Source organism: Podarcis erhardii, assembly GCF_964252035.2.
Source record: "Podarcis erhardii genome assembly, chromosome: 7".
Lineage (NCBI taxonomy): Eukaryota > Metazoa > Chordata > Lepidosauria > Squamata > Lacertidae > Podarcis > Podarcis erhardii.
This window is the reverse complement of record NC_138511.1, coordinates 22,552,771-23,018,129: the sequence shown is the minus strand read 5'-3', so window position 1 is coordinate 23,018,129 and position 465,359 is coordinate 22,552,771. Positions and strand designations below refer to the sequence as shown.

At 42.8% G+C, this 465,359-nt stretch overlaps 6 protein-coding genes and 4 long non-coding RNA genes across 17 annotated transcripts; 4 read left to right on the top strand and 6 right to left on the bottom strand.

Moving 5' to 3' along the window:
- Nucleotides 1-1,421: 1,421 nt before the first annotated feature.
- LOC309347060 lies at nt 1,422-7,610 on the top strand. The gene is made up of 3 exons (XR_014158806.1): nt 1,422-1,562; nt 4,436-4,554; nt 7,179-7,610. It is a non-coding gene; the product is annotated as an uncharacterized lncRNA (long non-coding RNA).
- On the bottom strand, nt 2,776-149,235 carry SKI (SKI proto-oncogene). 4 transcript variants are annotated; one of them, XM_081870965.1, is made up of 7 exons: nt 147,722-149,235; nt 13,045-13,167; nt 11,272-11,387; nt 9,792-10,090; nt 9,047-9,354; nt 6,361-6,591; nt 2,776-3,479 (listed from the first exon to the last, which is right to left on the bottom strand). In XM_081870965.1, exons 1-7 carry the CDS (start codon nt 148,670-148,672, stop codon nt 3,291-3,293), a joined length of 2,217 nt encoding a protein of 738 aa, XP_081727091.1. In that variant the 5' UTR covers nt 148,673-149,235; the 3' UTR covers nt 2,776-3,290. The 4 variants fall into 4 exon arrangements, with proteins under 4 accessions (XP_081727091.1, XP_081727090.1, XP_081727093.1 ...); XM_081870964.1 differs by having other exon boundaries at nt 11,272-11,390; nt 147,722-149,233; XM_081870967.1 differs by having other exon boundaries at nt 9,798-10,090; nt 147,722-149,233.
- Nucleotides 149,236-166,899: 17,664 nt separating this feature from the next.
- LOC309347054 lies at nt 166,900-169,961 on the bottom strand. The gene is made up of 2 exons (XR_014158800.1): nt 169,814-169,961; nt 166,900-167,014 (listed from the first exon to the last, which is right to left on the bottom strand). It is a non-coding gene; the product is annotated as an uncharacterized lncRNA (long non-coding RNA).
- Nucleotides 169,962-170,569: 608 nt separating this feature from the next.
- LOC309347051 lies at nt 170,570-182,845 on the bottom strand. Its single transcript, XR_014158794.1, has 3 exons — nt 182,721-182,845; nt 180,215-180,293; nt 170,570-170,655 (listed from the first exon to the last, which is right to left on the bottom strand). It is a non-coding gene; the product is annotated as an uncharacterized lncRNA (long non-coding RNA).
- Nucleotides 182,846-182,883: 38 nt separating this feature from the next.
- Nucleotides 182,884-191,185, top strand: FAAP20 (FA core complex associated protein 20). The gene is made up of 4 exons (XM_081871283.1): nt 182,884-183,047; nt 185,052-185,199; nt 187,255-187,880; nt 189,198-191,185. Exons 1-4 carry the CDS (start codon nt 182,902-182,904, stop codon nt 189,268-189,270), a joined length of 993 nt encoding a protein of 330 aa, XP_081727409.1. The 5' UTR covers nt 182,884-182,901; the 3' UTR covers nt 189,271-191,185.
- Nucleotides 191,186-192,062: 877 nt separating this feature from the next.
- On the bottom strand, nt 192,063-298,340 carry PRKCZ (protein kinase C zeta). 3 transcript variants are annotated; one of them, XM_081871041.1, is made up of 19 exons: nt 298,085-298,340; nt 294,860-295,066; nt 289,831-289,952; nt 282,611-282,700; nt 279,089-279,139; nt 239,963-240,048; nt 228,001-228,132; nt 221,682-221,763; nt 221,274-221,326; nt 216,110-216,298; nt 214,202-214,299; nt 209,732-209,818; nt 206,952-207,087; nt 200,478-200,565; nt 199,531-199,650; nt 198,071-198,150; nt 195,637-195,726; nt 194,858-194,973; nt 192,063-192,766 (listed from the first exon to the last, which is right to left on the bottom strand). In XM_081871041.1, exons 2-19 carry the CDS (start codon nt 294,928-294,930, stop codon nt 192,679-192,681), a joined length of 1,779 nt encoding a protein of 592 aa, XP_081727167.1. In that variant the 5' UTR covers nt 294,931-295,066; nt 298,085-298,340; the 3' UTR covers nt 192,063-192,678. The 3 variants fall into 3 exon arrangements, with proteins under 3 accessions (XP_081727167.1, XP_081727168.1, XP_081727169.1); XM_081871042.1 differs by having other exon boundaries at nt 221,682-221,742; nt 298,085-298,322; XM_081871043.1 differs by lacking the exons at nt 279,089-279,139; nt 282,611-282,700; nt 289,831-289,952; nt 294,860-295,066; nt 298,085-298,340 and adding an exon at nt 273,367-273,506.
- Nucleotides 279,960-281,707, top strand: LOC309347149 (tigger transposable element-derived protein 1-like; the record flags this gene model as incomplete). The annotated part of the gene is made up of 3 exons (XM_081871490.1): nt 279,960-280,074; nt 280,124-280,737; nt 281,694-281,707. Exons 2-3 carry the CDS (start codon nt 280,173-280,175, stop codon nt 281,705-281,707), a joined length of 579 nt encoding a protein of 192 aa, XP_081727616.1. The 5' UTR covers nt 279,960-280,074; nt 280,124-280,172.
- A 15,169-nt stretch (nt 298,341-313,509) lies between the features above and the next one.
- On the bottom strand, nt 313,510-346,783 carry GABRD (gamma-aminobutyric acid type A receptor subunit delta). Its single transcript, XM_081871158.1, has 9 exons — nt 345,418-346,783; nt 323,998-324,110; nt 322,236-322,303; nt 321,858-322,078; nt 320,590-320,672; nt 317,877-318,014; nt 316,892-317,047; nt 315,532-315,743; nt 313,510-314,195 (listed from the first exon to the last, which is right to left on the bottom strand). Exons 1-9 carry the CDS (start codon nt 345,483-345,485, stop codon nt 313,905-313,907), a joined length of 1,350 nt encoding a protein of 449 aa, XP_081727284.1. The 5' UTR covers nt 345,486-346,783; the 3' UTR covers nt 313,510-313,904.
- Nucleotides 341,107-342,842, bottom strand: LOC309347106. Its single transcript, XR_014158856.1, has 3 exons — nt 342,820-342,842; nt 341,740-342,642; nt 341,107-341,423 (listed from the first exon to the last, which is right to left on the bottom strand). It is a non-coding gene; the product is annotated as an uncharacterized lncRNA (long non-coding RNA).
- A 12,802-nt stretch (nt 346,784-359,585) lies between the features above and the next one.
- Nucleotides 359,586-438,706, top strand: CFAP74 (cilia and flagella associated protein 74). 3 transcript variants are annotated; one of them, XM_081870717.1, is made up of 39 exons: nt 359,586-359,734; nt 362,471-362,634; nt 364,836-364,944; nt 365,889-366,044; nt 368,676-368,774; nt 373,389-373,493; nt 378,046-378,219; nt 379,661-379,771; nt 379,871-379,973; nt 380,655-380,812; nt 383,000-383,207; nt 384,844-385,038; nt 387,111-387,284; nt 388,814-388,932; nt 391,542-391,608; nt 393,606-393,695; nt 398,810-399,001; nt 401,755-401,899; nt 404,629-404,750; nt 405,448-405,570; nt 407,542-407,663; nt 410,187-410,315; nt 416,318-416,405; nt 417,577-417,750; nt 418,585-418,718; nt 420,289-420,565; nt 421,611-421,745; nt 422,821-422,948; nt 424,132-424,266; nt 426,768-426,877; nt 428,453-428,508; nt 429,723-429,842; nt 431,222-431,377; nt 432,311-432,437; nt 433,552-433,706; nt 434,581-434,716; nt 435,121-435,248; nt 436,013-436,147; nt 437,735-438,706. In XM_081870717.1, the coding sequence occupies exons 2-39, from the start codon at nt 362,496-362,498 to the stop codon at nt 437,831-437,833; spliced, it is 5,133 nt and encodes a 1,710-aa protein (XP_081726843.1). In that variant the 5' UTR covers nt 359,586-359,734; nt 362,471-362,495; the 3' UTR covers nt 437,834-438,706. The 3 variants fall into 3 exon arrangements, with proteins under 3 accessions (XP_081726843.1, XP_081726842.1, XP_081726844.1); XM_081870716.1 differs by lacking the exon at nt 359,586-359,734 and adding an exon at nt 359,759-359,889; XM_081870718.1 differs by lacking the exons at nt 359,586-359,734; nt 433,552-433,706; nt 434,581-434,716; ... (1 more) ...; nt 436,013-436,147; nt 437,735-438,706 and adding an exon at nt 359,759-359,889 and having other exon boundaries at nt 431,280-431,377; nt 432,311-432,440.
- Nucleotides 438,707-465,359: the final 26,653 nt, after the last annotated feature.

Below are 465,359 nucleotides of genomic sequence, written 5' to 3'. Positions count from 1 at the left end.
CCTTTCACGCTGACCTGTTGGTCAACACACCAATTTCACTTCCTAGAGGATTATAGGGAATGTCCTAGAATGTGCACCTAAGTTTGCTAGCAAGACCAGCTGTGCCTATGTCAGTCAGCGTGAACTAAGTGTGTGTCATAAAACATGGGTTGTGGCTGCCGTGGTTTAAGGCCCTTCTGTTTGTCATTGGGACTACAGCTCCCATCATCCCATGCAGGCTGGAGTCAATGGCAACTGATGTGCAACAACAGCTGGAGGACCTCATATCCCCCATCCCTGGCATAGAGGAAGATCAGTACTGGAAGGCAAGCTGCTTTCACAGAAACAGGTTTGTCATTATCATCTTGTAGAATGACCCCTGTATTCCCAGAATTAGGGTTTGTAACACCTCTCCCTGCTGAAAGGAGGGGTGGCTGGCCGGGTGGGGAGAGGGACAAGCAGTGAGCAGCAGCTTGTCCCAAGAGTGAAGCATAGGTTTGAGCCACTGAAGACAGCTGTGCATCAAAACTACGTAATTTTGTTGCCTCTTGAAGGAAATAACTGCAAACTTATAAAAAAGCATTATAGATCTTGGAAATTTATACGACTGAGAACAAAACGAAACAAAAAAAAAAGTTATGCACCTTTACGTTAAGACAGTGATAATGCCCGTTAATTAATATATATGTATGGCAAAGATTTTAATTCCATGCATATGGGTTTTTTTAATAACTGCAGAAAAAACATACAAAGCAAAAAAATTATTTTTAAATCCCCATATTAAAAAAATAACTGCATAAACACAATCAATATTCCGTTTGCATTGCACTTTAAGATGGGAGAGCAGATTCCACTCATTGGATACGAGCATGGGCAAGACCTCAAACGCAGACAACTTCGTATCATGCAAATTAGTCCGTATATATCTGTTGCCTTCTTGCTCCCCATTTTTCAATTCTAAGTCACCTGATTTTTCTAATATAGCTTCCTTTTATTTTTTTTTTCCTGTAGCAACCCCTACCACCCCCCCACTAAAATGTACTTTACTTCCTCCTTTTTCAATGTTCATGCTTACAATGGCTATTAGAATGGATAATAACAGCTTTATTTTTAATACAACTTTTATCTCCCCCCCCCCAGTGTACTGTAAAGTCAATACTTTAATTTTAGGACAGACAGCCGCATTTTGGTTACAGGAAAAGGATTGAATTCCCTTCAGTGTTTCAGAACACAAATTGGAGGAGAGAGAATCTGTGAATTTGGGATGGCTTTTTCCCCCAGTTAAGGATTTTAGTAAACTGTCGCCCTTAGTAAACGGTTTGCTCACCATTCCTGTGAAATGATTGTAAAAATAAAAACGAATACAAAAGACTTTGAATCAATACCTCTGTATTGACAGGGAAGAACGAATCAAAATATTGCTCACTCCTGCACTGGGACGGTTTAGCCAGGACCAGCCGCCATAGCCCTGTCGCTGATAGGATGGCATCCCTGAAGTCCATGTTGGAATGCTTGTGTGACACCGATCTCAAGCAACCATGAATCAAGAAACTCGTGACCTGCTTGATTGCCAGAGAGCAAAGGTAGGGAATCTGAGCCTATGCTGCTTATATTGACACTGAGCTCTAACAATTGCAGTTCCGTAACATTTCCTACCCGCCTTATTCTCAAAAGAGAGGGGGTAGGTCCTGGAGAAGTGTAGAGTTATAAACTGTTCCTTGCAGATCTGATTGCTAACACAGTGGACAGTTGGTTAAATCATAAGGGGAGCAATAAAGATGGAGGAAATAATAACGAAAACTGTAGTTCTTAAAAAAATAATGCTTTTCAAGAGGAAAACAAAATCCAGTGGGTACTAAGTGTTGGCCCCAATCAGGTAGAAGAAGCAAAACTCCCACTGGGGATAGGATTTTTGCCCTGAGTGTGTTTACTTGCTGCATATTTTAATATTCAGTGGGAAGGGAAGGAATTGCGGCACAGATCCCAATATTAAAGTATTTGTCACATTAAAAACAAAAGACCAAAAAACCCCTAAAGAATAAGAAATGTAGGCTTATTCACAGCAGCAAAAGTCCTCTTTTTTGTCTCTTTAATACAATGTTGAGCACTCTCTGTGGGCGACACTGAAATCCTTACACGTGATCCTGGGCAAGTCAATAAAATACTGAAATTTCTGAGGTGATGATAACATGGGGACGAGTTCTCTGGGAAAACGGAAGGGTTTCCAAGCAGACATGCCACTCTCTGTTTTTTCCCACTTATCTTTCACAAGCAACTTCATGTTTCAGCCGACTTTTGTCTTGTGTTTTCTCTGTGTTTCTTGCTCTCTTTATATATTCTTCTATCCGTTTCTCATAATTGAAGTGCTCTGGCGTTGAAGTGAGTCTTTAAAACACATCAGTTAATAACAGACATATATTTATATATAAAAAAAGTTATGGCGTGATTTACAAACACTGAATTTTAATAAGGCTGGGTTCGTTTAGGATATAGTTCCACTCCTACACTCCACTGAAACATACAAACTACCCCCCTTCCCCTCCACTGACTTTCCTCTTCTTGGTTCAAGCATGGGGAAAACAAAGATTTTAAACTAGGAAAAAAACCCTAAATTTGAAATTCACATAGAAATCCCCTGGATTGAAACGGTCATGGCTTATTATTGGGCTTTTTCTGACGAGCTTCTCTAAGAAAGAACCCAACATCTGTAACAATTTGTCATTACAAATCAGGCATTGAAAGTATTTTCTCCCCTCCCTGTTTATATATATATATATATATATATATATATATATATATATATATATAAATAAAATTTAAAAAATCTTGTTAATGGTTATAATACCATGTCTTCATGACTCAATTGTTTTGTGTTCTTAAATAGCTTATAAGAAAAGGGTTTTGTTTTTTTCTTGATTCCAAAGTGTTCCCAGAAAGCAGCCCTCGTTGCTTGTCTTTGATTTCACATGGATGCTGCTCACCAGACGGTATAATTTTTTTAATAATTTTTTTTTTTGCTGCGGACTCAAAAAGTAGTTTAGGTTATAAACACTCTTCATGTTATAGGCACAGGAAGATGTTGTGCTATATGGATTGAAAAAAGAGGTGGAATTCAGTGCTTCTGTTATAAAGAGTAACATTTGCCCTCCAATGAATAACAAAGTCCATGTTTACCAGCACACGCCAGGGCGCGGACCCTCGCCCCAGCGCCTCTCCCACACACTCTCTCCCTCACTGTGCATATTATTTTATTTTATTGTCAGTCTGGCCTACAAATTAGACCCCATGTCATTACGTTCTTCAGCGCTGGCCTAGTTGTCCATATCTTTCATTGTGTGTTCACTGCCGGGCAGATCACTCTGTTTAGGCCACAGTTGCTCCTGAAGTTCCTTGACAACCTTTTCCAAGTGTTCCCGTGCTTCCCTCTCACGCAACAGATCAGCACGCAGCTGTTCTCTGTCCGCCTCTGCATGCTGGAGCTTCACCTGCAGGTCTTCAATCTAGAATGAATGAATGGATAGTAAACTAGAGATACCTGGCTCAATTCAAGGCATTAGAACTGACATACAGTGGTACCTCAGGTTAAGAACTTAATTTGTTCTGGAGGTCCATTCTTAACCTGAAGCACCACTTTAGCTAATGGGGCCTCCTGCTGCCGCCACACGATTTCTGGGTTAGCACAGTCTTCTAACCTGAAGCATCTGTAACCCGAGGTACCACTGTAGAACCTTTGGTGGCTCGGGACCAAAGTCCCTAAAACCAACTATCTTGGACCCTACAAGCGTCAACTTTCCAAAAGCCACGTGCCAGTAGGTGGGCAGGGTCAGCGGCAAGCATGGTGTAAAAGTAGGGCTGCTGAAGGGAAGGGGGTTCCAAGAGACCTGATTGGGACGTCTGCAATCAGTCCAAGCCTGGGGATCCCCACTCTTGAGTGACAGCTGATACTGCAACACAGTCCAAGAGCTGCAACCTATCCGTTTTTAGATCAAATTCACAACTATGAACATAATCTATCCAGGAAAGAAAAGGAGGTCACTGAATGCTTGTCCACTATGTTTCTAGGTTTATACACAGCCTAAAACAAGGATAGCCAACACAGTGTCCTCCAGATGCTGCTAAGGCAGCTGCACTGTGGCAAGAGACCTGAACCTTTCTCTCTGCTTTCCATCTCTGCATCTTCCCCCACCACTCAAAACAACACTTCTGCAGTCTTGGGCCTCTTCCAAGTCATTCAGCTCTGGCCACCTCCACTCTAATACTTCAAAGGATGAGCAAAAAAAACGTGGCAATGTGATTACTTCAGAAATGAATATGCCAGACCTAAATCCTGACAAATGGGGGGGGGGGGAGTTGCAGGGAAATGCAAAGGATGTGCCTGTGCACTAATTCCTTTTGACTGCTTTGAAAAATCACAGGTCTTCATTCCTTCCTCCCACCTACCTCCAACCTAATCAAGACTTGAACATCCCTGATGCTTTTTCTTAAGACTGAGACGATGAGAAGAATTAGAAGCCGGGGAGACAGAAGGCGAGCACGTCTAACACAGACGTCCCACGTCAACATGGCGAATAGGAGGTAAGACAGAAAAGGCTTCTGGCAAGATTATTAACAGGAAAAACCCAAAAATTCACCCACACAAACTTCAATCCTTTCCTCCCTTGAGAGAGAGAAAAAATCCAGATGTCAGAAGCAAAAGCAACCCTCTGGAGCAGAGCAAGTTGGAACAAACGGGTGAACCTTCAAAGCCTAATTAGATGAATGTGTGTGGTTTTTTTTAAAAAGGCTTCAAACTTTGTGGAGCCCCACCCGCCCCCACAACACTTCAGCTAAAGTGGAAGTTGACACCCAGCACATGAAGCTCTGAATCAGATTGTGTTTAGTCTGGGCATCGCTTATCAGCGAGACGTCCCGTGATGCGAGGAGAAGGAAATTTGCATCATTTCCTGCTTCTCTGCCCTTGTAAATTTGGCAAGCCTCACAAAAGGGACTGTGGGACCGCTCCCCTTCCTGTTAATGAGAGGAGGAGGAAAAGTAACATTTAACATGGCTTTTGTTCAGAAGTTCGCTTATTTTTTTTCTTTAAAGGAGCTCTTTAACAATTTTTTTGGTGTACAGAATGACAACACTTTAAACTCTCTTCACAGAAAAGCCCACATGTTGCTATTACATATGAATTGATTTTGATTTTGATTTGGTATTTGTACTTCCCAACCTTACCTGGAGATGCCAGGAACTGAGCCTGGGACCTTCTGCACACAAAACAGGTGATCCCCACTAAGCCTGGGCAATGTATCAATACATTGACCAGGACCGGTATGAGAGCTAGAGTGCGATGGCTGCTTCACCCAGTGGTATATTGTGAGTCAAACCACTGTCACTCCTGAGTCACTCTGCTACCAGTGCCCAGTGTGAGAAACAAGCTGCAGCCGGGTGCTGGAGGCAGAGGGACTCAGGAGCAGCAGTTTCACTCGCAATATACTGCTGGGTGAAACCACCATTGCATTATGGTCCTCATCCTGCTAAGGGAGGAACAGCTGATGTAGTTTGTCCCGTGGCTGCCCGCACTTCATTTAAATTTCTCCGCTGATAGGTGCACAGTGGCCTGCCCCACTAATGGACTCTATAGAAATCTAATGGACTCCCCAGCTTGCCTGCTGCAGGGCGCAAGCCAAAGACAGGGTGGGGGCTCTGTTAGGCTTATCCGTTGAGGAGCAGGCAGCCTGGCAGCCCCTCCTCCCACACACATGCAAAGGGACAGGCTTCTCAGCTGATCAAGCTCCCAACCCCTTTGGCTTGTACATGGCAGGTGGGTTATCTCCCAGAAGGAAGTGCTGAGGTTGCTTGATGCTGCCACCAGGCCCAATGCTCAGCAAGGCATGGATGGGGTGGCTTGCACTCTGCACCTTGCAGAGCGATGCCAAGGTTGCAGAGGAAGTCCCTCCACTCCTGGCATTGGGTGGCAGCAGCAAGCAGCCCTGGCTCAGACAGGTTTAAACATTGCGATGTTTGCCTGGTTGATACATCTCAGTGTTGAAAAGCCGACATTGCCCAGCCCTATTACCTATAGCAGAGCTTTCCACACTGTGTGTCACGTGAATGCTCCCCAAGCTCCTCCAGGGGCTAGTTTAACCTCTGGTTTGCTAGTAAAACTGAAGTGCTATGTTGTGAAATGATGCATGTCTAAAAAGTGTCACCAACATGAAAAGTTTGGAAAGCTCTGCCCTATAGTGAGAAACCAAAGACTGCTTTGAGGCCAAAATGGCATCCTTTAAAGTATCTTTCAAAGCCTTTCTGAATATTTAGCCACAAGAAAAGCTCTTGCAAAGTTTTGGCCAAGAGCCTAGAGCTCTGTGAGGAGACTCTCAAAGGATCTGTCCTCACCTGGGCGGAGTATTTGGCTCTCAGCCTGCCTGCTTCACACCCCTTGTCGCACACCCGGACTTGTCTGGCTTGCTCCAGTTCCCGCTTTAGCCGTATCCGTGATTCGTTGGCCTCCTTCATTTTCTTTTCGTTCTCAGCTCGGAGGCGCTCAATCTCCTTCCTTAAGTTGCGCTTGGCTTCTGTTGCCTCTCTTAGCTTTTCCTTCTTCGCCACACGTAGGAACTCAAGCTCCTGGAACAAGATGGAGGCATGGCTTACTTGATAAACACAGCCTTAAAAGTGGTTAGAGGTGGCATGGGGAGTAAGAAATATATAACTGGGCAAGAGCTTTAACATTTCAGAGGTGGTTGGAGGGCAAGTTAGAAAGGAACATTGGACTTTAAGCATGGTGTGCCTGCTATTGGCAAGAACCACATAGATGTGTTCACCAGTTCCTAGCCAATGGAAAATGAAGATATCTTATTCAGTAGCATGGAATGCCATAAGTGTTTATATGCAGTAAGGAAGAACGAATACCTCACAGAATTCTGGAAGAATCTCGACTCTTTTCAGACAGTTCTAGAACATATTACAGGCAAGCACTTATGGACATTCTGATGTTAAGATTTGAGTTAGGTTGTCAGTATTGGATCTGTATATGATTTGTATATTTCCTTTTTTGTTTGTTAAGCTAATGGTCTTGTCTATTGATTATTTTAAGTGCTGAGCCTCCAATGGGAGGGATGTTGTGTCCTGGTTGGTGGGGGGGAGACATTTCTCTACAACAGGGCTTCTTGAACTATCTGATGTGACGGACTGGCAATTATTTTTTTCTCCAGGTTGCCAAGGACCGGTACCATATCTGAAGCGTCCCACCCAACCTGGGCTGTGGTGGAGTCACCATGAATCAGCAGCTAATGACTCACAGACCAGCACTGGTCCATGGAACACCACTTTGAGTAGCACTGCTCAACAAGACCTTGCCATTGAGACAGAAGAAGAACCCTGCTGCACCAGGCCAAAGGCCCATCTAGTCCAGAATCCTTTTACTCACGGTGGCCAAACCAGAAGCGGTTCCTAAGCACAACAGCATTCTCCCCTCCTGCAGAACCCAGCAAATGGTATTCAGAGGGAGAACAGAGCCAGTGGAAAAACAGAGGTCAGAGTTAGGTGATTAGTCCAAATGGAGACATTTTTCATATTTATGTGGTCCAGCATCAGATATTTTAGGCACTTGGAACCAGGTGTTTGGGGTCCTCTCAACTTCTTTATGGTTTACGCATTACACATTTATTTTAAAGTTTTCTCTCTTTTATTGGGAGAACGGAGGGGACAGCTTCCATTCATTCTTTGCTTATATTATGACTGATTAGTGTTAAAAGGGAGACCAGTGTTGCATATCTCTTCCCCTCCCCTCCCCTCCCCTCCCCTTCCTATTTCCAGATGCAGTCCTTCCTTTGTTAAGTAACATAACTGCATTGGGGTCATGGGAAATCTCTCTCGTCTGACAACCTTATTTCCTAAGCCAGAACTTGTTATCCTAGCCTGTGCTGTTTCCCAGCCATTCTGCATGAAAAGCCTTTGCCCTCTCCACAACAGAATTAATGGAATTTGGGGACAAATACTAGGCTCTTAAGTTCACCGTACTCTTCTGCTCAGTTTAGGCACTGTTAAAAGTTTTGCTTGGCTGAGCAGCTGCCACCTGCTCTGCATCCTCTGACTGCTCTCAAGGAACAGGCTCAAGGTCCTTCAGAGAGAACCAGAAAGCCCAGGAGCAGCAAGCAGACTACCACCCCACAGATCCTCCTTTACACCATGAATGGGTCCCATGAAACATAAGGCCCCTGAGCACAATCTAGGTTTTCTGTGGCTCTGTTCAGCTGTAATATTAAGCCATAAACCACACATGTGGAACCTCAAACTTTGCATGCACCTGCAAGCTGTCTTGGTGTTTCTGGTTTGCTGTTCTTTTTAAAAAAAATAAAGCAACCCGTTCTTGCTTCAGAAATATTGTTTTTACTTGGTTGGAAATGTATTTTTAACTGCAACATTAATAAGGAATACTAGTAAGAAAAACATAACTATGATGGCTATGTTCTACCTCCACTGCTAGGAATCACAGGTGAGGAGAGGAGTGCTGTTATGTTCAGGTCCTGCCTTTGGGCTTCCTGTAATAGGTGTGAGAACAGAGAGCTGGACCAGATGGGACTTGAGCTTAAATCCACCAGGGCTGCTCTTACGTACGTACTTTCAGGACCAGAAGGATGTTTCAGATAGGGAGAGAGGGTTGTATCCACTGTTAGTCATACCCAGAACATATCACTTGAAATTAATGTGCATGACTAATTTGAATGAGGCCACATCCACACTATATTTTAAAAGCACTATTACATCACTTTATCAGTCATGGCTTAAAGCATCATGAGAACAACAGTTGTTAAGTGTGCTAAGAGTTGGTAGGAGACCCCTCCTCCCCTCACAGAGCTCAACATCTCAGAGGGGTTTGACAATCAATCCCTCTTCCCACGGAACTCTAATAATTGTAGCTCTGTGAGGGGAGTAGGGTGTCTCATAACAACCCACACCCTCTTAATAGACTACAGTTCCCAGCATCCTTTGGGGGGAAGCCATGACTTAGTACTTGCCTGTGTAGTGGGGATGGAGGTGGGTGGGGATGCAAGCCACTCATTTTGCCTTATGGCCTTACCTGGTGTAGGCTGCGTTTGGCCTGCAAGGCAGCATTCAGTTTTTCTTCCTGCTTCACTCTCATCTTTACAACTTCGTGGAGGAATTTCTCTTTGGCTTCTTTCGTGTCCAGGCCACTGTCCAGGGCCTGCCTGAGGTGCTCCAGCTCAGCCTCCAAACCGCTGGTGCCACTCTGAGGCTCGGCGTGACTGGCGACTTCAAAGACATTGCTAGTAGTGGGCGGGGCTTGCATGCTAGGCGAGCTCATGTCCTTGGCTGAGCTCGAAGAAGCGAAGGATGGGGAGGAGAGTGAGGACAGAGAGGAGGTGACTGGGGAGGAGAAAAGAAACACAAAGGCGGCAGTCCCACCGCCGACAAAAAGAACATTAGAAAGCTAAAAATCACCTGTGTGTCTGGCTTGCAGAAAGGACATACATAGAACCCAATATACATTGTACCAATCAGACCATTGGTCTATCTAGTAAGGTAATAGCTACACTGACTGGCAATGGCTACCCAGGGTTTAAGTCAGGGGTCTCTAACCACTGAGCTGCTTTCCTTTTCTTAAAGCAAAACGGGGACAAGATAAACTTAGAATCATAGAATTGGAACATACCCCATATGGGTCATCTAGTATAACCCCCAGCCATGCAGGAATTGCATCGGTTCCCCATCCTTCCATCCCTCCCCATGGCAATGTTCCCAAGGAAAACAACCAGGGAAGAATTAGAAGAAAATAAGAAATGAAGTAGCATGGGGTAACTCACACTTACATTCTTCTCGAGTCTCTACTTCGATTTCTGCTTCAGACTCCTTTTCTTCTTCTGCAGCAGGGACAGCGGCAGGAGCGGTGGCGACAGCAGCAGTTGGCGTAGGTTCGGGAATGGTTGGGTTTTCGGCGACATGTTTCCTTTTCCTTGGTTGGGAGGGGCTGTTCAACGGTTCACTGCTCCGAGTTGCTGCTGGGGCACATGGGGGGTTGCTTACGATCTTTGGCTGAGGCGGGGGTGGTGCAAGGGCCACATTGGGGGCCACGGCATTCTCAAAACTTTTGTATGAATACAAACTGCAGAGGGGTTGTAGGGGGGTTGGAAGGGAGAAAAAGAAGTAACACCTTCAGTGATGGAACACACACTACTACATTTGCAGGCTCAGGAGACATCTGCATGCATGGGTTTTTATACAACTCATCATCAACGCAGTGAACCAGGTACAGCAGGGACAGGAAAAATGCAGTTCTTTAGATGTTTGGGGGCTACAACTCCCATCAGCCTCACCCAGCACAGCCATGGGCCAGGGATGGTGGGAACTGAAGTACAGCAGCATCTGGAGGGCCACAGGTTGCCTATCACTGGTTTGTGCCATTAATATCCCATACCTTTAACACAATCATATTCTAGGAGGCTAGCAGAAAGAAATAATGTTGTGTCCAACTAGGTCCTGCTCAGAATACACCCACTGAAATTAATTGTTCCACGTTAGTCAAGACCATTAACTTCAGACAGTCTACTCTGAGTAGGACTAATGCTAGATACAACTCATAGTTGCAATATGTAAACATTTACTGGGGCAAATCAGCAGCCTTTTCTGTGCTACAAAATGCAAATTAACAAGGGGCCTGAACCAGCGTATGATATAAATTGCTTGTGAGCAAATGACGCTGATCCTATGAATGTTTACTCTGGCATTCAGTCCTACTTTCTTCAGCAGGATATATATATATATGATATAGATATAGATATAAAATTTAACTGTTTTCATAAATATAAGATACACATTAAAAGTACCAATAAACATCAGTTGCTAAAGAACAAGTTAGCCTTAAAAAATTCTAAATAAAATATTCAGTTTTAAAAATACACGTCAAACTTACATATTAGGGTAGACTTGCTTGAACAAAAATATTTTAGCAAGTGCCAAAAAACTATACAGGGAAGGTGCCTGCCCAATATCAATGGGTAGGGAGCCGCAAATTGCCGCCACATCACCAAATCAATTACTTGGGTTGTATCCAATGCTACTCCTACTCTCGAGTAAACCCGCTGAAGTTAATGGACAGGACTAGCTTGGGTCCATTAATTTCAAAGGGTGTAGGGTCTTGAGTAGAACATAGCACAACCGCTTACAAATGTGGAATGGACATTACGTGTCACTTGTAAAAGGAAGCTCTGCAATGAGATTACAGCCTTAACTGGCTTAAGATGAGCTGGGACTCAGGTTATTGTGCCACTCGTTCTGCTTCCTCACCTGTCTCTGATCAAAGCAGGGATGTGGTTTGGGAGGTCTTTTTCGTTTGCTGAAACGGCGGGGGACCAGGGCCGGAAGGCAGAGAGGCGCTGTCGTGGATGCATGCAACCAATACTCTGCTGGAGCCAAAAAGGAAACAAAGAGGAAACAGTGAGATACACACAATTACATGTTTGTGAGCTGTAAATCTGGTATAAGCTGCTGGGGAGGGGGGGGGGGCGGAGGCTTGAAGATCCATAGGGAATAGGAGGCATTATAAGTCCATGTGAAAAAGAAAAGGCCTAGCCAACAAAGTCGTACACAGGGTAAACACACTGAAATTAATGGGCCTATGTTTGTTGTGTCCATTAACTTCAATGGGTCTACTCCAAGTAGGACTAGCAGTGGATGCAACTCAAGGAGTCTAGTACAGTCTTAAATTTCATTCTGTTGCTGGTTTTAATTTTCCACTCTTAAATTGCCCTTAAAACCGAAAACAATTCAAGTACAGTGGTACCTCAGGTTACAGTGCTTCAGGTTACAGACTTCGCTAACCCAGAAATAGTACCTTGGGTTAAGAACTTTGCTTCAGGATGAGAACAGAAATTGTGCAGTGGCGGCGCGGCAGGCCCCATTTGACTAAAGTGCTGCTTCAAGTTAAGAACTGTTTCATGTTAAGAACGGGCCTCCAGAATGAATTAAGTTCTTAACCCGAGGTACCACTGTATCAGTGTTTAGATGTACCAATGGTCTTACTTGACAGCTTCCTATATTCCTAGTTTATTAGATCATTCTAATTTTTTAAAATGTGATGTATGTATATATTCTGCAGCCACCTTTTTGTGGCAAAAGATTCTTACTGCAACCTTATCCTAGTTGGAAGAGAAATATCTACAAAAGTAACTCCTCTACGGTTGTTCGTTTTAAATACCAGTAGATCTAAAACAAAAATAGAGGGTCCAAAAGAGAAATTGACCATGAATGAAGCAAAATAAAAAATGCAAAAGAGGAATTTGTCTTTAAACTCAATGGGTTTTACCCAACAAAGTCCTACTGCCTGAAATTAATGGTTAATCATGTCTTATTAATTTCAATAAGTCTATTCTGAGTAGGGCTAACAGGATGCAGCCCATTGTACAGGTGTTTTTCTTTGGAAACAGCACCTAATTAATGTATGGTGTCCTTGATGAAATCTTTTGGGGCCCCTTTCTCTTAACAGTCGTGTTAGAACTGCTCATATGTGGTTTCTTCACCATCACCCCAAGGAGAGTAAAATAAATGAGATTTTTAAACCAAATTTCAGGACTATGGATGTAGGAAATGAAGGAAGCTGCTTTTAGTGTCTAGGCTGACTGACAGTGGCTCTTCATGGTCTCATGTGCAGAAATTGCTTCCTAACCACCTGCTAACTTTTTCTTTTAGCTGGAGATTGAATTTGAGGCTTTCTACAAACAAAACCCCCTTCATGGATCACTGCCTTGTTGTGGCGAAGGGGCTTGAATAACTCCAGGAAGCTATGAGCTATGCCGTGCAGGGCCACCCAAGACGGACAGGTCATAGCCGAAAGTTTAGACTAAATGCGATCTACCTGGAGAAGGAACTAGCAATCCACTCCAGTATTTTGCCAAGAAAACTCCATGGACATAAAAAAGGAGATGCTTTGAGTAGAAAGTGAGCGTTTCCGAGACATGCTCTGGTTCATGGGCTCACAGAGAGTCGAACACAACTAAGATGACTAAACACAACAACACACAAAACAACACACAAAACTATGACCAGTCCCCTAAAACTCACCTTGCTGGATGAATTGGACAAGGACCGTAACCAACTAGACTGCTTCTCTTTGTCACCAATTATTGGAGACTGCAAGGAGTCATCTATTTTGGGTTTCTTGGGAGCAGGAGGATCAGATGGTACCTGAAAAGAAGAAAGAAAAGATTTACTGGCTTGAATTTGTATTCCTGTCATTTTGCATTGCATTTTTAGATATTAAACATAGTTCAAACCACCACTAGTTGAACAGGAATACACCCACATGGGGACCATTATCTGAAGAGCAAGGAAGCGTCTGTTCTAATCTATCCTACGAGCTCACAACATTATCTCACAGGATGCATTGTTACAGGTACTGTGACTAGGACCGTCTTTTCCTTGTGGACTCCAGGTCACGGGTGAACTATAGGTAGCACACAAAAATTGTACATTGCTGTGTGAGTCCATTAGAAAACACCCTAAAGGCAAGCTACAGTTATACCTTTATCAGAACCAACAAAAATGTCACAGAACAACTGAGGGCATGTGTTCAAGCTCACAGAGGCGTATCTACATACATTAAACCATGGTTTAGTGTTATATAACGGAACACATACAGTCTTTCAACAGTTTTTTGTTTGTTTTTTAACCATCCTGGGTGTTTTCAACTTCTATAAATGATTCATGTCCACCCAGATTTGGGGAAACACTTTAAAATTCATTTCTAGCTATGTTTCCTGGGGAAGGGGTTCAGTACCACTGGACAGAAAATTGACTGGTTTCCCCAAAGCTCTGTGACTGACCTATGTAGTCCTCCAAACTTTAGAACTGCTTTTTAAAAAAGCTAGAGGTGAGAAACAAAATTTCTAGTATATGTTAAAAGACAAACCATTTTAAAAACATATGCTTAAAGAAACCAAGCCTATAAAATCAAAGCATTCAACACTACCTGTCTTTTCCCCACTCACCCCCAAATCAAATTTGCCTGCTACCTTGTTTTCTATTTGTATGCAGAAAGGTGAGTTTTTAAAGCTGTGGTTTTGAATTGGAAAGATTATTTTAGATGAGAACAGGGCAGACTTTGTTATTCTGTTTGCAGTGGTTGTTATGCTGATGACTTCACTGCGCCGCAGCTGCAGGCAGATTCTAGTGGCCTGTTGCCAAGATCTGCTTTGCCTTTTCCACAAGTTGCTCTGCTCGGCCTATAAATCACCCGCAAGCATAAGCAAGCCCTTTTCTCTCCAGGGACACCAGAAGATAAATTCCAAGGGCCCCAATGTGGCTTTGCCAAACAGATTGGTACCTACTGGTTGAACTGGGGCTCTGAAAAAAGCCAGAAAGCTAGCCAGTACAAACAAGATCACTGGGTAGGAGAGGGTGGGTTGAATGACCTCAGCATAATTGCTCTCCCCCCCTACCCTTCCAGGCAGGGAGGGAAGTGTCAATTCCATTTCAAGACCATGCAGTTTCTTCTCATGAAGGGATATGACTGAACATGGAGACAAAGAGACCTATGCTGATAATGATGAGCCACCCAGAGCCCCACAGGTGTGTGCCGGGTGCTATTCTTTTTTCTAAGTGTACTTTCCGGCTCCCAATATGAACACACAAAGTGGTAGCCCTGTGTGCAGAGTTAACCCTAACCCTCCCCGCTACCGCCATGCCAATTGCCAAATGTGGGAGGATTTGCAAAGTCCATCCTTTTCAAAACTTTATTTCTTTAAAAAAAACCTGATTTGTTTTTGGGCTACCTCAAGAGTGGCAAGGGAACTTTCTGAATCTGTGGATAAGTCAGCATGACTGGAGCAATAATAGTAATAATATTGGTGAAGGGGGAGAAAACTTCCTTCTACTTTCACAGTTTCTGCCTGTGCAAGAAACAGTGACAGCATCTGAATGATATTTGGCAAGCACTGACAGATCCCAGCCCTGTCCACTGGGGCTGCAAAGTCAGGCTGGGAGGGGACCTGGAATGAGAGGCGGACACAGCAGGTGCTTCAACTCAGTACAGAGATGGGTTTCTTTCTTGCCCATTTCCCCCCCTCACTTTTCCCCTCCACCCTCTGCTCATCTGCAGAAAGAGTATTTTGTGCAGACTTGAGACAATCAATTGGGATGGTTAGAGTGTGTGTGTGTGTGTGTGTGTGTGTGTGTGTGTGTGCGTGCGCGCTGGGGGGTGGGGGTGGGGGTGGGGGTGGGGCAGGAGCCCTGGCACAACAAGCTGAGCGAAGTTTTAAAAGCACGCAGCTGTAAGAAATAGCTAGTACAAAGTGAGGCAACCTAAATAGATTTGCCGAAAGGGGGATGGAGTGGGGAGAATGATAAATATATTATCTTACAAAACACAAACTCAGTTCCTTGCTTTTCCACCATCCCTCTGATCAAGGCAGAAAAAAGGGAAATAGACCTGTCTGTCAATACTATGTTATAAGAGCATCAGTCTGGGTGGAGGGGTCCCCCTCCCCCAGTTTGCAGCACTCATCTCTCATGGGAACTTAGGAAGTTGCCATTATCAACATGGAGTCAAGCCATTGTTCCATGTAGCTCGCTCAACACTGTCTACTCTGATTGGTAGCAGCTCTCCAGAGCTTCAAGCAGGGGGCATTCCCAGCCTCCACCTCGAGATGCCAGAGATTGAACCTGAGACCTTCTGTGTGCAAGGCAGGTGCTCTGCTGCTAAGGTACACAGCTTTTCCTCCCAGCTTATGCCACACAGTGTTAGAAAATTACCAGGTGTCATGAGTGTTTTGCAACTGGAGAGGGTCCAATTGCAATTACATCTCTGGTTGCCAGGCTGGCGACTGACATCTCCATCTGGCTGCCCCCCCTAGCTTTCTTAAGCAGGTAAGCAGAAGAGCTTATTTACTGCATTTATATCCTACCCTTTTCTCTAAGGAGTACATGGTTCACCCCCTCCCATCTCAGTTAATCCCTACAACAACCCAAGGTTGCCCAGTGAGCTTCATGACTGAGTGGGGATTTGAACCTGATCTCCCAGGTTCTAGTCAGACACTCTAACCACTACACCACACTGCCTTTCTAGAGTATTTCTGTTATGGGGCAGGTATATAAATTAAGCAGGTAAATAAATATGGGGAAAGCAAAATGTCGCTTAGAGAAGGATCTGAAATATTTTCTTAAAGTCTGAAGTTTGTATTCTAGATTATTTGATTTGATATTTTAATGTGTTGTAAACCACATATTTGTAATGTGTTGTAAACCATATTTTTCTTTAAAATATAAAGCAATATAGAAATAAAATTAATGATAATAATAATAAATTCATTGTTTTTAAAAAGTGCTTAGACATTCCATTGTGGCAACTGTAACCTAGGTTTGTATTACAAAAGCCACCACCATGAGTCTAGTCTTGTGAGGCTGAAAGCTGTCCAGTAGTCACATGGACTGCATCAACAAATCTCCACTCTGACAGTTTTGGTTTGCAAAACCAAACTTTCTTGAGTGATGCATCTGCACTGCCTGCACACTCCTATGAATGGTGGTCTAGAAATACAGTGAATGAGTCGGCCTGGTTAATTATTTTTGTGCTGTCCTGGACAGCAACCAAGCATACCTATTCATATCAGGATTGGGGAGTAAAGGAGAAGATTGGAAGATAATAACAGCAACTTCTGTTCAGCTTTTCTTTCATGGCTGTGGAAGAATCTGACATCAAGAGATCGCAACCTTGACCTTGGTCATCAAAATAGTTTTGACTAATGCTTTACTCACTGCATCATAATGACTAGCAAATCTGTGATGGCACAAAGCTTTTGTGGACTAGAGCCCCTTTCACCAGATGCATTTTCCTGTCAATCACATTATCAAAGCCAACGGACAAGTGCATTCTCCATATTTCCAAAGGGCAATGGCAGAGTTCAGCGTTGCTGCAAAGTTGCTGCAATGAAACCCCTTTACGGTACTTCCTAAAGCACTGCAATGACCTGGGAAGAGTTTACTGCAGGGCCAGCTACACAGTCCCATCATGTGTTAAATGTGCTTGTCTGGGTTCCAAAGAAACATGCAGCATCGTATGCTCAAGGGGGTTTGTTTTGGACTTGCTTTTCAAGAATAGAAGCCCCATTTTGCCACATGCCAGACTTCTTCTGAAACCAAGAACACTATCAAAAGCAATCTGTAGAAATTGGGTGTTCAGGCAGCTCTGTGTGTGTGTGTGTGTGTGTGTGTGTGTGTAAAATCAACAACCTACTGAGCATGCCTAAGCCTTTGAGTGCACAGGGAAGTAGCTTTTTGGATCCCAGCCAATGTGTTTTGAGAAAGAAACAAGTTGGAAGCCAGATATTTCACCTATGATTCCAAAAGGTGCTTCTTGAAATTTTGGTCCTATCCATCTGAAGGTCATTCCCCATTAATCAGACTAATTTTGGCACTGGCCAAATAGGATCATGCTTGATGTGTCTGGCCAAATTTGCTAGCTCGGCACAGCACAACACTGCAGTAGCAAAGCCGAGCGAGGTTGGTGGGAATAGATTTCTCACCCTCTGCTTCTCAGAACAGCCCCTCCTCCTTCAGGCCAAGCAATAATAATAAAAGCAGCAGGCTAAGTGATAACAGAGCTGGCATGAGCACCTGCTAGTTTCTTTTCAGATGAATGCACCAGCAAAAATTTCAGCACCCAGCAGAAGTGACTTTTCAAGCTTAAGGCATTCGGCAGTGTTATAGCTATCTTCCGAAATTCCCAAATGCCCAAGCATCAAACTATGACACGTTCACATTCCAAGAGGCTTCCATTTAACAAATCAGCCTAAACAATCTGTACAGAAATACAAGTGCAGCCAAACTCTGGGTCTATTGCAAGCCAATTCTACCCCATCCCTGAACTAATTTTCACATCATCTTGTGGAATGGTATTTTCCTGCATCTTGTGGAATGGTATTTTCTTACTCCTGGTTTTCCACTCCTTTCATCTATAACCATGCTGAACTTTGGGAACCTATTTTATATACCACTGTGGGTTGTTTTCCTTGGGACTGAGTACAAATACTGCATGATTCGTAACAAAATGAATATACTAACAACACTGTGAAAGGGATGCTAGTTTGTATGAAGTTTTTGCCTGTGTGGCAGCTTCCTTGTGTGAAAGCATTCTGGCTGGCACTTGAACAAAGCAACTCATCTTTAAACTAATTTAGAACAATTTCAGCTTGTTTTTGAGCTGGATGTCTATAGACACTCCAGAACTAGGAGCATTTCCTGTACTAGTTGAATCACACACACACACACACACACACACACGGAAAAGAAGCTCAATGAAAACACTACTGAGGCCAAGAAGATGGTTTCTGTTTGTGGTTTCCTTGAAGCCCCAAACCGCACAAGAAAACTGGGGAAAGTTTCCAGCTAATGTGGCCTGTTCTCAAGGGAATTATCCCATTATTTTCTGAAGCTGAAAATTTCTGTTGGGCATTTAATTAAAGTTCCTGCACTTCTCAGCAAGCTGCAACAAACTTTGTGGCTGGCCGAGATGCTTTAAGGTCAACAGGTGTGCTGGATGACCTGCTGAATCATCCTCTAATGCTGAAATTCAGCTTTTTTGACCCAGAACTATTCCCATATCCAATATGGGGGGGGGGGTGCATCTTAATTTAAGTGAATATATTGTGATTCTATCATTTCTCAATGACCATAAATAATGCCCTTACGCATCAAACTGAAGTCTCTTATACACACCCTTGCCTCGTTGTCCTGCTTCCTTACTCCAATGATTTCCCAATGATTCAAAGAGTTGTGGGCACATGAATGCAATTGATCTACTGCTGCTAATGTCACAACAACATTCCTGCCTGCCTACAAAGAACAACCTTTCTGTGTTTTAAGTTACTGAAGTTCCTATGGGACATTAGAGGGGTTCTTTCCCAGGTGAGAAAGTTATAGCTGTTCAAAGGTCTTCTGACTTTCCCTCTCTCTCAGCTTCCAGATAATACCTCTCCTTCCCATATTGGTGAAACAGCCCAAAAGGTGATGAATAAATATGCACAGACCTATGAGATGCTAGATAGGTAAGGCTCCATTTCTAACTGGCACCATTCCAAGGGTGATATATCCTCTTGTGGCTCCAGAGTGGTTTCCAATCCATGGAAGCATAAAGTAATTACTCTGCAAGCATTCACACTAATCACAGTTTCTGCAGTTGATGTCTGGCTGAGAATATAGACTCCCCAGTGTGAAAGTGACTCTTGCAAGCTGGCAGAAAAGTGTGCGGAGGGAGGGAGGGAGGCTACACTTGTGGCTTTGAAAACATCTGACGAACTGGGAGCAGGTGCAAGGGACCCATATGCATGAGGTCTCCTTGGCTCAATTTTTCCATAGCAACCAGGCTGTTAAAGAAAAGAGCAGAGCACACACACCCCATATACTTCCCACCCAATCTTTACACAGAGATTGGACTTGAGTCTGGGTGCTGGACAATGAAGGTGAATGGAGCTGCCCCACCAATCTTAGTGCACACACAAACACACACACACACACACCCTGCCACCCAGCTGCCACCTGTCTGTCTTTTAACTTACAACCAGTCTATGGGGATGTCACTGGCTGTCACCTTCCTCTTTCTTAGTCTCAATGTTGCCTTTTCAGGGGGAAGGATGGGGGGCACAACTAGAATTAGTTGGCTCTGCCTGTCATTGGTTCTGGCTCCACCTACTGTTGGCCTCTCTGCCTTCCAACCCTAGCAACCTTGATAGGCAGCAGCCACCATCAGCGCCAGGGATTCACAGCCTAGCTCAGCAACATCACAGTCATCTCAACCACAGTTGAGGAACAAAAATTCCCTAAATTCACAAACTTATTGTGAAGATACTGCCCCCTCCAATGCATCCCATCCCATCACTACCAGGGAGCAACTTAAATGCTGTTGCTATAGATCAAATATGAGAGGTGCTTCCCCACCACTACTCCACCCCCTAAACTACAAACTCTTGCAAATATTCAGTCCTTATAATTCCTGGAGATGTCATGAAAATAAATGAAAATGTCACTTGATAACAAATGCATTGTGGGGGGTTTTTGAGCTTGATATGCAACACCACAGAATACAAAAGATGCAATGATGGTGCCCACAAGAAACAATGATGACCACCAAGGTAATTAGGCAGATTCACGGTGGATAAGGTGATCAGTGGCTACTACCTATTACCCACAATGACTGTGTTGTATCTCTACTGCTAGAGACAGCATGCCTCTGAAGACCAGTTGCCCAGAACAACAAATGGGGAAGAGTTATGTTGTGCTGAGGTCCTGCTTGCAGGCTTCCCATAAGTGCCAGGTTGGTCACTGCAAGAACAGGATGCGGGAGAAGGTGGGCCTTTGGCCTGATCCAGCAACTAGGAACTGCTTACGTTCCACATCCTTATATTAAAATGCTCCTAAATATGAATCAAAATAATTCCCAAATATTTTCAAAACACACTCAGGAGACCTGAATCATCATTTTTGGATTACTTGAAGATGAGAGCACTGCTGAACATGCACAAGAACGTGCACAAACAACTTACAAAAGTAATTAGACTCATGCAATTATAATGCCGTAGGTGGTAGTCCCCTTCCCCCTCCTTTTATCTTTTCATAGTTTGTGCAGAGAGACAAGATCCGTTCTAACCATGAGTAAGGGTGGAGCTTCCTGTCTTGGCAACTACTTGATAGCTGGTTGTTAAACAAAATGAAGCAGATTTCTCAGAGAGAGAGAGAGAGAGAGAGAGAGAGAGAGAGAGAGAGAGAGAACCACAAGACCCAAAGCCGGTCTGATACTGGTTTCCAGAAACCTCAAAGCTAGATTTCTTGAGAGAGTCAAAGGAACCCCAGAGACGCTAACTGATTTTCTTCCTGAGTAAACAGGTATTGTGCAAGACAAGGCCTGAGACACAGCTTGATTGTGCAGTGCAGAAAAGGTAATTGAGGGACACACAGAGACTTGGTGTATTTTTTTTGGGGGGGGGGGGATACGAATGAACGTAACCAGTGATGGGTGGAGCCAGATGCAAAAGACGACGAAACAACAAAGTTTTACCTCTTACACAGTAGGGCAGTTTCTACACGCACCTCTATCCTCCATTCAGACAACCAAGAGGCATTACCGTCTCAGGACACCTCAGACAGACAGAAACACTCAGGAGCATATAAAATAGGGTGTTGCCTGGAGAGAGTCCTGAGGCCCAGAAAGAGCCTTTGGCCCCAGGGCTTGAGGTTCCTCACCCCTGGTTGAGGGGCATAGGAATTATACACTGGGAAGAGAGAGATATTATTTCTGCAGCCCCTGTAAATGTATTGAATTAATGCATCTCAGTCGGCCAGAACGCCCAGCTGCAAAGATTCGATTTTTCTTGTGTACCAATGGACATTTATTTATCTATCTATCTATCTATCTATCTATCTATCTATCTATCTATCTATCATGGCACACGTGATTCCTTTCCCCATTTTATTCTCACAAGGGTCATGTAGGGTAGGGTAGGTGGAGAGTGTGCATGACTGGCAAACACTCATTCAGCAGGAGCTTCATGGCAGAGTGAGTATTTGAACCCGGATCTCCCTGGTCCTTGTCCGAGCACATGCACCATTTGCACCTCGCTGGCTATTAAAATGAAGAAAGGGCACCCCCAGAACAATGCTCCAATCAGTGGGACTACAGAACTTGTCAGCCCCAGATCATGTTTCGCTCTCCACAAGCTACCAAATTGCTGACAGACATGTTTCTGATCTGTACAAAACAAGGAACAATTTCCTGCATGTTTCTTCTCCTTCCAGGGAGTGATCGCTTTAGTTATTCAACCCCTGGCGTCTCCAGTTTTTTAAAAAAATTAATAATCAGGTAGTAGGTGATGTGAAAGAGCAGCTGCCCTTAACCTCCATTGTATCCCAACTCCCATCAACCCCAGTCAGCAAGTAAGGGGTGGCTGCCCTGAAGAACTACTACCAGTCAGAGTAGACCATAATACTCTGGTTTAGACTGACATATACTCTGACCTGGTATAAGGCAATTTCCAATGTTCTTATCTGGAACTGCATACAAGACCAGTACTGGCGGTGGTTGGAGACCATTCTTAATTCTACTTCTTTCACTTGTGGACCTTTGTTGGTAGATATGGAGTCCAGGAGTTAGTTCTACTAATAACTTTTTTATGGGGTAATGATACCTGGAAAGGGAAGACTGAAGACTAGAGAAAGGCACGCAAAGCCACATACTTCCAGAACCTGCAGCTTCACACTGCTTTGTGGAATTGCTGGCCCTGTTGCCTGGCAGAGTAGATGAGGCAGAGGAGACACTTCCGACTCACACGCTGATTCACAGTGACCTAAGACGAGTTACTGAAACTCAGGTGGCGTGATAAAATGGCAACGATCAGGGTGCCGTCAAATGCAAACACAGATCATAAAATGAGAAGCTAAAAGGCAAAGAGGCGTCAAAGTGTGCCGGTGTTAGAGGGCTCTATGGGATATAAAAGCAGCAGAAGTCTTTCTTCTAAATTCAATGAATTATGTTGAGGGTGGGGAGACTGCAACCCTCCAGATATAGAGAGATGGATAGACAGATATTTGCATTAGTGACTAGCCTCTGCAATTTGGGTGTAAGGTACAAACACGTATGAACACAACTTACCAGACTCAAAACACCAGCCATTACAAAGTATAAACAGAAGAATGCAACAATGCACATAATAAAATAATATTAGCAAACTCGTTTATAATTTATACAATTTAAAACTATCATGGCCTCTATTTTAAAGGCAGCTGCTAGAAGTTTTAATGTCTTTGTTGTCCTTGATCTTCATCTGTATAGTGGAAAATCTAATAATAATCAGCTGAACTTCCTGAAAATATATTATATTCTGGGAGTTGTTGGAATCCAACTTTGATCAGCTCCAGCAAGCATGGGCAATGGTCAGGGATGATGGGAGTTGTAGTCCAGCAACATCTGGAGGGCCAGATGTCAGGTGAGAACCTTTGGCCCTCCAGATGTTGCTTAACTCCCATATTCCCTGACCATTGGTCATGCTGTTGTAGTTCGGTAACATCTTAAGGGCCAAAAGTTCCCTTCACCTGAATTATGTTGGTAATTGCATTGCACATCATGAATGCAAATCATTGGCTGTGTGGGGAGTAGAACTTTAATGCAACCTTCCCCAACCTAGTGCTGCTCTCTCATCACTGGCCATGCTAGCTGGGGCTGAAGGGAGATGGGAGTCCAACAACATAGGTAGGGAAATCCCTGTCCTAGGCACTATTACTGAAAATACCCTGTCCTAAGTCAAATGAACTTTGATGGCTGCCAGATACAAAGCAACAAAGATACAAGCAAAATTATATAAAATAATAAACCTACTTAAGTTCTATCTTCTTGGCTTGTCTGGAAGTAGCCAAAATTTAGGCATATTATGAAGTATCAGTGTGTAAGAAGCTGAGACTTACTCTAACAAATGTGTATGGGGATATATATTCTGTGGGCTGCTTTAAAAAAATATTTAGTCTGGTACAGACTGACAGGCATAAACAAGATGGCTCGGTTTAAGCCCAGAAGCATTGCAGAAGGAAGATTTAATTGCATTCTGACTGTATATATTTAAAGAAAGAAAAAGCTACCTCTGTCTAAACAATCCATTCTAGGTAATGCTTAACTTCAGTCTAGGAGTATTTTATTTTATTTTTTAAACTAGGTTTTGTGGTTCAGGTGGCAGGGATCCAGACTCCTAGAGCAAAGGCATCTCTGTCTCGTGTCTCCCAAGTGGAAATATTTCACTCTGTCATTTTGAGATGCCTATTTGCTTTCCAGGTCCTGCTCTCCCCAATGTTGTCTTCTGGCTGCCACTTTGTCGCTCCACAACGGACCCATGGGGAAATGTCATGCAAGCCGCAATCTGTGGGAACTTCAGGGGGGAAATGGGGTTTGAAACATGGCTTTGCAAAAAATAGCCAAATGTTCCTTGAAGAGAGCCAGTGGGCTAAGAATACTGCACACAGTTGTGGCCCATCTTTCCCCACATGAAATCTGGAGAGGGGAAAGGGAAAAGTTCGGGAAACAGCTTGGGGGAGACTGAAAAGACTAGGAAACTCCAGTATGGCCAAGTTCTAAGATCAAGAAGGAAGCAGAGAAGTGGTGCATAGAATTGTGTAATGATAAAAGTTTAAAGAGGTATCTGCCCTCAAGTCTTTACTCCTACACCACTGCTTGAATTGCAGAACATATTACCAGCAGCGTTGCCATCAGTTAAAGGGATCAGATAGACGGTAAGCCAACAATGCTAAGCTACAAGAATCAACAGCCTGGCATTTGTAGGACAGACCAAAGCTCAGAGGTAGAGCTTCTGCTTTGCATTCAAAAGTTTCGATCTCAAGACATTACCAGGTAGGGCTGGGAGAGTTTACTATCTTGAAACCCTAGAGAGCTGCTGCCATTTAGTGTTGACAATATTGAGCTAGACAGGCCAATCATCTGACTTGGTTCCTATGTTCTATGCTGGTTCAATGCAACTTCCTGAGTTCCATCTCTGGCCAACTGTTCTCAACAGATGGCCAGTGTTTGGTGGTAGAAGGGAGAAAGAGGTCCTGAGTAGTGCTAGTTCCTGAAGAGGCTCTGTCTGACTCTCGCTCTCTCTCCCTTTCAGACCCCCTAATCTCGTTTCCCTTGTAGAATACCCTCTGTGAAGTGTGCACAATGAAGCAGAATTCAAATGCTTTCCTGTGGGAGGGAGAAAAAAAAATCACAGCTGTGGTTCCGAATTCCCAAACCTGGAGCTTTATAGTTGCACCCAAACATTTTGTTTCTTTTCCTTTGCAAAGATCTGGCTGGGTTTCAGTGTGGTGGAACTTAAACTGACAATAGAAGAATTGCACATATTATATATATAAATGACAAATGAGCCTATTGCTACCTAGCAGTTTGTACCTCCTGCTATCCCTTTAGCAAAACAACAAGAACAACGAAACAGGTCCTACAAGCTTGGCTCAAAATAACAAAATGCCTTTTATTTTTTCTGGTTTTCCCTCTTCAGAATGTGCTATATGTGATTTGAGCTATTCTTAAAAAGGTTATGGCATTACCAATAATAAAGATAACTTCACATTTTCTGGCACACTCCTGTGGTGCTATCTGTGTCACTATTGGCAAAAAAAATTTTAAAAAAAATTCAACAGATATGTTTGAGAAGCTATATCAAGCAATGAGTTCAGCTTATAAATTTCTGCCCACTGCCCAGTAGTTTAAAGGCCCAAACCTTTCAGACAATGTCAACAAACCTAGTGGTGGGCAGTTCTGGGAGAAGAGAAGCAGCTGTTCCTCTGCAGGGCTGCAGAATACGGTGCAATCACAACTAATGAAATGAGATTCCCAGCAACTGGTTTTAAGAGGCATACTGCCTCCCAACAGAGATTTCATTTAGGGCAAGACCAGATTTTTCAAAGGTTGTCTGAACCAGTCCTAGAAATGGGTGAGTGTAGCAAGGAGCAACAGTATAAGAAGCTGAGCCATGGCAAACTCAGATGAGAAAGCAAAACCCAGAAATAAACTAATAACAATATTTATTTCATTAATCGTGACTTCATTGTCATTTTTAAAGAACCATTAATAGCTTGCATGCTCCTCCATCTGCTGAATTTTATTTTAAGGCCTAAAAAAGTTCACCTGTGAAACAGATCACATGGCAGCAGCCTGCAGTATGCTGGGTGTTGACGCTTTCTTCAAGGCCATGGTTAATATATTGTATCTGCAAACGGGGGCTATTTTCCAGCCTGCTAATACTGCTGTGTGTTAGGGCTGAGACCTTTGTTTCTGACAGAATTACCGTACCTTTAAACAATGCACAATAGGAAGAAACTCACAATGCACTGCTATTGCACCCTTCAAATTTCTGGCTGTCACTCCAAAGGACAACAATTCAATTTTTGATCTATATGCTGTATGTCTGTCTCTAATACAGTGGCTCCCAAACTCAACACCACCACCATGGACCACTTGAACATTGCTGACGGCTGCTCCCCCCTCAGCAATTCTTAAAATTGGGGTGTGGGTGGCTTACCACTTATCCCTGATTCTGCTATTCTGAATCAGTGCCTCCTTCCCCCCAAGTTCTTTTTCCTCACAGGTGTTCCAAACATAGATAAACACACCTTTGGGGAACCTTCTCAAAAAAGGGGGCAATTGAAGCACAGGCATGGAATAGGCCGCACACACACACACACACACACACACACACGGACTCTGCATTACTATGTTCGAAATCTCTGCTCAAAAGAAGCTGATTTTCTGAAATGGCATCAGAGAACCAAACTGCTACCCATCTTTGTGCATAACAAGTAAGCTTACTGCGTACAAATAAATAAACATGATCTTCTCCAATTGCCACCTTTAAACAAAATTGTGCAAGGGTTATAATTTTAACTTTTGGTTTCTCTTATGCTTCAGACACATCTTCACAATGGGAAAACCACAACTTTGGAACTTTGGTGTGTTGCTCTATCTATATATTAAGCAGAAGTCAAATTCGGTTTACAGTTCCGAGAAGCTGCATGCCAGACATAAACAGCTTTTCTCCTTGATGTTACTCCCAGACACCCACAGGATTGACCAAGCTAAATAATTCCGGAGAGGATTTGCGGGAATTAAACCCACCCAGCCCACTCAGATCCGATAGCATCCTTGCTCACAACAGCATGATAAACACACAGCTCATTCTGGGATAGATGGGCAGCTGGGAGCCAGCATCAGCAAAACTTAACATAAATGAGAAATGAGTTTCTCCCAGTCCCATAACTGGGGTTTGAACCTGGGAACTTTTGCATGCAGAGTAGATGTTCCACCACTGAGCTACAATCCACCTGGCAGTGTAGAGTGCAACTGTTCAGTCATGCTCTCTTCCAGTATATTCCACCCCCTGCCCTCTTTTCAAAATACTCTAGCCCCCTTCCCCTACAGTTCCTTTCCCTGTGGTCAGTCAAGAGTTTAGGGCCATTGAGGAGGCTCAGTTCTCATTGGGATGCTTGGGGTGTGTCTCCCCTTTATTTTGTTGAACTTCTGCATAATTTTGGGTTACCCCAAGCCTTCTGCCACTTCCCCCTTGCATCCGGAAGGTGATGTTTTTGACTTCTTAAGGACCAGCACTTAAAAGACTTGAGGTCCCCATTATTAATTTTATGTATTTCTTAACTTCCAGAAATACAGAACCATCAACTTGCTGGTTAAGATTCAAGGAAGACCCAGGTTCAATCCCCAGCATCTCTCTCCCTCCCCTCTTTTTGTGATCCTGACCAGTGTCAAAATATGGACAGTGCAGCACAGTGGTTAGCGTGCCAGACTAGAGCCATGAAAACCTTGATTCAAATCCTCACTCAGTCATGATATGCACTGGGGGACCTTCCTTTGCACATGTGACTCTGCAAAATGCCATATGCAGGTATTGTGCTACAGAAAACAACAGTGTTACAATAACAACAGAAATCTGTTGTCTTGCTTGTCACTGAAGTTTGTCCCTTCTCATTTGGCAAAGTCTTTTGCTCTCCCTGCAGAAACTATAATCTATGCTGTTTGGGGAGGGGGAGGATGAATCTTTGTCTCTAATCGTTCCGGTTCCCCCTCTATCCTTACAAACAAACAAACAAACAAACAAACAAACAAACTTCTATCCAACACAGCTAAATGCTGGAGAACAGCCAGTCACTGCAACTACTTGGAAAGAGGTCAAAGGTACCAAGGCAAAAAAATGCCCCCATTTCCTCTGGCAATTTTCTTTGGCAAATGTTGTGTGGGAACTGCTTGAACGGGACAGATGATGGTGAAGTTTTTGTTGGGCAGGGGAACAAGGGGGAAAAGACGGAGACTGAGATATATGCAAGTATGTTCTTAGAGTAAAGAAGAATCTAGGAGAAATCCTCAAGCAAAAACCAAAACCAAACCCCAGTGGCGTAGCATGGGTTGTCAGCACCCGGGGCAAGGCAAGTAATTTGCACCCCCTAACTCGTGGATTTGCGCCCCCTAACCCTAACCCCAGATGTTGCGCCCGGTGCAGCCGGCCCCCCCTGCACCGCCCCACACTACGCCACTGCCAAACCCCTGAAACAAATCCTTTGCACAAATGCTTGCATCCTATGGATTCCACCCCAACACACACTTGTTTTCACATTCTGTTCAACTGCATCTCTATCTCCTGCCTTTCCTTAACTGTATAGGATGCTGTTCTCACCTTGTCCCAAAGAATTAGAACAGGACAGGCAAGGACACAGCCAGAGTGTTTGAAAAGGCTCTAGACCAAGTCATGGCATATGACCTGCATGCAGAAGATCCTGGGTTCAGTTTCCACCATCTAAAGGTAGGACACGGGGGGGTGGGGTGCTCTGCCTTAAACCCTGGAGAATCATAGCCAGGCAATGCATACAATTTTGAGCTAGGCGGACCCAAGTTCCTCCACAAGTTGTCATTCCACTCTCTGCCAACGTTAGCACTGTTATCCTGAGCTCACCAGTAAAAAAAGTAATAATCCGAAAGGCCTCTTGCTCCTGTATGAGACCACCTGCGTATTGAAACCTCTGGAGGAGGTCTTGAGCTCCGCCCTCTCCTGTTGGAAATGAGGCTGGTAGGCAAAATACAACACAGCAGAAACCAAAAAGGGAGAGGGAGAAAGAAGAGGCAGGAATTAAGAGAGGAGCAATATGTGAGTGCTTCAGTTCCACTTAGGCGTAGTTGCAGGCCAAGTCAGAGGCTCATGCCAAAGGCACACATCTTTTCCTATCCTCCTTCCAGGTGAGTAAGATGCATTTATCAAAGTTCAACGACACATTCAATGACACATTCCAGCTGGGCAAAAACATTCAGGAAGGGTGAGAAACAGGGAAAGTGAGGGGTGTGGCCTGGGGAGAGAGTGCCAAGGGCCAAACAGAAGCCTGGAGAGCCACATCAGGTTCCTGAGCCTGAGATTCCCCAACTCTGCTTGAATTATTTTTTGGGAGCCAGTAGAAAAACAGCACATTGCTTTTAACTGGTTTCACTATTGCATTTTCTATTGTTGTAACCCATCCTGGGACCTTAAGGTGAAAATGCAATACTGAAATCAGTTAAAAGCAATGTGCAAATCTTTATTTAACAACAGCAAAATGCAACACTATGTTTTTTCCTCATACAATCAGCAACACAGTTTCAATTCTGCATCATAATTTATTGAAAATAAATTAGAATACTCAGCGAAGTTACTAAACCTCAGTTAATTGTCTGCAAAAGACATACCATAGCCTTTTAAACCGCTGAACTTGGATCAGGATTGATCCATGAATAGCTAATTGAGTAAAATTTTAATTACCTCCTTCTGAGTTCTTGCACTCCAAACTCTGGATGGTTTCTGTAAGATGGTTATTCTCGGAAACCTAAAAAGCACACAGACCAAGGCACTTTGCTCTAATTTGGGGGTGGGAGTGAAAAAGCACACGCGCACACCCCAGGCTGAGAACTTCCTGTCTTGAATCCTTATCTCTGAAGCACCAGGTCCCTCCTGTCTTAAAAGCAAACTTAAAAATTGCTACACATCCAACTCCCACCAGCAGAGAATCTCATTTTAATTTCAAAACCAAGATAAAAAGGGGAAATATTCCCCTTTGTGGCTCTCAGCAACACCAGCTCAAGCAAGAGCTGGTCCTCTTTGTCCTCAGATAACCATGAACCTCCTAATAAATTTCAGTCTGCAAAACTTCAGAATGTCATCAGGGCACTTTGCCACCACCTTTCTCCTTTTATCACGTCATTTTGGTTGCTGCTTTCACAATTATCATTACATTTATGTCCCTCCCCCCCTTTCAACAAGCTTGTGGTGGCACACATGGTCTTCCCACCCACCACCATTTTATCCTTCCAACAAACTTGTAAAGGTAGGATAGTCCAGGAGGTGGTAAAAGAATAAGGCCAGAAATATCCAAGAAAAGTTATTGAATGCTTTAGCACAGGGCTGAGGGATTTCAGGCCGATAGCCACATTTCCTTCAGGGCAATATTCCAAGCACCTGATGCTAGCAGTGGCTGAGGCCAGAGGCAAATGCAGGCTGAGCAGCTAATATAAAGGTTATCTTTGCACAGAAGGAAAGTTTCTACCTATACACACATCTCTAATCCTCCATTATGGTAAACAAGAAGCATTATCAGAGTTCAAGGACACATCCCAGCCAGGCAAAAATACTCCTGGAGTGTGTGCAGCAGAGCCAGTGAGGTGTGTGGCCTGGGGAAGAAAGTGGGTGGTGGCTTGGGAGAGACTTGAGGACTAGACAGAAAGCCCTGCAGGATCATATTTGGTCCCCCAGGTCTGAAGATCTCCTCCTCTGCTTTATCACTTTTCCTTTCCATCCGCTTACCCCACACTGCAATCACCAAGGGTGGGGAGGGTGGCGCAAAAAAGTCCTCTTGAATATATTCCTAATTAATCCCAAAGACTAAACAGGCCAGCAAGTTTATTGCAAACTTATCTTGTTGTTGCAAAAACAATGAGGTAAAAATACCAAAAGTAACCTTAAAGCACCAATGATTTTGCTGTTTGATTTGAACCTAGTGTGTCAGTTCAGTTTTAAACTGGCAAATAGAGAACTAAAATGCAGGAAAAGGATGATGACGATGGAGAGGTAAAGGGCTAGCTAAACCTAGTGCTACCAATGCTGCAATACCAGGCTGGTTTTCTGTTTAAACCTAATTCCCCAAGACGAATGATTATGTAATATTCTTCCTTTGAAAAAGCAGCAACAAATTCAGAACATTTGTATTTCAGCAAAAATAAAGCAAAATTAAATCACTGAAAGGGACAGGCAGACAGAGAGAGTCTGAAGATATGAACCAAATGTCTCAGAAACCAGAAGTGAAATGTAAAATTTGGGGAGATGGCCTGACTCCCAGGCATTTGATTCCTGGGACTGGCAGTGACACACACAACATTTGGTAAAGGGAGGGATCCAGTGAGGGACACAATGTTCCACAGGAAAACCCGAACTTGACAAAAGCAGCACACCCAATGGAGGAACTATAGCCAAATCAGCTGGACCTCTTTTATTAGTTACAGAAATAGCAAGCTATTCCGCAAATGCATGTCCAGTTCACACACATGCAAAGTAGTTCACATTCTATGGTCTGAAGACACAAAAAATATTGGGAGTTCCACAGCGGCTCACCATGAGGGGGGAAATGGTGAGGCAATCTGTTCTACTGGCAATGTTTTGTAGCCAAAACACCATGAGGGAGGCATCATGCCCCTAGAAGTGCAAAAAATGTTGGGGGTGGAACACTAAGGAGGCAAAAACATAACCAATGAGGAGTCTCCTCATCTTTGGTTTCCAGCAACTGGTATTCATGGAGACAGAGAACAGATATTGTCGCTAGCAGCCACTGACAGTTGATGGATTAACAATATTCATTTCAAAGAATCTCTGCCGAAAAGACCTTCCTAATGGACTGTGGTAATCATTACAGTTCAATCAGAATTATATAGGAGTGAAGTGGTACCTAGAAGGTTTGGTGCACCAGTTCTGAATTCTGTGCATCACACTGCTTTCACATAGAAGATTGTTTAAAGAGCCTTAAAGATAAGCAGAACAGGGAGAACCCTTTGCATTGTCAACTCAATTATGATAGATTGAGAGGCCTGATTCCCATTATGTCCTAATGGAAGAACTGCAAGTGGGGAATCTCCACACACAGAAGAGAAGGCTGTCTAATGCATCTTTCTAGAATTTGTCTTCCGAATAGTATCAACATCTCCCATGCTCGGGAAACCTGAGAGTGTGAGCTGAAGGAAATCAGAGTTGCTTAAATACCAGGACTCAGGTAAAGAAATGGATTTAAGGCAAATTTGAGGGACAGAGAGCCTTCTGCCTGCTGTTTGGGGGAGGGGGAAAATCATGTTAGCATCCATTGAGAATTAAAAACACCTGCTTTCTCAACTACTCTGTGAGGCATCACCAAACAAATGCTTTTTTTGCTGCCAATATTGAGTGGGGAGGGGAGAGGGAGCTGCTCCAGAAAAGAAAGAGACAGACCCAAGTACGAGAGTCATTGTAGAGGATTATTTTTATTCTAAAGTATGGACTTCAGGGTTTGTCAAATCCACTTGTGCTTGTTCTGTGTGGTTTGTTTTTTTTACTAGAACCCAGGATTTATCATCTATCCTGGGATAGCTCACTTTGTAAAATGAGACTCTTAATCTCCAAGTTGTGGGTTTGACCCCCACATTGGGCAAAAGATTCATGTATTGCAAGAGCTTGGACTAGGTGGCCCTCAGGGTCCCTTCCAACTCTACAATTCTATATGATTATATGACCAGCATCAGGTGCTAAATAATAAAATTATTATAATTAAAGAACCAGGCACCAATGAAAACATTTTAAGTCTAAGAATTTATTGGCAGTGCTGAAACTGACCTTAGCTTACACTGAAGTCTGTTCCTGGTAAGCATTATTCATCTTAGCAGCTTATTTTAGGTGAGGAAAGCCATTTTAGCTGTTGCTACTGTTAAGCAACGGGGGAAGCGAGTGGCGCTGTGGTCTAAACCACAGAGCCCAGGGCTTGCCGATCAGAAGGTCGGCGGTTTGAATCCCCAGTTCAAAAGCACGCCAAAGTGCAAGTAGATAAATAGGTACCACTCTAGCGGGAAGATAAACGGTGTTTCTGTGCGCTGCTCTGGTTCACCAGAAGCGGCTTAGTCATGCTGGCCACATGACCTGGAAGCTGTACACCGGCTCCCTCGGCCAATAAAGCGAGATGAGCGCCGCAACCCCAGTCTCATCCGTGACAGGACATATCGGTCAGGGGGTACCTTTACCTTTACTTTTTTACTGTTAAGCAACTGGGAGCCAGAAACCCATGAAGATCTACTCCAAATCATCCAGAGATCCACCAGTAAACAGATCCTGATCTACCTTCCACCCACAAATTCACAAGGCCCTCGTATCCTGTGAGTAATGATATTGTTTCCGAAGCTTCCTCAGAGCTCCAGGGATAAAGCCAGTCAGCCAATTACTGTCTTATATGTCCAAAGCCTCTTGCACTGCCTTTAGGAATAAGCATCATGTGCTCTATGCACAAGCCATCACGTTCAGGAGGGAGGGCTGTACGCTGCGGAGGGGAGGGAAAACAGTGTTTGTTCATCCACTACAAGGTTCAGCGCATTTTATTCAAGAAACTTTTGCCAAATATAAAATATCACAGTGAGTAGATTATAAATGATGACTTGCACTAAACATCACTTTACGAGGGAGATTTCTCAGCAAGGTGCAATGCTGTTGCTTCAGTATGCTGTTCCTGCCTTATACCAGGTGAAATTATTGGGAGTCACTCATTAAATATGATTGCTTTCTGATCCGTCTTGCCAGACAACAGTGGTTCCCCACCCATACTACATGTAAAGCACATGCTCTTTCCCACTAGCTATAGCAAATCAGGCAGCAGCAGAGGGTAGATGGGAATTCAAGGCCGTTCCAGTTGCTCACCCTTAGACTGTACCAAATTTGGCTCCTTCTCACCATGAATGCTTTTTCATTCCAACTGGTCATTATAAGAACTCTCTAATGAAGAACTAGTGCCTAAGTTTGCTTTGGTCCTCCTCCTGACCAATTCCTTTTCCTCTTGTGTTGTGTTTTTTAGACAGTAAGCTTGAGGGTCATGATAACTGTAAGCCACTCTGGGATACTTTTTCCAACTGAAGATTGGGGTTAGAGTGCTTTAAATAAACAAGCCTGAGCTATGCTTTCATTCTACTTTATTTCTGAATCTACTAAAGACTACTCTACAAAGTTTCTCTAAGGTGTTTTGGCCTCATATAAGCCAAATGGCAGAATCAGGAAGTTGTTGGTATTCTGGGAGGCCTCTGAAAAACAGCACGGTTCCCTGCATCATTATCAATTGTTATAATCAATTATTATTCTTAGTATAGATTTTTGCAATATAAAGCAACCAGATCCCCAACCACCATGCTTTGAATCAGTAACAGCTTGATACTGAAAATAAGAAGTAGTGGAAAACAATAAAGCTGCATGGTCCTACTCAATGAAATGTATATGTTTTCACTGAAAGGAGGTGTCATTTTAATAATAAATAATATAAATGCAGAAAAATGACATGTCTGATGAGATGGATGTGGTGGCAGCAGCAGCAGCAGCAGCAGCAGCAGCAGCAGCAGCAGCAGGGGAGGCTAGAGGTAGAAACTGGGCCACAGCTTTCAGCTCTTGTGTAACATGATGGATATTAAGCCTAAAGGGGGAGAACTGGGTGAGTGTTATTTCAATGCAGCGTGACTGAGCAGCCACATGGATTCTGTCTGCTACAGATCTATTAATAGGATAAAACTTAGACCAGAGAGAGGGGAAGGCTGGCTGGCTGTACACACTGCTTGCCTCAAGAGGGAACAGCACTTTCAGAATGGACCCAGCTCTCATTTCCGGAACAAGCATTTGGGGATGCTCCACACCAGCACAGTCAAAACAAATTGTGACACAAATACACCCACATGTGTTCTCCTACAACAACATGGGATAGGGTATAGCGTAGGGCAGGAATGAACCTGTACTCACTAGACAGTGGGGGGGATGAGTATTACCTATACAGTATATATTTTGGAAATTTGTTTGTTCTCTTAAAATATTGTAACCAAAGTTTGCATGATGGTTCCCAAGATCAAAGGTTTTTGTCTATGGCCACATCCTTGCCATACATTTAAAGCACTATTATGTCAACTTAACCGGTCATGGCTTCCCCCAAAGAATCCTGGGAATGGTAGTTTGCTAAGGGTGCTGAAAGTTGTTAGAAGACCCCTATTCCCCTCACAGCGCTACAATTCCCAAAGTTTCCTGGGAAAAGGGGTTGATTGCTAAACCAGTTTGCTTGGGGCGGGGAGCTATAACTGTTTAAGTAGTTTATGTGGTTTAAGGATATGGTGCAGATGTGGTTTGTGTTTGAATATACCGTAACTGAACACCAGTTTGAATCAAGATACTGTACTGAACTAAACCTGTGGTGAGGAGGCCTGCTGTCTGTGTGTGTGGAGGGAGAAAGAGTGCACGCTACATTTGCATCTCTCTCTCTCTCTCTCTCTCTCTCTCTCTCTCTCACACACACACACACACACACACACACACACACAATATTTCAGGATAAACTTGAGAGGTTGGAGCAGAGAAAGAAAATGGTCCCACCTAACCCAAAGATTGCTAAAGCTGCTGGTATTCTTTCAACCACATCCAAGACTCATTCTTTACAAGGAACCTGGCCTAATCTAGGGCTCAGCCCCGTGAAAGGCCATTTTTACTTCTCCCTGGGGCCTCCTCCTTTCGCCCCTTCCTCCATCCACCCCACCTCATGCCACAATCTCTCTCACACCTTACAATGGGTTTTTTATTTTCTTATTTTAATCAGTTCATAGCTCCTTACTCCTATAAAGATGGTTGAGCAAATAAATAAAATTTCTCAGGCTCTCCTTTGTAGGTAAAAGGAGTGAGAGACTCCCATTTGGTTCCCCCTCCCCAATTTGGTGGTCACCTTGTTGACATGAATAGACTGTCTATTCATAGGCTTCCTCAGGGGGCTGAAGCTTTTTATGATGGAAACCAGATTCCACTTGACCTCGTAGAGCTGTATGAAGTTTCCACCATTACCCTTAATTATAAGCTTTATTTGGGCTCCAATGTAGGAGTGCGATTTAGGCTGGTTTGTTGGTTGGGGGATGGGTAGGCTCCCTCATGTTTCAGATCACACCCAATTGTTGCTTTGCAGCAATTTAATCCCCAGTGCAACCAAAAGCAAGACTTTGAAGTGTGCAGTGGCACTTCAAACCACATTCTGAAATGGGGTTTCCATGTCCTGCCCTAGCTTGTGCTAGGAATGGTTGCTTCTGGTTTACCATGATTGCTAATCTTTCCCTGGCAATATTCTGCGTCCTCTACAGCAGGGATGGGAAACCTGTGGCCCTCTAGATCTCATTGGGTTCCAACTCCAGCCAGCATGGCCAATGGTCAGGAAAAATACCCGCCTCCACCTCCAGCTGCGACGTAGTTGTACACAGCAGAAGCACTCAGAGGCTCTGCCATTCCTTCCAGTTCCAACCTTGAGAAGGAAGTTGCAGCTTGTCCTTTTCACGCTGTACTTCTGAGGCACTTGGAATTGGGGATGAGATGTAGGGGTCCACCCCGATGTGCAAAACCTCTGTCCTTTGGAGTATGGTTTTGGCCACTGCAAGATTTACTGCTTTAATAGTATTAGTAGTTGTGCTGTTTTATGTGGCTTGTTTATTGCACATTTTAATTATGGGTGTTTATTTTAATGTTTTGATGGAATTACTTTATTGTGTACTTTTATTGCTTATTTTAATTATGGGTATTTTTGTAATTAGTTTTATACTTGTAAACTGCTTAGAAACCACCTGCTTAAAAGCTACCCGGGCAACCAAGTGGTATATATATAAAAGGAAGAAGAGGAGCAGAAAGGGGCTAACAAATTTTGTGTAACCCAATGGTAATCCATATCTGATTATAACCTCTCTCTCTCTTTCTTCTTTTAAAAGGTAGACTCTAACCTGGCTACTGCACCAGATCTGATTAATTTGTAAACTGTAAGCAGCACAGTATTTGTAAATGTTACAGCCTTGGGATTTAGTGTGCTGGGTGGTTTTTGCTTTTTAAAAAAAATTCCTGAACATCACAGGGATCTATAGACAGGGCTGTGGTGTAAAAATCTCAAAAATTAAATTGTGTATGTGTGTGCATGGGGTTTTTATATTCTCTCTGTTGCCTGAATTTGGGGGCTTATGTTTGTTAATGATGCAGCAATTAAGGAAATATGGAACTTGTTCCAAACAGCTTTAGATGCTCTAGAAATCTTGGTAGTGACAATGTTAACGAGGTTTCTCCTCTCAACCCTTCCAAACTATCTCATTCAATTCCTGCAAAGTTTACTCAAATCCAACTTTGACTGCATTGCATACTACAAACTTGTGTCCAGATTGTCTTAGAATCCACCTTTAAAAAAAACATTAAAAGTTTGGAGACCTAATTTGTGTGGAAGCAAACTTTCAAAACACATACGCATATAGAAGCAATGTGTTGTAGCCAACTAAGTCCTATTCAAAGTAAACCCGCTGAAGTTCATGGACCTAAATTAGTCATGTCTGTTGTTTTCAATGGGTTTGAGTAGGATTAGCAAACCAGACCAGGGTCTGCAAAAACATTAGCTTTCACTGACCAGCTAAACATTAGCTTTCACTGACCAGGATGGGAAACTGAAAACCAGTTCCCTTCTATCAGCTTGATATCTGCTTCCATCTGAAGTTCCAAAACCACTAGACCTCTCTCCACCAACTTGCTGCCTCCAAGTTTGAGAAGGCTTTGGGCAAAGTGCCCTCTGATGGCTTCCCTCCTCTGCTAGTAGCCCTCTTCCCTAAATGATAGGCCCTGGCACGCATACCTGGTGCTGCTGGCAGTGGCAGTAAGTGTTGAGCAGCTGGACATTTTAATTTTGGCAATGCGCTTGATGTAATGTTGCTCCAGAATATTGTGGGAAAATTGAAATAGCAGATTGTCCTTGCAGTGCTAGGCTTGATCTTTAAACAAAATAATAATAAAAGACCCATTAAGGCAAACTGTGGTGGTGGGCCCTGTCAGCGTGCAGAGGCCCTAGTAACTGCCCAGGGATGCCTGGTGCCACCACCAGACCAGCACCATTCAAAAACCCATTGTGACTAATAGATATTGGCATACCAAATCTAAGTTCTGCAAATGTGCCTCACGAAAGGTAGCCCCTGCCCTCTGCAACACCAGATCTCTCTAAAACAGAAAACAGCATCCAGAAAGTGGCCATACGACATCAAGAGAAGCAGCTCAGGCAGAAATGAGTTGAAAGCTAAGACTATAAAGAGCTGAGAGGGCTGTGAATGAGGATATTTTGTAGAGGAAAGAAAATACCAACCACTATATTCATGCTTAATTTGTATTTTATAAACTATCCCTCACTTCTTCCTTGTACATTCCATTGTGGGAAGTGCTGTATCAAATGAATGTTTACTGCATTTGCTACAGCTGAGAAATAATGTGTGTCTCATAAATCACATAAGACTGAGGAATCCAATGACTCCAATAACTTTCACATAATCTGTAATTTGAACAATACATTTAGTTCTGAAGTAGGGAGTTTTTGTACAGAGCCTTCTAGGGCTGCAGCAGGTAGATCATGTTTAGGATCCTGCTGCACCAAGTTGGAATGGACGTCATAGGTCATTTAGACTTTAACCCTATTTAGAAGTGGCCAACATGGTGTCTTCTAGATGTTTTGGACTACAACTCCTACCACCGTTGACCATTAGCCATTCTGATTAAGGCCAATGGGAATTGTAGTCCACAACATCTTGGGGGCACCATATTAGCTATCCCTGCTTTAATCCTAAGCGCTCTTACCTGGGAGTAAGTACAAATGAGACCTGCTTCTGAGTAGACATGCATAGGGCAGTTATATTATTAAAACAGTAGAAGTCCAGAATTTAAGGGTACATCTAGTTGACAGATTTAGCATAGAAATGGCTGAATGGGGCATGTCCCCATGAAAATCAGCTAACTCGCTATCACGCCTTCCTAAACTCCTAATTTTATTGTACAATTAATTGAAGACAAAATGTCTGTGTGTTTTATTTAGGCATGTCTATATCACCCAATTGTAAGCTCTCTGCGTAGCTTACAATTTAAAAGTCAATGAAATACAAATGCAATTCGACAGTACTAAAGGCTATCAATATATACAAGCAACACCAGCACAAAATTAATAAAAAGTAGCACTGAACCATATAACAGCATAAGATCAATAAGTAGCCCTGGGGGGGGTGGAAATCACACAAACAAAAGGAAGACAAAACTGTTCCAAGACCTAAATGTATAGAATTAAAAAGCTTGGGAGAAGAGAAGCATCTTCTTCACCTGACACCAAAAAAGCTTCCAGCATGGACACCAAGTGGGCCACACTGGGGAAAGCATTCTGTAAGTGCAGCACCATCACCCTGAAGGCCCTCTAACTGGAGAGGCTGAGGATTGCATCTTTCTCCATGCAAAACATTTGCTCTACTTCCACTGAGCTAAAGAAGCGCTAATTAGAATGGAGCCTCATGGATTACACTGCCCAAATAGTTTCCTGCCAAGTCAATACAGACCAACCAGTGCTAGCCAGACCGCTCTGGGCTGCAGGGATGGAAATGCCAAACCACAGGTCATATGCTGCAGTTAAAACTGTGTGGCAGAAGCATTCTTAAACAATATCTGACAAACTCTACTTTAAATCCTCCTGAGATGCAGATCCTGCATTTTGCTTAGACCAAAAAAAAAAAAAAAAAAAAAAGGTCTACCACTCAGCAATTCTGCCCACAAGGAACCTTTATCTTTCTTCCTTGCTGAACTCATTTTCTTCTCATTTTCTCTTTAGAAAACTTTATTTTTCTCCCTCTTCTTTATGAAAGCATTTCTAAACGTACAGAATATCTGGGGGGAAATTCTTAGATATACAAAACTTTTTATCACAACCCCTAGCATTCACCATACACACACATTACTATTGCTTCCTTAAAAAGGAGCCCTACCATTTATCGGTCCTATCTCATTAAATCTCCCCACCCTTGACAAGCCTCTCTAGTTTATTTCCATTCCTTCTAAAACAAACTAACAAAAAACCCTAAACTATCAACCAAAACAGGACAGGCACTGTACCTGATATGCAACTTAGAGGTGCCCTCACCTTTCTACTGGTAACTATCATATTGCTATAGGAAATTTTATTTATCTATTTTCCATTTTCTGCCTTGTTCCCATGGGGCTGGGAGATTTTTGCTTCTTGAAACTTTGCAAACATGGCTGGTCTGTGCCTCCTCCAAGTTCCGCTACGCATCTTTGAAATGAAAAAGTGTGCAGATGCAAAACACCAAGATGAAACAGATGTTGGAAAGCAAATTCTCTGCATGTGATTTAAAAGCTTCGCACTAGTTGGTCCAAGTAAGGTTAGCTGCTCATTTACAGTACGATGCCCAGCATCTTCTAAGTCAGTGTTCTTCAACTTTGGGTCCCCAGATGAGGGTGGACTACAACTCCCATGGCCCTTGACAATTGAGGCTAAAATGTTTGTGGATGATGGGATTTGTAGTCCCACATCTGGGGACACAAGGTTAAAGAACACTGTTTATGCAGCACTTTTGATAACTCAAAAAGGGGGGGGGGGTTAAACTTCAAGCTCAGCATGCAACTCCAAGCAAAGGTGGCTGTCCTCAACTCACCCTCTAGCGACCAACTAATCAAGCACATTTGATAGGGAACACCAGGCACCAGGAAGAGTTTTCAGCACCGCAGGGTGAGATGAGGTGAGGGCAGCCTGTTCACTTGCCTGGCTTTTCTGCTCTTAACTCTGGATTTCCCTGCAATAGTTGCTGGCGGTACTGGATTACTAAGCATTCTACCCACTCTCTCTCTCTGCTGTTGTTGTCCCCCTTGTTTGTTTGGGGTTTCCTTTCAACTGTAAGAAAGGCATAAAAGAACCACTTATAAAGCTGGGGAGCATAAAAGCCATCATGGGGAGTCAGGAGGAGGAGGTGAGGGACAGGACAGACTCTCCAGGGTTATTTGCAAGTCGCCAGGCGCTGAAAGGACTTATTACTCCCCAAGCAGCAAACAAAAAAAATGCAAAGCAGACTAGGTGAAAAACAGTTACAGATAGGTAGCCGTGTTGGTCTGCCATGGTCAAAACAAAATAAAAAAATTCCTTCCAGTAGCACCTTAAAGACCAACTGAGTTAGTTCTAGGTATGAGCTTTCGTGTGCATGCACACTTCTTCAGATACACTGAAACAGAAGTCACCGGACCTTTCTATATAGTGAGAAGGTGGGGAGGGGTATTACTCAGAAGGGTGGTGGGAATGGGTGATTGGCAGATAGCTGCGATGAGCCTGTTGAAGCCAGGTTGATTCCTCCTCCTTGCATTGTACAAAGATAGAGTGATTGAGAATTGTTTAACCTGGTGGATAAGGCAATGGGGCTGAAACACAGCAGCATTAGCAGCATCGTGGGGATGAAGTTAAGCTCTTGAGTTAAGCTCTTTCCTTGCTTGCAGAGTCTCTTAGCTGTGCATAGCTGCTGAAAAGGTCTTAGTATATTCAAGTAAGACTTCACCAAAGATGGGGATGGGGTTATCCCAGAACAGTCATGGCTCCAGACAGAATTAGAAATGACAGTCCACTGGACTGATGCAACAGTCCTAGGAAGCGTCTAGTGTTCTTCTTCTTATTTTTTTTTGGGGGGGGGAGTTGACTTTTCCGTCTCAGAGTCCACTGCATTCGGTGGCTGACACAGAACCTGTGCAGGAATAGCCCCTACTACTGTCAGAACCTTGTCCTTAGGACATGGTGCGGGGAGATGTGGCCCTCCTGATGGGATTTGTAGTTCAGCAATATCGGTGAGGGCTGCAGCCCCACCCATTGTATTGAATATATTGGGGAACACTTAGCATCCTCACCAAAGTACACACCCTGCTACAGTCTTCTTTGTCGCAATGACAGCTAAGCATAAGCATGATCGCAGCTGGGACGTCTGGCCCCAAAGCGTGAGGCTCCAGCACAAGTGAGAGGAATAGAGAGGAGTAAAGAAAACCTAATTGACTCAGTGGGAAGCAGTAAATTCCAGCTGTCGAGTTGCAAGGATCTGAGCTACAGGGTCCTAGGTGACATTTTAGGAGCTGGGATTTTGAAACAAGAGGGAGAAATCCTGCGCATTTGAAATGAGAAAAATGAGGAATATGGTATCTCACAAAGTGTCAGACGATAATGCTTTGGCTGCATTCTAAGCTTCTCTCTCTTTGGGCAAAGGGGACTCAGAATAAAGGGGGGGGGAGAGAGTGGTCACTATGTCCAGCCTTATGGGCATCAATAAAGCAAAGAGGTGGGAGAGAGTTCAAATGTAATGCTGATTTCCAATTCCCTTTGTTTGCCAGCAGGCATGACCGCCCCATGGGCTGCATACCAAATCAGGGTTAGGACAACGAAAGGAATGGAAGAACAGCCAAGATCAGAAAGGGTTGTATGCAGTTTTGTATTCATGTGACCTGTTTTGGATTTTTTAAAAAATCATCTTATTAAGTGTGTCAAAAGGATTTGATGTCATGTTGGTTGTTTTTATGAGGCTTGCAATGTGACTGGATAATGCCCAGTGGTTCCACAGTCTGACAACATGATGGGAAAACAAGCCACTGCAGTTAGAAATCAGTATAATCCTGCTTAGAGCAACAATAAAAAAGCTAGGTGTGCTTTTGTGGGTGCCTATGATAAACTAGAGTGGCATACTAGTTTGACATTAACAAATCCTGTTCTGTTGACATGATGTGTCAGCAACTTGCGGTCTCTTTGAGCCATATATTCCAACCTTTTGAGTTACCAGTGAAAAGCCAATAGGGGCACCTGGAGGGAGCAGCAGCCGAGGTAATGGGATTTACTGGCTAACCATTTTGGGAAGGTTCTTGGTCCATCACCTCTCCTAACTGTCCTCCCTTCCCTGTCCACTAATTCTAGATGAATAGTTTGCAATGCTATTGTTAGTGGAGGTTTTAAAATCCTATTGGTTATACTCAAGGGTAGACAAACTGCACAGCTGATGAACTTAACTTTGTTGTCTTCATTACCTTCTCTGGGTCTACTGTGAGTAGGCATAGCCTTGCATATAACTCATACTTTAAGGCCTTCAGTTTCCTAGCTCACTGGGTGACTCGAGACAGGGTTGTTGTTGCTATTGTTGTTGTTGTTGTGAAGACAGGGAGATAGATACAACCCAATAAGTATAATAGTGATATACTCATGGCCAATAAGTTAAATGGGTCTACTCTGAGTAGGACTAGCACTTGATGAACCGATTGGTTTTCTTCTAATTCCATATGCATAATTAACACTTCTTTCTAATTGTTCAAAAAGTAGCAGTTTGAGGTATATCACTCCTCTCCCCACATATAAATTTAAAACTATCATTACTCTTTCATTCATTCTATTTCTGAAAAGTTTTTAAAAGGATATATACTAATTTATTTCCCATATGAACTGTCCCAACCTCTTGAGGCAATGGGCTATCCACTGAAATGCACACAGAGAGAAATGTACACTATTTATGAAAAAGCCCTAAAAGGTAATTTGACTGGAGAACAACACTTAATAGAATTTAGTTCATAAGGATCTCTGGTTAAAGGACTGTAATGAGAAGCTGCAGAATGAGGCATTATGGAGAAATAGATTTTAGCTCCAGGGGAGGGGGGGGGGGAAATGGGATCAGGTGGATAGAAACCAATTAAAGGATCAAAGGCCTCCTGACATGAGGAGGGTTGTGCACACAGGAAGTCATGAGCCAAGGCAAAATGAAGGGCGACTGTCCTTAAAAATATATTACCAGATACAAGAGCTAGAAAAGCACTGTAACATTAGGGAAGTTGTGATTATATCTGGTATAAAGAGTTGGGCCTTGGTTTAATGGGAATACAAAGAAGGGATGAAAAAAATCCTTTGACATACACACCCTTCTAATTTCTGGTAATGGGGGACTCACAGAGTGAAGTCCCCTTTCCCATCTCAATGGATCACCAATATTATATTGACGTAAGTGGCCCAGTATCATTTGGAAGTAAGCTAGATCCAAACTATTTAAGCCTCAAAGGGTGACAGGTAGCGCTTCAGATAGGGTTCAGGAATTAAGTAATGATTTTTTAATCTTTGTTGGAAGCCACCCAGAGTGGCAGGGGAAACCCAGCCAGATGGGCGGGGTACAAATAATAAATCATCATCATCATCATCATCATCACTATTATTATTTGTAGCCAGTGGTGATCATGTATTATTGGCAAAATGTGCTCCAAAACTGGTTGGACAGCATGTGACAATAACTGCTGAAGTATTAGGAACCAGGACCTTCACACACACACCCCCCAAATATATGCAGGCAAGCTTAACAATAAGCACACCAAGACGAATACTGCAGCAAGAAAAATATGTATTCTGTGATGCTATCGAAATTATGCACATACACATTTGGAATAGGGTTTTTTCCCTGCTTTAGTCGGTGTTCAGAAGTTACAGAGTTGTACAAGAGACTGAAGACCTTATTCATCTAGTCTGGCTTCTAAGATTTCAGCAGCATTGTCAGGTTTAGAGTAAATTCATCAATAATACTTGATTTTTGAAGGTCCCAAGTTTGATCCCTGGCATTTCCAGGTGGGCTAGAATGCCCCTTGACTGAAACCCTATAGAGTGCCACAACCAGTCTGTGTACTGATGAAACACAAGTCACAAGTCTCACAAAGCAGCTTCCCATGTCTTGAAGGTCATGGCTTAAGGGTTAGTGCATCTGCTTTGCATGCAGAAGGCTCCATGTTCAATCCCTGACATCTCTAGATAAGACTAGGAAAGACCTCCTTGGACAGCTGCTGTCAGCCGGTGCTCAGAGCAATGCTGCGCTAAATAGACCAGTGGTTCTGACTCAGCATAAGGTAGCTTCCTATACACGGGTGCTGAAATGAAGCCGAAGCACGGTCCACTCTTGTGCACAGAACCCCACTGGTAATATTCCAGAGAGGTCCTGTGAATAAAAAGCCCCTGACGCCTGACCCAATCTAGGTTGAAAGAAAAAGAGCAAATTCACCACTGGGGAACAAAAATATATATTGTATATCTGTACTCATTTTGGCATTGCAAAAGAATAAATACTGCTACCATTATTAATAATGATAATCCTGGCATATAGAGGCAAGGTTTTAATCTCTCCCCCTACCCTGGTCCTCCTTAACAGCGTAACCGGTTTCCAAGCAGATGGGAACCTTAACCAATAAAAAATGGGCACCATTAACTGGAATGGGGAGAAAGGGGGAGGGAAGGGGGGGAGAGGGCAGATTTGACAATGGGAAGGTTTGTTATCCTTTCTGCTACAAGGGAATGGGGGGTGGGGAGTAGCAGCAAAACAGTGCTGGGAAGCCAGGCCCTTAATACTTTTTGCCTCAGCTGTTTGGTGTGGCAGGTGTCCTGAAGCCCTCATTCAGGAGAGCACACCAAGAGGTCAGGGGAGTCACGGTTATTCGACATGGAGCACGGAAACAATAGCTCGCCAAGGGGGCCCTTAGCCCCCTTTTCCATTCCCCTCCTCTTTTGTTAGCTGTCGCCATCCCAGAATGGCTGCTGCTACCCTGAGTCTGTGCTGGGAAGGCTTTCCTCCCACAACCGAGTAGTTTATAAAAAGATAGCCCCGCCCCCTTTTCCTCCCCTCTGGTTTCATTGTCAAATCCTGGTATGCATGTCACTGAGCGTTCTCTGGGTTGACAAGGGCGGCTGCTGGGAGCCTTGTGTTTTCTAGGCCAGAATAACTGACCTCGACCCCAGGACTGGCTTTTGGGACAGAGTTTTCTTTGCACTGCCCTTTGTCAGTTCCCCCTCGGGTGGATGGGGAGAGAAAGAAAGGGCTCCAGAACTCCCACTCTCCCCGCAGTTGCTTTGCACCCATGCACTGTGAAATAGCTTTTCACCCTTCAATTCCCAGTCTACCCCACCCCTCAGAAATTTCTGTGTATCTCAGAAAAACTTAGCAGTTCTTACGCCTATGAGATGAGGAAAAAACCACCCCACTTCCTAGGCTATTCATTTGTGTTTGTTCCTGTTTTTATTATGTTTTTTATCTTGTATTTTTATGTTACCAACTGCCCTGAGATCTATGGGTGAAGGGCTGTGCACAAATTTAATAAACAACAACAACCGGCTGGAAAAGGTTTCCCACCCTGCTTCATATTATTAGCAGAACCCAAATGAAGCATATGGCTCCAAAGTCTTGAGAATTTTAACTTTTGACGGTCAGGGAGACAAGAGAGGAAGGAGGGGGAAAGGAGAGGGCAAACACACACACTCTACACACCCTACTTTCTTCAACCAGCCCAAGGCTCCTAACAAAGTAACTTAAATAACTAAAGCACTACAGTAGCAGAGAAACGTCTTTGCCACTCAAAACATCTTGAGAGAATACCCAAATCACCATCAAAAAATTATTTAACCACAGCAGTTAAAAGCATTTTTTTAAAAATGTAGAACCAAAGAAAGAGTAATGGCTGAAAAGCCTTCCCAAAAGGTCCAGTTGTGAGCATACGATGGAAGGGTCATTAGAGATTGAGAAGATATAGGGTTGTAGCCACTGCTAATCCAATCAGAGTAGACCCACTGAAATTAATAGACATGACTAACTTGGGTCCCTTGGATAGATTCTATGATTCTATACATGCAGTGGACCTTATCCATCAATCTAACTACAGATACAAGCAAACAGACATGTTGAGTGGCTCTCTGGATTTCTAAGTACTCTCCACAGCCACACAATGAGAATTAATTTTAAGTGGATGACTCTGGTGCAGTAGTTGTTAGCTGTTTGCCTAAGGCAAGACAGCTCCATAGTAGTTTGGGACATAACATGCACCCAAAGGCCTGAAGTAGCTGGTGCTCCTTGCAGAAGGTTTATGTATTACCTGTAGTGTCCCTTTCAAACATTATGATGTTCTCCTGTAAACTTCAATTCAGTACAAACAGGTTGTTCTAGCTGATACCATCTGCTTGCTCTCTCTCACTTTTTCCCTACCATAAAATATGGGGCATCTGGGGTGGAGGGGATGAAGAGGCTGGGATGCACGCCGTCAGAATCCACGTAACTGGATTGTGCTTTAATCGCTGTAAAGAGACCCACAACATCTTCAAAAGAAGATTGGAGAGTAATAAGAGGACAGATGGATTGAAAATGGATTAAAACCTTCATTTGATCAACCTGCCAAACCAACCCTCTCCTTCCTGCTCTCCAACTCCCACACTGGCTCACAGAAACTTGCTTCGTCAACACCAGGGTAAAAGAAAGAAACCAAAAATGCCACACCTCAAACATACAACCCTTTTGTTTTTTTAAAAACACACACTCTTATCTGCATGGAAGAAAACACGCAATCACCTTTCATGTTTCACCTACAGTAGCCTTCATAGTCCCTACCCTGCAGAACTTATAAGAACTATGCGAGGGTAGAGAAGGCATTTGTTAGAAATTGAGAGCAGCTTCTCTTGACAACACTGGAGATTCAAGATGGACAAATCTGACATTTGGGTAACAAGGGTGACAATAGTCCAGTCGCTCAAAAAGCCAGGGTACAAAAGAAAGCCCTCACATTTGGCCAAAAGCACCAGCCTCCAACCTAAACCATACCCAACCTGGGTTGTGGACTCCAACCCACCAAATACCTTCTTTTAAGGAAGTACTATCCTGCATGGGAATACAGTGGTACCTCGGGTTAAGGTCCGTTCTTAACCTGAAACTGTTCTTAACCTGAAGCACCACTTTAGCTAATGGGGCCTCCCACTGCTGCTACGCCGCTGGAGCACAATTTCTGTTCTCATCCTGAAGCAAAGTTCTGAACCCGAGCTACTATTTCTGGGTTAGCGGAGTCTGTAACCTGAAGCGTATGTAACCTGAGGTACCACTGTATAGGAAGCAGCTTTATCCCAAATCCACCAACCTCAGTATTGTCTACACTGACTAGCAGCAGCTCTCTAGGATTTCAGACAGGTTTCTCTCCCAGCCCTACCTGGAGATGCTGGGGACTGAACCTGGGGTCTTCTGCACACAAAGTATGTGCTCTAAGACCTAGCCACACCCCTTTTCCAAACCAGTAAGCCACATATTCATTCTGGATTGTATCCAACTGTAAGTTTTATTATTTATTTATTGCATTTATTTATTGCATTTACTGTTTTTGGGGGACAGGGGGCGGGCTGGTGTGGAGGACTCCCTGGTCCTGAATAGGGTAACTGTGCCCCTGAAGAACCAGGTGCGCAGCCTGGGAGTCATTTTGGACTCACAGCTGTCCATGGAGGCGCAGGTCAATTCTGTATCCAGGGCAGCTGTCTACCAACTCCACCTGGTACGCAGGCTGAGACCCTACCTGCCCGCGGACTGTCTCGCCAGAGTGGTGCATGCTCTAGTTATCTCCCGCTTGGACTACTGCAATGCGCTCTACGTGGGGCTACCTTTGAAGGTGACTCGGAAACTACAACTAATCCAGAATGCGGCAGCTAGACTGGTGACTGGGGGCAGCCGCCGAGACCACATAACACCGGTCTTGAAAGACCTACATTGGCTCCCAGTACGTTTCCGAGCACAATTCAAAGTGCTGGTGTTGACCTTTAAAGCCCTAAACGGCCTCGGCCCAATATACCTGAAGGAGCGTCTCCACCCCCATCGTTCTGCCCGGACGCTGAGGTCCAGCGCCGAGGGCCTTCTGGCGGTTCCCTCATTACGAGAAGCAAAGCTACAGGGAACCAGGCAGAGGGCCTTCTCGGTAGTGGCACCCGCCTTGTGGAACGTCCTCCCATCAGATGTCAAAGCGATAAATAACTACCTGACATTCAGAAGACATCTTAAGGCAGCCCTGTTCAGGGAAGTTTTTAATCTGTGATATTTTAATGTATTTCTGGTTTTTATGGAAGCCGCCCAGAGTGGCTGGGGAAACCCAGCCAGATGGGCGGGGTACAAATAATAAATTATTATTATTATTATTATTATTATTATTATTATTATTATTATCCCACCTTTTTTCAAAGGAGCTCAGGGTGGTGTATATGGTTTCTCCCTCCTAATTCAACCCCCACAACAACCCTATGAGGAGGGTTAGGCTGAGAGCCAGTGACCCAAGGTCATCCAGCAAGCTTCATGTCAGAGTGGGAATTTGGACCCACTACACCACAATGGATCACAGAATACAGCCAATGTTCAATCAAGAGATTTGTTAGTAATAGCCACTATTTTCAATGAGTGTATTCTGAGTACGGCTACCTATGTCACAAGTTTGTGTTTTCCTCACTCCCCTGCATGACATACTTGATCTCCTGCTTCTGTGTGTAACATGAGAGTCATAGTATGATCTTGGATCATACTTTACAGCTGGCCTGGGCCATCAAGATATGCCCATTTGGAAATGTGAGGTTAGGCATGCCCTTTCCACAATAGAAGGTAGTAAAAATGTTATTTACTGCATTCAGAAACCTCAAAGCCCCATGGGAGGCTGGGGGGAGGAGAGAGAGAGAGAGAGAGAGAGAGAGAGAGGAGGAGGAGGAGGAGGAGGAGGAGGAGGAGGAAAATGCTAACATGTGCAAACATAAGAGCAGTCCTGCAAGATCAGGTTGAAAGAACCATCTAAACCAGCATCCTCTTTTCATAGTGACCAACCAGACACCTGAAGGAAGCCCCAAAGTAGGAACAGAGAGTTCAATAGCAACTCTCCTCCACTTTGATTTTCAGCAACTGGAATGCAGAGGCATATTGCCTCCAACAGTGGAGAGAGAACATAGCCACTGGGCCCAGTAGTCATTGAAAGATTTATCCTCCATGAATTGCCTAATCCTCTTTTAAAGATGTCCAAACTGGATACATCAAAATAGTCCAGCACCCTATTCTCACAGTGGTCATCTGGGTTGCCCTGAGAAGCCTGAAAGCAAGACATGAGTGCAACAGCAACTGGTATTCAGAGACTTGTTGCCTCAGACACTACACTCATCATGGCTAGTAGCCACTGATAGCAATATCATCCATGAACAGCTTAATCTTCCACAAAGGATGATGGTGTGAAGCTGATACAAAAAAAGGGTGGAAGTTATGAAGGCTGAAGTGTGGCATGGAGGCAAGGGGGGAAATAACACAGTGGTCAATGCTGTCCTGTTAAAGTCCTCGAGATCTGGCTTCACATCTGGCTCTAGCTTCATAGCGCTGCTCAGGACCTGGTCCTTGGGGTGGCTTTCCAGTTCCATGACTGTGAGCTGTTTTTTCCTTTCCTTTCCTTCCTTCCTTTCTTTCATGCTTTAAAAAGCAAAACAAAATGCTGTTTTCAAGGTACCTCCGCCTTTAATGCAGAATATGTCAAGTTACACTGGCTGAGGGGAACAATGAACAAAGATGCCTCTCGTACAAACACTCTTTCATGACATGTTTTCCGCGAGGACAGACGTGAAGTATTTTCCAGTCTGGGAGAGAATTAGCAAACAATACAGGATTTCTTGCCCCGTATAAAGCACAGGCCCAGAGCTCTCGTCTCGTGGCTACTTCAGACGGGACATTTTCTCTTACCTTCCACAATAATGCCCTTACATACCTCTAAGCCTGTCTGCATACTTTTCCTAAACCACGACCAACAAGAGAGAGGAAAGGAAACAGACTCTTTAGAGAACCTAATGTGTCTTGGTGTGTGACATAAGCTGCAATCTCCTCCCATACCTATTTGCATGGCAAGCAACCAACAAACCACATACTAAGGAAAGCGAGAAATATTGCAGTGCTTAGTAGACCCGGACTAGGTCACACATGCTCCAGTTATGCCCAGTTTGGACTCCTGATGCAATCTTTAAAGGCTGACTTTAAATATGTTCTGGAAATTGCAATTGGTCCAAAACACAGTCACCACATTATCATACACATTATCGCTTTGAGTAAAATGTTTTGTTGGGAAGTAAGCTGTAAATAAATAAACAAACACACACAGTGGTCAGCAACAACCTGCACAAATACTCAGGACACATTCCTAACATTTGGTTGGTATTTTGCTGTTACGTAAGCAAGAGAAGCATCATGTGTGAAACAATAGCCAAAATGCTCACTTCAAAATATGATGCTTCACACAACTTCAACAAGCCTACGACAAGGTAACACCACACATGAAAGGGAATTAGGAGTAATATGTACAATGATGCAAAGGAACAAATTGCAAGCACCCAGCATTGGAAGAGCCATCATTTTCTAAGGTATGAGGGGTTTCATAATATATGACAACCCCAATTTAAGGAGCAAGGTCTGTACCCCTTCCCACACTGCCAGGATTCAACCCTACCAACAACCCTACATTAAGGAGTCCAATTGGGCTCTGTTGCACATCATTACTTAGCCAAATGGTTGAACTTGCCCAGATACAGTTTGCTAGATAGCTTTCTTGTCAAGGACAGGATTCTATAACCAGCCAGGGACGTTTCTGGATCACTTTGACAACTCATAGCTGTGATCTTTCCCCATCCAGAGAAATTACTGATGGCCTTAACAAAGAATGGATATCATCTTCCAGCTGTTTGACTGCTCTGCCCTCTCCATCCTTTCCCTGTAGGTGCTGAGCACTGGGGGGGGGGGTGGCAGGGAGAGTGTCTGCAAGCTGTGTCTCCTGCACACAAAGATATCATTCATACACAAACCTTGGCCATATTTCCCTTGCCCTGGAAAGGATTCTAAAAAGTCTGTCTCCAGGAGAGAAACAGGGCACCAATAAATTCTGTAATGTCAAAGTGCTGCTAATGTACCATTGAGGTTGTGGCTTTTCCTTGTCCTCTACTTCCACTTTCCCTGATGTCAAATCACATTAAACTAACAATCAATTTCTCTGTCTGGTTCTCTCTCCCTCCTCCCGCCCTTCTCCTCCCCTGCCCTCTCCCTGAATTACATTTGAGTCCAGGAAAGACTGGCCTACAGCCAGGGATTCATCAATAGTCCGGCTCCATCACAGCTGGCAGAGAATCTTGGTGACATAATGCTTCTCTCTCAGTCTCCTCCACCCACACCTCTTTCCTTTTCACTGGCAATTCTCACACCTGATTTTCATGTGCTGTGTCCAATGCTAGTCCTACTCAGTGCAGACCCACTGAAGTTAATGGACATGACTAACTTAGGATTCATGAATGAGATCTGCAATGAGAGAATCTTGCTTAGTGATGTGAGGTGAGAATATTCTCGAGAATATTCTCTGCTAGAAAATTCTCTGGAGAATATTCTCCACAAACTGTAAATTCTGTGTCGTCTACACAGCTGCTTTAAATGTACACACCTCATTAATAGAGAATATTCTCGAGAATATTCTCCAAAAGATTATTCTAGAGAATTTAACATAACTAATCTTGCTGCACAGCTCTGGGGTGGAATGTTACATATATTTACTTATTGCATCTATGTCCTCTCCCTGCTTTTCCCCAAGGACATCATGGTAGCATACATGTTCTCCACATTACCCGTGCAACCACCATGTGAGGTAGGTTAGGTTGAGAGACAGCGGCTGGCTCAAGGTCTCCCAGCAAGTCAGCCCAACTACACTATGGGGAGCCACTTAGTTCTGATTATATATGAAAATACAGCACTGTTGGTTCCATAAGGAATAAATAAAAGTTATTTTTTTAATTAACAACAAAAAAGAGGCACTCCACAGCTTTTGACTATGAAGTCTAAGTCAAATAAACTTAAGAGTGACAGAGAGGGTGCATTGCTGAAAAGGGAAAAGAAAAAAAGAAAAAATCCCCACTATGTCTCTGGGGAAGAGGATGGAAAGTTGTTGTGGTTCAGAAAGAATTTAAAAAAACACACACACACCCATAAAGGCATCATGATGACAGAAGAGGGTGACGAAGAGGTCACCTCCTTTCAACAATGCTCTTCCCCTCACCACCACCCTCCCTTCATTTGAAGGGGAACACTTGGCCATGTCCATCGATGGAGTTCAACTGAAGGTAACTGAGCTGACAGGGCCCATAAACAGTCTGCAGGGAAAGGGGGCAGGGGCAGACTTTTTATCTTTGCACCACCAGCAATGACCACGGATTATTTCTACAAAAGCAAGTCCTATATAGGAAGGGAACACTGGAATGTGTCAACACAAAGGGAACCCTTTTGGTTAGAGCTGGACTATCTTTCTCCCAAGCAAATACGGTCAAAGAGGTTGTTCCTCTCTCTCCTTACACTATTTAGCAAGGAACACACAAAGGTGTGGGAAAGGAAAGACGTGTTTTTCAGTAACGAACTGGGTGATTAATCCTGATCGGCACCCGGCCTTTAAAATTACTTTTCAGCAGCTAGTGGTAGGTGGCCAAATTATACCTTTCCATCACATTGGGTGCCTGCTGTACATCTCTTCTGCACATTTTCTCTTCGAATTCAGAAAAAGGACTCAGAACAATTATACCAAAGTACTGAGTAATTCCACCTACTTTTTTGGGTGGGGGGTTGAGGGAAGAGAAAATGGCATGAAATCACTCCTTCCTAGCATGGCATTGAAATGATTCAGGGAGAAATAATGAGTTTCCAAAATGTACATTAAGTAAGAGTGCATATTTTATTTTTTTAAAAAAAGAGGGTTTTTAAGTGACGGATTATTTAGATTTGTCGTCTCTCCCCCCCCCCTCCAAATTACTACATGAGATTACCAATGTTCTTGTTCAACAGAGTTTTGTAGGAGCCAGTTCATATCTTCATGAACTTCGGTCAGGGTGGACACAACCTGCAGCTTAATTTCATGTGGCCTTTGGCCTAATTTCTAAAGCCCCTCTGCAAAGTGATCAGTTCAGACATTTTGCAAGAGTGATTTGTCTTTCTCCCTCACTCATCCGCCACAAGCCTGGGGAGAGAAAAGAGGTGGGGGGGAGGTGGACCCACCCAATTTTGGGTTCTGGGCCCCCCCATTGCTGACATGTGATCCCTGACAGATTATCCCACCACCACCATAGGGAGCGCAGGCCTTGATAGAAAAAGAAAGGCCCCCCCCCCTCTTGCCACTAGCTTTCCATCCCTCTGAGCTCAATCTACACCAGTGGTTGGAAAAAGAGGACTAGGTGAGTGGAGGTCCCTGCTCCTTCCTCCTTGATATCATTATCATCACTGCTCACATGCTTGGAGAAGACAGGCAACTACAAAGTAAGGAGAAATAGAAGTCCAGACAGGGGTAGGTTGGAGTCAGCAGTGGATCACCAATGGGTGTGGGTATCCAATAAGGACATACAAAGAACATGCTGGATCACTTCAAAGGCCCATCTAGTCCAGCATGCTGCTCTCACAGCAGGCCACCAGATGCCTTTGGCAAGCCTGTAAATAGTTCCTCAGTGTAATTGCACTCGCCAAGCTGCCTTATACCGTCAAGACCATTGCTCCATCTAGTTGTCTATCCTGAGTAGTAGTCTAAGACAGGGGCGGGGATCCTTAAGGCCCTCCAGATGTAGTTGGACTCCAGATCCCATCAGCCCCAGCCAGCATGATCAATCATCAGGGATGATGGGAGTGGCATTCCAACAACATCTGGAGGACTATGAGTGCCTCACCCCTGTTCTAGGGTTTCAGGCTGTGATCTTTCCCAGTCCTAACTGGGCAATGTCAGCCCTTCCCCATATCAGGTTGAGTTATATATCATTATTGTATTTTATCCTCACAATAATCCAGTGAGTCATGCCAAACCGGAACAGCGCTTAGCACGAACTTATCAAAAGCTGTTTCATGGCTGACTGGAATTTGAACCCACGTTCATACCCAACAAGGGGATCAGAATAACACATAACTACCAACACATTTCCCTCCGTCGCCCCGAGAGAGAGACTTAAATTAGCAGACTTGGCAATGGTTTAAAATCTAAAAGGCAGGTTGACCATTAAAAGAGGGGAGAATTGTTAAAGATTTGATTTATCATTATATTTTTACTTCCATGATGAGGGTGGGACAGAGTGGAGAAGAGGAGCCACCATTTGGGGTTTTCTGACTCAGGAACAAAACTATTTTGGGTCATCTCTGCTAAAAGGAATTTCTCCCTTTAAAAAAACACCACACCACCTTCTAATTCTCCTGTATTTGCTCTCTGCAGAAATGCAGATGGGTGGTAGAGGAACTACAGTTGTTTCCTAAAGCCGGTAAATCTGTAGGAAACATTCCAAGAGCATGACTTGTCAGGTTTTGGGGGTGGAGTGTGCACTGAGTGAGTAATGGGTCTGTGGCTCTGTGCCTATCATCGCAATAGATCAATACATGAGAAAGTAAACTTCTCCATCCTGAATTAAGAGGAAATGTTGCAGGGCAGCAGGGGTGATGCTTCAACAATTACCTTCCCCCTCCCAAACATACGAAACTGCAGGAAGTTGTGGTTGCTATACTTGGAACACATATTTTCTAGGAATCTGAGTTAATTAAATTAAAATAAATGCTTTGTTTATTGAAAAAAGAATTGGTGTGGGCGTGAGACTGTATTTACAAACTCCTTCATTAGTACTGGTTTTTGCATTTCTGAAACTTCTGTGAATTTTCAAGAAGTCAACAAAATGGTGTCTTCCTTTAGAGCAGGTGTGGTGAACCTGTGCTCCTGACGTTGTAACTTCCACATCTTAACAGCCCCAGGCAGCCCTGTCAAGGACATGGGTAGGTAAACTAAGGCCCGGGGGCCAGATCCGGCCCAATCGCCTTCTAAATCTGGCCCCCAGATTAAAACTGCAGAGTGGAAGGAAATGAAGGCCTTTTTCTGCCTCCCCACTTCCAGCTACACTCTGAAGACTGGAAAAGAGACCCTCTTAAGAATATTAGGGGGTGGGGAAGGGAAGAACTAGACCATGTGAAAAATGAACTTAATACTTTAGCAGCAGTCCATTCAGTTCATTCATAGCTTTGTATTCTTGCTATTAAAAAAGCACACCTAGAAATTCTGTTGTTGCGCCCACAACCTAGGTTTAAGGTGCCATTTAGCTCCTATCTTTCATATCTCAGTTTCTAAAGCTGCTTGGGTGTAAGGCAGCTTCCTATGTTTCTACCATATGCCCCTGGCAAAGCCACAATTATAATGTATGCTTTGTGTGCTGGGTTAGGTGTGCTAAATCGTAAGTGGTGCATGGGGTGTTAGGGGACGGGTAGTATCTCTAGTGGGAGACACATGTTCCTTCTGCAGTAGTTTGTCCACCTTTGGTCTCCACCCTGCACTCAGCTCTCACCTGTGACTTCAACCCTGGTGGTGCACTCCATTGTCTCTGAAGACAGACAGATGCCAACAACCTGCATTAGAACGATGTCACTGCTCAGAAGAGCTATGCCACTTTACAATGGACATTGTTATTTTCAGTCACTGAGATTAAGCACAGAAAAGGAGGTTGCTTTTGGTGGGACACTACAGTCCTAATGGCCACCCATTCCCATGCTTAATGACATGCTCTTCAGAAATGAAGGCTGGCATTAGTTGTGCCTGGGCAGGCCAAGTCTCCACACTAGAATTAAGCCTTTCATTTGCTCAACTTGTCTCCATCTCCCTTTCATACAATAGCTTCATGGTTCAACGCAGCTTGATGAATTATACATTACAGCTCAATCACAATGAAATATGCTGCATAAGAACCAGAGTAAAAGCAGTAGGAGGAAGAAGAAAAGTGGGTGGGGAAGAAGGAATAAAGTGAATATAAGGTGTGAAGGAGACAGCTCAGAAAGAGGAAAATAAAATAGGGAGAAACACAGAATGAAATTCAGAGGAATTAGAGAGCACTACGAAATGAAACATAGCTTGGAATGAAAGTAAAAGTTTTAACAAAAGTCCGAGGTTTTACACAAGGTTGTTTTAAAGGAGGATTAGACTAATATAAGGAGGACAAGACGGCAACACTATTTAATTTGCGAGTGAGCGCCATTTAATTCAGTTCTGTGTGGACATTCTTAGTATAGTGCAGCACATCTATCAAGAGACTGAGTTATGACAAATTCCCTGGTTTTAAATTTGATTTTGTCATGAAATCACTAGGGAAGCCCCCCCCCCCCCCCGGTAAGTCATCATCCCTTGCCTGCCATCTGCAATATATAATACAGCTGTTTTGCCTTACAGCAGGGGTAGTCAATGTGGTGCCCTACAGATGTTGTGGTCTGCAACTCCACATCATTCCAGTGCATCAGCCATGCCGGGAGAGTTTCATAGTAGTCCACAGATCTGGTGGGTTCCATGTTGACTACCCCTCGTGCTAGTAGTTAAGAATATAGGAAGCTATCCTATACATCAGATCATTGGCCCATCTAGCTCAGTATTGGTTCCACTGATTGGCAGTGGCTCCTCAAGGTTTCAGACAGGGAGCATCTCCTTGCCCAACATGGAGATGCCATGGATTGAACCTGAGACCTTTTGCATGGAAAGTGGGTGCTGAAAGTTACAACTAGATCACCCATGTGATTTCTGGTAAGCTGCTGCCAAGCAACGTAGACAATATTGACGTAGATGTGGCAATGGTCTGACTATGTCCAGCTAAAACATTTCCCTAGGCTTTAAAAAAGATTTTGAGATCTTTGTTGAGAGTCTCCCCCCCCCCAACTTTCAAAGCAGCTTTGAGGCTTCTAGAGGTTTGTTACTAGTTTAGCTAGTTTGATTCTTTTGTACAGTATACTGCTTTTACCACATTTTTGCCAGCAGTCTGCAAATATGATCATGTTGAAGGTACAGAATATAAATGGTATAAATACCGGGGCGGGGGGAGAGGCTGTGGCCTTCCAGATGTTGCTGGCCTACAACTGCCATCATCCCTGGCTATGGCTGATAGGAAGTGAAGTCCAACAAGATCTCAAGGGCAGTCTATTTTCCACATTGCATGTTACGTTCTTAAGGTGAACACGCAAGGGGTTTTGCATCTACAGCATGAACAGTCAGTCAAGAACATAAGAGTAATTAGTAAATAGTAATGAGAAGCATACCCCATTTCTAAAGGAATGTAAATTTTATAAACTATTCATTAAACAGGCAAAATGGAGAGTGCCACTATTTTTCCAAAGTAAGTAGCTTTGGACTGATATTTGCAAAAAAGACAAACATTTATTTTGTAAGCCACAAAGGGTTTGCACCTACAGCCGTATTTAAAAGCTGTATTTTCCATGTAGTTTATCCATTAATTCAGCTAAATATGCCAAATGTTCTAACGGGGGTTTTTTTGGGAGGGGAGGACAATTCCCTAAGAACCACTTAAGTCTTATTTATAAATTCAGAATGCCGCACACATCTCCCATGCTAGTAATTGTGCAGAGAAGCAAACTTTGACTCAGTTCCTCTACTTTCAAAACACACATTCTTTACATGAGGGAAAGGATTTTTTAAAATTTCTTTTAAGTTTTTGGAAAGCATCCAGTCTATAATCCCAAGGCCTTCCAAGGAATGTGCTGTGATATGTATTAAGAAAGCCCACTAGACCCTTTGCCTCTCTAGGCAACAGTTTAAAACCTTCCTTGCTCTCCATATAATGGGCTAGCTTTTCTGCAAACTTGCTTGTTATTACTTAAACATTGCTCTTTAGTTTTGTCTATTGGCAAAGTACTGCTTCTTGACAGTAACAGCCCCCACACTTTGCCATAAAGCACTACAAAACGTAAATGCAACAGAGAACCCACACCTTAGAATACTTGTCATTATTGCTATGACAAATGTAATGTTTTTGAAGTGGCAGAAGGGGAGAAATCTGCCTTTGCTGCTACTAGCAGTATGCTCCTCTCCAAAAAATATTTGAAGTCACTCCTTCCTTCAGACATTTCTGTTTCACCAATACAGTGGTGCCCCGCAAGACGAACGCCTCGCAAGACGGAAAACCCGCTAGACTAAAGGGTTTTCCGTTTTGGAGGCGCTTCGCAAAACGAATTTCCCTATGGGCTTGCTTCGCAAGACGAAAATGTCTTGCGAGTTCCTGCGGGTTCCCCCCCCCTTTTTCCCCCTTTTCCTAAGGCGCTAAGCCGCTTATCAGCTGATCTGCTGATAAGCGGCTTAACAGCTGATCGCTAAAAGCCGCTAAACCGCTAATAGCGCTAATCCGCTAAGCTGTCAATGGGCTTGCTTCGCAAGACGAAAAAACCGCTATACAAAGAGCCTCACGGAACGGATTAATTTCGTCTTGCGAGGCACCACTGTAGCCTTTTCAAGGTGAGGGCTTGAAAGCCCTTTGGAATTAAAGCAGTGAGCTAAAGATGAATCTGTTAGACAAAACAAAAATCATTATGGCTAAGAAGAATACATCAAAAGTACCTCCATGAAATCCAGTGTCAAAACAGGCAAAGCTGACACTTATAAAGCTGGCGGTCTCTCTTGTCCCTTTTGCACATGATATTCCAATAAATAAAAAAAGCAACCTATCAGAATGCTCTCCTACAACTGCAAGGATTTAACACATAAAATATTTGAGCAATGGTACTTAACTCTTTGTAACATCTGGAAACCAATACATCTTTCTATTAATCCTGTTTTACATACAAGGAAACAGAGGTTGATAGCAATGAGTCAGCTTGATCAAACATCACTGCTCAAGTTCACAGGGCTGGCTGGCGTCAGAGCCAAGGGAACAAGCTTCGAAAACAATATTTTATAAAGTACAAACATCACGGACTAGCCATTAGCCCGCTTTCTCTAGACTAACTGCTGCCTGCAGCAACATCTTAAGTCCTTGAAAAGAGGGACAAAATAAACTAAGCTTTGCAGCCCAAACATCCAGCATGATTTTAGACTAAATTGTTGATTGTTCCAAAAATGGTCGGAGGAGGGGGTACAGATCAGTGGAGAAACAGCCTTGAGACCAAAGCCAGATGATAAATCCAGCTTTCAGCATCAAGAAAAACAAAGGAGAATCGTTAAACACAGGGGCATTCACACAGATTGGTGCAAAATGTTGAGATTTTGACAGCACAGCAGAACTGATCCACACATTTCTGATTGGTATCAACAGCCTTGCAGAGCTCTGAAATACAACTGCAGCTTTTTCAAATTTACATTCTTTGAAGAGCATATAGAATCAGAGAACTATATAGTTGGATGGAACCATGAAGGTCATCTAGTTCAACCCCTTGCAATGTGGGAATCTTTTGCCCAACATGGGGCTCAAACCCACGACTTTGAGATTAGTAAGTCTCATGTTCTGCCAACTGAGCTATCCCGTCAAATCAGTTCACCCTCATTCATTTCTCTCAGTCCAGAAAGGCTAAATTTGGAAGCCTAAGGATTGCAAATTACAAATTATTACTTCAGCGGTTCAAGCGGCTCGGACTGAGAGCTTATATAGGAGAGCTGAACTCCAACCCTTCCTGGCCCTCAGCCAGACCCTGATCTAGGCAAGTTCTTACATGCACCTCCCAAGTAACCTCCCATATAGCTAGCTAGCTAGCTGGCTACTTCACTGACACCACTGAAGCTTCTGCTTGGCTCTGTTCCTGTAGCCCTGAGGGTGATTTGGGGGGCGGCAGACAGAGAGGTGACTGGATCTAATGGCTCCAAAGGACTACTGATACGGGTAAACTATTCTGAGGGTACGGTTGCAGCAGCTCTCTCCTTCTTCCTGCAGTTGCCCTGATGCAAAGCAATTAGCAATGCTTACACTTCTACCTGGTGATTGAACTGGCTGCAAATACATGACCAGTTGTATCCACAGTTCTCTAGTCTAACTTGAACCACAGTTTTTGTCCTTGAAGCCAAAAAGAGAATATATCGCTCTTTTTAACTGGTAAAAGGGGGTGACCCAGGGGCCTCTTTTCTCTCCTCTTTCTTCCTTTTGTTTATTTGTGCCATATTTAATTACTGGGCATGGGCAAAGTGCCTTGGCTCCTGTCCTCCGACTTCCAGTTCTATAAAGCACACAGAGCAAAGCACCCTGAACTTACTCCATCCTCCTTTAAAACCTCACCCCATCCTCCTTTAAATCATGCCTCTGAAGCAAAGACTGTATCATTAGGCACGAAACAGCTGATGTTATTTATTTCTAAATACAGCATATATTTAGTACCTTCAAGGTTGCACAACTATGACCTTTGTAACCGCGCCGACTTACTGTCTAACTCCTGCCCTCCCTCACCCTTTCCCTCCTTTTGTTTATCTCAGTTATTGAGTCATGTCTCAGAAGAGAATGTGCTCACTTGGTATTTTGGAATAGTGGCTCCCATGCTGTACTTAGAAGTCGTCCTTCCTTTATCTGCACAACAGCGTTTAAAATGGACCAGGGGACAGTTGCTACTAAGAGCCTTGTTTCTTTTCTTCTTTGGAGCAAACCTGGCGGGTGCTGGTGGGAGCTGGAGTCCAATGGCATCTGGAGGGCCACAGTCCCCGTCCCCCCCATGCCCTTGGTTTAGGCGATCAAAGAGGCTACTATTTGCCACTTAATAAACAGATTTCTGGGAAGCCATTCTGGAGAGATGGTGAAACAGTTTTGCATAGCTGATAAAGTGGTTTCTGTGTGTTCTTCAAAGTGGGAGGAGTTTGTTTCTGAGATTAGTCAAGCTCGTACTAATTGGCTTTCATTGTGGTCGTGGAAAACCAGTTGTGTTTGCCCCTTTCTGAATCACTAGCAATGACAGTGCTTTCCCTGTACCCTCCCCAAAAAGCACAAGCTTTTCGCAAGTACATGCAACCACTTCACAAACCCCACACCCATTTCTGGGGAAAAACATGGTTATCAGCTTAGGTGCAAGCCAAGATACAGTTAACCTATCTGATGGTGGTTTAAGTTATTTGAAGGTGGTCTCATGTTGGGCCAAAGATTCCTGCATTACAGGGGGTTGGATTAATGACCCTTCTGGTCCCTTCCAACTCTATGATTCTATGATCCTGGCTTGTGACAAAGCTGGTAACTATAGTTTCCCAGGCTGGATGAAGTGGAGAACTATAGGTTGCATCTAACTAAGTTTTACTCAAGACTAGACCCACTGACCTAAGTTAGTCACATCCATTAATTTCAATGGGTCTGCTCTTTACAGGACAAGAATTGGATACAACCCTATTAGAGGTTTCTAATCACAGTGCATATTTATCAAACTGAGATCTGATCATCCAAACTGGCTCACTATGTTCTTTCCTTGAAGCAACTTAATTTATTTGGAGGTTTATTCTAATTAAACTACTGTATCTAGACTACAAGTACTATACCTGCCACTTGCCTTTGTGGCAAACACTTAGGACCACTGGCCACATGTGTGTATATAAATCACCCCAAAGGTTGCATCCACAGACTTTCATCCTAATTTTAGGTCTCTGGGTGATGTAGGTTCCTTGGAGGCTCAAAAAGCACATACGAAAACATCAAAGCTAGCATTATCCCAGGAAGCATGCATAATCAGGAGACCACACAGACATGTCCACATTAATATTGCTGTTTGATTTAAAAGAAAGAAAGAAAATCATGTGCATATTAACATTCACTTGGACAATGTACTAGCAAAGTAGTTATGCTATTTTTGGCCAAAAAGCACTAGATACCCACCACTTTTAACAACGTGATACCAAACATATAAAGATTTCATTGGAACCCTGCTTCTAAGAACTCAAGAGCCTGACTTTGTGGATTCCATTTTGACACCAACCGGATTCCTCCTATTATATCCAGTGGGTTGGAGTGTAAGCCTTGAGTAATAGCCATTAAATAAAAATAAAAATAAAGGAGAGAGTCCTTGCTTCATAAAGTTCCTAGAAAGGCAATATGTCCCCAAAGACAATAATAAGACCTTTCACTGTCAGACGCAGCACTTTCAACATGGGCATATTTTAGGTTAAGAAAAACCAGTAAGCTAACTCATTAGGCTTTAACATAACCTTTACAAGGGCAATGTAACAAATTATCCTTGCTTGCTTACATATGTGTGAATATTTTCAAATGACTTACAAAATGGAGCACAAGGTCTCTGTCTTAGAGGGGGAAAGTGCTGCTGTGTGTCAATAAACTGAATTTGCAGAGGTAGTAAACATGCCCCCCCCCCCCCCGTTGTTGTTTTCTGTTTGTTTGGCATTCCAACTCATACCAGCCTTAGCCAGCATGCCCTAATGATGAGAGGGGGAGATTTCCACCTCTACTCTCTCAGAAGTGCTATAATTTCTTCACATTCCCCCCCCCCTTTGCTCAACAGGTACTGGGCAGTGAAAAGGCCCCCAAATCCAGTAGAAATCACTGTCTCTAGGTTGCAGATTAGCCACCCCGTCTATATATTCTATTAAATGTCTCCATGAAAGACCACTGAGCAGAGCTTTTCAAGAAGAGGTTTAGGAAAGTAGTGACAGGGGATCACTATCTGACAAAGAAAAGGAGCTACCACAAGGGTGGAATCTATCACAAAAAGGCACAAACACACCCTTCACAAGGTGCATAATTTATTTAGAAACAGGTGGCTGGAACAGCAAGTATGTTCTGGAAGCATCTGAAACAAAACAAAAATCTACAACTCCTCTAATTCTCCAGCCTACTTTGTCCCCACCTTCACTTTCACTGTGGCTGAGAATGCTGATGTGTGTGTCTTTTGAAAGTTAACATTTAACAGCCATTTCAAGTCTACTGAATTCCAAGAAATAAAAATAAACTCTTGTACTGTTTAACTGCCAACTGAGGCCACTGTTTACTAAAGGGAGCTGAGAATAATTTCTAGGGTGGAAATGGTCCAGAAGATACATTGCCTTGCAACGCCCACGAGCCCCAAATTCCACCCCACTTTCCCCAACGTACCTATTGAAGGAGTCAGTCCATGGTTCGCACATCTGAAATTTTCTATTCCCGGGTAATTTATCACTATATAAAATGGTGTATCTACATTGGTCAAGCAGTCTTTCAAGCCCCCAGATATACATTATCTGTTAAAAGCTGGATGTGAAAAACTCACCAATCCATTCATTTGACTCTATTCATGACTATCACAGGCCAGATAGTCACTTGTGGGTGGAAAACCCACTAGCAAAAAACTGCTACTTATCCTGACCATGTGGTTATCTTCTGAAGATGTCATACAATTTATAATCCCCAAGGGAAACTCCTCCATGAAATAGGTTAATTAGGATTGATAATTAAGTTTGATTCTATTCATCTGGACTTGAACTATGACAATAGTTTCTTGTCCCATAAGAGGTAATTACTGTGAATGACCATTGGGCTCATTTTGCATACATTCAAACTTTAATTGAATCCAGATTGCAACTCTGCATTTTATTTCCACCTGACGTCACTGTTTACACTCCCACCTCTAAATCCATGTGTATGTTTACCTGTCTACCAAAGGTAACCCTTAATGCATCTAGTCCAAGAAACATTCTGTCATTCAACACACACACACAATTAGTCTCTAATGTGCAATAAAAGTATTTGCTTTTATACAATTAACAGGTGAGGATTTCTTTAAAAGAAATTCTGAGCATACAGCCATTTTGTGGGGAAACAGAACATTTCACACAATGATTTGAAATTCATACACTTAATGCTAACCAAAACTTGCATCTGTGTTCAAATTTCATGATCACTGTAGCAAATCTCAAAATATGTCAAGAGTGGGTTGAAATGGTTTTTAAATACGCGTTTATTTATTTATTTATCTGTCCTGTGAAATCACTTTGAGATGCTTCACGGAAAGTAATTCATAAATGAAATAAAATTCACAACTATTAATAATAATTCATTGCTCCTGCTGCTGTTATTATTATTATTTCAGCTGCCTCTAAAGGGCATGTGTTGGCACTTCTACCACTCCAGCACTCATGGTCCTTGTCTTATATGTAGCAATGTATTTGAAACGGTGCAACTTTGCATGCTGCATCTGAAATGTACAGCAATAGGAAGATGAGGTCTCAAACAAACAAACACACTGAAGAAGCTTTGAGAGGGAAGAGATTTACTAAATGTTGCCATGAAACAGCATTTACAATACCTTAAGATAGCACACTTAGACTGTGAAATTAGTCAAATAAGTATGAAACAGGCTAGATTTGATCGCTATGCAGAACAGAATCAGCCCCCAGGCCTTCTATCTGGCCCCTGAAATTCTGTTCAAGCCACAACCCTTGCCTGTCCCAGTCCGCATCCAACATGCAGTGCTTTGCCTAGTTGGGGTATATGCTCACATTTTTTAATGACTTTTGTGCTGGGAATATACAGTGGTACCTTGGGTTACATACGCTTCAGGTTATATACGCTTCAGGTTACAGACTCTGCTAGCCCAGAAATAATACCTCGGGCTAAGAACTTTGCTTCAGGATGAGAACAGAAATTGTGCTCCGGCGGCACGGCAGCAGCAGGTGGCCCCATTAGCTAAAGTGGTGCTTCAGGTTAAGAACAGACCTCCAGAACAAATTAAGTACTTAACCCGAGGTACCACTGTAACCTAATATACAAAGGCAAAAGTCACATCTGGGGCTCTGGCCCCTTCGACTCTGGCTCCACCCACCACTGACATATTGCCCCCACCCCCAGGTTCCCTATCATAGAATGCAGCCCTTGGGCTGAATGGGGTTCCTTGCCCCTGATGTACAAGATACATGAATTACTGGTTTTTCTCTGAAAACAAAGAAAGAGACTTTGAAGGACACTACATGCTAAATGCAAGCTGAAGAAGCAAATATATTTAGATTGCTTCAGGCAATGAGAAGAGATGCTTTCATTTTATGAGGCCCATGGGATTTTCTTTTCAAAGGATTTTTACATCTATGTTGTTGGTATTTTCTACTACGGGACAGAACAGTGCAGGTGAAAGTGAACAGCTCAGTGAGGAGCTGCCCATGTGCCCTTACAGAAATTGGACATTTAACTTTCAAAAGACATATCAGCTCTGACTTTTGCCCTGTGTATAGAATTTGAATGTACCCACTGTGGTCTGACTTCAGGGGCAGCAGGTAAAAATATTCTTGCCAGAATAGAATGGCATTCCTTCATGCTGGACTTGGAGAACAATTAAAAGGAAATAATTTATTACAGACTTCTGGTGGCTTATTCTTTTTCTAATGAGCGTAATATTATTGAACGTTCCTTAGGTAGGATTTAGATCAGGGACTTTTTAAAAGTTGCCACAATAGTCATACTGCACCTGTGCTTTCTTTTGTACAACCAGAACATCTGGCTAGAGAAGAAAACTGTTCTTCAAACAGAGTCTACCACATCAATAGAGGACCACTGATCAGAAAAGAGAGGTGAAAACCATCAAGGGGAATGGAGCGATGTGGAAAAGTTACAACATTTGAAGCTTTTTAGTTCAGAGAAAAGGTGACTAAGAGGAAACATGATAGAGGTGTATAAAATTATGCATGGTTTGGAGGAAGTGGGCAAAGAGAAGTCCCTCCCTCCAATAACACTAGACTTCAGGGTCATCTAACGAAGCCGGATGTTGGAAGATTCAGGGCATACAAAAGGGAGGACGCCTTTACACAGCACATAGTTAAACTGTGGAAGGTATAGCGATGGCCACCAACTTGCTTGGCTTTAAAAGTGCATTTGACAAATTAATGGAAAAGAAAGCTATCAATGACTAATAGCCACGGTGGATGTGGGGAGAGTGTTCATGTGTTCAGGTCCTGCTTTCTGACTTCCCATTAGGGCATCTGGTTGGCGACTATGAAAACAGGATTCTGGGCTAGATGGGCCTTCTTATGATCTTATGTTCTTACAAACATCTTAATCATGGCCTTGTTATCTTGGATGCCCAAGATTTTAAAGCCTCTCTGTCTGTTTTAAAGCCTCTCTGTCTGGCTCTCAGAACTTTCCCCAGGTCACACCCATCACAAGCCCTGCTCCTTTTGCCTTGGTTGAATATATCCTTGAACTCTGATCATGCCTCTTGCTTGTCTGGGTGGAGGATAAAGAGGGATGTGTGAGTGTGAGTAGAAACTGGTCTACAATATAACGGATAAATTTTACATCCATTGCTCTGCCCACTTTTGTATACGGCTTCTTCCACTAATGGTATGTGGCCCTCAGAAAGGTGTCCCAGTAGGAATGTAGCCCTCAGACTAAAGAGGCATTAACAGAGTTCAGGGGCACATTCTGGCCATGTAAAAACTCTTAAAGTGGGTATGAAATAGGGCTAATGAATAGTGTGGCCTGGGGAGAGAACCAAGAGGCAGATGGGGAGATCTGAAAGGGCCACCTCCCACCCCCACCCCCCACCTCTACCTAGTGGCACATGGGTTAATGATTTTTCCATGGGAAGTGAATTTAAAAATGGGGGAAATCCCTCGTAAGAAGAAACAAGTGAAAAGACTGCATTGCAAATCTCACTACCTTCCTACAGAAAAGTTTTGCTCTTTTCTCTTCCTCTTTCTCTCTTTTTAATCCATTTCCAGTTTCACTAGAAAAAACATAAAATGGCCTTAACCACAGAATTTTCCCTGGTTTCTGCCCAAGAAAGCCATAACAAGGTCACAAGCTGTAGGCTCAATTTAAAGGGAGGAGGGAGAACCAGAGGAAGTGAGCACTTCAGCCAACATTTTGGAATTATAATGAAGCCTAATATCTGGCAACATATCTGGTTTAGGGTTTAGTTCCAGTTCTGTTACACTCTTCTTTTTTGCAAAGGTTCTGAAACGTTTCAGGAATAAAATCCTGGCTTTCACTGGAATAGCTTCAAGTTTGGAGTTGTGAGCAAAACAAGGGCGTGGAGAGCTGAACTCCTGTTGGATAGCTGCCCAAAGGCACAAGAGGGAGGGGGGATAGCAAATTCTACAAACCAACAGAACTTGCAAAGAATTGAATAGACACATTTTGAAGATAAGAAGTTTTAACAGCTGCAGCAAGATATCGTTTTTCAAGCTGAGATTGTCAATCCTAAAAGAGTGGGATGGAAGGAGAAAAGGGGAAAGTGTGTAATCTCAAGATTCTTGCAAGAAACCTTTCCCTTTTTCACCACAGCCAATCACAAACGAACAACCACACCCTAGGCCAATCCCAACCTCTCTCACCACCAAAGGAATACAAGCAAATAGCAAAGAGAACCTGCACAAGCGACACTGACACAATACCCCACACATACATTAAGCAAAATAGAAACATCACCACCTGACCCCATCCCCATCCCCCCCTTTCCCCCTTTTCTTCCTAATGTCTCAACAAATGAAACTCATCTGTAGAAAATGTAACTTGAAAAAAAAGACATTGCACATACTTTTGTAAACCAAGAAATCTTTAATAAAAATACACTTAAAAAGAAGAAAAGAAACCTTTCCCTTTTAGATTATGCATGTTGCTACCTCTCCAGGGTCTGCAAATATAGTTCACCAACCGGACCCTGTCCAGGCACCTCTGTTGTAAGAGAAACACAGAAAGAAAACTTACAGTTTCACCAGCTGTGTGTGTCCCTACCCACCATCACAGTGGTGCTATGGAGGAGGAAGCTACCTCTTGTGGAATTTCTCCTTTGAGTTTTTTTTTTTTTTTTTTTTTTAAAAAACACACCTTCTAAATTACTTTCAGCATCTGGACTGGGCAACTCTATCTGCAAGGGTGTGGGAGAGAGAAAAGACAGGGAAATGCTTTTCCCTTCAATTGAAGAAGAAGGAATCCACATTTGGGCTGTAGAGTACAGTGGGATCATATTTCTCCACCCCCCTTTTTTCTGCCTTCATTAAAAAAAAAAATCTTCTAGGCCTGGCTGACTTATGTTTTCTCTGCTCCATAGAAACCGACAAAACAGCAAACCTTTGCCAGTCTCCAGCTCCACAAACAGTGAAGAGGGAAGGGGGAGAGAGGGAGAAAAAGTACAGAGAAGGATCTAGAATGTGGCAAAAAGCCTGGAGGTGCTGAGCCACTTGGTTTTCTCATCAAGAGACAATTAAGGTAGAGGCACAACCCCCCACCCACCTCCCCAAAGTGCTGGGGGATTGGGAGTGGGGAGGAGATTTACAGAAAACCAAAAGAGATACGATTAACATAGAAGAATTCCACCATGACTGACCAAAAACCATATGGGTTTATCCTTGCTTGGTCCCCCACTCCCTGCACCACCTTCCTTTCTGTGAAAGTTGTACCCCTTTGCTTCCAAAAGCCTTTCGCAAAGAGAGCAAACTATCCAAAATACAAGGCACACAGAAACATGTGGAAACAGGCAGGGAGAGGGCAAGAGAAGCTGCAGCTGAGGTTAAGACTCATAGCCATGCCATGGCATCTGGGCAGAGATCACTTCCATAACCACCCAGATATTAGCACTACTCTCAAATGCCCAGTTATAGTGTTCAGTGTCATTCTGCAACGACCCCTGTGGTTTTGCACTATTTCTCTTTTATTTGTTACATTTATGATGCATTGCATTACATTCTTCCAAGGAGCTCTTCCCTGCTACCCTCTAATTTATCCTCACAATTGTGCTGCAAAATAGGTTCGGCTTCAAGGCGGAGTGGGAGATCTGCACCCTGGTTTGGAGTCCAACTCTGAAACTATCAGAACACGAAAGACAGGTTAAGTTATTCTGGTCTTCCTGATTTTCCAACACTCGAACTCAGTGTTGGGGGAAGAGAGAAAAGCACGCTAAGAAAAACAAGGTCAGGGCTGCCAAGATATTATTCCCTTCTTTGTTCACTGAAGTCTGAGAACCATTAGTGCTTTTCGGAGACAGCAGATGGGAAGGGAAGCAAAGGATAGGTCCCTCTGGGCAGATGGTACGTGCCACTACTTGTCTGAGGCTTAGAATATTCTTCTTTCACTCTCATCAGGGTTCTAATGCCCAGATTCTGAGAAGTCGGGGTTGATGTGATCAAGAAAAGGTAGGAAAAAAGTAAAATCCCTGCCTGTGACTGTGTTACAAGGCTTTTCTTTTTTCCTTCCCTGAGCTACATGCTCAAAAAAATCCACAATAATCCAAGCATACAGTTAACTGACACAATTAGCACTCTGCATAGCTCAGCGAGAAGTGCCCCTGCTCTGCATCTCAGGTTCAATCCCTGGCACCTGCAGAAGCGTATAGAAAGATCCTTCTCTCACTGAGATCCCTGAGAGCTGCTCCCTGTCAGAATAGACCATACTAGGCTAGATGGGCAGCTTTACACCAAATCAGAGGCTGTTCCACAATATGAGTATCTGGATCAGATACATTCTAAAGTTGGATGAGTCCTGGGGTGGTCCATCCCACAACAGGGCCAGACACAACTGCAAGCACAGAGGCAACTTTTGCTTTCTCCATACAGTGGTACCTCGGGTTACAGACGCTTCAGGTTACAGACTCCGCTAGCCCAGAAATAGTACTTCGGGTTAAGAACTTTGCTTCAGGATGATAACAGAAATCGTGCGGCAGCAGCGGGAGGCCCCATTAGCTAAAGTCGTATCTCAGGTTAAGAACAGTTTCAGGTTGAGAACGGACCTCCAGAACGAATTAAGTTCTTAACCCGAGGTACCACTGTATACTTTTCAGCAATGAAAAGCACCCGTAGTTAGCTAAAAACAGAAAAGGAAGGTCATGAACTGCCGTTTAAGGAATCTTCTTTCCCTTTATGCTGGATTTTTCTGAACTGGGTGGCACGGAAACTGGAGGAGGCAAGATTGTTTTCAGCAAAACAGAATAAAAAACAGAATAAAAAAACTCCCTACCATGAAATGAAAAGGGACAGCTTTTGCCATCAGAACTTTTCTAATGCCCCTTACTCTGTGAACAGGTAACAACTGTGGAAGATGATAGCTTGTTACTCAAAAAGAGATGCTGATGGCTGGCTGGCAAGACAGCCTGCTAGGTAGGTATATAGATTAGATGGACTCCTATTTTTAAGGAAAACAAGGCACATTTCTTAATCAACTTTGATAATACTTGAAAACTTTCTACAGAGGTATGGCCCTTTGAGGAATACCTTTTTTGGAGTAACTATACCTTACTGACATGTCTCTGTGAGTTGAGAGTTGGAGGAACAATGCTATGGTGGTTCCCCTCTTACTTGCAGAGTTGCTTCCAGAAAATAGGATCATGAGAGTCTCATGGAAGTTTGCTGTGAAGCGCTACAGTGTACCACTCTGTCCCCTAAGCTGTTTAACATCCATATATCTAACCTGGTATAAGGTCGATTCCCATGTTAGCTAGCTTGATCTATACATACACAACCCTCAGGTTCTGCCATCTTTCCATTTGCACTGAGCAAGGATTCTGTGAAACATGACTGTTTGCATGCTTCCTACTCCCAGTATTCATATTCATTATGTCACTTAAGGAGGCTTGGTTCAATGTAACCTTTTGTAAGCGAGTACTCAGCACGGCTTCTTTTAGATGCCCTCTCAAGGAAATGGTATTGTCAAAAAGGTAACAACTGTGGAAGATGATAGCTTGTTACTCAAAAAGAGATGCTGATGGCTGGCTGGCAAGACAGCCTGCTAGGTAGGTATATAGATTAGATGGACTCCTATTTTTAAGGAAAACAAGGCACATTTCTTAATCAACTTTGATAATACTTGAAAACTTTCTAAAATAAAACTAGGCTCAGAAAAGAAATCTGCATATAATCATCAGGCCTCTCTGCTTCTTCCACTCCCTCTTCCCAACACATTTTTTAAATGGCCCAAATTCAAGTAGAGGATGCTTGGCTGTTCCTAGAGTGAATGATGTGCCATTTTTCATTTGAAACTGGTACCGTTTTCCACAGATCTAATAATTTATTCCCTTTACCATTTTCCTTCCTTCTGGTGGATATGTACATACAGGGAGTTGAAAAGCAAGCTGACAAGGTGGGAGACCTTCCCTTCTCCCCGCCCCCACAAAGGCAAATATTTATGAATTAAATTGTAGTGAGGGAAGGAATCGTCTACTGTACACCCAAATTCCTCAGCATGCATAAGAGAACGTATTCTGAATGTGTAGATGACCATTATCATAGTAAATCATTACTGCAACTTGCCTAAATAAATCTTTCCAGGCTTTGTCATCACTGAGCGATTCCACCCAGACTTGGTTGTGCACCCGCCCCTCACTTATCAAGACAAAATTGCTTTTCAGATACCACTATTCACAGATATCGGTTCATAAATTCTCCAAGGTTAGTCTAAGAGTTCATTTGCACAGAGGTTTTGCAGGGGGTCAGATAACCCCTGCATTCCACACGTGCCAAGATCTTTAACCTGTGTTGGTACTCTCTCTTGCCTCTTTCCACCCTGCCCTACACTAAATTCATGGGTGTGTGGGTTGAAAAGAATAGATTATTGCACCCTGCTAGACCCATCCTAGCTTGGGCTGGTGTTAAAATCTCAAAAAGAACCTGTGGTGTTATAGACAGCACCACTAGGGACCTTAGGAAATAAACACAGATTTCACTGAACTTGGTATAGCCATATTCAGAAGGTCGGCGGTTCGAATCTGTGTGACAGTGGTGAGCTCCCATTGCTCTGTCCCAGTTTCTGCCAAGCAGTTCAAAAGCACACTAATGCAAGTAGATAAATAGGTACCACTGTGGCAGGAAGGTAAACAGTGTTTCCCTGTGCTCTGGCTTCTGTCATGGTGTTCTGTTGCACCAGAAGCAGTTTAGTCATGCAGGCCACATGACCCGGAAAGCTGTCTGTGGACAAATGCCGGCTCCCTCGGCCTGAAGCGAGATGAGCGCCGCACCCCATAGTCGCCTTTGACTGGAATTAACCATCCAGGGTTACTTTTTCCAAATATACATGTGGCATTCATTCTGACATGTGGCATTCCTTTTGCATTTCTATACCATTACAAAATTATCTGGATTACTAATATAGCTTAGTTTCAGTAATTAATAAGTGAGCAAGTTAAAGGTAAGAGGTTGTACATTGAGGGTGTAAAAGTCACACCTGAAAGTCATGCCTGTGGTCTTAGATTACCATTAAAGTAAAGCTCAGTTTCTCCTATGTAAAATGGGCACAAGAACCCACCTCACAAAGTAGCTGCAATGAGGGATATAGATAGGTGGTGTACTTTGACAGTGATCTTGAAGTGATAATTATGAAACTGTAAAAATGAGATACAAAGTTCCACAGACATTCCACCTTGTTGTGATTATCAGATTAGATAATGAAATAGTCTAGACGGAACTGACTAGGATATACTTCTAGCAGTTTTAAAGTCACTATGACCCATTGGGGTTAGAAGAAAAGACAAAAAATTCATTGTAAAAGTATTTTGGTAATGGGCATTTAAAGAGAAACAAAAAGAGGTAATCAAGAAGAGAATCTGTTGCACACACACACACAAAATTACAGGTCCTAAGCCCTCTCAAATTTCCCTGGTGAGGCTGAAATAACATTACCCAGGTGGAAAAGTGCCATAGCTCAGCAATAGAGCATGCTTCACATGCAGAAGGTCCCAAGTTCAATCCCTGTCATCTCCAGGTAGGGCCAGGAGAGACCCCTTCATGGAACCTTGGCATGCAGACAATACTGAGCTAGACAGATTCAGTATAAGGCAGCTTCCTATGTCTTAAGGGAAGGGTTGTAGCTCAGTGGTTAGGGCACCCACTTTGCATACAGAAGGTCCTAGGTTCAATCCCTGGCATCTCCGGGTGGTGCTGGGAATATCCTCTGAGTCTGAAACCCTGGAGAGCTGCTCCTAGTGTAGATAATATAGAGCTAGATAGACCAGTGGCATGACTCTACATAAGGCGGCTTCCTATATTGCTGGTTGGCATTTACCAAGCAGTCTGGAGAACCCAGAGAAAGAGCAGAAATGTTTGTCCCGAATGTTTTAGGTGGTGACATTCCCAACTGTTATTTGCCTAGTATTTATTTATTGCTTTGCCTAAAACAAAATGAAACCTCAATTATCAACTCAAGGGTGTCATGAATTGCCCAAACCAACAAAATTTGGTTATGTTGTCACAGTCTGCACCTGAAAGCTAAAACTGAGCCGCCTTCCTTGAAAACTGGCACATTCCTCACTGAAACAACTCTAGTGTAGGTAGGAAATCCATAATTCAGTGGCAGAGTCTGCATGAAAATAGTGTCATGTTCATTCTCTAGAACCTCAGGTACAGCTGGAAGGACTCCTGGAGAGCCACTGTCCAGTCAGTGTAGACCTGGAGTGGCTAACATCTCACACTGTGGCCATCCTGGAAACAGTAATTTTTGTCACTATCAATTACAATTATTATTTTTAAATCCATCATAAGCAGTTGCCTTGAACAACTCGGCATGTGTTGCAAAAGCCTAGCCACTCTCAAGAGTCCCCTAGTAGCCAAGGGTAAATTCTTGCAAGATTGCATCTCATTAGCTTCCAACAACAAGATGTATGAACGCCACTCAATAACTCATAGAGTTGGGTTACTTCTTTTACCAATGTAATGTAGGAACAGTTCTAATTACCTAAACCACTATCCCCAAATTGGGACATTGTCCCAGTCTCCCCCAGAAGAATTGCACTTTGGGTAGAATATGCTTTGATGCCCAACTGAAACACATGCAGAAACAAGTGAGGGGATGCTGAATTAGGCAGCTACTAGATGGTAAATGCTCAAATTGTTGCATCAACTATTTGGATCAGTGCTTGCTGTCATTCATTCCTTAAGTCACTGTAGAACTGTAGTAACCAATGTACTTCAGGAAACCTCAAGACAGAATGGCATGGGACTCCATTAGGAAGCCATTAAAAAGTTATAAGGATTGACAGTCAGGTGGAGGCACTGTGCTTTCTGCCTCCTGTCCTCTCCTTAACCCCTATTCTTGGCCATTGCTTCAGAGATAAATATCTTGCACAAACAAAATTACGTTTGATTGCACCAGCAGCTGAACTTCTCCAAGAAGTTCCCACTACAGGGAGTGGCGTTGCCTTGCCACACAGACATAAACAAAGGAGAGCAGACGTGAAAAACAAGTTTTAATTAAAGCCACTTCTGCATAATCAATTTTCCCTTTCTTACACATTACACATTTCTAATATACGTCTGAAGAAGCATCTGGCACAGTCACAGATTACACAATAAAGGGTAGTGAAAGAAAGCAGGTGGAACAACCTGCTTCTGTGAATCTGTCCTTTTAATATACTGGCTAAAGGTTAACTTCAGGATTCAGTAACAAGAAGCCAATTTGTTTGTAAAATCAGCAAGAAAGCAGGAGATGAACAGTCAATAACACCGACGTTTACTCCCTCCCCGTAGCTATTTGAGTCATCTGACAGAAGTGTGTTCAGGTGTTACGCCTGAAAAAGGAAATATCAACCTATGTTGGGGCCAAGTTCAAGGTTTTGGTACTAACAAATAAAGCCCTATACAACTCAGGACCAGGTTACCTGAGAGACCACCTTATCCCTTATATACCCAGAAGGTCACTGTGTTATGCGGGAGTTTCTCTTTCAAGTCCAAAAGTATCAGAAGCTCACTCCACAGTAATTTAGAGCACCCCTGTTTGGTGCAACAAGCATGACAGGAACCTACTTATCTGCACTTCTGCAAACAACTGAAGACTTTTTTGTTTGTACAAGTTTTCCAGCTGGATGAAAGGGTCTTTGTCTTGGGTGTTCACTTTGTATTGTTTTTAAAAATATATATTCAGTTGTTTTTAAAGCTATTTTTGGCTGTTTATAATACCTTTGTATATCATTTTGAGATGTATAAAAGGTGATCAAATAATAACATCATCATGTGTTGAGCAGGGAAGGTCTGTGTTCATTTGAGTATGTGTAGAGGCCTCTGTGGTATGAAGAAACCTGTTTCATCAGGGTTACCAATTGCAGAGAGGCTTCTACTCGCATTCAAGTGAATGATGATAATCCCCTTTCAGTCTCCTTGCTGAGAATGAGAAGGTCAACATCAGAGAAGTCAGGGCTGGTAAATACGGCCACAATGCCCCAACACTAGATGATATTTCCTGTTTGGGCATAATGTCTGGACAGTGTTTATTGTGAAAAGGTTATTTTAAAGGGGTGAAAATATTTCAGAAATGGAACTCCAATGTAACCCTGAACTCAGAGTGAAGTACTCTTTAAAAATTAAATTAAATTAAAAAGTTAGGAAATCCTGTAATGCAATAGGTCAAATCATTATTTTTTAAAACTTGTCCAGGGAGGGGAAAATTTAAAATATTTTAAAGCAGAAAACGTAAAACCATATCTACTTGTCCCCTATGCATATATTTTAAGACTAAAAAATTTGCTTAGGTGTTTATGTAAAAACACTTAAAAATCTCTAATTTCCTCATTTCACACTATGTACATTTTCAACCTGTCCACCTTTTAATATTCAATGTCTAAATTCTGCTTTATGTGAACACTTTACACACAAAGTGATCACTAATTTCCTTATGCCACATTGATACAGACACAGTTCAGAGTAACTGGATAATTTCTTCTTCCAAAAGGGGCACCTTCCTAAAAAAAAAATACCCACTTGCCTGCTACCTTGATGAAAATGTTTGGAGACTGCAACAGAAGCAATCAGATGAAATGAAAGTGGGGGGGGGACAGAATAAACTCGCTCTGATTTATATTAAAACAGCACACCAAGACATGTTTTTCAGCACAGAACGAAAAACTGTGTTGCAACAGAATGAGATTCCTACTCTGATTTATTTATTTATATATTTATTCATTCATTCATGTGTACACTCATTTTCTGCCTGTACCAATACTCCAAGTGTAAGACGCCCCTTCTGAATTCCTGTGTGCTATTTGCAGGCAAGGTCACTGTGCAGTGGAAGAGCATGACAAAAAAGCCAGCCAGGTTCCCCCCTCCCCTCCCCTCCAGCCAAGCTTCAGGAAGGGGAGGGTGGAGAGCTGAGCTCAGGAGCTCCATTAGAAGTTTCTACAGTCTAGCCAGGAGGCTGAGAGCCCAGACTGTGGCTGTTCTGTCCTCTGAGCGCACTCCCTCCACCTCCTCCCTCGCCATCACCCTCCCCCACCCATCTCCCTCAGTCTGCCTGGCCTGTCTGACGCCTCCTGTAGCTGAGCTGACTCATTTTGCAGACATTCTTAAAGTCACAGGAAGACATTTATCTAGAAAAGGCGTGTGCACATGGCAAAAACCTGCACTCTGCTGCATTTTTTTTTTAATTCGGCATGTGTGGTTTTCCTCAACTATCTACTGAGAAAGGCAAACACCACATATCAGACCTTCCCCACCCCCTTTTAATCCTATACGCTGTTTAAAAAAACACTTATAAATCAGTAACTAGGGTTGTAAACAACTAAGTCCTACTCAAAGTAGATCAATTAAAAATAACGAGCCTAAGCTTGCCATGTCCATTAATTTCAATGAGTACTACTCTGAATATGACTATGCAGCCCCTCTTCTCACACTCACTCACTACTATAGCCACTGGAAGTAGCCTGAGTGTTGCCACCTGTCATTAAATAATTTCCTAGCAGTGAACGCACATCCATCTGTGAAAGGGATAGTCATAGGAGCCTGTTGCAGCAACAAGAGAGCCTTGGGGCACCAACAAATTTCTTATGGCATAAGATTTCACAGACTAGAGTCCACTTCAGCAGATGCTAGAAGAGGACTCAAGTCTACAAAAAGTACTGGCCAAATAAATCTGTTAGGGTCCCTCTAGAATTTTTTTTTTTGGGGGGGGGCTTATTCTCCAAAATGTCACTGACACAATAATTATACATTAGCAATGGATTTATAATGGATTTTCATTATGCTTTATTAGTTGTTCAGCATTGCTTCCCCCCAGTGTCATAGCATTACTGCCACCCAGAAGGGCCCTTTTGCAGTACAGAGAGAGACCAGGGCAGAAACAAACAACAAAAACCCTGGAACATATGCAGTTTGAAAAGTTACAGGATTTCAGCAGGAAGTTACAGGACATGAAGTGAATGGATACAAAGTACATCCGCCCTGAAACTTCTGCAGACGCAAAACAGTATTCAAAATGGGGATCATGTCTAATCAAACCAATACCATCATGATGAGAACAAGTCATTATGAATGCACAATAAAAAGGGATGTCTGTAGGGGCCCTTACTCTTCGAAGGTGCCCTTGTTATTCTGACAGATCAAGTGGTTTCCCTACATTTGCCAGCCAACACCCCTGAATCATAAAAACTATCCTAAATTCAACCTTGCAGGACACCTGGCAGTTTAAACACAAGCACAGTTGCATTTCTAAAAGCAGCAAGGAGTTTGTTTTGACAGTGGCCTAATTTGCACGTCACTATAAACCAGGCATGTCCAAAGTCCATTTCGGGGGCCTAATCCGGCCTGCCGGTCAGTTTAATCCGGCCCCTGTGGCAGTTTATTTCCTGGGGTAAAATCCTAAAAAGATCTCAACAACTTCAATCCCCCCCAAAAGCTCAACAACTTTGGTTGGCCCTTTGGTTGGCCCTTCACTTCATCCAATCTGGCCCTCTTTGAAAACAGTTTTGACACCATTGCTATAAACTGTAGTTAATGGTTTACTGTGAACAAACCAATCTGGGCTGTTCTGTTTCTCCCTGCTAACAAACAATGGGGGAAATCCAGCTAAACTGAATGGTGGGAGACTCAGGGTAGAAAAGAGGAAGTACTTCCACACACTGCATCATTAAAGCATGGAATTTGCTACGAGAAAACATAGTGATGTCCACCGACTTGAATGGCTATTAGGCAATTTAACAGGGAATAAGGCTATCAATGGCTACTAGCCAAGATTGTGTGTGCTACCTCCACTGTCAGAGGCAGTATGCCTCTGAATGCCAGTTGCTAAGAGTCACAAGTAGGGAGAGCGATGTCACACTCAGGTCCTGTTTGAAGGCTTCTATTGGGGAAGCTGATTGGCCACTGTGACAGCAGAATGCTGGATTACATGGGCTTTTGGCCTGATCCATGCTGGACTAGATGGTTCAAAAACAAAAACAGAGGCTAGGTACATTACACATCCTCCCAAATATTTATGTGACTAGAGAGATGATGTACAAATCAAATCCCCTAAACCTACGGGTGAAACTGCAACAGACACGGCATGTATAAAAATGCCAGCAGCTGCTTGAGAAGAGGACGTCAACTCCATAATTATCCACAATGGATCCTCGCCTTTGCATCTGCAGCCCAGATGTGAAAATTAATCTTAGAAGCACAAGGAGGCTGGAGCTGGTGTTTTGTGAAGGGGGGGGTAGGGGGGTGGGGAGAGACCAGCCAAGCAAAAGGTATCTGATTTTACACTGGTGTCACAAGGCCAGGATCTCACCCAAAAGTTAAGGTCATGTCTCATCACGTTTTAATTTTAGAGACCCAGCCCTACTCAGCTTGCAGGCAAAAAACAAAAACCCAGCAAATGCAGGAGCCAGTGCACAAAGTCAACCTAAAGATGACTGTTACATACCAACTGGAGGAAGTGATTAAAAATTAATGCAAGCTCAGAGAGATAGAGAAACCTGAAAGGGTGCTGCCCATCATGCAACACTTCCAACCCATCTCTTATCATTCATATTTATTCTCCCTCCCTCTCCCCCTCCCCCCGCTTCCTCCTCTCCTGCTTCTTATACTGTAATACCATTCTCATGGGAAAGGGCAGAGGAATGATCACCAGGTTCTCTAAATTCACTTCTAAATTCTAAATTCACAATTAAACAGCTACAGGCAAAAAACAAAAACAAAACAGACACAGAGATAGAGATAGAGAAGAAGGAGAAGAAGGTGTTATACATTTCCTTCCGGGGTCAGAGAGACTCAGCTGTGGGTGGCATTTGAAACCTCAATTTTTACCGATTCTCCTCTCCCCAACCATATGGGGGTGGGTGGCCCATCCTAAGTGCTGTTCATTCTCACTTTCCCCACCACCACCTTTTCACATTAGTATTTGAAATACATCATTAAGCAACCTTGAAAAGAACTCTACACAGTCTCCTTTCTCAAGGTTCCCTTCTATGACCAGGCAGCTGTGGTACGCACAGCAAAATGTACACTCAGCGGGTAAGCTGAAAAGGCCTTGTATGGCTTTGAACAAATTAAAAAGAGAGAAGGAGTGCAGTGCCTATTTAATTTTTTTTTTTTTTAAAAGGTAGCTAATTCTATGGTAATAAAACACTCACATGTGACTAGCTCTCTGTGGTCTAGGTATTTTAGCTGACTAGCAACAAGATTTCCAGCATTAGCGGCTAGAAAAAACGCACAACCCTCTTACACTTTTTTGCTATTCCTATCCAACATTCTTTCCCTGCATCTTAGGCTGTGGCAGACCAAAGATTCTGTGGAACCTATAATATGTGCATGTATTGTTCTTCATACTAACTCAGAAAAGAGCAGGGTGAATTCAAGTCAACATTTATTGAGGTGATCAGCACAATATTTTGTTTATTCACAGAGAAAGTAAAAGTTTATTTTATCACCTTTGGTGGACCTGCCCAAAGATTAAGGCCTACTGGGAAATGATCTATAATGAAATTAAGAAAATCCTTAAGTGGACATTTGTAAAGAAACCGGAGGCTTTTCTCCTGGGCATGGTCGGCCAATTGGTACCAAAGAAAGATAGGACCTTTTTTATGTACGCAACAACAGCAGCAAGAATCCTTTTGGCGAAGTATTGGAAGACTGAAGAATTACCTACTCTGGAAGAATGGCAGACCAAGGTGACTGAATTTATGGGACTGGCAGAGATGACCGGCAGAATCCGTGACCAGAGGAAAGAGACAGTGGAGGAGGACTGGAAAAAATTTAAAAACTATCTTAAAAATTGTTGTAAAATTTCGGAATGTTAAGATGTCAGGGGATTGGACACAAAGAATTACAGCTATAAATCGAAATTTATAAAGCAGAAACTCTTTTTAAAGAGAATTAAATATAAAAATGGGATGAAGAATTGCTAAAAATTTTGAAATCTGGATGCAGTGAAGGGGAGGTTTGGGGAAGTCGCATTATGTTTGTTTGTTTTTTGTTTATGTTGTAAAATCAATAAAAATTATTATAAAAAAAAAAAAGAGAAAGTAAAAGTTTATTTTAAAAAGAAAGTGCAAAACTGTATTCATAACACAAAAGTTATTACACATTATTTAAAAGAAAAAGAAACACACACACAAAACCTTCCCTCAAGCCTTTTTCCACCCTCACCCCAGGCTAGCAGTTTTATCACAAGGGGTCATTTCACAGGACTGTTTTAACATGTGAATACCCAAAGGAAAATGCTCCCTGCTTCTACTTCAAAGATGATCATGTGAAATGGCCCTCAATTTGTTCTGGGGTTGACAGAGTGACTTGAGCCTATTTTTTTTCTATAAAGCTGCCTTGGGGTCATTTTAAGCGGAAAAAATAATTATTTGTGGTTAATCATGAACACTACAAACCCTACACTCTGTCTGTCCACAACACCATATACATGTGAATCTTGGAACATCAGCATTATTTATGGAAAAAGAAAGGGGGAAAAGGGGGGGGGGTGTTTCTTAAAATACTGGCACTTTGGGATTCTATGTTTCTTGCCTTCTCTACCCTCCCAAGAGACCTTGTTTTTTAAGCCCATCATCCATTACGGTCATTTCACTAACGAGTCAAAGCCGCTTCTGTTCATCCTGTAGAAAGGTCCTGACCTGTGACCCTTGCCCCCTCCTTGAATCCCTCCAACCAAGCCTACTGTGCCTTGGCCCCCGTTTCAGGGACTGCAATTTTTTATGGGTCTGCATACACTAGTGGGTGATAAAACTTCGATAGCTGTGCTTGCTCTATTGTCAGTGAAGGAGATTCTGGGTGCCAGGCTCAGTTTGCTAATTGGATACACACACAGAGGGAGAGGCGTTCTTGGGTCTTCTTCTTGGAAAGGATGATGATTCCAGGGGTTTTTAACATGCTGCATAAGAGATTAACAATATTACTGGGGTGTTAAAATTAAAAGGGCTCTGTTTTGTTCTATTTTATTGGGGGCGGGGTTTCTCAGTGGCATATTAATTGTTCTGCCACAGTGCCTGCTTGTATTGGTGATTCGCAGACAGATATCATACCTCCATGAGTACTGAACAGGGAGTTGGAATGGTCCATTCAAGCTAAGCAGTGGTCCACAGAACTCTCTTCTATGACAAACTCCTCCCTTGACCTAAGGATGCATCATATCAGAGGTTCCACCACAGACTGTCATCTCTGTCCCCGAGGATTTGACAACGTGGAGCAGAAATCAGGTTCCATATCTATGTTATATGTAAGACCCTTTGTGGTGCTGAGGTCTTGGCACTTAGTGCAGTAATTTAGTCCTAAAAACCTCACCACGTTTTCAAAGATTTGCATGTTTTGCTAAATTAGAATCCCACTATCTGGAATTTACCAGTGGGCCCTGGACTATGGGAACATGTGTGCACTAGGGTCATCCAAACATATGGTGCTGCAACACTAGAAGGAGAAGTCGTCCCCTTCCGTGCAGCAGTACTGTAGCTTAACAATTTGGACTCCCTGTCCTTATGTGAGTTGGCATCATATTGATGCAAGTGTGGAAATAAAAGAACAGCTTTCCTTGGCATTTATACATCACTGTCACTGTCCAGACACCTTGAAGAAAAAGGGTTATACCAGAAGGGAGCTGCAAGATTGCAGGCTGTGGTGCTAAATTAAATAACTTGCAACAGAAAAGAAACTTTGGATCCATTTTAAACATTACTTCCTCCCACTTCTCCTTTGAGATTATCTTTGCAGAAATATCACGTGCACTCCTTAGTGTCTGAAGTGTGGCTCAAGAGGATGAGGGTGGGTGTTGGTGGTGGGTTCTTCATTACAAAATACATAAATTGGGAAGTAGAATTTGCACACTTACCTTCCCAACTTGTGTATTACATGCACACAAAACCTGCACTTCAAACACCTCATAAAATTCAGACCATTCATAAGCTATTCAAACATTTGAATGGGTCGAGGAATAAAACTAAGCACTCGCCTTTATTTTATTTTAATTTATTTTAATTGTGCCTGATATCCCTAGCAGAACTGCATTACCAACCAAAGTAAGATTAGCATTTTAAAAAACTGGTTACCATGACAACAGTGCATAACTATGTTTTAGGGGGTGCAACTTGTAAGCATGTGGCAGGTATATTTTGGAGGGCTGGTGGTACAAATAAGTGAGTGGTAAGTTCATGCAAGCTTCTCACTGACATTTACAATTGCATGGCCCTTCCCCACAAAAAGTGTGTGGTCACTAAGAGAGAAATAAAAGGGTCCACAGAAGGTAAATGGATCTTTTCCACAAGCAGTATCTTAGGTGACTGCTTTGGAAGCATCGGAAAATTCAATTCCTCTTACCTAGTTTCTTACCCTGGCCCTTGGTTTTGCTAATCAAACCCTGAACAACCTTTCAGAATACAGGCATGTATATGGGTGGAGGGGTAGGAAATCTGTTAGTGAATGTCCATCCAAGGAAGATGATGTTGACCTGCCCCCACAACCCAGCCTCTTCCTTCCCATACTTGTCAGATCGCACACTGTAGTTCAGGGGTCAGCAACCTAAGGCCCATGGGCCGGAAGCAGTCCACAGAGGTCGTTTGACCAGCCCACAAGCCGCCCCAGAATCGAGTTGCCCACTCATTTGCTGCTCTGTGCTAAACCGCTGCAGCACGGTGCAGGAACTCACTTCCATGGTGCTGGAAATCGCGTCTGCGCACGCACAGATGCCAAAAACCGCGGGTGCACACACACACACGCAATCCGGCCCACAGAGGGATCTCCGCAGGACCATTCCAGCCCAGGCAAGATAAACCTTACTGACCCCTGTTGTAGTTGCGATGGGGATTTTGCCTCCCACTAAAGTGCCCACCCCACTGAGTGATTATCACTGTGCCAATTGGTGCACTGCTCTTTTCCACCACATTTCTGAGTCTCCAGTTCCCTGAAACTGTTCCCTGAGAATGTGGTTTCAGAATACACATACTTTATAACTAGCACTGATTTAGCTACATCAATGCAAAATGCTTTGCACAAAGAGCTTTCGCTATCTATCTACCATTCCACTGGTGTAAATAAATGAAATACGTATTCAAAACAGTCACATTTGACTAAATTAGTCTGAACACACCTTCCAGTTAAAACATGAGCCAGGCTTAATTATTTATTATCCACTGTAGAACACCACTTAATTATTTTATTCCACTTCAGAAGCCTGTGTAATATTCATTTATTCTCAAGGATCTTAATAACCAAGCGATTTCCGCATACTTTTTTTTTTAAAAAAAAGAGCGCAAGTGTGTGGGAAATTTATTCTGCTCTTTCTGTTGTGGGACATTAATGCACAAACTGGATTGCAGCATAGTAAGGCAGTTCAGAGTTCATTCTTATCTTCAACATCACTTGCCTCTTTCACACATTCCAAAGGAGTCCTTATGCTTAAGAGGACTGTAAAGAGCACTCCAGCCTGTAACTTTAACCCTTGAACAAGCTTTCAAAGACCTCCTTCTGACTGATAAGCAGCTATTTCTTCATTAGCAAAAACAGGCTTTGCTGGGAAGCAATCTCCTCGTCTCATTTAATCAGTTTATACACTTCTCCCATCCCTTTACCAAACTGACAAATAGCTAGTTCTTCTCAGCCACATCTGCAGCCACTGTGTAGACCTGCCAGATGTTGACAAACCACAATATCCAGCTCTGGTCCAAAGATTTCCATAAGAAGCAGCCTTATAACAGGATTCATTCATTCATCTAGTCCAGAATTATCTGCGCTGACTGACAGTGAGATTGATGTTTCCCATCACTTGAATGTATCTTGATCCTTCTAAGATCATGGTTGAGGAACCTGTGGCCCTCTAGATGTTGCTGCACTACAATGTGGACCTGAATTAAAACTTCTGACAGGTCCGCAACACAAAAATAAGCATAATAAAACTGATGCCCATCATTCATATAATACTTGAAAACTGAATAATATAGTTTGAGCCCTTCTGATCTCCTCACAACAAGAACAATGGAACATTGAAAATAACACTTTTAAAAATAATAATGGCTGGGATCTGATGCAGGGCATCCCCAAAAGCAGCAAAGGGGTGACAACACAGCCAACTAAAATGTCACAATGCTTACAGGGGGATCTAACTGCCCAAGTGACATTGAGAACGGGAAAGTCTGTCACTCTGAAAGCCTGAGGGACACAGTAATCTGTGTAAAGGGTGTGAGATTTTATGCAAAAGGTGCCAGATCTGATACTAGGAGACAGGTGTGAAAAACAGCTTCATGTGGGCTGGCTATTTAACCGCTCATTCATGCTATTTCTCTGGTGATGGTGAACACTGTTATTTTGTCCCTATGCTCCAACACAGGCAACAGGGAGCCTGTGTTCCTCCAGTTGTTTCTGAGCTACAATACCCATCATCCATGACCACTTAGAATGATGGATAGTGCTGATAGGAGTTTGGAGTCCTCAACAATATCTAGAGGGCCAGAGGTTCCCCGTCATATCTGCTTCACAGAGCACAAATGGATACGCTCCTCCCCCAAAATGCAACACAAGGGAAACAGCACCAGTAGGGCTGCAGGTTCCCCATCCCTGACTGAACAAGTAATATTATGGAAAGGAGTATCTGGGCACCTAACATGGATTTCGGAGTACAGTATTTTGCATAACTATCTTGCTTATGAAAGGCCACTCTCTCACACAAACTTATCCTGGAAGCTACAATTTCTCTTAACTCTCTAATCTGAAATATTTATTGCCCAATTCCAGATGCGTAGTGCACCTCCCCAATTTTATTCTATTTACTTATTACGTTTGTATGTCACACCATAAGCACCATGAGTGGGTTACAATAAATAATTTTGTAGGTGCGGGTGGGTGTAAAATTTCAATTATCATTTTCAATGGGCAAAGGGAGCAGTAAGGAATGCTGAGTGTGTACCCTTGTTTGATAGATCTCCAAATGCTCGATTCAGTCTCGCCAGTCACAGTCACAGTCAGAGGCATAGCAGGGTGCTTGTGCTATCATTCCAATCTGACCACCAATATTTTAAACATTCACACGACTGCAAACACTGCAAGTTTTCCCACAAGGGTCAGCTGGTTATAATCTTGGGGCAGCTTCACAAAAATAGGGTGTCATGTTGGTGTTGCCTCAGTGCAAATATTTAGAACTGGAGGCCAAACTAAATTATCTCTAGCAATATATATTTCGGCCAAAGAGTATATATATGCTATAATGTGCCATACCATTTAAAAAAATATTGGGTCAGAGTAAAGGTGGGGGGGGGGCGAATTGTTTTGGAAACTGCATAACAAACTGCACCTCACCCCACTACAAACACACATGCACTCGAACAATATGCAACTGGCCTATCTGAAAGATACTTGACTGACTTTACTATTTAAAAAAGAAGAAGCAAGGCATATTGAAGATTTGCTCACAAGAAACCAGAACAAAGTGACAACAAGGGGCAAAATATATTATATTGCTGTGGCATTCAGATGCCTTAGTGAGCATTTGATTTTTAGCGCATATCCATAAGGAAGCAGCAGTACTGGCAAAGCTGCCAGTTAGTCCCTCTTGAGATGTCACACCATCCTCATCTACCACTTAGCAAAACTGCTCAAGCACATCCTCCAAAGGTCACTCAGAGGCTGAAATACATTATTCCAAGTCAAGAAGTGGGACACATTCATCAAAGAGGTAGCAGTGAAATTAACACAGCAGACGCTGAGTAAGGAGTACGGCATTACTTACCTGTACAACATTCAGTGCAGGAAGAGACAGGTGGCACCACGACCAGATGGAGATGAAGGGGGAGAGAAAAGAAAAGAGAGAGAGATGTTGAGTTATGCAAACTGTCCAGGACTTAACAACAAAAGCAGCACAAATGCCATAGGTATGTGGTTGTATACAATATCAGTTCTACTCAGAGCAAACCCACTGAAAAGCATCCATTAAAATGAATAGGCATTACTTAGGTCCATTAATTTTAGTGGGTCTACTCTAAGTAAGGCTAACATTGGACACAACCCACAGAATCCTACCTGTTTATTGGCACTCAGTTAAATGGAGTCAAATATCAATACGCATGTGTGCATGGCATCTACTTGCACACTTGCACACAAGTTATTCTGTGAATTTTCCTTTCAGCAGTTCACCTGAAACGCACACTGTGTTTTTAAAAGATAAACTCTTTGAATTTAAAAAAGCAGTTTAGGGAATTAGCATAAGGCTGCTCAAACTTTTCCTTTCAGTAGTCTCTCGCATCAAACACACAAATTATGAACTCTGGATCATGGCTAGAACTTATATCATGAAACACAAATAAATATGTATTTTATATACTGGTCAAACTTGTTTGGAATAAGCAACATTTTTATTTGCTAAAAAATGCATGGTCTGCTTTTTGAGGAATTTTTTTCACAAAGCAGCTTACAACCACCATTTAAGAAGCCCCAACTCTGCCTAATAATAAAATACAAAATATACAAAGTACAGTGGTACCTCTGGTTAAGAACATAATTCGTTCTGGAGGTCTATTCTTAACCTGAAACTGTTCTTAATCTGAGGTACCACTTTAGCTAATGGGGCCTCCCACTGCTGCCGCGTGATTTCTGTTCTCATCCTGAAGCAAAGTTCTTAACCTGAGGTACTATTTCTGGGTTAGCAGAGTCTGTAACCTGAAGCGTCTGTAACCTGAAGCGTCTGTAACCTGAAGCGTCTGTAACCCGAGATACCACTGTACAGTATAGTTTCAATACATAGTATAGAAAAACCATGGTTTTGCATCATACTGCCATTTTCTCTGTTTTTGTCAATCTCCTGACTTTTAATCATAACTGGCATGACTCCCTTTTCCTTTTTTCTCACACACGCATAAAATCTCAATCTCATTTAATTCCAGAAGTGCAGTCATTTCAGTTTGAAATGACAATAACAATGGAAGCTCCTGCAGCACCTGTAAAAACAACAAATTCGTTGCAGCACAAGGTACTACAGCCCACTGACAACGTGGGAGTTGACTCACAAAAGCCTAAGCAAAAGAAAGAGTGCACCAGTCATTATGGTGCCACAACCTCTTTCAGGGCACCCCCATGGATCATTGAAAATAAATTGTGGCTATTGGTTTTTCTTAGAATTCATAACCATTGTGGTTCCATTTTAATCGTGACTGCCCTTCTGCACAAAGCTGAGAGCTTCCCCACTGCACTTGTCGGCTCTGTTAGGACCCAGCAGGCTACTTATGATGTGAAGAAGGCCAAAAATATATTTAAATACTTAAACTTTATGCAGATTTAAAAATACGTAATAATAATATGTGCACACACATGCACACACCCCAAACTGAGTCGCTGCAGTTTGACCTACATTTTAAAATCAAATCTGCTTTAATGTTGCTTCTGTACTGTTCTTATTATATTTGAAACAGAAGCAGCTTATAGTGAAGGACCCAATTTTGGGGAGGTTTTGGCTGGATAGGAGACAAAATCTCTTCTTCCCTTGGTGCCCTCCTTCACTCCCCTTTGTTTTATTAGAGACAAGAGACTTTTTAAATCCCACAACAATAGGTTTCAGGAGATGTGCACCTCCCTCTTTCTTTTCTTTTCTTTTCAAGTGGGGGGGGGGAATCTTCTTAGCTGTCAAGCACTTAAGCAAACAAGCCACTCTCTCTTAAGTAACCAGCAAACGTGTTAAAGGTTGGGGAGTTATTTATACTCTCTGTCCAGCCGCTGAAGAAATAAAGGGATCTTGAGAAAGACACCAGAGAGTGTTGTAAAAGAGAGAGAAAACACACAGTGCCCATCCCTGACCTGTCTGATACCTCAGCAAGAGCTGCTGATGGTAATGAAATGCCAAGTCATGAGAAGGCAACGGAAAGTAATAAAAGCAGGTAGGGGAGGGCATGCAAAGGCTATGACCTTTTGAACTCTGGGGGTGTTTTACAATGGCAGGGCAGGATGAGAGCATTTGATGGGCAGAAGGGATGTTTTGAGTGATAGAAGCACCCTGCGGAATAGACGGAAAAGTGTAGTGCTCAAGTAAGGATTCTGGATTTTTTCCCCCACCCCCTTTCCTTCTTTTTGAGGTTTCTGGGACATGCGTCAAGGGATGAACACTTTGTTCTCTGCTGAAAGGCTATCTCAGGGACTCTGTCGTGAGCAACTGGACTCTGGCTAAAAACTGGTATCATTTCAATCTGTACTCATGTGAAATGGGACCTAATTCTGCACATGAACACCGATAGGCAACTCCACTGGATAAGCTATACCCCCTCCTTCCCTAGATCTTAATTTATACTCCTTAACAGTCTGCACAGGGAATGGGTTGAAAGCACATTCTGCTTTTTAATTCTAGTCAACATGTTCCCACCACCACCACCACACACACACACACACAGAGAGAGAGAGAGAGAGAGAGAGAGAGAGAGTTTCTGTATTTCTTATGCATGCTTATCACACACAAGCTACTTTATAAGCATGTTATTTCACACTGAGGTATTTTAAAATACACCCCTAATGCGGTACAATTCCAGCAGCAAATCAAGCAATGATTCTGGTGTTGACGGTCCCACATTTCAAAAACTACTGTAAGGCTGCACAAGATCTCGTGGCATAATAAATGCAACATTCCTCTACTCACATTATTTTTCTTTGCAGCATTAGAAAGCATACATTACCCACAACTCACAACGTAGCTCAATGGTAGCGTCAGCTTTGTATGCATAAGGTGTGTGGTTCAAACTCCAGCATATTCAGGAAGAGCTGGGAATGTCCCCTGCCTAAAACTCTGGAGAGCAGCTACCAATCATTCCAGACAATACTGAGCTAGATGGACCAGTGGCTTGACTAATTATAAGGCAGCTTCCTATGTACCTATGGCTTCTGCCTTATCTCAGCTCCCAAGTTTTATTGTAAACTAAAAGTTGAGGGATGTAAGGAAAGCAAGAGCACGAAGAAATGCATCTACATGTGGATCATGTGGCAGCCACTAAGAAGATTCATACCAGTTCATATTGGGGAGAAGGATTTAGCAAAATTGAGTTTGGGTGCCACAATGATATCATTTAATTAGCTAGGTTTTGGAAGAGCTCCGTCATACTGTGGAGACCAGTCATATCCATGCTTTGAAACAAAGCAGTCCTGGAAACCCTATGCTTACATCTTATTATCAGCACTGATAACACTAGGCATGAATGAATTAATCCCTCTGTGGCAAGACAGTGGTACTGAGAAATGAGAAGGTATCACACTTTCAAGGTTTTATTAACAACATAATAAGGAGAAAATGGAGGTGCAACACTTAGCCTTCTGGCTATAGAACCATTTAGTTATATGTATCACAGGAGAGGGGATGATTTGGTTTTTGACCAATTCAAGCCATCAATAGCCTGTTGTCTTGCAAAGGAAGAATGGGAGAAGTTTTGAATAACAGCAACCTTCAAGCCCAACATCAGAAAGGAATCAGGAAGTCACCTGGCTTGGTTTTGAAAAATAAAGAGAATGTGCAATGTTGTGAAGAGCAGGAATCAGCTTGTCTTTTTCTTGTGAGGAAGAACCATCAGTGGGTCTTTTGGCCCAGATCAGTCAAATGGAGCCATGCACTTTGAATATCAATGGGGCTGTTAAATAGCCCTGAGAGAAGCAGGGCTCAGCCCAGTTGTCATGCATGGGGTGCTGGGAAAAATAACCCCAGTAGGCATCTTTACTTCCTCTTTATGTTTTAAAGAGAAAGGGAACCCACTGGATGAGACACAGATGCTCACAGTTTTTAAGGGTGCAACTATAATATAGTGCTTCTTCACCACAAATGCCACTGACAGACTGTAATCTTTGACAAGAATCTTACTGCCTACAGTAGCCACATTGGCCACAGTGTGTGTGTGTGTGTTTAAGGAAGTCAAAACAAAATAAAAAAATTCCTTCCAGTAGCACCTTAAAGACCAACTGAGTTAGTTCTAGGTATGAGCTTTCGTGTGCATGCACACTTCTTCAGATACACTGAAACAGAAGTCACCGGACCTAGAAAGGTCCGGTGACTTCTGTTTCAGTGTATCTGAAGAAGTGTGCATGCACACGAAAGCTCATACCTAGAACTAACTCAGTTGGTCTTTAAGGTGCTACTGGAAGGAATTTTTTTATTTTGTTTTGACCATGGCAGACCAACACGGCTACCTATCTGTTTAAGGAAGTCAGAAGACTAATCTATTTTTATAAAATGTATTTTTATTTAATTTTATCTATATAACCCAAATTACAAAACAGAACTTCATGAGACAAACGCATGCAAACTAGGTGAGAAAAGGTAAAGGTAAAATACCCCTGGATGGTTAAGTCCAGTCAAAGGTGACTATGGGGTACAGTGCTCATATCGCTTCAGGCCAAGGGAGCTGGCGCTTGTACACAGACAGCTTTCCGGGTTATGTGGCCAGCATGACTAAACCGCTTCTGGTGCAACGGGACACCGTGTTGAGTACCAGAGTGCAAGGAAACGCTGTTTACCTTCCCGACACAATACAGTGGTACCTCGCAAGACGAATGCCTCGAAAGACGAAAAACTTGCAAAACGAAAGAGTTTTTCGTTTTTTGAGCTGCTTCGCAAGACGGATTTCCCTATGGGCTTGCTTCGCAAGACGAAAACGTCTTGCAAGTTTGTTTCCTTTGTCTTGCAAGTTTGTTTCCTTTTTCTTAAAACCGTGAATGAGGAGCAACTCATAGCACGCGGTGTGGTAGCCTTTTTTGAGGTTTTTGAAGACTTTGGTGATTTTTGAAGCTTTTCCAAAGTCCGTGCTTCGCAAGACGAAAAAACTCGCGGAACGAATTAATTTTGTCTTGCGAGGCACCACTGTAGTACCTCTTTATTTGCAGCCCTGAAACACTAAGGGAGCAAATCTTTGTTGAAAATGGTGAGACTTGCAACCAAGTATACAAAGGATTATGCAGCAAGTCTCAAAAGCAATTTGCCATGCAGCACTGAGGATGCAGGTGGGCTCTTGGAAACCTGGATCCTGGCCATTCCAAATCCACACACACACACACACACACACACACACACACAATCTCATCGCAAAGTCCATCTACTGTGCTTGAAGCATATCTGTCTGCTCATGCACCTTCTGGCAGTCTTCCCAGGAAGAAGCTTAAAATGGAGCTGAACTAATGAGTGAGAGGGGGTGGTGGAAGTGGCATGGGTGGGAGAACTGAACCTGGAAGGGGGGAATGTATGCCTATTGGGGGCAGGTGGTCAAAAGAGTCAGAGGGACAGGAAATAAAATTCACCACAAGAAGGTGAACCAGGGACTGGCATCATCAGGCATCTACTGGAGCCCACAGCTAACCCTGCCTGCTCTCCGGAGGCTCCTAAATCCTCCTTGCCTGTTCGCCTGCCCTTTCCAAGTGAGTACAAAGAAGCAGCTGCTGCTTGACTTGCCTCCTCCTCCTAAGCACTAGGGCACTTTAGACCAATAGCAGTGAGAATAACGAGGTGACGCTACTCAGGAACACCCTCCCCCCTTTGAAGGCATATTGTTTCCCATTTTTAACCTGCCTTCATTTGATTTTCCTCTGTTGTTTGTGATGGGACTGTAGACAGTGAGCACCCTGGGTGAGTGGTGTTTCAAAAGCAGGCAATGGTGAAACTGTGGCCCTGCAGATATTGGCTGCTAGCAAAGATTGCTATGTTCTGCTTCCACTGTTAGACAGCAAATGCCTCTGAATACCAGTTGCTGGGAATCACAAGTGGGGAGAATGCTGTTGCACTAAGATCCTGCTTGCAGGTTTCCCATAGGCATCTGGTTGGCCACTGTGAGAATTGAGTGCTGGACTAGATGGGCCTTTAACCTGATCTACCAGAGCTCATATGGTTGGCCACTGTGAAAACAGGATGTAGGAAAATATCATGTTTTGGCCTGTTCTTATGCTTCCTTGTCTGCCTGACTCCTTAGCAAGTGTGCGTATGTGCTTTGTAACCACAGGCCAGAGAATTTCAGTACACATATCTTCTAGTACCAAATCTAGGCCGCACCTACGCTCCCTACCCAACCATGCCCTCTTTTGGAACACAGGCAGAGGCAGGTACACCTGGAAGGCTGAGCTATCTTGCTTGTTCCTTCCCCACCTAGGCTCACCTGGATCTCAAGAGCCAGAACATGCACCTGAAAGAGCCAGGGCAGCTGGAACCTGGAGAAAACATTTCCCACAACTCTGGCCCTGAGAAGTGAAACCACAAAAGGGAGTTTTCACTGTGCTTCTAATTAAAACAGCGTCCAGAAGGCCTCTTGCCAACTGGGTTTGATGCATTGGCGTTCCCTCCACCTTGCCAAACCCATGCAAATGCACTTTACGCCGTGACCTAAAAGGAACTCACTTCTGCAAGCAAAGGACCTGCCAAGCTTGAAAGTCCCAACTGCACAGGAGAGGAGCAACATGCTTCGGGGCGGAAGCAGAACTGCACCAGTGAAGTTGAAAAGAGGAAGTAGCCATCTGGGAGGACAGAAGGATACTGCTGGATAGGAAGTGGCCTCTTGGACAAGCACAAGGCATGTTGTGACTGCAGGTCTACACAGATTAAGGCACAGCTTCTTTTTTTGTGGTTTCCGATAGACAGTTGCGACTGACACAATGCTAAAAAAGCTTAGCCAGCCAGCCTTCTTCCTTTTCCTGCCATACAAGCTTTGATGTCTCTTGCTAAGATTCTGCAGTGGTGTGAGAAACGCCCTTTACTTTAAAAAGAAAAGAAAGCAGCTGAAAGAGCAAAATATTTATCTCTAGGCTTAAGGAACTGATAATGTAAGCACACAAGCTAGTTCTCCCAAAATTTCTACCTTGGCTCTCACTGAAGTGGGGGAGGAGAAGCAGCAGGGAGTATCTTCACTACAAACCTGTATAAGTTTATACTCATTTAGGAAACTATCATGGCTTCCTCCAGAATTCTAAATGAATCACTATTTTGTGCAGGCCTGGTCTGCACGTAATGCAAAGCCATAGTATGTCATTAAGGGGATAAGCCAACGTCATAATGAAAACCAGTTTAGAACTGTGAATTTTTCAGAGCTCGTTCAAAAAGTTCTGGTCCATGATCCCAAACTATACTTAAAAAAAAAAAAAAAACCCCACAGCAAAACAAGCAATGGGCTAGATCCAGCTAAGATCATCTCAAAATGGACCCACTAAAATTAATGGACCTAAGTTTGTCCAAAACATCAGTGTGTCTAACTCTGAGGAGGACAAACATTGACTATATCCCACTATATATAGTAGCTACTTTCTCTCCTTTTTGTGGGGAGATAGGCCAAGGTGATCTTATAAAATGGTCAATAAGAAAATCCCACTGAGTTATAGCAAATGAAGTTCTATTCAGAGTAGACTCACTGAAATTAATGGGCATAAGTTAGTCATGCACATTAATTTCTATGTGTCTTCTCAGAGTAGGATATAGGCTGCCAGCCCTAATGTCTTTACATTTTTCTCTTTAAAAAGACAAAGGAACATAGCAAGCTCCTTTCTACACAGACAGACCCTTGGTCCATATCATTCAGTATTATTACAGACAGCAGCACTCTGGGGTTTCAAACAGGAGTCCTTTCCTAGCCCTACCATGGGAGGTCAGGGACTGAACCTGGGACCTTCTTGCAAAGCAGATGATCTACCACTAAACTACAGTCCTTCCCTTAAACAAGCAAACCCAGTTATTTTCTAGTCCTCTTGAAGTAGAGTTTACCAAGTATTTATGGGTCCTGTTCCCATTTAGCTGATGAAGTTATTTTCTTCAAGACAGCACATAATAATAATAATAATAATAATAATAATAATAATGCTGCAGTTAAAGATAAAAGATCAGAGATAGTAAAAAGAAAAGATGGCAACCCTTTCTTGGTGGGAAAATTCATCTGGAAGAATGGCAACAGTTGCAATCTCTAAGAAGCCTACATTTGTTTTGATTTTTAAAATATTGTACATTGTGTTTCCTCACACTCCACCCCTTCCAGTAAAATAACCAGAACTATGAAGAACGGTATGGGATTTTTAAAAGTTTAATTCAGTCAAAGACTAAAGTGGCATCTACCTTTCGTCCAGTACAGCTACAGCTCACACCCTTGGAGACTAGGAACTTGAGCTGCCGATGTGTTACATATATGACCTTCTGAGCCCCCCCCCCAACCTCTCTATTATAATGCAGGGAGCATAAACTGGCTCTTTTAATAAAGATTGCTTGGCAACGGGGTATTTGTGTAATACAAACATTTCAACATAAAAAGCCAAGGTAGCTCTCTGGGCGTTTATGACAGAGCTCTGCGGTAATGCAGACCAGATGTGCAGTGCTGCATTCCAGAATGGAACTGTTACACTGGAGGTGCAGCATCTGCAAAGGAAAACAGCTTACCAAATACATATTGCCAATATACCTGGGTTTGACTGCATGTTGCAACTGCAATAAAATAATCAAACCTTGAGTCTCATTATTTTATTCCAGCTTTACACATTATCTTTGCTTGAGAAGCTGGTTTGTCCTTACACGAATGTAAAAGGGGTGAGGGAGAACAATTCCCCTGAATAGGGCATTTTTTAAAACCCAATACAATACATAACTGAAGCATGAAGACAGACTGGCTGTAATATGGGGAAATGAAGAAGGCTCTTGGGTGTGGCACAGTAGTAGAGCATCTGCTTTGCACGCAGGAGGTCCCAGGTTCAATCCAGGTAGGGCTGAATGAGACCTCTTTCTGAAAAAACATGGCGAACTGCTGCTAGTCACTGTAGACAATGCTGAGCTAGGCAGACCAATGTTTTTGTTCAGTATAAGGCAGCTTCCTGCATTCCCAAAAAGTTGTTTTGCAGAAGGGTTGGACAGAATGTCACTCTTGTCGATTCACACATCCAGCACAGAATCTGACACAAAGTACAGAATTTTTGATCCCTGAAATATTCAGAAAGTCCCTATCTGCCAGCTGGTGTTTCTCCCTTGTAGCTGTTGGTGTCCCAATGCCAAGTTTACTCCTGGGCACTCACCTTGTGTCTACACATTTGAGAAAAATGGCTGCCTTGACTGGGAGGCAACCAGCAGCTGTTCAGAGGGATGGGAGCAATGGGAGGGAAAGCGGCTTGGGAGAGCTGGATATAGAGGCCTGCTGGCTGAATTTCGCCCTTGCAGGATGCAAGACAAGGATCCAAAATGGTAACAAAGAGAATTATCAAAATGGCAAAATCTATAAAATCCCAACCCTCCTCACACCTTGCAATATTCTGAGAAGCCAGTACAGTGGTACCTCGGGTTACACACGCTTCAGGTTACAGACGCCGCTAACCCAGAAATAGTACCTCGGGTTAAGAACTTTGCTTCAGGATGAGAACAAAAATCGCGCGGCAGTGGGAGGCCCCATTAGCTAAAGTGGTGCTTCAGGTTAAGAACAGTTTCAGGTTAAGAACGGACCTCTGGAACGAATTAAGTACGTAACCAGAGGTACCACTGTAGTGCAATTGTTGAGTCTCTGACAGACAGCTTTGTGCAGGTAGTTTATTAAACTGTTAAGATGCAAGAGAAATGCTGCATTCTGATATTAAGGAGTATTATAGGGCAGAGAGTATTCTGATTGAATCCATAAATCCCCTGGATGGGGTTGAAGTGGAAGCCTCACAAAGGAGGCCATATTCTTCAAACCTGGCTTACAGGAAATACTGCTGTGGAGGGGAGGTGAACAGTCTTTTATACATTTGTGGCTGCACACGAAACAGGGAGGGACAGTCCATAAACAATAAGGATAAAGGGCGAACTTGCCAGCTTATTGTTTTTGGAGGATGCCTTCACCAGTTTGGCTAACCAGAGCATTCTCAAATGTTCAGGCTACATTTGAAATTTGTCTGTTCTCCCAACTACTTCTAACAATCAGATCTTTCCTGACCCCAGCCTCCTTCTTTGTGGGAAGGAAGGAAAAACACAAGGAGTGGCGGGCTTTAGAGAAGTCAGATTCGCCTGCATTCTTTTGCCCCCTTATTGCAGTTCCTATCTTGCAGGCTGGGTGGGAAAAGTTTGTCCACAGAGGCAGGAAGGGGGGAGAGAGACAGAATATATCTGGACAGTGCGAACTTTTGACCCTCAATGCAGACACCCCAGCTAGCAAAGAGAAAATGAGTTCTAAAAAAGGTGTCTGCTTAAGGGGCGGGATCTTAAGACAACTGTCTGCAGCTTGTTCCCTTGCCATTCCTCCTCTTTAAAATGTGTACTGCCGGTTTTATGATTGCCAGATGGCGGACCCTAGCCAACTGCAAGCCTTCTATCATCCTTGCTGACCGTCTGACCCCCACATAAAGCCAGGAACTTGCGGTCTTCTCTTCTTCCCACCAAGCCACCCATTCCCAACCTGGTACACAAAGCCTTCCAAATAAGGCAGCCACCACCTTGGGTTTTTAATCCAACAACAGTGTGCCAATGTGATTAGAAATCTCCAGTTGAGAGATTTCACATTCAAGCTTGGAAGCAAACAATAATGATTCTTATTCACTTGGTAACAGTCTTGAAGTAGTATATGCAAAAATGCAAAGATTCTAAAGTCCAGCATCTCCAGGCAGAGCTAGGAAAGGCCCCTATCTGAAACCCCGAGAACCACTGAGAGTCCATGCAGACCAGCTTTTCTCAACCTGGTACCCTGCAGATATTTTGGATTATAACTCCAGTCATGACTGTTGGCCATACTGGCTGGGGCCGCTGGGAGCTTTAGTTCAATATCTGGAGGGCACCACTTTGGGGAAGGCTGGTATATTATTTATGTATTAGAATTACTTCTTCCATTAAAAGAAATGCTAAAGCAGTTTGCAACGATAAAAATACATACTAAAAATGATTAACAGAGAAAACAAATCACAGCTAATTGGGCAGATAATGATATAGACCTATAGTCTGATTTGATATATTAAGGTAGCATTCCAAAAGACAGGACTATACTTTGAAAATATGGATCTCACTTACAACAGCCTAACACTGAAGAATCTTCATTTTCAGCAAGCATGCAAATTGGTCCTCTAATTTTCCTTAAAAGCCTAAAAAAATTCCTGATCAAAATTATGAACTTACTGCCTGAAGAGGAAAACATAGAATAAACAGCTCTGAATTAATCTGCATGGGCAAGTGTGCAAAAGCACAGTAACTTTATTGACAATAACATAATAAGCCATGGTGCAATAAAGGTCCCATACATTCTGCTATTTTTTTAAAGCACTGCACTAGGGAGCTGCGTTATACTGAGTCAGACCATTGGTCCATGTAGTTTAGTATTGTCTGCAGAGACTGGCAGCAGCTCTCCGGGGTTTCAGGCAGAGGACATACCCAGCATTACTTGAAGATGAACCTGGGGACAGAAGGACATAAGAAGAGCCTGCTGAATCAGGCCAGTGTTCCATCTAGTCTAGCATCGTGTTCTCACAATGGCCAACCATATGCCTGTGGGAAACTTGCAAGTGAGACCCAAGCACAAGAACACTCCCCTCCTCCTGCAATTTCCAGCAGCTTGTATTCAGAAGCATTACTGCCTCCAACTGTGGAGGCAGAACATAGCCAGTAGCCATGAATTTGTCCAACTCTCTTTTAAAGTCATCCAGGTCAGTGACCATCACTTCCTCCTATGGGAGCAAGTTCCATAGTTTAACTATGTGCTGTGTGAGGAAATACTTTATCTGTCCAGAGTCTTCCAACATTCAGCTACATTGGATTCCCATGAGTTCTAGGGAACTTGCAAATGATGTGACCACTGAGTTACAGACTGTTCCTAAGAAGAAACCCTGAAAGACTCCTTCAGCAGAAAAGCAAAAATTGCTCCAAAACCAAACCTCAGAACGAACTGCTCAAATAAACCCAGTCCAAAAAAACCCATTCCTCCCCCTTAAAAAAATATCCCCTAAAGCCTTCCACAATGTGGATTCTTTCTGCAGGAAATGTGAAGCCTTTTGTATGCGTCATCCCAGTTCAGGAAACAAGCAAACCTCTAACCATCCAACTACAATTCCTTTCTCTTGAGTATGTCTGACTCAGGGCTATGTCAGCTATCTAATTCATTCTTATTTACTTTTTGCTATATTTTAGTTCTCTTTTTTCTTGTGGCCATTGTATAGCAACCCCTCTCCAAACCTCATCATCTCATTACCTTAGAATTCTCCCACCTCCCCCCCCCCATCACCTCTCTTCCCCACCCAGGAGGACCTCCCCCAGCACCAACCACACTGATGATTTACAGCATGCTTGATTGTAGGCCTCCCCTTTCTTCCTCCTCACACAACACAAACATACCAACAAGCCATAAAGTTTAGTCTGCCCCCCTATGGGGTAGGGGGGAAGAGGTCGATGTTGTTGTTTACAATCCAAACTGGCCTCAGCTTCTGTCTTGAATAGTGATCAAGAAGGGTAGTTACACCCAATTGCTCTGAGTGGTACCTAATTAACCCATTCCTTGCCTTTTTAATAACTGGGGGGGGGGGGAGGATAACAACAAAGAAATAACCACCCAGACTTGACACAGAAGACTACTGGAGGCAGGGGAGTGGAGAGCTGAGACAGCTAAGATGAAGACAATTTAAACCCATGTCTTCTTCTTAGTACGTAAATATGACACTAGGACAGCTGGGAGTTGGTTGATGTATTTCAGTATTGGGATTTTCTATGTCTCCCCTTTGCTTGCCCCGTATCACCTGAGCAACTTGGAGGCAGGGGAGTAGAGAGCTGAGACAGCTAAGATGAAGACAATTTAAACCCATGTCTTCTTCTTAGCACGTAAATATGACACTAGGACAGCTGGGAGTTGGTTGATGTATTTCAGTATTGGGATTTTCTATGTCTCCCCTTTGCTTTCCCCGTATCACCTGAGCAACTTGCATTGAGTTTCGTGCAACTCCCACTGAGAGGGAAAGGGGGCCTGCCAGCTTCTCTCCAAATACTCGAGATGCACAAATGCTCAGCTCATTGCGTCCACTGAGCTTCCTATATCTCGAAGCAGCACTGGATCAATCATGTGACTGTCTAGCAATGAAGGACACATCTGCGCACCTTTTTCTTTGAAAGGCTTCCAAAACCGTGTTACACTTGGACAGAGGTGCTGTAATGCATGCTGTGTGTCCCTGGCAGTGCCCTGCCACAGAAAGATTTTGATCAGGTTATCAGCAGGGAGGAATGCTGTCCCAAATGTCAGGCTTTTCTGCTACCAAACTCTACTCTGTGTGTACACATCCCTCACACATCATGAGCAGGGGAAAACCCCCACATACAGTCTTTAGCTCTATCTCTCAGCAAAGCAAAACAAACAAAGACCATTTCTCCTACTGTGGAAATGTCCCCAAGCATCTTCAGACCACTACATTTGCTTGCATTATTCAGAAACATGAATTGCTTACAACCAAATGATTACACATGCTTGTAAACAGTCTCTTTAGTTGATCACCCTTGGCCAGTTAGGAACACAGGAAGCTGTCTTATATTAAATCAGACCATTGGTCCATCTAGTAATGTCTTCACAAACTGGCAGCACCAGGGTTTCAGGCAGATGTCCTATGACTGTGCTACGGCCCCTTCCCCTGTTAGAATTACCACCAGGTGACAAGGGAGGGAGGCATTACTGAAGTTGGTTCTTTTTCAGCATAAATGGGGTTAACTCCACACCATAATTTCTGTTTTGTTGTTGTGTTTGTTTGTTGCTGGGGTTTTTTCTTGTTTTTTATCTCATCTTTCTTGTTTTTTATCCCATCTAACATCTGGACAACAGAAGGGCTTGCTATATCCTGCTTTATTGACTATGCTTATGTAATTCAGGTCCTTGCACTAAATGAAAACCACATGAACATATCAAAACAGTGCCAGAGAGTCTGATACTCTTCAAAATCCTTATTAAAAACACTCACAGGAAGTTATTTACTGATTTTAACATGCAGGTTGGCCTATAAATAAGTTAACACCAGAGAAGGGGAAAACAGTGACTTTTGTTAATTAAAGCTATGCAGGAGAATTTTTTGGGAGGGTGGTGGGATAAAATCTCCAATACGTTTTATTATGGCGCCTGCCAGATTCATTTTCATTATTAGCCACAGCCAATATTTTGCTTTCAAACAGCATTTTGCCCTTTCTCCCTTTTAGTTGCTGCTCAAGAAAACTAAACTACCTAATGATGGCTGGGTGGGAGATGTAGGTTCCTTGCCAACTCTTACTTATTTTACAACAAGCCTAACAATTGCCTGCTTACCTTAGTAACTTATTTTGCCAGAAGGCCATTTTTAAGAAGGAGGCAAAGACAGGTCTGCAAGTCCCAGGAGCAGGGCTCCCAGTTCCTCCTACAGCCTTCTGTTGCCTCTGGAATAGCAAAAGAATGAAGAATGGACACGCCATGCACTTCCTAAGGGACATATTTTGGGCCAAGTTCAATTGTTTTGTGATCCCCAGAACTACTATTTTATATTCAAAACAAAAGTTCCACTAGATCATCCTGAACATAACAAGACTTTACACAGAATAGCACAACAGGGAACATGTTCTTGTCTTTTAAGTCAAGGTTTCAAAAAGGCAACTTCATTGAAGGTAGTTGGTGCATGTGTGTCGCTACATTCTGTGATGCTTTAAACACACACAAGTGCGCGCACACACATTTGGGAGGTTAACAAACCCTAAAGACAACAAAAGAAACATTGTGTGTCTTTATTTTGCTAACAAATTTAATTACATCCTTTTATCTCTCTCTCTCTCTCTCTCTCTCTCGCTTTCTCCCTTCCCTAAAACAGGTTGCCTAGTGGCTGCCAGATTTTCTAATTATGTTCCTCTCACTTCCACCTACCTGCTCTTTTCATTTTCAGCCGCAGCATTGTCTCAACATTGCCCCTTAATATAAAACACAACACAACACACACACACACACACCAAAAAAAAAAAAAACCCCAACCCACAACTTTTGCTCAAGACTGCCTTAACAGCAGAGCCTCACTGCACAGGCCTCTTACAGTCTTTGCAAACCAGTGGTTCATTTTTTTTAACCCTCATTAGGACCTCAGCTGTAAGTATTTTGTGAATCCCACATGTGGCTGCAAGTGCTAATAATAAGCTTGGAAAAACAGAAAAAACAAGTTCCAGTTACAGGTAGGTAGCCGTGCTGGTCTGCCATAGTCAAAACAAAATAAAAAAATTCCTTCCAGTAGCACCTTAAAGACCAACTAAGTTAGTTCTTGGTATGAGCTTTCGTGTGCATGCACACTTCTTCAGGTATCTGAAGAAGTGTGCATGCACACGAAAGCTCATACCAAGAACTAACTTAGTTGGTCTTTAAGGTGCTACTGGAAGAAAAAACAAGAACTGACTGTGAAGGTTTGCCCAATGTCTGGGTTAAAAATTGCACCTTCAGGATTAGATTGCATGATCTGATTGCACTGACACACCAGGATGCATAGTACTGTAGTTCCTAAATCAGGCCTGGGAAACCCAGGCCAAATTGCACCCTCTAGCCCTGTCTATCTGGCCCTTGAGACTCTTCCCAGGCCATAAAAAGGTAAAGGGACCCCTGACTATTAGGTCCAGTCGTGACCGACTTTGGGGTTGCGGCGTTCATCTCGCTTTATTGGCCGAGGGAGCTGGCATACAGCTTCTGAGTCATGTGGCCAGCATGACTAAGCCACTTCTGGCGAACCAGAGCAGCACACGAAAACGCCGTTAACCTTCCCGCTATCTACTTGCACTTTGACGTGCTTTTGAACTGCTAGGTTGGGTTGGCAGGAGCAGGGACCGAGCTACGGGAGCTCACCCCGTCGCAGGGATTCGAACCGCCAACCTTCTGATTGGCAAGTCCTAGGCTCTGTGGTTTAACCCACAGCGCCACCTGTGTCCCATACCCCTCACTTATCTTGCTTCACACTCTCCTGTGTTTTCACCTGGCTAGAATGTGTCCTTGAACTCTGATAAGATTTCCTGCTTGCATGGATGGAGGACAGAGAGGCAAGTGCAAGTGTAGAAACCAACCTAATGTAAAAAGGTAACATCTATGTTTTGTTGCTCTGCTTACTATTGACTCTGGCCTTGCTTAACCACTGCCATATGGCCCCTAGGAGGGAATGTGATCCTAGGGCCACAAACACCTCACCCCACAGCAACTTAGAACACAATGGTTATTAGAAAAAGATAAAGAGAGAACTAATGGAGCTTGATCATGTTACAACTTATTGCTTACATTTTCCCAAATAGCACCATTAGTTTATGGAGAATGTCAAGAAGCAATAGGACCTCAAGGGGTTGGCAGACATTATGGGCCACTGATTCCAAACCTATGCAGTAAGGAAACTCTTGTCACTGTCCAACAGACAGTAAAGAGCAAGATGCACCAATGGTCTAACTTAGAATAAGACTCAGTTTTCTATGCTTGTGTATCATGCTGCTCCATATACACTTGTAAGCTTTCTCCACACACTTTAGTTTAATTATGACATTCCTCCTTTCTCTCTCCCCATCCCCAAACTCTTACAAACAAGGGATTGTAAAGAATATAAAATTAAACAACTTTTATTTTTTAAGCCAAGCAGTGCAAATGGGAAACAATGGGGCAAGATCTGAACATGGGTGAGGTTTGAATGAAGAATGAGAGTTATGAAAGGCCACTCACTGGGTAAGCCTTAGGCAAGAGACTCTTGCCTTTCAAACCTTAACCAACTTGGCAGAGAAGTTGTGAGGATAAAATGAAAACTGTAACACCCTATATATCAGCCTTCGTCAACACGGTGCCCTCCATGTTTTAGACTACAGTGGCTGGGGCTGATGGAACCTGCTTGTAGTCCAAAACATCTGGAGGGCACCAGGTTGGGAAGTGCTGGCATATATGTGTATATAGTGGGAAAACTATAGAAATTATTGATGACAGTAAGTACTCTACAGTCTATTTTTTTCTTCTAGTCTGAAGACATTTTTGTCCTATGATCCATAACTTGCGCCTATAAAAGCAGCTCCACAATGAAATTTGCTCTGGGTATTTTGCAAATCATCCGGACTTTAATCTTTCTCCTCTTACATCAGGAATATCTTTTTAAAAACACACACACAGAGAGAGATGTCAAGTAATCAAAGTTGTCTACAAAATGTTATTATCATTGGAGATTGCAGAAGTGTAAGAATGCAGCAGGATCGTGCACCCATTTTCTGCAATGAGAATGAGACACTTGCCCATTACTGCAATGAGACAGTCCGACACATTTATCAGGTTCAATGATGTTATGTTTTGGCTGCCTAAGAAGGCCAGTCCAAGGTCTACTGTCCATAGTTCTGTAATGCTGCATTACAGAAACCACTTTTTGATTTATTTTTTTAAGTCAACCGCAAGTTTCAGATTTTGAGACAAATCGGCTTCAATACTGCTCTTTCTCCCCAAGCACGTGTCTGTAAGCCCAGCATTTCAAAAAGACACACTGACAGACAGGTGAGCTCAACTAGAAAGCATCCTCTGTACACCTGTTAACTGGGATCTCTGAAGTGGCATGTGCAACAGCTATTTTTATACCTGCACATTAACTCTGTATGAGACTGAGCATATGGGACAGGGCTGGGGGCTTGAGGGGGAGGTGCAACTAATTTTGTAGTGCAAAGCATGCATGCAAAGAGTGTGTGTGCACACACACAGAGTCACTCAAAAAGGAGCCTAGAGAAATTCAGTCCCTCAATTTGCAATCTCAAAATACAAAGTGTTGCCCTAAGAAAATTATTCTCTCTCTCTCTCTCTCTCTCTCTCTCACACACACACACACACACACACACACACAACCTAGGTTGCATAAATCATACTAAATTTGCATAATATGTCCTGGAATTAAAACAAAAGCAATAAAAAAGGCAAATTTGTTTAAACCTCATAAATCTGAAAAGATTTTGCAATGAATTGGAGAGACCGGGGGCGGGGGGTGAGTAATATGTTTGCAAAAGACATGGAACTGGGATTACAGATAGGAAAGCTGGATTCTCCTTCCTTAAATTTTATTCTCAGATGGGACTGAATGTTATTCTGTGACCTCAGGGATGCCTTGTCTGGTGATGGCCACTAGGTTAAATAAATGCATGAATGGTGAATCTATCAATGACTGTTAGCCATGATGGCTATATGGAACCTCCAAGTTCAGAGGCATTCTATCACTTGTTGCTGAGGAGCAACAATAGGAAGAGGATCTGCCTTCATGCCCTGGTTGCAGGCTTCCCAGATGCATGTAGTTGGCCACGGTGGGAAACAGGATGCTGTTAGACCAGCTGGAGTATTAATCCAATCCAGCAAGGCTCTTCTTATGTTCTTATGCCTCTCCCTTGGAGAGTCGCAAGGCAAGTGTCCATCTAAAGAAACATCCGGGAGGAGACGGGCTGCCAAAGTGGATACATGACTAATGCTTCAACTAAAGTTGGAAGTTTAGCAGTTGGACAGACACCAGGGACAGTGCCCAAGTAAAGAAAGAAATTGCTGGCCATTCCCAGGACTCAGGTTGTCTATTCACACAGGTGTTGACTCACAAGAGTGAGGGTGGAAAGAATGATAACTTGCCACATCCTGGAAAGAAAACTCACAAGAGGCAGCATTTTACTTTCCCTGTAACATTACAAAGGACCATTTTTAGACCTGCCCAAAAGCAGCACTTCACATCAGTGGGCTGCTCCTACAGGGTGCTTGCAACTGGAAAGCACTCTCTGCAGCACCCACCTCCTGATGGTCACTTGGGAAAGCAAGCAAATCCATTTTGTCCCTGGTGCACCTGCTGAGCACCTAATGCAAGAGTTTACACTCTGCTGTACAAAGGACCAAACCACTCTGAGCAAATAATTCCTTGCAGTATGTCACCTTAAGCCCCAAAGACTAACACTCATAATCATGTAAATCTTTCTGGAGTTCCCTTAATGTAAGGGCCTAGATGATCCTTTGGGAAGTCTGCAAGCAGGACCTGAGTATAACAGCCACTCTCTCCACTTGTGATTCAGCAACTTGTTTTCAGATACATGCTGCCTCCAACCATGGATTGAGACCATAGCTGCCATGGCTAGTAATCACTGCCTTTAAGGGCAAGCTACTGAGGAACCTGTCTGGAGTCTGAGAAGGAGTCATTACTGCTGTTTGAACTTCCCTCTTGGTGGTTTTTTGAAGTAGCAATACAGTGGTACCTCTGGTTGTGGACAGGATCCATTCTGGAGCTCCCGTCGGATCCCGAGGTTTTCACAACTGGAGGTGCCTGTTCTGCGTGGTAGAGCACTTCTGTGCATGTGGCAAAACCCGGAAAAATACTTCCAGGTTTGCCACGTTTGTATCCCGATGGATACTTCACCAGAGGTGCTCGTAAGTAGAGGTACCACTGTAACATGTTTACCTTTTAGATTGATCTGTGGATTAGGAGTCCATTTAATCAGAAGCATCTATTGTATATTACAGACATGGTAAGGGTATAGTGCAAACCCCCTTCAATTTAAGAATTAATGTTCAGGCATCAAAGAAGGCCCTCAGTATGTAAATGGACTTCCGTTGCCAACAAGTAAAGTTATCTCTAGACTTCAACAAAATCCTGCACACCCAGCTGCAACTGTTCTCATTCCCAAGGAGGGAACAAGCCTCCTGTTAATTGTTCCCTATATTAATCGCTAAAGCAGTTTATCTTTAATGATATTCCCCCCACTTCCTGTCTGCTTTCTAAAGTTAGCAGTCACCAATCTGGAGCTAATCTGGAACAGGTGACAAATTCAGCGTGCATCAGACATGAGAGAAAGCTACTGATGGTGGAAGAAGTCCATTTTGGGGTCTAAAATTTGAGACGTGTGTGCATCAGCCGAAAAACAAAGGAAATATGTATCTCATCTCAAAAATACTGTTTATACCTATATGCAGATTTAAACTGATTGATAATATCATAGGTGGGTAACCTGAAGCCTCAGGTGGACTTTTGTACCAGCACAGGGCTGCTGCCTGCGGGAATGTGGCCATCAACAGAAAAATAGGAGCCCAGCCCTGGATTAAATCAACTAGCCAGCTACAGACACTCCCAGACAACTTGCTTATTGAGAATTTATCCTGATTTGGACATTAGTTTTTGGCTTTTTAATTAACGTTCAATCTGATTTGTCCGCAGGGAGGCTAGACAATGCTGCATCAAAGCAAGTGATATCCCACACTTCCAAAGACATTTCCCCCAGCACCTTTCTTGTTGCAAGAAGTCCGATATTTGGGGGAAGTGGGCTTGTTGTGCATCAACTATAATTGTGCAACCTGAACTGGCTGGCATGTGACTGAATCCCACCTGAAAAGCAGCGACAGCCTGGAAGAATCTTAAAACTAAAATGATAAATCCATTGCAAGTTCTTTAAACCAACCAAGAAGGTGCAATACTGCTCTTGAAATACAGAGCAAGAAAAGGTGCCCCCACCCAGAAAGAACAGCATTTTAACACACACACTGTTTGCTGTCTGAGAGGGCTGAGGAGCCAAAGAAAGCAGTCTTGCTACAAGCCACTGCGAGGCTATAATGCTGAGTACATGTCACCCAGGCCTATCTGCTTGGAATGGGAATATAAAGCAAATTTCTCCAGACAGCATCAAGGGAGGAGACACAAGATGTCAAGCAGGTCAGCATAGCTGCCTGAGATGAACCTTCCCCTGCTTCAGAAGCAGTTACGTAAGACTTGTACAGGACCAAGAGTGAGGATGTTCTCACATGAACTAAACGAAAATTAGGTTCTTCTATGTGAAATGTTCAGCATGAGGTGCCTCATATGAAGGGAGACTTTATTTGCCTGAAATGACTGTATTCTATCGGAAACATAGGAAGCTGCCTTATTATGCAATTATAATTATGCAAGGTTTGGACACTGGGACAGAGAGAAGTTTTTCTCCCTCTCTCATAAGACTAACAGCTGAATCTTGGAAGATCCAGAACAGATAAAAGAAAGGATTTCACACAGTGCATAGTAAAACTATGGAATTTGCTTCTACGAGATGTAGTGGTGACAACCAGCTTGAGTTGCTCTAAAAGATAATCATACAAATTCATGGAGAAGGTTATTGATGGATACTAGGCACAATGGCTGTGTTCTGTCTTCAGTGCTGGAGGCAGTACTTCTCTAAATGCCAGCTGATGGGGATCACAAGTAGGAAGAGCACTGATATGCTCAAGATCTGCCTGTGGCATCCTAGAAGCATCTGCTTGGCCACTATGAGAACAGAGTACTGGACTAGATGGGCATTTTGCCTGATCAAGTACCTGGGCTCTTCTTACATTCTTATGAGTAACAGAGGGCTCTTGCTTTCATGCCCTGCCCGTTGCCCATTGCAAAAACAGGGTGATGGAATAGCAGGGCCTTTAACCTGATCCAGCAGCGCTCTCCTTATGTTCTTACCAGTCAGACTTTCTATCCATCTAGCTCAGAACAATCTACACTCCAATATTTTCCAAACTTGGGTCTTCAGAAGTTTGCAGAATACAGTTCCCATCATCCCTTACCACTGGTCTTGCTAGCTATGGATGATGGGAGCTGTAGTCCAAAAACAGCTGGAGACCCAAGTTTGAGAAACACAACTTCCATAATTTCAATGGAGCTTTTACTGGGCTCCTGCCACCAGCTCAGCTGAAATGGTTTGAGACTGCATCCTTTGTGGACTGTGCAGAGCCGTTTAAACAACAACAACCAGGGAAGCTCAAATGCAGAGTGCCATACTGTGAATAAATCCCACCCCTCTAAAAATTTGTTCATTGCTACCCCAAACATCAAACCCCTATACTCTGAACTGGGCACAAAATGTTTCCATCCAAGCTTGACCTTAATTGCAAGCTACTCCCAGAAGATGCAGGGGCACAGATGTGGAGAAATGCCTTTTTAAGGATTTCAGCTGAGAGACAGAGCTGTTCTGTGAGTAATTAAATTAATGGTTTAGCCTCCGACACACAACTGCAGCTGAATGTGATGCTTTAAGGCTCTGATCCCACTGGGTTCTAACCTTGCAGTATTCCAGGGAAGCGTGGGGGGGGGGAGGGAGAGGGAGAGGGAGAGGGGGGGGGGAGAGAGAGAGAGAGAGAGAGAGAGAGAGAGAGAGAGAATAGCCTATCCTATCTTCTTTACAGACCTATCTCTGTAGGCAAGGTCAGGAAAAACCCTCTACACTTTTAGAATTCTTAAAAAGAGAAAGCAACTAATATCAGTCCACTGAAGTTTATTGCCATAGTTAAGATTATTTATTTCATTTATGAATCCCTTCCTGACACATTCCAAAGTGTTTTACAATACTTACGGTCTATCTATCCATAAAACTGTTACATATATAAAAAATAAATAAAGCAATTGCATATATAAACACAGTTCAAAACAACAACAGCACATACATCAGATCAAATCTGATATAGAGTCCAACTGGGATAAAGATCTCCATTTAGAAAACTTGAAATAAATGTGTTCATCTTTAAGGAGCCACAAGACTCTTCCCCTGCCCCCCCCCCCCCCCCCGCTTCAGCTGCCCCTCTGCAAATGCAATAAAAAAATGAGACCAAGATTTAGCAGCCTTGGTTGCTGATCTTACATAATGGGGTACAGTACAAAGGGACTATCTTACTTGTGACCATTTGTGCATCACTGGGGTTTTCAAGATGGTACATTGCTCTCAAAGTACAGTGGTACCTCGGGTTATATATGCTTCAGGTTACATACGCTTCAGGTTACAGACTCCGCTAACCCAGAAATAGTGCTTCAGGTTAAGAACTTTGCTTCAGGATAAGAACAGAAATCGTGCTTTGGTGGAGCGGTGGCAGCAGGAGGCCCCATTAGCTAAAGTGGTCTTCAGGTTAAGAACAGTTTCAGGTTAAGAACGGACCTCCGGAACAAATTAAGTACTTAACCTGAGGTACCACTGTATGGCTGTAATTAAAAGGATGAAATAGAAAGCTGCCTGATCCAGAGAACATTCCATCCTCAGTCTGCACAACAGGTCTAGACAAGAGACTCCCTTCTCTGGTGGAGGATTAGCAGTCAAAGAAGCTCCAGCCTACAGACAAGAAGAGGCAGGGCCAGGAAAAAAATCCAGGTCCCCAGTATCCCAAAATTCAGAAATATTAACTGTGAACCTTATATATTTGGGGAGGCGATAGATGTTATGATGCTTCTTAACTGAAGAGGCCACTAATTGTGCGTGTAGTCCTGACCACCAAATTCCTAATCAATAACAAATTTTGTTGCAGGACTGAACCAAAGCCCAGCTCCCTTGACCAGCTGCCCAAACTGTTCCTTTGCCTTTGAGATTGGCAATTTGGGTGCCAATCTACACCAGCCAGTGAGCCAGAATTGGTTCAGTGATTGCCAGATGCCAACATCTACACTAAATCATCACTGTGTCCATTTCTGGCCGTCCTCAGAACCCACAACAAATCACCTTCTGAGAGGAGATGGTAAACCTCATCTCATAATTAAGACACATGATAGTTAAATGTTCTCTGTACCACTAGTAGCTCCAGAATAGCTGCTTCTTTCCTGTCAGTTCAGTTGATTATCAAAATGATAAACTGCCCCTGTTTACAGCCATTCTTTGAGGTGCAAAAACAAAAAACCAAACAACCTCCAATTGGGAGGTCGGATGGTCCAAGCACAAATTTCTGCTGTGATAATAGTGCAACCTACATCCCTTCACCCACTGCCAACTGTGTTCCACAGCAAGATGCATTTTGCCCACAAAATGCAAAAACAAAAGCAAGGGCTTTTTATGAGAGGACCTTCACAAGGAGAAGCTGAAATGCATGAAAGCCAAAGAGAATTTGGTCTGATTTCAGTGGGAGATTTATCCTTGGATTTTTGTACTCTCTTAGGATACAGCACATAAAACTCCTTAGATATCCAGTCACATCCCACACCATACATTTAAAGCACATATATACCACTTTAACAGTCATGGAACCCCCCTAAAGAATAATAGGAACGAAAGTTTGCCAGTCACAATGGTACAATTCCCAGGACCCTTAAGAAAATACAGTACCCAGCATTCTTTGAGGAAAGTCATGTGCTTTAAATGTATGATGTGGATGTGACTCTTGAAGAAGTCTGAAAGCAGAAGTCCAAAAATTTAATGTCTGGCCATTTCTCCCATTACAAATGCCAATGTTTGAATTCCAATCGTAAAAAAAACACACCACACGTTAGCCAACATTTTTTAAAAATGCTTGGAGATAAAAGCTAAATGTCTTCAAGACAATACACCAAAAATGAATTTATAAGAGAGCTGGCACAGTATGAAGATTGGGAGGATGTGCCTACAATATTGTTATTAGTAGTAGTATTATATATTTATTTATACCCTTACAGATAAAAACCAGAATCGGCTTACAGGTAAAAACAAGAATTACTAAAAACAAAGAAAAAGCAATTCTTAATAAAACATTGATAGGATTAAAACTATATACAGTACATATATAAAACCTGTTTAAAACATGCAAATAATTACAATAGAAACAGCATGGCATGAGCCCTTTCATTAAAAGCAGTCAATTTCCAAAAGCCTTTTGGAACAAAAGGTTTTCACCTGCTGGCAGAGGGGCAACTAGGAGGGAGCCAGTCTAGCTTCTCCAGGGAGGGAGTTCCAGAGTCTGGGAGCAGCCTTTCCACTGTACCTACCAAGGGTGCCTGTGTGGGTGAGGGTGGCGGGTCCTCTCCTAAAGATCGCAAAACCCAGTCAGGTTCATATGAGGGAATGAGGTCTTTCAGAGAGCTTGGACCTAAGCTGCATAGGACTTTATAGGTCAAAACCAGTGCTTTGAATTGTGCCCAGAAATACGACTGGTAGCTGGTGGAACTCTTCTAATAAAGGAGTTGCATGCTTCCTTTAAACAATACTTACCTGGGAGTAAGTCCCACCAAACTCAATGGGGCTTACAAATTGGATTGCAATTACAAATGGGAGAAGGGGACTTGCCGCTGCCATGAGCACAGTGGTGGTCTTTATGCAAAGCCTTTTCCCCTTCCCTTTATAATATTATGAGACGACAATATTGACCAACCTTACAGAGTTGTTGTAAGATGAAAAATAGGAAATGCTACATAAATGCTAAATATTTATTAATCAGATGCTGCTATTTTGTAACATTATGAAAGCTGTATGTGTATAATTCAGCTCTCTTGTTTCCTTTAAAGGGAAGACATTTTCCCATGTGCTCTCTCTCACACACACACCCTTCAACCTCATTTCCATCTGGCTAATGCGGTATTAATACCGAAACCTCCAGCTGCATCTCCAGCGCAGCAGTGCCTTGAACATTTTGTTCTGGCAGAGATGAACGCTTAGAGGCTCCCGTTTCCCAACTCAAATCAAAAGGCTCGGTGCATGTTTAAAAAGCAAGCCCTGAACAAAAAGCAGGGGCCTTTGTACTCAGGCAGTCAGGCTGGATGTGGCAACTGGCCCCAGGAAAGAGAATGGGTAACAGTTGCAACCCCTTCCCATTTTTTATATATCTATATATATATTGCTTTAGTGCCTCTTAAAAAACAACCAGTCTTTTCTTGATACCTGTGCACAGACAGAGGCACATAAGATGCTGCCTTAAAACCAGGTCAGATTAATGGCCCATCTAGCCTGCAACTGTCAACCCTGGCTGGCAACAGCTCTCCAAGGTCTCAGACATTAAGAGGTATTTCCCTGTCCCTGACACAACTCTTAAATTGAAATAGCTCTTCCTCCAAGGCTCTTGAACTATTCCCAGAAAAGCTTCCTGCAAAATTGTGCAGAAAACAAGTGTGGGGAAGCTTTTGCATTCAAAGGGCCGCTTTCCCATCTGGGCAATATACCAGGGGCCACATACCAGCAGTGGGTGGAGCCAGAGGCAACAAAAGGCTAGGTAATAAACATAGAATTTATCTTTGTGCAGTAGCTTTTTATACACATTTGCACACCACTCACTCTCTAGGCAAGCAAGAAGCATTATCAGAGTTCAAGGATACATTCCAGTCAGGGGAAAGCACTCAAGGAAGGCGCGGCCTAGGAAGAGTCACAAGGCCAGAAAAAAGTGCCTGGAGAACTGCATAGAGAGCCTTGCGGTTTCCCCTCCCTGCATAGAGAGCATAAATCTTTCAAGGGTTCCTTCCATACAGAGTGAGGCACTTTCAAAAAAACCTTTGTCTTGTCACCAGAAAGCTACAGATGGGGGTCTTCCTAAAAAAAAGCCTGGTTTTAACTTTTTGAAATATGGCAACCATACCAATGCAAACAAATGTGTCATATACACAGCTTAATACTATGAAACTAATACTATCAAACAAATGGCTGCACTCATTCATTATGTGCTCCCTCACTTGCATAGGAGGAAATCAGGGGTGGGAGAGACTGAATGCCAACTGGAACAGAGCAGTAGGGTTAATACTGATGATCAAGGGGGACATTGGCTGTGGGCATTCCCAGTTAACAGGAATAACTTCATAGCTCTTATGGGACGTACCGAGATGTGCATTCTTTTAATTAAGGCTTCAGTGAAAGTCCATTCAGGAAACACCAAACTCTGGAGGAAGTAGGGAAAATCTCTCTTACAGTGTGTTCTGGTACATATTATTCACACACAAAAAAGCAACATATTAAAACAGTGTATTCCCACAAAACCCCTAAACACATGAGCAAGGATGAAATAATGTCAACGTGGCACAGAAGCAAAAGGAAGCAAACAAACAATCAAACAAACAAATGGTGCAATGCACTCTAGAACGAGCAGTGTGTGTAAAAATAAATAAATAAAAATCTTAACAGGGTAAGAATTTCCCTGCTGGATCAGAGCAAGAAGCCTACCTAGTTCAGCATTCTGTTTCTCCCAGTGCCCAAGCTGGTTTTACTGGATGTCTTTACATTCTAGCATGTAAAGAAGTGAATAACTTTTCTGTGGACGTTTCTCCACACCATGCCTAATTTTATAAACCTTGATCACACTTCGCTAACCTTTCTCTTAAGCTGAAAAGATCACCTCATCTCCTAACATACTCAAACCATCACTGTGTTCTTCAGGAGAGGGCATCTGGCAGATACCATCCTATCAGGAGGTCTGTTCTGCACAATGTTGGAATCGGGTCTGTATTAGTTTATAATTAGGTTTATACCCTATTTTTCATCCAAGAAGCTCAAGGTGTTGCACCCAATTCCCCCCCCCCTAATTTTGCCCTCTCAAGATCCCTGCAAAGTAGATTAGTCTAAGAGATGGTGGCTGACCCAAGGTCGCTCAACAAGCTTCACAGCTTAATAGGGATTTGAACTCTAGTCTCCCAGGTCCTAGTCCAACACTCTGACCACTGTACTACATTGTGGAAGCAGCTATCATTTGAAACTTTCTATTAGGAACTGCCTATTATCATTTGGAACTGCCTATTAGACAGGCACCTTCTCTGTTGCCTTTTCAAGTACCTGCTAAAGACATTTCTCTTTCAATAAGCCTTCTAAAATCTTTATTCGGGTTGGTATCTGTCTTGGATTTGAATTGATTTTGGTCACTTGCACGCTATACATTGAAAGCACATTACTTTCCCCTGAATAATCCTCAAAACTTAGTTTGTTAAGGGTGCTGGGAACTGTAGCTGCATTTCCCATAAATCTTGAGCAGGGAGCCATGTGCTTTAAATGTATGGCATGGACGTGACCTATTTGTATGTGCTGTTGTTGCTTTACACTGTTTTTATATTTATATTTTTAATTGCTTTTATACATGCAATTGTTTTCATGTATTCAGCCATTCTATATATATTATTGTATTGAAAATCTCTTCAGAAACCTCACAGGAAATGATTTATAAATGAAATACATACATACTGTTACTGTTACTGTTACTGTTACTATTAAAAAATCTTGGGCTGACAACCACAAATGCATGAAATAGCAAACTCTAATATAAAGCTCAAGTGGAAGTACATCTGAGGCTTCTAATTCAAGGACCACAAATAGACCTAGTCAAAATTAGCCAAATGAAATAGATTTTCTTCAGGGAACCACAAGGAAGGTCAGAGAAGACGGAACTGAAGAGAGAATCCTGGCTTTCTGTTCAACACAAGGTAATTGTAAAGCTGACAGTCCCCAAATTGAGTTTTTGCTTCTCAATAACATAGGAAGCTACCTTATACCAGAGCAGACTGTGGGCTGTATCCAAAGGTAGTGCTACTGAGAACTGACCCGTTGAAATTAATGAGCTTGTGTTAGTAGTAGGACTACCACCAGATACAACCTGTGTTTGCCTATCTAGTCCAGTAGTGATGGGGGACAGTGGTACTGCTCCAGGGTCTCAGACAAGAGAATATTCTCCATCAGCATGCTACCTGATATTTTAACTGGAAATGCCAAGGATTGAATTTCAGCACTTTCTGTACACAAAGCATATGCATCACCACTAGGCAGTTTGGCAATATACCGTGATACTGAAAAAACAAGCCGCATTGGCCTCTGCCTGCGAGGCGGCTGGTGGAACTGCTCCAGCTCTTCCCTTGGGAACTGAAGCGGTTTCACTCAGGCGCTCACACAGCTCCAGCACTCCTGCCTCTCGCATGTGAGCAGGCACAGCATCAGGGCTCCTTTAACTGCTCACTGTGGGGAGCACCAACTGCACTTCCCTCAGCTGAGCAGTTTCACAGAGCCCCACTACCACCTCCGGCTCACAGGAGCCAGCGCCAGGCTGGGGGCTCCTTTAACCGTTTGGATCAGGTAAGGGCAGCTGCACACTCCTCAGCCAAGCAGTTTAAAGATGCAGGGGGATGAACAAGCTGTATCGGTGCCTCGCTTATACAGCTTGTTTCTCCCTCTGCATCATATGAGAGCAGAGTGCGACAGCAGTTTCACTCAGCGATATATCGCTGGTGAAACTGCCACCACACCTGAGTCCCTCTTCTAGCAGCGCTGCTGGAGGATGCTGCTAGCAGAGGGGCTCAGGAGCAGTGGAAGTTTCACCAGCGATAAGCTGCTGAGTGAAGCCAACATTGCGGTCTGCTCCTCATACTGGTCCTGGGTGATATATTGATATATTGGCCTCTGCCTGCGAGGCGGCTGGTGGAACTGCTCCAGCTCTTCCCTTGGGAACTGAAGCGGTTTCACTCAGGCGCTCACACAGCTCCAGCACTCCTGCCGCTCGCATGTGATATATTGATATATCACCCAGGCCTAATCACCACTGAGCTGCATTCTTTCTCCTTAACCCAGGTGTTTGGAGCTGTTGATCCTCTGGATATAGCTGAACTACAACTCCCATAATCCCTGGCCATGCTAGCTGGAGCTGATGAGAGGTGGAGTTCAGCAACATCTGGAGGGTCAAAGGTTGTCCCCCACACATGCCCTCCTGATATTAATGTGCTTGAGATGACTCTGTACATGATGCCTAAAAATTTCCATATAACCCTGAATGCCGTAATCAGAAGAAAATTTCCAGAACATACTTTCATGTAAGGTATTTAGAGTAAGAGGGTGCCACTGCAATATGCCCTTCAAAGGGCATAGCTAAAGAGGAGGCGGGAGGTTGCATTCCACACCACCTGAAACCTACAATGAAGGACAACCCCCTTACAACACACTTGTCTTTCATCTGGGAAAGTAAAAACTGCTTGCGCTGTGCTAAAAGCATGAATAAAGCCCACACTGCCTCCTATATCTGGAGTTTTCTATTCTATTCCATTCTATGTTGCCTCCTTTTTTTGTTTCTGCAACAGCTTTGCCCATCTGCGAGACAGTGCTTTCCCCCTCGCCTTGCTGGAGACAGCTGACCCAGTTCCAAGTTGTGCTGACCCACTTCTCTCATGTCAGGAGAGCAGCTATTGTAGCTCTTTCAAAGAAGGGTTGGTCAATATCCCTGCTGAACATTCCAATCCAACAGAAAAGTACTTCTCACTCTCTGCAAGTGATATTTTCATATGGATGCAATCTTGGAGGCAAAGACGTCATGAAAACAGTTTCTTAACACATGCATAGAAATGTAGCCTTTGCACCCTGCAAAACGTGCACGACACATGTTTTTAACTTATCACGGAACAGCAGCTTCAAAACCTCACAGGGAGGAGATCACAAACAATACTGCACAGGAAAGAGGGGCCACACCCTATCACCAGGGAAAGACACCCAAATAGCTCAGTGGCAGAGCACCTGCTTAGCATTCAGAAGGCCACAGGTTCAATCCCAGGCATCTCCAGTTAAAAAGGATCTTAGGAAGGAGCCTCCCCCCCACACACACACACTGCCTGAGACCTTGGAGCTATTCCCAGTGATGTAAAGGGCTGGGCTTAAGGACCAATGGTAAAAATGGCAGTGATAAAACTGAACTTAATAACATGCACACATAGAGAAGCCCCATCTGCACTATGCAATTCAAACAGTTATCTTGCCACTTTGAACAGTCATGGCTTCCCCTAAAGAATTATGGGAAATGTTGTTTGTTAGGGGTGCTGAGAGTTGTTAGGAGACCCCCATTCCCCTCACACAGCTATAACTCTGAGTAGCTTAACAATCAATCCCTCTTTCCAAGGAACTCTGAGGACTGTGGGTCTGTTGACAGGAAAAGGGGCCTCCTAACAACTCTCAGCGCCTTTAACCATCAAGCAAATATTGTTTTAACCATAAAAACACTATGGATAAAAAAGCAGTGCAAAAATGCAAAAAACTCCACAAAACAGCATCATTAGTAACTAATCAAAGGAACCGAGAGAGGAGCTGCACCCACACTTCACCCATGCTCTCCACCCACCTACCCTGACACAGTAACCTCTGCCAAATGTATCCTTTGCAATCCTCCGCATCCAAGCCTCACTCTCATGCATCCCCACCAGCCATACAGGTAACCAATCCACAGTCAATCATTTCTGGGGGGGGGGGGGAATCATTTCTGAAAAGCAAGTGTATGGTCTATATACCTAGCAATGAAAACAAGGCTCACAATACCAGCATAAGCCACTTGGTATAGAGCCAGATTTCACTCATGGAGAGGGAGATCCAAACCTGATTGTTTATTGCTGCACCACTCCCTCCCAAGCCTCAGTTCCCTGCTTGTAACCTCTCAACAGTAGCTGGGGCACAGGTACTAAAGGTCTGCTGCAAAAGCAGCACATGTGGCTGTTCACAGTCACCTAGGACTGGAGCTGCACAAATTATCCATTCAAGCCCACTTAAGAACTTGTGTGCAGAGGAGCATCATAGTACCCTCCCTCTCTTTGGCTCTTCTCTGCATGTCAGAGCAGCATTTATTTAATAGCTTGCCCACACAAGACAGGCTGCTCCCCTTTCTTCCTCCCGTCACCCAATAAATACTGTCTTCTGGAGCATTTTAGCTGTAGATTACATTGAAATTGCTACAGTGGTGACTGGGTGCCTATTAGGGCTGGTAGGGTGGAAGGCAGGTAGACCCATCTGTAGACAGGGCAAATGATTCTAGTACTGTCCCCATCTTTTTCCTTGCTGAGCTCTACAAGGGGAAACACTGGGACTGAGGAGGAGGAAGAGGGAAATGACAGGCAGTGCCACCGTACAAATGCAGGCAGGCAGGCAGGCAAGCAAACTGGATAAGGGTGGACTAAAGCTGGTGGGGTTGTGCCAGCCTCCTTAGCATAGCTGTTACCCCATCTCTGCAATCTGTGTTAACAGGCTCCAGGAGTAGGGCCTACAGTGGACAATAGGTAAGAGGCCCTGAAGCACTGAGGTGGTCTTTGCTGTATTTCCCCACTCTAATCTAATTTCCACTCTAAGTTCCACCCGGTATTATGTAATGCAATAATGTCACAGCACACCATGGCTATTTTAAAAAGTCACCACTAGCTAACATGAAAATGTGTTTGGGGTTTTTTTTTTTTTTTTTGTTCTTTTTGGAGTAGCAAGTCCCTTGAAAGGTCAGAAAGAAAAGCCCCACAACACAACACAGCACAACACACAAATACCCTACACAAATATCATAAGTTCTCAAACCCAATGTACATACATACGTACACACACATGTACACACACAAAATTTGGGGAGGGGGGCATGAGAAAAGAAAAAATAGAGTTAAAATATGCAAGGGGGCACCGTGAAAGGCCAATCCTTTTGTGCTTTTAAATAAGCAGGACAGCATCTGCTTATTCTCCTGAAAAGGATCACCCCAGTGTGGTCACATGATCCTCAGATGACCATGGTCACATCAGGGGTGGAAAAAACAGCCACACAAAGGGGCATGCCAAACAAAAACAAAGAAAAGTGCCTGAACTTTGTAATGAAGAAGGGATTTGGTCAGCAGCTCCCAGACCCAAAAAGAAAAGCACGCCAGACCTTTCCTTTTTGTATCACCAATGCTGCTTTCGCTCTGCAGGTTTTGCGGGGGGGGGGGGGAGTGTGTGAAAATGTGATTGTCATCTAAGCAACAAAGATTTGCCCCATCACCCACCACCACCTCCATTCATTTTCATGCTTTGACATGCAACAGTACTGCTGTAAGTAAAATTACGGTAATTATACTCGCCCTAGAGAAAGTTTTCAATTCTTCAAAAAAAATTCATTCATGTATGTGTAATTCGGCATGATTCAACGAAGTAGGCATGTTAGACTGATGCAGATCCCGTACCCTCTTTTTTCCAAGTTACAATCACCCAGTGAAGAAGACACACATACATTGTCAATGCTGCATGTATAGAGAATTTTGCAAAAGGAATGCTCAATATGCATACTTTCCAAGTTACCGTATATTGGAGAAAGTAAATAGATCAAAAGGACTGCCATATGGGAGACTACCCTTGTAGAGAGGACAATGTATGATAGCTCCTCTGTATGCTGTCTGTTTTTGCACATTCTCCATTAATTCACATGAATTCCTATGTCCACGAATGTCAAACATTTATTAGCAAATGTTTTTTTAAAAGGACAATGTACAACTCGATAAACACTTTGCTCCTATACATGTAAACCATACAAACATATTATAGCACGGGCATGCATACAGTCAGCACTGAGTCACCAATAAAAATTAAGAATCACCTCTAAGCAGTAAAGCAACAAAACATTTACAAAGAGTAGGGCAAGTGATTTACTTTTGATAATTATAGTGCATGTGAGCAGCGGGGTGTGCATGTAGCATTGTTGTCTAGTAACTTATGTAGATTTAAATACACAAGAAATAAACCCTAGACAGTACAAAGAAAACAAATGTGAAAGTAGTTCATTTTGGAAGTGAGATATACATATTCACATGCCTGTGGTCCACATGTGACATAGCTAGCCAGACACAGCTGAGAGAAACCACTGTGAAACCAGCAAAAGGGCTTATGTACCCTGCCCACCGGTATCCTTGCTTTGGTGTGGTTCCCCTAAGAGCACAAAGCAACAGAAGGCTAAAGTGAAAAGCAAGAATCCCAGGGCTTCTCAATACTCTTGCCCAACAAGCTGAAAAGTCTCTAAGCTAAATATATCAAAGCTAACCCTGCTTCTCCCCTAGTCTCATTCTCCAGTCCATGAAAGCTATGACATTCTGTTCCGCATCTATTTATTTGATTATATTTTTATTTTATTTTTGAAAGCAGAAGTTTATTTTCCTGTGCCATGACAGAGTGGCGCCTTGGAGACAGTCTTTGCCTTGTGCAAAGCAGTTTGTGTGTCTGTTTTCAGTTCTTTTAGCCAATCTGTCTCTCGTCATGACACACACACACGTTTTGAAAGTGCAACTAAAAGTACTAACATTCACTTCTCTGGGGATGACCCATAGTTCAAGCATATTATCTGTATTCCAGTGGTCCCAGATTCAAGGCCTGCTGTCATCCCAAAAGGTGATGGGATGGGTAAATGCCTGTAGCTGAGCCCCTAGAGAGCTACTGCCAGTACAAGGAGGCAATACTTACAAATTTAGACAAATAATTTGATATGATAAAAAGTAGCTTCCTACATTTTCACCTTTGTTGGAAGCTCTTCACAATGTGTACTTCCAAGTGGCACTAACGGCTGGGGTAGCCAATTCTTCTTCTTCTTTGGCCATTTACTGATAGCCAAGTAAGAGTGCCTTCCATGAACACAGTCTTAATAGTGAGTCCGACTGTGGAGGTCAATTCTGGATCCACACGTCCTTCCCCAGTGGGAACATACGTTTCCAGACGGGAGTTGATCATGGTCAGGGTTTGCCAAGCATACTTTCCTCTTAGCTCGTTTCTCCCTTTCGTCCGGAGTTTTGAGCATCTTCGAAGTCCATGACACCTTTGGTAAAGGCTGTTCTCCAACTGGAACGCTTGAAGGCCAGTGTTTCTCAACTGTCGGTGTTTATACTACATTTTTAAAGATTTGCCTCTTTTGTTGACCACCTGCATTACGCTTTCCATTTTTAAGTTTGGAATTGAGTAGTTGCTTTGGAAGACAATAATCAGGCATCCGAACAATTATGACCAGTACAACAAAGTTGATGTTGAGGAATCATTGCTTTGACACTGGTGATCTTTGCTTCTTCCAGTACACTTGGCATTAGTTTGTCTGTCTTCCCACGTGATATGTACAATTTTTTGGAGACACCGTTGATGGAATATTTCAAGGAGTTGGAGAGAGTGTTTATAAGTGGTCCATGTTTCACGAGCGTACAGTAAAGTTGATAGTACAATAGTACAGTATTTTACTATCAACTTTACAATACAGTAAAGTTGATAGTACAATAGCTTTGGAAACAAGCATTTTGGTTTCCCTGCAAATGTCCTGGTCCTCAAACACTCTGTACTTCAATCACTGCCCAGGTACGAGAAGTGATCAACACTTTCCAACGTTACACCACTGAGTTGGATTAGTGGCGCTGCAGAGGGGTTGGTTTTGAGCTTGTTGGTGCAGCACTTTGGTTTTTTTGATGTTGAGCGACAGGCCAAGCATTTCGTAGGCTTCTGCAAAGATACTTAGGATGGTTTGGAGGACATCCTCTGAGTGTGCACATACTACGTTGTCATCAGCATATTGAAGCTCTATGACAGAAATTATGGTAACCTTACTTTTTCCTTGCAGCCAACTCAAGTTAAAGAGCTTTCCATCTGTTAGATATATGATTTCTACCCCGGTGGGGAGTTTCCCTTTGACAATGTGCAATGTAACCTATATGGTGCCCTTCACATGTTGTTTGACTACAATTTCCATCAGCCTCAGGAATCTGACTTATACATAGCTAGTCCATCCATCCATTAAGCTCAATATTGTCCACAATGACTGGCACCACTTCACCAGGGTTTCATACACGACATCTTTCCCTTGTCTTACCTGGATATGCTTGGCTACCTCTACCCAAAAGAGTACAATCCCACACAGAAAGGGAAGACTATCATACTGCTATTGGATGAGCCAACAAGATTCTACAAATGACATATTGATTTAAAAGTGTTGCAAGGTGAAGGCTGAGAAAGAGGGTTGGGGTCATTGTCTGCTTCTCTCTCTCTTTGCAGCAAGATCCATGCTACACCAAAATTTCAAATTTTTAAGAGCATATGTTTGGGGAAGGGGCGGGTTCAAACTTTGTTATGAGAGAACCCTGGAGATACTTGGAAGCTTATCAAGAATTCCTCACTGATGAGATCATTAACAACAGACAAAATTCCAAGAAAAGCGGCTTGTCCACCACTATCAATCTTCCCTTGGAATGTGCAGTTTGGTACATTCAGGGTCAATGTGAGGTTCAACAGGTCTGGCCAGAATTTTCTGTGTGTGTGTGTGTGTGTGTGTGTGTGCGCGCGCGCGCGCGCAGGGCGGGGGGCATGCACATCCTTAAATCATGCCCCTGGAGTCCTCTGCAATTTGAAGGGGGTCCATCACACGACCAATGGTTATAGAAATATTCCCCTAAAAAGGTTGAAACCTTGGAAAGAAAAACAAAACAGATACAACTGACAATGTAAAAAGTAAATCAATAGATGATCAAAACATGAGAAATGAATTGAGACATACTGCTTCAGAAGCATGTCTCTCATGATCACATACTGTGTGTGTGTTTGTGATGTTTTCTATTTTAAAAGTTTTTTCCGCACTGTTTGTTTGCAAGCCATCATTTCCCAAAGCAAATATTATTTCATCTTCAAAATACTGTAACCATTTTAGGCTTCAGCCACATATTAGAATGATATCACAACAATGTGGCTTTTCACATATAATTCAGGATCAGAGTTTTCACTCCCCACTCCAGATTTCAAGGCGGAGATTGATAAATGGGCTGAGCCATGCCATGATCCTGCCCAGACCTGCATGTCAGCAGTAGGAATTCTTTTGTTTCAGCACAAACATGTCCCTTATAATACAAACCCAGAGCAAAACATTAAGGTGGGGATGAAATTCATGCCAGATTTAAATTTTAAAAAATACAGAGAAGGAAATATTACCCCTGTGTTAGAATGAGTAGAAATGAGTTGCCTCTGAAGAGTCATGCCTGCTCTTGGAACGCATCTCTGTGGCAAATCACCCAGGAGATATATGCCTAAAGCCTTAAGATTTGCTTGCTGTTACTCCACTGAGGCAAGAATGGACTTGATCTCCAAAACTTCCACAGATGTTTCACCCAGGAGGTGAAGGCCTTCATGTCTTTTGCTTCTTGTGTTTTCTGTTATATGCCACTCTTCCTTACTGCCTGGATTATCACCTATTCTGGGCCTTAGCACACAGACAAAACATACCTTCAACAGGATAAGCTTTTTCCAGTATTAAGATGCAATCATGGAGAAAGCTTTATCCACTAAATTTCCTCCAGTAACACACAGAGTTATGCAAACAAGCACATAAAGACACTCAAGCAATCCTAGCTGTAATCCATTAGTTGTCACGCAAAGGTGGCAGACCCGTTCTGGTGTTTCAAGCAGACCTCCACAACCACCATTGTCTCCCGGTCTCTGGTGATTTTTTTGTTGCCTAGGTTCTGTGGTGTGAGATAGATAGATAGATAGATAGATAGATAGATAGATAGATAGATGGAAACATATGAAAAAAGAAACATAGCTCACATTCACAGTAAGTATAATATGTCAACCCTAATTTAAATGTATGATTCTTGCAACTTGTGGCTTGTCTTATGTACAATTTCAATCTGAAAATAAAACCCTTTGACAAAACCAAAGTTATGAGTTCCAGTTCCTCCTTGGCCAGGGGAAAGCCAGAACGGCATATTGGCTTGAATACTGAAGGTATAATGTAGCTACTGTGTCTAGTAGTATCCCTATGGCTGAATATGGAATTCAGTTAATGTTCCTGGAGAATACTCATCAGTGACAGTGTTGTTATTATTTACACAGCACAGTCGAAAGGGCCAGCAATCTAGAACAGAACATTTGCCCTCCTTGTGTTGCTAAAACTACAACTCCCATCAACCTTAGCAAGTATAGCCAGTGGCAAGGGGTGGTGAGAATTGTAGTTCAGCAATGTTTAGCTGGCCAATGGTTCCCCACATCTGGGGAATGGGAGAAAAACAGAGGCATGGGTAAACAGGATAAATATATATAACAAATTTACTTAGAATGAATTACTGAACATTACAAGGCCCTAGTGCTCAAGTGAATGAGCCAAGCTGCCTTTTGTACTCAAGTAACCTTGCTTACTCTATCGCCAAGGCCCTGCAATGTACATTTGTTAGAAATCAAAAAACAGTGGCTTTCTCTCCCCCCCCCCTTAATTTAAAAAAGGCTGATAATATGCAAATAAAAATGCTGAAAGACTGGGACGCGTGAAAACAGGCAGAATGTTCAATATGTTCTACAACTCTGTGGGATTTTCAAGTCCATCATCCTCAAGGGTCCCCCCCCCCCCACTGGGTTACTTGGGGCTTTCAAAACAATTGCAAAGGGTAACAATTTTAGCAGAAGCCCATCAACCCAGGAAATACTTTCCATTTGGAAACACTCCAATTTTAGCAGTACTACTCCAACAGTACACTTCTCATTGGAAGCATAATATTTTTATGTAGTGGGGTTTTGTTTTTAAAGAGCTCCATAGCTTCCCTTGTTCTCAGTACAAAGCATCTCAGAGGTATATGAACCCTTCTATGGTTTGAGCAACATAAGATTAGGAAAAGGAAAAGGGGAGGGGGTAACAATGTCCATTTTAAATCCCCTTCCCAGCTGACAATCAAGATGACAACTACAGAGTGAAGAGCCTGGCAACCCAAGCAAAGATTCCATCAATATTCTTGTGGGGCCAGGAAAGGGGGGAGGAGAAAGAGAGAGGTCCCTCCTCCCCTTTGTCAAGAATGAGATGTGTAACCAGACTACTCCCACCACCACCTCATTAATATTCAGCAGTTTGAAACAATGCTTGAAACAAAGACTGGTAACCCCTGTTCCCAGGGATTTCAATAATCCTCCAAAATATGGCTGGCCTCCTTGCTCCAATCAAGTGGAACTGGAAAGCAAAGTCGGGCTCTCTACTCTTTAGCTTGACAAACCCAGGCTGCTGAAAAGCAGGACTTTGCCTCTCAATGGATCATCAAAGTCCTTGTGGCATATGAGCTATTGCAGCTGGGTGGGCATCCTGCATGAAAATGTTTCCAGAAATTCAGATCTGGACCTTCGCCAACTGCTGCCTATCCTGACTAGTTTTGTAGTTTTGACACAAGGTTAACTGCCAGGCATAGCTGATCAGAGCAAAAGCAATTTCTGCATGTTAAAGCCTCTAGCTGTTCACCTGATTCCCCCCATAGACTCCCCACAAGAACAAATGCAGTTCAAAAACTGGTAGAATATTTAAAATATGATTAGAATAGGTGCAACCCAAAGATAAAATTCCAGGTCTCTTAGGAAGCTTATCCACTTCCCTAGATAATTTCGCCCTCTCATTGACAATCACATACTATTTAGCACCTCTCACCACACACACAGACCAACCACACCCAGGGATCATCTTGCAGTGCTGAAACATGATTGCCTCTGGGGTGCAGGTGCAACAATCCACATTCAATTTTCCTATGGTTATTGGCAACAGTAGAAACCCACTTAATGCAAGCCTGGGCCATTTGTTCTTCAAAAGAAAACCAGATAAGAACATAAAGCAGCCAATTGTGCACTGCAGCAGAATGCAATCACACAAGAAAACAACGCCATGTGAAAAGGATGTTGGGGAAAGTCTGCACAGCAGCTATGCTCACAGTGAAATGCTCACTGTGGTTATGTGGTCCTTAGATCTGCTAAGTAACCTTACCAGTGGTCACATCTATTTTACTCCACAAATTCTGCCTTATTTCTTAGAAGGTGGTAAAGCTAGAGTGGGGGTGTCACACACACATAGGCGCATGTGTGAAGGTCACACACATATTTTTAAAAAACCAACAATAAAAGCAGGCATGAGAAAAGAGGACAAAGGCCCCTGTCCCCTTTCACCTCACACTGTTGTTTACCATCTGGGCTTCTGAAAAGACAGTGATGGGTGGCTAGATGATGACTTTAGAAAGAGTGAACTATTTTATTTTCTTGTTATTTGGTCTGCCGAGGTTGTGTGTCAATGCCTTTCACAAAAGCACAACACCTCGAAGAGCTAGCAACAGAAGAGAACTGCCTCAACCAACTCATCCTGAAATCCTATAAATGGATGCACCAGCACCCTGGTGCCTATCCTGCTCACAGTAAATAATTACTTTCCCTTGTTTTCATTTTGGTTCATATTAAAATTGTGGGCAGAGCTGCATACCAGTTCCGGGATCATTCCTAATCTTATACACAGTCCCCATTTGTTTCAATAGGGTTTCTACACTATTCTTTCTCACTATTCTTCAGTGGGTATTTTCCAAACTTTACATGACTTTACACCCTTTTTTAAACCCACTTCTTCTCCTTTTATCATATCCAAATTTTATTAACGTTATATTTAGGGGGCAAATATCATTTGGGGTGTTTTTTTATTTTATTATTTGCTTTTGTTTGCTGAAATTCAGAAAGAAGTCTGAAATTTAAAGAGCATGAGAGGACAAGTTTCTTTATTTGTTCCCCTGAAAACAAGAGCTAACAATGCTTGCATTTTGTAAAGTTAAACTGAAAGTGAGATATTGGCAATTTCATTTTTAAAAAAAAAAAACAGCTTCTACTTTCAGACATCTTGACTTCCAGTTTGTGTCTGGTCTCCATTTCCTCACGGAATCTCATAAATCCCCCTGAAAACAGAAACGGCTCCTGAAAGTCACTGTTAACTTGAAATCTCATGACATTTTAAACTGCTCTCATGATTTCCCAGGTTGAGAATGACTCACCATTCCTGAGAGCTAGCGGCTGCAAAAACACTGAGAGATTTAATAAGGCAGGGTTTGAAGATGAACCTTTTTCACTTCCCTTTCATTACTATGCAGCCTTCTTGAGTACAGGCTCTTTCCCCACTATGTAGAACAGGAGTAGGGGAACCCATGGCCCTCCAATTGTTACTGGGATGCAACGCTCATTATCCCTGGGAGATGAAGGCCAACACCACCAGGAGATATACAGGTAACTCACCCCAAATTTAGAGCTATTGTAAACCTTTTAAACAGTATCCCTTAGTCAAATGACATGATGGGATATTGAATGCAAACATGTCATTCTCTTGGCCAGACTGTCTGTCTGCTGAGTCGAGGGTTTCCAGCAATGCTGCTGCTGCTGCTGCAGACATTGCTGCGCATTTAGCTAAATTATTTAAAATCCATAGCTGTGCAACCATGGTGGGAGGCTGCCAGCAGAACTAATGCAGAAGGCTCATCTTTATCCTTTCCCCCTCCCTCCTTTTAAGCCCTGTGTTCCCTTGAGCACAAGGCTTGTAGAAGCCCACTCTTCTCAGACGTAAAAGCTTTTTTAAGAAGTATGGAATGCCCACCCTGCATATGGTGTGTAGGGGAAAATAAATGTTAAATTTCCAGTTATGGCAACAAAAGTTGAGGAGAAAATGGACTCTATTTAAAGCAAGGGTGGGAAAACCCTCCCCCTAGGAAGGGCTATCAGTCCATGGGGATTGAGGGACACCCGTAACAACACACAACACCAGAGACAAAAATGGGTAGAATTTTCAGCATTGTGGGATTCTCTCTGTCTGCCACCTTGAAGCCCATCCCTGCAGGCAGCATAGAATTAGGTAAAGGTTCCTTAGCACTGCATTTGGGAAGGCTTCAAAAAGTACAAGATGCACAGCAGGAACTACAAAATATTTGCAGTTCTTGCTCCATAGCTATTTCCCACATATCACAAAGACTCAGCTACAAGCAAAAGAAACTGGGATACTTTCACCAGAAAACATACACTTTAACTGGGGAAGCAACTGACATTTCCAGTTCAGTGGTAGCAATATGTTATTCTGTGCCACATATTGGGCATGGACATGGGTTCATATCTGTAGCTATGGATTGATTGATTGATTGATTGATTGATTGATTGATTGACTGATTGGATTGATACCCCACCCTTCCTCCCCAAGGAGTCCTATAGTTAGGGCAAGACTGCCCCATCAACAGCAAAGTGCAGTAATACTGGGAAAGTATCTGAGAACAACTAATACTGCAGAATGGTGCATGGACCATTCAGTATAAATTCACTACTAATGCACTATTACTGTGTCAATGACATGTTGCAGATTACACTTGCAGGCAAGGGGAAATGCTACAAGCCTGAAGCTGCCGTTAATACGTGATATTATTGGCTTTAGATTTGCTTGTACTGTTCTGCTGAGTGGGCTCTTTACATTTTTTAAGTTTAAAAAATTCAGTTTCATCCTTCCTCCAGCTCCATCCAGCCCCCATTTTCTCCCACCCACCCCACTTTTGTTTCTTGGGTTCAAATGAGGTTAATGCTTGTTACAGTCAGTAAAATAGAGCCAAGCTAGGAACAACAATAGAGAATATTTGGCAGCTCACTAACACACACAGAGCACCCATTTTTCAAACACACACACACACACACACACACACACACACACACACACACAAACAATATTGGCATCATGGGAATCGTAGCCGACAAGGCGTGGATGAAAAGAAAAGAGGAGTGTGGGACCATCTGCTGCCTGGAGCTCGGGTGAGGGAGGGTCACACAATTAAACCTGTCCTCTGACACATTTAAACAACACAGACTGTATTTACATGGTCCAGCCCCCACCCCACTGCCAAAGCAAGGAAAGAAAAGATACACACCCATCTCCCTATCAACCTTTTTTCTTCTTTTTTTTGCAACAAATCTAATACACAAAGGGCACCAACACCAGGGAGCAAAAGGAATTGGTGTACAGCACAATTTCATTGCTTTATTACATTTTTTTTTTTTTTAAAGGAAAGGAAAATAAAAGTTTGGCAAAAGCAGTTTTTCCATGTAGCAGTTTATTCAAGGCATTTTGAGCTCAGCTGTGATAAAAGTCCAGCTTGATGGGGATTTGGAAGGGAGGTAATGGTGAGCCCTTGTTTTTACCCTAAAAACACTATCTTTCATCACTTTCCAAAATTAGCTGCTTCAAATCATATGTTTTTTCCCTGGCCTCAAAGACCCCTTGGAAGATGTCACACAACAGTTCTCACTGCAAAAGAAATATCTAGACTATTCCTCAAAGTTATTTGTAAAACGGATGTATAAAATTCCTGCTAAACTCCATCCATATACTCTCTCTCTCTCTCTCTCTCTCTGTGTGTGTGTGTGTGATATTTAATATACTGTGTTTTTTACTGTCAGTGGATTTGATCTCTGGTGACTGAGAATATGTGAGTGAAAATTGTGGTTATGTTTTAAATAACTACTTAAGAGTAACAGTTAATATAATGCTGTTTTGTAATTTTAAAAAAATCTATAAATACAGTGGACACTTGGGTTGCGAACGTGATCCGTGTGGGAGGCACGTTCGCAACCCGCAGCGCTGCGTCTGCGCACGCGCGGGATGTGATTTGGTGCTTCTGTGCATGCACTGAAACCCAGAAGTAACCCGTTCTGGTACTTCTGGGTTTGGCACAGTGCACAACCCCAAAACAAGCAACATGAAGCGTCTGTAACCCGAGGCATGACTGTAAGCAGGCACATGAGGGAATGGGGAGAAAGAATTGCTCTAGTGCCTATCCCTGAGAGGCGACTCCATTTATCTGTTTCTAAAGGGTTTCAGGGCTAGGTTGTTCCACATTTTTCCTTGGCATATTTATTTCATTTCCCATTTACTTGCAAACCTCTATGAAATTGCATCCTTCCAGGTGTATCTTATTCCATTCATGACACACACAAGAAGCGAGGGGGTGGAGGAAATCAAACCCTACAAAAAAAACTACAAAGTGACAACCAGCAAGATGGAATATGTATCATACACAACAATTTTTTAAAAAATAAAGTTACACAAACCTTAAAAATTCTTGTAACACATTTCATCGTCACAAAAATCAAGATCAGATTTGTCTGAACTCTAAATACAATGTTACACTTATCACTCCAAATACAGCAATCAGTAATAGTTAAAAACATGGATTGTTCCATAACTTATAACCAACTAAACACATTTTAACCATATGCAGTGGTTCTAATAAGCCCTAAATCAGGGGTAGACTGCTTTCTGAGTGCCTGAGGTGAGCTACCACCCTTCTCCTTGTTGGCAGGAATGAGCAAGACTCACCCATCCCACCCTCCAAGTTGTGCTGGGCCCTGAGCTTAGTGTAATATCAGAAGACCCTGTCAGAGGGAGGAGGGCAGATCATGGAGAATTGTTTTTTTGGTGTGTTTTTTTTTTTTTGCCTGGCTACCAAGACTAGTTTCAAGATTTGCTGACCTATTCGTATAGTACTGTGTCATGAATGCACAAGTATACAAATTATACATAAGCCATGTTCCTGCAATTACAACTGCACCAATTTCCACTGAATTGCTCTGGATTTACTCCTGTGCAAATGAAACAAAGCAGCAAGCCCAGCCAGCTTCACATAAATGAGCTGCAAATTATGCCTAAGTAGGGCTGCCAGATGTCCCCCTCATTTTCAGAGACATCCCTTAATTCAAACTGTGTCCCCTTACTCAAGTTACCCTTTGTTATTAGGGTCATACTGAACAGGGCTGTGCATCACTTCTAGTAAACGTAATTTTAAAAAAAGGAAATATTAAACTTTCCATAGAAGGAAAATTGTCAGTTTACAAAACTAACAAGCACCTTTCCAAATCCACAGGTTTGATAAATCAGCTGCTTTCAAACTAAGCCAATACCCAAATTCAGAGGAACAATTTGTGTCCCTACTGCCAGTTTAATCATCAATAAATGCACACAGATTTAACTGACTTTTCCCAAGAGGTGGGAAGTGGGAAGAAGGAGCACAGATAAACCCCCTTCTCTGTTCTTCTGCTCCTAAGTGTTTTCAACCCTAAAGCAAAGTAAAACAGATGGGGTATGAAGTCCTTCCACAAGACAGGGTGGGGTGAGCTTGCAGCCTTGTTGTTTTTAATGGGAAAAGCAACTGAGCCTTAACTACAACAAAGCTGCTGGGCACCAGTTTAATGAACACTTGAACTTCAAATGATCTGATTAAGGCATCTTGTAATCTGGGCAAATGAGGGCCTAGAATGTTAGCTGAAAAATTCAATGGCAGTGAAGACAAGTGGACCAAGCAATAAAAACTCCTCTGCACAATGCATAAGAACGTTTCCCAATGCAGGGATAGCCAACTTGTTGCGCTCCCAGGTGTCTGCCAGAAAGTACATGATGGGACTTGGGAGCCCCACAATACTAGGAAGGCAACACAACACATTGGCTACCCCCATCCTATTGAGCCCCTGTCAATAACAGCACCATAAAGGAGGGTATCGGAAGTGGGGGCTGTTTTAGAGGTTGGGGCAATGGCTACTGTAGACACAGATTTCTCTGAGGAGGTTTCCAAATTATTGAACTTACTCCCAAAACCATATGTGCCTATTGCCTTTTTTTGCTGAGAAGGAGGCATCTTTTAGGTGACAGGTAAAGTCTATGGTGCTTCCTCATGCCTCTAATGGCTTTCAATGGTACTTGAGATTTAAATTATATTTTTGCTATCTTGATGGTGGCTTTTAATTGCTGGCTCTATCAGTTTGTTGGCTGTTTTAATTTGCCATTATTAATGTATTTTTGTTTTATATTTTGAGCCCCCTGGATACCATCTGGCAAAAGGCAGGATAGAAAAGACTGGAAAAGCAAACTATTGGTTACTGAGTAAACCTATTAAATAAGTAGATAACACATACATTTCTTAAAGGTGCTCAGTTGTATTCCTGAAGGTCCATATGGGGTTTTGAAGAAAAGGTGGATTTTAGGGGAACTCTTTTGTTGAAGGATTGAGGATTGGACAATACAATGTTTTTCTAACTCCACAAGTCTTCCAGTTAGTACTACTATAAATAACCAATTTTGTCCACCTTGGGATTGCAGTTTTGGGGGAAGTTACAAAAGATCAGCAGTACTGCAAATTTCTGTTAAGTGGGATGGAAAACCAGTTACCCAACCAGCTTACAATACAGCAAGATACACTGAATGTCAGCACTGCAGACACCTGGCTAGAATGAGTGAAATCTATGCAATTCTATAGTAGTTGTTATAGAACTATAGAAAAGGCGGGGCGGGGGAGGACCTGATACACCAAAGCTCAATTAATTCTAGAAAGAAAATGAAAGCAATATTTTAATTAGAGGTAATTAAGAGGCATAATTTACCTCTTCTGCACAGTTTGCAAAAGAGCTTTATGAATGAAGAAACAGAAGCATGAGGGTCAAATGTACAGAGTGAGACTCACGAGAATTAACAATGTTACTGAAAAAACCTCACAGTTTTGATAGTTGGGGGGGCTTCACAAATTTACAACAAAACTGTCAAGCAATTAAGGCAAGACACTTTGCACACGAACTTAAACTGCTAATTAAAAAACCCTTGCTTAATTGACTACATTTGCATATCATTCAACTCAAAGGATAAATGATTTTGCCAAGACACTCTACTCTCTCTCTCACTTCTCTTAAGATAAAGCAAGCCTACAGGTAAAACAAACAGGAGGTACCAAGCGACAGGAGGAGCTTCCGAGAACGGAAGGTGTTGGCTCCTGTATATTAATAAACTGTTCTTCAACAGCATCAACAATCTCCTTTGTGTTTTCTGGGAATAACTCCTTCAGAATAATTTTACAAAGCCAAATGTGGAGCATCACATCACAAAGACTTGCTAAATGGTTTGTACACCCACCTGGGCATGTACTTTTTACTGTCCAACACCTTCACCATAAACTGATTCAATTATCCTCCAGCAAGAGAATATCCCCCCCCCCAAAAAAATTCTTTTCTTTCTCTTGCATGCCCAGAACTATGTTCCAGAGTGCAAGGACAACTAAACAGGGGAGAGAGGACAGCAAAATTGACCATTTCAGTGCTACCCCCCCCCAAAAAAAACCAAAGACATTTTTCACCTCCCTCAAAAGGAAGATTTAAAATTGGGTTATCTTGCTGTATCCTTGCAACAATCTGGTGAGGTGGGCCAGGCAAGAGGAGCTTGCTTCCCCAAGTCCAATATTCTATTCACTCTGGCTGTTGCAACAATATGGGTGGTTCATTCAGGCAAATGGTGTTTGAAATGCAAGTGACAGCTGGCTCGCCTTCCAACAAGTCAGAGACAGTCATGCTGCGTAGATACAACAGTGGAAATAGCCTGATTCAGAACCCACAGGCAGGCATACAATGGAGGAAAACGCAAGGTTCCTACTGGCCATCAGTGAGAAATGGTTGCACCACCACCTCTATTCCACAAAAGGATTTAAAATACCTCATTGCTAACTCTGCTGTTGCACAAATGGCATCTAATCTTCTCAGCCAGAGCAAAGGAATGGCAAGAGGCACATAAAAGGTCTGAGATTGCATCTCAAGGCTTGATTCAGACACCGCTCCAATGTAAATCAAGAGCAGAATCGTTTGAAGTTGATGGTGTTACGCCATCCTAAAACCAACACTCTCAAGATTGGGGTTAGGGTCTATGCCTTCCAATCTTCCAGAGAAATGAGTTAGGTGTTTGTTTAATGAGTTATGCCCTTTCATCTCCCAGCAGGCATTAACATGCCTTTTTTTCCTCTTTGCTCTGGTTTTCCAGCTCTGGTTTTCCAGAAAACTGCCTTGTTAATGGACTGGTTGTGGGCAGCACTAATGGTAAAAAACAAAAACAAAATCTGATTCTCACTTGCTGTAGTCTGTGTACAAAGCAGGATGTCCCCTTTGCTACTGCATGCCTGCTGGTTTGCTCTCCCTTGCTGACTGCCTCCTCTCCTCCCTATCTCCTATCAATCCAAGTGGGACCTTGCTTCCTCCCTGTCACACAAGAAGCTCATTCAGCAAAAGGGAAGTCCCAGGATGCATTGAGGCTGTGCAGAGTCTGGAAGGGGAAAGGGGAGGGGAGGCAAAGTTTAAGACTGCATCCAAATGAAGGGGGGGAAACGCCGATCTGGTAATGGCAACCTCACAGTTCAGAGAAGGCATAGTTCAGTGCCAACCTTCTATAAACAGATGAGGAGTGTGGTAGGGCAGGGGGAGTTTTCCCAAGAAAGCAAATTCTGGTTTGCAATTGACCACAAAATATTTAGCAGCAACCTTTCCAAATGGTGATTGGTGCCAAAACATAAATAGGCCCCTTGAGGGTCTTCCATTATAATTAACAGAGCAAATTTGGCAACCAGTTATACATTGTGGTAAGGTCTTTGCAGGAATCCAATGCAGGGAATTTTCACCCAATGGGGCCTCGCTGCAAAACACTCTGGAGAAGTTCTAAATCTCTCCCCCTTTGGGGGATTTAACACAAACACACACATTTCTCCCAGAGGCTGGGAAGTAGATCATTTTACCACTACTCTTCTTCCTTGCTTTGTGACATCACTATGGTCACTGTGGCAACTAATTGTGATGTCACAGAGGATTATGATTTCAGAGGAGTGAGACTAGGGAGAGCCTAAATAACCACAGGTCTCTTCTGAGTAACAAAGGAGCTGTTTTCATGCAAATCTGACAAACGAATAGAACGGGCTCTTTTCAAGGTCTTTGACTGACAAGTGTAAGCTATCCCCAAAGAGCCAAGATATTTTACACACAGCCAAATGTATGAATCTGGCATCCTCATATACATAGTGCAGCTGGGTAAGAGGCCCCAAATCCCCAGATGCTTCATGTGGAAACAACACCTCTCCTTGTGTGAAAAGACTCCCCCCCCCCCCATCCAGATTAACAGTTCTGTTTAATTCCATTCATGGATTCTCAACTACTCAAGTGGGGTTGCTCAGCTCTGCATTATGCAATGCAGAACTGGCATGTCAGTTTACTAATGCATATTTTAGGTTATCACTGATCCTAAGCCTATTTAGACTTCATAGGGCAAAGGGACAGAGAGTGCGAAGGAGGTTTCCAGTTTAAATATTAAAACAGATTCCAAGATATTTATTGATGTTGCCTTAGAAGAATACTGCAAATGTAGTATGTGCCATTGTGATAAGATACTCAACAGAAACAACAACAGTGGCTTATTAGAAATAATGGTTTGCTAGAATCTGTGTTCTCAATTTCTAATTTCCATACACAAACATAACTACGCACAAAATTCCATGTGTAAGAGCCTACACAGTTGCAACCAACCATGGTTTATGTGACTCAAAAAACTACATTTGGGGTGTAAGTCTGCAAAAAACGCTATGAACACTTATAAATGCTTAATATGTTATTCTAAATTCCTTTAATTTCCTGACACACTTTTAATCCACTCAAACAAAGAAGAGAAATGGAACAATTTAAAAATGAATTAATGTTCAAGTTATGAAGCAAAGATTTTTTTAAAATGCAGATTCCTTCAGTTAACCTTCTTTGTGTAGTATCACATTTCAGTTGTTTCTGTTCTGTCAAAAGCCCCAAGCATGCACTCATGGGTAAAATTACAAAGCAGAAAGGATAGTTGCGGGTTTTATTCAGCTAAATCCAACTCAGAGTAGATCCATTGAAATTACCAGGCCTAAATTAGTCATATCCATTAATTTCAATGGGTTTAATAAGACTTACACTAGATAAAACCATGTAATCTTTATTTCTGGACCTTGTGCATCCTACTGAGCTTGCAACATTATTTCCATGAATAAAGACCTCTTGCATATTTTCAAGTAAGAGTTGCTGTAGTGTTTTGAGACAGGAGCCTTACACACTGTAGGCATCAGGAAAAGAACGTGGATCAAGAATGCAGGGGATAAGAGATCCTTTTCTGTTAATGAACAACATTTCTTAGAAATGCTTCATTTAAGTGAAAATACATTCATTTCATAGAAGCATAGAACTGTAGTGTTGGAAGGGGACCCAAAGAGTCATCTAGTCAAACCCCCATACACACACTATTTCAGATTATTCCTTCCAGTAGGTCCTCCTACACACTGCTCTACAACACATATATGCAGACAGGCAATTTGTAAGTATTGGTAACTAGAAGTGAATAACATGGTATTCATCAGGTGCCAAAAAGATAACAAAGTTGGCACCAGCTAAGCATATATGGGAAGCAGGTTCAACAAGAGAAAATCTCCAATCCTGAATCCTTGTCTGCTTCACATCATAAGGTAGAGAGTGCCTCAGAATGTCTGCTTGGTGTTGGCCTCCTTTTTGTACAGAAACCCATGTGGCAACCAACTTTTCAGCAAAGTTCTTTCTATTATCCCAGGCCTTTAAATATCTTCTTAACATGTTAGTGTTACCTTGACGTCAACTGATGTTAGTCTCTACTCAGTTTGATGTCAGTTAGTTTGTTTTAGCATATGTGTGTGCGACTTCTAGGTTTATGTATTAAAAAACTGCTTGGCTTGTTTATTATTCTGAACTGTTTGTGTTTTGACATTTTTCTTTCCACTCTTGTTTTATATCACTTCTTGTACATAATCTAGAGGCTGATTACATAAGGCAACGGATAAATGTAGTGAATACTCTTAATACCCCCACAGGTTTGTGCAGAAAAGAGAATATTATCAGTATCCCCAAACCTCTCCCATTTGCCAATATCCCTTTCCCCACTGGCCATGATGATACTGTGCACACATTTGTAAATAGCCATAAGGGTAACATAGCAGTGAAACAGGAACAATGTTCCTATGAGACACACCCATCACCTTCCCACTCAAGGCAGGAAGTGGGTTGACTCCCCTCACAACTCAATTGTATTGCTCTAGAGGCTAGGGTTTCAAGCTGAGGTCCTTCTCAGAGACTGCCTGAATGGAGGCAGAAAACCCCATACCTCAAACTTTGTGGTTCAACCGCATCGGTACAGACTCTCAATAAAAAAGGGCCCGCTTGGGATGTGGTGACTGAGACGTAATGATGGCACGTTCTTGGAACTGGAAATGAGTTACAGACAAGGAAATAAAAATCTAGACTTCCTATTAAAACCAATCCACACTAATATATGAAAAAAATAGGGTTCACAATAAATTCTCAAAGCAGTATAATACTTCTGCTGTTGAATGTATTATTACAATAGACTCCTAATTCCTAGACCTATTAATTAAGAGTTTACCTCCAGGTTATAAACAAGGTGAACAAAATGCCATAAAGTATACTTACCTTGTTTAAATACACAAAATTGAATCATCCAGATTTCAAATAGAGGCATAGGTGAAGTAATATATTTCAGTACCTATTTACCCTACATGAGGTGCAGCTGAAGATTTTCAATCCACACAGGAACAATTACCAAAGCTTTGGGGCACACTGAACTAGCCAACAGCTTTAAAAATGCTTCTTAAGAATAACCTATATCACTGAGTGCCAAGTTTTATGTCTGAAAAAACTAACAGCCACCTATGTACCAGGTAAGAGGACTCTCTAGAGATGTTGCTGGACTACAGCTCCATTCACCTCTGACGAATGACCATACTGGTTACTGGGCTGATGGAAGTTGAAATCCTATCACATGTGGAAGGCTGCAGGTTCCCAATCACTGGTTTAGGTGCAAATATATTTAAGCATGCTCCCATGAGTTTACAATCCCATGGCAAATGGCCAGCTGGCACCCATACCTTACAGAAGCAGTGTGTGCTTACAAATACTATACTCTGTGGGGCAAACATCATACGGGGGTTGGCCATCTCCTTTGTTCCTTGCTTGTGAGCTTCCCAAAAACAGCAAGGCAGCTACTCTGGAAACAGGATGCTGGGAAAGATGGGCATTTGGTCTGATCCAACAGGACAGTCCTTATGTTAGCACAAGGATCATAAAGAGGAGAGCCTCATAACAATTAGCATAGTGTGGAAATCTGATTTCTTTGCAGGATAAAAAAAAATGGCCTGAGACATTGCCATCTTGTATAATCACACATTTAGAGAGCGGGGAGGGGGGAGAGACTTAAAACACAGCTCAATACTTTGTATGCATCCAGGAGTTTGTTTCTACACATCATCCTCTGAACAGATCCCTGTGCCATATCACAAACAGCTTTTGAAACTCCCCTGAATTTCAAAAGCAGGTTGCCATATGGCATGGGGGTGGAAGGGATACTGTTGAAAAGTTCAAAATTTTAGACACAGTTCTTTGGATCCTGGCCAACAACTTTAAAAGCCGACATAATCCAATATTGAAGAAAAAACTTGTTTCCATCCTTATTTCTAATTTTTAGAAGAATGCTCCTAGGCAAATGTTGGGCAAAAGTCAGCAAACAAGAGCTCTCTGAAGTGGCTGAACCTTATTTCAAAGTCAGGGATCCTTTATGTCAAGATTATGTCAACACTTTTCTGAAACTACCTGTTCTGTGTGCTTTTGTGCATTCAGCCACCCAAATTCAGCCAGAGAAAAGAAGATACTGAGTTGTAACCAATGCTAGTCCTACTCAGAGTAGATCCACTGAAATTAATGGGTATTATTAACTCAGTATCATTCATTTAAATGGGTGAATAATAGCTAGGTACAACCCATTGCGCCTTATATTTTAAAAAAACTATTCTGGTAATGAATGTTCAAATGTTAGGTATCAATGCAAATATAAAGTAAAAATTCCTCCCTATTCTTTCATATGTCCAGTTAAAGATTTAAAATAATAAACTGCTTGCAAAGCAAGCTCCACAAAATGTAGCAAAGCTGCTTAAAGTATATTTCATTTTAAAGCTTGAATAATTTAACAATGGGGGAAATCCACCTTAAACTTACGCAAGCCTTTTGGAGAGTGAGGATGAGGTTACAGTTTGTGCAACCATTTCAGTGAAGAGAGAGGAAGGAAAGAGTCCAGAGATCAAAATCAGGAGGCTGGTCTGACACCTCCCTGGGCAGAGCACAGCATTAATAAACCACACAGAAAAATTAATGGGGTATGCTTGAGTTGAAAGACAACAGGCACTTCTGGGGCTCAGATGGGGCTCGCTTCAAGAGCAGCTAACCTGTCATTGAATCTGGAAGGATTGCTCTCCTGAACCCATCAGCATATACTGGAGCCTCTGTTATACTTAACCCAGACTTCCTAACACTTGATATCCTGTCTGCTATTTCAATGCCCTTACTCAACTGTTTCAGACAGACATTACACAAACTGGCTGGTGGAAAAGGGGTTGGGAAACCAAGCAGCAATCTGAGTCTATGACCTTATTCTTTTAACATGATACCACTAACTTAAGCAGAGGTTGGGGGGAGGGGGGGGTATGGAAAGGCACAAAGATTACTCTTTTCACTACTCAGGCCTGATCTTGCCTAGTCAGGCAATGCCACTGGAATCCACATCAAGATGCCACCCATTTCTTGCATTAGTAGCAAGAAACTGCCCTTACTATTATGTGCTGGTGCTTGAATCTTATTAGTCACAAAAATACATATTAACCACTGAGGGTTTTGATAGACACGTTTGGAAAATAATCCGCCACTCTGAACATTTCTTCTGTAAAGAAAATGGGTCATGGATGTGGGGTGGGGAATTCACTGGGCACTGCTGTAGTTTCGTTGTGTTGTGCTGCGTTCTAATATGAACAAAAATGTTTCATTAAATGCTCAGCTGCTGCCTAATTAAATAAATTTTAATTAAATGTACACGTTTTAGCTGATTAATCTATTGATTGAACCTGTGTATTGGAAAAAAACACTAGGTTGTATCGCATCCATTCACAGAAGGAAATTGCACTGACAGAAGGAGGCCTTCCATTCATTGGACACATGACTGAATGCAAATACCATTCTTCCTTTCTTTTTACAGAAGACACACGCACCTCAGTGCAAGCATCATCTTAGAAGAGGAATTCCCATCTTTCATTTAGAAAAAGTTATAGTCCGCTTAATCACAAAACTCTAAGAGGTGTGCATAACAAAATTATCAATAAAACATAGCTAACATCCACAGAACTTTTAAAAATACACAAAGCATTAATAAAACACAGATAAAAAACACTAAAATAAACATAAGTAAGTAAATTATGTGTCTAGATTTGCTTGCTGAAATGGGGGGGGGGGGCACAAAGTTTTCAGCAGGCATTCTAAACAATACAGTGAGGGTGCCTGCCACTCTCCTGGGAAGCTGCCTTATATTAAATCAGTCCCATGGTTCCATCTAGCGCAGTACAGTAGGTCCAAAACTTCTGCAGAGGTTACATTCTGGGGACCCTCACACAAAGGCAAGATTGTGCAAAGTCAGGAAGACCCCTGGAACTGCTCCCTCCATGCAATCATTCCTGCCTGTTCAACACCGGCATGCTGAGGGAGCAAGATCTCAGGAGCCTCTCATGGCCTTCCAGAGCCCTCATGTGACCTTTGTACAGGCCAATAAGCAAGGTGGAGGGCTTAAAATGCTCCTTCCATGCCAAGTTTTCCTGCAGTTTTAAAGCCCTCTCCCTTGCTTTCTGGGCTCTAGGAAGGTCATATGAGGGCTCTGGAAGCTCTTGTGAGATCTCACACAGCTCCTTTTCCCCAGTCTCTCATCCTCTTTCTGTTTGTTTTTCGCCAAAGCATGCAAGGTTGCAATTGCATAAGTAAGTTGCACAGAAGTTTGGGGCATACTGTACTGTCTACAACGACTGGCAGCAGCTCTCTGGGGTTTCAGGCTTGCACTACATGGAAATGTCAGCATTTGAGCCTGGGATCTTTTGCAAGAAAAGCATGTGCGCTACAGTCCTTCCACTAACAGCCTAGATATTGACCTTATAATACTTTTTATTTGTAGAATGTACATCCTATCTTCCCAGTCAAAGCAGTTTATAAACTATACTTAGAGTAAATGCCCCTCTTATAAATACACTGGATTCTTTATCCTTCCCTGTACTCTTAAATATTTGTCATGAAACCTAGAGCGGGGGGGGGGGGGGGAAGACACACAGCATGCCTCCAGTAAGCAAAGAAAAGTTGCCCTTCATGGTTTCCCCCACCCCACTTCATGTAAAAACAGTCTCCTCCACCCCCATCCCAAATCAGCAGTGTATTAATGTTGGTTCTATTATTTTCCAGACTCCTTGCAAACTGAAGACCATTGTGCGAAAAGTTGCCTGAGGCAGCAGAATGGAATGCAAAGCATACCTGTACAAAGATGGAAATGATTTCTCTTCAGGTTTGAATATATATATATATATATTAAAATGCCTTCCTTTCCCCCCATGAGAAAAATGTGGAGAAAGGAACATAAGCAATTAAATTTTACATAGGTCTTACTTAGTGTTGCAAGGTCCCCCCATACATTAAAAAAAAAATTACAGCCAAGCACATGTATTAAGAAATTGCTTTTACTAATTGACAGGCAAATTGATTTATGTTCTAAGTCTACTCTGCTAAAATAAATTAATGTTATTAATTGGCGGCAGGAGTGGAGAAGGTTCATGAACCATACCAGATTGGAACCATGACCAACACATGCTTCCTAACTTTGTGGGTGACCCAAGGCTTCACCACAGAACTGAACAGAAATTTTTTTAAAGCAACAGGCTGGCTTATACTGCATGCTGCCCAGTCACTCCTGCTTCATATCTCCTCCAGCCAATACATGCCAACAAGCCACCAGCCAGATGCCTGCAGGCATACATAGAGCATGCACTCCAGGGCCAGCCAAGGCCCCAAATTGAGTCCACTTTCACACTACATGCTCAGCCAAACTATGGCTTGGCACATACACACAATGGCTCCCAAGGAGATCTCAGCTGCTTTGCTCCTCCCCAGGGTTTTTTGGGGTCATCGCAGGATGGTAGTAGAAAGCCAAGAATTGGCTTAGTGTGTCACCTGAGTCCACATTCAATGGTTACAGGTCATGGTTAAGGAGGAGGGACCCTAAACACAATCCTGGGTTTGGAGACAACACACTAAGTCAAACTCTAGCACAGCTGCTGTCCCACAATGGCCTAAAAAGCCTAGGGAGGAGCACGATCCTTCACATTCACACCTGCACATTTAGACATCTACACAAAGGCCTGGTTTGCAGAAGACAAATAAAATTGGAGGGGGCACATGCTGTGTGGAGGTGTGTAACTATCTCTTCTTTAAGGCATGCAGCAGTTCCAAAGTTGCAGTGGTGGAGAGTCATTTCCCCTAGAGGGCACAAGGAGTTCTTTTTGCTGCTGCCGCCACCACAAATTCCCAGCTGGCTGGATTGCAACCACTACAAAATGCAAAAAGCCTCAATGGTCTCACAAGATCACTCCAAAAGCTGCATTACCTCAGCATGAATAGGTTTCCGCTCTTTGATCTCTTGCTGCTACACCTTTCACTGGCTTGGGAGGGATTGTTATTATTATTATTATGAAACAGAAGCAGGAACTTTCGCTGTGCTTGTTTGCATATGACAATCCAGAACATTCATCCTACTTCAGGGAACACCAGGCCTGAGGGAATGCTGCTGCATAGAAAGGTGTGTATCTGCTTATTTCCTCTTTTCTTCCCTTAATCTGACAGCTACTTCAGACACATTTTTTTCCCACAAAAGTGTTCAGGATGAAAGCCATAACTGGCAAGAGTTTTCCAATGACTGTACACAGGAAAATAATCGGGTGTGTGACTTCCAGGCATTACATTTTACCTGTTTCCCCTCCTCTCCAACATCCATGTAGGAAAAATACAATGCATGAAAGGAACAACCTTGATTTTATATAGTTTTACTGAACATGCGCCTTGTGCAAAGTGTGAACACAGAAAGCTGCCTCATACTCAGTGTAGCTCAGGATTGTCTGCACTGACTGGCAGTGACTCAGTCTAGGTTTTCAGACAGGGAATTTCTCCCAGCCCTACCAGAGACTGAACCTGGGACCTTTGACATGCAAAGCAGATGCTCTCCCCTTGAGCTATGGCCATTCCTACATGGCCAGTGGTAAGGGATGATGGGATGCTACAGCCAAACAATATCTAGAGGGCACATTAAAGACTGCAATTCCATAGCACAAACAGAAGTTTCCAGGGATTGAAACTAGGACCTTTTGCACGCAAAACATGTGTTATACTTCTGAGCCATGGCTCCCCAAACTGAATGTCAAATTATTTGTAGTGTTCCAAATGGCAACCCAGATCAAATGACAGGATCCCAGGACTACATGGCCTACGAACCAACAAGGCCCCTTCTAAGCAGCATGTTTCATCACCACAGTGACATAGCATACAGGAGAGCAGACATATATCAAACAGACTGTGATCGGAACAACATGTGCAGGAGGGGGAAGAGACTGGTGAAACTAATTCTTGAACAAAATCATTTTCACATATACAGTTGACCAGGATGCAGGAACCAGTTAGAAGATGAGGAAAGACTAGAGACTTGGGCGGTGGGTCAGGGAGGAGGGAAAGCTCAACAATGAATGTGTTGGAGGGGGCGGGGGAGAAGGTAAAAGAACAAAGTCCAAAAGGTGATGTGGCTTAGGGGATTTGAAGAACTCCACAAAGGAATGATTAAGCCCTAGGAATGCAAACAAATAACATGCTAGGAGAAACCAAACTCAAGGTGGGAGGTACCAAAAGAAGCTGAAACACACACACCATTTTCCCCTCCTAGGGTTGCTGCATGGGTGGAATAGTCCCAAGTCTTACTGAACACAGAATTTTGCCAATATGTGAGCACAAGAATTGTCTTGCAGCAGACAATTTCACCAAACTCCAGTATTTTCTTAGACAGGCAAATGCATCTGGGAGGCTTGCAAAGGAAAGAGTCACCCTGTGTTATTGGAGAAAGGCCATAGCTCAATGGTATGTAGAAGAGTCCAAGTTCAATCCCCAGCATCTCCATGTGGGGCTGAGAAAGACTTCTTGCCTAAACCCTGAAGAGCCACTGCCAGTCAGTGTAGACAATACTGAGCTAGATGGGTTGTTTGATGCAGTACAAACCAGCTTCCTATGTTCTCAGTATCTGAGGAATCAGAGGTGTATTGCCTCTGCTTATGGAGGGAGAATATCACTGGGCTTCAAATTACAGCCCAACATCAACTTTTGCATATGCAGGCAGAATCCAGCAGCAGGAGAAAAATGCCTCTCACTGACCCACCACAGAAAGCTTTCAGCAACTCACCAAAGAGACATCAGGGACATTAGGCTCAGTGGAGTATTCACAAGGTGTAGGTGCATGGCATTTACAGGCACAGCTGATAAAAGATCCCATCTGAACCCCTGGAGAGCCAATGTCAACCAGTCCTGAGCTAAATGCACCAGTGGTCTGACTCAGTATAAGAGCAGTGATGGCTAGTATCTACTGTGATTGGTAGGAATGAATCCAGAGAGCCCAGACAGTACATAGGCTCAGGGCTAATGACAGGAAGGGTTAACTAATTCTGATTTTGTTCCTATCCTCTTCCCTGCTGAATTCTGCAGGGGTGATACTGAGGAGGAGGAAGTTGGCACCCACTGAACTTGCTTTAGATTATAAGGAGGAGGCTGGCTGAGGGCAGAATGTGGTTGGTGAGGCAGCTGCAGCTTCCGCTGGGTATAAGGCAGATGTGTTTTTTATCTCACAGTCCACTTTGGGGAACTATTCTCCAAAGCTTACTGCAGGAGAGCCACATAAAGTCATCTTACTACCAACTAACTCCCACAAACCCAGGGGGGCGGGGTAGGATCACCCCTACCTCTTTGTATTCAAACAATCCACATTGTCCCCATCCAACAGCTGGGACACACTCCCAAGAAAGATCATCATCATTATTATGCAGGGCACACAAGGCAAAAACCCACAGAGGCCCACGATTTGCAGACAGCTGTGAGCAAAAGACACACACACAGAGCTTAAGGATGAGATGCAGACAGAACTTAAATATAGTAAATGCAAACAGCCAAACACAAGATTGGTTAGGTTTCCACCACCATTTCCTCCCTAGGCGACCTCAATTTTATTTCAATGTTATTTGCCTCTGGCCACAGTCTACCAACCCTGCAGCTCTGTGTGTGTTTGTATGTGGTTATTGTTTTGCTCCCAGCATGGCTATCTGCTACAGCACAAAACATGCAAAAACCCTTTGGCTATGTCTGATGGAAAAATGAATGGGAGAGAAGCAGCTTTTTGTTGGGATGCCAGACAGGTGACCTACCTGCTAGCAAAGTCTTCTCAAGAGCAAAAACACAAGTTCTTCTAGCCATAGTTAAAAGTCTTGAAACAACTCACCATGGGAAGGGAGGTGAAATAATATTTCAACTCCATCCCATTCTTGGGGCACAGGCAGAGATATATGCATATCCTGGCTTTCTTCCCACCACAGCTGCTTCACAACTGAGGAAAAGCAAAGGCTGCCCATTTCAATCTGATGGGGAAACAGTATTTCAAGCAATGTATTATGGTTAGCACTGAGACCAAGGTTTTAATCTGGGCTCAAGCTTCACACCAATCCTGGGCTAATTTGCTGGATGCCTTAAAAAAAAAGTAGTGGGCCAGATACACACGATACATACACACACACACACACACACACACACCTGAAGTTACTGAGAATTTCTATGCTAGTTTCTGATTTCTTTCATAAATCAATTCATTATTCTCTTTCATATATCCAAAAGTCATTCAGAAACACAATCAAAATGGTAACTGAAAACCATAAAAATGGAAGTCCATTACAATGAGGGGGGGGGCTAAATATGTACAAACAGCTATGACTAATATGACACTATAAATAAAGTTGTGCAAGAACACTCAAGAATTTGGGCACAGAAATATTATTTCTTTGTGCTGCCCAGAATGGAAAGATATGTTAGATGTCGCACAAGCCTTCAAAAAGATGCATTTTTTAAAAAAAATATGCCCCTGTATTCTCAGTGCACCTACACTTTCCATTCATATGCCCCAAACTGCCACTTTTAGCATATGATTAGCTGAAGACAGACAAGCCATTAGCACCACATGATAAATAATGTGGGTCTTTAGACCTACAATAGCTCTTATGCTGAATCTGTGGAGGAGGAGGGGAACTAAGGAGAAAACAAGAACTACTTCCTTCACTTTGAAAGGGGAAATAGCCAAGTAGACAGGAATGGAAAGATATCCCAAAGCCTGGTGGGTTTCTGTTGTTGTTGTTGTTTGTATGCGCATTCAGCCTGTTTCCCAAAAGGAGAAGCTGCACATGCCTTTATCTCCAGATGTGTGTGGGTGCTTGAACATTCTCTCCAAAATAGGTGTGTGGCAGTTTAAAGGGGAGCGGGAAGGGGAAGAAGTCTGAACTGAACATTCCCTTAATAAGTATTAAGTGAGTCTCCTTTGATACCCTATAATTTCCCATGACTATCAAAAAAGTCTGTGCAGTTAAGGAGTTAACTAGACCTTTCTCCTTTGCTGCACCTTGCATTCTTTTGAATAGTCAGATGTCTTGTCTGACCCTGGGCATTTTTTTCAAGCTACCCCATAGCATAAGTACCCCCACTGACCAGGACTGATGCCAACACAAGGTCTCCCCTCCCAACTTTCTCACCCAGTCACCAACTTTGAGAAGTCTGGAAATTGAATACTGCTGCAGATTAAAGAGTACCTAGCTGTCTGGCTGGGCAGACTCCGCAATTGCCTGTCATACTTTAAAGCTTGCTGCAGCAGTTGTCCCAGGACACATCCATTTCCTTAGTGTAAATATAACCCATACACAAACTAGCATCAGGAGAGAAAAGGGGTGGAGGGGGGAATAGATCAACACTGTACAGAGCACCAAAAATACACTATGTAGTCTGCACACATATATCAACAGCATCTGCAAGTACCCTGGATTGGAACATCCTGGGATCAGTGGTGGCTGGTGCCCATTGTGACTGGAAGGGAGGAAGGCATGGAGCCCAAACAGTAGATGCGGTCAGAGCCAATGACAGGGAGAGCCAACTAATTTTAGTTTTGTCCCCATCATCTTGGCTGCTGAGTTCTGCAAGGGTAACAATGACTGGAGGAGGAATCTGACAGGCAGTGCCACCCCCTGGACTAGTTGTAAATTAGAAAGCAGGCAGGTGGGGGCTGGCTGAGGACAGACTGAGGTTGGTGGGGAGGTGCCTCATTTGCCCTAATGGACCAGCCTCCACTGCCTGGAATCTTATCTGGTTGTGTGTTTGTTTATCCTGCCAATGCAATACATTTAGAAGCTTTCCAGCTCTCGTTTCCCTCACTACATTTGTCAACTTTTGAGATTAATCCTAAGGATAGAAGCCAGTGATTTCTGCCTGTAGATAATCAATTCATTCATTCATTCATTCAATTCATCTTTCCTTGCCCTATTTGTAGCACCACATATACCTATTTGAGTTTGTTAAGATGCAAAACCCAAGGGCAGAATATGGTAGGCCACCTTTTGTGTCCTGTTTAAACAGGTGCATAAAATGTACAGTATTTAAGTTTGCAACAAGAAAAGTGAACAGAATAATGGTAAATGTGTGGACTCTCTCCCCCCCCCCCGAAAAAGACAGATTGGTTAAAAGGATTTTTAAACAAATCCAATTTTGCTGCTGCAGTTAAAGTCTAGTAGAGAGCCCTGCTAGTCTACAGAAGTAAATATACCCCAAAATAAGTCTGACAGAGTTCTTTATTCTCTAGAAGTACAATCCTAAGCATCCTTTTCTGTTTACTAAGTCCCACTGGATTCAATAGGACTCACTTCTGAGTCTGCACACCTAGGGCCATGCTTCACCAAAGTTTGCATGCATGGTATAAGCATCCTTGAGGTGAATGCAGCAGGTTTTTCCAGCTGCTCTCTCACACACATCACTCCTTTCAGAAAGAGTTATGTGGGACTCTTACAGCTAGATGCACATTTACCTAGGAAGTAGCCCAGTCAAACACAATGAGGCTTATTTCCCAGTGAGCATGCAGTGCCTTCTCGCTACATAGCTCCCAATCCCTAGGTCTATTTAAAACAGTTATCGCCTGAACCACAGACTGGTGGGAGTCCAATAAGAGATTATATATGATCCCTTCTGGGATCCTACTACATGGTTCAGACAATAGCCACTTAAAGTGGCTATCTGTGGGACTGTGTAAAATATGCAGCCAATTCTATCTGCATTTTTATTCAGAAGTAGGTCTCACTGGATACACATAATAGATGCTAGAAATGCACCAAGTATCTAGCTGCAGAGTTTGTACAGTTGCAACCCTTACCCTTGCCTCCGAAGTTCACACACCTTTTTTCTTTCTTTTTAAGCAATCTCGGCAGAGTTTTTAAGAGCCCAATCCTTTAGCGACCCCATCCCCAAATTTAAGCGCCGATCCCTTAAAACCAAATCCAAGAGGACTCACCCTGGGTGCTTTCCTCTTGTATCGGTTGCTGTAGTCGAACTTCTCCTTCATCTCATCCAAGCACTGGCCCAGTCTGGCTTTCTCTTCTTTGCCGGAGTAATCCTGGCTGAGGAGGATGTAGGCTCGCCAGTTGGCCGAGTCAAAGCCCCAGTGGCAAGTCCGGTTCTCCAGGGACTTGTGCGAGTGGATGACAAACTTGTGCGGCGGGTACATGAGCCGGCAATCGAGGCACTGGATGCACGCCGCGCCAGGGCTGCTATACAGCTCCGGCACCAGGAGCCCCTTGCATTTCCCGAAACATTCGTGGTATACCTTGAAGCTCCGCTCGGTCAGCTCCAGCTCGAGCGCGGCCCCGTGGTGGCTCCCAGAGAACTCCTTCTTGCAGCGCCCCGGCGGGTAGGCGCCTCCGTAGAGCAAGGCGTTGCAAAGCCTCTCGGCGTCCGTCTTAGTGATGAGCCCGCAGGAGGGCGCCGAGAAGGGCAGGATGCCCATGACTTTGAGGATCTCCAGCTGGTCCGCCGTGCAGCGGGAGCAGTAGATGTGGAGCTCGTCGCACACTGCGTTGATCTGCTGCAGCGAGAAGTCGCGCAGGACGGAGTTGAGGATCTGCGGCAGGCAGAGGCGCTTCTCGCCGCCCACCACGAAGCACGAGATGGTCTCGCCCTCCAGGACGGTCTCGCAGCGTTCGGTCGAGCGGTCTGAGGGCATGAAGAAGGGCCCCGGCATCACCGGCGGCGGCTGGATGGGAGGCAAGTGGAGCACAGGCTCCGCCGAGGAGGACGTCGAGGACGAGGACTCCTTGCCGTTCTCCCGCTTGTACAGCAGCTCCTGCGCCCAGCGCGCAGAGAAGGCGGCTGGACCACCCAGCGAGTTCATGGAGCTCAGATGAAACTGTTCCAAGGTCTTCTGCAGGCCGGGATGAGGCTGGAAGCTGCTCCTTACAGTCTCCATTTTAGGTTATTTTGTGGTGGTCTCCCGCCTTTTTATTCCTTTTTTTTAAAAAATAACAACAATAAGAAAATAATAACTCCTCCTTTCTAGGTTTTTCACCAAAGGCAATACAAAAAACTAAACCGAACCTCGCTTAAAATCTTTTCCAGGCTTCTGTTTTCCTTTTCCTTTAAAGGCGAGAAACGCCGCTCTTCTTAAATTTGTTGTTGTCCATTGAAGACGGCGAAGGAGAGAGGGAAGCCACTCAAGAATCTCATATTATTCGCCCCCCCAAAAAAGAAAAACACGTTTCCTCCCGGTGGGTTACTTTTGGTCCGCTTTTCCAAACACCCCCTCGATAAGTTTGGGGTTCTTAGTTGTTGTTCTAAATACACTGGAGCAAAAGATGAGCCAATCCAGGGGGGAAATATTTATATCTTCGGGGAGGGGGAGAGGAAAAAGTTATAAAAAGAAAAAGCGCACTGCCTTCTCAAAGAGTAGCTTGCCCTCCCACCTCCATTCAAGCCAGCAGTCTTCAGTTCACACAAACACACACGAGGCTCACACAAAACCGACCGATCAACCTCCCTCCCTCCCCCCCTCAAAAAAATTGCTAATAAATCTGTAGCAACAACGCGGAAAGGGGGCTGAAGAGAGTCAATAGCACCAGAGGGTCTTGAAAGATGTCCAAATAGCAGCGGCGTCGGCGTCTGGCGTCGGGGAAGTCAGCTCCTTTCTGTCCATGTCCACCAAAAAAATGTTTTTTAAAAGGAAAATAATAGTGTGCGTGTGTGTCTATTTTTATATAGAAGGTCGATCTCCGGAAGCGGGATGATGTAGTGTGAGGCAAAGCAAAAAAAATTTTTTTAAAAAATTAACCCCCCCCTTCCAAAATTCCGAGGCGGCTGCTACTGTAGCGAGGCGTCTCCTTCCTTCTTCGCCCCCTCTTGTTCTCTCTGCTACTCGTGGTCCCTTGAAGGTGGGGGTGGGGGTGGGAAGAGAAGATTTCCTTTCTTTTAAAGAGTTGCTTCGTTCTTTCTTTTTCTCTCTGGCTGGCTTTGCTTTCCGCCTCTTCTCCTTTTCAATGTGGGAGCCGCGGCAGCTCACATCCTCCCAACTCCACGCTCCAGCCCAGACTGAGGGTGTTTCAGAGCTGAGCTAATGCAGGCAGGCAGGCAGGCAGGCAGGCAAGGCTGGCTGGCTGGCTGTGCACTCCTCCCCCTCCGCGCGCCCCCCCCCCCCACCTCACTGTTTGTTGGTGTCTGCCTCAGCTCTTGAATCCCAGCCAAGAATGTGACCAACTCCCCAGGCTGAGCTCTTCCAGGAACAGGCGCCGCCTCCCTCCGGCTCTGTTCTCATCCTCCTCCTCCTCCTCCTCCTCCTCCTCCGAGCCGCTCTGCAAAAAGGCAAGCGAGACATAACACGCCTGCGCGCGCGCGCGCACACACACACACACCGGGAAACAGAAGAAGGCGCGGGCAGCCCAGAGCTGCGATGGGAAGGGTAAAGTGTTGGGTTCATAGACCTCGAGGCTGCGAGAAAGAGACGTGCGGTAGGGCGGCTCTGTGAATGAATTTGCGCTTGCTTCTGCTCTCCCTAGTTGTTGTTTTTGTGGGGGTGGAAGGGTTGTATGGTGGGGGTGGGGGGCTGGAGCCGGTGGACAAAGTTTCATAGAAGACAATGAGAAAGCACTTAACAGAAGAAGCCCCAGGCTATGGGTCTGATGAGAAACAACCGACTGAAGTTAAGTGGGTCAGGGTCTGGTCAGTGCTCCTGGGTGTCACTTATTAATTTACTGTATTATACCCCACATTTTTCTCTAAGGAGCTGAAGGGTGACATACATGTGTCTCCTCTTCCTCATTTAATCCCCACAACTCTATGAGGCACGTTACACGGAAAGGCAGTAACCAGCCCAAGGTCACCCAGTGAGCTTCATGATATAGTGGGGTGATCTGAACCCTGCTCTCCCAGGTCCTAGTCTGACCACTGCACCACATCGGTCTCACTAGGGTTCCAGGAGGCACAAACGTGAGAAAATAAAAGCTGAGTCTGCATAACACTGTGTGAGTGCCCTTCCACACATATTTTTCCCCTGCAAAGAAAGCAACAACTATATGTCCACTATAATTAAGCACATATATGTGTAATCATGTATCTGTGGAAAGAATTCCAGGGGTTGCCAGCATGGTGCCCGTGGGCACAATACAGTGGTGCCTCGCAAGACGAAATTAATCCGTTCCGCGATTCTCTTCGTCTAGCGGTTTTTTCGTCTTGCGAAGCAAGCCCATTGACAGCTTAGTGGATTAGCGCTATTAGCGGTCTAGCGGCTTTTAGCGATCAGCTGAGAAGCGGCTTATCAGCGGATCAGCTGTTAAGCGGCTTAGCAGCTTAGGAACAGGGCGAAAAAAGCGGGGAAAAACCCGCGGGAACTCGCAAGATTTTTTCGTCTTGCGAAGCAACCCCATAGAGAAATTCGTTTAGCGAAGCGCCTCCAAAACGGAAAACCCTTTCGTCTAGCGGGTTTTCCGTCTTGCGAGGCGTTCGTCTTGCGGGGCACCACTGTACTATCCTTGAAGTCTTTGCTAGTGTCCACAAAGCCTCTGAGCCCCAACACTCACTGCCTCCTTGATCATAAGGTAGTAGGGTTGCTATCTTTTAATAAGTTAATAGAGCTGAAGGGGGAAGTTGGAAGAGTAACACTCCTCCCTACTTCCTCTTTTAGTTTTATGTACTTTTCAAGGTTCAGATTAATTCAGTTATATCTGACCTTTACTCCATTTTTTTTTTTGGAAAAGCAAAGTGTGTGCATGGACCTTCTCCTTTTCTATCTCACTTAGTTGTGTTAAATCTGTTGGGTTGTATACAGCATTAGTCCTATTCAAAGCAGAGGCATTAACAGTAACATGACTCACAGGCCCATTAATTTGAATGGGTTCACTGAGTAGGACTTAGCTGGATACCATTCTTTGGATTTTCTGGAGTAAGCTGCTTGTGCAAGTTTTTGGCAGGTAACTATAAACAACTAGATTATCATATAAATGTACAGCTGTACATACAGACAACATTTTAAAATATTGATAGTTATCTAACACACTAAATACTTCCACCCACAATAAGATGTGTATGTGTATGCAAAATGTGCAATAATAAAAAAGGATCCAATATAATATACCATCATATTATGGTTTACAGTGTTCAGCATTTTCAGCCAGAGGCGGTGGAATTTGCAGTGTATGGGATTGGGAAGGCTAACCCTTCCCTCCTGGCCCTAAAATAGTCTCCTGCATTGCAATCTGGCTTGGAAAAAATATGTGCCCACCCTACCACTTAATCTGTGCTACTGGCACTGTTACAGGTGTCACAAAATATACCTAAAAACAGTGGTACCTTGGTTCTCGGACTTAATCCGTTCCTGCACTCAATCGAAAGCCGCAGAAGCCGCATCGGATGTTCGGCTTCCGAAAATAGCCTACCATAGATTACGGAGTATAAGACAACTTTTTAACCCTGGAAAATCCTCTAAAAAGTCGGGGGTCGTCTTATACGCTGAGTATGGGTTCGCTGGGCAGTGGCAGTGCCGGGAGGAAGCCGTCCAGCGATGCTAGGCCGGCTTTGCTGGGTGGCTTTGCTGGGCAGCTTTCTCCCGGCATGGAGCCTGCTGCCCACTGCCGCTGCCCAGCAAAGCTACCGCGTATAAGACTGGGCGTATAAGTCGACCCCCCAAATTGGCAGCTGCCCAGTCGCCTAATACTCTGGAATCTACGGTACTTAAAACATTTTTGTTTACGCAAGTCTATCCAGACATGTAAACGTTAACATGTTTCAATCTCTTACTGTTCCTTTTAATTATTTTAAAATCTTTTAATTGTTTTTAACTCTTTTTATTGATTATTATAATATTTCTTCTATACTGCTTTTATTATAACCAAGTGGCACATAAATATTGTTAGATAAAGACGTAAATAATACTGCTGTAGTACGATAGTAGAATATATAATATGTAATTGTCTCTAAATAATAAACACTTTAGCATTGTGCTACAATTTAATATATGCCATTTACTTAGCCCATGTTTGCTTTTTAATTTCTATTCTTTGGTTTTAATACAACGCTTTAAAAATGAATGAAAACTATTCTAAAAAAAAAAAGAAAGGTGTTAAAAAACCCCTGCAGTTGGAAAAAAAGCTAGGTAAAACATTTGGAGGCAAAATTTCAGGGAAGGTTAGGTTAGTAAATTGAACATCTTTCTAAGATAATACAGTAAAGCCCCTTCCCAATATTCTATATACTGCTCCAGACATTCATTTATTCTCAAATTGGTGTGCATGACAGTGATAGGAAAGATTGCCCCCTCCTGGTGTGGGTCTCAGATTGTGAGTTTGTATTCTCTACAATGTAACTTTCGAATACACCAGCATTTAACATATTTCTTCCACTTTTTTCTGAGAAACACAATTCAATCACTTCAAAACTTATTTTACAGCAGAAACAATTAAAAAGCAAATATTTTTAAATGTATCTAGTTGAATTTGTACCTTTGCTTAGTTCACATCCAGGATAAAGTCTCCACACTCTGTCTTTTTCACTAGCCTTCAAAATCAAGGGACCTTGAAACACCAGTATCAATATGGCAAAATACTGCCAAACTTGCCCCTGGATAAACTTCATTGAATGAGCCTGTGAGAGCCTATACAGACCTCTACTTCGCCAGATAGGAACTGATCCACAGCTCAAAACTAGCTTTTGTAACTTCATTTAAACTTGCTTTTGAACATCTGACACAGCCAAAGAATGATCCAAAGAATTGCAATTCCAGTACTTCCAATACAGAGGCTGAATACTGATCCCAAAACATTTCCCCCCTTTTACTGCTTCAACCCTAAGAGTCATATCTTTGGTCCACCTTGCTCTGCATGGTCTAAACTGATGTTCTAGGGTAGGGGTCAGCAAACTTTTTCAGCAGGGGTCCACTGTCCCTCAGACTTTGTGGGGGCCTGGACTATATTTTGGAGAGAGACAAAAGATGTAAGATCACAATGAGCCCCGGTGGCTGCTTAACTGTGTCTTGCGAGCGGCAGGGGCTGGCAGCGGGACGATGAGCGGCTCATGACAGGGCTCCAGAGAGAAGCTGCTTAAAATGGTGGCCGCTCGAGCGCTGCTGCTGCTGGCACCAACAAAGCCCAGCCCCCTTTGTCCTCTAGGCAGCGCGGGGAGAAGCCAGGAGGAGGTGTCGCCACCGCCGTGTGAGGGAGAGGGAAAGAACGTGCACGCTGGCGATCCACGTGGTGATTCCCAGACCGTCCGCGGGCTGGATCCAGAAGATAATTGGGCCTGATCCAGTCCGCAGACCTTAGTTTGCCGACCCATGTTCTAGGGTTTCAGACAGGAGTCTTCCACTAGCTTTAAATGATGATGCCAGTGACTGAACCTTCTGCATGTGCTCAAGGATGCCAACAGGATTTCCTGGGCCTGGTACACTGTATGTGAATTGGGGGCCCTGCACTACCACCACTGACAATCTATTGGCTATCTATTTACACATTTTAACACATACGGTCCTACTTCATAGGACACTTGGATCGCACAGTGAGTTCATCAAACCCCTCATGCTCTGACTCCTGTTCTCTCCAAGGGCCCATGTGGCACAGATTCTATACTTTCAGAAGAGTGGTTTCCAGTAATAAATAGGCCATGTATATGTTTCTTCAAATTACCCCTTGAGGTACATACATGTGGGATACAAACATGGGTGGCTGTGACACCCACTGGGACTTGTAGGGCAGAAGGCAGGGTGCCCGACAGTAGACGGAGCCAAAGCCGAGGTTGGGCAGGGCTGACTAATTCTAGGCCTGTCCCCCATCCTCCTTGCTGAGTTATACAAGGGCAACGCAGTGACTACAGAGGTGGAAGCTGACAGCGAGGGCTCCCCTCCTGGCTGGTTGCAAGTTGGAAGGCAGGCAAATGGGAGCTGGCTGAGGGCAGACTGAAGATGGGGGGGGGTAGTGCCCCATTTGCCCTAATGGGGAAAATAGACTAGCCTCTAGTGGATACAACATCACACCTACACAATCCATGGCGTTTTACTTAATGGCTGGATGTGCCAACCTCTGCTGAGAAGAAAGCAATGCATTTCTTTTTAGGAAACTGAACAACAGGAAATGAATTGTCAAGAATCCGAATCCTTATTGCCTCCCCTTCCTTTCCTTTTGTTAATTCATTTTTTCCCCTCTTGGGTTCAACAGGGGAAGGGGGAAAGGGAGTGGAGGAAAATATTAGAGGAAGGGCCCTAGCACCATAGTGTAGTTATTCCTGCCCTCCCACCCTCGTTTTTTACTTAAAGGCCAATCACTTCTGGAACACAAATGCTCTAGTAAACTTCTGAACTGTTGAACCCTGTGGTTGGTGGGTGGCTGCTTGATCTCTGCCTGCCAGCTACAGTCCATCCACAGTTTCCAAAAGGCCCAGAACAAAAACAACAACAAAACAACAAAACACATGCAGACACCCACAAAATGTTTACTCTTTCCCTATTTTACAAGGCAGCAGTTTGTTTCTTTCTCATTTCCCATCCCTCATCTGGTTCATTTGGAGAGGGAAACTGCACACGCTATGCTGGAGAGTTTGCCACCCTTTGCCGCTTCCATGTCCCCAACAGGGGGAACAGACCTCTGTGTGTGTGTGTGTGTGTGTGTGTGTGTGTGTGTGTGTAGGCTGTGTCTTGCACAGAAAATGTGTGTGTGTATGCGAGTGGAGGGAGAGAGGAAATATGCTCCCAACATCAGACCCTCTGCTACTATGGGTTGTTCAGGGTGAATGGTTGACAAGATGATTGGGCTACTTCTGGTGATTACTCTGCAAAACATTTTGGAGAGGGAAGAACTTAGGAGAAATCAGAGGGAAAGTAAGTAGATTAACCATGGGATATAGTGGCATGTTGCTTGGCTAAAACTCTAGAAGATTTCCCCTTAACAGTTATTCTCATGGTCACTGAGGAACATTTTAACCCATGGAGTCATATTTATGTGACTTCTTTGAAAGAGGAGCATTAGGAGTCTAATCCTATGCTTTACTCAGATGTAGGTCCCAGTATGCTCAAAGCTGCTTGCTTCCACGTAGCTGTGTGTAGGAATGCAATCCTATATCCACTTATCTGGGAGTAAGTCATTGAATTCAGTGGGGCTTACTTCTGAGAAGACATGTATAAAATATTGCCAACTAAAATGTCAGAAGGTGGTTTCTCTGGAATGCTGCTCTAACAGCAGCTGTAAGAAATTTTAGCTAGTCACTCACAGAGCATATCCCTTTTCAGCACTTCTGCACAATATTACTCACTTGCCCACCCTCTGTAGCACCTGGCTTTTCCTATTGTACCAGTGCCCCCCCCGATGTTGTTAGACTCCAACTCTCAGCAACCCCAGCCAGCATGGCCAATGGTTGATGGGAAGGTCATGAGTTAACCACCCCTGTTCTAAAAGTTAACCTTAAGTTAAGTTGTGGAATTTCTTTCTCACAAAAGTGTGTCTGGCATTTTCATTATACAGCTTTTGTCCTATACTTAAGGCACATCTCTTTGTCCTGGACTTTGACACCATGAGTCCATGAGGACCTACTTATTCTCCTCCATTAGAAGAAGCCAGGTGCTGCTCAAGGGAGAGTGAATGAAACAGGTGGTGGTGTGCAATGCTGTTGAAAGGAGTATTTGCAAAGAGTGCTTGCAACATTCAATTTCTGAAAGTAGCTGCTACAGCCACCTAGAGGCTTCTGAACAGGTGCTTTGTTGGTTTGCAGGCTTTTTATCTGATCTGGCAAGATTTAAGTTCCCAGCTCATCTACTTAACCACTGCACTATATACAGACTTAGAAATTGAGCAAGGACAGCCTCGTGTTGGAAAGCAGGACAGTGTTTGCCCTCTCCTAGGATCTCTAGCCAGTTGGGGTGGTGGAGAGTCCTAACTAGAATTCTGGACCATGTCACAAAATTTATGGTCCAGATCAAGATGAATGAGGATGGTAGAATCTATTGTTATGATTCCACACGCACCTTTTCAATCTATGTTTTCAAAATGCATGAATACGGGAGGGTGGAGGGACAACATAGTGACTAGCTAAAAGCTCAACAACTTTTGTGTCCGAATATTCACTTTTTGAAATATGGCAACCCTATTCATGTCACAGCTGTAGATCTTCACATATATTTAAAGGGGTGAAACTTAAAAGTGGGGGGGGGGACGACCTAAAACAGACCTATTAGGACTGAATATGCTCAGAGCACATAGAATTCTGAGCATCAGCAGAGGAAAAATTAAATGGAGTTTTCTGGAAGACAGACGTGGCTGCCTGGAGCACTGAACAGGAGTGCTCCACCCTGCAATATTTTGTTGCCTTCCCTATTTGTAGTATTTTGGCATAGTTTTTAGGCTGATGGCATCCTTCATTTTAATTTTATTTGCTAGCTCTTGTTCATGTTGGTATCCTGATGTCTTTCTGTGTCCTTAATGACTTAATTATCATATTATCAATTATGTTGCTTTGAATTTTGTCAAGTAGCTCACCATCCCTGGGATTTCAGTGGAAGCTGGTCTATTACAAAGTAGGACATTGCCCCACCAGCCTCACTCTGCCCTCATCCAGCCCACACCCACCTGCTATCTTATTTATTAGGGGGGCTCTGCTTGTCATTGGCTCTGGCTGCACCTACCCGTTGTATCTGCGCTTTCTGCCCTACCAATCCCAAACGGCACCAGCCACCACTGGATAATTTCTAGCTCCTTCTTGGAGGTTGATACCTTTTGTTGTTTTATTGCTTCTATGCTTAAGTTTGGCCTGCTGGTTCTAATTCCTCCTCTTTCTAGGTTATGTCCAAACTTGCTCACTTTGTCCAATCAGCATTTGTACAGTATTCTGTTGGTGTTCAGCTTCAGGATGTTCTCCCTATTGGTAGGTTTTTGTTGTGCTGCTCTCTGGAAATTCCAAGTACTAGAATATTGTCAATGATCTCTTCAGTGCTCCGTAAGATTCCATGAATTTATTTGAAAGAACTCCAATGCAGATGATATGACAAAGGGCAGTCTACTAAATCTCAATTCTCCATATGACATGTTAAAGAGGGAGAGTTTTCATCTGCTTTCATCCAGTTTGATCTGCTAGACTGGGCATTCACAGCACTAAACACACTTGTGAATGATGCCATTGAATGTGGGCAGACTGTAATGTTTTTTGCATACTTCCTCTCTTCAGGTCTTGGGAATTCATGTTCATCAATATAAGACCAGCAGATTTATTTTTATAGTGCACCCACTGAGTCTGGAAGTTCTGTAGCTCAGTGGTAGAAGATCCCAGATTCAATCTTTGACATCTCCAAGTAAAGCTGGAAAAGACCTTTGTATAAAACCCCAGGGAGCTGCTGCCACTCACTGTTAACAGTACTGTGCCAGATGAACCAATGGTCTGGTGCAGTAAAAGACAGTTTCCTGTAACCTTACTTATTTTGAGGCTTCATTCCATTTTTTAACTCATGCACAGATGCTCCATGTAATAAACTTTCTTCTTTACCTTTGGTTTAATCATCAGCTATAATTGTCATGGCACATATACAACTGACACTATATTCACAACTGGCTTGGTGTTGGCAGCATCAGATGCCTTCAGCCATGTCAGGAAATTCCCATTTGATACTCTGTTCAGTGATGTGCTTAGTTGGTTGATTCACTGTCATTAAGATTTTTATTACGTTTAGCGACCATAGCTACGACCTTTGGCCCCAATATTAACATAATCAGTATGTTGACCATAGAGATCTGAAAGCTAGCATCATTCCCTGTACCGGCCTTTTATACTCAGTATTCCTATTTCCCTGAGAGGCTCTCATATCCTCCTTGTTTTGTTGATATAACACACATTAGTTTGTCTCCTGGATATTCTCTTCGATTCTCTCTCAGGGATACACTTTACTTCTGCTCCAGGGTCAATCTTAAATTTTACTGTAGTTTTTTTTCAAGTGCAACTTACAACTGCCAGGAGCAACACCTCAACACCTTCCACATCCACTGTGTTAAGAAGATTTTGAGCATTACATGGCAGGACAGTCTCAAACAAAGTCGTGCCCTCCCAAACCCACATTCCCAGCATGTTCACACTCCTGTCTCAGCAATGACTGCACTGGCTTGGTTATGTCCACTGAATGGAAGATGACAGGATCCCTGAAGGACGTGGTCTACAGGGAGCTGGCTTCAAGGACCAGGCCCATTGGTAGTCCAACTCTGTGTTACAAAGATATCTCCAAACAAGACATGAAGGCTGGAAATCACTTTCAGACAACCACAGTGCTTGGAAGAGGGCAAAGAGAAGAAAAGCCATGTAGCAGCACAACAAGAAGCCTTCATCTGCCCCAACTGCAACAAATCATGCCTCTCCCATAACAGGCACTGTAAACTTCCAATGGTTTGACTTCACCCCCAAAGGTGTACTCCTCCATTGTCTCCCGAGACAGATGGATGTCAACAAAACCCAAAACAATGATCCCATGTAAACAGTGACAATCAGAGGCAGTATGCTTCTGAATACCAGTTGCTGGGGACCATAGGAAGGAAGAATACTCTTGTGCTCAGGTCATACTTGCAGACTTCCCATAGGCATCTGTTTGGCCACCATGAGAATAGGATGCTGGGCTAAATGAGCCATTGGCTGATCCATGCTGGGCTAAATGAGCCATTGGCTGATCCATTGGCTCTTCTTATATGTGAAGGCATCATAGAATTAAGTTATAACCCACAGACTAGTATTGACAGGAGTACCTAACAAACTTTGCTTTTGTCCATGTTACTCCAAGCCAAGCAAACTGGTATTTTACCTTCTCCACTTTCTAACCCCACCCCACCCCCTCTTCCTGGTCAGCACAAAACCCCCGGGGCTTGTTGTGGACCCACACTGCTCTCCCACTAATGAATGCAACCTGTTCTGATGAATGTGAGGTTTATTTGTGAAGTCAGTAGGCTGACATTTCACATTTCTCGCCATAAATCTGTGCAACACTTTATTTTAATTATGAGGACATTTCTAACTTTTATTGTTTCTGGCAGAGGCATGAAAAATGAGCTCATTCATTAAATAAAGTATGCGAACAATTTCTTTGGGGTAAATAGTGCACCCTCCACAATTTTATAAATGAAAATGGGCGCATGCTGGTGTACCCCTGTTCTCACATGGCCTGATTGTTTTCCCAAACCCAACCTAAATATGACAAAACATTGCAAAAGCTCTCCTCCACCTGCTTTATGCTGCATTTACTCTGAAGTAGCCTGTCATACAATGGCTTCAGAAACAGAGTTTTTAAAATTTGTCATAATAGTTTCCTTTTCTTTTAAGGGCAGCATTGAAATTTCACAATGGATCTATTGTACTTAATAACTGCTGCTCAAGTATATCAGCAATGTTTACTATCTGGATAGGTTCCTGTGGTAGTTGCTGTGTGTCTGAAATGGAAGGGAAGGTTAACAGTATGTGGGAATTCTAAGGGCATGTATGATGATCTACACCAGGCATGAGGAACCCTTTCCAATCTGAGCACGATATTCCCTATTGGGCAGCCTTCCAAAAGCCACATGCCAGTGGTGGATGAGCCCAAAGGCAAAAGTGTATCAGACCTAGGAAACCAGGGTTCAACTCCCTACTTAGCCATGAAGCCCACTGGGTGACCTTGGGGCCAATGTCACTCTCTTTCAACCTAGCTTACCACACAGGTTTGTCATGAGGATCTTTGGAGGAAATGTGGAGTATAAATGTAACAATTAAACAAAATCAATAAATAAAAAATGGGCAGGACAACAAATGCAGATTTTACTTTCACTAGGGCTAGTTTCTACATCTGGGGTAGCCAATGGGGTGCTCTCCAGTTACCGTTGGGACTACAACTCCCACAATCCCTAACTTTGGGGCTTGTTGTCAGTGTTTAAGGACACATTCCAGCCAGGGGGGACAGGACCTTAAGGAGGATGCAACAGGAAGGCTGTGGCCTGGGGAGAGTTCCAAGGGCCAGGCAGAGAGGGCTAGAGGGGCACATGTTGGAAAATTGTTTGCAATGCATTTGGACACTTCTTAATATACCATAACCAAATTATGCAGAATGATTTCTGATATCAAGGATCAGGTTTTCATCTATGTTTGAATACAACTGGAGACCGTTTTGAATCAAGATGGCAGACCGAACCTTTCAGAATTGCACTATTTTAGCCAACGATTTCAAAACTGCATATATGTTTTTTGTTTCTTTCTTAGAATTCCCGAGCATCAGCAGGTATGAATCTGCTAGTCTGTTTATAATTTACTATGTTTCTCTAGTCATCAAACAACACATGATCTCTGAGAAGCTTACAATACTGAAATAACAGAACATTAAAATACAATGCCAACACAATAAAAAGCATTATCGTTAATGCTGCCAGTGCCATCCTGTCTACAAGCCTAAACTGATGGCAGACGGTGGAGAGGGAGGAGCTGTGAACTTGATTCTAGCCTCCTGCTGCAAGGCCAGCCCGCTTTCCTTACTTTAGCGCCCAGAGATCAACCCACACAGCTTAGTGTGTGCCAGTCGGGGAAGAGGTGTACCACATAAACTGTGGCAGCAGTGTAAATAGCTGCAGACAACACAAGTGAGTAATGTTAAATCAAGTGTTAAGTTAGCCTGAAGCAGAGGAGGATCTGGAGCTGGGACAAGCTTGGATCTAGTTGTTTGTTTACAATATTTATATACTGCTTTTTGAACGATTTATTATTTATTGAATTTATATACCTGGTGGTCTCAGGGCAGTTCACAAAACAAAATCAAAATATAAAACCACAAAATATATAATCAAAATAAAAACAACCACCCAATAACCCCAATAATCTCCTTTCTTTTAACTTGAAGCCATTGGTTCAGGTCCTACCCTCCAGAGCATGAGAAAATAAGCTTGTTCCATTTTCCATCTGACAGCAAGTCCTTTAGATATTTGAAGATGGCTATCATAGCTCCTCTCAATCTCCTCTTATCCAGGCTAAACATAACCAGCTCCCTCAACCACTCCTCATAAGGCTTGATTTCCAGACCCTTGACCATATTAGTTGCCCTCTTCTGCACATGTTCCAGCTTGTCAATATCCTTCTTAAATTGTGGTGGCCAGAATTCGACACAGTACTCCAGGTGGGGTCTGACCAAGGTGGAATAGAGCAGTACAATTACTTCGCTTGATCGGGACACTATACTTCTGTTGATGCATCTTAGAATAACAATAGCTTTTTTTGCTGCAGAATCACAATTTACTCATGTTAAGCTTGTAGTTTACTAAGATGAACTAGATGTCAAGATACACTAAGTCCACAGCATACCCGTGGTCCAACAAGCTTGTAACTATCAAAAAAAGAAATGAGACTACTTATTTTTGACCAAACTGCGGGAGGCAGTGGAAAATAGAAGTGCCTGGCGTTCTCTGGTCCATGGGGTCACGAAGAGTCGGACACGACTAAACGACTAAACAACAACAATTTTTGAGAAACTCTCCCCCCTCATATATATTTTTACTAAGAGCAACCAGAAGGCACCCTGATCCTGATCAGGATTATGACATTGGCTGGGGATAATCATTCCTCCCACACTATTTTCTTGCTGAAATTCTCTCCTATAGCTGCTATTAGCAGTTAAGAGGGCAAATGCTATCTATTGAGAGGTGATTTTCATCAAGAAAATGTTGTAGAGGAGAAAAGGTTAAATCCCCTTACACACACCATGGCCCCAATCCAAATCAGGCCAGCCTACATCTCCTGCCAGTAAAAAAAAAAAAAGGGGGGGGGGGGGAGAAAATCAAAATCACAGGATTCAAAGTTTCACGTCACATGTAGTTTGACCCTAAGCATGCCGTCTTATTGAACTATGCCTTTCTTGTTCATAGAGCTAGGGCCCCATTGGGAATATTGGCCTCTGGCCCAACCAAAGTTTAATGGAAACAGCTTCCTAATTGAAAATCCCATGCAGATAGCACTTTGGCATGTTTAATGACTCACACACCATGTTTTTACAGAAGGCGGGGGAACCCTTAGCAAAAGTTTAAAAATGGATTTTTTTTATAAAACACCCATGATGATATGTGGCCATCTGTTCCCCCCCCCCCCCGTGTGTGTGTGTGTGTGTGTGTGTGTGTGTGTGATGTTAGCATAGATGGCTTGCATTCATGCGGTATTTCTTTATGAGGCGTGAACCTGTAGGCTGAAAGTTACAGCCAGGTCTAGCACCAGTGGTCAGCCAGGTTGGGCACTAGCCAGGGGCCCCTGGACACAGTAGGGACACCTCGTTGGCCTGACCTGCTGCCTGCTCAGTCACTGCCACCAAGCCCCTTCTGGCAGCAATCTCATTCACAGAAATAGTTGTCTAGTCACAGACCTCCACCATCCTCCTGCTACCTCACCTGATGCCTGGTCTCTGAGAAAGAAGCAAGGGGGCCTTATTATTAGGCATTTTGAATGAAGTGGCTAGGAAAATGCCTGCACTGCTTCTACAGTTTCCCATAGCGGCTTGAAGAAATGCCTTCTGCATGCAATTTTTTTTTAAAAAAATATCTCCACTGTGTTAGGAGGTAGTGAAGGTGCCAGCACTGTTGTTGCTATTGCAAAAGTGTTGTGTGTGCTTTTAAGTAAGAGATGAGGCACAGGGGAGGGTAGAAAGAATGGGGACAATTGGGAGGAAGAGGAGGAGGATGGTGGCACTGCTGCCACAAAGAGAAGGATAGTAGTAGGGCTCCAGTGGCAGCCAAGGTTATCAGCTGGACCAAGCCAAAGGCTCCTTTGAAGTCCGGCGCCATCCCAGGATAGGGATGTGTGAGTCAATTTCAGTTTTTCTAAATTTCTCATTTTTCCAGTCTCCAGTTTTCCACATTCCCACATCAGTTTTGCAATTAACAAACAAACAAAAAATTGTTTGGGGCACAGAAAGTTGCTTTAAGCCTTAAAAAAATAATGACAACTTGAACAGGTTCCAAGGTGATTTTGAGGGAATTATCTGACAAAATGCATATTCCTTTGCTCTTTTATCAGGAACCAAGTCACCAGCCATTTGAATAGAAGCTGTGCAGCAATAATTGCACACATTCCCATGATTTTATTGGAGAAATGAGAAAATACAATGTGCAGCAACCTCAAGTCCAGCACTGACCCAAAGCCGGGCACCAACTCCTCAGAGTTGCCAACTCTGAATCATAGAATTGGAAGGGATCCCAAGGGTCATCTAGCCCAACCCCTGCAATGCAGGAATCTCAACATGTGGTCCTCCCATCCACTTTGAAACCAGACCAGCCCTCAGACTGGATTCCAGTCTGAGTACCCACAGAAAGGCCCCAGTTGAGTCAAAGGTAGAGATCAAGACACCCTCTGCCCCATCTTTCAAGAGCGCAGGCACCTAAAAGTGCAAGTCATAGTTCCACAGCAAAGTGCACACCTGAAGGCTAAAAGTTGTCATGAGTAAGGGAACTCCTTGTAATGAATTTATCTCAGAACACCTTTAAACACTGGCAGCTGAGGTTGAGCTAGGCTAGGAGGCCAGGCTGTATCAGCCCTTACTTGGAGGTAAGCTGTTAGTGATTGGCAGGTGTTTCATTCTGTCCATTAAAAACATTAGAAGAGTGTGCTGGATCAGGCTAATGGCCAGTCTAGCCCATCATCCTGTTTTCACAGTGGTCAATCGGATACCTGGGGGAAACCCACAAGCAGACCCGCACACAAAGGCATTGTCCATCCTGCAGTTTCCAGCAACTGGTATTCAGAAGCATTACTGCCTTCAGCCACAGAGTCAGATTGTAGCCATCATGGCTAGTAGCTATTGATAGTGAGTTTGTCCAATTCTCTTTCAAAACCGTCCAAGTTGGAGGCCATCACTGCCTCCTGTGGAAGCAAGTTCCACATTTTGATGATGTATTGTATGAAGAAGTACTTTCTTTTATCCGTCTTGAATCTTCCAACATTCAGCTTCACTAGTTATCCATGTTCTAGTTATGAGAGAAGGAGAAAAACATTCCCCTGTCCACTTTCTCTATGCCATGCATAATTTTATAAGCTTTTATCATTTCATCTCCTACTCGCCTTTTCTCTAAACAAAGAAGTCCCAAATGCTGCAACCTTTCCTTACAGGTAAGTCACTCCAGCCTCTTGATCATTTTGGTTGCTCTATTCTGAACCTCTTCCAACACTAAAATATACTTTTCAAGGTGATGAGACCAGACCTGTGCATTGCTGCTGGTGGCCAAACATTCCTGATCCTCTTAGTGCTTCTGAAGAAAGGGAAGCAAAGCTGAAGCTGCAACATCTCTGGGCATGGTTTGACCTGTGACATCATGTTCCCAGTCAGTAAGAAAAATAAACAGAGCAACTATCGGAATAAGTCTCTCTTGGCCTCAAGGCAACCTTTTGATAAAGGGATGTGAGCATTTAGTCCATGGGTAGGCAAACTAAGGCCCGGGGATGGATCTGGCCCAAATGCCTTCTAAATCTGGCCCGCAGACGGTCTGGGAATCTGCATGTTTTTACATGAGTAGAATGTGTGCTTTTATTTAAAATGCATCTCTGGGTTATTTGTGGGGCATAGGAATTTGTTCATCCCCCCCCCAAAAAAATATAGTCCAGCCCTCCACAAGGTCTGAGGGACAAATGGCTTCATTTCTAAAAATGGGGTAACACCTGAACACTGTTCAAAGGGATTTTCTCCCTGAAAAGGAGCTGCCTGGGGGGGAGCAGAGAAATGGGGCTTGCACACACTTTTAAACAAAATAGGAACATCCAGTGTTCATATGACTTCAAAGCATTGCTTTAATGTGCGCTGTAAACTTGGTGCCCTTCTACCTTGCCAAAACTCTGTGATCCGGCTCTGGCTTTCAGGTCTGTCTAAACAAACACACACTGAAAACACAGCATAAACTTTCACCAGCTGGACCTCTCCGGGGCTGACATTTGGTCATGACCATCGCGTCTCAATAGCTCCCCTCCCCTTCACCTTCCACCAGAGACGGGTGCCAAGCATGTTCTAATTTCCATGTGTAATGTTTTACTTGGAAAGGATCAGTGACAACTGCAGGGAAGAAGTTAACAACCAGCTTCAATTGCTTGGAGTATGCCAGTACCGGGGGCGAGGGTGGGGGGGATGGGAGAATGGAGAGAGCAGAGGAGAATCATACTAGAAGACCAAGGAAACTGAGGAGCACGAAGGGGTGATATTATAGACAATCACATAAATGTAGGGTCAAAAAGGGGCAATGTTTGCTGTGCTTTGAGGACCATCCAATCTTGTGTGCTCCCACCCAGTCAAAGAGAAGGCAGTTCCAGACTGTCATTGTTTTCAGGTGGAATTCAATCGCACACCAGCAAATTCAGGTTGCATAAAAATGTAGCTAATTTAGGGAAAAGAATTGAGCCTCAGTGGTAGAGTATCTGCTTTGGATGCAGAAGTTCTCTGGTTCAGTCCCCAGCATCCTCAGGTAAGTCTGTGAATGTGTCTGAAACTAGTCAGTGTAGCCAGTACTGAGCTAGATGGACCAATAGTCTGACTCTGTATATGGCAGCTTCCTATGTTCCTCCATTTTGGAGCACTTATGGAACAAATCTGCTTCCCCAAAACAGCCAGTAAATCTTTTTTTTTTTCATAGAGGTGGTGGAAAAATGCATGCGAAAGTGTAGGATAAAGATTGCTTGATGTTTAATAAATAGTCTGCATCGCTTGCAAACTTTAGCAGACAAATCAGGATGATTGCTCAGCAAACAGGCTGTCTAGAAGCAACCAGATTGCAGAAAAGAATGTATACAGAAAGTCAATGTGTAACAAAGCAAGCCAAAGCCACTTACTGTAGATAGATGTCAAATATACAGGACCTAGTGACACACACAAACTCAAATGCAAAAGTATCCACTAGAGTAACTAGCCACTCTGACTAGGCAAAAGCACATTTTCAACCCAAATTAGGCAATTAATATCCAAAATGAAAGAATGAGATTAAATACTCGTAATATTTTTTGGTATGGCGAAGACACTAAAAAGGAATCTCATTTGTTTTGCATACTGAATATATTGCTTGTACACCTTTTGTACAGGGAAAGCTGGCACAACTGCACTGAACACATAACAAAAAACCAGCTCTCGCCCTGCAATAAGAGTATTCACTATATGTAATTCAAAGTGCAGCATTCCTTTATAATAACTTTTATCACTTCAAAATGTTGGTTAATTAGTAAGCCCAGTTACCTCTTATTTTGCCTTCTCATGTGATGCTCAAAATCTCCTCAAAACTCACAATCAGAGTATGTTGTCAGCTGATGTTGTTTCTCTCTCTTTTCCCATTATAATTGCAAAAATCTAAAAAAAATTTAAAAAAATTAAAAACAATCTGAGTATCAATTTTGCGTCTGCTTTGCCAGGATACAGGGGAGTTGCTGTTGCTTTCGAAATGGTCCTTAAATGATCAGAAAGTGGTTTAGTATAAAATCCAAAACATGGTGATGCATCATATGAATTTACAATCAAATTAGGAGAAAGCAGATGTGCAAGAGAGCATGTGAATTCGCCCAGCAGTTTCCTTGTCACAGATTCATACAAAAAAGTGGGTTTGATGTTTCCTGTTCTCACACTTACCTAATTTTTGATATTTATTTTTAAAGAAGCTAAAGCAGAAATACCACATACCACCCACTTTCTAAGAATATTAATGGTCTTTCTCAAAAACCCATTCTTTGTTGAAACATTTCTACCAATAATTTTCTTTTTTTGCTCATGTTTTAAATTATTTTTACATTAAGGCACACTATAACAAAGTGTACTATAAACATAACAAACAAGAGTATTATTTGCTCTCTCATGTGCTCTCCCTGGCTTTCATCAACAACTATAATATATTTCCCAGTTGTTTGTGAGAATGTGGAGCAAAGGACAACCACTTAAAATAAATTTACAGCACCAGCCCAGGATTGCACTCCCTACCCCCACAAGGATTAGATCAGATTCCAAGTCATTCCCAAAGCAGGTCATATATACCAAGCATTTTACTGTCTCTCAGAAATCTACTTCTCCATTGACCCAACAGCAGTAACACTGACATTACTTCATTTTGAGGAATCCTTTGGAAGACTGCCATTATTTATTTATTTTTTGTATTTGTTGTTCTGCAGTTTCTAGGTGGTTTATTAAGAGTTATGAATTCAGTATCTTCTAGGGTTGCCGTTTGACTAATCAATATCAACCAAACGACAAACACAAACCTTTGACCATTCAGTATTTAAAAGCTTAAAAAGAAGAAGAAAAAGAATAGTAACAAAAGGAAAGCCATGCCCTCAGTTTGCAGCTGAAGGGGAAACAGCTCTTTTGGCAAAGTAAATGACTCACCTATTTTCAGTGCTTGTGTTTCATATTTCTATAATATATGTTTCTCCACAGGCTTCTGATTAATATTTATTTGAAGTACAGGCTTGTGTCAGCTACACTGGTTGCATACACACCATACACTTAAAGCACATTTAAAATAAGTTTCCCCTACCAAAGTATATTGGGAGCTGTGGTTTGTTAAGGTGATGGGAATTATAGCTCTGTGAGGGGTAAGCTACTGTCCCAAGCATTATTTTAGAGAAGACATGGTGCCAGGGGGTGTGCTTTAAATGTATAGGTGTGTAAGCAGCCCCAGCCTCTTAGCTATACCTTTTTCAAACATTTCCTCTCTGTGTGGTATTTACTTTATACACTTATTTTGGTGACCCCAAAGGGATCGCCTTCTGTTCTTCTCCTATTTAATGAAACAGATGTGTTGCCAGTTGTTATGAGAGCTTATTTGTATATGTTCTATTTTGAGCTCAAAATCTAAGCCACGAGGGACCAGAAATTACCTAAACTTTGCCTCAAGGAGCAATCTTTAAATGATTCCATAAAAGGAGGTACTTGGCTCCCAAAAATTCATTGCTTTAACATTTCCCCCCCCCCCCGTGTGTGTGTGTAAACACATTCACACACATGTATATATATGTTGTGTGTGTCATATCTACACACAGATACACAGTTCTGAGGTTGCCACTGCCAAATTTAAAATAAGATTGGGAGATGTTTTCATAAAGCAAAAATTGCCTTAGCTGACAAACATTTTTTAAAATAATATTTATTTTTGCATTTAAAATATTGCATTGTTTATATACTTGTACTTTCATAACAAATTCCCATCTTCCCCCTTTCCCCAATATATTCCATGTGTACATGTCTGTTTCCAAAAAAGATAAGTAAAAGTGAAGGTCATGTGCTGGATTTTGGATAGCTGTGACTGTTGAGGATTCTTATCTATTCTGATCCGAACAAGTTGTTTCAGAGAGAGCCATGAGTTGCTGGTGTTCTCATTGTTATACTGTCTCTTCTGATGTACTAAATAAACCTGTATCACATTTCCTCAAAATAATCTCTTGCTCCCATGTTTTTTAGAGCTTTACTTTGCATTGGTATCTTTTCCATGAGGGAGCTATGCCATACTTAACAAATTTAATATGCATACCTTGCTATTTTATGATTAAGTAAGACCAGGAATACACAAACTTGGCCCTCCAGATGTTTTGGGACCACAGCTCCCATCATCCCTGACCACTGGACCTGTTAGCTATGGATGGTGGGAGTTGTATTCTCAAAACATCTGGAGGGCTGAATTTGCCTTTGCCTGAGTAAGACCATTATTGCAGATGCTGCCTGTCAGATCTTAACAGTTATTCTGCAAAGGAGGGTTTTTGTTCACCTAATTCACAACCAAATTACACTGCCATCAGTGGCCATCAGTGGTGCCATCAGGGCACCTTGGGGCTGGAGCAAAGGAACCTCATACACAGCAGAGCTGGCTTGCCACATGTTGCAGTAGGTAAAATAATACACGTACCACGTTAAGAGCGGGACCTGCTCCCCACCATCAAGCCTGTTAAAACCACACTCTGAACTGCACCGCTTCCTGACATCTTGGACGGACATAACAGCTTGCTTACCCAATGCCCTGGCAGAAACAACACTGTTCTAGTGGCCAGTTTGCTTGGGACTGAAACAAGCGGGAAAGGACACTCAGATCCCATTTAATGACCAAAGGAACAAAAACCGCCAACTGTTAATCAAGCAAGAACCCCAGCACACGAAGATCAACCTTACCTGAACTGGGTATCATGTTCAGCACTTTGTTATGGCCTTGAATAACTGACTTCCCCTTCGCTTCTGTGTCTTGTCTTTACTTTGTAAGCCTGGTGGCATATCCTGCTTTCCTCTTTTCTATTCATGTGAGCAGCTTTGGGTGATGATAATTGTCCGAAAAGTAGTAAACAAATAAAATACAGGAATACTTCACATTTGCAGCACAGAGACCAAGATAAATTTATAGGGACATATGCATGTAATTGCCTGGTTTAAGGCTATTTGGTGATTATAAGTGCCTGCAAATTATTCAATGTTTATAGTTAACAATTAACTTATTTTGATTCTGTTGTAAAGTGAAGCACAGTTACTATTCAATCTGGTTGGCTAAAATGTCACAAGCCTTCTAATTTCCTATGGGCCATAATAAAACAAGTTATTATGCATAGCACCTTTTGCATTTTCAAAATGCTTCAAATAATTATCTTGGTAATCCTGTAATCAGGGCTATTAAAAACACAAATCAGTGTTATTAGAAACAAAACCCAAAGAAACAGATAGCAAATTAACAGGAGAAACAGAGGGAAAAAGAGAAACATCAAAATGTCAGGTCAAAGGCTGGAATAAGGATGTTTTCAGGTGGTGGTAAAATTTCATCAAGGAGTATGCTAAGTGGATCTTCTGGGGTGTGGAGTTTCAAAAATTAGGTGCCACAACTGAGAAAGCCCTCTTGCATGATCTTGCATGGAAATGGGATATGCATGAAGGGGACAGTACCTTAGTGGATGAATCTGCTGATATGAGAAGAGACGAGGTGGACAGACAGATGGTAGATTGAGTTCTACAAGTAGATCTAGTATTATCTGCAATAGATTAGAAAGAATTGATTTCTAATTGTTCAGCAATGGCAAAAATGAAAAAAAGCTTATTTTTTACTTCTAAATTAGAAAATTCATAGCCTGGAGCCACTCAGTTATATCTGCAAGTTTTTCCTGTTTATACCACATGGGGTCCAGTAGACAGTTGGCTCCATCACCTCCTCAGCCACCATTTTGCACCTGGTTCTAGTTGGTGGACCTCAGAGATTAACTTGTTTCGATTATGTTGTAATCAAGAGTCAGTTAGTATTTGTGCTAGTTGGCTAAAACCTCACAAGTCTTCTAATATCCTATGGGCCATAATAAAATAAGTACTTATGCATAACACCTTTTACATTTTCAAAATGCTTAGAATGGTGGTGGTGGGGGGACAAAACAAAACAAAACATGCTTAGAATAATTATCTTAGCAATCAACACAAAAAACCCGCAACCAGTGTTATTAAGAAGGCAAATCACAATAAAGTAAGGAACTAAGTAGACCCAAAAGTCTGAAGTCTGCCCCCTTCTGCTTTAAGCTTCTCGCTCCCAACCTTAGGATTATTAAAGTGATAACCAGCACTTTGAACCATGCTCAGAAACTGACCATCAGGAAGTGCAACTGATATAAAAGAGAAGCCCCATTTTCCAGAAAGCTGGCATGAGTGAGATGCTGCATTATATACTAGCTGTAGCTTCCAGATGGTTTGCAGAAGCAACCTCATGTAAAGCATGCTACAGTAGTCTAGTGTCTGTATAATGAAGACATGTCTGATCAAATACTAGCCCCATCTTCCTCCCAAACCTGGGCAGCTGGCACACCATCCATTGCTGAGCAAAATCACTCCTCAGCACAGCTACCATATGGGAACCTAGCAGCAAAGCCAAGTCCAGGCCTGGGGAAGCTCCTTAAATGCTCTCACTGTTCATGCAAAGGGTTACAGTTTAGTAAGCATTACTATCCCCACCTGGGAGAACTAAAGCACTGAGAGACAGTGACTGGCCTACAGCCACCTAGTGAGTTAGTTCCTGGCAAAGGAAAATTTCAAACCCAGAACTTACACTAGGGTTGGGTTGCACGTCTTTGTGTAAGGAGAGTGCGGGTGGGGGGAAGTGTTGGCGTTTTTGAGGTTTTGCACGTAGCATTTGGGTAGATATCTAATAATTTATTTGGATCTAATCACACACTTTGATAAAACATTCTGCAGCGATAAATACAGACATTGTTGACAATAATACACACCCACAGATTCTAAAAATAAACCAAAAATTTCCCCTCCTCCCTATTTCCTTTGTCTGTTTTCTTCTAAACTGCTGGAACTGTTCATTCATTTTTTTAATGCCTTTTTAATCTCTGAGGTCTAGTTACTCTAGAGCACTGATCTTCAACTGATGGGTCAGGACCTCAAACTTGGTTGCAAGCCAAATTTAAGTGGGTCACACCAGAGAGGCATAACCATCCTTCTTCTTTAACAGGATTTTTTTTTAAAGGGGAAAGATGGTTAAGTAGAAAGAACAGGAGCGGCTGGAGAGAGACAAGGAAAAAGTGAGAGGGAAGAGGAAAAAACAGAGACATAAGGCAGAAAACAGGAATGCATATAACTGGCTGAGGTTAGCAGATGAAGACTGCAATCTGAAGGAGCCTGGAGACCATGCTCAGGAAAGGTTTAAAGAGTTGCGTCTGTTAGTCTGCAGAAGAGTTGGTTAAGAGATGATACAATAGGCATTTTCAAACATTTGAAGGGGTGTCAGATGATGGAGCAAATTTGTTTTCTGTTGCTCCAGAGACAGGACACAAACCAATGGGTTTAAAATTACAAGAAAATGATTTGGAATACTGTAAACTGAAGAAATTCTTGGCAATCTAAGCTGCTTGATGGTGGAACAGACTGCCTGTGGGGCCCCTCCAGATACCCTTTTTGTTATGAATTCATGATTGTGCTCATGGCAGAGTTGGTGTGCTATATGTGATCCTGCTTTCAACTGTTGGAACCTGAAAAATTTTTGGGACTGACATACTGCTTTGCTTCCATTCAATGTATGCCCTGGACCTTCTTGCTTAAATCCTGTAACTTTCCAACCACAAATGTTCCAGTTTATTTTTGTCCCAATTTTGTTGCACTATAGTGTAAGAGTGCACTGCAATTTGTGAAGGATATTGACAAGTTGGAACATGTACAGAGGAGGACGACCAAGATGATCAAGGGTTTGGAAACCAAGCCTTATGAGGAACAGTTGAGGGAATCGGGTATGTTTAGCCTGGAAAAGAGGGGACTGAGAGGATATATGATAGTTATCTTCAAATATCTAAAGGGCTGTCACATGAAAGATGGAGCAAGCTTGTTTTCTCCTGCTCTGGAGGGTAGGGCTCAAACCAATGGATTTAAGTTAAAAGAAAGGAGATCCCGACTAAACACCAGAAAGAACTTACTGACAGTAAGAGCTGTTTGACAGTGGAACGGACTCCCTTAGGAGGTTGTGGACTCTCCTTCCATGGAGGTTTTTAAGCAGAGGTTGCATGGCCATTGTCATGGATGTTTTAGTTGAGATTCCTGCAATACAGGGGGTTGGACTAGATGACCCTAGGGGTCCCTTCCAACTCTACAATTCTGTGAATCTATGATTCTATCAGGGATACTGTAACAGTGGATTTCCTGCCTTGGCAAGGGATTGAATTAGATGACCAACTCTGTGATTCTATTATTGATCTTTAGGGTTTAATTATCAGAAGCAGACTAAATTACAACAGAATAAGTAAGCCTCATACAAAGTTGCTTGTTCTGTATATCCTTTTCAAATAATACTTTTCTTGCTGGCAAATTTTGGTTAGCTTTCTTCAGAATTGCATGAAAATATATAGCATTGTGCAGGGTACATACAGCACTGATAAAATTCCTATCAGCATGGGATGGATCAAAAACTACTACCATGTGAAAAAAAAAATGCCAGAGAGAAAGACACACAATCTCAAGTGACTAGAGTTTCTCAATCCAAAGCTGGCAAGTCTGAATTGCTGACTATCTCCAGTCCATGAGAAAGACACCATCAGATGATTTATGAGGGTGGTATTTACCACTAACATATGTGAAATACATTAGGCTACTATTCTAACAGGTGGAAGGTAAAAGGCTGCATGTGGTTAAGTGGGTGCTTGTATTTAGGAACATCATCCCAGTGCCAAGGCACGTCTCCCAGACTGTGTTTTGTTTGCCGTCATCCATCGATAAAGTTTGATAGTCAGGAGGCATCAGCAAGTGGGGGAAGAGAGTATTACAGACTATGTCATTCTATGCTTTGAAAAGTAAAAACAGTGTGCTGAAAGTGAGACAGCAAATATGCAAGGGGGTAAATTTATGCCCTTCAGAAGCACTCATGAGAACTGAATTCAATGTTAAAGTCAGCAGAAGGCATGTGAAAACATGCACTTAGGCTGCGCCATCTGTACAACTGGCTTATATACAGCTGAGGAACAGTAGCTTATGATTCTTTCAGTATTTCTATGATCAACAATCAAATACTAACCCTTTTTACTTAGAAGTAAAAGTCTTAATTCCGTGCAAGCAAATTGCATCGAAAACTGTATGGGTGATCCACTTGAACACCATGGTTTCATGTGAAACAAATCATTCCATGAGTTGCTCATAGCAGCAGGTGGCAAAGAAATATCCCTTATAAGTTATGGGACACTTGGATTGGTTTTTTTTTAAAAAAACTTTGCTATAAAGAAGTGTGGAATTAGTGTGGCAAAGCCCATGCCACATTTCACAATCTGTCCATGTCAGCATTCCACTCAAATTTTCCATGCAGAAGCTTAGAAAACAAAAGCTTCTCAGCTAGCTAAAACCATTTTTTAAGGCTGCAATTCTATACACATCTGCCAAGGAGTAAGCCCAGTGAGGACTTTCTTCTGAGTAGACACAAACAGCATTGCACTTATCATGCTCAGTTGTAACCATGGTTATCTATGCAATGCATAACAAGTGTGAAAAGAATCATAGAATCATAGAGTTGGAAGAGACCACAAGGGCCATCGAGTCCAACCCCCTGCCAAGCAGGAAACACCATCAGAGCACTCCTGACATATGGTTGTCAAGCCTCTGCTTAAAGACCTCCAAAGAAGGAGACTCCACCACACTCCTTGGCAGCAAATTCCACTGTCAAACAGCTCTTACTATCAGGAAGTTCTTCCTAATGTTTAGGTGGAATCTTCTTTCTTGTAGTTTGGAACCATTGCTCCGTGTCCGCTTCTCTGGAGCAGCAGAAAACAACCTTTCTCCCTCCTCTATGTGACATCCTTTTATATATTTGAACATGGCTATCATATCACCCCTTAACCTCCTCTTCTCCAGGCTAAACATGCCCAGCTCCCTTAGCCGTTCCTCATAAGGCATCGTTTCCAGGCCTTTGACCATTTTGGTTGCCCTCCTCTGGACACGTTCCAGTTTGTCAGTGTCCTTCTTGAACTGTGGTGCCCAGAACTGGACACAGTACTCCAGGTGAGGTCTGACCAGAGCAGAATACAGTGGCACTATTACTTCCCTTGATCTAGATTGCTATACTCCTATTGATGCAGCCCAGAATTGCATTGGCTTTTTTAGCTGCCGTGTCACACTGTTGGCTCATGTCAAGTTTGTGGTCAACCAAGACTCCTTTTCACATGTACTGCTCTCAAGCCAGGTGTCACCCATCTTGTATTTGTGCCTCTCATTTTTTTGCCCAAGTGCAATACTTTACATTTCTCCCTGTTAAAATTCATCTTGTTTATTTTGGCCCAGTTCTCTAATCTGTCAAGGTCGTTTTGAAGTGTGATCCTGTCCTCTGGGGTGTTAGCCACCCCTCCCAGTTTGGTGTCATCTGCAAATTTGATCAGGATGCCCTTGAGTCCATCATCCAAGTTGTTGATAAAGATGTTGAATAAGACCGGGCCCAAGACAGAACCCTTTTTTAATCTTAACTCAGTTAAAAGTTCTTTAGATAGCCACCCTGGCTTCTTTAGGCACCTTCCATGTTTCCGTCTCATTGGTATTGCCTGAAGTTGTGCTTTTACTATCTCCCTCTTAACAAACTCCCAGCCATCATGAACTCCCTTTCTTTTTAGTATTACTGTCCATGGCATCTCACCCAGCACTTCCCTAAGTTTTATAAAGTCAGCTTTCTTAAAGTCAAGAAATTGAGTCCTAGTATGCTTGGCTGCTCCTTTCCGTTGTATAGTAAACTTCAGAAGAGCATGATCACTCGCGCCTAATGATCCTTCCACTTCTACCCCACTAACCAGGTCATCAACATTGGTTAGGACCAGATCTAAAATGGCTGTTCCTCTTGTTGCTTCTCCCACTTTCTGGACAATGAAGTTGTCTGCAAGGCCAGTGAGGAATCTGTTTGACCTTATGGTCTCGGCTGAGTTTGACATCCAACAAATATCCGGGTAATTGAAGTCCCCCATTACTCCTTTCCTTTTGCATGCTTGGCCATCTGTTCCAGGAAGGCATCATCTATGTCCTCCGTTTGGCTTGGGGATCTATAGTAAACTCCCACAATGAGGTCTCTGTTATTCTTCTCTCCCTTAATTTTGACCCAAATGCTCTCACTTTGGCTTTGAGGTTCTAAACCTTGGATCTCTTCACAGGTATACACATCCCTGACATATAACGCCACTCCTCCTCCTTTCTTGTCTGGTCTGTTTCTCTGAAATAGATTGTATCCCTCCATTATTACATTCCAATCGTGGGACTTATCCCACCAGGTTTCAGTGATACCTATTATGTCATATTTAGTTTGCTGTACCAAGAGCTCAAGCTCATCTTGGTTATTTCCCATGCTTTGCACATTAGTGTACAGACATTGAAGTCCATTAATCATTCCCCCGTGTCTCTTATTTAAGGATTTTTTCCTCCCACCACTAGGTCTGCGTGCTGTTTGCTCCATTTGGTCTATGACATTTGGATGATCATCTTCATCAATTGATAAGACTCCTACCTTCAGTGTGTCCTCAAACTGAATTAGGGATGGGTAACCTTTGGAACTCCAGATGTTGTTGGATTCCAACTCCCATCAGCCCAAGCAAGCTAGATGACAAAAGATTTTTTATCCACATCCTTAGATAAATGATTTCCAAATCTGTTCATTTAAAGCAGCGAAGGGGGACCTATGGCTCTCTATATAGCCCATATTCTCTGCAGGCCAGAGCTGACAGAAGTTGAAGTCTAACAGAATCCAGAGAATCAAAGCTTCCCCACTCTCCCGATGTACAGAGTAAAACAAAATTTCCTGAAATACAATAAAAGTCTTCCCTGTGATCATAGCACAAAGTGAAGATCAACACACCCATCCCTGCCCTGGCCAGACCCAACTGGTTATTATGAACTTTCCAAAACCAAGGTAATCCTTTGAAGAGTCTGCAGTAAGGTACAATGTCTTATGTCCTATTGTGATTTCTACAAGCAACCAAAAATGTTCATAAGATGGTGAATTATGATGATCATTTATATATTTATATGCCTTCAGGGGTGCCAACTTGAATAAAATATGGGGGGCAGGTAAACCCCACCCTGCATAATTGATCATAAGATGTGGCACACACTCACCACTTGAATGGCAATGCCCATCAACTTTAGGATGGGGCCTCAAATATTTTACTGGGGGTGGAAGGGACCCTGGCCCCTAGGAGCCGGCTCCTGTGTATGCCACCAGTGTGTCAGCTACTTTACAGAGTACAAGAGGGCAGACTCCTGCCTCAAGAAGCTTGCAATCTAAAGTTCAACACAAAGGAAGCAAAACAGGAAGAGCAAAGTGGAACAGGGCTAAATACAAAAGCAATGTATGGTTGTTTAAGGGCCAATCCACACTTGCCAGCAAAATCCTGACTTCCATTGCTCATTGGGTCCATTAAGGGTATACATCAACAGCAAAGGCAGCCATTTTAAATTCAAAGAACTGCTATCCTACCAGTACCTTATTCCCGCTGTATAATTATATAAGTACTTCAGTGGTGCCCAGCCAGGTGTCCTCTCCAGTAACAAAGTCAGGAGTACATGCAGATTTGAAATATGGTAATATAGCCCTGTGCAAAACAGTAACTTCTCTGACCTAAACTTCAATCTGCAATCCTGTGCACACTTACTATGAAGTAAATCCTATTTCACTCAGCGGTTCTTTATTTTGAAAAACTATGAATAATATTGGCCTACAGGTTGCACACCCTAGTCTTAAAAAGTCAACATTTTCTTGCATACGAACAATGGAACAGGTTAAATAAACTGAGATCTATCACTATGGCTGCAGTACTATGTATACTTGCTTCTGAGTAAAGATGCATACAATTAGGATGTATATAATCACCTCTTTCTGACTCAAAGAATAAATCTCTCTATAAAGCAGTTAGCACAAGAATCTGTGTACGTATGTTATCTAGCCTATCTTGGAGGACTCCTGTTAGCAGCTGGCAGAAGTCGACACCAACTCTGTTCTGCAATTAAAATAAACTCCCTAGGACTCTCTCAGTAGACCATACAAGAGCCTACGGTGCATGTATAGTGCCATATCAGCCTTAGTGGAAAGACAAGAACAAAGAACCATAGCAATTCCCACTGATAAATCTAGAAGCACAGCTGAATAATGAACTCTTCCCCCAACTCCCACCCCAAGTGTCTAACATTTCCTTCAAAATCCCCACTTCCCCTGTCTTTCCCCAATGCTTCAGCAGTGGTACCCCTATCCCCATTAAGTTCTCTAATTCTTCCCAAATGCAGTGAGCTCTTATTTAATGCCACAGCTGTTGGAGAGGAAATCACAAATAGCAGAAGGTGGATTAGTTGATAATGTACCAGTTCTTCCTCAGCAAATGCTGACACCTGTGTTTCACATGCTGCCTTTTCTGGCCCTCCCTCCTCGTCTACCAATGAAGTATGTATATAGTATGTTTGGTGCTTGATTTATATCATTGGATTTATTGTCTATATGAATGTCTAAAGAGAACTACAATTTGTTCCAACAACTGCTCCCTTTCTAGCTCTCTTCCCTAAAGCTAGCATCTTTGTTACATACTTACAAGGGTGCATAAGTTATAACTACAGACTAATTGTATTTTTAAAAGATTAAAGCCAAGAACTGCAGACATCAGAGGTAGTAAGCAGTGGTATCAGCAATTATGATACAATTTTTTTTAGTCTCTAGAATTGTTGGCTTTCAGGCAATGTGTTTTCCATGGCTTGGGACTATGGCATTTAGCCAATGTTAATCCTTCTCAGTGTAGACCCATTAAAATAAATGGGAAGGTATAACTTAAGCACATTAATTTTAATGGGTCTACTCTGAGTATTACTTAGTTGGCTACAACCCTATCACACAAAACATGACATATCCTTGCATTACATTTGAGTTATGTTGCTTATTTCTTTAAGAAGGGATATTGAGAAAGACAGGAAGAGATGCTGTTAATAGCAAGGAATCCCACTCAGTATTTACACATTTGCTTGGCACTAGAGTGTTAAATATGTGATAAACGGAATGTCAATTGTTTCAACCTGATTTTTATTATTATTCATTTCCATTCTTTATATTTCACCACACTTGGTCACAAAGTGGTTTCTATAATCAATAAAACAATTGATCACTCAAAATAATACAGTATTTAAAGCAAACAAAAACCACAGGTCAAAATGTAAGCTCTATAGTCACCCACTATCTGCATTTATCCAGAAACAATTGGAAACATTTTTGTTCACTCAAGTTTTCCCAGCTGAAAGAACAGGTCTGTGCCACAGGTGTTTATTTAGTATTGTTTTTAAATTTATTTGCTGATATGTAACTGGTGGGTTATTGTTGTTTTTTGCATTTTGTAAATAGCCTTGTGACATAGGTGTGGAAAGCAATACCACAAATTATGCTAACTACAACTTACTTAAAATGCCTGCTGAAATAGAAATATCTTTGTCAAGTACCTGAAGTTTAAAAGGAAGGGGGGCCAGAGTGATCTCAGCCAGGAGGTGGTTCCACACAACATTTTTAAAATAAAGAAAAAGACGTGGGTGGGGTGGGGTGAGCTGAGATTCATCTGTGCCAAAGCCCACAGTGGTGAACTGGGCTTTTATGGGTTCAAATGATCTAATCCTTGCTTTAAAAATGAACTCTCCACCATAGGCATATGCGTTTTGCAAGTTAGCTATAGCCAAAATAAGAATGCCATTAAAAGTCTAAGATTTTAGAACTGCAATTTAAATTGAAATGAAATTTAAGAATTTTAAAAACAAAATTAACCATAGATTTTCACAAATGTAGCAGAAATGAAACACTCTTTCCAGGACCCATTTTACTTTTCTGAGCTTCTGATATGACAACCAAGTTCATGACCTTTTGAAAAATTATATCCAGAACTGTTAATTCTGTTAATTCCCAACAACTTACTGAGAGCTGATAAGAGACAAAAAGAGTTAAGATGTAGAAACATGTTGGAATATATACAGTATTTAAAATACTTAATGTGTTTGTGGACCATAACAAATTAAGCAACACATTTGGACATGTCTCTTGCAATAAGCTTAACATTTTCTTCTACAAAAAATTGCTACCTCATTTCCTGATGTTAGGACTTCTTTTATCCTTTTACTTTCATGTCATGTGTAGACTTGAAGTTTTGTTACTCTTTTTCTACCTTGAAACAGAGGAGAAACAAATGTTTACAAATGCAGACTCAAATAGTAGGAATAAACCAAGCATTCATCTTTCAGTTTCACTGTGATTTTTCCAGTATGATTTCTGCTACACTGCATCTGAGAACTGTTCAACATATAGGCAGAAGCAGCAGTGAGCAATTGCCATGTACTCTTTGAAGGGGTGTCATGTCCAAGTCTAGTTTAAAGATATGAAAGAACCCAAAGGGAAAGAAGGGGAATTGAGGTTGCCCATCAACAGTCAGCATACTTTTGTAGTCTCACAGGTCATATTATGTTCTAGGTATTGTATTTCCATTAAAATTGTACTGTAATAATTATTTCTAATATTGCATCTATACCTATAAATTAGCACGTGCAAATTTCAAGCATATATTTGTTTTCTTTTGGGGTAATGCATAAAATACTACAAAACAAATACATGCAGTGCAGGTAAACCCATGTGTGCTATACATGCATGTGACTATAAACATATTGTTGATGTCTGTCTGTCTCAAGAGACAATGGAGTGTGCCTCTGGGAATGAAGCCAAACCACTGGAGAATCACAGCGCCTACTGTGGCTGCAAAGATGAGTAACTTGTAACTACTACCTCTCACACTGTTTTTGCTGCATTAGCAGCACCAAAGTGACCTCTCTGGGGCGCAAGCCTGGGCAAAGTGTATGAAGGTTCTGGGCTGCCAGGATGACTTCGTTGATGTGGTCCAAAGGAAAGGAAAGCAATATGTTTGGAACCAGCTTGGCTGCAGGAGTTGCCAGAAGGAGGGCATACAAGGCACCATCCAACTGTCTTAGGGACTGCACTCTGGATTTGTGTAGGGTTTGCTCCTTAGCCTTTATTTCTCCCAAATATGTCCCACAAGGCAGCGGGTACAGATTTTTTCCTTGGGATTTACTCCCAAAGCCTTTCTCACAAATGAGTATACCACAAGACAGTGGAGGTTTAGGATCAGTTTTTTCCACATACACATAAACGTGAAATAAATATTAGTTCTCCAAAATTAAATCCATTTACTAAAATGTTAATAGAATACTGTATGCTCAAGAAGTATTTTTAATAATTGGGTGCCACCAAGTGGTAAATAACTACATTCCAGCTTGCAGACAGTGCTGTAAAAAAAAGTATGAACTAGGAGGAAAACACTTTTCATTTTTGTTTTTACAGCTGCAGTTTTGAGGCAATGAAGCAATTATTTCCTGCTGTTGGACTTTTCCTTTTATGCTTTCTTAATGTTCATGCCATGTGTAGACTTGGTTAGGGTGACATTCATGAAGAGCAATCTATAAACTGTTTCTCAAACTCAATGCAAAATCTGCAAATCAAATTTAAAGGTTTGTCTAGCTGTATGAAAACATTAGTCAAGCTGATCTCATTGATTCACCACTTCAGATATTAACTGAAACATGAAAAAAGATGGAAACCCCTTAAAAATATAGTCTGCCCAGAGACTCAGAGCTGTAAGAATGTTTAAAGTTCTTAAATTTTCTCAAGCAGCCTTTTCCTCCATCTGTGCAGAAACTCCCTTTCTTGAGACATTCCCACCCAAACACTTGCTAAAGTAAATGAACTGTACCTAAGCCCTTTGAAGAGCTGACCCAGTAAAGTCACTGGACCCAGGTGAGTCATGATCATTATTTCCAATGGCTTGTATCCCATTCTAGTCCTACTCAGAGCAGCTCTGAGCTAATTGAAGTTACGAGAAAGGAATTTCCGACTAAACATCAGGAAGAACTTTCTGCTGTTCCACTAGGGAGTGGAATCCCTCTGAAGGTGGTGGGCGCTCCTTCTTTGGAGGTTTTCAAGCAGAGGTTGGACGGCCATCAGTCACGGATGCTTTAGTTGCGATTCCTCCATTGCAGGGGGTTGGGCTAGATGACCCTCAGGGTCCCTTCTGACTCTACGACTTCGGTTCATCTGTTTCAATTGGATTACTCTTGAGAAGGACCTACTGGAGACGACCCAATGTGCTTACTCTGAGCAGGGCTGAACACAGAACACAACCCCAAGGCAGGTTTCAGGCTTGAAACCTATCCTTAAACAGCACTCTCATTAAGGAGCAAAACAAGGACATACTTCAGAGTAAACAGGGCTGTGCTGTATCAGGTTTAAGCAGCTTTGGCCTACTAAAATCCACTCCTGCCAGGCACCTGTTTGTTTGAGGGTAAGATTTTCCTCCCAAGTTTAGCTAGGCAGTAATGGAGGTGGGAGGAGGGGAGGAAATAAGAGGGGGGCAAAAGGGGCAGAGTATATTTCGAAGTGGGTGAATTGTGACCCACATCTCTGAAATAAAAAGTACACAGTATGACAGGAACCCAGTAATTTGGGGGTGGGGAGCTCTCCTTTTTTGGGGGGGGAGCCTTGCCCTCCATAGGATGACGAGAATTTTTTAAAACAACACACAACCCGCCATTTTCTCGGTCGCATTGGGAGCAGGGCGGCCCGTTGGCCACCAGCTGGGGCTGCTGAGCGAGCGAGCTCTCGCCTCAGAAAATCCCTTCCCGCCTTTTCGGAAGGAGGCGGCCCCTAATTCCTCCCCACGGGGAGTTTTTTATTTTTTTGGAGGGGGCGTGGAGGAGACCGAGCTATGGCTGACGAAGAGCGGGCTGAACACGGCGGCAGCAGCCGGGGAGGAAAGCTCAGCCTCAAGCGCAAGAGGCGGCAGCCGCACCAGCAGCAGGAGGAAGAAGAGGAGGCGGAAGGCCGCCCCTCGGCCATTCCTCGCCGAGCACCGTGAGTCCGGGTTAGGATTCCTTCAGACACGCAGCGGGAGGGTGGGGAGTCTGCGTGCGAATGCGCAGGCGCCCGCCGCGAGGCCTAGGAACGCGGCGGCGGCGGGGGGGGGGGGGATGCGCGTGCGCGCAGGTGGATGAATGTGGAATGATTGGATCGCTCTTGATGAGTGTGCGCGCGCGAGAGAGATGCATCTGATTCAAGTTAACTGTGATGAGCCGAGTTGCAACACGGCATGACCAGTGGTGGATTTATCTATAACCTAAACAAGCTATAGCTTAGGGTGCCCCCCTCTCTTGGAGGCCCCCCCAAAATTAAAGGAAAAACAACAACACTGGATGTACATTTCCCAAATATAAGCTAAAAAACCAAATAAAATAAAACCTACATACAGCAACAGTGTTTTGTGCTGTGTAGGCTCCTATGATGTAAGTAATGGGTCCCACTCGCTCCCTAAAATATCACAGGTTTGCTCATTTCTATATATAGGGTGCCTACATTCTGCACAGACTGGTTGGAACAATTACTTTGATAAAATACATATTTTGTTATGTGCAAATGGCTTTAGATAACCTATTAGGTCCATAAATTACCATATAGGTAAAGGTAAAGGGAACCCTGACCATTAGGTCCAGTCGTGACCGACTCTGGGGTTGCGGCGCTCATCTCGCTTTTTGGGCAAGGGAGCCGGCGTACAGCTTCCAGGTCATGTGGCCAGCATGACTAAGCCGCTTCTGGCGAAGCAGAGCAGTGCACGGAAACGCCGTTTACCTTCCCGCTGGAGCGGTACCTATTTATCTACTTGCACTTTGATGTGCTTTCAAACTGCTAGGTTGGCAGGAGCAGAGACTGAACAACAGGAGCTCACCCCATTGCGGGGATTCGAACCGCCGACCTGATCGGCAAGCCCTAGGCTCTGTGGTTTAACTTTAACCCACAGCACCACCCGCGTCCCAAATTACCATATAGCATACAGTATATCCAACACAAAAAAACCGGGACAATTTGTTGTTGACACAGGGCAGCTGGACATATAAAGGGCCCCATTACCTTCAGTAGCTTAGGGCCTCATCAAACCTAAATCCGGCCCTGCATGAGCCCCTTGAATAGAAGATTTAAAAGATCATTCAATAGAACAAAATAGGTTAAGCCAATAAACGTGTTACAGCAGTAAAGGCACAAAAAAACCTCTCCTTTTAAGATTTGAATTATGGGAGTGTTTAGGTGATTGAGCATCAAGAGGAATTAGATGTGCGTTAAAAGGGGGGCAAAGCTGCAGGGTTTTGTTATGAGGATGATGAGGGCTGTTCTCATATAACATAACTTGTATATTGTATTAATGTTAATACACGACCTACTAAAAATCCTCAGAACAGTTTTGTTTTGCTGTCAACGCAGACCAGTTAACTGACCGTTGTAATAAATGCTCGAAACTTACCTAAGAATCGGTCGTGTGCAAGGGGTGTGTAGGTGAACAAGAATCTGAGAGGTCATTGTGTATGAGAGGCGAGGAGTGTCCATAGAGTGTATATGTTAAGTGCCTCAGGTTTTTATGATTAAGATTAAGTAGAGCAAGATGTGTCATCACTAGAGGCTAATTAATTTGATATTATTATTTACAATTCTAAGTTAAGTAACATAAGCCACACGTTTAGGCTTTGGTTATGTTGCATAGTATTACAGCAGTAGCCTATATCTGTGTCCTGTTTCATTTTTAGACCAAAGGACCCAAAGTTTGCAAATAGTGGCCACTTAGGTTTTTTTTGGAAGAGTTTACTGTTACAAGTGTGGAATTTTTCAATCTGAAGCACCTTAAAAGGGAGCCTTATCTGTTTGTCTTTCATACTGGTTTCACCAAGATTGTTTCACCAAGATTGCCTCGCAAATGTAGGATTCTCAACAATTCCACTCCAAGTTTGCAAGTGGCTTGAGCTGCACTGGGTTGGTTCTGACAAGATGGAACAGTAGAGAAATGATACTATGCATGAGTTTTATGTTTTGTAGTACATTTTCCAGCAGCTCTTGCTGGTTTGAAGAGCAAGGCTTAAGCAGTGCTGAAATCGCGTGGATGACATTACTCAAGTCTGTGGAGCCACATCTGCATCGCTTGAGTTTAGAAAAAGTAGTCACCCTTCCCAAGTTTCTTACAAAGGTAAAACGTGTTTTGAATTATTATTAACCATTAAGATACTTATCGACCATTAAGATACTATCTCAAGATTAAAAACAAGTCCTCATCTTCATTCACTTTAAAGGGAGAATAACATGCAATGGAAAAATAATTGAAAATAAGGTTGAAGGTAATGGATTTGATATTAGAGAAGCTCCCCACTGCCCTAATTTGCTTTTTATAATGCCTTCAAGAATGTGATACAGTGGAAGGAACCCTCTCAGTTGATGCTGGCTGTGATACACTGAGCCTGTCAGAGTCGTCAATAAAACCTGCCAGAAAGCCAAACTTGCTGCATTTAGCCTTGAACTTTAGGAGGATAAAGTTGGACAAGAGGCTGTACTTCACACATCATCATTTTATTTGTACCCCGCTTTTTTTTCTCGAGGAGAAAGCCCAAAGTGGCTGATGCTAACAGAAATGGCAATAATAGGAGAGAAAATGCAAACAGTATGAAACAAGGTTTGACAATTCAGTTAATCAGTACAAAATCCACAAAATGTATAGCAGTGGGATAATAAAATAACTCTGGGCCACAAACTCATACTCCCAGTCTAGCAACAAATATATAAAATCATTTTGATTACTGTTTATTAAATTTATTTGTCACTTTCTTACCAAGGTAACTTAACTCAAAGTGCCTTACAATATATAAACAAACACACGCATAATAACTGGCATAAAACAAAGACATATCTAAAAGGCAATTCTATTTTTAAAAAGCTGGATTCCGAAAGTGGGTAATCGCCACTGAAAAGGCCTGTTGTTGTGTTGCCACCCACTGGACCTCTCATGGAGGCAGCACATGAAACAAGGCCATATATGACAAATTGCAGGACCTGCTTCATATGGAGAGAGGCAGTTGGCATCTCAAGCCACATTTGGATGTAATAAAAAGTAGCTACAAGCATAGCAGTAATAGCACAGCATAAAAAGGCCACCATATCCCACAACTGCCCATGCCGAAATCCTGCATATTTGTATAAAGTTTTAATGGGCATTGTGTAATAATACATTTGATGTGGGAAGTTTTCTGTTTGGTCCTGTGAAACTTGGTTTCACTGCCGCTTGGGGCCTTAACTGAACGGTGTAGGGAAGGGTTGGTGTTAGAATTTTTAGTATGGAAGAGTATAGAAAGTATGCCTATTCTTACTGTCGAGTGCAGGTTATGGGAGTGAGACTGAATTGTGGCAACAGCAGGGGTTTAGAAGGACCACTGGAATGGGAGTTGGGTTTCGTTATTACAAAGTAAGTACCACCCCCATTCCTGCCGCAGCGCCCCATGTCAAACTTGCAGAAGAGGCAGCATACATTCCTATTATGCCAAACTGACATGCCTCTGGCAGTGGTTTTGGCTTTAAAGTCCTGGAACATGGTCACAAGACACTGATGACACACTTAACTGGTTTGGGGAGGATGCGTAGGCGTGTGCACAAGATTTGAATCCATCTAAGTGTTACTCGGAGTCGATCCATTGAAATTAATAGGCCCAAGTTAGTCACGTCCATTAATTTCCATGCCTGTCAACCAAGAGGAGATACTTGACAGAACTAAAGGCTGTTTCCACCGTGGAGCCACTAGAGAATGGAAGAAAAGCAAAACAGTCTTGTGGAACTGTAAAGACTTACATTTATTATGGCATAAGCTTTCGTTGATCAGAATCCACCTTGGATGCATGACAACATGCACACACACATACACATCTTGGGTAAGGCAGAATGGTGAGGATTAAAGTCAGAGGCAAGCGAAATGCAAAAGGAACAGTGGTAATTATGCAAAGGCACAATAGTTACAGTGACACTTAAACAAGGCTGTGTTGGTGATAACACAAACATCCTGCTGGATAAACTCATGAAGTGTGGTTAAAAATTTTCTGTATTCGAACTGTAAGTGATAGATCATACCTTGGGAGCTCTTTCAAACTGTATTTTCCACATTCAAACCCAGCACTGGTTATGGTATCTTACTGGTTTTCCTCTTTTATATATTCTTCTGAAACTACAGAGTTAGCAAAACTTTAATTTGTCTGTGTTTCAGAGCTCACAAACTACAAATCCTCAGCCAGCCCCAGAAGCCTTTGACATTGGAATGAAACAGTTTCAGTGGACTCCATTTCCACGTTACCACACAAATAATTCAAGAAGTAAAAAACCTCCTGAAAATCAAGCTCTTACTTTGATAAAAAGAGGAAATGATGCAGATGGGAGACTCAGTGTTATTTCTCCTGTTCCCAAGCAAAACCCCATTCCAGCAGGTAAATATACTGCTGAGGAAACAACAACTGGACACAACAATCATATTTCCCCCAAGCTGGAAGGTAGAGAAATGATTGAAATGTGCCTGCACTCAACCCAGCAGAATTCACCAGGACATTCATCAACAGCTGCACAGAGCCAGCCAAGAGTATTTGTGTTTGAAAAGCTTTGCAAAGGGGCTACAACACAGAGTGAAGGAAAAAGCAGAAAGGAAAATAAAATACCATCAAATGATGATAAGCAAAGTACTTTGTTGTGCCAGCCTAACAATGCCACATCGGTGTTACCTGTGCAGGAATCTCCTGCTCTTTGTTTGAGTGTTGGCAACCAAGAAAAAACAGAGGACCACAGGGAGGAAATCTTAGCTCTCAGCCAGTGTCCCATGTGTCAGATCCACTTTACTGGAAAGTAAGTATTGGTTAAGCTACTCAAATTCATTTTTCAGTTCGTCATGACATCCACAGCACACACATATGGAAGTGACCACATCCAGTGTTTCTCATATTTGGGGTCTCCAGGTGTTGTTGGATTGCAACTCCCATCGTCCCTAGCTAGCTAGCAAGACCAGTGGTGAGGGATGATGGGAACTGCAGTTCAACAACAGCTGGAGACCCCCAAGTTGGAGAAACACTGCCACATCCAATAGGAAGAAATTGGGGCACAAAGCAATGGGAAGACAGAAAAGGGTGTTGGCTGCTCTTGCCAAATGGAGGGTGGAAGGTAGAAATTGTTAGTAAACGGCACATGGAAGATTTCCCCTAACAAACGCAAAATTGAAATACAATTTTTGTATTGGGAGACTTTTAACACATTTTTAATACCCTCATTTGCATGCCATTTTTTCCTCATTTCAACACAAAATTGAGATGTACTACTTCCCATGTAACACCTCCCGGATGTTAAGATCTACAGGAGAGGGATGGCTGATGATTTTGCCGCAGGGTGCGAGAGGGTCTTCAGTGGTGGCCTCCAGGTTGTGGAAGCCCCTTCCACCCCTCCGAGGTGCATTTTGGCAACAGACCAGTGTTCGAAACTCCCATTGTTCTAGGTGCATTTTGCGACAGGGAATTTCATTAGCATGAGCAGTTTCTGATCTCCGGGCGCAGTACTGTGCCTAAGATTTCAGATTAAAACGGCAATGTGGAAGGAAAGGAGGACCTTTTTCTGCCTCCCCACTTCCAGCTACTTTCTGAAGATCGGAGAAGAGACCCTCTGAAGAATATTAGGGGCAGGACTAGACCATGTGAAAAATGAACATAATATTTTAGCTGCAGTTCATCCATTTTCAGCTTTGTATTTTCATTATAAAAAAGTGTGCCTAGACATTCCGTTGTTGCGCCCATAACCTAGGTTTAAGGTGCCATTTGGCTCCTAGCTTTAATATCTCTGTTTCTAACACTGCAACATATCAAGACACACCTTTTTGCACATGACTTTGGGATGGGATGAAGGATGAGTTCAGAGCATAACTGTCAACTTTTCCCTTTTTAAGGGAGATTCCCTTATTCCAAATAGGATTCCTTGCAAAAGGGAAAAGTTGACAGCTATGGTTCAGAGTATCACTCCCTCTGCAGTGTTGCTTACTGATGATATTTCTTCCTGCACGATACAGGCAAATTGACATTCAGTGTTATCTAATCTGCCTTGAGATCGCATGGGAAAGGCAAGGCCATAAATGCATATACTAAAATCTGCAAGTCTGATAATTCTGTTTTCCAATTTCAGGTGGTCAAAACTGGACATTGATGGTCATCTTGCTAAATGTTTGTCTGAAAGTGACGTAGATGTAATTTGGTAACGAAGATAGCAGAGAACAGCCAATGCCAATGGTTCTTAGTAATCAATAAATTTGCAGCAATTTACCACAGATCATCAAAACTAAAGAAGGAAGTGGTCAAGTGCCATGTCATATTTCATTATGTATATCCTGCTATCGGGTCAGTATTGTAAATGTCTGTGGGAACCTCAGTGAAGTCTGGATGCACATGACTTATATTTCTAGTAAAAGCACTACTGAAGTGAATGTTCTCTATGGGACATATTATGAACCATGACTGTACAGAGTTTAAAATCTAATAACAAAATTATCTGCTTCAGGGTGCTTAGGGGATGAGGTTTGTTGAAAATTAAATAGTCATCCAGCCACAAAGTTTTCAATAAAGATAGCTAGCAGTTTTCCTCCGCTGCAATTTCTGTGTGTTTATTCAGATTGCTCACTAATGCTTTTGTACGATGTACTTCATTAAGATACTCAGTCAATTTACTGTATAGCTTCACAAATACCTTAGCAAATTCAGCACAAGTTCACCAAAACCTGGTACCTGATACAAACTGAACCTGTTATTACCTTTACAACAAGAATAATGCTGATCTTATCAGTAACAGGGCAGTAAGAAGTATTTTAACATTAAGTAACAGAGCCTAAAATATAAGATCTGTTTTTGTCACGGTTTCCTTCAAAACAATAAATTCAGTATAGCATACAAAGTTATAAAATGCTGAAGTCCTTTTGGCACATGGAACATGTGGCAAAGCAAATTATATGGGAAATGTCTGCTTAGTGAAACAATTAGTCTAAACTTTTTCATTAAAGTCTTTAATAGATGTGCAAGAATATAAATGATTTTAGCTGTTTACGGGTTAGTATACCATCTTTTGCACAAATAAAACTGGCCAAAGATCTCAACTAGTTAATTATACAAAACTACAAGAACATATTTACTGTTTTACAATCATTAAATTAGCTAGAGTGTTTTCATTTACATTTCATTTACATACTAAGACAATTATATCATTACCAGATCCATTTGCAATATATTAGGATTTTTTTTAAACCACACATTTAATTACATCCTTCATTTGTTCTTTAATTTATAAAACAAGTACTTTATATAAAAAATTTCCCCTTCATCATGAACAGAACATTAGTCATACACTTGCACACAAGCAACTGACTTGTAACCAGCAACTTATTTGGCAACACAGCAACATTGTAAATTGCCTTCAATTGTAAATAAATCAAGGATTTGTTTTTGTCTTGAGCAAGTGTGTGTACTCGCCCTACTCTAATGTTCTGATATCACAGAAGTTCAGGGCAAAGAACCCTTCATGTTTTGCCTAGCCCCCTTAGCCCCAGAACCAGACAGCATCTGTAGGTCACATCACCATGCAAAACCAGCTGCTCAGTTGTAAATCCAAGATACAGAGACACGAAACATTCAGGGAACACTGAGAATCCAAGATACAGAGACACAGACCAGTCAGGGTTCACCAAGGAGAAGAAGAAGAAAAATGGCATTCAAATCTTTTGCATGATTCAATTAAAAAGAAATCGAGACTCTCTCTTAGCTAGGTGACTTGGTTATCTAAACCCCAAGCATTTGAGGAAAGTACATCTAACTGAATTACTTAGTGCTGGTTAGAACATATGTTGCTTAATACAAAAAAGATAGTTCAGAGAGCAACTTTCAACAACTCTGGATGGGACTAATAAAGTTGAATTATCACAGATGTGCGTTAATTCAGTGGTCAGGGTAAGGGACATACAAAATATAGTCTTAACTGATGGTTCTTTGAAATATTTTTCAATACCATGATTTGGCAGTCTTATCCTAGCACCTCATGGACTTGAATGCAACTGAGATGTCATGTTCAGCACCTAATGTAATGCTGTACCCTGAGAAACCTATACAATAAAAGTAATGTGAAAACGGTTGCAAGTTGTCTTGCATTTTATACCGAATTGGGTGAGATATCATGGCACACAGGGTTTCTCTCCTTCCTGAAGAATTTTCTTCCTCAGAACTGCAAGCTACTTAATGGAGTTACAACGAAAATCTACTAAAAAAAAAAAAGAAATACGGTGTCTTGTTATCTCCCATAGAGACCAATAATTCTGAATGGTTTTAGATAGCAACGTGCCCTTGTTTGTCCTTAAACAAATGGACACGTTTTTATTCCCAAAGCTGACAGACAATTAACCTGATGCAACATCCTCCATTTTCAAAAGAGGAAATATGGACATATTTTATATTATAGTCATACAATATTTATACATCTGTTCATTTTCTCCATCACTATATTACTGCTTTGAGTGTTGTGTTTACCAAACATCCTCCTGTAGAGCTTAGTGACAAGATGCTGAACATTTCAAAGCAGATAGTTTTAAATAGGAGGTGTGCTTTATCAGAAAAAAATGCAATATGTTGATGGATATCCTATAATTTATTTCTTTAAAACTTTAAGGCTATGATCTATTACACTTCCATTGTTCCTTTTGAATATTGCATTGATAAAAATATTATTCAAAAATCTAGTATACAACACAAGACATTGTAGGCACTGCTCAAGTATTTTCAGAAATCCACCATGTGCAAATTTAAATTTTCTAATGAGATTTTGGTAAATTTTGTTTTCTCCCACATTAAACATAATCTAGATATTTCAATTGATAAATTCTAATTTGGAATTGTTATTGCTGAGATCCAAGTCCCGTCTAAAAGTTCTATGAAGATATAAGTTAATGTTAGATAGCAGCTGTTAGTTGTTATGTTCCATGTGTAAAATACTACTTTTTTCTTTAACCAGAACTTACCAGGGTTTATCAAGTGTACCAAATACGGAATATTTTTATGCAGTTTATCCATTTAGGCACTTAATAATGTACCCAAACTTGTTTTAATTGCTAATAAAACACAACTCCTTTTATTCCACATTATATATATATATGTAATACATATATATATATATATATATAAAACAGACATTTAAGATAGGTACCACTTGTGAAAAAAGGCATCTAAAGTAAGCTTCAACACCACTAACAATTTTATTCTTCAGGATGTTACACTGTTCTAGTAGCTCATTGCATGAAAATGTCCATCAGAAGCGTGCAGCTTTGAAAGTGGTTTGGAATCTCTCTTCCAAGGATGCAAACAACTATTGATCCTTGATGAAGCAGGCACGAAATGCAGATTTCTTTGTGAAGCCAGCTCTGTCAGTGCCCCAAACTTCTTTTTTTCCAAAAAATAATAATAGAGGAAGACACCTACCAAAATCATGTTTTTTTGATTTTTCAGCAGCAATTATCATTGGTCTCCACTCAAAACCTTACAGTTTACCCCAACCTTGCATGCATATACTGTTGTTAAGGATTAAATGTCAAAGTTCATTCACATTATTTGTCCTCTGTGTCGATGCCATTCTCTCATACTGTTTCCTCAGTTTGCAGCAACAATGGATTAATATATTCAAATCCTTCGAACTCCGACTGGTCTATTCTTTTTATTACATCTCTGAAAATGGAACACACACATACACAATTATCTCTTGTTTGCAACCATTTTGGTGTTTTGTAAGACACACAATTCTACCTCTGAATGGTCATCAGCGCAGCCATATAGAAGGGATCTGCACTTGTGCAGAGGTATTACAGAAGTCTCTAGAACTTCTGTAGCAGGGAGAACTGGTGCTTATCCTTCCTAGAAAAGGACATACCATAAAACTGTAGAGTTAGAAGGGACCCCGAGGGTCATCTAATCCAACCCCCTGCAATGCATAAAGCAATAGGATAAGCACCATCCCACTCAGTTTCTTCTAACCTAGGGGTGGGCTCATCCTTGGCCCTCCAGATACAGTATTGCTGGACTAAAGCTCCCACCATCCCCAACTATTGGCTATACTGTCAGCCAGCTGAGTCAGTTAGTTCAATTTATTGTGTTTAGCGAGCAGCCACGACTACAAACACAAAAATATTAATAACAAGCATACTGCTAATAATAGTGGTTTACATTTCTAGTCCCCGACGTTTACAGGATAAATGATTTCCCATTCCCCCTTAAGTTTTATTACATGAATTTGTAAAGCCTTGGCAAGAATGTTCTAAAAGGATATATACCTCTCTACATCAGACAACAAGAAACAGGTCTTTGCAAGAGACGTCCTTCCCTTCTGCGATCTTAACAATGGGCATTGGCCATACTGTCTGGGGCTGACAGGAGTTGGGAGGTCAACATCTGAAGCGGCACAGGTTTGCCACTCCGATTCTAACCACTGCCAGATGAAAGAGGTATTAGCAATGGAGGAAGGTTGCGTAACTGCATAGATGACATCTTACACTCGGCTCTGGAATCTGCCTCCTTTGCAGAGTATTTAGATATCACCAAAGGCATTTTCACCTCTCGGTGGTAAAAAAAAGCCACGAGAAGGGTTTGGCAGCATGACACTGAAGCCCCAGAATATGGGGTGGCACCGGAGTGGGGTGGGGTGGGGTGGGGGGGATACAGTTCATTGCAAAAGCATGCAACTCTAGAAAGCAAATGGCAGAAGTTGCTGACCTAGATCAAAACACCATTTCCAAATCTGCTGCCAAAGTCTTTGATTTCAGTTTTGAGGCGCCAAACAGAGCGTATGGGGAGCTTCCATTCACAAAAGTGGCTGTGCTTGATGATTGGCTACTACACTACAGACACACAGCTGCCCAAGTTGTAACTTTCTGCTAAACATTTACAGACCAACAGCAGTAACCTGGGACTTGAGGTCAAAGGAAAGGCAAATAACAGAAGAAACAGATCTAACTAAAAGACTTAAGTGAGCACTTCAGTGCGGAGTGTTTTACAAAGCTACTGTGATAGTTAGAAGAGCAAGTGGAAAGGCACACATGCTACATCTTTCACTATGAGCATCTCCCCTTGCACGGACGGAGGTGTGAGTATTAGTTTACTGACTAAATCTCTGCAAATCTGCCAAGTTGTTCTGTGCAGGTACAAATCTCATCAGTGTGGAGATACCTCAGACTGGAATCTCAACAGCTTGAAGTGCATGCCTTTGTGACAAAGGAATACTGCCTGCTTTGTTTTCTAGCTCCTGCTCCTGCGACATCAGATGTTCCTCTAGGGGATCTCAAGGGGTTGCAGCAGGAGGGAGGAAAAACCCTAATACACTTACAATCCCTTTGGATCCTGATCCCTAGCAAAGAATAACTATATAAGGGCAGCCTAAAGACATAGAAACGTACATTTTTCATTCCCAATGTTAGAAAAGCAGGGAACATGAAGTGATGCAAGATGTGGAAATTATATGCTACCTTTCTACATAGTGAACACTTGCTTAAATTTTTTTTTGATGGAAATGTATATGGCTGCCAAAACAGAAGTCTCTTTCCCTTGGTCCCATGCCCTGTTGTCTCTCCTAAACTATCACCTTGGTTTCTTAGTTTTTGATTGCCTGTAAATGCAACAAAAGTTCTCTATCACTCTTTTATTTTGATGAGGAGCATAACCAGGTTTAGTAGCTATTCAGTCCACACAAAATCAGATCTGATAACGTCTAAAGACCTGCATAATATACAATTCTTATAAAGCATGCTTAACAACATTAGAACATACTCATCATCTGGAGTTAGCTGCACAGGTTCGCTGGTGAACTGGGTATCAAAGTTATCCAGACCATAATCGTCTGTGATCTGAGGCTGAAATGGAGGGGTTGCCTGCTTCTTTTCCAGCTGAAATGGGGATAAAGAGACAGAAACTTAAGAACCCTTTGGGTTTGTTGTTTTTCATAATGCACATCTCTGGTCCTCTTCATTGTGGGGAAGCTAGGAAAACAGGCCAGGTTTGCTGCAGGCCTATATAAAAGCTATGTCCTGGGAAAGACATCTGCTGGATGTGGTGAAGTCTGTGTGTTTCTCTGCTCTAAACTGGTTCCCATTACAAACCATCTCTCACCCAAATTCTGCTTCTGCTGTATTTGCAGTGTACCTGATGAAGTGGACTCAAGCCAATGAAAACTTATACCGTAATAAATTTGTGCTACCCACCTGGAAATAATTTTTGCTAAGATATTCCAACACCTAGCATAACGTTTGGTATCCTAGAGCCTAGAGTCCATCTGTTTATATCAAGTTAAGTTTAACTATTCCAGACCTTTTATTTAAGTTTCCTAAGCAGTTTAACAGTAGAATGGAGTAGCTGTCAGAACATTATAAACAGCTACTTCTAAAGTTTGCAAGACATTTTCGTCTGCACCCTGCCTTGAGTCTTGTAGATTTTTGTTTGTATTTTCTTGTAGATTTTTGACAGAGTACTTGCTAAGTGTGATATTGGCTTTCATCAATACTTTAAACTAAGAACCACCACAATGGGTTACATATGAAATTGAACTTTACCAGATCCCAGTCTATGCTGCGAAAGAATGTGTGAGACTTGATATCAGAAAATCCAGTTTGTGGTTGGCAGCCAAGCCTCTCTTTGGGATCCTAGAGGCAAGAACAAAATTAATTTTGTCCATGATATAAACAACAGCTACAAGTACAAGAAGCACAAATATGTAAGGCCAAACTACAACTGCTGTGAAATATAATTAGCATTAAAAAAAAAAAAATCACAACTAGCAACCACTAGAGCAGGTGTAGAAAACATTTGGCCCTCCAGAAGTTGCTGAACTACAACTCCCATTATCTCTAGCCATTGGTCATGCCTGCAGGGGCTGATGGGAGTTGTAGTTCATTAACATCTGGAGGGCCACAGGTTGCCCACATCTGCACTAGAGGGCCCACTCAGCATTAGGGCCACAGTGAGAGGAGTTTATTCCCCCAACACAGACAGGCTGCAGTTCTTATGAAATTCACCCCTCCAAAGCTGCTATTTGTATTGGGAGAGAAGCTCTTTTGGCACCATTTAAGATTAAGAAAACTTTGGTCTTATTTTATCACCTACTCTTTTCAAAGAAAACTGCTAGAATTACCTAAGTAAATGTATCTTTTTCATTAAATTGGCTATGGGTACAACCCTAATCATACTTAGAAAGTCCCACTGAATTTATTGAGAACTGCTTGTGGATCAGCAGGCTTAGGGTCACACACCATATCTAACTGCCTACTGAATTGCATGCTTACTGATAAGGGCTTATAAGACCTGCTCAGTAATTTTAGACATTATATTTTACTACTCTCATTTTATTTAGGATTCTACTTTGTGAAATTTGGAGAAAATCATATCCATTCACATGATGTCCATAACTGTGACACTAAAAACAGCTTCCTGTTAAAAAACAACATTTAAAATGCTCAAAACAATTATAATTATGAGAGGGAAAGACACACTGGTCACTTACCATGAATGAACCTTCTAGGTTGGCATAGGGATACAGCTACACGATGGGTTGCGTTCTATGATTTGCTTAATGCAAGGGCATGTGGCTAGCTGAACTGTTGGATGGAGATAGATAGATAGATAGATAGATAGATAGATAGATCCACTTCCAGTTCTGTCCATAGCCAAGCTACAAAAGGCCAGACCCTGAGAGAGAGCGCAGGCTGAACAAGAAAACCCCAAAATTACTCCAGAAGGAAAACAATGGAGAACATGACTGGCCACCTCTTTTCCAGTGGGAGGGAAGCTCCAATTCTTTACAAGTGTAAAAAACAGACCAAACAAAAGAGTTAAAAGGGCGATGTAAGAAGAGTAGAGACAGCCATCTGAATAAAAATCTGGGGATCAGAAGTCGTTTGCAAGACTTGGATTGGCTGATGTTTCTAGTCTTGAAGCAAGAAAATGGCTTGTGCCTTGAGAACTGGATTCTGGTCCAGACCAGTTTGTTGGATCTGTAATCCCTGGAGCGACAGGAAAGTCTTTGAGGATGAAAGGAGGAAAAAGGCTTTTAAAACTGACAAAAGGTCTATTAGTTCTTCCTATGCCAAAAAAAGTTTGCCTTGAAGTGGAAACAAAGGCCAGCTTATTGCTTGTTCTTCTAGTCTTCGCACTGGCAGAAAAAGAATGGCCAATGAGCAGCACCATGTCAAGAGAGGCATCAGTAATAAATCTGTGAGATTAAGACAACTTTGATAAAGCTCTGTGGCTCCGTTCATTCATGGATAGTTGTACTCAGAAGGTGGTGCTGGGAGAATTCTGTTTGATGCCTTGGCCATTGGCCTCCAAGGTACCTCAGGGTTCTGTTCTGTTCCCCATGCTATTTAATATTTACATGAAGACACTTGCCCAGAGTGTTGGGGTTTGGTGTCAACAGGTCTCTGCGGTGGCCAGGAGTGCATTTGCACAGCTAAAGCTAGTGCACCAGCTGTGCCCATTCCTTGAGGTGTCTTATTTGGCCACAGTTACATGCCGTTTGTATTACTGTAACACATGCTACATGGGGCTGCCTTTGAAAAGTGGCTCAGAAACTCCCAGTGAGAAAGAAGAAGAAAAGGCCAGTACAAGGAATGCTGCTTCTTTTTTTATGGAGCTGAACAAACAGGGAAAAGGGGCTGAAGAAAAGGAAGCAGTGAAATTCAGGAAAAGATGGAAGATGAAGTTCACAGGAACCTGAGCACAAAGCTGAAAAGGAGGGAGAGGATGACAACATCTGCTTCAGGCAAGAGCTGAACTGAAGGAGAAGACTTAAGGAAAAGAGAGACCTCCAACAGTTCAGTTAGTCACATGCCTTGCCTTAAGCAAACTATTGAACACATTCCATCACGTGGATATATTCCATGCCAACCAGAGAAGAATGGCTGTTCCGGGGCTAAGCAGAGAGAAATCAGTCAAATAAGTGGTTTTGAACAAACAAGAACAGAACAAAAAGATCAGGTGTGCAGAATTTACCTTATTTAAAAATCCTTTCAGGACGTGGGATGCCTTCACAGAAAGGAATCTTGGAATTCGGATTGGTTTTTCAAGGATAACTGTTAAAAGGAGATTAATTTTAAAAAGAGAGATGTTATTCTCTGATACAGTACCATAATTCTTGCTAAACAGTCCAGAAATGAGCAGATTATTCAGCACTGAGAGGAAAGCTTGCCTCTAACAGGAAAGCAGAAATTGGAGTGAAGCAAACAGAAGATTACAGTAAGTGGGCATAGTTTTGAAAGTTTGTGATTCTGTTTTGTGAAATTTAGAGACAAAGTATATTCGTTAACGCAAATATTGACCCAGTGTGCAGCAGCTGTGAAAAAGGTGAATTCCATGTCAAGGATCATTAGGGATTGAAAATAAAACTGCCAGTTTCATAATGCTGTTATACAAAACATGGTACAACCACACCTGTGTACAGTTCTGGTTGGTACACCTCAGAAATAATATTGTAAAGACTGAAAAGGTTCAGGAAAGGACAACTAAAACAATTAAGAGGCTGAAACAACTTCCCTATGAAGATATGTTGCAACATTTGGGGCATTCTGGTTTTCTAAAAAAAGTTAAGGGTGGGCATGATCAAGGTGTATAACTTCAGGCATGGTATGGAGAAAGTGGATTAAAATAAGCTATTCTCCCTCTCCTTGACATGTACCAGAGAATTATGGGATGGGACAGAATATTGTTTCACCTCTTGTGGGGCTTTCTAGAAGACAAGAAATGGCCCAAGTCTTTTGCCTCTTCGGTTTGTGGAGGTGTGGATGGGGATTTGCAAGTAGTCGTTACCATTTCCCAAGTTCTGTGTACGACAGAAGCCTGGATTGTTTAAGTTCCAGCAAAGACTTTGCACATGTGGCACCATTTATGCCTTCTGCAAATCCAGACAGACAGTTCTCCTCCTTTAACAACCTTTGCAATTACAAGAAAACTTGGGGAAGGGGTGTCCTCTACTGGTGAGTGGATCTGGGGAGCACTTTAAGAGAAGATCAAGTTCTAAACAGATGTTCTATAGTAATGGGACAATAGTAGATAATTAGGAAGTATTAGTAATTAGTACTTTAATTAGTTAAGTACACAGAATTATTAAATTGTCCTGACTGGCAAATCCCACTAGCTCATACAGGCCACTTATAAAACTGAAAGTGCTATTTCATTATATTGTCTCAGAATGCCCAAGAACAGGCTTCCTCAACCTCAGCCCTCCAGATGTTCTGAGACTACAATTCCCATCATCCCTGACCACTGGTCCTGCTAGCTAGGGATCATGGGAGTTGTAGGCCAAAAACATCTGAAGGACCAAGGTTGAGGAAGCCTGCCCAAGAAGCAACCATGGTTCAGGTAGTTGGTGACGTACAAGATCCTGGAGAGCCACTGACTTTCAGCATGTGATATAAATCCAAGAAATACATACATACAAAATTAAACAGCAATACCTTGGAAGAGGTAATCTTCAGTGTTCATATCTGGATTGTCTGTAATAATATCAAAGGGAGATCTTCCTGCCATCATTTCAAACATTAGGACACCAAGTGCCCACCAATCCACACTGAACCCTGTAAAAATATTTGAGATTCATACGTTCAAGCAGCACATACATTCAAGCATCATGTCATATCCTTGTTTGTACTCATTTCTGTTGTGTGTTTTACAAATCACTGAGCACTTTGTGCCCTCTGTGAAAATAAAGCCAAACACAAACAGCAAAAAAGTTAATATTGTCTTTGTTATTTATACTTACATTCTTCACTAAATATATATTGTGTGTTGTATCCAAAGTTAGTCCTACTCAGAGCACTGAAATTAGTGGATTTAAGTTAGTCATGTACATTACCTTCTATGGGTTTACTCTGAGTAAGATTAAAATTGGATACAATGCTACATTAATATATTGTATTAAAATCATAAAATAAAATCACAAAACTAAGGAAGAGCAAAATTTACAGCAGCACAGAACAGCAATGCGGCAGGAGGGAAAACATCACTCGACCTTTAGCTGTTCTGTGCTGCTGTAAATTTTGCTCTTTGTTAGCTTACATGCCATTACATCTTGAACCACAGAGGATGACGGCAAACTTCTTTTTTAAAAAACTTCATTTGAGTTTTGCTACCTGGTCTCCAGCCACAGAGTACTGAGCCAGTCTTACAATTCTTCTGAACAATGCACATTTTAAAAAGAACTCAACATTTTCCTTCACACAAAAAAGTAAGTTACATACAAATCCTGCTGTTAACCTGGCATCTAGTTATTAGGGGAAAGACATACATATAAACAAATAAATAAATAAATAAATAAATAAGCAGCACATCAATAGCTTCTTGAAATTACAACTTTAATGACTTGCAGCAATTAAATCATTATACACACTACATAACAACTCACCGTACTCTTCTCCTCGTAGAATCTCTGGTGCAATGTAATTTGGTGTTCCACAGAAAGTGCTTGTAGTGTCACCAGGGCCCAATCCTTCCTGCAGAAATAAAACACAACAGTTTATGTACACAAAAGAAACATGACCTTCCGAAATTTCCATTTAGTCAGGAGCAGGAGATGCCACACTCCCATGGCTCCTCCACAAAACCTGAAAAATTCAGCATTTCACACATTATATATTTTGCATGGCTGTTTATTTGTATGTATTTTTAAACTTTATACAATGGTACCTCGGGTTAAGAACTTAATTCGTTCCGTAGGTCCGTTCTTAACCTGAAACTGTTCTTAACCTGAGGTACCACTTTAGCTAATGGGGCCTCCCACTGCCGCTGCGCCGCCGCTGCGCAATTTCTGTTCTCATCCTGAAGCAAAGTTCTTAACCCAAGGTACTATTTCTGGTTAGTGGAGTCTGTAACCTGAAGCGTCTGTAACTTGAAGCGTCTGTAAGGTACCACTGTATATGGATATTTTATTATTGTTTATGATGGCCTATACTTGTAATGCCTAATAAATTTTTGGCAAAGTAAGTAAAAGCATTTCACACATACCACTTAATGCAACTGAAGCTGTTGCTCTGAAGAATTTATTTATATACCATTGTTATTTAAGCACTAGCCTGGTAGCAATAGGTGAGTGCACAGAATTCCATGCAGGGGAATGGCAGTTCCACACAGCCATCACAACTAGTAGCCATTGGTAGACATCTCCTCTAATGCCTTTTAAAGTCTTCTAAACTAGAAGTTTTAATTTTCCCCTAGTGCATTATGTACTACGTAATGTACTACTATTTTCTAACTATCCACAATCTTCTGCTAATCAGTGTCAATAGATGATCCTGAGTTCTAGTATTATGTGTCTGAGAAACTTCTCCATTTTATGTACACCATGCACAGTTCTTGTTTACCTTCAGTATTTTCAGCTAATTTTTCTTTTGCCTTCCATTCTCATGCTAAGGGATGGGAGAACATCTACACAGTGGGCTTCCTGATGCGCTATGTGTTGGTTTCTGCTCTCTTCACTGTGCAGCGAAGTGCTTGTCACAAGACAATGTTTACATTCCACAGTCAGAGTTACTGTTGGTTTTTCCCATGGGAAAGGGAGACTGGATGTGACGTACACTGGTTTCCTGTTTTTCACTGTCCTTTGCAGTTCAGTGTGTGCTTTAGAGGAGAGAGGATGCTTTTCTCTGCTCCGGCAGAGGCAAGATGTTTTTTTCTGTAACATACCAGCTTTGATGTGTAAATAAAGCAATATACAGTATGTAGCACGTACTCCTCATCCTTCCGCTGTGCACGGGACTACTGCTTATCAACAACATTTGGTTCCGGGCCCAGAAAAACGCAGTCATCTTAAGAATGGGCTCCAGAAGTCGAATCGGAGTGCCGGCAAAGGATCGGAATGCAGGGGGACAGATCGGAACGGAATCTGCTCTGCGCGTCAAGATGATTGATGAGGTATGTGCTACTGCTCCGGGCAGCCTGCCAGCTTCTAATTAATGGCTTTATGGCTGGACTTTGAACTTTTAAGGCAGTTTTGCCGGGCTGGGGAAATCGAAAGTAACTTTTAAAAGTGCTCTTGGAATAAGCAGAGTGGCACAGGCAGAGGCTGTTTTGAACTTGCCTTTGGAATGAAGCAGCACAGACACAGCTTGTATAAAGTAGCCTGATTTAAAGCAGCAGAGATGACACAGAAGGCTAATCCCAGAGTCATGATGGCCCTTCAGGATGCTTGTGGAATTCCTAAGCTCAATAAGAATAACTATGCGGACTGGGTTCTCTATGCAGAGGCTATTCTGCGGAAAGAGGGTCTGTTTGAAGTTATTACAGACACCCCCCCAGCTCCAGTTACAGATGCATGGGAAGCTAAAGATTCCAAAGCAAGGGGAACTCTTACATTGATAGTATCCCCAGAAGAGCTCTGTCTATTGCGTGATAAGACCTCAGCCAGACAAATTTGGGACGCTTTGAGAGAGGCTCACTTGAGGACAGAAGCTGGATCCACTATGTTTTACTTTAACAAGCTGCATAATATGGCTCTTGCTGAAGGTGGAGATGTGCGTAAACATCTGATGGAGATGCAGAATCTGAGACATGAGCTGCAACAGAGAGGACTCAACTTTCCAGAGGCTGTGTATTCCTTCATGATACTACAATCTTTGGGTTCAGGTTGGGAGTCTGTTGCGACTCAGATTGCTGTACAGCCTACTGCTCAGCTGACAGTGGACTATGTTACTGCCATGATTCTGAATGAAGCAGACCGGCGAGGTGCTAGCTGCATGGGCAAGTGGGAGACTTCACAGTCGTCATCCCATAGTGCAGTGGAACCACCAGATGGCGCCAAAGCTTTGAAGGCAGTGAAATGCTACTCGTGTGGACGTCTAGGCCATATGAAGAGGGAATGCAAATATCCCAGGGCCAAGACAGAGCAGCGCAGCGGAAGCTCATCGCGTGGAAGAGGCCAGAGCAAAGGCAAAGGTCCAGTGTCCAGGACAACGCAGCACAAGGCAATGGTCTCACGCTTCACTCCAAAAGTTGCAGAGGTCCAGAAGACGTCTAGATCTTTCTTCGTTGTTGATTCAGCGGCGACCCACCACATGTGCAATGATAAGCGATTGTTCGTGTCTTTTACACCGCAGGAAGGTGCGATTCACCAGGCGGATGACCACACAATCCCCAGTAAAGGCTACGGAACTGTTGTTCTTCACAGTTTGGACTTATCGATACAGAATGTGCTTTATGTGCCGGATGCCAAACATAATCTGCTCAGCGTTGGACAGCTGAATGAGCGGAATATTGACGTTTCCTTTAAGAACAAAAGGTGCATCATCACAAAGAAAAATGATTATGTATTGTATGCTGAATATGTTGATCGTTTATATGTTTTGTATTATGATGATGTTGTGCAGGATGACACTTGTTGCATTGCAGGTTCTAACAAAAGTTTGCATGCAGAATGTATTCATGATTTTCACAGGAAACTTGGTCATTTGCATTTTGAGGCAGTATCTAAGATGCCTGCCTTGGTTGAAGGTATGACTATTAAACCCTGCAGGTACCACATGAAGTGCAAGGCATGCGCAGCAAACAAGGTGAAAATGGCTGCGAAAGGTAAGGTGTCTAGTAGGCAAGCTACAGAACCATACCAAATTGTTCATGCTGATTTGGTTGGACCACTAGCGCCCTCTTTGGCAGGAAACAGGTACTTCATGGTTCTCATTGATGCATTTTCCAGGTATATTTATGTGTACAATCTCAAGCAGAAATCAGAGGCTTTTCCTAGGTTCAAGGAATTCTGTGCTTGGTTGGAAAATGTGCATGGTAAGAAGGTAAAGACTCTTTTCAGTGATCGCGGGGGAGAATTCACTTCTCAGCAGTTTGAAGCTTTTCTGACTGAGAAAGGAATTCAACACGATTTGTCTAGTCCTCGCTCGCCATGGCAGAATGGACTTGCGGAACGAGCAAATCAGACATTGCTTCAAGGGTTAAAAACCTTGCTGCATGATGCCAATCTTCCAGAGAGTTATTGGGCCGAAGCTCTCTCATGTTTCACTTACAGTTATAATCGCAGGTTATCTTCAGCGATTGGTTGTACCCCGTATGAGAAGATGTTTGGCAAGAAGCCATACATCAAACACATGAAAATTTTTGGTTCTGACATGTGGGTTCACTCACCACAAAACTCCAAGTTAGACAAACGTGGATTGCATGGTATCTTTCTAGGTTATCAGAAAGGTTCTTACAGAATAATGATGACTGACTCAAAGGCAATTAAGCTCACAAGAAGTGTTGAGTACAATGCCAAGTGGGGGGAGAATGTGGGAATTTTCCAATGTTATCCTGATGACAGTGATGAGACTGAGGATAGTCAAAAGCAACCACAACAACCCACACCCACTGATGAAGGTTCTGATTCTGAGTCTGAAACTGAATCGGGTGATTCAGAGGATTTCAAGAGTGCGAAAGCCTCTATGCGACCCTCTGAAAGCTCTGATCAAGAATTGGAGGAACCATTGTTCACAATAGGCCACTTTTCTCCCAAGAAGGAAGAGGAGAGTGTTGAAGACCTACGGCTAATTCGCAGGTCACAAAGAGCCACAAAAGGCAGACCTCCAAAGAGATTTGCTGATGAGTTTGCTAAGATAGCAGTAACAGCTGTTAAAAGCTCCAAGAAGGTATTTGAACCTTCAAGTTTCCAAGAAATCCAGGATTTGGATTCAAAGGAAGCTGAGCCATGGTTAAATGCAATGAAGGCTGAGCTTGATTCCTTGGAAAGGAACAAAACATGGGACCTTGTTCCAGTAGTTCCAGGAATGAAATTGCTTGGAAGCAAATGGGTCTTCAAAGCGAAGACTGATCAAAATGGCAAGATAGTCAGACACAAAGCCAGATTGGTAGCCAGAGGTTTTGCACAGGTACCAGGTGAAGACTATCACGAGACCTACTCACCCACAGTGAGGTATGAGAGCATTAGGCTTATGCTCAAGCTAGCTGCAGAGGAAAATCTACACATTAGTCACCATGATGTAAATACAGCTTTTCTGTACGGATCTCTAGATGAATCACTTTATATGCTTCCACCTGATGGCGTACAGGTAAAACAGGGATTTGTTTGTGCTCTGAAGAAGTCCCTTTATGGTCTCAAACAAAGTGCACGGTGTTGGCACACAAAACTCACTGAAGTATTGTTTTCTCTAGGTTTTAAGCAAGGGAAAGCTGATCCATGTGTATTTGTCAAAGAGGAGGGGCAAAAGAAACTGTATTGTTTGTTTTATGTTGATGATCTTTTATTCTTTTGGAAGGATGTCACAATGTACAATAATGCCCTAGCTCAACTGAAAGAGCACTTTGACATGAAAGATCTTGGTGAGGTAAACAACTACCTATCTCTGGAAATAGAGAGAGATCAAGATGGTAACATTCTAGTACACCAGTCACGGAAAATTGCTGATGTGTTAAGCAAACTGAACCTGATGGATGCTAACCCTGTAGACACACCGATGACAACAGGTTATCAGGTAGATGACACTGAAGAAGCATTTTCTGACACTACACTGTACAGAAGTGTGCTAGGCAAGCTAAATTTCATTGCCAGATGTTCAAGACCAGACATTGCTGTTAGCTGTAATTTGCTAAGCAGACAAGTCAACAATCCTACTGTTAAGGATTGGAAAGCTCTGAAACGCATAGCGCGGTATTTGAAAGGCACTATGCATTAGAGACTGAGATTTAACAATCAGAAGTCTGGTGGTCTTGAAATATTTGCAGATGCAAGTTTTGGAAGTGACACTACAGACAGGAAAAGTACGTCTGGAGTTTGCTATATGTACAATCAGGGTCTATTTGATTGGTCATGCAAGAAGCAAACAACAGTTAGCTTAAGTACTTGTGAAGCTGAACTGAATGCACTGTCTTATTCACTTAAAGATTGTGAATGGTTGTTACAATTGTGCAAAGACATGAAAATTCCTGTCAAATGTCCAATCCAGGTTTACCAGGACAACAAAGCATGTTTGGCTTTGCTGAATTCTGAAGGTTGTAAGCAAAGCACAAAGCACTTGCAATTGAAGTTGCAACATGCTAGGGAACGTATTCAAAAGGGACTCGTAACGGTGTCCTATATGCCAGGTAATGAAATTCCTGCTGATGTATTGTCCAAGATTGTATCAAGGGATCAACACTGTACCTATGTGCAGAAGTTGGGTTTGTACTGATATTGTACGAACACGCTGCCCAGTGATGTTCACAGAAAGGGGGAGGATGTTGGTTTCTGCTCTCTTCACTGTGCAGCGAAGTGCTTGTCACAAGACAATGTTTACATTCCACAGTCAGAGTTACTGTTGGTTTTTCCCATGGGAAAGGGAGACTGGATGTGACGTACACTGGTTTCCTGTTTTTCACTGTCCTTTGCAGTTCAGTGTGTGCTTTAGAGGAGAGAGGATGCTTTTCTCTGCTCCGGCAGAGGCAAGATGTTTTTTTCTGTAACATACCAGCTTTGATGTGTAAATAAAGCAATATACAGTATGTAGCACGTACTCCTCATCCTTCCGCTGTGCACGGGACTACTGCTTATCAACAACACTATGGAGGCAGCCTAAATAGAGTAAATTGAGGGAGGGTGTGTTGCTTGATAGAGGTACAGCAGGAAATAATAAGGTGTACCTCATGCTTCTAAGGGGCTGTGGGAAAGGCTGGGACTGGCCTATGTATGCACCCTTCCCAGAAGTGGAACTGCACTGCGGCTAGAAGGAAGTACAAAGACACAGGGAAAGTCTTTTGCAAAGACCAGTAATGTGCCTGATACGTTACTTCAATGGGGAAAAAAGTGTGAGAACATTTCTCAAATTTCTCCCAGTATAATCAATTCTGCTTTTTAAAATAACACACTATGATGAAAAAAGCCCAAAGGCTTGAAGAGTAAACTTACCTTGCACATACCGTAGTCTGTTAACTTGATATGACCCTCTGCATCCAGGAGAACATTGTCTAATTTTAAATCTCTGTAGATTATGCCTCTCTCATGTAGGAAGTTGAGAGCAATACAGATTTCAGCAGCATAGAACCTTAAATGAAACAGTGACTTTTAAGAGCAGTGTTAATAAAATGCATTTTTTTAAAAAAATACACTCCCCAGTCCGAATGTGAGGAGCATCTACACTAATCTTGTTTTGATTCAGAAGCTCACATGCTAAGTGTTTAAACCAGTATCTCACTTTAAATCAAACCCCAAACAGGATGCCATGCTCTTTTGATAACTCTTATATCAGTGGTGGCTGTCACCCATTGAGAATTGTTGGGTGGTAGGATCACTTCAGGGATCACTGCCTTGCCGTGGTGAAGGGGCTTGAATAACTCAGAGAAGCTATGAGCTATGCCGTGCAGGGCCACCCAAGATGGACAGGTCATAGTGGAGAGTTTTGACCAAACGTGATCCACCTGGAGCAGGAACTGGCAAGCCACTTGCAAAAACAAGACCTGGAGCTGACTGTGGCTCAGATCATCAGCTTCTTATAGCAAAATTCAAGCTTAAACTGAAGAAAGTAGGAAAAACCACTGGGCCGGTAAGATACAATCTAAGTCAAATCCCTTATGAATACACAGTGGAAGTGAGGAACAGGTTTAAGGATTTAGATTTGGTGGACAGAGTGCCTGAAGAACTATGGATGGAGGCTCGTAACATTATACAGGAGGCAGCAACTAAAACCATCCCAATGAAAAGGAAATGCAAGAAAGCAAAGTGGCTGTCCAACGAGGCCTTACAAATAGCGGGAGAGAGAAGGCAAGCAAAATGCGAGGGAGATAGTGAAAGATACAGGAAATTGAATGCAGATTTCCAAAAAATAGCAAGGAGAGACAAGAAGGCCTTCTTAAACGAGCAATGCAAAGAAATAGAGGAAAACAATAGAATGGGAAAAACCAGAGATCTGTTCAAGAAAATTGGAGATATGAAAGGAACATTTCGTACAAAGATTACCATAATAAAAGATAAAAGTGGAAAGGACCTAACAGAAGCAGAAGACATCAAGAGATGGCAAGAATACACAGAGGAACTATACCAGAAAGAAATGGATTTCTCGTATACCCCAGGTAGTGTTGTTGCTGACCTTGAGCCAGACATCCTGGAGAGTGAAGTCAAATGGGCCTTAGAAAGCACTGCTAATAACAAGGCCAGTGGAAGTGATGATATTCCAGCTGAACTATTTAAAATTTTAAAAGATGATACTGTTAAGGTGCTACACTCAATATGCCAGCAAATTTGGAAAACTCAGCAGTGGCCAGAGGATTGGAGAAGATCAGTCTACATCCCAATCCCCAAGAATGGTCTGAAGCTCAACATAAAAAAAAAACGAAGATCATGGCCACTGGGCCCATCACCTCCTGGCAAATAGAAGGGGAAGAAATGGAGGCAGTGAGAGATTTTACTTTCTTGGGCTCCATGATCACAGCAGATGGTGACAGCAGTCACGAAATTAAAAAACGCCTGCTCCTTGGGAGAAAGGCGATGGCAAACCTAGACAGCATCCTAAAAAGCAGAGACATCACCTTGCCAACAAAGGTCCATATAGTTAGTGCCATGGTTTTCCCAGTAGTGATGTATGGAAGTGAGAGCTGGACCATAAAGAAGGCTGATCGCCAAAGAATTGATGCTTTTGAATTATGGTGCTGGAGGAGACTCTTGAGAGTCCCATGGACTGCAAGAAGATCAAACGCATCCATTCTTAAGGAAATCAGCCCTGAGTGCTCACTGGAAGGACAGATCCTGAAGCTGAGGCTCCAATACTTTGGCCATCTCACGAGAAGAGAAGACTCCCTAGAAAAGACCCTGATGTTGGGAAAGATTGAGGGCACAAGGAGAAGGGGACGACAGAGGACGCGATGGTTGGACAGTGTTCTCGAAGCTACAAACATGAGTCTGACCAAACTGCGGGAGGCAGTGGAAGACAGGAATGCCTGGCGTGCTCTGGTCCATGGGGTCACGAAGAGTCGGACACGACTAAATGACTAAACAACAGCAACAAGGAGGTGAGCCTGAGCAGTAGGTGAAGCCAGAGCCAGTGACATGCTGGCATACGTCTGTCTCAGGAGACAATGGAAGAGTGCCCCTTCGGGGGTGAAGTCAAATCACTGGAGTTACAGTGCCTGCTGTGGCTATAGAGACCAATATAGGAAAGACATGTTTTGTTGCAGCTGGGGCAGATGAAGGCGTCTGGTTGTGCTGATAAAGGTGTGCCCTGCCCAAACTAATTCTAGTTTTGTCCCCATCCTCCTTCAGCCTGCTGAGCTCTTCCAGGGCAAAAGGCGAGCAGACTGGGGCTGACTGAGGGCAGAATGAGCTTGGTGGGGCAGTGCCTCATTTGTCCTAATGGACCGGCCTCCACAGCAAAATTGGTTCCATATGTGCTTGTGGCACCAACCTTGCCACATTTAGAAAGAATAAAGGGCAATATAACAAACATCAAGAGAGCATAAGAAATCTCACAGAAGTTGAGCAGAAAAGAACTCCAGGTAATAGGAGCCAAGGGATTGCACCCAGACTCTAGAATTGGGAGATCAACATTTTGCCTACGAAGTAGAACTCTTTAAGGCAACCCATACATTGCCGAAGGCATTAACAATACACTTACAACTTCAGAGGAACTAAGCTGATTTAAACAAGTTGTTGGCACCTGCAAAAAGATAACAATGCATAGCTGCCACTTAAAATACCTTGCATGTTCTTCAGGGAGTTTTCTTTGCCGTTGCATATGAAACATGAGGTCGCCCCCATTCACGTACTCTATAACAAGAAACAACCTGAAAGTATAACATGCAAGTTCTGATTATCTGGCTTGAGGAAATTGCCCACACAAGCCAATCAGCATTAAGCAGTCATGTAACATTCTAATTACAGAAGACAATTATCGGTTCACCAACCCTCTTATTTCACTTTTGTGGAACACACTCCAACAGTATGCTGTTAGACTATTTAGTGTCTTACTATTGAAAAACATTGTCTCCTGTTTAAGAAATATTATGGCATAAAAGCAACATATATACATATACATTCATTTTATTTTGGGCCACATCAAGACTTCAGCTTGTAATGTTGATGGCATATGAAATAGCTGTCCCTTACACTTATTTATGATCAATAAATCCAGACCTGGGGACAGGATACCATTTTTAAGTCCAGAAAGTATGGAAGATAGGAAAACTGATAAAAGGCAGGTAGGATAGTTTGATCTTGATGAGAGAGCATATCCTCCTGGGCCTTCATTATTGTGCCAAGACTTTGGAGTTTAAGAATCTTTACACTGATTTTGCTATTTTATTTTGGTTGTTTTGTAAGCTTTTATTGGTATTTCTGCATTGTCAGAAATATATATCTGTTAGCCACCTTGAGATCCCTTTAGGAAGAAGGGCAGGATATACGTTTACAGAAGTAAATAAACAAACAAACAAACGAATGAATGAATGATGGTCTCTCCTCTCAGAAGGGTGGGCTGTACTTGTTCTCATGTAAAATCTGCTTGCTGTCTTGTGTAATCAGTGTACAAGTAGAAATGGGATAAATCCCAAACGCATCCACTCCAAAATGCTTCATTTTCATGGACACTGACTTCAGAACTGTGACATTCAGACTTTCACATCTGGAGAGGCAGCTGGTCAACTTTCTTTTATTTTAAGTTGGGTATGGTGTCCTCAATTAAGGGTTTTTTGAGGGGGGAGGTGTTAATGGAATTTAAGCCACAGGACACTGCAATTGTTTTATCCTGCTCAATAAATTTTTGGAGCACTGAAAGTCAGAATTCAGTGCTCAGACAACCAGATCCCCCTCTCAGCCTTGCTGATGTGGTGCAAAGGAAAGCAAAGGAATACGTTTGGAACCAGCTTGGCTGCAGGAGTTGTCGGAAGGAGACATATAAGGCACCATCCAACCGTCTTAGCGACTCCACTCCAGATTTGTGTAGGCCAAAAAATAGTGAGATGCATCTGTAATGCTGTGAACACCTCCAGCTGTGAATTATATTTTTGTTATGCCCTGTACATCCAATTTGAACACAATCTCTGTCTAGACAGCCACACAGAACTTCCACATATTCTCAAGACAATACCCTATCAAGTACTTCTACAACCATGGCAACCAATGAAAGCTTTTAAAATACTGCTGTAAGTATGCTATGCGGTTAAGCAAAATGGCCCTTTACCTTTCAGCTTTAGTATCATTTGATCACTGAAGGTGATTGATTAGGGGGTCTACGATAGCTGGGATCTGTATCAAACCTGGGCAGGGAGGGACAGGAACTGAAACAGCTTTGCGGTTTAATTATGGCCAAAGAAATGAGGCTACATTTTGCAGCTAGCTGGCAAGAAGCACATCCTTGCAGTTCTTCAAGGCTGCCTTTTAACAGCCAGCTTCAAGCAGGTGAGTTCTTGGGTGGCTGATCTTTGAAGACTAGCCCGTTTGGTTGCCTGCCTGCTCTCCTCTGCTCACGTTGTTTATTTGTAAACAGTCATCACAAAGAACACCATCAATACCCTATGATCACAAGGAAACTATTGTACAATGAGACCAGGGCATCAATAGAAGTGCCAGGCATACGAACTAGAAAATCCCCCAGAATGTCTAAGAATATCTCAGATTCCCTAAAGCAGGCATGTCCAAAGTTCGTTTCAGGGGCCTAATCCAGCCCATCGGTTGGTTTAATCCAGCCCCTGTGGCAGTTTATTTCCTGGGGTAAAAACCCAAAAAAACCTTGACAACTTCAATCCTAAAAAAAACTGAACAACTTGAACCCTAAGAAAAGGTCAACAACTTTGGTCAGCCCTCTCAGCCCTTCACTTCATCAAATCTGGTCCTCTTTGAAAAAAGTTTGGACACCACTGCAAAGTCTCCTGGGATGAGTCTCAACCCCTGAACCTGACAATAAGTTTTGTGCGACTATTAAAAGCTGAAGTGGTAAAAAACCTGAAGTAGTATTTCAGCTCATGCAGACAAGAAAAAATCCATTAGTACTTTGACGGCAGCTAAGAGTTTATTAAGTGTGTTCCCAAAAGAACCCAAAACTGTTTTTCAAGCTGTGCTATGCATAAAGATGCCATCCAATAAAAGACAGAAGGCACTATTAATAAATAAAAACTCACACAAATGCCAAGGCGCATTCTAGAAGAGGATTAATTAAGAAGGGCCTTTTAATCGTCCAAATTTATATCCTGTTCAAAAGCATGTTAAATATGCACACTGCATTTTAAAATCTTCATTTGGGGTCAACAGATGAATCATGTAGCTAGTTTTTACCACACTATTTCCATCTGATCTTCTGTTAGTTCTTACTTTTCTAAGGGCATATCTACACCATATGTTTAAAGCACACCCAACACACATTTAAAGCAAATGAATTCTCCCCCGTATAATACTAGGAACTGCAGTTTTGTTAAGGATGTCAGGACTTGTAGCTCTGTGAAGGGGAAAGAAGAGTTCCCAGGATACTTGGCGGAGAGTCATGTTCTTTAAATGTGCATTGGATATGCTTTTAAATGTATGGTGTGGATCTGCCCTAAGACTACAAATGATCTTGAAGCCTAGAACTCAGTGTGATTTCAGGAGAGCAGTTTTGCTGGCATGCACTGAGCCTGACTGACTCTTTGAACTTTTAGTGCCTGTTTCTGCATCCCCCCATCTACCGCTCCCTGCCCAGTAAATTCTTCTGTGACTGATGCATGCCTGCTCTATCTTCTTTTGGATTCACTCTGATGACAACCCTTGCGCTCTCACTCTCTCTTTTTGGACAGATCACAATGAGGATAGGTAGATGACAGTATCCTGCACTATCTTCTGACAGATATATTATTGTGCGTTCTCTCAGTCATACACAAACACACTTTCCAGCCTCCACTACTACTCACACACACCATTTCCCTCCAAATGTAGAAGCATCATTAAACCGAAGTAGCATTGTTCATTTTTGAGTGAGGAATTTGCATTTTATTTCTTATGTTGATTTTTCGCTGGGATTTGTAAACCGTTTAAGAGACTTCTGTTGACATATAAAGCAGTGTTTACTATACTGTACCACTGTTAATGGCCCACTACACCTCATGTTTTTTATTTATTTTATAAAATTCCCTCCCTTCTGGAAGAAGAAAAGTTTGGATTTGATATCCTGCTTTATCACTACCCGAAGGAGTCTCAAAGCGGCTAACAATCTCATTTCCCTTCCTCCCCCATGACAAACACTCTGTGAGGTGAGTGAGGCTGAGAGACTTCAGAGAAGTGTGACTATCCAAAGGTCACCCAGCAGTTGCATGTGGAGGAGAGGGGAAGCGAATCCGGTTCACGAGATTATGAGTCCACCGCTCTTAACCACTACACCACACTTTAATAGCTTATCTTGTCATTTGCCTTTTATTTCACTTTTTTTTTTTCATTTCTGTTCTTTCATCCTGGTATTTTAACAAGGACACTCTACTTCCTATGCCAAAGTGTCTAATGTTATGCATGCTTTGCTCATGTGTGTTTGATAAAGCATGCTAGTGTCTAAGTCAGCTCTGTTAAACCAACAGAACCCTGCTTTCTGGTGCAATGGACCAGGACACAGAGCAATGAGGATCGCCTAGCACTAGAATAATTCTTGAAAAGACTTATTGCTTTTTCCAATTACATCATGTCATTTGTGTTTTTATGTTAAATAGTGCCATGTGATCTTTGGATGAAGGGTGGTATATAAATTTAATAACAACACAGAAAAGTACATTTCAGACATGTTAGAGAGATGTAAACTTTGAGCAAGAATGGTAACAAGGGCCAGAGAGAATTAATCAATGGCAGCAAGCCATTCACTCTCCTGGAGTCAAGAAGACTACAGTCATACCTCATGTTGCATCTGCTTCAACTTACATCTTTTCAAGTTGCGTCCCGCGGCAACCCGGAAGTACCGGAACGGTTACTTCCGGGTTTCACCGTTCGCGCATGAGCAGACGCAGCGCTTCTGGATGCAAATGCTTTAAGTTGCGGACGTGCCTCTAGGACGGATTACATCCACAACTCGAGGTTCCACTCTACAGCATATAAGTCTCACTTCAGTTCACTCTGGTAGCAAAGCTCTAGCACAGATATGCAGAGATTGCCGTGTCCATCAAGGTTCTTGAAAGTAGTTATCTTAAATTTTGTAAAAAGATAAGGATTTGCTCACTTACCGACTTGTCGTTTGAAAGCAGGAATGCAAGCCAACTAAAAATGGATTACTGGATGCCTGTTCAAACACATGTTTTTCTGTCTGCACCCAATCAATATCCTGAAACAGAGTAATTTGATCATTACAATAGCAGCTATACAACAGGCTGTGGACAACACCAAGAAGTTCAGTCAAACACATTTATATTCTTCTTGCACATATTTATATCACTGCTAAAGCATTTGCTTTAAACTGATGTCCTGACCCATTCAACATTTTCCTGCCTGTATGTGCAAAATATTAAAGTTCCAGAAGCACTAAAAATCAGAAAATTAAGGTTTGGGTGAGTGTGTGAGAAAGAGAAAACACATTCTCTCCCCTCCTCACACACCTTACTCTTGAATGAATCATTCTATAAAATTGTTAACTCTGGTTAAAATGAACTTGGGGGTGCTCCCTTTCATATAACTTTGACCAAATTCTGATTCGTTATCTGTGTTTTTTAAAAATACACTTCTTGGTTGTGAGTCCTGAAAGACCTGCTCCCTGCCTTGCAGGCCCTTTTCTACCTGGCCATTCACCATATGAATTTGCTAATCAACATTATGTTCTTAAGTATCAGGTACCAAAGGAAATAAGCTTCATGAATGGTACCCTGTAAAACAGGAATTGGCAACATGCACCCCATTGTAGTTGGACTGGAACGCCCATCATTCCTGTTCATTGGTCATGTTGGCTGAAATTGATGGTAGTTATAATCCAACCACTTGATTGACTCCAGCTGCAGAAGCTGAGGCTGTTGAACAGACTCTTGGACTCGGGTATTTTTGGGGGGTTGCTATTATTGATATTTTTTGGTAGCAGTTATTGATATGAATGTTTTGTAGCTTTATTTTTGATATTATTTATGTGGAAACTGTTTCCACATTCATTGTGGAACTTTTTGATGTTTATTTATTATTTATGACTACGTTTGCTTTGTTTGTAATTATATGGTATTTTGCATGTTGTAAGTTGCCTCGAGCACGGTTTTGGCTATGGAAAGGTTTTGCTTTTTTGCTGACATCTGTCTTTCTTGGGAAACAAGATGACATACAAATAAAATTATGCATGTATGTACATATATATTTACGCACCTAAAAATCTAGTAACTGTTTCTGTGCAACTGGGGTTATCTCCATTTCTCATCAGTGGGAAAAACTGTGCATTTAAATCACAGGTGGGGAACCTCTGGCCTGTGGGCCGGTCTCAGCCTGCCAGGGGCTATAACTTGGTCAGCAGGGCCATTTTCCCCAAACCAAGTCCACCTATCAATCAGATGACATCACTGGGAAACATCAGCTGGTGGACAAGGTACAATAGCCGGAGTCCTGTTTCATGCTGGAGAAGCAGACCCCTGCAGAGAAGAGGATTGAATCTTCTGCTCATGAGCTGGTGAGTGGAGAGTTCAATCCTGCTTGGTACTGCTTTGCCAGCATATTCCCTAGAAGCTCAGGAGTATACAAGGGATTACCAGTAGCCTTTCGTAATTGGCTGAGCCTAGGTCTGCTCACCTTCAGAGACAACAAAGGCTCAAACGACATGTGATGCAATACCCTCTCTGCCAACATCAATTGTATATTGTAAACTGCCCTGTGATCCTTCGATGAAAAGTAGTAAATACATTTAAGAAAAAAATTGCCACATGCAGATTCTGTGGATGAAGGGTTTTGGGTTTTTTAAGGGTGATATCATAATAGATCTCCCATAGATTTTGCCCCAAAGTCATCTTGCCTACTGTGTCTAACCAAAATGGCAACAATTGTTAAGTGTTCATCAGCTGAGGAGGGCTGAAATTTATGATCAAATCAACCATACATTTTCCCCTTTTAATTAATTCTCTTCGCTATGCTTCTGTGATTTCATGTAATGTGCCGAATTAAGCTCTTACCTCATCATCGTGGACTAATTCTTTCTTCACTACTTTCATCGCATAAATTTGATCATTTTTTTTTAACCGCACTAATAGAACTTTGGCATAGCTTCCTCGTCCAATAACTCTGATTAGATCAAAGTCCTGTAGACCAAGCCCCTGAGAGATTTTAATTCCATCCATTCCATCAATAACTGGCTTGAGCTCCTATAAGGAGAGGCAAGCAGGTAAGACACCACATAACCTTTTGAACAAACAAACATTGGCAGCTTAACATACCATAAAAATTGCTAAATACTGCTCCTGCTCAATCATACTTAAATAAATAAAAATATCCTTTCATTTTAAACACTTGTCTTAGGTGAGTGTGAATCATTCTTCTCCAGTATCAGCTTGCCCACAGGGGTCTCATCAGCAGCACTGTTGCTTGTATTTAAAGTGAGTAGCACCTTGTACTGCTATGTGCACAAGACCTGTGCTTCAAAAGAACATTTTAGTGCTTTAGTCAGGAAGCAGGCATTTCCTCCTCCATTCCCCAAAAGGGAAATCCCAGTGAAGGCAGGGGGATTCCTTCTCAGTGGCTGCAACTTTCCCGGTGCACAGGACAACACACACAATGGAAAGGAGGGCATTGTTGTGTGATTGCAGAGGTGACCACTCAAAGAACATCACTGACAGATAAGTAACCTACCAGTCTTCTTTGTGACCTTTTTGCAGTCTCCTATATATGATAGATTAGTGAGCTGACATACCTGGGAGAAAAATGTTGCACCCTTGGGAGGTTCTAGACAACAGTGTTTCAGAAACATAGATGGTGTGGACTACATGGAAGCTTTGCACAGCTCCTCTACTGACAAACCTACAATGAAGGCTAGAAATGGCCATTCCCCTGGTGGAATGACCTTTCAGCTTCTAGAGGCATTGGTTGGTAAAAGTAGGGTTGAACTATTGGGAGAAAGAGTGAAACTCAGCAGTCCTGTTCGGTTTTGATTGTATATTCTTAGAACTTGTATGTTGCTCTTCAGGGCAATGCCCTCCCAAGGTAGCTTACAAAAGATAATTAGTTTCATACAAATAAGGGATAATTTAGTTTCATATAGATGGCAGGAGCTCTTAGATGGAGCTGTATCAATGAACAATCAAAGGATTCCTAGGTGCAGTTGCTTTTTCCTCTGATGGCTGTATGATACAAAAAGCATGTGGTGGAGACAGAAGACTAGGCTGCCTGGAAGAACTGCTCACCAATTAGATCATATAACTTCAGTAATGTACCAGTGCATTAAACAGCCCAGGACTGGTTTACTTCTAAGACCACTTCTCTGATATGAACATTTCCAAACTCTAAACATAACCCTCAAAGATCCATCACCAAAGGACTCATTCTTAGAAGGGATGGTGCCTTTTCAGCGGTGGTGCCCAAACTCTGGAATGCCCTCCCTGAGAAGATCTATCAGACTTCCTTCTAGCTCAGGCATATTCAAACTCTGCCCTCCAGATGTTTTGAGTCTACAATTCCCACCATTCCTGACCACTGATCCTGTTAGCTAGGGATGATGGGAGTTGTAGTCCCAAAACATCTGGAGGGCCGAGTTTGCCTATGCCTGTTCTAGCTTTTAAGGCTTTTTGAAAAACTCCTGTTTAAAACAAGCTGTTTAGTGCTGTTTTGGCATAAATGTTGCTGTTAATTTGATTTGATTTCAAACTGCCCTTCACCAAAGTGGTTTAAAATATGTGCAATTAAATAAATAAAACTAAGGAAATATAAAAACCTAGGTAAAAGGCTAAAGGTAAAAGACCCCTGGATCGTTAAGTCCAGTCAAAGGTGACTGGACCTTTGACCCCAGTCAAATGGGGTGTGGCGCTCATCTCACTTCAGGCTGAGGGAGCCAGCGTTTGTCCACAGACAGCTTTATGGGTCATGTGGCCAGCATTACTAAACCGCTTCTGCCGCAACTGAACATCGTGACAGAAGTCAGAGCACCATTTACCTTTCCACCACAGCGGTACCTATTTATCTACTTGCACTGGTATGCTTTCGAACTTTTAGGTTGGCAGAAGCTGGGACAGAGCAACGGGAGCTCACCCCGTCATGCAGATTCGAACCACCAACCTTCCAATCGGCAAGACCAAGAGGCTCGGTGGTTTAGACCACAGCACCACCCACATCCCATAAAGGAACCATTAAGATACCAAAATAATCAGTCTAACAATTTAAGCACAAAACCGCAGCAAAAATTCTAATCACAAATACAACATTATACTTTCCCAAAGGCCTGATTAAAAAGACGCATCTTCATGCTGAACCTAAAAATTCAATAAGATGGAGAAAGACTTTATAGTCTTAATGAGATTTTTATGGTGCTTCTGATGTCATTCTTAGCTTTGTTCATTGCTTTGTGCATAATAATACAGTAATAATACAACTGCTCTGAAACTGACCAGATCAAATAAAGTCAGATTAGGGCATATTCTCAGTTGTTTGAGAATATGCCCTAATCTGACCTCAGTCCGAAAGAAAACATTTGTCCTCAAAAAAAGATTTTCCCTCCCTAGCAAGAGACTTATGAAAGGTGCCTCTTCCGATTATTTTAGAGTAATTATTATTGGAAGCAATGTGGGGTTATTTCCCAAACCAAATGCAATGCAGATCTTTAAAATAGTTAAACTATATGTACAATGTTTAACATTTTAACAGTCTATTTTGGTTTGACCTTTTGGTACTCTGCTTTTAGCCAGATCAAGGATCTGAACTAGGGAAAGCATTTATATAAGGAGTCTTGATCTAGGATTGACTGCTATTAACAGGAGATTGAACAGAGCTTAAAGATTCCTCTGAATAAGACTAGCGACACAACACATCTCCAGGATGTGCTTTTTAGAATGACTTGTTAGGGCAGTGGGGATGATCAAAATGTAAGAATATTAAGGTAGGGGAACCGCATATCCAGTTATGTGTATATCTAACACAACAATTACTCATTTTTCTTAGACAATTGTTAAGAAAATCAATCAATTATTCTGTTTAACTTGTATTTCAGCTTGGGGTTTTAGAAACGATTGCTTTAGGCAGAGAATATATGGGCAGAAACTAGGACAGTCTAGTCAACTGCAGAAGCCATTCATGTGTACATTACTAGCACTGGCAGCCAATCTAGTGAAGAAAGAAGATGAAGCTGAAGATGAAGATGAAGAAGAAGACTGGAAGAAATTCAAGATTTATCTACAAAAATATTGTAAATTGTATGAATGTTAAGAAGGATGCTAGATTATAAAGAACTTGGCACCATTAAGCTAGATCAAGTGAAGTATGAAGATAAGTTAAATTTAAGAAAAGACAAATTTTGGATAATTATTAGGCTAAATTTAAATTTTTAAGGTTTGAACAAACGATATCTAAAATTAGAGACACAACATTGGAAAATTAGATAACAAGAATGGAATTAAGGTGATAAATTGCTGGTTAAATTTTTATAAATTAGGAACGCAGGAGCGGGAGATGTGAGGAAGTCCAAAGAAGTTAAGAAAATATGTTTATGATATGTGTTATTTTGTTTCTTAATTTGTATTGTAATTAAAAAAAAACTTTTAATAAATATTTATAAAAAAGAAAGAAAGAAAGAAAGAAGATGAAGCATTTCAAATGATGTTCTGTTTATTAAAGAATTGCCTGGCATCTTTGTTCTTTAAAAGTGATTGTTCTGAAAGCACTTTAAGACTATTTAAAGTGCTTCTGGATTTATCAAGTAGCTAGTTGGAGGTTGGGGGAGAATGGTCCTAGATTGTTGAGATAACCTCTATAAAAAGGGGAGGGTAAGTTTTTTAGATGTTTAAGCATATATTTTTTGACAATTCTCATCTCATAACACATCAAGTTATAGAATTTCTGTAACTGCAAAACATCTGAAGGGTTGTCACATGGAAATGGAGGAAGCTTGTTTTCTGCTGCTCCAGAACCAAGATTCAAATTAGAAGAAATAAGATTCCCACTAAACAATAGGAAGAACTTTCTGATGTTAAAGAGCTGTTTGACAGTAGAACGGACTACTTCAGGTGGTGAACTATCCTTCGCCAGAGGTTTTTAAACAGAGGTTAAATGGCCATCTGTCAGGGACTCCTTAGGTGTGATTCCTGCATTGCAAGGGGTTGGACTAGATGACCCTTGCATCCCCTTCCTACTCTACAGTCCTATGATTCTATTTTTGTTGGCATCTGTCTGTCTCAAGAGACAACGGAGCGTGCCTCCAGGGGTGAAGTCAAACAGAAGTGACCCTACTGGGGCGCAAGCCTGGGCAGTGTGTTGGAAGTCCAGAGTTGCCCAGACAAAAAGACCCCCACTCTCGGTCTCGCTTATGCAGTCCAAAGGAAAGCAGAGAAATGTATTTGGCATCTGCTTGGCTGCTGGAGTTGCCGGAAGGAAGCACACAAGGTGCCATCTGACCGTCTTAGGGACTCTACTCTGGATTTGTGTAGGGTTTACTCCTTAGCCCTTTTTTCTCCCAAAGAAAAAAATATTCCAAAGGCAGTGGAGGTTTAGAATCAGAGTCTTGCTTCTCCTAGATGGGCTACCTTCCCAGGTTGATGAGCTCCACCTGCCCCTCACTTCCCTCTACAGGACAGGCAGAAATCACTTTCTTGACTATTGGACCTATTATTGGTCTCGTCTGCTCAATCCACCAGAGCCTGTCTTTGCAGGGGAAGTCCTATGATTCCATGAACATTAACTATCTGTATAGTGATTCTTGGGAGGGATGAAAGGAGAACCATGCACGGGCATTCAAGCCCATACAAGGGCACTCAATTTGCATCCCACTCAGTATTTTAACACCTGAAGACCCAACGTTTTTCCAGGAACAGTTCTTCCCCATGGATAGCTATTAGAAAACAGGAACCATAAGTTACAGGAGGTAAATGGGACCAGGCAGATTATATTGATTTCACCACTGCAGGGGAGGGGGTTGCAGTTAGGTGTCATCTGGAGGTGAATGGGAGATTGTAACCCTAGAAAGGAAGACTGCTAGAGATGGTGCTAATACAGGAGATGCAACAGGTCTATCTAATGAACCTGCTAGGACCAAAATTTAAGGTTATTTAATTGTTGAAAAAGTATGACAGAAATAAGGAAATGTGCATGCTTAATAGACTGAAGAAAAACCCAACAGTTAAACCTTTTAATAAAACCTACCTCAGAATCATCCTTAATATTGTCATGCTTTCGGGCTGAAGGAATATAAGATACTGCAAGAGAAAATGACAAAGCAGAATAAAAGCAATCAATACTACTACACAGACTGGCTGCCGATCTCCAGTTCAAGCAGAGGACTTGCAGTTGCTGGGGACTGAACACAGGAACTTATGTATGCTCTATTACTGTGTGTGCTCTACTATTAAACTATGGGCTTCTCATGGTAAAGCCATTCCATAGTCTTGGACCAAACATAGCTGTTCTCACTTTGCAGCAGGCTGCAACTAGGAGATCCAAACTACCAACTAAATTTGTAGTGATTTTTACATTTAAAGGCACCATATAAGGGCTAGACTAGCTGATTCCCCACCCCCAAACATGTACATTGAGAAAAGAAACATTACTTACTTCCATCACTCTCTTCTGTGGGAATGTCAACTTCATCATTCTTATCATCTAACTGAGGTTCCTGGGAAGGCATCACAGAATCCTGTAAGAATATATATTACTGAAAACTCACTAATGTTGACTTTCATGCAACTCTAGCATGCTCTCTGAAGACTCCCCCCCCCTTGCAGTATGCTTCTCCAATTAACTAGCATATAGCTTGGCACGGAAACAGGCCTTACATTTATTCTCTTTTTAAAATAAAACCACATAATTAAAGATTTCCCAACTTGTCTCATATGAGATTATACCAACAGCATACAGCAAGAAAGAGTGTAGATTTTGGGGGAGGTGGTTAAAAAAGCCCAAGAGACATGACTGCACTCTCAAAATATATTAGTGTACCCCAAGATGTTTGGGTATCATTTGTAGGTTCTTGTATATGCTGAAAAAAACTCATTTTTTTTGTACGAAGAAATTTAAGTCACGACTGCAAAAAGTAGGTTTGGAAACCAGAAAAATGGTGCTGAAATCTCAGGATTTCTAAGGATCCACCTTCACTAAATGGTATCACTTCATGGAGGAAAGACAGCAGTAGTTTAATGTGAGACAAACATGTGTAACTCTGTGTACATGTTGCAGAACATAAGTAGTTTCCTACATGGAGGAAAATTAGGTAGATAATACAAGTTGTATGCTGCTTTAAAAATATATTATCTTGCCTCCTATCAAGATCTGCTATGAGTTTTTGCCATGGGTTTTGTAGACTTCAATTAAGCATTATGTCATAATCTAAAAGGTTTGGTTTCTAAAGGAGAATACTGTAGTTCTGGTGATGGGGGCATTTATTCTGAGCCCAACTCCGCTCTGGTTCCAATTTACTTTCTGTTGTGGAAAACGTTACTGGCAACTGAACGTACAAAGACTTGTGCAAGGTAGCCAAATGTTTAAGAGCTGAGACACACATCTGAATGTGCACCCTACTGAGTGTTCTAGCAGACAGTTGCCCTGGGATTGCACAGATAAAAGGGCAGCTTGCTCTGGCCCCATTCATTAGCCAGTAGGGCTATTAGCCTCAAGGAGTACTGGAAAGTTGGGTCCCTTTGCCTCCTATCGTGGCAAGATGGAGACCTACCTGGTCACATTCATATGCCAGAGGAGCAGCTGCAGCAGCAAGCTTACATTCTCCTCTCCCTGCTAAAGAGAACACTGTAACTAAGAACTAGCACCCGAGTTTGCTTCTTTCCTACTCTTTCCCTGTCTTTTCTCCTTTTGTGTCATGCCTTTTAGTATGTAAACCTGAGGGCAAAGACAATCTTATTAGCGGATTGATGTAAGACATTGTGGGAGCCTTTTACAGCTGAAAGGCAAGACAAAGATGCATTAAATAAATAAATAAATAATGGTGCAAAGGAGCATATCCACATCCGAACACACATTTTAACATGCATCCGATTCACACCTACAGATCCTCAGAGCAAAAATATACGAAACACTGAGGAGTTTCCATGGATATTTCAAAACATGGGATGGGAAAGCTGGATAATGCAGGCCTGTTCTTGTCATTAACATAATCCATTATATGAGTCTCTCTATGATGAATAAAATATTTTACTCTGGTATAAATTCATTTTATCCGTATTCACACAAGCAAGTATCCCCCTTTTCAGCCTGTTTGCCAAAATGGCAGACAACATTTTAAAACCCTTGATTCAAAAGTGCAAGAAAACTTGTTAAACACATCTTTCCAAGGGTATATTACCAAACCTCTAATATATACTTTAATTTAAAGAGGTCCCTAAATTTCCCTTGTCTTTTCTTTCAATATTCCAACAATGGAGAATATGACTCCAGGGATTCTTTCCTGTTTAAGTTGATTTGATAATTTCCTTCACTTTTTTAATCCCCCACCCCCCATCACTTCTAATGTGTGAACAGGAACATTTAGGATCCCTCTATCCCCCAAGGAAAATTCTGGTTCAATCAATGGTCTCAAAATTCTGAAAACTTTTTAAAGTCCAGATTCATAACCTGATACTTTTATGAAAAAAAATACCTCTCTGCGCTGACAAGACATCTGGCTTACTAATGGGGATTTATTTTTTCTTTCTGCTCAAGGAATCACAGAAGACAACAAGCTGACTTATTTCCTTTTTCAAATGCTTTTGAATTATATTAAAAAAACATTTTCGGCTGAAAATATTCCTCCTCCTACAAGCGAACCTGCATCTCTTTGGCCCTCTGCTTGCTGAATTCTAGAACATGCACATTCAGGGACGTAACAGAACCTCTGCAGGTGCAAAGCCAAAATTAAAGATGTACCCTATCTATGGAGGCTAATCCATCCTCATACCTGAAGATTTTTCAAGTGTCATTCCAAGGCATCCTTTTTTAGATAACATTTTAAGAACTTAATAGTTTTAGACACGTAGGCATTGTGCAAAATTAAGTTCTATAAATTTCCATGTCAGCATTATGTCGTTTTCCCTGGGATTTCCCGAGACAAACATCTGGAAAAGTGGCATATAAATTACCACAGGATGGATTCTTTGCTTCAAAAGCCACTTTTGTTTACAATGTAGAGGATCTTGCCTCAGCACATGTTAACAAATACCTTCAACTTTGACTTTTGTTACAACTACATGTAACTGCTGGTAGCTTTTGAGCTATTAAGTGGGACTTTCCATACCCAACTTGACTTCATATGCTTTATAAAGCTTTGCATTTATGTACAAAGATGTCATTTAGTTTTTTCATTTTCTTATTCTAGTTGTTCCTTTTATTCCAGGGACAAATATATAATGCACAGAGCCTATAAAATCTATATTGCAAAAACCTGGAACCAATTTAAAGTAGCAGGAAAGTCCTGAAAGCACAAGCAAGAAACGAACTCCAAAAGCATTCAAAGGATCTTTAATCTAGAAAGAATGAATTCCCAATGGGTTTTGATTTTAAGCTTACAAGCCCTAAGCACAGTGAAAGCTATGGCTGGATAGTTTCTTATGTGGGTTAGCAAGGACACTAATAAGATCCTGTCAGAAATAACCGACTATACAGGAGGCAAATACATACATATCTATTTTACATGAATGAATGAATGAATGAATGAATTAGATACTGTATTATTAATCTTGGAGAAACTCCCTTGAAGTGAGCATGGCTTGCAGAAGAGCATAGATTCAAGAAAGGGTAAGGCAAGATCCTTTTCTAAAGAGCTTAACATCTCATATCAAAGCAGGACTACAAGTCAACCTCAATGGAAAGGACTGGGAGATTACCAATTAAAATAATTTAGTAAGGGTTACATAATATGGCAAAGGATATGGGAGTGGAGTTTATTCCCATAGTTTAAGAGAATATATGTTTATGATATAAGTGAAAGGCCTTTTATATTATGAGGGACTCAGAATAGCTCAAAGCACCTGAATAAAGTAAAAACATAGGCCCAAGATATTTAAGGCACAGCTGCAATGCTGTAAGTCGAAAGCTATGGGTTTGGCTACAAATTGGCCTAATGCTGAATGAAGGTTCGTCCTCTCTGTGTCATCTTTACTAGAGAACCTTTTCTTCAAACAACAGTGATCTGTTAAACAAGACACCCACCAAATTCTGATTGTGAAGATGGCCTGCATTAAGATTTTTAGATAATTGCTCTTGGTAATAGCATCACAAAACCCAGCCAGATGGGCGAGGTATAAACAATAAAATTACTATTATTATTATTATTATTATTATTATTATTAAGAGGATCTACACCAGTCTTTGCCAGCCGTCACACAGCCATAGCTATGCTAGGTGGGGCTGATGAGGGTTATACTCCAAAACATCTGGCACACACCAAGCTGGGGATAGCTGGTTTACATAATATTGGAAAATATTAATGTATAGCGTAAGATAAAATTGAAAACAAGAGATTCAAAACAAAAAGTGTAAATGTAAGTTAGCTTTAGCTTTTTGGATAAGTGAGGTGAAGAGAATAGTAATTCTGAAAGGTTTGGCCAAAAAGGAGCAGTTTCAACTCAACACCACAACATTTTTGTGCTTATTCCAAAACTAAAATACTATTTGTTTGAATTTATATACCACCTTTTTGCCAAGGCACCCAAGGGGTTTTACAATTCTTTTTTTTTTTTTAATAATATTTATTATCATTTTTGAAAAATACAAATAACAAAGGTGCATACATAATGAGAAATTAAAGAAAAAAAGGAAAGAAAAGAAAAAGAAAGGAGAAAGAAGAAAGAAAAGATAAAAATTCCACCTTTTAAATCCCATTTTCAGTAACTTCTTTTCTGGACTTCCCCACGCCTCCCCTTCTTGTATTCCATTTCCCATATTTGTTCAGCAAGTTTTAACCTTAATATCATCACTTGTTTTAACCATTATTTCAATATTGTATTTGCTTTAATCTAATCAAAGACACTTAAACTATATATCTTGTTCATATATAAACAGGATAGAAGAGCAGAGAGAATAGAAAATAAAAATAAAAATATTTTTCCTAAGGTTGTCCCTGGTTCCCGTCCACGAATTCCCCATTTTATTACTAAAAAATAAGATTAAAAAAAAAAAAAGAATTTTTACACTGCATAGTGAAAATCAGGTCCCCTTCGGGCTCCCAAACCCTCCTTTTCTATCCCCAGTTTTTACCCCAAACCTAGGTCCATGAGTCTATCTTTTTAACCCGGTGCCCTAACGTCCGAGGCTCTCAAGTCCCCTTCAGTCCCTCTCAGCCGGCTTTTTTGAAAATCTTTTATATTAAATACCCAAACTCGAAAAAGTACTTTCCCAATACTGTCAGTGATTTTTCCAACCAAGTCAAGTTGTTTAAGTGTGAAACTCTGTCTTTGTTTCTTAAGTTCATACATCCCAGCTAGTCCAGCTTTCACTCTGGTCGGGTTTGAAGTCATCTTGATAGGTCCTTGGCTCTCATTTGTCTTCTGTATCACTTCGGCCGTCCCTTGTTTGACAAATGTCTTTTCCTCCTCTTCTTTCTTTAGTTTCCTTTCTTGTCCAGCTGCCGGTGTTTTGAGTAACAGGCCCTTTTCCATCTCAGTGATTATATTTTCTTTTGGTTTCAGCTTTGAAGGGCTTGTAGACCAAACATGACCTTGCTCGTACGTCTCTTGCAGCTTTCTCATGAGAACAACCAGCTCTTGCAGCTCTGCTCGTATTTCCCGACATATTTCCATCTTGTAATGTCCGTGGATCCCCTCTAGAGGGATTCTTGTTACTTAGTATTCCTTTCACTTCCGACCCAAAAGTCAATGTTATTTGTATCAATTTTCCTTTACTTTAAATTACTTTATATCCAGATAATCGGCTAAGAGTTAAAACTTTCAGTTATTCCCAGACCTTGACAGCTAATCTGACAGCTGTCAAAGGCTTGTAAGTCCACCGCAGGCTCTTTCACAAGTTACTCCCAGTCTTTAGAAAAGTGGTACTTGATCCAAATATCTAAACTCTTGCCCTCCAGCACGATAACTTAATCTTTTAAAATCCGTGGAGTTAATATCTTTATCCAATCACTAAAAAATAAGCGACGACTCTTCTCACAACCTTAGTTGACAAATCCTTGCTGTTAAGCTGTTTACAATGGGGGTGAGGCGGACTTCCTCTTTTCACCTACCCCCGCTCGTACCAAATCTATATGTAAATAGTTTCAAAAGTTCGGTTCCAGATTACTCACGGGTTGTTGCTCTTAAATTTAAGTCCGAATTTTAGACGGAAGAAGTCAGCGCTGTCCGGCAAATGGCATGCGGCTTCACTCAGCGGGGGAAGCAGAGGACTCACAGGACCACGCCGCTTCCCGGCACCCGTTCCGTAGCCTTTAAAAAGGCTCCTTCGCGGGTCGGGAGGGCGCTAGCGCTGCCCGCCGAGTCACCACGTCCCCGGTCATTCGCGCCCGAGGTTTTTAAGGGTCCCCGTGTCGCCGGCACGGCAAGACCCAGCCCCCGCTGAGCAGATTCCCTCCGGAGCTCGGAGGGAATCCGCCATTAGCCGATCGCGCTAACCCGGAAGTCCCCAAGGGGTTTTACAATTCTCCCACCCACTCAGCAGCAGATAAAAATAAAACACCAACACCCCAACACCCCAACCCTCCAAGACTTCCTTCTCACAGGGCAGATGGTGTCCAAATTAGGTTCAATACAACTGCACTCATTGAGTTCTTATCCAGTTCGTCACTGCCATCCATCTCATGCACCTCACAAGCAGGCTGAGGTAGAAGGAGGCTACAAACACCAGATCTTTTAAAACTAATGAACTGTACATCTGTATAGCCTTCATACATGAAAAAAGTACACAGCCCCACTGAAGCTTTTGCTGGAGCCAAACTTACCATATGCCTTTTGCAGGTCAGTGGGACAAGAATGTGACAGCGTTTATGGACCAACAACTTGCAGTTGATACACTTGTAGCCTTGCCTTCCGAGACCCCATATCCTTTCACTGCACTGGCCACAGTATGCTCTCTAGGAGGGAAAAAAAAGTATGAATCATCTTTCAGATACACCCACTTAGAGACATCTTCCACATAAAAGGGGGGGGGGGGTTTAAAAGCATTTTGCACACTGAAAAATTGCTCACAAGTGCAATTTGACAACTTTATATAGGACTAACACAGTGGTACCTCGGGTTAAGTACTTAATTCGTTCCGGAGGTCCGTTCTTAACCTGAAACTGTTCTTAACCTGAAGCACCACTTTAGCTAATGGGGCCTCCTGCTGCTGCCATGCTGCCAGAGCATGATTTCTGTTCTCATCCTGAAGCAAAGTTCTTAACCCAAGGTACTATTTCTGGGTTAGCGGAGTCTGTAACCTGAAGCGTATGTAACCTGAAGCATCTGTATCCCGAGGTACCACTGTAATAGGTTCATACATAACTTTCACTGGCCAGAAAGTTAGGGAGCAGATTATTTGTTCAGCAGGAGCAGCAGAGGGAGAGATGGGAAGCCAGGCCACTCCACTGGCTCTCCTGAGACACCCTTTGGCGCCTTTTCTCGTTGAATTGTTTCCGTCCCAGATGGTCCTCTTTAAGAACTGTAATGGGGTTTGGGGTTGCTTGTGCGTAAGGCGCAAACTGCTCCAAGCTGAGTAGTTTGGTTAAAACTTTCCCCTGGCTGGACAGTCAGTACTCCGTGACTGTCTCAATCACTGGCAGAATCCGTCAGTGGGCGTTTCCTGAATTTCCTCCAACATAAAAGTTCTTTGACACCAAGTCGCCGCCTAGCTTCCCTGCGCGGAAGCTTTCTGCGCAGAGTGGGCGTCCCAAGGGGAGGTCCTGTGCTCTCCCCGCTGGTCTCGCTAGAACAGTCCCAGAGCCTTTCCTCCGAAGCTCCCTCAGCCTCCTCTTTCTCCCTGGCGTCACGTCTATTTCCTTCCCCAGCGGAAGCTCTCCCTCTCTCCTTGCTGGTTCCCTCTCCAGCGTCATTGGGGAGCCTTACCACCACCGTGGCTCCTATGGCAGTTCCCTGACAAGAACCTTGTAACTTTAAGAAATGATCCTCGAGCCTGCTTTTCTGCTACTCTCCCAATCGATCCATCCCTTTTGTCACATGTTTTCTAGACTTCTCTAGCCCTGAGGGCAGAGATGGTCTTATTTTTTCTTGAGCTGTGAGTTCCTCTAGGAGCCTTTTTGGCTGAAGAGCAGAATAAACATACTGAAAACAAACAAATAAATCTAGCTCAATACTCTCTATTGTGACTGGCAGCAGCTCTCCAGGGTCACAGGCAGAGCTCCATCTTTCTTGCATTCTACATTTTAACAGGGATTGAACCTGGGACCTTCTACATGCAAAAAGCAGAAACTCTACCACTGAGCTATGGCCGTTCCTTGGATGATAGCAAACAGAAGCTTGTGCTGTCAGGTACTTTCTATGGGACAAAACAGATACACTAAACACATCACTGAAAATGTTTCTCTTCTGGGGTTAATATTACTTTTGTCAAAGTAAAAACAAACACCTGGCTTGTGCAAAGCTCTCAGGTACAACTATGGAGCTCAGAACATCCAAGCTACTGGCCTGATTTCAGTGACCCACACTTAATACACATGGAAGACTCAAACCAGTCCCCACCAAATGTACATCCTTCAGTGCCCTATTTCATAGTGTACATGCAAAACCATTCACAAATCTACCACCATTACAGCAAGAGGCATTCTGCTGTTATGTCTTCATACAAACACTTCCTTTTTCTTTCATGACACAAAGGCAAAAGATCAGAATGGGTATTCCATTAGCAAAAGGACAATAAGATAACAATGACTGTGCAGTGATTTCAAAAGATGAGGAGCACAACCTGCTATCATGAAGGGATGAGTAGTTCATTCTAAGCATTGAGAAATGCATTAGATGAAGCTGTAGCATTCAAGAGCCTATTTGCTTGAAATTTTTTTTCAGGTCAGTGGAACAAGTGAATAGCACCCCATTCTTGGGTTTGCAAGATGCTCAATGAAAATTTATGCCTCAGCAGAACTATATTGATAAACTTAAGAATATGTGTATTGGCTTTTTAAGGTGGCCAAAGATCTCCCCCTGGCATAGGCTTGATTCTCCTCCCCTCAATATTTTTTAGCTGTATCATCTTGGTTTAATTTGTCTGATTAAAAGCTGATAAAGAAGAACTAATACTTCATAAACAAATCACACATAGATGTTACATACACTTGAGCAGCACTGTGAGAAAACAAAGAAAACCCTAACAGAAAGCTGAAGTGGAAGGTTATCAGCCACAGCTGAGGCTCAAAAAAGTGTTATCTTCCTGCACATCAAATGCTATCCAATTCCCAATAGTACTTCAGGAATCAAAGAAATATGATCTGTGCCGAGTTCCTCAAATTAAGAGGGGCATCTTATTAAGGCAAGATATATCAAAAGGGGAAGTATTTGACTTGTGAAATTAGAGAGCATCTCTAAAGAATCTTGTTAGAAGACCTGGGAGTGAGAATAATCCAGTTTACTTTGCTGCCTCTGCCCCAGAAGTGGAAGGACAGTTGCCAAAGAAAAGACATCTTGTGCAGGCCATATCTAAACAATAAGCATTCCTAAAAGGAACTTGGGGAGAGGTTTTATTTCTAAATGTTTCTTAGCAATAATGATAGGGTTATCCTTCCTTTAAAAAGAGCAGTAGTAGGATTTTCTATCGAAAGTGTTCCAATAACTCCTGCTCTAAGTGTTTTACTTGAAGCCTAATTTTTTTTTGGGGGGGGGGGGGGAGAATCAAGCCAAGGAGCCTAATTTTTTTGGTTCTTTGCAAAAAATAAAACAGGATTTCCAATAAACATTTTACTGGCAGGCAAATCAATATTTCTTTTTTATATATATAAATATTTATTAAGGTTTTTAAATATAAATGCACACATAATAAACGATCTTACTTCTATTACAACAATTTCATCACTTCTTTGGACTCCCTCACGTCTCCCGCTCCCATTTACATCGTTAAAAAATTTTTTTCCAAACAAATTATCAACTTGTTTACAATCTCATGTCCACTCATTCAAATATAATCTAGCACTTCTTCCAAAAAATTTTATATTTTCTTTAGTCTCACTTATCATCAAATTTAAATCTAGTTTAGTGGTGGCCAGTTTTTTATAATCTAGCATCCTTCTTAACATTCAACCAAATTACAATGTTTTTGTAGATACATCTTGAATTTCTCCCAGTCTTCCTCCATCTTCTCTTCTCCCAGGTCACGGATTCTGCCGGTCATCTCGGCCAGTTGCATATAGTCCATCAGCTGCATCTGCCACTCTTCCAGTGTGGGTAGATCTTGAGTTTTCCAGTTTTTTGCAATGAGAATCCTTGCTGCCGTTGTTGCATACATAAAAAATGTTCGATCCTTCTTTAACACCTTCTGGCCTACAATACCCAGAAGGAAGGCCTCTGGTTTCTTTGTGAAGGTATACTTAAATACCTTTTTCAGCTCATTATATATCATTTCCCAGAAGGCCTTCACCTTAGGGCATGTCCACCAGAGGTGAAAGAATGTTCCTTCATTTTCTTTGCATTTCCAACATTTATTATCAGACGAATGGTATATTTTGGCAAGTTTAACTGGGGTCATGTACCATCTATATATCATTTTCATTACATTTTCCTTCAGAGCATTACATGCGGTGAAGTTCAGCCCAGTGGTCCACAACCTTTCCCAGTCCTCAAACATAATGTTATACCCAATGTCCTGTGCCCATTTTATCATAGCCGATTTAACCATTTCGTCTTGTGTATTCCATTTTAGCAGCAAGTTATACATTCTAGATAGTACCTTGGTCTTTGGTTCTAACAATTCTGTTTCTAACTTCGATTTCTCCACCTGGAACCCTAACTTTTTGTCATTTTTAAAAACTTCTTTAATCTGAGCATAATGTAACCAGTCTCGCACCTTATCCTTCATTTTCTCCAAACTCTGCAATTTCCAATTGTCTCCATCTTTTTCTAATATTTCCCAATATTTTGGCCATTTGGCCTCCATATTGGGTCTTTTTCGGGCCTTAGCCTCCAGAGGTGAAAGCCACCTTGGAGTTTTATTTTCCAATAAGTCTTTATATTTTGTCCAGACATTAAACACTGCTTTCCTGACAATATGGTTCTTAAAGGCCTTATTGATCTTAACTTTGTCATACCATAAGTATGCATGCCAACCAAAAGCATTGTTAAAACCTTCCAGGTCCAGTACGTCAGTGTCTTCGAGAAGTAGCCAATCTTTTAGCCAGCAGAAAGCTGCGGCTTCATAGTACAACTTTAAGTCTGGCAGGGCAAAAACCCCTCTTTCTTTCGCATCTGTTAATATCTTAAACTTAATTCTGGGCTTTTTGCCCTGCCAGACAAATTTAGATATATCTTTCTGCCACTTCCGGAAGCACTCCGTTTTATCCACAATCTGTAATGTTTGAAACAAAAACAACATTTTTGGCAATACATTCATCTTAATAGCAGCAATTCGGCCTAACAAAGAAAGCTTCAATTTTGTCCAACTATCCAAGTCTCTCTTAATTTCAGACCAACATTTTTCATAGTTATCCTTGAATAGAGAAGAATGTTCCCTCTCTTCTCAGGGGGTTCTTAGTTCTCCAAATGTCAATCCAGTCCATATTGCCGGTCATTTCAAAAAAGGTCTTTGGTAGTCTGCCGTCTTTTGTAACATTTTGATTTTGTGACTTATCCATGTTAGTCGATACGACCCCATTCATATCTCCCATCATAATGATGTTGTTGTAGTCCAGATAGTCCAGCATAATCTCATGCAACTTCTTATAAAATTCCGATTTCCCGTCATTTGGTGCATAAATTCCTAATATCAGAATCTTTTCTCCTTGATGTTGTATCTCAATTGCTAATATTCTTCCATGTTCATCTTTAAATAAAAATTTAGGTGACAGGCTCTCTTTTGCATATATCACCACTCCTCGCTTCTTTACTCTGTCCGAAGATATAAATTCTTGACCAAGTCTTTTGTTTATTAACACCTTTCTATGGAGCCTAGTCACATGTGTTTCTTGTAAGCAGATAATGTCCAATTGTTCTTTTTTTAATATATAAAAAATTTTCCTCCTTTTTTCCGGGATGTTACAGCCATTAATGTTCCAACTCAAAAGTTGCAGAGACATCCTGAATAAATCTGGTTATTTTTCAAGGGGTGGTACCTTATTCGAAGGATCTTCAGGGTCCAAGGGTGCAGGTACCTCTGGTGTTTCAGGCCCTGGAAGTTGATCAATTCCTTTGTGAAGGTCCTCTCCGTATACGTTCAGAAATTTATCTCTATCTTCCAATGTTCTGATTTTGATCTTCTTCCCTCTAAAGGTAAAAGATAGTCCTTGAGGAAATTCCCACCTAAAGATGATTGAATTCTTCCTTAGTAATCTTGTCAACTCCAAGTAGTTAGATCTAAGATCTAACAGTTGTTTAGGAATATCCTTGTAGATCTCAATTCTTTTGTCCAGAATGTCCAGTGACTTTCCGTAGTGTAGGCCCAGAATCTTGTCCCTTTCCTCCTTTGACCTCAATGTTATCAAACAGTCTCTGGGCTTCTCTTTCTTTATAAGTCTTCCGAGCCTAAAAGCTGAAACAATTTTAAAATCCTTTTCCTCTAAGCTCCAAAATTTGGAGAATTCTTTGGTCAAAAACTCAGCTAGGTTGCCTTCTTCCACTTCTGGTATTGCTCTTATCCTTAAATTGCTCTCCCGGTTCCGCAATTCAATCATAGATAGATAGGTCTGGTGTTCACCTACTTGTTTGCAGAGTGGTCTTACCTCTTGTTCTAAATTTTCAAGTTTTTGGCTGGTATCTTCAGCCAATTTCCGATTTTCCCCTGCAGCCTCCTTCAATTCTCCAATTGCTTGAGTATTCTGTGCAACTTGTCCAGATAATTTATTTAAACATTCTGTGTTCTGGTCAATTTTATATGTTTGCTCATCGGCCTTCTTGTCCAAAGATTCTACTTTCTTGTCCAAAGATTCTAATTTTTCAAAAATTTTCTCTAAAATAGCAGTGCTTGCCCCTGAGGCCATATCTTCCAATTGTAATTCCTCAGTTTCTCCCTCCCCTGCCCGTGGCAGAGAGGCAGCTTCCTCCTCAGAAGGCAAAGTAGGCACAGATGATCTACGTGCCTGTGAGGCTGCGGTTAAAGTTGTCAAAGTTGTTTGTTTAGTTCTTCCTCTCCTTCTTGCACCACTCATTCCAAAGTTATCTAAAAGTCAAGGTCAAGCTGAGTTGTTCCCATGAGAAAGCAGCAGCCCAGATGGTAACAGTCAACAGAGGGCCGGGAAAAGGAAAGTAAAATAAGAGTCACTGCTATAAGTCCCAAATCCTCTAGGGGGAGTTTAAAATATTTCAAGGAAGAGATCAATTTCAGTTAAAATAAAGTCAGATTTCTAAGTCCAAGAACCTTCAATAAAAAATTTTTCAGCAGAGTTAGGGTTTAATACAGCAACAGTGTTTCTGATGGTGCAAACTGGTAATCCAAATGCCTCAAAGTAGCAAGTTCAGACTCTCTCAGATTTTTTCAAAGTTCAGATTCAAAGTATCCAAACTGCAAACTGCTGACAGCTCAATTTCTCAGGCAGCTCCAGCACCTGGGGTTTTTAGTTAAAATGTAGCTCCAAGAGAAGAAAGATATCCCCATGCAGCTAAAATTCATAAAGTCCAGTACATAAAATTGTTATTCCACTTAAGATAAAGTTCAATGGGTGCTCAGATCAAATAGTTTAAAAGGTCTCTCTTTGCCTCCACTCCTCCAGCTCTTTGCGTTCAAGTTCAACGGGAGCGGAAGACGGACTTCCTGTTTTTCGTCACTCCGCTTTCAGCCAAATTTAATGTTTTAAAGTTCCAAATTGCATACAGTCAATTATTTACTCACGGGTTGTTGTTTTCAAAGCAAAAATTTCAGGAAGAAAGGTCAGCGCTCACTGGCAACAGCTACGCGGCTTCACTCCGCCGATTGCGGAACGACCCTCAGCGCCGCAGCCTCCTCCACGATCCGGAGCCCCTTACGGGGTTCCTTCAACGTTTTGGGGGCCGCTACTGGCGCCCGCCGGGTCCCAGGACCGCAGGCTTCTGCCGCCTGCGGGTTTCCGTTATGGGTCTCCGCTTTTGCCGTAGCGGACGACCCTTTCTCGAGCGGAGCTCCCTTCCCGGTTAGGAAAGGGCAGCCATTACCCTTCGCGCCGCCTCCGGAAGTCCTGATATGTCCTGGGAGATTGAAGTGTTCTCCTACTGGTTTCTCTGAGAAACATTCTTGTAGTCCCAGGACATTCTATACAAGATCTCAAAGTAGCTGTTTTACTACAAAGGAATTTCAGAAATAGACTGGAAAGAGAAGCTGCTGAATTACAACTTATCACCAAACTTAAAACCATGGAGAAACCTGGTCTGAACAAAGACCTTGGATTCTTATCTCATTATACATGACAAAGCCATTTTTCACCTTTTCACCCCTTGCTTTTTCCTGTAAGACCTATTGCAGTCGTTAAGAGTCGTCAACAGGCTCATCACAGCTATCTGCCAATCACCCATTCCCACCACCCTTCTGAGTAATACCCCTCCCCACCTTCTCACTATATAGAAGGATCTGGAAACTTCTGTTTCAGTGTATCTGAAGAAGTGTGCATGCACACGAAAGCTCATACCAAGAACTGACTTAGTTGGTCTTTAAGGTGCTACTGGAAGGAATTTGTTTTGTTTTTTCTTCAATTTCTGGTAAGCCCCAGTTGCTCCATCCAAAAAAATTAGAAAGTGTGAACTAGTCCTACTTCTTAAAAAATACACAGGGGCCCAACAAGTGGTCTTAGAAAACCAGACATTGTAGCATTACAGAAGCTTAGCAGGTTTAGCCCTGGCTGGCAAGAGAGATGGGAGACCACTGCAAGCCTCATATATGAGTAAGATGTATTTGCATAATAAATTCATTTTTATAACTTAAAGGAAACACATACAACTATCATTCAGTCTGATCACTAACCTCTTCCCTTCCCCCAAAACAAACGTTCAAGTTGAGAGTAAAACACCACAGTGTAGTCAAACTCTACTATAGGGATAGGGAAGATCTATGGAGGATAACTCCACAACACCAACTATTTTTTATGTTGTGCCAACACATTACCTCATTAAAAATCCTCCAAATATTCCCAACTACAAAACTTGTTTCTACAAAATCTAAAATGCTCTTAAAAAACAAAACAAAACCCTCATCATTAGATCTGACATTGCTCTCCCTAGAAGGGAATTAATTCAAACTGAAAGTCAATATTTAATCTTGCACCATAACTCAACACAGTAGCCACTGAACCCAACCTGACTTTGCTTGCAAAGTCACACTTATAAATCTAACTCCATTTTCAGCTTTAAAAAACTGTACATCAGACCTGTTGACTGTGTACACCTTGAAGCGGCTTAGCATTAAGAATTTGGATTTGTAAGCCCACCTATATCTGGTTCTCAAATTACAGAGGAGGATATGTGGGCATTTAGCAAAATCTATAACCACCATCCTGACTCCTCCTAATTTTAGCCAAAATATATTTCCTGCTGTTCTCAAACAGTAGCTAAAAAAATAAAAGGAGCAAGGACCCCTCTAGCTCTTCTGTAATTAAAACACTCACCCATCACTCCCCTTCACAATGTGATTGGCTTATAAAAAGAGAGTACATAGGATGACCCAGTAACAGCACTCCTGAGTGGAAATGGCCAAGAGTGTGCTACAACAACTGAGAAATGAGACTTGCTCCAGCAAAATGTTTTCTAAAATGGAACAGTGGATTGTCAAGAATTTCAGCTTTGAAAGGGGGGGGGCGTCACTCTGTGTGGGTAGAAAGGTTCACAATAAACTAAATTTCATTATTTTACAACTTCCTGGGATGAGAATAAAGACCAGCTGACACTTATAGCAGAAAGGAAAATTATATATAATAGGAGACATTTAAAAAACGTAACTAAGCTACCTAATATCAAAAGCGTATTACTATTTGTTGCTTTGCACTGAAGAATAAACCCTAATTTTCAGGCCACAGTGACAATCATGGGAACAGAAGCCCCTGACTGAGTAGCCCTGAAAGCAGTTCTGTGCCTTGTTAGACGTTACTATGGCCCAATTCACACATTCAACTTACCATGTGGGCGGCCGCTTGAAATGGAGCTGTGTGGGAGCAACTCTGTAGCAAGCCATGTGTGTGAAAGCAGCTCCCCATGCAGTTCGGGTGATTTCATCCGCACCACTGCAAACTCAAATTGCCCACGCTTTATGGGAAGACGTTTCACACAAATAGCTTGCCACAAGGAGATGCATCCACATGGTTCTATTTCAAGCAGCGTAAACACACACACACACACACACACACACACACACTATATATTCAGTTTATGAAAGTTTCTTGCCTGCCCATTTCTTATTAAATGGTACTGTGACAAGAGAAGGGCCTACAGTCTACACAGTAGAATTAACTGCATCTATGCTGGAGAAGAGATGCTTGCTTTTTCCACTTGCTGGACTCCTGCTTAAAGTGTTCACACAAGAAGTCACCCTGAGGAAACTCTAGACCTAACAAAATTTTGTGGAATACAAAATGACTAGAAGAGGATTGCATTCACAGATGCAGGCTTCCTAACCTCTCCCCCCGTACAGTATGACTATTGACAAAACTGATAAGGACTGATGTGGGTTGGAACCCTGAGGGTCGCAGGTTCTTCATCTTTATCCTGTACCTTCATCTTAAACATGTGTACAGGCTAAATCTTTCTGCAATGTAGCTGTAATACCATGTTTTGTGGTGCTGCTTTAGTTTAACAATGATCTGATAGCATAGCAAATTGTGTAATTTAACCATTAACTGCACCTGTTTTGGTATATTTACTGTAAGGAATAAAGAACATAAAAAGCTATGCATCTGCTTGGGATAAAAGCATCTTTCTTTTACATTCTTGCGGTACATTTGGTCAATTCTGAGCAAGGCCCAAGTCTGTACATTACCCAAATGAGTGAGACCTGCTATTTGTTTTATATTGCACAATATATGGCACACAGAGTGTTACGCAGAAGTTTTGGCTTTCATGATGAAATGCACACTTTTACTTGAAGCAGACTCTTTAATATACCTCAAGCTTTATTTTGTGTGTGCAGAAGAGGCAGAATTCCCACATGAAAGTAGTAGTATGAGAAAATGTATTGGTTAGAATAAAATCAGGGTAGCGTCCAATGTTAGTACTACTCAGAAAAGAGCCACTGAAATTAATGATCATGGCTAACAGGTCCATTAATTTCAGCGAGTCTACTCTGAGTATGCCATATTTGGATACAACCCTATACCATTTTATTTCTAAGCAAACTTTCAATTAAAAATACTCTTATCTGGGATATGGGTACTCATACTCATAGGTCTGGGATCCAAATGGCTACCAATATTTGGCATGCATGTGGTGGGCTTCTTGACTTTGCTTCTTTTAAACAGTGGACTCTATCCCTATCATATCACAATCTGCTTTTGAAAGCTCCTTTGCTTTCAAAGAAGCCCAAGCCCTTGTATACTGTATGTTCCTCCCCCCTTTTTTCATAATACTCCCCCCACCCATATCATAAAAAGTAACAAATGTTTTAAAACATCTTTCTACTAGAAAAGAAACTTATTCTAAGGTAAGGACAGAAGTGAAATGGATGTGCAGAAGGTACTCACAAAGCAGAAGTTTGTGTGTGTGTGTGTGTGTCTGAAAATTCATAATAGTAGAGTCAGGGGCATTAGCCTTTACATGACTATTTTTAACTAGGCCTACATTTAGCATCAGAGAACACTGGTACTATTCACAAGCTTTTAAAACTTTGCATACCATTCAGGTTGAGCTTTGTGCTTTATGTGCTTCATAAAAAACTGTTGATCCCAAAATTCTGGTTTAATTGTCCCCTAAAACCTCTTAATATTCAAATTAGAGTGCATTGGCATATGACAGCCCCACATTAATCTGTGAATCATATCACTTAGATATTAAGACCATAATCAGGAAAGATTTTGCTCACCACTTATTAGGGGTTCATGTATACATACATATGTAGATAAGTGTGTGTGTGTGTGTGTGTGTGTGTGTGTGTGTAGCCATTAAAGAACTCTCTGCCTTTCCCACAAGGCAGCAATAGTCAGACAATCCTTATAATTATCCTAAAATCCAACACTCCCCTGCTCATACATTTTTCACAAAACTTCAGAAGACTGTATTATGTAGAGAATACATGCTGCAGCATAATGGGCTGGGTTAAGGAAGGAGGGGTCTCTGGATTCCTTTGCTTTTATAGATGAAGTCAGACCCTTAACACGGCTGTGTCTTTAGTACATGCAGTAGAGTTTGCAGCTCAGTAGATAAAAATATTTGTGGTTTCGTTAATTAGGTCATATCCATTTAGCTCCTCTGCATTTTAAGAGAATTCTAAGCATCTTAACGCTAATCTACACACAATAGGAAAAAGGAAGCGGTGAAAGACAATAAATAGGCTTAGGGGGAGTATTCACGATGCAGACTGGCTGGAAAGGCAGCATGAAAAATATTTATTTGGACACAGACACACACAAAAGGCAAGTTTTCAAACGCATAGAGGAGAAATTAATCCTACATTACTGTCCCCACAATGAATTCAAAGACCTTTTATTCAGTAATATTGCATAAACTGAATTGAGATGAACCAAATCTCTGCCTATTCTTCCCCAGTATAGGAAGCTTCCAGTAGGAAAGGATAATAATTTACAGCACCTCACACAGATATACAATACACACACCACTCCCGAGGCTTTTTGGCTTTTTTTTTTTTTAAGCAACAGTACTCACTCTGTTAAAGCGTTTGGCTTGGAACAGATGCCCATTCACTCTGTACAGCTTCCTCCATCTTCTGGCTCCACGTCGGTAGATTGATTCTAAGAAGGAAATTAAAAAGGTGTAAAGCAGGAGCATAGTAATACCACACGCACTCTACATTGAGCAAGTTGCGCCTTAATCTTGCTTTCCTGAACATCCACGCACAGCTAAATATTGCTGGTAACACAATCTGCTGTCAAAAAGCATCTGGAGGAGATGCTTCCCCCCACCCAGCCTCTCCCATTCCTCCATCCCCCCCTCTTGCTGTTTCCCCTCACATGATTATAATCTTGTTACAGTTCTGTGACTGCTTGCTGCTTCAAGCTCAGGTGAGATGGAGAGAGATAACTGGGTTAAAGAAACAGCATTCCTTGCTAACCCTCATCATGGCAGTCTTGCTGTACCAGCTCTTCACGAAAACATCAAGGATACAAGTTAGCTTAAAAGGATAGTGCAAGAAGTACACCAAACCATACAAATCTTTGCACAGTTATGATTCCCATTTTCCCTGTGCTAGAAGATGATGTCACTATTTGATCTTCCTTTTTTAAAAAAAAACAAAGAGGGAACAATTCAAGTGTTTTCTCAGTTGTACAGTAATTTTAAAAATACAGAACCAGGACAAAGGAACCTTAGGGACATGAGGACCACTCAGAGAGATACCGTGGCAAGTTAGATTTTTGCATCACCTGCGCTTTCCAGGATGAAATTGGATTGAAAGTCATAACTCATCTTCACAACAATTGTGATGCAAGTCACTATTACTGGCATTTTATAGAGAGGGAACATAGTCTGACAGGTAAGGATTTGCCCAAGGCCATTGAGATCAGAGTCCAGAACACGCTACCCAATGGACTATATATTGCCTTTCACACAAGATTACGAGCAGACATGAGGAACATGATGTGGCTCCTTAAGGGGTGATATAAACAGAGTAAATAAATGTCTAGCTTCACAATTACCACCCCAGAGGTAAGGTGGAGTAGAGGCGATGGGAGCTGTAAGCAGTAGGACTTGCTAGCAGTCCACACTCATACCCCACAAAACAGCAGTATATAATAACTAGTTACAATTTCCCAAAAGGAAGCAGAGGAGAAGGTGTACAAAGCTGCTGCTAGTGACTTGGCTAGGTAGCAGGATGTGGCAAAAGTGAAACTCATTAGTCACACTCCTTACTTTTAAACTTAAAAGTTGCTCCTGGAAAAGCCATGTTGTTGGGAGCTACAGTAGGAACTGAATTGTGTCCTAAGACAGACACAATTACATCTTATTTAATAATTTTCAGGTTACAAATTTTAAGAAGTCCACTCAATGCTTTCCTTAAAAAAAAATGTACATATGAGTTCTTGGACTTTCTCAGAAAACGCTGAATATTATTTCATCTATTTACGAGGGCGGTCTTCAAATATCCTGACTTAATAAACCACAACCTCTGAGATGAGATTTGTGCTGACAGAACTTATTTGGAATCACAGCCACTGTAGCCAAACTGATATGATGAGACAATCTGAAGAATTTAGCACTTTAAAAAAAAGTGTTTTCTGCTTTACTTTGCTTTCAAAATATGCACGAAAGCTATTTTCACCACCAATGAAAGACCTATAGCTTTCCTAAGGCAGAAACTGTTTTCTGAACAAGTTTACTTAGACTTGGCTGTGTAGCAGTTTTAGTTAGGTTATGGCTAATTCAGAACCAATTTCCACTCCCTGAAGAATGAAAAGTAAAAAGTAGAGATAAAAACCAGATTTAAAAGAGATAACAGAATGAGCAACTGAGTACCACAGATAGTGCCATTTTCTTGTTTTAGAAACCTGTCCTACAGTGCTAATACATGTCAAGATTTGAAGAACTACTTTTATATGGAATTTTTGGATTTTTCCTTAAACAGGACCCCTCCAACTATGTAATCTCACAATAGAGTTTGAGTCTGTTCCGTTTTAAGAACAGTTTTTCATGGTGCACAAGAGTTGTCATTTGAAATACAATAGTCTAAAGCAGCGTCTTGGGTCTTTTCGGCCCTGGTTAAGAATGTTAATGTAGGCAGCTGAAACAAGGTACTGTCTTTGAAAAGTAGCACTCATCATGCTCTGCTTTCTCTGAAGGGGTGGAAAAAATGATTTATTTTAAATAAACACAGCCCTTCAGTCTACAAAACTCCTACGGTAGCTAACAGATTAACTAAAAAGCAAAGATCATCAATACATTCAATAAGTAAAAACAGATCAGCAGCAAAGACATTACTACCCAGAAAACCAATGGATGACATTTCCTTTCTTTTAATTTGAAACCATTGCTCCTAGCCTCCGGAGCTGGAGAAAACAAGCTTGCTCCATCTTCTATGTGACAGCTCTTTAGATATTTGAAGACTATCATTTCTCTTCTCAGTCTTCATTTTTCCAATCTGTTAAGGTCATTTTGAATTGTTTAAAAAGACATTGAACAACAATGGGTCCAGGACAGAACTCTGTGGCACCCCACGAGTCACTTTTTTCCATGATGATGAGGAACCATTAGTTAGCGCTCTTTGGTCTGGTCAGCCAACCAGCTACAAATCCACCTAACAGTTACTTCGTCCAGCCCACATTTTACCAGCTTCTCCACAAGAATATCATGGGAGACTTTGCCAAACGCATTACTGAAATCAAGATACACTATATCCACAGCATTTCCCTGATCCACCAACTTGTTACTCTATTAAAAAAAGGGGATGAGATTCATCTGGCATGACTTGTTTTTGAGAAACCCATGCTGGGTCTTAGTAATCAGAGCAACCTTATCTAAGTGCTTGTAGACTGATTGTTTACTTATCTGTTTGATTGCATTTCCTGGAATCAATGTCATGATAGTAACCTGGGTCTTCTTTTCTCCACTTTTTCTTTGCAAGAAATGGATCTTTCAGAATGGCGGCACCTATTACCAGGAATTGCCCGCCCACTAATATTAGGCAGTTTTAAAAACTGTTTTGTTTAGAAAAGTGTACCCAGCCATTTAATTCTATGTATTTTTTAAAAAATAATTGCTGATTTTGCATATATGTTGATAAACTGGGTTTACTAGCTTTTACTATTTACAGTGGTGCCCCGCAAGATGAATGCCTCGCAAGACGGAAAACCTGCTAGACGAGAGGGTTTTCCGTTTTGGAGGCGCTTCGCAAAACGAATTTCCCTATGGGCTTGCTTCGCAAGACGAAATGTCTTGCAAGTTCCTGCGGGTTTTTCCCCCTTTCCCCCCCCCTTTTCCTAAGCCGCTAAACCACTTATCAGCTGATCCGCTAAAAGCTGCTAAACCGCTAATAGTGCTAATCCGCTAAGCTGTCAATGGGCTTGCTTCGCAAGACGAAAAAACCGCTATACGAAGAGCCTCACGGAACGGATTAATTTCGTCTTGCGAGGCACCACTGTAATTGTATCAGTATTTTTATGAACATTTTATATTCTATGTAAACTACTTAGATTATTGATAAAGTGGTGTATATATTCTGTTATATAAATAAACGCCTGTGGAGAGTAGAAACAGAAGCAAAAGTGAGTGAGGTACCAACAGCACATTTTACCTTTGTACAGTAGGCTAGTTTCGACTCTCACGCACGTCTCTTTCTATGCTCCACCCAGGCTAGCAGAAGGCATGATCAGAGCTCAAGGACACATTATTGCCAAGCAAAAGTACTTGAGAAGTGGTGAGATGGATGTAGCCTGGGGATTGAGTGAGTGATTTTGTGTGTGTGTGTGTGTGTGTGTGAGAGAGAGAGAGAGAGAGAGAGAGAGAGAGAGAGAGAGAGAGTGTGTGTGTGTGTGTGTGTGTGTGTGTAAGTAGGGAAGAAGTGTTGCATTTGGCTCCCAGGTCTGAGTTTCCACACCCCTACTCTAGCAGCCTCCAAGTTAAGACTGATGCAAGTGACTGTTCTGAAAGTACTTAGCAAAACAAGTCTCATTAGGCCTGTTTTGCCCAAGAGTCATACTGCATGAATTTTGTCCAATACTCATTACCCACAGAGATTTTATTTTGGCCTAAAAACACCAGATCCTGCCCATTTATTACACAGTATTCCCTTTGAAGAAATCTCCCCTTTCTGCATCCAAGCCTAGACTGTCTTGACCAGTCAGAAACTAAAGGCTTTAAGAAAAACAAACCTTGAGGTGAGCTTTTATTTCAACATCTATTAGTAGAATATTCATAAGGAATTGTAGTAGTTTATATAATAACTGTATGCCCAAGGTTTGAAATAATACATTTGAAACCATCTATGTGACACACACCAATGCTGCAATGTGGAACTAGTATTCCTAAAAACAAAATAGGTAACTAGCATTAAACACACAAGCAGGACACAAAACTCCAAGTATGTATGAGACAATGCTTAGAAGCAATTCTAAAAAGACAATTTTCATGCTTTATAATTCGGGGAGGGGGGGAATCTCTAGAACAGCTTTCCCCAACCTGGCACCTTCCAGATGTTGCTGGACTACAACTCCCATCAGCCTCAGCCAGCATGGCCAACAGTATGGAATTTGAAGGGCCACACATTCCCCATCCTTGCTTTTACAGTATATAACAAGAATCCTAGGAAAGGGGGAAGTGAACAAGGAATGAAAGAATGGCGAAAGGACACCTATTTCCTTTCTAACTTTCCAAGACATCTCATCTGCTATAAAATGCTCAGCATCAGGCAGTTAACCTCAATCCTAGCCCCTCTAGAACAGCAATAAGGAAAGTCTTGGCATGACACCGGTCCTTTCCTGTGCCCTCTTCTACAAAAATTCTCTCCTTAAGAGATGGGAACAGTACTACAAGACTCCACCCTCCAGGCTGGCAGGCAGGTGTCATGATCAAGAGCACTCCTCTGAGGAGGTACAATTCTCCTACAAATTTTTGTAGGAGACCCCGATAATTCAGTTCCAAAATACTACATTTGCTTTAGTAACACACCAGGGGACTCAGCACAAAGAGAAGGTGACAACTGTGGCAGCTTCTGGATTGCTGCTACCTAAATTAAATGAGGCACATATGAAGATCTGGAGGGTTTTGATTTTGACAGAGCCTCCTTAAATGGAATAATCCTGTAGCAATTCTTAAACAAAACTTAAAATGTAGTCAAAACCAACTAAACACTTATGTAAATGTGCTTTAAAAGGCAGAATCTCTTGAATTACCTCAGAGCTGGGAATAAAATGTGCAGTGTTTCAAAGCCCTTAAAACACAAGTCTTAATTAGTATAACGAACATTGGGAAAAAAGTTTCAAACAATATTTTTTTAAAAAAACCACACCAATGCATTTAAGAGAGACCAAGGCAAACAAAATGTCTATTTCAAGGCCACTGAAGATCCCCTCCCCCAGCAGCTCAACGCAATTCACAGCAGAAATACCAGTGCTCATAAGAAACATGTCCTTGAGGCAGGGACTCTTAAGTGCAAATATCTTCAAACTCAAGATTTTAAACAGAGTTGACGGAATTCTGGCATTGGTTGGAGAGATTGCTAATTCCAATAAAGGACTTCAAGCAAATGCTCAAAGCAGCATGCAGAATTCAAATGCTTTCAAATCCTGTCGAAAACTAGAGAACTAACAACTAAAGAAAAAAATCTTCAGAGTTCAGATTTTGGGGAATGGTTAACTTTATTTAGGGGGGGGGGGAATTCTATACAACTTTCCAGCCCGAACAAAGGTCCCCAAAGAACAAATTGCCAAGTAACAAAAATCAAAACTAAAACAAAACCAAAAGGATCGGTGTTCAATCATACTTTAAAACCACAAAAAGCTGTAAGAATGTTAACACTGCCCATTTAAATGTAAATAATGGGACTATTTCCCCCTCCTTTGTAAGTGAAGGGTGCTGCCACCAAAAAGGCCCTTATGCTATATTTTCTTTTAAGTTGGCATAATGCAACATAATAGTCAAAATAATTAACTAAGAGTCTCTGGCTTAGCTTGGCCATCAATTCCGGGTGGTCTTTGGAAAGATACCACTTTGGCACTGGCTTCCATTTGCAATAGGGGAATAAATACTGGTCCAGCTTACATGGCTGTTGTAAGAACCACAGAGATAAGCTATGCAAAGTGATTTGAAGAAATGAGGTAGAGGAAGAACTACCAAGGATTGCTGATGGATACTTCAAGAAGTGCATCGGACCTAGTCCACAACTTTAAACAACACTGTGAGAGAATCATTCAATTAGTACCCTCACCAACTGACAGGGATGAAGAAACAAGACACTGTTGGACTCAAACTCCCATCAGCCCCAGCTAGTATAACCAATGGTCAGGGATGACAAAAACTGTAGTCCAACGATGTCTGGTGGGGGAGATGTTAATAACTTAATAACTTTATGACAGCCTGCTGGATCAGGTCAAAGATGTGTCTAGTCCAGCTTCCTGTTCTCACATTGGCCAACCGGAGATATCTGTGGGATACTAGGGAACTGAACAACTGGTATTCACAAACATTACTGCCTCTACCGGTGGAAGCAGAGCATAGCCATCATGGCTAGTAGCAACTGATAGCCCTTTCCTCCATTAATTTGTCTAATCTTCTTTTAAAGCCATCCAAGCTGGTGGCCATCACTGCCTCCTGGGGGAGCGAGTTCCATAGTTTGGCTATGCTATGTACTGCATGGCAAAGTATTTTCTTTTATCAATCCTAAATCTTCCAACATTCAGCTTCTCTGGATGTTTCCAGGTTCCAGTACAGTGGTACCTCGGGTTAAGAACTGAATTCGTTCTGGAGGTCTGTTCTTAACCTGAAACTGTTCTTAACCTGAAGCACCACTTTAACTAATGGGGCCTCCTGCTGCCGCCATGCCACCAACACACAATTTCTGTTCTCATCCTGAAGCAAAGTTCTTAACCCGAGCTAATATTTCTGGGTTAGCGGAGTCTGTAACCTGAAGGGTATGTAACCCGAGGTACCACTGTATTAGGAGAGAGAGAAACCTTTCTCTGCCCACTTTCCCCATGCTATGCATAATTTTATAAACTTGTATCATGTCACCTCTCAGTCACCGTTTCTCTAAACTAAAAAGTCTCAAACACTGCAACCTTTCTTCATAGGGACGTCACTCCATCCCCTTGATCATTTTGGTGGCCCTTTTCTAAACATTTTCCAACTCTACAATATCCTGTTTGAGGTGAGGTGACCAGAACTGTACACAGTACTCCAAATGTGGTCACACCATAGATTTGCATAACAGTATTATGACATTGGCTGGTTTATTTTCAATTCATTTGAAAATAATTTGCCCTTTTCGAGGCTGCCACACACTGGGTTAACACCTTCATTGAGTCATCTAATGTGACCTCAATGTCTTGCCCAGACAAACCACAACTGTAATCATGGTTCGTTCTTCAGTTTACAACTGATGATTTGTCAAAAAGAGGCAAACCATGAGCCAGGATTCAAACACAACACTACACTAAGACAAACCATGGCTTAGCTCACAATAGCAGGACTAGGGGAGGTGTGCAGTGGTCAAAGTCTTCTTTCCAAGAACCAGCACATCTGTACTAAGTCATGGTTTGGCACAGTATTACATGCAAACTAGCTCATGGTTTTGGGGTGAAGTTTTTTCCTATCAACCTGCTAAGTTTTAATTTTCCTGGAACTGAGTTTCAACTTCTTCCATCAGCTGCTTAATGTTGGTATTTATTATTAATCATATTTTATTTCTATTTTAAGTATACTATTGTGCTGTAAATTGCCTTTGTGTTTTCAGAAGGGCCTTGAAGAACTACTTACTTTCACTGGCTTATTCATGAGTGATTCTTTATGCTACTATCAAGTTCCTTTGGGGAAGGGTTGTGTTTTATCTCTGGGCTGGATCTTTATTTATTATTTCTGGCTTTATTTAATAAATTGATACCCTTCTCTCCCCCAAATATTTCAAAGTCTTACAGAAAAAAATGACCCAGACACACTAAAAAGTTAACAATACCATTAAAAGTGTTTTCAGGGGTGTTTTTTTTTGGGGGGGGTGTTAAGTATTAGGATTACAACCAGTCCATGACCCACTTCACCATCCAGAATAATTTGATCATTGCACTTTCTTTTACTCCAGGCCCAGTGAATTAAAATGAAATGCAAGTTTTTAATCTGTTACATGGGTTTTGTGCTCAGCCCTCCACAATTATCTTTCAGACAGTTCTTCATGCCCTAAATGGCAAATTGGAGACTCGTCAGAGATTTTTTAAACATACTGAGTGATGGGTGTGTTTTTCTAGCAGCTTGCAGCACCATATTTTCAACCAATTTGCCCACAACCTTTTCATATCTGCTATTGGTGCGGTCTTTGAATTTAGATTTTTATTTGAATTCAGTGCATTTGTAGTGTCCTTTTATTATTGGAGAATTCCAGGAATTGCCAGAAGCCCTTGAAGAACCTGCACTAGGCTGTCTGGATCAGGACTGCTTAGATGCGATATCTTTGCTTCTGGTGAGTAATAAGAGTGCGTAATTACGAGCCACAGTTCAGATGACACAATAAGCCGGGCCTTGGCTAAGCACAGCACGGGCAAAAAGGGGAGGAGAGGATGGGACAGGATGGAACAAAGCAAAGCTGCTCCAAGCACCTCTTTGGGAGTATGTGTACCTGTGCAGTCTGAGTTAGCTATAGTATAGTTTACAGTGTCATACAAACTGTTGGAAGTGTGGGAATGCAACTCAGCTTGTATTAAGGTTGGTGGGTTTGCATGGGGTTAAAGCAGATAGAAAAGGGGACCTCCAGCATTCCAAAACTGTCTCACTTCCACCTCTGTGCTGTACTCTCCTGCATTCATAGATGGATATGCCAGATGGGGTTCATCAACCTGAGAAGGGAGCTCATCTAGGAGAAGGAAAAGGCTAAGGATTAAACCCTACACAAATCCAGAGTGGAGTCCCTAAAACAGTTGGATGGCACCTTGTATGCCCTCCTTCTGGCAACTCCTGCAACTCCAAGCTGGTGCCAAACATATTGCTCTGCTTTCCTTTGGACCTCCTTTGCTCTGCTTTCCTTTGGACCTCATTTGCAAGGCCGAAAGTGGTGTCTTGTCGTCCGCCCAGGTCTGTGCCCTGGAAAGGTCGTTTCAGTGCAACTACTGAAGTGGTCTGACTTCACCACAGAGGCACAATTCATTCTCTTGAAATGAACACATAACGACACCCCCCCACACACACAAATGCCAGTTTTTCATCTCTTCTTCCTCCTATAATAGCTTTCTCCTCTTATTCCTATATATATACATATCTATACATATCTATATATAGATATATATATCTCACCAGTTTATCTTCTTATGGCAGAGGGCCTTCTCGGTAGTGGTGCCCGCCCTGTGGAACTCCCTCCCATCAGATGTCAAAGGAATAAACAACTATCTGACTTTTAGAAGACATCTGAAGACAGCCCTGTTTAGGGATGTTTTTGATGTTTTATTGTGCTTTTAATTCTGTTGGGAGCTGCCCAGAGTGGCTGCGGAAACCCAGCGAGATGGGTGGGGTATAAATAAATTATTATTATTATTCCCTCAACACTTCCTCTGGCCTCTTTCCCCTAGGAAAAGAAAACCTCCCTTAACCTACCCCAGCTTCTTGGCCTCCCTGCCATCTTCACTTAGCAGAGCTGGGAACAGACAGACAAGTGAGGGACTAGGCAGGCTGTGGCAATAAGCCCCCTCCCCGAAAGTGGCCTGATATCCGCTGGTGGTCCCCAGCACACAGCTTAAGAAATGATGGACTTATACATTACTTGACTATGTACATAAACCTTAGAATTCCCAAGCAAAAGTACTATTGCCTGTACTTCAGCATATTGTAAGCCCGGAATCTGAAAGTAAAACTCCTGTCAAAAGCTGAACTTAATTCTCTTGTGTTCATCCTGCATAGGACACACAGCTGTTTTATTTCATATAACGTTCCAATTAATTTACTTCGAAGCACTTAGTCTTAAAAAACAAGATCACTCAATACAGCTGTTTAGTACTCACACACAGTCTAGAAACAAGCCTGTATTAGTCACAAGGGGTGATGAAAATTAAATACATTCTGGTCTCTAAACAGCAGAGTAGGCTTAAACTAGTTATAAAAACATACTTGTCAGGGACTCTGGGGTTTGAAACAGGAACCTGAAGCTGAGACCTACCTGGTAAGCTACCTAGGATTGAAAAATGGAGTCTGTAATATCAATACCTGTAACTAGCAAGCACCATGATGCCTCTAAATATTAGGACCCTGGCCTTCTGCTCTTGCCTGGTCAACAGAGCAATGTCCTCTGCCTGTTGAATTTCTGCTTTTCCATACTTCCAGCTCTAGTAGTCGACACAGGGAAAACTTGAACTAAATAATATATTCCTCCAAGATTGGATTCTGTTGGAGTTGCTTAAGGCCCCTGCCGGGCTCTGTAAATTGATAAATGCATTTCTCACTGCAAGGTGGGACTTTAGAGGAGAAGTAATATGTAACAGGAGCAACTGAATGTTTTACAAGCTGCTTCATGAGAGAGAAGCTCTGTTTTCTTTTGAGAGACAGTGAGAAAGAAAGAAAGCTATCTAACCCTTCTAAACCACTGTAGCAGCAAGCAGACACGGATGCTCTTCTCATCAGGATCAAGGCGAGTTTAGTTTTTTTTAGTTTTTTTAAAAGTTTTTATTATTAAAATAATTCAGCATTAATACACACATAGTGCGAATATACAAGCATACAAACATACATTTCATACAATCCTTAAAAATGTTCAAACATACTTACACTCAATCCCACAGATAATTCCTTTTCCCATCACCATCCACCACCCCTCACCCCACCTTTGTGTTAGACTTCAAGGCGAGTTTGGATTAAAAAGAGTGGGTTGCAAATACAGACACAGAGGTTGGAGCAATTGAATATTTTACTAGATAGCTAAGATGTTAAACTACAGACAATCTTAGTTTTAATTTACATTTAAAATTGCCCCTTGGTGACACTCACCATACTAAAGTTCTTCTCAAAGAAAAATGATCAATTGTGATGTTTAGTGATTTCCTAGAGGAGAAAAAATGCAACACAGAAAGGGACGAAACACTGGGAAGCTGAGAATGAAAAGGACAGCAAGAGGCCAAGACCTACTGAAGTTAATGTCCATGACGAACTAAAGTTCATTAAATGTAAATGGTCTACTCTGAGTAGGACTTTGTTGAATACAACCAAGTGCATCTTGTAAGGCTTAAACAAGCTTCTAACTGTTGTTGGTCTTTTGAAAGAAGAAACTTAATTATCCTTGAGAAGCTTAGCTTTTCATAAAATTAAGTCTGCATGAACATCAAAACATTTACTGGATCACAATTCTACATAGACTGGCAACAAACACTAGAGCCCCCAAATGCATATATGGTTATCCCCCAAAGCAGGCAGCAGAACTAAAAAAGCTAAGCAATCTTAATTTGATCTCTAGTAACACCCAGCTAAAATTAAGTTTTCCTTAAGGGAAAAAAATGTATAACAACAGTGATATACTGGGTTGGATCTGAAATCAGGTCACAAAGAAATCAAATTAGTCATGACTTAAGTTCCACTGATCTCAATGGGAATGAAGTTCAACTTAGCCAGGATCCAATCCGTAATACTTTGCTTTTACATTTACATTTAAGCAATCTGCCATTCCTCCTCCAAAAAAAGAATGCAGAAAGCAGAGTTCTGCCAGTAAAACATCCAATGAATACAGTACTTTGGTGCTGAAATTGACTGAGACCAGTGACATATGATTATAAGGTTGTATCCAACCACACACCCTGCCACACAAATGCTTAAATAGTCTCTTTTTGAAGAAATGACAGGATGTAAATATAACCTTTAAAATGCTGATGTCACATAAATCTAAGTGCAGGGCAACAGGTGGTAGGTGGCCACTGATGAGCTAAAGCAATTTGATAGCTTTTCTTATGAATTCCCTTTCAGAGAATAGGTCAACAAGTCCTCTACTGTTGTGTGCATTATTACAACAACATGATTTCAGACAAATTATCCTGAAACTATGTGAGAAGCTTTTTTCACACTACAGGAAATTCAGCTCTGACTACCCTCTCCTGGTAAATTCAATAACTGCATCATTTAAAAGGCATTACTGAAAAATCTTTCAGAAAAGATTATACCACCAAGTGTAGTATTGCAGGTGTGTTAAAAATACACAGAATTGGGGGGTGGAGGTGAGCCTGAGGTGCACAAAGCTGCAAGAAGTATGAAACCAGATACTGCAAAGCTTTTGCTGCTCTTTCACACCATACTATCATATCCATCACCTCTCTGCTCTTTTAGAGCATCTGCACTTAAGTCTGCTGCCAACTGTTTGAATGCAACTCTTTAAAAAATTTGGTATTTTGTTTATGAATTATTATAGTGTTCCTACTCTTCTGGGGATCTTATTTCTCACTTCAAATTAAGGGCTCCTTCGTCTGTTTTGTGGTGTCAATATGAAGTCTATGTCCGGCTGGAGGAAAGGGGGAAGGTAAAGACTAGGTAAAGACACCTATTTGAAGAGTCACAGAAAACAGAGTGCATAACACAGGTGGATGGTTATGCCGGGTGAGAAGATGTGGCAGACATTTGTGGCCACAACTGGATTATCCACCTGTCTGTGGGATGGGGCGCATTGTAACCAGTATCATTCTTACACACAGCTCTCTCTTGCTGTGTCATTTGAAGCATCAAGTAGCCCCAGTGGTAACGAGTGCATATATCCAGCTCCATCTATTTTGCCAGCTATTACCATTTCTAGACAGAAATACCATGGCCACAATAGCCCATGTTCTGGTAATCCAGTTGAGGCCACAGAAATGCACAGTACATGGGGCTGTCTTTGAATATGGTCTAGAGATTGCAGCTGCTTTTAGCCAGAGAATTGACAAGTTCAGCTGCTCAGAACCAATTTGAAAAAAGGTTTGCTTTGGCTGCCTGTATTTTACTGGGCCAAATTCAAGGTTTTAGTGTTGGCAAATAAAGCCCTGAATGACTTATGACATAACTAATTGAAGGAGAGGCTCTAGTTGAATTGTCCTGGTTGTGATTTAAGATCCACAGCGGACATTCTAGTCATTTCATCACTGAGTAACGCCAAAGAGTTCTTGTCAGCCTTTGATATCATCAACTATGGTATCCTCCAGGGGCACTGTTTTACAGTGGTTCCAATCCTACTTTCAGGACCAAGTCCAGAGAGGATCATTGGAAAAGTGTCTTTTGGCCCCCTGGTGGGTATGTTAGTCCTCTGTGGTACCCCCTATCTTATCCCCAGTGCAATTTAATATCTACATGAAGCCACTGAGCAGTCATTTGGAGTTTCAGGGTGAGGTGCCACTCAGCTCTCTTTCTACATAACATTTCTAGATAACATTTGAATTAAGATACAAATATATTTCCCACTGGGTCATTTTGTTAAAGTAGCTTTCACCCCTTTGAACCGCATTACTGATGGCTATCACCAGCTGCTCATGACATTTTTTTCCTACTTCAGAACTGGTTTCTCAAACATTTGCATGGTGAATATTGCATGAAACCTGTCCTTGGAAACTAGCTGTAGATTAATGGCCAACACCTTAAAATGAGGAGAAGGAAGAAAGTATTTTAGTATTACAATTTATACTGAATGAATAGATGATACATTTGAAGTCCCCCATCCATAGTTAAGAGCTTTGTACTCTATGCAGAAGAGCCTATTCTTTCTTGCAAGTTTACAAGTTCAAAGAACGGAATGAGGCTTATTTACCAAGCTAATCAATGGAACTTTAAAAATTAAGCTATAATAGAATAAGGTTGCCTTTACAAAAAGGTATTTTTTTAACTAATAGTCTCTTGTATTGCACGGCTTTCAAAGTAGCAAGTGAATTACGATCACCAATCAAGTTTCTCTGTGTAATGAATATGAATGCAAAGCTGTTGTTAAAGGGATAAATTCTGACGCAGGCTTACAGTATTGAATGGAATAGAATAATTAATGTAGGAGTTGTCTTTGCTTTCCATAGTGTAAGAGTTTGTTTACCAGCAAGTACAACTAATTATATAAGACGCCTGCCAGCTGTACTGTTTGAAAATGTCCTTCTGCCTAAAAACAGCTTTGCTAAAGAACAAGTGAGGGTTCTTTGTAAACTCTTGTGGATTATACAAGAAAAATGGTCATTTCCACAAAAAAGGAAAAACTCTTTTACTAAAGAATAAATGATAATGGGTCAAGATTATTTGCATGAAGGGATCAGTATATATTTGGCCATACCTGTTTTGCATAAGTCCATTCCCTTAAAAAAAAAAAAAAAAAAACACAATGTGCAAACATTTGCATTTAAATTGTGTGCATTTATCCTAATATGGATTTTGTACACATTTTCCTTTGTGTCTCCTCCTAAAATATATACTTTCATAAGCCACACATCCCTCACACATACATTTCTTGACTTTTATTTTTCAGCCTGAACTGCATCATAAAATTCAGAAATGTATGCTGTTCAAAGAATTACCATAACTGTGCTCTCTGATCTGTGTATTAGCCCAGGAGGTACAAATTAGTTACTTCAGGTAAAAATGAAATTCTCCTCCATCCCTATTATAGCAACCATCACCAGAGCAGAGGGCTCTGCTAGCTGCCATTCACCATTCAGGTCAGAAAATGTTCCACCCTGTTCTTATCCAACACCTGGAATTAAAGACTGGCTCCACCTCCCTCTGCAACACCTCAAAAGGGCTTACTGTGGTGCTGGTGCTGGTGCTGCTAATGGATGTTTTTGAATTTTGTGTTTTATTACGACACTGTTTACTTTAGAGAATTGTTTTTAAATGGAGTTATTATAGATAGTGATTGCTGATGTAGGTATTTATATTTTCCTTTCCTTTTTTGTCATGCTCTGTTGAGTGTAATGTATTCAGAAAAGTGGTATATAAAGTGAATTTGACTATGTAGGTGGCTGTGCAGTACTCAAAATTCTGCTTTAGAATGGTGCTTCAAGCACGCATTGCAATTTAAGTTTAAGTAAAATAAAACCACCCAACAGTGCTCACTGCAGCTGCCTACGGTATGACTGGTAGCACAGAATTACAGACATGAAAAAGGTATTACATATACATGCAACAGAACCAGCCAAGAAAGGCACCATACATATACCAAACTGTTGCCTCTAAAATGTTCATATATACATCACATTCTTTTTTGTAACTAAGACAGTTTTGGTTTTATTTCAAAAACCACAACATGAAATAATGAATTTTAGCAATGTCTTTATACTCCTTAAGACTTTTATAAACCAAATATTCATGTCAGGGCTTGGTCAAATGCAAGGACATTATGTAACAGCAAACATGGGGAACTTAGGGTCCTCCAGATGTTGTTGGAATCCAACTCCCATAAGCCCTGGCAAGCATGGCCAATTGTTAGGGATGATGGAAGCAGGGATCCATCAACATCTAAAGAACCACAGGTTCCCCATTCAAGGATTAGGTGTTTCAAGCTAGTCTGGACAGTACAACTACTGAATTCAATTACGTGATACTTGGGGATCAATTTAACTGTAATATAAGACTGCAGATGCTCAAGTGGCACTTAACATAGATCTTCACAAACCTTCTCCTAATGTCAGAACTTAAAATATCCACCCAACATCCTTCATCAGCTACCTTCCATCCACCAGACAAAAATAAACAATTGCATTAATCTTGAAGGAGTTTTATCTATATGGTAGTTACTCTCAGCAGTTAACATACTTTGCAATCATTACAACATAACATTGTCATCCAAACTGCTACGTTACAGCCAAGTGAAGAAACAAAGCATGCTAATTATGACATTCAATTAGCATGAGTTCTTGCCAAAACTATACCCAGGCTTTAGTTGATTAATGCAACCTAAAAGGCTTCTAGGGGCGAGGAGGGAGGAAATAGATGGTGTCTTGGCAAGAGAAGCTTAAGTGACCAAGCCAGAGTGAAGAGCAAAATGAGGACCAAGAACTAGTCACATTCTCAAAGGAGCCTTGTGTAGTAGCAACACAGAGAAGCAGAATACCACAGTGAAAACACAATGCGGGTGTTTACATGCACTGTGTCACGACTGCCCCTCTGCGGGTCTGTGTGCCACCTCTTGGAGGAGCCAGCCAGTTCAGCAAGGAAAATGGTTTGGGACACTTCTGAGCAAGTTCTAAGGCTGAAACGCTGCATATTTCCTTGTGCATAAACCCAAGTTGGACTTATTACCAAAACTGCCCTGATCTAGTAAGCAAATTCTTTCTTCAGAAGCATTGGTTGTGAAAATTAGTGAAAATTAATGCAAAGATAATCAATCACAATATTAAAGTATTAAAAAAAAACCTGGACAAGAGCCCTAAATATTATAAACAGGGAACATTTCTGGTCCACAGCTGCAATTTATGGCCAACATTGTCTGCCGGGCTTCCCAGTACTTGCCACAGCAACTTCTCACTCAGCTGTCCCTTCCTGCTATGCTTTCTTTCACCTGCCCTTCCTGTTGCCTCCCCCTCTATAAATTGTTGGTTGCTCTTGGCAAAGAGTGACTAACAGAAACTTCACAATGTTTCGCTAGATTTCTTCAAGTTTTGCATGCCAAATTCCGCATTTAAACCAATACCCCAACCATTTACTGGCTTATCACAGTCCTTTTCCTGACCACTGTGTATTCCTCTATGTTGTGGAGTGCCATTTCAACATGTTTGCAGTGTATGAGGCGGGGGGGAATGCATTGATACATTTTGAACAGGGCACCCATAAACTCAACAGCTAATAAATAGCTTTATTAACTCTTATTAATACATGACAAATGTGATAAAACCGATTGTTAGTGTGCTCCAGTCCACTTCCAGCAGCATCCTGTTACCACGACCTTTGATTGATTGATTGATTGATTGATTGATTGATTGATTTAAAGGAAATGTAGAATTTCCAGGGTTCCTGTCACACAATGGCACTTCAAAATGTATTTTTTAACATTAAATGTTTAATCAAATGCTCTCAAGCTGCCAGTGAGTTTATGAACAAATAAGCAACTCATCATGCATGTCTGCTACAACTCACTGCATATAGCCTTGTATCTCCACATGCATCACCTCGCTTGCCTCCCAAAAAACTGCACTGTATTTTAGCTTTAAAATGCATTCTTTGGAGCAGGCAGAATGTTTTGCCTGTACAGAAACAATAAAGGATAGCAATTTTGAAAGCTCTAGCCAGCTCAGAAGAGAGCCCATATTCAAATCACTGCTGAGCCAAAAAAGAGGCTGCAGTGGTAGATGTTTCATGAATATTTTAATCACCACCACCCATCAAATTGAAATATGTCTTCTCCTTGTGTGCTTTTCACACCCTTTTGTAAAAGGCTACAAAACTGTTCATAGGCAAGCGTCTGAGCGGTACAGGGGAAAACTGAGTTCAAATCGCCAACCAGCCAAGACAACTGTACAACTGCTGTATCTGAATGCACTTCCACACCCAACCATGCACATTTAGCAATGTGGAACTTTCAACATTGGACCGCGGCTGTTTTCCCTGCAATGTACTGCCAGGTGAAGCCACCATCACACTCTGCCCTTCATACCACAGATGGAGGAGCAAGCTGTATCGCTGAGCTGATACAGCTACTTTAAACTGCTCCCGCCCCCCAGCTGAGCGAGCCCTAATGTCCCTCCTGCACGGCTCCATGCCTCTCTGGCTCATGCACGAGGCATCAGAGCTTGCTCATCTGCAGGGCAAAAGCAGTTTAAAGAAGCTGGGGGAGGAATAAGCTGTATCAGCCCAGCGATACAGCTTGCTCCTCCATCTGTGGTATGAAGGGGAGAGTGTGATGGCGGCTTCACCCAGCAGTATATTGCGGGGGAAACAGCCGCTGCTCATGAGTCCCTCTGCTACCAGTGGCCCAATGTTGAAAGTGATGGTGGTAGAATAGTGACTCAGGAGCAGTGTCGGTTTCACCTGCAATATACCGCCGGGTGAAGCCACCATCACACTCTGCCCCTCATACTGGTCCTGGCGATGTATTGATACATTGCCCAAGCCTACTAGTAGCCACTGACAGCTTTATCGTCCATGAATTTGTCTAACCCCACTTTGAAAGCAACCTAAGCTACTGGCCCCCTCCACATTTTATGTCAGTGAATTCTGTAAACTAACTATAAACTGTGTCAGGAAGCACCTTTTATCTGCTCAGAATTTCTTGCCAATTAGGATCATTGGATGACCCAAAGTTCTATTATTATTTGTATTATGACTTGCTTAAAAAAAAGTGATCCAAAGCAACTTTCAAAAATAATACAAATCATTAAAACTAAATATAAACACCAAGTCACAATGATAACTTAAAATACACATCCACGTAATATTATGAGGAACAAAAACTTAGCTTTATAATCCTCTATCATGCACTCCTTATTTGCTATTTTTTGGAAATGTAAAGCACCAATCATTTTGCTTTCCTCATATGTTTTTCAGTCCCCCACCTCATTTTCCACCACTACAGTAAACTGCACAGTGTGCTCAAAATGTGGCTGCACTATAGATCTATACAACAGTATAAGAATCCTGGAAGTTTTTATTTTCAATTGCCTGATACACAAGAGTATTAGAGATACCTGATCAGGACAGAATACAGAGTCCTTATTATTTCCAGAGCTGATTGGTGGAGAGTCCACCCATTATTGCATGCTTGGCTTCAGGGCAAGCCGAGTGCTAACCTGCAATTAGTTCTACTTAAGTGAAAAGGTAAGTTGATGCATCTATTCACAAATAACTGGTTTTGATTTCTTTCATTGTTGCTTCACTGGTGTTAGGATTAATGGGACACACCAAAGAGGGGGAAATGAATTTGTGAGAAGCTGTAGTGCAGCTGTCACACCCAAAGTGCAATCACTGATAAAATATGTCTGAAGTGCATCCTTCCAGTTCTAGCAAAATATACCATAGAAGCTATTTTGATGGATCAGAGAGAATAATCTCCAGTTTCATGTGAATAGTCAGTCACAGTAGAACGCCAATGATTACATCCCCTAAAAAGAACAGTGCAAAGTATGCAATAGTCCCGATCCCTGTAAAAATGGAAAAGGAGTGGGATTTAACGCAAGCTCTCTGTTGAGTAAAAAAAAAAAAGAGTATGTATTATTTCCAATCTCTGTAAGAAATATGAAAAATAGCATGCTACAGAACACCAGTCATTACACACGCTAAGTCAAAACAATCACACCATTTCCCTTTTATGGTTAAGACAGTTTTCTGTAAGAAAAAAACATTTAAGGTAAAGATGCTTCTTAAACTCAGTTTTTCCTGTATAGTGATTTATAAACAAGTTTCCACATATCTGTACACCAGGAAAACAGCCACTCAGGAATATAAAACCTGACCTTGATTTCCTTTTCTCTCTCCCTTCTACTTCCCTTCTCCCCACTCCCCAAATGTCATGCTCAATTGAATTTTCTCTTTGTTCTCAGCTTCTCTCTTTCCAAGAAAGCCCAAAGCTGTTCTAGTTACAGTTTTATGCTGGTCAGATTTCTATTCCCAGAGCTTAATTCATATTCTTATCAGAGATGTCCTATCAGTGCTTTTTTCTAGAAAAATAGGTGCTGGTACTCACCATGAAGTTGCTACAGTAAGTGCCCCACTTTTTAACAAAAATGAGGTGTTGCTACTGCATACTCTTGAGTACCCCCGAAAAAAAGAACTGCGTCCAAGCCTCTTGAGCAGAAGAAAACAAGCCTGCTGGATCTTCCATGTGACAGCCCTTTTAATATTTGAAGACGACTTTCATTTCTTCTATCAGTCTTATCTTTACCAAGCTAAACAAACCCAACTCCCTCAACACACTCTAGCTTGTCAATAGTCTTCTTAAACTTTGGTGCCCAGAAATGGGCACAGTATTCCAGGTGTGGTCTGACCAAGGCAGAATAGAGGAGTACTATTATTTCCCTTGATCAATACTTTTGTTGATGCAACCAGAATAGTATTAGCTTTTTTTTTGCTGTAGCATTACACTGTTGACTCATAGAATTGTTGAGTTGGAAAGGACCCAGAGGGTCATCTAGTCCAATAACTTGCAATGCAGGAATCTAAACTAATGTTAAGCTTATGGTCTACTAAGACCCCTTGATACTTTTCACGTGTACTATTGGCAATCCAGGTATTCCCCATCTTATATTTGTGTAGCTTGTTCTTCCTGCCTACATGTAGAACCTAACATTTGTCCTTATTGAAATTCATTTTGCTAAGTTTTGGCCCAGTCCCCCAATCTGTTATGGTGATCTTGAATCCAGATTCTATCTTTCGTGGTACAGGTTACACCTCCCAGTTTGATGTCATCTGTAAATTTGATGATATCACAGCTCTACATAGCTAACTGAATTTAACTGTAACTGAGGTCAATTAAGCTCTCCCATTGCCTTGACTCTGGGGTGAGGAGGGAAAGAGGAACCAAGCTGGAACTCCATATCACATTGGGTAGATGGTTTCATTATTGCAATGCACTGTAGAAATTTGGCTTAGACTACTCTAGTCCTGCATTGCTAAACGTGAATAGTTGGGTGTTGAAGTGCATACACTTCTTCCATTGATCTGGGCACTCTACTTCTGTTGATGCAGCCTAGAGTTCTTGTACCATGCAGCCATGGCATTTCAGTGTTGCCTGTTCTCAGCCATGACACATTGCTCAAGCTGAATTGCCTCTTTTAATCTGTAAGCGTGAGAAAGGATCACATTTGCTGATGTTAAAAAAGCAAACTAACATACAAGAAGGTAATCAAGAAGACTGGGCATGGCATGTCAGGTTTTATAAGTTGGAAGTATAGTCAAACCCAGGATTGGATTGACACCAGCATTTTACATGGCAGATGCACTCTCCCACACCTTGGGCGATACTATAGTGCAAGAACTGAAAATCTGCTCACACTTGCTGAAAACAAAAAAAATAAAATACTACACTGTAAAAATGAGTCAAAACAGGCCCCTTCCCAAAAGATTAAAAAAAAACAACCACCAAGAGAACATCCCATATACTTAATGCAACAGAACCTATCAGAATCAATTTGTGGAATTCTCAGCAGCAAAACACATTTACAGTAGTTGGAGCCTTCAGGTAGCATTTTAGGGCAAAATTAAAATTATCTTTGTGACTGGAGGAAAGTATTTGTAGCACATAGAGAGGCTCAGCAAATTTGTGTCATGCACCTAAGAAATTAGGAACCATTTTCTGTTTCTTGGGTGATCAAGGTGTAGCATAGCCCTATAGCCAGTACTGTTGTTGTTTCTTACATGGAAGTGCAAACATGTGGGAGGCAAAGAAACAATGTAAGCATTTTTTAACTGTGTTTTGATCTTGAAATTGTTTTCAATATCCAGGAATGCTGTTTCATGCTATGCTAAAACCTCTATAACAAATCAAGAAAAAACAACAACACTGAATTACTTAACAAATTTGTTTACAACTCTTCAATAAACATTTTCACAGTGCTTCACTTTTTTAAAAGAAAGATATAATATAATGTCAACAGACAGTACAATAAATATTGCCACATAGAAATTGGTCACCAAGTTCAAGGGCTTAGGAAAATAATAAGAATCATAAGATCTTTACCTTGCAAAGATATATTAACATTGGTGCCAAGTGAGTTAGCCTATGAAGCACTGGTGAATTATCTTTCAAATTATCAATTCCAGCTAGTAGCCTAGCTGTAATAAGGTGCCGCCCATTTTAGGCATGTCCAAATGGCACGCAATTGCTGACGTGCAGGTCCTTTTGGACCTGGAAGAGGAAAGAACGGGGAGCAAGTCAGAACAGAACCCCCGGGCAAAATGGTTGCTGCCTGTATTTTCAACCAACTGTAGCTTCCAGTCTTCAAAGTCAATATTCTGCACAACAGCAAATAGCTGCAGCAAATACCGGTACTTGAAGGCTCAGGTGAATCAATGATTCCACAAGCATCCATGGGTTACTCCACTGAAGCAATTGAGCCTGAACCCTGTTAAATACCCATCCACTCTGGATCATAGAATATGCCAACTATAGTTAATTCAGAAATGAAGACACACTAGAGTATAGTTATACAAACATGGTTGCGTAATCTCGTCCATATCTCTTACCCAGTATTTATGGTATTGTAAGGTTTAGTAACTTCAGCAGGATACAGTTACTGCTGTCAATAAGAAAGACAACAAATATTGACTTATTGTGCTGCTTATAGGCATTTAGCTGTCTGGGCTGGATATGGACTTGGAAACAAATTCTCTATGCCATTAACATCACAATTATTTTTTTATCTGCAGTCACACTCAAACAAAGAATTGTTTCAAGATACTGAAATATTCTCCAACTAAATGCAATATCTCTTTGGCTTTTGCATACATAGTCCTGGCCTTTCACCGACTTTATCATAGAACTGTAGAGTTGGAAGGGACCACGAGGGCCATGTAGTTCAACCTTCTGCAATGCAGAAATCTTTTGACCAATGTGGGGTTCACAACCAGACAATTAAGAGTCACAAGCTTACTGACTGAGCTATCCATACAGAATCCAACCATCCATCAAGGAGTGAAACTGTCTGGTAAAAAGAGAACCCAACTAACTTTGCAGCCTGAGCACTTAAGACGAGAACAGAGTCTCACCTCAAGAAAACAAAAGTTGGCCAGCTCAAGTATAAATGATAATTATTCAGGAAAAGCACAACTCAAGCACACCAAGTAGACATTTTCCGGAACACACCAACCTTTATCAGAGAACTCTAAAACTGTATCAAGGTACAATATTTTTTAAAAAATGAAATTAGAATGCAGTGAAGAACCCTTCATTTGGGTGACATTAGAGTAATAAATCTGCCCAAAATAGCTTAGGGTGATTGACATTCAATTAAAAACAGAAGACTTGAACAATTCTTTCACTTCAGGAGCTTAGATACTCCAAGAAAGTATTTATAGTTGCCATCAGAAGAAATTCTTTTAAGAGGGTTTTCAAAAAAACTGAGGTTCAGGTTCAACAGATTCATGAAGGCCTGTAAGCAATATTTTATCCTTAAATATTCTTTCTACCCTTGAATAATCCTACAGAATACTAGAACAGCAATCTTTCTTGAAAACAGGGCAAAATGATTTCATTAGATTTTACAGCCCATTTTGTATCTACATTTCAAAACAATCATACTTCAAACTTATAAAGCATTTCCTTAGTTATCACATTCTTATGGAAGTCGCTTTGTCTGATCTCTGCAGATGCAACCCCTCTAGCATTTCTATGTCCAGTATCATTTGTCAGACATGAGGAAACAGAAAAGAAATCCATGATAAATATACATTGGATAGGCAACATTCTAATATCATCACATGCACTTTGCTTTGCGTTAAAGCTGATGGGGTGGGGAGCACTTTAATTGGGCAAGCCAGATGAAAAAGTGGCCAACCCTCTGTGGGCCACATTTGATAAGTAGGTGTCGATCATCTGAAGTCATATGACATCAGGTAGATCTGATCCCACCTGAAAGGCTTCAAATGTGTTCTTTGGCAGTTGCAGATTTAAATGTCTCATGTCAGGTAAGCAACAGGGGGGCATGTCCAGCTGAAAATGTCAGCAGGTCTAATCCATCTATCTGAGCTAGATCAAAGTGCTTTCTCCTATCAGATTATCACATTGATACCCCCTACCCCTCAGATTCTCAAGAGGCAACTAAATTTGCTGACAGCGAATAAGAGATCCAGAGTTCCTCACCGCTGCTTCTAAAGAGATGATGATGTACAAAGTGTACAGAGAGGTAATGGTTTATTATCTAATAAAACAGCATTATATATTCCAGAGTTGCAGGTAATTAAGGACATGCTCTTAATAAAGTCACATCTAGTTTTGTTAGCCAATAATCCCCACTATGGTCCTCCAAGCTTGCCATCATTTTGTTCTTACAGTAGCATAAAGACCTTCATATTCATTAATAAAGCCTATTTATTGGTATGGTTAGCCCAGTTTTTGAACGCATGGGTTTGTTTATAGTCTACCAGCTTATAGATGGGTTAAACACAAGATGCAATTAATCAGCACTTTACCTCACAAGTTATCACACTAGAGGCTAGTTAACACACAGCACCACTGGCGGAGGAAGAGGAGTGCGGGGGGAGTGCACCGCCCCCGGCAGTGTGATCCCAGTGGGGTGCCATCGTGGCTGCCCCCCTGCCCGCACTGGGCACCACGCCCCCACAGGCGGTGCACCACACCCCTACAGGTGGTCCGCCACACCCCCGGGACGCATGCCAGCCCCGCCCGCTCTCCGCACCCCGGGTGCTGGAGCATGAAGCTCTGCCACTACACAGCACCAAACAAATTTCGCCTTCAGAAATAACTGCATACGATGATTTGCCACAAACCAGGAGGCAACTAAGTGCAATTTGTTCACTTAGGGCTTGATCCTGCACCACCAAACCACAGTTTGGCATTATGTATGAAGAGACTTCTGTTGCCTCTTCATTAATAAGACTGACTGTATTAGGAAGATTCCTGATGGCAATTCTTTCAACTCTAGACACATTTTCACAGTAGAATATGAGAGAATTCGGTACAGGCAATCCTTAGTTTGCGTGGGGGTTCCATTCTGGACACCCACACGCATCAGAGGAGTATGCATAAACCCGCTCTGCCCCCATCCCATCTTGTTTTGCCCCTTTCTGTGACATCTTTATGATGTTTTGGAGCTCCTTCCGGGTTCGGCACTGTGTCCATGTGCACGATCACGTGTCATTCGGATACGCCTAAATCGGTCATTGCCTGTATCTCTCTGCAGGTGCTTCAGACTTCCAATGCACCTACTCCCCTTTTCTCCTCCCTGCAGAGCATCTCAGGAATAGTGCTTTAATTTTATTTTTTGATAGCCCAATTACTATCCACAGATCTCAAAGCTGCTTACAATAAGGAACATCAAAATATACCATTTTTATTATTATAGATTTATTGTAGATGATTTACATTAAGAAAAATCCAACCCACATAAATGTACAATATTGACTTATATATTGGGTAAGTTACCAGGCAAAATGTTACAAACTCCCAACCTATATAAAATACACTATAGCAACTTCACAAAGCAACATAAGAAGCTGCCTTATACTGAGTCAGACCATAGTCCCATCTAGTTCAATACTGTTCACACTGACTAGCAGCAACTCTCTGGGGTATTAGCTGGGGAGTGGCCCTCTCCCTGTCCTATATGGAGGTGTTAGGGACTGAATTTAGGATCTTTTGTGTGCAAAGCAGATGCTCTATCACTGATCTATGGCCCTTCCCCATACAATGTCACCCTCACCATACAATGTCACTCTCACCAGCTATTTACACAACCATCTAATCATTTACCACTTCATACAATACCTCAACCATCCAAGCAATCATATCCAATCCTGTCACACTTAACAATATTATAACCCACATATATTTATTACACACTCAGCTATGTATCAGAGCAGAGGAGAGTAAGATAGCTTCTCTCCAATAACTCCCAACAAGAGAATTGTATCACACATGGTACTGAACCAGCCCATATCATCTCAAATAATAATCAACAGCAACACTGATAGAAACCACAAAGCAAACAAGAGCTGTTATAACAGCAGATAAAAAAAATTAGCAGAGCTAATAAATTTTCTCACTACAGAACAGAAATGGGAATGAAGTCTGATTCAAGCTTCATGCAACAGATGCATTTACTGCACATACAATACTGCTTGCGATGGTGAATGCTGCAAAGTGTGAAGGAAAGGCATGTATATAAAAACACAGTGGGCACATACAAGTCATCCATGGCTATGCATTCACTTGCACTTCTGCATTTTGCAACATTCTTCCTATGAAAACACAGCACACAAAGAGCAAACACTTCTGCAGCGTAACATATGAATTAGCATTTAGTTAAAGAAAGCACTATCAACCAAATCTGAGCTCCACAACAACACTTCATGGAATAAACCCTGGATTCTGCAGCAGCAGCAGCAGCAGCAGCAGCAGCAGCAGCAGCAGCAGCAGCAGCAGCAGCAAATTTTAAGGTCATCACTTGATACATGCAGTTGTCCTGTGAGTATCACAGAACTGATGCAGATATAACACTATTCTCCTCTTATTCAAGGTTTAGGGATGGACAGTGGGCCTCCCATATCTAAAGCAAGCTGACCCTTTCCCCACTGGCTTTAACACTGAGTAAGGCTTATGTTGTCACAGACTATAACCATAGTTAACATAAATCTTGGTTTGTTTTTAACCAAGAGTGATAACTAGCTTCATACCATGATTAGCAGCAAGCCTTGGTAAGCTCAGTGACACAACTCGATGGAGAACATTTGTTTTGTATGCAGAAGGTCCCAGATTCAATTCCCAGCATCTCCAGGTAGGAAAGAAAGGATCCTTGTCTCAAATCCTGGAGAGCCACTGTCAGTCAGTGTATATAATGGAGGGACAAAAAGCTTGATTCTTTCTATGTGTCAACTATGACTAGCATTAATACTGACATACCCTTAGCTGTCATGAATGCCAAGAAAAGAAGCATAGTATCCCATAACACTCCTGTAATTCTGGCTAAGGGATAGGGCATTGTGTTCATCTGAATACACCAAGTAGGAAGACTTGGAAATATCATAGTGGCTTTGTTGAGGAATGCAATGGAAGACAGCAAAATATTCATTAGGGAAAAGAAACAGGGATGTGCATCCCTTAAACACATAAGGGGCAGGGGACAGGACTTGTCTTCCTGCACTTTTATAGACTGAATAACCTTTTACATTTTCCATGTTATTATTTCAGATCAAACACCATATATTCCATTATTTAGACTGCCAAATGGCCTCCACTACTAATGTTCCATATATTCATAAGTACACATAGTAGAAACAGCAAACCAATGCTATCTTAATAGTGCAATAAATGTCATTATTTATTTTTTAGATTTTGTACTCATCCTTCACCTTAAGGTCCCAGGGCAGATCCTAACAACAGAATATATGACTATAAGAACAGATAAAACTGTTAGTTATAAACTACATATTCCAATAATGTTTTATGCCCTGCCCCACCCACAGGGCCTTTTAGTATCTATCCACATACTCAGTTATCAAGAACAAGCTTATGTCATCCCCTCCACATTAGGTTTGAGATATATGGCTTGATCAATTCCTAGTTGATTAAACACAAGTATACTCAATCCAATGGGCTTTTTTAAAGGGAAAAAATTATACAGGTTACCATATCTATCATCATTAATTGAAACACTCAACTATGTAAAGCTAGCAGATGCTTCTTTAATATACAGCTTTAAGACCCACATTTAATTACCTGTTAAAAGAAATGCTTGCTTGTAAAAGTCCAATTGCATACATGCTGCACAGTTCCATTAATCTTTCAGCCTTGCAGAAACTCACACTTTAATGCCTTTCACCCCTCTACAACCATCTATGTCTTATGGATGCCTTCCCATTGGAGACATGCATGCTCACTTGCAGGAAGCTCAATTGCCATAGGCAAGAACTCAAGTGGCAACCAGGCAGTACAGAGGCAACTGTGAACTTCTCCCACCTTCCTCCTAGCCTTAAAGGGATACAATCTTGGACAGAGATCATGAAACAAACATACAACCAGCTCAGAACTGCAGGTTGGGACTCAGTACAGTGGTTCCTCTGGTTACAGACTCCGCTAACCCAGAAATAGTACCTTGGGTTAAGAACTTTGCTTCAGGATGCGAACAGAAATCGTGCAGCGGCGGCACAGCGGCAGTGGGAGGCCCCATTAACTAAAGTGGCACCTCAGGTTAAGAACAGTTTCAGGTTAAGAATGGACCTCCAGAACGAATTAAGTTCTTAACCCGAGGTACCATTGTGCTACCTTTAAGGGTTAGCAGACCTTTAAGGCCAGGAGAGGCTTAAGTTTTCCAGACACAGATTACACCAACATGACTAATATTTTTATAGCAGGATGGCCTACCAAACCTACCCTGAGTAGATGCTACTATAATGTATGCCAGCTGAAGCCATACCACACACTATTCCAGATTGTGACTGGATTTAAACACAACGGTTTGGACATGTTTCAATGTTACATGCATGAGCCTTGGGCTCATTTGCTCCCTCCTCTTGTTGAGGATATTAGAAGCTTTTATTTCAGTTTTCAATGAACTGCAGTTTAATATTTAGATGTAACACTAAACATAAGTTAACTATGGTTTATTGTAGCAAGCTAGCTTCATTAACCAACATTTGAAGTTGGCTTGTTTCTGCATAACTTGGGAGAAAGAAGTTTATTCTCCAACTGTATGAGAAAAAATTGGGGGTAGGGGGGATGGTGAGAGGTTAGTTACACAGCACAGACATGGAGGCGGTGAGAGAGAAAGTAAACTAACGTCCAAAAGGAATTACTTTCTTTTGCTCTCCAAAACAAGTGTGTGTCTGTCTGCTGTACTAAAAACACATATCTGTATACTTATTTGAGAATACAGTACTACCTACCACAAGGGTACACCATAGTTAAGACTAACCACTGTTTGCTCTGGTTCAGACATAATGCCAAAGTGTGGTTAGCTAAAAACAGAAGTAAAGACTTTTAATCTCTTCATAGCTACACTGGAGAGAGGAATGAACAAGCTCAAGGCTCTTTCAGGTAGTATTAAGCCATAACAAGAGTATCAAATGAGTCTGAAATTTAAGTAATTTTTGCTTCAGCTGGTAGCACTTTGCTTGTCTAACAGTCAGAAATTAAAAATGCTGCTGTGCTTAACGCAGCCTTACAATAAATCTGCAAATGTTATCATCTAACAGAAATCTGTATTAGTCCACCTGTCAACAGATATCTATGTTAGATTCTGAAAGAAAAGAGAATTAACTTTTTCCCCATTGTGCAGGACTTCCATGCCAGGTCACCTAAAGTGACTTTTACTCAACACACAGGTGGCTATTTACAAACCTAACTGACACAATGTAAGTACTTTTAATTTCCACTACAAGAGAAAATTTTAGACATCTCCACATTAAAAAGCAATCATTTCAACCAGGGGCAAAGCAACTTGCTTCAGAAAGTCACTATAAACAAACAATTGCAGATGTTTCCTTTATAGTCCAACTCTAGGAAACAATGAAACAGTTTAAATCAGCTGTTTTGGTTTCCTTTAATTTCTGTTCTGCAAAGTGATTTCAAGCTGCATGTAACATGCAGCCAATTCTCCACAAGAGGACCTGTTTTTGACATTTCACACATAATACTAGTATGTGTAAAGCTCTCTATAAATACTTATGTTTTTATTTAAATCTCTGCATAACCTTGATACTAAAGCTACTTGATAATAATTAAGAAAAGCCTCACACTAAATCAATTCACAACTTATCTGTTGGTTTCAACCAAGAAATAATTCTGACTATACATGAGTTCTCAGAAGTTCAATATTTTATATATTACATTCAAAATGCAATTCTCCTGTCTGTCAAACCATGAAGAAATAAGATTATAAACTATTTGTTTCTTAACAGAACTGGATAGCAATTGGGTGTTGAGGGCTGGCAGACTTCTATAAAACTTTAAGTGCCTTACTTGAAGTTTCTCAAATTATTATTGAGGCCAGTACACAAGTAAATAGTAGTTGCCCTAGCAACAGCAAAATACATGTATACATTTGACCACTATTGCTTGATGTGCAGAATTATGTCATTCACTTTCAATCAGACCTGCTTCCAGGTTTGAGAACAAAAGTTACACTACTGTTCTAGTCCTTGCTACAGCCCAGTTTGCACATAATGATAAGCCAAGCAATGACTTAGTGCAAACAAGTGGGTTCCTGGAGAGAGGTCAAACTTTTTTGTAATTATTATTTTTAATGATAATAGGTCATGTGTACTATTTATTACTGCATCAAATTACAAACACTTGAAGTTTCTAAACATTATCAATTATATCTGAATTACACATATGCCTATAGACTGGTTTGTGTGGTATTTTTCCACAATAGGAGATGCTGCACATTTTCTAGTTAAACTTTTGGAAAACTGATTTTCACATCTTTTTTTCGGCTCTTAAGACAACACCCTCATTTGCACCTGACACACATCCAAAGCATGGTTTAGTATCAACGAGCAAATATGGACCACCACTTTGCTTCTCTCCAACCATTTGGCTGCTGCACTGAATTAAACCATGGTTTATCTTAGCATGTTATCTGAATCTGGGCTCATGGTACAACTGTTCCAGACAACCACAAACTATAAATCGTAGGACAAACTTTGATTTCAGCTCAAGGTTTGTCTGGCGAGAGCTAAACCACAAGCTGTACCTTAACTCAGCCCGGAAGTAAAATGATTTGGGAAGAGAAAAGGAGCCATAATATCTTCTTCAGGAACCTGAATATTTGCTTGTTCAAACTAACCCATAGTTTGACTTAGCATTACATACAAACTGAGTCAGTGGCTGCATTTACACCATGGTTTAGTGCAACATGCAAAACAGGAAAGGGTTGAAGAAAGCTTCAGATTTGTCTAGCTGGAAATTGGGAAGTTTTCAGTTTCACTCTTTAGCTGCTGCTTGCTGGGTCACTAGAGCAACAAACTGTGGTTAATACTATTTTTAATATTAAATAAACCAACTTTTAAATGCAAAGCTAGTTGGTTGAAACTAATCACAGGTAAACCAGAATTCTACTTCTGAATGGCATGGCAATCAGAAAGCAAAAGCTTCCAGACTTCTCTTGGTTATTCAGAAGGGGAGAGCATGTGAGTCTGATGATTACTGTGGCTCATGCACATCACAGTAAACCACAGTTTGGTGCAGGGGTGGGGAACCTGTGACCTTGAGATTACTGCCCCAGCCAGCATGACCAATAGTCAGGGATGATGGACATTGTAATCCAGCAACCACAGGATCACAACCTTGGGTTTGGCATCAAAGGCAAATACAGTCACTGATTTGTAGATTCGGCCTCTTCTGAACTTTCTATGAAATTACAAAGCTGTGATTGCTGAATTAAGAGTTGTGGGCAGTTAGGTATGACCTTTCACCTTTTAAGAACTATGATAGATATCCTTGAGATTCTCATTACCAGAGCACACTGCTCATGACTCTATTACCCCTGAAAGAAAAATGATTATTTAACAAGTTCAGCACAATTGCACATCTGAGCCAACAAGCAGTCAAGCAATTTATTAACAGGTCTGTCAAAAGTTCATATATTAAAAATCAAGGCTTGAGCTTGAGATAGCTGTACAGGTTTAAGAAGAACATTGCATTATGAAGCCTAGGTCATAGCACAAGGTGCTAGTGCAGATATTACACTCACAATCTCTTAACTATGACTATAGCTTACAGGATTGCACAATGCACACATACCTCACATACAAACTGCCTCTCCCCGTGGCCTTAACTATTATTTAAGGATTAGGTCAACTCCAATATTAACCATGAACCAAGACTAGCTCTAACAAGGATTCTCTCTAACCAGGTTTTGAAACTAACTATTACTAACTAAGGGATGATAGTAAAGGATTGAATAAAATTACCTTGACACTGGCCCTAGAAGACAGAGCAATTTATTACAAGGCAGAGCTGAGATGTGTGTAAGAAAATAAGCCATCTTTGCCATTTAATTTTATGTAGTATAACTTACAACAAAAGCCATGCACTAGACATCCTAAAGTTAAACTTCCACTATATGCAAACCAATACATTTTAAAGTGTATGACAGTACTGGGTTGCAGCCAATGATAATCCTAGTCCACTGAAATTAATGGATTTGACTAAGGTCTATTAGTTTCAATGAGTCTACTGTGAGTAAAACTTATAGTAGTTTGATATAATCCTATGACACTAGAAATGTAAAAATGTGCTTTCTAAAGACAAACCAATAGTACCCCTTTAAAGAGTTTTCCACAGTGGCGTAGCGTGGGGGTGCAGGGGGGGCCGGCCGCACCGGGCGCAACATCTGGGGGTTAGGGGGCGCAAATCCACGGGTTAGGGGGCGCAAATCCATGGGTTAGGGGGCGCAAATTACTTGCCTTGCCCCGGGTGCTGACAACCCACGCTACGCCACTGGTTTTCCATACACAGACCAATGTCTAAAGAGGTACTTCAGATGCAGTCAAGGGCAAACACAGGTATGACCAAAGTAGCAGGTCCATATGTAAGCTAACACTCTGCTTTTGAAAGCCCTCAGATTTTAAAAGTAGATTGCCACGTGACAGGAAGGGCTGCCACTTGAGAAACAGAAGTCAAATGCCACCATGAGCACATAAAGAATAGTTGTGTGATTCTTTGAATCCCAGCTATTATGCTATGGTCATTTCAGATTTAACGGGAGAAAAGTATTGCTGCAATTAAAGAGGAAGAAGTCATGTAACTTGTTTCAAACAAACAAATCTGACATATGACAGCCATTCCCCATTTATTTTTCAGAGATAAAAAACATGTATGAACTTTGGGGGTTGGGATGGAGACACACAGCACAAGCACACTAAAAGGGGCAGATCAGGGATTTCAGCACTGCTGATAAATAGTGGTACAGCTAATACCTACGTAACTGTTTACTTTTTACAAAAACGGTTGTACTACTCCAACACACACAGTCTGTCTAGCCAATAAACCTCATTTCTTAGTACTGTAGTTGCAGTACAAAAGAAATGCTCTCTGCAAGCAAAGCTATGACTTCAGAGTTGCCTCTATAGTCGCAGTCACTCTTTTCTTCACTGGGGGATGGGTCTTGTTCACGTGCTCTGAATAACCTAATCATTGCTGCTAATACAGCAACAAATAAAGGGAAAACCTGCCCGTATGAGTTGCACAATATTTACAGGCCACAAGCCGTTATTTCCTTCCATTTAAGATACCATGTACTACGTCCTTATAATATGTTGCACAGATAGAACAAAAATTCCCAAGGGAACATGCTGATTAAACACCAGAAAACCATTTAAGACCTAGAATTTAATTTTCAACAACAATATACGACAAATGGATCATAAGGAACAACAACCGGCTCCAATAGACAAATACCAGTACCAAATATAAAATATATACCTGGCAAAAGAGGATAGTCTTTTTATGGCTGAAGACTCCTGTGAATAAATATGATTAGATTCCTTGATCAGATTCTGTGGCTCAATGACTTGAAAAGGACATGGGGGGGGGGGGCTGCTATACAGTAAACAAGAGCAAAATGATTCTTCCCTTCCAGTCCTCTGTTGAAAAATATCAAATAAAGCTCTAGCATACGTTAACATCAGCTACTGCACAAAATACAATTTGACCATTAAACATATTGATTTAGTCTGATGTAGCAATGCAGTACCATTCGACTTCTCCTCAGCATGACGACAGAATACACTAATTCATTTTAAGCTTTTTTTTCAAATGTAACCAATTAAACCAAACACTAAACAAATCTGTAAAATAAAGAAAACAATACTCTCAAATAAACAGGCCCCAACTCACATACCGTCAGGTTTTTTGGGATACATTTCCTTCATTAATCTCTCTTAGCAGCAGCAGCATCACTCACTCTGCATACTCCTCTGTCTGGTCTCTGTGCCCCCCCCCCAAAAAAATCCGTCACCTGGCAAGAACACGTCTTTTCAGGGCAAATCCCCCCCACCCCCCACTATGTCTCAGAGCTCTTTCAGCCACATCCCAGTGCACGCAAGAGGCAGCGGCAAAATCTGTGTTTGTAGCAATTGTGGTTGCAGAGGAGGACCGTAGGCTAAGGCAGCTAGATAAGCAAAATGCTGACTTCTATTATCTATTGCACCACATGCACAGACATACTGCATCAATGGCTTCGGTTCACAACAATCACAGTAAAGGCACATAAAATCTACAGAAAAGAAATGCATTACTCACTGGGTTTTATTCTTTTGCTTCCTCAGCATGTAATTCTTTATGCTTTACAATGCAGTAGGCATGCAATGAGATTTCCCCTTGCCCTTATTTCACTGATGCTGCTGTGTGAATAGGACTAGACACCCAGAAAGGGCGACAGGCAGAATCAGCCTGAACATTAAGAACAAATATTTAATGGAAGCCTGGTTATCCTGTTCTCTCTCTTTCACATCTCTGCCTCATGTATCCAGGCACGGGTGGTACTGGCTCCCTTGGGAGGCTGTAGCTAGCAGCTGAGGCACAAACTAAAACATGGCATGGATGTCAAGGAGCCGATGACAGAAAGAACAAATATTCCTGTAATATTATGGACAGAGACTTTGCTAATAAATATACATTCACGAGGCCACAGCAAGCAGCTACAGCAGAGGTCTTGTTATGGTTCTCCATAGGCAAGGAATCAGAAGCCAAAAGCCAATTCAAAACTCAAAGTTGCCAGCCACAGTTTGTTTTTTAATAAATGATACTGCAGCCACATCAAGATGCACAGTTACTCCTCCAACACCACAGAGCCCAGAGCCAGTTTCTTGGCAATAAAGTAGTAGATAAGGCTTCACTTGCTTTTTCCTACAGAGTGCCTCAACCACCTTTCATAATGTGGTTTTAACTATTTCCTAAATACTTAGCCCAGATAAATGCATCCAAGGCCCGAAGGCAAGTGGGTAACATTTGACATCCAAGAGAGATCATTTCATTTTACATCCATGAATCAATTAGCACACATGAACCTGCATTAAGGAGCTCCAGTACTCTACAACCTTACTCCACAGATCAGAATTCCAACTTGATCTGCATATGTATCAGTCCTGATTAAGGAAATTGCTGTTGTCACGCCCAGGACCTTTGATTAAGGAATAAAGATAGCATTTACACACACGTGATAATTCAGACAAGGAAGTGAAGGGGTGGGAACACAAACAGGGTCACTATGAGTTCAGAGACTGAACAATGGTGAAATCCTATTTTATATCAGACTGTTGTGGTTTGCAGATGGGATTCTCATAAGAGTAGGAGGAAAGTCTGATTACATTATTAAATAAAATAAGCCTGAAATATTTATTTAAGCTTCTGAACAAAATTTAGTTCAATATGTTTCAGGAACACAATTTAGAACGGCTGCTTGAAGCAGATGCAAAATAGCTCTGTTGAATTAATAGTATACAAAGCTTTGCTAAAAGGAAAATATAGTTATCACATCTTATTTTCAAATGGAACCAAAGCAAAAAGCCATCACTAAAGTTTACTCTAAAAATCAGAGTAAGTTAAAAGCATTTAAGGAAACAACTACTACTTTCATGTATACCAAAGTTTGTGGCAACAAAAAATGTAAACAGGCAGGCTCACACTCAAAAAATAAGGCCAGAAATCAAGGTTCTGCTCACAAATCATGATAAAACACCTATTTTTTTAATAACCTAATATAAAATATGTGGAGTCGTAAGGCAGAGGGGAGGGACAATTTGTCCAACTGCTCTCTATTCAACTCATTCCAGAAAGTCCATATTTTTGTACAATTGTAGAAAATTAGTCTGCACAAACAGATTGCTAATTTAAGTGGCAGCATATTTTGAGTGAACAAAGAATTAAAATTTCTCACATCCCTGAAAATAATTTTCCAGCATAGAAGTTTAAATATGGCTCACTATAAACACCAGACAGAAGAATGTGTGAGAATTTTAAAATCAATTAAACCAATGTTTATAAAAGATTTTTAAAGTTTCAACTTTATTTACATTGAGAAATTTATCAATATAAATATAGCAGATTCATACATCGCTCATATAAAACTTTATTTTACAGTTGACTGTATAATGACACTTAAAATGCTGCTAATGACGTTGACTGAAACCAGATAATTTATATACAAGCATTGCTCACACTTGAGCATAGTCCAAGTGTGCAGTACAGGCCCAGTTGTTTGAACAGTTAATAATTAATCCCAGCCAATACCATTTATTGGTTGGTAACCATCTTTAATGCTTAGTAATACAGACAGCTCTCTCAACACCATGTTTCCAGTAAGGTTCCAAACCTATAGAATACAGATAATATCTGCCTTCTCAACACAAATCCTAAGAAGTCACTCACCAACTGCATCCTACTAGGCTTTTCAAACAATTCAAGTGTGATTCAACCTGACCACTAACACAGCAGTAGCGTGCGCATTCTACATACCAGTGAAGAACTAGGTCAACCGAGTCTATACAGATCCATAATTTATAAATGTGCCTGTCAAATCAAGACCTCTATGAGTACTAAGCTAACTGTCTTTATTATTCATTTATTCAGAGTATTTATAAGCCGCTTTTCAGATCACAGCCTCACACAACAATGTACACAAAAGTACCTGCTGCCCTAATAAAAGTACCCATTTGAATAGTTATTCAATGAGGGAATTGAAGGGCTATATCCAAACTATGAAGCTTTAGGCTTTGGTCTAGGGGCCTTTTTAAAAGCCACTTTTCGTAATCATTAATATATGCAGAAATGTGTTTGTTTTCAACAGCTAGTACTATTTCATTTACCATAGCTGGAAGAGACTGGGACATGTAAAGAAGCCCCAGAGAAATTTCATTTATTTCTGAGCTAAGTGGTCACAGGTTTCCAGGCATTACTACTACTATACCATACTACTACTATACCCACAGTACACCATCTGCACTGCAAGGACATAGTTCTGTTTCCCTGGCTATCCAAACGCCAGTTTATTTGTTATCCTAAGACTCCATAAGGTGTGCCATGCATAAAGGGTATTTAAACAAAGGCTGAATGGAAAGTCTGGGGCATTTTAGTACAATATACTGACTATTAAAATCTTGGTTTATACACAAATTCACTGCAATCTTCTATCTCAGGATATATTAGCATGACCCTCAATGTTTAAAAGCATGCCAACCCTGTCTCTGTAACATTGTCATCCTCAGCCTTCAGTTTTCTGCTCAAATGCTAACTACCTATAAGCAAAAAGAAAATCGGATTTTACTAAGTGAACTAGCAGCCTCTTATTTCGGAGGGCAAATTCAAGGACTGATAATCTACTTTTTTATTATATGTTGAAATAGTCTTATCAGAAATGAGCACCATCAAGTTGCATGCTGACATGCTAAAAGGGTTGTGTGAATCAATCCTAGGTCTACCCTCATCAAGCAGAATGCATAATAGCAATGGTCAGTGAGGACACAGATTGAATCGGATCACCAAGCATTTCTATGACACCAATTTCTAGTTTCACTCTATTAAGGTCATTGAAAACTGAGCAATCTTGCCACAATGCTTTGAAGATTTTCCTGTAACTAAATACCAGGGAATAAATCTTCCTTGTTCTCAGTTTATAAGAGACAACTAGAGTTTATTCAAGTAAATTCCAGGATGTGATTCTTTCAATACCCCAAACCTGTATGTGATTCTTTCCTTTCTAGCTTTGATTCACTACAGAGCAGGAACGGCATAACTACTTCTGTATACATATAAGGGGCTCTGAATATGTAATGCTTCAATGGCAGCCCTCCCCTCACACATAAGCTGTAGCCTGCTTTTGAAACTCAAGGGAATTAGGGGTTCTGCTGTTCAAATGCTGCTTTAGGCATGCCTAAGGACCTGGGCACATAAGGTATCTGTATGTTTTAATTTTGTTAGATGGTCCATAAAAACTGCTCTGTTATAGCAACAGTAGATCTAGGACTAATTGCTTGCTTTCCAGAATTCTCCGTTATTATTATCGTTGATTCCACAGAAGAGGGTTATAAACATATCTTGTAGCAGGAATAACCTCCAGGAGGAGGGAGGGAAGCTTCATAGAAGTTGAGCTCCACACACAAATACCCCTTTTAGTCCAGTTTACTAACACAAACACGTGGGCAGGCAGACTAATAAAAAATGTTAAGGAGATAGATTTTATTGAACCAACCTCAGCAGATGAATGAATAAAGGGATATACAGACTTTTGAATACAAAAACTTTATTTCCTGACATTATATATCCCTGACATTTTATATCCCATCTTTCTTCCACCATGGAACCCAAGACAGTGTGCATTTGGTTCCATGGTACTGACCAGACCTGCTTAGCTTCTGCAAAGTGGTGGTCTCGTGTACATTCAGATAATATCCTGGGATCTTACAGACATGGCTTATTTACCTGCCAAGGAAGACTTCAGTTACACAGTGGTTGGTTCAATAAAATATATAACTCTGCCTCAAATTGTGGCTTGCAGATGGCCTCTAATTGTGCCATTTTGTTTTTGTTTTTATGGGTAAACGCCTAAAGTAGCTCAAGGTTTTTAGAAACTACCACCCACTCCTGAACAGCAGGCCCTCCTCAACAATGCTGTATCACAAATGTTTTACAATTTCTACTGATGTCATTTAGCAACAGGGTCTGCTCTTTTTAGAAGCATAAGTCCTAATCTCCCTCAGGCTCAAGGAATTAGTCATGTGCTTATTTGCATACAGACTAAATGTTTACAAACTTTGGGATGCTACGTGCAATTTTCTTTCTACTTTAAAATATAGATATCATGCAACAATGTGACATGAAGACACCCCGAAATATGAACATTGAACATTATCTTTAGTAGTGTCTTCTGCAGTTTACACAAATTAGTTGCAACTGTTTCCATGAGTTGACTATAGTTTGATAAAATTGGTTGGATCCAGTTCATGAAACTAAGGTTTTACTGAAATCCATGAGACAAGTTGGACAGGCTTTAAGTCCCACTGATTTCAGTGGGAATGAAATGCAACTAACTTAGTCTGGATTCAACAAACTAACTGCAGTATTTCAGCCCCAGAAGACTAATACTATACTGACCTCACTATACATCTGACACTTTCAGCATCTATTTGCATAATACCACCCACACTTGGAAAAGTAAGGTACCCAAGGTACCCATATTAATGCATATTAATGCATTAATATGCATTAATGCATACATCTGAAACTCTGACCCAACTTATTCTCATAAAATACTACTTTAATACTTTCACAACTTTAGAAGTAGAAGGATTAGTGCATAAAGAACTCTAAGTTTAAATGCTGCTCAGCTACTAAACAATTTTATGTAACAGGCAATAAATTTATCCTTTTCACCTATGCTGAAAGTATTACCACTTATTAATGTGATAATGAGTGAAATAAATTAAATACCTTCACAGTACATCACAAGCATTCTGAAGGACACAAACATGCTTTTCATAACAAAAATATTTTCAATGATAAGATGGTATTTTATAATGTAATGCAAACACACTCAAAAGAATGGACCACCACATTCAAGTACTTACGGTCTTCTCCTGGACATGGCATGCCTGGCTTTTCTGGAACACTGGGGAAAACTGCAATAAAACATAAAGTATATATTTATGTCTTAATGAATTACATTTTTAGCCATTCACTGTTTTATCCAAAAACAATAATCATATATTACTTCCACAACTGAAGAATACAAAGGCAGGGCAGTGTCTTAAAAATATATGGTTTAGGACAAAGCTGCAGACAACAGGGTTTCAAATGGCACAGATGATGATCCAGTTAGGACAGAAGGCAAAAAAAAAAAAAAAAAAAGGACTGTGGTGACCTAGGAAATGTTTGCAGAAGCAATAGGTGCTAAGAAGTGATTTATAGGATGAAGAGTACTAGATAAAGAGAGTGTTTTTTGAGGAATACTTTAAAATAAAGAAGTACAAATGTAGAAGAGGGGAAAACTGAAACATGAGACGGATGAGCTTGCACATCAAAACGACATCAAGGCTGGCAGACACAGGCAACAGGGGATATTGGAGCCAATTCATATGAATTTCATAGTTTTTTATACACCACTGAGAGATATTTTAATATATTAAGCAGTATGGAAATTAAATAATCAAATACAGTGGTGCCCCGCAAGACGAATGCCTCGCAAGACGAAAAACTTGCTAGACGAAAGAGTTTTCCATTTTTTGAGGTGCTTCGCAAGATGAATTTCCTTATGGGCTTGCTTCGCAAGACGAAAACGTCTAGCAAGTTTGTTTCCTTTTTCTTAAAACCGTTAATACCCAGGGTGCATTGCTTGAAGAGGTGCAGTTGCGACTTGACTTCGAGAAGCAACTCATAGCACGCGGTTTGGTAGCCTTTTTTCAGGTTTTTTAGGACTTTGGTGATTTTTGAAGCTTTTCCAAAACTTCTTTTGCATCCATTTGGTAAGTTAAACTTTTAAAACTTTTTTGGGGGGTTTTGGATTTTGGGTTGGGGTGTTTGAAATTCAAGGACTTGGTTCTGGGTTTGAATTTCTGTGTGGTGGGTGGCTGGGTGCTTTTGAATTTTTTGGATGTGAAGCACAGATTTTTATTTATTTTTTTGTGAGTTTCTGAAGGTAGGAGCTGTGCTGCCATGGGACCCAAGAAGACTGCTGCTGCAGAGGCCGGCGAGAAGAAGAAGGAGAAGGTGACGCTGGAAATGAAGAAGGAGATCATCCGGAAGCACGATGGTGGAATGCGTGTGACGGACCTCGCCAGGGAGTACGGGAGGAATCCATCGACCATCGGGACCATCCTGAAGATGAGGGAGAAGATCCTTGCGACTGATGCAGCCAAGGGAGTCACCAGGATCGTGAAGAACCGCCCAGCTGTTCTGGAGGAGGTGGAGAAGTTGCTGCTCATCTGGTTAGAAGAGAAGCAGTGTGCAGGGGACACAGTGACTGAGGCCGTCATTTGTGAGAAGGCCAAGGCCTTGCACGCAGACCTCGTCCGGGAACAGCCAGGAACCTCAGGCGAGCCAGAAGTCTTCAAGGCAAGCAGAGGTTGGTTTGACCGGTTCAAGGCAAGATCTGGAATCCACAGCGTGGTCAGGCATGGAGAGGCTGCCAGTTCTGTTGTTCCTGCGGCTGAAGACTTTGCAGCGGAGTTCTGGGAGGTTGTGAAGACGGAGGGCTATGTTCCACAGCAGGTCTTCAACTGCGACGAGACCGGGCTGTTTTGGAAGAGGATGCCCAAAAGGACTTTCATCACACAGGAGGAGGCCAAGTTGCCTGGCCACAAGCCCATGAAGGACCGTCTGACCCTGCTCTTCTGTGCCAACGCAAGCGGCGACCTGAAGATCAAGCCCCTGCTGGTGTACCACTCGGAGAACCCACGGGCCTTCAAGAAACACAAGGTCGACAAGGAGCAGCTGAGTGTCATGTGGCGATCCAACAGTAAGGCTTGGGTCACACGTGTGCTGTTTGTGGACTGGGTCAATCTTGCTTTTGGCCCTGCTGTCAAACAGTACCTGCTGGACAACGACCTGCCGCTGAAGGCTTTGCTTCTGATGGACAATGCTCCTGCTCATCCTAAAGGCCTTGAGTTGGACTTGTTGGAGGAGTTCAGCTTCATCAACATCATGTTCCTGCCGCCTAACACCACGCCACTACTCCAGCCGATGGATCAGCAGCTCATCGCCAATTTCAAAAAACTCTACACCAAGGAGCTTTTCAGGCGATGCTTCAAGGTGACTGATTGCACCACCATCACCCTGCGGGAATTCTGGAAGGACCACTTCAACATCGTCACCTGCTTGAAGATGATCACCACGGCCTGGACCGGGATCAGCCAGAGAAATTTGAATTGCGCTTGGCGCAGCCTGTGGCCGGACTGTGTGGCACCAAGTGACTCTGATGCACCAGAGTCAACAGTGGTGCAGGACATTGTTGCCTTGGGGAGGACCATGGGCCTGGAGGTCACAGAGGAGGACGTCAGCGAGCTGGTGGAGGAGCACGACCACGAGCTGACCACCCAGGAGCTGGTCGAACTGCAGGCGGAGGCTGCGCAGGAGCAGGCCTCGCTGGAAGAGGAGGAAGCAACTGAGGAACGGCTGTCCTCCAAAGAACTGAGGGACATTTGCCTGAAGTGGAAAGATGTGCAGGCTTTTGCACAGCGGCACCGCCCTGACAAGCACATGGCACATGACCTTGGGAACACTTTTGATACGAGGGTCATGTCGCCTTTCAGGGAGGTGCTGAAAAGGCAGATGAAGCAGCAGACCATGGACAGGTTCTTCAGCAAGAAGCCAAGAGTGGAAGAGGAACCTTCTTCGAGTGGTCCCCCAGAGTCTTAGAAAATGTACTGTACACTTTGTTGATTTTTAAATGTTTTTCTGTCATGTTTAGAAACTTAATTTATGGTTCCTTCAATTTTTGAAATGCTCTTTACAGTATGTGTGACTTTAAAGAGCAGTTAATAAACTCTTTTTGTACCAAATTTGGCTTTGTTTGGACTTTTTTTGACCATAGGAACGCATTAATTGATTTTCAATGCATTCCTATGGGATTTCGTGCTTCACAAGACGAAAAATTCGCTAGACAAAAAAACTCGCAGAACGAATTAATTTCGTCTTGCGAGGCACCACTGTAATCAAATCAAATATTTCTGCTGGACCCAATGCTAAGCGGCCAACGAAAACAGATCTTACAACTATACCAGCTATGTTTAGACAGGGTTATTTCAAGATGGAGAGCATTACATGCACATATTGGATTTTTAAAAATTTTGTACAGAAAGGCAGGTACATGCTTGGAGAGTGGTGAGAGATAAGATCATATATGGGAATAGAAAGATGCTGTGAGGGGATAGGCTCATATCCAGGACTAAAAAGATTTAAGTAGCAAAACTTGCATTACATAATCTTTCCAAAAGGAGACAGAAAAGAAGAGCACAGCCAGACTTTTTGTCGAAAGCTTCAAATAGTAAAACTGACTGCTAAGAGGATACCATACAAAAAGGTATGTAAAATTGCTGTTTAAAGTTTGTTTGTTTGTTTGTTTATTGATTGTTTCAGGCAGCACCATCACTTACCATGAATGATGAGCCCTTCATCTCTATGCTGACAGTACAAACGGAATGCTTCTTCCAGTTCCATCTGAGATGATATGGTACATGGATCACCTACCGAAAGAAAATGAGAATGAGAACAAGGAGGAATAAGCAACCAAATTTACATGGCTCTACAATTCATGGTTTTGTTTGAAATGTCAGGAGTGTAGGTTGGAATTTTTGACGCCAAACATAGATTAATTCAGTATCTCAGCAAAACCAAGCAGTGACAACAAGTTCTTGATTTTGCTGAGAGAAGTTGATCCCTCTACGAAGGCAAGATTCAGAGAGGCCCATGCAAAGTACTTGCACATGCACTTGGCGGGTGTAGTCAAATGGTTTTTTTAAGAGTAGCTTCTCACACCTGAAATTCTCCAGATAATCTCCATCCCTTTTGGAAAGGGATGGGTCTACTTATGCATCTGGAATATCAGGTATAGTGCTTTGGTATTCTTGCCATAGGCATCTTAGTTGCACAAAGTTTCCAGAAATCCACTTGCCATGGTGGTGCTCCTCCCAAATCTGGCAATAAGGATAAGGCTCAGAAGAGCTTCAACTCCTCCAAATATATGGATTATTAGAACAAATTACAAGGTGTGGAGATGCAGAAGTTGAGCAAGTCACTCTGAAGGCTAGGACCAATTATCTGTGCTAAATGGAATCCTTGCTAGTTCCAGACTGAAAACAGAAGGGGAGAAGTCAGCTTTATCTGAAGGGAGAGAGACCCTCCTAAGTTCATAGTTCACAACGTTAGAAATGAAAGTGTTTGCTTAGTCTAAATTGTAACAGCAATAAAAGACTACAGAAAAAATGCATGCGGTTGGGGGGCGGGGAATCCCACAGGGCAAAGCTGCATACTCTTCTCCCTTTGACATTATCCAGCTCCATCTAGCACTTTAAAACCTAAGAACAGAGCAAGCATTTTGAAATATATATAAATAATATAATGTAAATAAAAAAGGCTGCATTACAAGGGGCAGGAGAACCTTTGTAAAGCAAATCCTCCATGTGTACAAACTCTTCCTATGCATGTCTACTCAGAAGATAGTTCAGTAGAGCTTATTCACAGATAAGTGTGCATAGGATTCGTCTTCTCTGGTGATCGATCATTCAAAGTCGAGTAAGATTGTCTTCCATGAAAACAGTCTTAACAGTGAGTGTATAAGTGACTCTGGAGGCCAATTCTGGATCCACACGTCCTTCCACAGTGGGGACATAGGTTTATGGGTGGGAGTTGATCACAGTGAGGGTTTGCCAAAGGTGCCTTCCTCTTAGCTCGTTTCTCCTTTTCACCCTGAGTTCATGCTTCTTCAAAGTCCGTAAAACCTTGGTAAAAGCTGTTCTCCAATTGGAGCCCTCGCAGGCCAGTGTTTCCCAGTTATTAGTGCTTATACCACATTTTTTAAAAGATTTGCCTTGAGAGCATCTTTAAACCTCTTGTTGACCACTGGTATTTCGCTTTCCATTCTTAAGTTGGGAATAGAGTAGTTGCTTTGGAAGACAATAATCAGACAACCAAACAACTTGACCAGTCCAATGAAGTTGATGTTGAAGAATCATTGCTTCGACACTTGTGATCTTTGTGTCTTCCAGTACACTGACATTAGTTCGCCTTTCTTCCCAAGTGACGCATAAAATTTTTCGGAGACACCACTGACAGAATCTTTCAAAGAGTTGGTGAGGAATCAATGCTTGTAGTTGGGAATAGGTGGAAGGAAGTGCTATAATTTGAATACATCAGGTCCATCCTCCCCCAAGACATTTACTCAATTTGTATTGCAATTCTTAAAATGCAGATAATATGATTACAATATTATGATGGGACTGGATTACACAGTGGGCTAAATACAAAATTATGGCTGACTACCAAGATTAGTCAGAATGGTAACATTCAGGTGCCCATACTATGTAACAAGTCTGGAGGTAGGTTCAGGTAATTCCTGGATTTTCAAGAACAGGATCATCTATTATGTATTCCTTCAGCCTAACAAGCATAGGCACAACCTAAAACCAGTATAGCACCTTACAGAGGCTAATCTAATTGTATCTGATCCCCTCCCGCACACCATTTTAAGATTATAACTGAATACAGGGATTCAATACAATCAACAATTGAATAGTAACTAAAGATAACGTACACCAATCTTTCATTTTAAGTGAACCAAGGCCCTTTGCTTCAGAACTGCATGCTAAAACCAAGCATTCCCCTGCCATTTCAGCAAGCAGGTCCAAGGAAAACTGCTTTGTGCTAATGGAGCAAGCCTCTGAAGACACCCTCACATCACCCAACAGCAAATCAATGGTTACAGCATTCCCCTTTGAACCTCTGACAGGTTTCAGTCACCTGATGCCATTAGAGCAAGCAGGTCTTTTGACTGGTGGGCAATCCCACCCACCTATCAAAGTTGGCCTGTGGAGAGTAGAGGGATCCTGCCCACCAATATAAATACCTGGCCTCAAGTGTTTGAGTTCTAACACACAACAGGAATACATTAAAATGCCTGTAACTGGTAATCAGGAAAAAGAAAAACAGCTTTGCTCCATTAACTTAAGGTTTTGCTTCATTTTGACAAAGAATCATTATCACAGGACACCCTAGGAAGCCACAGGCTCTTCCAGAAGCGCCATCTTGTGCCCAATATTTTTGGGGGGAGGAGTGCACGCCGCGCATGTGTGACACCGTATCATTGGAAGAAGGCCTAGTATGGAGCGGCTTCCTCTCTTGCACTTAGGATGAGCCAGCCACTGAACCATGCTGCACTCTGCCTCCTCCACCCACTCAATGTTGAATGGGACTGGCTCCCTGCCAGCAGATATTGAGGGGACCAAAGGCACTTCCACCCCTAGGAGCTGGGCTCTTCAGTTGGCATCATTGGAAGAAAATATTTTTTAAGTTCTCCCTAAGAGTTCTCAAACTGTACAGAATTCTTATTCAATAAATTAGTATCCATGAAGTGTAGATCAAGGCTGGGGAACCTCAGGCTGAGGATGAAATGCTGCCCTCAGGCCTGTCTATGTGGTCCTTTGGACTCTGCCCAGGTCACGTGCCTCAATGGCTCTGCTTGGTCCCCTCCTTGAGTGCTTTAGCTTGACTAAAACGTGTCCTTTAGGTGTAATAATGCTTCTTTCTGACCTGGAATGACATGTAGTTCTTGACATCCTTGAACAAACTGATAAAAATGACAGTAGTTAAGAACTGTTCAGCTGAAGATGTACATTCATTTTTCAATATGGTTGCTTTACTTTTAACCTCTTGAACCTTGTCTTACTAGACAGCTTCTACAATAATTTTAAAAGGTTAACTGAAATCCAAGTGCATAACACTGCAAAGTATTTTCCTATCGTCACATAGATATTCCTTCCTCCAAGGAGATCAGGATATGCAGAGATAGCAAGAGTGGCAGCATTCACATGTGGCAGGAAAGAATGGTAAACAGCTTACCATGAATGAGGAGATCACTCCTGCTTTGCTCCTTCTGTAGCAGAAGCAACAAACCATCATTCTTGGTGAAGCATTACACTCGGCTCCAGCACTGAGCTAGTTTGGAAAGCAGCGAACCACAATGTGAAGCCAAACCTTGTTCTTGGTTTACCAATCATTGTTTGTTGGAAGTGAAACATACTGCAATCTCCAGTTCAGATGTAATGCCAAGCCAGGGACTGTGACTTGTTGCTCCCACTGGGGAAGGAGCAGAAGGGAACCAACCTCCACGTTCATTGTAAACTGAATTTTTTATCTAACAAAATTTAATTTACCCATTGATTGTAATAAAATCCTCTAAGCGGTTTACAATAAATGTTCAGATTACTGGAAAACAGCTAAAATGAATGATAAAAAGATGAAAACATGCCAACATCTATGTGTCTGGATTGGCTAACAAAAATGTTTTAATCAGGCACCAAAAAGTACAGTGAAGGCGCCTGCCTGGTGTCAGCAGGCAGGGAATTCCGAAGTGCAGATGTTGCCACGTTAAAAAGTAAATTCCTCACAACTTCAGAATGAGCATTTGGTGGCACCTGTAACAGTGTCAGTCCCACAGATCAAAGAAATTGAGTTGGCACATATGGGAAAGGCAACTCCACAAGTAAACTGGTCCCAAGGTGTTAGGGGTTTTAAATACCAATAGTAACACCTTGAATTCGGCTGGGTAACAAAAAGGCAACCAGTGCAGGTATCTGAGCAGAAGTGTTATGTGCTGACGAGGTCTTACTCCTGTCAGCAACTTGTGCTGCAGCATTCCACACTAACTGCTCTTTCTGGTCAAGCACATGGGAAGCCCTATACAGAGCACACTGCACATATGTGAAATGAACCACTGTGACTTGCTCAAGGCATCCTAATGACCACCTAACATGTCCTTGCCTGAAATGTGCCAAAATATACAAAATATGCAATACGAACAATAAGGGAATACTCTATCAGATTTTCCTGTAGCAAGTTGAACACTGCTACATGAATATCAAGTGATATACCCTTGATATTAGAGACCCATAAGCAAAAGCCTTAAGAAATATTCTGATTTTACTGTTGAGGAAAATTTCTCCCTTTCAGATAGTCAAGGAAAGATCTCTGATTTCAGATAGCAATTATACAGGGCTCTGCAGTGCAGTAATCTTTTGTTAAGTATATTGAAGATCATGGCACAGTTACCCCACACATGTCACATTGTACCACACACCTGACTTTTCCCAGACTTGTTTTTTTCTAATTCTAATTTTCTAATTCCAACAAACTTAAAAAGAAGAGAGCCAGTCAAGAAAGCTCAGGAACCTGAGATCCACATTAAAGGGCCAGAGCAGCTAAGTTCAGAGCAACGAAGTGGGTCTGTAGACAAGCCCATCTCACACTTGAGAATCATGAGTATTACAGCAACACTTGTTTCACAGTGAGGGGAATAGTACACGATATGTACATGGGTGGGTTCTCTCCCTCAGTAAACAGTAATAAGTAGAGACTTCATGTTGAATCCTTAACTGGGCCATGAGAGCTTCCTTTCTTAGCTTAAGTGACACATATGCTCACCATAAAAACTGCTTTCAACTCAGCAAGCTTATTGTTGGCACAACTTTCATGCAGCCCTTGCCAGTGGTCTTTCAGTTTTAAAAATGGGGGTAAAATCACCTGATGGAACTTCTGCATGCTTAAAAAGCAAGAGAGGTTGACAAGCCCCCTTCACAGTGACTCTCCACTTGAATACATCTGGAAAACAGGCTCACTCCATTTAATGGATGCCTCAGCATTTTAAAGCTTTTTCAAGTTTACTGGGAGCAGGAAACAAAAAACATCAGGAGAATGATACCATGCTTTTAAAGCATGACATCTTCCAATATTCTTTAAATGTACTCAACGACAGAAAAATAGGAGCACACACAAAAACTAAACTCAAAAGCAAGTATGGGAATGATTCACCTTGCATTAAGACAAAGTGCTATGTTCATGCTTTTAATGGCATGTCACTTGGGATACCTCTCTTATCAATCCACCATAAATCAATTCAGTAGCAGTAGTCACACTTGCAGAACTTGATGCAGCTGCCTGAAGATTTAAGTTTTGAATAATACACTAGTAGTCTGGAGAATATTTACAGATCTGCAGGAAAGGCCCTAGAACTGCTACAGTTCTCAACTCACGTGTCCTATGCAAACAAATTACACTCAATTAGAAAATACAGTGGTGCCTCGCAAGACGAAATTAATCTGTTCCGTGAGGTTCTTCGTATAGCGGTTTTTTCGTCTTGCGAAGCAAGCCCATTGACAGCTTAGCGGATTAGCGCTATTAGCGGTTTAGCGGCTTTTAGCGATCAGCTGTTAAGCGGCTTATCAGCGGGTCAGCTGATAAGCGGCTTAGCGGCTTAGGAAAAGGGGGAAAAGGGGGGGAAAACCCCGCAGGAACTCGCAAGACATTTTCGTCTTGCGAAGCAAGCCCATAGGGAAATTCGTTTTGCGAAGCACCCCCAAAACGGAAAACCCTTTCGTCTAGCGGGTTTTCCGTCTTGCGAGGCGTTCGTCTTGCGGGGCACCACTGTATCAAGTTTCTGCATGGTCTCGCTGAAGCATCATCTTGAAAGCAAGTACAAATGAAGTGCACACAACTGAGTCATTATTGTACCCACAGAACTTGGAAGAGGTATGTTCCTCTCAGTATCTGAAGTCTAGCTAGCAGAGCTTGTCTACATGAGGTGAGACAAGATTTCAGAGACCCCTGTTTTCAGTGTCCACTTGCCTTTGTATAAATGGATTCTAGAATTTCTGCCAAACAAGAAGTGTCTATGAAATGATGTGAGCGGGATATAAAAAGATCTAGAGAAGTTTTGTCTATTAAGCAATTCACAATATTAGGAAACACATACTGCATAATGTATAATCACTGATCTCTTTCTAGTTTGTGTGGGTATTGCTAAACAATTAAAGAACAGAAACCTGATCAATACCAAATAATCTGGTAGAATGCATTTAAAATAAAAATGAACACTGCATTAGTTAAATGTGGCATATTAAGGTAGTCAATGGGTATGGTCCTTCTCCACACAAGCACACCTCCTTAAAAGGAATCCCCGTAGAGCAGTGGTGATGAGCTGTGGCCCTTCATGGGTTGTTGGACTCTCAACACCCATCTGCTCCAGTCAGCATGAACAAAGGTGAGGGATAATATAATGGGAGCTCTAATCCAGCAACATCTAGAAGGCAAATTTCCCAACCATGCCGCAGGGCAGAACAAATCCTACCTCTAGTGCAATCACACTGCATCAGGCATTGAAAAGAAAGGGGCTTACATTTCCAGCAAAGGTATGAGAGGCAACCATAGGCCTCCTCTGCCCCATAATAACCTGATGTCTACAGATACTGGGAGTGATGGGGAGAAATTATGCTTGGCTGTATGCAAATCTTTCTGCGCACAGTACCTATGTCAGGAAGAAGCACACCCACATTCATAAAGGAAGGTTATGCTTCACACATCAGAATTAGAGAGTATATAACATTTTCAGAATGGATTGGAGCAAGCTGCAATACATGCCTGATTATCTGGGCTTTATTAACATATGTATCCCTTGATATCTCTTAAGTGAAAATTTGAAAACCGACAATGATTCAAAATTAAAAGTTACCTATTTAGTATCTCCATCATACCCAGTTAATTAACTGTGCTGTAAAATGCATCAGAGAAATATTTGCAGAAGCATATTTACATGAGTCTGAAATACCTTCATTATCAATCCACTTAAGGGTAATTGGTTGTTCCTGTTGTAATTTGCACATCTCTCTTACTTCATCACAAAGTTCACCATAGTTGATGGATGCACCCAGATTTGTTATGAGGATATCCCTGAAAGAGATGAATTCAGATTCAATAGCTACATGTGTTCACTTTAAACCACAATACATTTGCAAAGATTGAGGCAATCTATCAGCAGCCTTAAAGATTTTGCATTTCAGAATCTCACAGTTTTACTGACCCAACATCTGCTAATTATATACTACTCATTCATTAAAAAAATATCAGAACAGTTCACAACTATACATAAAATAATAAAAACCATATAAAAAAGTTACAACCAGAAATCAGGTAACTATCAGGGAAAGCTGTACGGTGGGCCCACCACTTACACACCTGACTCAAAACCAAATAAATAAATGTGAGTGGAACCCACAGCAAAGAGAGCTTTTAAAGCCCTCTGCCTTGCTTACTGTGCTCTGGGAAAGTCACGCAAGGGCCCTAGGACACTCTGAGCCCTTGTGCCTCCTTCCCAGAGGCCAGTAAGTAAGGTGAAGGACAAGGCTCATTCTGGACAAATAGGGATGGTTCAGGGGGTTCCTGGCTTTACATGATTTTGCCTCTGTAAGTACACCCCGAGAACCAAACCCTCATGTAAGTAATGGGCTCACTGTATTCTTAATTGCCTGGGGTGCTGGGCTATTTTGGGGAGGGGGTTGTAGCTGTGGTTTTTTAAAATCTTTTAGATTTTGTTGTAATTTATGTGGAAATTGTTCAGTCTGGGGTTTTTTTTAATATTTAATTTATTGTTCAGGACTACTTCTGTTGCAACATTTTTTATGTTGTAAGCTGCCTTGAGCATGGTTTGAACTGTGGAAAGGCAGCATACAAATAAAATTACGTATATATGCATGAATGCATAGGTGTGACAAAATAGAAAAGTTTTCAGTAGGTGTTTAAAAGTTGAAACAAAATATGCCTGATGAATCTCTATGACGGAGCATTCCACTGGAATGGTGCAATGACACTAAAGGTTCAGTTCCTTGTAGCTGTCAAATGAGCCTCATCAACTGATTTCACATAAGATATAATGGTGTGGAAGAATAAGCATGTACTTTAAAAAATACCTTCATCACATTCCTCAACATTTTTAGTCAGCAGGGCATAATTTAGAAGAATTCTATGAACTGTATGTAAGCAAAGCAAGGAATGCTTGCCATAAAGGAAGATTATGCATGATCACTTATGCTATGTTAAGCACTGTCACACCCAGGATATACAAACATCTACCCTCCCAAGCTTCCATGGAAACACACTAACAATCATGAATGGTACGACTCCCTAATGCTTTTATTGCTAGCCTATTTGTTTAATCATAATATCAAAGGTGTACTGTACCATGAACAGACACTTTGAATTATTTAGTACTTTCCTGAATAATTCTTGACACTAATTTTGCAGTTTTGATAACTGTGACTTAAAGCAGTTTGACATGTCTGATCACACAGAAATAAGAATCCACCACACAAACACACACACTTGCACTCTGCCATGCTACATTTTATACCATGATTTCATAAAGCAATACTTATACAAACCTTCATAAATGATCAATAAACCCAAGCTGAGTAAATAGGGATCCCTACATTGCAATGTTAGCTTTACCCTTTCCAGTGAGGGTAACAACAAACTATAGAGGGATGCGGGTGGTGTTATGGTCTAAAACCATCAAGCATCTTGGGCTTGCCAATTGCAAGGTTGCTCTGTCCCAGCTCCTGCCAACCTAGCAGTTCGAAAGCATTCCAGTGCAAGTAGATAAATAGGTACTACTGTGGCAGGAAGGTAAATGGCGTTTCCGTGCACTCTGGCTTCCGTCGCAGTGTTCCATTGCACCAGAAGTGGTTTAGTCATGCTGGCCACATGACCCCGAAAGCTGTCTGAGGACAAATGCTGGCTCCCTTGGGTGAAAGCAGAGATGAGTGCTGCACCCTAAAGTTGAATTCGACCGGACTTAACTGTCCAGGGGTCCTTTACCTTTACCACAAACAAGGCATAAAATCTTGCTATTTGATGCTTTACAATGTCCCCATTTTACAGAGGATAAACTTAAAAGTTGTTCAGAGTTAACACAGAAACACATCACTATTTTAAATAATGAAAATTAAAGGTTACATCCAATGTTAGATCTAATGGAGATGAAAATTAACCAAATTAGGTTAATTCTAATAGAAGCACTCTAAGTAAATCTTAGCTGGATACAACCCTATGTCATTCCTCACATAGTGAAACTTGAGTGCTACTTGAAATTATAGCTAAAATATGCCATGAAGAATGTCCCCAAAACGCTATACAGGCTGCATTTGTCAACAACCCACTAAAACCTTATTGCACTGCACAACCAAGAGCCTGATTGACAATTCATTTAACCTTAATCACTCTGGTTTAAGCCAATGAACAGGCTGTTCCTAATGAAATTTTCACATGCAAGTCTTAAAGTACAATCCTATTCAGAAGTATGTTTCACCAAGTTCAGTGGGACTTACTCCCAAGTTAGTGACATGTGCATAGGATTATAGTCCTAAATGATCAAAACAAACAAATCCAGCACTGTCCAGAATGTATACTGAGTTTTAAACATGCTGTTTTATTTCTATCACATATCTAGAGCTGTCTGTCATACAAGGGACGAACAAGAGGGCCAAATGCAGGGATGTGGGTTTTCGAGAAAATTTTGAACTGAAACATTTCCATAAGCAAAAAATAATTTGCATCAGAAAATGTTTTAATGCCTTAGAGTGACCTGATTTAGCATGTTTATTTTACTTGTTTTTAGAAAACAAAACTTGTGACACTGTGAAGCTTGCCTAATACTGTTAATTGTAATTTGCATCCATTCATCCTTACCAATGAACTTATCAAAGGGAAATTTTCCAATGAAAATATAAAGCAGTGGTGGTGGTGGGGAATCAGTTTTTGGATATCTCCCACCTCACACTACTGCTCAAGTTCTTTTGAAGTCAGCATTTGTATAAGATTTCCTATGATATATTCGTAACTGCATACAAAATGGTATAACCACTGGCTACCAGAGGGCAAAGTGCAACATGGCATTACTCTGCAGCACCATTACATCACAGTCACAGAGAGTTCTGCCAGAACAACTGTTTTGGTTGTGACTGCCAATGCTATTAAAGCTAATGGGGCTAAATCTTAAATCCAATGGTTGAATTGTGAGTGGAGATACAAGGTACTAGTTGCTAGGTTCTTTAGAAAAGCACAAGAGTGTGCCACAGCCAGGGTCCAAGGAAGTGAGAAACTAGTTCCAAGAGCATTTCAATGGGCTTTTCACAAAAAAGCAGCCACTGCCTCTGCTCAGCATCACACAAGGGAGTCTGAAAACCAGTTTCTGATATAACTCTGAGGTGGGAGAGAATTGTTCAAAGCCAAAGTCAAAACATTCAACTGGGTTAGCATAAGCTGCTTGTGAAACACATGCAATGCTATAGATCCTAAAACATGTTTATACCCAGCAGCTCAACTCGTAGTGTACACTAGTTTACTGCAATTTCCTATGTACAGGCCCACCAATAAGGAGTATAGTGGGTACTGCTGTATTGGGTCCAGGGCAAGAAGGGAGCCCCAACAATGGAAAATATAGTTGTGCCTTGTAGGGAAACAGATATATTGCAAAATATGCAAGCACTATTTTTTCTGAGTAATTAGTGTCCTACCATCTTTCAGTGTGAGTAGTCTGACAAGACAGTGTGAGTATTATGACTGACAAGTGCTACAGAGAAATACACATTAACATCAGAGAAAACAAAGATTGCCCCAAAATGAACCAGGAAGGCCCTCCTCCAAACACTGGAGAAGAGACTTCCTGGTGCATTTTGAAAGTGCTTTTTGATCTTCTCTGGTGCATGTGTGACTTTAGAATTTTTTTCTGGATTCAGATGACAGACTTCCTGATTAATTCTGAAGCCCTTTCTAAAATCTTTCCTTGGAAAGAAGTGATTGTTGCCTAGAGAAAACAACTGAAAACTTCACTTTTTTAGTATTTAGTCCACTGTGAGTGGCCAGTAACATGTCTGCCCAAAAGTTAGAAGCAAAGACATGAATTCATGTCTTTCCAACATGCTTCATTTCATGCAAAACACAAACACCCCCCCAGCATATTAAACTAAATAAAGTGCTAATGCAAACAAACCCATATCACAGGGGGGAACAGCAGTTTAGAATGTGTAATGCAGTGTTATACGGTGTCTTTGGTTTTTTAAAATTGAAATGGAGTTACTGATAACTTGACTGTAGCAGCAACATGAGGGTGGGGGAGGTCTTATTAACTCCTTTCCACCACAAGGCAGAGCTACTGTTGGGTTGCTGCTACTCGTACAAAAACTTAAATGAGTATATTTATGCCCAACACTGAAAATGTTTTTGTTCAAAAATATAGAAGGGTGACTGACCTTTACTGATAACATTGCTGTAGTTATTATGAAGTATAAATAAAATTCCTACAACAAATGCTCTTAGAATACATTGCTTGGTTCTTAACAATTTAACTTATCCAAGCATGGGCATCTTAACCTTGATTGCTGAAAATCTTTTGACACCCCACCACCTACAAACCCCAATATGAAACACTATACCTGTTCTGGTACTGAATTGTAGTATTATCAGCCTTAAATGAAAGACCCATCGCTTTGTTCAGAAGAGTTTTGCACCAAGCCACCATGCAAACAGCATTAGCATTTCCTCCCAAATCTTACAATGCCAATGCAACAGACTACTGAAATTGATAAAAACATACGTAAATTTCATTCATTATAAGTAAAAAAATATGGCTAGTCCAAGTCAGAGAACACCTACTTAAACAAAGCTATGGTAATTAATTTCAGCAGGTTTGCTCTGAGTAGGACTTAACTGGATACAACCCAATATAGACAAAACAAAAGTTGCAAAGAACCTGATAATCAATAAGCGAAATGAAGGGCAAAAAAACATTTGATATCGCTTACCCATTATAATGTGTTTTTACTCTAATGAAATCTCTCTTCATATTCATTTTTGATCCCATTCTGCTAGGCATGGTACTAATGCAGCAATCAAAGTTAAAGATAGGTTCTGAGTTTACAGACTTGTCTTCCAAATCGTTCAGGAGAAATGGGGTATTGTAATAAATGAGCAGGCAAAGTTTCCATGCTTCTTCTTCCAAGGTAATTAGGCTGCAGGCAAACAAAAAAGATATAAATACACAAAAAAGCAAACAATTGATTGGAAATCAGAATATACGTTGTGCTAAATTAAACAGACACCAAGTAAGTCCAACAAATCAATGGAGGAATTCAGGTTCATGTTTTCTTCTAGTATCCTGATACTTTATTTCTATAAAATTGCTAAAGTTCCATGAAAGCTGTTTTAAATACCTAGCAAATATATTTTAAAATTCTGAAATGTAAGACTATGCTCATTTAAAATAAGACTACTTACTTTTTTCTATTTGGGAACAAAGTTGAAACAATAGAAAATTAAGAAAGATTCCAGCCAGTGATGTCAGCCATCACTGCTTAGCAAACCGAAGGATAACTCTTTTGCAAAGAAATTTGCTAGCTCCATTCCTGACACCTTCTCTTCCAAGCACTCTTGCTAACCTTCCTACAAAATCACTGGGGTTGGGGATCTGGTCTGTGATCTTTATCTTCTGGATTTGCAAAAAACACTGGCGGAACTATCACAAAACTATTTGCTTCACTATGTTTGAAAAAGGAACTTTAGGAGTTTGGATATATCCAAATCACAATATCCAAAGCAGGGAGAAAAGTCCAGTCTAGGGATTCAAGAGTGGGAATAAGATAGGACTGCTCAGCAAGTTTTATTCCTGCTTACAGCATTTTCTACAAAGCATACACTCAAAAAATAGGCGGGGAAGCCATGAAAGTACAAAATGGCATTCTAGGTAAGTATGAAAGCGTACGCATTTCCCTAAAGATCAGGCTCTCTGCTATATACAACTGCATTGCAATTTTTGCTTTGAAAGTCTTCCTTTTGTAAGCTTTGAAATAGAATGTGTAAGGCATGTCAAGGTATTCATGCAAAGCATGTGAATCCACATTTTAGATAAAAGAATGCAATGTTATGCAATTGTCCCCCCTCAGATATTTGTAAGCACTCTGGACAGTCATACATTTCCCCACTCAGGAAAGAACTTGCAGATACTTTTTTCCTCACACTAAAGTACATTTAGGGGAAAGTGTGAAAGATTTTTACATAGGTTTTTGTCGACAACTTTACCAAAGCTATAAAACACTACATTGTTTTTTAAGAACTTACATTTAGATAGGAAAGTTAAAACCAAGATACTTTATTTAAAAAATCCTCACAACTCTCAAATATGTAGATTTCAAGAAACCCCTCTAATTCACAAAATATGCCTTGAGGCTATGAGCTGTCAACATAACCTAGTAGCCAATTACTTGCAAAGACAACATTAAAACCACAGAACAGTGCATTCCACTAGAATCCTATACCCCCCTCAATCTGGTAACACTGCTGACCTACACATTTGGTTACCTGTGGCTACTCCTTCAGCAGATATGGGCACCCTTCCAAAAAGAAAAAGACTCCCTTAGAATAGCCTGTCCTGAACAAATGTCTCCTGAGCAAAACTCCCCACCTCAATAGATATACTAGCCTCTTTAGCACATGCACAAACACACCCAAGGGTACTTTTCAGATTGGATTAGCCTTAACTCGTTTTCCCTTCATAGGCTAGGTAAGGAGACCAGTTTTTCAGGGAATTCCACCACCCTGCCCCTCAAAAAACAAAAAACAAACGAACAATGCTATGCAGTTTCTGGACTTTCCTAGCAGTGCAATCCTGTGTGTGTTCATTGGATCCTACTCCTAGTTACGGGTGTACAGTGGTACCTCTGGTTATGAACTTAATTTGTTCCAAGGTCCATTCTTAACCTGAAACTGTTCTTAACCTGAGGTACCAGTTTAGTTAATGGGGCCTCCCGCTGCCGCCAGCGTACGATTTCTGTTCTCATCCTGAAGTAAAGTTCTTAACCTGAGGTACTACTTCCGGGTTAGTGGAGTCTGTAACCCGAAGTGTTTGTAACCCGACGTGTTTGTAACCCAAGGTACCACTGTATAAAATTGCAACCTTCCAATTTTCTGTGGAGACACTCCCCCAACATTACACCTGCATTTGATCCACATTACCTCCAATAATAAGCTGAACCCTCCAGCACAAACTCTTCACTACCTTCCACTAGCAATGTCACCCAGATTACCCCACACATACCTCCAGAAAAACTTACCCACTTCCTCCTCACAACCCCGTTTCAAGACCTTACTGTGACTAAGCCCAAGCAGGTGAAACAAAAATAACTGCATATTTGTCCCCCTTGCTTGCCCCACCTTCATTTTCTGGACTGTAAGCCACATCTGTCATTATTCCTGAAATGCCATGTACATGCTTGGCACTATATAATGATAATAAAAAGTGATACAGAACCAGCTCACCCTCTCTCAAACCTTTCTCTTAATGTTACACTGCTTCAGATCTCCTTCAAGTAACTGGGGTTGGGCACCCATCTAACAAAAAATACATTCTCAACTCATCTTTCTGCCCGCTCCCATTTAAAAGATCTCACCTGCTTCTAGGTATAGATTGTAAACTCCTCAGATCAGGGACCTATCCTCATGGTAACAGAGGAAACAAAAATAAAAACACCCCCTGCTCTGTCTCATACTGTTACCTTGCTCCCCAACCACCTTAAACTCCTTAGTGTAATGTGTGTACAGTACTGAGTTTCCTCAGACATAAAAATCCTTCCTCCCCCATCACAACAGGTAATGCCTATTTGCAAAAGGACACAACACACCCATGTGTTTGTAAGCACCTAACAGCAATTCATCTACTTTTATAGAAAAGTAAAGGAATAATCATAAAGTTGCCTTTTTTATAGAGAAGTAAAGGGATAATCATATTTCTTCTCTGTAAAAAGGCAACTTTTAAACACAAAAAAGGCACGCTACCTGCACAAGGCTGCTTGCAAGCGTAGAAAACTATTGCAATTTATACTCCAATTCATGTGAATCTTACTCTTCCTGCCCGCCCGCCCCATACCGACTTGTGTTTGCAGGAGGGGGGGCAGCCGAGCGCTGTCTTCTCTACCACAAAAAAGAGTAATTTTCCTCCCCTCACCAGAATAAATTCCCACCCACCCCTCAAAAACTCCAGAGAAGAGACTCACCTTTCCCTTTCCTTTCCCCTCCCTCAGTCCCGCTTTGGGGACAGGCTCTTTCCACACAAACAACCCCAAAACCAAAACTTTTTAGAGGGGGGGGGTCGTCCTGAATCCTTCCTCTTCCTCTTCCCTCAGGTCTCGGGCTTTCCCCACCCGTTGGAAGTTTGCTCCAACTTCCGAAGCGAAAGGAGGGAGGAGAAGGGGGAGAGTCGGGATGTGGGTGGGGGAAGCTCAGAGTCCTTCGCCCGCCTCTTCCTGAGGTAACACCCGGCCCGCCGCCTCGAGCGCGCCTTGGCTGAAGGTAGGCTGCTCGGTCGGTCACTTGGCGGGCGCGCTCCCGCAACCTTTCCCTCCCACCTCAGCAGCAGCGCGCCGCCGACACTCCTCCTCCCAACATGGCGGAGGCCAACCCTCGAGGGATTTATTCCTCAACCCTCCTCAGTCTCCCCCCCGCACACGCATATACAGCGGCAGCCAATCAGCTCGCTTCCCCCGCCCGAGCCTCTCTACCTGCCGCCGGCCTATAGTAAACAAGAGGGCGGCCTCTCACCTGGAGCCGGTTTCCCCTGGCCCCACCCCTGAGGGGGAGACGGACCAATGGCGAACGGGCATTGGGCGTTACCTGGCTGGGATGGAGGGGGGGAGGTGTCAGAGGGGGAAGAGGCGGGGAGGGGCGAAGGGAGGCTTTCGGGAGCCAATAGAGGGGAGAAAGAGGGATTAGAGGTGGGATGGATAATCACCTGCAGCCAATAGGGAAGGGAGGGAATGGGACGAGCGGCTAATCTGCCTAGCAACAAGGCGGGCATGACGGGTTGAGGACGCTTTGGAAAGGGGGAAAGGAGGCGGCAATGGTCTTTTGTACCGGGGGTAGCCTCGCCAACCTGGTGCCCGCTATTCCAAAACATATGGGGGGCACCAGGTTGGCTAAGGCTGGCCTTGAGATGCAGGTTCAAATCCTCCCCGTCGCCCACAAAAGGGACTGGGCAGCGCAACCGACCTCAATGGGCAATATTTGTGAGGGTAAAATGCGAGGAGAATCTTACACAGAATTTTAAAAGATGTTACAAAAGTTGGGTGCCGCCCCCACTATCTGCCTCGCGGTAGCAAGATTTCAGAGGGCTTGGGCTCCTTTTGGAGCTGGCATCTGGCACCAGGTCCATTGGCAGACCAATTCTGTGTTACAAAGATGTGATATGAAGGCTGGCAACATTAACCCTTCTATGTGGGAATCTCTTGCAGATGACCACAGAGCCTGGAGACAGGTTGTGTATTCCCAGCAGTTACCAGAAGAGGAATGACTGCTGGAAGGAGTGCAGAAAGAAGAAACCCCATGGTACACCTTGCAGGACTCCTTCATCTGTCCCAGCTGCAACAAAACATGTATCTCCCTTACTGGTCTCTATGCCCCAGAGGCATCATCTTCAATTGTCTCCTAAGACAGATGGATGCCAACTGGATGAGTAGATAACTGCCTGCTACAACTTGGGATAGAAAAAAGCACCATAAAAATTAAGAGTAAAAAGAAAAAAGGGGAAAAAATAAAGTTAACAGGTTTAAAAAAGTAAGAGGAAAAAGGAGAAGAAAAGGGGGGAAACAGAAAGACAGGAAGAGACCAGAAAACCTGAACATGAGTCAAGGATAGCTGTGCAGTCTTTTCACTGCAATCCTACGCTTGTCTACTAAAAGATAAACTCAGTGGAGCTTATTCCCATGCAAATATGTGTAGGATTTCAGCCTTCAAGTTTATGGATAAATGTACAGGCAGCTCCCATTTTGTGCGCTTTTAAGGCACGCAAGTGCTTTTTTGTGACCAGGAAGAGGGTGGAATGGGGGTGGGAGTGAGATGGGTCATAACGGAGCAGAGCACAAATCAGGGTTGGCTGTATGTGTCTATAGGCCATATTCACAAGCAATAATTGTTATGGAAATTTAAGTGGTAGGAAAATGTTTCATCTAAAAACAAAGAGCTTTGCTGAATTAGATCAAAGGTCCATTTAGTCTTGCTTCTACAGTGACTGGAAAGATGCTTCCAGGAGACTTAGCCATAGCACAATAAGACAATTGCTTTCCTCTGCTGTCTCCCCTCATGAATGTACCTGTTGAATTTCTGTCTGTAATGCAGATATGAAGGTGAAATTGCCTTTTTAGGATATAGGATTTGCAATTAAGCGGAACACTGCAAGATAAAGCAAAACAAGGTCATGTGTGAAATAATATTTATTCACACTTTTGTTCACTGCCCTGGAATCTTTTGGTGACTAACAAATGTTTTAAACAAATGAATACTCACCCTTTGTGAGGTGTTTTGCTGTACTTCATGTGTGAGGAACCTTTGGCCCTCCAGATGTAGCTGAACTAAAACTTCCACCAGTCCCTGCAATCATAGCCAATGGCCAGGGATGATGGGAGTTGTAGTTCAGCAACATCCGGAGGACCAAAAATTCCCCACACTTGTACTTGCAAAACATGGTTAACTGCTTCTCACTGTATACCATATTTTTCTGTGTATAAGACAACCCCATGTATAAGACAGCCTCTATTTTTGAGCCCAAAATTAAGAAATAAATATTTTAAACATTCAGTGTATAAGACAACCCCCAATTTTAAACTTAAAAAAATTGGGGGGGGGGAATATAGTCTTATACACTGAAAAATACAGTGAATTCCCATTGGCATGACAGAAAGGTTTGGTTCACTTTCAACCTCAACTCCACCTCTCTCTTCCTACACACAAATAAACTCCCAACTCAGCATCTCCCTCCAAAGCAAAACTTTGCTCCCGCTCACCATCAACTAGAAGGGTGTTCTATAAATAAGGTTTCCCACTTCAAGAGGAATAGCTGTAATAGAAAATAATCCTATGATGACACCTTAGAAGTTTGCAAGTGACTGTGGTATATGAAATATATTAAAAGGAGGGGAGGTGTTGCTTTTTGTAGTCCAAATGCAACAGCGCATTCCATCACAGCATATTTAATTCTTCCAGCAGAGGGCAAGAGAGTCCTAAAAATACGTCTGGGAAAGCATAGCAACACTTTGTACTGTATCTTGTTTCGTTTTAAGGAGCTCACAGACTGTGAGAAACCTAGCAATTGCACCAGCAAACACCATGTAACGCGGCCTTAATAGGGGCAGGGTTGTGGATCCAGTTGTATAGCCCCACTGAGGATGTCTTCTGCTGTGGAACAGTGCCATGGAGCCAATGTGCATCATTGTAAAACAACAACAGCAACCATTGTCGGTAAAAAGAGGATTGAAAACAAGGGGCAGATTTTAACCAAGTACAACAGCAACAACAAAAAACCTAAGCAATATCCCAATGATTAAATTTATTACCTGCCGTTCACAAACGGATCCCAGTGTGGATCTGGATGATTTGCAGTAGGCCTACAAGGGTGGATGAGAGGGGCACTCAAGGATCAGCTTGGCTCATTCCCAAAGGTGACCATGTTTCCTGCTTTACAGAGGACAGTCCTCTGTCTAAAAGTCTGTCTAGTCCAAGTCCAGTTTAAAGAGAAAGAACTCTTCAGAAGTTAGAAAGAGACCATGAGTTAACAGAGAAATATTCTGTTTCTGTGACACCGGACACCCCTCATCAGATCTTTCCTGCTGTGGCTTCTCCTAGTCATGAAGAGCCTCCTCCAAAGGAGGCAACTGTGAGTAAATCAGATGCTGATTTACCAACTCTGCCAACATCACCAAGGACATGGATGGACCTCACTAGCCCAGCCCCCCCCCCCCACAAACAAAAGAGTGCCTGCTTGCTTATCTAGTCCCAAGACTCCAGTCATTTGCTGTGCCTCCCCCATCCTTTAAAAGGATGGGGCAGAGCATGCCTTGCTTGTTGGATAAACATCTTAGTTTGCATTTCTTGTTTGAGGAGCGATGCATCAGTGCCCTGGGGCACACTTTTCACCCAAACATGCATTTGGTGGCCTACTTCTAAAAAAAAGAAGTTACCACATATATGTTCAGCTGTAGTGCTGTTGTGATTCACCTCTTCTCAGGCTGAGATCTAGTAACAGACAATGCAATTCAAGCTAGACCAGTGGATTTCAAGGGTGAATCTCTGTCCTTCATTTTCATTATGTTCCGCATAGTAAGTCCACTGACGTGGAGGGGAGGAAAGTTAGGTGTGCAAACCACATGTGAACTTCTGCCATTTATTCTGCTCACAACAAAGGAAGAAGATCTGTGTTGACTAATCCATATTTTCAAGTAAAGCCTTCCAAAGCTCTTCACGAATTCTTGCTATACCATTCTTGGTCTGAAAGATGTCAAGGATATACCTTGAAGAGGAAGAAGGTGACTTACTAATTCCCTACCATCCCACCACACATACCCATAATTATGATGATCATACAACAGGAGTTTCCGTGCGCTGCTCTGGTTCACCAGAAGCTGTTTAGTCATGCTGGCCACATGACCTGGAAGCTGTACACCGGCTCCCTTGGCCAATAAAGCGAGATGAGCGCCGCAACCCCAGAGTTGGCCACGACTGGACCTAATGGTCAGGGGTCCCTTTACCTTTACTTACAACAGGAGTAGGGAACTTTTTCAGGTTGAGGGCCGCATTAACTTATGGGCAACCTTTCAAGGGCCACATGTCAATGGAGGGTAGGGTCAGAGGCAAAAGTGAGCGGAGCACATTATTATTATTATTATTATTATTATTATTATTATTATCCCGCCCATCTGGCTGGGTTTCCCCAGCTGCTCTGGGCAGCTGCCAACAGATTAAAAACAGAATAAAACACCACACATTAAAAACTTCCCTAAACAGGGCTGCCTTCAGATGTCTTCTAAAAGTCAGATAGTTGCTTATTTCCTTGACATCTGATGGGAGGGCATTCCACAGGGCGGGCGCCACCACTGAGAAGGCCCTCTGCTTGGTTCCCTGTAACTTCACATCTCGCAGTGAGGGAAGGCCTTCGGAGCTAGAGCTTAGTGTCCGGGCAGAATGATGGGGGTGGAGACGCTCGTGCAAATCCTACCTCTGTTCAGTAGGGATGGTGAGGGGTGTGTGGTCTGGGGACAGTTCAGAAGATCCAAATGAAGAGACTGGAAAAGCCACATTTGGCCTAGATACTCTCCACACCTGTTTTACACATGCTCATATATCCCACATTGACCTTTGACTCTCTGAAATAATACGTAGGCTGGATTCAGGCTGTTTTGTGACAATGTCCCCAGGCACAGATGAAGAGACCTACATTTATTTAAATAGGCCAGTCTAAGTCTTCTTCCTTTGTATTCCTCATTTCTATTTTTGTCTCTTGATCTGCATAGTCTGCTAGTCCGTTAAGCTCATCCAATTTTCCTGAGGTATAGCGTTTAAAAAGAAAACAGAAACAAGGGTGGGGGAGATGTGAAGTGATTCCAGCACTTATTCCGTCGCAGGCTGTGTGCCGGCTTGTGATCTAACTGAGGCTTTAAAGATAGGAATGTGGCAAACATATTTGTGGCGTAAGAGTCTACGGAGCTGCGCGAGGAGGGGCAGGCACATTTTGAACTTTGAACCAATGGGATCCCTGCTTCCAATCAGCTCTGGGACCGAATGCCAGGAAGGAGAGTAAATTAAGGATAAACCAGCATACATGATCCTGGCTGGTGTTGATCTTGCTGTGATTTATGATCCGTTGCTTGCATAACTTTTAATGTTTTATTTATTGTTTATGATTACTATTTTTATGTTGTGGCAATATATATTTTCATGCTGTAAGCCGCCTTGTGCATAGTTTGATCTGTGGAAAGGCAGCGTACAAATAAAAATAGGTATGGATATGTGCTCTGAGTAAAACTTAGTTGGAGACAACCCATGAATGGCAACTAATATTTAAGATACAAAAATCACTGCACACTATAAATGTGCAATCTTTGAACTTCCTGCTGTACAATTCCCATTATGCTATTGGGTAGTAGTTTCACTATGTTCTGCGTGGTAAAATGCTTTCTTTTATTGGTCCCAAATCTTTCAGCTTGCCAGAGTTTGTGTTCCTTACTGCTCTCTTCATTTGCACAAGACTTCAGTTTTTTGAAGGAACCTTCCATGCCTCTAATAGCTTCTTCCACTTATGCCTGTGTGCTCTTGGCCCTCATTGTGCCTACCCTGGTTTGCGGTATAAACTCAAGTTGAGCTTCTAATATTGTATTTTTAAACAACTCCCAAGCATTATGGAGTTATTTGACCCTCTTGACTTTGCCACAGTTTAAGAAGTGCCACCGTTTAAGAAGAATATTGATGAGCTGGAATGTGTGCAGAGGAGAGTGACCAAGATAATCAAGGGTCTGGAAACCAAGCCTTATGAGGAACTGTTGAGGGAGTTGGGTATGTTTAGCCTGGATAAGAGAATGACAGGAAACATTGGCAGTCTTGGCTGTAATGGGAATCTCGGGTAAGGGATTAGGAACATAGGAAAGTGCCTGACATTGAGTCAACCCATTGGTTGATCTAGCGCAATGTTGCCTACACAGGCTGGCAGCAGCATTCTGAGATTTCAGGCAGAGCGTCTTTCCGGCTGGAGATGCCATTGAGGACAGTGGCGTAGCGTGGGGGGTGCAGGGGGGGCCGGCCGCACCGGGCGCAACTTCTGGGGTTAGGGCAAATCCACGGGTTAGGGGGCGCAAATCCACGGGTTAGGGGGCGCAAATCACTTGCCTTGCCCCGGGTGCTGACAACCCACGCTACGCCACTGATTGAGGATCAAACCTCAGACCTTCTGCATGCAATGCAGGTGCCCTAGCTCTGAGCTAAAGCCCTTTGTGTGTTGGGGACAGGACTTTGCAATAGCTATTCACTTATTTATTAGTTATCCAACAAGATTTATATACACACCCTCTAGGTGGTTAGCAGAGCTAAGAACAAAACACCAAACTCCTTGATAAGAGCTCAGGTTTCTAAAACATTAACAAAATTTAAAATAACTGTAGTTGAAAAGGTATAAAATGCATGTCAGTGTTCCATATGTCTGGATAGGCTTTTCTAAAGAAACATGGCAGCAGAAAGGGGACAGTGAAGGCACCTACCTGATGTGAAGAGGCAGGGAATTCCAAAGCTTAAGTGCTGCTGTCCTAGAAGATTGATTTCTTACAAGTGTGGAATGGGTGTTAGGTGGCACCCAGCTCCCCATCTGGTGTCCCTTCAGCCTCGTGTCCGGATCCCTTTGGATATGCAGGGTATTGGTGGGGTCCTGAAAATTATGAGGGGAGACGGGAGTTCGAATCCAACAGCATGTGGAGGATCCCAGGATGGTAGAGCCAATAATAGTATAGACAATAATGAGGAAAAGTCAGACAACTTTAAAACAGCAAAAAGGAGTCGGATCCTGGAGTGCTTTGCAAGAAAAGAGCTGGCGCCTTTTGTCAATAGACATTTTCAAGGGAGGGTAGAAAAGATTTTTCCTGTCTATCATTTCATGATGCTTTCCTGCCCATCAATTTATTTCTTTTCCTGTCTTCACTTAAAAACTCTCCCAACTCCAGTGCTTACCCCCACCCTTGCCACACCCCATGGTAACAGACAACTCTGCTTCAACACGGTGCTGTCACTCCTAATTGGCTTTGTAATAAATGTTGCTCTTTTATTTTCTCTCGCAGAACTTTTCACAAAACTAAAGTTAATACAAACACCCGAACCACCATCTCCACCTCAGCTCCCCAGCCTTCCTCTGCCCCCATGGCAACTGAACCCCTTTAAGGCACTCCTGGCTAGTCCTATCAAAGAATGCACAACCTCCTTGGCATGTGGACAATTCACCTGCATTTTCTCACAATGACTTAGCTCCCAGAGATCATCTGGAGGATGGAAGGAGATGGGGTTCTACTTGTAAGCCCATTGCAAGCTCTTGGGACTGGGTGGGAGAGAAATCTGCCCCCCCCCCCCAATGTAACATGAATTGGCTTCATTGCCTCAAACACATGTGATCAAAAGTGGCAATTTGGACTCCCTTGCTCTGTTCAGGGATATAAAATGGATTCAGCACCATGGAAAGAGACCACACTTTTTGCCTGGTCTCTCGAGCCCTGGAACTGCCTTGTTCCCACCCAGGATTCCCCCCAGCTTACAGGTGGGTCTCCACAAGATGTTGGGATGCCAACTCCCACTAGGCAGCATGGCTAATGGTCAGGGCTAATGGACACTGTGGTGCAACAACATCTGGGATCCAACGGTGAAGGAAAGCTTGTAGGTGTGGAAACATCAGACTTCCTTTCCCTTCCGTCACCTGCCAATCTGATTCCCCCAAGCGCAGAATAGAGGAAGCTGCCTAATATAGGAGTATGTTGTTAATTTATGCATTAATTTATCCCACAGAGTTGTTTTTAACCCTTTATTCTTTTCTCATTTTGTGTTTTCTGTGTGCAATGGCTGTTATACAACCATATGCTTGATGTACAAGTTCTTTTGAATACGGGAAAGATAGATTAAACAGAATGTTTTATTATACAAAATAAATAAATAAAAAGAACGGAGTTTAAGCAAGACAGAAAGTTCAAAAGATAGGATCTTGTTTGCTGTACCAGAATTCGTTGAAACTGTAGAGCGACGGTGTATGAAAAAACCCCCCAGCTGATTTCCATGGTAATCTCTGCGCAAGTAAGCTTGGAGGGTGGCATGCCAGTATTATTATTATTTAGCCTCTCTTAAAATAGGCCAGCCCCATGTTTAACACTTACATTAAGAAGATAACTAATTTTCTTTGGTTACTTGTCAAAGAGAGAGGTTATAAGTATCAGCAAAATTTCCAGAGTTATGAACATCAGCGACGGCTGTGGGGAATTAGAGGTGCGTTACTAATGGGGGAAATTATCTCACTCGCTCTAGGAGGTTCTGCATGAAGTTAGCTGGTTTTTTAAAAGCTGATCAGCTGAATGGACACCTTTTGAAAATGCCAACTCTTTTCTCTCAGGCCCAGCACCAATGATCGGTTATGTCAGGCACTGGCCAAGGGTACCAGGGGCTGGGAAGGCCCTCTTCCTTGCCTAATCCAGCCATGCCACCATGCACTGCCCTCCTCATTGGACCTCTTGGAGGTTCTTTTTATCAGCAAGGAGCAGAGCCATGTATATGTAACCTGAACCTGTGAGGGAAAGATGGTGTGATGGCCTGGGATTCGGACTTGGAGGCTGAACCTGAGGAATCCCAGCCTGCACAGGAGTCCCTGCCTCCAGAACCAGCTGAGCCGGGGCTGGGGCTTGAGCCTGAAGAGTCCTCACCTGTGCTGGATCCTCAGGTGCAGACATCAGCTGAGTCTGCTCTGGTTCCTGAGGTGATGGAGGACCCATTGCCCTCAGGTGCTCCACTCTCAGCCCTGTCAGGGGAAGCTGAGGTTGCCTCTGGGTCCGGTAACCCTCCAGCCTCTACTGAGCTGCAGAGGCTCAGGGCAGAAAGGTGGAGGGAATTAAGTTCCCGCAGGAGGAGCGCTCGCCTCTAGGCCAGGAGAGGCGAGTCACCTGTGGACCGTGGCCGCCCTATGCCTCGGGGCAGATAAAAGCCAGCCAGCCCCAGTCCCAGGTTGCGGGAGCAACATTGTTGGTTGCCTGTTCCTGCCTGAACCCTGTCCTGCTCTTCTGCCAGAGTTCCTGACCTCACCCGACTCCCTGCCTTGGATCCCGTTTCAGCTTTGATGGACAGCCTCCATACCACACCCTCAACCTCAGACTGGACTCACTGCACAGTTAACCCTCGGGACCAGCACAGATCCATAACATTAACATCCCAAATAGGTTTGTCATATGTCCTCTTTTTCCAGGACGCATCCTCTCCCCCCCCCCCATGGGTATATAAAACGAGTTGTCATAGCTATCCATAGTTAAAAGCAGAAGTCGGCAAATGTGTCCTCTTTTTTGCTCTTCAAAATATGGCAACCCTACAGAAGGTCTTGCTTCTCCCATAGCCACAGCCTTGGATTCAGGCAGAAGTCAAGCATGGTTTTGACCCTCTGGCTTCCCAGCCTGCTTCCTTGCTTCCAGCTCCCAGCTCACATAACTTCACTCCCAGCTCTGGACTTTGTCTTTCTAACTACCAGCAAGTTAAGAGAGGGGGCCCACCTATTTGCCAGGGGTGAACTTTGGTAATCTTTCATATTATGGCACACTGTGTGAGGTGTGAGGCCAACACTGGGCACCCTCAAGCAGATCTTCTCACTTTTTCACCCACCCACCCTGGCTCAGCACCCTGTGTGTGTGGGGGGGGGGGAACCACCTGTACTACCCTAAATCCACTGCTGTATTTGCTATCTGGCACCAAGCCACTTCCTTTGTTACCTCAACAGCCCATTACCTCACTAGGAAGCTAGTCTGACTATTCCAGGAATTTGAATCCTTGTTCAGATTTTAAAATTTGCTGGACCCAGGAATTAGAAGGGTCTGGGTGTACAGCCTACCCCCCCCCAAAAAAAAAAACTTGTAACAGTTATATACAGTGCTTTTTCTGGGGGGGATGCAGGGGTACGTATACCCCTAAACATTTTGTGAATCTAAGTTTGGCCTCATTGAGGGGCAGTATTTCAATATGAGTAGGAAAATGAGAGTACCCCTAAACATTTTTTTTAGGGAAAGAAAAGCACAGGTTATATAGCTGGTGGATGCAATATGCAGAGTGAGAGAGAATAGGTTTCTTCTTCCTGTCTTCCCTCTTTAAACCCCATTGTGTCTTGCAATGAGAGATTTTTAATCCCATGGGGCATATCATGAGTTCCTCCACCCCAATACTTATGCCTTCCCTCTAGGATACTTGCTATGAATTCCCTCCCCATTCCCTCCTCCCCCACTTCCCTCCCAGCCACAACCACACCATTCTGTACAGCCAGTGTGGTGTAGTGGTTAAGAGTGGTGGACTCATAATCTGGCGAACCAGGTTCGCTTCCCTGCTCCTCCACATGCAGCTGCTGGGTGACCTTGGGCCAGTCACACTTCTCTGAAGTCTCTCAACCCCACTCACCTCACAGAGTGTTTGTTGTGGGGGAGGAAAGGAAAGGAGAATGTTAGCCGCTTTGAGACTCCTTCGGGTTGTGATAAAGCGGGATATCAAATCCAAACTCTTCTGTACACTCAGATGTCCTTACTGGCTGTTTGGGGGTTTGTAGTTTAAACGTTTTCCCTACAAATTTACAAATGCATATACTTGTGTGTAGCTCAACCATGTCTCGAGTATGGAGATAGTACTAACATACTTTGGATGGCGCCATTTCACCTCCAAATGGATAGGCACCCCAGTTCGCTATCCAAAGGAACGAGTGAGACTGCAACAAAACATTCAGGGGACTCCATTCCATTCTACAGGCACACAACATTCTGTGGGTGTCTCACTGGGGTGTTTGTGTATGTGGGTGCCTTCGTTAGGCTTCATCAAGGCTCCCAGCCAGCTACGTACACGAACCTTGGAATCCTCCTGAGCATTCTCTAAAAAAATCTCCTGCTTGTGTCCCCATTTTGGCTACAGTCCCGCCGGCACTCACCACCTGAGTTTGCTCTTAAGAGGGATTTATGATACATTAGATGTGCCAACCATGGCTAAGTGCCAGTAGGTGGTGGATAGAGAGTTCTTGAATGGCGCACACATGCAGTATATTACATGGTTCTCAGGAAGGAAAATTGTTCCTTCTCTCCTTACTCTTCACATGTGCAGAAGGAGGAAATATTCCAAAGGAAGCTATGGCACCAGATGCCTTGCGGATTGTACTTGACTGACCAACTGGCTTTGCTTAAGCTTATAGGCCCTTCCCCCAAATACATGCCTTCCCCCAAAGAATCCTGCAAACTATAGTTTACCTCAGAGCTACAGTTCCCAGCACCCTTAGCACACTACTGTTTCCTTGATTCTTCGGGCGAAAGCATGTACTTTATGTATGGTATGTACACTCCTGGTTCCAGCATAGTAAGTGATACATTCAAAGGGGATCAAAGAGGATTATTTGCTTTTTGACTAAAGACTGATCTGATGCCAGAAAATCCAAGACACCATTCAGAACAGGAAAAAAAGAAATAGATCGTGTAAGTCAGAACTTGCTACTGTGATGTTATTTAACACAGTGTTCTAAGCCCTCTAGAGAAGGATGCCTATGTATTTCATCAATTTTTTTAAAATAGAAAAGCTAGTTTTTAATCCTCTGTGTGGGCGAGGAATTGCCAAGTGCTTTAAAGGCACACATAAATTACACTCTTTGGCATGTGTTCAACTACCGCAAGATGAAAACTTATTTTTCACTCCAACAATAAAAAGGGAGCCTTCACAACTAGAATTTCAGACACAGGAGTTTTAAAAACAAGCGAAGAAAAAATTTGCTGTTCCCAAACACCTCTTGTGAAAGTGGACTATACAGCGTTCTAAGAGATGTACATGGAGCCCGAGGAATAAAAAATTGCTAATTAAAAAGGTAATAAGAGCTGAGGTTTCTGTTTCCAGCAGTAGATTGTCACCTACAGGAGCTGCAGCTCAAACAGGCAGACGTTCACAGATTCATAGAATCATAGAATCATAGAGTTGGAAGAGACCACAAGGGCCATCGGGTCCAACCCCCTGCCAAGCAGGAAACACCATCAGAGCACTCCTGACATATGGTTGTCAAGCCTCTGCTTAAAGACCTCCAAAGAAGGAGACTCCACCACACTCCTTGGCAGCAAATTCCACTGTCAAACAGCTCTCACTGTCAGGAAGTTCCTCCTAATGTTTAGGTGGAATCTTTTTTCTTGTAGTTTGGAACCATTGCTCCGTGTCCGCTTCTCTGGAGCAGCAGAAAACAACCTTTCTCCCTCCTCTATGTGACATCCTTTTATATATTTGAACATGGCTATCATATCACCCCTTAACCTCCTCTTCTCCAGGCTAAACATGCCCAGCTCCCTTAGCCGTTCCTCATAAGGCATCGTTTCCAGGCCTTTGACCATTTTGGTTGCCCTCCTCTGGACACGTTCCAGTTTGTCAGTGTCTTTCTTGAACTGTCTTTCTTCAGTTTCCGGCATCACTCAGGATGGAGAATCTGTCACCCTCCAGGTGCTTTTGGACTACAGTTCCAATCATCCCCATCCATTGCTCATTTTGATTGGGGTGGGGACTAATGGGAACTGTAGTCCAGTAATGCTGCTTCCTCATCCCTGAGCTGAAAGAATAACAAGTGACAGGAAGGATCTTTGCCTGAGACCCCAGAGAGCCGCTGCCAGTCAGAGTAGGCAGTACCAGCCTAGATGGACAAATATACTGACCTTGTGCCTTTGAACTCATCCAAGCAGATCCCCAAAACATTTACTGAATAAATAAATCCCACCAGATTGTTTCCAACTAAGTCCTACTTAGTCGACCCACTGAAATTAATGGATGCCAAGTTCATTGGGTCTACTCTGGGCAGGACTAGTATTGAATACAGCCCATTGATTTTACTGGATCTTACTTCCAAGTAAATATAGTTTTAAAAAGCACCATTTAAATTCCTCTTGAATGTAATCTTGGGAGAATTCCATTTCCACCCCACCCAACCCTCTTTTCTTTTCTCTTGTTTAGTTTTTCGGTGCCAAGCATTGGCAGAAAGAAACTTGGCAGTCTGTTGATTCTCCTTTCTAACATTAAAAAGTGTTTCAATTTTCTTAATCCAATGGCAGCACCTATTAGCTGAAGAAGTGCATTACGAGCCTATTGCTCCAGCTGTAGAAGGCTCATTGGGTCTGTGCAGGGTTTTTTTGTTTTTAGTTCATTATCTGCTGAAGTAACACAGTCCCATTAAGAGCCAAAGTGGGAGCCTTTTGGATGATTATCATCATAAGCCTCAACTCTTCCCACTTCCCCATCCATCCCCGCCTCACTGTCCCCTTTGCATCAGATGGTGATGTTCAGCTACATCACCCTCATCCCTCATTCATCTGTAACATACTATGCTATCCTGCTTCATTTTCAGTCTGTTCCTCCAACATTAAAGCAGAAGAAGCTCGCACAAGGGTCTCACTGGGCCATGCCATCAACACTCTTCCACCCCCTCTTGTTTTTGCTAAAGCCAAATTAACATCTAAAGTTGTATTAAAGGGAGGCTTTCTGCAAAGGGATTAGATGCAAAGTTAATATGTTTGCGGGCTGCTGCCTCTTCCACACATACCCCCGTCTCCCCAGGCAACAAATCTTGGGAAGTGATGCTAACTTACCTCCCAACCTTCTGGTGCTGTTTCTGAAAGACAGGCTAGTCCATAAGAAAATATCTCTGGTCTGTAATTGTGGATCAGGTGGCCGAGTTGGACTAGGGTGGATGATTTGCGTGGGCCCGACTTGACTCAGCTCTGCCCACCTGGGTACTTGGTAGGGATGTTATTTTGCTTGCTCATTTTTTCCGATCATTTCTGCACCAGTTTACAATTTAAAAAAACAAAAAAGGCATGTCCTTATTCACCAAGATAATAGTGCGACTTTCCCAATAATTCTTCTCTGCAATTTTGCCTAATCTACCAATCAGGATGAATGTTCATTACATAGCCAATGTCGTCTAATTTCCCTACAAGCAAATCAGGATGAACACCCAATAAACAGGAGGTCTGGATCCACCCAGTGATTCTCCAGAGCTGCATACATGTCTGTGTTTATGGTGTACATATAAAAAACACAAATCTTTCTCTCTCTCTCTGTAATTTCGCAAGCCCTTGTTCTCTGCAGTGAATCTCGCTCCCTTTCCATTGGATTTTTGTTCCCCACAATCCAGCTATGAAGTATCCGTGATAAAACAATTCCAGCCAAGCTCTGTGTCATAGGCTTTATTTCATGCTATGGTTAGAAGAGGATAAAAAAGTGTTTTAAATACTTTATCCAAGACAAATGATAGTTTTTTAAAAAAACCAGAATCCCCAAACCCAGTATTACCCTTTGTTGCCCAAATTTTAAAACCATTAAAGAAACTTCAAGGAATGTGTGTATATGCATGTGTGTGTGTCAGTCTCTCCCCCACCCCACCCTACACACGTCCCCATTACCCCCTGGCCATCAAAATGCCCAGCTACAGATATCATAGCATCAAATAATTGTAGAGTTGGAAGGGACCCAAGGGTCATCTAGTCCAACCCCCTGCACTGCAGGAATCACAGCTAAACCATCACGTCCATACAGAGCTATGACACAAACTGTGCAGTCAAGTACGGGGTGTGTGTGTGTGTGTGTGTGTGTTTAAAACAGGTGCAGATTGAAGAAAGAAAAGTTCTCAGAACTGCGAAGAAATGGACTGCCAGCCAGCTAGCCTTTTAATAGTCCAATCACAAATAAAAAGGTTTTCTATTGGGTCCTTAAAAGCCGGTTAAAATCCAGACTGTGCAGAGCTCCACCCTTGCATTTTTGCTCCACTTTTAAGCATCTCTCCCCACAAACACCTGGCAAAGCAATTATTCCCTGGCGACACACACCAGATTAGTTTGGATCAGACCCTGATGCACCAGGTGCTTTTTCTCCCCCAGGCCCCAATCCAGGACTTATCCTTCTTGAAACTGGAAGATGACACGACAGATGAAGAAGTGAAATGCCTTATTGTTGTGCAGGATTAGGCAGCTGTGGAGCCTTGGCAGGAGTTTCATGCCAAAGTGGGGAAGACTGTGGCATCTGACTCGCTCTGTGGAGACTAAAGAGGGGGAAACAAGCCAATAAAAAGGGGTGGTGGCCAACTGCTTTGCTGTCTCAGTGACAGAGGAAGGGAGAAGAACAATCCTCTCTATTAACGGAATATCCATCTGGCTTTGGAAGTGCTGTGGTTAAAGTTGGCCCTGAGTAAGGCCCTTCCATTAAGAAGCTCTGCTGTGGCTCAGAGGATCTCAGTTGCCTGTTGCCCAGCCTGCCTCCATTTTGTGACCCTTACATTGTGTAAGCCACCCAGTAGATGACATTGACTGCTGCAAAGGCTGCTGGGAAAACTGCCCTGGCATATATGTCAATGGTATCTGCATCGATGGGCTTGAAGAGAGACTTCAGGCCATTTTTCTTCTCGGGTTTAGTCTCCTGTTGCTTCTTGGTCTCTCCCGCTTCCACTTCCACTGACCCAGGCAAGTTTTTAGGGACTCTGTGGTGCCTGTTGGAAACAGCAAGTTCCTGGTTGACGCCTGCTATCGAGAGGGAAAACATAACAATGGCGTTCTTCACATTGACCTGAAATGAGAAGCAGAAGATGATCAACATGTCTGTAGGCCAGGGGATGGGGAACCTGTGGCCCACCAGATGTTCCCATCCCTCCCTATAGGCCTTGTTGTCTGAGGCTGATGGGCCAGCAACATCTGGAGAGCACCATGTTGGTTATCGCTGGTGACTTACCTGTGGCCCACCAGATGTTGCTGGATTGCAACTCCCACCATCACCAATTACTGATAGTACTGATGTTGATAGGAATTGGAGTCCAGCAACATCTGGAGGGGAACAAGTTCCCCATACTTGAATTAGGTGGTCATACTATTATTATTATTATTATTATTATTAAAGATTTTCTTGTTTTACAGAAGTATATGTAATGTCTCTCGTATTTTTTCCGTGTAACATTTTTACAAATCAGTTTCATTTGTTGAGACATGGGGGGGGAGGGGGGAAGATGGGGGTGTGTGGTTGGGTAGCGATGTTTCTATTTTGCTTAATGTATGTAGGGTTTGGTGTCAGCGTTGCTCATGCAGGTTCTCTGCTGTTCATTTGTGTTTCTTTGGAGGTGAGAGAGGTTGGGGTTTGCCTAGGGTGTGGTTGTTTGTTTGTGATTGGCTGTGGTGATCTTTGTTTTTGCGTGTGAGCAGGGTGGGTGGGTGTTTTGGATCAGGTTAGCCATATTGATTTGTATGCTGTTGGTGGATTATTGTCATTGTCTTGTCATTAGGTGGTCATACTGATATCTGTGGGACTTTCTCCAAGTAAGCATGTTGGGCTGGCATCAGCTCCTGGCATCCTTGGAGAACTGCCAGGGCTTGTTGCTGACACCTGCCTTGACTCTCCCTTAAATATTTTCCTCAAGACAGCAGTAAATCACACGGAGTAAGTAAAGTTAACTCTTTATTAGAAAAAAACAGGATCTGCAAAGGAGGGCCTTTTGGCCTCCCTCATCCCACTTTCCTGCTGCAGCTTCTAGCTCTGATTCTGGACTGCTCTCTGCCCCAGACTCCCCTCTCTCACTAAGCCCTGTTACCACTGCAGCTACAGACCTCTCCTCCCAGTTTCTTCCTCTTCTCCCTCCGACCACACATCGTCGTCCCACCACCAGTCCCCTTGCTCTGAGCCTTCTTTCCATGCGGGTTCCCCCACTGGTTCCTGCTACCATTCCTCTGTGTCCAACCAGTCCATGGCAGATAGCTTTATATGATCAGAAAGTGGCTTGCTTCTCCCATTACTCTTTCCCACCCCACCCCCTTTGTCTTGCCTGCATGGCTAGAGAATGCTGGACCACACATTTCAGCCCAGTTCTCCCAAATGGGTGGATCAGAGTCTGAACCCACCAGAGGCTCTTACTGACCTCTTCTGCCTGCCTGCTGGTCTTGATCTTGTCTTTTTGCTTCTTCATGTAGTCTGCATTGAAGTGAGCAAATGCATATTCCACCAGTGCGGCAAAGACAAACACGTAACAGATCCAGAAGTACACATCCAAGGCCTTGATGGCTGAAGCCCGTGGGAGTGAAGACCGAGCACTCACCATCAGGGTGGTCATGGTGAGGACTGTAGTTATACCTGAAAGAAACAAGATGTGGGGAGGATGTCCCAGCTAGAGTTTAATTCTGTTTAGTCCAAGGCTGGGAATAGCTTTTTTTCAGTCTGAGGGACACATTCCCATCTGGGCAACCTCCCAAGGGCCATATGCCAGGGGCAAAAATGGGTGGAGCAAAGAATGCACATTTCACCTTTGAACAGTAGGCCATATTCTATACTCACTCACATAAACCACTCTATTCCTCATACAGGATAAGCATTATCAGAGTTCACGTTCCAGCCAGGGAAAAAGCACCAAAGGGTGGTGCAAAGCAAGGCTGGTGAGGCATTTGGCATGGGAAGAGTAGAGAGAGTCAGGACCGTACCCTGGAGGGCTAGAGGGCTGCATTTGGCTCAAAAGTGAACAGGCACCCAGTGCAGCAGCTTCACGTCAGACATTATGCTCGACTAGTGGTAGGGGAAGAAACACCAAGAAGGAAAGGCAAATGTGTGGGAGATTAACAACCAAACCTAACAAATGCATATTCTTGCTAGTTAGCATGAGAAGGGGCTGATACAACAGAGCTGTACTGCTGATAGATAGATACTCAGGCCATAGAAATACAATTGGTAGAGAGGGCTCTGTGTGATGTCATTTCCCCCTCCTCACCTAAATAGGAAAGTTCATATAGTACTTCCTGATCCTTTCTCTTTCTGTGACCAGCCATGAGGGCAGATGTGCCCTGTGCTTGCTCCAACTTTAGCCACATGCCTGAAGCTGGTTATACTGTAAATATAAGTATTTTGCCTGCATAATTTTTACTGCTACTATTGCTGTGAACCAATGCATGATTATAAAGTAAGTACGGTACATGTTTTTTTAAACTTACTTTACAAGTTGTTGCCTGATTCTTTTTTAAATGGAGTAAGAAAGGGAGAACAAGCTTACTTCATTGGTAGATTTGTTCAAAAACAAGGTTTTATAGCCTAATTCCTATGCTTTTAATTTGGCTGCCAATGATGGGATTTTGAAACTGTTCAACCCACACATATGGGCGCCTGGAGGCATAAATTCCAATTAATATAGCCTCACCTACCCATTAAAGCCCATCCCACAAAATGCTCATCCCACTTCTGTGGGTTTTAACACCCTACAATAGGTCCAGAGCCATCAAACAATACTCTTTTACCTAGCGAGACTCGGGCAGGCACAGCTGACTGACTGATCCAGAAAGAAACCCATGACATGGCGACCAAGAGGATGGAAGGCACATAGGACTGGATGATGTAAACACCTCGATTCCTCCTCAAGTGGAAGTGGAGGCTCAGCCGGGGGAATTGACCAGCTAAACGAAGGAGACAAAAAGGCAAATGTATTTATTTACATCTTACCTTTCTTACAAGGACCTCGAAGTGGCTTGCATGGTTCTCTCCCCCATTTAGCTCAGTTTTATCCTCACAACAACCCTGTGAGGTAGGCTAGCTCTGAGTAGGACTAACATTTGGATAAAACCCTTTTTTTGGGGGGGGGAGTATGTGAAATCCATTTTCATGGGAGGGGGGATAGCAGAATGATGCAGTCTTATGGATGAACAAGTGCAGAACTGATGCTGACCCAAAATAGACTTATCCATTCATTCCTAATGGCACTGTATAAATAAAAATGTAGTTAATTGATTTTAAAAGGTGTCTGTCCCTCCCCTGCCACCACATTTATATTATTCAAAGGAGCTCACCCCAGATGTGGGAGACCCTGCTGAATTGGGAGTTGAACCCTGGGTCTCTCCACAGTTCTGGTCCAAACCAGGTTTTATTTGTAAGGGAAAAAATATATGTAGATTTAACTTGCAAAGATCAATTAATCAACAAAAATGCATATGATTAAATTAATATTACGGTAGTGGAAATTGATGCAAATGTGTATATTACGTGTGAATGCACATGTTTGTCAAAACGCACACAAAAATGTGCACATCATTAGAATGCTGATGAATTATCATGAAGATTTTTCTTTTTAAATCTCAAATTGCTCAAAAATGTGGAGAACTAAATTTAAGTTTGGAAAGATCACAATATCAAGAGGTCCTTCCTTCCCTTACTCTTGGCAAAACCTAGTTGGATGTTACCCAGTCCCATCCCTGCAAAGCTTTTAAAAGGACTGGAAGCTTTGTTTACCAGATTTGAAGTTCATCACTTCTGTAGCAAACCGGTAATTGGTGATGGTGAACTGAGCAAGCTGCAGCTTATCCAGTCCATGGATCTGATCCTGGTTTTCAGACCAGTGGTAGACGATATCCTCTGAGGAGTAGCCATCTGTCAAAAGAAACTGAATAAATACAGGGATACGGGGAAAGATAAGAAGATTGACATGCTCAGGATGAAACACTCAGAATCCATGGCCACAGTTCTCTTACTGGTCCCACTGGTTAATGCGTTCTGGCCCACTTCAAACCTAATGAACCCAGTTCAGTGTATCAGAGCTAACCGACCTGGAAACAAGCAAGGTGTTCTCGTGCTTCTATTCCCATCACCCACCCCTTTTAGGAAGATAGGAAGCACCAAATCAGGCAACTGGTCCATCTAGCTCAGCATTGCCTACACTGACTGGGCTTCTCCAGATTTTGCAGTGCAGATTTTAATGAAAACAACATACAGAAATGCATGATATGAGGGGACGTTGCTGTGTAAAAAAATGTTCCTTAGGCAAAACTGCATTAAAATGTGTGCATTAAAAGAAATTTACACAAAAATGCATGATGAATTTTCACGATGACTTTTCTTTTTTTTACTTAGAGAATCGCAAGCTAATGCAGAGAGGGTTGGAAAGACAGAAGGATATTAGCCAACTGGAATGTATGCAGGGGACGGTGACTAAGGGCCTGTCCACACTACTGCTTCTCCTGTGCCCAGAAAGCACGGGTCCGGTTGACCTCGACTTTCTAGGCATGGGTCTGAGCTGTTTCCCCCTTGTCACACTCCTTTACCAGGCAAAACCCACTCTTTAGCTCTAGATCAGAACTGCATTTGTGGAAAACCAGATTGCCATTTGCTCCAATTGAGTGCTAAAGAGCGGTTGTCGTCGCCGTTGTCCCCAGGGAAAGCAGTGGGACAAGAGGAAGTGTGGATGAGCCCTAAGTTGATAAAGGATCTGGAAACCAAGCCATATGGAGAAGAGTTGAGGGAGTTAGGTATGTTTAGTCTGGAGAAGAGAAGACTGACAGGAGATATGATAGCCATCTTCAAATATCTGAAGGGCTGTCGCGTGGAAGGTGCAGCCAGCTTGTTTTCTGCTGCTCCAGAGGGTAGGACTCGAACCGGTGGATTCAAATTACAAGCAAGGAGATTCCAACTAAACATTAGGAAGAACCTTTTGACAGTAAGAGCTGGTTGACAGTGGAACGGACTTCCTTGGAAAGTGGTGGGCTCTCCTTCATTGGAGGATTTAAAGCAGAGATTGGATGGCCATCTGTCAGGGATTCTTTTTTTGTGATCCCTGCATCGCAGGGTGTCTACTAGATGACCCTTGGGGTCTCTTCCAGCTCTACAATTCTATGATTCTATGAAAAATAAGAAACTGATATTGGCAGATTCACCCACCTCTTCCCTATCTCAACATTCACAGGAAAAGGCAAGGTATATATAAAATTAGAGCTTTTTCTGTAAGAAATAAATATTTCTGCAAGAAATAAAATTAAAGCTTCTCTTCACTTGTGCAAAATTGCTACTCACTTGAGCAAAATTGCTACTCTTCAAGTGCTTGGCTCACCTGTCCATTTTCTACATCAACATCCCCCTCTCCACAAAACAAAACTCCTTGCTTGTCTTTAAACCGCCCCCACTCCCATGGAGAACCAACTTTCCTTTTTTTAATCTGTTTTAAGAGGCTTCATTTCTCCTTGTGATTATTGCTCTATAAACACAATCTGCAAAATTAAATTAAAATCCAAGCCCTCTGTAAAAACTCGCCAGCAGACTAAAATTTTGCCGCCTCATTCTCTGGCTGCCTCTGCATTTACTGATTGCATAAGTAAAAAGAACTGCAGATTGCTATATTTGGTGGGATAAAAATGTATTGTGCTTAATTGCTCAGAAAACAGTCAGTGCTAAAAATGAAATGAGAGGGAGGAGGAGGAGGAGGAGGAGAAAACTTGCACCAGCGTACAATCCGCTCTAATGCTTTCTAGTCCCAGTGCACAGCTATTCAGGCCTAGAGAAATAGCATCCAGGTCATCCTGGCGTTAAACTGTGTGCAACAGCGTTTCCATGGTGCCATCAGGCCATGCATAGCACCATTTAACCTGCCATCCCACCACCAGTCAGATTTCAGAAGCTCTGTGGTGCTGTGACAAAACCACATTTAGACAGAGTTGCAACGTGGACATTTGCTGTCAGCTGCCTTGAGTTACAAGAAGCCCACTAAAAACGTTCAAATAAATTGCAGGTAGGGCCAAATCTGTTAATTTCGGTTTCTTCTTTTTCCACTCTTTAAGTACAGTTATCCACATTTCCATGTTAGTTTGGGATAAAACAAAAACAAGTCCATGAAAATGTTGCAGCATTTTAGGGTGACTCTTTCCTAATATGCACATTTCTGCAAATGTCAGACATGTTGGGAGCTGTATTCCAGCCACAGCTGGAGCACCAAAGCTTATCCTTCCATGCTCTAGATGCTGTTGGACTCCAACTCCCATCAACACCACACAGCATGGCCAATGGTCAGGGACTATGGGAGCTGGGAGAGCTGTGCTTTCCCTGCTCCTGCTCCAATAATTAAGGGGTTTGCACTCTGGGCCAAGGCTACCCTGTGTGAAGGAAATTATCTCCTCCACTCCCTGCTCTCCCATTTGAGAAGACCTTTTTAAAATAGACACCTCAGAATTGAACTCACAGCTCTCCAAATCAAGCATGCACTCCTGCTCATCCATAGGGTACTTGGTAAGGTCCATGTCACAGGCCACCGTTGAGGTGATTCTATCCAAAATGAAGACAGCAGCAAAAACCACCATTACATATAGGCTAACATTTGCCATTAAAAATATTATTATTATTATTATTATTATTATTATTATTATTATTATTACTGTTTTATACTACAAACAACAAGAAGCAGTGTTAAAACAAAAACCCACCCTCCCACCATTTTTGAAGACATGAGTTTGGGTTACATCAGAGCTTGCATCCCTTAAATTGTCATATTTCCAGTTTGGTGGCAATTTCTCTTACTGCCTGCAATGATAGCAAACAAAACTTTATAAACTGGAGAAGGTCCCGCATTCTCCTCTTCTGCACTGTACATAATAAAAGCATGTCAATCCACACAAAATGTACCTTTTCATTTCATTCTCCTTGCTATTTTTAGTTTAGTGGTTAATTTTTCTGTCCGTGCAAAATTGCCAGGCTTTTTAAAAATAACTTGTGGTCAGTGTTGCACCTTCTAACAATTTCCAATATCTAGTTATTACTAGCCTGGCTGCTGCTAAAAGATAGATAGATAGATAGATTCTTTATTGTCATTACACAAGTGCAACATTGCACAAGTGCAACGAAATTGGATGGTGATGATGATTTGACTACTATAATTTATTACTCATTCTTCAGCCTAAGGTTGCAGGTCAGGTTGCAACAATTAAAACATAAGATGCTTAAATAACCCCATCCCACCCTACCTGGCCAGTTAAAACTTTAAAAATGTGCTTAAAATGCAGGTCATATTCTCTCATAGGTAAATTTTATGTAATGCGAACTCCAGGCCTTTTACTGTGTTTTGTCCGGTTATCTCCCTAATATCTTTGAATAATTCCCCTCAGAATGTGGCTCCCCTATTGCAGGTCCGCCACATGTGCTTATATGAACCCAACACCTGAGCAGCCCCTCCAACAAGTTGGTGGGGCAGGCAGCACTAATGGTGACTGGTGAGTTGGTGACTTTCTGCTTCTCAAGAGCCTCACTAGCCTATACAAGTGCAAGTAAACATCAGCATGAACTACAGATCCTTCTGAATCTAGTGGAACCGCACAAGGCTGATCAAAGGCCAACTGGTCCCTGCCCACAAACACATGTGGCCTGAACTATATGCAGCACTTGGGAAACCACCTAAAACCCAGCAAAGGTTGCCAGCACAAAAGGTCATTCTTCCTCATGAAGTTTCTGTTTTACCTGATGCTGTACAGAATGACCCCATCAGGCTGCAACCGGATGAGCTTGTTCTCCACAGTGACGTCATGGAACCAGGCAGACTTGGCATTGACGATGAAGGTATCCGGCAGCCACAGCTTATCCACAAAGCGACTGTCCAAGCCCAGGGTTTCGTTGGTGTGATTGTACGACAGCCGGTCATCGCGCCAGCTTTGATGCAGGAAGACTGTCATTGTGTATTCCTGAGGAGAAGAATCACCAACACTGGCTGCCATTAAAATTTCCCACAATTCCATAATCTGGAGAAACATATATCTTTATTCCCCACCCACCCCCACCCCCGAAAAATGTTGGATGTTACGACACGGCAGCGTTATTTTTCTTCAAGCGCCAACTTACCATATTGACTTCTGATATGTGGTCAATGCTGGCAACTTCAATGGCTAGAGCAACGTTAACAGGGGGGCCTGAAATAGGGGAAAGGAAAAAAAAAAGAGGGGGTTATTTAATTTTATTTATGAGATTTCTTACTCCCCATTTCACCATAAGGTCCCAGGGCAGGTTACAACAATAGAATATTAAATTAGTCTTTAAAAAGGAAAAAACCCATCACCATTATAAAGCAAGGGAAACCTTTCCAAACGGTACACAAAAGTTTACATTCAGCAAAAGAGGTGGGTCCCACAAAGCAAAGCACGTTAACTGCAAGAAGCCAGAGGCCAGGGTAAAGTGATGTGTACTGTACAATGAAGAGGCTCAGTGAAGATATAATGAAGACATGTCTATGGGGAGGCAATTCCACAATTTAGGGGCTGCCACAGAGAAGGCCCCTTCTGTCCCGGGCCACCAATCCCCCGCTTTTCTGAGGGTAGTGAAACTACCAAGAGAGGCCAAACTGGCAATTCTTAACACCCCGGGAGATTGGTGAAGAGGCAGTCTTTCATATATTTGAGGCCTACCTAAATCTTTCAGGGGTTCGTACTTTGAATTAGGCCCAGCAACAAACTGGTAACCCGTGCAGCTTTTAAAACAGGAGTTACACAATTTGCAAGTAGAACCCCCGTCAGTGGCGTAGCGTGGGGGGTGCAGGGGGGGCCGGCTGCACCGGGCGCAACATCTGGGGGTTAGGGTTAGGGGGCGCAAATCCACGGGTTAGGGGGCGCAAATCCATGGGTTAGGGGGCGCAAATTACTTGCCTTGCCCCGGGTGCTGACAACCCACGCTACGCCACTGACCCCGTCAGTGAAACTGAGGGAATCGTGACTTCTTCTCCACCTGCCACCTGATGGTGTCCAAATGGGGGCTTTTGTGCCATTAACAAAGCCTAAGGGCCAAACTACGCATGATTATTCTTCTTCATTAAATTTGTAGACTGCTCTTCATCCGTAGATTTTAGGGTGGTTCACAGCATAAAAATACAAGATAGCCAACACAAAATACATAATAAAAACAGGAACAAATAAAAACAAGAACAAAGCAAAGCAATAACCCCCTTTCCTCCACCTATATTCGGAAGCTGGTGCCCTTACCTTATCCAAGTTTGTAATTTGATTGGACAATGGCAATTTTTAAAAGCCATGGTTCCAGGACTTTCTGAAAAAGCTTAAACTGTTAATACTCACGTTTCAGGTTGGTATATTGTTTGGCAACTGCAAAACCCTCCACAACTATCCTATACAGGCTCAGAGTTATACTGGCTACTTAGTTTTCACCTCCACAGCCTCACAAGTGGTTTCCAGAGTTAACCCACGTGTTAACACTTGTTGTGTTGTCATTGTCACTATACATCAGACACACGTTTAGGCATGTGGAGAAAAGACTGTGCGGTCCTGATCCATGGCATATCCATCAATCCAAATCAGGAGCCCATGGTAATATTCTGTTGAAATTTGCCCTGTAACCACAGATATATGCTACCGTGCTGCAATGTAAATTGTTTCATGGTTTGTTTGTTTAAAAAATTGAGCCATATCCAGCTTAGGCCCCATCTGCACTGTACATCTTAAGCAGTAACATACAACTTTAAACAGTCAACAACTTCCCCCAAAGAAACATGGGAAGTGTAGTTTGTTAAGGGTGCTGAATGTTTCTGGGAGAGCCCTATTTCCCGCATGGAACTACGATTCCCAGGGTGGTTTAACGACGTCAGCCAGAATCTTACCTCCAATTCCGGGCCTGAAATTTCTTGCATACCCTTTCATCAGGTCGTCCAAATTAGGCAACCAAGATATTTCTATGTTTGACCCGATGTAATCTCCAATATCGTTCATAGCTCTGTGTTGTTGTTGTTGTTAAAAAAGAGGGGGGAAAACATGTCATCAGAACACAGGAATTTGCCAAGTTATTCCAAGTCAGGCCATTGGGTAACTGTAGGTCAGTACAGTGGTACCTCAGGTTAAGTACTTAATTCGTTCCGGAGGTCCGTTCTTAACCTGAAACTGTTCTTAACGTGAAGCACCATTTTAGCTAATGGGGCCTCCTGCTGCTGCCACGCCGCCGGAGCACAATTTCTGTTCTCATCCTGAAGCAAAGTTCTTAACCTGAAGCACTATTTCTGGGTTAGCTGAGTCTGAAACCTGAAGCATATGTAACCTGAAGCGTATGTAACCCCAGGTACCACTGTACTATCCACACTGGCTGGCAGTGGCAGGAGTCCGTGTGTTGGGGCAGGACGTTTGCAGCAGGGATCTGTTGTAATGAGGCACCTAACCATAAGCCTGCATTTTTATCAAAGCTTCTATATATTTCAATCAAGGCTTGTATTTAAAAATGAGCTTAAAAAAGGATTTTCAAATGTTTCATGCCAGGCAGAAGAAACCTTGGCCATTCTCCTAAGACAAGAGGGCCCCATTGATTTATAGTAGAAAAACAATTCTCAAAGTCATAAAAAGGGAGAATTACATATGCTGCCCCAAGGCTGAGAAAACACCATTAGGAATGGGGAAGATAATACCAATGTGCCTCCCAGTAAAATGAGCCAGATCTTCTTTCTAAGGTTCAAAGGCCAAGAGCAATGGAGAAGCATCTAGCTGGCTGTGAAAGGAGGGGTGCAAACTGAAGAGGCTTCTTTTAAAAGTTGTGTTTTACTGAGTTTCTTCCTTTTTACTTTGAAAAGCTTTATTCTTTTAAGAGGCTACCTATGATAAATGTATGAAATATATTAGCTTAAATATATTGGCTTAAATGTAATTATGCAAAGGATTTAAGGAATGCTAGATTCTTATTTCATAGAGTCATATTGCAATAGGAGACCAGAGGGGCAAATGAGCCTAGCCCCCCCCCCCCCTGCCAGACAGAAGACGCCATCCAAGCAGTCTTGATATATAGTTGTCAGGCATTTGTTTAGAAACATTAAATGAAGGAAATCTTTCAATGTTGATGTGAAACTCAAGATCCTTGACATCTGTTGAACATAAAAAATGTAAGATTAAACATTTGTTTTAGAAGGCAATAGGGCAAGAAGGGCAAGAGGTGAGCTGGTAATTAAGATTCCATGTAAGATATATTATTACTTATATGTCATATATATAGCTCTTTGTCTCCCTTATAAGGGCAAGGAAATGGGTGTATCTTTTGTGGGTGTATCTTTTGTGATTGGTTCTACCAAACAGCCAATAGGAATTTCAACCAGGCTGATTGGACAGAGGCAGCCACAGGAGGAGCAAAGGGGGCTGGATTAAGGGAATATAAGTGCTGGCCAGAATGGCAGGAGGCCAGGCCAGAGCTTGGTAACCACGTACCACTGAGCCTCTTATTTATTTGTCTGACAAATAAATTACTATTTTAATTTCTCTATTGCTGCGTTGAATATTTCATTCCAGCTAAGCGTTAACCACAAGCAGGGTGCTACAGTACCTGAGAACTTTCCCTGTGCTCTGTTCTCCCTCTGGACAAGAGGAAATGATAAGGGTTCAAGGACACATTTCAGCTTGGCAAAAACACTCAAGACAGGGCAGGCAAGGGGTGTAGCCTAAAAAGAGAGGGTGTGGCTTTGGGGACAATTCTGAGAGCCAGGGCCTGGAGGGCCACATTTGACATCTGGGCCTGAGGTTCCCCATTCCTGTCCTAGATAATTCCTCTGACTACTGATTGCAATGGGGGGAGACCATGGGAGAGGGGTATCACTTATTTGTTTAATGTATATATATCCCGGCTGTCTCCCAAGATGGGATTCAATGTGGCTTTCAAAACTTCAAAAACATAGCTCTGAAATACAAAATAATTCTAACAAACCAAGAAGAAGAAGAGGAGGAGGAGTTTGGATTTGATATCCCGCCTTTCAACCCTTTAAGGAGTCTCAAAGCGGCTAACATTCTCCTTTCCCTTCCTTCCCCACAACAAACACTCTGTGAGGTGAGTGGGGCTGAGAGACTTTAGAGAAGTGTGACTGGCCCAAGGTCACCCAGCAGCTGCATGTGGAGGAATGGAGACGCGAACCCGGTTCCCCAGACAAGGAGACTACCGCTCTTAACCACTACACCATACTGGCTCTCAGTGTGAAAACCAGTTGAAAACAATAGTTAAAATACAATAAAACACATTTATAACTAGCATGAAAACACTGATTGCCCAAAGGCCTGACTGAATAGGAAGGTCTCTGCCTGCCAAGAGAAAGATATCAAGGAGGGACACAATCTAACCTCCCTTGGGAGGGAGTCCCACAACATGGGAGCAGCCACAGAAAAGGCTCTCTCGCAGGTCGCCAGCAACTGTGCCTCTGATGTTGATGGGGCCTGGAGAAGGTGCTCACCTGAGGATCTTAGCACCCGGGCAAGTTCATAAAGGGAGATACAATTTTCCAAGTAACCCACGCCCAAGCCACATAGGACTTTATAGTTCATGATCAACATGTTGAATTGTGCCTGGAAACAGATCAGTCACCAGTGAAATTGTTTTGACAGGGGAGTAATATGCTCCCTACATTTAACTGACCCCAGGCAGTAGCCTGGCTGCAGTATTCTGTACCCAGTCAGAAGCATCCGATTGGCCATTGTGGGGAAACAAGATGCCTTGGGTCTGATCCTGCAGCGCTGTCCTTAACATCCCCTGAGCAGCTCCTTCTGACAGCAGTTCCCTTATGGGTGTGGGAGAGAGAACTTGCTGTTGGACCTCAAAACCGGTAATGAGTTAAGCTCCAGAGCTACATGAGCTACATAACTCAAAACATTAGATGAGAGCCGCCCTCAGATCTGGCGCAACAGCTCCCACCAGGCTCCGAAATAAGCAGAGCGCTTGAAAAGAAATAATGCGGGTAGAAGGAGAGAAATCTTGTTAAATATTGATGAAAGGCTGTAGTCGAATATACCATAAGCATTTCCTGTCTTGGGACTTACGTAACTTTCCTAGGGGTTCCCCCCCCCCCACTCCCCTTTCTTCTTCTTCCATGTGTCACTGGCCCAAAAAAGGAAGCAAAAGCCCTACTTCCGAAATTGGTCTTTTGCATTTAATGCCACAAGGCCATGCTTTGAATTGCTCTGCAAAACAAACAGGGCGGAAAGTGTTATTCAGCTTTTGTGTTGATTGTGCTCTGGCTTCCCATGTATGCGCAGACAGCATCAGGGGGGTTTGGGATACCGTTCTGTGGATGTATGTTCTGAGTAACACAGACACCATCAGTTGCTGTTAGTGGAGTTGTCAAAGATGGAAGAGCTTTACAGAATGCAATAAGAGTCCTGCTACATCAGGCCAACAATGGCCCATACAGTCCAAAATCCTGCTCTCACAGAAGCCAACCAGATGCTTGTGGGAAGCCCAGAAGCAGAATCCGAGCACAACAGCAACCCTCCCCCTTTGCAGTTCCCAGGAACTGGGGTTTACAGACTTGTGGGCCCAATGTAGGGGTCTGGAAGGCTGCATGGAGAGCCCATGGGCTTGAGTCTCCCCACCACTGCACTACAGTGGGACCTCAGGTTACAAACATTTCAGGTTACACACTCCGCTAACCCGGAGGTAGTACCTCAGGTTAAGAACTTTACCTCAGGATGAGAACAGAAATTTCGTGGCGGCGGCGCAATGGCAGCGAGAGGCCCCATTAGCTAAAGTGGTACCTCAGGTTAAGAACAGTTTCAGCTTAAGCACGGGCCTCCGGAACGAATTAAGTTCTTAACCAGAGGTACCACTGTATATGAAACAATGCTTTTGTTTTTTTAAAAAAAGAACAATAACAAGAAAGAATAAAAAGCCAAACAAAGCTGTCTGCTTCTGCATTGCCACTCCCTTTGGCAAGTGCATATTGCATGTCTGAACTGAAAATGTATCCCAAGATGAGTGATTCATCCCTGCATTCAGTCACCGCATCAGAGTTTAATAAAAGCCACTGTGTGAGGAGCTGTCATTAGCAATGGCATCACTGGATGTGGGGTGGGGTGGGGGAGGAAAGAGGGGAAAGAAGAGCAAGATCCAACCCTTGCATTTCTTTCTGACATGTTTCCCCTGTATTCAAAGGTTCAGCAAGTCATTCCCTGTTGGTTACTAACCTCTGTGTCATTCGTTAAAATGTGGGTTTTTATAGAGAGAGGCAGCACAAGAGAAATTAGAAACATGGGAAGCTGCTTTACAGCAAGTCAGACCATTGGTCCATCTCGCTCAGTGTTGTTTACACTGACTGGCAGAGGCTCCATCTGCACTATGCATTTATACCAGAAAATACCCCTTTACACAGTCATGGCTTCCTCCAAAGAATCATGGGAACTATAGTTTGTTAAAGGCGCTGAGAGATGTTAGGAGACCTCTATTCCCCTCACAGTGCTACCATTCCCGGAAATCTCTGGGATGAGGGATGGATTGTTAAACCACGCCGAGAACTGTAGCTCTCGGAAGGGAAGAGTGATCTCCTAAAATCTCACAACAATGTACATCCCTCCATGGACGTAGCCAGGTTTTTTGTTGGGGGGGGGGGAGCAGCCAAGATTGTTGAGCCGTTGTCTTGGCCAGGCCACCACCATCTCTGACCTCAGGATTCCAGAACTTACAGCTATCAGTTTTGTGGGAAGGAAAGCAGGGGCCCACAGCCCAGGTAGGGCTTGCTAGCTCTGGGAGGAGGTGTGTGATTCCTCATCTGGCATAGGCTCAGGACAGGTGAGGGTCACATGCCTCATCAAGCCCAGAAGGTATAAAAGGAAATCCGTCCTGGCCAGGCTGGCATCTGTTGAGCTTTTCTTGGGAAATCACAGGTAAATATACCCCATAAATAGGACATTGCAGGGGGCAGGCTTCTGCTGGGGCGGGGGGCAGAACCTCAGATAACTGAGTACTTTCAATGCTTTTCAATAATATTTGTGGTTCTGGGGTGGGGGGAAGCTGCCCCTACCTGCCACCCCTTGACTATGCCCATGCATCCCTCTCCATCACAAACTATGGTTTCTTCACTCACCACCACCACCTCCCCGTCTCTTCCTTTTCACAAGGGAGAGCATCTTTCCCCAAGCTCTGTGGAGCATCTCATTTAAAAACAGGGAGAGATTCCCACCTTTCAGGAAACCATCTCCTAACCACCTGACGGAACAGCCACCAATCTAACTAACAAAAAGTAATGGTTCCTTAGGAACTGTAGGACCAGGGAGGGACATTTCATCAAATTACTTCAAGGATTTGCTGTCAATATTGGTCTCTGTTTCTCTAGTGGTGCAGGCTGGAGATTGAGCAACATTTTGACCTTCATTCTTTAAGTGCTGCTGTCAAACTCTCATTTTAAAAAAATAAACAAATGAATAACCTTTTCTTATACCACACCTTTCCTCTCGAAGCATTGAACAAAGTTGCTGAATCAACTAAAGCTGGTTAACTTCCTTACCAAGAGAGATTTTAAATGTAATTCCCCCAATTTTAATGTTTTTAAGTTTTCCCATCCACCTGTTTCCAGGTGTTTGGTTTTTAAAAAAATGTATTATGACTCATCAGCACAAATAATCCCAATGCCACTTTTTAATCAGGAATGGATACAATTCTCAACTGACCATGCCTTCCTGGAACTTCCACTGCCATACAGCAGGGCCGGCCCAACACATTTTGGCACCTGAGGCAAACTACAAAATGGCACATCTCCGCACCAGGAAAGGAGTGAGTGAAGCTCCACATCAGGAACAAGGATGGGAGGAGACCAGCAAGGTCTCCTATTTGCTAAGGAGCTGCTGTGAAGGTGGCATTGTGTGGGGGATGCCAAGGAGGCAGCAAATCTGGCCTCCACATTTGTTGTAACCACTGTGGATTCATTCACTGTGGGAGATTCATTCCTTGGAGGCTGGATCTGCTGCGCCTCTGCATCCTGTCGCCTGAGGCAGTAGCCTCACCTTGCCTCATGGGTGGCTTACAGATGTGATAGATTAGTTCCTTGAGGTGTGTAGGTTTCAAAAAAGCATCACTCCGTGTTCCCTCAGGCCCCTGCCTAGGTTTTTAGCACCCACATCCTCATTAGTTTAGGTTTCTGAAAGAATTCTGTATCAATGTGTAACAAGAATGCACATACTCCACGAGTAAAAAATATAACAGCACAAATAAACAGATCTATGCCAAGGCAACTCAAAAGCAATACCATAAGAAAACCTAAGATCTCTATAAATTAAGCTCATTTGCATAATTTTGTCTTGCAAAATTTATTCTGCTCTACATAATTTATTCTGTTGGTAGGGGCGGGCAGAGAACTATGTCAGTTAGTGAAACAAGATCCCAGTAAGCCAAAATGCTCCTTCTGTTTCTCTGCACCATTTAATGGGGGCTGATAAATATGTTGGGTGATGAGGAATGGCTGATAAGGATTGACTACAAAATTAGCATTTCTTGGGAGGCGTTAAGAGAGTTTGACACACCCAACTACAAGTTCCTATAAATGTCACATGCCTTTATTGGAGATGTTTTTGTAGCTCAGCAGAGGATCTTAGCAGGATGAGGCTGTGTTCAGCAAATGCCTACTCAGTGCAAAATACAGAGAACCATTCCCCCCCCCCCCCGGGATGGAAGGATCTGCCAGTTTCGGTATGTATAATAATTACGGTGAAAGAGTATTTCTCCTGGTTTGGATGTCAGTGTGTTTGTGTCTATCCCTTTCTGGGGACATCATAATTAACTCCATAAGTTTTGGTTAATCATCATTTCCCATTATGTCAAAATCCTGAAATGATGGTTACCAAATTTAAAACAGTTCCATGTTGTTGTTGTTGTTATAATATTTGCTGGATTTATATACCGCCCTATAACCAGAGGTCTCAGGGTGGTTCACAGAAAAGATCAACATAAAAACCACAATACTGTGGTACCTCGTGTTATGGACAGGATCCGTTCCGGAGGCCCATCCGTAACGTGAAATGCCAGCAACTTGAAGCGCGTCTGCACAGGCGCGCAGCACGTTTTGGCGCTTTGCGCATGCGCAAAGCACAATTTAGCACCTCTGCGCAGGCACGAGCGGCAAAACCCAGAAGTAACCCATTCCGGTACTTCCATGTTGCCGCGGGATGTAACGCAAAAAGACGCAACACGAAGCGGACGCAACACAAGGTATGACTGTACAGTGGTACCTCGGGTTAAGAACTTAATTCATTCTGGAGGTCTGTTCTTAACCTGAAACTGTTCTTAACCTGAGGTACCACTTAAGCTAATGGGGCCTCCTGCTGCCGCCGTGTGATTTCTGTTCTCATTGTGAAGCAAAGTTCTTAACCTGAGGTAATATTTCTGGGTTAGCAGAGTCTGTAACCTGAAGCATTTGTAACCTGAAGCGTCTGTAACCCGAGGTACCATTGTGTGTGTGTGTATTTTATATATATATATAAAATCAGAATAAAAGCAACAACCCAACAACTCTCCCCCCCCCCAAAAGAGCCACATTTTAAAAGGACATCCATACTGTGTAACTAACCATTGTTTCCCTGTTTGAATATAACTGGAAAAACAATCAGGGCCATCTTACACATAGGCACTAGGGGTGCGGGGCACCCGGGTGCTAGGCTCTCAGGGGCGCCAGGCCGAGAGTCCGGGGCTCGAGAGTTGAGTCCAGGGGAGAGCCTGCCCGTCGGGCGGAGTGCCTCAGCAGACTCTTCTGCGGGCGGCTCTGCGCCCGAGTTCGGGGGAGACTGAGCCAGCGAGACACTGAGGCGGCTGGCCGGCTCCGCCCTCCTGCACAACTGGGACTGGGCAAACTGGGGGTGGGGGCGCCGGGCGGATCTTTGCACCCCGATGCTGCATATGCTTAAGACAACCCTGAAAACAATGGTTCATTGAAGGCTTCCTGGCTTACCAGAGTGTGCTAAGAAGGAAGAGGGAAGAGGCAATGCAAGGGCAAAGCACCTAAGGAAGAGGACATATCAGTTCATTAAGGTGAGATGGGATGGCCTGAACTGGGCCCTTGCTTTTCATGTGGAAGACTAACACTGCTGCCTCTTTGGAAATCCTGAAGAACGTCCTGCTTCTCCTTACCTGGGACCAGTTTGCCACAGGTCAGCATCTCAAAGCAGGGCCTGGTGCTATTTCCACCACCATTAAAAGCACACCTCTTTAGGACAGCCTCTCAGTCATTCTGGGGTCACCGCATGAATTCTCTCTTGCATTGGCCTCTGGGATAATCCAGAGCAGTTCACGTACCCTTTCCATCTGCCATTCCTGACTCTAAGTGATGCTCACTGTAAATATGTTCTATATTTTGAAATGTAATTGAAAAAGCATTAGGCTTAATTCACAGCAACCTTGCAAACATGCAAAAAAAAACAAGAACAAAAAAACCCACCAGATTTCCTTTTCCCTGCTAGCTTTAAGCAACACCACATAGTGCACTCTTTAGATCTATATAGTGTCTACATTTTAAAAGCTTTTCTTCTCTTAGGTTAAAAGATTGCACGAAGTACATGACAAATTATCTGCAAATAGACATGCTTCAATTCTTCTTTTAAAAAATACAGATTCTTCCTACAAACAAAATATAAGAGATTATGTTTCTATTTTTAAGTAAAGAATGAAATACCATGGTTTGCTGGAGGGGTTTAGAGGGTTGAATGCTCAGTATCACACCACCTAAACAAAGGATAAGTGAATTTGTCACACAAAAATAAAAGAACCCTCTGTTCCATTTTCCATTCCCTCCCCCAATGACCCACATGGCTGTCTTATTCCTTGTGTACTTGGAGTCTCGCAGTGCCCTCATTGTCATACACACACACAAACGCTTACACATTTATTCCCTGTGGGTAACACTGCATTAATTTCCCCTAAAATAGCCTGTCCTGTGTCGAGTTAAAAGCAAAAAGGGTGTCGGTTCTTTAGCTTAAAGACACACTAGGGAAAATACTGTAATTTATCATAGCGACTACTCAGAATTTAACCCTCTAAGCTGGAGCATTGGAAATAGGAGGATTTGCAGGATCCAGTGCATATGTAAGCACGTGCACCATATACAAGGTGCATCTCCACCACCACCCCCACCCCGCTCCACCCCATGCACCATGATTCAAGTGCAATCGAGAGAGACACAAGTGGGACGGCCAGTATTGGGGTGCTTGTTGGTTTTATTCTGATAGACGTAAAAGAAAGAGGCTTTGCCCTGTCAGACTTTCAATTGTATTACAGGGAAGCTTGCTTGCGTTGACTAAAGGAATGGATCGTATTGGAAAATGCAGACATTTGGAAGGCCAACATATAAAATTTGGCTGGCATGCCTTTGGTTTGTGAATGCTAAAGTTTATAAGAGTTTTACAGACCACATTATTAGGAAGTATTGATGCTTTTGAATTATGGTGCTGGAAGAGACTCCTGAGAGTCCCATGGACTGCAAGAAGATCAAACCTATCCATTCTTAAGGAAATCAGCCCTGAATGCTCACTGGAAGGACAGATCCTGAAGCTGGGGCTCCAATACTTTGGCCACCTCATGAGAAGAGAAGACTCCCTGGAAAAGACCCTGATGTTGGGAAAGATGGAGGGCACAAGGAGAAGGGGACGACAGAGGATGAGATAGTTGGACAGTGTTCTCGAAGCTACCAGCATGAGTTTGGCCAAACTGCGGGAGGCAGTGGAAGACAGGAGTGCCTGGCGTGCTCTGGTCCATGGGGTCACGAAGAGTCGGACACGACTAAACGACTAAACAACAACATCAAATTTGTATAGAGTTTGGGAGAAATATAAATACTTGCTGGAAAGAAAAACAGCTTTATGAGTGTCCCCCATTTAAGCAATTACAATTAAAAGAGTTAATATGGATAGAAAGTGGGCGACCTATAGGGAACTGTTGGACCTTACAGGGAGAGAACCCAGACTGAAACCGATGCAAGATGTAAGTAGCCAAGTTTCCAACTGGTTACAGTATCATCAGTTACATGATATGTTTAAGTTAGATTTTAAAAATGGGTTCCTGGACCAAAGCTCACAATTTGAAAGACAATTATTACAGAATAACAATAAGTTATTGTTCAAGATGTATAACTTCTTATTAGAATGGGAAACAAAAGACAAGCTAGTCAAAGCTTCAATGACACACTGGGCAATGGATACAGGACACAACATAGATTTAAACCTCTGGGGGAAACTTTGGAAGTATGATTTGAAATTTACTGCATATTACTCACTGAAAGAGAATGATATGAAAATGATTTACAGATGGTATTTGACCCAGAGTTGGCTAAGATGTATAAAGCAGAATCATATATGTGTTGGAAATATAAAGAAATGAAGGGAACATTTTTTTCATATGTGGTGGACATGTAAAAAGGTAAAAGAATATTGGGAAATGAGTTTTAAAAATGTTTAAAATAACTTTCCCAATATGACCAGAGTCCTTTTTGTTGGGAATAATCCAGACTGAAATCCTAAGTGTCAACAAAATTTATTTATGTATGCAACAACGGCGACTTGAGTTTTGTTAGCCTCAAAATGGAAAGTGAGGGAGGTCCCAGGCAAAGAGGACCGGCAACTTAAGATGGTAGAATATGCAAAGCTTGCAGGTTTAACATATAGAATAAGAGAGCAATAAGAACATATATTCAAAGATGAGTGGAAAATATTTACTGAGTATATGGAAAATACAGTGGTACCTCGGATTAAGTGCTTAATTCGTTCTGTAGGTCCGTACTTAACCTGAAACTGTTCTTAAACTGAAGCACCACTTTAGCTAATGGGGCCTCCTGCTGCTGCTGCGCCGCCGGAGCACAATTTCTGTTCTCATCCTGAAGCAAAGTTCTTAACCTGAGGTACTATTTTTGGGTTAGCAGTGTCTGTAACCTGAAGCGTATGTAACCTGAAGCGTCTGTAACCCGAGGTACCACTGTAACTGTACACAGGTGAAAACGCTTGGCAGCTTAAGATAAAATCAACAGTGTAATTAATGTTCGAGTGATATAAAAGTGGAGAACTGACTAAAATGGTTATAGCAAAATATGCAGGAATGAAAGATAACTAAAATGAACCAAGGAAAGAGGAGGGAAGTCGCTGGATATCTAACAGTATGTTAATGTTTATTTTAAGATGTGAAACTGAAAATTTAATAAAAAATATTTTTAAGAAAGAATGCATTTGCTCATTATTTAGTTATTTTAAGAATTTATATGCTGCCCTTCAAATATAAATATTTCTCAGGTGGCTTTGAGAGGAAATATATAAAAATACAGAAACAACAGAACAGTTGAATAAGCAGAAGCTCTGCCCTGCAGGTAGCTTTCCAAAGCCACCTTTTGTTTATTAGCTTTCAGCTGGACAATGCCCAAGTTTGAAATATCTTTCCCCAGATTCTACAGGCTACAGTGCTTACATCTGACGAACTGCAGGAAATGTGGTTTCTGTGAAGGATTCTGTAAATGCAGTTTGACTGCATTTGTATAGGACACTGAAGCTGCGTTTTCTACATAGCTCAGCTGGGTAGCTGGCTTTTAAGACAGCATTAAAAAGGAAAGCATAAGCTTAAAGTTTTAATTGGATTTATTTTCTTTCTTTCTTTTTGCAATGTAAACCATAATGTTATGGTGTTCCTGTGCTATTAAAAGAGGAACAGCAATTCCCGCTTGGAAGAAGATTTGGCATGAATAAGCTTGCCAAAACAAAAAACTGGCCTGTCCTACCACCTGAAGGACTAACAAATTTCTTATGGCACACCAGCTTTTTCCAGATGCCTGAGACGAGTTTACACTTGAGGACATTGACTCTAGCCCACAAAAGTTCAATCCACCTAGGAAATCTGTCAGTTTCAATTTCTCCGTTTTTCCCCAGTCTTCATGTCCTCCACATTTCCACGTCAGTTTGGGATAAATATATATATATTCTCATACATCAGCATTTCAGAATGAAATGTGCACGTTTGTCTGCAATTTTGCCTAATTGCACATTTTTGCAAAGCAGTTTCCCCTAGTATAATGTACTTTCATTGGTATATGCATTTTTTGCACTCTTTACCCTAGTACACACATTTTTCTGCACATTAAAAGACTGTAGAGCGGCATTGCAAAATTAGGAGAAGTGTGAGTTTCGAAGGATGGCTATTTTGGTTTGTGTGTTGTTTCAGAAATTGTGAATTAGGTAGATTTGCCTTTAAGGGCTCACCTGCACAGGTCCATGATTTGTAGGCACAGGTCTGAGCATGTTTTTTTGGGGGGGGGGTCCCCCACCACCTTTCCTGGGAAAACCCAGTTTACTGCTGAAATGATCCCTCCCTCCCCAGATTGACGTTTGCTCTGAGAACTGAACATGGGCTCTATCCCATGATAAAGAACATGATTTGCACAAAGAAGGCCCCAGGTGCAAACCATCTCCAGTTAAAACAAATAAAACAGGGAGCAGGGAGTGGCAGAGATCTCTGCCTGATCTCCTGAGAAAAACTGCTAGTCAAGAGTACCAACTGTCTTGGACATAATGATTGGCAGCTGAGGCCTTGCTGGTGGTGTTGCAGCCATGTGCTGCCCAATGGAGTTACCCATAGCAAGGTCTTTTCAGTGGTGGCTCCTTGTTTGTGGAATGCCCTCCCTAATGAGGTGCACCTGTCTCCATCATTATTAACATTCAGGAGGAATGTGAAAACATTCCTTTTTACCCAGGCATTTATGGTTGAAGGATACTGTTCCTAGCAACCTCGAGATTACTGGGTGGAGTAATGTTTTAAACTGAAAGTGCTCTTAGAAGGTTCTTTCACTCTAATTGTTTACAGAATGCCTTAACTGTTTTATAATGTTTTTTGTTTTTAGATTGTGGATTGGTTTGTTGCTCTGGGCTCCTTCAGGATGAATAGCAGATTATAAATTCAATAAATAAAGGAATACTGGGTTAGATGGAGCAATAGCCTACCCTAGTATAAGACGACTTCCTAAATTTCTCACGGCTGCAGATAAGACTGCTGTTAAAAGATCAGACTTTACTCTGAGTGTCCCTCCTTTCCCACATCTGTCCCCAACAGACCACTGTCCTTGATTTTTTTCCCCCACTTGGGAGATTCTTCCAAAAATTTCATTTGTGCCATTTGCTAGCGTCGTCGCTCTTCGAGGTTCAGCTCCCTCCCCCTGGGTCTCCAGAAGCTTAAGGAAGGTGAGTGGGTGGACGGTTGGATGCAAAGCATCTAAAGTGCACATGTTGGCAAATGCAGACACAAGGAGAGCACTGAAAAAGCACACCATGCACCGCGCTGTTTGCTGCTTCGCACATTTTTGCAACTGCTGTTGGTAACACATAGTGGGACAAAGTGTGTTTTGTTCGAGACTGTCTTGAAGCAAAACAACACAAACACTCTCTTGTCGTCTAACAAAAGTGGGTCTTCAGGAATGCATAATAACACAGATTAGGAGTGGAGGAGAAACTCAATTTTGTTTGCATTTTAATGAGAGACGTCTGAAACTAATATGTGGGAATGGGTCTATATTTTACTTATCAACCTGATCTCCCAGGAGAAAGTCACTATTATTTTAATTCACACAAGAGCAAAGTATAGGTGGAATCCCAGAGGGATGGGGGGGCAACAAATTTGCTTTCATTTGCATTCCAGTTAGAAACTAACTAATTCACATTTCTAAAACCAATACATGAACTGAAATACGCTTGTTGAAATTCACACTTCTCTGAATTTTGCGGTATGCACAAACAATATTTCCAAAAATACATACAACGTTAAAGCAAAAAATTATTGACAGTAATGTACAATGCATTGATGGGGAGATTGCTTGTAAAAATGAGTAAATCATAACTGCATAGAAAAATGTGGTTATTAGGACAAGATTACACTAAAATGGGTAAGGAGTTTTCATGATTTTTTTAAATTAAAAAATCACAGATTGCTGCAGAAATGTGGAAAATAAGATGAGAAGAATGAGAATGAGAGAAAGATTCGCCCAACCTTGGTGCAGAGGTGATTTTGGTATGAAAAGTGTCCCCATCCTCAGTTATCACTAAAGGTAAATGTAAAGGGACCCCTGACCATTAGGTCCAGTTGTGACCGACTTTGGGGTTGCAGTGCTCATCTCACTTTATTGGCTGAGGGAGCCGGAGTACAGCTTCCGGGTCATGTGGCCAGCATGACTAAGCTGCTCCTGGAGAACCAGAGCAGCACACGGAAATGCCATTTACCTTCCCACCAGAGTGGTACCTATTTATCTACTTGCACTTTGAGGTGCTTTCAAACTGCTAGGTTGGCAGGAGCAGGGACCGAGCAACGGGAGCTCACCCCATTGCAGGAATTTGAACTGCTGACCTTCTGATCGGTAAGTCCTAGGCTCTGTGGTTTAACCCACAGCGCCACCCGTGTCCCTCACTTATCACTATAATAGGCTAAAAACACACACACACATATACTATAGTATAAAAATGCATGCAGTTTATGAAAATCTTCAAAGAGGTCCTAAATGCTTCAGCAGCATAACAGACAGCAAACACCATCACTGCAGTCCATTGAAAACTGCTGCTTCTACCTGAAAGCAAAAAGAGGTCAGTGAAGACACCAGGTGGATCTCAGTGGGGAGAGCATTCCACAGTGAATATGTCCCCACTGCCCCCACCAACTGAATTTCCACCCACAGTAAGACAGCAGGAAGGGTCTCAGGAGATGAGTGAAGTTCCTGAGCTGATTCAGAGGGGAGGCGAAAGTGATGGAAGTACTAGGCTATGCATAGCTTTAGGTGCGGGTGGGGAAGGAAAAGCTTGCCAGCCTAGCTAGCTTTTTGAGAAATGTTCTGAGGGCCATATGCCAGTGGTGGGCGGGGCCACGGGCAAAAGTGGGCAGGGCAACAGATTAAATGCTCCTTTTGCACCATCGGCTTCTCTCTTCACATGCTCACACATTTCTGCCTTCCATCCAGGCAATCAAGAAGCGTCATCTGAGTCCCAGCCCAGCAAATATAGTCAAGGAGTGTGTGAAGCCAGGTCAGTGAGGGCTATGCCTTACGGAGAATACCAAGGACCAGAGGGAGAGGCCTGGGGGGCTGCATTTGGCCCTGGGCATGAAGTTCTTGACCCCGACCCGTACTTTAGGTTTACAATAACATTTTATTTTGCCATGAATTTATTTTGAATACGTACATAATTGTTGGGCTAGCTCAGTCACTAGAGCATCAGACTGTTAAGCTCAGGGTCATGGGTTTGAGCCTCACTTTGGGCAAAAGATTCCTGCACTGCAGGGGGTTGGACTAGATGGCCCTCAGGGTCCCTTCCAACTCTACAATTCTATAAATGAGATACTAATAATTGATACTTAGGCTTGAATCTAATTGAGTTCTGCTCAGAGAGGGCCCACTGAAATCAGTGGACCCAAATTAGACATGTCTGTTAACTTCAGTAGTTCTGCTCTAAATATAACTAGCACCAGATACAACCTATTGTTAATTTAAAGTAATATGTCATAAACGATATCATTGCTGATATATAATTAAATGAAATCCTTCTGTTTGATGCACTGATTAAGCTCAACAAATCAATCAGATCAGAAGGTGTTCCCACTGCAAAATAAACCTCCAAATTCACAATGTTTATCTCTCCCACAATAATATATATCCACTGCATTCGTGAATTCCAGTAACTTCAAACTCTACTTGTTTTATGATGTTATCATCCCATCGTCTCCAATCCCTTCCCTGCTTGTTTGGCCTCTATTTAGTCGTTTAGTCGTGTCCGACTCTTCGTGACCCCATGAACCAGAGCACGCCAGAGTTAAGCAGCCAGACTTTGTGAAAGTACGGATTTTTCCATGCCTGACATATTCTCCTACAGTATGAACTGCTGTCAAAAGACGAATGGTCATTTCATGATCTTCCCAGAGCAGCACTTATTTAATATAACCGAAGAATATTGACTAGAACTTTTAAATTGCTTTTTGAGAGCCTGTCCTCTGGAACAATTGGGCTGGCGATGCCTGCCTGGGTACAGTTTGTTCAGGCATTTCAGGACTGTTAATTTTTAGAGTGGACAGTTCAGTATTTTGCTTTAGCAGTTTGATACTGGATTTTTTAAATTTATTTTTTGCTGGCAGTGGGTTGTATCCAAGTAAGCCCTTCTCAGAGTAGACCCATTCATATTAATGGACCCAAGTTAGTCTACCCCGAGTAAGACTAGAATTGGCTACAACCCAGTATGTGTTTTCATTTGATTTATAGAATCATAGAAATGTTGGAAGGGACCACAATGACCATCTAGTCCAACACCCTGCAATGCAGGAATCTCAGTTTGTATTCCAGCCTTGTGATTTTAGGGTTTCTGCTTTGCAAACTGCTTAAGGTGACATCCAGTGCTACTCCTAACAGACATAACTAACAGGTCTATTAGTTTCACTGGGCCTTCTCCGAGTAGGACTTAGTTGGATACACACAACCCTTAAAGCTTTGAGAGGAGAGATGTTCCGCCCTTTGGAAAGCTCTGTAGCATTTAACTGTGGTTAATGAAAGCATCCTAAAGTTTTCTCCTTGTTAACAGGAATCAAAATCCCAAATCTAAAGACTTCAATCTTACACTAAGAGTAAGTCTCTTTGAACTCAGCAGGACTTCTAAATGCTCCTAAATGATGTACAGACAGAGGGGATTGCCATGCTAAATCCTAACTTGGCTCCTGCAGCTTGTCACGCGGTGGTGGGCTGGGGGAAGGGGTTGTCACTTAAATTCCCCCTTCAACACTAGCTATTAAAAAGCACTGGGTTAGCTGTGCATTTGGTCACTCTGTGCATCCCTCTTTTTTGAAAAATGAAAGCTTTCTCGCCTGTGCGAGGGTGATTGTGTTACCAGTGTAATCTGCTCCGGCATCCTGAACCAGCAGTTCATAACTTGTGCTGTGAGGTGGGGGCAGAGAGAGAAACTCAATACCCTCTTGTGCAAGATGGCTGTTGGCTAAGCCTGACCTTAATTTTTATTTAATTTTAAATGGGGGGGGGAGAGACGGATGACAACACACGACTTGAATGCAATTTATCATCATACAATGTGGACAGTATTTAATCTTGTTGAGTTGTATCCAGTGCCAATCCTACCTAAAGGAGACCCATTGAAGTTAATGGACATGACTAACAGTGTTCTGTTAATTTAAATAGGACTCCTGTGAGTAGAACCTTGTTGGAGTCAACCCATTTTCTTGATCCTTCTCCCAAATCTCCTGCTGCCATGTCAAGTATTTGCATATATGCCTGCCATTCCGTGCTGTCTTTTGGGGTTTGTCAACTTTGACCTTGATAAAGGTAAAGGTAAAGGGACCCCATACCATTAGGTCCAGTCATGGCTGACTTTGGGGTTGCAGTGCTCATCTCGCTTTATTGGCCGAGGGAGCTGGCGTACAGCTTCCGGGTCATGTGGCCAGCATGACTTAGCTGCTTCTGGCAAACCAGAGCAGTGCACGGAAACACCGTTTACCTTCCCGCCGGAGCGGTACCTATTTATCTACTTGCACTTTGACGTGCTTTCGAACTGCTAGGTTGGCAGGAGCAGGGACCGAGCAAGTCCTAAGCTCTGTGGTTTAACCCACAGCTCCACCCGCGTCCCTTGACCTTGACAGGCTGGTTTAAATCTGTGCAGCCAGAGCAATTTGCATTTCTGTTCTTCTCCTGCTTCAGTCAACAAAACAAAACAAAAAATTACTTGGGAAAACAGATTTTCAGATAGGGACCCCCAGGACGAACCAGAAGCCATCTAAGTTGGTGACCATCACTGTTATTATTATCTGAATTTTGAACCACTGTTCTCTGAATTTCTATGACGATGGATCATAAGGAGCCAAAACATACTGAATCAATAAAACTCTTCCTTATTTTTATTTCTGATGCTCGTTTTAGAACAACATTCCCTCCTTGCAAAAAAACCCAAAATGAAACAAAGAAGGAAAACATTACAAATATCATGGGGGCCTCTTCCCTGCCCATCTTGTCAGCCCTGAAATACCAAGATTGACCTAGGTGTAGATTAGTAATATAATAACACCCCACAAGAATCTTCCACTGCATTATGAGCTGACACCCCCCCTCCCCATCTCAGTTTCCACTGCATTATCAAATTGCTTTTCCTACCATATCCACATCCAGAAAAGCTCCATGGCTGTTGCCTAGTTAACAGCATCCGAAGAAATGCCACCTCCAATTGCAGACAAGAGAGTTTTTCACCTATCAAGTGTGCCACCGTGCACACCTGCCTGCAATTAATGGACAGACACACCATAAATGAGTCCATTTTGTTTCTCGAAACCTTTTGGCCTTCCTCATCATAACCTGTCCCAGAGGTCAAGCAAGAGTTTGAACTGCTACACACATCCAACAGATCACATATACATACCCTGCTTTCAGATTTAAAAATCCACAACCTGTTTAAAGAACTTGCACCTAGCTGGAGGTTCTAGTTGTCTAAAGCACTGGTTTCGAATTGGTGGGTTGGGACCCACTACCAGGTTGCAGCCTGACCTAACAGTGGCGTAGCGTGGGTTGTCAGCTCCCGGGGCAAGGCAAGTAATTTGCGCCCCCTAACCCATGGATTTGCACCCCCTAACCCGTGGATTTGCGCCCCCTAACCCTAACCCCCAGATGTTGCGCCCGGTGCGGCCGGCCCCCCCTGAACCCCACACGCTACGCCACTGTGACCTAAGGTGGGTTGCAAAAAGCAGTACTGTATTTTTAAAAATTAAGAAATGGGTCCCCAAGTGCACCTTTGGGTTATAGATCCCAAGTCCTGAATAGCAGACAGATTTCATTACAGAATTGTTATTAGCAGTTGGCACCACCAGGGAAGGACTTTTGAGCAGAGTCCAGGGCCTCCACTCAGAATGAAGACTTTGAGAGCCCCAAACACAGCTGGCTTAGCACTTTTCAAAGTAATACACATTACAATCTAAAAAGCCACACACCCCCCACCACAAAATAGTATTAACCCCATTGCTATTATCATGTTTACATCGAAACATATCCCAACCTCCAGGGTCCAGGGAGTTAAGTTTGCAAAAACATTTGCTAGAACACCCCCACCTCCCCAGGGAAGTCAAATGTAAATGAGGATGGGATCCATAGAAATTAATTGACCTAAGTGGATCAGCTCCAAGTAGCACTAATATAGGACACAACGGAATGTGACTATAATAATTGCTATATGGACCATTAGTTTATTATTAGAAGCGTAAATGTAGCACTGCTTCCCTTGTCCCGTCTGGCACTGGTTTACTCAGAAGCAAGCCCAGACAGAGGCAGATGGAGACTTACTCAGAGTGAAATATTGCATATAGGACTGCATCTTTTGAAAAGGGCAGAGGAAGGGAGACTGTCCACCTATGTGATCTGATCACCTCTGGTATGTGCTGAGGTGTTTCTTACCTCAGCTTCAGATAGCTATGGAATAACCGAAGGGGGGGGGGAGCTTTCAGCAAAGGGTTGGATTCAACTAAGTCCTACTCAGAGTAGACACACTGAAATGAATGGGACAAAGTTATGTCTAGCCATTCCAAAGGGTCTACTGTGAGCAGGAGTAAAGTTGCATACAACCCACTGAGCCTACTCTCATCAGTAGGGCACAACCCACATTTGGGAAGAAAAGGAATATATATTTTAAGCTCTGGTCCATAGCTCCTTAAAGTGATACCCAACCCCTTGGATGAACTCTCTAGGGAGATCCCCCGTTCCCTCCTGTCTAACAAGTAGGGCATATTTTGATGATTCTCTCTTCTGCTGCAGAAAACCTCCTCCTCTCCCCTGCCAAGTGATCAGTGCAACCTTCATCCGCCGCCCTTGGGAAGACCCAAGAGGGGCATCCGTTTGAGGGCAAAACTCCAAAGCCTTGCAGACAGATCTGCAGGCGACTCCCGAGTTCGAATCTCGCCTCCCAGTGCGGGGGAACTCTCAGCAAAGTCTGGTCTCTCTCCCTCCCCCCCCCTCTCTTTCTCTTGTTCAAGCCCCTCGTTCTCATCCTCGTTGGTAAAAGGGATGAGGGGTGTGTACGTACATCAATCTGTGTTTATCTCCGAGTGCGTTATTACCGTCCTTTATTGCGCACGCTTCAGACTTACAGTTCATTTCTGCGCGCAATGCTTTCTTGCGAACGGGGAAATAATACCCCCAGCCAAGCGCACCCTAGGGCAGGGAGATGCAAGCCAACCAGCCCCTCCAACTGGGAGGGAGCCCCCATTTCAACCCCAGTGCGACTTTCCTACTGAACTTACACAGGATGGGCTGAGAGCCTTTGTTATCGGGGGTCGGGGGAGAGAGTTGTGCGCCGTGAAAGGTACTTTCTTTCCTTTCCCAGCTCGCATGGTGCACGAGCTCGTCGTAATCTCCTAAACACTCTGCACATACCCAAAGGCAGCCTGTAATAGGAAAGCTCTCTGGCACAAGGCAGGGGGAAGAGAGATTCCAGAGCTAACATTAACTCGAATCCTCGGTCCCCCATGAATACTTTGGGGATAGGCCCAGCGATGGTCGGAAGTAAAGAAAGAACTCCTGTACTTTTTAAGAGTTGCGCAGAAAAAAAGACATTTTCATCGCAGGGGCTGGAGGCATGCGGGGGAGAGGATCCCCCTCTCCTTACACAACTATTTAAGAGCTAAGAAGGCCGGTGGTCCAGCTCTTCCACTTGGTCACCCTAGGACAAGAATGGGGAGCCCATTGGTCACCCATGTTGGTCACCGCTGACTGTTGGGCACACTGGCTGCTGGCCGGCAGGGTCCAGCAAGCACCCGTAGAGCCACAGCTGCTCCGCATCCCTGTCCCAGGATGAGTTGTAATTTTGCTGGATCTTGCATTAAAAGAAACACCCCCCCCCCACCTGCCTCCTAATACTCAGCACTAGGGTCCTCAGAAGCAAGCCCCGCTTTGCCCTGTAATGCTGGGAGATCTTTCAGACGCCTCTCTGAGAGCAAAGCCCGGCTGACCTCTGCAAGGCTCGGCTTCCGAGCTGACGCGCACAGGATCGCTCCTCCAGGGCGCTTAGGATGGCAGGCGTGCAGCCTAACCACTAGGCAACCCTACCTCGGGAGTGAGTCCCGCTCTGCTCCAGCCGCCTTCCTCCTGAGTTAAGCGCGCCTGGGGCTTGCAGCCCAAAGCCTCCGTCAGAGAGAAGTTTCCCTGCGCTCAGTCAAACATCCTCCCAGCTGGGATCGCTGCCTTTAGATACCTATTTTTTAAAATAATAAAGCAACAAACCACATTCTAACTCGAGAAGGGAGTCGCTTGCCACCGTGCGCTTGCTCCTCTTACCTGGTGCAGGTGTGCTGTTGGGTGCAGAGCAGGAGTAAGGAAGGCAAAACCCAGGTCAAAAATTCCATCTTTTCCTATATACGTGTGTGTGTGTGTGTGTGTGTGTGTGTGTGTGTGTGTGTGTGTGTTTAGATAGGTCCCCAGCGCTGTTCAGACGAGGAGAAGTTGGCCAATCCCGGTTGGGCAGCAGCAGAAGCAGCGGCGGCGGCGGCGCATCCTGCGATGGGGTAACGTCGTCATCCTCCCGAGAGCATCCACAGACTGGTCCTTCTTCTCCTGGCCAGGGAGGAAGTTGGCAGAGAGCAAGTCCTCCTCACGCCAAGTGGCTCAGCGTCCGCCAAGGCGACCGCGCAGCTCCCACCATCGCCCCGGAGTTGGAGCCGGGGTAGCGAGAGAGGGATGGAGAGCTACTGCGGGACAGGCACTACCTGGCTGCCCTGCCTTGCCCCGCTCCGCTCAGAGGGGCGCCTTCCCTGGATGCCAAAGGCAACGCGCGCCCTAAAAATGGCACCCTGCCCCACATGGCTCTCTCTCTCCCTCCCTCCCTCCCTCCCCTTCTCCAAGAAGGCGAAATTATTCTCCTTCTCCCGTTATTCTTCTTTAAACATAAAAAAGCAGATCCGTACAAAGCTGGTGGCCGAAAATAAACCTTCTCCGAAATTACAGATTTTGAGCATTACCAGAGAGAGCGCAGCAGCTGGAGGAGGAGGAGGAGGAGGAGGGCTCAGCGCCTCTCCACGTGCTCAGTTCGAGCCCAGATTTTGATTATATGTATATAAATAAATAAATAAAAAGAGCAGTCAGGCGGTCCCCAAGGCACAGCGAAGCGGGTTTGGGGAGAAGGCAGAGGAGGATGGCAGGAATTATTGGGAAGGAGGGTCTTGGAAAAAGAAGGCGAATTCTCTTTCTCCCCCACCCCCTACCTTTATTCTTCCTGGGAAAAACAAGCTGTCAGTTTCAGGAGGGATGGGTGGGTGTTAGAAGCACGCTCTTCTCCCCCGCATCCGTCAGTTTCAGCTCCAGAGGGTTTTTTTTGTTTTGTTTTAGTGGGGGGTAACAGAAGCAGAGTAGTGCAAAAATGCCCGAATAAACTCAGCCACCCAATCTTGGGGAGGGGGTGAGAGTGTGAACAAAGAACTTTGTTTGAGCTCAAGGTTTCAGAAATCATCCTGGAAGGGGGACATTGGTGGCCCCCCCACAGGCAGAATTGTCTTGGTGATTGGGGAAGGGCTGTTGCTCTGTGGTTAAGCACCGGCTTTGGGCGCAGAAGGTCCCATGTCCAATGCCCAGTATCTCCTGTTCAGGGTGGGAAAGACTCCCTGTCCAGAATCCTGGACAGCTGCTGCCAGTCAGTGCAGTCAATACTGGGGTAGGGGGACCAGTGGTCTGCCTGGGTCTTAAGGGAAGGACAGCAGATTAGTTATCAGAGCACCTGCCCTGCATGCGAAAGGTCTCATGTTCACTCCCTGACCACCTTTAGTTGGAGTGGGGAAAATTCCCTGCCTCAGCCACTGCCAGTCAGAGGAGACAACGCTGAGCTGGGTGAACCAAAGATCTGTCTCCATATCAGGCAATTTCCTAGGAGGAGAGTTGGAGTCCAACATTAGTCAGCAGATCAGGAGGCTCTTAATCTCAGGTTTGTGGGCTTGAGCCCCATGCTGGGCAAAAGATTTCTGCATTGCTGGAAGTTGGACTATTAGGTGACCCTGGTTTCCCCATCCAACTCTACAATTCTATCATCTGGAGGGCTGTAGGTGCAGTTTGCCTGGCAAGTGCTGTAGTGCTTAGAGTGTCTGACTAGGACTTGGAAGGCCAAGGTTCAAATACCACGAATGAAGCCCACAGGATAACCATAGGCTGGTCACGATCTCTCAGTCACAGGGTGAGGATAAAATGGAGAGAGGGAGAACCAGGTATGCCACCTTTAACTCCTTGGAGAAAATGGTGGGGTATACATGCAACAATAAATAAATAAAGTTATACAGTGGTACCTCGGGTTAAGTACTTAATTCGTTCCGGAGGTCCGTTCTTAACCTGAAACTGTTCTTAACCTGAAGCACTACTTTAGCTAATGGGGCCTCCTGCTGCCGCCGCGCCACCAGAGCACGATTTCTGTTCTCATCCTGAAGCAAAGTTCTTAACCCGAGGTACTATTTCTGGGTAACCTGAAGCATATGTAACCTGAAGCATATGTAACCCGAGGTACCACTGTACCTGCTGAAATTTCCCCTTCTGCACAGCTATTTAAGGTACGGGTGTAAGTATTTAAAGTGTCCACTTTTTGCATTTCCCATAACACTTTGCTCTCTGCTGCCCTTCCTTTAAACTGGCCGTGTTCCTTTTATAATAGACAGTCAACAGCACCATCCCATATTTGTCTATGCTCAAAAGCAAATGCCGCTAAATTACGTGACATTTTATTTATATACTCCTTTGTGGACCAGTACACGAATACAAAGGAAATATGCAATAAAAGTACAAGAGATTAAGTCAGTCAAAATGTTCTTGTCCATCCAGAACCACATTGCCTCTGCTGTCAGTCACTTGCCAGAGTCGTGGGTCACTATGACTTTTCTTCAAGTTAGTGCAACAGCCCACACGCATAATTCCAGCATTTCTATATTGTTTTGCTGTTTTACCAGCCTTTAAAATTGCATTTTGATATTGTGTACTGACTTTTCGCTTGTGATCTTATAATTGTCATTGGCTTGGAGATTTTGTTTTATTAAGCAGTACACACTGTGAGTTATTGAAATGAAATGAAAACAATATACAACCATCAAATCACAAAACCCCATCTCACTGGAGGTATGTTGGGTGGCCATCTGTCAGGGATTATTTAGCTATGATTTGCTGCATTGGAAGGGGTTGGGCTAGATGACCCTTGTGTTCCCTTCCAACACTACAGTTCTATAATTCTGTGGATATGTGCCAGGATTAAAGCTTCAGCAAAGCTTCAGTCCTCTTCTAAATGGAATTAGATTTGTAGGAAGAAAATCAGTCCTTCTCCCAACCTTCACCTGCCACAGATAAGCCTTGTTCATTGTGAAACTACAGTTATCCAGCAAGACAGGTTTGTGGGTTTTTTGCTCCTGAAAATTGGTGGTGGTATTTAAAGAGTACTGCTTACCAAGGAAAACATGCAATTGCTCTTTTTGAGGGGTGGCAAGATCAACACATGCAAATGAACCTCTTTTTTTTCAGACCAAGGGTCATGGGGGCCACATGCCAGTGGTGTGGGGGCCAGAGGCAACAGCAGGAGGACCAAGTGGTGTAAATTAACCTTCGTACAGTAGGCTAGGGCACTCACACAACTCCCCTGTTTCCTCCATCCAGATATGCAAGAGGCATTTTCAGTATTTAAGGCCACATTCCAGCCAGGCAAAAACATGGGATGGCGGTAAGGAGAAGAGCCTTTGCGGGGCGGGGGGTGGCTTGTGGAGAGTTCTAAGGGCCAGACTGATAGGACTAGAGGGCCGCTTTCAGTACCCAAGCCTGATGTTCCCCACCCCTTGCAGCAGAGGGTGGGGTTTATGGTGTGCCTCACGCTTGAAGCTGGGAGTGGAGGAGTTGCCTTGTCTGCCTGCCTATGCCATGATACTTATTTTTAGTTTCTGATCGCTCGTATTTAAATAGACCCTAGTGGAAAAGAGGATGCAAGATGACAAGCCCCGCAGAAGTCTTGAGTTGGATAATCTCTCAAAATGCTCTTCTCAGAGATGCAAATCTGTTCCTTTAATCCAGGGAAAGATATGTTAAACGCCATTCCCACCCCCCCACTCCCACCCCGACAATCCACTCCCTTGCAAAGCCCCAGCAACACAGCCAACTATGGGCTTTCTGAAGGGGTGGGTGGGATACTCACTCCCTAACACTGCCGCTTAGTTTCTAGAGCAGTCGCCCAGTTAAATAATTCTTTGCGGATGAATCCTATGACTGTGAATCAATGTTAATGGAAATGTATTAAGTTGGGGCGAGGAACCCCAGGCCAAGGAAGTAAAATGTGGCCCGCCACATCCCTTTGTTTGGCCCTTGGAATTCTCCCAAGCCACACCCCTCTTCTCAGGCCACACCCCTCGCTGGCCTTGCTTCATACCCTGCTTGAGTGATTTTGCCTAACTAGGATGTATCCTTGAGCTGTGATGATGTCCCTTGCTTCTCTTGAGGGAGAATAGGGAAGGGTGTGTGTGTGTGTCTAGAAACTAGGTAAAATTAACGCCTGTTGCTCCATCCATGTTTGCATCTGGCCATGCCCACTGCTAGCATATGGCCCCTGGAAGATTGTCAAAAAAAGAATGTGGCCCTTGGGTTGAAAAACACTCTCGTAAGAAAAGAACTTTAGTGTACCGTAAATAAAATGACAGCTATGAAGGGGGCAGGGAATGCCTGAATTATAAACTCAAAGCAGACGTCATCTTCGGAAATGTATACCCTCCCTATTCCAAAGGCGGATGCTTCTTCTAAGATGGGCAGTTTTTATTAGTATGTAGATTAAAAATAATTTGCATTCCTTCCCCACACACAATGTAACGGTCAATTTAATCAGGAGAACCTATTTGGTTGATTGGTTGCATTCATCAGTCAAAAACATTTCAATCAGTCAGCTAAACATTGCACCCTTATTTATTTTTAAAATAAAATTAATCAGGAGTTGTCACACAAAAGGTCCTAGGTTCAAATCCCCAGGTAGGACTGGCAAAGAGGTAGAGTCACAACCAATCAGCACATGCTCTCCTGAGCTAGATGGACCATTAGCTGATTCAGTATAAGGCAACTTCTTGTGGCTTAGGAAAATGGCCGCAGCTCAGTAGTGGAGCATCTGTTTTGCATGCAGAAGGTTCCAGGTTCAATCCCTGACATCTTCTAGCAGGTCGGAATATCCCTTGCCTGAAACCATGGACAGTGACTGCCAGTCAGTGCAGACATGGACAAATGATCTTATTCAGTATAAGGCAACTTATTACACTTTTTCAGAAACACACTTTTTCAGAGTTTACAAACTACTAATTCCCAGGAGAGTCTGCCCCTTGTTTTTCGGTATAAATATGTGATTTGGGCATATCTATTCTATTGGAAGCAGACAACCCAAGCGCCAAGACTCATGCAGAGACGTAGGAGCCAACTCCTAAGGGCCAAGGTCCCTTCACCACCGCCCCCTAAAATATTTGAGAGGGCCAGCCCCCGCACTTGATCAGCATTGCCATTCAAATGGTGTGGATGCACTGCATCATGTGATCAGTTATGTAGGGTGGGGCTTACCTACGCCCCCAATACTTTATTCAAGTCGGCACTCCTGTGCAGAGATGCAACAGGAAGGCTCCTCTGAGGCCAGCTCATTCTCTAGGGGGAGGCTGACTGGAAGAAGGCAAGTCCAGAACAGTGACTCTTCCTGAGATGTGGTGGGCAGCCTTTCCTGAAGGCAGCTCATCTCAGTGCTGGGGAGTAGCTGGTTGTTTCACATGCGTAATGAAGATATGAAATAACCCACAGTGGAGGCTGTTTGGAAGGAGGCAAGCTGAGATTGGTATATCATACAGAGAAGCGTCTTCAGATGTGCATATTCACATGTACAGATTACTTTGTGTGCGATGAGCAGAAGCTGCTCTGTAACAGATTATATGTAATAAAAGTCAGAGGTGTTGTACAGAAGAGGGAATTTTGACAAATGCCACTTCTCCTGTTACAATTTTGCAGCAGTGAGAAAAAGTGTGCCTGCTAAGGACCTTGCGGGAACATTTGGGAATTCAGCTCAGCACAGATGTGAGCTTGCAAGAGTAAAGAAATTCATAAGGAAGATGAATTGCATCTGCCAGAAGCTGGAAGTTGTTTGTTTATCCCGGGTGTCTTTTTTGTTTCAGCCAAGTAAACAGAAGTCACACCTCATAAGTCACTTTGCTGGGTCTAGAGCAAAATGTGTTTCAGTTCCTTCTGTTTGAAATCTGTTTTCTTGTAGGAAGATTCTCTTGTCACCTTTTGGGACCAATTTTTGCAAAATACAGGCAGATGGATTCTGGTGTGTTGACTCCTAAGGATGCTGCAGGGCAGGGTTGGGGAACCTCAGACCTAGGTCCCATATACAGCTTTCCAGGCCTCTCTCCCTAGCCCTTGTGACTCTCTGCAACCACATCCCTCCCCAGGGGCCACTTCCCTCACTGGCCCTGCATCTCAGTCTCCCTGAGTGTATTTGCCTGGTTGGGAATGTTATGAGTTTGTGAGTGCCAGATCCAGTCTAACCTCTGGACCCAGCAACTGTTAAAATATAAGCCAGGCTAGCTTCCTATGTTTGGGTAATCACCTGGGTGATGGGCCATTAAGAGAACAAAGGAAAAGTGGCTCTGTGCTGGACAGCAATGGGGTGGGGGCCCTTCTCCAGATCTTATATAGTTAGAGGGACAAAGGCAGAGTCTGAGGGCAAAGTTTTGCTGTGATGTGATCTAGTGAAAACAGCTTCAGGCCAGAAAGGCAGAGAGAAAGCGCCATGGCTACGTTCTGCTTGACTTCAAGGCTATGCCTATAGAAGAAACAAGACTCTTTTGGGGTGTTGATGCTGTGAACCCTGCCAGCATAGGCTCAGTTTGTATATAAGTGTAAATAAACCATATATCATAAAGACACTACTGTCTCTGCTGTGTCTCATTCCAAAAGGAAACACGCACCTGAAGCCCCTGGAATCTCGCACTGCTCAGAGGTTGGGGTGGAATGTGCTCTTGAACTCCGATAATGCCTTTTGTTTGCCTTGATGGAGAAGAGATGTGCAAGCAAAGGTAAATTTTACATTCATTGCTTCACCCACTTTTGCCTGTTGCTCCACCCACCACTTTGTTGTTGTTGTTTAGTTTAGTTGTGTCCGACTCTTCGTGACCCCATGGACCAGAGCATGCCAGGCACTTCTGTCTTCCACTGCCTCCCACAGTTTAATCAAACTCATGCTGGTAGCTTTGAGAACACTGTCCAACCATCTCGTCCTCTGTCGTCCCCTTCTTCTTGTGCCCTCCATCTTTCCCAACATCAGGGTCTTTTCCAGGGAGTCTTCTCTTCTCATGAGGTGGCCAAAGTATTGGAGTCTCAGCTTCAGGGTCTGTCCTTCCAGTGAGCACTCAGGGCTGATTTCCTTAAGAATGGATAGGTTTGATCTTCTTGCAGTTCATGGGACTCTCAAGAGTCTCCTCCAGCACCATAATTCAAAAGCATCAATTCTTTGGCGATCAGCCTTTTTATGGTCCAGCTCTCACTTCCATACATCACTACTGGGAAAACCAAATCTTTAACTATACGGACCTTTGTTGGCAAGGTGATGCCTCTGCTTTTTAAGATGCTGCCACCCATCACTACCATGTGGTATAATTGGTATAATGTGTTTAGATTTATGTTTAAATGTTTTGTAAATCACTTGGAGACCTTCAAATAACAAGCATCTAATGGGCAACACCAAAAACTAATTGACCCCAGGTACTGATAGATCATGACCAGAATGGCTGATGTCCATTGCGAATGGTAGCATAGAAGACAAGGAGGCCAATGGCAGGCGAAGTCAACTAATTTTAGTTTTATTCCTATCCTCCTCTCTGCAAAACTAAGGAAGGGGGGATCTAATAGCCAGGGTCACTCCCTGGGCTAGCTATAGGTAAATAAGTACGGTAAGAAGGCAGGCAGATGGGAGTTGGCTGAGAGCAGACTGAGACTGGCACAATGGACCAGCCCGTTTTCACGACCTTAGAGCTACAACTTGATCCATTAATTCTCTGTATGAGAGCAACATCTTCAAGGGAATGAGGGTGATTTTGTGTGCTTTGTTTAGTTGGATCAGTATATTTTTCATTATTATTATTCTTTTCAAAAGTTGCACCTGCATTGTTTCAGGTTTTTCTCATGGATCACTTTCAAAGAATGACAGGTGGCTTCATAGCCACCTGTCAGCTGAGCACCACTAATTGTCTCGTGCAATTTCCAGAGGCAATAAATAAATCAAGTCCATCCTGTCTCCCCTCCCCAAATTCACTACATCCACAATTAGTTTCGCTCTCTCCCACGAGCTCTGCATGAACACCTAAGGAAAGGCGGTTGTGTGGCAACCTCTCCAAACATCCCTGAATATATAACTGCACACTTGTCCCTATCTTTACAAGCGGAGCTGGAGATATCAATAACAATCTCGCCACAGGAATATTTAGATCTCTTCTGGGTGAGTTTGCCCAGGGATTGCTTCCAGTTCTACAGCTGGTGGGATGAGCACTTGAACAATAGTATATATCACACCCTCTACTACTGAACACAGGTAGTGTGTGCCAACAGGATTGTAGCTAAAACAGGGCCACTGAGAAATGAAGGATGTTCAGCAGGCTCAGTGGGGAGATTCCTGAGGTTTGCAGAAGTACAAAAGAGACTTTAAACAACAAAAACCATTAGCTAGTGACATAACAAAACAAACCCAAAACAGCCCAATGAGAATTGATCATGCTGAATAGCCACTAGGGATAGGCAAATGTGTCCATTTCTGATTCTCTTGAGTTCCCTGTTTTTGTCTTAAGTTCAGTTCTCCACATTTCCACATCAGTTTGTAATTTTTCTTATTTAAAGTCCTCATGAAAAATTTTCAGCATCTTTGTGCAGATTTCTCTTAATCTACACATATTTGTATGCAATTTTGCCTACTATACACCACCTTCCGCTGGCAAGCCTTTGCCCACCGAGGAGGCACCTGGTGACAAATCTGGATTCAAGCTGGAAATCTGCACTGGTCGCCTGTTTGCTACTGGGACAAATTCAAGGTGCTATTATTAGTTTATAATGCCCTTTGTTTCATAAGCCATGGCACAAGTTTTTTCCTCATGTTAATTCAGAGGAACAGCCTCTAAATTCTGGTTTTCCAGGTAAACATGTAGAAAGCTAGAAAACTAAATTAACTCTTTCTCTATATACAATTCTATTAAGCTGCATTGCACATTTTGTTATATCCTAGTTTCCCCTCCCTTTCTCTTATTTTTCACCTTATGTTTTAGTATCGTCGCTCCTGCTGTATTCAGCATTTGCATACATTTGTAACACATTTCTTATGAAAAAAATGACAATAAAAGTCTTTTCTTAAGAGAGAGAGAAAGAGAAGTGGGGAGAAGTGGAGATAACACAAAATTTTCCTCTCTGTAAGACAGATAATCAAATTGGCCTACCTCACAGGGTTGTTCTGAGTGTGATAAAGATCTCAAGCACACTTAAAAATTTAAAAACACCACATGATAGATATACACTGGATTGAAATACAATAAAGTACAGGGCACTCCTTCTGTGTGATATATATGGTATTGCTGTTTATGGATATAGGTTCGCTTTTCCTTTCCTGCGTTTCCAAGGTGACAGCTACTCATATAAGCTAAAAATTCCCATTACTGCCAGAAAGGAGGGGGTGCAATAAAGAGTCATGTCATATTTTTTTGCCCCCGGGCTGGGTAATAATAGCAGGGGACAACTTCCTTTGCCATTCACTCTGCAACAGGGCAAAATTGTCTTGAAAACTTTATATTGCTATGGAGTGTGGTCCAGGGAGTTAGGAGACCCAGAGCAGAAAACAGGGCCTTAAAAAGAAGAAAGCTTGATGTCTTCTTCTTCTTCTTTACTAATTTCTTACAAAAGAGACACATTAGGTGTAGTATTAAGTGTTCCAGTGTGGTTTGCAATTTCAGGAGAGAAAACATATGTATGGATGAATGCATCCTTGCTATAAGGCATCGTCCTATATTCCGGTGATGCACACATGGTCACCCTAAGACTGAGCTTCTCCAGTTACAATCTACAAACATTATGCACCTTGTCTCAGGAGGCAGAAAACAACCTTGATAGAGTTTCAATTATTTTCTCTCCACCCTAGCCCCAGAATTGCTTTTAATAGTTCCTACACACTTTTAAAGCTCATGGGAAATCTATTACGCTTAAATTCCAACAATAGACCCACAGACTCTTTAAATTTCCCTGTCCTCACGTCAGGTTGTTTACTTGTTTATCATTAGCATTTCACCAGGCGGGGAGAGTCTGTTTTATTACAAGTGGGGATGTAGGATAAATTTGCCCTAATTTACCTTTTCCAAAATGATATGCATACTGAAAACAGAGCTATCCTTTGAAATTTGCACAACAGTATGTACAGTATATGAGGGGAAAGGGTGCATAAAAATGTGTATCTTAGTGAAAATAATAGTGTTCATCTCAGTACTGCTAATCTATTTTTAATTGTATGTCGTTCATGGAAAATGTGTTAAAATGTTTCAGAACAAACCCTCCCCATTTATTTTATTGGTAATATAAGACATCAAATGTACGGTTGAATATGTCCAAGAGTGGGTGTTTGCAAATCTAGCTGTGTTAATCTTTCCATCCTTCCCACACTCAATTCTGAAATGGCACCTCCGTTGCTATCTTGTCCCTAAGCCAGCTGAACAGAGCTGGGTCAACAGAAAGTACTGTAGTTGATTAATCACCATACAAAACTCATGCTGGAATTTTTGGAACAGCTAGAGAATTACTTTGGGGTTTGGAAAAGGCTACGTTGATGATTCTCAGCTGTGTTTTTGTGTTTGTGAACAATAATAATAATCTATATCCTGCCTTTCCTCCGAAAACCGGGAATCAAGGCAGCTTACACAAATTAAAACAAATGTTAGAGGGAGAATACAATGGATGACCCCACAGCTTGCATTTTCTGTGCCATCCTGTGTACACACACTGGGAGTGAAGTCACATTGAACTCTTTGGGACTTCTGTACAGTGGCGGAGCTTCAAGCTCTGGCAGGGGGGGGAGAGCAGGTGTGGGCATGGCTGGTGTGCATCCCAGGGGCATGGTGCGTGTCCTGCGGGCGTGGCGCACCACCCGTGGGGGGGGGCAGCCGAGATGGCACCCCACTGGGATTGTGCCACCGGGGGCGGTGCGCTCCCCCCGCACCCCTGTTCCTCTGCTAGTGCTTCTGCATAGATATCTATTTTGTTGTTGTTTAGTCGTTTAGTCGTGTCCGACTCTTCATGACCCCATGGACCAGAGCATGCCAGGCACTTCTGTCTTCCACTGCCTCCCGCAGTTTGGTCAAACTCATGCTGGTAGCTTCGAAGACACTATCCAACCATCTCGTCCTCTGTCGTCCCCTTCTCCTTGTGCCCTCCATCTTTCCCAACATCAGGGTCTTTTCCAGGGAGTCTTCTCTTCTCATGAGGTGGCCAAAGTATTGGAGCCTCAGCTTCATGATCTGTCCTTCCAGTGAGCACTCAGGGTTGATTTCTATTTAGTAAAGGTAAAGGTACTCCTGCCTGTACGGGCCAGTCGTGCCCGACTCTGGGGTTGCGCGCCCATCTCGCTTAAGAGGCTGGGGGCCAGCGCTGTCCGCAGACACTTCCGGGTCATGTGGCCAGCGTGACAAGCTGCATCTGGCGAGCCAGCGCAGCACACAGAAACGCCGTTTACCTTCCCGCTAGTAAGCGGTCCCTATTTATCTACTTGCACCCGGGGGTGCTTTCGAACTGCTAGGTTGGCAGGCGCTGGGACCGAGCAACGGGAGCGCACCTCCCCGCGGGGATTCGAACCGCCGACCTGACGATCGGCAAGTCCTAGGCACTCAGATTTTACCCACAGCGCCACCCGCGTCCCATTTAGGACTCTTTAGGTCTATTTAGGAGACCCCTATTCCACTCACAGACCTACAATTCCCAGAACTTCTTGGGAACAGGAATTGATTGTTAACCATTACATAAATATTATGTTTGTGTTTATTGCATTTATAGCCCACCTTTTCCCAAAGATGCTCAAGGGTTGCATGTAGTTTTCTCCCCCCCTCTTCATCTTAATCCCCTGTGAGTTAGGATAGATTGAGAGGCTGTGACTGGCCCAAGATCATCCAGTGAGCTTCATGGCTAAGTCAGGATTTGAATCCTGGCTTCCCCTGTCCTAGTCTGACACTAAGCACTATACCACACTGGCTCATTGTAGCTCTGTGAGGGGAACTGAGGTCTTCTAACAACTCTCAGCATCCTTAACAAACTACAGTTCCCAGGGGGGAGCTGTTGACTGTTTAAAGTGGTATGACACTGCCTTCAATATACAGTGCAATGGGGCCTTAGCTGGATGCAACCTATAGCTCAGTATAGGAAAGAGGGAAAATAACTATACATGCTATTTCTACAACAGTAGCCTTTATGGGGGAGGGCAGTGGGAAGATGAAATACAAATTAAAAATGGTAACAGAGAAGTTGTCACTCAGATGTAGCAGGAGATTTCATTTTATAAGAATTTATGTTCTATCTGCCAATTCTTAAAAAAGAACAGAGAGAAGAGGAGCCAGAAAGGGCCGGCTTGGAGATATGTATATACAGGAAAACTGGAGAACTCTAAATAAGGATTTAGCTGATTATTTTTGAAATCAATTGTTTTTCCTGTCAGTTGGCAGACGGTTTTTTATTCACAGCCAGTTGGCAAACTCAGTCGCTGAGCAGTGTCAGTTTAGTTCAGGAAAATGTACTCAGAGATTAAGTGGTGATCTGGAAGGGACCTGCCACATTGAACATATTTTGCCCAGGTTTAAAATATCTCCACTGGCTTCCAGTTTGTCTTTGAGTGCAGTTCAAAGTTATGGTTCTGAACTTGCAAGCAGCCTGGTATTGACTACTAGTGTAGGTGAATAGCTGTCATCTTGCAGGCCTAGGGTCCAAATGTGGCCCTCCAGATCTCACTAACTGGCCCTCAGGACTCTCTATAGGCTACACCCCTCACTGGCCCTGCTCTACAATCCCCTTGAGTGTCTTTGCTTAACTAGAATATGTCCTGGACCTCTGATCATGCTTCCTTGTATAGAAAGGTGTGTGTAGAAACTACCCTACTACACGAGGTAAAAAATCATTGTTGTTGCTCTGTCCCCTGTCCACTGCAGAGGTGGCCCAGCAGGGAATGTGGTCCTTGGGCAAAAAAAATGGTTTCCATCACTAGTGTAGTGGTTAATTAACCAATTAATTTATTAACCAATCTGGGAGAACCAGGTTCAAATCCTCATGAAGAATCTCAGTAGATGTCCTCGGGCAAGTCACACCCTCACAGCCTAACTCTGGACCAGGTTACTGGTAAAAACGGATTTCTCTTCACTGCCCAGTAAAGACACTAACGGAGCCCAATTAGTTTTGCCACAGCCTGATGGCTGGTGGCTGAAGGGAACACGTAGTGGGACTTTTTTCCCCACAGGTGGCACCAGTGTTCATAGAATCATAGCATTTGAAAGGACCCTGAGTAATCTAGTCCAACCCTCCTGCAATGCAGGAATCTCAACAAGGTCCTACATGACAGATGGCCTATGCTTAAAAACCTCAAAGGAAGGAGAGATTCTTGTGGGAGTCTGCTCTCCGGCTGAAAAATCAAGCAGTCATACAATTCATAGAATTGTAGAGTTGCAGGGGACCCTCTAGGATCGTCTAGTCCAACCCCTGGAAAGTAGGAATCTTTTTGCCCAGCGGGGCTTGAACCTATGACCCTGAGATTACGAGTCTCATGCTCTACAGCTGACTAAGCTATCCCTTTTCTTTTGACCTGAACTTGTAATGTTATTAACTATTTATAATAATAATAATAATAATAATAATAATAATAATATATCTTTATTGTCATATTATTATTATTATTATTATTATTATTATTATTATTATTATTATTAAAAAAAAGATGTTTCAGTTGTTAGGCTTGATTGTAATGCTATCAGTGTTTTCACTGGGCGCTACATATCGTTCAGTTTTGATGGGTTCCCATTTTGCCAGCATTGAGGCTGCTGAGGTAATGTGTGTGTGTGTGCGCACGCGTTTGGCTTCGGCGAGTATACTTTTGTAATTCGTGTTTTCCCAAGAAACATAATGTCTAGAAAGCGAAATGGAAAGAATTAGGCTCCTGGGTTTTTAAGATTTAAAACAGAAGTGTGGGGGGGGGGGCGGGGGCGCCATTAGGTCAGACGCTACTTCTCCTGCTGTCCCCTCAACAGCTTTTTAAAAAGCTCCCCTTCTGCGCAAGCTTTAAAAGGTGACAGAGCTCACCTAGCTAGCCTAGGCGCTGTTGGGATGTACCATCCCCTCAACTCGAGGCAGGGGGACATCTACGCCCACCCGCCTTTGCCTCAGTTCTTTACCAATGGCCAAAAAAAAGAAAAGTATTTTCTGTTAGAGGACGTGCGGGAAAGCGCCATATTTCTCCCCTTTTAATAATAATAAAAAAGCAAAACTATGATCTCCCACCCCCTTTTTTATAACTTGGTTCGCTCCGTTGCCTTAGAAGCCACCCCAAACTTGACGAGCGGAAAGCGCTCCGGAGGTAAGGCGGTTGTGTTCCCTTTTGCGTCCTTCCTTTGGGGCAAGTTCATTTAAAACTCGAGGCGGTTGGGCGATACCAATAGCGGGAAGGGGAGATATTGAAGGGTGGGGGAAGTTTCCATTGCGGCGCTGTTTTAGATGTAAAAGATGTCCAAAGTTAATACAGATTGGTTTGCTACACTTATCAGTCAATCTTAAGTCACTTGCGCTGATAACAATTTTACTCAACAGCGATAAATCCAACAGGGGATGAAGGAAAGTTGATATTCTGCAGCTGCTACAGGTGTACACAATTAAAACTGTTGGAAGGTTGTACCCAGTGCTCGTCCTGCTCAGAGTAGACCCCTTGAAATGAATGGCGACGACTAGCTTAGAGACCTGGGGGTTGTATCGAACAAAAAGTCCTACTCAAGAGTAGACTCGTTGCTCCTAGTGGACATAAGTTGGCCATGCTCATTAATGTCACTGTGTCTACTCTGAGTAGGACTAGCGTTGGATACAGCCCATATATTTCAGTGAGTCTAGTCTGAATAAAACTTAGTTGGCTACAACCTTGGGTTGTTTTTAAGCACCCCAGTTTTATTTCAGCAGCTTTGAGCATTTTAATAGGAAGGCGGGCTATGCTAAAACGTTTTTTTAAGTATACACTCTTACATCAACCTCTGATATACAGCATTGTTATGTTTTTATTTATTACATGGCAGACCCCAAAGATTGTGGACCTCCAGAAGAGTAGACAGCTTTTGTGCTAGGTTTCGCCTCTGGGTCTAGTTAAAACAGCTGGCCTTTGCTTCCAGATCAAGCCCACCAGTACTAGAATTATTGTTTTCCTAGAGTTGGGCTGGAATAGGCTATAGGTTTACCTCATCATCTTTTTCTTTATGAAAAAAAGAAAATTACATTTCTAGGGTGAAGGGTACACACAATACGATGAGTGGGTCTTTCCCCTCATCTCCTGTACTTGTTTTTGTGGTGATCTTGCTCCAAATGCACATTTGAAGGTATCTGTAAGTACTCGTGTCTGAGTTGATTTTTCCGCTATGCTCCCTTTTCCTTGTGTGTCCTGCCTTTTAGACTGTAAGCCATGAACCAGGGGCTGTCTTCCTACTGTTTTTTGTAAATGGTTCTGGGAAGTTTTTCAGCTATGAAAAGCAGGGTATAAAATTGTTTAAATAAAGAAATGACAGATTTGAGGGGTGACATTTAGCAGGAAAATGGTGTGGGTGGGATGGCCATTGTCCCAGTCTTGACTGAGCCTCCCACCCCTGGTCTTCAGTTTCTCTGTTTTTGAAATCAAGCCCAAGAAAGATTTGTTGTGCTAGGGTGACAGGGTGCTATAATCCACTTGCACACCCTTATGTTTTTGGTATGAGTGTGAATCCCTCCTGCAAAATACAGTCTGAAGGTGACCTACATATACCTGTTTGCTGGAAAGAAGGGGAAGTTTATGCTTTGAGAGCAAACACTCAGTGTGAAGCTTCCAAGAATGTTTTTCCATGAACTACTGACTCCAGGTTTAAATAATGAACTGATGGTTTAGATAATGATTTTTACATAATAAAAGCTTTGATTCAGATTAATTTCTTTACTTCAGCCATAAGCCAATACAAAAAATAACGAGCATAAAAACGGAGAAGAAAGGACGAATGGTACAAAATGTTCAGCACATTGAAAAGCAACAGGTGTTCTCATACTTGTCTAATAATAATAATAATAATAATAATAATACATACATACATACAGAGTTTTTACCAGAATTAAAATAATTCTCCTAAATTTGTTAGGGAGCAGACTTCTTCTCAAGAGTTGCCAGATAAGACCTGCATTGATTCAGCTTACAGTCAAATACAGGGCTAAGAACAAAATTAATTTTGGCTGGTTTGTTTTTAAAAAACACACACCACTTTTCATATAATTTCTAAGGAAAATATCAAGGGTTGTATCCAATGCTAATCCTACCATTGGATGATTAGGGGAAGGGCCATAGCTTATTGGTAATGCATCTGCCTTGCATGCAGAAGGTCCTGGATTCAATCCTTTGCATCTACAGGTAGGTAGGTAAAGGTAAAGGACCCCTGGATGGTTAAGTCCAGTCAAAGGTGACTATGGGATGTGGCGCTCATCTCAATTTTCAGGCTGAGGGAGCCAGTGTTTGTCCGCAGACAGCTTTCCAGGTCATGTGGCCAGCAGGACTAAACTGCTACTGGTCCACAGAGGACCATGACAAGTGCTAGAGCACACATAAACGCCATTTGTCTTCCGGCCACAGCAGTATCTATCTACTTGCACCAGTTTGCTTTTGAACTGCTAGGTTGGCAGAAGCTGGGACAGAGCAATGAGAATTCACCCCGTTGCACAGATTCAAACTGCTGACCTTCTGATCAGCAAGCCAAGCAGCTCAGTGCTTTAGACTACCGCGCCACCCATGTCCTTTTAGGCATCTCCAAATGGGGCTGGGGTAGAACTCTGTCAAAAGCTCTAGAGAGTCACTGCCAATCAGAGCTAGGTAGACCAATGGTCTATCACAGTTTCCTATGTACTCAAAGTAGACACACAGAAGTTAAATAGTATGACCAGCTTAGGCCTAGAGTAACTTAGTTGGATATAATCTTTTTAAATATTGGACCTATAGTATTTTGGCTGGAAGACATTTATTTAGTACTATTTGTTTTAAATTACATGCTTTGTTTTGGTTGAAAACAGTTTTCGCGCTAACATTTCTTGTTTTCTTTGGCAGCTAAGCTCTGTTTGAAAGGAAAAAGATGGATCAAATAAATGACATGGAATCCACTGGCATTTCAGAAGAGAACCTCAGGCCTGAAGAGAATGAAGAGAACAAAGATAATGAAGAAGATGAGATGATATCTGACCAACTTGTGCAAGAGGAGGAAAGCTGGAAAGGTTCATATATAAAATGATAGTGTATATTTTACTGCACTTGTGAGGCTTCTGACACCAATTGGTCAAGCTGAGTATGAGGACATGGAATATTTGTGAACATTCCAATTTCTCAGGGAAGGACACTGCAAGAATACTTGAAGTCTAGATTCAGTGGGGGAAGGGAGCTGCCAGTTTGGTCAGGAATTTAGAGTTGAGCTGGAAGTCAGAGGGTGGGAATGAGTTTCAGGAAAAAAATGTGTCTCCTTAGAAGTACAATTTTCACCATGTCCATGCATGTGCATTGCAGTGACCTAGAAATGGCTGGAAAAGGGGACAGAATGGGGTCAGAGCAGGCTTTTGCATGGTCTGCTGTTGCATGTGATGACCCAGAAAGCAACCCCTGAGCAAATCAGGGGGTGTCTGTACTCACTTTTCTGGAGAATAGGGACAAATTGTGTCTCTGGTGCCAAGAAACCCAGGATTGCACAGCTCAGTTGCCTTGGCAGTGAGGAAATTTCCTCACCCCTTGCTAATTTAAACCACGGGTGTGATGCTGTGGCATTGGCAGATTCCTTATATGATCCCTGAATAGTCAGGATCACTTGGGAAAGAAGAAGCCTAGGCAAAAAAAAAAAAAAGGCAAATGCTAGAGAAAAGTGTGTTTTTCATGCTGTTCCCATAGCTCCCCTTTTTGTATTTAAATAAACAAAAGGAAACCTTTAGCACATTGCTAATTAAAAATGCACACAGGTCATAGGGGCAGGATTAGCTTTGTGGCACAGAGTGGTGAGGAAGCCAAGTATCATGAAGCCCACAAGCAAAGCAGCTGAAGGAAGCACAAAACACATAGGCAACGAGCTGAGGAAGAGGAACATCAGGGAATGGTAGATAGATAACAAAGCGGTGGTCTGCCCCTACCTTAGAGACATCAGTGTCCTCATAAGAGCAAACCTTCTACTCTGTCTATGAGCTCTGGGTCATCAGAGCTTTGCAACTACAGCAGCTCTGACTTGAAAGGAAGATAATTTTATTCAGGTTAATAACAATACAGGCTCAACAGCATGCATGGAGTTCTGAATGGTAGCATTGAAGTTGTCCCAACAGTTGCTGAATCTTAAAAACAAATTATCCTAGGTAAGGTCTCCCCATCAGAGAGGCAATGTTGCAGGTGTCTGAAAATAGAGATTATATGTGACTTTCCCCGTCAACACCCTGGGCTGCTGCATTCTGCACTAGGTGCGAATTCTGTATTTCCTTCAAGGTCAGCCCCACATAAAGTGTGTTACAGTAGTCTTTCCTGGTGGTTACTAAAGTGTGGATAACTGTAGCCAGCTATCCCTGTGCAGAAAAGGCTCTAGTTAATACATCACCTGACACTGGGCATAAACACCTGGGGTTCAAGTGACAGTGATAGTTCCAGGAGTACTCCCAAACTACCTACCAGGCAGCAATGCTTCTGAATACCAGTTGCTGGAAACTGCAAGAGGGGAGAGTGTTCCTCTTGTGTTCTTGTGGTTTTCCTACAGGCATCTAGTTGGCCATTGTGAGAGCAGGATGTTGGACTAGATGGGTTATTGGCCTAATCCAGCAGTCTCTTATGTCCTCCTGTCCTTCAAGGTGTGCTACCACCCTGTCCAGAACAGTCTGTCCCAACCAATCCTGGACCTGGGGAGCACAGAAGCTTCACTTTGTCTGGATTCAGCTTCAATTTATGGGTCCATATTTATGGGTTCAATTTATTTCCTGCCATTCCTCCTGAAAGGAGCCCAGGGTAGCAACCCCATTCATTACCACCTCCAGGCACTGACTCAGGACCTTCATTGCCTCTCCTGATAGCAACGAAGCATAGATGTGGAGCTTATGGAAATGGTGGAGACGTATGAACAGAATGCTCAAACAAATGCGTTTTCCTCTGCTGTCTGCTACAGCCTGTCATTGAACTGTAAATTCCATTTTCCCATTTGGCTATTACAGAGTTCCTTTGTGCAGCACTTAGGAAAGATGGCTTGTGACAGCTCTGTCGCCAAGGTGGAGTGCATTTGCCTGCATTAAGTCCCTGAGTGTAAAATTGTCTTTGTATATATTTTGTGACAAGATCCCCCCCATTATACACAGTAGTAAAGCTTTTAGCTTGTCATCTGTGTGGCCTCTTGTCTTGTGTCGACTTGTCAAGGAAGGGTATCAAAGTCGCAAAGAGCAAAAGTTTCCTTCCTTTCCATCAGGACCTGAACTTGAAGATGATTATGAGGAGGAGGCCCGCACAGACAGTAACGATGCTTTGGAAGGAGGTGAAGAGGAAGGAGAGAAAGGAGAGGATTTGGTTTCTGTTGGGTGAGTGCTTTGGCATGAGAAGATACTCTTTTCACTTCAGAATTCAGATAGAGTACCCATAAGAACATAATGTTCTTGCTTGGGGAACGGCCATAGCTCAGTGGTGGAACATCTGCTTTGTATGCAGAAGGTCCCTGGTTCAATCCCTGGTATCTCCAGGTAGAACAGAAGATGCTCCCTGCCTGAAACCCTGGAAAGCCACTGCCAGTCAGGGTGGACAGTACGCAGCTAGATGCACCATTGGTTTGACTTGATATAAGGCAGCATCTTGTTTCCCTTGATTAGATGAAGGTCTCTTCTAGGAATGGGGAACCACTGACCCTCCAGATCTGGTTGAACTCCAACCCCCATGAGCACCAGCATGTTGGAAGTTCTAATCCAACAGCTCTACAGTGGGAGTAGGGATTTTTTTCTCGCCAAAGGGCTACATTTCCTCATGGGCAACCTTCCATAGGCCACATGCCAGTGGTGGGTGTGAGAGATGTGGGTGCAGATAGACACACACCACTCTCCCATTCTCCAGTAAGTATTTTCACACTTATGTTCCAGACAGGTAAATAAATCAGAGCCACTGAGGGGAGTGACTTGTGACTTGGGCAGAATGCTGAGGGCCAGATGGAGACACAGGGAGGGATGTCGTCAGCCCCCACCCTGGGGGGCACAGGAAATCCTAAACCTGATTTCATGCAGCATCCCTGTCTTCAGTGCTGGGTGACACTATACCAGACAGAAAGCCCTCAAGGAAAGCAGAAACACAACTTTCTTCTTGTTGCTTGTCTCCATCTTTGACACCTTGTAGGGGCAAAGAGGTGGAACAGAAATAATTCTAAGATGTTACTTAAATATATAAGTAAACCAAGTAAATTTATAAGGCCTCTGTTTTTTTATAGCTTTTTGATCTTAAGATTTATGGAAATAGAAATCTATTCTCTCCCCATGCCCAGCCAACCAAGCAGGGAAGGCTCAGAACAACCGAAGACACAGAGAATAAAAAAAACAATGAACTACGCAGACAGAGTTCGTGTTCTCAACTTGCGCAGGAACCTGAACCAACTTGACAATCTAGCCAAGGAAAAGGAGATGATTATTAGGAAAACCAGGTCAGTTCTCCATCCACCCTCCCCACTAGACACACATAAGCATTTTCCGCTGTTTCCACAATGTATGGAGTAAAAGTTGTTTTTAGGGTTTAGCCTGTGCTAATAATAATAATAATAATAATAATAATAATAATAATAATAATAATTATAATAATTATAATAATTATAATTTATTATTTGTACCCCGCCCATCTGGCTGGGTTTCCCCAGCCACTCTGGGCGGCTTCCATAGAAACCAAAAGTACACTAAAACATCACAGATTAAAAACTTCCCTGAACAGGGCTGCCTTAAGATGTCTTCTGAATGTCAGGTAGTTATTTATCGCTTTGACATCTGATGGGAGGGCGTTCCACAGGGCAGGCGCCACTACCGAGAAGGCCCTCTGTCTGGTTCCCTGTAGCTTTGCTTCTCGTAATGAGGGAACCGCCAGAAGTCCCTCGGCACTGGACCTCAGCATCCGGGCAGAGCGATGGGGGTGGAGACGCTCCTTCAGATATACTGGGCCGAGGCCGTTTAGGGCTTTAAAGGTCAACACCAGCACTTTGAATTGTGCTCGGAAACGTACTGGGAGCCAATGTAGGTCTTTCAAGACCGGTGTTATGTGGTCTGTGCTTAAAGACTTGATTTCTCATTATGCTGAAAGGGTCTGTCTGCTGCCATTATTTTAAAGAAAATGCTCTTGCTTAAAATACCCTTGGGTTCCTGGAAGTAGGAGTAAGCAGGCAGGGGAGGAAATGGAGGAACTGAGTAGCATAATATAGTGTCAAGCAACTGAGGGCTGAGCTAGGCAATAGTTAGCTATGTGTCAGTGCCCTTAAGTGCAGGGGTGTGCTTTATATGCAGATTGCTAGCATTCTGGGATCCTAGCATGGTGGGTAAGGGGTCTTTAATGCTTCTCCTATGGGCATAAAAAGGCAGTAATTTCTGCTCTGATCTGTATTCATCATAATCAGTGCTGTTTCTGTTTCACTGCAGTTCACTTTCTGCCAAATATTTCAAGACTTTTCTCACTGTTCACTGTTTAAGATAGATTATGTAGCTATTTACGTAACTTACATTCATTTCAATGTAAAGGAAACGTCAAAACAACGTTTTAAAAAATAGTCTTTGATTATGGATCATTTGAGGACTTAAAAAAATCAAGAAGGGTGTGAACAAGCATGTGAATCGCATGACTGCAAACATGTGAATTGCAGCAATTTCCACCTCGTTTTTTTTGTTTTAATCAGAATTCTCTGACAATCCTATTGCCTGCCCCCTGCTATGGTCTTGATTGGGATCATGGACACAAGCCTGCAATTTGCATGGAGGGCTGGGGGAAAGAGCTCCCCTTGAATTAGAGGTTGTTTTGCAGCGCAAATTGCACACTGTCCAAAAGGGTTTACGCCTCCCTACCCCTCATGCTAGAGCCCTAACACAGATTGCTGCTGTCTCCCTCTTCAGAAATTTATGACATTTTATGTGGTTAAGGGCACAGGTAAGCTCTTGGCTACTAACTCAGTTCAAATCTCTCCCTTCTCATGAACTCACTCAGCTGCCCTAAGCAAGCACCCACCTCCCCAACCCTCAACATCTGTATCATTGATTTTAAATAAATACATATAAATTTCTCAACCATTGATGCTAGCTTTTGATGAACCTGCTTCTGTAATTGTGATGTTTTTACTGTTTCACTGTTGTTGTTATTTATTTATATATTTGTTTTGTTTATTTATTTATTCAGTTTATTTCCTGATCATCCTTTCAAAGAAGCCCATAAACATAAATTAATATTTTATTATTATTTTTGTGACTATATTATTTTTATATACTGCTTCAGGATTTATTTATAAATGAAAAGTGGTTTAGAAATTCTTTTTGTAAAAAAATAAATACGAAGGATGGTATTAGCTAAATTTTACTCATAGCAGACCCATTGAAATTACTGGACCTAACTTAGGGCTTGTCCACACTTCTGTTAGTTCTGTGCCTAGAAAGCAAATGTCCAAGCAATTTTCCACTTGACCCACACTTTCTAGGCACTGGCCTGAGTGGTTTTCCCCCTGCCCCATTCCTTTCCCAGGGAAAACCTGCTCTTTGGTGCTAAATTGGAGCAAATTTCAGTTCAGAGAAAACATGAATGCCATTTGCTCTGACTGAGTACTGAAGAGTGGTTTTCCCCAGGTGAAAGCAGTGGGACAAGAGGAAGTATGGATAAGCCTTTAGTCATCTTCATTAATTCCTGAAGTTCTACTCAGAATAAGTTGAACACTACCCTAAGTATCGCTATCTGCTTACTCAGAGCAGAGCCACTGGAATTGATGAACATCTGTTGTAAACAACTAAGTCCTATTTGAAGTACACCCATTAAAATTAATAGATTTAAGTTAGTCAATTAATTTAAGTGGGTCCACTTTGAGTAGGGCTAACATTGGATATAACCTGGTATTCTTGGTTTTGTTTTTTTTAATTACAGTATTAAAATATACAGTATTTATAATCATTAATTTGTACACCGATGGATTTTTGACTCTTAATTCTGTGCTGAAACCTGCAGCTTAGTTGCCAGAAATGTCAAAGAAAGGGAAGGGTCTGAGATTTAGGAAGACCCCCCTCCCTGCCCCCAGTGATTTGTGCCTGCTTATTTTCAGGGAGGAACTGGATGCCTGTCATTCCCATATCGACAGCCTAACAAACCAACAAAGGGTTGTAGAGAGCGAAATTGAGAGAGAGAAGGAGGCTGGGAACAGGTACGTAGCTGTACCTGCATGTCATAGATTGCTACCCTTTTCAGTATTTATTCACATGGCTCATTCTGAACTTTGATTACTCTCTCTGGCCTCTTGCTGTTGCTGGAAGTGTTTGATAGTCCCCATCCGCCATCTCTCCTGATTCTCTTTGTTGAATGGTTCTTAATGAGTCAGTGATTAAAATGTTTGATAAACACAAATGCAGTTATCTCTGAGGACCACAGTGTGCGGTAGGAAACATTAACCTTTTGTTGTGTGCTGGGAAGCAGATGGAGCACTTTGCCTCCTCCTTGCTGATGCCATCTCTCTGTATGTCACACACTGTTCATACCCAGTGGGTGCCTACTACTCAGCAGAGTTAGGTGCATGTTGCAGCTTTGGAAATGCTTGATCTTTTTCTTCTCCGCATTCAAGGAGGAGGTAAGATTACAGTCAGGCAATTGTTCACACATGCAAGGCGCCTAATAGCAGATTACTGAACTTTCTTTGTGGCTGAACCATGCAGTGAAGAAAGAAAATGATCAAAGATCATTTGATCTTATCACACAAGACGAGGTGATTGTGGGAGGGGGGATGCACAGGGGAATCACGCTCAAGTTAAGCCTTCTGTCTCCTCATAATGTAAATGCTTCGTTTCTCATGAATTGATATAGCATAGAGCAGGCTTCCTCAAACGGCCCTCCAGATGTTTTGAGACTACAATTCCCATCATCCCTGACCACTGGTCCTGCTGGCTAGGGATCATGGGAATTGTAGGCTAAAAACATCTGGAGGGCTGAGTTTGAGGAAGCCTGGCATAGAGGGTAAGGCTGCACATACACATACATGTAAAGCACTTCGCTTCCACCAAAGAATCCTGGAAAATGTAGTTTGTTAAGGATGCTGGGAATTGTAGCTATGTGAGGGGTAAAAGTACAGCTCCCATGATTCCTTGTTGTTGTAGACCTCCTTTCATCTGAAGATCGCAGGGTGGTTCACAAAATAAAAATACAAAATGAGAACCCAAAATGCATAATAGAAACAAACCAACAGCCCTTCCCTTGTGTGTGTGTGTCTGTGGGCTGGGTTTTTAATGTGACTTAAATGTTTGGTGTATATGACATTTCAGCAATAAATCAGGAGGTCTCCAGTTTTATTCTGGATCTGCAGAACTTTTTCTGCCCTGAACTTACTTGAGGGCTTTAAGCAAGGCTCCCTCAGTCCCCCCATCTGCAAAATAGAACTGGCTTAACCTTACAGCAGAATTGGGGAGCATGTTAGACCCAAAGTCCCCTCAGCCCCAGCCTGTGTGGCCAGTGGTTAGGATGATGGGTATTGTAGTCCAACAGCATTTGGATGGTCACAGGTTTCCCATCCCTGCCTTGCAGGGTTGCTGTCAGAACTGCCACTAGATAACGTATTTGAAGCTCTCAGAACACTAGAAGTGCTATGCAAATCTTAAGTATTATTGTTAGGGGCAAGCTAGGTGAAATACATAAAAGTTTGTAAGACCTTATTTTAGAGAGTTTTGGGTTGTAGTTCCACTCAGAGTAGACCTATTGAAGTCAGTGGAATGAAGTTAGTCATGCTCAATAACTTCAGTTGGTCTACTGTGCATTAAAGACAACCACTAGGTACAAAGGTGAAATGAAATCAAGCAAAATGTTCCCTTTTCATGGTTTCATACCATCATTATATCAGATTGTTAAGGAGAATAGGGCAAGATGGCACTGTACTGCTACCAACCCTTTGCTCATGGGACTAATTTAAATTTGACAGTAATTTCTAATGGCTTTGTTCACTGAGGAGAAAGCAATAATATGGCACACAAATGTGTTTAGCAGCAGGATGGGCTTCTGATTCATTAACCAAATGCAAAGTTATGATCATAATTTTGTTCTGAGATAGAATAGTATAATCCTGAAGGAATTCCAATTATTTCTTGAAACTTATGGCTCCCCCTCCTATTCTAAACAGCAGCGTGGTTATGTGAAGTCCTTGTTTGTTTTGTTCTCCTTAACCTTTTGATGACACTCTTCCTCTATTAAAATTATGAACTGCACTTGACTTCATGTTCTGTCCATTTACTAAATTCTACAGTTAAGGATTCTAAAAAGTTGATACAGAGCAGGGATTGGAGGAATCTGTGGCTCTCCAGATGTTGATGGACTCCAACTCCCATCAGCCCCAGTCATCAGGGATAACAGGCTCCTATCTATGCTGTAGAGTTAGTACAGATGCCCGATAACTGGAGTAGTCCACACATTGTAGTGATCTCTGCAAATGTTTTCAGCTCAGAAAAAAATGCACATTTGGAGGATGCTTCATCATAAAAGCAGACATCAAATCAGATTTTCCAAATGGTTATTTCAATGCTAGCCAAAGCACAAAAGGCTGACTTGCTTGTTGTTAGGCTCATACTTGTCAATTCTTTCTAGTCGGTCTCAGTTCTTCACACACTGATACTTTCTGATCTGTGGTACTTGTTTAAGAAACTAGGTGTTCAAGAATGACCCAAGTGTACTCTCTCCACTTTCACTTTCCAGCAACAGGCATTCAAAGGCACACTACCTCCAATTGTGGAGACCAGGGGTCAGCAAACTTTTTCAGTAGGGGGTCGGTCCACTGTCCCTCAGACCTTGTGGGGGCCCAGACTATATTTTGGGGGGGAAATATGAAGGAATTCCTATTCCCCTCAAATAACCCAGACATGCATTTTAAATAAAAGCACACATTCTACCCATGTAAAAACACGCTGATTCCAGGACCTTCCATGGGCCGGATTTAGAAGGTGATTGAGCCGGATCCGGCCCCTGGGCCTTAGTTTGCCTACCCATGGTGGAGACAGAACATAGCTATTGTGGCTAAAAGCAATTGGTAGTCTTGACCTCCATGAATTTGTTTATTCCTCTTTTAAAGCCATTCATAGCTAGACTGTAAACTAGAAGTTTGCAGGTACACAGGGAGGAGTATGTGACTCATCCCCAGTGATGAGTCGGCTAGCTGGAGTGAAGTCAGCAGATCTATGTGCTTAAATTTCTCCACCATGCCCAATTGGTCCTTCAGCATCACCTGACATCCCACGTGAGGGGAATCATGGGCTGCAATGGCAAATACCCAGCTGGGATGGCCTGTAAGCAGTGGCGTAGCATGGGGGGTGCAGGGGGGGCCGGCCGCACCGGGCGCAACATCTGGGGGGGTGCACTCGCACTCGCACTAGCAGCTCTCTGCCCCTACCTGGCTCACTCACTCTCTCTCACTGCTGTGCGAATCCGATCCGAGCCGCCGGGTCGCCGCCCACTGTGGAGGGGGGGTGCCAGGCGTGCGGGTTAGGGGGCGCAAATTACTTGCCTTGCCCCGGGTGCTGACAACCCACACTACGCCACTGCCTGTAAGTGACTCTTCCAACCAACAGCTCGAGTCTCCTTGTAGACCTGGCTGGCACCATTTTTCAGAGGACGAGACAGGCAGATGTAACCATTCTCCCTTGCTCCTCTTTCTGCCGGCTTACTCAGAGAGGGCAGATGAAAGGCAGAAGTAGCAAGAAGGAAGAACATTGGGAGCAGGGGAAATTAGCAGGGAAACAGGGGCCTCTGCAGGTGCCCAGTGATGTCTGCTACTGGTGCGAGTCCTGGACAGTTAATGTGGCCTTGTTCAGGGCCGTCTTAAACATATCCGGCACCCTGGTGCAAATATCTCTCTGGCGCCCCCCGTCCCCCGTTTCTCAGTGTTGTCAACTTTTTTAAAGGGGGGCTGATCACAGCCCAGATGGCCTCCCATACCCTCCTGCGAAGCTTCCCTCTAAGCGCCTGGTGCCCCTTACCTGACCCCGTCCGGGGAAGTCCGCGCGACAGGAGAGCCAGCAAGCAGATCAGGTGGCTCACTGGCTGTCCCATCCTTGCTCGGTGCTGAGATTTCACAGGGTGCTTCCCTGCTCCGCTCCCAGACTCAGCAGGGATGCAGCAGGCAGCGATGCAGCCAGAGAGGGGTGGGAGAGACACACCTGCCCCACCCCACCCCGACCTCCGATTGCACCAACCAGGCACCCGGCAGGAGGGGACAAAAAGGGGCTTCCCTGATCTGGACGCAGCATGCTCCAATGGGCGGCTGAGAGGAGAGGAGCGGGCTGCCCCAGAGTGGGGAAGGGAGCACGCCCTGACTCTCCTTCCCGGACACTCAGCCTGTGGCGCGCTCCAAAATCTGGCGCCCCGGCACCCCGCGCCACTAACGTCTATGGGTAAGATGCCCCTGGCCTTGTTCACACCTGATAAACTAATTTCCTGTGTTTTAAAATATATTAGTTACAAAATGTTGTAATATGTTTTCTGTTCCTTTTTCTTTTTTTACTCGGAAACCAGTTTAAAATGGACTGTAAGGTCTGCAGAAATGCTGTCCATGGTTGTTGTCATTCAAATTGTGTAGATGTTTTTAAGGAGATTGAACGGGGAATGGACACTTTAGGGACGTAATTGAAAGACATTCTGTTAATATAAACTGGCAGAATTCTGAAAACATAAGCCTTTACCCCTCAAGGCACCATAATTGTTTCTCTTTTTTATGTGCCAGGTTTTAACATTCATTATTTCCATTTTTCTTCTTTTCTCTTTCTCTCTCTTTTTCCCTTTAATGTAATAGTGCCGCCGTGTTCCGCCTACAGGCAATGCATCGACGTGTGTGTGTTGAACTGGGAAATGAAAAGGACCTTGAGTCAAAAATTACTGCAATGCTGAACGAAAGCCTGTAAGTTTAAAGAGCACAAAAGAGACAAAGGCAGGATTGATCATTATGGTTTTCTATTAATGCAACCTAGCAATTTAGCCCTGAGTCCAGAAAAACCTACTTAAAGTGGAGGAATTAATCAATAAGTATGCAAATGTGTTAAGGCCTAATGCTTGGATGGAAGGAAAATGTGAAAAGACAACCACCCTCTTAAAGAAAGTTTGAATTGCATTGTGGAAACAGTTTTATTTATTTATTTATTTATTTGTTTGTTTATTTGTTTGGTCTTGTGGCATCATGGGTAAAACTGAGAGCGAAACAAAGGTCGGAGTGAAGCAATATAAACTTAAAGCTTTTGCAGATGACCTTGTTTTGACCCTGCAGGAGCCAGAATCTAGTACGAAAAGAGTATTACAATTGATTCATGACTTTGGTCGGGTGGCGGGATTTAAATTAAACAAACAGAAAACCAAGGTATTGGGAAAAAAATTGACAGATACAGAGTGAGGACGGTTTCAGAGAGAGACAGAATTAAATGTGGTTAAAAAAGTAAAGTACCTAGGGGTAAACATAACAGCAAAAAATCTGAGTCTATTTAAGGACAACTATGAAAAATGTTGGTCAGAAATCAAGAGAGACTTAGACAGTTGGACAAAATTGAAACTTTCTTTGTTAGGCCGAATTGCTGCTATCAAGATGAATGTATTGCCAAAAATGTTGTTTTTGTTTCAAACACTACAGATTGTGGACAAGACGGAGTGCTTCCGGAAGTGGCAGAGAGACATCTCTAAATTTGTCTGGCAGGGCAAAAAGCCCAGAATTAAATTTAAGATATTAACTGATGCGAAAGAAAGAGGGGGCTTTGCCCTGCCAGACCTAAAGTTGTGCTATGAGGCCGCAGCTTTCTGCTGGCTAAAAGATTGGCTACTTCTCGAAGACACTGATGTACTGGATCTGGAAGGCTTTAACAATGCTTTTGGTTGGCATGCATACTTATGGTATGACAAGGTTAAGATCAATAAGGCCTTTAAGAACCATATTGTCAGAAAAGCAGTGTTTAATGTCTGGACAAAATATAAAGACTTATTGGAAAACAAAACTCCAAGGTGGCTTTCACCTCTGGAAGCTAAGGCCCGAAAAAGACCCAATATGGAGGCCAAATGGCCAAAATATTGGGAAATACTAGAAAAAGATGGAGACAATTAGAAATTGCAGAGTTTGGAGAAAATGAAGGATAAAGTGCGAGACTGGTTACACTACACTCAGATTAAAGAAGTTTTTAAAAATGATAGAAAGTTAGGGTTCCAGGTGGAGAAATCGAAATTGGAAACAGAACTGTTAGAACCTAAGACTAAGGTACTTTCAAGAATGTATAACTTGCTGTTAAAATGGAACACACAAGATGAAATGGTTAAATCGGCTATGATAAAGTGGGCACAGGATATTGGGTATAATATCATGTTTGAGGACTGGGAAAGGTTGTGGACCACTGGGTTGAACTTCACTGCATGTAATGCTTTGAAGGAAAATGTAATGAAAATGATATATAGATGGTACATGACCCCAGTTAAACTTGCTAAAATATACCATTTGTCTGACAACAAATGCTGGAAATGTAAAGGAAATGAAGGAACATTCTTTCACCTCTGGTGGACGTGCCCTAGAGTGAAGGCTTTCTGGGAAATGATATATAATGAGTTGAAAAAGGTATTTAAGTATACCTTCCCTAAGAAACCAGAGGCCTTCCTCCTGGGTATTGTCGACCAGAGGGTGATAAAGAAGGACAGAACTCTTTTCCTGTATGCAACAACGGCAGCAAGGATACTCATCACCAAGCATTGGAAAACTCAAGATCTACCCACACTGGAAGAATGGCAGATGCAACTGATAGACTATATGGAACTGGCTGAGATGACCGGCAGAATCCGAGACCTGGGAGAGGAGAAGGTTGAAGAAGACTGGAAGAAATTCAAGATTTATTTACAAAAATACTGTAATTTGGTTGAATGTTAAGAAGGATGCCAGATCATAAATAATTGAGCACCACTAAATTAGATGGAATTAGGATGACAAGTGAGATTGAGGAAAATATAAATTTTTTGGAGAATTATTAGATTATATTTAAATGAGCGGGACATAAGAACGCAAACAAGATGATAAATTGCTGGTAAAAATTTATAATGATGTAAGTGGGAACGGGAGACGTGAGGGAGTCCAAAGAAGCTATGAAACTATGTTATGATACATGTTACATTGTTTATTATTTTTGCATTTGTATTTAAAATCTTAATAAATACTTATTAAAAAAAAAAAAGAAATAATTTTTCACATCATGTTGATTCTTTCCAACTGTCAGGCACTGGGTAAATCTTCTGGTCCTTCCTTCCCACCCCCCTCCGCAGCAAGAATGTGAGGGGGCAGGGTGGAAGCAGAAAGTGCCCCATCTCCTGAACCTTACGTTGTCGTTTGTGTCCTCAATGCAATCCAGAATAAACTTGCAAAAAGAAATCATGTATTTTTAAAATGCAGCTTTGATTTAGGTTACTAAATGATTCTTTGGATAATTTAAGTGTTCAACATACATATTTGTAGAAGAAGCACTACAGTGGTGCCCCGCAAGACGAACGCCTCGCAAGACGGAAAACCCGCTAGACGAAAGGGTTTTCCGTTTTGGAGGCGCTTCGCAAAACGAATTTCCCTATGGGCTTGCTTTGCAAGACGAAAATGTCTTGCGAGTTCCTGCGGGGTTTTCCCCCTTTTTCCCCCCTTTCCCTAAGCCCTAAGCCGCTTATCAGCTGATCGCTAAAAGCCACTAAACCGCTAATAGCGCTAATCCGCTAAGCTGTCAATGGGCTTGCTTCGCAAGACGAAAAAAACGCTATACGAAGAGAATCGCGGAACGGATTCTTTTCGTCTTGCGAGGTACCACTGTAGTTATTTTCTCTTGCACCCATACAATTAACTGCTTTGTAAATGAAACTTTGATATACAAGCTGAACCAAATGAAGGCAACTGCTAGTATTAAAGGCATTTGGAGCAGGAAGGGAGCTTAATGGGGTCATCCCATGCCCTGAAAGAGGACCATTTCTATCTAAACGATTCCCAACAGATGTTTGTCTAACCTACTTCTTCCTCAAACTTTCTATGATGTTTTGATGGAGCTCTGCCAGGCTGCACTGGTTTGGCCTGCTTCTCCTTTTGCAACAGAGGGAGGAAAGTCAATTCTTCCTTTTCACACTTGAGATAGAAATTGCCTGAAAGGGGAGAAGAGGCAGTGTGGTATTCTGGTTAAGAGTATTGGACTAGGATGAGAGAGGAGTGTTTGGGGGGCTGAATTGTCAAAATAATGGCTAGTTCAGCAATTTATGTTTGAGCTGTCATAATAGTCAACACTGCACGCTCTTAACTGATGCCTTGCATGTTTGAAATCATGCTTTACAGAAATACAAGGTATTTGTCTTTTGAGGGGAGAAAAACCCAATCCTTTTTATTTTTGTCTCGGAGGTCACACCACTGCTGCAGCCACATCAAAGCGAATCCAGGATGAAGGGCTTATGGCAGAGCTTGAGCAGCTGATTAACCAGAGAGCAGCCTGACTCCTGCAGCTGAATTATATAAAAAGCTTAAGAAACGGGGGGGGGGGGGGACCCTTCCATGGCACTTTTTTTAGTAGTGTGATAAGTGGCATTTGCATTTTTAAAAAATATTTTTTAAAAAACGGCTGTCAAAAGTGGCCTCAGCTGGCCCAAGCTCATTCAAAGGAGTGGATGAAATTGAGGGTTTTAGTATTTGGTATGCAGAGGACCACATGTGATTATTTTTTAGGCGTTGCCTTTGGGTTATATTTAGCCAATGGTAGTCCTACTCAGAGTAGACCCAATGACACTAGGAGACATAACCAACTGCAGTCTCTTAGTTTCAGTAGGTCTACTCATAATAGGACTTGGTTAGATACAACCCACTAAGTCTCTAGAGACTTACTCTTGGGTAAGTGTGTATAGAATTGTAGCATAAAACATTTCTCACATGATGAAACCAAAATAACCTAAGTTTTGTAATGATGAGAAACAAGGGGCAACTATGAAAAAATGTTGCTGTATCAAGTGCTCCTGTTCAGGGTTCAAAGTAGCTAGTCATGCCTGGTCTACGGGTACTCCATTCCGTACTCCTGCCCACTTGATGTTTGGTTTTTAAGCCCTGAAGAGCTAGTAAGCATTCTGTTCTCATTGAGCATGATGCATCCTTATCGGGCTGTTGTATGTGTGTTTGGGAGGGAAAATTCTGGCTAATGAACTGAAGGTGGTTTCTCTGTTCAGTAGCTGAAAAGTGAGTTTTACTTTCATAGTATTTCTATATTGTAATGTTTCATTTTATTTTCCACCGTCAAATATTTTTAATCTGTGACTTGACAAGCTTTCACTTGATTTGGTGTGTTACTGTAAGCTGTGGTCAGTTGGGGGGGGGGGGAAATGCAGCATGGTTCCCATCCACAAAGTGCTAGCAAATTGCTCAGCGGTCAAGTCAGCAGACGTCCTTAATTATTGCTTGTTCTTCTTTTGTCTGTTTTTATAAGACTCGAGATGTGGAAGATTGAAATTGAGCAGGGCAATTTTTCCGAGCTCCGTAACCAGATCAAACAGGACGAGGAATATTTGGACCAGCAGAACCAAATGCAAGCAGCAGAACGCCTCCAGAACCAGAAGAACCGAACTTTGCAGCTAAACCAGAGGTGGCTGGCCATGGAGAGGTAAGTGAGGTGTGTGCTGCAGTCTTCCTCAACTTAAGGCCAGCCCCTCCAGATGCTGCTAGACTAAACTTGGAGTGGGAACCTCGGGCCTAGGGGGCAAATATGTCCCTACTTGTTCTTCATCAAGCTCAGGAACTCTCCCCAAAGCCACATCCCTTCTTCTCAGACCACATCCCACAGTGGCCATGCTTTGCATCCCCCTTGAGTGCTTTTGCCTGGCTGGAATGTGCCCTTAAACCCTGAAAGCACCTCTTGCTTGCTTGGAAGGAGGATAGAGAGAGGTGTGTATAGAAACATGCCTACTGTATAGAGGTAAATTTTACAGTCATTGCTCCACTGGCATGTGGTCCTTGGAAAGTCGCCTAGAAGGGAATGTGGCCTTCAACCTGTAAAGGTTCCCTACCCCAGGACTAAACCCTTGACCGTTGGTCATGCTGGTTGGAACTGATGGAGGTTTTATTCCCAACAATATCTGGAAGGTACCAGTGCAGGGGCCACTCTGGAGTTGTTTCCCGAAGTCTCCCCATCCATATTTCTCCCTGGATCTTGGAATTCTAAATTACCTGTCCTAGTTCTCAAGTTGCAACCAATGCAGTAGGAACCTTCTGTTGGTTTTTCTTTCCTAGAGTTCTTGCCTCAGTATACTGCAATGTAGCTGTCCATTTCTCCAGCTCCTTCATATCTCTTCCCCTTAGTGATGCATACTTGTGTACTGATAAATCATTATAAAATATGAGATCATCCTTGAAATATGTGATGATGGAGCAAAGTTTGTTTCTTGTTGTTCCAGAAGGCAGGACCTAAACTAATGAGTTCAGATTACAAGTGAGATGATTTTGACTAAACCTTAAGAAGAACTTCCTGAACTCATTTCCCTGGGGCAGGCTGAGATGCACTCAACCTGCAACTTCCTCACTTTCACATACTCACTTTATACAGCCCACCTTTTTCCTGGTTGGACTGCCCACCTGAATGGGACCTGCTTGCTTCCAGATCACCAGCCTGAGAGCAAACTCAGTTAACTTCTGAAGGTCCTGTCACTGCTGCATCCAGCTTTCTTGTGTGGTGGTTCTTGGGTAACATGTTTTTAGTGGGCGCCAGCTCCTTACTGCTGTTGATGCTGCTGCCACCCATTAACTTGCCTCTTCCTCTGAGTTTCAGTAGCAGCAGCATCCAGGGAGGGAAGGCGAATTGGGCAAAGGTTAGTGTTCCTTCTTGCTCCTCTCTCTGCTTGTAGAGGGCAAGTAAACAGACAGCAGCAGCAGCAGTGAAGAGGAGTAGCAGGGCTAGGATTAGTAAAAGGCCCCTTCTGGATTGTGGACCTTGCCAGGTGCCCACAAAAACCAACCCCTAACACCAGCCATGGTCCTACTAACTCAAGAATATAAGTCAGGCATACAATGTTATTTTGTTTTGAAATCTGTGTTTTGCTTCTCTATAGAAAAATACAGAAAGCCAGGGATGATTATGAGCACCGTCTTTCCAAAGCATTGGAAGATGCTCAGAGAAACCATGAAAAAGCAGTCAAGTTTCTGAAGAAAAGTTTGGGAAGGTTTGCCATTTGCACTTCATTAAAATTTTAAGTTTTCAATAACAACACTGGGAATGATAGATGCAGCCATGAACTTGACTGGATTTGCTTCCCCAATAGGATCCGTGACAAAGAAGCAAGCGAGGAACAGAAAAACCAGGAATATATGCAAAAGAGGATGGAAACTGTGTTGTCCCTGAAGAACAACATCTCTTCCAATCGGGTATTAGCTTTATTTTGAAGTTCTTTGATTTTTCTAAGCATGCCTTGGAGTCCTTGGGTAGACCAGCTTTCCCAACTGAGGAGTCTCTTTTAGCACCCCTTGACAGAACTACACAGCAGTTAAAGTGTTGGGCTAGGATTCAGATCAACCATGAAGCTCAGTTGATGAGTTGGGGCCAGCTGCTGTGTCTTAGCCTAACCTATCTTACAAGTGTATGCAGATTATGTGTATTGCTTCAATTGTGAAGGAAAGGAAGGATATATATGTAATAATTACAATCTCCCTTCTAACGACCACCAGTGTTGCTATTATATGGAAGGTGGAGCGCATTTGAAAAGCTGGAATGCTTGCAACCTGTTTCAAGTCCAGTGGAAGCGCACTGGCATCTTGGTTAGGTTGGAAATGGATTGCACTTTTTGAAACCAGTTTTAACTCTGTGTTGAAATCAATGTGTCTTCAGTTGGTTTCGACAGGCAGGGTGCCTCCTTGATAACAGGGGCCAGCAGGGCAAACTTCAGCCCTATGGCAAAGGCCCTCTTGTCCCAAGGGTCTTCAATTGTAGGTTAATGTCCCTCTGTCTGGCATGTTTAAATATGTAGTGCTCTGCAAATTTATCTTAAGTTTCTTTCTTGTGGAACTGTGCACAAATGAATCTAACCCCTCCCCTGCACCAATATATAGGAAAAGCTCCGAACTCACCAGGCTCAGAACAAAGCCAACTTTCTTGATGCTCAAGAGCAAGAGCAGAAGATGAAGGAAACCATCGAGGCCCAAGGACACAATGTCACCCGGGAGGCTTTTCTCTATAAAAGACAGGTGGAGTTTGAGAAGCGGAAGAAGTGAGCTGCCACTTTTTTTTTGCGAGTGTGGGGTGGGGGGGGATGGTAGTACTTTTTAAAAAGGAACAGGAAACTATTTGTGTCTCTTGCAATGAAGATATGAAGTCTCAAACTTAGAGGAAACTACCAAGTGAACACTGGTTTATATAATATCTAACTCTGGAAAGGTGTGGGAGGCATTGCATCACTAAAGACAAAGATTAGATGAAGATTTTTATGCTTTGCTTTCTGGGTCTATCGAAAAAAAGAAAGGAAGGCATTGGCATTGTGCATTAAGTCATTTATATTATTAGGTGCTGACTACGAGGGATTCTCTGAGAGTCATCTTAGGCTGCATAAAGCTACCTGCAAAAACACACAAGATTGTCACCCCAGAATTTGTTTAGCCTGACTCTCCTCTAATGAGTCCAATGTGACATACAGTATGTGATTTTTGTCCCTACTCTCATAACTTGGCTACACATGCTAGACTACACCCTAACCCCAGCTGCTGATAGTAGAGGAGTTCCAGGGATTACTTACGCACAGCCAGACCCCTTACTCATGAGGTGTGTGATGACTTTGGGTCTGTAGACACATGTTTCGTTGTTACTCTGCAGCCTGGGCTCAAGGACAGAGTGGTGGCTTCAAGGGTCCTTCAGCACATGTCAACCCACAGGGCTCCTCAACAGGATCATTGGCACTGACTGAAGGAGACCTGGCTTGACCCTCAAGGTCCTCAACCTCTTTCGTCCTCTGAAGATGCAGTGTCTAGTACCAATGAAGAGCAAGTCACAACAGTGGAGTTTATCAAGCTGAAGTTAGATAGGCATCTGTTGGAGCTGATCTAACTGTGGGCTTGATGTATCGGGCAGGGAGTTGGACTAGACACTGTATAGCATGGGTAGGCAAACTAAGGCCCAGGGGCCGAATCTGGCTCAATCGCCTTCTAAATCCAGCCCACGGACGGTCTGGGAATCAGCGTGTTCTTACATGAGTAGAATGTATCCTTTTATTTAAAATGCAACTCTGGGTTATTTGTGGGGCATAGGAATTCATTCACCCCCCAAAAAAATAGTCCAGCCCCCTACAAGGTCTGAGGGACAGTGGACCAGCCCCTGCTGGAAAAGTTTGCTGACCCCTGCTCTACAGTGCTCCCTCAAGCTCTAAAAAGTCATTTTGCATGAGTCCCATTGAAGCAAAGAGCTCATTTAATGTTCTTGCATGGCTCCTGATAATTTCATTGGGTCTTGCCCTGCGCAGGACAAGTTGGATGGCTTGAAAAGAGGATTAGACACATTCATAGGATAGGGCTATCAATACCTACTAGCCGTGATACAGCTGGAGGCAGTGATTATTCTGATAAGTGGTTGCTGTAAACCACAGGAGAGGAGAGTGGTCTTGTCCTTGAATCCTGCTTGCAGGTTACCCAACGTCATCTGGTTGGCCACTGTGGGAACAGGATGTTGGATCAGATGGGCCTTTGGTCTGATCCAACAGGCTTTTCTTATCATAGAAACAGAAAATTGTTGATTTGAAAGGGACCCTGAGGTTCATCTAGACCATCCCCCACAATGCAGGAATCTCAGCTAAAGCATCCATGACAGATGGCCATCCGTTATGTTTTTAACCTTCTCCTGGATTAAGTCTAATATATCTTCTAAATTAGAAATGCTTATTTTTATGGGGAAACTTTGCATAAGTGATATACACACAACTTTTTTCCTCTCTGTGTATTTTTTTAACATCATAACTAAGTAGAGGCATATAATCAATGCTCCTACAGCAGCATAGAGACTCTAAAGTGGGAGCAGGCAGGTAGCCAGATGTAAAGCTACTGCTTCTTCCACCCACAAGCCACCCCAGTAGCAAATCCTTGAAGACTTCCCTGACACCTTCTTGCTAACCATCTGGAGCTTCTGTCTCTTTCACTGGCTAGATGCAAACTGCAGAATAGTTTTTGAGCAGGTGGGGCATTGACACAAATCCTTGTAGCTAACAGGTACTAGATAACACAGGTTTACTTAGCTGGCACAAACTATACAAAAGCCTTGAAAGGGAATACCTTGCCTATGCAAAGAGAATGCTTTTTTCTATTATATATTCTTTTTTTCAAATTATAATAACATTCCAGCTGTTTAGGTGAAGATGAAGCCATCTGACTGTTCATTAGGGCTCTTAGTTTGCGCATCTTTGTTTTCAATACAGGGAATTTGTGGAACAGCAGAAAGCAAGAAAAATTGAGATTGTCAGTCAGATTTTGAAAGAAGATGCTCAGATGGAGAAAGTGAAGAAGCAGTCATGCCCACAGACCCTGAAGAGCCAGGATAAGCTTTCTGACGCTGTAAAATGGCGCATGAAAACATGGCAGTACATCAAGAAAGCATGTGATGATGCAGTGCCCATTGTTCCACAGGTAAACAGAAGTGCAGCTAGCCTTTGAAACTAAGGTGGGGAAGTTTTTTCAGCGCAAGGGCCACATTCACTTTTCGAGGGCCAGATGCCAGTGGTGGGCAGGGCTAGAGGTAAAAGGGGGTGGAGCAACAAATGCATTTTTTTACCTTTATACATTAATTCAGTTTCTACAGAAAAAAATCACTTTTTTATCCTCCTTTCAGCCAGGCAAACATTTGAGGTGCTCAACAAGGGCCAATGAGGGCTGTAGTCTGTGGAGAGTTCTGAGGGTCAGACAGACAAACCTGGAGGGCGGCATTCACTCCGCACACCAGCCTAAGGTTTCCCACTTCTGTCTTTAAGGGCTGATAAATCAGTGGTATGGCTGTCCTAGCTTGAAATGCCTGGAGTTCCTTCCTTTGTCAGGATAGGCGTAGGTAAATAGTACCAGACCTGTAGGGCTCCTGGTTCAGTGTTATTGCCACCTTGGGCTCCTTTGGGAGGAAGGGCTCAATAGAAAGTTAATTAATAAATAAGAATCCATGTAGGAATTCACTGACGTAAGGTGTGTTGCTGATGGCCACTAGTTTAGCTCCAGATTATAAAGAATGCAGGATCTGTTTTAATTCTAGAAACAGCAGCTATGTCTTGGTAGGGAAGAACAGACCTTATAGATAGGGACTGTGACCTCCACTGTTTCCACCCTAAAAATCAACTCTTCAGAACTACTGTTTGCCCCTTAAATTTCTATTTGTTGCAATGACACCTTTGGAGATAAATGATAGGAGGAGGGGGAAGGATCACCCTCCTTTTTATACACCACAATCCCGATCCAAGATCCCTCCCACCACTCACTATTTCTAGAACAAAAACAAACCCTAGGGAATGCATAATCTAGCCTGGGTCTTGGCACCTAACAACATGTGATGTTAACAGTGTGATTAGGAACATCAGATGCTGCTTTATCAAGTCAGACTCATTGGTCCGCCTAGCTTAGTATTGTCTATAACTGACTGGAAGCAGCACTCCAGGATTTCAAGCAGAATCTCTCCCAGCCCAAAGTTGTTGGTTGAGCTTTATTTGCAAAATCTATTTTAAAAAATGAAGTTTTTGAGCAATTTTTAATAAAACATGCCAAAATCAAGACTACCGGCTTTGGTTGCAATACGTCTGGATTTTCCTGGACAGTTCAGCGATTTCCTCTGGACACTGCTTCTGACTGCATTATTCTGGCTATGTCCAAGAAATTCTGAACGCATGGCAACCATAGTCAAATTAGACAAGTTAATAAAAGGAGTGTAAATGGCTGGCTATTGGAATTAATAGCTAAGGAGAACTTCCTGGTTTGGTGATACTATTTCACCAAATGCAATTTGATGCAGGGGTGCTTTTGCCTTAGTGCCCATAGTCTGAGTTTCCTGGAAGCTTCTAATTGGTCACTGTGGAAAGCCAGACTCCTGGGCTGCTCTTGCTTTGAAATGCATGATATGTTGTTTTGTAATATTGTTAAGACTTCTAGATCATTTGTCAACGTAAAAAATAAAATATATCTCCAGCATTTTCCCCCTATGTAATTTTAATCAGTAAAAGTTTCAAGGTGGTTTAGTCTGTTTCACCAGGGTAGCCAGGCAGTCACTCGTGTTTTTGTATTGCAATAGAAACATTGGCGTTCCCCTTCACCTTGCACCTCACTTGATGACAGAAACTTACTTATGGGAACATCTCAAGAGATGATTGCAGAAACCAAATACCGAGAGGAGGAGGAGGAGGAAGAAGATGGGAACACCCGGGATGAGACACTAGCAAAGCCAGAGTTTACGGGAATTTGGAACCAAGAGTGCAGCGTGCCCCAGGTTCATCATGCTTTACTTCCTTATTTGTTTATTTATTTGGTAGGACCACACTAGATCTCCTTCAGCAGAAGAGGTTCTGCTAAGATAGGTTACTCCTTTGATGTGGGTGGGTGTGGGTGCCCTATCAGTCCTTGAAGAGTCTTACCCTGTTGTTGTGAGAGACCCCACCCACTGCTAGAGATGGGAGAATTTGTCCATTTTGGTTTCTCTCAGTTTCGCATTTTTAGTTTCAGTTCCCCCCATTTCCATATCAGTTTGCATTTTTTAAAGTTTTTGTAAGAATTTATCAGCATTTTTGTGTGCATTTCCCTAACTAAGTTCTACTCAGAGTAAACTCATTGAAATTAGCAAACTTTAATCAGCTGTGTCTATTAACTTTAATAGGTCTACTCTAAGTAGGACTGGCATTGGCTATAACCCACACCTCAATTTTGCCTAATGTACTGATTTTTGCAAAACAATTTTCCCTAATATAATGCATTTTTGTATGTTATTTTGTATGCACAATTTATCCTAGTATAAGCATTTTTCTGCTTATTACTTTGCTGGAGAACTGCATTGCAAAATTCAGAGAACTGTGAATCTCAAAGAATGATTGTGTTTCAGTTTGCTTATTGCTTCAGGAAGTAGAGATTAGATAGCCTTTTAAAGCGTATGGTGTGGATATGACCCATTTGCAGGTTGCATTAAACCATAGTTTAATTGAATGGAACAGGACAGAAATTGTGTCTCCTTACATCTCTGTGAAGCTGGCAATCCCAAAGGACCAGTATATCAATGGTTTTCAGCTTCCTAATATTATGGGATTAATGCTTCTCTCATGCCATTTTCAAACTGGCTCCCCCTCACCTCAGTTCTTGGAGAAGCGTTTGGTTTGCCAAAACTCTTGTTAGGATGCTCTATTTTAAAGGAGCTGAAGTCTGGGACTATTTTCAAAAGCGTTTCTTCTCCTAACTGGGGGGGGGGGGGGAGAGATCTGGCTTAGTCTTGCCTCAGAGATTTGTGAAGACACATATCACTTCATGTTTGCTGGCTTGTTTGACTGTTGCGACTGAACATGACATTCTGTTGAGTTGGTGATGGAGATGATTTCATGTGGAAAAAAGAAATCCCTTTTCACCCTGCGCTTGAAACAACAGAGCGACTCTTTAGAGCACTGCAGCAGTGTTAAAGGCTTGGAAGACAAATGAATAATGTACATTCACAAAGTGGAAACCTCTGTTTCACTCTGTTGCCAAGAACCTTTGTGTTCTGTTCTCCAGTGGCTTTTGGGAGACAACTGTGGGCCAAACTCTGGCCTAGTTTGCACATTGTGGCAAACCATAGTTTATAGTGGTTTACAATGATAGGGCCTTTTGAAAATGTGTCTCCTCAGTAGTGTATGGATGAAACATATCACAATCCCTGACTTAGGACGGTATTTAGCTAATGAGTACTATCAGCAGAAGCTCATGCAACGGCTTTTGCTTGTGCAACAGGGATCCCCCCTTTGCCCCCCTCCATGATGGAGGGGTTGTAGTAACCCCAAAAAGGCTACAGGGGAGGAGGGGAATTGTTCCTCTTCATGGTTTCATTGATGGATCAATCAGAAGGGTACACTGTTGAATTCTGCCCCTAGTGGTATGTCTGAACCAGGGATTGTAGTTTTGTTTCTATGCTGTACTCTGGTGTGCAAACAAGGCCATTATGTGATCCAGAAGATCAGCTAGGAAAATTTGTCACATTTAATTAAAAATAATAATAATGACAGAAATTCTTCTCACAATTTGAATTCCTAATGCTTTCCACATCATTTTCTCAGTTCACAATCATGGTATTGGAATCATGGAAGCTGGAGTGGGCGAGAAGCTGGGCTCCTGTATGTTTCACCCAATGGGACAATTAGCAATTTTAGGGAATGAGTTTAACCTTCTCTTCCCAGTGCTGTGGGCCTCTCTGCAACTGTTAACTAAAGCCCTGCAAATAATGAATAGACTTAGCAAAAAAGGGAAAAGGGGGGGGGGAATTCCCATTTTTTAAATACAGTAGCCTAATCATATATCTCCTCTCTGCTATGGTTTCACACTGTTCAGATGCCAGATGTCGGTTTAGACTCCAAACCTGTTGGTGCATCTAAACTGGAAAAGGAGATATTTTCTCAAAACTTGGAGAAGCTGCATAGTGGAATTATTCGCAAACATAAAGTCTGTGGACTTGAATTTAGAGGGTGTCCTTTCTATAGCAAGCCAAGCCTCATTCACTTTAAGGTTAGTATGGGGTTTCTGTGGGGGTGGGGGATAGATCAGGGCCTGGGGTGGTTTTTGTGTGTGTGTGTGTTTTTAAAAAAATAAACAACTTTGAGTTTTCAGCTCTGGAAAGAATAGAAATGGCCCATTGACTTCTGGTGGCTTTAATACATACTGTTGCAATATGCACAAAACAGGATTTCCTACTCTGTCAAAGTTCAAGTTTCATAAAATGATGATGATTATGTTTCCATCCCACCCTTCCTCCATTGATCTCAGAGCAGTGTACACGGTCCATTTTATCCCTGCAACAACCCTTTGAGGTAGGTGAGACTGAAGGCAGGGGAAGAGAAAGTGAGACACTGACTCATGGTCAAACAATGAACATCATGGTTGAGTGGGGGATCTAGTCCAGCACTGCAACAACTAGACTGTACTTACTCTCAAATTCTTCATCCATTCATCTAAAAAATCTTAGTTGATTAATCAATATCACATAGGAATAGCTTTCCATGCTGCATGCATATTTCTTTATTTGTGTGGAGCAATGTCTACATACACACACACACACACACAGCATCTTACTTAAAGAAAGGGGAAACATAAGGCTCTGATATTTCAAAAGGTATGCAACAGATTGACTCAAAGATATTTAAGACACTTACAACATATTGAAACATATTGTGCATTCTTTTTTAGGTTCATTCCAGAGATAGGGAGCATATGCCTCTCCAGATGTTGCTGGACTACATATCCCCTGAACCCTGCGTATTGGCCATGCTGGTGGGAATTGCAATCCAACAACACCTGGAAAGTCATAGGTTCCTCCACCCTGACCTATGGCTGTTCATGTATTTAAAAATAAATTTTAAATAGATCTTGAGCCTAACTGATCTTTTTTAGCCAATCAGGTTGCTTGTAACTGGTGTATTTCATGGATTAATCAATTGCAGAATGACCCTGTTTAATGGAACTATGAATTACGGCTGCAATTCCATACCTGGGAGTAAGCACCATTGATTACTATGGGACTTTATTTAAATAAATATTCACAGGTTTGCACTATAACACAAGGATGGTGAACCTATGGCCTTCTAGGTATTGTTGAACCACCACTTCTATCATCCGTGACTATTGGCTATGCTGGCTAGAGCTGATGGCAGTTAGAGTCTAACAGCACCTGGAGGGCCACAAGTTAGCCACCATTGTAGGCAGTCTTAGAAGGGGTGTTCCCTTGTGTGTGAAAGAAGGGGAATGCTTCTTCTAAGATGGTGCATGCTACCTCTCGTTAGTTAGCTTTTGTATTACAATTGTTTTTAAAAATAAAAGTACACTGCCAAATTAATCCCTGTTGGAATCAAAATAACAATTTATAATCAACAATACAATCCTATACATGCCTACACAACCAATGGCAACAAGAAAGCCTTTTGATTGCCCTGACTCTTGTGTGATATGAGGGCAGCTCAGCCAATCACAGTCAATGACATTTCTATCCACCACAAAATCTCTTAGTGTGTTAGAATACCACATGTTTTAATTCTTTCCAGGACTTTGACATTGGTAAAACCTATAAAAAGAAGATGATTTTGATCAATGCTTTCTATAGCATTAACTACTGCAAGCTGGTGGGAGTCAGTGAACACCTCAAGGATTTTTTCACAGTCCAGTAAGTACATTTGGTTGGATTTTTGCTTCTTCTGGGACTGGGGGTGCAGGGGAGGTGGAAAAGAAAATGAGCAGTGGCACTTGTTAGACCTTACAGCTTCCCAGTCGGATGCTTCAGCCGCTACTAACTTTTCTGAAGGCCAGCAATGCAGCAAATGACAATGGTAGTAAAGAAACAGGATTTTCCACTACTGCAGAAGTGGGGAACCTTTGGTCCTCCAAGTGTTGCTGAACCACATCTCTCATCAGCATGGCCAATAGTCAAGGCTAATGGCATTCAGGAGTGGTAGGCCAACACCATATGGTTGGTCAATGGTTCTCACAATCTGTGGGTTCCCTGGGTCCTAGCTTCCCCTTGTCATCTCCTGTGACAGAGATGGAAGAAGTTTTGCCCCTTCCTCCCCAACATGTTATGGGACCCAACTCCCTTAGTAGCATGTCCAGTGCCCAGATATGCTAGGAGCTAGAGTCCAGCAACACCTGTAGAGCCACAAGTCCCTGGTCATTGTATGTGAGGAACCTTCGGTCCCCAGATGTTGCTGAACTGCAACTCCCAGCAGGCATGGCCAGTGGCCAGGGATGGTGGCAGTTGGAGTCCAGCCACACCTGGAGAGACACAGGGGCCCCCTGCATTGTTCTACAGAAGAAGCCCAGAATTTACTTCTGAACAAACATGTTTAGGATAGTATTTTAATCAGGGATGCGGAAGCTGCAACCCTCCAGAAGTGGTTGGATTATAACTACCATCAATTTCAGCCAACATGACCAATGAACAGGAATGATGGGCGTTCCAGTCCAACTACAATGGGGTGCATGTTGCCAATTCCTGTTTTACAGGGTACCATTCATGAAGCTTATTTCCTTTGGTACCTGATACTTAAGAACATAATGTTGATTAGCAAATTCATATGGTGAAAGCACAACTTTATTCCTGTGTCGGCACATATTAAGCAAGCACGTGGGTAGCATTTTCGACTTTACATCCTCTTCTCGACAAAGATTACATGCTGCAGCAGATTTGCTGCTAGGGGTGGCTCTTGGAAAGAAAAGATCTGTGTGGATTGAACTCGGGCTCTCTAATACTCTCATCTCAAGTTGAAAGCTGTAAATTAGCAGCTTATTACAGTGACCGGTTTTAGCCAAGTGTTCAGAAATTATGCTGTAAATCAAATGGCAACTTGACATCTTACTTTCATGTCATCCTTTTAAGAGTCCCAATCAGGGATTGGCTTGCCAGGCTGGATTATTCCCACCCACCCACCCTGGAAGCAGGAAACTCTACCTTCACTTGCTTAAAAATAGTTACAGTGGTTATGTGTCATGTGACAGAGCTCTCTCTTCTTATGCTAAAGGTGCACAGCACTGTTACACCAGTGTGTTAATTATCAAATATCAAATTCAGGGCAATAATAATGATAAATACTTGAAATGTATAGAATCAAGAGTCCAATGTATGTTGCATACCACCACTGCATGTGACCCATAGTTAATGGTGTATAAAGCTAGTTTTGCCTACTTTGTGTCCCTGCCTCAAAAACCCCCAGGAAAAACTAAAAAAAGAACCCTGGTTTAGCGTTATGCTTGAATCAGGGATTATGGTTTGTTTTGTTCCAAAGAAATCATAATTTGTAGCCATGGTTTCTACTTGGCTTACCGCTTTGGGTTTGCTTATTTGTTTATTTAAATTTAAGAAGAAAAAAAGAAAAAGATGAAATAAAATTAAAGAAGGAGAAGAGAAAAAAAACATAATAATAATGATACATAAAAATACTATCAAGAATACTACTAATAATAATATAATAGACCACCATCAGTTCACATCGTGAATAACAGTGATCATCTCATCTGTTCATGAATCTTAAATTAAGCATATAGATTAATATAAGACTTCCAGATGGCCAGATAGGTATCCATATGAGATTGATACTGATAAGAAATATATCTGAATGTAGCCAGGATTTTTTTGAGAACAACCACCCATGATGTGAAGTAAAACACATACATCTTTTGAAAATTGCAGAGCAGTTCTTCAGTCCAGTGATGTGTGTAGGGTAAAGTGTGCATAAAATGTATATATTAGGGAAAATAGCATGCAAAATACATTCTATTAGGAAAAGTTATTTTGAAAAAATGTTTTTATTAGGAGAAATTTACTGATAATTTTAATGAGATTTTAAAAATAAATGCAAACAGGTGTTGAAATATGGGGAACTGAATTTGAGAGTGCAAAAATGAGAAACTGAAATGGACAGATTTACCTGTCCCTAACTTATTTTTAAAACTATTTCTCTTTTATTTTAATAAGGATTGTAAAAGAAACCATTAAACCTGTTGTTCCCTTTGAACAGTGAATAATAATCTCTCAAAGAGCAAATGTATTAAAGTAGGTCTCAGAAAGGCCTCTGTACTGAAGTTTCAGTAATTTTCAAAATATATGCGAATTTTAAAGACCTGTCAGTTAATTTGGAAAATGACAGCTGATTCATTTCAAAAAAACCTTGATTGATTAAAATGATTTTAGTCACATATTTTGCTTGCTGCTGTTACAAGAACAGCACAAATAACTCATTCAAATGGTCATCTAATTCTGTCTTTCATTTCCCACTACAGCTTTGATCCTCCAGGCCCAATGTCTTCTGGAATGTCTTGCGAAGTAGGGGTGACCTTTAAACCTATGGTAGGCGTGCCATGCAGTCATCCTGATTAAATGGCATTTGCAAATTTCATGATAGCAAAAGGATTAAGTGAAGAGTCACACAAGGTTGATCTGCTTTTTGCAAACCGTGAAATTCCATCATTCTGTTTTATAACTGTACCAGTCATAGAGAGCTGACATTTTGAAATGCTTCCTTCTTGAACTGAGGAAAAATTAGGAGTGTAGAAAGCTGTTTCCCCCCCAGGGCAGAGTATTTTTCTGCCCCAGTGTTGGCCACTCTGAATGACTGTAGCCCTTCAGGGTTCCAGGTACTGCAAGGTAAATCAATGGAATGTTGCTTTATCATTGGTGTGCAGCATTTCTTTAGATTTAAAATGGAGATTGAGCCAACAAAGGTTTATGTTTGGGGCATACTGGACTCCACAGCACCTCCATAGGAAGGAATTCAGACAGTTCAGACGAGTGTTGCTGATGGAGCACTGAAATTGCTGCAGAGTTTTCGTTCTGATCAGAAATTACTGCTCACATCAATGTTGTCTTGGATAAATCCTTGACATTTGTGAATGTTCACAAGCTCTTAAATGATATTCTTGTGGAGTGGGGACTAACAGATGGACAACAGTTCTGAGAATCCTGTAAGGTTGGAAGGAGAAACACCCACCAGTGATTTGAAGATCTCAACATTCTACATTTGATTGTGTGGTTCGTAATCATCTGTTTCGTTCAGATACTTTTACAAGCAACCTATATTCATACATTTAAATCAGGATTGATGGAATATTGTTACTAATGTCAGCTGGCAATGGAGTTTATTTTTAAAATTATTTCTTCTTTTTCTGCTGTTTAGTTAGCAAATAAAAAGTGATATTTTTAAAAATGGGGGGGGGGGGGCAAAAGACTGAACCTGAAACTTACTGCATGCAAAGCAGCTCCTGTACCACTGAAGTGCAGTCCTTCCCATAAATACATCTAAAGAGGGACCATGGACTTGCTGAAATGCTTTCTGGCTGGTGACAGTCTACAAGAGCAAATGCTTCCTCCTGTTCGCTTTAATAGACACCTAAGGCAGGGGTGGCTAGACTTTCAGCCTTAGCCAACCACCAGTGGCCGTGCCCATTCACAATGTTACATGCCCTACTGTCCCATGCACACCTATTGGATGTACCCACAATACTACACAGATTAGCAGATGTAGGAGTCTTGTTTGGGATTAGAACCCTCACACAGAAGTTAGGGGGCTTTAACCCTTTTGTTTAAGCAGATGTTCCAACCTGGGTGGGACAGGGGCGGCATGCCTGCAATTTGCCTTGGACGAAAAACTTCCATTGGCGGGAAAAGTTTCCATTGGTGTAATGCAAACAGCAATGATTCAATCAGGGCTACTGTGGGATGATAAGAGTTTAAATGTGAGTCTAGTTTGACCTTCAGTGTTTTTATTTAAAACCAAGCAAGGAGCAAATCACGTACCAGCTAGGCAAAAGCACTAGGGGGCATGAAGCAGGGCCAGAGAGGGGGTGTTGCCCGGGGAAAGGGTGTGTGGCTAGGTGAGACTTTTGAGGGCCAGTTAGGGAGGCTTGAAGGACCACATTCTGCCTCCAGGCCTGAAGTTCTTCATCATGGTTGTATACCCACTAATTCAGCTTTCAAATTGACTTGCATAATAGATATAAAACAGTATGAAGTAATAGCAATTTTAAAAAAACAGCCCAATTAAACAGTGTGTAAGTAATTAATAGCACAGTTGCCAATAAGAAGTGCTGGTGGACAGTTGATACTAATTATGGTTAAAAGCTTATGCAAATAGGACTGGTTTTTTTAAAAAAAAATCACAGTAATAGTGCTGGGTGAATCTGCCTTAATTCCAGAGCTAGGGCTATATATGGAAAGACTGTAATACTTGCTGTTATCCTGCAAAATGTTGCACACTTTTTATTAACTCCTTAAATAGTCTAAAGCAATGCTTAATTTACTGACAGGTAGAACTAGATTCTGAAGAGCAATTTTTGTTTCCTTTTTAGATAAACCAGGATCTTGAAGGAGAAGTCACATTTTTATCTCAGATTGGCTCCTTCTCAATCCCACTCAAGTGTTCAACCAAGAAGTGTGTGGTGAGTCCAATACCTATCCTTGTATCTTTGGATGAGACAGCCCTGTTTCAGGAAATAGGAATGAAAGTAAATATATTAGCAAGTAGAGGGAGGGAAACTGATTGCATTCTCTCCTTTTTAATGCACCAAATCCACACACCATTTATTCTAGAGTAAACACAATTTCTGCATGTGTTTTGATTACTTTTCTGTGGAACTGCAACCCAAGTCACTTGTGACCTGCCTGTTGTGCACAGTTATAACATGCTGAAGTAGTAAAAGCAATGCTTAACATTCTGTATAGCACTTCACAGGTGTTCCAAGTACCTTAAATTCATTATCCAGTTGCAGCAAAGGTTGGTAGCTACTGGTACTGTTGGGGCAGAAGACAGCCAACAGTAGGCGGAACCAGAGTGAAGACTGGCAGAGGCAGTTCATTCATTGGCACCTTCCTCTGAGGAGCTGAATGTCCCCTCACAGGACCCTGTCCTGAGGTGCAGGAAGCACAACAAGCAAGAGGTTTTGGGACAGAGGAGGGGTGCCCATCTTCCAACCAGAGGGCTGGCCCACTAAGAACCTAAAGTTATCCACAAAGTGGGGGGCAGAGCCCAGGAAAGGTAGTGTGGGGGCATAGTCTTAAAAAGGCTCAATCTGCTGTTAAGCTTTATTGGAGCAAGTTGTTTCCTTGGTGCAAGAATTCAAAATTTCATCTAACTCTGGGGTTGCGGTGCTCATCTCGCTTTACTGGCCGAGGGGGCTGGCGTCCAGCTTTCGGGTCATGTGGCCAGCATGACTAAGCCGCTTCTGGCGAACCAGAACAGCACACGGAAATGCCGTTTACCTTCCCACCGGAGCAGGACCTATTTATCTACTTGCACTTTGACGTGCTTTCGAACTGCTAGGTTGGCAGGAGCTGGGACCAAGCAACTGGAGCTCACCCTGTTGCAGGGATTTGAACCGCCGACCTTCTGATCGGCAAGGCCTAGGGTCTGTGGTTTAACCCACAGCGCCACCCACGTCCCAACTTAAGTAGGGAAGAGATATATCTGGCCTTAAGAAGAATTAGACCAGTCCCAAGCCCTGGCTGTGGCTGAGCTGGTGGTGACCACAGGGTTGTAGAGCACCACCGTCGCTGAGCTTCAGGAGGGGATGAAGTGGCCACTGGAACACTTGGGCTGCTCTGTCCGGGGGCTGCCCACCAGTTGCCCACCGTCTCCTGGTGTGATTTCCTGAAGTCTGAGGCTTGCATTCCAGAATGCTTGGCTCCACCCCCTCCCCTTATTAGCTTCCTTTAAGTAAGCTGCTGCCTTGTAACTCTAATCAGGTCAGCATAGCAGCACTCCAAAGCGGGAACAGCTGTTGTCTCCATAGCTACAATGAGAGGAGCCTTGGCACTCCTACACACACCAGTCTGTTGGTATGGAGAGTGTTCCAAGTGGGAGACCATGGAGTATCAGAGAAGTGCCCATTTTCAGCTGATAGGTTTGGCTCTTTAAGAGTCTCTAGTTCTCCAACAAAGAGGGTGGAGCATAGGAGAGGTGGACAGGAGACAGAAGCTCAGAAGGCCTCAGTTCATCACCACCTCTGTTGAAGCAAGTGTTGGTGGCAAGGGGGGGGGGAGCATAAAAGGAGAATTTCCTCGATGCCAAGATCCAGGTTTGGGGCAAGTACTCTTTAGTGAGAAAACCCCAGCAGATATTTAAAATCACAAAATATGAAACATAGGAAAGCATGGAAATGTAGGCTGTTAGACCTTTAAAATATGCTCTTCTCAGTTCCTACCAAAGTTCCCCTCTTCCACTAGCATAGGGAAAGGTCACACGTTTTAAAAATGTTCTGCTTATGAACTCTTCAAAGGTCAGATTCATGTGCTTTTTCCATAAAGAAAAAGTTGCACAGGCATTAAAACCTGGCTTAGTTACAGTGGTGAAAGTTCTTAAATTATTGGTACATGGACTCAAGAGAGGCTTGTTAGAGCCATATTGTCAGAGCTTGGAGCAACCAGCTCATACCTCTTTAGGTTCTGAGCTTCTCAAGTAGACAGAGGCCTGGCAGGACAGCTTACTCTATGGCATTAACCCCTCACTAATCAGACTTAACCGCTCAAGAACCTTGCCCAAGAAGGAGAGACTGGCAACTGGCTGGTAATTACCGTATTTTTCCGTCTATATGAGGCTCCCATGTATAAGATGCCCCCTGTTTTGGGGGACTCAGATTTAAGAAAATGGGGGGAGATGGCCCCGTGTATAAGACGCCCCCTAATTTTTGACATTTTAAAGGGAAAAAACCTAGTCTTATACACGGGAAAAAAAGGTGCTTAGGTTTTCTGAATCCAGGGAGGGTTTCCTGAAGAGTGCTTTTACCACTGCCTCCTTCAAGCAGGCAGGTATCACCCGCTCTTGCTAGAAGGCATTAATCACCTCCTTCATCCATCTGGCTGTCCCTTCCCTGCTAGTTTTATCAACCAAGAGGGGCAATGGTCCAGAGCGCAAGTGGTTGCTCTGACCAATCCAAGCACCTTGTCCGCATCCTCAAGCCGTATTGTTTAACTTCATCCAACATGACTAGACTATCTGCTTTAAGAGTGGAGTCAAGGTCCAAGCAGATGCAATTGATTTTATCCTCAAAATGCTTAGCAAACAAGTCACAGCAAACTACTGTTGGTTTTGTCACCTCCTTTGGGCCAGACTTTAAAAGGACCCGCACTACCTGGAAAAGCTCTGCTGAACAGCACAGCGAGGATGCAATGGAGGCAGCAGAGTATGCCTTCTTTTCTGCCTTCACTGCCACTAGGTTGGCTCAATGATGAGTCCTCACCAGTGTTTGACTTCATTTGACTCGAGTCTTCCTCCGCTCACATTCAACCTGTCTTCCTTGAAAAGGGCCTGAAAAGAATTGACTTTAAAGCCTTTAGAGCAGGGAAAACCACTCTTGACCTGGCAGTGAAAGGAGTATGTTGTAAAACCTGTCATTCCACACAATTGGTGCCATTACTGAAAGGGACCTGCTTTGCATAGCACCACTTGGAGGAAAGCCTCAGAAAAACTGCAGAGAACAGGGTGGTCCCAAACACACAGAAGTTCTCTGTTTTAAATTTTAAATAATATGTATTGCTATAGTGTTTTTTCTTTTTAAGACTACAGGTGCCAGTGCTGCAAAAACACATGTAGGTGGTTCCATTTAAAAGTGCACTCGAGTATAATGCTCAAAGACAACAACTTCAGAGAATTTGTTCCTAAAATTAGCTGTGCAGTGGAAAACAACAGCATCTTGAAATCTAACCAACAGCTTGCAATAAAAGTTTATGAACCTTTTGTTTGTTTATTTATTTATTGCTGATACATTGTTGGGAGCCTTTCGAGAATTTTATCAAGCCAGCTATTCGAGGGGAAAAGACGTCAACGCATTATTTTTAGGCATCGGACGCACAGTTCCATCAAGGACAGTCGCTCTTATTAAACATAGATGCTTAAACAAGCTCCTTGTACAACCAAGGACATGATTAGTTCCACGACATGTGTTTGCTATCAAGGCATTGCAAGGTAGCAGCATTTTAATTCTTCAAAGGCAAATTGTGGGAAACCAGCAAAGGGGCAAGGAGCTCAAAGTGGTGCACATGTTTCTACTCCGCTCCATTTTAATCTCTGTAACAACCCTGTGAGGTAGGTTAGGCTGAGTCTATGTAGTGCATTGCTGCTTGTTCCTTCCGCAAACACGCCTCAATTCTGAGCCTTCCTACTAGTTTTGCTGAGTGGACCTCTGTCCCAAAGACAAGCCTGTTAGTGCATCACTGCACCCAAGGTCTCAAGTTAATAGGATCAGTCTGATGTGTATTCCAGTGTAAATGTGTTCTGTGCTACTTTCTGACCACAGAAGGACCTCAGGACTATTCAAGAGTTTGCAGTTAGACAGCCATCTCGGAGGACAATGTTAGCAAATGGCCACTGTGAGAAAAGGGTTGTCCTAATCCAGCAGGGCTCTCCTTATGCATTTAGGATTTTGTGGGGTGTGTGTGTGTGTGTGTGTGTGTGTGTGTGTGTGTGTTTCCCTTATCAGGGATGTTTCATAAATAATTTCTTTCCCATCAAATAAACCATGACAAGTATTCAACGCTTGGGCGAGAATCACTTCTTGCTGGCTCTCCATGGCAATCAGCATTGCCAAGTTTAGAAATGTGCCCCCTGACTTAGCAGCAAATTGGCAGGAAATGAATTGCTTAATAAATTGGTTAGCTGGATCTCTTATTTGTCACTAAATGTCAAAACTGAGCAGCACAACAAACATGCCTAAATACTAAAATAGCTGAATTATGAATATAGTTAATGCCCCATCCCAGAAGGCGTATCACTGAGGCAGCAGCTCGGAGGATGAAGTATTGGGGACAAGTAGCGGACCTGATATCCAAATACAAAGTTGATAAAAAAGCATTATCTTTACTGTACCGTGGAAGGGGCTGTAATATTCTGTCCTATACTCACCAAATGGATAGAAACATTTGTATGAATGTACAGTTGTGGAATGTAGAAGTAATTAGTGCAGGATGGGTTCATCATACTAGAGGGGTCCTGTAACCTCAGTGGGTGATAGAGTGTTAATATTCATATTTGATAAATGATTCGGTGAGTTTTTCATTTACATAGAAAAGCCTCCTCTAACTTGATGTACCTAGTAGAAGCATTGATTTAATTTAGAGATTAAACATTGACTTGTGCTTTTATCAAGATTTAGTATTAACCCAATTGTATATGAGAGATGTTGGGTTGTATCCTTGTAAGTCCTTCTCAGAGTAGACTCGCTGAATTTAATGGGCCTTAATCCTGGCTCTGAGTAGGATGAACACTGAGTGCAATCTGTAGTATTTAGATGGGTGTTTTTTAAATGATTTACATTCTTTATAATTTGATTTCATTTTTCTTGTTGTAAAAAAATAATATAAAAATCATTGATTTATAAATCTGCTGCAGCTTCCATGCAACAGTCAAGGGGAAAAGATCCCACTGTGACATTGCCTTTTGAAGCGGCAATAAGGATTTTAAGGTCTTGTGCTTGAAATGGTAGCCGTTCATTTAACTGACATTACTGCCTATCTAGGACAGTAGTAATTATGTTTCCTCCCTCTCTCCCTCTCTTTTCAGCTGGCACTAGATAAAGAGCTCATTGACTTTGGCACTCATGTGGTGGGAGAGACAATTTCACGGACCATCACCTTGACGAACTGTGGCGCCTTGGGAACAAGATTCCAGCTCCGCAAAGCAGCTGACACTACACACACTGCAATGGTGCAACATACTGTGACTGCACCACCTTCCATCGACAAAACAGTCTTTGTAAGCCTTCCTCAGTTGAGAGCTCTAAGCGACATAGATCGGCATATCTCAAACTAGTCATTGATAGTCAGTTCTTGGTATGAGCTTTCGTGTGCATGCACACTTCTTCAGATAACACTTCAGATAACATGCACACGAAAGCTCATACCAAGAACTGACTTAGGTGGTCTTTAAGGTGCTACTGGAAGGAATTTGTTTTGTTTTGACTATGGCAGACCAACACGGCTACCTATCTGTAACTAGTCATTGATAGGTGCTCCTTTCCCAGAGAGATCTGATTGTCATTTCCCTTAAGCCTGCTTGGAAGCAGGAATCCTTTCCTGATGAGTTTGCAATTCAGAGTTTCTTCTCTATTCCTTTTGCTCTGGATTGGCTTCCTAATAGGATCCAAGAGTCTAGCCCAGTGATGTTATTTCTCCCCAGCCTAAAGTTGCTACTAGAAATATGAAAACTTAAAGCAAAATTAATGATTGCTTTTCAGGCAAGACTATTAAGGAAAGAAAGAAAGCATTCTGATAAGATTTCTTGTGGGATGGGGTGGGGTACAGACTGAATATAGGGATAGAGGAGAAACATATTTTGTTTGCATTTTAATAGAAACACACCAAACTTCCTGAACCATTCATCAAAGTGAAATGCAGTTATCGCTTGAAAATTTGCACTGCTTTCAATTTTTGGTGCATCCGCCCAACCAAAAAATGTTTACAAAAAAGCACAAAAATGCTCATATTATGGAAAATGATGTACAAAACCACATTATGTTGAGGGAATTGGTCTGCAAAAATTGCTTGTATGTAGCAAATGCATACAAACTTTGTGCGAACTTTAAAAAAAAAATAGCACACTCAGGAAATGGGGGCAGCTGAACTGAATTGCAAAAATGAGAAACTGAAATGAACAAATTTCTCTGTCCCAAACTGCACATGCCTTGTTTGTTACTGTTTTATCGAATCAAGGTGTGTGTTTTTCCCAGGAACCTTTTTTGGGATAAGCCAGTGAACGCTTTGATGACTAACTTAAATGGAGCAGAGAGCAGGCAGTTACCACAACCATAAACATCAAGCCCCTTGATCATTATGAGCACTATGAGCTCTCTTTCATTTTGGAACAAATGAAAAATTTCTCTAAACTGAGACTCCTACGTTCCCCATTTGTGCCATTCAGAGATTAGGGCAGTTTACTTTACTCTAGTATGGCAGCAACACTGAGGTCAGTGGCTGCTTCTGCTCGTTGACCATATATTCCTCCTGAGTTTCCTGGCTATTATGTTGTTCAAGAGTATTTGTCTCCCCCCTCCCCTCCAAAAAATACCCTGGTTTTATGCAATATATGGTGCAGTGTTTCAGGGGAAATGGCCCTGGAACTGATGATACAAAAGGCAAGGTTTTATATAGCACTGACATTTCCTTTCATATACAGTGGTGCCTCGCAAGACGAAAAGAATCCGTTCCGCGATTCTCTTCGTCTAGCGGTTTTTTCGTCTTGCGAAGCAAGCCCATTGACGGCTTAGCGGATTAGCGCTATTAGCGGTTTAGCGGCTTTTAGCGATCAGCTGTTAAGTGGCTTATCAGCGGATCAGCTGATAAGCGGCTTAGCGGCTTAGGAAAAGGGGGAAAAAAGGGAAAAAACCCTGCAGGAACTCGCAAGACATTTTCGTCTTGCGAAGCAAGCCCATAGGGAAATTCGTTTTGCGAAGCGCCTCCAAAACGGAAAACCCTTTCGTCTAGCGGGTTTTCCGTCTTGTGAGGCGTTCGTCTTGCGGGGCACCACTGTACTCTGTGGAGTCCGCCCTACCAAGCTCAGTCTTCGTCAGCCAGTCCCCACCTGCCTGCCTCTTTACATACCTGCCTCTTATCTCTTATATCTCATCTTCTATCATATATAGCTTACATACCTCTTATCTCTCATCTCTCTTATATATTCTTATCACTTATCTTTTATACTATCATTTTCCTTGCTTATCTGTTATCTATCTCTTGTCTATATTATCTCTTAACTTATCTCTTATCTATTTTTCAACCCTTATAATGATGACTGTGTACCACTCCCCTCTGTTAGAGGCAGCCTGTCTCTGGGAATCGCAAGTGGGGAAAGTGCTGCTGTGCTCAAGTCCTGCTTGCATATTTTCCATAAGACAGGCATGTCCAACAGGTAACTTCATTGGATGTCTGTGGTAGATCAAAAAGGGGGTAGATCACTGCCAGTCTTTAACTGTGAGTAGATCGCAGTCTCTGGGGAGTTGGCCACTCCTGCCATAAGATGTCTGCTTGGCCAGTGTGAGAACAGGATGTTGGACTAGATGAGTCACTGGCCACCTGATCAAGCAGGTTTTTCTGGTGTTCTTATGTGGATGGTCCTGTTCTGTGGCTACTGATAGTTTTTTCCCTTCAGAATCAAAAGGCTGAGTAGCTGTCCAGGAAATAGCCCTATATGGAGGCCAGACTGATCAGATACTGTGTTGGGAGTCAGTGTGGTGTAATGGTTAGAGAGTCAGACTAGAAGCTGGTGAGACCAGGGTTCAAATCCCTACTCAACCATAAAGCTTACTGATCATTTGTTCATTATTTTTATTTGATTTATGTTGTATTTGTGATGTTCTATTATGTTACTGTTATTTATTGTTTGTAAGCGGCTTTGAGATTTATCTGAATGAAAAGCAGGATATAAATACGATAAATCAAATCAAATCTTAGTCCATCTGAAAATAATTGGAATTCGTAAACCCGAGAGCTTTTTGTCTATCTCCCAATTAGGTTTGTGCCCCTGTGGTCGAAACAACAACTGGGAATAAGAAAGACAGCAACTTTAGTATGGGGCGCTTCACTGGTGACAAGGAAACTGTTTCTCTTAACCGCTCTGAAGAGGTTATTCACCACACCCCTCTGCCTGACAATTTTGGTAAGGTTTCTGGTTTAAGTGATTTAAGGTAAATTCCAAGAGTGTAAGTAAAAGTAGAAGTAGAAAAATATCTCTTGCAGATACTATTTGTGCCTGGTTTGTTTTTGTTTTTAAAAAGCTTCCTTCAAAACTTGGCTTGTTCAAGAGTTCTGAAGAAATCAAAATCATGCTCGCCATTTTGTGACATTTGGGTTAGCTGCCTAATAACATTATTACCCTACTATGGATTTTGGATCCCCTCCCCCCCATCTTCATGGACCTGCAAGGAGAGAGAATGATAGCTTGGAAAAGGGCCTAAAACAGTAGTGGGGAATCCTTTTCAGCCCAAGGACAGCATTCCCAACCTTCTGGGGTCACTTGGTCCTCTAATGACAAAGAATTATCCAGGAGCACCTCAAGGTGCGTATTCCTGCAACCCTGTCCTGAGCAGGCAATGGCAGTTTCCCCTCAAGTACAAAACCTCCAAGGATTTCTTCCCACGGATACAGAATCCTTATCATTGTTCTCCTTGAAATTATCTGAAACACCCACCTCTCAAAAAGCGAGAACCATGTGACAAGTTTATTTTTACAACCTGCAATTTTATGAACAAAGTGACACAACGATAAATTGCGTAAGTTTCTCTCCCCAGCTTTTAAATGTTTCAAAAGCGTCATCAAGTTTATTTATTTTGGAGAAAATAAAGCCATTCAGTTTGGAAATATTTGCTCCCCCATTTTTTGTCCTTATCAAATGCTGCCTGTGCCACAGTTGCCCTGCTGTGCTGCTTTTCAACAAAACTCTAGCCTGTGGGCTTTGAACTGTACAGCTAAAACAAGTTGCCAGTGCAGTACAGCAGTGGCAGCTGGTGCCTGTTGGGACTGGTAGGGCAGAAGGCAGGGAGACCCAACAGTAGGCAGAGCCATATCCAATCACAGACACAGCAAAGACCAATGACAGGCAGAGCCAAGTAATAATTCCAATTGTATCCTTGGCCTCCTCCCAGCTGAATTCCCTAGGGGAAAACTGTGAGACTAAGAGGAAGGAAGGTGATGGACAATGCCACTCCCATGGACTGGCTTTAAGAAGGCAGGCACGTGGGGCCTGGCTGAGGGCAGACTGTGATTGGCAGGGCAGTGCCCCATCCACCCTAATGAATCAGTCTCCAGTGACCATCAGGGTCCTGGACACAGCTGTATTAGAATGCCCAATTCTGACTAGAATCATCTTGTTATGTACTGAGTTGAATAGGATCCAAAAGGCAGCAGTCTGATTGGTCCACAGGAGCCACCCAATGCAGCTCCAGATGGAAGTGAATCCGCAACCTGATTAGCCTACAGGTGAATCCCGGAATTAGGCAATCACGTGGGGCTCATTGTGTAAATAATATATATAAAGCAGGCATTCTGGGGGAACTTCCATTCCTCCTCCTCACCACTATGAGCTGAATAAAGAGCATGAAATCCACTCTCGACTCCGAATATATTTCACATCTGCCTCTGCAGTTTCTTGCCACCCTTACCTCCCCTGCTTTCACCCTTTGGTCCCAATCCATTTGCAGGCCCGGAGAAGACAAGCAGTACTTTCACACCTTTATAATATATTTTTCATTTCCTCACTATCTCTCATAACTCTTGCGGTGCTGAAAGCAATGCGGGGGGGGGGGGGGGACAGTAACTGTCACCTATCCCAATAGCTCACTCTCATTTTTTGTTCATGAATGCTAGAATGTTAACTGAGACATTCTGCAAATACCATATAACACCTCTACTGAGAGGGCTTCACTGGTGGCCAATACGCTACCAAAGACAGCGCAGCATTTTGATGTCAGCCCTACATGACTTGGGACAGGTTGCCAAAGGGACCTCCTTGCCCCTTAGATCGCTGCAACTATGTTTTTTGTACACATGGGAGCTTTTGGTGTTGCAGCACCAGCCCTTTGGAAGCAGTTTCTAGAAGTCAGAAAGGAACAGCTGGAGTATTCTATGATAGCCAAGAGAAATCACTCATCCCATCAACTTCCTGTATAAAACACCAAGAAGGAGCAAACATGCTTTAGATAATTTTGCAGAGTTTAGGAGGCTGTTGGTTCTAGTATCATTGTCTGAAGAGTCATGTTTTGTTTTATAGCAGTGGTTGAGGAACCTATGGCCCATCAGATGTTCAACTCCAACTCCCACCAGCTGCTGCCACAAATGGCTAATAGGGATGGTGGGAGTTTTAGTCTAGCAGTATCTGGGGGACCACACATGCTATATAAGAGGCATGCAGAACCCCAACCCCGACCAGGAACATAAGGATGATGGGAGTTGTAGTCCAACAGCATCAAGAAAACCACAGGTTCTCCAACTCTGAACCAACCCTGACACTGCTTTTGTCTTTTGAGGCCATTCTCGTGTACCCCTTCTCAGTGGTTGCTCCCGTTAGTGCAATTTTCCCTCTAGGGAGGCACAGCTGGCACCATCTGTTTTAGGTAGCAGGCAAAAGCACTCTTTTTCTCCCAGGCATTTGGATCTTCATTTTCTGCTATTCTTTTCGTGAGTTGGGGTTGAGTTGGATCTGCATATTATATAATGTTATTGGTGAACAGTTCAGGGTTTTTGTTTCCCCCCTTGTTTTTCCAATTATTTTCAATGTCTGATTTTAACAAACCACTTTGAGTTCGATTTTAGAGGCAGGAGGTGGAGACAAATAAATAAATAAATATGGTTAATAATATTACAGGGTTTCCTCATTTGTCTACCTTTTAGAGCAACTTGATAATCTGGCTTCTGACACGGACATCATTGCGGAAAGCCTACAAGCCTCTTCAGCTGAGAGACCTCCGGGACAGCAGTCTAGGGAAGAAGTACTTGAGATCACAGTGGGCAAGGTAATGAATTGAAAGAGAAACTGTAGTTGTAGCTTAACAAAGTCCTACCCAGAGTAGACCAATTTGAATTAATGTACCTAATTAGTCACACCTGTTAATTTCAGTGAGTCTACTCTGGGTTGGACTAACATGAGATATAACCCTGTGAGCTTATTGGTGAATGTAAAGGCTCTCCAATACCCTAGATGAGATATCTTCATGTAGTTTTTTTTTATTTTAGTGGCACTTTCCCATAGTGGACTGTGCCAATAAGCAGCTCACAATAAGAAAGGTTATCTCAACAACTTGACCAAGGAAAAACATTTTAAAAGCAGTTACAGTCAAAATACATTCTTATATCCAGTGATCTTGGGGATGCCAGAAACCATGTCCTTCAGCCAAATTCCTCCTGAAGCTTAATAATGATGGAGACAGACACATTTCACTAGGGAGAGTGTTTACCCCCCCCCCAAGAACCCTGGAAATGGTAGCTTGTAAAGGGTACTGGGAATTGTTGCTCTGTGGGGGTAAACTAGCGTTCCTAGGATTCTTTGGGAAAGTGGGAAATATGCTTTAAAGGTATGGTGTGTATGCAACTTAAACATGGATGAGAAAAGATGCAGAGTGAAAATAAAAAGGAAGTGAAAGTAAGCAATAACCACAAACCATTTTTAGAAAGTTGAGCTGTCGTTACTCTTCATTTTTGCTTATTATCCAGGTTTCTGAAGGTGATATCGGACCCTTCAGCTCTGTCAAACTTCAGATTATGTTCACCCCAGCAGTTCCTGGGGCTGTGCAGGCTGATTTCAAGATTACCTTTGACAACCCAGACTGCAAACCAGTGAGTAGTTATTGCTCTGAGTCTTATGTTTGCTTTTTGTGCTGGTGCTAGGATGTGCTGTGGAATGGATGGAGGGCTTTTCAGCATAAGGGCCACATTTTCTCATGGGGAACTTTCCTGAGTCCACATTCCCATGGTGGGTTTCGCCAGACACACACTAGGCAAACAAAAAGTATTATCACACTTCAAAGAAACATTCCAGCCATGGAATGCCAATCACTAGGGGAGGGTGCAAAGCAAGGCTGGTGAGGGATGTGGCCAGGGTAGGCATGGCTCTAGAAGAATTTGCTCAGGACAAAATGGGTTTGAAACCCTCTTCTGGAAGGTCCAGAAGTATACACCTGACAGGCCCACATATGCATCTAGCAGGTCTGGGAAGCTGCCAAGCAGCAGTAAAACGTGGTTAGCATTGGGGAAGTGGCAGGTGAAAAGAGCAATATAGGAAGCTGTCTTACATCAAGCCAGGGCATATAGTGTCACATTGTCAACACTGACTGGCAGGAGCTCTCCATGGAGGATTCTTTCCCAGCCCTGCCTGGAGATGCCCAGGAGTCAAACTGGGACCTTCTGCCAAAAAAGGTGCTTAACCTGTCTCCCACTGCCCACCATTCCCCACACCCCCATCCTTGCAACATCATCTTCTAGTCCCCACAGGTGTTCTTTTCCCCTGATGTGGAAAGGCACATTCAGAAACCTGAGCAAGAAAAGGGGTTTTCAAGGAGTAAGCATTAAGCATCCAGCCACCTCTTCTCCAGGGCAAACAGCTGCAGTATTGTAGCTGTTTGGCAGAGGCCTGGGGCCCCAGATTAGGGCACTTTCATACTGTTACTATTTTCATGTGGGGTTCAACCTCGTACTAGTAAATCACATTGTGCAATTGCAGTTTACTGGGAGGTCTTTCACAACAAACCAAGTTTCCTCACAAAGATCAGACTTTTGTGACAGATTTTGATGGGGAAATGCACTGAAAAGTGTAGGGCAACACTTGCTTTGATGCAACATCATCTAAGCTCCCTGCATACAAATAGGAATAAATGTGCAATAAACAGGCAATTTGGAAGTGCCCTTGGTCACCTGAGTTGCCTCCAAACGTGTATTTTTCACCCTAAGATCTGCAGGCAATTCTGACTAGCGCCCCTTCTTAGGATGATGGTGCTTTTTCGGAGAGTTGAGCATAAGAACATAAAAAGAGCCTGTTGGATCAGAATAACAGCCTGTCGAGTTCAGCATTCTGTTCTCACAGTGCCCAGCCAGATGCCTTTACTAAATCTGCAAGCAAGATTCAAGCACAATAGCACTCTGCTCTCCCGTAGTTTTCAGCAACTGGTACTCAGAAGCATTACTGCTTCTAACCATAGCCACTGATAGCCTTGTCCTCCATCCTCTTTTCAAGCCATCCAAGTTGGTGGCCATCACTGCCTCCTGTGAGAGCAAAGTGATACAATATTCATTCATTCATTTATCACCCCCCCACCCCCCCACACTTTTCAGATAAATGAGAGAGCTGGCATCAACAGCAAAAGTGGAAAGAAATGGTCACTCCCTTGGGCTTAGGAACTAAAAAGACACACAAGAGAAGTAGAGTGAAGAGAAAAGGTAGAAGAGGGCAGCCCTATCCAGGTTCCTATTGAAGGGAGTGCTTTTTGAAACAAGGTGGTTCCTCCCTAAGCTGATAAGAGTTTCAAAGCACTCTACCGGCTGCTTGGGAAACTGTGGCTTTCCAAATGTTGTTGCACTCTAGCTCCCATCAGCCCCAGCCAGTGTTGCCAAAGGTCAGGTAAGGAAGATATCTGGAGGGCCACAAATATTCCCCACCCCTAGACTAAGCAAACATATCTGCCACTCTCGTATGTAATTTGGGCTTCCAAGAGTTTGGGGGAAGAGTTTGAACCTGAACACTTGGGGCAGCAATTGTTTTTTCAGCATACAAGACCGCGTTGCCCCTGAAACTTTGCATCTGTTCATGTTCAGTTGTCCTTCAGTGTCACTGCTGTTTCTGTGGCTGTGCCGGTGTGGGTGCCCAATCCAAACGTTGACCTCAAAATCTGCATGTATGACAGGCTGTATCAGGACTGCATCATCATCCAAAGCAGGTGTGTGGCCCAGGAATTCATCTACTTCCAGGTTCTTCTGCAGGTTGACTGATTCTTAAATTTGCCCTCATTTATTAGCATTTGCTGCAATCATATTCACATTTACTTGGGAGGAAGTCTAAATTAACTCAATGGAACTTAGTTTGAGCAGACATGAATAGGATTGCACTGTTGGTTTTGTTAATCTGCCATTATTTATTTAAAGCTGGGAACTCGATTGTGTTCCCAAGTACACTTTTACTCTGCTGGGATGAAGGTCCATCACAATGGGTATTGGCGCCACCTGTCATCCGATGCACACAAAGCTGTAGTAAGTAGGCAGGCCTTAGTCCTCCTCAACCGCAGTCTGTTTCCTGCCTTCCTCAGAGGTGGTCACCTTGGGTGGCCAGGCTTGCCTTTGGGTGGCCAGCCTTCAACCCCACAGCCTCCCAGCCCTACCCCATGATTACGGGCCTTTTCTGCACACCTTGTCATTATTTGCTCTCTCCTCAAATGCAGGCAAAGGCCTGCTGACCCTTTCCTTCCCAATGTAAACAGCAGGAGAGCTTTGGGCAGGCAGCTCATTTACATTAGCCTTTGCTGGGTCGTTCACATGTGTCAGAAGCAGCTCTGGGGTCCATATTAAAGGAAGTGATGGGGAAGCTGTGCTGGTTGCTGATCATCATTAACTTCAATGGATCTATTCTGAATAGGGTTGCATCCATTGCTAATCCTATTCAGAGTAGATCCATTGAAGTTAATGATGATGACTGATTTAGGTACATTACTTTCAGTGGGTCTACTCTGAGTAGGATTTGGCTACACCCAAGTTCTTTAATTTTGTAGAAATTAAGCAGGTTTTGTTGTTGTTGTTAGGGGATGGGGCTTCTTATCCCTCTCTCTTTTTCATTTTTCTGTATTTATTAAAACTATTAAAAGTAAATTATTATTTTTTTAAAAAGCAGGGCAGGTGGTCCAGAATTAGACTGGCTCTGGATATTTGTATTCTATTTAGCTGTTCTGTGAATACTGGTTATTGGCGGTAACAAAGTAATTAATTGATTAGCTGATATATGCCCTTGGCCCATATTTTTATATTGTAGTTTCATAGGGATATAAGATTCCCATTTATCTCCACAGGACTTCTACACATGGAAGTTTTAAAAGAAAAAAGTTTAGGTTTTTGTTTCTTGGCAGACAAGCACCATCCCACTTGTAGGCCATGGAAGCTCAATTTTTGCTTTTTAGAAATGGTTCTGTCATCTCCCCTGACCAGCCATTGCTGACGGCCCCCCTTTTTTTTTTAATCCATGGATTTTGCTAGCTAGATGTTGAGTCTTGCTATTTTTAACTTGCTCCTCTTTATCACTATTTCGCATTCTAGTTAAATGCAAGCGAATACAATTGAATGGTATTTATTTTTCTCTTTTTTCTTTTCTTTTCCTTTTTTTCCTATTTTTGTTGGAAAGGGATACATCCTAAACTCCTTACTAGAATTAGACCCCACTGAGATTCTTCACAGTTGGAAGGAAATGAATAAAGCTGCTATCTCAGAAATTCAGCTTACAAGTGTGACAAACGTCAAGTTATGTAAGAGACTTTCCTGGGTCTAGATAACACTCACTACCAGGAAAGGGATTATAAGTATAGTGGCAGAGTATCTTTGCTATCAGATCCATTTGCTTCATCCTCACAATGCAAATCCAAGGTTTTGAGGTGTTCCCGACAGAAAACTGTCAAGTTGCTTAGCCCCAAACCTGAGCTGCTTGTCATATTTTTTTAAAACCAAATATCAATCATTTTTTGTTTTCTTTGTATGGTGGTCAGGATCTGCACTGGACGAATGCTCTCCTGCTAATTGCTCCTTAAATGAGATGTTTTTGCTGTCTTAAAATATAGGCTATAGGCTCATCCCCTTTCCAACGTTAAAACACTCTGGAAATTGTAGCTCTATGAGGAGAAGCCGGGTCTCCTAAGAACTCTCAGAACCCTTAATAATAAAAATAATAATTTATTATTTATACCCCGCCCATCTGGCCGAGTTTCCCCAGCCACTCTGGGCAGCTCCCAATCGAGTGTTAAAAACAATACAGCATTAAATATTAAAAAGTTATCTAAACACGGCTGCCTTCAGATGTCTTTTAAAGATAAGATAGCTGCTTATTTCCTTCACATCTGATGGAAGGGCGTTCCACAGGGTGGGCGCCACTACCGAGAAGGCCCTCTGTCTGGTTCCCTGTAACCTCACTTCTCGCAATGAGGGAACTGCCAGAATGCCCTCGGCGCTGGATCTCAGTGTCTGGACTGAACTACAGCTCCCAAAATTCTTTGGGGGAAGAAACCATGACTGTTGAAAGTGGTATCATAGTAGTGCTTTAAATGCAGGGTGTGAATGTGGCCTGAGAGAAGCCAAAATTAACATATTCAGCTATCATTGTGTATTTGTGCAATGCGAGAAGAAATGGTAGCTGATACAGTCAGATCTGTCAGTAGAGGTGGCCAGAGAATGTCATGCCAACTCAGATATTCCTCTTCTCTTTGCAGAGCAAAAAGTGCCTTGCGGTTGAAGTTTGAAGTTTGTAAGGAACTTGCCAACCACATGGAGCTGCTTCCAAAGACAGGCTACATTCAAGCTCATTCATCCTTTAGTGTGCAGCTGAAGTTTCTGCCAAGGTAGACCTCAGCCATCTTTATTATTTTTATTATTTTTATATTTATATATATATAAATATATAATCTTTATTATTTTTATATTTATTAACTTTACAAGCCACGCTTTGTCCATACATAGCATACTATCTATACAACATAAAATTCTGAATGGTTATAGAAATACAACTATGACAATAAGAAATACATTATGAAATGCACATTCTTATAACAGCAGCAAGATAAAAAATAAAGAAGAAAATCCAAATCAGGGTATCTAAAATACAAAGCAGTACACAAATACAGTTATTATCCTGCCTCCACCTTCGCCACAAATCAGCCTGGGAGCTTTCATTTCCTCCTCTAGTCGCCCATCCTGGGAGATCTTTATTTCCCTGCTCTGCCTGGGATCCTTCCATCATCTATTTGCCTTTTTCATGTGGGTGCAGTCATTGGCCCCTAATGACATCCCACTTCTATAGCTCCCAAAGCAGCCTACAAAAATTTCAGAACAATGCAGACCATGGAAATGGGAACAGAAGGTAGCAGCAAGACAATTTCATATTGGCTCACCCAGGGTATGTGAGAATAAAACTATCCTGAGATGTTATTGAAAGGAGAAGAGAGATGGCCTCAAGTGGAAATCTCTTGGGATGGAGTTACCTAGCCATGACATCACTATGGGGCCTCTGGAGATATCTCTGTGCACTGGTAGGTCCATACCATAGATGGTGGCCCTTCAGATATCCTGGTCCCAAACTGTTGTTCTAGATCAGTGGTCCTAGATCAGTGGTAGAGCATCTGTTTGCATACAGAAGATCCTGTGTTCAATCCTCAACATCTCCAGGTAGGGCTGGGAATATTCCTAGTCTGAAACCCTGGAGAGCTACTGCTGCTCAGTGTAGACAATACAGTGGTACCTCTGGTTGCGAATTGGATCCATTCCAGAGGCCCGTTCGCAACATGAAAAGAGTGCAAACCGCAACGGTGAATCTGCGCACGTGCGGGTTGCGATTCGCCACTTCTGTGCATGCGCGTGACATCATTTTACGCTTCTGCACATGCGCGAGCGGCGAAACCCAGAAGTAACATAACATGAAGCAAACGTAACATGAGGTATGACTATATTAAGCTAGATAGGCCAAGTATAAGACAACTTCCAGTGTCTTAAGGTTGTTGTTACTATATTTCATTTCTATCTTACCTTTCCTCCAAGGAGCTCAATGTAACATATATTATACTTTCTCCACTTTTAGCCTCACAACAACCTGGTGAGGCAGGTTAGGCTGAGTGGCAGTGAGAGGACCAAGATTACACAGTGATAGGGAAATGCTTTGATGAGTGTGGGATGAATGACTAATGGGAAGATGTGTAAACACCCTGTAAGCAAATCAGAATGAATGCAGGACAAATGCTCAGTCAATAAATAGGTAGTCTGTGCTCCCCATCAAGGACTCATAGGATTGTTGGTGTATAATTGTGTGACCTTAACTAAGAGTTTACAAGAACTTATTTATACCCCACCCATCTGGCTGTGTTTCCCCAGCCACTCTGGGAGGCTTCCAACAAAATATTAAAATACAGTAGTGCGTCAAACATTAAAAACTCCCCTAAACAGGGCTGCCTTCAGATGTCTTTTAAAAGTCTGGTAGTTGTTTTTCTCTTTGACATCTGGTGGGAGGGCGTTCCAAAGGGCGAGTGCCACTACCAAGAAGGCCCTCTGCCTGGTTCCTTGTAACCTCACTTCTCGCAGCGAGGGAACTGCCAGAAGGCCCTCGGCACTGGACCTCAGTGTCCAGGCAGAACGATGGGAGTGGAGACACTCCTTCAGGTATACTGGGGAAAGGGAAGATGGGATTAACTTTCCTGAGCTCAGCTTAATCGTAAGAAAAAATTAATCACCAGTTCATCCAACAATAGCATTTAAACAGCACAGATGTGAACTAATCAGCATGCTATTTAAATATTGTGAGTGGTTTACCCTACGTTAAGGAATACACTTCTGACTACCATGTAGTTTAAAAGGTCTATTGGCTCTTTCCCACCATGCCTCTCTTCCTCCCCCCCCCCCAACATATTCAGGAGTGTCCAGAAAGGAAATTGACTTGGATTACATTCCTACTATGCAGTGATGGCTGCCAACTTGAATGGCTTTAAAAGAGTATTAGACAAATTCATAGAGGATAAGGCTGTCAGTGTCTACTCACCCTGGTGGCTATGCTCTGCTGCCACTGTTGGGGGCAGTAATGCCTTTGAATGCCAGTTGTCCATGAATACCACCAACTTTGACATTGGGTCCCAAAGGACCGTGGAGTAAGTTCCAGGGGAGGAGAAGCAGAAGTACCGGTTTTTTTGCTCTATAAGACTCACTTTTTCCCTCCTAAAAAGTAAGGGGAAATGTGTGTGCGTCTTATGGAGCGAATGCAGGCTGCACAGCTATCACAGAAGCCAGAACAGCAAGAGGGATTGCTGCTTTCACTACGCAGCGATCCCTCTTGCTGTTCTGGCTTCTGAAATTCAGAATTTTTTCTTTTCTTGTTTTCCTCCACCAAAAACTAGGTGCGTCTTATGGTCTGGTGTGTCTTATAGAGCAAAAAATACAGTAATACCTCTGAATACCAGTTGTTGGGAATTACAAGACGCGAGAGGGCTCTTCCACTCAGTTCCTGCTTGCAGACTTCCCATTGAGACATCTGGTTGACCACTGTGAGAACAGGATGTAGGATTAGATGGGCCTTCGGCCTGATTCAGCAGGGCTCTACTTCTGTTCTTACAACATACAGATTTAGTGTAAGGCCTCTTTTTCAGACTATGCATGGAAAAGGTCCTTCTATCTGCAGTTTTCCAGTCCCTGGGCTAGAGACCATCAGGTCACAGGGTTGGGAAGGATTCTGCCTGAGACTTTAGAGAACCACGGAACTACATAGACCAAGATGAAAGTAGCATCAGCATCTGTTATTTGCATTCTGGTGGAATAAATTACAAGAGCACTTTTTTGCAGTAGAGCCTTAAGAAATGCAAACACTGCATGTCTCTGTGCAGAATTAAATTCCTATCCCATTATAGAAAGAGAGTTACCATTATTATGACAGTTTCTAGTCCCTAAACTTCAAATGTTGTGAAACACTGCTATAGTTTTGTCAAGTGGATAGAGGCGACACAGCTTGGATTTAAAATGTTAATCTGCATTTCGGGGGGGGGGGACTGGGGGAAAGCTTCAAAGGAGATTTGATGAGATTAAGGAGGTTCTGACTCATGAAATAAGCCCCTGACTGGTTCACCAAGCAGCGATCGGATAAAAGGGAATGGGGTGCATGGAAGGCAGAGCGGGGTTACAGGGAGGGTTTACTGAAGTTTGGTGTTGAAAATGTTAAGCCAAGGCCATTTTAATGGAAATGCTAGACTGGCTCTGATGGCTCATACTTTGCATGAAAAAGGTCTCAGGTTCAATCCCCAGATGAACTACAACACCCATAATCCCCAACCACTTCCCAACCACTGGCCATGCTTGCTAGACCTGATAGGCATTGTGATTCAGCAACATTTAGAGGGTCAGAGGTCCCCCACACCTGCTGTATGAGATGGTTTTCCATGTCCCTGTGTCCATCACACCACATCACCTAAGAGTCATCCATTTGAAGATACTTTTTATCACTGCCCTGCTTCGCTTAATTTCTGATTGGGTGTTAATGTGTGCAGTTGTAAACGCCTGTTTCCCTTTGTGTTTATGTGCCTAAGTATCAATGTGCAATTTGTATATGGTATTTGTATCCATCCATTTTCTGAGCAGATGCCAAACCTGTGGTTGCCAGTGACCACCTGTTGGCTCTGCCATCACTCCATGTCAACTAAATGTGTGATCTAGAAACACCCCTGGCACTCCTCACATGGCTGCCCATTGCAATAGGGCTTGGAAAAACTTACCTGCCATCAATAATTTTCTCATGAAGAAAACCCTGAGAAGCTTCTGAGGGGTTCCAAAAGAGGGGCTTTTGTTCACAGGGGTTGTTTGGGAGGACAAATTCTAGCAGAAGCCTGAGTTTCATGAATGGATCCTTGCTCTCTTCTGAAAAAAAAAATACAATGGCTTTTGTGACAATGCTTGACTACAAAAGAGGACAACTTGATATAATTGTTGCAGGTTTCTAATCTAAAAGATGCCCTTTTGATATGCAAAATTTGTCTTTTTTCTCAAGAATATTGCATAATTTGCTAGCTGAAGGTGTTCATTTAATGGCTGGCTTGAAAATAGGTTGTCATAAACTATTATATTCTAAGCGTCTCCAACTAAGTGTTGCTCAGAGCAAGTTAGTCATGGCCATGAATTTCAGTGGGTCTGCTCTGAGTAGGAGAAAATCATAAATCCGTTGCCAATCATTTCTTCAAAAAAGGATTTCAAATGTATTTACATGACTCAGAATGGCAATTTTGTATTGTATACTGATTGTTTACTCAGTTTCTCTCCCTCTCTTTTATAAATATTGTTTTATCATCTTACAGAATATTGTTTTCCCTGATTTGATTTTGATAGTCTAACAATATTACAGTTGCTCTAGACAAAGATTTTGTCAACATATACTGGGCAACTCATTAAATAATTTTTCCCTTTGGAATCTATTTTGAGGTTACCTCCTCCTTTTTAAATTTGAAAACCATACATCTACAACATTTTCACAGCATTGCCTCCACTTTTTATGATATTATAAAAGGAGGGAAACCAAATCTATATGACCTTGTACCGTCTCACTAGCGACCCATTTTTTCAAAGCAAAGACTCCAAGACAGAACACTGTCTCCCTGGAGACTTAATGGGAAAAATCACTCTGTGTTATAGGACCCAGAGTTTATAAATAGGATGGGGGTTCTAAAAATGATACATTGTTTGTACTAATTTGGCTCAAAATTGCAAACAAGGCTTGCGCTAGGCAAGAAGCTCTGGCAAGCGAATCCCTACACATCCCCTCTCCGTGGTGGGTAATCAGACAGACGGAGATGGTCTTTACGACTCTCCTTGCAGCCTGCTCTTATTTCAGTATCTGTGTGGTATTGCCTTCCTATTGATACTGACTCAGAAGAGCTGGTAATTAATTAACGTCAATGTCAAAAGGAACAGATTGCCCAAGATGGGTGTCTCATCTGTGCTCCTGACTACAGCTGGGGCCGAGGAAGCTTGCATACTGATTACCGAGCAAGTTTCTAAAGCCCTATTTATAGTCGTCAATATTTTGCTAGGAAAAGAGCAATATATTGGTTAATACTTTCTTAAAACGCTGGTAAATACAACATGGCCCCATAATCAGCTCCCTTTAGTAATGCAAGCCGAAAACACTTATGAGAGCATTAATGGGAATTACACACAAAGAAACAGAGGCCAAGACCCTTTCATGTGCTTTGCAGTTCCCACATGGAATTGGTACTTAAAAATACACTGTCACACGAAAGAAGCCTGCATTTTACACTATCTACATTGCAGGAATCAGTTGTTATTCAGCGATTTGATGCAGTATTGGGTGGGGGAAGTTGTTGTTTAAGGTTTTGAAAGAGATAGGCAATTATTAACGTCATTTGCATGATCTAAACACTTAATGTGAAACTTTTCTATGAGCATTTGTTATCTGGGTGAAATACGTTTCAAGCCTGTACTGTAGGGCTAGGGAAACTTTGACCCTCCAGATGTAGCTGGACTCCAATTCCAATCAGTCCCAGCCAGCACGCCTAATGGTTGGGAATGATGAGAGTTGTAGTCCAGCATCTGGAGGGCCAAAATTTCCCCTGGAAGCATATTTCCAGGTAGCATTACTTGCACAGGTTCAGCAGACATTCTTCAAGCACAATGTATCTCATTTTGTTTGAGCTGAAAAAGCCCCAAACAGCTTCTCAAGGACTGTCCCCGTCTTCTTGTAAGGCTTGGCCACATGCTAACAGGACAAAAGTCAGCCATGTTAAAAGGCTTTCATAATGATTTCCTTCTGTCTGATTCCTTCTGCTTGGCTCTTTAAAGAGTATGTGATACTTTGCTGTTTCAGGCACTCTCTTCGAGAAGATGCAAGGAAGTACTTTGATGTAAAAACAAGAGTTCTGGAAGTCCCAATGATGGTCATGGTTTCAGATCAGGTTGGTGCAAGATTCAGCTGCTTGTTGTTAGAGAACAAGGGAAGATTGTGTCCTGCTCAGGCAGGATGAGAGCCTGCTGGGTGTGGTCCAGGTCTGAGGGAAATGATTTGAGTAGCATAATATCCATCAGTGGTAGGAAACAGAGAACCAAGTACAGCTGAGGTGGGGAGCCTCAGGTCTGGAAGCCAAATGTGCCCACCCTATGATGGGGGCTTCTCTATCTGACCCTCAAGACTTTAGGCTATACTCACTGTCCCCAGAGCATTCCTCTTTGCTGACCTAGCTCTGTACCCTTCTTCAAGGGCATGGCTGGAATGTGTCCTTGAGACATAATAATGTTTCTTGCTCGAGTTTGGCATGACTCGAATGTAGCCTACTGTAGGAAGGTGAGAGGCACATCACTTTGCCTACCTCTAGCCCCACCCACTTTGGCACTGACCCCCGCCCACCCCTTGAAGGTTACCCATAAATGAATGTAGCTCCTCAGCTAAAAAATGTTCGTCACCCGTGAAGTACAGGGATTGGGTCAGAATGGTTTTCTTCAGAACCTAGGAGAGCTCTCCAGGCCAGCAGGAGTTGCCTTGAAGGGATACAAAGTCTAGGACTGTAACCTAAAGCATAGTGTTCAGTGTTCAGTTTTTTGTTTTTTTATATGATATTTATTAAACTTTCCATTTTAACAATCCAATCAAACCACATCATATATTCTGAATTATACATATTATTCAATAATCAAACAGTCCAAATATTATGCCAAATTATAATTTTTTTGCGGGGGGACTTCATCATGCTCCGAGGTTGGGGGAGATCTGATGATCTCATACTTCTACTGCTTTTCATAATCATTCCCGATAGTTCCCATAAGTCATTCTGATGTTTTCAGTTTTAATTTTTTAATGTATATGTTTCTCTTGATGCATCTCTCTTAGAGCATATCTACAAGGTGGACACATTGTTTTAATGGTAATTCTTTCTGTCTAGGAATCTCTAGGAATTGCACTTAAGATAGCAAGGATGAGAAGAGATCTGTTAACAAAATTATTGGAACAATAAACTTGAGTTGACTCAATGTCACCCAGTGCTCTCCATATTTGAATTGAGATTTGGATCTGAATCTCTTCTGCCCTAATTCAATCATTACACCACAACACAACTTGTGTTCTTGTTTCAGAGTAAGCCAGTTGAATTTACAGTCCATGCAATCGTTACAACTTCAGATTTGGAGATCAAACCAACTGAAGTGGATTTTGGATTTTGCTCTATCTATGAAGCTGTCCAAACAACAATCACACTAACAAACAAAGCCATCCTTCCCCAGGAATTTGGATTTGTGGAACTCCCAGAGGTAAATACCTTCTTCTCAGTTTCTAACACAATAAATATTCCATGAAGTTTTGTAATGAAGGAGAGAACTGCACCCAAATGATTACTATCAGAGCTGTGTATATCTCATTTTGAATAAAATATGTCCCGTGAACAGCTCAGTTCTGTAACGTGCATAAATTATCAAACTAAGCAAATGTATATCATTTAGTGTGTGTTGCATAATATATTCTAACATGTTAGTTCATTCTGGGTTTGCCCATTATGGAAAAGTGGCGAGGAGCTATGTTAGTTTCAGCCACACTTTCAAAGTATACCATTTTATAGCCATGAAGGCTAGGAATCTTTTTTTAAATGGAGATCTTCAGCATAATTGTGTTTCCAGTACTGCACTCTAGGGTATTCTGTACTCCACTCAGAATATATGCAAACACACAGCCCTGATCATCACAATATGCATGGGCTAGGACCAAATGAATATCTGTTCCTGATAAGTGCATTATTAGGCAGCACATTTCCCCTGTTTCAATTTGAACTATACTGCATCTTTTTCCTTTTTCTTTTGGTATATTCTCAATACTGTACATTTATTTTTCTCTTTTACTCCCTTTCTTTAAAAAAAATGTTTTTATTGAAAGATTTTTCCATAAGTAACAAAAGTACATGCAGTGTCTTTGTTTTTATATTGTGAGAAGATGAATGAGTGTGATTTTTTTCTACCACTTACGGAGTTGGGTTGGGGGCGGGATCCAAACTGGGAGGGTTTAGAATAGGTAGGTTATTTTCTGGAGGGTTAACATTAGGATTATGGCTAGTTTGTCTGAGAGAGTGATGCTTTTTTGCCTCCTTCTGAAAGTTTGTAGAAATTCAGCCCAATGATGGATTTGGAATGCTCCTGCCTCTTGAACAGTTGCAGCTGGACATCATCTTCAAAGCCCAGCGGGCAAAGGAATACAGTTTTGAGCTGACTTGCAAGACTGAAATCAACAGGTGCGCACAGAGTTTCAAGCCATCAAGGGTTCTGCCAATGAGGCAGGATAACCAGGTTTGATCCCCCGGTCTGATTCAGGTTTTCCCCAAATGGCCAAACCACTTTGCAGTTAGTGGGAAGGAGGTGATGGCCTACCTATACCTGTTTACTTCTTTGGGGGCGGGGTGCTTGCATTCTGCATGCACATGCATGCAGAGGCCACTTACCTTTGCTTAGCCAGGACCCTCAGAATGCTTCCAAATGACCTGTTCGTTGAGCATTCATCCTGATTTGTTTGCTGAGAGATCAGATGATATGAGCTATTTAATGAGCATGCAATCTGATTTCCTCACAGGGAGATTAGATGATGTGGCATGAAAGTGCTACCCCACACTTTCAAACTGCCACTTTTCAACCTTTGGGGTTGAAAGAAGGCTTGTTGCACAAGACTTTTCCTTGCCACTTTTCAACCTTTGGGGGAAAGAAGGCTTGTTGCACAAGACTTTTCCTTGCCACTTTTCAACCTTTGGGGGAAAGAAGGCTTGTTGCACAAGACCCGACCCCTCCCTCCCGTCAACTATAATTGTGCATTCTGGAATTGCTGGTGTGTGATTGAATCCTACATGAAAACAATGACAGCCTGGAAATGTCACCAGTCTTGGAGCCCTGCTGAGGGGAAATCAGCCAGGGTGGAAGAACTGCATAGGAAAATTAGCAGCTGTGGGACTGGGTTAAACGTCCATTGCTACCTGTCGCTTCTTCGCAGCAAATCTTCCCCCGCTCCGGAGCTTTGCATGTTAGAACCAAACCCAAAACTTAAAAGTGAATATTTGTAGTTGCTCTACTTGTAATAAACCACCAGAGAACATTCCAACTTCTTTCAGCATTTCTGCAGTCATGTTTCAGCATCAGCAGCATCTTTTCAGTGAAAATTAAGTATTCCAGAAGTAGGATTTCGAGCAAAATGTTGCAGTATGAAGTGCTCCTGTGCAGTGCGTTCATCCAGGATGCATGTTTTTGTAGGGCTGTTTGGGGAATGTTTCCCCTTAGCTTTTTGTTAAGAAGGGTTTTGAGTTTTATATATCTTCAGGTCTATTCAGGGTGGACTCGTTGAAAATAAAAGACATAGCAAACTTAGGTCCATTAACTGCAATTGATTGTATTCATTTAAATTTTACTAAGAGTACATTAGCCATGCCCATTAGTTTCAGTGGGTCTACTTTGCATAGGGCTAACATTAGAGACCAACCCAGTGGATCTACTCTAAGAATAACTTGGTTGATGCAACCTTTTTTGTCCTCTGCTGAAACCTCTTTCTTCTGCATGGGTATGGAGCCATTTTGGCTACTTAAGCAATCACACTCACACCTGAACATTTGGATTAGAGGGGCTGTTTCCATCTTGTGTCATCATGGTTTGATTTCCGTATAGTCTTGAGCCATAGGGGTGCCACAGAACCTGGAATGGGCAGTGAAATATCTTTTTACTTGAAAGCAATGAGATACTTGTCATAGGGCTTATTTAAAGTCTTGGCAACAGGCTGCGTATTGTGCTGTGACCGGATTTTTTCAGCTGTGTTTCCATTTTTAGAGAATTCAAGCTGTCATGCAAGGCAGTCGGAGTCCACCCTCCTCTTGAGCTCTCTCATACCTTGGTCCAGTTTTCTGCCACTGCTCTCAATGACGTGTCAACAGCAAATATCTTTGTGATCAACAATCACGTCAGTGTCAATCAGTTCACTCACAGTGTCCCAAGAGTTGGCAAGGGAGAAGTGGCCCCCGTTGGGCCAACTTCCTTCCAGTTCCTTGTTCCAGAAGACTCTCCTATTACGATCATGCCATGTGTCGGAACTGTCCTGCCTGGAAAGGTAAACACACACTCTCAGCCTATTAAAGATCTGGATAAAAATAGAACCTTCATGCTTATGGAGTACTACAGCCTATGTATCTGGCCTGATGCACCTCCCTTAAAGGAAAATAAAGTGTTGAGAGCACATGTAGCTTTAATTCACATTTTTAAAGAAGAAATGTAATCAGAGTCCTTTTTTTGTTCTCCACTAGATATAGTTCAGGCTTCTTAATAAGGAGAGCCTATGCTGCAAGCGTAAAACCCCAGATTTAGGAAGTAACATGGACATGAACTGGATTGTGTTCATTTGCTATACAATGTATATTTTGTGAGTCCAGAGGGAGGCACAGAATTGACAGGCCTTGTGGGGGACCATACAGTGTAAGGGCAGAAAAGGGCAACCAGAATGATCAAGGGACTGGAGTAACTCCCCTTTGAGGAACGGTTACAATGCCTTGGCGAGTTTTAGTTTAGAAAGCAAGTTGAGTAATGGGGGACATGACAGAGACGTATAAGATTATGCACAGTTTGGAGAAAGTGGATAGGCCTCTTTCACAATACTGTAACCTCATGGGGTCTTACAGTGCAGCTGAATGGTGGAAGATTCACAACAGGCAAAGGGAGGTACATCTTCACTCAGCACACAGTTAAACTGTGGAATTTGCTGCCACAAACTATAATTCTGGCTACCAATTTGGATGACTTTGAAGGGGGATTTGACAAATCCTAATATCTATATTACCTCCAGTATGCCTCTGAATAACAGTTGCTAGGTATCATGTGTGCTAGAGTGCTATTCTACTCATTTCCTGCTGTGGGATTTCCATTGGAGCTCAAAGGGGCATCTATGGTTTCCTTCTTCCACATTTTATCCTCACAGCATTGAGGTGGATAACAGTGACAACAGGATGCTTTGGACAGATCCAGCAGGCCTCCTGCTTTGTTCTCTATTATGGATTGGATTGTCTGTTAAATGGAGCATAAGTCTGAACTCCATTTAGCTACCCAAGTTCATTCTGCATGTTCTCTTTCTTTCCGGCCTCCTCTCTCCTCCCCCATGCCAGAAATGCATGCTGGAAGTGTCCTTCCGTCCAGTGTTGTGTGATCAGCTTATCAGGCTGGAGGCAGTCCACCTGCTATGCCAGGCTGCTGAAGCAAAGGCTCAGATGGAGAGGAAGGCTCGGGAGTTGGAACTGCAGGTAAGTGTGGGAGGGATCTATGCCTCCTGCGTATTGCTCATTGCAAAGAACATCTGCCGTACCCATGTCACACTGTGTGGAGAGGCAGGTGCAGTTTTAGGAATTGCCAAGCCCCACAGTGGCAGCTGATGCTCATCACAACTGGTGGAGCAGAAGGCAAGGGAGCCCGAGAAGTAGGGAGGGTCAAAGCCATTGACAGTGAAAGCCAACCAATTCTAGTTTTGTCCCAATCCTTTAATGGTGACGCTGACACTAAGGAGGAGGATGCTGGCAGGCAGTGGTTGTAAGTTAGAAGACCGGGGGGGGGGGGGGACCTGTCTGCAGGCAGACTGAGGTTGGTGGGGCAGTGCCCCATTTGCCCTAATGAACCAGTCTCTACTACCCATTCTTCAGCAACTGATATTCAAAGGCACATTGCCTCTGGTATTGGAGATAGTGATGGTCTTTCCTCATCAACCTCCTGTTCACATATTGCTCTCCAGACATGCCTATTTCTACCATATCCCTGCTCTTGCCCACAAATCAGCCCCTATTGACAAGCAGTCCATTATGAGAAGGGCTCACAGAGCCAGAAGCAACTTGTTGGGTGGGGAGGAGCCACTACAGTCACTTCCCAGAATGTAGATTGCTGTTGCTTTCCAGGAGGGGTGAGGCAACGGGGAAGTCAGTATGGGGCAAAGGCATCAGCTGGAGCACTGGATTGGCACCGTGAGTGCATTTACACCATGCAGACCTTCCTGACACCTTGCCAACTCCCTCCGTAACCAAGCGTTCCACCTGCCAGAAAGCAAGCATAGTGACTCCTCCGCACCTGGTGATCCACTTCTGCACAAGGTCCTCATTGGAAGTGGAGTCCATGTCTTGCCCCCATGGCACAACATATTCCTTCCCCATAATTCTCCGCTCTACTCAGCTCTGTTATCATCTTCCTTTCCCCTCCCATTAGGCACCTGCTTTCAGCAAGGGGAGGTTTGCTCTGACTCCCCCCATTCCAGCAGTTAATCAAAAGGCTTTGCTTCCCTGCTTCTCTCTCTCTCTCTCTCTCTCTCTCTCTCTCTCTCTCTTTCTATGGCAGAGAAGGAAAGAGGAAGCCCTTCTTACCCGGAAAGATGGAAAGAGGCCATCAAGCATATTATCCATCAGTCAAATCTCAAAGCACACCCGACCATTTCAACCGCCCAACCCAGAGGACATCTCTCCAGAGTGCGTGAGAAAAGGCATTTTCCATTTCCCTCGTCCACAGCTGACCAAGTGCACCTCTCCATGACTGTCAGGGTGCATGCCAGGGTGTGGACAGCTAATTCAGGCTAGCATCAGGCTTGGGAAATCTTTAGCACAATGCCCTCAGTGGGCCATCCTCCTACACTAGCACCCTTCCCCCCATTATGGATTTATCTAATGGTAAAAGTGAGTAGCCAGCAGCTGCTGTTTCCCACAAACCCCAGAGTGATGCTATGTCAAACTTCAGCATTATGGGAATTTTTTTAATAGTGGTCAGCGGTTCGAATCCCTGCAACAGGGTGAGCTCCCGTTGCTCAGTCTCTGCTCCTGCAAACCTAGCAGTTCGAAAGTATGCCAGCACAAGCAGATAAATAGGTACCACTGCGGCAGGAAGGTAGACGGTGTTTTCGTGTGCTGCTCTGGTTCACCAGAAGCAGCTTAGTCATGCTGGCCACATGACTTGGAAGCTGTACGCCGGCTCCCTCGGCCAGTAAAGCGAGATGAGCGCCGCAACCCCTGAGTCATCTGCGACTGGACCTAATGGTCAGGGGTCCCTTTACCTTTACCGTGGCACAGATTTTTAATTATTTATTGGTACACTTGTCAGGGAAAATCTTTCCAAATACTCCACACTTGTCCATTCCTACTCCCTTTGACTCCTGCTCCAGGTCCCCCCTGTAGATTTGCCACACTCTCTCTGCATCCCCACCTAGAACCTCAGTCCCTGCCTATGGATCAGATCTGTCTGCCTCTTGCTCTACTGGCCCTTTCTGATGCCTGCCAGTAAAGTCATCTCTGTTCTGGTCTGAGATAACTGTAACTGCAGCTGCCATAGACTCATCCCCGGCTTGCTCTTCCCTCTTAGTGATCCCTGGTAGGGAGCATAATAAAATCTCAGATAGATCAGATCAAAGATTTCCAAGAGTGGCCAGTTGTGTGCTTCCCAGCAGGACCTCTCCTGTTCCAGTTGCCTGTTCCACACTACTGGTATTCAGTGGCATACTGCCTTTGAACAGGGAAACTTCATTTAGCTGTGGATGACTCCTCTTCTGCTATAAATGCATCAAATCCACAGCCATGACTTGTTACCGAAAGGATGCGCAAGATGATTTGTTTTGCTTTTCTTTTTTCCTTGCCATCAATGTTCTCTTTTCCTCCTCTCTAGTTCCGAAGAGTATATCGCAGCTCATTTATCTCTGATCCGGAGCTTCGCCAACCACTTCGACAAATATGTTATCCCTTGCCTGATAGCATGTGGAGATATAGACGAGAAGAAAGGAACTGAAAACCTACACTACAAGTACAGTGATGAATGTGGAGCTAAATATATACAGAGCCGCCTGCCAGGCCATTGATTCAGCTAGCCCAGTATTGTCTGCCATTGAGAGGGAGAGCCTAATAATAATAATAATAATAATAATAATAATAATAATAAATATATTTATTTGTACCCCACCCATCTGCCTGGGTTGCCCTAGCCATTCTGGGTGGCTAGTTTTTATTGGACTCCAACTCCTATCATCCCAAAGGATTCGCCACGCTGGCTGGAGCTGTTGGGAGGCAGGGTCCAGCTACATCCAGAGGGCCACAGGTTCCCCATCTGCATTGTAATCAACCTTGATAAAAGACAGGGCAGCTACTCCTGCAGAGACACAGCAGGCAGCCTTCTTTTTTGGATGGTGCTCCCAGCTCCCAAGAGCCTTCTGTCCAGGGAAGGGAAACCCGTGGGCCTCTGAGATGATGTTGAGAGAAGGATATATACATTTAGTCAGATCAAAATATCCATTCTTACGGAGCTGAGTGGTGCTGCAGTCTTGTTAGGGTGGCTCTGAATTCTCTCGATCCGAATCAGGGGTGGGGAACCTGTGGACCTCTGTGATGTTGTTGGACTACAGCCCCCATCATCCCTGACCATTGGCCCTGCTGGCTAGGACTGATGGGAGCTGGAGTCCAACAACATCTAGAGGGCTGCAGGCTTCCCATTCTTGGTCTGTTAACTGAAAGCGGCTCTCCAGGGTCAGTTGCAGAGAGTGAGAGATCTTTCCCATCTCCTTCCCCTTCTAACTGTGGAGACGCTGGGGATTAAAGCCAAGGCCTCCTGCAAGCCGAGCAGGTGCGTTATCTGGGAGCTGCAATCCCCCATACAGTTCATGTGGCGGGGGTGTTGTTGTGGTGGTTGCTTTGGCTACATCTGTAGCTGCTAAAATTAGCAAGTAGTCTGTGTGCCTGTTGCAACAGACACAGACTTCTTTGCGTCACGGGATAATTAAAGGCTAGACTTGCTCAAGCATACTTTTGTCAGACTTGTACCCTGGTCATATAGTTTTAAATGCCTTGAGCATAGATGTAGATGGGAGTTTGGGTGTGGGTGTGTGAGAGAGAGGGCACTGCTTCCCCCGCCACATGGCAGTGTATCAGGGGTCACTTTTACAGTAGCTATTTTGTTCTATTAAATATGAAAATGGAAAAGGAAAAGGGGAAAAAAACACTTCGATTTGTTGTAATTTACCACTGCACTGATGGATTATTTGCAGTAGGAGTTGAGTGGATAGGTAAACCAGTTAAGAAGCTTACTACACAAAGCCAGCTGGAACAAGTGCTGCTGTGGTGTAGTTATTAGAGTGCTGGACTGGGACCCAAGAGGCCAGAGATCAAATCCCCACTCGACCATGAAGCTTTCTGGATGTGACCTTGGGCCAGTCACAGTCTCTCAGCCTCGCCTACTTCACAGCGTTTTTGTGAGGATAGAATGGGGTGAAGCTAATCCGTGTCCATCACCCTTTGTTCCTTGGAGAACAGGCAAGATATAACGGTAATAATAATAATTAATAAAACAGTAATAAATAATAAATTGGTTAGTGTAGCACAGTGGGGAAATGACTAAAATGAAACCCAGGCAGTTCTGGTTCAAATCTTGCTTCTCTCATGAACTAACTTCATGGCTTTGGGCCAGGGCTAGAGAAGCTTTGGCCCTCCAGAGGTTATTGCACTCCAGTTCCCATCAGTCCCAGCCAGCACAGCCAGTGCTCAGGGATGGTCCAGCAGCCTCTGGAGGGTCAAAAGTTCCCCAACCCACCCTTAGGCCAACCATTCTTTCTCATCCTCTGCCCCCTTGTGCAGCATAATGTCTCTCCTACTTTTCAATGGGTGTGGTTGTTCATTAATTTATTTATAAAGTTCCTAGTTTCCTCAGCACCATACAAAGATTAAGAAAGGAATCTCAGTCCCTGGCCACAGGCTAATAAATACAATGCAGAAAGTGAAAGAAAATAGGAAAGCACATAAATCTGGGCACCATGTTTTTGTTGTTGTCAGGATTAACTGAGGACCAAAGTAGTCATGATTCTCAATCCATAATTAAGAACCAGTCAGAGTAGATCCATTGAAATTAATGGACCTTGCTTAGCCATGGGGGAGGAGGAGAGGTTTTGCCCTTTCTCCCCTCCCACTATTGTCCCACCAAAAATTCCCTCCTTTTACTCTATACTACCATTAGCCCAAAGGAAAATGTTCTTCTTTCATACCTTCTAGACTCCTAATTCTACTGCTGATTCAAAATCAATATTAGGGAAATACCATTTTTAGCCCAACCCATATATCAGATATTGGTGCACAAGCCTTCAAATTCAAGAAAACTGTATTTCCAATGCCTCCCATTTTCAAGCCATGTTTGCACATACTGTACTTGAGACCTTGAATAAAACACTAGGGTGATTTGCAGTCCATATATTGGAACAACCAGATACCTTATATATTCTGAGAGCAATCATCACTTTTCTTTATTTTTGTGTGTGTTTGTAGCCCTTATTTTACCTTGTACCTAGAGCTGCATTGTCCTTCCGTAGCACCTGCTCTTATGGTGATTTCGAATAATGGGAGAACAGTCTTCAACTTTGGGGATGTTGCCGTAGGTATGGAACCAAGCCTCCTCACACCCTATTGCTAGAATGGTGTTAAAGCAGCAAAAATATGTCATGAGTCTTAAGATGGAGTGTAGAAGGGTGCAGCAGACCTTGGAAGATGCTGAACTCTTTCACTGGAGATTTTTAAAGGGGGGTTGCATGGACATCTATCAAGGAATCTTTAGCTCTGATTTCCGCATTGCAGGGGGTTGGACTAGATGACCCTTGAGAAACACATGGGGTGATCTCCAGGCTATAAACATTTTGCAGGAGGGATTGGAACACTTAACTGGAACTGTAGGTTTGTGCAGTTAAAGTGAATTAAAGGACCTGGCACAACAATTCCACTTAAAAAAACCAAAAGTGGTTTGGAAAGTGACAGGGAAATGCATTGAGAATTGTGGAGTGAACAAATGATTAGTGGGCCAATGTGTAAGTACCCCGCAAAGCAAATCAGGATGAATATCAGACGAGCGGTCATTTTCATATAACTGCTCCTTAAACAAACCAGACCAAATGCTCAGTAAAGAGCTGAGTTGGTTTAATCGCTACACAAGCTGCTCCCCCACTTTTTAAAAAATCCACCCATTAGCCAGATCTGTCTTGAGCCTTGTAGAGAGTTAGGAATGTTTAAAGTGACATGATAGTGCTATAAATGTATACCACAGATGGGGCTGTAGTGCTGAATCAGGAGGGACTCCCTTGTTTGAGTCTTTGCCTTTACTGTGAACTCACTAGATAACTTTAGAACACACGCAGTCTGATTCTTGACATGGCTCAAACCATATATTGTCCCTAAAAGGGCATTGGCAGCCACACTGTATTTATTTAACAAGGCTTATACCATTGCCTAATCACCAAAAGCCTCTAAGACTTTCCCAGAAAAAATGCAAATAATAATAATAATTTAAAATGCTAATACGCAGTTGGGGTTGTTATGGGGATGTAGCAGGGGGAAACTGCAACTGATTGTATGTTTGTTCTTGTATTCAAAATTAATAAACTTTTTTTTAGGTGCCAATAAAATCATATGTTAAAAAACTCAATTGACATAAACATTTATCAAAATAAAAATAAAAGCAGTTTTGCAACAAATGCATGTCATGAACATTACATGCTAAAAATTGCATGTGTTGGTAGGCTTGCCTAAACAAAAAAAGTTTTAGCAGGTGCTGAAAACTAAACAGTCAAGGCCCTTGACAAACATCAATGGACAGGGAGTTCCAAAGAGTAGGTGCTGCCACACTAAAGGATCAGTTCCTTCAAGTACCAAATAAACATTGTGTGGCACTTGTAAAAAGTGTCCCAGTTCTACACATGGAACAGCTGGACCTCTGTCTTCCCTACTGAAACATCTGAAAGCATCTTAAGAATTCTTCTTTGATTTTTAAATTTTATTTGGGGGGGTTTGTTTTGTTTTCTGGAATAATACGAGAATGGCTTCCGGGTGGATTTTTAAAATAGACTTCTGCTGGCTGGATTTCCTGGTTTGTTTGTTTGTTTGTTTATTGTTTTTATTTGTATGGCCGTCCATACTTTCTAGGTGGCTCACCTTTGTAAATGTGAGGTTCTCTTGTTTACTAGGGCACACAGTTAAGAAAGAAGTGAAGCTACATAACATCTCTCAAGAACAGCTGGTTGTATCCTTTGCTTTGAATCATCCCCTCTCTGTTCCCCCAAATCTGTGGCTGCTCAGTAGAAGACATCATTATTTTATTATTTTATTATTTAGTTTAGTTTGGTTTAGTTTATTATTTTTAATGTATACATCATTTACATGCCAAAATGGCTTCTAAGTAGTTTACATATGTAAAATCAATTATAAAATCTATACGTAATTAAAATACACAGTGAAACAATTTCATGAAAACGTACATCCATAGCTAATATCTGCAATGAAACAAGCCAGTACAAAAGCATAATAATTAAAAAAACAGTTAAAACTATTAGATCATGAAGTTAAAGTTCAGGAAAACGCTGGAACCCTAAACAGGTATGCATGTATTCAAGAGCCAGCAGAATGCCAATATTGATGGGGCCTCTCTTATTTCCTCAAGGAAGGCATTACATACCACTGGTGCCATCGGTGAAAAAACCCACCATGTTACCACAAGCTGATAATAATTAGGCCTCTTCCTTTGGTTACAAGGTTTTTCAACATACTGCAAAGCAGAGTCCTGGTGAAACACCGATTCACCCCTCCATCTTAAGTTGCTCAGAAACCAGTGTTTCAATCTGCAGATCTAGATTAGCAGCTGCAGATTTTATGCAAGTGTACAACATAAGCCTGTGCCCAGAGTCTTTTATGTAGCTGGAAGTGCCCCTGTATGTAGTTAGGCAACACATGGCAGCCCAACCAGGCTAGGTAGATCAATTCAGTCCTCCGGCACATACTAATTACCGTATTTTTTGCTCTATAAGACGCGCCCGGCCATAAGACGCACTTAGTTTTAGAAAGGGAGAACAAGAAAAAAAATTCTCTCCCTCTCTGTGCAGCGCCCCTTCAGTGAAGCAGCAGGAGAAATGGAGCCCCTTCCATTTCTCCTCCCGCTTTGCTGAAGGGGCGCTGCGCAGCTGGAGGCTTTGCGTTGCTTTGCATTGCTTTCGCTGAAGCCATGGAGCCTGCACTCCATAAGATGCACACACATTTTCCCTTAATTTGGGGGGGGGGGAGTGCGTCTTATAGAGTGAAAAATACGGTAATATCTGAAGGGAAGTCCCCATGCTTGCTAATTCTTGTAATAGTCCCTAGGTAACAGATTGCCATGGCTGTCTCCATTTCTTTTCTTTTTGGGGGGTGGAGTGGTTGCTTTGGTTACCACTAAACTTGTGTTTCCTGAGCTGTCATTTTCAGCTGGGATATTCCTTCTTGAATCCCTTTGGATCCTTCACGGTGCTAAATCCTTTCTGGACACTGGAGGAAGGCGAATCCCGCAATCTTCTCATCTCATTCTGCCCAGAGGAGAACACACCGGTGAGTCTCTAAACAAGGAATTGGTTTAGTTTATTTCATTGGTGTCCCACCTTTCCTCCAAGGGGATCATACTGCAAGGGTGGAGAACCTCAAGCCCAGGAATCAACTGCGGTCCTCCAGGCCTCATTATTTGACCCTCAGCACTCTCCACAGTCCACAACCCCTTTCACACCATTCCCTGGGCCTGCTGAAATTCTTTGAGGATGTGTCCTTGAACTAAGATAGCTTGGATAAATGTGTGGGTTTTGAGCTATGCTAATGCTTCTTCCTTACCTGGATGAAAGAAAGATGGAGGTGTGTGTGTGTGTGTGTGTGTGTGTGTAGAACATCTGACTTTTCAGTGGCTGAAATGTTGCCTATGTACAAAGGTAAGAGGCACATCCATTTTTACCTCCGGCTTTGCCCACCACTGGAATGTGGCCCCTGGAAAGTTCTCCACAAGGAAATGAGGCCCTCTGGCTGAAAAAGGCTCTGCAGCCTTGGCATACTCTCCTCCGTACCCATTTTATCTTAAGGCCCAGTTTATATGTGATGCAGACTTCATGACAGGTGGTTAATCGTTCATGAGTTCTGCCTGCCCCCACCATGCTTAAATATACCTGTCACATGCGCTGTCCCACAATACATTCTGTGTTAGCATGCCAGCAGAGTCTGCGCTCAGATCATGTATGCCTGGCTTGTTAACGCTGGACAGACATGTTAAGTGCACAGGGAAGGGCCAAAACATTTTGCCACCTGAAGCAGTGCAGCCGGCAGACACGGTTCCCCTCAAAGTCAGGCTACAAGGCCAGCTAGGTTATTTTGGCACCTGAGGGATGAAATCTCACAGGCACATCTTCCACCTCTCTGATGACAGTAATACAAAAAAATAATTCAGTTCAATTAACTATAAGTACAAACAGACAGGCATATTAAAACAAAGAATGAATATGCATATATAAATAGAAATGTGTATGTACATTTAAGTATACCACTTTCAAATGAAAGCCAGGTGGAGCCAGAGCCAATAACATCCTGACTGGTTGTAAGAAGGCAGGCAAGTGGTGGCTAGCTGAGAGGAGACTGAGGTTGGTGGGTCAGTGTCCTCATTTGCTCATTAGTCCAAGTGTTCAGGAAAGAAACATGGCTGCCCCTAGTGGTTTTCTTCTGTACAATTTGCCCCGAGAATGATGGAATGTTATCAAGTGCCAATTCTCCCAGTGGGACTTAGTCCCTTCCCCTTTGAGACAAATGGGTCTAGCCATCCCTAATGGACACTTTACTATCAGTAGCCCCTAAATATCAGGAAGGTGACACTCAGCTTTTATTGAGCCCCTTAGGTGGCTCATGCCACCTGAAATAATGCTATCCTTACTGACCAATAATGTTTTATCCCACAGTACTTTGAAATGCTGGAGATCCGTAGTGGGAAATTCACTCTAACCCTTACCCTGACAGGCCAGGGTGTCATCCCTTCAATTTCTTGCTCAGTGGAAGGAGACGTATTCAACATGGGATATGTTCTTGCTAAAGAAACAGCCACTGCCACTTTCAAGGTAAATCACAACTGCACTGTGAATAGGGATGTTCCATCAAAAATGGAAAGAGATGGTCCATCTGAGGTCAGGAACAGAAATTACGCACATGAATAAAAGCAGTACAGTTGTACCTTGGATCCCAAACACCGCAAACCCAGAAGTGAGTGTTCTGGTTTACAAACATTCTTTGGAACCCGAACATCTGACTACAATTCCCATCATCCCTGACCACTGGTCCTGCTAGCTAGGGATCATGGGAGTTGTAGGCCAAAAACATCAGGAGGGACGAGGTTGAGGAAGCCTGGAATTAAACAGCTGCCTTTTCAATACTGTAAAAAGCCAGGAGAAAGTATGCTCCAAATCCCAAGTGATGACCAGAAAGAGTGTATTTATATGATCATTTTTTACAGGGACAAAACAAACAATGCCTTGAGTTAGTGGCTAAGACACTGGGCTATGAATCAAGAAACCCCCAGTTTGAATCCCACCTCTGCTTCACAACTCACTAGCTGGCCTTAGGCAAACCAGAGCCTCTGTCCCCTCATCTACAGCATATGGGATAATAATACTTACTTACCTCACAGGAAGGGTGGGGAACTAGTGAACCTCCAGCTGTTGCTGGACTGCAGCTCCCATCATCCTTGGCCCAAGCTGCCTGGGGCTGATGGGAGCTGGAGTCTAGCAACACTCAAAGTCACAGATTCTCCATCACTTCTGTACAGAGTAAGGATTACAACTAGATCACACGTGCAAAGCATTTAGAATACTTGAAGGTGGTATACAAACATTAAGGCAGCTGCAGCTGATTGCTATTATTATTAATCAAGATTCCTTGTTAATATAAATGTGCCCATGCATGGATATAGCAGAAAGACAACCACAGAAAAAGGTTGAAGTCAGTTTGTAGGAACACAGCTTTTGATTCTGCCGTTATTGATTGGTCTCTTGCAGATAGAGAACACTTCGAATCTGACCCTGAAATACAATATTCTTCTTGACTCGCTCTCACCAAGCAGAGAGAGAGAACAGCCAAAGATTCCCCCTTTCCTCGCATCTCCAGGGAAAGCAGACGTAGTTGGTAAATAATTGCTCATAATGCTTTTGAATATTCATTAATGGAAGTGATGGATATAATTGTGGACTTACTCAAAGCAATCCTGTGTTGATCAGGATCTGTATATATTCTATGAAAGTAATTCTAAGAGTAGGCACAGTTGCTGTTTATAATTCCAGCCACACGGTGTAAGTAGGGATGTTGGAGAATTCTTTTGGAACCAGGAGTGGAAATTGCCGCAATCCGCACATTCGTCCGAGGTCAGGAACAGAAATCACACAATCACCCGCCATCCTTTTTTTAGTCCATGAACATAACATAAATAATTACATTATTTTCTGCATCATTTTTGACATTCCTTTTCCACTGAAATTAATTTAAGAAATAACTGTTTTCATTTTGGTCAGAGCAGATAGTGAGATGTATAGCATACGTTTTAGCAAAAGCCAAACTGTAGCAGTTTGCAGCAGTTCCTGCCCTCAAATTTACAATCTGGAAGGTGCAGCGTGAAAGGGAAAAGGGCTGGCCTGCTTCTCTTCTCTGCAGCAGACGAATGGGATAGCTGCTGCTGGATGGCAGATGAAGGAGAGGGAAAAGCCTATGGAGTTGGAGTTAACAAAATGTAGGCGATGGTGTTTAAATGGCCCTGATCAACTAAGCAGCAGATTTTTAGATGGTTACTTTTAATACAACTATTTGCAAGCACCATCTTCAGAGGTATTCCTACCTGAATAGGAAAGAATGAGGATCTCTCCTGTAACTGCTGTGACTGCTGAAATCTTAAGTAATCTTTTCTCACATGCATAGTTATGCAGCTTTACTTAATAAACTAAAAACAGATAGGGCTTCCTTGGCCAGGTGACAAGCCTTGTGTTCAATATTTGCTTTGAATTGTTCTAATCTGTGGTACTTTAGTTCCCTAAGCCGTGTGTATGTGTGTTGTGTGTTTCTCTCTTATACCTTTTTACAAGCTTGACAGCAGGCTCCAGCTTAATACTTTTAATCATCCAGATTTTTCCAGCTTTGCTGCTGGGTTTTTTACCTCTCCTGTAGAACAGAGTGCTGAAAATATTGGCCAAGGAGATGAGGCTCTCCAGCTGCTTTTCTCCTACCGGTTTGTGTTTCCATCCTTTCCCAGGTACACAAAATTACAATGGCTTGAGTGTGTTCAGCGTCTCTCCCGTGGAAGGCACCATCACTTTCAAGAAGTGTCAAGAGTTCACCATCACCTTCAGCCCTGATCATGAGAGCCTGTATTATTCCGATTGCATCCACATTTTAATCTTTGGCAAGGTGAGATTGGCTCAGGTAGGGCTCTGAACATCAGTTGCTGGAAACTGCAGGAGGGAAGAGTTCTGTTCTGCTCAGGTCCTGCTAGTGCCCTGGAATCCCCAGCATCTCCATGTAGGGCTAGGAGTGTCTGCAGTCTGAAACCCTGGAGAGCTGCTAGCCAGTATCAGCATCACTGAGCTAGATGAACCCAATATGGTCTAGTTGTATAAGGCAGCTTCCTTTGTTCCTGCATCTTAAAGAAAGGGCTGAGTGGTGTGGCATTTGTTTTGCATGTAGAGGATTCCAGGTTCAACCCCCAGCATTTCCAGGTAGCAAGTGCCAGGGAAGACTCCTTCTTGAAAGCCTGGAGACTCACCTCCAATTGGTGTTGAGAGTCTGATGCAGTGTAAAACAGCTTCCTATGTTCCTAAGGCTCTTGTAAATTTGGTTCTTGGTACACTATGTGTGGCACAATCCAAACAGAAGTGACTGGCCTCAAGGACTGAGTTGTGAAAGTGTCTTCCCTACTTTAAGATGAACCAGTGAATGAAGAAACATTGGCGATGAATGAGGAGTGCCATCTAGTGTTAACTAGGCCAAAGGGCAAAGCACTCTCAAATACCCTGGAAAAGCAACAAGAACAACTCTTCCCTTTGCAAAGCCACTAAAAAACCCCAGCAAAGCCAAAACTTCATTTGGATTTCTACAAAGTTTCTGAACTTTGGTGGAGAGCTTTGAATAGTTGTCCAAAAGCAACCACTTAATTTCCAGACCACTTAATTGTTTAAAGAAAAAAACCCTCAAAGCTGTTTCCAAAGACAGTTCCTGCCAAAACTCCTGAGGGCTGTTGCAGTAAAGTGGAATAAACATTAGGCTGCAATGATCTTCTTTTTAGGAAACCATCCGTGTGATCCAGCTGAAAGGGGCAGCACGGAACCACATAATGTTTGTGGAAGGAGGTGACCCGCTGGATGTGCCCATTGAGTCACTGGCCGTAACTACGTCTATGGCTGAAGAAGCAACCAAAGCAGGTAGCCCACCTTAAACCCATCCATATTGATGGATGAATCTCTGTTTCATTTTTAGAAGCATGTTTAGAATAACTTGCCGCACCATGTAGAATGCTGGTGTATGTTTTAATCTGTTTTTGTTTATTGCTGATTTTTATGTTTTTAATTTGTTGTTTTTACTGATAATTTCATTGTCTTTTTTGGTAAACCGCTTTGAGAATTTTTTTATTAAACCAAGCAGTGTATAATTTTTATGAAACAAACAAACAAACTGAAATTGGCAAATTTGTCTATCCCTACCAGTGACAGTAGTTATGGTCCCTGTACAATCCCAATTAATACTGTTTAGGAGTGTATGTGTATGTGTTTTTACCAACTTCTTATTGCCCCACCAACAATTACAACTGGATTTGTTTCTCCTGCAGAGAGCGGCAAGTCTACAAACTCCATTCTTCTGAACCTGGAATGTGTACAGTCAGAGACTTTTGTTATCCCAGCCACTCGGGAGCTGAGAGTTGGCGCGATACGAAGCACTCAGTTTGCATCAAAGAAGGTGCAGGAGCCGTAGGGACCAGGCATATGTCAGTGGCTCCCAACACCCTCACCCTTAGAGGACCCAGCACAGTGGTTTTCTGGGAAGCATGGGCCATATTCCAAGGAGTGTGTTTGGAAGGGACGGGACTCAAGTTGTAGGAAAAAGCCACTCATCTCCCTCAGTCATTTTCTACCCTTGCAAGTCTCTCTGCAATTTTTGGCCTTCCTTCTCATGAACCATTTTGCTAGCATAGGTGAAAGAGGCACATTGAGAAAGGGAGCGACAATACCCTGGGATGTGTCACCTGGGGAAAACTCCCACCACAGTTTCCCTGCAGGAGAATTGCGAAGAAGAAAAAGGGAAATAGAGGTATAGGTCAGGTTTGATGTCAGATGCAGTGGCAGAGACCCCATTGTTCTCTTACAGACCCTGGCAAACTAGCATGTAGAGTCCAGCTCTGCACATCTTTGTGTTTAGGGATGTTCAGAGAATTCATGCACAAACAGAAATAGGAGCAGAAATTGCTGGTGTTTGGGGTTTTTTTTAAACCAGCACAAATCAGTGCTATAGATTCAACTTATTATGGGATACTCGGAAAAAATGAGATGGTCTCTTGCCTTCCTTTAAAAAAAAAAAAAAAAAGAATCCCAGTTTGAATCAGTTCTACAAATGGGGAGCAGATCTTAGGGCATGTTCGCTTATTCACCCAGGCATGTTTTGTGCCATGAGGTTTCATCAGCCATAGTGTCTGACAGCATGTTGTGAACCTTTCGTTTCTGCAGAATGTAGAATTCAACTGGGAAAACATGCAACTTCTTCAGCTAAAAGGATTCACTGTCGATCCTGTGAAAGGAAGCGTTGAGCGTGGACAAACCAAACCCATCAATGTTTCCTGGGTGCCCCCTGCTGGATCAAATGTATGTTGCAAGTTTTAAAATGTGCCATTTATTGCTATTGTATTATACTTTCCCAAGCAGTAGGATAGGAGAAGGGAAGTTTTTTATAAGGTCAGTTTCCCTGTTAAGCAAAGGAGGCTTAGGTAAAACACCAGCATAGCTGACAGAATATTCCACGTTCAATATCTGGCATCTGCAGTTAAAAGGATCTTGCATAGCCAGGCTTGAAACACCTCTGCCTGACATCCTTCATAGTCACTGCCAGTTAGATGTCTGGCCTAGATGGGCCAATGGTCAGACTCTGTAAAATGCATCTAGCCACTGTGATTCATGCGACGGTCACCTCCAGACTGGATTATTGTAACTCGCTCTACGTGGGGCTGCCCTTAAGACTGACCCAGAAACTCCAGCGGGTGCAGAATGCCGCGGCGAGACTCCTTATGGGGTCTTCGCTGCGAGATCACATTCAACCGGTACTACACCAGCTGCACTGGCTCCCGGTGGAGTACAGGATCAGGTTTAAGGTGCTGGTTTTAACCTTTAAAGCCCTATACGGCCTAGGACCCTCGTACCTACGGGACCGCCTCTCCTGGTATGCCCCACAGAGAAACCTACGGTCTGCAAATACTAACATCCTCAAGGTCCCAGGCCTCAGAGAGGTTAGGCTGGCCTCAACTAGAGCCAGGGCCTTCTCGGCTGCGGCTCCAATCTGGTGGAACGCTCTGTCACAAGAGACTAGGGCCCTGCGGGACCTGACATCCTTCCGCAGGGCCTGCAAGACAGAGTTGTTCCACCAGGCCTTTGGTCAGGGCGCAGTCTGACTCCCTCCTCTGGCAACCTGCTTAGAATCTTGCTTAATTAGTTGCCATTAATTTGATTTTAATTGATTTTTATAATGTAATATTTTTAGAATGTGTGAATATCTGATTGTTTGATTGTTGATTGTTGTTAGCCGCCCTGAGCCCGGCTTCGGCTGGGGAGGGCGGGATATAAATAAAATTTATTATTATTATTATTATTATTATCTTCATATGTCCATGTGAAGCATGAGAGTCATTTTATAGTAGACACTCAGGGCCAAACTGAACACGACAAGCAGCTTTGTATATAACATGCAATTTTTATTTTTAATGCAAGTAGCATCTGATGTGGGGGCTGATAATTCTCCAGACTGCAGCAGGTGATATGGGGAGAATTTAACTCTTTCCTTCCCTCCTGATCCTATTGGTGGCAATGGGGAATTCCCCTACCCCTTGCCAAAAAAGAAGCAAAGGAGGAATCTTCCTCAAGACCAGTGCTGATGGATGGTTGAAGTTGTATTTCAGCAACATCTGGAGGGTCACAAGTCATCCATTCCTGCTTTAGATGAATCTATTTGGTTGTGGGGAGGGGGTGAGTGACATTTATGCACCCTTTATAACAGTACTGGAGCACCTGTGGCCCTCCAGGCAGTCTGTCAGCCCCAGCCAGCATGGCCAGTGGTCAGGGGAGACGGGAGCTGTAGTTCAGAAAACATAAAGATGTCATTGGGGAGGCAGGGCTAGCATTTCTGTCCGCTGGGCTGCCTGCAATTTCTGCCTAGCACTTCCCTCCATCTTGTCTCTGCAGCCCAACCAGCCTGTGACTGGATCAGCCATATTGAATGTGAAGGGAGACATCAAGGAGGTGTACAGTGTCTACTTCATGGGCAGGATCGTGACCAAGTGAACTGCCACTGAGCTGAGGCTCCAAACTGCCCTTTCTGAAGAAAGATGGAGAAACATCCCTGGGGGTGTTGGGTCATCCTCATGAATCTCCCAGAGCATCCAGAACTGAAGCAAAAGATAACAGATCAAAAAAAAAGATGAGGAAAAGTCTGCAATCTGAAATGCCGCAATCCAGTTCCCTTAAAGTTGCTTAAATTGGGGGTCCTTTGTATCCTTTCATAACCAGCTCTACTGAAACTAGGAAGATTCCTTCAGAATATATGGGCCAAGGTGGGAGCCTTATGGCAGTCTCAGCTTTCAGTGATGGAAGGCACATGAAAGTAAGCTCCACCCTTAGGCCCCTTAGGTGGGGCAGCTGTGATTGTATCACCTGATTTCTTCCTTTTTCTGTTTTCTTTTTACTTTAAAGTTGCATCCAATTTTTATGGGATTTTATGAGCTGTGACACTTCCTCCCCCCCCCCCCCGCCTTTTGGATCTAAATCCTTCCCCTTTTGAAGCTGTAAATTGCTCTTAACAATCAGAATAATACAGGTAACCAAACACCAGCAAGGCTAATTGCAGTTTCAGAGCTATATAGATCTGGAAAACAGGATGGGGAAGGGGGTCAAACTCCTCCTTCCACAGAACCACTGCTCTGATTTTTCTTTTACATGACCCCTTATGGTTTTCTAGTAATGGTGATCCCAACTTATCTTCTGAAACTAGAAGGAGGGATGTAGGTGGGGCGTCGAATTTGGCAAATAAGGTGGAGAATGAGACTCCACGGATAGATGGTTAGCAGCAAAACCTGTCATATTTCAAAGAACCCACTGATGACTTTAATTTGAGTCAATGCTGCACTGTTGTTTGAAATAAAGTCCTCTGAATACAAATATGTTTTTAAGTTGCTTACATTGTGTATTCAGCTGATTCAAACTTTTTAAAAAAAGAAGAAAGGAGGTCTGGTATACTTTCTGGTATACATTGGCAGGGGGCAAAGCGGCAAAAACTTATTATTTCCCCGTGCCAGGACTGTCTCAGTTTTGAATTCACACAGCCTCCAGTTGTTCAAGAAGCAATGTTGTAGCCTGAAATGATGGAAGTTTGTGGGGGTTTTGAGCCCGAGATCCACACCCATCCACCAACCATCTTCATAATCACACTGTGTGTTTCTTCCTTAGAAGTTCACTTCACTGAAGTTTTTCCAGGCCTTTTGCAAACATATGTCAATCACTGTGAAGGGCAGCTAATAGCTGTTTATCCTCACAGTCTGATCAGCTGGCAGAACATTCCATCCTGGCCTCTGAGCCAATGAGGTCTGTTCCAGGGTGATAATTGCACACCGCGGGTGGTGCTATAAATGACAATAATTATACTGTAGGAGCTTGCACTGCCCAGTATGTGGCCTCTGCATGCAAATGCTTGTTCCACAACCAGTTATTACAATAAATGTGTGCTACGTGGAATATTTGGTAATGTAAAGACTTGCAGACATCGCATGCTGTTGCATCAGTGTCAAGGCCTACCCAATCATACAAATCTCTTTGATTGGTTGGTTGTGTGCCTGTGAAGATAGATGCAGCTTTACATAACTTTTCAGAGTCAGGGGTTGTGAAACCTGTGGCCTTCCAAATGCCATTGGACTCCAACTCCCATCAGCCTCAGCACTGTCAGGGATGATGGGAGTTGTAGTACAGCAATATCTGGAGGGCTGTAGGTTCCCCATCCCTGTTTTAGATCGCCCTGGTTGTTGTCAGAAACTGAAATCCAATAAAGGTTTAGAGCGCAGAGATTTTTGAAGAAATCATGCTTTTGGATAAACACCCACCCACAGAGCCTCAGGCAGTGGTGACTGATGCCCATTGGGACTGGTGGAGCAGAAGGCAGCAAGACCAATAGTAGCAGGCACCAGAGTCAACGAAAGGCAGAGCCAACCCCATGAGTGGTTGCAAGTAAGGGCACAGATAGGTGAGGCTGAGTGCCAGGAGGCTGAGGGTTGGTGGGGCTTTGCCCCCCTGGACTGCACTTTTTAATGCATCTCTAGCCCCACCTTGAGTTGATTGAAATGAGTCCCCTCTCAATCACTGGCTGAGTTACAGATTTGTTCATGATACATGTTTTGAAACCCTCAGCTGTTCAGGTTACAGCCTTCCTATCCTGGTGCCCTCTAGATATTTTGGATTGCAAACTCCCACCAGCCCTGCGCATTGGCCATGCTGGTTGGGGCTGATAGGAGACAATCTCTTGGAGGGCACCAGGTTGGGGAACTTGGATTCAGAAGGTGAAACAAACTGCCTCAACGCAAGAGCTGGATGTGGAGAACAGGGGCTCTGTGGTGAAGGTGGGAAGGGTTCCTTTGGAGAAGGGGGTAGATAGCATTATCAAAGTGTTGCTCAACTGCCTGGTGGGGTAAGAGTAATATTTGAAAAGCATTTGGAAGGAGGGGTTCCACATCGGTTTTCCGTGCCTTCATAAGTCTGTTCCATCCAATTTCCACATTTATTATTATATTTATATTCTCTGAAGAGCTTGAAGTGGTGAACGTGGTTCTCCTTTCCCCCATTTTATCTTCACTTCAACCCTGTGAGGTGGGTAAGGCTGAGAGATTAAGTGAGCAGCCCTTATCCTCACTGATCAATAGTCATTCCCTACCACTGAGCCCTCATCCTTCTAGTCTACCAAAAGCATCCCCAACAGATGACTCTCCAACCAATGCTTGAAGACCTCCATTGAGGGCAGAGCCCACCACCCCTCTGAGGCATTGGCTCCACTGTCAAATTGCTCTTTAGAAGTACAGTTGATGAGTCTTCATTTTTAATGGAGTGGGAAAACATTAAGCATTTCAGCTTTCAGTAACCAGGTGCTTTTAGCCTTTCTTCTTAAGGAAAGGGCTCCAGACTATTAATAGTTCCAATGACCTTTTCCTGGCCCTCTCCCACCCACCCCCTCTGTCTCATAGTTCCTACAGAAGGAGTGCAGTCTTGCACGTTTGCAGATAATAAAAGAATTTAGGGTGGTGTTTTTGTGCTTTTTAAAAGATTAAGTGAGCAGCATGGACTAGGATCCCAAGAACCTTAAGGTTGATCTAGTCTGGTTTCTTCAACTATAGCCCCCAGGCCCCATGGAAAATTTCTTTGGGACATGGGGAGCTTTCAAAAGCAAGTTGTGATGAGGGAATCCAAAATCCCCTCAGGGCATGTTGCTTTAGGGCCCATGTTAAGTACATCTTGGGTTCATGGTCCTTGTTTTTTTTTTCTGGATTCAATCCCTCAGAAGCAATTGTTCTAGAGGAAAACTATATTGACAAGTGTGGGATCATATAAAGAGTCCCTCCTTTAAGCATAAACCCTTACATAGCCAACACGGCAGTACTCATGCAGAATATTTAGGCTTTGGAGGAACACCAGAATTTGTAGAAGTAATATATACATACAAACAAGGGGGTAATTCCCCCCTCTCTCACCCCCACCCCGATGAACCATGATCTCCAGATCCACAGTGTTATTGCATTATTGCCATCTGGAGGGGCACTCTTGCAAGAAAAGCAGGACAAAAAACCCCCAGAACACTTGTAGCAGGAAATCTCAGCAGGAAGTTACGGGACCCACACTGATTGGAAATGAAGCTATAAAATGGAATGAATCTATAGATGCAAACAGGATTGTGTGTAAACAACCCCAATATTGTCATGAGCACAAATAATTATGAATAAAGGTGAAGTCTGGAGGGCCCCGGAATGGTATATCCTGGAAGAAGGCATCACTAAGATACTAAACAGGAAGGCGCCACTGGCAACATTTTGCTTCATTCCGCCTTCTCTAACATAATGTGGTGTCCTTAAGACTTGGTCCAAATGTTATTTATTGCATCAGAAGAGCAGCTACCGAAAAGGCCAAAAAGGAACAGGTGCAAGGGAGAAGTTAATATTGGGCAATAAGCCCTAGCCAGATAAATCACAATGTGTAAGTACCGTAATTTTCAGGTGAATGAAAAACCGTGTCCCTTGACGTAGGCAGTGTCCAGTCAGGTTTAAACCCATTCAAGTAGTCTGAGTGGGGAACAGGAGAGTTTTGTGTTTATATAAGAGCCCTTGGCTCTCCTCTATCTTAAGATCACAATGGAAAAACCCCTGCAGGGCTTGGCCAGCTCAGGATGAGAGGTCATTGTTCCTACAGCCTCTTTGCTGCCTCCAGATCCTGATGGTATCTCTTCTTGTTTACTCCAGATACACAGGATGGAGCTGTAACATGATTTGTAACCATAAAACTAAATAAACATTTGGGGTCAAGCAGAGGGTTCTCATGAAGTCCACCCAGACCTTAATACTTGAATAATTCTGTATTGAAATTATCGATCGATCGATCGATCTATGGGATGAGTGAATCTATCGATTTGGATTTCCCATGTTTTCAATCTTAAATTAGTACACCTTGTCCACATCAGCTGACTGCAGAAGTCAAAACAGATCCCACAACACATCACTGGCTCTGGCGTTGGTTACTTCATCTGCAACTGCAGCAGCTTCAGAGTCAAGGTCACTCCAAAAGCAAGCAGTTTATCCTCAAAGCGTGTAGCCAGTTGGTCAGGGTAGGTCCCCTGTTGTTCCAGAGGGACCCCACCTGCCCATCCCCCGAAGGAGTCAGTGACCTCCAGACCTACCAAAATAATTCTGCCAGCCTTCTACTAGAAGATGTAATCCAAGTTGCAAAGCGAGCCTTCTTCACAGCTCACATTGCCACATAGTGGACTCAGAGGTATTTGTTAACCAGTGTTCTGTTAGTTTTGGTGTGAGACCACTTCACACTCTAGACTCTGTCCAGCTTGCTTCATAGTTTGGCCAGTGCTGGAGAGGATGCTTGGGTCATGTCAACTGCCTGTTTTATCTTTCTATAGCAAGGCCAGGGGATTGTCAACAAGATTGTCAAATTTCTTCACTGGAAAATGCCCCAGAGCATTCAGGACATGTCAGGTTCCACCAAGTGTCTTGAGAACAGGCTGTCTGAATGGGCTCTCCACCCTTATTTGAAGAAAATAAGAAAACCTGATGGATCAGAGCCAGCGGTCAGCAAACTTACTGCGCCTCGGGCCGTTGTCTCCAGTGCCGATTGCGCGGCGGGCCGGAGGGCAGGGGAGCGCGTGCCCATACGCGTGCGCACACACTATTTCTGACACACTTCCAGGTCAGAGAAGCACCGGAAATAGCTTGTGTGCATGTGCACAGGCCTCCTCAGACCCAGATGTGCACCGGAAATAACGCGCATGCGCAAATAACACTTGCACATGCACACAAGCTATTTCCGGTGCTCCTCCAACCCAGAAGTGGGCAGCCACACAGCGCCGCGCCAGTAAGAGTGGGCGGCGGGGGTCGCCGCGGGCCGGATAAACGAGTCCCTTGGGCCTTATCCACGGGCCTTAGTTTGGGGACCCCTGGATCAGACCAAAGGCCTATTTGATCCAGCATTCTGTTCCCATAGTGGCCAACCAGGTAGTATATGAGTGCAACAGCACTCATGCTTTCATAGTGCTTTGTATAGTACCAACTCATGTTGCTTACAGTGCCAACAAATGGTACTTTGGGTCTATTCATTTGGCAAGTTTTGTTTACTAGTAGAGTTATCTTAACAGTTTCAATAGTTCGCAAAGCCGCTTAACATGGAGGTTTGGGTAATATTGTCACGTGCATTTCCCCAAGCAGTGAGACATACCAGATGCAGAGCTACAGGGTTTTGTTTGCTTTAGATAAGACAGCCTGTGAGTGTCTCGGCAATATTTGCTTTGTATACAAACAGCAGATTGGAGGCAAATACCTTTCATTCTGAAAATAAATTTCTAGAAGCAGATAGCACATCTACAAGCCCTGCATCAGATCTCTCCTCCCCTGAAAGAGTAACTTTGTGCCTCTGGAATCATGTCCCAAAGTGGCTCATAAAACTGGAAACTGGCTCCAAAGCCCCAAAGGGCAGAATCTACAACCAGAGAAATATGATTTTCTATACCTGCAGAGGGACTTTACGTTTTAGACTTACCTTCCTTCCAGTCACAATATATATTGCACAATAGGGCTTCACTTCACTTGTTTACCTGGTACACCACCCAGAATTAATCTCTTGCTATGCTCATGTAAGTGGGACGCGGGTGGCACTGTGGATTAAACCACCGAGCCTAGGGCTTGCCGATTAGAAGGTCGGCGGTCCGAATCCCTGCAACGGGGTGAGCTCCCGTTGCTCAGTCCCAGCTCCTGCCAACCTAGCAGTTCGAAAGCACGTCAAAGTGCAAGTAGATAAATAGGTACCACTCCGGCGGGAAGGTAATGGCGTTTCTGTGTGCTGCTCTGGTTTCACCAGAAGCGGCTTAGGCATGCTGGCCACATGACCCGGAAAAAATGTCTGCGGACAAACGTCAGCTCCCTCGGCCAGTAAAGCGAGATGAGCGCCGCAACCCCAGAGTCGTTCGCGACTGGACTTAACTGTTAGGGGTCCTTTACCTTTATGCTCATGTAAAGAGTGCTATCTTTCTTGTTATTTCTACACTCTAATCAGGAACGTGTGTGTTTTCCATAAGGCGTGGGTCAGCTCTGGGTAACAGCTGTGTTTTGTGTTTTAAAAACAAGAATCAGACACTACTTATCACCCATTCCGGGATGCTGAGTGGAGCACCATTTTTCACTGGCTGGCAACCAGCTACTGGGCCATGTTCTTGTTAACATCTAAAGCCCTGAACAACTTAGGACCAGGTTATCTGAGGGACCAGCTGCCCCTGTAAAGACTGGTACAATAGTTTGTTATCATCTGGAGAAATGCTACCCATGACACGGTGCCCTACAGAATACCACCATTGCCTCTGAATGTCCTTCTCTCTGCCATACATGAAGCACTATCCATCACTTCCCTCAGACATCTTGCAAAGACCGTATATATTTTTGCTCAGTTCCGGGCTCCCCTCACCACCCCCACCCCCAGACCTTTAAGATCAGACCCTGTCATTACTGAATTCCTACTTTCAGTCTGTTTTTATAATCTCATTTTACTTGTTTTTGTTGTTGTTGCATCTCTGTTTTCTACCTTTTGCATGGACAGGCGGAGTCCCCCAAATCCTGGGCGGAATAATGACTCAAGACAACGTGCTGTGGGATTAAAAATTGGCCACAACTTTATTATGTTTCAGATGTGGGTAGACCTTGGCTCAGGCACTGGGTGTCTATCCCTCCCAGTCACCGGTCGGGGATCTGGGGAACATCAGGTTTATCCTGAGTGTGGGGGGGGGGATGGGCTGGCTCTGGATAACATATGTTCAAGCAGAGAGAGCCCACCCACCTTATGCCACTGTCGCAGAGGAGAGCAATGCCAGCCTCTAGGTGTATGGCCATAGCCTCCCCTCAAAACAACCCCTCTAACGGGGAATGCTGGGATCGCTGCTGCAAAGAGAAGGGGGGCGTTGGTCACCGCTACACTCCCCCCCCACCCCCATTCAGGGAAGATAGACTGAAGGATTCCGCCCAAGGCCTGATACCGCCAAAGTTGTGACGTTTTGCTACGGGAAAGGCAAACCTGCCAATGCAGGAGAATTCCTTTCCAGCCCTTCAATAGCGACCTTGACATAGCAGCACCCGCGTACCTGTGGAGAAAAGTTTAACCTGCAAAAGAAGTCTTAACTGAGGGTGGGTCAGGTGGGAGGAGCTCTGGAACCAACTGACGATTCCCAAGTAAGATCCTCCCCCTATTGTTTGGGCAGGGTGGTCCCTCCCCATACCTGGCCTGATCACCGTGGCAGCGCCTCCCCAGGTAGGATTGGGCAACTGGCTGAGGTAGGCGGAGACCTCCAGGTATCCCACCTGGGAAGGCGAAGCCAAGCCTGTGCTAATGGTGCCGCATAGGGTCCAGGGGGTTGCCCGCGACCACGCAAAGGGCACCCCCCATTTAATGTGCGGAGCGGTCATTATTGTATTTTCTTTTCTCAGTGCCCACCACATCTGGTTCATGTTACATCAAGCCTGGTTATGAGTTCTGGAGAATTCTAAAGTTCCGCTCACTCTTTTTGACAGTGTGGTTGAGCCAAATAAACCTATCGCCCAATTGTGGCTTTTTGCTCCGAACTGTTTCTCTGCCTTCTCCCTAGGGAATGGGAGAGAAATTCAGTTCAGGTCATATTATTATTTATTTATTACACACACACACACACACACACACACACACACACACACACAACCTTTTGGTGGTTCTCTGTGGACTCCTGGTCTCCTTTGTATTTAAAAGCAAGCCTACCCAATTCACCCTTTTCAGAATAACACAAGAACAGAAGCGCAGCTGTTGCTCAAACTTCACACTGCTTCAAATTTTGCAATACAATTCTCCAGCCAATAATTTTTTTACAAAAATGCATACAAATGGGCAAAACGTGCATTAAAAGGCATATATCAATTTTAAAAACACACAAAATTACATTACAGTACAGGGAAATTGCTTTGCAAAACTGTAAATCAGGCAAGGTTGGATTAAAAATGTGTTTTTATTAGGTTCTGGTGAATTTTCATGAGGACTTTTTAAAGTGGGGAGTGAATTGCAATGTGATGTGGAATGTGGAGAACTGGGTTTAAGAGTGGAGAAATGAGAAACCAGAGGGATTTGAATTTGGCAGATTCATAAACACAACTTCTCCCACTAGTTGAAGGGGGTCATTTTTCCAAACTTTGATGGGTATTGCCTTCCAAGCCTGGCAAGAGAGTCCTAGCTATGAAGGAACAGTGACATCTTTCTTTAATTCCCATGATGGTTGAGGCAAAACTGTAACAATAGACTTCCTTCACACTTCTAAAGATTTCCAAAACTCACCGCAGTTTGTAATTGCAATGAGTGAATTAACCAACAAGTTACTTCTCTTTTTGCCAATCTATCCACAAACAACTATTGGAATTTGGGAATGAAGGTGGAATTAAATGCCTGATAAGTGTATAATTCAGTCTCTGGCTGCACAAAGCAGCATTCACACCTAAATGCACGATGTTGGAGGTCAAGGATCAGCTTAGTTTGCAAAAGGAGAGTATTTCTCAAACATTCGACCTGTTCCTCCCTCTGCCCTGCCACACAGGAGAAGAGGGGGGAAATATTCTATTCAAAAGAGTTGCTGATAGGGATCTTTTTTCCGTTTACTCAGTAGGGCAGAGATCTCCTGCCTCGTGGAAATTTATGAAAGAAGAGAAAAATTGCACAGAAGAGGGTCAAAATATTTGAAACATTTAGGAAAAGGCCAGTCTGTCACCCTTCCCTTCCTTAAAGAACTGTAGCAAATAACAAGCAAATGGCAAAGTAACGTTACAGGCATTTCCCCATCTCCTCGCAACAACACTCCTTCCCCAATCCAGTACAATTCCTCCAGAGATATTCCCAAGTACATCCACACATCTCCGTTGCTGCATATCTTGAGGATATCCATCCAGAATCAATCAAAATGCTTTTTGAAAAGACAGGTACAGATTTTTTTTAATTTAATTGCACATTTACTCCCATTTTCAAAGCAAGATGAAGAACTAGCAAGTCCGGTGGTACCTCGGGTTAAGTACTTAATTCATTCCGGAGGTCCATTCTTAACCTGAAACTGTTCTTAACCTGAAGCACCACTTTAGCTAATGGGGCCTCCTGCTGCTGCCGCGCCGCCGGAACATGATTTCTGTTCCCATCCTGAAGCAAAGTTCTTAACCCGAGGCACTGTTTCTGGGTTAGCGGAGTCTGTAACCTGAAGCGTATGTAACCTGAAGCGTATGTAACCCGAGGTACCACTGTAGTAGGTCCTCTTTGTGGAGAAGGAGAAATGCTAACAGGTGGCAGAAAGAAGGCAGGACTGCTCAACACCTACTTTGCCTCTGTCTTCACCCAAAAGGAAAGCAGTGTCCAACCTGCTGATAACAAAAATAAATGATGTCAGGAGGGAGCTGCAGCCCAATATAGGAAAAGAGGTAGTAAGGGAACACCTAGCTACTTTAAATGAATTCTAATCTCCAGGGCCTGATGAGATGCACCCAAGAGTACCAAAGGAGCTTGCGGATGTAATCCCAGAGCCTCTCTCTATAATATTTTAGAATTCTTGGAGAAAAAGTGAGGTCCCTGCAGACTGGAGGTGGGCAAATGTTGTCCCCGTCTTCAAAAAGAAAAGGAAAAAAAGAAGATCTAGGTTAACTACTGACAAGTCAGCTTGAAGGGAGAAGACTCCCTGGAAAAGACCCTGATGTTGGGAAAGATGGAGGGCCCAAGGAGAAGGGGACGGCAGAGGACGAGATGGTTGGACAGTGTTCTCGAAGCTACCAGCATGAGTTTGACCAAACTGCGGGAGGCAGTGGAAGACAGGAGTGCCTGGCGTGCTCTGGTCCATGGGGTCACGAAGAGTCGGACACGACTAAAGAACAGTCAGCTTGACGTCAATAACAAGAAAGTCCCCAGAACAGATAATTAACAAATCAGATTGTTTAATTAGCCAAAGGCCTGGGAGAAGAAGGCTTTTGCCTTGCACCTAAAGATATATAGTGAAGGTGCCAAGCAAGCCTCTCTGGGGAGAGTATTGCAAAAGCTGGATAGACCAGGTTTCCAGGCTGCATAGGGCTTTGTACACCAGAACCAGCACCTTGATGTTAGCCTAGTAGCTAATTGGTAGCCCAGTTTCAGCCTTTGCTTCCCTTCTCCATGAAGGGTAAAGCAGATGTTTCCAAGGGAAGGTCCCTTCTGGCTGCAGTTTTCCTGCAGGACTTGATGAACTCAGAATTGTCATACAGTTAATGAGTAAGGGGTCTACTTTTGAGTAGGCATCCATTGAGGCTCCTTTGCTGTCAGCAGCTGTGGTCAGGGTGTGGTCTGGGAAGCCAGAGTATATAAGGTCTCTGTATTGAGCCTTCTGGCTCCTACAAACAACAGTGGACTGGAGTTTATTTTTTGCAGGTCTTGTGGCTTGCTGAGCACCCAGTGATATTGACGGCGGGCTGTCTCCTGACCTGACTTCTGGATTATGACTGGTTCTTACCTGAAAATCTATGCTTGACCTTGGTTTGCTTAAACTATGCCAGCAATTCTCCGTGTGTTGAGTGGCTTATAGCAACTGGGACTCTAGCTCCTGAGGACACCTACCGGCATGGGGGAATGTGCTTCAGTAGGGTGGCCAGTTACTTAAACATTGCAGAGAGAAAAAGGAATGTATCCCTAAAAGGGATGTTTTTGATTTTGTTTTGCTTATGTATTATTTTTTTGTTGTGATTTTATTCTGTGAACCGCCCCTAGACCCATGGGTACAGGGCAGTATGCAAATTCAATAACTAATAATAAATAATAACAAAAGGAGATCACAGAGTTGGAAGAGACCCCAAGAGTAATCTGGTCCAACCTCCTCCAATGCAGGAATCTCAACTCGTGGTCCTCCACCCAATTTGAAACCACACCAGCCCCTTCTTAGTTTTGCAAATTTGCTAGCAGTTTTATTGCTGGAGGTCATTTGTACTTGACAACAAGAGGCTGTTGATTTGTGTTAATTCTGCATGTGTTGGTTAATATGTATAGATGCGCATTTACAAATAACGATTCTAATTTAAACGTAAGTATTTGAAATTTAGCAACTGTGGGTAAGACTGTGATCAGGACCTGTGTGATAAATCTGCTGTGCAGGTCTAATTGTTGGACGGTTTCAAGGCTCCTCCTCTCTTTAAATGCCTTTAAATAGAGGACTGTCTGCTGTAAAGTAGGATACAGAAACCACTCTTCAATTATGTGGTGAAGAATAAACTAGTGGCTCTCCTTTTGAGTGGGAAGCAGAGACAATTTAGCTAATAGACATGATCCTGGATGATGTGAGCACTCTGTTTCATAAGGCCCCACCCCAGGGTGTCTTAGTTAACTTTGGATAACTCCCAGAATTGATGTTGATGGCTGCTCTGCTATTTTGAAGCAAGATTGATTTCTGGTATCTTGGCATCTAGTACAAAACAAAACCAAGTTGCCATCTCTTGTACTTCGTTCTTGTATGGGAACTAGTGTTATACATACTAATTATTCTGGTGATTTTTTTTGTTTTAAGCTTATCTTGTAATCTAGCATTTAGCATATGGGACGCGGGTGGCGCTGTGGGTTAAACCACAGAGCCTAGGGCTTGCCGGTCAGAAGGTCGGCGGTTCGAATCCCCGCAATGGGGTGAGTTCCCGTTGCTCAGTCCCTGCTCCTGCCCACGAGCAGTTTGAAAGCACATCAGAGTGCAAGTAGATAAATAGGTACCACTCTGGCGGGAAGGTAAACGGCGTTTCCGTGCGCTGCTCTGGTTTGCCAGAAGCGGCTTAGTCATGCTGGCCACATGACCTGGAGGCTGTACGCCGGCTCCCTTGGCCAATAAAGCGAGATGAGCGCCGCAACCCCAGAGTCGTCCGTGACTGGACCTAATGGTCAGGGGTCCCATTACCTTTACTTCTGGCATGTGCATTTTAACTTCGGATTTTTCAGCCTTCATCAGGTGCACGGTTAAACTATGGCATTTGCTCCTTTCAAAGGTCGTGAGGGCCAGGGTGGGCTTCAAAAGAAGATCATGCCAATTCAAGGCGGGGAAGACGGCCAGTGGCTACTAGCCATGATGGCTATGTTCTGCCTCCACAGCTGGAAGCATTGATGCTTCTGAATTCCAGGAGGGGAGAGGTGCTGTTGCACTCAGGTCCTGCTGGTGGGCTTCCCACAGGCATCTGGTCGGCCACTGTGAGAACAGGATGCTGGACTAGATGGGCCTCTGGCATGATCCAGAAGGCCATTATACCTGCTGATTCATCATACTCGTCTTGGATGGCTTTAAAGAGGAATTAGCCATCATGGCTCTAGCCCAGGGGCCAGCAAACTTTTTCAGCAGGGGGCTGGTCCACAGTCCCTCAGACCTTGTGGGGGGCTGGACTATATTTTTTGGTGGGGGGGGGGAATGAACGAATTCCTATGCCCCACCAATAACCCAGAGATGCATTTTAAATAAAAGCACACATTCATGTAAAAACACACTGATTCCCAGACCATCCACGGGCCGGATTTAGAAGGCTATTGGGCCGGATCCGGCCCCCAGGCCTTAGTTTTCCTACCCGTGCTCTAGCCTATGTACTTCCTCTGCTATTGGAGGCAGTATACCTCTGAATGCCAGCTGCTGGGAATTGCAAGTAGGGAGAGTGCCGCTGATGCACTCGTGTTCTGCTTTGGGGTTTCGCAAGAAGCCTCTGGGTGGCCCCTCTGAGAACAGCAATTAGACGGACCTTTGGCCTGGTCCAACCAGGCTTTTAGGTTTATAGTTGTTGGCTGTTGTGGGAGGTTTTTAAGCTTTTGCATTTTGATGCCTTTCTTGCGTCCATCATACTGCTATGTTAGTTTGGTTTGTATTTCCATTCCCCACCCCCACCCATAGCTGTCGACGTTTCCCTTTTTTTAAGGGAAATTCCCTTATTCCAAATAGGATTCCTCGCAAGAAAAGGGAAAAGTTGACAGCTATGCCCCCACCTCCGTGTTCAGCTCTCTCCCTGGAAAGCTAACAGACAATTCAGATGCCCTGTTGTTTTACAGTCTGCCTATAAAGAACAGGGTCCCTTTATCTTTACCTTTTAAGGGATGCGGGTGGCACTGTAGGTTAAACCACTGAGCCTAGGGCTTGCCGATCAGAAGGTTGGCATTTCGAATCCCTGCAACTGGGTGAGCTCCCGTTGCTTGGTCCCTGCTCCTGCCAACCTAGCAGTTCGAAAGCATGTCTAAGTGCAAGTAGATAAATAGGTACCGCTCCGGCGGGAAGGTAAACGGCATTTCTGTGCGCTGCTCTGGTTCGCCAGAAGTGGCTTAGTCATGCTGGCCACATGACCCAGAAGCTGTATGCTGGCTCCCTCAACCAATAAAGCGAGATGAGCGCCGCAACCCCAGAGTTGGTCACGACTGGACCTAATAGTTAGGGGTCCCTTACCTTTATCTATAAAGAACAGGTGGGATGCTCACTTTCAGGGTGCAACAGAGGGAGAGCAGGTCAGGAGCAAATCCCACCCTCCTCTTACTTTCTCTTCCTGCATGTTGTTGTCTGAAGGCGTCTATCCCCAGCTTGGCTCCGATACTAAAAGTGATCATGGTTTAGGAAGAGAGCCAGTGTGGTGTAGTGGTTAAGAGCAGTAGTCTCGTAATCTGGTGAACTGGGTTCGCGTCTCTGCTCCTCCACATGCAGCTGCTGGGTGACCTTGGGCCAGTCACACTTCTTTGAAGTCTCTCAGCCCCAGTCACCTCACAGAGTGTTTGTTGTGGGGGAGGAAGGGAAAGGAGATTGTTAGCCGCTTTGAGACTCCTTCGGGTAGTGATAAAGCGGGATATCAAATCCAAACTCCTCCTACTCTTCTTCTTCTTCTTCTTCTTCTTCTTCTTCTTCTTCTTCTTCTTCTTTTTGACAGCTGGGTTGGCTGCCTTGAAAGTGGGGGACCCTCAGTCGTGAGTGCTTTTCAAGCTGAGGCTTGAATCGGGGTGACGTAGCAGCGGTACCGGATTTACGTTTAAGCTAAACAAGCTATAGCTTAGGGCCCCACTCTCCTGGGGGCCCCCCAAAAAATATACTTCTTCTTAATTGTATTTCACTATTAATATACTTCTTCTTCATTGTATTTCAGTTCAACAATTACTTGGATAAAATCCATATTTTGTTATGTGCAAATGGCTTTAGATACCTATCAGGTCCATAAATTACCATATAGCATATATTCAACACAAAAAACAGCAACAATTTGTTGTTGACAAAAGACAGCTGGACATATAAAGGGCCCCATCAAACCTAAATCCGGCCCTGCGTCGCAGTGGCTTTTTTGTGGCTGGGCTAGATGTTTCAAACAGCAGTCTGTGGTGAGAGAATGGATTTTTCTCCTGTCCTCTCCCCACGCTGTTGTTAATATAAAGAATAAAATCAGTAATAACCGAGTCCAGTTGTCTGGGTCAGTGAAAGCCAAGCAAACAAATGTCATCACAATACATCTGAAGTGATGGTTGTGTGTTGCTCCCCGTATGGTAGAGGGAAGGGCATTCCAGAGTGCAAGGACAATGTTTGGAAATGCCTGATTTGAGGCCACTGCCAGTGATATTCTCTAGGGTGCGGTGCCAGGAGCAAAATGTTCCCAGATGATCTTTCACATAAGCTAGTCTTGAGTTCTTCAGGGCTTTATGCACTCATATCCCAGACCTTTGGTATTGTTACGGAAGGGGGGGGCATGCCTTCTTCACCTTCTTCTTCGCTACAATATATCAATTTATTTCCAATTTTCAATGTCAAAAGGGACTAAAATCTATAAAATTCATAGAAAATCAACGTGCCAGTTTGCTCAATTTCTCTAGGACTCCATCACACCTCCCCTGTCCAGCATAATCCCTCCAGCAAGGTGTCAAGACCCTAATCCTTTCAAATTGCTCTGATCAGCCTTTCCTCCAGGCAATGTCAGGTGACAGACTATGCATATTTGGGACTATTGTTTTCTCATCCCCAGGAAGTGTTTATCTGTGCATATCTCCAGCTCTGCATATTCCCCCCTCCCTCCTCCATATGTTAATCTGTGTAACCCAACCTCCCTCCTCCATATGTTAATCTGTGTAACCCAACCTCCCTTTAATATATTCATGATGTAATCTGTGTAACCAAACCTCTCTTTAATATATTCATGACGTGTTTTGCACTGTATTCTGGGACATGGAGGGAGTTTCAAAAACTCATGTCACCCCTTTCTCACTGTTCAATCTCGCCTTGAACCTGTTGCGCAATAAACTTGGATCTTCTGCAGTTTGCTCCTGTCTCCGGCTGAGCTCATTTCCTCCGCAGGGACCCACGGACTTAGTCCGATGAGCTGGGTGGCAGAGTAGCCTCGCACCCAGATTTTTGCCGTATCAGTATGAAATGCATTGCAGCTGCTGAGCTTTGCTTGGCCCTCTTAAACAGAACGTGGGACACTTACGGTCCTTCACCAAGGAGTGAATGACCTCTGCTTTTAAATCCGCAAAGGCCAGGCATGTAAGGAAGAATGAATGTTGTCTTCACAGAAATAATATTGGTGTTATCTGATCATCAAGCACAATTCTGTATTTACCAGGCGTGTGACATGGGTTCTCTTTGAAATGGCTAGTTTTTGAGTAAACAAATCCAAGGTATGGAGTTTGGACTGAGACAGATCCCCCAGTTAAATCTGGCCCGACATTTTTAAGCCCCCTATGAATGTTTCTGAGGTGCGAAGGAGATTCAACGTTTCCCGTGTCTGCAACAATTGGCAAGGAAAGAAAGTTGGTGAAATTCAGTGTTTCTACGTAACTCTTAAAGGAACGGGAATCCCTTCAGGCCTCAGTGCAGGTCAGTAGTAGAGGACACACTTTGTGTGCAAGGTAGTCTTGGCATCTCCAGGTAGAGTGTCAGGTGCGAGCCGGCCATAAATCACACTGTTCAAGTTGAAATAAACTCTGTATTAGCAAGAACTTTTGAATTATGGAGCTGGAGGAGACTCTTGAGAGTCCCATGGACTGCAAGAAGATCAAACCTATCCATTCTTAAGGAAATCAGCCCTGAGTGCTCACTGGAAGGACAGATCCTGAAGCTGAGGCTCCAATACTTTGGCCACCTCATGAGAAGAGAAGACTCCCTGGAAAATACCCTGATGTTAGGAAAGATGGAGGGCACAAGGAGAAGGGGACGACAGAGGACGAGATGGTTGGACAGTGTTCTCAAAGCTACCAGCATGAGTTTGACCAAACTGCGGGAGTCAGTGGAAGACAGAAGTGCTCTGGTCCATGGGGTCACGAAGAGTCGGACACGACTAAACGACTAAACAACAACAACAACATTAGCAAGAACACATTCTGCACAGACTTGGTGGAGTGTTAGGCCTAATGAGCAAAGCAGCTCATCCCTAGTAGGTCTTGCCCCATGGATCAGTTGCTGAGACTGAAAGTCCCCCTGCCCTTCCCCACAGCTTTCTAAGTCCCCTTCTCTCCAGGGCTTTTCCAAGCAATCGGAGACTGCGCCTGCCTGCAACCAACCTCTCCTCCACCCTTTTCATGCCGCTTCTGATTCTGGGAGGCCATGAGGGAGGGGATCTTGTCACAGCAGGAGAGGGAGACACCCATGATTCTTCACCAGCCTGACTTATCTCTGCCTCTTGGCCTCCCTCTTCTCCCGCTTCAGCTTCTGCCTCTGATACTGGACTTCTCCATGTCAAAGACTCTCCCAGTTCCCTAAACCCTGCTACGCCTTCAGCTTCTGACACCTCCTCCTCCCCAGTCTTCTCCCTCTGGCCACTCATCGTCATCCAAACCACCAATCCCTGGGCCCTGAGCTTCTTCCCTTGCGAGTTCCCCAGCTGCTTCCTCCCACCATTCCTCTGTGTCCAACCAGTCCATGACACTGTCTGTGACATTCTGGAGAAGCACAGCCAGTCAGCATAAACTTAAGTTTTATTCAGAGTGGATCCATTGAAATAAATGGACCTAAGTAAGCCATGGGCATTAATTCCAATAGGTCTATTCTGAGTGAAAACATCTCTCTTGTGGTGACCAAAAACAGTCCTCCACCACCTAACATTTTATTCATATTTTCACCAGGTTTTTCTGCATTTTCCTTCATCCTGGAAATCTTGAGGATCTATGCTTTTTTGCTTTTTTTTTTTTTTAAGCAAAGGCTTAAATTCTCAGAACAAATGGATGGCTTTTGCCTTATCCTGGTTCCACTCCCTTGTGCAAATAAAGGTATAAACACAGAGTGCCATTAAATGCATTTATTTGCCAGTTTTACAGCAGAGATGTGTCGATGTAAGGAGAAAACATACAAGGCGATAGCAATACTACAGCCGAATTATGTTGTCACAGTGCTATGGTTGTGGTATATTGAAGAATGGCCTTGCCAATTATACAGCTGGCAACTATTCACCTTGGCACACCTTGGCTCTTTAGCTTTGAATTGCAGGCAATACGATTTAACAGCCCTGCACCTACCCATTTTATTCCTTACTGCGTTATTTGCTTGGGACAAGAAAGCAATACGTCTGAATTTATGCCCCTTCATTCCCACCCACCCCCATCCCTGCATCCAAATCATGTCTGAAAACTAGTGCCAAATACCCTGGGAGGCAGGAGTACCTTTTGCTGCCTGTGGCGAAATGAAAAAGTGTTGCAATGTGCGCATGCCACCTGCCCCGCCCCCTCCTGCTGCCCCTGCCAAAGCCCTTGCTTACTTGGGCTGTGTGGCTGCAACTTCCGGTGAAATTTTGCGGGAGCCCCCAAGTGATTGAACAGAGGCCTCCAAATCCCACAGGGTTCTTGTGTGATCTCTCCAGGTTCCAGGAACCACCACTGCCACTTCTCCAGCAGTGGGGCTCACCCGCGGAGGCACTCCTTGGATTACGTCACCTGAGGTGGGTCCCTCAGTCTGCCTCATGGATGAGCCGGCACAGCTGGGTGGTCGATGTGGGATGTAGGGGCTTTGCCCAAATCCACCTAGTGAGATGCAGAAAATTACCCTGGGAATTTGCCCCAGTCGCAAGCAAGGAAGGAAGAGAAATAGGGTTCGCTTTGCATTTCAGTGCCAACATACCTGGTTCTCACTTTCATAAAAAAAATGTGGACTGAAACACTGTCATATTTCAAAAGCTGGACTTCTCTGAATTTGTGTTTTTATCTTGTATTTTGATGCAGCAAACCACCCTGAAATCTATGGATGAAGGACTGTGTACAATATTAATATTATTACGATGAAATGCAGTTCTGCAGCCAAGGAATGCTCACAAAAACGTGGTGGGATGTTAGGGCAAAATATGCATTAAAATGCTTATAACGGTGCAAGTAACCTACAATTGCATTGTATTAGGGGATATTGTTCACAAATATATACATTAAGAGAAAAGGACCCCTGATCATTAGGTCCAGTCGTGACCGACTCTGGGGTTGCCGCGCTCATCTTGCTTTATTGACCGAGGGAGCCGGCGTACAGCTTCCGGGTCATGTGGCCAGTATGACTAATTCGCTTCTGGCTAACTAGAGCAGCGCATGGAAACGCCGTTTACCTTCCCGCTGGAGCGGTACCTATTTATCTACTTGCACTTTGATGTGCTTTCGAACTGCTAGGTTGGCAGGAGCAGGGACCGAGCAATGGGAGCTCACCCCGTCGCGGGATTCGAACCACCGACCTTCTGATTGGCAAGTCCTAGGCTCTGTGGTTTAACCCAGAGCGCCACCCGTATCCCTTACATTAAGAGAAATGCCCACTAAAAAGGTTGGTGGTTTTTGGGGAGGCCTTATGAAATACATCAACCTGACAAGGAAATGTGGCAAACTGAAATTTAGGGGAAATTGGAAACTGGCGTGGATTGGCAGATTTGCTCATCCAAAGATCTCTGACGAATAGCATCAGCTGGGAGCCCTGGCAGTTACCCAAGTATGGCAGGAGCTGGTGCCAACCCTGAGTGAGCCTCTCTCTGCAATCCAGAGTGGTACAGTCCAGGCACACATCTCCTCTGCTGCTTGTTTGAGCAGTAAACAAAGCAAATTGTGAGGTCTGGAGTATGCACAGCAGGGGCGCAGAAGCATTTTTTTAGCCCGAGGGCCGCATTCCCTTCTGGGCAACCTTCGGAGGGCCACACGCCAGAGGCTTCTTACCTTTGTATGGTAGGCTAGCGTCTACACCCAGAGAGACCTCTCTTTTCTCCCTCCAGACAAGCAAGAGGCATGCTCAGAGTTTAAGGACAAATTCCAGCCAGGCTGAGACACTCAAGGAGGGTGTGAAAGTGGGCCAGTGAGACGTGTGACCTGGGGAGACTTCTGAGGGCCGAGGAGAGAGACTTGGACGGCCACAATCTACTGAAGTTTCTCCACCCCTGATGTCCATTCCAAACGCCATCTCCTTTCTACTGCCATGCCTTGGTTTCAACAGGCCTCCTAATAGCAGCTTAGTGTCCTTGTTTGCCCCCTGAGATTCCATAACCCGCCTTGTTTCACTGATGTGAACTTCCTCCAGATGAGATTCTAGCCATAAATTTCCTGTGATGGTTATAACATTGCTCTGTTTTGCCCAGCCAGTTTGCACTGGCTGCCCTGTTAGGTTCATCTTGGCCTGGCCCTTTCCACTCCCTGAATCCCCAACAATTTCCTAGTTGGCACAGCCTTGAGATCAGCAGTGCCTAGAAAGCAGCTATAGGCACACAATGGATGCCGTTTGCCAAAACTGCATGTGGCTGCCAGCTGCCCCCTAGCCAGTGTTCGAAGCTCCCATTGTTCTAGGCGCATCTTGTGACAGGGAATTTCATTAGCGCGAGCAGTTTCTGAGCTCTGGGTGCAGTTCTGCGCCTAAGGTTTCAGATTAAGAAGTGTTTGGATTTGATATCCCGCTTTATCACTACCCGAAGGAGTCTCAAAGCGGCTAACATTCTCCTTTCCCTTCCTCCCCCACAACAAACACTCTGTGAGGTGAGTGGGGCTGAGAGACTTCAAAGAAGTGTGACTGGCCCAAGGTCACCCAGCAGCTGCATGTGGAGGAGCGGAGACACGAACCCGGTTCCCCAGATTACGAGACTACCGCTCTTAACCACTACACCACACTGGCTCTCCATTAAAACTGCAGAGTGGAAGGAAAGGAGGAGCTTTTTCTGTCTCCCCACTTACAGCCACTCTCTGAAGGCCCTCTGAAGAATATTAGGGGGAGTGGGCAGGGGAAGGACTAGACCTTGTGAAAAATGAACGTAATATTTTAGCTGCAGTTCATTCATTTTCAGCTCTGTATTCTTGTTATAAAAAAGCACACCTAGACATTCCGTTGTTGTGCCCCTAACCTAGGTTTAAAGTTCCATTTAGCTCCTGGCTTTCATATCTCAGTTTCTAACACTGCCCCTAGCACAGCTGCTCAGGTGTGCCATTCAGAAGGTGATACCTGTTGGATGAGGGCAAAGCCCTGTCAAGCCCAGCAGTCTGCTCCCCACAGTACTATTTATATGAACATTTTATATACCGCTTAACCACAATAGTCTCTAAGCGGTTTTGAACGGTGCAATACAAAAAGGTAAAAATCAGTTAACACTTCAACAGCAGCGAGACTTTTATATGCACAAAGATAGAAAGATTTGTCATTACCTACCATGGACTGGTTGCTATATTTAACGGACTTAGCTGAGATGGCAAAGTTGATGTGTTTAATTAGAGAAAAATCGTTATTGATATTTACTAAAGATTGAAAGGCCTTTATGGACTTTTTGATTGAAAAAGAACTTGTGATATCTAGGTTTGAGGACTGAAGAAATTATTAGTTTATAGAAAGCAGAATAGCTGGGTGTTACCTTGGTGTGTATGTTTTGAAAAAAAATCTATATATAGTTGATAGACGAAGAATAATACGTTTTACCTTTTTTTCTCTTTACCTTTGCGTTTTTATTAAGATTAGGTTTTCTCTTTGTTATTTTAAAAAGAGATTGGGCATATGATATTAACTTTTGTGTATATTTTTCAAACTTTAATAACATCTAATAACTGATTTTTACTTTTCTATTTTTCAAAACTTTTTTTTTTAATTACCGTATTTTTTGCTTTATAAGACTCACTTTTTCCCTTCTAAAAAGTAAGGGGAAATGTGTGTGTGTGTTATGGAGCGAATGCAGGCTGTGCAGCTATCACAGAAGCCAGAACAGCAAGAGGCATTGCTGCCTCTCTGAGATTCAGAATATTTTTTTTTCTTGTTTTCCTCCTCCAAAAACTAGGTGCGTCTTGTGGTCTGGTGCCTCTTATAGAGCGAAAAATATGGTACATTTGTATTCTGCCTTTCCTCCAAGGAGCTCGAGGTGGCATACATGGTTCTCAGCCCATAATATCCTCACAGCAACCCTGCAAGGCAGGAACAGGTTCAAACTCATTCGGGGAGCTTCAGGGCCAAGTGCAGGATCTGAACCCTGGCCTCCCAGGTCCTGGTCCAACACTCGAAGCACTATATTGGTTCCAACTTATGTTAAAATGCCTTCTGGAATAATAATAATAATAATAATAATAATAATAATAATAATAATAATAATAATAATTAATAATAGAGTATTCAGTAGGTGTGCTGGAAGTTCAGCTGGGAGGGAACCTGCCTGATCTCAACAGGGAGTTCCATAAAATTGGCCCACAGAAAGCAGCATCCCATTGATCTGCCAGTTAAACTGGAAATTAAGGCTGCATTAAACTACAGTGAACTCTGCAGGGTTTATCTCTGAGCTGGCCTTGCAATTTGGTCTGCAAGGTGCATTTTTTGCAGACCTGCCAATGATCTCACTTCATTTGTTTCCTAGCACAGGTCACAGGCAGAGATGTACTGGAGGATTAACATATTTTGTTCCATCTCTTGGGGCTGTGCAAAGACAGCCTGGATTGGACGACTTATTCTGCTGATAACAGGTGTGAAAAAGAAGGCAGCTGTAGATCTCACAGGAGCAATAAAGCTTTTGGGTAACAATGGAGGATAGCCAGAAAAGGGCCTCTGGAAATCGCATTGGTGTACAATACATCAAGAGCAGTGGAGGCCAGTCTATTAGGGCAAACAGGCCAGTTACCCACCAACTTCAGTTTGCCCTCAGACAGCCCCCTACCTGCCTGCCTGAGGAATATTAAGCTATGTTCATATTCCCATTTGCTGTGTGGCCATTGCATTTTCATTGCTGGGCTTTTAAGCTGTGTTCTTGAAAAGTTATCCAAAACACACATGCATCCTGTTCTATTTAAATAAAATAGTACTGTTGAATGCATTGTTTCTCAATCCAGTTTCCCATTGATAGACGTCCTTAAAGGGGACCCCTGACCATTAGGTCCAGTCGTGACCGACTCTGGGGTTGCGGCGCTCATCTCGCTTTATTGGCCGAGGGAGCCGGCATACAGCTTCCAGGTCATGTGGCCAGCATGACTAAGCCGCTTCTGGTGAACCAGAGCAGCGCACGGAAATGCCGTTTACCTTCCCGCCGGAGCGGTACCTATTTATCTACTTGCACTTTGACGTGCTTTTGAACTGCTAGGTGGGCAGGAGCAGGGACCGAGCAACGGGAGTGCATCCCGTCATGGGGATTTGAACCACTGACCTTCTGATCGGCAAGTCCTAGGCTCTGTGGTTTAACCCACAGCGCCACCTGCGTCCCTAATTTGCCAAGGTAGGAATACCTTTACATAGGGTAGAGGCATCCCTGTCAGCGTTCCCTGGTGTGTATACAGTCAGAAATGAATCTGACACTAATGAAGTAGTGCTGATGTGAACAGCTGGGAAGGGTAGGAGAGCTGTGAAACACACCGGAAAACTCCTAGCTTTTAAGGTGGTAATGCTCAGGGGATGGCCTTGTCTGTCAGCTTCCTCCTCCTTCCAAGCATTAGCTTTGTAAAAAATCTGCCAGGAGGAAGATAGGGGACAAGACTAGAATTAGTTGACTCCACCTGTCATTGGTTCTGGCTCCCTCGACTGTTGGGGTTCCTTTTCTTCTGCCCCATCAGTACCAACAGACACTAGCCAACACTAGTCAATGGTAGTTCTTAACTACTAATTCTTCCATCCACAGGTTCTACAACAGTGGTGGTTGGCACCCATTGGAACTGGTAGGGTGCAAGGCTGGGAGATGAACAGTAGGGGGAGCCAGAGCCAATGATGGGCATGACCAACCAATTCTAGCTTTGCAAAAGTGGGCAGAGCAATGGAGGTAGACATTATCTTTGTACAGTAGGCTTGTTTCTACACACTCGACCTCTCTATCCTCTATCCAGACAAGCAAGAGGCAGGATGAGAATTCAAGGTCACATCCCAGCCAGATGAAAATGTGCAGGTGAAAAGCAAGACCAGTGAGGGATAGTACCTGGGAAGAGGGGGTGTGACCTGGGGTGGTGGGGGAGATCTGAGAGTCAACTATGTCCTGAATCTGACACTCTCCAGCCCTGATCTACCTACATATCTAGCCTGACCTTGGTATAAGGCAGATTCCTAAGCAGCTGTTTTAGTCTGTTGTAGCTAAAACAATGAAAGAATCTGGTAACGGCTTTGAGAGAACTAGATGACATGTTGTGATCACATGTTCTCCTAAGCTGACATGTTATCCTCAGTTGACATATATATATAATATTGTGTGTGTGTGTGTGTGTGTGTGTGCAGATTCGCATTTTCTATGCAAAGTTCAGGCTTGCACAAGGCACAACCAGTGACCATTTGTGACCGTTATGATTGCCCTTATCTTGCAACTGTTTTAATATGCAATGACCCTTTCACCAGTTCCTGCTGTTGTAAATAGTCACCGTTCTTATCTTCTAGTTATTTGCACAGAAATGGGACAGACTGTACCTCCTGCATTTCATTGGTATGGTTTTTTTGTTTTTGTTTTCAATCCTGGCAAGTTAATCTGATAAAACAGTTGGTTTGGTTTACCTATTATTTACTTGAAATAACTGCTCTAGGGTGTGCGGAGGATGCTTTGTGACGTCATGAGCACTGGCCAGTTGGTGCTGTGCACAATCGGCTTCTGACGGAAACTAGCAGAGCCAGTTGTCCAAAGTGGGGTAGCTTTGGTTCCACGATGGCTCGACCAACATATGTGTCTTAAGGCACCCTTCTCTAGCCTCTCAGTTTCCTAACCCTCAAATAGGAGTTAGTGGAGCCCTTCATAACCAACTGTGATGGTATTGTAATGCTTTTAGCAAAGGAAGCTGATGGCTGAGTCTTGTGGAGCAGTGAATTTGAACACAGTTTGGTTTCAAACCATGAGGGTGAAAAGAGTCGCCTCACATCATTGTGATGCTGGGTGATGGACAGGCTGGTGACCCCACCCCCTAGTGAAACTTGGCCCATGGGCTGTGTGCGGGAAGATAATGATCTGGCCTACTGGAGTTCCTCATTCCTAAGTTAAAGCATGAATGTGTTGCACCATGGAGCCTTCTAGCTTATCATTTCTGGCCCACTAATGTTTAAAGGCCCAGGAGCCAGAATTGTGGGCTGAAACATAAGCTAACTTTCCCACCACCACCCCGATTCCTTTTCCTAGTCGGGTGGTGGTAGACAATTTGGTTGCATACGCTGAGCGTGGGACTTCCATGCAGGATCGGTTTCATAGGGTCGCGTGTAAAACATTAACTTCCTTATTGTGAGGTTTAAATAACTGAGCCTAACCTGAGCGGATTGTTCATTATGGGGCTGGATTGTGAATCAGCCCAGTTAAGTGACACAATCTAATAACATTTGCCTGTTTGTAGGTTTCTGATTGCTTTCTCTTAACTGAGTTTCTGTTTATTGAGAGTCTCATTCGTAGTGGAACTCCTTGTGACTTTAATTCAGTATTTCCTCCAAACTCTCAAAAGGACACGTCCGTGTGAGGTTTGGGAACATTTAATCCCCACAAACTCATCAGTGAATGGGTTTCTGTGTGTGTGTGTGTGTGTGTGTGTGTGTGTGTGTCCACGTGCACACAAAATATTAATACAATAATATTTGAACATTATTACTTTAAGATATTAAGATAGAAACATTAGTTTTAAAAGTTTACATTAGGAAAAGTAAGTATAAGAGGGGGAAATTAGTAAAGTGAAAACATTAGTAAAATAAAAAAAAGTCATTACCTCAGCAAGCTAGTTTAAGGCAACGTAAGGAAAAGCTAAAAGGTGATCCTTTGTGGCAGAGTGGTTAGGGTATCAGACTAAGGTTAGCGAGACCCCGGTTCAAATACCTGCTTGGTCATGAGGTTCAGGAATGCTGCATTGTTCAGGAGATAAATTACTACGCTCTGTCTCCCTTGTTCTGATGATGGACTGAAAGGACTTAGCTCTGCTGGAAAGCATCTATCTATCTATCATCTATCTATCTATCTATCTATCTATCTATCTATCTATCGAAAACATGCATCAGAACTGCACAACACACACGAGGAAGGCCCCGAAGGAACTGTTCTACATTTTACATGCTTTATTTTAGACCCACAAACAATTCCTATCTTCTCACCTCTGCCTGGATACACCTCATTAATATTTCCTGTGTACCTTTCCATAACCCATTAACTTTTGCACCAGCCTACGAAAGGAGCAAAATATATTCCTGGTATATCTTATGATCTAACGGCTGCCAGTTCTTCAAAGGAACCTCCCCAACAATATCTTGCCGCCACCTCCAGAACCAGAGAGAGGCAAGGCCAATATCTTAACCCAACCTTTCTTAACCTTGGAGACCCCAGGTGTTGTTGGACTACGACTCCTATCATCATTGACCACTGTGTTCTGCTAGCTAGGGATGATGGGAGTTGTAGTCCCACATTTTGGATACACAAGGTTGAGAGAGGCTGTCATAACCATTGGGATAGATGCCATTGTTCGTTTGTTTGTTTATATTGCACTTACAGTGGTACCTTGGGTTAAGAACTTAATTCGTTCTGGAGGTCCGTTCTTAACCTGAAACTGTTCTTAACCTGAGGTACCACTTTAGCTAATGGGGGCTGCCGCCATGCCGCCAGCACACGATTTCTGTTCTCATCCTGAAGCAAAGTTCTTAACCTGAGGTACTATTTCTGGGTTAGCGGAGTCTGTAACCTGAAGCGTATGTAACCCGAGGTACCACTGTATATAGCTTGAGGTGGCGTAGCTGGTTCTCTCCCTCCTCATTTAATTCCCACAACAACCCTTTGAGGTAGGTTAAGCTGAGAGGCAATGACTGGCCCAAGGTCACCCAATGAGCTTCATGGCAAAGTGGGGGGATTTGTTAGCCCTGTGAGGAGTAAACTGCAGTTCCCAGGCACTTTAAATACTCTTGAAAAGTAGGGTGCAGATGTGAGAAAGAGGGAGGTGTAAGTGGCCCCATACAAAGGAGCTAGATGGAAGAATGGTCTGGCTCCCTGAGGCAGTTTCCTAAAGTTCCCGGACGGAGTGGCAAGATTGTGAAGGAGGGAGCATGGTCCCAGTTCAGAGACGGTGAGTTGTGTTGAAGTACCGCAGAACCTGAGTCGTTGGTCACTGCAAATCCAATCCATCTACTTTGGGTCTCAAAAACTAGTTTTCACCAGCCTTGGGGTTGTTGGCGTAGGTGTGGCAGCTTGGCAAAATGGTTAGCAGCTTGTAAATTACATTGTAGGGGGCTTCTAAATTTTCTGGATTAATTTTAATTTTGTTGGCAGCTACGAACCTCCAGCCTGAGGATATTGTTGTTATTAATTCATCGCTTTTTACATGGCATCTCATGGCGACTTACAAAATGTTAAAATATAGAACAACTTCTTGGGCTTTCAAAATCTAATAATGCCGAATAAAACAATATTAAAAATACGTTTTTGTGTGGCATGCATCCATGTTCCACACAACATCGACACCATGTTGCATATGACAAATTTATTTGTTTATTTGTTTTTCCCCCTAAACATTTTGTGAATCTAAATTTGGCTTCATTGAGGGGCAGTATTTCAATATGAGTAGGAAAATGAGAGTACTCCTAAAGATTTTTTTTAGGAAAAAAAGCACTGGTTTTATTGTTTTTAGAGTTTGCTGGTTCGATTTTCTTCAGACTTGTGTTTTTAGTCTGCTTTAACTTTGATGGTTTGATGCTGTAGCCTAT

Bases quoted from the DNA above. Each gene is read 5' to 3' on its own strand.
- PRKCZ (XM_081871041.1), bottom strand. From the start codon at position 294,930: ATGCCTAGCAGAATGGGATCAAAAATGAATATGAAGAGAGATTTCATT. The intron at 282,701-289,830 runs GTATTTCAGACT...TTCTTTCGGTAG, and splicing joins TAAGTGGATTGATAATGAAG to GTGATCCATGTACCATATCA. The intron at 279,140-282,610 runs GTAAGTGATGGT...GTTTTATTGCAG, and splicing joins TGAAGGGCTCATCATTCATG to TTTTCCCCAGTGTTCCAGAA.
- FAAP20 (XM_081871283.1), top strand. From the start codon at position 182,902: ATGGCTGACGAAGAGCGGGCTGAACACGGCGGCAGCAGCCGGGGAGGA. The intron at 183,048-185,051 runs GTGAGTCCGGGT...TATGTTTTGTAG, and splicing joins GCCATTCCTCGCCGAGCACC to TACATTTTCCAGCAGCTCTT. The intron at 187,881-189,197 runs GTAAGTATTGGT...TTCCAATTTCAG, and splicing joins CAGATCCACTTTACTGGAAA to GTGGTCAAAACTGGACATTG.
- CFAP74 (XM_081870717.1), top strand. From the start codon at position 362,496: ATGGATCAAATAAATGACATGGAATCCACTGGCATTTCAGAAGAGAAC. The intron at 368,775-373,388 runs GTACGTAGCTGT...TTAATGTAATAG, and splicing joins GAGAAGGAGGCTGGGAACAG to TGCCGCCGTGTTCCGCCTAC. The intron at 379,974-380,654 runs GTATTAGCTTTA...ACCAATATATAG, and splicing joins ACAACATCTCTTCCAATCGG to GAAAAGCTCCGAACTCACCA.
- SKI (XM_081870964.1), bottom strand. From the start codon at position 148,672: ATGGAGACTGTAAGGAGCAGCTTCCAGCCTCATCCCGGCCTGCAGAAG. The intron at 13,168-147,721 runs GTGAGTCCTCTT...TCTTCTTTTCAG, and splicing joins ACAAGAGGAAAGCACCCAGG to GTACCATCTGATCCTCCTGC. The intron at 10,091-11,271 runs GTGAGGAAGCAG...ACCCCTCTGCAG, and splicing joins CCTGCTTTGATCAGAGACAG to TTTGTATTCATACAAAAGTT.
- GABRD (XM_081871158.1), bottom strand. From the start codon at position 345,485: ATGGAATTTTTGACCTGGGTTTTGCCTTCCTTACTCCTGCTCTGCACC. The intron at 317,048-317,876 runs GTAAACAAAGCT...TCCTTCGTTTAG, and splicing joins AGTGATGAACTTCAAATCTG to CTGGTCAATTCCCCCGGCTG. The intron at 314,196-315,531 runs GTCAGTAAGAGC...TTCTCATTTCAG, and splicing joins CCAGCAGGCAGGCAGAAGAG to GTCAATGTGAAGAACGCCAT.